Source organism: Girardinichthys multiradiatus, chromosome 14 (genome assembly GCF_021462225.1).
Source record: "Girardinichthys multiradiatus isolate DD_20200921_A chromosome 14, DD_fGirMul_XY1, whole genome shotgun sequence".
Lineage (NCBI taxonomy): Eukaryota > Metazoa > Chordata > Actinopteri > Cyprinodontiformes > Goodeidae > Girardinichthys > Girardinichthys multiradiatus.
The window spans coordinates 21,074,210-21,650,925 of NC_061807.1; the positions used below are offsets into that span (position 1 = coordinate 21,074,210).

Here is a 576,716-nt window from a genome sequence, read left to right on the forward strand (position 1 = left end):
GTCGCACCTCCGGATCACACACAGTGGGAGACGCTGCTGGAAGACAGAGAGCAGACAGTCCTTTCAGTCTCTGGAGATCACAGGAGAATGAGGCAGAGATCTAAGGAGTTCAATGTGACTCACTGATGTGTCTGCGGTCAGCTCTATGCTCTTTTATCTTGGCTTTTTTCAATCATTTTAAAACACTTTGTTGTAAAGATGACATATTGTAACATGGGATGCATGGTAGCACAATTGGTTTCAATGTTGCCTTGCAGCAAGAAGGTCCTGGGTTTTTTAATCCCAGCCAGGGGTCATTCTGCATGGAGTCTGCATGTTCTCCTTGTGCATGCATGGGTTCTTCCTGGGTACTCCAACTTCCTCTCCCTGAAATGAGTTTGCCTCATTAGCAATGACACCCTTCCACATCTCCCACTGTGGGGATCAGGTTAAAAAACAAATCAACAACGGTTCACGATTAAAATTGTGAGAAGAGGTCAGAGATTGAGATCCTTGTCATTACTGAGGGACTACACCTGACTCTAGTACCAGTTTAATGACAATTTCCAGTAATAATTTTCTAAAGGAGTGATAAAAACAAGTCACGCGCTGCAGAATCAGAAGTGTTTGCGAGAGCTCTTGAACGGTCAGGGAAAGATGTGACTGCCGGCCACAGAAAGATTAGGCCCATGTGGCTCCAACCCATGACTCCGTCGTTTTTCCATTGGATCCCATCACAGGGCTTTTTCGTAGAACCAAGCTGGAATTAACAGGTTAGCTGTTCGAGCTGGCAAAGAGGGCATCCATTCACTGTTATATTTTCTGATTGCTGACAACCTCAGCAAGCTCTGGTGATTAAAACATAATTTAGAGGGATCTGATACCAAATGTCTCAGTTGAGGCTATGTTTACAGAAAACAGCTGCTTTAACAGGCTCTTGACAGGCAATTGAAATAAGGTTTTTCAGCATGTGAGTGTGGCTCTGTCTTTGTGCAAGTGTGCGTACATGCGTGGGCCAGCTTTTTGGGCACCTACACAGACAATCTCTTTGTTTTGGAAGTGTTCGCTTAAGTCCTCGGGGGCAGACGGCAGCCAAGAACAACGTGGGAAAAGAGTAGTACTTCATTTCTGCTTTCCATCCGGACCTTTTTTTTTTTTTCTTGGACTCTCTCTGTCAGCTGGTCTCCAAAACAGCACCTGGGGGTTGCAGGACTTTGTAGAAACCAGAGCAAACCCGGCTTGGACATGAGAGAAGCTGTAATGCGAACAGAGTGGCAGCTGACAGATGGGCCAAACTGTCTGTCGTCTCCCTGGGTCTTTTTTCCTTTTTTCAGATGCATTTCGTGCAGGCACCCAAACAAACCTCTGGTAAGGTGGTCTCCGCAGTTAGGCAGAGGTTTGAAGCACAGCAGTGACTCTCTATTCTTTTAATTATTACCCACTTCTTCATTCTGCAGTGCTATTATGCAATGCCAGTCCTCAAGGGCCACTATCCTGTGATATTTGGAAGCATCCCTGCTCCAACACACCTGAATAGAAAGGCTGAATTACCTTTCTAGTGTATCAGCAGGTTTTTCAAAGGCCTGGTCACTAACCATTCAGTTGTTTCAGGTATGTCGGAGCAGGGATGCATCTAAAAGTTGCAGGACAGTGGGACCCAAGGCCTGGAGTTGCAGACCCCTGACCCTAGATCAACTAGTGTTTCTAATTTTCTACTGTTTAATCCTTAATGTCCCGAGTAATTAAGGTGTCCAACAGCAGTCTGTAAAGATTTTGAAGTGGAAAAAAACTTGGTTGCTTCTAAGTGTTATGTTTCCTTTTTTTAAAGTGCAGCTACATTTTCATTTTGGCAGCACAGAACCGCGTTATCTGGAAAATCTGACACACACCTCAGATACTGTATCATTATATGCAAGGTTATTTTGTGTAATGTGAAGCGTTAATTTGAAAGATTTTGATCCAAAGTTATTCACCTAGCTAGTCAAAGCAATTGCATGAATATTGATCATAGCTATGAGCCAGGATTTGTCTGGAATTCCACACGTCTCTAAAGCAGAAAGATTAAACATAATACCCCTGAGTTCACTGACAAGTTGACTGATTGTTGGCAACGTTGCGAGATGGGTCCTCTGCCGTCAACGTTTGACTCTTTTGTTGCACAAAGCCTCCAGGCGCCATGCAGTGGCTCTGACATACCCAACAGAAAGCAATGCCCGCAATTTGAACTGACGGACAGTCAGGCTACTGTACCCTCAGCGAGCTTGGCATCCTGCTCCATGGAGGCCCGGCAGTGGCAAAGGGCTTTGGTTTCCCTCTGGAGTCTCAGGCATGAGCGGACACACGCAGAAACCCACACATACAGACGACGTGCCAAATTCCACAGGGCTGTGAAGGCAATCAGGACAGATGAGGAACGCCAAGCGAGTGGCACTGAACTGCTTGTGGAGAGGCACTGGGAGAAGTAGGCCTATTTAACCCTTTCTATCTTTTTTTTTTTTTCTGCTGCTACTTTGGGATGCGAAAAAACATGTTACCTTGTATCCCATGAGGGGTGTTTTCCCTCCCTTGTAACCTATTTGACAAATTCTTGCCCTCTCTTTGAATACATTCGACAAGCAGCTCTTTGAGGCCCAATGTCACTGATCAACCAGTGTTTGGAGTCAGCTTAAGCCAGACAACTAGCTTACTCATGTGTGGGGTGCAGACCTGCTCTAAGTGTGTTTGGCCAGAGAAAACCAGCACATGTACTGTACACACAACAGCCTTGTTTTGCACTCGTACAGCCATGCTTGCATATTTCTGTGTTCATGCATAAGAGCCGGAGAGCAGAAAGGTACTCTGCAAGGCAAAATTTCGGTTTGCATTTTCTGTTTTCCCTGGAAGTAAAAAATGAAATAAAACACTTTCATTGAAACATAACATTTAGAACCCTCAAATTTCAAACCATCTAGCAGCTTTTGGGATTTACGTGGCATGGTTGTTGGTGCTGCAGGGATTGGTCTGAGTATTTCACTAACTGTTGGCCTACTGGGAGTTTCACATGACGTTTTCTCTCATGTTTACTGATAATGGTCTGAGAAAGAGAAAATATCCAGTGAGTGATAGTTGTGTGGATGACAATTCCCTTGTTGATGTCAGAGGTCACATGATAGAAGGGTAATAGAAGCTCAAATTAACACCCTTATTACAACCAAGCTATGCAGAATACCATCTCTGAATGCAATGTGGGAACCTTAAAGCCGATGGGCTACAGAGGCAGGAGATGATTTACTGAGTGATTTAATCACGATCCGACCAGATTGGAAACTTTTGCCAGTCTGAGTCTTGATTTCTGCTTTGAGATACAGATGTTAAGGTCAGAATTTGATGTAAGGGTAGATCCATCCTCCATTTCAGGCTGCTGGTGGTGCAATTGGTTGGGGATATATTTTCATGGCACACTTTTGGCCTCTTACTACCAACTGGGCAATGTTGAAACGCAACAGACTACCTGAGTTTTGCTCCTGAAAAAAAAGAAGACTGCCTCCAACTTATGCAACTTCAGTTGAAACAGTACATTATGATGGAGGCCTACTGCCCCACCCATTCATATTTAATGGTGGGCCGGGTCTTTTCTCTATCTTGAACAGAACCATTGATCTATTTCAAAATGTCTCTAGTTTTGTCCTGACACGATTTTCAAATCTCCAACTTTGAGATGCACCTGCTGTCTATAATTACACACAATACATACATATTTAACTTTGTGGCTGTTCCACTCAACAGAAAATAGATTATTTTCTGTTCTCTCTTTTTATACCCCCTTCTATTAATTTTCTTAATGTTGAAATCCAGCTTAGACAGTCATATTCTGCTATGCGTTTACCTTCAGCACAGCCAGAGGTGGGTAGTAACTAGTTATATTTACTCAGTTACATTTGCTTGAGTAACTTTTAGAAAAAAATGTACTTCTAGGAATAGTTTTACTGCACCATACTTTTTTACTTTAACGCTACCATTACTTGAGTACAATTTCAGGCTACTGGAGTTATTTCACTGAACAATGAACAAACACGTTTTAACCAAAAATGTACCAGAAACAAACACGTGTCTGTGTCTCGTGAGATGTTTGGTTTGTTTCAATTTTTTTAATTGTATTTTCTGTCTGCTGTGCCATATGGAGGTCAAGTGAACATACAGTAAACAGTACAGGTCCTTCTAAAAAAATTAGCATATTGTGATAAAGTTCATTATTTTCCATAATGTAATAATGAAAATTTAACATTCATATATTTTAGATTCATTGCACACTAACTGAAATATTTCAGGTGTTTTATTGTCTTAATACGGATGATTTTGGCATACAGCTCATGAAAACCCAAAATTCCTATCTCACAAAATTAGCATATCATTAAAAGGGTCTCTAAACGAGCTATGAACCTAATCATCTGAATCAACGAGTTAACTCTAAACACCTGCAAAAGATTCCTGAGGCCTTTAAAACTCCCAGCCTGGTTCATCACTCAAAACCCCAATCATGGGTAAGACTGCTGACCTGACTGCTGTCCAGAAGGCCACTATTGACACCCTCAAGCAAGAGGGTAAGACACAGAAAGAAATTTCTGAACGAATAGGCTGTTCCCAGAGTGCTGTATTAAGGCACCTCAGTGGGAAGTCTGTGGGAAGGAAAAAGTGTGGCAGAAAACACTGCACAACGATAAGAGGTGACCGGACCCTGAGGAAGATTGTGGAGAAGGGCCGATTCCAGACCTTGGGGGACCTGCGGAAGCAGTGGACTGAGTCTGGAGTAGAAACATCCAGAGCCACCGTGCACAGGCGTGTGCAGGAAATGGGCTACAGGTGCTGCATTCTCCAGGTCAAGCCACTTTTGAACCAGAAACAGCGGCAGAAGCGCCTGACCTGGGCTACAGAGAAGCAGCACTGGACTGTTGCTCAATGGTCCAAAGTACTTTTTTCGGATGAAAGCAAATTCTGCATGTCATTCGGAAATCAAGGTGCCAGAGTCTGGAGGAAGACTGGGGAGAAGGAAATGCCAAAATGCCAGAAGTCCAGTGTCAAGTACCCACAGTCAGTGATGGTCTGGGGTGCCGTGTCAGCTGCTGGTGTTGGTCCACTGTGTTTTATCAAGGGCAGGGTCAATGCAGCTAGCTATCAGGAGATTTTGGAGCACTTCATGCTTCCATCTGCTGAAAAGCTTTATGGAGATGAAGATTTCATTTTTCAGCACGACCTGGCACCTGCTCACAGTGCCAAAACCACTGGTAAATGGTTTACTGACCATGGTATCACTGTGCTCAATTGGCCTGCCAACTCTCCTGACCTGAACCCCATAGAGAATCTGTGGGATATTGTGAAGAGAACGTTGAGAGACTCAAGACCCAACACTCTGGATGAGCTAAAGGCCGCTATCGAAGCATCCTGGGCCTCCATAAGACCTCAGCAGTGCCACAGGCTGATTGCCTCCATGCCACGCCGCATTGAAGCAGTCATTTCTGCAAAAGGATTCCTGACCAAGTATTGAGTGCATAACTGTACATGATTATTTGAAGGTTGACGTTTTTTGTATTAAAAACACTTTTCTTTTATTGGTTGGATGAAATATGCTAATTTTGTGAGATAGGAATTTTGGGTTTTCATGAGCTGTTTGCCAAAATCATCCGTATTAAGACAATAAAAGACCTGAAATATTTCAGTTAGTGTGCAATGAATCTAAAATATGTGAATGTTAAATTTTCATCATTACATTATGGAAAATAATGAACTTTATCACAATATGCTAATTTTTTTAGAAGGACCTGTAGATATCATCCCTGGAAGTACTTTGCACTGCTCTAACATGTATTCATTAGCTGCTGTAAGTATTGGTTTCAAAGCTTTATTGCTGTGGAAAACTGAGATTTGGAAATGTGTTTCTTGTTATTTTGTAATAATGTGATTTATTTTTACTTATTTTATATTTTATTATCTAAAGTACCAGAACCTGCACATCATTTTATATTTTGTCTGTATGAGTATCAGTCATTTTCACAGATTAAATCAGTTAACATGAAGCACTCAGTACTGAAGTAACCTTTTTACTGAATACTTTTTACTCCTACTTGAGTAAACATATGTTGAAGTACTGCTACTCTTGCCTCAGTCGAACTTTTAGCTACTCTAAGCATCTCTGAGCACAGGATCAGAACATGACGTCCAGCAACTTTGTCAAGGTTTAGGCATGTTTTTATTCTCAAAGTAACACTCACACGTCTTTTAAACAATCGTTTTATGTATCTTTAGCCTCCCTCCCTGTATCTTTCTCTTTATTCATGTCTTTTTTGGCATAATTTGAAATGTAAAAAATAACTACAGAATTAGGCATGTGGCATTTGCCAAACAAATAAAATTCAGCAGACTAAGCTTTTGTTTCTGACACTTTTGTTTTCATGTTTGAAAAAACTATATAGGGAACATATTTTTCTTCCATGCTTTATTTTTCCTCACAGCAGCAGACATTTAGACCCATTTCTTTCTGTTTCTGAAGTACCCTGCTTCTAAAAAAGGATTGAGACATGTAAATAAAGGGGACCAAAGACCCTTCAGCCCGTCAAAGCAGTCGAACAAAAGATCTTAGCTTAAACACTGTCATTACCCGATGCCTCAACCTTTTATTTTTCTTACCGGAATGACACGACAGATGCTATTTAGGCTTGTAAAGTCCAAAAATACATTTTAGGGGGGGTTGATTTTGAAACCTGCAGGTGGGATCTTTGAACAAGTGATCCCACAGAGTACATCCATCAGTAAGAGCAACATTTGTAACATGAGGACGTAGCTTAGCTATGCACTGCCAGTCGCACTGAATGTGAACTATTCATGCCTTGAGGGATTACACACTGTATGTTCTGACTTTGGGGGGTGTCGCCGCTGCTCTCAGGGCACTGCGGGGTGGTCAAAGTTCACCAGGGGACTTCCAGGGTCTCCCCTCCAAATTTCAAAGCTTCACATGTTGACAAATGTCAGTGGGGAAGTTTTAAAATTCACTTAGGATGATAGTTTAACTCAGATGTGTCTGGATATCTGACCCCTCTTCCTATCAGAAATTGTAGAGCTCATTTAAATTGGAACTTTTTGCTGATTTTAATCATGGTTTATACATTTTTATTCAGTTTTTTCAGAACCATTTTAAAAGCTTTTCTTCTTCATTCCAAAACCGGTTTTAATGTGTGTTTGGGGTCAATGTCTTGCACCAAACTGTGTCCAGGTCCACTCAGCTGCTAAATAATTTGAAGTTAGTCCTCTTTCTTTATTATTCTATTAGCTTTATGCAATAAAAGAGTTAAACAGTCCCTAGCATGATGCCGCCACCACCATGCTTGAAAATTGTTCCACTGTTCTAAGGTTTGAAAGCATCACTTTGACTCCTTCAAAAATGTGTCTTGTGATTGTTTCCAAATAGCTCAGTCCTGGTGTCCTCTGATCATAAAAACCTTACTTCAGATGCATTTGGCTTGTTCAGGAGGGCTCAGTTTCGTAGCAAACATCTGTTTCCTGGTTGGTTCCCTCCCGGTCCATTTTAATGCTAAACCGGCTTAAGATCAAAATGTCCAATGTCCACACTCAGAAGACCATCCCAGAAGCTTAATGTTAGCCTGCTCTATTCATTCTAAAATTAGTTTTGACGTGAGGTTGGGATCCTTGTCCTACTATGTCCAAATCCGTTGTGTGATGCACCAGTACAGCTCATAGCAAAACATTTTCTCATCATGATGCTACCACCACCATGTTTGACAATCGGTACAGTGTTTGATAGTTCCAAGGCCGCGTCTTAACTCTTCTGAACCTCCTTTTTGCTGTCAACCAGTTTGAATAAACCCTGCTATTTCTGATAAGTTGAGTGGCCAAATATCCAGCCAGAATTAGGACAGCAGATTGGTATCAAAAGGTGTGTGTCTGAGGCACATCTCTCATTAATGGGCATTTAACCAAGTATCAGTAGGCATGTATGCACATACTGGAGCCTTTATTTATAATTTTGAAGTGATATGTTGTGTAATCATTACACCCTAAACAAATAAGAGTTCAAGGAAATAATTTAAGCCCCCAAATAAATCACCTTCCTGCATATGAGAGTATGGAAACTTCTCAATTCTCACTTTAGCAGCAGTTCAGGTAGCTCATACCATACATACCTTTTTTTTGTCTCGCAGTAGGCAGTAAGGCAGAGAGCATTTTTTAGATACATTGTTATTACAGTGGCCCTGGATAGCTTCTGAGCTGACAGGCCAATCTTGATACATTACCACTGTGGGCAAAGCTTCAAAGAACATCACCTCATTTAGTTTTATGGAGGATCAAAAGGACAAAGAGATGCTGGCTTCAGCCATTACTTATGAAATTAACAAAAAAAAAAAAAAAAAAATAACTTAAAGGAGGAAGCTGACCATCTTGAGGTAATTTTAAAATGATATTAAAATGGAGAAAAGAAAAGTGAGTTCACTCACTAAAATCTATTTGGGTCTCTGTTCAGACCTAATTTGAAATTACATCAAAACTATGGGTTGAAAAATTGAAACTACAGCATAAGAACACTGCAAAGGCAGAAAGTAGGAAGGCTTCATTCCTTTAAGTTGGTCTCGGTTTACAAGCAGCCTGATTCAGATACTCTTCCTGACCTTAAATGGTACAGGACTGGCAGTGCCACAGACCGAACTTAAAAGACTAAAGCAACTCTTGCTTGAAACCTAATATAAAGCCCTAAAAAATAGGCGCAGCCCTTAGTTTGTTTTCAGTTCAGTTCCAGCTGAAACACCCAAATCTCTGCATTGGTACTATGTTGCGGGAGCAGGTGCAGAAAAACAATCCTTCCTTGTATCATTTTTACGAGAAGGAAGTGAAGTTGTGCAAGTATTAAAGAAAGTCAAGAATTGCCAACTTTGGTGCCTCACTGACAGGATATAGTTATGACTTTAAAACTCACTCTGGATTCTAAAGTGTTACCTTATCTTTTCCTACCATTCTTAGATAGATTCAGTCATATAAGTCTCTTCCCATCATAGCATCCGATGACCCAGACTTTCTTGTAATCTTTTAATGTGGTCTTGATCAGTTTTTCTTCAGACTTTGGCAGCACAAGAAACTTTCTAAACACAGCTGGTTGACTGTGGCTCAGTGGGTAGAGTAGTTGTTTTGCAATCTGAAAGGTGGGGATTGGATTCCTGCTTCCTCCTGTCACACGTCAATGTGCCCCTGAGCAAGGCACTTACTCCGGTCTGCGTATCAGTGTATGTGTGTGTGTGTGCGTTTGTGAGTGCAATTGGGTGAATGTGGTTCTAGTGTAAAGCGCTTTGAGTGGCCGGTATGACTAGAAAAGTGCCATATAAATTTAATCCATTTACCATTTAAAGAAAAACTTTAAACATTGTATTAAAGCCTGGAGAACCATTGATCAAGACCACTTGAAAAAAAAAAAAAAAAAAGGTGAACCTTTTTAAATAAACTTTGGATAAACGTTTTGTTGTATACACAGTTCTTTGCAAAACTATAAAAACGTGGTATTGCTTACATTCTGTTGCTTCAATGTAATTTATTGGGAGTTTATTTGACATACCAAGGCCAAATAACCTTGAAGTGAAATGTAAATAAATACACAGTTTTAAAACATAAAAATATGATAAGGGTGGTGTACATTTGTTTTCGCACCCCCAGCTCTCTTACTCTTAAACCCCTTCAGTCTTCTCATTGTTAATTAGCAATCTAAGTTAAAATCCAGCTGTTCTGTGAAGGCCTCAGAGGTTTGTTAGAGAACATTTGTGAGCAAACAGCTGAACTTGAGCTGTTTTGGCAAAGATAAATGGGCCAATGACTTGCAGCTGTAGTTTCAGAGAAAGATTGTTCTGCAAATAAGTATTATATTAATAATGTGTGGCCCCGTCAGGGTCCTGACTTGAATCTGATGGAGTATTTGTGGAGGAAGCTGAAGATTAGGGTAATGGCACAGAGGCCTTCCAGCCTCAAAGACTTGGGACTCATTTACCAAGATAATAGTCAAAATACCAAATATTTTCTTTGAATATAGAGAATGTGTAACACATTTTAACATGCTATTTATTTTAATATAATGCAAATAAAAACTGCACAGACAAGTGGCAGAAAAGAGTCCAGCCATCAGAGCCATCCATTAAGATGACTGGCAGCTTAAACACATTAGTGGAAAAGAAAAGGATCCTTTCAAGTTTGCACAGCACGTCAGGCGCGTAACGGAGCGTGTTTCTTTAAGAATGTAAGGTGGGTGAGCCCCTCTCCCTGACGCACGCCTGGCATGCAAACATAAATTTAGCAGCAACGTGTTTGCTGTTAAGGGGAACCAAATATCTGGAAACGTCCGTGGAGAGTCATGTCGTCTCCGTCCTGTCTTGGCTGACTTTCACCTTTTCCTCCTCCGCTTGGGAACCGGAGCCGGAGCTCAGCAGAGCAGAGCAGAGCGGAGCGGAGAGGACCGGACCGCTTTCTGGTTCTGAACAGAGAGCGGGCACATTCAGAGGCGTCACTCAGCAGTTTGAAATTACTCTGAGTCTGTTTGCGGCCGAGATGATGACTTGCAACAGTTTGTGGACGGCTGGACTGCTTCTCCTCGCGGTGTGCGTGAAGGTAAACCCGCAACGCTTTCTTCAGATTCATGCCTCAGTCATGATCGAGACGGAGGTGCGTCATTTCAGCTTGACAGGATTTATTTCAAACACGCAGAAATAAAGCAAGGCCCACCTGTTGCTTTAGAGCAGTTTTTTACAGGAAAACATCACTTGTGCTTTTTATCACAGTAAAAAAAATAAAAAATAAAATTTATTATCTAATACGCATTTATATCTAAAGATTAAGAGTCATATTGTGATGACGGGTACTGAACCTTCAGTCCTTCAAGTCAAGATCAGTATTTCACATTTCATGCTGAAATAGATTGTTTTCCACTCCAATGGATCTCATCATCTTCAGATAAAGCAGAAGGTCCAAGGCTGTTGCTGTGAATGACTAAGGTTAGTCTGGAAAGATAATAGATCAAATATATTTTATCGTGTACATTTCCAGCAAGTACACAAAAAAGTGGAATACATGGTCAGAAACAAAATCATCAGCAATTAAATACTTACGCAAATTATTGCATAATGATCTTTGAGGGTTCATGCTGTAGAGGTTGACTGATTAAGCCAATCCTGATGCAGATATTTTGAAATCAACTCGATGGACAGACATGAAACTCATTTGTTTGCTTGTTTTGGTACCAATAAATACAGTGCCCACCAATCACTGGTAACCATTCTGTTATACTTTGTACAACCCTCTTTTGCCAATAAGATAACACTTGCCTTTTACAACATTTCACAAGATTGTAGCGTACACAGAGAGGGATCATTGACTGTTCCTCTTTGCATCTCTCTAGTCCTGGGTCTTGTTTTCTCTTCTCTTTCTCAATCTTAGTCTCATTTGACCAAAGCACTCTGTTTCCAGTTCAAGTCCCAGTAGATTTTAGCAAACTGCACATTTACTGTTGTGTTGGTAGGACAGATAAGACTTTTTCCCCAGTGTTTCTCATGGAGAAATGTCTAACGGAGACTTGTTGACTACTACTCTTTGCTGGGACCCTTGATATTCTCTTTTACCTCCGCTACCATCCTCCTCACTGATCCTGTCGGCTAGATAAACTCGGGTCCTCATCCAGCTTTGTTTGTCACAGTTCCAGCTGTTTACATACAAGCTTGAGCAAGAAGCTATTTTCTTGCTGACATTTGTGACTTAAAAAGATCAATGCAAATCAGCTTTATTTGAACGGCATGTTGTTTAATCTTTCCCATTTTGAAGATTGGCTGGGAGAAATGGACTTCCATGTCATGTCTAATATCTTAAGGGTATACAGGAAGCATTGAATTACTAATTAAACATTCCTAGATATTCGAAACAACGTAAAAAAGGAAAGTATAAATCATAAAAACATTTCAGTTACATGGTCTTCAAGCATTGTTGCTGTGCAGCAAGAAGGTCTTGGTTTTGAATACCAGCCTGGGGTCTTTCTGCATAGAGTTTGCATGTTCTCTGCTTGCATGTGTGGGTTCCCTCAGGGTACTCTGGCTTCCTCCCACAGTCCAAAAACATAACTGTTAATTGGTTAATTGGTCTCTCTAAAATTGCCCTTAGCTGTGAGTGTGTGGTTGTTTGTCTTGTGGGTCTCATTCCCACTTAGCAGATAGAGGCGATGGATGGATGGATGGATAGATGGATGGATACATCGTTAGGGATCCAAGAGGTGCAAATAATTTAGGAGGGAACTGTATAAAAGCTTAATTTTCATACCTATTACACTTAGGTTAGTCTAGAAAAAAAGAACACATAATGATTTTTAGTACATTAACCCTCTGACTTTATTTAGATAAGTACACATTCTTACCTGTGCGACATCTCTTTGAAGGCTTGCTATAAATATAGTTCAAAGCTATATTTGTCTGTAAAAGTTGCACATGTCCAGTGTAATAACATCACGTTGCTGCTCTTAGATCAACCTCCTATTTAACTGGCTCAGTATTTGGAGCTGATGCCATTGCGATTATTGAACGAATGGCAAAAATCAGCCTAATTCACCAGCTGATCGGTCAATTAGCCTACATGCCTATTGGATGTCATCTAAAACTCAACTACAGCTGAGGAGTTTGAAGCAGGACACAAAGCAGTTTGTTTGGTACACACTACAGGCAAATTTTAGACCTCAAACAGAATGGTTGGACGGGGGGCCACTGTCGTCATGTGTAAATGAGCACAACAGGTGCAAACAGCATTTCAAGGTGATATAGACTTTAGACACCCTGGAAGCTGCGGTCCAGTTGGACACTGGGTGACAGAAGGTGAGCTGAGGCTTTGCAAACCTTTCTGGGTCGTTTTGTAAAATTGTCATGTAGAAAACATTTTTTTCCAACGAGGAGTTTTATGTAACACTGATGGATATACCTTGTGAATGATTATTTTGTGCTTAATAATGTTTTTTTTTTTTTTTTCGTGCTAGAGGCCTTTATTTTTTGACAGTAGGTAGACAGGAAAGAGGGGTAGAAAGAGGGGGAGACATTTGGCAAATGTCGCCAGGTCCAAGACTCGAACCCGGGACGGCTGCTTCAAGGACTGTAGCCTCCGTATATGGTCGCGCGCTTTAACCCCTACACCATCAGCGCCGCGCCTTCAGCCGCTCATTGCAAAGCTCCAAATGTCTGAAGTAATGCTGCTATCAGGCTGACTTCTGCCCGACAACTAGTGCTCCTAACTGGAAAATGACTCCGTAGCTTTTACCCTCAAGTGGTCAACAGATGACTGTCGTTCCCATCTGTGCGAGGAGTGAGCATGCAGCATGAGTCAGCACACATCAGTGTGCTGCCTCAGGATGGGGGTGGAACATAAGGGTGAAGGGGTCGACAAGTGCCGCCTCTGAACATCTCTGCTCTTCATTGGTCTTCTCCTTTCATCCGGCTAAAGTCTTGGCATTACAGAATAGCAAAAGAAGGAGACTGTATCGAAGTGTGGCTCCTGAAAGTTTTGCCTGTGTTTTTTGTTTGTGCGGGGGCCAAATTGCCCATGCCTTCATCCCTATTTGGAATAGACTTTCTTTTGTGGTTGCCATAACAATGTGCCTCAAGCAGTTCTTGGACGGTTCTGTTGCTCATACTTGTTTCTCTGACATACAGAATGTAGAGAGGTAGAACCTTCTGGAAACCCCTATTTTGAAATGTGGCATTTTGTGCAAAAAACTGAGGCCACGAATCTTTAGTAGCTTTGTTCTTACAGTTTTAAATTAAAATGCCAATTATAGATACATGGCTCTAATATCAGCATGCGACCTTGATGCTGACTCTTAAAATCCTGTTGTTTGTTGTGTGTTTTGGGTATAACTTGAAAGGTATTGATTTGTTTTGAAAGATTTGTTTGAACTTTTTCAAACTATTTAATGACGAAGTGACAAACCTCCATGCATTTTATTGGGATTTTATAACAGACCAACCAAAAGTAGTGCATAAATGTGAAGTGAAAGGGAAATTATGCAATTTAAAACAAATAAATGCAAATAATTAAAAAAAAACTGGTATACATTTATATTAAGCTCCCTTTATTTGGATTCCCTGAAAAAACTAGGTGTGGCAGAAAACTAGCACTCCACGTCACCCTGAACACACCATCCCTGTGGTGAAACATGGTGGTGGGAGCATCATGCTGTGAGATGCTTTTCTTTGGCAACCTTTTCTTTGCTTTTACTTTTCAACCTTGCATTTGTATAAAAAAGTTTGAAAACTAAGGATAATTTAATAGTCGACATATTAATCAATGAGCAAATTGATGGTTAGTCACATAGCACAACAGTTGAGGCCAAAATTATTCATATTCCTGGTAGATTTAGGTTTAAAGTAATTTTGTCATGATCCACTGGTGTTTGTGTTTAGGTTTTCATTTGCGGCTGTTTTCTGATTGTTTTTAAGTTCTGTATTATCATCATCTGGGTTTATTACCCTGTGTTCTTTATTATGGTTAGGTAATGTCTTATTAGTTCATTTCTTTGTGGTTAGCTTCTAACTTATTCTTGTGTTCTTGTGACTGTTCATTTTAGTTTGTTCTCCAGTGTTAGGGTTGTTCTCATTTGTGTTTAGTCAAGCTGCCGTTGTGTTTTCTGTGTTAATTAGTCTCCTTCCCTCAGTTCCCCTGCTCAATGCTCTCTTCTCACTTCTGTTCCACATTCCCCTGATTAAGCTCACCTGGTGGCAATGTCATTTTCCACCCTTCTCTCAGTATATAAGCTCCCTGGTTTTCACTGTTGTTTACTGGTTCCTTCCGTTAAGTTACCCATGCTCCATGTCCTGTTGTCCTCTTTTTGTAAGTTTTTCAGTTATCCTTTCACTAAATCTGTTGCCCCACTGAGCATTAACCTTTGTCTGCTGGATATTAGTCCTCATTTTTCACAAAAGCTGACAAATCTTTTAAATATACAAGCATTTTTCTTCTGAGTTCAAGTATTATTAAGAATTTGTGGTGGCCCGTCAGGATCCTGACTTGAATCTGATGGAGAATTTGTGGATGAAGCAAAAAATTAGGGTAATGGCAAGGAGGCCTTCCAACCTCAAAGACTTAAAACTAATCTCTAAAAATAATGGTTAAAATACCAGATCTGAAAAGCTAGTGAATTACATAGTGAATGGTTTTTCACATGATGGACATAATTCAGTCTTGTTTGAAGCATATGGCTGCCATGCTCACTTCACCACATGCTTTTTTGCTATCAACATCACTGGAATTCAAAAGGAAATTAGCCACAAAAGCAACAGATTTTAATGTTTATTCAAAGATACGATCCCTCTCTGCCTGTTAATCCATCTGAGCATATTGAAGTGTGGAGGATTGGGAAGCTTTGGGTTCTAATGGCAGGCTTAAGTGGGGTCAGAGTGTGGAAATGGTCCCGAGAGAGACAGTCCGTCAGCAAGAACATCTCTTGTTCTCTAAAACTCGCTCTAGATTGCCTGATCATAAAGACCGCAAACGATCCAATTAGTTTTTATGAGTGGCTTTGTTGTGAAGGCAAGTGGAGTGGGAAGTGAATTAATTTTGAGAGGGTTTAGGGAAGTAAAGGAAAAAGGCTCTATGGAACATCTGGCCGGTGATGGATGAAGCAAGCTTTTGGAGTGTGTTAACAAGCCTGAGTGTTTTCAGTTACACAGCAAAAGTTTTCAAACTCATCTCATTGTTTCCATCTGGGCTTAATCCATGGAGTGAGACTAAGGATTTGTCGAATATGGACGTCTACGGACATCTTTGTGCTTGCAATTCTATTCCTCATCCAAGCGCAAAATTAACTGAGTTTAAACTTCAAAAGTAACCCAAGAATTTCTTGATTTTATATGGTAGACTCTCATGGCTCTTGGCGAAGTGGTATTTCTTCCTTTGTGTGCCACACAGGTGTGCCAACATGCTGCTCTGTCCAACTGTAAATGCAGAAAGCAGACATGGACCTCTGTAAAGAGAAGCCAAGTTGCTTCACAAGGCTCTCAGTGGGCCAGTGAAGGAAAAGTCCTGCAGAACAGAACAGCTGACACAACTCTGTCTTCTGAAAATCTTCTCAAAATTGCGTTGTGTAACATTTTTATTTCTCTAAAAGACCCATAATGCTAGTTCCAACTAAAGTCATACAAAACCTGGTGTTTTTGTCTTTCAGTTCCAGAGGCCTGTTTTTTTTGCATGTATCAAAATCATCTGGCATTTGGTTAAAGTTTATTTGGTTTTGTTTTTTCTTGTGTGAATTAGAAAATCGGTGCAGCTCACATTTTTTTCTAGGATAATGGTGTCAGTTGACATTTATAGCAGCATTCCCCCGTCCCATTTAGCTTTGTAATGGTTCCCAAAGATGTGAAGCTTGATTTTAGTTTTTTTTTTAAGCTGGCTGGTCCATACACTTTTACATACATTAACTTAGTTTTCTTTTCTTTTTAGAATTGCTTTCTAAGCTGTATGACTTGGGTCAAACATTTAGGGTTTCCTTCCACAAGCTTTCCACAAAGGTTTGCCAGAACTTTGGCCCATTCTTCCTGACAGAGCTGGTGTAACTAAGCCAGGTTTCTATGGGGCTGAGAGGATGGATTTGTGATGGTCACGCCAAAACATTCATTTTATTGTCCTTAATCTACCTTGCAACCAATTTGGCTTTATGCGTAAGGTCTCTGTTTGTTTGGAAGACCCATTTGGATGTAAACTTTAACTTCCTTGCAGAGATGTTCCACATGAGTCTATCTTCATGATGCCATGTAGTTTGTGAAGTGCAGTCCTTCCTGTAGCAAATCTCCTCCACAACATGATTCTGCCATCCCCGTAAATAACAGTTTGGATGAGGTTCTCAGGGTCCCTCTATTTCCCTCTCCACTTGTAACAATGTCGTAATTAAGCAAACACTTCAGTTGTATTTTCATTAGATCATAGAAATTGTCTCCAAAAAATAAGATCTTCATCCCTGAGTGCATTTACAAACTGTAATCTGACTTTTTATGTTTTTAAAAAATGGTTTTTCTCTCTTTGAGTGGCCTTTCGACCTATGTCAAAGACACTATCTTACAAGCCTCACCTTACCTGCCTTACCTTTGTCCTCGGATTGATATACACATTTTTGCATCCGAACACTCTCTAAGACACAGAATGTGTTTCTTTAGCTAATAAAAACAGTTGTGGTAATCCTACCTGATCTAAAATGGGAAACGTTTTGTTTAATTTTTTTTAAGTGGGAAAGAAAAAGGTTATACATATTTTTGCAGTGCATAAAATTGTACTTGACCTGTCAGTGGGGAGGTTTAGTTTTACAAGATCAGATATCTTCTTGTGCTTTATATCCAGTATGAGTCAACCAGTACAACCTAGAAGAGAATACTTGGATAATGTTTTTTGCTCGCTGCTGACTGTGATTTATAGCAGTTAGGTTTTGGGAGTTGGTATACTTAATGAAATCCACAGGGGCTACATTTTTCTAACAGAGCTATTGCACGGGTCATCTTAAAATGCTTTCATTTTTTCTTCTTCCATTTACTGGTAAATAGAAATAGTTATTGCATTGCTGTAATTTAGCAAGAACATTGAAAAACACTTTGAAATATGGATGTGTTGCTTTAGCACTGGGAGCTGGTAAACAAAGTGTTCCAGATGAATGTTTGTTCAATGTGGAAACAACATTTAGATATCGCTGCCTCCCTTCTGAAGTCGTGCAGAAATAATATTGTTGTTTATCTTTCCATCACTTGGTGTTGAACTCGAATAACACACTGCGACTCAGTGCCCAGAGTGGCCTGTGCCAGTAAATGGCATAACTTACTGGAGTAGGGTTGCAGTTCTTTGCCAGAGAGTAAACAGGAGGCCCTGGTACTTCAGTGTCGAAATGCATCTAAAGTTTTTGTGGTTTCAGTGTTTTATCAAGGAAATCTGCTTTACTGTGATGCATCCTTTAAATCATTCTGCTGTCACGCATTTCTAAATAGCTGCCAGCAGATGGCAACGTTATTGTGAAGGCACCTTTTGTCTCCAGCTCTGCTGCTCCAACGTCCATCACAGAATTGGCTCAAGTGTTTTGCAGGTGGCTTCCCTGTGTCCCTGCTCAGCTCCCTATCAAGCCCTCGCCAAAGTATTTGTTCCTTCATCATGAGGTTTATTTGTTATTGTTGAGTTTGAAAGCCAAGCCTCTGGCGTCCTCTTCCTCTCATGAAACATCCTGGGCTCCTTCTGCATTGAGCCTTTGTGCCTTCCATCATCGTGACTGAGAGCAGTTGATTTTATCCTGTTGTGTATTCTGGGGCTTCAGTTTAAACTTCATCTGTAGGAGCCAGGGCCCTCCGTGCTTCATGTGGCTTGCACATTTTTCATGCACAGCTAATCTGGAAAGCTGCAGAACCCTGGAGCTGAGAAGATCTGCCTCGATGTGATCACATTCATCTGTTTGCTCTGTTCAGCTCCGGCCTTGACCTCAGGCACCATCCTGTGGTGGTGTTAGAAGCCGGGAGTGCTGTAGAGCGGTGCTAACGAGAAGGGAGATGCAACATTGGGCTCTCTTGAGGCTCCTAATTAGAGGGGAGGTTTTTGGTGTCTAAATGTTGAAGATGGACTGACGTGGAGAGGTAGCGGTCAAACTGACACTACAAAGGTAAACACAGGACACATGATGATAGCGACAATCTAATGTCAATGTTAGAGTCAGCACCTTTAACAAATACAGTACAAACCAAAAGGTGGCTACTTTGAATAAACTAGAATATAAGACATATTTTCAGTTGTTTCAGACTTTTTTGTTCAGTATATAATTCCACATGTGTTAATTCATAGTTTTGATGCCTTCATTGTGAAGCTACAAAATTCATAGTCATGAAAATAAAGACAACTCTTTGAATGAGAAGGTGTGTCCAAACTTTTGGTCTGTACTGTATATAGAACTATGCTATGGCCTAAAATCACGTTGCCATTGGTATTTCCATAATTCCCTTTTTAAAAGTTTCCTTTTAAGCAAGCCTTTTCCAGTGTAATCCAAGGGCCAGTTTTAAATGGGTTCTTTTAGGCTCTTTGTTACCAGCAACTTTTCACAAAGACACAGATTGTTTCAGTTTCTTTATTTGAATCTATCAAAAATATTGATACATAAAATTGTGTTTTAGCGCCAAGAATATAATTTCCAAAGACATATTAGCTGAAAATCTGGAATATAACAGGGATCAGAATCACAGGTAAAGGACCTAAACCATTATTTTTCTTATGGGTTGTTTTTGGGTACGAAAAGGAAGAAAGTTGGGATGAAATGGCAATAAGTGGGTACAAAATGATTCAGACAAGTTTATTAAGCAGCAGTAAGACTGGGGGAAGAGTCAAATTCACCCAGAGCCCCACTTAACTCTGAAATATGAATCACTTAGGCATTAAAAACTTTCCTAAACTCAATGATTTACAACTTGGCAAATAAACAGTTTTAAATTAGATGTTTAAGGCATTTTCTTACCAGCTGTCTGTCACCTAGATTAAGATTGTTCCAGTTTCTTATGTTGAATATATATAAAGAAAATACTATAAATAACAAATTTTATAGTTAAAGTAGATAATCAACATAATGATGATGGATCTCACAGGTCCTGTTTCCGGTGTTTGCTGGATTTTCCCCCCCTGTTTCTTGGGCCCGGTCCACACAATTGCCAATGTTTTACAACTTGTCCACATGCAGAGCTTAAACTTTAAAATGTTTCTGACTTTGGGAAACAAAGCACAAGGGAATTACTACTTTGTTTTAGCCATTTAATGTTTACCTTACAGCCACTGTTCTGGGATGAGCATTTTAGTGGTCATCTGGCAGGAGATGTTTTCTAAAATGGAGGAAAAAATATGTTTATAAAATAAACTGAATTTTGTATTAGTGTGATAAACACATTGCTTTTGGATGCTGTTCACCTGCTCCACATGGCCAGGTTTCTAATTTTTATGGCCATTATATTATGGTTGAGTTCAATAACTGTGCATAAAATTTGTAAAAGGTCCAAGACCAGCAATGGCTTGAAAGACATTCAGAAAGTACAAGAAAGCAAGAAAAGCTGCTTGTTTTTGCAAATGAGCTAATTCAATTCAGTCACAACAAATGTCGTTCAGTTTAGGCCAAATTGAATTCTAATCATCCAACCATATCGTAAAATTAAAATCCAATGTATTTTAATTAATTTGATAATTTATTGCTAGTTGGTAAAAAGTTATTCGGCCGAGATTCCTCATCCTGACCAAGCATGTGGCGACAGTGAAGAAGAACCACTTCCTTTTAACAGGAAGATACCTTCAGCAGAACCAGGCTCTGAATGAGCCACCTGGTGCTGCAACCAGCTGGTGGTTTAGAAGACAGGAAGGAGACGTGTACAAATTCCAGAAGCATTGAGCAAGGTGTACTTTCTATTAACAGAAAAATAAATACAGAAAAGTGGTCAGTATGTCCTTCAACAACCTAAAAATATAAAAGATCAAAAACATAAAAATCTGTCACAGACATGGAAATATGAATTAGAGGAGTTCCACTTCGGCAAGTACAAGCAAGTGGAATATTAATGGAGTGATAATAATTTGTGTTTAGGTTAAAGCAATAAAATAAACAAATACAAAAGACAAACAGATGTCTGGATGACTTAAAAAAAGGAACAAAATCAATGGAGTGAGAAGTGAAGTTCACAGTCCAAGAAAGACCATTGACATAAAATAGGGAAGTAAAACTGAAATATTCATGTGCTTCTCCCTGGACAAATCAGAAATGCAGTAATTCCAGATCCACTCCCTGGTCGACAGGCATGACAAACAAATAAAAAGACATTTATCTCATTTGCTGATCTCATTCCTTTGGGAGAAGGAGGTTGCACATGAGTGTGAGAACAGTTAGCTGTAAAAGAAATAACGGATGGACCACTAAATCTGCTGGAAACATGACCGAGGGAGGTCCCTGCCGCAGCGCTGCTCCCTGAAAGGTTCTCCACGAACCGGCTCAGCCGAATGTTTGTGGAGCTAATGATGCTTCCTGGGGTTCCCACATCTGTTTCCCTCCACGGCCACATGTGCTTTGAGTAAACGCTGGGCGGCTACAACCAAACAACAGGGCTTCGGTTACAAATGAGATGCTGTTAGGATTACAGCGCATACGTCCACAGAAGCAGACTGATGCACATGTAATCATGCAAAGGTGTGCCATTCTTTTTTTTTTTTGGAGAAGTGGATGGAGTTGAGATCCATGTTATTTGACAATATACTCATTGCACAGTAAATATATTTCACAAATAAATATGAAAACACTGGCCAGTTCTTGGTGGAAGACAATCCCTTGGAGGAATCTGATGGGGGAGGGGGAACCAAAGTCTCTACCATACAACGACCTTTCATTCCTGAGTACCTGTGCATTTATTTAGTATTTTATGAGGCATGTATGTAGTGTTCAAATCAAAGTAAGTATTTCACATTTGCAGCTTTTATTTTGTGAAAAATAGAATAAAAGAGATTAAATGAAATACGTTTTTGTTTGTGAAAGAAAAATCTTAGGCACCCTTTGTAGTAATTGGATCAAACTTACACTGGCTTAGACAGCCAAAAAGCAACAAGAAGCTTAAAGCAGTATGTTGACATTTCATTAAATTCATATTTTCCAAGATTAAGGCCAGAAGATTAATAACTGTCTCATCCTAAATATGAGTAATCTGCTAATTAGTGTAGCTTCATGTGTCTTTTATGACGATTACGTAAACACGTTGTAATTATTAGATTAGTGGGCTTTAGGGTAAGTTTTATCAAGCCTTGTTATGTTTGGCAAGAGCCAGTCATGCTGATATTGGGCTGCCTCCTTTATCAAAGTTTAGTAACCTGTGGATTTAGCACACATACAGTACAGACCAAAAGTTTGGACACACCTTCTCATTCAAAGAGTTTTCTTTATTTTCATGACTATGAATATTGTAGCTTCACACTGAAGGCATCAAAACTATGAATTAACACATGTGGAATTATATACTGAACATAAAAGTGTGAAACAACTGAAAATATGTCTTATATTCTAGGTTCTTCAAAGTAACCATCTTTTTCTTTGATTACTGCTACACACACTCTTGGTATTCTGTTGATGAGCTTCAAGAGGAAGTCACCGGAAATGGTTTTCACTTCGAAAGGTGTGCCCTGTCAGGTTCAATAAGTGGGATTTCATGCCTTATAAATGGGGTTGGGACCATCAGTTGTGTTGTGCAGGAGGTGGATACAGTACACAGCTGATAGTCCTACTGAATAGACTGTTAGAATTTGTATTATGACAAGAAAAAAGCAGCTAAGTAAAGAAAAACGAGTGGCCATCATTACTTTAAGAAATGAAGGTCAATTGGTAAAACTTTGAAAGTGTCCCCAAGTGCAGTCGCAACAACCATCAAGCGCTACAAAGAAACTGGCTCATATGAGGACCGCCCCAGGAAAGGAAGACCAAGAGTCACCTCTGCTGCGGACGATAAGTTCATCCGAGTCACCAGCCTCAGAAATCGCAGGTTAACAACAGCTCAGATTAGAGAACAAGTCAATGCCACAAAGAGTTCTAGCAGCAGACACATCTCTAGAACAACTGTTAAGAGGAGACTGTGTGAATCAGGCCTTCATGGTAAAATAGCTGCTAGGAAACCACTGCTGAGGACAGGCAACAAGCAGAAGAGACTTGTTTGGGATAAAGAACACAAGGAATGGACATTAGACCAGTGGAAATCTGTCCTTTGGTCTGATGAGTCCAAGTTTGAGATCTTTGGTTCCAACCACTGTGTCTTTGTGCGGCGCAGAAGAGGTGAACGGATGGACTCTACATGCCTGGTTCCCACCGTGAAGCATGGAGGAGGAGGTGTGATGGTGTGGGGGTGCTTTGCTGGTGACACTGTTAGGGATTTATTCAAAATTGAAGGCATACTGAACCAGCATGGCTACCACAGCATCTTGCAGCGGCATGCTATTCCATCCGGTTTGTGTTTAGTTGGACCATCATTTATTTTTCAACAGGACAATGACCCCAAACACACCTCCAGGCTGTGTAAGGGCTATTTGATCAAGAAGGAGAGTGATGGGGTGCTGCGCCAGATGGCCTGGCCTCCACAGTCACCGGACCTGTACCCAATCGAGATGATTTGGGGTGACTGCAGAGTGAAAGCAAAAGGGCCAATAAGTGCTAAGCATCTCTGGGAACTCCTTCAAGACTGTTGGAAAACCATTTCAGGTGACTACCTCTTGAAGCTCATCAACAGAATACCAAGAGTGTGTGGAGCAGTAATCAAAGCAAAAGGTGGCTACTTTTAAGAACCTAGAATATAAGACATATTTTCAGTTGTTTCACACTTTTTTGCTCAGTATATAATTACACATGTGTTAATTCATAGTTTTGATGCCTTCAGTGTGAAGCTACAATATTCATAGTTGGTAGCACTGTTGCCTTGCAGCAAGAAGGTCCTGGGTTCAATTCCCGGCCTTGGGTCTTTCTGCATGGAGTTTGCATGTTCTCCCCGTGCATGCGTGGGTTCTCACCGGGTACTCCGGCTTCCTCCCACAGTCCAAAGACATGCCTGTTAGGTTAATTGGTCACTCTAAATTGACCTTAGGTGTATGAATGAGTGTGTGCATGTTTGTTTGTGTGTTGCCCTGCGATGGACGGGCGACCTGTCCAGGGTGTACCCCGCCTCTCGCCCATAGACTGCTGGAGATAGGCACCAGCTCCCCCGCGACCCACTATGGAATAAGCGGTAGGAAATGACTGACTGACTGACTGACTGAAAATAAAGGAAACTCTTTGAATGAGAAGGTGTGTCCAAACGTTTGGTCTGTACTGTAAACCCTCCTGGGACGTTAATTGGATCTGTGTGCTTTAATTAGCTGATAATAACATTGAGCTTTTTGGCAACCAACACAGTCTGATTTGAAACCAAGGGTGAATATGTGAAAAGCCACCTAGTGCCCATTGTAAAGTATGGTGGAGGACCTGTGATGCTGTTTGCCAACAACCCTGTGAGTCTTCATTTCAGTGTGTAGCATGATGAACTCTTTAAATATCTATAAAGATTTTAAATTAAAACGAATCTGCCAGTGAAATGAAAATGGGTTCATTATTGGTTCTTTCAACAGGATAATGATCTAAAATACACCAAATCAATCAAATGGAAAATGTGGGGTGAGCTGAAGAGAAGAGGATAACAGCGGACCCAGGACTCTGGATTCTAGGGAGATTGAACAAAGATGCCTGTCTGGTACAACCTGGTGAAATGTTAGAGGAGAAGGCTAAGTGCTGTCCTGTTGGCAAAAGGGAGTTTGAAAAGTTTAAAATGTATTAACAGCATGGGAAGCACTAATTGTACCAGTTATGATGTCATTGAAAACAATAATTTAATGCCCCATCGAACCCATTTACTTAGATTGAACTGAGATTAAAGGGTTTGGTTCTCTGTTTTTCAGTGTGAAATTGTGCTGCTGCAATAAAAATGTAAAAACCTCACACATAGTAAGTAGGAAGTAAAATTTTACTTAAGTAGCACCTTTCAAGATATAGATCACAAAGTGCTGTACAATGTCCATTCCTTGTGTTCTTTAGCCTAAACAAGTCTCTTCTGCTTGTTGCCTGTCCTCAGCAGTGGTTTCCTAGCAGCTATTTTACCATGAAGGCCTGATTCACACAGTCTCCTCTTAACAGTTGTTCTAGAGATGTGTCTCCTGCTAGAACTCTGTGTGGCATTGACCTGTTCTCTAATTTGAGCTGCTGTTAACTTGCGATTTCTGAGGCTGGTGACTCGGATGAACTTATCGTCCGCAGCAGAGGTGACACTTGGTCTTCCTTTCCTGGGGCTATCCTCATGTGAGCCAGTTTCTTTGTAGCGCTTGATGGTTTTTGCGACTGCACTTGGGGACACTTTCAAAGTTTTACCAATTGTTCGGACTGACTGACCTTCATTTCTTAAAGTAATGATGGCCACTCGTTTTTCTTCACTTAGCTGCTTTTTTCTTGCTGTACAAAGGAAAGACTAAAAACATTAATCAAAGACCAAATTTAAAAGTTCTGAGGTGTGTGCCAGTGCTTGACACTACACTGGTTCAAAGTCTGTTAGCAGTGCTTTTTACAACCTGCAGATAATTCAAGGATGGTTTGTTCAAGCAAATGAATAATGAGTTACAATAATCCAAAAAAACAAATAAACTCCTGATTAACAATTTCCAGTTCTGACCATGAAACAATATGACTTGACCTGGCAATACTTCTAAAGTTACACCCTGGACCTTTGAGTGGTGGTATCCTTTCTCCAGAAGCAGATCTGAACTATGAGTGAACTTGACTGCAAACTCTAAACGACCTTCATTCAGATCTCGATGTCTTTACGTGGCCCATACAATCCTGCTGTCGTTGTGTGTTTAAAGGGATTGATGTTTGAACCCTGAGAGAAATTTCTGCTATGACAAAAATGCACCCCTAGGTCACAGTTGTTTTCAGTCCCTCCACTTGGCTTGGTGTTACATTCAAAGTGTCACTGGGGAATTCCACCCCAGCATACCTCTATAGTGATTACATCATCCACAGTGAGGGTAGTGAGGGCACATGCCCGTACGCAGCCCCGCATGCACCTGGCTTGTTGGAAACACGCTGAGGTCCAAATCCCTCTACTCTCCCTGGCTGCCTGATGGCAAAGAAGCAGATGAAAAAATGTTTTAGCTGATGTGAGCATGAGCTACATCATTGCTGGAGCTGTTGGGACTTAATTGACCAGGTACCATCGGAATATAAAAGAGATCAGAACAACACAATCTAAAAGAATTGCACAAATATCAGATAATTTCAGATGAAAACTAAGAGAAGATAGACTGCCAGGACAAAGATACCTGTAGAAGTAATGTCTTTCATTCTTGTTGCTGGCTTTGGAACAAGCAGTCCTGGAAATACTCTCTGGAAAGACATTATGCATTTAAAGACTTATTTGAATGTATACATCAGTAAACTTGTCTTATGAAAGAAGGAAAATGGACGGCATCTGAATTGCTTTACAAAAGTGTACAGAATCCCTTTCTTACTGTTAAAAATATTGGGTTTTAGAGCCCTTAAAACCTGGAACTAACCAGCATTTCCTGGATAAATGTTTAGTAAGGATAGAAGGTTTTTGTTTGGCTAGTGGATCTACTTTATCTGTTGAAATCAGATATTTACATACACTAAAAAGACACTACACTATAACTACACAGTACAGCGTGACAGTGCGAGCTGTTTAGTAAACAAAGTTGAGCTAATAGTTTCTACCATGTTACAATTGAGCTTTAGCGTTAGCATTAGCAGGTGTTGGACCATTTGTTTGCTGAATATTGAACCATTTGCACGTTGCTGGACACCACTATGCCCTTTTCAACGTCATCGGCCATTTTGTACTGCAGGATAGCCTGTTCCTACAAATCCCGGCGGGCACCGCGTCTGATATGACGGGGCGTCCCAAGTCTGACGTCACAAGACACTTTATAGGAAGGCGCCCATTTTGAGGGCTCGCCTTCAGCTGGAGACCGTGACACGGTTACCAACATCTGAAGCATCATCTGGAGAAGAGTCCCGAGTGGATTTCATTCGTTGGCCAACTACAAATTCATAAAAGAGGTTTCTGGAATAAGAAGGCCAGAAATTTCACTTTGCTGATTGAAGACGTGAGCTTAACACGTAACCAAAAAACCCACGGAGTTTCAAGGAGACGAATCGCCACCTTGTTTTGGTTCTAGTCGACTGCTGATGGTCAGTTCATATTTTTCCTTTTTGCCAAGGAGGACAAAGGACGAAGATTGACCGCTTTTCCTGAAGTTAACTGTGGACGCACATTAACTTCCAACTTTCCCTTTCCTCTCTCTCATCTCTGCTCAGAAGGAAGACTTCAACAAAGTAAAACACTTCCTTTTATTATTTTTTTAAAATTTCTTTATTAGGAATAGCTTGGGCAGGGTAGAGGAAATTGTAGTGCGATTAGAGTCACCTTTTAGAGTCTAATGTGTTCTGAATTGTATGTGCATGCCATTGTTTTGAAGCTTGCTGGTACTTTCGGAGACCGCCGTGTCTCGCAAGTGTGTCTTTACCGTGCGAACACCTGTGCGTAGGTGCGCTGTGTAACTGGACTGTTATAATAACCTCATGGTGAAATTCACCATTTTCTTTGTTTTCAACCTTACTGCTTACTAGCTTGCCGCCAAAAGTTTTATAACTCTTTGTCTGCTCACCTCGCCCAGCGTTGGGGGAGGTTTTATGACTGAGTATAACTGAGTTACAGTTTGGGCTATGCCCCCAACCTCCACTCACCACCACATCCCTTTGTCATATTATCATTTTTGCCATAACTGCTGGTTCGATCCCATACTGCTGTTTTGCTTTATTTTGTTTAGTTAGATATTTTACCCCTTCTGTGTAGAACTTTGCACGTTTGAGTAGGTGAGGATTATTAAATCGGAAGAGCGAGTGTATCAGGGCTGTGATTTAATAAATATTCACATAGTTGGTAACTGAAGGCGTTTTGTGTTTATTTTGTGCAAGAGTGATTTGTCAGTCAAGATAAGGTAAAGGTTCCCCACGTTTCGGCAGAAACGGTCGATTAAACAGTGACATCTCTGGTAATAGTTATTAATTATTACTGAGTATTCAACGGTTGTAATTATCAAAGACGTTGAGCCACAATTACAACACCAGAAGACATCTCTGGTCTCGATTCATAAATGAGGATTTTGGTTAAGAAATTAATTTGGTCAAATTATGATTTTTAATTATAATTATTGATAAAGATTAATTAATCAATAATCATAATTCCAACACAGGGCTTTAGAGTTAGCATTAGCGTGGCTTTTGTGTTAGCAGTCAGAATAAACAACTATCATCTTGCCTGCTTATAAGAACTTTGCAGAAACATATTTTGGGGGGATAGCGAGAGAATAGGAAGACGTAACACATCCAAACCAGTTGAAGCCCATGTTGCAGGAGTACAGTGACTCCTTACCAGTTATCAACTTTAAAAAACAGTGCTAGTCCTGACAGCCTAGGCCTAGGTAGAGAGGATCGAGGCCTGCTCTGTCCCAAACAATTTAAAGCACAATAAAGCAAAGGCATTGAAATAAACCATATTTTAATTGTTTAATTCTAATTAATTAATTATCTCTGCCCAGACATAACCTCCTACTGTGACTGTTCTGATGAACAGTGGAGCATGTTGGGTTCAGCATGTCCAATGGGACAGTTAGGGTTGGTGGCCGCTTTTGGTTTAGTGGCGACCGGATGGCCGAGACTGGTGCACATGTTCAGCGCATGGACCTGTGGTTTCTATGCCATCATCTCTCAGGTCAATGAAGGGAAAAATGGCTTTGTCAAAGTATTTAGAGATTGTATCTTCTTGGAGAATCTATGCTCAGACTAATATCTGCAGAAACTCAGACAGCCAGGTTCAATTGGCTAGTCTTGTTTTTTGCCCGGGTTCGGTCACCAGATCAAAAAAAACAGTTGACCGTACTTTACTACCAAGTCTCTTCTTAGGAGATGCAGCCTTTTACTCGGCCAGCGAGATCAAGATGCTCACGTGTGGTGTTCCCACCCTGCACTGTCACAGAAAAGGAAGAATGCTGCTCTGTGCAGACTTTTATACCTCTACGATGTCATGGGGAATCCAGGTGTGTGGTAACCCCTCCTTCCTAGAAGCACATCATGAAATGTGTTAATACTGTGCATTCTAGAGGTCTGTTTTGGTCTCTGGTCATGCAAGTTAATTCCTGTTCTCCATATGGTGGGTCCCTTTTTTAAACTGTATAATTTAGGTCAAACATTTTGGGTATGCTTCTATAAGCTTCTCTCAATAGGTTGCTGGAATTTTGAACCAATCCAGCGGACAGAACTGCTGTAACTGGGTCAGGTTTGTTGGCCGCCTTTGTTGGACACATCTTTTAAGCTGTCCTAACACCTGAAATGAACTGGGCTGAGCTTGTTAAATTTGTAGGAAGATGGAATGTGGGAGTGGGTTGTCTAATTATGATTGGCAAGGAGAGAAAGCAACAATTTTTTAAGCTGAGAGATTTAAGCAGACTTTTCACATGTTGTGTTTCCTACTGTCAACAGCCAATTACTGACGAAAGGTGTGTGAGTATAAAAAAAAGAACGTTAGCTGTCACTAATTGGCAGGAGGGTGCACCAGGAATGTGGGTGACTGCGGATCTCTACTACACAAACTGCTCCATCAACAGAGGAGAAAGCCATTATTATGGGCAAATTACATGAGCAAGAGGGAACTCAGTCTGTGCCAAATATGTGTAGCCTGTAGACGTTTATGAAGGTAAAAGTCATTGTGATAGAATGATGGGGAAAATAACAGCTCGTTACAGCAGCCTAATTACTTCCCCTTTTCACAAGTTGGAGAAATTTCCTGAAGAGGCATTGTAGTGTCAGAAAAATGCTATGCTCAACAATTTGTCATTTTTCTCGAAATAGATCTGACCCACATACAGAAGAACACTCCGGAGAGAAAGAATAAATAAGATAATGTTTTTATTGTGTCTCAAACAATCAGGAAACAAGAAAGGACTAATCAGCAACTGTACGAGAAGAGGGGAAGAGAACTGGTGAGAACAAGGAACTAAATGATACTGAGCTAAAGACGAAGAATTCTTATAATCAAGAGAACAGCTCACTAGAAAGGTGTGGTCAGATTGCCAGGAGTTGAGGGATTCGGGATCCAGGTTGTGTACGAGCTTGGAGCAGACAGGAATGAGTCTGGTGTGCAGATGTTTACGTTGGAGGGTGGACAGGGTACGCTTACGGCTTGATCCAGGAGACGAAAGTAGCAGGAAACTGACAGCTTGATGCGAATCCAAACGAAGACAGGAGATGGGAAATTAAGTCCTCAAAACGTAGGTACTCTTGGTTATCCAGAAAACTTCCAGACACGTAGTAAGTGCTTAGCGAAGTAAATCCAAAGTTCAGTTTCAATCTGCGAAGGAGCATAAACAAAGTTACATGAGGTCGAAGAACAAAGCATAGACTTAGTGTTTGGCTGAGCTTGTTACCACTGAGGACGAAACCCTCTGGTGTCGAAGTGCTGGCTGCCTCCTGCTTAAGTACTCCTCAAAGTAATCAGTGGAATAAGTCGCACCTGTCACCCAGCACACCTGAGAACTCCAGCACCATCTGAAAACATTGAGCACATGAAGCAAGCACAAAAACACAAACACAACCTAGATCCTGACACAATTTGAATCAACCACACCTTATACAGCCAGTCTTTTCAGTTCTATTATTTGCAGCTGACTTTATTCCCATAGACATTTATTTTATCCAATTTGACTATGAACATAAAAACAAATGCCAATGGTGTGTTATTAAATGTGCCATTCTTTTCGAGTTGTGGTGTGATGTAGGATCAAAATGCAGAACAGAGATAGGCAAGATACCCAGACGGGGAAGTTTAACAAAAGTCACAGTCACAAAGAAAACAGGACTGGGAAGGCCAACAGAAAACCATGTAGGACTGGACTGCAAACAGTCATCAACAACAATTGGATCTGACAAAGACTGGATGCACAGTGAAAGTATAAATAAAGAAAAGGGTAATTACCAGGACAAGGATTATTTGATTAGTACATTCTAGAGAGAAACTAAATGCTAAACCGATCATAATACAGGTCCTTCTCAAAAAATTAGCATATTGTGATAAAGTTCATTATTTTCCATAATGTAATGATGAAAATTTAACATTCATATATTTTAGATTCATTGCACACTAACTGAAATATTTCAGGTCTTTTATTGTCTTAATACGGATGATTTTGGCATACAGCTCATGAAAACCCAAAATTCCTATCTCACAAAATTAGCATATTTCATCCGACCAATAAAAGAAAAGTGTTTTTAATACAAACAACGTCAACCTTCAAATAATCATGTACAGTTATACACTCAATACTTGGTCAGGAATCCTTTTGCAGAAATGACTGCTTCAATGCGGCGTGGCATGGAGGCAATCAACCTGTGGCACTGCTGAGGTCTTATGGAGGCCCAGGATGCTTCGATAGCGGCCTTTAGCTCATCCAGAGTGTTGGGTCTTGAGTCTCTCAACGTTCTCTTCACAATATCCCACAGATTCTCTATGGGGTTCAGGTCAGGAGAGTTGGCAGGCCAATTGAGCACAGTGATACCATGGTCAGTAAACCATTTACCAGTGGTTTTGGCACTGTGAGCAGGTGCCAGGTCGTGCTGAAAAACAAAATCTTCATCTCCATAAAGCTTTTCAGCAGATGGAAGCATGAAGTGCTCCAAAATCTCCTGATATCTAGCTGCATTGACCCTGCCCTTGATAAAACACAGTGAACCAACACCAGCAGCTGACACGGCATCCCAGACCATCACTGACTGTGGGTACTTGACACTGGACTTCTGGCATTTTGGCATTTCCTTCTCCCCAGTCTTCCTCCAGACTCTGGCACCTTGATTTCCGAATGACATGCAGAATTTGCTTTCATCCGAAAAAAGTACTTTGGACCACTGAGCAACAGTCCAGTGCTGCTTCTCTGTAGCCCAGGTCTGGGGAATGCGGCACCTGTAGCCCATTTCTTGCACACGCCTGTACACGGTGGCTCTGGATGTTTCTACTCCAGACTCAGTCCACTGCTTCCGCAGGTCCCCCAAGGTCTGGAATCAGCCCTTCTCCACAATCTTCCTCAGGGTCCGGTCACCTCTTCTCGTTGTGCTGCGTTTTCTGCCACACTTTTTCCTTCCCACAGAATTCCCACTGAGGTGCCTTGATACAGCACTCTGGGAACAGCCTATTTGTTCAGAAATTTGTTTCTGTGTCTTACCCTCTTGCTTGAGGGTGTCAATAGTGGCCTTCTGGACAGCAGTCAGGTCGGCAGTCTTACCCATGATTGGGGTTTTGAGTGATAAACCAGGCTGGGAGTTTTAAAGGCCTCAGGAATCTTTTGCAGGTGTTTAGAGTTAACTCGTTGATTCAGATGATTAGGTTCATAGCTCGTTTAGAGACCCTTTTAATAATATGCTAATTTTGTGAGATAGGAATTTTGGGTTTTCATGAGCTGTATGCCAAAATCATCTGTATTAAGACAATAAAAGACCTGAAATATTTCAGTTAGTGTGCAATGAATCTAAAATATATGAATGTTAAATTTTCATCATGATATTATGGAAAGTAATAAACTTTATCACAATATGCTAATTTTTTGAGAAGGACCTGTAGAAACAGAGAAACACAGGGATAAATGTGGATATAACTAATAGGGGTGTAAAGGTAAACTACATACCAGTTCAAGTACATACAGAAACTTGGTTCTAAAGTCATGGTAAACTTCGATCAAGAGAAACAATTTATGGTTCACTTTATTCAGCAGTGAACCAAATAATTTTCAAGTTTTATCTTTTAGAACAAAGAGTAGTTAGTAAAGAACTGACTGGAGATTTGATTTGATTATTTTCAATTAATAAAGAATAATCTGGTATAGCCATAACCTGAAATTGGTCAGGGTTGATATTTAGGATTTTTTTGAAGACTGTGCTGATATTTGACAGTAAAAAAATATTTACATCATTTTGTTGTTTTAATATATAGACAATCCAGTTGACCAGTTGTCCCTGAATGCATCTTAAAAGTTTCACTGTTGGGATATTCACTCTTGTCAGAGGGGATCCTGGCAACAGCAGCATTTTAGCCTGGTTAAATGCTACTACAGGGAGCAGTATTTTGACCTCAGCAGGCTTTTTTGGATGGTGATTGAAATGTCATAAAATAACGTATTGAAAGATAATTATGAAATTTTCATGTGATAATTTAGGACTAAGTACAAATATTACAGGTTTGGAAAGCTAACCTACAGTGATATAGAGCTATTGGTGTCTCAGATGTGGATTTGATGAGAAAAGTTTAAATTTGACTTGAACTTGACTTGTAAACTACAAGTCTACTTCATTTTCTGTTGGATTCAAAACTTTTTCTTCTATCAAAGAACCCACAGCATTTCTTCTGTCATGGTCAATAGTTGCTACATTTGATTGTTAAATGAAAGCAAAGTTTTCACTTAATAATAAGTCTGCATGTGCTAAAGTTAGTAGAAGAAACATCAGAAATGGCCAAACTCAGAATCAGCAGGTCAGACCTCAGATTAAACTGGAATTTGTCAGTCATTTCCTACCGCTTATTCCATAGTGGGTTGCGGGGAGCTGGTGCCTATCTCCAGCAGTCTATGGGCAAGAGGCAGGGTACAACCTGGACAGGTCACCAGTCCATCGCAGGGCAACACACAAACAACCACACACACACTCATTCATACACCTAAGGGCAATTTAGAGTGACCAATTAACTTAACAGGCATGTCTTTGGCCTCTGGGAGGAAGCTGGAGTACCCGGTGAAAACCCACGCATGCACAGGGAGAACATGCAAACTCCATGCAGAAAGACCCTCGGTCGGGAATCGAACCCAGGACCTTCTTGCTGCAAGGCAACAGTGCTACCAACTGCGCCACCGTGCATTTGAATGTGATATAAGCAAAAGAAAGCTGGTGTTTCTCTGTTTTTTGTATGCTTAAACCCGTTCCTCTTAGGGACAGTGAATGGACCATGATGTGAAAGAATAGTTAAGAGGAGATAAAAACGAGGCTGGACATCCTCTGGTCTGAAGTGGAGGAGTGATTTACTTTTTCCTGCAAAATGTGAGCTTAAAAAATTGTTATATCCTCCAACACTTATCGATGTGTGGGAATCAAATTAAAGGTTTTACCTTAGATATCACATGATGTAACCTCGTGGTTTACTTAAACAAGAATCGGTTAATTTAACACAATATTAGGGATAGATACCAATTACAATCTCAGTTCTCCATAGATAAGAGACAATTTTGAATAAACTGCAGAGCTATAAACATTCTTCACAATTTAGAGCAGAAGGCAAAAATAAGAGTGAACATCTTTTTGTATAGCCATAAATACATTTTACAATTGCTCTGCAGCCATCTACATACAAGGCATGACATATCCAGAAACAGTCCAGCCATAAGAAACTAAAACAGTGGAACCATCCTTACTAGTACTACTTGCCAAGTGTTGAATACTTAATATTTCCTGTGATTTTTGTTATGCTGCAGTTTTAAATGCATTGAATCCAAAGGGCAACGAGCAAAGCTAGGTACACAGCTGCTGCTTAAAGAAAGAACCTATTAAATAGAGTAATCTGGTTTATGCAGGAGCTGGCATTGCTTGCCAGGCCAGTCTATTGTGGGGGTATTTATAGACAGTGCCTTTAAGAAGTATTTATACACCGTTAACTTTTCACAATGCATCCACAAACTTAAATGTACTGTATTTTATTAAAGAATCAGACAAAGACAATGTAGTGGAAAATTGTGAAGTTGGGGGAATTTTTTGAGTTTGTTTTTTTCTGTTTTATTTAAATCTGAAAAAAATTACAAGATGCATTTGAATTCAGACTACTTTACTCCGATACTCCTAAATACAATCCAGTGCAATTAGTAAATAGACTCCACCTGTGTATTCAATTCAATTCAATTCAAAAATACTTTATTAATCCCAAAGGGAAATTAAATGTTATTATAGCTCATATTATGAAGGTTTCCTCAAAGAGCCGTTGTAGATGCTGATGGCTGTGGGCAGGAAGGATCTCCTGTAGCGCTCCGTCTTACAGCAGATCTGAAGAAGCCTCTGACTGAAGACACTGTTGTTGTAGGACAGTCTCATGAAGAGGATGCTCAAGGTTCTCCATAATGTTCTTCATTTTATGAAGAATCCGTCTTTCCACAATGATCTCCAGAGGTACCAGAGGAGTCCCCAGAACAGAGCCAGCCTTTTTTATCAGCTTGTTGAGCTTTTTTAAGTCCCTGGCTCTGATGTTGCTTCCCCAGCAGATGATGGTGGAAGAGATCACACTCTCCACAACAGACTTATAGAAGATATGCAGCATCTTGCTGCAAACACCAAAGGACCTAAGCTTCCTCAAGAAGTACAGTCTGCTCTGTCCCTTCTTGTAGATGGCTTCACAGTTGCATCTCCACTCTAGTCTGTTGTCCAGGTGAACACCGAGGTATTTATACTCCTCCACCACCTCCACTTCTTCTCCCATGATAGTAATAGTGTTTGACTTATTCCTGCTTCTCTTAAAATCTACAATCATCTCCTTTGTTTTAGTCATGTTCAAGATGAGATGATTGTTTCCACACCATGCCACAAAGCGGTCCACCACCTTCCTGTACTCAGCTTCTTGTCCATCTCTGATCCAACCCACGACTGCAGAATCATCCGAGTATTTCTGCAGATGACAGGAGTCTGTCTTGTACTGGAAGTCTGAGGTGTACAGAGTGAAAAGGAATGGTGAGAGTACAGTCCCCTGTGGTGCTCCTGTGCTGCTGACTACCTGGTTAGACTCACAACCCTTCAGTCTCACAAACTGTGGTCTGTTTGTCAGGTAGTCTTTGATCAAGGAGATTGTTGAGGCCTCCACCTGAGTCTTCTGAAGTTTCTGACAAAGCAAATCAGGTTGGATTGTATTAAATGCACTGGAGAAATCAAAAAACATGATCCTCACAGTGCTACTGACTTTGTCCAGATGACAGTGGGTTTGTTGAAGCAGGTGTATGATGGCATCTTCAACTCCAACTCCACAGCGATAAGCAAACTGAAGGGGGTCCTGATGGTTTACTGTTTGCTTACTCAGGTGAGCCAACAGAAGTCTCTCTAGGACCTTCATGACGTGAGATGTCAGGGCAACAGGTCTATAGTCATTGAGGACTGATGGGTGAGTTTTCTTTGGTACCGGAACAAGAAAGGAGGTCTTCCACAACACCAGAACCTTCTTCTGGGCCAGGCTAAGGTTGAAGAGGTGCTGCAGAATCCCACAGAGCTGCTCTGCACAGGCCTTCAGGACTCTAGGGCTGACATGATCTGGACCTGCAGCCTTATTCCTATTCAGTCTCTCCAGTTGTCTCTTCACCTGACTTTTTGAGACACACAGATGGAAGGGGGAAGCAAAGGAAGTATCAGCATCTACTGATATGGTTGAAGGCAAACATGTAGAAGCAGAAGGGTCTGGGGCTGAGGTGGAAGATAAAAAATGTGAGGTGTTACTGGACAGCTGTGGGTCCTGTAGGTCAAAGGAAGGTGGAATGTATGTTTGGCTGTGAGCAGGAGAGGAGGATGCAAAGCTTGTTTCTGAACTGAACCTATTGAAGAATGTGTTCAGTTCATTGGCTCTGTCCAGACCTTCATTGGTCTGATCTTCTTTCTGCTTGAAGCCTGTGATCTTCTTCATCCCTGTCCACACATCTCTGATATTGTTTTTCTGGAGCTTGCTCTCTAGCTTCTTCTTGTACACCTCCTTGCTGTCTCTTATCTTGACTTTAAGTTGCTTCTGTATAATCCTCAATAATTCTCTGTCTCCCTCTCTGAAGGCTCTTTTTTTCTTGTTAAGCAGGTCCTTCAGGTCACTGGTGATCCAAGGTTTGTTATTGGGGAAGCATCTCACGGTTCTGGTGGGGATGATGTTATCCACACAGAAGTTTATATAGTCGGTTACACACTCAGTCATGGCATTGATGTCCTCTCCATGTGGCTGGCGCAGTGCGTCCCAGTCTGTAGCCTCAAAGCAACCTTGCAGAGCTTCTTCAGCTTCCTGTGACCATTTTCTCACAGCCCTCTTTATTACAGATTGCCTCTGAACAAGGGGCTTATATTTCGAGCAGAGAAAAACAAGATTGTGATCTGATTTGCCTAGAGGAGGTCTTGCTGTAGAGATGTATGAGTCCTTGACATTTGCATAAAACAAATCCAATGTTTTGTTTTCTCTGGTAGAGCAGCTGACAAATTGTTGAAACGTTGGAAGTGTAGCAGAGAGTGAAGCATGGTTAAAATCACCAGAAATTGCCACAAAAGCATTGGGGTTTTGTGTCTGTAGCTTAGCAACAACTGAGCTGATGGCATCACATGCAGTGTCAGCAACAGCGGAAGGTGGAACGTAAACTGTTGCCAAAATAACACTGGTGAACTCTCTTGGTAAATAATTTGGACGAAAACTTACTGCCAACAGTTCAATATCTGGACTGCAGAGATGACACTTCACAGTAACATGTCCTGGATTACACCATCTGTTGTTTACAAGTATTGCCAGTCCACCTCCTTTACATTTGCCGCTCCTCTTTAAATCTCTGTCTGCTCGTATGGTTAAAAAGCCCGGCAGAGAGACGCTGGAGTCAGGGATATGATCCTGCAGCCATGTCTCAGTGAAACACATGATACTGCATGCCCGGTACTCTGGCTGGGTCCTTTGTAGGGCTTGGAGTTCATCCAACTTGTTTCCCAACAATCTCACATTGCCCATCAAAATCGACGGAAGAGATGGTTTGAACTTCCTCCTTCTCTCTCTTCTCTTTGCTCCTGCTCTGTATTCACTATATAAATACAGGGGTTGGACAATGAAACTGAAACACCTGTCATTTTAGTGTGGGAGGTTTCATGGCTAAATTGGACCAGCCTGGTCGCCAGTCTTCATTGATTGCACATTGCACCAGTAAGAGCAGAGTGTGAAGGTTCAATTAGCAGGGTAAGAGCACAGTTTTGCTCAAAATATTCAAATGCACACAACATTATGGGTGACATACCAGAGTTCAAAAGAGGACAAATTGTTGGTGCACGTCTTGCTGGCACATCTGTGACTAAGACAGCAAGTCTTTGTGATGTATCAAGAGCCACGGTATCCAGGGTAATGTCAGCATACCACCAAGAAGGACGAACCACATCCAACAGGATTAACTGTGGACGCAAGAGGAAGCTGTCTGAAAGGGATGTTCGGGTGTTAACCCGGATTGTATCCAAAAAACATAAAACCACGGCTGCCCAAATCACGGCAGAATTAAATGTGCACCTCAACTCTCCTGTTTCCACCAGAACTGTCCGTCGGGAGCTCCACAGGGTCAATATACACGGCCGGGCTGCTATAGCCAAACCTTTGGTCACTCATGCCAATGCACCAATACACACAGCAAAACTGGTGAAAGATTGGTTTGATGAACATGAAAGTGAAGTTGAACATCTCCCATGACCTGCACAGTCACCAGATCTAAATATTATTGAGCCACTTTGGGGTGTTTTGGAGGAGCGAGTCAGGAAACGTTTTCCTCCACCAGTATCACGTAGTGACCTGGACACTATCCTGCAAGAAGAAAGGCTTAAACTCCCTCTGACCACTGTGCAGGACTTGTATACAGTACAGACCAAATGTTTGGACACACCTTCTCATTCAAAGAGTTGTCTTTATTTTCATGACTATGAATATTGTAGTTTCACACTGAAGGCATCAAAACTATGAATTAACACATGTGGAATTATATACTGAACAAAAAAGTGTGAAACAACTGAAAATATGTCTTATATTCTAGGTTCTTCAAAGTAGCCAACTTTTCCTTCGATTACTGCTACGCACACTCTTGGTATTCTGTTGGTGAGCTTCAAGACGTAGTCACCTGAAATGGTTTTCACTTCACAGGTGTGCCCTGTCAGGTTTAATAGGTGGGATTTCAAGCCTTATAAATGGGGTTGGGACCATCAGTTGTGTTGTGCTGGAGGTGGATACAGTACACAGCTGATAGTCCTACTGAATAGACTGTTAGAATTTGTATTATGGCAAGAAAAAAGCAGCTAAGTAAAGAAAAACAAGTGGCCATCATTACATTAAGGAATGAAGGTCAGTCAGTCTGGACAATTGGGAAAACTTTGAAAGTTTCCCCAAGTGCAGTCGCAAAAACCATCATGCGCTACAAAGAAACTGGCTCACATGAAGACCGCCCCAGGAAAGGAAGACCAAGAGTCACCTCTGCTGCGGATGATAAGTTAATCCGAGTCACCAGCCTCAGAAACCACAGGTTAACAGCAGCTCAGACTAGAGAACAGGTCAATGCCACACAGAGTTCTAGCAGCAGACACATCTCTAGAACAACTGTTAAGAGGAGAGTGTGTGAAAGAGGCCTTCGTGGTAAAATAGCTGCTAGGAAACTAGGTGCTAGGAGGTGTGATGGTGTGGGGGTGCTTTGCTGGTGACACTGTTGGGGATTTATTCAAAATTGAAGGCATACTGAACCAGCATGGCTACCACAGCATCTTGCAGCGGCATGCTATTCCATCCGGTTTGCGTTTAGTTGGACCATCATATATTTTTCAACAGGACAATGACCCCAAACACCCCTCCAGGCTGTGTAAGGGCTATTTGACCAAGAAGGAGAGGGATGGGTTGCTGCGCCAGATGACCTGGCCTCCACAGTCACCGGACCTGAACCCAATCGAGATGGTTTGGGGTGAGCTGGACTGCAGAGTGAAGGCAAAAGGGCCAACAAGTGCTAAGCATCTCTGGGAACTCCTTCAAGACTGTTGGAAAACCATTTCAGGTGACTACCTCTTGAAGCTCATCAACAGAATGCCAAGAGTGTGCATAGCAGTAATCAAAGCAAAAGGTGGCTACTTTGAAGAACCTAGAATATAAGACATATTTTCAGTTGTTTCACACTTTTTTGTTCAGTATATAATTTCACATGTGTTAATTCATAGTTTTGATGCCTTCAGTGTGAAGCTACAATATTCATAGTCATGAAAATAAAGGAAACTCTTTGAATGAGGTGTGTCCAAACTTTTGGTCTGTATTGTATGTCATTCCCAAGACGAATTGACGCTGTATTGGCTGCAAAAGGAGGCCCTACACCATACTAATAAATGATTGTGGTCTAAAACCAGGTGTTTCAGTTTCATTGTCCAACCCCTTTATCTGTAAAGGCCCATCAGAGCTCACATTGCTGCAAGGCATGTATAGATGACACATGAACTGTGAAAAAACATACCCTGATTACATGAGATCAGAATGTAGCTTTTTTGCCTACATCCAAAATACTACATATAAAATACTATGTGTGGAGAAAAACTAACACTCTACATCAACCTTAACACACTGTCCGTCACTGAAACATGGTAGTGGCAGCATAATGCTATGGGGGGATGCTACTCTTAGGCAGGGAAAAGGAAGCTGGTCAGAGTTGATGATGATCTCAAATAAAGGGTAAACCTGGAGGAGAACCAATTAGAGGCTGCAAAAACTTAAGACAGAGGTGGAGGCTTTAGATCAGAAATGTGTTAGAATGTTCCAGTCAAAGTCCAGACCTTAATTGATATGAGAATCTATGGAAATACTTCAAAAGTTATGTTCACAGACACTCTTAGTCCATTCTGACTGTGCTTGAGTTACTTTGCAAAGAACAATCAGCAAAAATGTCAGTTTTTTTAAATACCTTGCAGCTATAACTTCAGTAAAATATATGGACTCTGAGGGGGTACCTGAATACAAATCTGTGCCACACTTTTAAGATTTTTAGTTGTAAAGCAAATTATGTATCCCTTCACAAATATACAATACTTTGCGGTGGTTCATCATATGAAATTCCAATAAAGCACTTTGAAAAAGTTCAATCAGCTTTAAAAATCTGTTGCTAAGTGTGTTTGCTAAGTGTGTTTTTTCATAGGGCTTTAAGTTTTTTATTTTAGAAACCACAGTTGGTCATATTTCAATGTTTTTCTTTTGAGAAATATGGCTCTATTGAGATTTTCAAACTTTCAGTCAGACCTTGTACCTTGCTTCAGTCTGCAAAAGCACATTATTTTCCTCCATTAATAAGGGATTTGATATAAAACAAACTGCAATGGTTATATAGTTAACCAGCTGCATAATTTGTCCAACTGTATTACAGGTCCTAAACCTAACTCACCCATAACTTTGAGTTTAATAACTTTGGGCTTGATTAAATTTGCCCAAAGCTAACAAAAAGGCCATTCTCTCCCCTTATATTCGCCACTTTCTCACAGTTAATGTTAGAGTACAGAAAGTGGTTGTTGTAGTGGCCTAATCCATGCTGACAACAAATATTTTTGCAGGGACATATTTTCCTGAAAACCAGACAGAGCTTGCCAGTCGCTAATTTATACAACAGATGTGGAATTGGGCAATGCTAAGAAAACATTTAGGTTTACAGACCACTATAATGACTGAAGACAGCCAAACGAATGTTGCAATATCCAGCAGTGAAGCTCCTCACTGTGAAAATCAGGTTAGTTGTTGGTTTTAGGCAGCAGCAGCATAGTCGTAGCTGCGTGAAGATGTGTAAAACAGTCAGGGATGAGGTTTCAAACGCAACGACAGGCATGAAATCTGTCTCGCTTGTCGCTTTTAAATTTTTATCTGTGCAAGTATCTGTGCCTGCAATGCAACAAACAGTTATTCTTGCTCCAACATATCATTTGAGTGACTCCAAACTAAACCTGTTAGGTTGAGTTCACATCTGTCTCTTCCGTTCATCTTTTTGTCAGGTTTTTAAAGTGATTTGTAAAATAAGGATTAGGTTGCGTTCTGTTCTTGTAAAAAGCAAACACTGTGAAGATACATTTACATCATGAATCTTAGTTTCATTATCTCTTGGTACACTCCCTTTGCAGAGCTTGTCATCTCTGTTCGGCCTTTGCTTCTTCCTTTTCCTGACTCCAACCCACTTCAGCTTTCAGGCATCCTCCTCCTCACAGGTCAAACTTTAGAGTGTTTGTGTGGCAGTGGGAAAAGGTGGAAACAGACGACCAGTGCATGCACGGCTGCTCTTCAGTAGAGTTGTCAGGGGGAGAATGCCCTGGGGAAGCTCCACCCTGTTCCTCTGCAGAGTGACAGTGAAGATGGTTCCTGTATCATAGAAAAGGACAGAATTATGGTTGTACACACCTAAAACCTTGCTTTTTAATGTTTATGTGATAATACCATCACTGTGAAGTAATTTTGTACACTTTTGCAACTTGCGTCTGTAACATGCAGCGAAAGGCAACTGGCAACATTTTAAGAGTTTTTATTTTAGGTTTGTTTAGCTGTACAAACAAGAAACAAAGCACTTTCTTTTTGGCTTTTGGGTGATGATGCAAAACTACTAGCGCTAAAATATATTTTTCTTTCCTCTGAAATAAGCCTTCTGCAGGGTCTGAATCAAACCCAAAAATTCATCTACTGGGTTCCCACTCAGTCTAGAAATATCTGAAATATTATAAACTCAAAGTTCAGGTTTTCATTAATACTTGGTCCATTTTACAAACCGACCATTCTCTTTTAACCTTGCACACAAGACTCTGAAACTGCCTCATAGGTAGGAGTCTGTGGCTTCTGTTCGCCCATCAGCCTCAGCTTGAATCAGTCAGGAAGTTGGCTCTACCAGAGCTAGCTGAGGACTTTTGTTAATCATCAGCAGCCAGTTTGACTCACAGACCCTGAGTGAACTTGTTGCCTCGGTTATCTGAATGACGCAAGGGAGTCAGGGCAGATCCGCCACTTGTGTTTCATTAATATCAGGCACACCCAGGTGTTGTCATAATACAACGTTGGCTGAGACACTTCTGTTCTTGTCATCTACTTTTTGAAATTCTTAGTCACACATTGCAAAACTCTTTGTCCTGATCAGGTTCAAGGACTGAATTTAAAAAGACCACAGAAGACCTTTTTAAAGCCTCCAGAAAGCCTAAAGAAGTATTGATGAAGACCATTTTAAGATTAAGACTGAATACTTGCAAAGGTATTGACCCCCTTCACTTTTTTTCCTATTCCATTACATCTCAACCTGTAATTTAAGTGGTTTTAAATCATATTTTATGTGAAGGAACTGCACAAAATATTATACTATGGTGAAGTCAAAAAGAAATATATATATATATATACAGGTCCTTCTCAAAATATTAGCATATTGTGATAAAGTTAATTATTTTCCATAATGTAATGATGAAAATTTAACATTCATATATTTTAGATTCATTGCACACTAACTGAAATATTTCAGGTCTTTTATTGTCTTAATACGGACGATTTTGGCAAACAGCTCATGAAAACCCAAAATTCCTATTTCACAAAATTAGCATATTTCATCCGACCAATAAAAGAAACGTGTTTTTAATACAAAAAACGTCAACCTTCAAATAATCATGTACAGTTATGCACTCAATACTTGGTCGGGAATCCTTTTGCAGAAATGACTGCTTCAATGCGGTGTGGCATGGAGGCAATCAGCCTGTGGCACTGCTGAGGTCTTATGGAGGCCCAGGATGCTTCGATAGCGGCCTTTAGCTCATCCAGAGTGTTGGGTCTTGAGTCTCTCAACGTTCTCTTCACAATATCCCACAGATTCTCTATGGGGTTCAGGTCAGGAGAGTTGGCAGGCCAATTGAGCACAGTAATACCATGGTCAGTAAACCATTTACCAGTGGTTTTGGCACTGTGAGCAGGTGCCAGGTCGTGCTGAAAAATGAAATCTTCATCTCCATAAAGCTTTTCAGCAGATGGAAGCATGAAGTGCTCCAAAATCTCCTGATAGCTAGCTGCATTGACCCTGCCCTTGATAAAACACAGTGGACCAACACCAGCAGCTGACACGGCACCCCAGACCATCACTGACTGTGGGTACTTGACACTGGACTTCTGGCATTTTGGCATTTCCTTCTCCCCAGTCTTCCTCCAGATTCTGGCACCTTGATTTCCGAATAACATGCAGAATTTGCTTTCATTCGAAAAAAATACTTTGGACCACTGAGCAACAGTCCAGTGCTGCTTCTCTGTAGCCCAGGTCTGGGGAATGCGGCACCTGTAGCCCATTTCCTGCACACGCCTGTGCACGGTGGCTCTGGATGTTTCTACTCCAGACTCAGTCCACTGCTTCCGCAGGTCCCCCAAGGTCTGGAATCGGCACTTCTCCACAATCTTCCTCAGGGTCCGGTCACCTCTTCTCGTTGTGCAGCGTTTTCTGCTACACTTTTTCCTTCCCACAGACTTCCCACTGAGGTGCCTTGATACAGCACTCTGGGAACAGCCTATTCGTTCAGAAATTTCTTTCTGTGTCTTACCCTCTTGCTTGAGGGTGTCAATAGTGGCCTTCTGGACAGCAGTCAGGTCGGCAGTCTTACCCATGATTGGGGTTTTGAGTGATGAACCAGGCTGGGAGTTTTAAAGGCCTCAGGAATCTTTTGCAGGTGTTTAGAGTTAACTCGTTGATTCAGATGATTAGGTTCATAGCTCGTTTAGAGACCCTTTTAATGATATGCTAATTTTGTGAGATAGGAATTTTGGGTTTTCATGAGCTGTATGCCAAAATCATCCGTATTAAGACAATAAAAGACCTGAAATATTTCAGTTAGTGTGCAATGAATCTAAAATATATGAATGTTAAATTTTCATCATGACATTATGGAAAATAATGAACTTTATCACAATATGCTAATTTCTTTAGAAGGACCTGTACTGTTTACTGTATGTTCACTTGACCTCCATATGGCACAGCAGACAGAAAATACAATTAAAAAAATTGAAACAAACCAAACATCTCACGAGACACAGACACGTGTTTGTTTCTGGTACATTTTTGGTTAAAACGTGTTTGTTCATTGTTCAGTGAAATAACTCCAGTAGCCTGAAATTGTACTCAAGTAATGGTAGCGTTAAAGTAAAAAAGTATGGTGCAGTAAAACTATTCCTAGAAGTACATTTTTTTCTAAAAGTTACTCAAGCAAATGTAACTGAGTAAATATAACTAGTTACTACCCACCTCTGGCTGTGCTGAAGGTAAACGCATAGCAGAATATGACTGTCTAAGCTGGATTTCAACATTAAGAAAATTAATAGAAGGGGGTATAAAAAGAGAGAACAGAAAATAATCTATTTTCTGTTGAGTGGAACAGCCACAAAGTTAAATATGTATGTATCTCACCGGGTACTCCGGCTTCCTCCCACAGTCTAAAGACATGCCTGCTAGGTTGATTGGTCTCTCTAAATTGCCCTTAAGTGTATGAAGGTGTGTGCATGGTTGTTTGTGTGTTGCCCTGCGATGGACTGGCGACCTGTCCAGGGTGTACCCCGTCTCTCGCCTGTAGACTGCTGGAGATAGGCACCATCTTCCCCGCAGCCCACTATGGAATAAGCGGTAGAAAATTACTGACTGACTGATATATATATATATATATATATATGTATACATAAAAAGTAAAAAAAATAAAATAAAATAATTGCCATTTGCCTTTGCTATGAAGGCCCTAAAAGTTCTGCTGCAACCAATTACCTCCAAAAGTCACATAATTAGTGAAATGAAGTCTACCTGTGTGCAGTCTCAGTGTCACATGATTGGTCAGTATAAATACACCTTTTCTGAAAGGCCCCCGAGGTTGCAACACCACTAAACAAGAGGCATCACACCATGAAGGCCAAGGAGCTCTTCAAACAAATCAGGGACATAGTTGTTAAAAAGTACAAGTCAGGATGGGGTTATAAAAAAAATATCCAAATCTTTGATGTTCTCACAGAGCTCCCTGAAATCCATCATCTTCAAATGGAAAGCATATGGTACCACAACAAACCTGCCAAGAGAAGGCCACCCACCAAAGTCCCAGACCGGGCAAGGAGGGTGTTAATCAGAGAGGCAGTGGTTACGGAGTTCCATAATAGAGACTGGAGTATCAGTCCATAGGATCACAATAAGCCACACACTCCATAAAGCTGGGCTTTATGGAAGAGTGCCAAGAAAAAAGCCATTGCTTGTTTTTCAGCAGCAGGAACTGGGAAACTAGTCTCAGACGAGGGAAAGATGAATGGTGCTAAATACAGGGATGTTCTTGGGGAAAACCTGTCAGTCTGCCTATGATTTGAAGCTGGGATGTTCATCTCCCAGCAGAACAATGATTCGAGCATTCCGCTAAAGCAACCCTCGAGTGGTTTTAGGAAACGCATTTAAACATGTTGGAATAGCCTAGTCAAAGTCCAGACCTCAATCCTATTAAGAATCCGTGGTTAGACTTGACGATTGCTGTTCACAAGTGAAAACCTTCCAACATGAAGGAGCTGGAACAATGTTGCCCTTGAGGAATATATAAAATTCCCACTGGCAAGATGTGGCAAGCTCATAGAGACCTTTCCAAAGTGACTTGCAGCTGTAATTGTCACAAATGGTGGCTCTACAAAGTATTGACTTTAAGGGGGTGAACAGTTATGCACACTGAAGTTTTCTGGTATTTCTGGTATTAAGTATTGTTTGCTTCACAATTCTTCAAGGCAAAGTTGGAACAAATCGGAAGAAACTGTATATAGCCTGAAACAAAACTGCACTGTGATCCTTCTGTTGAAGCACTCCTCATACATGTTACCTGTCTGTCCTTTCTGTGACCCATTATTGCCTCTCTTCCTGCCCGTCTAACTCTTAAAGTTTAACAGAGTGCTCAATTCCTGTCCACCTGCTAGAGGCATCACATTTACCGGCACCGGAGTAATCTCAGGGGTCCAATTGGTTTTCTAATCCTTGGAAACAGAAACAGACAGCTTAGCCAAGGTCAGATTGTTCAATATCCAGGAGATCTGTTATTGAGACATCCATTGTTCACACTGGGAGGTCACCTGTAACAATATCACAATTTATTGAGCCAAACGCAACTTGTTCGGGTATCACGTTCTCTTGGCAGTGCTGAAATGAAACATTGTTACATTGTTGTACCTTAATTACGACTTCAGCTTGCTTCCAAATGAACAGACAGAGAAACAAGCCAACAGAGACTGGCTTGTGTACTGATTTGTGGCAGTGCAAGTTTTTTTTTTTTGGCTGGCTCCTCGTTCCATAATACACTAGAGGGTTCAGTTGGAGATCAACCTAAAGCTGTACCTGACGTTTTCATTGGCTGCCTGACTCTTGATAAGCCCCTTAAAATCTTTCAGTGTCATCGGGATATCTGTAGCCAACCTGACACCAGAAGCATACGAGGCCATCTCTTTTACGCACACCAGCGACAAAAGGAGGGCTGCTGGGAGCACATATTGAAGAATTTGGTTGCAGACACAGTTTAGGAGCTATCAGATTGAAACCATAGATGCCAGAGTAAGTCAATTCTGTCAGGAATTTCTAACTGGGGTGTATTTTGAAAGCCTCTTTTGAAACGTCAGAAGAAAGAAAAGATACTGTTTTCATGGCTACAATGGGATTATAAAGTCTCACCGTGGCTTTATATTTGACCTTGTTCATAACAAAGATGCTCAGTTATTCAGGAAGCCTGTGTGTTTATGATTAAATCTATTATATTTTCTACAGTGTCTTACAAAAGCATTTATATCTCTTGAGGCTTTGCACGTTGTGAAGTTACATCTACAATCTGTTGTACTTTTATTTTTAGACTTTACGTGACAGACCAAAACAAAGTGGAATAGAATTGTGAAGAGAAAAGAAAACTATTTATGGTTTTCAACATTTTTTACAAATAAACAGCCTGACACTGTAGCTGTATCTCCTAGATGAACATTCACACTGTGTTTTGTTTGTTTAAAGTGTTGTGATTATTAATCTGAGAATATTATTTAATATTAATATTTTAATATTTTATCAAATAATATTTCGGTCTGTTAAGGGTTGTCCTGTGAATACCAGCCCAGTAAGGCGATGGTATTAGGACAAAATAGAAAGGTGTGAGACGAGCTCTGACATTATTGAACAGCATAAACTCTGCACACACATGGAATGAATTCACACAATTTCTTAAAATACAAGAATTTATTAACAAAAATAAGTAACTCAAAGTCAAACATATTTCAATCAACAAACTCTTTACTATGCTAAAACAATCCAACTAACAACCAAGCAGAATTAAAAAATAACAAAGACTAATGGGCTATGTACAATATAAACAAGTTGATTAAAGATGATTGGAAAACCATGACCAAAAGAGTGATGCAACATTACCATGCAATGTTTATGTTTGAGAACCAAGGATTATCTTGAAGAATCTGGAAGTGAAGTTAAGTTAGTCTTGGAACCAACTTAGGAAATAATCAGCAAATGTTTAGACAACCATTCACAATGCAAGATCAGATCAAATATTATTTTAATAAAATAATGTTTTAAATAATGATCTGCTGAATAAAACCAACCTTCTGGATGACTAATTCTCAACGGTGTCTAAGTAGCTGCCTTTATTTATTGAAATAATATTTGAAGAAATATTATTACGGGAGTATTTTGGAAACGAGCCAAATCTTTCTGGAGAAATGTGGCTTAATGGTGTTTACTTAGTTATCAAATCTAGTACATGGTGTTTAGGGACTATTATTTACTGGATTGAAGACTAAACCTTTCTGGGTAAATATTATTTAGCACCAGAATCAAACACACACCTTTAAAAATACCGTTAATAAAAGGGTTAAATGCATAAGCGCGGACGGTGCTATATGATCAATCTTCTGTGTTTAAAATCACCCTTCAAGTAAAGTTTGACTTAACTTAAAAACACACAAACACAGAACACAAACAGGGCATGTGTGCTGCAGATAGCCTGCTAGCACTAAGATAGCTGAGTTTCACACAAACAAAACCAAACTTCATAGAATGAAAACGTTCAGATCATTTCATCCTAACTGTTAATCTGCCCAAACCTAACCTCTGACCATGGTGAGGAAATGTTGTCCAAGGGGCAAAGTTTGAAGAAACGTCCACAATAGGGTTGCCAACTCCTTGATAAATAAATAAGGGACACCTCCTGGAAGGGCTATCCAACCCCACTGTCTGCACCTCTACTGGCCTGGTGATTTTTTTCACCCTTTTTCTTTGTGTGAAATAACTTTGGAAACATTGGACTCGAACCCAAGTTTGATTTGATGCATGTTTTTGACTGATACAAATATCCATGGAAAAACAATTATTCAGCAATTTATAAAATAATTTATTCTTTTTGCCAAATAAAATTACTAGACAAAAACAAATATCCTTCTAAAATAAATAAACCACTATTGAAAAGACCTCCATCCTGCTTAACTCAAAACAATATAAAAAAGCATAACAGCATAATGCAAAACTAAATGCACTATTACATTCGTAATAGTGCATTTAGTTTTGCATTATACTGTTATTTTTTCCATTTATATTTCATTTGAGCTCTTGCTGCTGCAAGGAGTTGTTTGTATTTCAAGACTACCGAGTAAAACTCTGAGCAGGACATTTAATTAATTAGGCTGAAAATTAGCTCACTTCTCATTAATTCTGTAGAACATTTGTTCCTCACATCAGTCCATTTATTATCTATCTCTCTCTCTCTGTCTGTCTGTCTGTCTGTCTGTCTGTCTGTCTGTCTGTCTGTCTGTCTGTCTGTCTGTCTATGAGGAGAGCACAGTTGCAAAAAAGTGGGACAACTTCGCCAAAACACGTTGTTTGAGCGGCGGAACCACGGTGCGCTGGTTACGAGCGCTGAACAAACACGGGCCTTTTTTGTCACGTAAGCGGCGAGGAGACGTTGGGGAAACCGTATCTGATGGCGAAACGCGAATCAACGTAACACCTGTATCTAAACTTAGCAACGGTACCTGCTGGCCAATGAGATGAGCCAAAATATTCTGTCAGCTCATTGGTCACAGAGCAGGATATGGCTGGTAATGAATTTACCGTAATGTTAAATATAAAGAACCCCATCAGTTATTGATTCTATTGACATTTTAGTGAAGATTTTTGATCCACCTAATAATACGGGACTACGTGCGTCCTGTTTCAGCTCAATACGGGACGCGTACTTTTCATTCTAAATACGGGACGATTCCGTTTTTCAAGGGACGGTTGGCAACTCCAGTCCACAGTCAACAAGCGGTTAGCTTTCAGCGAACCTCGGTAGTTTTGCTGGAGGATGAAGGTGTGTTTGCTCTGTGAACAAAAGGGTTCGCTCCGGAGCTGTAGCTGGGTGGCCCATCCTGTCCGCTGACCACACGGGTTAACACGATGATGCGGTCTCTGCTGTCTTCTTTCCAGACTGGGAGACCGCCTCTTTGCAGGGGTTTCTCTCGAACACCGTTTGCTTCTGCAGGGCTCGGAGAGAAAGTCAGCAATGCTTATACCTTAATTTCCCCTCTTTATGAATGAAATCACCGGGTACACAAACAGTGCTTCACTCATACTTAACTTGTGCATATGATCGTGTGATCTTATGACACTCTTGGATCCAGTTTGAAGAGTTTATGTCTTTTTGCCAGCAAAAGACATTAGCGCGCTTGTTCACCTCCTATCCCGATGAACACCGGTGTGGAAGAGGTCGGCTTGTTGGAGAGGGGTTGCTCTTATTCAGACAGAGGCATCATGGGAAGTCTGCTGCTACCCCCCTTTCCTCAGTTGCTGGAAGTCAGTTAAATGCAATTTATTTTGAAAGTTCCAGAAAAGTCCGTACCGGAGTTTTAATGTTGAAATCCATGGCTGGGTCCCAACAAAAGTTTTTGCTTTCCAATTGCATGTCACTAACTTATTAATCTCTGTGTCTTTGTGTGTGTTTGCACTGCATGCCAAAGACTACAAATCAATTTTTCTGCATGATTAAGAGAGCAAAGTATAAAGAAGTGTTTTACTCTCATTTCATATTGGCTCCTTCCGAAAGGTAAACCTTGATTTATTGTACATTATATAAGAAATAGCCTTAAACCTCTTGATTTTGTGCCACCAGGGGATTGTTCATCACTTTGAAAAGCTAAAATGTTTTACAAAAACTGAAGCCACAGCGGAAACTTTGAAGGACCGAATAAATGTGTTTGGATGAACTTTATGCTCTGTTTGCACTGTTTCAGTCGGTGCAGATGGTTTTCAAGACAGTTTTATAGTGGATAGAGGTAGAATTGTTAACCAGCGTTGTGCACATGATGTCTCCCATCAAAATTAGTAAATTGGAGCCCTCAGACAACTTACAAATCCAGCATGATATGATAAAAGACAAACAAATTGTTTCCCTTTGAATTAAGATCAGCGTTTGAGCCAGGTCAGTACGCCCCAGTACTCTGACGTGAGAGAATACAAATGTCATCTGTATCTGAAATGTTGCATCAAAGGTACACTCCTTTTCTGGTCGGGCAAGCATTTTTCTGCTGAAGCTTGTGCTCTCCAACAGATTTGTAGCTGTGCCTAGCAGTGCCAAACCCTGTTCCCTGCTGAGTGACCCTGGCCGCACTCACCAGCTGTACAAACACAGCCACAGGGCTTAACGCACACATCCACACTTGGTTCTTCAGCTTGAGCCAAATCCAATTATTTTCCTCGCCTTGAACTTCTTCCTTGTTTCAACAACGCACCTTCAACCTACTTTTCTGTGCAGCCAGGCTGAACAATGTTGATAAATGTGCTTTCAAGGTTATTCTGGCTCACCTATACTGTAGTTTCAATCAGATGACAGATGTAAAACGTCATTTAAGCCCCAACTATTGATTGACAAACACTAACATAGATAGAAAACTTCAAACATTTGGAACCAGTGTAAAAGAAAGAAAATGTGTTCCAAGTTAGAAAACGGGAAGAATACATGAAGAAAAGTGTGAACCATTATGCTGTTATCACCTTAATGAGTAGAGATAATGAGTAGAGATCATGCTGCAGACTACTTTTTTGCTTTTTTACTCCCGAATGTCAGATAATTTTCACATCTGTGTGTTGTTCCAGTTACACTGACTCACAGAAGCCCATATTTTTAATATCTTCACATCTAAAACGTATACTACGTTCCATTAACCTTGGAAGTCAGAACTGGGAAGTCTGAGTTTACGTCATGTCTGAGTTGTAGCGTTCCAGTTTCCTGCTTGTTTTTGTTCGTATTGCTAGCAAATGTAACGGCAGTCTTACAACAATAACCATGGCTATAAACATTGTTCTACACAGTATTTCGTGCATATAAACAGCGTTGACACATCTCGTCTTATAAACACTAAAAAGAAGTAAGAGTACGACTGACTAAATGTTGCATGAATTATAAAGAACTACAAAAAAAAACAACTCAAAATAAGAACATTTTACTACCATTGATACAAGTAGCGGACATCTTGAATGCGAAAGTCAGGTATGGTCGTGTTGCCCCGACTTTCCAAATCATAATTCCAACTTTTGGGGGGCAACTTCCAAGTACAAATGGAACGCACAATTACACTGTAATGCTGCTGCAGTTACAGTCATTTTTAAAAGTTTCTTATATTTAAACATCATAAGAAAACATTTCTTTACCACTTTAGATTAGGTGAACATGATCTCAGAAGAATGACATGCAACACCATTGGTGACTTTAAAAAACTTTTAAAATTAGTAACTGATTTTTGTTTAATAGATTTATTTAAGTAACTAGTTTTCCTCCAAAAAACTGATAATTTTATTTCATTTATAAACTTTCATTTATTGCATACAACATAATTAAAAGTGAACCAAGATTTTTGCTTTAAAGTTTAAATTATATGTATAAGGTGCCTCTTCAAGCATGACAAAATAAATAAATCGCTTGTTATTTAATGCGGTAAAAAATATTTTTGGAGGGCTTTTTGGTGTCCTGTTAAGGTCATTATAAAACTATAACCAAGTAGTCAAATGCTTATTCTGCTGGGGGACTTCAACGCCCACGTGGGAAACAACAGTGACACCTGGAGCATAAGGGTGTCCATCAGTGCACTTGGCACCAGAACACCCTAGGCAGGAGGTTGATGATCAACATTGTTGTCCTGTCTTCAGACCTTCAGATGCATGTTTTGGACGTTCAGATAAAGAGAGGCGCTGAGCTATCCACTGAACACCACCTGGTGGTGAGGTGGATCCGCTGGTAGAGGAGAAAGCTGGACAGACTTGGCAGGCCCAAGCGTATTGTGAGGGTCTGCTGGGAATGTCCGGTGGAGCCCTCGGCCAGGGATGTATTCAACTCCCACCCCTGGGACAGTATTGTCTTGTTCATGAGTGAGGGAAGAATGGAGCGGGAGATCGACAGATAGATCGGTGCGGCTGCCGCAGTGGGCGATGCCATGCCAGTCCGTTGTGGTGAAGAGAGAGTTGAGCCGAAAAGCGAAGCTCTTGATTTACCGGTCGGTCTATGTTCCTACCCTCACGTTTGGCCATGAACTTTGGGTCATGACCAAAAGAACGAGATCCCGGATACAAGCGGCTGAAATGAGCTTCCTCCGTAGGGTGGCCGGGCACTCCCTTAGAGATAGGGTGAGGAGCTCGGCCATCCGGGAGGGGCTCGGAGTAGAGCTGCTGCTCCTCCACATCGAGAGGAGCCAGTTGAGGTGGCTCGGGCATCTATACCGGATGCCTCCTGGACGCCTTCTTTGGGAGGTGTTCCAGGCACGTCCCACCGGGAGGAGGCCTATGGGACGGCCCAGGACACGCTGGAGGGACTATGTCTCTCGGCTGGCCTAGGAACTCCTTGGGCTCCCCCCGGAGGAGCTGGAGGAGGTGTCTGGGGAGAGGGGCGTCTGGGTGTCTCTACTAAGTCTGCTGCCCCCGCAACCCGGTCCCGGATAAAGCAGAAAACGACGAGTACGAGTACGAGTACAAGGAAGTCACATCGATATCGCAACCTTCACATACATTACTACATATCGTATGTTTTTTTGATATATTGCAGCCATAATTCAGAATTTCATGTGTGGTGAGATTGAACTGGAAATAAACAAAAACGGGCCTCAGTTCAGTCACGAGTCCACAGAGAAAACCCAACTGATTCTGTTAAACCCTGTTCTCAGCAATGGAGACTGAATCATTTCCATGTAATTTATAAATGTTTTGCATTTATTCGCTGTGTGCATTATTTACAAGTTTGTCTGATTTAAAATAGTTTCTTTTGATTCATCTTCATTGAATGGGATTAAAATGGAAATAAGTAAAATTCATTTAGTCGCACACAGAGACAAATCTTTAATCAACCAAACATGCATCAAAATGTTTCCATTAACACAAATTCAGCGGAAAATCTAGCAGACAGGCAGAATGTGCTCATCAGTTGTTCCTGGGTGTTGTCTCATTAGATGCTTGTCATGCAAGGCGCTTGTGTTTCTGTAGTTTGCAACAAAACCCCTCCATCCTCTATTTGTCATCACCTAACTTGAGGCATTGCCTTACGTGGGGCCACTTTGGGCTTTAAAAACTTATAACCCAGCTCATTTAACAGTAAAGTGGACATTTTTTCCCTAAATCTTATCCCTAGGATTTGCATTGAGGGAATAATTTTTATGTTCCAGAAACCAGTTAGACGTTATTATTTCTGAAAATTTCATTTGATAAATGAGATTCCTTTTGGCTTTGTTCTCCCTTCAAAGCCAGTTGATGTTCATGAGATAAGTCATTGTTTGACAAAATACCCATAGAGGAACCTCATACAGGTCCTTCTCAAAATATTAGCATATTGTGATAAAGTTCATTATTTTCCATAATGACATGATGAAAATTTAACATTCATATATTTTAGATTCATTGCACACTAACTGAAATATTTCAGGTCTTTTATTGTCTTAATACGGTTGATTTTGGCATACAGCTCATGAAAACCCAAAATTCCTATCTCACAAAATTAGCATATCATTAAAAGGGTCTCTAAACGAGCTATGAACCTAATCATCTGAATCAACGAGTTAACTCTAAACACCTGCAAAAGATTCCTGAGGCCTTTAAGACTCCCAGCCTGGTTCATCACTCAAAACCCCAATCATGGGTAAGACTGCCGACCTGACTGCTGTCCAGAAGGCCACTATTGACACCCTCAAGCAAGAGGGTAAGACACAGAAAGAAATTTCTGAACCAATAGGCTGTTCCCAGAGTGCTGTATCAAGGCACCTCAGTGGGAAGTCTGTGGGAAGGAAAAAGTGTGGCAGAAAACGCTGCACAACGAGAAGAGGTGACCGGACCCTGAGGAAGATTGTGGAGAAGGGCCGATTCCAGACTTTGGGGGACCTGCGGAAGCAGTGGACTGAGTCTGGAGTAGAAACATTCAGAGCCACCGTGTACAGGCGTGTGCCGCATTCCCCAGGTCAAGCCACTTTTGAACCAGAAACAGCGGCAGAAGCGCCTGACCTGGGCTACAGAGAAGCAGCACTGGACTGTTGCTCAGTGGTCCAAAGTACTTTTTTCGGATGAAAGCAAATTCTGCATGTCATTCGGAAATCAAGGTGCCAGAGTCTGGAGGAAGACTGGGGAGAAGGAAATGCCAAAATGCCAGAAATCCAGTGTCAAGTACCCACAGTCAGTGATGGTCTGGGGTGCCGTGTCAGCTACTGGTGTTGGTCCACTGTGTTTTATCAAGGGCAGGGTCAATGCAGCTAGCTATCAGGAGATTTTGGAGCACTTCATGCTTCCATCTGCTGAAAAGCTTTATGGAGATGAAGATTTCATTTTTCAGCACGACCTGGCACCTGCTCACAGTGCCAAAACCACTGGTAAATGGTTTACTGACCATGGTATCACTGTGCTCAATTGGCCTGCCAACTCTCCTGACCTGAACCCCATAGAGAATCTGTGGGATATTGTGAAGAGAACGTTTAGAGACTCAAGACCCAACACTCTGGATGAGCTAAAGGCCGCTATCGAAGCATCCTGGGCCTCCATAAGACCTCAGCAGTGCCACAGGCTGATTGCCTCCATGCCACGCCGCATTGAAGCAGTCATTTCTGCAAAAGGATTCCCGACCAAGTATTGAGTGCATAACTGTACATGATTATTTGAAGGTTGACGTTTTTTGTATTAAAAACACTTTTCTTTTATTGGTCGGATGAAATATGCTAATTTTGTGAGATAGGAATTTTGGGTTTTCATGAGCTGTGTGCCACAATCATCCGAATTAAGACAATAAAAGACCTGAAATATTTAAGTTAGTGTGCAATGAATCTAAAATATATGAATGTTAAATTTTCATCATGACATTATAGAAAATAATGAACTTTATCACAATATGCTAATATTTTGAGAAGGACCTGTACATTTAGAGACATATATGTTCTAGGATTTTGTTGCTGCCACTTGAAGTTGAAATGTTGTGATAAGCTAACTGTTGTCCATGTGCAATTAATTTACCCACTTGTGCAAGAAAAAGAAATAAAAATTTTACATAAATACCATCGTTAACTTAGAACTTTCTATCAGATGTTACCATAAGAGGAGACAGCAGACATAGCTAAATTACATGAACAGTTGCAAGTTCTGAAACAAGCGGGAAAAAATGTGCCCCTATCTTAAGCTTATGCGGGATGTTTCTCAAGCACTATGTTTAAGACATCAAATGGTGCATCTGATCTGGCTCTTTAACACTAGGAGAATGTGGGAGATGTTATGTGCCAAGTCATCCCGTCACCTGTGATAAACACCCCTTTTCCCTAAATACGGGGCTTGGGCTGCATCCCAGGTATCATTCATCAGTCCAACTCCATCCTGTCGGCAATTATGCTGGTATGACATGGATGCTTGAGTAATTTTCCTTGTCGTGCACTCATTGTCACAAGCCTCTGAAACCATCATCTGGTATAAGCATCAGCTGTCTAGCCTCAACACTGATTTTCCTCTATTTTCCTGAAACTGTCTTTTATCAGAGGAATTGCTGATGGGCTCTTCTTGCATTCATTCTCCGTCACTCATCAGAGATAATTAGACTCTGTGGAATCTGTGTGGACTGACAAGACAATGTATGGGCAACATTAAGCTGTCACATCAGGTTGATTGCATTATCATAGACCACTTTGGTGTTTCTGATCCTCTCTGTGACTAACATATACACCACACCCCTCATGGAATGGTGGTCCTATTTAGAGGCCCGCTTGGCAAAATGAGGATTAAAGCTGAATGTGTGGGAGGATCTTCAGCACAGAAACTGGGTGCTTTTTAAACTGAATCTAATCTCTAAAATTTTGGGGGGTTTTATTAATAAAAGGTATGTTTACTGAACTCTCCCCACTTATTGGTAGAGCTGTACATTATATCAAATCACGATTGCTACAATATCAGTGTAATATCACAATTATAAATGACTGCTTAGATGCAGTATTTGATAGGTTATTGTATTTCAAGGAAATATAACATATTTTGCCAGTTGGATAGATTTTTACTTGATATAGATTGCAGCTGACACATCTGGGACAGATGAGACTAAGATTTCAGGCGTCAGTGGATGATCTGTGGTCCTGTGGCCTGTTTGTCTTCCACGGCCTTGGGAACTTGTTAGGTTGCATGGTGTCTTGAACTCTTTGAAATAAAAGGGTATTTTGAATAAAAAGCTGGTGGTCTCTACCAGAAAACTGAAAAAGGGGCATCATTGGGTCTTTCAACAGGATCAGGATCCAAACCATATCCAAAACTGGCCAAATCAACATAGAAATGATTTACCAGACACAAAATGTACCTTCTTCCACATCTACTTCAGTCCTTAGACCTAAATCCTGTTGACAACCAGTTGTGTGGCATGAAGAGAAGAGAGCAAAAGAGAGGAGCCAGGACTCGGGATGATCTAGAGAAATTGTGTCAAAGCTCTTTTTCTCGGAACACTCTAAGTTTATTGGACGCTAAAGGAGAAGACAAAAGAAGATGGCTGTCCTGCTGATAGTTGATTTGCCAATATCTGTGGTACAGTGACTTTATAAAAACCAGGGGTCTTTTCTTCACTAAATAAATGGACCCAAAGAAATGATTAGTTTATTCTAAATGATTCAGTTTGGAATCATGCTATCTCAAACATCTTTACCAGGGATGCTAATAGGTTTGGGATATGCTAAATTCTGCTTGGCATGAACACTAATGATTGGAAAAGTAATTACAGATAGTTCTGCAACAATATCTAACATTAACGAATAAGATTTTTCAGTTTTTGTTCTACTAATGGTACTTCAAATGTTTACTTAATTTAATTATTGTGTTTTGAGGTAATTCATGGTCAACACTATACTGACTTGAATTCCAAAGAGGTTTTCCTAATAATCACAATATAATCTCCACAGTTTAAAATTCCTTCTGTTCATGCAGAGAGAAGGATGAAGGGAACTGATGAAACCTTTTGCTGACGCTGTGCCAGATGCACACAGGCATCTGTCAATGGATGGGATTATGTAGATTTATATTTAACTTCATCTACCTCTTCATACCTAAGGCCATGTGTGTAGTGGGAAGGAGGCATGTTAAACTGTGCTTATGTTCATAAACAGAATAATTTATAATTAATTTATCTCATAATTGATCAAAAATCAGTCTCATGATCTCAAATCAATCTTAAGGATGAATTTTTTACCGTTCAATGAAGCGGTCTTACAATTAAAACAAGTAAGATTTCTGTATATTTCTCAGGATTATTATTAATTTAGATTAAACTGAGTGATAATTATCATTTTAAAGACTAAGAACCATAAAAGAGAAATGGCAATCAACATTACCAAGAGTTAAATTTATTATTAATGAAACCAATGAACCCCAAACACAAACAACACATAAAAATAAAGATAATACACAATTGAAATCTCCTACTGCAGAGTGAAGGGAGGTTTTGTCACTCAGTGATGTATGTTCAAAATGTTACTGAAACTGATCTCTGTGAAACCTAAAAAAAGGGCTTTTATGACCTAATTTTGATTTTAATCTTCAAATCAATTAAAGGCATAGAAACAAGTGGATGAACCACTGCAGGGAACCCACTGGATCTCAAATATGTGGTTCTGATGTCCTATCTTTTAACTTTGCTCACCTGTGCTGGTCCTTGAACAGCTGGTTTGTTGAGGAAATGAAGATGAGTTTGTCCTGTTACATCTTTGAAGTACATTTGTCACTTTTGATTCTTAATAGTGCATGTTTATTGGGGTCGAGGATGTGAAATTAATTGTTTGGGTTCTTCAGGACAAGTTATATTACTTTTGCTATAACACATTCACATAATTGCATTTCAATGCTCTGAGTGCCCCAAGCTGTGGGATAATTGTCTGATAATTAATCAGAACATATTTTAATGCGCCAGTTTCAAGCATCCAGCATGCTACATGGGTGAATCCTCATCAATGCAGACAGCACTGTGTAGCGTGGAATAAAATAGTATTATTGGCATTGCTGCAATATTTGAGTGGCAGTTGCATTGACTCTGTCAGCTCTCACCACTCAGCTGTGGTGCTCATGTGGTGGAATTTGTCCAACAATATTTGCAGAAATGATAACAAAAGTATTAATTGATTCCTTAAATCTACACTCAAATGCTAATGTAATTATGTGAAGCTTTCATATTTCATTGTTAATCGTCTTCATTAATTAAAATTAACATTGTACGTACAATGTCTGTTGCATGATTGATGACTAGCTGCCATAAATGTTGAAACTCCCAGCAGAACATGGTAGAATTTAGGCTTGCAAAGGAGTAAAAACACAACTGAAGACGATTACAACCTGTCGCACCATTAACAAATTTGTGTGTATTTTATTATCTACTTTCCAACCCTATTTTTCAGTACCAAAATAAATTGCAGGTTGAAGACAACATGCTTTGCATTAAATAAATTTTATACTTGATTAATACTGTATATGGGATATTTCCTGGAGTGTTGGAACATGTGTGGGTATGAGCATTTGTACAGTTTTGCTTGGAAAGATAGTAGAAAAATCTAGCTTCACAACTCTCAATTTGCAGATTCTGTATGGATGAAATCCTATGTTCGGATCTTTCATGGAACTCCAGTGATTCATTGCCTGAAACAACATGGGGATGCTACTCAACAGGGTCAGAGAGACCTTCCTGAACGAAGGAGAGCATGGTTGCATGTTAATGCAAATAGTCTCTCCTAGAAAAATGGGTCATGATTGCTGAGATTGGATCTGGTTTTAATGGTCTCACCCAAGGATAGAGCTAAAAGAAGCATTTCTTAGATGATCCATGTGGTCTGCTAATGACTGCCCAAGTCACAGTAAATATACCATGTACCAAATACTGTTTAAAATTCAGGGAAAATGTGTCTATGTCAAATTGATTAAAATGTAAGGGAATTCCTCAGTGTTTCATTAAGTTAGAAAGCCTTAATGCTATAAACTCAGTGATCGCTTTAAAGCCCATAGAAAGTTTTATAGTTTAATAAAACTGGATCCAGTCTCAAAAAAGGTTTACATTGCAATTTAAAGAATGTGGGTTTTATAGTCTATTAAATGTTTTAAAGTAGAATCTGTTTGTGTCCTTAAAGAAAAAAGTACAAACACAGCATCAGCTCTGGCGTGATGAAGGATGCGTCCACTATTGTACACACAATAAAGAAGAAGCAATTCAAATGAATTTAGAAACTATGTAGCTAGTAGAAAGCTCTGGTAAACATCCAAACTTATATTGTGCCCAGTGTTCAGCTCGCTTCCAGCAAAGTGGAGCAGAATTAAAGAATGAAGTGTGGATTATGGAGCCTGACCCCTAAAAATGGTGCACTACATGCAGGGCTGAATTTCTTTCTTTTCTTTTTTGTTTTTGTCGACTGCCAGACAGATGAGATCAGGGCCTGAGAATGCCACAGAATGTGGAAATTGAAGCTGTCGATGGCCGGGCATCTTCTCAAATGAGGGGCTTAATTTGGGAGCAGGAATGCACCAGTGATTCGGTGGTGACCACAAACAGCCCTTTGGAGAAGATTGAGTCTCTCATAGCAGAATCTGATGTCAGGGAAAACAGTTTTGGAAACTTTGTGAAAGAAATTTCTCTGAGTTTTGAGAAGAGGGTCTTTACAGATTGAAAACTCTCCCTTGGGTTTCATTTTGGCTGCAGAGCTCCTGGCCGAACACCCTGAAGGATTAATTTGTTTGCCATTTAGTGATGTGTGGTCAGGCTGACAGCTTACTGGTTTTGTTTTTGCTCTGTTACAAGGCAAGCTGCTTTTAATGTATGGGTCTTCTGGGAGGTCTGACAAAGACAGCTTGCAGATATTTTATGGAAAGAACAATTCTGTGGGCTTTATAATTGCTGTCTTCAATATATTTAGATTAGGTTTTAGTATGACATATATCTTGTAGCCTACTGCTAAAAAAAGTAGAAGCAATATGTTTTTATGTCCTGTTCTCATAAAGGTAATAACTCAGCTCTAAATAGGAGTTGTAGATCATTAAATCCCAAAAGTAAGAACAAAAATGAAGTATATTGACAGATTTTCTGTGTTGTTGATATACAACCAATAATTTTAGTGACTTGAAAATCATTAAATTCAGCTTTTAATTCAGCTATTATTTTGTTGTTAGATTTTACAAGTTCTGAAAAAGCCATGTTGTGAAATAGTTGCAAACAGAATAATTTATTATGGGCACTGTTCTCTGTACTTGACTCAGTGGACATCCACGCATACTCGAGGCATACTCCGGACATTTCTGCGCAATGTTAAAGTTGTACGACTGCGTACGCGGTGGCACACAATAAACTGCTTGTTGGCAAAAAGTCTCCACATCGAACTGTTTCATATGTGACACACTGCTTCGAGCAACCGGCTGTGAGGATGCACAGCATCACTGCCACTCTCTGCGCCACACTGACGGGTGTATTACCCTTCTTTGTTCCTTGTGTGGTTTAATGGCCTTATATACCACCTTCTTTCCTTTTTGTTTTTCCAAAGCTACAAAGCAAGTTAGCGCTTCCTCCTCATCTGATGCCATGACAGACATTGTGGGAAATGTAAGAATTTGACTATGAGCATCCACGGACAGTCTGTGCGGAGTCCACGCAGCTTACAGTATGGCTGACTATGAGGGACTTGCCCCTCAAAGACCTAAAACTGGACTTGGACTAAGAAAAAATAACTTGTGGATATCTGGCTTATTCAACATTGGGTTGAAGTGGTAACAGGTCCAGAAAGTATAGACTTTAGACTTTATTGTCCCCAAGAGTCAATTCTTTTCCACAGACCAGCCCCTGGACTCCCATTACCAGAATGCAGAACAATACAGGGCACAAAATAACATTACTACCCGGAATAATCATAAAAATACTCCACATAACAATAAATGGCAGCCTCAACAGGGCCTGTTGCTTAGAACGGCTATGACTGTGGGCATCAGGCTTTTGCCAAAATAAGCCCTTCTGCACCTCAGTGTGCTGTATCTGCATCCTGAGGGCAATGGGGTGAGGTATCTGCGTATGAGTTGAGTCTGGTTTTTGACAGTATACCCAGATATCCAACTCCCCAGTGACACTCGCCTGTTTCTCAACATGGAAGTTAAGGCATTCAGATGGCAAATTAAATATGTAGTCACTTTAGTAAATTCAGGATCTGCCCCAGAATCTCCTTCAAATTGGAAGTAAAAAAACAACCCCCAGAGGTGACCTGTGTGCATCCTAATCAGATTCTTGAACAATCTCTAATTCAAGTTTAAATGGATGACTAAACTCCTCAGATTATTTCTACAGTTGAGCCCAAACACTCACAGACCATGCCTTTTAAAAACCTCTTTTTTTAAGGGGGCCTTAGCAAGGAAGCTTATGAGCAAAGTGGCTGGTGATCAAACCGTTGTTTCAGGGCTTTGACTGGGGCCAGCTTGAAAAAGCTATGGGAATGCATCTCCATGTTTAGGGAGAGGTCTGCTTCCTTGCAACTTAAACCTGCTTTAATCCTCTCAGTTAACTTGATTTACATTAGCTTCAAGTGAAAGTGAAAGACAGTAATAAGAGTTATTGTGCCGGTAATACAGGCCATTGAAACAGTCATCATCAATCATCTAGTGACAGTCAAATTCATGTGTGAAATCACCTTGTTGTGCTAAATCAGTCCTGCAGCAGCACATATGTTCTGGAGCGTGAACTTGTTGGCCTGCTATGTGTGGATGGTTGTAATCGTGCCACCCAGCTGTCTGTTATAATCCTTCTGCGAGCTGGAATGATGGAGGGCGACAGATGGCTGTATGTGGAGAGCTTTGGTTCTCCAAAACACACTTACAGTGCCGTTCATCTCTCTGGATGACACGCAGGTTCATTGCTGATAAAAGTCAGCATCGTAGCTATTTAAAAAACACTGAGCGGATCACCAGATGGGCCATTGGATCAGACTAATAAAGGGCTGCCTGAGGTTTCAGGATGGTTTCCAGTGATAAATCTGTGACACCTAAAAATGTGTTGCATAAACTACATTCCTCTAACAAGACTATGTGCAAATTGGCCACAAATATGAAGTCTTTACTATGACCCTGGCCCATTTATTTCACTAAAACTCATTTTGCATATAGGTGTAACTGTATATCTGAACTCCCCACTCGAAATCTGTTGAAATTTATGACTTTTGGATGAATCTCTCACTATGAGAGTACATGATGGATTTGGTCCATTTGTTTTTGAGCCATATCTCAGTACCAGCAAGGTAAAGGATGTGCAAAGTTTTAGTTTGTCCTGCTTTGAAACCATAACTGGACTATGAGTTCACACACTCTAATAAGCCTCCTGTCTGTGTTGCACAATACAATCAAATATTAAAAGGTGGAAGTCATCAATCATCCTCAGACACAAATACTTGTCTTTTTTTTACTTGTGAAGAACGACAAAATTGCATCAGTCAATGTCCACTCAATGGCCACTTTATTAGGTACACCTTCCTACCGCCAGATTGAACCCCCATCATGACTTTCTTGAATCTTTTTGGCATGAATTCAAAAAAGTGCCCAAAACATTCCTGAGATGTTGACATGACAGCAAACACGTCCATGATCCAAATTTCTACTTCACTGACATCCCTGACGTTCTGGTTGACGGAAAGGCTGTTGCAAAGCGGAAAGGGAGGAAGAACACAAAGAAGGAAATAATGAATGATGAAAGTTGGATACATGGTTAAGGATAAGAGAATGGGACATAATGACGTTCTGCATGGGGGATGCTCAGGCTAGCCATTATTTCCTGCAGACGCTAGATGCAGCGAAACAAACAGGGCCAGAGGGGGCCTTTTGTCATGTTGCTGATACTTTGTTTGTGTACACATGCAAAACGTATTGCTTTGTTACACCATTCATATTCTTGATTTGTATCTGCATTAATCTCTGTCCTAAAATAAACTGACAGTGACAAACCATAACAGTGTGGGATTTAAAAAACAATAAGTTAATCTAGAATTATCTGTAAATTTAAAAAAAAAGATTTTTCTTTTTTTAGATCTTTATATTGTTCATTCATATGAAGACACTGAATAATAGCAAAACAGCAATAATTAAAATGTATATTAAAATAATTAAAATTTATATTTAAGTATATTTAAAAAATGTGTACGTTTATATCAACATGAAACTAAAAACTGAGTTCGTTTTTGTACAAAAATTATTGGCTGATTCATTATTTTCAATCTGGCTGCTTCAAGACTTAATTTAATGTTTTCCTTCTGCTTCATTTGCTGAGCTGTCATTTTTGGAGTTTTTACATTGAAAACATTTCTGCTCTGCAGCTGTCTGATGAGATCTGGAAGCACTAAATCATAAATCAATTTTTATCTGCAGCTGCTGTTCTTCATTTCACTGACTTTAGGAGCATCTTTATGCTGTACTCATTGCCTGTGTTACACCAACATCACAAAGTGATCCTAAATTTATTCACACTGAATGTTTTTAAGTCTAGATATGTTTTCTTGCTTTCTTGTCAATGTAACATTTCACACAAGTGTGTTTTTTAGATAAGACACAAAGTAAATCCCATTTCACCTAAAATACAGTCAGTCATTTTCTACCGCTTATTTCATAGTGGGTTGCGGGGGAGCTGGTGCCTATCTCCAGCAGTCTACGGGCGAGAAGCAGGGTACACCCTGGATAGGTCGCCAGTCCATCGCAGGGCAACACACAAACAACCAAGCACACACTCATTCATACACCTAAGGGCAATTTAGTGTTACCAATTAACTTAACAGTCTTTGGACTGTGGGAGGAAGCCGGAGTGCCTGGAGAACCCATGCAGGTACGGGGAGAACATGCAAACTCCACGTAGAAAGACCCCTGGCCGGGAATCGAACCCAGGACCTTCTTGCTGGAAGGCGCCACCGTGCAGCCCACCTAAAATTTTCGTTATTCCTCATTTGTTGTTGAATTTTAAATATATTTTGTTCTAAAATTAAAATCTCGCAATCAAAACAATATCATTGTCAAATAACTTAACATTTGTTTAATAAATACAGTTGAAAACAGTTATATTGCATATATACAACTTTTTCTTTCACAGTTTTTTAAGGTTTTTATTTCCACACAAAGAGAGAGGATGGTGGATTCTGTTGTTTTTGGAGGGTTTAGAGTCACTATAGAGAGGTAGAGTTTTTGACTGGTCAGTGAAGCCTCCCAACAGCTCTTAGGCGAGATGTTTTTGTCCAACTAGGATGAGATCTGGAGCAAAACCCACAACAGCAGTAGAGGATGGATGGATGGATGGATGGATGGAAGGATGTCCGCATGTTGTCTACCTCAGTGCCTCTGACTAGATGCTGATCCAAACACCTGAAAAAGATGCAAGGAAAAATTTCAGCTTGTTGCATTTCTTTGGGAAAAACATGGCAGTATGTAATAGGTTCAAGTCCAGCCATGAGTCACTGTACGTCACTCACATTTGTGCAAGACTTGCTTCTGTCTGCACTGATAAAAGTGGCCATGTCGTATTTCTTTATTGCTCTGCTTTGAATAGAAAAACCTAACCCTTAACATTGCGTCATCAGCAACATCCTTTTTGGTAGTTTTTTTGTTCTCAATTATGTTTTGCAGTGAATCCGGTTCGGAAAAAAATAAAAGGTACGCAGAGTACTGTACTGATTATATAATATTCACACCTCCTGGGTCCCTGGACAAATTTTGTATCGTACTTATGACATAACATTTGTACGGGTTTTTATTATAGGGTGAATTTAAGCGTCTTATTGTTGGGGTTATCCATTTTGGTTGCACAGTTCGACATGCGCAGCTCAACAGGCGTTGCAGCTCTGACGTCACCAGGATTTATAAAACCTGCGGAAAATAAACCTTCGTTGCCATTTCCAGCGTGCCTCATAATAATTATCATTTATTAATGATAATTAACTAATTGTAATTATTAATTGCTTTGAGCCCATAATCACATGTGCATAGCTGATTTCTATTCATAAGTTATGATTTTTGGTTAAGAAATGTATTTTTAATTATAATTTTGATTTTGTGGTGTTGAAATCTTTTCAGCAAAAAACCAATTTGCATGTATAGGATGGGTAAAGAATGTTTTTTTTCAAAAAAAAAAAAAAGTACTGCAAAAAATTAATTCAGGGAGTTAAAACTGTTACGGTGTCTTGACAAATGAAGTTAATTACATATATCATGAAAAAAAAATTATAAAATATGTTGATAATATTCTGAGAAGGCTCAAAATGAAAGGACCTCCAATAGTTAAACGTGTATGCATTAAAAAAACCTTCAAAAGGTATTTAAAAATACTCCACTTTTTTAAGAACTTGTGTGCAAGTGTTGATCTTACCTCCTTCCAGGTCACCTGACTGGTGTCAGGAATATCTCCATGTCCAAACCGCTGAGATTTTCTTTCCGCAACATGCAGCCTGCTCCTTGTAAAGGCCATCAGTGGAGGGTAAAAGTCTTTGGAGCTCCTCTTCCTTTCAATTTGATACTTTTGAGGTTCTTGGTGCTGCACAAACGTGAGAATTTTATATTCAGGTGAAATGATCGGTTTCACAGCCATGGCTTTTACATAGCAGGAATAAATCCCTCACTTTGGAGCTTCTTGCTGCTACAGTTTTTGTCTGAAGTCTGCGATACAGTCAGTTGAGTGAACAAACAGTGTTGGTCCAACCCAGATCAAAGTCTTGTGTTTAATGGCAAGAACGAAGCATGTAGCACTCCTTCTCAGGTTTAAATAATATGTTGCAAGGAGGGGCGAATAGCATTATAGATTATCTTTCTGACATCCAATCAGTCCTTTGCTTTTTGAAAGTAGCCATACATGGATATGTGTCCCCATTTCCTCACACAAACCATTTACAATACCTGTTTTAGCTTTGTTTGTGGTTGCATACCTAGTTGGACATGATGAGGGCAAAATTTATTTATGAATTTTAACTGAATGGAATAAATTCTTTATTGTGCCAAATTAGTTTCTTAGATGTATCGTGACAAACATTCATTATTATAATTATTATTTTCTTTGATATTGATTTAATGGTGTTTTTGTGTTGTTAGTCGTGTTTATCATTAGGCTACTTTACATTTTAGCCTTCATATTTTCACTTCTGAGTAGGATAAGTATTTTCTTTCAAAGTACTGAATGTTAGTTACAAATATAAAATGCAATGAAGGTAACTGAAACATATACAGTGTATATAAAATGCTTTGTTTAGACAAATTATGTTTAAGGGGAGGGGCTGTACGGTGGCACTGTTCCCTTGCAGCAAGAAGGTCATGGGTTCAGATCTCAGCCTGGGGTCCTTCTGCATGGATTTTTCCTGTTAATGTGTGCGTTCTCTTTGGGCTCTCTGGCTTCCTCCCACTGGTCAAAAACATGACTGCTAGGTTAACTGGTTACTCCACATAGCCTTTAGGTATGAGTGTGTGCGAGTTGTGTGTCTCTGTGTTGCCAAATAATAGACTAGTGACCTTTCCAGGGGTGACTGGTCTTGTCTTGCTGAAGATTGGCACCAGCCCCCCCGCAATAATATCTAGCAATTTTACTGAAAAGAAACAAAGTAATTACTAGAGAAAAGTTTTCTGAACAATAGTTCAAATGTTTTCAAACTGTAATCCAATGCCAGAGGTTTTATCTCTCCAAAGCAGAAACAAATGAAAGCCTTTATGAGATATATTTCAGTCATGTTAAGTTGATACAGTTGATTTTGCTGCAGTTATTTTTAAAAAGCAGAAATAAATGCCTCATTCCCAGACTTTTTGCTGTTCCTGCTTGTGTCTGATGCTTTTAAATGGGTTGTAAAATCAAGGAACTGTGTAGCAACACTGGTCATGGAGGCCAAGGGATCAATGGTCAAAGTCTTGTGTTTATTGACTATATTGACGCAAGCATTACTCTCTTCAGGTTCGTCACACAGCTACTTGTAACATTTGTTGTTGTCATACATTGCCTTTGTGTTGACTTCTTGGAATTTTGCTTGTGTTGGTGTGGCTCTACATGACCTTATCCAGTGTTTAAACAGTTAAAAACCGAATTTATCCAGTAAAGCCAGCATATTAACTGGTGTGTAATGGAGTATTTCCAATGCCTGTTGTGTTACAACTGCCTGTTAAGCCCCGACAGTGCATTTTCAAGCTCACCTCAAAATCTCTAAAAGCTTTTTGACTTTCTTTAATTCCTGATTTTATTTTTGCACAAATGCAGCAAGCAAAACCTGGACTCACATACATCAGAGACAACATCTGTGGCATTTCTGGAGCTTGCCTGCAGTGTGAGGTGGCACCCTCCCCTCACAAATCTTTACTTTAATAACAGTAAGCATTTAGGGATTTGAGCCATTCATGTTCTCAGGAATAAAGAGAAAAATGTACAATCTCTCTGGGTTAATAACAGATTCTTTACAAACAAGGCATTGCTACTGCATGTCTTTGTGGTTAATTTTGATTTGGGACACACAATTTATGTAGTAAATATGTGTCAATGTTACAAATGTTCTCTTTCTTTGAAGGGATTATCACTCAGTTTCACAGTGTAAGCGCTGTGAAATGATCACAAGTTAATGGCTAGAAGACCAGGATGTAATCGCGCCCTGATCGCTTCCCTTTAAATCCCTTTAATTGTTAAGGGTACACCTTTCTTTGAACTTTGTAGTGACTCTACACAGGTTGGACCTCGGTCAGCAACGCTGCAGTGGGAGCACATTACAGTAAGTTACCGCTCAGCTTCTACTGACATGTCAGTTGACAAGATGTTGGACTCCACAGTGTAAACACCAACACTTAATATGTTATTTCACCATAAAATTCACTAAATATTATAAGGACTCTGAAAATGGTGTTAAAGGAAATGGTTATGCATTGTTAAAAAAGGTGCCAGGGATTACTATGAGACATTAAAACATGACTGAAACAGAGCATGAATGCAAAAGGGTGTGATGACGGTGTCATAAAGAAAGCTTTTCATCTATCAAAAACGGGCCTTTTTCCCCCAAATTCCCTCAAGGCTTCTCGCCCCTGCTTCAGATGAAAAGCAGTGGGAGTCTCAGGATTTCCCCAATTCCTCTGCATATTCACAAGGCCGACTGCATCTGGGAGTGGGGGTAGTAAATCAAGTTGAGGGAAACCTGGCAGCCAAAGCAGGGGACGTTATCTGGGTATATCTTTAAAGGGTGGCAGAGGAAGAACATTAGATAACTAAGTAATCCATCAGGAATGAGGGAATTTAGAGAAACTTGAGTTTCAGTTTTATTTTTCTCACTGAGCTCCTGAAAAGAATTAGTGAAAAGTGAAAATTGGATCCAGAAGGGTTTATTTGTTAGATTGCAAGTGTTACCTTAGGTGAAACGTCCATTACCGGTAAAGCTTACCATTATCAGTACCGAAATCCTAAAATTGCTGCGGGCTTCATGAGTAAATAAGCGAAACAGGGCCTCAAAATCATGCTGTTCCCTCATGTTGAGGGAAAATTCATTTTGTGGTGGGTTTTGCAAGATTCCTAAAATAAGAAAATTCAAAAAAATAAATGAGCTCTACTTGTTTTCTCCTCAGGTTACAATCAGACATGAACTAACATGAAAACATTAGGTGCTCTTGTGCAAATGTTGGGTCCTATTTTTTAGCAGCAGTGCAGCTGGAAATATAAGCATTTGTACTCGTGTTCCGCGGTAAATGTTGTTCATTTTTCCCAGTTTGTACCCTGACAGCGGAAACTGGCACCAGGCTACAGGCAAGCTCAATTATAATATCAGGTTGGATGTTATTTCTGTTGATTATCTGCTTTTGAAGGTCCAACTTTCCCCTCCGAGTTCACTTCCTCTCCTCCTCCCGGATGAAAAGTTTCTGTTTGAAATCCGATTCGGCTCCAAGGATAATGAATGAGCCTGTGTGCCCTGTTTAACGTCTACCCTGGCTCTTTGGGGCACTGACACACACATACACTCTCAGGGTGGCTGTAGGAGAACGTTTTCTTTTCTAGCATTTTTCATTTCAATTAGAGAGAACCAAATACTAAAAATTACAAATAAAGTGTTAAACTTTGGTTCCTACAAATTATGAAGGATGTGGTTTATTTTTAAATGAATTACTGGCCTCTAAACTACTGATCTAAAAAAAAAAACCAACACCATTAAGTAAAACAAAATAAATTACTTAATTTTAATTGGAATCAAGGCAAACATTGAATTTTACTCATGTTTAAGTATTAATAGCTGTATAGTACTGGGCTGTGCGAATGTTTTGAGTCATCTCTTGTTATTTTGAGCACATTATACACAGTGTGCCTTGAGGGTCAGATAGTGGACAGTAAATGAGTCAAAAAGCATCCAAACTCTAAAGAGAAACTGTGAACAACCTTAAAGCCTCAACCACTGTTTATCAAAACCCCTTTAAAATATTCACACAAAGTCCGGATCATTGGAAGCAAAATGTAAAGAAATTAGAGGTGGTTTAAAACATGTTAAACTGAAGCCCAGATTCAATAACAGTTTTTGGATTCTGTTTATCCTCCTGCTTTTTGAGAAATAACCAAAGCTTCTCAATGGAGTTAACATCTGTGGAGTTCTCTGGTCACTGCCCCACAGTTCAAATGTTCAGTCATGTTATTTCCACTTTAGTTTTTATGCTCCGTTAAACTGTGCCTGGATTGTTGGGAGAGGTTGTTCCTTGCAGGTATTTTGATCTCCCTCTTTATTCATGGTGGAGCTTGTTCAAAATTGTCAATAAAGGCACTTTTTTTAGATGAGCAGGAAACCCATGAATGGATTGGATATGGATACTTCACTGCTGACACTGTGATTTTCCTTGTGCATCCTACAGATTTCAGTCAATCCTTGAATGTTTCCTTCATCATTAGGTGACTTCTTTGCTGAACTTCTTGTCACTAGTCTATAGTCCAAATCTCTTCCCTTTCCTCTGCACTGTGTGTGTAGATGCACTGACACCCATTTGCTGCCAGCATTGGCCAAGCTCTGCGCTAGGTGTTTTATAAGGAACTCCTCATGGACACCATCCAGGTGTTTGCTTGACCTCCTTCTTCAGTCCAACCGTCCCTCTAACGTTCTTAATGATCTGTAAAACTTTATCTTCAGCTTTTAGCAGACGTTTCTTTATATGTGAGGCCATTTTGATGCAACGTGATAATGGCTGCATGCTTTTCTTCAGAGATTACCAGCTGGACTCTTTTACAGCGTCTCTTTCACACAAGACTATGCTGAAACAAAGTGAGCTTTTAATTTTGTGCAACTGGGAACATTACACAGGCATGTGATCCCTTTTTAAAATTTAAAGTCATTTTTGTGGTGACATGTCACCACAAAAACGGAGGTTTTAAAGAAATTTAGAAATCATTTGGCTACAACGATAGATCTAAAGGTTTTGCATGTTCTCCTGATTTTTATGAGCAAACATACTGTATGTCCTAGCGGAGAGTGTTGAGGATGTTTGACTTTGATACCAAACAGCCAGTTTGTTTTCCTTTTTTTTTTAGATTTGAAGACTTTGATAAATAGTGCATGACCTCCCAATAATATCTAACTTTTTCATATTTTTTTTAAAGAATATGGATTTAATCTCAAGAAACCGAAAAGCAGATTTGTTTATGCAGATCACTAAAAGGGTTGTGAGAACGTTTCTGAGATGGGTTATGTTCTTCTCACCCAGACCTCAATTTAGCCTTGAGCAAAGACATCTGGTCAGCAAAGCTGGTTTGAGAACAGCTCGGCACACACACACACACACACACACACACACACACACTACACACACACACACACACTACACACACTACACACAAACTAGCAGTATTTCTCCTAATGCTTGCATGCTTGACTTATATTTGCTTTATTCGGCTCGTGTTTGTGCAACATTTTCTCTTCAGCATCCATAGCAGAGAGAACAAGGTTTGCTGCTACGATGCATAATTTTATTATTTAATCAGAAATTCAGTAGTAGTTTGATAAAAAAAAAAGTTTCTTTTCATGGTTGTTTTGTTTCCCTTGGTGCATAGTTATGAGATTGTTGAATCATAGGCTGGAGAAAAACTTTCATTTTGCTTCCATCAGTGTATTTTACCATGTTCTCACAAGCATAAGGTGAATTTTCACATCGTTCCTCATTGATCTGCAGACCCTACATTCACACTGTCTACTGTGACAATGATTTGTTTTAAATAATTCAGTGTAAGACATTTTCTTCATATAAAAGGTTATGTGTGGTCCACCAGCTGTCACATTTGGTCACTCCTAACATGCCAGCACATCGCAGTTTGAGCTTTTTGCTCATATTGTGCCAATTTACATGTTGTTGGAGAAGTCTAATTCACTGCAGCTAGGAAGTGATTATTGTGGAGTTTTAGACCAGATTTAAAGTCTTATTTGAATGACAGTTTTGTGATTTGTTCCCATGGAAAGCTTTGGTCAAGTTTTTCAGCAGTTGCTTAACAACACTGTTTTTGCTTTGTGATGTGAAGAGCTGAAAGTCTGCTCCTGATCTGTTCTGGGCTGCTTTAGCACATGCCTTAGAGGCACACAGTTGACCCGCTTCATTGCAGGTTGTTTATGATCAGCGGAGAGCAGCTCAGAGCCCCTGCACTGTCAGTTTGTGCATCCTTGAGAATGTGGGGCCTGCTGTGCTGCAAATGGGCCCAATCCAAGATCCTCCCTACCCATCCATCTCTGAAGACCGGGATTTCTGTGTGTTCTGTTATCCCATTTCTTGCACTGTGAATGTCTCCAGGATCTGTAAACAGGGAACAATAAAGAGAACCTAACAAGGACACAAAAAGGTCATCCTAATTAAATGTTTTATTTAAATTTCAGAAAGTTTTTTTTCTCCAATTCACTAAACAGAAATCCTTTGAAAAAAATAACAGTTTTGGTGGTATTGTGCAAGCTCACTAATCACATGAATTAGCTAAAATTGTTTACAGTTTGACTTTTTCTTAGTTAACCATAACTTCCTCAAAAATGAATTAACTGACATTCGTTTATCTTTCTCAACTTGTAAAGCTCTATGATTTGTTTGTCTTAGTTCTGCTTGTTTAAAACGTTTTATTTATTGCTCTGACTTTAGAGCTGGGCAAGTTGAGGGGAATAGTTGTTTTTTGTAGTCATTTATTAGCATCAACACACATCTGTTTTACTTGAATGCTATGCTCTCTTTTTTTTTTCACCATTTTGAGGCGAAGTGGGATGAATGGATTATTAATTAAAAGATCCTAGAAACTCTGATTACTCATTAAAAGTAAAGCGTTAAAGATGCTCCAGCTAAAGTCATTTAATGGAGTGTATTAGCAAAGCCACTTGTGGCCACGGTGAGTTTGGTAAAATAAGTAATTTCTTAATCTGGGACATGTTCGCCACTTAATAAATGTACCCAAATAAAGGTTTATTACAAAAAAAACAAACAATGTTAGGTTGAAATTTTGCTGTTGCTTTAAAAGATTTACACACCTTTTACGAGTGGTGGGACATAATTAAAAAAAATCATAATTACAAACTTTGTGATTTATTAATCAGGATTATTTGCATTTTTTATTGAATGGTATATTTGAGATATTATTCAACATTTTTAATAAATATGCATACATGATTTGTATCATGATGCATAGTAATTTCTATCCTTTAGAGGAAACTTGAATGTTGCTTTCATGCAACCATGCAGATCCATATGCAGGTATATAGATGCCAAAGGTAAGTCAGCAGCTCCATATTTCATATTCTTCTAAATCATGAATCTATGCTGGGGAAAAAGTAAAATATTAGCATACTTTAGGGATCAGTGTTTCTGCCATGTAGTTGTATATTCAGAAGTGTTCAACCTCCCTCTCCTATCTGACAGTTCTTGGTTCTGTTTTCTAAATCATCAGATCAAGAAAGTCAAGACAATGATAAACATTTTGTGACATTTTGTGTGTTCTTAGGTCGCTGTGTGGGCTGGTGAAGGGGACGCCGTCTTTATCAGGGAATTCACTCTGATCCGAAGAGATCACCTTTCAGAAGAGCCCCTCCCTGGTGGCGGCCATAAACCAGATGATCCAGTAAGTTCACTGTTAAAAGACAGAACAAGTAACCTCGCACCTTACTGGTAAAATTCATCTGACTCTGTCAGAGTTCTTAAATTATTACTTAAAGAAATGCCAGATAAAACTAAATCAGCTCATAAATCTGTTGCTGTGTGTTTAATGTAACTCCCCACACCAGAGGAGTGAAAAATAAACAGCTAAATTTATGAAGACCTCAGTGATGAACACAAACGAATGATGATTGTGGGACTCTGGTGGAGAAGGTGTAATATGGGTTGATGCAAAACAGAGTAACATGGCAAGTAACAGGCATTACTTCTACTGCCTGTTTGCTTTGATGAGACACAAATCCTTCTCCTAAGGCATGATGTTTTATTTACTCGATGGGAACCTCACTTAACTTTTTTCAGCACTCGAATCCAAATACATTTGGATCCTGCTCTGAGTATCCAGCACAGTACTTTGTGTTGTCTAAATGTGAAAAGGGCAGAGAACATCTTTCTTTAAAAGTTCAATCATTTTCCACTGTTCTGTGAACCACTTGATGGGTTAAAATCACCAAGAAGAGCCAGGATATTATGGGTTGTTGCAGTTAAGTGGTTGTTAATGACAGCTATTAGAGTTACTTTGTAGTGATGACTAGAGGCCCAGTGTGAGGACACATATCCTTGGCCTGCCTCTGCATGTTTCATGGACTGGTGTTTATGACATCTTGCAGGGTGATTTTGCTTTGACATCTTTTCTCCTTCTTATCTTTTCATAAGATTGTGATTGATTTGTTCATCATCTTTTCTTTTCAGCCACCACCGGATTGTAAGCCAAGAAACCCAGTTTCACTGTCTTTACATGCCTAATTGCACATCAGGCAGTAACTGTCAGGGTGGTTTTTTTCCTTCTGCTTTTTTCTTGTTAAGCTTCAGGATGTACAAGAACTGAGGCGTTTCTGCTGTAGCAAGGGTGTCAGGGTTTGGATTAATTGATGTTGGGGTGTTGAGAATAGGGAGCACTTAGTGGCCATGGCAGCAGCAGAAAGGGGCAAGTGCTTCAGCTACAAACTGACTTGGCAGCTGCGTTTTAAAACAGGTGAAAAGAGCATCAACTTCACACAGTTAAATACATAATTGATTATCTTTAAAATGCTGTGTAGTCTAGCTGTTGATAAACTGAGATCATTTAGGCTACAGTGTTTTTTTTTCACCCCATCTTGTTATTATCTGAAGTAATTTCTGGACATTTTATTTCAGAACATTGAACAAGTGCATACTACTATTGCAGCATTAACAGATCTACAGTATGTCTGGCATATGAGACATGATGTTGCAGATTTCTTCCCAAAAACAAAACTATGCAAAAGTTTATATACATGTGTACATGTGCATATGAATATTTAAGTGTTTAAAGCACACTTCTATACGTTTTTATTAGGTTGGTGGGAAAAACCCTTAAATAACCCGCTGCATCATTAAAAAGAAGGAACACAATTGTGAAATAGGAACATTCTGTGTGAATTGTGTTAGATGAATATGGTGAAGTTCAGGTGTATACATGCACTCATATTAAAAAGAAAGTTCACTCCGTGTGATTTATGGGTTTTTTTCTACAGTGCTGCTGAAATACTTACTGATACTGAGACATGAAGTTCTTATGGGCTTTTATTTTTGTGCAGTGGGATGATAAGACAGCAAATACCTCTAGTGAATTAGAAAAAAAGAATTGGATGCCCAAGTTTGAATTTATTGTAAGTTGTTTCTAATACACAATAAGGATAGGCAAGCCAAGCACCATTCATATACAGGGACATTCAAAGTGCTTTATAGGAAAACATGGGAACAGAGCTAAAAAAAAAAAAAAAAACCTAAAACATCAAAAACAAGAAGCATCATAATTTAAGCAAATAATAATCTGAGGTAAGGTTATAGCTGCTGAAAAAAAGCAGCCCTAAAGCAGAGCCTTGAAGTACTCCACATGTTAGGTTATTCTAATTTATAATTACCAGATGACACAAAGTAGTTCCAGTATTTTGAATGAACAAGATCAGCACAGTAGCATAAAGTCAAAATGATACATACAGGCTCAAATATATATAGTACATCAGAAAGTTCTCAGAGCTTTTTATGTTTTCTACTTTATGTTGGAACACGTTTTCTGAAAGATTCTGTCTGCTGTAATCTCCACCTTTATGCAAACTAGTTACCAAGTTATTAGAAAAACAACCCCCACAGCATGATGCTGCCAACACCATGCTTAGCAATATTAATAGTGTTATCCAGGTGATGGGCAGCGCCTGTTTTTGTCTAGACTTGACACTTAGAGTTCAGGTTAAATTGTTCTTTTTTGGTTTCATCAAAATATAGAATTTAGTTTTTGCTGTTCTGACAATCTCTAAGCTAAAGGTATGGTGGAATCTATGTGTTTGGTTTTGTCCACTTGAGGTTAGATAACTAAAGTATGTTATTCTTGCAAGCGATGGAAAAGTTCTTGGGTGCCTCCCAAATCACCTCAGCTGATAACTTTTGATGATTGTAGGTCTTTACCCTAACTTAAAGGCTGAAGACTTGAAATTAATTTTGTATGTGTCTATTCTAAAAACATCTTTATAAACACAACCACCATTTTTGAAAAGTCTTAATTTACATTAAATAAATTAACCAAAATGTTACGGTAGCTATTCCAGGCCTGTGTGGTGCGACATGAGACAGTCTCTGCAAAAGAGCAAAAACAAAGAATAAGGCATGGAGCCGGACCTAAAGCTGGCTCTACATGTGACATGCTTGAGGTCAAGAATTAGTTTTGTGGCATCATAATTTTTTAAGAGTTGTGTATTGTTTATCTACAGAAAAATGTAACATGTTAAAACACCTCCCTGTGATATGGCCTTTTGGATTTCTATGGAACTTAAATGGGACTTAGGAAATACTGTGTTTGCTTAACATCAGTTTATTTAAAAGAAAAAGCTATTATAGGGCCCTGGAAACCTTGACACCCTGGGATACTGCCCTGGTAACCCCTTGCTTCAGTATTACTTTATTATTAATATCCCAGCCTTGTGAAAAACTTAGAAAAATCACTCTACAATAGTAGTCAAAACAGAAAAGAAAACGCAAGGGAAAACATCTGATGCCCGGGCCCTACATAAATCCTTGAAACACCTTGTTAGTGGTAACCAGTCCATGCTTATTAGGATAAGTGAGGTTGTTGGTAAGTGGTAAGAGGTGAAATGGGACCACAAGTGGTATCTTTTTAACTTCTGACGGTGTTTTTTGCTTTATTGTAAATCCACGTTTTTGTATTGTGGTTTGAATTAAACTGGTAAAACTATTTTGTTGAGAGGCCAGGACATTGCTTCCTTTATTCTAGTGATGACGCCTTCACTTTCTGAAAGAACTGGAAAAAGAAATTCATTGAATTAGGAGAATTTGCCTTCTAGGCTTGTTTACTTTGGTTCTCAGACTCGTGTTTGATGCATATGAGCCCAGCATGGAGGGTCTGGTTTTGAAAAAGTGCTGAGCGCTGGCGAATGTGGTGTAAAGCCATGTGGCTTTGGATTGGGGGATCATTCTCTCACCCCTGTGTTTGTTCCAACAGCATATGTGTTCAGTAAATCTTTGGCCCATACTGTGGCACTGTGAATATCTCTCTGCTTGATGTGGTTTCACAGCAGTGCACTGTGGGTACTGGAGCGGTGCTGCTGAGGTAAAGCAGACGGGGACGAGACCTCACCACAACACCCACATTACAAACATGAGTGTGCGCAGACCATTCAGCTGGGGTGTGTCTGTAACTGGCTACTGGTTTGTGCACATTTGCAGGAGACTTGCTCCTCATGTAATCCCAAAGTTGTTTCTGTTTGCATGCTGACATCTGCACATATTGCTCTATGTTATTCAGAAGTCCATGTGTTAGTGATTTCAGGGCCCTTAGCCTTCAACAGTCCCACATGCCACCAAATCCATGTCTTTGATTAAAGGGGAAATTTTCAGCCTTCATCCCTTCTCTCCTCGTCTTCTGCAATATCTGCTCCTAATTGGCATGTGAAGGCATGCAAACAATTTCTAGGGCGAATGATTGATTTCTGATTGCTTACATTTCTGGTTCCTCATTGCAGAAGTTCTTCTTCATGTCTGGCTTGCGCTCACTCACAAGCACAAACAGATAGAGTTGGGCTAGTCCCAGAAAGCCTTTGCTTTGTGTTTTGGCAGAGCATCAACTAATTGGTTCTTAGTGGAGGTGATTGTTACTGTCAGGCATTTTTTCTGGCTCAGTACATGCGGTTGGGCATGTCATGGAAATCATTCAAGGCACTTGTTATGAGTGTGGTTTCAATCTGGCTGAATTAGAGCTTTATAAGCAAAATTAAATTTCACCGCAGTTTTCAAAACAAAGATATTGCAGCGAATTGATAATATTTCAATGTGACAAGTTATTATTTTGGATATGAAACATACTAGTACTTTTTGTCTTTTACAGCATAAAAAATATTCCATTAACTTTCAAACAGGTGCCATGGAAAAGTTGTTTTCCATAGCGTGGGGCCAAATAAAATCTACAAGGAGGTGGTTACTCACATTAATAACTGATGTAGTACTCGAATGTAAGCTTTTGTGTAAATCCACAGAGTACATTCTGCTCAGACAGCCAGGAGCATATAGTCAATCTGCAAGTGTTAATCTATGTTACTGCATTAATTATCAGCTGCTGACAGATCTGTGCCACCCATACAGAGAAGAATTGAGGCTAAGCATTGGACAAGTTTCAATAAAACAAGTATTTTTTGTTCAATGTGGGCTTAGATCATTCTACCTTTTGGACATATACAGCGCTGTTGGAGAACAAGTGTTTCGCTTGCCTCATCAAGACTGAACAGTTGTAACCAGTGCAAGTGTTGGGCAGTATCCATTTTTTTATACAGTGATGTTTTCTTACAAAACATTTTGATATAAGGTATTATTGTTTAGTCAGAAAGGCGTAATAAGCTGTGTAATTTAGGGTATTTTTGAAAGGCCTTTAATTTATTTTCTGCTCTAATGTTTTGATTGATAACATAATACTGTTTTAGTCTCTCTAACAATAGCTATAGATCTCTTGTTCTGTTGGGTTTCAGTGTTTTTGGCTTCTTTTTGTATTACACAGAAGTCGCTTAAACTTTTTGAATTTTTCTTGAAGTCCCTGAATCAAATGTACAAATGTACATATTACAGGGAGGTGTTACAAATTCTCTCACCACATATATATAACCACAGCATGTTCTTTCGCTCAGAATATATACATGCTCTCATCCAATCTACAAGGTCACCACACTGCCAAAGAGTTGTATGTGTACCACTAATGTTTGTTGATGCTAATTCTACACATACCAAACATTGTATTGGAAGCACTTTGCCACCATCTGCCAAGTTATGCCTGATTTCCCAAATTTGCATACTAAATGCCCAAATATATAGGTTTTGTGTCTGCTGTACTGAAATGCACAATTGCTACTTAATTTAGAAACTGTTTGACAGCAAAAATACAAATTGTTTATTTTTTATATAACTGGAAATAAATTTAGTAGGGAGTTAAGAGATTCCCGTGTGAGTAAATTAGGGGCACTGATTTGTCCTTTCTCTCAAGTGTATGGTGCATACCAAATGAAATATTATATTTATTTATTTATTTATGTATGCAGAATGAATCTGCAGTAAGTCTTTCTCTAAGCTGCATTTTCTTGGGAAATTATAAGGCTTTCACCTCATCAGCTTTGATTTTTCAGAACCTAGAGCGCATTAAAAGACTTTTGTCTGAACATGTGGTCTCCCGTTGGTGCATGGTCAGTACCAACCACTGCTAATCTGTTTATGTACTCCTAAACATGAAAAAAATAAAACCAGGAACACGAATTTGTGCAGACTTCATATCAAATGCCTTCACAAGCTTTCACCCCCCAGCTCAGCTCTTACTCACAAGCATTTTCGGCTCACATGGAGCCCTGGGAGAGAATGTAATCTGTTCACAAACCACAAAATTGAAAAATGACCCTCTGACACTCTTCCAAACTGAAAAGTGAACAATGCTTGCAACAGAAGATGGTATACTTAGACCAAATCTTTATACAGCACAGAGGTAAGCCATTGAACTGAAATAAGCATAATTTAAGGATCTCTTGAGGTCATGTTCAGCTAAACCTCTCTCCTGTAAACACTCCCTTACTTACACTTGAATTTGCTGCAGGCCACAAAACACTTTCAACTACTACTACTTTAAACATAGCACTGGTCCAAACTGATGCAGTCATGCTAACAGATCCGGTAGAGTTGGGTTAATGTGATCTCTGATCAGTTGTTAAGATTGCATTAATTAAGTAACTGTGTTGTGCATGATTTTCTCGTAACTGTTGAAGGAGCTGCTGCTTAACTACAAACATGAACTAATGATGAAATATGTTTAACTCAAGATAAACATAACTTATTACGGCTGGGCAAATAAAACCTGCTATTTATTAAGCTTACGTATAAATTGAAGTGATAACGTCGGCTGCTTTCAGTTAATGATCTTTGGTTTTGTGCCAGCTAGAGTCGCAAGATGTTTATGGAAGGAAATAAGTCAACACAAAGATAGCAGCTTCTCAGGGTTCATGATTTACAGTTAATGAACGTAGTGCAGGTTGATAGATAAAATGTAGTTGTGTTACTAAATGACTACTGTGATGTAAAAGGGCACTTTTACACCTGGATGGCTTGAAGGATTTTGTCTGATTAGGCAGAAATTGCCAAACAATTTGACACTTTCATTTGGTTTGGACTACTTTCAGAGTGCACCATTGAAACCGAACAATAGCTGCCTGGACAACGCCATGCACTTCTAACAACTAATCACTTGGGATGCTAACACAAGAAGCTGCCCAGTATGACCAACAGGAAATGCAGCGACCTATCCACCCTGCTGCTCTACTAACAGGAGACAAATGGAGGTGTAGCAAAAAAAGACAGTATAAAGAGGTGGAGTATGACATGCAGCTTCAGTTAGGCAGACGCCCTGCAAGGATTTAAAGGTTTTCACATTACATTTATAGCCATAAATCATGACGTCACATCCTTATTTTGTTTTACCAAGGCTCTTTGGTATACATTCTCAGTGTAAGCAAAGTGTGGTACCAGGGTGGAGGGGCGTGGGAGGTTTGTGGTTGGGGGAGAGTTGGAATCGTTCTAGCTTAAAAGCCAGTCAGCTGATTGTTGCATAAGCGTGTGGGCTGCTGTAGAGTGCAGAGGGCCTGCTGATTCACTTGGTGCCGTTTGACCTGCACAGGCAGTCAATGGTTATGGTCTCTAAGAGCGGATTTGCTCAACTTGCTATGCAGGACTTTTGGGATGTTGAGTAATCTGTTTGCTGCTGGACGGTGACGGCGGGGGATGGGTGGGGTGTTTAGGCAAAGGGTAGTTGACGTAGGACTGGCCCACGGAGGCCTGCTCAGTCTGGGCGATGGTCTGGCCTTTTATCCACGCTGTGTCTCAAGTTGCAGATTTTTTCCATGACTGCAACCTTCGGTGGCTGTGCCCAGGCTGTTGGATTTCGCCTCTTAGCATCATCATCCCTTTTGGTTTTAGCTCTCTGTCCTTCTCATCTTTGTTGCTTCATAATTTTTGTGGACTATCCACAACAATTATGCTATGTTCCCCCTTTTGTAGAACAAATCTACCACTGAGAATGCAGTGCAACTAGTCCCACCATACTGTGTGCCTAAGCAGACAGGACAGGATATTGAAATAACCATTGTTATTTCACAATATACAACCTCAATAATTGAGTGTGCAACCAAATGAGCAAAAATGATTTGTCATTTGAAACAGTTTGAATCTTTAGTTAAATAGCAATTCAAGTAAGTGTTCTTAATTTTGCATCAGACTGTAACAATTAAACAGCTAAAGTTAAACCAGAAGTGGTTTCATCAAACCACAAACCCTGTTTTGCATTAAGGAGCCCAGGTGCATCTGGGAAAGCACATCCTCCCAGAGCACAGATGCAGGCGTCCTGGATTAATTTTCCCCTTTTGCCTTTTATTTCTGAACGAAATCACAGTAAAAAGCAACCCAGTGGACTACTGAAGCTTCCAGATTTATGAGGCCGGCACTGAACGATGAAGGTCTCGTAGTGAAAACATTGTCCGGAGGTGGCGGGCTGGAAGCCAGGGTGTTAGTTGACTTAAAACAACTTTTTGGTGTGGCATAACAGTGTCCCTTGATGAAAACATCTGCATGTCTTGTTATACAGCTTGTCTGATTGATGATGGTAATCTCCACATTGCTGCGCAGCCAATGTAAAGCCATCAATCATTTAGTTTCTGAAGAAATCATTAAGACTGCACAAAGGTCAGGAAGAGAACTGTGCTCTTCTGCTTATTTCTTCTCACCCCTGAAAAACAGAGCAATGTTCTGTTTGCTCAATGTTAGGAATCTGCGCTTAGTTTATGGTTTGTGGCACCTTTAGTTGTGCAGGTTCAACCACAAGCAAATAAGCTATGTTTTTCAAAATCAGCTTTTCTGAATGATCTCACTGAGTTAATGATAGGGGTTGAAGTGCAGTCAATGAGCTCCTCTTCTAATGCATCCTTCACCAGGATGCCACAGATGATCGAGTGATAGGAAGCGGTTAGTAATGGGGATGCAAGACCTGGCGCTGTTTTCGGCCTCACTGGCATGCAACAAAAGACAGCAATTAAACGGAGGCGCAGAATGAAGCCGTACATGAAGACCTCGGCCTGCGGTTCCTGTCTAGCCCACACAGACGCTTAGTACAGCCCTGAAACAGGGGCCCCTCTGGCTGCTTTTTGTCTCCGATTATGTCTGCAAGAATTCAGTGACGTGAGCATGGTAAGAGAGAAGTGTTTGTGTTTAGAGTCGCTGCTAATGATTTAAAATCTGCAGCGGATCCATGTGTGTCTGATGTTTGCTCTGTCTATGCCAAGAGCTAATGATCTGTTTTACCACCCTTTCATTTTGTGTCTGATGCTCGGAGCTATGGGTTTATGTAAACCTATGCCAGAGTTTAGAGGGCTTAGACCACCCCAAACATGCAGACATATCCTGTCAGCGCATGCCATGCATCATCTATTGGACTCCTTTTAGGTCCATGTTCATGTCCAAGGCTAAAGTGGGAGGCAGGACAGATCAAAACACCCACTGCAGGTAAAATATAGACACAAATCATTTCATTTACCACACACTTTGAACCATATATGAGTGTAGACTCCTTGCTTTTTCAGTTTCGAAGTGCCAGGCCCCATAAAGACTTGTAGTTTTGTCGCTTGGACACAAGATGCTGCTATTTAGCTTGACATGTTTTAGGCGGGTCTCCAGGATCAAAATTAACATGTGATCAAGATTTCTAGATTCCAGTTACTGCTCCACTAATCTGTTGAAAAAATAAATACATATCACTGTTTAATTAATTGGAGCACAAAGTAATTTAGAGCTTTTAGAGGCTCCCTTCCACTGCAGAAAAGCTGTTGCACATTTTATGGATTTTATATTCTGATCAGGCATTATGTCCACGTGCCTAATTGCGTGTTTGTCATCCTTTTACTGCCAAAACAGCCTTGACTTGTCAAGGCATCAACTCCAGCAGACCCCTGAATGTGTGTACGTGTCTGGCACCAAGATGTTTGCAGCAGATCCTTCGAGACCTGTAAGTTTCAAAGTGAAGCCTCCAGGGCGAAGCCTTGTTTGTCCAGCACATCCCACAGATGATTGGGTTGAGATTTAAGGAATTTGGAAGACAAATCAACACCTGAAACCTTAAGTGCTCCTAAACGCATTCCTGAACAAGTTCTGCTTTGTGTCAGGGTTCATGGCAATTAATGGCATCTGTCTGTAGTGCATCCTGGTGCCACATGCTCCCCAGGTAAGTGATGCACAGGTGATCCAGGTAATGAACTTTATTTTATTACTCCACAGTCCAGCTTTGATGCTCACATGATTGCAGCCTTTGGCCTTGGGCAGTGGTCAGCATTGGCCCCAAGACTAGTCTGCGGATGTGCAGCCCTATAACTGGCAAACTGTGTATTCTGATAACTTTCAATTAGAATCAACATGAACTAATTGATCAATTTGAGCTACAAGTTGTCTGTTAGATCAACTCATAAGTGCCAGCCATGACCCTGTTGCCAATTCACCACTGACCCTTCTTTTGACTACTTTTGATAGATGCAGACACCCCACAAGAGCTGCAGTCTTTGAGGTACTGTGCACCGGTTGTCTAGTCATCGCAGCTTAGCCCTGGTCTTACAGAAATCCTTTGAAATCTCATGCATGTTACATACACAAATGTTTACAACTGGAAATAATGGCCAAGTATAATTTATTATTTAAGTGTGCAATAGTTTTTTGTTGTAATCTTAAACTTCCTTAATAATACTGGCAATGATATGACCTGCAGCAACACATCAAGCATGTGGCTTCAGTTCAAGATCCAACCAATAAAAGGCATTAGTGTCGGCTCTGATGCTGATATTGAAGCTTTGTAAATCAAGTAGCCCTTTTCCACAGATTTTTTTCATCATTTGAACAAGTAGTTTTTTTGTGTAGCAATTGTCCTAGGATACGTTGCAAAATTGCAAAAGCCTGTTGGATTATATTTGCGTTTCTTACTATTTCTGCATTATGAAGGTAACCAGTAAGGTCTGGTGGACATCTAAGAAAAAACATGACCCACTGCTGCTGTATGAGAACATAGACAAAATTAGCCCTTAACAAAACCTCAAAGATAGAATAAAATGTAACATCCTCTGCCTTTTGTGGTCATCCTCCCGGTTTCCTGTGGTGTCGGTTTTACTGCCACGGGCTGCTTCCTACGCAACGCTGCAATTACTTCCCTGGTTGGTAGTTCACTACAGTAGCATATTTAGACAGCTGTAAGCCCAAAAGCTCTTGGGGAACACATTGTAAAGGATTTTTTTTATGTGGGAGGATGATAAAATGGGGATTTAGCTGATTCACTGCAGCTCTTTTCCTTTGCGGTTCCTCATGCTTCAAATCTTCCCTTTCCCCCTCTCCTTCCTCACCTGGACAAACTTTTACTCAACATCGGACTAAAGGAGGACACATGAGGTTTTGTTGTTCATGAGCGTGCGATTGGTTATTTTGCTGAGTAAACTGTGTAACAAGGGAACCTTAATTTACCTTTCACAGTTTAATATAAAGAACAGTGAGCCAAGGGTTTTGTGTTTTGTGATACGAATTTCTACATATTTCTTGGCAGGCAAAAGAGCAAAGCACAGATGAAAATTCACACATTCATGTCTATTTATCAAAAAAACAGAACTGAAGCTCAAGGATAAATCTTACGACTATTGTTATATAAATGAAGCTTTTACGAGCCTTAATTATTCATGAGGCGACGTTACACCGTGCGTTTGTGAGGGACTAAGTCAAACCAAACAGCTTAATAAAGATAGGAATATTTTAGTAGAACAATGTCAAGAACATATTGCAAAATTGTTCAAACTGTAGCACCATTAGTGTGGTTAGCATATCTGTAACAGCTTTCTTTGTGGGGATTTTGTGGATGTTACCCCAAGCAGCTCAATAAAGTTGGAGTTTACTATTTTTGTTAAATTTTGAAACTGTTTATATCACAGCTTTTAGGCAGTGAGTTTCTCTTTGTGTTTCCTGGAAGTTATGTGTCCAGGGGAGGGTCAAACCAAACAGCTTTTTAGATTAGGAGTTTATTGTTAGCTGAACCTTAGCAAGACAACATTGATGGTGACATTTTAGAAGATTTCTTAAACAAATTTTAGCACTTTAGTGCCATTTGCACAGTTATTGCTAACTGTAACAGTAGTAAAGTGCCTTGCGAAAGTATTTGGCCCCCTTGAGCTTTTCAACCTTTTGCCACATTTCAGGCTTCAAACATAAAGATATAAAATTCTAATTTTTTGTGAGGAATCAACGACATGTGGGACACAATCGTGAAGTGGAATGAAATTTATTGGATGTGTCAAACTTTAACAAATAAAAAATATCTGACCAGAGCATCTTCTTCCACATGTTTGGTGTGTCTCCCAGGTGGCTTGTGGCAAACTTTAAACAAGACTTTTTATGGATATCTTTGAGAAATGGCTTTCTTCTTGCCACTCTTCCATAAAGGCTAGATTTGTGCAGTGTATGACTGATTGTTGTCCTATGGACAGACTCTCCCACCTCAGCTGTAGATCTCTGCAGTTCATCCAGAGTTATCATGGGCCTCTTGGCTGCATCTCTGATCAGTCTTCTCCTTGTTCGAGATGAAAGTTTAGAGGTCTTGGTAGATTTGCAGTGGTCTGATACTCCTTCCATTTCAATATGATTGCTTGCACTGTGCTCCTTGGGATGTTTAAAGCTTGGGAAATCTTTTTGTATCCAAATCTGGCTTTAAACTTCTCCACAACAGTATCTCGGACCTGCCTGGTGTGTTCCTTGGTCTTCATGATGCTCTCTGTGCTCTGAACAGAACCCTGAGACTATCACAGAGCAGGTGCATTTATACGGAGACTTGATTACACACAGGTGGATTCTATTTATCATCATCAGTCATTTGGGACAACATTGGATCATTCAGAGATCCTCACTGAACTTCTGGAGTGAGTTTGCTGCACTGAAAGTAAAGGGGCCGAATAATATTGCACGGCCCACTTTTCAGTTTTTTATTTGTTAATCAAGTTTGACACATCCAATAAATTTCATTCCACTTTACGATTTGTCCCACTTGTTGTTGATTTTTCACAAAAAATTTTAATTTCATATCTTTATGTTTGAAGCCTGAAATGTGGCAAGAGGTTGAATAGTTCAAGGGAGCTGAATACTTTCGCAAGGCACTGTATTTATATATTTCTATAAATTACATATGTACATGAGAGATTGAGAGAAATAACAAAGTAGGAGTTTTATTTCCATCAAACAAATAAAAAAAAAAAACATGATGGTGAATTTGTCTTAAGCTATTTTTTATCAACATATTCTAATCTTGCATCAATGAACCAGAAATAGAGAATATTCACTGACCTCGGCATGACCTTTGCCTGAGTGGCTGAGATTGTGGGGGGGTAGGCCTAATGTTCTGATTATTTCAGCTAATTATTATTTGACTTCTTGAAGGCGTGCATAGCCTGTGTATAGCTTGGAACTTTAAGACTAAGTATGGGAATAAAAATGAGAATGTGACATCAGTACAAAAAGCATATTTTTCAATAAGCTACAGTACATTCATCCTAATACACTTGCAGCATATGTAATGGGACCACATTATATATGGTGCAGATAATCCATATTTACCTGACAGCCCTTGATGTTATACCAAAAAACCCATTTAGCCCCACTTAAAATCCATTTTTAGATACCGGAACATACATGGCAACGATAGAAACTGTGACATCATCTTAGGACAACATTTAGTGTTTAAGTCAAAAAGTAAATTGATTAAAAATGAATAGATGTCCCACTCCCTCCTTATAACTCCATCAACAACAGTTTAACCCATGATTACATGATCTAAAGCAGCAACATCAGCTGTTTTCTTTCACCAGTGGGCTCAGTGTTGGGCAGGACTCTGATTGAAAGCTGTAGAGGAAAAGATGATCACATTTTGTTTAGTCATGTTTACCATGAGGCTTTGAATAAAAGCTAGATGCGCCCTATTGGCCCCATTTTCTCTATGTACTCTATTTTATATGCCAGCGAGTTTGTTAAAACGGGTTCTGGAGAGCATGTTTTGAAGAGCGTGTCAGGCTGATAGATAAAACCTAGTTGGTGTGCAGAATTGTTGGTGCTTGAGAAAGATCTCTGCACTTTGTGTACCATAGCATAGTATGAACAAAGAGGTTTATGGTTGAAGGGCTTATTTTATTCAAACTGTACAAAGCCTAAATAAAGGGCAATGAGGTTTTTAAGCATATTAAACAGCCCTAACTCTTTACACTTCTATGGTTTTTTTTAAAGTTGTTTGAATTGTGAGATGCACTGATGCAAATGAAAGTTAAAAGTAATAATAACTCTCCGTGTTGCACCTTTTTCTGCAAAAACAAAAACGTTTCTTTTGGATTTTGCCTAAATACATAGATGAGTTTTGAACATCATGAACATACTGAAGGTGTACTTTCCATTTTCCATGCAAGCTCCATTAGCTCCAAGATGATTGAGGGTTTTCTTGCATACAGCCTGTTTCAAAATTTCTGAAAAAACATTTAGATGGGATTTAAATGTGGGCTTTGACTAATCCCCAATCATACGTTGGATATGGTTATGGTCTTGTTTTTCCATTTCTGAGGCATTCCTCAATGGATTTGCTGGAGTTGTGTGCTAAGAATCATATGAAGAAAAATTTCACTTTGGAAAAGACTCCTTCATAAAATGCAGGCTTCATGGTCATAACCAGTGAATATAAGTATTTGTGTAAGACATTTAATGGAAATAAATTAGGGCAAATGTTGTACACATCAAAATATACATTTATATACCAGAACAAGAAATCTAAATATAATTAAATAATAGTATACTTTTTCTATTATCCCTGAACTTTGCTACGTTACTACTACTACAAACGTCAGAGATTTTCTTTATTGGGATTTAATGTTAAAGGCCAACACAAGTAGTGCATAGTTATTAAGTGGAAAGAAAACAATGCATGGCTTAGATTTTTTTTTTTTTACACCTAAAAAATCTGAAAAGTGTGGCATGCATTTGATTCAGCCCCCTCTGAGTCGTGCTTTAATCTTAACCATTCCATTATGGCTCTGGTTGTATTTTTAGAGTTCTTGTCCTGCTGGTAGGTGAAGGTCCACCCCAGTCTTTTTTTTTTTTTTTGCAGCAACTATCAGATTTTCTTCCAGAATTACTCTGCATTTACCACCATCTGTCTTCCTATTACATGAATTTCTGCTGAAGAAAAGCATGCCAAACTATGATGCTGCCTCCACCACATAGCATTTTTCATGTAGGCCAAAAGGTTTATTTTGGACTCATCTGACCAAATCCCCTTCTTCCACGTTTTCTCCAGACTCCTTTTCAGAAACTGCAAATTGCTTTCTTTTAACAATAGCTTTTTTTCCTGACTCACTTTACTAAACGTCATATTTGTGCCGTGCAAAACTACTTTTGAGTGTCCGAAGAACAAAAAATGCATGTTTTTGGAAACAAAAGTAGTCTGAAAAATCTAGAGGAAACATTACACAGAAAGGCATCAGCCAGGATTTGAACCCTTGACCTTTTTACAGTTAGGCAATAACTGCCGCCAGTTTATAGATGGTTAATAATCTAAAGAGATGCTACAGGATGTTATAAGATCCCCTGACTTAACCTTTTTTTCCAGACTTTCTTGTCTTTAATGAAGCAAAGTAACCTCAGATCATGAAATTCAGAACCTGTTCTGACGGATTCCTCTCTCCTACACCAAACATCTCTATAGACCAAGCAGTTTTATTGTCTCTTCACTTTTTAAAAGAACTGGTCATTGCTAGTTATTATTATTATTTTATGCACATTTGTTTCTTTTGACCTAAACATCTACTTCTTTAATCATTTTTAAGTTTAAATAAATTACCTAAACTATGGAAGATCTTTGCCTTAGGCAGGGACCAAAGATACAGGTCCTTCTCAAATAATTAGCATATTGTGATAAAGTTCATTATTTTCCATAATGTCATGATGAAAATTTAACATTCATATATTTTAGATTCATTGCACACTAACTGAAATATTTCAGGTCTTTTATTGTCTTAATACGGATGATTTTGGCATACAGCTCATGAAAACCCAAAATTCCTATCTCACAAAATTAGCATATTTCATCCGACCAATAAAAGAAAAGTGTTTTTAATACAAAAAACGTCAACCTTCAAATAATCATGTACAGTTATGCACTCAATACTTGGTCGGGAATCCTTTGGCAGAAATGACTGCTTCAATGCGGCGTGGCATGGAGGCAATCAGCCTGTGGCACTGCTGAGGACTTATGGAGGCCCAGGATGCTTCGATAGCGGCCTTTAGCTCATCCAGAGTGTTGGGTCTTGAGTCTCTCAACGTTCTCTTCACAATATCCCACAGATTCTCTATGGGGTTCAGGTCAGGAGAGTTGGCAGGCCAATTGAGCACAGTGATACCATGGTCAGTAAACCATTTACCAGTGGTTTTGACACTGTGAGCAGGTGCCAGGTCGTGCTGAAAAATGAAATCTTCATCTCCATAAAGCTTTTCAGCAGATGGAAGCATGAAGTGCTCCAAAATCTCCTGATAGCTAGCTGCATTGACCCTGCCCTTGATAAAACACAGTGGACCAACACCAGCAGCTGACACGGCACCCCAGACCATCACTGACTGTGGGTACTTGACACTGGACTTCTGGCATTTTGGCATTTCCTTCTCCCCAGTCTTCCTCCAGACTCTGGCACCTTGATTTCCGAATGACATGCAGAATTTGCTTTCATCCGAAAAAAGTACTTTGGACCACTGAGCAACAGTCCAGTGCTGCTTCTCTTTAGCCCAGGTCAGGCGCTTCTGCCGCTGTTTCTGGTTCAAAAGTGGCTTGACCTGGGGAATGCGGCACCTGTAGCCCATTTCCTGCACACGCCTGTGCACGGTGGCTCTGGATGTTTCTACTCCAGACTCAGTCCATTGCTTCCGCAGGTCCCCCAAGGTCTGGAATCGGCCCTTCTCCACAATCTTCCTCAGGGTCCGGTCACCTCTTCTTGTTGTGCAGTGTTTTCTGCCACACTTTTTCCTTCCCACAGACTTCCCACTGAGGTGCCTTGATACAGCACTCTGGGAACAGCCTATTGGTTCAGAAATTTCTTTCTGTGTCTTACCCTCTTGCTTGAGGGTGTCAATAGTGGCCTTCTGGACAGCAGTCAGGTCGACAGTCTTACCCATGATTGGGGTTTTGAGTGATGAACCAGGCTGGGAGTTTTAAAGGCCCCAGGAACCTTTTGCAGGTGTTTAGAGTTAACTCGTTGATTCAGATGATTAGGTTCATAGCTTGTTTAGAGACCCTTTTAATGATATGCTAATTTTGTGAGATAGGAATTTTGGGTTTTCATGAGCTGTATGCCAAAATCATCCGTATTAAGACAATAAAAGACCTGAAATATTTCAGTTAGTGTGCAATGAATCTAAAATATATGAATGTTAAATTTTCATCATGACATTATGGAAAATAATGAACTTTATCACAATATGCTAATTTTTTGAGAAGGACCTGTACATGCAAATTAACTCTAAGTTATCTTCACTTAACAAGTGAATGACCATCAAGAAAAGCAAACTCGTTTTAGTCAGAAATGCAAAACTGAAATGTGCATTTAAAATATTTGTATGTCAACAGTTCACATAGGGAACTGAAACATTGCAGCTGAGGACAATCTATTTCTTCTTTAATTGTTTCCATTTCTGTCGGTCAGATGCAGGTCATAATAAGGAACCAATGAACACATGCTCCTTTCAGACTCCATGTAATTGCATCATCATTTTTTAGCAGTGCCAAATGTCAGATTTCAGAGGACGCTGTATAAGTTAAAGCCTCCTCTGTCTACCTTCTATCATATTGCTCTCACTTTCTGTGATCATCTCAGAGCCAAAGACAACACACAATGCAGATTTCTAAAATGGGAAACACATGTTATTGGTGTGACTTTATTTTTAGGGTTAAAAACTGAAACCTTAGCTGCGTGAAGCCTGTATGGGGATCAGACACGTCTTTTTGCTGCTACAAAAAACCTTTGTGTGTAAAAACACCCCCGCTCAGACAATATGAGCAGTAGGCTTCTGAGACTAACCAGTGGCCTTTTTTATGTGGAGTTGCGTTTCTGTGTCTGTGGTTGAATCATTGTCTCGTTTGGAGTCACAGAAGAAGTTAACAAGAGAGCCGGTTTCATGTCTGCAAATCATCAAGTCTTAATTTTTAGCTTTGAGCGTCACTTTTTTGCAGCCAGAGTCAACTAATTAATCTTAATAACATGTCTGTTAGTGTGCTGTTATTTCAACTTAGATCAGAGTTTTAATTTAATTGAAATTATCCGCCTAGATTTCCCAGTTTTAATGTAGTTATTTTCACACTCTGCCTCCTCGCAAATCATTACCGACCAGTATTTTCTAAGCTGTTGGATATCCTAACGATGTCATTTCTTCTGTCTTGATCTAACAAACTGAAAGCTTTTATTTTAAAGAATTAAAATTTATTTTTGCAAATTAAGATTACTGAATGCAATATTATTGCATTTAGTTATTTTTACAAAGTAAGCAGACAGAAAGTGAGGTGGAAGAGGGGGCAGACATGTTGCATAGGTCTCTGGGGTCAGGACGGGTTTGTCAAGGCCTCTGTATATGGATCGCAGGCTCTTAAGCTTGGTGCCACACGTGTGAATGCTATACTTTTTCAATATAAAATCTCTGAGCTAGAAATATACACCTTTTTTTTGTCACAGAGTCATAGTGTTGTCCCTGTTGAGCCTTAACAAGAACAAGTTCTGAACTCATTTAAGCCACATTAAAATGAGGTCATTCATGATCATAGTTCATTATCTAGATCTTTTGATCTAAGTTCACAGCTTCGACTTTTACTAGTTCTCGTTCATTTATCGTACTTAATCTAATATAAGTTTAAAAAAATATCGTCTTTGCTCATGTAAACTGTGTTTTATAAAGGCTAAATTTCCAGAACAGCTGTTCTCACTCACATTTTTTATAGTTTCATCAACAGAAAAGAAAACTTTGACTGACAACGTCCGTTTAACCGCGTTTGCAACTGTGGTCACTTTAAACCCACCACAATGTTCCTCTTTTAATAAAGTCTTGATTCCTTTTCAGTACTTCAGTTGACAAAACCTTCAATTGTGTAAATTAAATACGTTTATTGTTCTTTCAGTTACTTACCCGCAGGATGGAGTTTGAACCTGCAGTGTCTTTGCTCCATCTCCTGTCCATAAACAACAAATAAAGAAATATTGGGCAGCAAAAAATCCCCTCAGTGTAACCCCATAGCGTTGATGGTTGGAGCTTGAGCCTTCAGTTAATATTCTTAATGAAAAGCCTGTGGCAGCAGAGTCAAGTTTAAAACAAGGAGGAGAGGCAAGGGCCTACATTACTAAAAGAGGACCTCACAATACTATTTGTGAGGTATGTGTGAGCACGTGGGCTCACAAATACTCAGAAGACAATGAGCGTACGCATTAGGAGGAAGTACTGCAGCTGTTGCTCAGTGACCTTTCCAAGGTTTGCTCCATAAAACCACAGAGTAAATCTTTTGTTCTTCCCCAAAACAGAGACTACCCTTAAAAGATTTCAAAATTAGCTGTGTTCCTTTGACTTTCCACACTTGCAAATATCTCAAAAATGTGAGCCCCACTCATGAACACGTTTGTGCACAACACTGAGTGATTTGATGGTCTCAATCTGCCCAAGATTGGTAAAAAGGAAAGAAAGAAAACAATGCATTGCTTCTTCTCTATTCGGATATGACTCAGTAATTCAGTAACATGTTTTTTTTTTTTTTTTGCATTTCGAGTTAATCATCTGTGGAAAACTAAGAAAAGTTGTTATTCTGTGTCAGAAACTAGGCATTTTGCTTTGGATGTTCTAATTAATAATGACTCTGATTATAGCAGCCATGTGGTGATCGGACAACATCATAAAGACGGACCGGAAGCTGTATCTGAAGGGTTTGGATATCCCTTAGTGCACTGGATTTTTTTGTTTTGTTGTTTAATTGTTAGTTTATTGTTAGAGTTGAAAATAAATACAATGGAAATTGACTCTTTCAGACACTAATAAAGCAACATTCTAAGATTTATTAATTTTCTTTGCACAAATTAACCAAAATTCAAATTGGCTTAAACAATAGAAAACTTTAGTTAATTATTTCAGTATATAAAAGCTTATGGTGCAGTTTATTTTCTGGATCTTTACTTTTTATTAACAGCATATAGTCTGAGGGACTAATTGTCACATATTTTATTGACACAAGAAATAAGGGTAAATAAATAAGCTTATTTCAACAAAAAACATTTTCTCCTAACGCCTAATTTATTGAGAGGTGCACATGGAAAGCAAAACAAGTTACCCTCCCTGACAAGAAGACATTTACTAAGAAGACAGATGACAGGAGCAGGATACATGTCAAATATGAACAAGCCCCAATGGAGCGGTTTTAGGTTTAGCCTGTTTAGTTTCACAGGAAGTACAAAACACACATGTGTCCTAAACACAATCTAGTAATGTTAATTTTTAAATGTTTTTTCCATATTTTATAATCCTAACTTAATATATAATTTGACACTGGGCCTAAACACTCCTGTTGAGAAATTTCGTGTATTGCCTGAACCTATTGTTAATTGTTGAAAATAACAAATCTCATACTACACTGTGCACAGAAGAATATTTACGGTGGGGAATTTTATTTTTTGCTGTAAAATAAAAAAAGAATAGGAATGAGGCAAATTGGAAGAGTCAGATACTAAATAGGACAAGACACTTTAATAGTCATTTAGAATATGGACAATACAATGCATATCAGAGTGAAATGTTTAAATGACCCATATAACAACTAGGTTCTCTTAATTAGGTGCATAAATACTCACTGAAATATAAAATAATACATGAAGGCTGTTTTTGCCCACGAAACAGTAGAATATAAAATACTGTGCTGGATTTGTCGAGAATGTACAAGAGCCTATTAATAATGTTTTGATAAAATTAGTTTTATTAAATCTAAAGAGGTATTTCTGTAACTCCTCAAAAAAAAAAATACTATATTTTTAATCAGCTGTTTATTGTTCTGATATTCCCAAATAATTTGGGAATTTTTACCAAAGGAGATGCAATACTCTAAAAGTATAAACATGAAGTGAAATGTTTATTTATTATCTATAACTGGTTTCATTTTGTCAGTTTTAAAGCCGTTTCATGTGGCGTCACTTTCTGCTTTTTCTCAACCAAAGGCCGCTTTCCCTTTTTTCCATGGGGTGGCGAGACTTTAGCAAAATGATAAAGCATTTTAAACTGGACTTTGAGAGAGAGAAATACCACATCGCTTGACATAATCACAATAGTGATTGGCTTTAAGCCATTTGAACAGCTGTGGATTTGCACAAAAACATGTTTTTTACATATTCCCAAAATAGTTTTCAGAGAAACCTTCTTTCCAGATGGCAGGGCAGCAGTGTGGCCTGTGCGTTGAAGCACAAGGGATTAACTTGGTGCTGACTAGTCCATAAATAAGTCATACTGCTGCCCGGATCTGAATGCAGGTCCCACACTCATTTTTTTCTTTCCTCCTAGCGCACCATGGAGGTCTAGTACAACTGATTCTGGCCGTTTTATGTGGCTAATTTATACCCGTCCCTTCCTCTTTAAAAATGTTGCTGTGATGGGTGAGGGAAGGGGTGTGGAATATGTGGGATTGGAATCAGGGGTGGTGGAGTTCCTGTTGCGGGGAAACCTTGACGGGTTAGCCTGTGCATTCACAGGAAAAGCTGCTAAAACATTTGCAAATGGGGAAAGCTCGATGCTGAGAACATATGAGTGGAGGTTTGAGGAAGCAGTAAATGTCATCGTTGATTCTTAATTACGTGGTGTATCCCCACTCTCCACTGTGGAGGCTGTGGGGCTTTAGGGAAATATTCAGGTGGGTGCACATTGTGGTTACTGGCTTTCTCATTATGTCACACTGACGAGTTCAAATGTTTATTTTGAAATATGATGCTATAATCATTATAGGTTGCAGTTTTAACGAAGACATATTACATTCTTAGCGTACATCTAACTTTCTCTTTATTATCAATGCATTTTCTTATAGATTTACTTGATATTATTTTAGGATTTTAAAGTTCAGGTGTATATTTTTCAGTTAGTTAATTCTGTACAGATTAAGAAATCTCCAAAGTTTGTGGATGATCCGGAATTTCTTGCAACCCAGTCGGATTATTTTAATGTTCTCAATTCTGCTGGAGCTATCTAAGATGTTTACATTTTTGGTTTTTAGTGATGATTACATACATTTATTTTCATGATCCCACTCGGTAATCCATGTCCTCCTGGGGGGATTTTATCAGGTCTACTGCTGTGGCATTTTAAGGGCTATTCAGTCCATGTACTACCACAGCAGAAGTCCTGTCCACGTTTTCCAACCTTTGTCGATTCTCTTTGTTGTGATGTTCAAGGAAAGGATCTTGAGTAGCTTGATTTGTGCACACATTTTTTCCCCGATGTGTTGTCATATCTTTCCCTCCTACTTTCATTTTGCACTTCTTAACAAATCATTTTGCACACAACAGTGTCAATTAATTTGCTTTTCATTACAGTTAGCTACAGGGGTTGGACAATGAAACTGAAACACCTGTGATTTTAGTGTGGGAGGTTTCATGGCTAAATTGGACCAGCCTGGTAGCCAGTCTTCATTGATTGCACATTGCACCAGTAAGAGCAGAGTGTGAAGGTTCAATTAGCAGGGTAAGAGCACAGTTTTGCTCAAAATATTGAAATGCACACAACATTATGGGTGACATACCAGAGTTCAAAAGAGGACAAATTGTTGGTGCACGTCTTGCTGGCGCATCTGTGACCAAGACAGCAAGTCTTTGTGATGTATCAAGAGCCACGGTATCCAGGGTAATGTCAGCATAACACCAAGAAGGACAAACCACATCCATCAGGATTAACTGTGGACGCAAGAGGAAGCTGTCTGAAAGGGATATTCGGGTGCCAACCCGGATTGTATCCAAAAAACATAAAACCACAGCTGCCCAAATCACGGCAGAATTAATTGTGCACCTCAACTCTCCTGTTTCCACCAGAACTGTCCGTCGGGAGCTCCACAGGGTCAATATACACGGACGGGCTGCTATAGCCAAACCTTTGGTCACTCATGCCAATGCCAAACGTCGGTTTCAATGGTGCAAGGAGCGCAAATCTTGGGCTGTGGACAATGTGAAACATGTATTGTTCTCTGATGAGTCCACCTTTAATGTTTTCCCAACATCCGGGAGAGTTACGGTGTGGAGAAGCCCCAAAGAAGCGTACCACCCAGACTGTTGCATGCCCAGAGTGAATCATGGGGGTGGATCAGTGATGGTTTGGGCTGCCATATCATGGCAATCCCTTGGCCCAATACTTGTGCCAGATGGGCGTGTCACTGCAAGGACTACCGAACCATTCTTGAGGACCATGTGCATCCAATGGTTCAAACATTGTATCCTGAAGGCGGTACCGTGTATCAGGATGACAATGCACCAATACACACAGCAAGACTGGTGAAAGATTGGTTTGATGAACATGAAAGTGAAGTTGAACATCTCCCATGGCCTGCACAGTCACCAGATCCAAATATTATTGAGCCACTTTGGGGTGTTTTGGAGGAGCGAGTCAGGAAACGTTTTCCTCCACCAGTATCACGTAGTGACCTGGCCACTATCCTGCAAGAAGAATGGTTTAAAATCCCTCTGACCACTGTGCAGGACTTGTATTTGTCATTCCCAAGACGAATTGATGCTGTATTGGCCGCAAAAAGAGGCCCTACACCATATTAATAAATTATTGTGGTCTAAAACCAGGTGTTTCAGTTTCATTGTCCAACCCCTGTATTTTCATTAACTGTGGAAGTAAATTGTCATGGTCTCATATGTAGTTTAGTTCAGTTATATGTTATTATCTGAATGTGTTGTATTAGACCCTTTTCCTATTTGTTCTGGTCCAGTTGACCCTTGAATTGGCACATTCTGATCAAATCCAAATTCGTCTAAGTGACCTTCTGCTGGTAAATAAGATGCATTACCCCCTTTATAAAGTAATTCTCTAACAGAATTCTGTGGGTAGAATATAGAAAAACACTCTGTCACTCTGCACGGTGGCGCAGTTGGTAGCACTGTTGCCTTGCAGCAACAGGGTTCGATTCCTGGCCGGGGGTCTTTCTGCATGGAGTTTGCAGTTTCTCCCCGTTAGGTTAACTGGTGTCTCTAAATTGCTCTTAGGGGTATGAATGAGTGTGTGCATGGTTGTTTGTGTGTTGCCCTGCGATGGACTGGCGTCCTGTCCAGGGTGTACCCCACCTCCCGCCCATAGACTGCTGGAGATATGCACCAGCTTCCCCGCAACCCACTATGGAATAAGTGGTAGAAAATGACTGACTGTCATTGATTGCCAAAGCAGGTGCAAAATGTCAACCTGGCAGGTACAAATTAACGAATGGTTGGTGGGAAACATTCTGTAGGTAAGAAAAAAACAAACAACAAAGTTAAGAAATAGCAAAGGGACAAATTGACCAGCACGCATCATTGACAAAAGATTGTACCACTTGGCAACCTTAGGGTCCAATCCTTTCTTTTTTCTTTTTTTTTGCAGATAATGTGGTTCTGTTGTGACTTTCGCAGTTTGTGTGAATAGCGTAAGGAAATCAGGATGAGTCATTTCCTCTAAAGGCTCAACTATGCTCAATCTAAGGTCCTTTTACAAGAGACTTTTTACATCAACATGGACAGAGTTGTCTTTTATACTTCAGACTTTACTTAAAGAATAAGTATGTAGCAGAAAGATCTAGAGAAAGTACCTGCTCCTTCCTTTTTGGAAGAGGTCATGGTGTCTTTTTTGGACACAAGGAGTATGAAAGGGTTAGGGGGATCCCAGATTGTTCTGAAGTAACCCTTGCGGTGTCCGGGTGTCCGTATTCTGTCCGTGTGATTTGGTGACAATCTCCAGCATCATTTGGGGGTGGTTTGGAGAACAGCCGCTGATCCTCCCCATTAAGGAGTCATTTGAGATGATTTGGGCATCCGGTCCGTATGCAAGTATGCTTTTGGAAGTTGTTCGGACGTGTTCCAGTTAGAAGAGATGTGAGTGTAGACCCAAAATTGACAAGAGCGACTATAAATATGTTCCTTCTTTCTTGGAACCACCTTAAAATATCTTTCACCCAATGTTCCATCTGAATAGATGATCGGGCCGTCGGGTTTGTCGATGGATGGATTGATCAGCAAAGAGGGTGGATGGATGTAGAAATAGGACAAAGGGATGGATGGATGCATGAATGGAGGGATAATTGATTGTATGGATGGGTAGGCCGAAGGTAGCCAGATGGACAGATGTATGGATAGGATAATTTGAAAATTGGATGCGGAGTCACTGATTGATTCATTAGTGAATTAACAATTGGATGGGATAGATGGATAAATGTATAGATGAAAGAACAGAGACTTTGGATGGATGCATGGATGAACGTATGGATAGATAGATGTTTATGCACCATTTAAGACAAAAATTTCAGTCTTTTTGTTGTCTTTTTAGTCATTAATGCAAACATTCCTGATACTTTGTTTTATAATGTGTAAAGCGAACATAATGCCTCAGTTATACCTAGCTTTAAGAATCTGTTCATGTCTGTTTTCAGATTAATTTACCTTTCAACAAACTGCTCCATGTTGCACATTCTTTGGCCATAGTTTGTTTATCGGTTGATGTTTAAGCCAATATCAGTTATCCAGCATAAGCTCATGAGTTGTTCCAAAGTAATGCCTTATACATTGAAGAAGTGAGTCATTTAATATTCATCTACACTTTAAATGTTCTGAGGCCAAGACCCAGGTAGAATAAATGTCCCCTCTGCAACACTGAAGAAATTAAATAAGATGTTGACTTCGTTCATAAAAGCTGCACTGGGATATCAGTCTTTCCCCCGAGCAGATCATTTTTCCTCAAACATGCAGTACTATTCGTCCTCCCACCCACAAATTAGTATGAAAATGTTCCCATCACCTGTGAGACTCATTGATCCAACAGAACACCCCTCATAAACAATCAGGATGAAGGAACAATAAAAGGAAACATCTGCTTTATAAGGAGTGGAGGAGATGAAGGGTAAAAGTTAGATCCTCAACATCAAAAACAGTAAGGAATAAAGGAAATATTTTCTAGCGTTTTAACTTTTTGTCCCTTCCATCTGTGTTGGATTTGTTTTAGCAGACTGTCACAGAGGTAGATCTAGATTTTAATCCCTTTTTTCTGGACAAGAGGAAATGTAGTTGGTTTTCAGCTGCAACTCGTAAAATCCTTGTCCCAATAAAACATTTTAGACTGTGACCCGGCTAGCTTTTTAAACAATGACTTTGGCGTAAATCAAGACAAGAACACATGTAGGTCTCGTATGTGGGGGTGGTGCGAGGTTAACATTTATCCTGCTTGATTCAGTTAAGTTTCTCCATGGGAGTCAATGTTTTGGGCTCTTGAGTGCACCTTAATGTCAATCACCAGTAACTTTAGCTGCATTTGTCTTTCTTTCTGACAACTTTGAGACTGTTAGCTCAGGTCGTCACCTCATAATGCGGCAACTTTTTAATTTGATCCTTTATTTCCGTACAGAGCAGTAGGACGAAGGATCGGCTAAACCTCTGCTGCTTGGAAAGCAAACATGGAAGAACTAAGAAACATTTAGCCAGGAATAGCTTCATTATGGGTGATGTTTGACATTGCCATGTTTTCCGTCTTTATGTCAAACCCTAAATGTTTAATGCATAGATTTCTACTCGGATATGAAAAAAACAATTTTAGAACAAGGTTTTGTGCAACTACGAGAATTTAATTGAACTTCTTTCAGCTGCTACATTTATTTCCACAGTGTACCATTTGCCAACATCTTCTTCACTGCTTCCATGGGCCTTCTCTGCATGCTTGACTGACTTTCACTCCTCTCCAGAGCATACAGGTCCTTCTTAAAATATTAGCATATTGTGATAAAGTTAATTATTTTCCATAATGTCATGATGAAAATTTAACATTCATATATTTTAGATTCATTGCACACTAACTGAAATATTTCAGGTCTTTTATTGTCTTAATACGGATGATTTTGGCATACAGCTCATGAAAACCCAAAATTCCTATCTCACAAAATTAGCATATCATTAAAAGCATCTCTAAACGAGCTATGAACCTAATCATCTGAATCAACGAGTTAACTCTAAACACCTGCAAAAGATTCCTGAGGCCTTTAAAACTCCCAGCCTGGTTCATCACTCAAAACCCCAATCATGGGTAAGACTGCCGACCTGACTGCTGTCCAGAAGGCCACTATTGACACCCTCAAGCAAGAGGGTAAGACACAGACAGAAATTTCTGAATGAATAGGCTGTTTCCAGAGTGCTGTATCAAGGCACCTCAGTGGGAAGTCTGTGGGAAGGAAAAAGTGTGGCAGAAAACGCCGCACAACGAGAAGAGGTGACCGGACCCTGAGGAAGATTGTGGAGAAGGGCCGATTCCAGACCTTGGGGGACCTGCGGAAGCAGTGGACTGAGTCTGGAATAGAAACATCCAGAGCCACCGTGCACAGGCGTGTGCAGGAAATGGGCTACAGGTGCCGCATTCCCCAGGTCAAGCCACTTTTGAACCAGAAACAGCGGCAGAAGCGCCTGACCTGGGCTACAGAGAAGCAGCACTGGACTGTTGCTCAGTGGTCCAAAGTACTTTTTTCGGATGAAAGCAAATTCTGCATGTCATTCGGAAATCAAGGTGCCAGAGCCTGGAGGAAGACTGGGGAGAAGGAAATGCCAAAATGCCAGAAGTCCAGTGTCAAGTACCCACAGTCAGTGATGGTCTGGGGTGCCGTGTCAGCTGCTGGTGTTGGTCCACTGTGTTTTATCAAGGGCAGGGTCAATGCAGCTAGCTATCAGGAGATTTTGGAGCACTTCATGCTTCCATCTGCTGAAAAGCTTTATGGAGATGAAGATTTCATTTTTCTGCACGACCTGGCACCTGCTCACAGTGCCAAAACCACTGGTAAATGGTTTACTGACCATGGTATCACTGTGCTCAATTGGCCTGCCAACTCTCCTGACCTGAACCCCATAGAGAATCTGTGGGATATTGTGAAGAGAACGTTGAGAGACTCAAGACCCAACACTCTGGATGAGCTAAAGGCCGCTATCGAAGCATCCTGGGCCTCCATAAGACCTCAGCAGTGCCACAGGCTGATTGCCTCCATGCCACGCCGCATTGAAGCAGTCATTTCTGCAAAAGGATTCCCGACCAAGTATTGAGTGCATAACTGTACATGATTATTTGAAGGTTGACGTTTTTTGTATTAAAAACACTTTTCTTTTATTGGTCGGATGAAATATGCTAATTTTGTGAGATAGGAATTTTGGGTTTTCATGAGCTGTATGCCAAAATCATCCGTATTAAGACAATAAAAGACCTGAAATATTTCAGTTAGTGTGCAATGAATCTAAAATATATGAATGTTAAATTTTCATCATGACATTATGGAAAATAATTAACTTTATCACAATATGCTAATATTTTGAGAAGGACCTGTATCTCCAACTCTCCAGGCTCTTTTTCCTACCCTCATTAGACAATGTTTACAATCACAAGGTCATCAGCAAACATCATACTCTATGTAACTAATTCCATCTGTTAACTTGTCCCATCACAACTGCAAACATGAAAATGTGTTCTAGGGTTCATCAAATCTAATGGTGGTTCTTCTTGGCATGGAACCCACCTGATGCTCATTGTTCCTCAAATCTCTTCTTAACCTGACAAGTAAGTCAGTAAGTAAAGTTTAATTATTTAGCACCTTTCGTAAGCGTAGCATCACAAAGTGCTTCACAATAAAAGAAAAGAACAATTGTACTTATTGTCATACAATAAATCATTACATAAATACATAAAACACATCAATCCATACACATTTTAGGTGATTTTTATAGGCATCAATAGAGTCTAGACTGCGGAAAAATGGGTGCATTGAATAAAGGGGACAACTGCCCTTCTGTAAGTATGGCAGCTGTACTCATTACCCTTGTCCTTATAAAAAGGTGCTGAAATTCCTGATTATTTAACTTTCCTTCACCTGTTCTCCATTCTCAGTCAGTTTCTCCATTCATCAGTTTAAATTGAAATTATTTGTACAGGCCATTTTTGTGTTAAAGTTGCTTACTTCCTCTGAATTTGATGTTCTCTGCGATATTGCATATTTTGCTAATATAGACAGATTAGAATTAAAAGGACTATGGAGCTAAATGGATGATTTGAATAAAAATCCTGAAAATATGACAAAGCTGTCCAGTCATTAAAAAAAGTAACTGAAAATCACTTCACCTAAACAAAAAACAAATGAAACATCAAATTACAATAAAAGGATGCTCAGGCAATAAGGCAATTTTATTTAAAAAATAAAATATAATTAACACAAGCATAAAACTATTGCCGTGGGAGGTAAAATAAGTATTACATTGTTACTCACTTTTGTTTAAAAGGTGAATTACGTCGTGCTTTTTAAAATTTTTTTCCCAATTCTATTTTTTTCTACATCTTAACAAACTACACCACCTTCCAGATTCAAGTCACTGAGTTGCATCAAGCAGGATCTGACTGGGATCTGCCCAAATTATCATGGCCATCTGCCACCTTGCATTAAATGATGTTAAAGTGCCCGTGACATCGAATGTTCATGATAAATCCAATTATATATATGGAAAGGAAATACTGATAAAATATTTGAAGTAGTAAATTCATTCCACTGAAATGAACAGTTGTTAAGATATATGGTCATAAATTTCACTAAAAAGGCATTTCCAGACTACAGCTTTGCGCTCTTTTATGACGTGAAAGGGGAACCCTTCACATAAACTGATACTACAATGGCTGACAACACAGACAGCAGCAAATAATCTGATGTTTTTTTAGATATATTTCAGTCACTATCAGAGAGCAACACAGTCAGGAGAAGAAAGTCAGCTGTCATCAGATGGCAGAGCACAAGCCCTGCTTCGTGCGGACGGCCATCTCGGGAGTCTTTTTGCAGGATGCCGGAGCACGGCCAGAGTCAATATGCATGAGTCATACAGCACCACCAGGAAACGAGAACAACATCCGGCTTTGCAAAATAATCCACTAAAGACAGACCAGATTTCACTATCATAATAAATATACACATATATTTATTTATGCACATGTATATATTAAGTGCTTTAACTCATTCCTGGTTGTTTTGGACTTGCTACCGCATTTATCACTGGCTTTTTAGGAGCTCCTCCGGGCTTCGCGGCAGACCGAACAATACCGGTACAGATACAGTATAAATCCAGGGTTACAGTAAATACGCACTGTGAAACAACCAGAGGCTAAGTGAACAGCATGAAACAGCAGCAGACACAAGGGATGATTCAAGATCTGAAGACACTACCTGGTTTCTCATTTTTTTACTTTTTATTTATTTAGATATATCGTATGCGGGTGTGATTTATCTTATTTTAATAATCATAATAATTTTGGATTATTATAATTATTAATAATAAAATAATATTGTTTTTGCAACAAGGAAGTGTTCTTTCCTGCTGAGCCTTGAGCTTTTTAGCAACAACAACCTTTTATTTGGGGATTTTGTAACATCGGATGCACTGAACAGACTCTGCTTCAACATTCTCCTTCATCTGTAAAATATACCGACCTCTGACATAATTTGTCTTGTGAATTCATAAGATTCTTGTTCGAAGCAGTTTGCCGAATAGTCCGTCGATCACAACTGGCTGTGCTTGGTGGGACCAGCCCATCTGTCCCTATTCAATTTTCAAGCTCTGATCCTCTTCACTTCCGGAAAGTAGTGCAGACTAACGGTTGCTGTCGTAGTATTGCTGCTACCACCAGCAATACACCGTTTCACCATATTATCGCTGTTTTTAACGCAACTTGGCTTCCACCTGGACAGTTTATCATTGATGCTCACACAACGAATGACCGGAGACTTCCCTTTTGATGTCATTTCCAGGCGAGTTTGGACTTGTAAAATATAACATTGAAATATGCTTATTTTGTGTGAAAATTTTCTTTTTTCATGTCTTTAATCCTAATATCACGTCAATTACTGCCCAATCCCTTCACTTTTTTGTGGGAAAAATAAAATGTCACAGGCACTTCAAATCATTTGGGTTGCATTAGAGATTTTACTGTATATTCATAATATTCTGTTACCTTTTCCTAATTCAACAAAACACAAATAAAAAAATCTTCATAAAAATGTTAATGTTAAAATTTAAAAGCTTCCTCGGGAAATCTGTTTCTTACAAACAAAATGAAATTTAAAGAGAAACTGTTATTAACTGTTACTTTATGTCTTAGTTTTCCTCCCACCTGTCCTCAAAGTCAAATACAATGGGACCATTGATTGGGTTGTCTGCTCTTTTTATTTTACATGAAAATAAAAAGATTATATGTTGTTTTTTTATGCCATAAGTCCAGACAAGATAGTCAAAAAGGGATGATGTTTGGCAAGCTGTTAGCGCTCAGATATGGTGCGTTCACTGGTACCAACTCCTCAGTGACTAAAGTAGTTATTGGCAGCTTGTTGTAAACAATAAAAATTATATTTTTTCATGTTAGACTCTCCAAAAGTCTCAATGAACACCAGAAAAAGCTGCTAAATTTATCACTAGTCAGATGTGTGTTAGTAATAGCAGAAGATGGGTGCTGACTGGTCTACCAAGACCAAGGCAGTTGACAAGAAGACCTTGTGCTGGCTTTGCTTCCTGCAAATGCTCTGATCATTCAACATATGCAACGAGATTTTCCAGATGTTCTCACAGTCTGTTGTAGCAAGCACCGTCTTTATTTCTGTTGCATGCTGGGAACAAAATAAAAAACTGAATAAACTTTATAAGAGGCGGAGTCCATTGCTCAACGCCCAAAGCTTCATACCTTGAAGGAAGTGGTCAGGGACAGGATGCTGGTAAAAGCGCTGTCAGTAACTCCAACCTCTTCTAATAAACAGTGGAAAACCCCATCAACAGGTTGAGTAACAGATTCATTCATCCCAGATGCTCAAAAGAATGATACAGGAAATTATTACTACACCTAATGATGGTCAAAGGTTGTAATACTTTTTAATTATTCTTACAGGATAAAATAATTTGTTTTTACATGAACATATGAAGCTTCTGCTTTTTATTCTTACTACACTTAAGCTCAAAATTATACATAACCCAGGCAGATTTAAATTAACTGTGTGGCAACACTGGCCACTAAAATATTGGATAACTTGAAAAAAACAGGAAATCTCTCAGTGTGTCTCACATATAAAGCATAAAGAAACTAAGTAGTTTTAAAAAATGTTTTATATGGTTAACTTCCAAAAACTGGGATTTTATTTTTCCAAAAGCAGACTTTGTTAGGTCCAGATGTTGTTTATTATCACCTTGTCAACAAATAACCTCTACTCTCTTGGAAATAGAAGCACACATTTTACAATACCCACAAACCACAGGTTCAGCCTCACCTACTTTGAAGAGTAAATTTAAGTCACTGTAAATACCATGATTTAGGTAATCATACTGTCAGTTGATGTCAAATTAAAGAGAAACTTTGTCTAAATAGTTTGCAGTCCATCTGCTCGCTTTCTGGTATCTCCTCTCAGTTGTCAGTTTCTGTGTTTTTTTTTTCAGGGTTGATACAATAAAAGCCCAAAACTACAACAGTCGTGAGTACTAATAAAGCAGAATTATCTGCTAAAACACTGGATCATTTGTCTTTGGCAATTATTTCCACTGTTGTCCTAAACCTCGTGCATGCTTCCCCTCTTTATGCAACCCAATATCTTCACTTTCCTCGTGTAAAATGACACCAGATTATATTGTGTATTTTTTTTTTCTCACCTCATCTTCTTCACAGATTATTGTTTAAACCGAGTAAGGTCGCTGCCTACAGTGCTGTGGTAGAGAGGCAGCTCCAGAACCAGTGTCAGTCAAACACATTCATTTCCTCTGTGTGTGTTTGGCTTTGAAATCTGGGGGTGCATATCACAATCCCTCGGTTTATTTTCAATAGTTACACATAAGCAGATACGAGAAGGATTTCCTACAAAAGTAAACATCAGGAGGCTATAGATTAAGTCAGCAGGAGGGGTGTGACCTCTGTGTTGACCTGAGAAAATGTACATAACACCAGCATTAAGAGTGTGCTTTAAATACCTCCCCTATTTGCACAATTTGCAAATAGGGGAGGTATGCCCCCGTCTGATAAATGTAACAGAGTGAGCCTTGTACTGTCTGTATGACTTTAGGCTAAACATAAGAAGTGTATGTGAATGTGTATCGGTTAAGCTGTCCGCTCCAATGTAGTGATTATGGTCGTCCACTGTTTGCTTTGCAGTGCCTCACATTCCACACAGCCTTATTTGATTAAAATTATGTGGTTTTCTATTTGGTGTTTTATTTGGGATTCCTGATTTGGAACGTTTTTATTGTATTTGGAACGTTTACGGCAACAGGCCCCCGTTAAAGTCTGCTACCATGTAACTCCCATCGAGGAGCACCAGTGGGTTGGCACTAAATTTAACTGCTCTATTTTAAATGTTCTGTTCCATATTTGAGTTCTTGCATCCTGCTATTGCCTAAAAAAAAAGCCACTCACTGTATGGTATATTCCCTCTGTGCCAAAAGTTGTCCATCGGTACGTGTGCTTTTTTTTCCCCCTGTAACCAGAGGGTTTGTCCCTCCAGGGTACCCCTGGCTCGTTCCCCACTTTCACAGCATTCATGTTCGCTCTGGCACTGCCAGATGTTATGAAAGGCTCTATTGAAGCCGACGTTCAGCTCATAAAAAAAAGTCTATCTTGATAGCTTCTGCAACCAGACCATGTCATCTGATTTACATGGGACTCTCACACATACCCCGGTGGGAAAGACAAAGCATGGTCTGGAGCTGTACATGCGATGCCAAATGTATGTCTCTGTCTCTTTTCCTGCATGGAAATATAAACCAATTTGTAATGAAAGTACAGTTACAGCTTTTTGTGTGTGTGTGTGTGTGTGTGTGTGAAATGGTTGAAATATGTAACAGGGCTGGAACAAGAAAGAGCAAAACCATCCAGGCCAAAAATTAAATGAGAAACACTGACATGACAGGATTGGCGGAGGAATGGAATTGGTGAAAGCGAGCTAAAAAAACCCCCCAAAAAACACGAGACAGAAATCTGAAATCTCATGTACAGAAATGGGAGAAAGAAAAATTGGTTTATAGAGTCCATCACAAACAGTTCATAATCCTTAAACTTTATAAATTGTCACTTACAACCACAACCTTTAACGCATTTTAATGGGATTTTATGCGATAGACCAACTCAAAATCATGGCATGCATTTGTATTCGGCTCCCTTTTAGTCAATTCTTTGTAGATCTTTGTAGCCTCTAACATGTTTTCTTCCAGGGTTGTCCTTTATTGAGCTCCATCCTTTTTCTCTTGAACTCTGACCAACTTCCCTGTCCCTGCTGAAGACCATCATCTCCACAGCATGATGCTTTCATTACCGTTTTTCAAAGTGGGGTGTTGTGTTCAGTGTGATTTGTGGTACAGTGCTTTTTCACCACACAATTTACATATAGATCAAAAAGTTACATTTTGGTCTGATCCAACCACATTACCATCTTCCATGTATTTACTGTGTCCCCCATGTAAACATGGCTGATAGATGCGGGTGACAAACTGCAAACAGGGCTTTCCTTTAAATGTTTTTTTTCTCGGCACTCTTCCATAAAGGCCAGATTTGAGGAGTGCTGGGTTATTAGTTGTCCTCTGGACAGATTATCCCACCTGATATGTGGATCTCAGCAGCTCCTCCAGAGTTGCCATTGACCTTTTGGTTGCTTCTCGGCACCCCTTGCCTGACCTGTCAGTTTAGGTGAATGATAGTCTTGGTCATGGGTTTTATTGTTGTTTCACAGTCTTTCCATTTTGGATGACGGATTAAACAGTTACTTGTTCAAAGCTTGGGGTTATTTTTATACCTTGATGGTCCCTGTGTTTCCCATCCCTACAGCATGAAGCTACCATCGTCATGTTTCACAGGGCGTAGCGGGTGGGGGTAAGTGTTTTCCCCATATGCAGTATTTTGCAAATTAAGTTTTTGGCTCATCAGACCAGACCACTTTCTTCTACATGTTTGCTTGTGGCAAATGTAGAGGTATCGGAGTAAAGGGGGATAAGAGCAATTCACACCACATTTTTCAGATTTCTATTGGCAAACAAAAAAAAACTCATTCCTCTTTGAATTATCATAATTCTCTAAAAAATATTTTTAAGTTTGTGAATGTAACATAACAAAATATGAAGAACCTAATGAGGAATAAATACTTTAGCAAAGCACTGCAGCTGTACATCTTTTTTTCCACTGTCAGCACATAAAAGTGTGAAGGTGTGAATCTGCAGCAGACCCGGCTCCTTGTTTTTATTACTACGCTCCACTGATCGACTCTGAGTACCAGAACCAAGACCTCGGGAAGCTCGGATTCACTTCCCCCTCACTGGCTATTTTACCCCCAAACTTCCACGCACAGTGCTTGCACAAATTACCGCCTCCCAGTTCCCTCCCTCCAGCTCCACATGTTACTTCTGAAGAAAAGCTGCTGAGAGCCAGAGCGGAGAGAGCAGGCAGGCAGGGAGGACACAAGTAGTGAGTCAGAGATTAGAGCAGCGAGCATCAGGGACACACAGGCTGAGCTGGAAACAGAGGATCACAGTCTGAGACGAGATGGAGCTGGAGTCTTCTGTTTGCAAGCTGCTGGTGATGACTCTACTTATTCTGGTACTGGACTAATTGTTTGTGTTTTTACTCATAACCTTTTTTCCTTTGCTGTATTATAAAATAGTCCATGAATCCTATTTATATCCAACTCTCGGTTACATTACAGTGACTGCCCTGAGTCGTGCATGACAAAGGCTTCAGCAGATGTGAGCATATCGTGTATCTTTCAGACTATAAAAAGGAATCATTTGTATATTTACACAGTCTGCTGAAGAAGGCTTCAGAGTCGGGTTTCCTTTTCCTTGTTGCAGGAGTTTTCCATCTTCAAGGGAAAATGTACTTAGCCTCAGCTGTTGACAGGTGTCTTAAACAGAGTCTGCCTGTCACAGCTTAACACATTCCCTGGATATACGGTGCTGAACAAAAGTCTTTACTCACTACCTATTTCTTTATATTTCGCCTCCAAGGAGCCAGTTTTTGGTATAATCTTGTGGTTGCAGTTAACTGTTCTTCAAGTTTTCAGAATTTTGTACAAGTTTTCCTTTAGACTTTGGAGTTAGGGTTAGTTAACCCTAACCAGTTTCACTGTGGTATATGACTGTTTTCAAAGGAGCCATTGATAGTTCCTTAAGCCATATAACGTTTTTTTCTGAATGAGGTAATACTTTGGGCTCATGCAGAACTGTACTAAAGTCTTCAGTCATCCTTAAATCACTCTTTGATATATATATTTCTCTTTTTTGCAAAGCATGACTGATTGATATGGGTTATTTCCTGGGGAAGCGTTTCTTTTGGTCTTCTTTTGTCCTCCTCTCGTACACATTTTTCTAAACACGCACTGCAGACTAATGTAATGGCCAGGTACATAGAGTAAAATTGAGTAAAAAAAACAACCAAAATTTAAAGAAAAACTTAGAAAGACTCCAGAAAGCCTTGAAAACAATTGCTGCAGACAACTTCAAAAGGTTAGAAGCAAGTCCCTATTCTTTGGAGGATATTACTGTTGGCATAAAACTTTTGCACAGATCTTTCATCATGTGTTTATCCTATGCTTTATTTTAGGATAAACTATGATGACATAAAAGCTTTAGTGAATTAATGTTTGCGTAATTTATCTCTTACAAGAGGCTGCATAAAAGCAAATGACGTGAGGTCTATCCTGACACTAAAGGCTGTGTGCTCACACTGAAAAGGTCCACCTGGAGGTTGCTGCGAAGCACCAGGTGGTAAATTTAGCAACGAAAGGTTAGGAAGACTCTAAGATTTTATCTGATGCCTTTTGAGTAGTAGCCAGAGGACCCTGAAGGATCGCTCTCCAAAGAGCAAAGCCCCGTCTTCCTCCATTTTCATCAAGAACAATAGAATCACAGTGAGCCAAACAACTCTTCATCTTTATCCTTTCCATCCTTCATCTGCTTCCCCTCCTCTTGCCTCACCGGCCTTGTTATGCCCCTGCACACAGCTCTTAGTTTGTAATTGAGTGAAAAATTCCCCGATTGCTTTTCAAAGGAGAGTTAAGGTGGCAAGGAAACGGGCTGCCCAGTGCACAGCCTGTGTTTATTTACCATGATCTAAACACTGAAATAGTTGGCTCCTGGAGAAAGTACCACTGTTGCCTACATGTTTGCCTGAATGCTCTGCTGACTTTGTTTAGGTCTCGCCATCCGCCTCTGCTGTTCCTCAGGCGTCTTCACCGCTGACAAGCATTTATATCAGTCCCTATGCACTTTTTAATAAAGTAGATCCGCAACCTTGTTCTGTTTCTGCAGCACATGTGTGTTGTTGCTACCAGGATCCAAAGAAAATAATCAGCAAACTATTACTGCATTGTATCTGCTTTCCTCTGTGAGATCCATTTATCTTTGTAGACGAATACAGTGCCATTCTGTTGGAAAATGGGTCCAAATAAGTTGTTTTCCTCTTTCTGAAGGCTTAAACATAAGAGCTGTGTGTGAGAGTTCAGATATAAGTCATGTTTTTCAGGTCAGGGGGTTTAAATCATCTTGAGACCAAACCCTGAACCCATGTCCATAGAGGTCAACCTAACTGGAGTTTCAGTGCATGTAGAAACCTTTGCTCAAATTAGTTCATCTTATTAAATTAATTTTAAAATACAGAAATATATTTTAATATTGACAGATTCAAAGTCAGTACATTCTACTTTGATCCTAATTATCAAACAATGTAGTCATATTAATATTCATATTGGTAAAAAGTATTCTATATATGGAAACCCAGCCAACTGCATTCATTCACTTACTGCAACAATCCCTCCTCCTGAACAAGCATGAGGACAGAGAACAGTGGACGATTTCATTTCCTCAAAAATGTTGCAGCAATCCCTCATACTGAGCATGCATGTAGCAACAGTGGAAAGGAAAACTTCCCTTTATTAGGAAGAACCATCCAGCAGAACCTGGCTCAATGTGAGCAGCATTTAAGCTCTGAGCCTGTCCTAAAATTCATGCCATGAAAAACAGGACACAGTTTATGAGCAGCAATAGCTCCTTTAATTGCCACATCTAGAAAATAGATGAGGATAAACACAGAAAGACAGAGTCAAGTATATCATCTATAGAAAGAGAAGATGAAGCTATTGGAATGCGTACCTCAGACGATCTCCTCCTACAGAAAGGTGTCACAGCCAAAGAGAAACTCCAGGCTAGACTTCTGTAAAGAGACGTAAACTGAGAGAACTTTAAAGTTAATGGCAGCAATAACTGTAGATAATGCATGGTTTCACAGTAATAGGAGATAGCAGAGTGAGGAGACTTTATCACTATGTCCTCCAGAAGCCCAAAGCCATAGCAGCACAAACAGTAGATGGGGTCTCTGCCTTATGGACAAAATCTGGGATCTGGTTCCACAGGAGAAGAGGCTGATACCTAAAAGATCCCTCTGCAGTCTGAGAGCAAATTACTCTGTTAGGAACTTATGGAACAATCAGATCTCTGATATATGGGTATTAATTGCAATCAGAACTCTTCCTGCAGAATTCTGAAAAAGCCAACGGTCTACAGAGCGCCAATCTTACACAAATGTCATCTGAAGGCACTTTACAAGACAACTTTGGTCCATTTCATTTCAAAACAATCCACATAATATAAATCAATCCAAATTATAATACAAAACAGCCCATTTCAGATGGTCATTTATTGCCAATTTGTAAAGAACTTTCCACTTAAAGAAGCCATTTGCATCAATCCTAAGCAAACGTGGTGACGTTGGAGAAGAATAAATACCTTTTAACAAGAGGAAACCAGCAGAACCAGGTTCATTATGAGTGGAAATCTGTTGCGACAGGCTGCAGGTTGAGAGGATAAAGAGACATAGAAGAACACAGAAGCACTGGACTACTTTCTAGTAGAGAGAAAAACAAAGAGAGACCCTATAGTTACTGATAGCAATGGGTCACTCCAGGAAATAGGCACAGCTGAACACAGAAGCATCAGAAGCCAGGAGTACTTCCTGTGGGACAGGACAACAAATTCTTCAACAAATTCTTGTCAGCAATCTGTCTGTAAATGGGTCGGTCCAGAACAGAGATATAGCTAAACACAGAGGCATTGACCCAGAAGTACTTTTGATTGAAAAATAATAATGGCTCTGTCAATGATTTCAGGGGTAAAGAAGCACAGCTAAAAGCAAAAGTGTTAATTTAAGAGTACTTTTATATGGAAGGAAAAAACAAAGACTACACAAGGTTAATAGCAGGACTTGCTCTATTAATGGGTCCGTCCAGGAAAGCGACTATCCAAAACTCAGGAGTACTGGACAAGGATTACTTTCTATAGATACAAATAACAAAGCTGATACACAAAGTCATTAGTAGTAACAGCACCATAAATGAGTCAGTCCAGGAAAGGCACTTAGCTAAACACAAAGGCATTGGGCCAGGAATAATTTCAATGGGCCAGATAAACAAACAGCAAATGGTAGTAACTGCTCTTCCATTGGATCCTGCAGCAGTCTAAGCATATAGCAGTATGAATACTGTACAGAGATAGCCTATGGTTTACCTTAACCACTCTAACTATAACCGTTATACAAAAGGAAAGTTTTGAGTCTAGTCTTGAAAGTAAATAGGGTGTCTGTCTCACAGACAGTAGAAGGGAGCTGATCCCACAGAATAATTTAAAGATCTGCCTCCCATTGTTATTTTTGAAACTCCAGGAACAATATGTTAGTAAAGTTGTAGGCATCAACAGCAACTACCATATCATGTCAGATTTGTACCCTAATTCAACTGTTTTTTTTGACAGGATTAGTACCATTGGAAAATCCCCTAAGCGTTTACCATGTGGAAACAGTTTTGCTCCTTTTGACAGCCGAAAATCACAGTGGCACTTTATTTTATTTAATGTGTTCTCACCACCTGTTGGCCTAAACATGCTTATTCCAAGTCTTTTTTCATTAATTGTCTTTCCAGTGTTTCATCTATTCACCTTATACACAGGCAGCCATTCTCATTAAGCTAAAATGTTGTTGTCCCTGATAGGAAAAGCAAAGTATATTTATTTTTTCTAAGCTTAAGTTCAGTTTTTAGATAATGTAGCATTGGAAGTCCTCTTAGTTTTTTTTAAAGAAGCCCATAAACCCAAGCAGGAGTACTTTACCATAATTTATATCCAATCATAGATAATCCAGATTTTTTTTTACAAATGCACATCTTTTTAAAAATAAGCAGAAATAGCTAGTCCAGTTTAGGACAGTGATAGGAAAGTTGGAACAGGATAAGATGGATGAAACAGAGAGGATCTTCTGTTTTTGGCTGTCATTTCATATCCGAGACGTGCGCTTGTCCTCTCATAATATTGATCTTGGGTGCTGCTGTAGTATTCCTTATCCCACTGCCAAATACAACGCAATGCAATTAGCAGAGAGGCACAGAAGTGTGGCCTGAACTTTATTAAAAAAATCCCTTTTCACTACCTAAAGACTGGCTCTGACTTAGTAAAGAAGGTAGAACTGTATCTTTCTGGTCACATACACTCATTGTTTTCAGCTGATAAGATTTGTTTCTAATAAATGTCTATAAATGTCATTTTAGGCAAACCTTTCTGTTTTATATCCTTACATGAGACAATCTTGTATCAACATGAAAATAACTCTTGGAGGTGATGAGGGCTTCATCTGAGGACTTCTTTGACCATTATGGTTTAAAAAAAAAATAAAGGTCTTCCATTCACTCATTCACAATCTCCTGTCTGGTTTGCAGAACTCAAGGACGGCCAGATCGGAGGAAGATAGGGACACGCTGTGGGATGCCTGGGGCTCATGGAGCGAGTGTTCTCGTACGTGTGGCGGAGGAGCCTCATATTCATTAAGACGATGTCTGAGCTCCAGGTAAGATTGCCTCTCACTGTTTATGGTCTCCTAATCCAAATCTCTCTACCAGGGGAGAACCGTACTCCAATTGTAAGTACTGTACTTAATTCAGGTAGTGGGTAAAATATTCCACTGAGAAATAGGAAAATCTATCAAGAAGCTGATCCAAGAATGAGAGGAAAGGGAAAAAATGAGATTCGATCTTAATCTTTATTTTTGTCTTTAGAATTTTTGTATGTTTTTAATTTTTTGGGATTTAAATCCTTATGTGATGGAGAATGATTGAAAGGTCACAATTACAGCCTGCAGTAAGGATTTAGGTTCAGGTGCCAAACAGAACTTGCATTAAATTGGTAAAGGCAACAGAAAAAAAGGCTGACCATGCTGACAATGACAATGATTTACCAACCAGTTTAATTTAACGACATTATTATGAAAAGTAAGGGGTTACATGAAGCTTCAGTCACAGGAAGTAAGACAAATTAATACAATGTCATCTTAAATCATACCTCTGTTTCAAACATTTAGCTTTTTGTATTAGTTTTTACAGACATACAAAGCACGCAATGGTCAAAGACTCAAGGAAAGAATCCAACAAATTTGGCCCTATGGAAAAAACAATCCCACCTCCTCCCCTGGTGTTAAGATCATAAATTAACTGTCAAACACAGTTTTTTGGAAACCTGGGTTGAATTACAATAATCACCCCTGGTCTGATTACTGTCTGACCAATAGAAAAAAGGAATACATCATGCCCCAATCTAAAGAAATTAAAGAACAGAAATACAGAAAAACAAAGTCAATGAAAGAAAAGCAATATAAAGGTCTGGGAATGGCCTAATCAAAGTTCAGACTTGAATTTGATTATGATCCTGTGGCATGAGCTTAAACAGGCTGAAAATGCTTGAAAACCCTCCAGTGTGGCTAAATTAGGACAATTCTGCAGACAAGAGTGGGGCAAAATTCCTCCACAGCAATGTAATACACTCATTTCCCAATATCACAAACACTTACTGGCAGGTGTTGGCACCAAGGTTCACGCACAACCAGTTATTAGTATTAGGGGGCAATTATTTTTTCTCATAGGGCCAGGTTTGTTTGGATAGTTTAATTCCTTAATAAATGACATCATCATTTGAAAACAGTTTTTGTGGTTACTCAGGTTGTCTTTATCTTTGTTAAAATGTGTTAAAAATCAAAGTGTGGCAAAAAGCAAAGACAGAAGTAATCTGTAAGAGACCACAAATATTTTCAGAGCACTGTAGAGGGGGGTCCTTTAATCCTCAAGCCAAAGTCACCTGCTTGCTTTGACTTCAGACCTTCTGCTCAGCTTTAAGATCAAGGTTTGAATGAGGGCAACCATAACTGTGTTTGATGGGTAAAAGGAAAAAAGGGCTCATAAGGACTCAGAGGGTATGTTTTCCATAGAAATATTGTCACATTTATAGGCTTGGAAATAGCATTAGAGTGACTTCACCACATTCCTTCATTTTTACAGTTCCCAGAATCTATTGCTCACTTGCTAAAGGTAGCCAGTGAGCTTTGCTGCTAAAATTCACCACTTTTTCACTGCCTGGGGTGTTCAGGAGGGAGCCGCCAAATGACAGGAGCAGCCAGTGAGATCATAAAACATCTCAACTGTGTAAAAGACAAATTGACAAAACAGCACAGATCGTATTTAAGGTCACAACCGAGTTACCATATGGGGCTAGCGTCCCCCCCACCATGAATCCATCTGCGCTCTCTGCACACAAGAATGAGAATGAGAAACATAAGACTGTCAAAACCTCTTGCTTGAAGTGCCAGACCCCCTCTGTACTCCACGGTAAACACTGAGGTCAGGAGATTTTTCAGGACTTCAATTCATGATGTCGATTGCCCCCCAGCATTTTTTGGTCAGGTGAACCTCAGAGCGCTACTGGCTGTAAAGGCAGTTGATGTGTTAAGAGGTGTTTGGGGCTTAGGCTCCTTCTGTGATTGCATACGAGGAGTTCTACATACTCATCAGGGTCCAGGTGGATCTGTTTACAAACATATGTGTCCTTTGGTTAATGGACTCAGATCCACCCCACTGCTGCGTGGAAATGAGGGAGCAGTACCCTGGCCAGGGGTGGCAGATATAACAATGTCATTAAAAAACAGCACAAGGCCTCCTATGTGTGTCTATGTGTGAAAGTGAGGGATTTTTGTTGGCAGGAGAGGCTGGAAATGGGCCTGTAACACCCTCCAAACCAATTTAAGCTTTTTTACACTCACAGACACGCACAAGTGGCCATGCAAGCAACTTACTGCCATGGCAAAAATACCCTGGAGGTGATTAGGACACTAATCATCTGGCCCTCATTAGTCCCATCCACCCAGCACTATTACCTAATCACAAAACTCCAAAGCATAGCTGCTTTACAAGAAAGGCGATGCCATCGGGCATCCATAGCAAGAAATAAATGCACCATGTATTCTTCATGATCATGCATGGTGAATCCTTCAGTTAATATTTCTTTTGAGATTCTTCCCTTAGAACAGGCCCACCTTCATTTTGTCACACTTTTATTCATGACTGATAATGGGCAAGACAAAAGGAACAACTGCTTATGTCACTGTTTAATTTATAGGCGTTGGGATACAGTGGGATGTTAAGTGTGTTGTTGTCTTTTTTTTTCTTTTTACTCTTATTCAGCTAGGAAATGCTCACTGAGAATAAAAATCAATTTTTAAAAGATGGTCCTAATCCATTGTGTGTGCATAACAATCTGAACAGATAGTTTCCAAGAAATGTTAGGATACGTTTCTGCTTGAGGTACCCAGGGTTTGTCCCAAAAACCTATTAGTTTGCAGCAGATGTTCAGTCATTTTATACTGTCTTAATAATCTTGGAAGGAATGCAAACTATCTTAAATGCTACTAAATCCTAAAGATTTTGAGTTGTGGGTTCCATTCCAGCTTCCCCCTGGGCAAGGCGCATAACCTCAGGTTGCCTACCAATCTGCGTATCAGTGTATCAATGTGTGTGCGTTTGTGAGTGCGATTAGGTAAATGCGGATCTAGTGTAAATGGTAAATGGCCTGCACTTGTATAGCACTTTATCAAGTCCAATAACTGTAAAGTGCTTGACACTACAATCATTATCCACCATTCACACACTGACAGTGGTAAGCTACATACATAGGCACAGCTGCCTTGGGGCAGACTGACAGAAGTGAAGCTGCCATACAATCGGTGCCACCGGGCCCTCTGACCACCATCAGCAGGCAAGGTGGGTGAAGTGTCTTGCCCATGGACACAAGGACTGAGACGGATGGAGTGGGGGTTCAAACTAGTCACAGGTAAGCCCCTACCACCTGAGCTACCGTCCCCCTAGTGTTAGTGTAAAGCGCTTTGATCGGTGGTCGGTATGACTGGAAATGTGCTTTAGAAGTTCAGTCCATTTACCCTTTAAACCCAGGGCTAGACCCCTCTATTGACGCAAGGAAACTGTGCATCAGTAGTGCCACAGTGCATCTCGTCCAGTGGCGATTGCTCTGAGACTGCAAGGGAAGCTCAGCTTCCCCTAAAATGTCAAAAAATAAGTGCTCAAATATATACTGTTGTGTGTACATGTCATTGACTAAATACGCGCTCAACGTTTGCTCAGAATCAGCTTCTTATCACTGGTAAAGACTCATTCCCGCAACTTCACAGTGCTTTAAACAGTGAGTTCAATAGCGAAGCAAAAATGCTGGGCTTTGTCCCGCCCATCGGACGCTCAGCGTCTCTGGGGGTCTATGGGGCAGTGGGCTGACCTCAGCTGGACCGGACGCTCAGCTTCTGCATGATGATTGGATCATTTGTCAGAGGCTGAATCCCTTTTTGATTGATAGCGAAATGAGCGAATCAGCGATCTTGAAATTGAGCTTCCCCTCCTTGAAAGACCAGCATCCGCCACTGATCTCGTCAGCTTATGTGCAGTTGGCTCCTTTAACATTCACTCTGCACATCTTGGTCAGTTGTGCCGAGACAGAACAAACTACTGGACTTGCGTTTTTTCAGATGCATTGATGCGTCCAAATAGAATAGCAGATTGTTAGGTGCTGCTCCTTCGTTCATTCGGGTTGTTTGATAGCAAATAATATTGGTAAACTGTTACTGTCCTCCCTACTGCATAAAAAGATCTTTACACCTTGACATGAACTAGCAAAATGGATGAGTTGGAGCAACATCAAGGCTTGGGAAAATATTCCAACTCAAGATCTAGCTTTGTTCTCTACTTGTGTTCATCTGTTTGTAAAATGTCAGAAAGATATTGAGTAAGTTATTTGTAATGTGGTCCAGATATTCTGACATTAAAACCCATGATGACATCGTGGTGAACCCTTCAGTCCTGGCTCTGCCTACTTCTATTTAAACACCACTTTGAAGATTTCCTTGTGAGTAGGAAATGAAAAGGGAAATTCATTTTATTGCCTTTACCTTTTTTATGTCTAATTTATATATTCCTGGTCCCTGAGTGAGTTTCCACACTTTGCTACCTGTCTCTCATCTCATGGTCTTTGGAAGTCTCTTGTTTGGGTTCAGGCCCCATGATTTGCTGTTTGGCTTGGCAGAGGGGACTGTCTGGATTCGTCACAGGCTCTAATGTTCTTGCCATGCCACACGCTCCACATCTACTCCCTGCAATAACACAGCAAAAATTCCCAAGCCCTTCACTCATGAGTGAGTCCCAACTCTGAGACGTTGTCTCCAATCCATGTTTCTGATTAGCTAAAGAACAAAGACAGTGAAATTCCTTTTAAGTTTCCAAACTCAAAAGGAATATCATCTAATCAGTTTCCACTGTGGTCTCGGGTGATTGGCCTATCATTGTTACCATCAGCGGTTTATCATCTCTTGACGAGAAAAGAATCCTCCGTTTCAGTAAGTGGTGAGCTCAATAGTTTGGGCAGAACCGCCACAGACTGGAGGGAGTCACGATCCAAAGTGCTTTAATCTTTTCAACAGATACAGACTGCTGGACTCCACTATGCCTGCTCCGCTAATGTATGTATATTACTGTTAATTTATGTAGCCATGATTTGTTTGTGGACTGGTACAACAAGACAAATGGCAGTTTATTCAAAATCTTCAAAGCTGAGGTTCATTCAATACTAAGTATTGCAATTTTGGATTATATATATTATATAGAAATGTGTTTCTTACCAAATTGTCAGGGACGAAGTTAAAGTTTAACCTGCTGCATGGTTTCTGCCCAATATAAAGAAAGGTGGGCTGGTATAAATCTTGAGGAGAAACATAGTTTCACTGTACTTGCACATTAATATTTCGAACATGATTTAATCTAATTTCTTTAGCTTCAAACATAGAGGCAGAAATAATTTCTTCAGGTGCTAAAATAATCTAACATATTAGTGCATGATTTTAGGATAACATGACCGCTCTCTTACTGTTTCATCATCACAGTGTCCAGACTACTCTCCATGAACTCTAACATTTAGGTCACTAAGCCCTAAATCAGGTGTAGATGGCGAAAATCTCTCCAACTGACGAAATATAAAACTAAAAAGCACAATTTCAATGCATGACAGATAAAATATGTGTAATAATAGATTACTAATCATTGCAATTACATTGCACAAATTGCTTGGCCTGTTAAACCCTTATATACTAACCCAAAGATTCTCTTTGGATTAGTATAAAATATGTAAATATAGTGATTGTTTTCAGTTACAGATACACATTGTGTAGATTTTACTGGAAGGAGCTTTGCAAACTCTCCACTGGTATATGTTTGTGGTTTGACAAATATCAATTCCATTCATTACATTTTGGAAAATAACACCACATTTGGGATGAAACTCCAGATGCAATGGATGCAGATGATTTGTATGCATTTTGGTTTGTTTCCTGATTATTATTATTATTTGTTTTTTTCTGCAGAATCTGTGAAGGGCAGAATATCAAATATCGCACATGCAGTAATGTGGTAAGTTCAAAACTGTCGCATGCATGTAATGTTGTCTATAGGGCTTTCAAGCATCTTTTGGAATTAAAGAAAAAACTGGATTGAGGATGAAACTATTAAATTTACTTCTCAAGGGGAGTTAGTCATCTGTGATTTTGTTGCTGGAGAAAAGATTAAGACACATCTAACATGTTTTATTTGAATTTGATCTAAAAATGAAATCCAGCTAGAGCTCTGACAGACGTTTGTCTTTTTTATCCAAGGTTAATTGGATAAAAGGTTATCCAAGGTTAATAATTGTTTTTAAAAGCTTATACTCTGAAAACCATCCATCATATCGTCCAATTGTATTATTTAGGGGCATGGATTGGTATTAAGGACTTGGCTCAGAATTTATTCAGAACCCTTGGGATAACATTTTATGATTTTACGTTATTACTAGCTCTGATTTGTGGTGTGTTCCAAGGATTAGTCTTTGACTCCCTTTTATTCTTTGGCACCTTCCTTGGTTGCTAATTTTAAAATATGGTGTTTATCACCTCCACTATGCAGATTATGGACTTATTGCCATTTAATGTACCCTCCTGATCATAGCAGAGTTTTCAGAGTAATCAGGGCTTTTCCTGCTTTTTAAAACTGACCTGAACACTTTCCTCTTTGCAAAGTAGAGCATACTCAACCCCTTCCCAACCCCTTGTTTAAAAACATTGCTATGCAGATACTTAATATATTACAGCTATCACAGTGTTAGTCACCCTATAAAACTTTTTAAAAGCTTTGTTGGTGTTGCCCTTAGGACTGCCCTCCGGATGCTGGGGACTTCCGGGCTCAGCAGTGTTCAGCTCACGCAGATGTTCGATACCAGGGAGAGTTCCATGACTGGCTACCTGTTTATAACGATCCAGAAAACCCTTGCTCTCTCAAGTGTAAAGCCAAGGGCTCGGGCCTTGTGGTGGAGCTGGCGCCTAAAGTGCTGGACGGAACACGCTGTTATACCGAGTCTTTGGACATGTGCATCAGCGGAGTCTGCCAGGTGGGAGAAAGCATCACAGGGTTGGGTTGCTTTTGTCTTCCAATACTTTGACTTAGTTTTTTTAGTTTGTCTTTAATTAGGATCCAAAATGTGCATCTAGGACTGGCAATAATGTAAAGCAGGGCTCTCCAACTCCAGTCCTCGAGAGCTACTATACTGCAGCTTTCAGAAACGTCCCTGCTCCCATACACTTCAATCAAATGAATAGCTCATTACCAGGCCTTTCCAAAACTTGAGGACATGGAAGAGTTAATTCAATCATTTGATTCAGCTTTGTTGGAGTATGAATGTATCTACAGGGCAGTAGCTCTCGAGGACTGGAGTTGAAGAACCCTGATTGAGGTTAAAAAGAAAACAATCTGACATCCAATCTGATATCCTTAAGATTTTTGTTCAATTTGAATTTAATCCTTAACACAAATGTATCATCAATAAAAAAAGTCACAAATGTTTTAATGTGGGAACCCAGTGGGTAAACTCTAATTACCTTTACAAATAGTTTTATATCACATATCCTGACCAATACATTTTTATCTTCATCTTTGACCAATTGAAAAGCCTGGTCCAAACTACAGTCTTCCCCAAACGTTAGGAGACTAACGGAAATTTTCACAGACTTTACTGTCTAGGTGTTATGAATTCTTTTTACTAAAAGCTTTATTATATACCGTGGTTCCATAATTCATGTTTTCTAGGTTTTAAATGCTTTGGTAGCAATCACCTTTTTCTTCTACAGACAGTCCTGTTTATTGATGCCGTCAACAATCTTAGGGACTTTTTTGGGGAAAATACCTTAACTCACTCTTGACATTAGATAAGTGTCCAAAAGTTTCTGCATAACTGTCCTTATAGAAGCACACACACACACACACACACACACACTACTTCACAATTTACGATATTTATGTAAATTGTATCGACATACTACTTTATGTCCATACGAGTTAGGTACCGTATTGACACTGGTGTAAATTATCTTTAGAAGGTGGTCTTTGCACTTGCTATTTTTGTTTTGTACCCTGAAGCTTTCTTCACAGCAACTGAACTCCTTGAACTCTTCAATATCTTGAACTTTCTACTGACTTGATAAAGGGTTGACTGGGGTGCAACCTTACAAGCAGTGGCCAATGAAATGATGCGTTTCCTTTGATGTGACTATGGTTAATTTCACACGTCACTTTTGTTTAAAGAAATTCTGCTCTTCCAGTTCAGTCAAAATGACAGATATCTGTCTACTAAGAGCCACCTTCCTGGCTCTTAGTTTGGACCCAAATGCAGGCCGGCAGGAGCAGATTGGTGAAAATAAAATGGTTTAGTAAAAAACAAAAAGAACTTAGAGCAGGCTGGATTAAGCAGATGCAGGCATGGGCATGAAAAGGCTTGGCTTGGCCAAGACAGTTGTGGACAGGCTTGGCGTGGACAAACAGTTGAGGACAACAGTCTTAGCATGAACAGAGCAGAATAAGCTAGCAAGGGGTAAACAGAACAGAGGAGTATATATGGGGCATGAAACAAGGGAAGCAATGACACTTATTGGCAAAGTGCTGGTGGACTCAATGAAACTGATTGCTGTGGCGGACACAGAGAGTGAAAACAAAACTTAACTGTCTAAGCAAAGAAACAATGACAATGAAATCAAAGGATAAATCTGAAAGTAACATAACTAGAATGTACCATAATCAGAACAAGAAACTAAACTTAAAGGAAATGAACTGAAGCACCAGATGGAAAAACATGAGCAATCATGAACAAGTTCCAAAACACAACTCAAACACATTAAAATCATGACAGATATCTGGCCCGTTTTCAGCAGCCCTGTCCTGATTAACACTTTCCCTCCGAGCTAACCATAAGATCATTGAGATTATGCCTGCATGTCATTTTATGTCAGGGTTAAACACAGCGCAAATGCGTTTTGTGTGACTACGTTTATTTTTATTAACCTTCTTTAAAGTTGCAATTCATTGCTTTCTATCTGTTCAATCCCAATAGCAGCCTAGTCTCAATGCAACCTGCCACCATAAAAACTAAAGCATTGTAGCTGTAAAAAGCAAAATTTTCAACAGTCTCAAAGCTTTTGGCCACAACTCGACTCAGACTGCCACAAGTGGTGTCTTGTAAAGGTTCCCATTATAAAAATGTCCATTGTGGACAGAATTTCATTATTTATATGTATGAACCAATGTAGCATGTGATGTACGAATGAGTTAAATAGCTTATAGATTATATTAAGACGTTCTGATCTTATATTAGGGGGGCTTTAGGCATTCATGCAATTTGTTTGAATACATAATGGGACATTATTTAATGTAAAATAGGCTGCAGGCTTTGTCTTTGAGAAGTATCTATACTGCCTTATGATAATAAAGATGTGAAGACAATGCAATGAATTTATAATTTACGCAATAAATTACACTTTGTCTACAACAGAAGAAGCTCTGATTTAAAATAGAGCTATATTTTTTGCTCCATACTATAGAACCGATCGTACAAAATGTTGATCATGTAAGAACAAATAAGCTACGACAGGTCAAGTCATCATTTGAGCCCATAGTAAGCTACTGCTTTCTAAAAGAGCCATTCAGTTATTCATACGCGCTTTTTCACTCTGGTTCAAAAGGGATCACATTACGTTGCATTCAAGTACATATTCTTAAAAAGAAAGAAATCCTAGAAGACTAATGCACAGAAAACTGAATTACATCATATAACATCTGCTTTACACATGAATACCCAATAAGAATAATTTTGGACATGTGGCTTTTGACCGACCATCCAGGAAATAGTTTACAATGCATTTTTTCCTCGGTTGAATGAAGTAACATCCCTCAGTGCTGCGTGCATGCACAGTTCGGTGCACTATTTTACAATGCTTAGAATCACAGTGTGGTTTTGGTTGTGTGTGACTGACAGAAATAGTGAAAAACTCCATCAATCAACACAGCTTGCTTGCAGACATTGCTGAATAAAAAAGCAGAGAAAAGGAGAATATGTGGAAATTTAATCAGATGAAAGTTACTGTTGATGCTATCTCAGGGAAGCTAAAGATTAGATATAAATATTCATTACACCAAGGGGTTGTTTTGGATTACTTACGAAGTAAAAAGTAAAAAAACAAAAAAAAAACACTTTCATTGGGACTTTTTCGAAAGGTTTTGAAAGTTCTGGTGTGAATTCAGTGTGTTGTTTCTATAGAAAGATGTGATACCATAAGATAAATTAATATTAAACATTATACTGCCCCTCCTTGAACCGCCACCTTAACGTGGTGGAGGGGTTTGAGTGCTCAAATGATCCTAGAGGCTATGTTGTCTGGGGCCTAAATGCCCCTGGTAGGGTCTCCCATGGCAAACAGGCTCTAGGTGATGGGTCAGACAAAGAGTGGTTCAAGAATCCCTCATGAAGAACAAAATATCGAGGCACGTGACGTCGCCCGGTACGGCGGAGCCGGGGTCCCACCCTGGAGCCAGGCCTGGGGTCGAGACACGTCGGAGAGCGCCTGGTGGCCGGGTTGCTCCTCGCGGGACCCGGCCGGGCCAAGCCCGAATGAGAGACGCGAGGCCATCCCCCAGTGGGCCCACCACCTGAGATATCGACTAGAAATAGTCGGGCTTGCCTCCACGCACAGCGTGGGCTCTGGAACCCATCTCCTTGAGAGGGGTTGGACTCTCTTCTACTCTAGAGTGGCCCACGGGCAGAGGCGGCGGGCTGGTGTGGGTTTGCTTGTTGCCCCCCAGCTCAGCTGTCTCGTGTTGGGGTTTACCCCAGTGGATGAGAGGGTCGTATCCCTGCGCCTTCGGGTTGGGGAGAGGTCTCTGACTATAATTTTAGCCTACTGGCCGAGTGGCAGTGCAGAGTACCCGGCGTCCCTGTCGGGGGTGCTGGATAGTGCCCTTTCAGGGGACTCCATTATTCTGCTGGGGGACTTCAACGCCCACGTGGGGAACGACAGTGACACCTGGAGAGGCGTGATCAGGAGGAATGGCCTCCCCGATCTGAATCCAAGTGGTGTTTTGTTATTGGACTTCTGTGCTAGTCACGGATTGTCCATAATGAACACCATGTTCAACATGAGGGTGTTCATCAGTGCACTTGGCACCAGGACACCCTAGGCAGGTGTTGTCGTATCATCAAACCTTCGGCCGCATGTTTTGGACACTCAGGTGAAGAGAGGGGCTGAGCTGTCCACTGATCACCACCTGGTGGTGAGTTGGATCCGATGGAGGAGGAGAAAGCCGGAGAGACTTGGCAGGCCCAAGCGCATAGTGAGGGTCTGCTGGGAACGCCTGGCGGAGCCCTCGGCCATGGATGTATTCAACTCCCACCTCCGGGAGAGCTTCGACCAGATCCCGGGGGATGTTGGAGACATAGAGTCCGAATGGACCATGTTCTCCACATCTATTGTCGATGCTGCTGCCCGTAGCTGCGGCCGTAAGGTCTGCGGTGCCTGTCGCGGCGGCAATCCCCGAACCCGGTGGTGGACACCGGCAGTAAGGGATGCTGTCAAGCTGAAGAAGGAGTCCTATCGGCTGTGGTTGGCTTGTAGGACTCCTGAGGCGGCTGACTTGTACCGTGAGGCCAAGCGTGCTGCGGCCCGGGCTGTGGCAGAGGCAAAAACTCGGGCCTGGGAGGAGTTCGGTGAGGCCATGGAGAAGGACTACCGGTTGGCCTCGAAGCGATTCTGGCAAACCGTCCGGCGCCTCAGGAGTAGGAAGCAGTGCTTCGCCAACACTGTTTATAGTGGGGACGGGAGACTGCTGACCTCGACTGAGGACATTATCGGGCGGTGGAAGGAGTACTTCAAGGATCTCCTCAATCCTGCCATCACGCATTCCGTGGTGGAAACAGAGGCTGGGGACTCGGGGTTGGACTCTTTCATCACCCAGGCTGAAGTCACCGAGGTGGTTAAAAAGCTCCGCGGTGGCAAGGCTTCGGGGGTGGATGAGATCCGCCCTGAGTACCTCAAGTCTCTGGATGTTGTAGGGCCGTCATGGTTGACACGCCTCTTCAACATTGCGTGGCGGTCGGGGACAGTGCCTCTGGACTGGCAGACTGGGGTGGTGGTCCCCCTTCATAAGAAGGGTGACCGGAGGGTGTGTTCCAACTACAGGGGGATCACACTCCTCAGCCTCCCTGGTAAGGCCTACGCCAGGGTATTGGAGAGGAGAGTCCGACCGATAGTCGAACCTCGGCTTCAGGAGGAGCAGTGTGGTTTTTGTCCCGGCCGTGGAACACTGGGAGTTTGCCCAACCGGTTCACATGTGTTTTGTGGACCTGGAGAAGGCATTCGACTGTGTCCCTCGTGATGCCCTCTGGGGGGTGCTCCAGGAGTATGGAATCGGGGGCCCTTTATTAGGGGCCATCCGGTCCCTGTACGAGCGGAGCAGGAGTTTGGCCCGCATTGCCGGCACTAAGTCGGACCTGTTCCCGGTGCATGTTGGACTCCGGCAGGGCTGCCGTTTGTCACCGGTCCTGTTCATAACTTTTATGGACAGGATTTCTAGACGCAGCCAAGGGCCGGAGGGGGTCTGGTTTGGGGACCAGTGGATTCCGTCTCTTCTTTTTGCGGATCACGTGGTCCTGCTGGCCCCCTCTAGCCAAGACCTACAGCATGCGCTGTGGCGGTTCGCAGCCGAGTGTGAAGTGGCTGGGATGAGGATCAGCTCCTCCAAGTCCGAGGCCATGGTACTCGACCGGAAAAGGGTGGCTTGTCCTCTTCAGGTTGGAGGGGAGTTCCTGCCTCAAGTGGAGGAGTTCAAGTATCTCGGGGTCTTGTTCACGAGTGAGGGAAGAATGGAGCGGGAGATCGACAGACGGATCGGTGCGGCTGCCACAGTAATGGGGGCGCTGTGCTGGTCCATTGTGGTGAAGAGAGAGCTGAGCCGAAAAACAAAGCTCTCAATTTACCGGTCGGTCTACGTTCCTACCCTCACCTATGGCCATGAACTTTGGGTCATGACCGATCATCCCGGATACAAGCGGCTGAAATGAGCTTCCTCCGTAGGGTGGCCGGGCACTCCCTTAGAGATAGGGTGAGGAGCTCGGCCATCCGGGAGGGGCTCGGAGTAGAGCCGCTGCTCCTCCACATCGAGAGGAGCCAGTTGAGGTGGCTCAGGCATCTATACCGGATGCCTCCTGGACGCCTTCCTCGGGAGGTGTTCCAGGCACGTCCCACCAGGAGGAGGCCCAGGGGACGGCCCAGGACACGCTGGGGTTACTATGTCTCTCGGCGGGCCTGGGAATGCCTTGGGCTCCCCCTGGAGGAACTGGAGGAGGTGTCTGGGAAGAGGGATGTCTGGGCGTCTCTGCTGAGTCTGCTGCCCCCGCGACCCGGTCCCGGATAAGCGGAAGACTACGAGTACGAGTACATTATACTGTATACTTGATCTCCTAAGAATATTCCTTTTGCGTTTATTGCTATCTGAACTTCATCAGTCTCTCACATGATTGTGGAGGAACTTAGTCCCACTCTACTTTAGTGTTGCTTCAGTTCATTTAAGGTTTCCAGACATTTGTTTCTGCACAGATATTTCAAGGTCCCACAACAGTATTTCAGTCAGATTGAGGTCTGGACATTGACTTGGCCATTGCAAGACCTTGCTTTTTTTCTTTTTCAGTCATTTAGTCCTGATTAGCACCTATTTGGGATCATTGTGCCGTTGATGATGGAGTTTGGAAAAAGTTTTAGCTGTGCGACAGATAACTTCTAATCTGACTCAGAAGTACTCTGCAATTCAGAGAAGTTCATATTGGACTCAGCAGAACCTTTCACAAAACGCCTAAAGGCAGGACTTGTGGTGTGACTTGCATGTGATTAGAGGCACCTGGATGCTACTTTCTCTTTGAAATCCTGTAAAAGCAGCAAAGGTTTATAGTTTTTCCCATCACTGTATTGACAAGAATGGAAACCTTCTTTTTCCAATGACTGTCAAATTAAAATAACTGTACACCATGCAATCTGTTCAAAGTAAGAGCTTTACTGTTTCTGTTGGTTGCAGATTGTAGGATGTGATCATGAACTGGGAAGCACATCGAAGGAGGACAACTGCGGCATCTGCAACGGAGACGGCTCATCCTGCAGATTGGTGCGAGGTCATTACAAATCCCAGCATGTTTCAGGGAAAAGTAAATATTCATCTTTCTTAATTGTCTTTTGATAGCATTTTAGGTTTAGAGAAAAACAAGATAAGATAAAAAAATTAAGTGGAATGACAGTCTTACTGTGATTTTTATTTAAAATCAATAGCGACACCTTGGATTGGATTAGAAAATGGAATAGGAAAATAAATTGTTCTTTCACAATTGTTTTGACTCGGGTTTTGAGACCTAAAGAATTTAGTGAAAATCGTGTATTGTGGCTCAGAGTCACAATGTTTTAAGGATGATGTGGTTCTATTAGAGTAACGAATAGAGATGTTTCGTGGGGCGCATTTCTGTGTTTGCTTTCCTGGCAGTCATGCATTGTTTTGGAGAGGAATGCTAAACTGCAGAAGGTACCCTTTGAAGAGAACTTAAAAGCAGTTAAATTTAATATAATTGTAGCTTAATGCTCTGATAACATAATGATTTAATATTCTAACCTTTCTACTCATAAATGAATTATATTACCTAACAATGCAACACTAAATCAGCTTTGTATAAGCTGATGTTATGCTGAATTACAGCCACTTGCTTCTGGCATAAAATATGTATTTATTCTGGACATTGTTTAAAATGCAGTTAACATGTTTTTGCATTTATTTATTTATTTATTTGTTTTTTGTCTATTCCACTCAAGCTGAGGACACGGTGGTAATCATTCCATATCAGAGCCGTCATGTACGTCTGGTCCTAAAAGGCCCGGATCACTTGTGTAAGTCCTGGTAGGTCTGGGGTGCCGTTCCATCCAAACCAGTTTTACCCAAACTATAATATTTATATTAGATGTGGGTTTTTTTTATTGCCAAATTGACTCTACTCTTAACTTTTGTAGCTTTCTGAAGAACTCCTCTGGTGTTTGGCTGCATATTATTTATCTTTTTTTGTATTCCTTTAAACACATCAACTCTTCACAGACAGAATATTCTCTTCCTGTCTCAGTTCAGAGCTTCGGCTGCACTCTTGGAAATTTAAAGAAAAGAATAAAAATGTTTTTGGTGTTTTCCAGGTCTAGGTACGTATAAAAAAAGAAACTTACTGTGGGAAAAACTTTAGTAAAAAATAATTGTTTCATGCTAATTATTTACAATATAAACACGGCAATCATAATGTCACGTTTTGGTATATTTACCAAGTTTTACATGAGTATCTTGATTCTTCATTCTGACAAAAGGCTAAATATTCCACTTCCCACAGATTTGTTTTTTACATTTTAACAGAAAATGGAAGTAAATAAAATATTAAATGGCAGAGAAGTCAGTATTGGTTTATTTTTTGCATGAATTGGGATGCTGTGACTTATTTTTAATTGCTGGTTCTTATTGAGTGTTATAAACTGCAACTACAACTGTAACATTAGTAGATGTGTCTTAATAAATTATAATATCAATGAAAAGTAAATTTCTTTCAACCCAAAACTCTGATAAAATCATATATTGTATTGTCTCATTAGACACACATTGGTATATTTTATTTTTATTTCTTCATGTTTTAGTGATTGTGGCATACAGCTCATTAAAGTTTAGTCTCTCAGAAAGTTAGATTATTTTATAATCTCAATAGAACATATGTTTTTATACAGTAAGTTTATGTTGTTGCCCACATAAACATAGAAAAGACGGAGGACGTGACAGCTGTGAAGCAGACAGGTGGACAACTTTGTGGGAACACTCCACAAGGTAGGGAAGCCACTTGATGTCATAGCTAAAACAGGTGGCTACTCACAAATTGGTGTGTCCAAGCATACTATTGGAAAGTTAAGTGGAAGGAAAATTAGTGATTGAAAAGCTGCACAAGCAAAATGGATAAGCACAAACTTGAGATTGGGGCAGATTTGCAAGGCGTGGACTCAAGCTGTAGACAATGCTTTTAGAGTCACCACATGCTGATGTGTCCAGGATATGGGCTATAAGCAGCATTACTTGTGTTGATCCATTCCTAGACTAGAGACATTGTCAGAATTCTCTTACCAACGCTAAGGAAAAAAAGGACTGCACTGTGGCTCAATGGTCCAAGTTCTCTTTTTAGATAAAAGTAAATTTTTTATTGCATTGTATATAAAGGCCCCAGGGTCTGAAGGAAGAATGGAGAGGCACAGAATCCATGTTGCTTTAAGTCCAGTGGGAAGTTTCCACAGTCAGTGAAGATTTGAGGTGCCATGCTATCTGCTGGTGTTGGTCGAGTTGGTTTTCTGACGTCCACAGTCAACGCAGCCATCTACCAGGATATTTTATTAAGCTTTATGGAGATGCTGATTTCAATTTTCAGCAGGACTGCCAAAGATAGCAAAAGGGGTTCAGTGACCATGGGTGCTTCACTAGGCAGCAAACTCACCTGACCTGAACCCCATAGAGAATCTATGGGTGATTATCAAGAGGAAGATGAGAGACACCAGACCCAATAACATAGATGACTTGAAGGCTGCTATTAAAGCAACATGGGCTTTCATTACACCTTAGCAGAGGCTCAGGCCGACTGCCTCCATGCCACGTCGCTTCAAAGAAGTAATTCATGCACAAGGAGGCGCAACCAAGTATTGAGCGCAAATACATTTGGTTTTAAATATGCCTTTTATTTGTCTTATGTAATATTATAATTATGTGAGATACTGACATTTTAGGTTTTCATTAGCTATAATCATCAAAATTAAGAAAACAATTACTTGAAAATATGTCTATGTATAATGACTCAACATTTTATGCACTTCACTTTTTCAACTGAAAAACTGAAATACATTGCCACGCCCGTCGCAGTAGTGCAGACGCTGCGCCAGACCGTTGTGGTGAAGAGAGAGCTGAGCCAAAAGGCGAAGCTCTTGATTTACCGGTCGGTCTTTGTCCTACCCTCACCTATGGGCACAAACTTTGGTTTCATGACTGACAGAACGAGACATGGCGAGGACCTTGGCTATCCGGGAATAGCTCAGATTAAAGCCGCTGCTCCTCTCCATCGAGAGGAGTCAGCTGAGGTGGCTCAGGCATCTGTTTCAGATACCAACGCTATGCCTCCTTTGGGAGGTGTTCTATGCATGTCGCACCCGGAGAAGACCCAGGGGGCGACCCAGGACGTACTGGAGGGACTATGTCACTCGGCTAGCCTTGAAACGCCTTGGGCTTCCCCCCGGGGGAGCTGGAGGAGAGGGAAGTCTGGCTGTCTCTGATGAGACTGCTGCCCCCGCGACCCGGTCCAGGCGGAAGAGTATGAGTACCAGTATACTGGCAGCCACAAGTGCCATTACAAGTTGAATACTTTCTCTCTGTTTTTCCTATTTGTTGTTACATTTTAGATAAAACATTACAGTTTATTAAATATTTCTGTCAATTCTGGTGCTGATTCTTCTGTACCTTCACAGCTTTTCTTTAAACATTCATACTGGAATTAGATCCGAACCCATTTGGACATCAGAGCTGGGTTCAGGTCAAACAGAGCAGAGGCTCACTGCAGCGACAGCCTTTTTGCAGGTCTTGCTCGTGATCCTCCTGGCAATCCTGTGGTGCTGCTCTTGGCTTTTGAACGCTGAAACCAGACTGGGCTCATTGTGTGTTACTGGCACTGACTGACTCTGTGTGTGGTCTGTCCTAAATCAAACAAATCCTTTAAACCTCTAGACAGTTCAATCACATTTTTTATTTCCTTCTTAATTCTGTTTGAAGAACAGTGACACAGTATAAATAAACTCCCCCTCAGAAATTATAAGGGTTTTATGATGATGAAGCTATGATATTTTAGCAAAGAGAAACTACGTTTTTGAGCAGAATGATGGTTCACCTGAACTCTGATTTCTCCAGGTTGTTTTAGTTGTCTGGTTTTCTTTATCTTTAGATGTGGAGGGTAAAACCCTACAAGGGGTAAGAACTGAAGTGATGTTGGACCGATCTGGGCAGTACCACCTGGAGAACACCACCATGGATTTTCAGAAGCTTTCAGATAAAGAAATCCTCAGAATGATTGGTCCTCTTGGAGCTGACTTCACCATCAAAGTAAGAACTTTCATTAATACGTGGAATGGTCTAATCAGGACCCTATTTGGTTAAACATGTAAAGAATATGTAAAAAATTATATTTGCAAGAAGCTGGAATATAAAATAAATGATGCATTACAGGACCTTGTTTAAGCATCTGATGGATTATGGTGGATTAACAGCACTACAAGCACTTGATCAAGTTGATAGGGGTCATATTTTAGAGATGTATAAAGTTTGGTTGTCATAATTAAGGCACTTTTATGCTTTTTTTTGATCTTATCAACATTGGCATGGGTCCAAATATGAGAAAATAAGGAGCATTGTGTGATGTTCTCACATGTATATAAAGTAAGTATTTATTATGATACAAGTAAAAAAAAAAGGCCCAGCCCGCTCTGTTTTTATAGAATTCATTTTTGCCATGGCATCACCATCTCAATTTGTTCTTTTTCCATAGTTAGTGATTGCCTGACCATCTTGGGATGAACGTTCCCTCTTTTACACAGTCTATAAGTGCTCCCATGTGGTCAAATAATTAAGCCAAATTAATCAAAACACAGGGCAAGGCCAGTCAATCCAAGCATTCGGCATGCCACGGTGAGTGAATCTTTTTCAGCACAGACAGAGCTTCTGTCTTGAGCACCATGACAGAGCTCTGATCATTGCTATGTCATTTGGATAATATTTTCCAAACTCCTGACTGTGTACAGTATATGTTGCTGCACTAATTTGTAATTGTTTGATATTTAAATAATATAGGGCAGTTTAGCTGAGATGCAGATCACAATATAAATTCCACACTATCAGATTAAAGGAAAGGCAAAGCTGTTTTAATCCTATTTTAATCCTCATATTTTATATGCAAGACAGATATGCAGTTGTTATGGTTGCAATAGAAATTACCAAATATCCTGCATAGCTTTTTAAAACAACCTTAGTTTAAAGAAATAGAGTTTAATTCTAACTGGACAGTCAAGCTAACAGAGCCACGCTGGGCAGTTGTTGGTTTCACTTGCCATGCCATGAAAAAGAAGATTTCTTATGAAGCAACTCAAAGTTCATAATAATGATATTTCATAAAATAAAGTGATTGTTATGTAAAGGCTCTGAAATTAGTGTTTCGATGAAGTACCATGACTGTAGTTTGTCTTAAGTATTATAAATATTATTTAATATTGGCCCTACTCTGACTAGCTGTTAGCTTAGCCTTTTGGTCAGAACTTTGGTCTTTATCACATTGCTGCTTTAAACTTCGGTGCAAGAAAACATCCTGCCCAAAGTAAATAAAGTTCCAGTATCATCTTTCTGCAAATGTAATACTGTAGCACAGCTAGTTTAATTCTAGATGTGCCAGGCTGCCATAAATTTCTTGGAACTGTTGAAAAATTAAGTGCATCACAATTTAGAGTTGTCACATAAACAGCACACATGCTCCACTGCTACAAAATGTACGTAACTGCTATTCAGATGTCCCAGCAATTACCACAAAAAACACTACTTAATCTCATGCTGTGCTCTGGATATGCTCTGTCTGCAGTGATGATGATTCTCCTACTTCAGCCGCCTGCATGCTTAAAGTGGCTGACACTGCACAGGAGTTGTCCTTGTCTCCAGATTAATTCAGCTAATAATTATTTGACCACTTGGGGGCACCTGCAGACTGTGTATGTTGGATTGCACTTTCAACCCAAAATAGTCAGTAAGTATGAACAAAGAAAAAGACGAGACAGTGGTGTTCCTTCAAAAGTAACTATCTCTGTATTCATTCTACACCCTTCACCTAAATACACATGCAATATTTAAAACAGCATTATAAGCAACAATAAAATAATCATTGTTTATGTCACCAAACATGATGGTTCACAAAATGTAAAAACAGCTAAAAAGCTGTTTTTAGAAACTCCAACGTATACCTAGCAAGATAAGCAACAGAGTAACAGAAACTTTAGATATTGCCGAGGACTTTGTAGCCAACGGGAGATACTTACTGCTGAGAACAGCTCCACAGAACCCTATTTCCAAAAAGGTTACCAATATCTTTAATGACACATTCAATTTGCAAACACACAGACCGCTTAATAGGTTTAAAATTTGCCCGGAAAGCTTATTTTTCCTCTCACCTTTGCTCTTCTTCTACATTCTACTCTTCTACATTCTTCTGCTTCTTCTTTTCCCAACTGATTCTATATAATTAACTATAGATGGAGATAGACAGCAGGTTGTGTTAGATATTTAATTTTTAGTGCCATTTTTGTACTTTATTTAGAATCTGTTTGGATATTGCCCTCCATTAGTGGACAGCTATAAAACGTGCAATCTTTTTCTTAATGACTAATTTTTAACTAATTTTGGAGACTGGTAGAATCAAAAACCATCTCCTTTATCTGGTTGACTGGAAAGCCAAATCAGTCTAAAAGGGAAGCTAACACCTGAGTTAGGCGAACAGGAGGACATCTTTTATGTATAATCAAATACTGGTTTTGTAAATAAGAAACAGTTTACTTAAAAACTTTGTACCATCACCCATCAAGCTTGTTTTCAACACTAAGTGGTCTAAAATAAGTACTACACCTGTTAAAACTTCAAAGGTAGTTTTGAAAAACTTAGTGTTCCAGTTTTCCCAAAAATATCTTACCCAGCTAAGATCTCTCTCAACTCCCCTCTGTTAAATACCTACAAACACACCAATTTTTGTTGCATTCTCTGCAGCTTTACTCAGACCTTTTTCCATTAAAACCTCTAAAAAGCCTGTCCACACTACACTCAGATAAGGCTTTCATTTATGAACTCCAGCTGAACTTCCCTGTATTAAGCAGGGTGCAAAGCAGCTCTGGTTTCATATGTTTAGATTAAAGGATATTGGAGTAGTGTGAACCACTTCATCATGAAATGCGAATTAATCTTCTGACTGCTTCCCCTGTTGTAAAGGGCAGCATGTGTAAAATCATTGTTTTGTGCATTGTTAGTGTCCCAGATGCAGAGTTGTGCACAAACATTCCCATATGAGCACGTTCACGAGTGACATTAACATTTTTGAAAACGTTCGAATGGTGCAAGCTTGAAATGAGCACAGCTCTTTAATTAAACACTGCTTTATTTAGCCTATAATGCTGCACTGCTGAAACTTAGTTTAGATTTAAAGTAATTACGCTTTACCATTTCTTCTAGTTTTCTTATATGAACGGACACTAAGAGGAAATAAAAGATGGGACTTGTTTTTTTTAGTTTGTTTTTATTTATTTCTTTAGATACAGTTTGCCAGTGAAGCAGACAGTGTGATCCAGTACATCTACTATCAGCCCATCATCCACCGCTGGAGAGAGACTGACTTTTTCCCTTGCTCTGTCACTTGTGGTGGAGGTAAGCCTTGTAAAAATCTGATTAATTATTTTTGCATCAGACAGAAAACTGTGACACAAACACATTTTCTGTTCTTAGATATATCTATTATTTTGATTTTATTTTATTTAAAATAAATTATTTGATCATTTATTCAAATTAAATACATTAATTACATATGTATTTAATTTATAAAAACAAACTCATGCAAATTTGCTTAAAATTATATATTAGATTTGTTAAAGTAAATGTTTTATTTTTTTATGTTTAACTTAAGTTCATTTCATTCATTACAAGTTGTATTTTGATCTGAAATTTATTATTTAGTATTTATTTGTAATATTTAATTTAATTATATTTAATTTATAAAAGTAAATCAAACATTTATTGATATTTTAATATATTTGAGGTTTTTTTGTGGAATTTCTTTGCAATTATTGGTTTTATTTAAAATTATTTTAATTACATTTAAAATGTGTTTAAATTACATTGATATTGTAAAGTAATAGATATTTAAATTTAATAATAGTCCAACTAAAAGCTCCCTTAGCCTTTTGATCAACATCAGCCTTGATCAACATCTCTTGTCCACAGGTTACCAGCTAACATCCGCAGAGTGCTATGATATACGAACTGGTCGGGTGGTGGTGGACCAGTATTGCCATTACTACCCTGAAAATGTTAAACCCAAACCCAAGCTGCAGGAGTGCAACATGGAACCTTGCTTGGACAGGTAGGGTTTTGGATCTGATCTTACTGAACTGGACAAAGTGGTTAATTTTAACAGCATAATCCAGTTTACTTTAATTGGTCTCTGTTTCTTAGTGATGGTTACAAAGAAATTATGCCATATGACCTCTACCACCCCTTGCCTCGGTATGTTTAAAGCTCTGTAAAATAAAATATTAAAGAGACGCATGGAATGCATAACAAATCCACGATATTACGTTTCACGTTATCTTCTGTCAGCTGGGAAAGCAGCCCCTGGACATCTTGCTCCACCTCCTGTGGCGGCGGCGGCATCCAGAGTCGCTCTGTGACATGTGTGGAGGAAGACATGCAGGGTAACATGACCCCCACCGAAGAGTGGAAGTGTCTCTATTCTCCAAAGACGGCAATCCTGCAGCCCTGCAACGCTTTCAGCTGTCCAACCTGGGTGGCACAGGAATGGTCGCCTGTAGGTTCCCGTCTTTATCTTGCTTTTGAAGACAGATGTTAGAAAAACTAGGTGAAAAGTTCCTGCCTTTGCATCCTTTGCTGTGATGGTAAAATCCTGCTTGGTATTTTTTTTATCCTGTGATCAGGATCTTCACAAAAAGAATTGAGGGTTGTTGTAATTATGAATATCAATATATTATTTAATATTTAATATTAATACCTTAATATTTTATTAAATAATATTTCGGTCTGTTAAGGATTGTCCTGTGAATACCAGCCCAATAAGGCGATGGTATTAGGAAAAAATTGAAAGGGATGAGCCAAGCTCTGACATTATTGAACAGCATAAACCCTGCACACACATGGAATGAATTCACACAATTTCTTAAAATACAAGAATTTATTAACAAAAATAAGTCAACTCAAAGTCAAATATATTTCAATCAACAAACTCTTCACCAAGCTAAAACAATCCAACTAACTACCAAGCACAATTAGAGAATAAGGAAGACTAATGGACTATGTACAATATAAACAAGTTGATTAAAGATGATTGAGAACCATGACCAAAAAGAGTGATGCAACATTACCATGCAATGTTTATGTTCGAGAACCAAGGATTATCTTGAAGAATCTGGAAATGAAGTTAAGTTAGTCTTGGAACTAACATGGGCAATAATTGGCTTACCTTTAGACAACCATTCATAATGCAAAATCAGATAAAATATTATTTTAATAAAATAATATTTTAAAGAAAGATTTGCTGAATAAAACCAACCTTCTAGCTTATCATCAGAATCAAATATATACCTTTAAAATACCATTAATAAAAGGGTTAAAATGCATGAGCATTGATGGCACGTTATGGCCGATCTTCTGTGTTTAAAATCACCCTTTAAATAAGGTTTGTTTTAACTTAAAAAAAAACAAAACATAAACACAGAACACAAACTGAGCAGATGTGCTGAACAGATAATCTGCTAGCAGTAAGATAACTGAGTTTCAACACAAACAAAACCAAACATCATAAAACGAAAAATGCTTGGGTTATTTCATTCTAAATTACTTCTCTCTGCACAAACCTAACCTCTTATGTGAACCTTATGTGCTGAGGAAAAGTTGTCAGAGTGACGAAGTTAAAGAAAGCATCCACAGTGAACAAAGAGTTAATTTGCAGCTAACCTCCGTAGCTGTGGGGAGGGGCAGCTCGCTCTGTCAGCCGGTGTTCTGTCCAGTCAGCATACATTGTCAGATTGACAGATGTGTACCACAAACCGACAGCTATATCTGTCTAACAAACATGCCCTGTCAGACCTGCATACACTTGTGTTATCAGCTGTATGGTAGTATCAATACTGCCATATAGTATTGATACTATATGGCAGAAATTTTACAACTTTATTCCCGTAATGTTACGACTATATGTATGTATGTACATATATATATATATATATATATATATATATATATATATATTTATATATATATATATACATCTTAGCATGGCCCTAGTACTCCGTCGTAAAATTCAAACAGCTAAGCCCTACAATTATATAAAAAAATAATCATTACCGTTTTTCTTGTCCGTATGCTGACTTGACGGCTCGAAGTAACAAGGGGAATCATGCGCATTAATGCAAGGTATGCCAATCTGATTTGTATGGTGTTCGGACAGAACGCCTGTTTGAACACCAGCCAAACTGCACGTTACAGTTGTAACCACGGTGATGCGGTCCCATTGTCCTTCCTTCAGACCGGGAAAACCGCTCCACTTCGGTGTCGTAGAGACAGGGTCTCTGCTGGAAACTCTCTGGAACACAGTTTGCTTCTGTAGACCTCAGAGAGAAAAGTCAAGCAACGTTTGTACCTTAATTACCCTCGTTCATGAATGAATACCGGATACACAAACAACAATTCATTCGTACTTAACTTAGTGTCATATGATCGCGTGATCGTATGACACTCTGGGATCCAGTTTGAAGAGTCATGTCTGTTTGCCAGCAAAGAGACATTAGCGCTCGGTGTCCCTCCGTCCAGTTCCTCTGGGGACCCGTGTGGAAGAGGTCAGCTTGTTGAAAAAACGTTGATTTTATTTGGACAGTGACGTCACGGGAAGTCCGCTGTTACCCCTTTTCCTGGCTCTGCTGGAAGTAGGTTAATGCGATTTATTTTGAAAGTTCCAGAAAGCTTCGTACTGGCCTTTCATTTTGTACCCATGGTTGTGGGGTCCCAACAGGGATTTTCTGTGAATGTTTAAGAAAAATTAGCGTGGCATGGCTTGCTAGTTTTTTCCCTCTATTTATATTTCTGTTTTTTATTGGAAGCAAAAACATCCCTGAACTGCACTTTGACAAAAAGGGCATAAAAGCTCTCCAAAATGTCTTGTATTGACTTTATGTTTATTATTATTTTCCTAAAGAGTTTCTCTATTTTCTTGTGTCTTCCAACCTTTCATGCTTAAAAGGTAAAAGCACACCCCAGGTAGGAATTAGCTAAGGCGGAAACTGTTTGCTTTGTTTCTTGATCTTCACGATGCTGTTTATTCACTAATGTTCTCTTAATAAACCTCTGAGACCTTCACAGAATAGCTGCATTTCTACTAAACTTTAAATACTCAAAGGTGAATACTATTTACTAATTAGGTGACTTATGAAGGTAATTGATTCCGTTAGATTTTAATTAGGAGGTATCAGAGTAAAAGGTGTTGATTCAAATGAAGCCATAATTTTAGACGGCACTTTTTTACAAATTAGCACAGGGCCTCTTTGTATAGACTTTGCAGAATAATTTTGCAATGTGACCATTTTGAACATGATTCCTCCCCAATTACACTCAGATGTTGTCTTAAAGTTTTTTGGAGTGCCTCGATCTTGTCAGGACCTGCAGCTATCTGTTAGGAACTATTTTCTCTTTCTGTAGCTATTAATGCAGCTTCGTGAACTCTACCCATGAATGTTACCACCAACGGGTATAAAAAACATAGTAATAGTGATAAAAAGATTAAGATGGTTCATTTTATTTTTGTTTAAACAATAAGCTGTATTTTGATTGTAATAGAAACATTCATCACTTCTTGGGATCAAACAAGCAAATGTTTTATTTTGTGTAAAAGAGCTGCATTGTTAACACCAGTTTCACTCTGTGCCGTCACACTGTGACGAATTCAACCTCATTTATTTCTTGAACTACAATAACCAGTCTTTGCAATATAAGTCCCATGCAGCTTCCTGATTGCCAGTTTTTCTGCCTTCCCAGCTACACAGGCACATGCTGAACCCTCAGAGTCCGATCTGTGGCCCCTTTAAAACCTGGCGTGCTGTTTGTGCAGCACATTCTTCCTTTAAAATGCTTATTTTGGCGAATGATCTGCAAAGTTTGCTCCTGATTAAAGATTTGATGAGATTTTGGAAGGATACTCTCTTCACTTCCCTTTAGTTTTAGACAGAGAGATTTTCTTAAAATATAAATTTAAAGGAAAATGGACATAACTGTAAAAGAAATAAGACTGAGAAAGCCTTGTGTGACCTGTCACCACCAGTGCACAGTGACCTGTGGGCAGGGTCTGCGGTACAGGGTGGTTTTATGCATCGATCACAGAGGGCTCCACGCCGGAGGCTGCAACCCCACCACCAAACCCCACATCAAGGAGGAGTGTCTGGTTACTGTGCCCTGCTACAAAGCCATAGGTGGGAAACGTCCCATTAAACTGGGCAGTTTTGCTCTTTTCTTAATGGTTTCATGCAATGTTAAGTGTATCTGTGCAATTTACTTTAGACACGCCACCTATTGAGGCGAAACCTGTCTGGCAAAAACAGGCCATTGAGCTGGAGGAGGAAGTGACAGCGACCGAGGAACCAACGTAAGTACAAACCATGCATGAGCTTACACTCAAAAACATTGACTAAGCTTCTAGAAATCTTTTAATTCAGTTCTTGCGAAAGTATTTATACCCTTTGAACTTTTTCACATTTTATGGCATTACATCTACAAAATTCAGTTGGTTTTTGTGGGATTTTTTGTGATACAAAGTTAGAAGACACATGTTTTTTTTTACAACTACAAATCTGAAAAGTAGGATGTGTGTTTTCATTCAGCCCCCTGAGGCAATACTTCCTAGATCTTTCTTTTGCTACCAGTTATCACTGAAAGATTTTAGTTGCAAATCTCAGCTTTATTATCAGTTTTATCCATTGTTGATTGCAAAATAGTTCAAGCTCAGTCAAACTGGATGAAAATCTGTATGAACATCAAGTCTTACTAAAGTTTCTCAATTACGTTTAGGCCTGGACTTTGACTGGGCCATTTTAACACATGAATACCCTCTGATCTTAAGCATTCCAATAGGTGTACTTTTATCAGATTCCCCACCTGAACTTTGGATCTCGACAAGTCCTCCAGAATTACCATGAGCATCTTTGCTGCTTCCTTGATTATTGTTCTCCTTGCCTTGTCATTTAATTTAGGTGGAGAACCATTTCTTGTTTTTTTTGGTTTTTTTTGCCATGTCTCTTTCTTTTTTAAATGATAAGTTGAAGAGGGCTCTGCCAAGCTTACAAAGTGTGGCATATTGTTTTATAACCTAACCCTGCTTTAAACATTGTTCCTAACCTGTCTGCCGAGTTAATACTTTGTTCACTAAGCCAGGTTTCCTACACAGTCTGAAAAAAGTATGGAATTTGATTTCATTATTTTCCAAGTCCGAATAAGTATGGAAAAAGTAAATGAAACCTGTAAAATATTTGTATTCCCAGTTTATTCACCATAACATTTTCTGAAAGTTGCTTCCTTCCTTCCACCCTTCCTTTTGTGTTCATCCCTTTCCTTGCTTCCTTGTGTCCTCGAGGTCTCCTTTTCCTTTATTATTTTGTGTCCTACCTCCATTCTTTCTATCCTTCCTTTCATTTTCATTCTTTCCTTTTTTCCTTCCAACTTTTCTTCTATCTTGCCTTCTTTGCTCTCTTGTCCCCCTTCTTATTTAATTCCTCTTCTTCTGCCTTCTCCTATACTTCCTTGTTTCCTTCTTTCATTGTATCATTCTATTGATCTTACTTCCTTGTGTCCTATCTCTTTCCTTCCTTTCTTAAAAACGGAGTATTTAAAGAAATCTCTGCTATGAATTCATGGTGAACTTTAGCGCTTTATATTTTAAAATGATTGCAAAGAACTGTGAACTCTGGAAAGTTGAATTTCAAAAAGCATGGGATTTTTACTGGACAAATGTGAAAAAAATTAAATCTACTCAGATGGACTCTATTTGCTAATTAGGTCACTTATGAAATCAATTGTTTGCACTGGATTATATTTAGAGATATATGCGTAAAGGGCCTTAAATGCAAATGGAGAACACAAATTTCAGAGTTTAATTTATACAAATGTTTAAAAATGTATTTTTGTGTTGAGCAATTACACAAAATACCGCAAATAAAATGCATTAAAGTTGCATGACTGACTACATTTGCAAACCATTGTAGACTGAAATAGAAATAAAGGGTTTTAGATGTGATTATGTTCTTAGATTTGCTTTAAGTGCAGGATCTGAAAACTAATAGGATCTCGTTTGAGGAGAAAATTATGCTTTTATAACAAAAACATTCTCCACAGGGGTAAAATAAAGCAAAAGTAATTTCGAAGACACACACAGTTTCACCAACATTTTTCAAGCTTAGAGAAACAGACCAACTTGAAGGTCAAATTGAAGTGGACAGGTCCAGGCGCAGCCATGAAACCACCACAGTATAACTGTTGTGTTCATGTCAGCAACGATTTCCATCAACCTCAGGCCTGACACTCGCCCAGCAGTCATCCAACCTTTCACCCGTTTGACTGCAAATACCTCCTGGATGCCTGATCTGTGTGTCTTAAATGTAATTTATGAGGTTTTTAGGGTAAAAGGGGAAACTGAGAGTGAAGGTGAACAAACATCGTTTTGAGAACTTGCACTTCCTTCCAGCATTACCTCAGCAAACCCCACAATCTTCCAGATGTTCTGTCCCCTGAAAGCGAACAGTATTTGGATGCTGAATGCCTTTGCATGACTTATATTAGTAACAAGTCTTGAGCATTTGTTACTCTGACATATCTGGATCGAGCGACGAGTGCAGGGAGGATTGCCAACGCATATGATTTTGTTCTGTTGCAATGTCTTTTGTCAAAAAGCTCATAAATATCTCTGCATTATGCACCACCGCTCACAATCCAACAAAAATATCTGCATCCCACATGGGGCCATGTTACGGATGTAGCAGAAAGAGAAGGACATTCCTATTTTGGACTTAATGGTGGCGCAAGAAAAGTGAAAGCAATTTGTTCTCAGCGTCCTGGCCAAACATATTATTTTTACTACCAGTTTATAGAATATATTGTTGAAGGATGTTTAACATTGGCTGATATTACAAAAAAAATGTGTTGTTTCCTGCCACAAATGAATGCAGGCTTGTTTTTGAACCGACAGATGTACTTTAACCGCCCATGAAGATAAACATTTCGGTGAGTTTGCATGTTGACTTCGTTGTTCTTGTTCCAAGCTCTAACTGCGAGTGATTCATTTAATTCATTTGTCCAAACAAGAGCGAGTCCCCGGACGCTCGTAAAGAGCCCACTTTCGCTGTAATTATGAGCTCTTTATTGAAGCATCTTGTAAAACAGCGTGATGCTTTTGTGTTGTGGTCAGACGAAGAGGAATGCTGTGCACGAGCTGAAGCGGCCTTCGTTGTGTAAATACGCAAAATACACAGATTAAGGCTGAATAAAAATACCTATCTGTATACTGAAGTAAACCAGCTTTTTTATTAGACTGTCATTGGGAAGAAAGATATCATCTCAAATCAGATGTAGCTGTGCCAGGCACCATATGTGAATACAATTTGAAATCGTTTTGGATGGAAGAACACAAATTTTTAGCCTTCATAAGGACTAGGAGATTTTCCATTTTTACAACTTTTCAGTCTCAGCTGTGTTCAGACTTGTAGCCCATGATAATTATATTAATTTCCATGTCTGAAATCAATAAATATTTTTGAAAGTGCGAAAGAGGTTCTCTTCAAACTCTGAGGTCTTTTCAAAATGTTCCAAATTACCTGTCAAAAAACACAACAACAAGAGTTCTCCCTAAAATCAGAATTTCGAGTGGGAAGGTCGGAGCTCTTTGAGCAACCCTTTGTTCAGTATCCAATATGGCGCACGCATATAGAATGTGAGGAAGGATGCCTGTATAAACTGTAAACTAAGCACTTCTGACAATTTGTATCTCCTTACATCAGTATCTACTTGCTAACACGTACCTTTTGTGCTTGTACACATAGAATAGCTTGTATTGCTAATAGAAGCACCAAAACAAATCCGAAATCCCATTGTTTTTTGGCTTGCAATCAAACGCTCCCAACCCCAGAGTAACGTCATTCCCCCCCCTCCCTCTGAGACAACTTGAATGCAGCTTAAAAATGCTCTGTGGTGAGCCCGGTTTTCCTGTAATTTCTGTGGCAAAATGACAAATATATTAAACAGCAGTAAGTTCTGGCAGCGGGGGGACTGTCTTTGGTTGGTAAGGAGTAATCCGTCCTCTTCGTCTGGTTAATTCCCACGCCCTCACCTGAGTTTTCTGCATAGATCATCTTTTTTGTAAACATGCTCACGCCATCCTTTTCCTGTGTCACCAATAAGCAACAGAACTGTTCCTCAGAGAACTGCTAGGATAAAAATTATAGTGTATTGTTCACTGTATTCCATTTCTTCTCAATTACAGCAATGCTTCTGTTTTCTCTCCAGAAATGACTCCAGAGAAATATTGAATTTAACCTAAAAGGCCTATTTGCAGTAGAATTGATGGCTAAGATAAATACCAATGACAGGGTTATCACATTGTTCTGGCGTCTTTATGTTTATAGAAATAGACTGTGCCAAAATACATGGCTCTTAACAAAAAGATGTTTGACCTTCTTTATTCTAAGAGACATGAACACTTTTATAAAAATGTCTCAAATCAGCCTTCTTGTAAATCCAGAGTGAAGACAGGTTTGATATGCCTATATTTATTAGACTGCTTCCAAAAGTGGATCTTGTTACGGATTATGGTGCTGTAATTTTAGACCCTCTTTACAAAACAGAGGCAGTTCGGATCCCATATTATCCCATGAGGGTTAAATGAAGTGGCACAAATCTCCCCAATCACCAGATGTAAACATAGATGCTTTGTTCAAAGCTCGATTTTTTTTTTCTTCTGTTTGATCTTTTAGCAGATGAAAGCTTGTAATTCAAGCCAACACTTTGCTAAAGTCAATTAAATTTAAAGACAAATTGGGTTTCAACTTTCTGTCTGTTTCCAGTTTTACACTTTTATTGTTTCATCTGTTCCAGTTGTAAAGCTGTTAAAGGAGGTTGGTGTCTGAAATTTGAGGATTTCCCCTCTCCTCAAAGGAAAAAGGATGCACATAAAAGCTCCCTAACCAACATCATATTTGATTATATCAATCAGTACAGGGCTACTTTTCTAAACTCAGTAGCAAAAGAATAAAACTCGGGTATTTGTAACAGAACCCTACATCATGAGCTGAATATTTTCTGTATTTTCCATCTGTGTTATCCTCATTCAGCTTCATTACTGGTCCCTGGCAGCCCTGCAGCAGAACGTGCGGTGCCGGGACCCAGCAGCGGGCGGTCAAGTGCCAGGTGTTGCTGTCTTTCTCCCAGACCGTTGTGGACCTGTCTGACGATGAGTGCGAGGGGAAAAAACCCCCACCAGTCCAGCTGTGTTATCGCAAACCCTGCTCAGGAGGGCCTGGCGAAGGGGATAAAAGTGAAGAAGAGGAGGAGCCGCCACGAGGGGGGGACCTACTTGACTGGGAGCATGAGGGCTATACAGCATGCTCGGAGAGTTGTGGAGGAGGTACGGAAACAACTGTATCTCTGCAATATGGTAAAGTAAAAAAAAAAAAAAAGAACAGAAGCGGAAAATTAAAAAGTTAACTTTAATAAACTTAAACTGAAAGTTACTAAAAGAAATGATGGCATAAAAATGAGTAGATTTAAATTTCTTAAAGTTTGAGAATAATACAGAGAAAAACTAAATAAACTTGATTAGAAAATGTTACTGGATGTTATAAAAAATTAGAGCAAAAATGTGTTGGATTTAATAATATGTTTAATTGTCTACTGATTATTTGTAAATTTAGCTAGAATTTACAATAAACATATAAAAATGACTTTTTCTAACAATAATTTAGACTCAAGGTCAGAAAAATTTATAAAATTTCTTTAATAAAATAAGTATTTCATAAACTTTACTTAGTCAGCTTTTCCTTTTTCATTGTGTTCAGGCCTGTATATTCCAAGTGATTGTCATTTTCAAGACCAAAGTCGTCAAACAGGCATAAAGGTGTGGAACAAAAACAGGGCGAACACAAGACAGTGGAGAATGCAGCTGAAAGTAGCCGAAGGGTGATGTTTCATTCGGAACGTCAAACTTGAGCCTAAATGTATAACACAATAGCCACCCGAGACAAAGGCAGTGATAACAAAGGCAGTGATTGATGGGATTCGATACAAAGCAATCTGGTTTCATGTCCCATAACAAATAAACTATACATGAAATTAAGCAAACCTAATTAATGTACTCGATAAAACGACTACCTTTCACAAACAGGTTTTCTAACAGTTCTAGAGCATGTGGCAAAAACAACGAGACTTTATGCAGTGTTAAAAACCTGCCAGGCAGCAGATGTGTTTATCACTTGTTCAGTCACTCAGCACTCAGACACTTGGGGCCATGTCTTATCACCACATTTACAGCATCTCACAGTCCTATGTGTGTAGTAAAGTTAGTAATGGTAACTTGTAGCTAGCCTGTCTGATTATTTTTACAGTCTCAGCCATGTTTAACTAGTCATTGTTGTCACCAGTGCACTCACATCATGCTCATAAGCATCCATGTATTGAAGCAAAATGATCAATCCTAACATTCCAGTGATGAATGATTGCTTGGAGGGAAAAATGTAATACTGCCAAAGCACAAAAATTCTGGCAGTATTTAGATAGAGGCATTAATTTCTTCTCCTGTTCAGAGTAGCATTGTTATTTATCTCTTTTATTTTTATAAATATCTGTGTCATCAAATTGCCTAAATAATTTGTAAGCTATGGTATGGTCGTGCAAGTCTCACTTTTCTCCACATAATCAGTCTGTGTTTTAGTCATAAGGCTTTAAGTGGAATACTGTAATGTAGCCGTGAAAACTATATTTTAAATATACTATCACACAGTTTAAGAGATACAAGTCTCCAGTTAGTTTTCTCAAAGCAACATGTTATTTGACCCTAAACGTTCACCTTAAGCTAATACTATACATCCGGTGGATGAAAAGGAACTCAAAACACTGATATAAAGTTGGACTGCATATCAAGTCCAACTTCATATGACGTCTGCATATGAAGTCAGTTATCGTCTCGTCGTCTTCCGCTTCCTTTGGAACCGGCTCTCCCGCTCCTTTCTCCCCTCACTCATGAACAAGACCCAAAGATACTTGAACTCCTCCGCTTGAGGCAGGAACTCCCCTCCAACCTGAAGAGGACAAGCCACCCTACAGGTGTCAGTGTCGTTTCACACGTGGGGGTTGAAGTCCCCCAGCAGAATAAAGGAGTCCCCGGAAGGGGCACTATGCAGCACCCCCGACAGGGATGCCAAGAAGGCCGGGTACTCCGTACTGCCGCTCGGCCCGTAGGCCGAAATGACAGTCAGAAACGACCTGTCCCCTACCCAAAGGTGCAGGGATGCGACCCTCTCATCTACTGGAGTAAACCCCAACATGAGATGGCTGAGCTGGAGGGCAACAAGCAAACCCACCCCACCCCAGCTCGCCGCCTCTCCCCACAGGCCACTCCAGACAGGAAGAGAGTCCAGCCCCTCTTGAGGAGATGGGTTCCAGGTGTCTTGAAGTCAAATATTCTTTCATTCATTTAGCTCAATCACTATAAAAGAAAAGTTGAAAAAGAAAAGTCCAGTTAGTTTTCTCAAAGCAACATGTCATTTGACCCTAAATGTTCACCTCAAGCTAATACTATACATCCGGTGGATGGAAGGAACTCAAACCACTGATATAAAGTTGGACTGCATATGAAGTCAGATATTCACTCATTCATTTAGCTCAAACACTAGAAAAGAAAAGTTGTTACTATTATCTAAATTATTATAGCTAAACATGCAAGAGGGACTGTTAATAATATATTAGCGAAATTCATGGGCATCAGCAGGTGTTTTGTATTTATAGATGGCATAAAAAGTAACAACCATAACTGAGAAATATTTTTTTTACCTGATACACTTCTTCACAACACCCACAATAATCTCAATGGTCTGGCTGTTTACTTCCCTGCACAGGCTGTAAGTCTTTGCCATGATATGAACTGTGATCTGTCGCCATTACTCAGCTTTTTTACTTTTCTTAAATCGAAGATTGCAATTGTTTCATATTTCTGGGGCAACAAGTGTTTTCCAAAAGCATAAGGGAAAAGCCATCCTATCCCCCTGTTTACTGCTCTGCCATGGTTCCTGAATAGTTAATCTTTGTTGAAAAAGTGCTCACTTCATACTTTTGCTTTGCAGTTGGTTTTAGTTATTATATATAGAAATATGTAAAACAGGTATTATTTATCATTTTAAAACTCAGGCAATGTAGAAAAATGTTTTCATTATTTCAGGCTTAATCTAAATTGTGAAACAACATACAGGGCTGTCCCTACTGTCTGTAAATCATAAAAACTCCATTAGGGTCTCTGAGGTGGCTCTGTTTATTTTAGCAAAACCTGAAATGACACAGTATGGTAAAGTAGATGACTAAAATCATGCTAATATTGGCTTTGAGAAAGAAAACACCACATTTAACCCTAAAGTTAATAAGAACCCTGCTCTCATAGCAGCAGTAAAAACTGTCCCAGACTGAAAACGTTTCCCTATACATCCTGCCAACACAACCCAAGGCTCACTTTAATCTCCCCATTTCCACGTCCAGCATAGTTACAAAGTTATTTCTGTACACAGGCATTTGCCAGTGTGCATGTGCATACTCTCTCCAAAACTCAACTAGCTTCCATTCAAGGATGATTACAGAGTAGTATCTCATGTCAAAAACACACAGGTAGAGCTGTGCTTCTGTGGGCAATCAGACTTCTGTAGCATTTGAAGCACCGCTTTATTGTACACTCCTATACTTGTATTGCAATACTTTTAAAATGATCTTAAATTACACTTTTAAAAGTTGAGTCATGTCATTGTGTATTTATGGGAGTTGTACGCTTGGATTTTGTCACTAGAGAATTTGCTTCCAGTCATCCTTGCTGTTCCATACACAGTCATAATAAAAATAAACTGCACACTCTTTTAGTTCCAGGGTTTTACATATATTAGGCCATCTGGTTCTTACAAGGCCCTAAATTAAATAAAAGCCATCTAAGATGAAAAACTAAACATGACATACAGTACTATTTCATTATTTATTTAACAGAAAAAAAGATAAATGGAGTATGCACTATGATTAAAGAACTGTAGTCAGTTGTAAGATTTTGTTTAGCATTAATAACTTATACCCGTCTTCTCTATGACGAGTATCATTAGCACAAGTGAGCAGACTGCAGCCCCAATGCCACATTCAATTCAATTCAGTTTATTTATATACCACCAATTCACAACACGTCGTCTCAAGGCACTTCACAAAAGTCAGGTACACACATTCAAATTAATCCTAATCATTGAACAGTGCTGTCAGATTCAGTTATTTATTCAAATTGGATAAAAAGATTTCTATCTCAGAAAACCCAGCAGATTGCATCAAGTCAGAGACTTGTAGCAGTCACTCCTCCTGGATGAGCATGTAGCGACAGTGGACAGTCACTGGCGTTGACTTTGAAGCAATCACTCATACTGAGCATGCATGTAGCAACTGTACTAAAGAGAAACCCAGGATTATTCTTGTTCTCTTCTATTAATGATGAGAAATAAGCTGTTCTGGCTTGACGAAGTGTCTTTTTATACAACAGTAGGCTATTTTTCCAGATTAAGTAGGAATCCTCAAGGTGTGTAGAGCGCCATTTTCTCTCCAATTTTCTAACATTGTGCTTTAAAGTACGCAGTTCTGAATTAAACCAGGGAGCTAGCCTCCTATGAATAATTACCTTCTTTTTCAAGGGGGCTGTATTGTCTAATGCACCACACAATGATGAAGTAACACTATGAACAAGAGAATCAATTTGTGAAGGGGAAGAAACAAAATTATTGCCCTCCACTGTGTTTTTCTCTGATAATGAGGAGATCAAAAGTGGAACAGATTTTTTAAAGGTTGTTACAGCATTGTCTGATAATGATCTACTATAATGAAATTTTCTTTCAGGTGTGGAGTACTCAGTTAAATTAAACTCAAAGGTTATTGAAAAATGGTCAGACAGGACAGGGTTTTGAAAAAATATTGTTATGTCTTAACACTCAATGCCATATGTCAGCACAAGGTTCAGAGAATGAAGACAAAGGTGGGTAGGTTTGTTAATGTTTTGAGCAAAGCCAATTGAGTCTAAGATAGCATTAAAGGCTATATTTAGATTATCACTTCCAGTGTCAACATGAATGTTAAAACCCCTCACTATAATAACCATATCTGTATTTAACACAAAATCAGATAAAAGGTCTGAAAACTGATCTAAAAATTGAGAGTAAGGGCCTGGTGGACGATACAAAACAACAAACAGAAGTGGTTTTAGTGCTTTGCAATTTGGATGAGGAAAACTAAGGATTAAATATTCAAAAGAGTTGTAGCTATTGATTGGCCTGGGACTAATCAATAAATCGGGCTGAAAGATGGTTGCTACTCCTCCTCCATGCCCAGTATTTCGAGGAATGTAGAAATTTAAATAATTAGTAGGAGTTGACTCATTTATAGTAACATATTCCTCTTGCTGCAGCCAGGTTTCTGTGAGGCAAAATAAGTCAATCTGATTGTCACAAATCAGGTCACTAACTAGCAAAGTCTTTGAAGAGAGAGATCTTATGTTCAGTAAGCCACATTTAATTGTTTTATTTTTATTTTTAGTCTGAGTTGTGTTTATTTTTATGAGATTTTCATGATTTCCTCCTTTTAGATTATTTTTTTATCTATTAAATTTTGGCCGTGGTAGAGACACTGTCTTAATAGGGTAATGGGTGACTGGTGAATAATAGACAGTTAAGCTCAAAAGGAACTTCACAAGTGCAGCTGCAAAGAACATGATATTTCTTCATAAGTAGTAAAGCTAACATAGGTGTTTTTAGATGTAAAATTGCCACAGACAAGAACAATAATAAAAAACAATAATACAGTTGAAACCAGATTTTCACAGTTTATGTGCAAGCTAGCTTTAGCACGGCAGCATAGCTAGCTGCAGATTGTTAGAAAAGTTGTTTAAAACCCAAATAGTCCTTTGCTTCAAAATGTTTTGGATTTTTTAGGAATCCTTTTTTAACACCAACCCGCCCCCCCTTGATATTATGATATGCAAAACACAAACAGCACTTTTTTGGCATGACAGATAATTCAAAATTAGATTATTTGGTCTTCTTCAAGTGTTTATTTTGTGTTTTCAAACTGCAGGTGTGCATGAAGCCGTTATTATTTGCCTGAACAAGCAGACCAGGGAGGCAGCAGACCAAAGCCTGTGTGTGAGCTCACGTCGGCCACCTCCACTCCTCCAGGACTGTAATACCCACCCCTGCCCACCGAGGTACAGTAAAACTCTATGAATAACACATCCTGGTCACCACCATCAGTTATTTGTAATGGCTTGTGCATAAATGCTAAGTTAGACTTTGATGGAGGCAATAAAACTGAAAAGGAAATTAGGTTTTTGGGGAAAAGGGGGTTTGGCCAAATTTTAAAAGAAAATGCTGATTCAAACAAAACTGGATACAAATCTTGTGCTCATTAGCAGCCTGCCATGTGAAAGTTCTTCCAAAATATGCAATATATAGAGCTCATGTGTTTTGGTTCAATTCTTCTAGAGCTTAAATGCTTTACCAGGTCAAACACATGCAACCACTTAAAGCTAAAATTAACAAAAACAACAAAAAAAACACCATCTTAATCAGTTCATCTTGACTAAATGGTGTAATAATTTTTAATCGTTACTGATTTTCAGCCTTGTTTTTGGCTGGTAAAAAGTCAGTTGAGTCATTTAAATCACAATTTAGATAACTTGGGTCTAAGTAACACTAAGGCAGAATTGATAGAGATGGATGGTTGCATCACTTCTGGCAGGAAATTAAAGCCCTGTGGAACAGGGTTAGAATCTGACGCACCAGTATCCGATGTCAGCTGTGAGCTGTGTTACCTGTGAGATATTAAAACTGTCCTCAGAAGAACTTTCTGGATTTCTGTCAGATGCGCTGATGTAAAAATCTGGAAGACCTCAGCTGCTTCAGTAGATGTTAATTTTCTGTAGTCAGATTAAGTTACTCTGCAATTTATCCATCTTGAAGTATCAAAGGGAGGCTTCTCTTGGGTTTGAGACTATCACAAGCTTGAACATGCATTTAGTCTTTGATTGGGACAGATCACCGCTATGAATAAAACAACAAAACAAGAGTTGACCAAAATACTATAGGTGCATAAAAAGAACAGAAAAAGTAATAAGTTGAACTGTTACCAATGTTTGAAATGTGTTTTTATGTTAGGATTATGATTATTGATTAATTAATATTAATCAAGAATTATAATTAAAAATCATAATTTGAGAAAATCTATTTCTTAACCAAAGATCCTACTTTATGAATCGAAGCCAGAGATGTCCTCTGGTGTTGTAATTGTAGCCTAAAGCCCTTGATAATTACAACCGTTAAATACTCAGTAATAATTGATAACTATTACTAGATGTCACTGTTTAATCAACGGTTTCTGCCAAAACGTGGGGAACTTTGACCTTATTTTGACTGACAAATCACTCTTGCACAAAATAAACACAAACGCCTTCTCTTTATTTACGTGACGTTTATTAAATCAACAGCCTGATACAATCCGCTATCCGATTCAATAACCTTCAAACATAACATAATCAAACATGTAAAGTTCTACACAAAAGGGCAAAATATCTAACTAAGCAAAATAAAAAAAAACAGTAGTGGGTGTGTCTGGAATCAAACCAGCAGTTATGGCAAAGGTGATAATATGACAAAGGAATATGGTGTTGAACGGAGTTTTGGCAAGCGGCCCGCCAGAAAGTGTAGCTTACTTACAGTGAGCCATAAAACTTCCCCCACCGCTGAGGATGTTCGAGAATACAAAGGGTTGTAAAACCTTTGGCGGCAACTAATAAAACCCGAAGTTGAAGACAAAGAAAATGGTTGATTTTCACCATAAGGTTGTTATACAGTTCAGTTTTAAATGTGCCCAGAGCTTGCTCTCAGGTGTTAAAACAAAATGACAAAACACACACAGCTGGGTAGCACAGCGGCTTCCAGATATGCAACACAACACATCAACATTTCAATAAAAGGTTGCATGCACATGCAATTCAGAACACATTAGACTATAAGTGGCGATTCTACATCACACTAAAACCTCCTCTACCCTGCCCAAGCTATTCCTAATAAACAAATAAAAATAAAAGGTGGATTTTACTTTTCGTTGTCTCCTCTGAGCAGGGGGGGGGACGCGCTTCAGTTGCTGGTCCAGTTTCCAGCGTGAAAAGCATGGTGGGCAGTCTCATAGTCCGTTATATGGTTCATTGTGGCATCGGAACTGGGACGCCCCCGTCTTATCAGCCGCAGTGCCCACTGGGATTTGTAGTAGCGGACTATACTGGGATACAAAATGGCCGATGACGCCGGAAGGCCTGGTGGTGTCCAGCAACGTGCAAATGGTCCAATATTCAGCAGACAAGTGGTCCAACATTTATTTATTGAGCAACATTAAAATGATATATTTGACAATTTTAACGGTAGTCAGATTTTGTGCTAACAACAAATTAGGTTAATTAACTAAAATATTAAGCATTGAAGCCACATGTTGTTTAACATCTTGGCTAAACAGTAGGTGGATTCTGTGGGAGGCCATATGTTTCAAATTAACACCGTCTGTGCTCATTGTCGGTGCTCCACCACTTTCACTCTTGTCCAAAAACCCAGAGGTTTGCAGCCTGACCTTGCCTGTTTTTCCAAGCTTTTAGACCTGTTTTCACGCACAACAAACGCTGCATTTGGCCTGTTTCTTTTGGCCCTATGATCCCTCTCTTAGGCCCCTTCAGCCTCTCATAATACGGTACACTCTTTGGATAGTAGTGTCCCCTCTAAGGGGAAACAGTCATTAGAATTATTTTGTACTGGTCCATGAACAACTTACATTCCACCCCCTACCCCCTCGATCCTGGATTCTTAAATAAACATAAAGTTATGAAATATCACTTAATCTGTCAAATCAGAAGTTAAGTTGCTGCAGTGTTGGATGGAAGCTAAAACCTCAAAAGCCATAGCAAGTTGCTGGATTACACCCTCAGATTGGACTAAACATTTGAAGTTGAGAGTTAACTTTGATGCTGAGTTTATGGTTCAATTCACAATAACTCTACAGGCCACTACAGAACTGGAATAATCCTTTTATACAATAATATAACAAAGGTGTAACAAACAATCAATTTTGTTTTAAAGAGCAAGTTACAGTGCAAAATAACCCAGTGTGTTATCCATGTGTTAGCCGTGTATTTTAGATGTTATGCTACAAATAGGTAGATACAAATCAGATGCTAATTTAAAGGCCTTTGCAAGGTGTTGTCACAACACTATTTCTTACATTGCTTTGTCACAATTTCCTTCTTTGCCATTCACTTTTTTATCACCAGATACCCACAGTTCTGCTACAGAAATGAGGGCCAGAAGTGCAGCCCAAAACAGTCTTTCTCTTAAATGTGGAAGCCACTTTTAATATCATGAGTTCTTGTCATTCCTAGTCAGTGTTGTGCCAGTTCACAAGAGCTCCTTGTTCAGATTACACCATTGAAACTTAATTTACTAATGTTTACAAGTAACCACTTAAACAGCCTAAACTAAGCTCACAAGTAACATCCAATTTAACAATTATTTTGTTCATTTGTCACCTCTCAAGTCTTAACATATAGATCATGATGTCATGCCTCAGTTAGCATCTTCATTTTGTTTCATCCTGTTCTCCTTGTCAACATAAATTGTAGTTTAATGTTGCTGTGATGGAAACATTATTATTAGTGGGTCCCTGCAGAGAGAGATATTTGGTGGGCTGGTAGTCTGAACTGTGCCCATGTGCGTAAACATGCACAAAAGCACAGAAGTCACCAAGCTATTACCTTTAAGGGTAAATGTTGCAACTTTTTTCTGCTTAAAGATACAAAGCTTTCCCCTAAACGTTTACAGCTCTCATTCACTCCCACTCCCAGTATGCTGTTTAATGATGCTACAGAAAGCTGCTCTCAGTTCATGTTTTGTTAACTTTAAAGTTCTACAAAGAGTTGTTAGTATTGAGCCTTAAAGGAAGCTCCTCTGATGGATAACCTTTTTTACAGGTGGCAAACAGGGGAGTGGAGTTTATGCTCTGCCACTTGTGGTGTTGGTCTGATGACGCGGACTGTAATATGCACTCATCAGCCCTCTCCAGACAGCAACTACTCTACAGTGTTGAAAGATGAACTGTGTCAGAAGCCCAAACCAAGTCCTTTCCAAGCCTGTAACCGTTTTGACTGCCCTCCTACATGGGACAGCGGGGACTGGAGCCAGGTAAAGTATATCATGTTGTGTTCTTGCCGTTAAAGATACTTTATCCATCTGTAAAGACCATGTTTCTTGTACATTTGCACTAGAACCTCATCATTGTTGTCTCTACAGTGCTCCCAGACTTGTGGTGGTGGAGTTCAGAAAAGGAAATTGTTTTGCAAACAGAGGCTGGCAGATGGCAGTATCCTTGAACTTCCCGACACCTTTTGTCCATCCAGGACTCCTGCAAACCAGCGCCCATGTGGCAGGCCAGACTGCTCACCTCAGTGGGTCACGGCTGACTGGTCTCAGGTAGTTAGTCCTCCAGCCTTCAGTATTATTTGCTGTTTAACTTAAGTGGTTTAACTCAATTTTGCTCCTTCTCCTAACATGCATATTAATTTTTGCATCTAGTGTTCAGTAACATGTGGAAATGGCATTCAGACTCTGCAAGCTGTTTGCAGAAGGCAGGCAGAGAATGGGCAATATGATATTACTAACTCGACGAACTGTTCCATGATAACCCGTCTCATGAGGATCCGCTCATGCTTTCTCAGGCACTGTGAAGGTAAGGGTCACCTTGTTTGGGTTGTTTCAGGTTGCTGGTACAGCTAAGACAGCTGAACCTATAAGACAGTAGAAACTAAACAATAAGAAAACTGCTTAGTTGTAAGAGAGCAGTCTTAGGTTAGTGATAAGCACATAATGTAAGACTCAACTGAAACTACATGGAGTTACTAATGTGATTTGTAAATCACATCACAGTTTCCCCGAAGACTGATGTCACCATACTTGCCCAGAGGAAGGTCTACATTCAGTGGAAGAAGTCTAAAAAGGTGCAGCTGGCTGTCAGTGGTTATGCATACCTCATGCCCTGGACAACGTTAATCCTTCGCTGCCCAACACACAACATCAGTAAGGGCCACATTCAGTGGCTTAAAGAAGGTAAACCCTTGGTGAACCATCCTCAGTTTTCCATAAAATCCCAAGGGTATTTGAAGATTCAGCAAGTTCATCCAACTGACGCTGGAATCTACACGTGCACTGCAGGCTCTGCACGAGAACATTTTGTCTTACACATCCTTGGCAGCAAGAAGAAACTAACCATTCCAGAGCCGTGGCTGATTGAAAGTGGGCAACACAAAACTGGGCTTCAAGATAAAACCTCAACCAGAGGAACTTTTCAGGAATTACCCATACCCCTCAACAAATATGACAATGTTGTGGAACATTTGCTGGAGCTTAAAGGTTATTACTACAATAAAAAATACCTTGCTGACAAACCTTACTCAAGTGAAAAGAACAAGTTGACTCTGGAGAATAAAAGGACAAATGCAGAATCTCCAGCCCGGGCTGTACTTGTTACCGATAGCACCAAGTTAGATGAGATCATGCACAACCTTTCTGAAGGCTTTGGGGGAACACAGGGGGAATATTTTATCATGCAGTTCCTCAGTGAACTTGCAATGACGCAAGGAGATGTCAATGAATCTACCGTTCACCCACCAGATGGCAGAGAATCTTCCACAGACAGACCACTCCTTCATAAGCCAAATCTCAAAACCCACACTTCAAGAGCTGGGAGTCCAGAGATTATCCAGCAGCCTAAGAAAGTCATTGTAGCGCCTCAGTCTAAAGTTGTTGTTCATGTTGGGACACCAGTTTTTCTGCAGAAACCAGTTGCTTCTTTGGAGCTGAGGTGTCACCCCATCAGGGACGCTCGACCAGCTATAATGTGGACAAAAAATGGAAATCCATTGCATTTTGATGGCAGGTAGGAACTACCTTTCACTTAGAATTTTTTAGCAAGTTGCAGATCTAACTGTAGGTATTTCGTCTATTTTTGCAGAGTTGGGGTTTCAGCCTCCGGGTCACTGAGGATCCAGTTTCCTGGTAAAGGAGATGAGGGACTGTACACCTGTACTGCCAAAACTCATCATGGAAGTACATCTTTGTCATCTTGGCTGCGGATTACAAGTAACATCCTTTTTCTGATTATAATTTGTATACAGCAATGTAAAAAAAATTCAAACCTTGACTTCTTTCTACTTCCAGAAATCCAGACTTTGGTCTTATACAATAGTTCTCTTAGGTTCCAATCTCAGTTTACACACATGAAAATTCAGGTTAAAAGTATTTTCCTGGTTTGAATAAATATTAAAAAGGAAAATTGGTATAGAAGAAAAACATTCGTATTTTTAGACTTGGTTCTGTGATGCATTGTTTACATGAGAGATAGCCTTACCTCTTCAACAATCTAATCTAATCAGTGAAAATTTGTATTCGCACCTTATAAGAGGATGTGGCCTGGAATATTTGGAAATTTGTCTAAAAAAGTTCTGAATTTTAATGTTAAACTTGTGCAGAAACCCTCTCTTTCAAGTTTTTTCTTTAGACATTGCATGTTTTTTTTTAACTTAAATTCTCCCTAGCAGGACCTCTGAAAGGTTCTATTCCAACATAATCAAACTTAATAGGACTTTTGTGCTGGTACGATATCTAAAACCATCTCTCTGACTTTGCCTTAAACAGTTTTGGAAACCAAGAAAACAAATAATATCATCATCATTGGCATGATGTCAGGTCAAGTTTGTCCTCATCTAGTTTAATGTAGTCCAGCTTACAGTAATGTGTGTTGTTCTTTTGTGGTTCAGGCTTAGAGGTTCTGGGAAAGTGTTCTCCCAGCTGAGACACTCTCAGACACAAAACCGACCGCAGACGCGCACGTTCACTGAGCTTTCACTTAACATCTGCCTGAGTCAGTGACAGGGAATGTCCGGTTGAACGTCAGAGTTTGGGTCGTCTCTGGACTGCACAGCCCTTTGTCTTCTGAAAAGCAAGATCAGTCACAAAATTACTGAATCCTCATCAAAGTGCCGCTGCTGAGGATTTCCTGACTCTACCGAACTCTTCCTCCCCATGCGGTAGCAATTACAGATTCCAGGCAATGTATCAAAGAAGATCAACTCAGTGTATCCCATCCAGTTAATCTAAATGGAAGGGATAAAGAGGTTTAAAAGTGCTTAAAAATGGGCCAACCTTATTTTCCTTATATTTTACTTCAAATTCTATTAAAGACAGTGTAATTGTGGTGTTCAGAAGCTTTTTTAAGGAAGACTGTGGAGGGCAAAAAAGAGGAGCAGCTTTCAAAGGAGTTTTGTTTCAAGTTCTTGGAAAACACACATTTGCAGAGATAAAAATCAAAGAGCAAGAAATATAAAGTTTATTCACTTTCAATAAAAAAAAAAAAATCTAAAACCTTAGACTCCATAACGCATTTCTGGTTCTGTTTTTTTGCTATCAGGTTTGTAGATCTTTAAAATTGATCTGTTTAACTATTCGTCCAGGTAGTAAAGGAAGAAGCTGTTTCCATGGTAACAGCACTGACCAACCTTGTGTTGAGGAGACAAACAGCAGTCAGTCAGCCGAGCTTTGCAGAGGACAAGCCTGCCCCCTCAGGTCTGTACTGTTACTAAATGTTAGTGGTGTCTGATTTACTTACCTTTAAGCCGATTTTATTCAACCTAATTGACCTCAATTCAGTGTTCAGTACCCTCCACTTCGGCATTTCAAATGACTTCAGTATAGTTTAGATATATTCAGTTTAATTTAATTTAGCTCGATTCAGTTAACTTTAATTCAGGTGAATTATTTTCAGTCCAATTAATTTCTAATCAGCTCAGCTCAATCCACTGTGGTTCAGTTCAGTTTGCTTCAATGCAGTTCAGTTTAGTTCAGTGCAGTCCAGTTCAGTTCTACATAGGTTAAGTCAATTCATTCCAGTTCAATTTACTTCAGTTAAGTTCAGTTCAATTCAGTTCTGCTATTTTCAAGTCTATCAATATAGTCGCAGTCCTAATCTTAAAGTCAAACTATTCCAAATTGAATCCTATATTGAGATCCAGATTCAGTCATATTTGGTCAAAGTTATAACGCAATTGTTGTTAAAATAGACTATTGAGTTATAGTTTGTTAAACACAGGGTTTTCTATACAAACAAATTCACGTTTACGCTTCATTTGTGTTCTTGGTGCATATAAAGAAGAATTTTTGGGACAAATAGAAAAGGACAAGTTCAAACAATCCGTAATTTTTTATTTTCCTTCCAGCTGGGTTAGATGGCGAGTGGATGCCTGGGGCCCATGCTCGGCCTCTTGTGGAGGGGGATCCCAGTCTAGAAGTGTTCATTGCATGATGGGTCCCGAGAGCAGTTTAAGAGAAGTGCAAAGCAGGCATTGCCTGGGAAAAGGAAAGGAACCATCTAATACCAGATTATGCAAGATTTTGCCCTGTGCCAGATGGGTCACAAGCTCTTGGGGACTGGTGAGTGTTCTTATATATCACAACCTTTTTCATTATTTGAGTAAATGTTTAAAATTAAACTTTTGCACAATTTCAGTGTCATGGCCGATGTGTGGGTGCCAGTTTGGCTATGCAGCATCGGCACGTTCACTGCAAAGACACAAATGGTACCCAAGTTTCATACAGGATGTGCCGTGGTCTCAGGAGGTAAACAGAATTCAAATTACAAGCCCATATTATTTTAGAACAGCTGATTTTTGCAAATGGACAATCAAACACACATAACCGTAACCAAAACATGATATCATGTCTCATCTCTGTCTTTAGGCCCAGCTCAGTGAAAAATTGCTCCACAGATGCATGCTCCATTTACTGGCACGTAGGGCCATGGACACAGTGCACGGCCACCTGTGGCCGACACGGTTTTCAGTCCCGTCAGGTGACCTGCAAACACCATCGAACAGGCAGGACGACACGAGAACACCACTGCATGTGGAGACCTCGGCCTACCAGCTGGCAGCGCTGCAATATGCGGTATTGTGGCAGAGGTGAGACTTCTTGACTTTGAATGATATGTTGTGAAACATATCCATCTTAGACAAATTATGGGTCATTTTCTCAGTTTAGATGTAATTTAAAGTTATTTCCACATTTTAAAACAAATTGAGTGTTGTCAAATTAAAATACAAACAGTATAATAAATGGCAGTGTGGGGTGTAAAGCTGTCACAGAGCACCGGCACACGTGATCGCTCACAGTGTTGTAAGGCACACAACCCCATGCTGCGCAGTTGCAAGGACACAATCAGCAAGTCTCATGCATATGCAAAATGTGACCCTGATCAAACTCATTCAAGTCCTTCAGGTAATGCTGTCTATTGCATCTGCAAGGAGTCCCCTGTGTCCAGGGTGTAACTCATCATTCAACTTCTAATGCCATCACTCATCTCCTCAGGTACATTTGGAATTCAAATCAATTTCATATCCATAGCTGCTCTGCAAGTTACCTCCAAATCAGACAATTTTGTCTATGTTTACCTTGGTGCCCTACCTTCTTGTCATAAATGCAGTAAAAGTAATACAGTCATTCGAAAAGATGCATTTCCCCACTTTTCACCGTCCTCTGAACTGACCAGACTAGTTGATGCTGGTGTAAAATCAAGATATCAAGATGTTTCCCAATGTTATCATAATTTCAGCTTCTGTATAAGTATGTTTAAATTACCAATTGCTTTTTAACTTAATGGTCAATAGACTGATATTATGTAGCGCTTTTCCAGTCATACCGACGACTCAAAGCCCTTCACACTATGATGTACATTTTACACTGAATCCTTAATTGTGGTAGAATTTGAGCTTGTTGCTAAACGTACATCACATTTTTCTGTGTTCTGTAAAGGGAGGTTTTCCCTTTAGATTTCTAAGTAGAAAATAAAGCATGGCATGGATACCCCACTGACCTCAGTTCGAGAAGAAAGAGTTTTTATGATCACTGTCATGGTTATTTCAGGGAAGTCTTAGATGAAAACCTTCATGAAACTCCTCAAACCTTTTAAGGTTTCACTTGCTGTTTCTTTGATTTTCCTGAACATCCCAAAAAAATTCCTTTCATGTGACAGATACAGTTTGTAAAAATAGTAACTTATAGTAATGTTCCCCTGACAGCTGTTATGCACTTCAGACTCACCTGTTCATTGCTCCTCCAATCGCTGCTGCTCAGTATTTAATCCTCCAGATTTCGGTCTCACCTGGCTGTTTTCCAATGTTGTTCTCTATGGCTTCTGGTCCTGTCTGTAGCCACCTGCAATGTTTTGGTATAAAGGTTCTCTGTTTTTTTAATATTACACTATTAATATGATTCAGCCTGCCTCGTGTTTGCACTCGGGTCCTCCACAAGCACAAATCTCTACAAAACCTGCTTTTATGATGGATAAAACAACAATAAGCTGCTGGAAGGGTTGCTGTATTATCAGTCAATCCTGAAAAAGAAATTAACAATTTGATCTATTTTTTTTTTTTTTTATAAATTTTTATATCAGACAGATAACCAGAGTAAATACAATGTGCCGTTTTCAAGTGATGACTTCATTTATTAATGGATAAAAAGGTAACCTGACCAACGTAGATCTAGCAGCTCTAACTGTATGTAAGCTTGTTACTGTCACTGAACACCCTAACCTAAGACCAGCTGCTTTGTCTTATGACTGAGTAATGATGGGCAATGATTGTAGTGCCTTGTATTCCAGCAGAGGAGTGCCGTGACAGCACAAGGTACTGCGAGAGGGTCCGCCAACTGGAGCTCTGCCCGCTGCCCCAGTTCAAGAGTCGCTGCTGCCACTCCTGCACGAAAACCTGAGGGCCGAGAGACGTGGGACAAGGGTTGGAAAGCTTGGATGGGACCTAGCGGGAAAATTTGACACCCCAACTATCTCTTCTGTGGTCTGTCTCAGATTAGGTTGCTGAGTGGGGGAGGAATATTTGTCTCATGCCCACAGTGGGTATGATTAATCCTGCTTGAGGATGTCATGTGTTGGTTTGAATTTGAAAGTGACCTTATGAAAAAGTGGAGGCCTTAAATTAAGGATTCGGTTTCAATTCTTTCTTTTTGGTCTGTTTTAAGTTAACACGAACAGATTTTCTTTCCAAGTTGTGCAAACCTGAGATGAGGAACCACTGTGAATAATAGAAACAGCAGGTGACAGCAAGGGGAACTACAGACAGTGATGCACTGACTAAGGACCCACACACCTACCCAGTGATTAAACTGGTGTCATTTTAGAACTTCTCTAAACTGCACCAAAGACATGGTAATATGACACATTTAGAGGAACAACCAATTTTGCCCAACAATATATTTATAGTTAACTATTCTTTTGTCCTCATTTCCAAAAATGATCAGTAAACCCCTAAACCTATAAAAACAGCTGGAACAGCTGTGTGTTTGTTTTTATTTAAGTGGCCTACAGTCTTGTCAACTAAATTGGAGGAAACTTTTGTTTAAAACAAAAACATTGTGATGCTTCCAATAAATTGGCAAAGAAACTAATATATCAAAATATAATTAGTTTCAGCCATCTGGGAAATAAATTATAGCCCTTTCCATGGTTTTGAGTGACCATCTGTTAGCAGGATTGCAGGTTTATTAACCAAAGTTCCTGTAAAATAGAAAGTACAACAGTGTAAATAGAACCCCTGCAGAGGTTTGCACTAGGGGAGATGTATGTGACTGAATGTTTTTCAAGAAACAAAATACATGTATTTTGCACTAATAACTCATCAAAGTCATTGTTAAAAACATGGCTTGCAGAGTTTTTTTTTCTTCATTTCGTTTCTAAAGTAGATTGTTTATATATTTTCCTGAAACATTGTTCAAAATGTCCTTTTAACCACTAACATGTTGCTCATGTAAACAAAGAGGTTTCCTACTTCCAGCACCTTCCATTTCTGTTGGGTACCATGGAAAAGATGCATGAAAGGTTTTCAAAAATCTTTAATTCCAGTAGCATAATCTTAACTGAAAGTAAAAGCAGACTTTTAATTTAATTTGATTTTTGTTTCCCTGAGGCATAAAAAATTTGCGATACAGACTTATATCTAATGGGCACTTTTCAAAATGGGAAGGGCAAGAAAACATGCCATTCAAGTAAGGCAGATGTGTGTTGATCTGAATAAGTCAGGAAAAATCTACAAAAACTCTAAGCCGTATACAAACAGCTACTGCTACTTGCTCCTATCAACAATCCGAGCAATAATTAAATAACTGATTTAAATTTAAAGTATCTGGAAACACTACATTGCGAGAAGTACTGAGACACCCCTCAAAATGCAAATGTTTTGAGACCGAGGTGAGGTCAGTGGCCCTAAACATACAGCCAGGGGCTACGGTGGGTTGGTTTAGATCAAAGCATATTAATGTGTTAGAATGGTAGGGTTGTAGTCAAGATCCCCTAACTCAAGACCAAGTCAAAACCAAGAGCAAGACCAAAACAAGTGCAAAATTCTGAGCGAGTCGAGTCCAAGACCTAGTCAAACCCAATGAGAGACCATTTTCAAGACCTTTGCTGTAATTATAGTAATGCAATTGTTGCTGCAAACATTGTAAGAAATTCAACCTTTTCCAGGTCATTTGCAAGCTAATCTATAGCAGTGCTCCAGACTGACTGGTTGCATTGGTGTGTAAATTAGGTGCACTGCCACAATATTTAGATGAACCCAAACTTGTAAGTAACCCTCAACTACATGTCAACTGTTCAATAAATGTGACAAGCTGGTCACAAGTTGAACAGACAAGCCAGACACCTCTAGAAGCAGATATATCAGCCAAACATAAACATGACTTGACATTAGCTGCAGAGAGTGAAGGTGACAGGTGGAGGTGGAGGACTTTACTCACTTAGGATCCCTATTTTCCTGTGTGTTTTGCAGTCAGAAAAACATTCATGTACTGACAGTGGAAAATATTTCTCCCTCTTGTTTTCACATCCCTCTCATCTCACCCTCTGCATGTAGGGACAGAGAGGAAAGCTTTGAAACTATTAAAGTTAAGACTTAATAGGTTGCACTTAAATGCAGCTATGGTTTTCCCAGTAGGTTGCAATTGCTCTTGATATCAAAATGATCATGAGACTAAGGCTAAGACTAAATCAAGGCTTTGAAAATGTAGTCTCAGGACTGGTCTTGTGTTGAAACCAATACCATTCTGGAGTACCCCCCGCTATAGGATGGGTCAGTCAAAGTCCAGACCTAAATCAAATTTAGAATCTATAGAAAGACTTGAAAACTCAGCTTCACATATGTTCTACAACCAATCTGACTGAGCTCAAGAGACATAGTACAGTCATACTCAACAAGATTTACAGTGAATGAATGCTCCAACGCCAAACCTTTCGGGTTTAGATTAAGCAACTGCATGTCATAAAAGTTCATACTGTCTGACCGATTTAAATTTTTCTGAAAAATGTCTGACATTTGTTATCTCTTCGAAATGCTTAATCAGGTTTCACTTTTAGTTTGTGGACATTTAAAAACAATGCCATATTCACATCAGTAATGTGAAGTGTTGCTGGTTATTACTAAAGGGAATTTGTAGAAATTCGTACTCGTACTCGTCGTCTTCCGCTTATCCGGGAAATTGTTAACCATAGTCTCATTATAGTGCTTGATAGGCAAGGTTTGCACTTTTAGCTCACGATTTATCGTCTTCAGGTGCTCAGCAGGAACAGCTGGGTCTTTGAATGAGGTGTGGATATTTTTTTATAAAACGAGAAAATGTCACTAAATGTTGCTCATGGTCTTAAGTTGTGTACATATTTGTTTTGTTTTCATTTTTTATTATTTATTTTAATAAATGTTTATCTCAAGTTTTGATTTACTCTGATCTACTCCCACTGTTTGTATTCTTCTGCATGCAGTGGAGGTGTGGGGGGGCCTCTGCTGGTGGCTCTGTTACGATTTTGTTGCAAAATAAAACTAAATATTTTCCTTTTTAAAATGTGGGTGTTGTCTTTCTCTAACACTAAAGATCTGTCTGTGTGATTTAAAGTGAATTTGAAGCAGAACATTTTTTACAAGCCTGAACAACCCTTGCTCAAAACAAATGTCACAAACTTTACAAACAGGTCTTTTGAAACTTTGCTGTCATTGTGTTCATGTTAATTGTGTTCGAGGCGCTTGTACTTCCTCTTTCTGCTGTTTAAAAATATCCAGCCATCTGTTTTTCTGCTTTAAAGAGATTATCAAAATTAAAGGAAGTATCACAATGCATCACAAATTGTGATCATCAGATGATTACAACTGGGCTGGCCCATGTGTTCACATCAGCTATGGTGGAAAAAGATGCTTGTCACTCTTGTTTGACGGCGGTGAGAGTGCTACGTGTTTCCCTGGTGGATGAACTAGAAGGACAGGTCGACTCCTTGTTGGAAGTTCTGGTCTGTCAGGAAGCATTCACCCGGGATGACCGTGAGGAAGTGCTGTGTCAGCCGGGGCCACGGGCCAGAGTGCGAAAGGTGTTGGATATTCTGGAATGCAAAGGAGAGGAAGCAGCGAAAGTCTTCTTCTCTGTTAGAAGTCATCAGCAGCTCTCCCACAACACAGCTCAGCCCCCATCCACAGGTTTGTAAACTTATTCCTAAATAAATTGTTTCAGTTTTTTAACAGGTTGAAATGTCACTTAAAACCTTTATTTGGGTGCAAGGTATGCTGCATGACTCTCCCCTCTCTCCACCCCGCTTCCTGTTATCTTACTTTAAAGAAATAACAAAAAAAAGGCCACAAAAAAAACTAATTAAAGAATTACGTTTTTTAAGAATCATGCACTGAAGCTGTCTTTGGTATCTGTATGTGGTTCTAAAAGCCTTCCCTTTGTTTTCTGTAAAAGAAAACAGCTGATTTTGTTAACAGAAAAGGAAACTAATAAAGATTTCATTGTTTTTTTTTATTCTTTTGTATGACTGATATCCTTCTAGGTATAAATCAGTTGTTAGTCTGAGGCAAACAAATAGCTCTAAATGCCTTAATGCCTAAATTCTTTATAAATACCATTTACACAGTTTTGTTTGCAGCTTTAAAAGGCTGCTGTGGAACAGCTTCACAACCCTGTTGTGCCTTTAATTGGCCATCTTTTCTTTCCCCCTGTCAAATATACTCTTGCTTTCATTCTGCTAAAACATTAACATTTCATTAATATTTGTTTTGTTTTTTTTAAACTCCTTAGGTGTGTTCTGGATTAATCTGCTTTAGGATTTTTTTGAGTCAAAGCAGTGGTTTAACATTAACATAGTATATACAGCCACATTCTATACATTTGAATATTATTGAAACGTTAATTTATTTCCATAACTCAGTTCACAAAGTAAAAGACATATAGATTAATTACTCGCCGACTGATGTTTTCAGGCCTATATGTTAATTATAATGATTTTCCACTTACATATAAAAAAACACGACTTGCAACGTTAGAATATTACCAAATTATTATCAGACCAAAAAAATAAAGAAATCAATACAGAAATGTGAGGTTAATGGAAAGTATGTTTAATACCCACTTCAAAGGTTTTATTTTTAAAAGGTACTTTCAAACAGGCCTAAGAGCCTCTTTGGAATGCATATTCTAATTTACTGATTATCACTATATATACAGTATATATGTGGGTTTGGTATAAAGCAAAGCATGAACAAGCCCAAAAGCACCCTAATGAACATATAGTGGAGGATCTGTCATGGTGTGGGCCTGCTTCTCTTCCAGAAAACCTGGAAATCTTGTTGTGCATGGTGTCATGCTCTGCAGCATTTCCCTGGAGATATCTGGTCAAATTTACAATATACCTTTTTTTTTCTCTCCAGAGTACAAGAAGGTGAAACAAAAACACAAAGATATCCTGAGGCGCAGGAGTGAGAGCATGCTTTTCTACAACAGTAGGCATGGAGAGAAAATCCTCTTTTCTGAACATTATGTCAACCTTCTGTTAGTGGATGGACACCAGGCCTTAGAGATTAAGAGACACGAAGTGCTGGCTTTTGGGCAACAGAGACTGTCTCTGCAGCATAAATCAGGGCTGCAAAAGAAAATTGCACCAGCTAAACTGTTTTTGAGAGCAAACGAAAAACGTCCAATAAGGAAAGTGCTGGTGACAGGGGTGGCGGGAATTGGCAAGACGATCCTGGTGCAGAAAATTCTCTTTGATTTTGGAGGGAACAAGGACCACCTCACATTTGACTTTGTTATTCACATGAGTTTTAGAGATTTAAATCTGATCGACAAACCCACAAACTTCAGAGAGTTAGTCCTTCGTAAGAATAGGCACCTTTCTAAAGAACTGGATCACATCTTCGTTAACGATGACAGACTCCTGATTATCCTGGATGGCTTTGATGAGTTCAAACACTACAGGAGCTGCGATGCTGAGGTATTTGTGACAGAGCCTGAAGAGGATGCGGAGGTGAATGAGATTTTGGGGAGTTTGTTGCAGGGTGAGCTACTACCCAATGCCTCTGTCATGCTCACAAGCCGGCCTACAGCTATCAACCACATTCCTGTCGGATGCATCGACCGCTATGTGCTCATTGCCGGTTTCTCCTTAACTGAAGTTCAAGACTTCTTCATACGGTTTTTTCAAGATGCTACTGTGGCTGACCGAATGTTTTCAACGGTATCAGCAAATGAACTGATGCTGACACTCTGCTACATACCTGCTTTTTGCCACATTGTGTGCTGCATTCTCAATGAGAGCAAAGATCTTTGTAGGGAAAGCCCCAAGACCATGACGGATATTTATGTGCAGTATCTGGTTGCCCTGCTCCGTTCTCACAGCCAGGCAAGAACTGAGACATGTCCTGAAGACCAAGGAGCAGAATCCATCCAGCAGCTGTCTGATGTTGTGTTGAAACTAGGTCGACTTGCCTTTAAAAAGCTAATGGAGCATCAAACTCTGTTCTACAGCAGTGACCCAGAGGTGGTGGGGTTAGAAAGATGCAGTCTGGTTAGTACCTTCCTTGATAAGACAGTTGCACAAGAACCTGGCTGCACTGAAGAGGTTTTCTCCTTTGCCCATCTCACAGTTCAGGAGTTTTTTGCCGCTCTTTACTGCGCTGTGACAGATCAACCCTTACCCGATGCAATTCAGAGTGGTGAGAACCAAAACAACGAACACTTGGACCTCTTCAGCCGCTTTCTGTCTGGAATTCTCTCTGACCGGAATTCTAAATTCTTGTCGAGACAAGTGGGGCTTGGCTGCCAGGAGGAAAAAGTGGAGATGTACCATAAGAAGATCATAACAGACCTCACAATGCACTGTCAGAATGGAGGCCATATTCTGAACTGCTTACACTGTTTATTTGAGCAACAGGACCCCTCAATGGTGTTAGCAGCACTCCCAGAATCCCTTCGAGTAAATGTCAGCGACGAAACGCTCTCTCAAATGGATCACAATGCCATAAAGTATTTCCTATCCCTCACAGAAGGCAAAATACTATCAGAACTGGATCTTACAGGAACTGGAGTGAACCGTGACTCTCTGAGAGATGTTCAACCATTTCTGCATAGATGTCAGAAACTATGGTGAGTGCCCAATGAAAGTTAGCTTGCAACACCTGCAACTACAGAGCCTTGAAAATCTGTCTATACCCCTTTAGGTTTTCCACATTTTGTCACTTTCAAATCACAAATATAAACCTATTGATTTTTTTTAAACCCCCTTTATTCTGACCCTCCCAAGTAAATGTCAATGCAACCTTTTGCCTTTAGAATCACCTTTTTAGTGATTAGAGTCCTTCTGTGTGTAATTTAAAGGGGGCACATCATGTTTTTAAATCCTTCCTTTTCATACTTAAATCATTCAATTGTGCTCTACATAAAGCAGAACTGCAATGCTTCGGTCTGAGCTCCTTGTTATTGTAGCTCCACAGGCCCCACTTTTATCCCTGTTCCGAGGTATGTTTGAGAGCAACTAGTTTTGGTGCCGTCTCTTTAAATGCTACTGAGACACTTCACACTCCGCCCCCCTCTAGGTTAAAGAGCGCTGCACTTTAACCTGTTTGCCCATTGTTGTAGTTTGATAACTATGACCTAGTGCTGCAGAAACAAGACAAAAACAGCAAAACAATGTAAACTGTTTATGTAATAATAATATTCAAAACACGCAGTGCCGTTATGTCCTCAAGGACCTAAAAGCAGCACAAAGCACTAACATAAGCAGAAGGCACAATGCTACTGCTATTGAAACAATGGGCAGGATGTCATATCAACACACAATAAATTCATGTCTAAAATAAAGTTTGTTGCGTTATTTGCAGTTTACCACTGTGCTGTGTCGGTCGTTTCCATAGACAGAAGGAACTGACCCCTTAATCAGATGAAGTCTTCCAGCAAATCCTTCCTAATACTGGTGCATGGTGCTCAAGGCATTCGTCCTTTAGGTGGGGAATACAGGAATTTCAACATTTCACTAAACACTGTCCAATCCATCATCTGAACATGGCAAAGGATGACACAAAGGGAATCCTATCAAGAAATAGCTAAACTAAGAGGCTCAGCAGGAAAAGTATTAATCAGAGAAGCAACCAAATGGTCCATGGTAACTCTGGAGGAGCTTCAAAGAAAGGAACCCACAAATTGTCCCATTTACAGTTTGACACAGCAAACATGTGAAAGAAGATGGTCTGGTCAGCTGACACAGAAAATTAACTTTTGACCCTACATATAAAATGCCACGTATGGTGTAAAAAGAAGACTGCACACAATCCCAAAGTAAATATGGTGGTGGCAGCATCGTGGTGTGGGTGTTTTTCTTTAGCAGAGATAGATAAGATGGACAGAGTTGATAGGAAGATGGCAAAGCTAAATGTAGGACATTCCTGGAAGAAAATCTTAGAGGTATAATGATTAGGTAACTTCGGATGGCTGGATCAGATTTTGTTTAGGGTCATCAGAGTAAAGGGGGCACACTAAACATTTATAAGACAGTTTTCACATTTTTAATTGTAAAACATCATGAATGTACCATTTCCTTCCATTTCACGTGCACTACTGTGTGTTGGTCTATAAAGTTCAATTAAAATACTCAAAGTTTGTGGTTATAGTGTGACAAAATGTGAAAAGGTTTAAGGGGTAAGAATACTTTCGCAATCAAGACATGTACACTGCTTAATCCAATAACGGACTGGCTTTATTTCGAAGGCTTGGAGAAAATAATTTCAATATGGATGCGGTTCAAGTCATTGCAGATGTGCTGAAGGTCTCAGAAAACATCACCCATCTTGGGTAAGATTTCGTTCATATGCTTGGACACAGCAAGCCACTAGGTCTGAATAAATTTTCTTACAATTTCAAAAAGTAAACACTAATAAAAACCTTTCTCACTAAAGGACTTTGTTTCTTTCTGTTGCTACTTTAGACTGGGGTGGACAAACATCGGTGACAATGAACTACAAGCTCTTTGCACAGCGATCCAAGTGAAAAAAAAGGTTCAAGAGTTGTGGTAAGGAAGAACTTGTGAGGGTGAAATAGCATGTCATGTAAGACATTTTTGAGAAGTGAAAGCTGATTGTCAGTATGAGAAATCTCCTAAGGCTTGTGGTGTAATGGTATTTTCCCCAAATGTCAGTTTTTCTGACCAATCAAAACACTGAGACTACTCACAAGTTTAATATATTTTCTTAGGCAACAGAGGTGTAGAAGAAAAGGTTGGTCAGAGTGACATGCAGTATTAGTTTGCTGCCACACATGGTGCTTTGCTTGTAGGCCAGTTCAGTTTTCCTCTAATCTGACAAAAACACCCTTTCCACATGTGTTGGGCAAATGACTTTTGCTAAAAAAAATAGCTTTCTTTGGGCTTTTTATCTAGAGAGGCCAGATTTGCTGAGTTCATGGCAAATATTTGTCTTGTCAACAGATCTCTCACCTAAGCTGTGTAAATGTGCAGCTCCTTCAAAGTTACCATAGGCGTCTTGGCTGCTTCTATGATTAATGTTACACACAGTTGGACTTGTTTACTAATCTGGTGATTTCTGAAGGACGATTGTTGCACTGGGTTTTAGTTAGGGGTCTCAGGGTAAAGAGGCCTAAACACAAAGGCACGTCACAGTATTTTAATGGTGAAAAAAGAAAAACTATGAATCATTTACCATCCACTTAAAAATAATGCACTACTTTGTGTCGGTTTATCATAAAAAAAAAATCCCAATAAAGCACACTGAAGTTTGTAACTGTGACATGACAGAAATTTTTAAATATAAAGGGGTATGAATACATATGAATTAATTATGTTTTCCTACAGGCTGGAGGGTAACCGAGTGAGTCACAGAGGTCTGCTGTCCCTCGATGATTTGACGCCAGATCCACTGCAAACAATTGTGTAAGTGTAAGCTTTTGTAAGCATAGTCTTTAAAGAAAACATTTTTACCATCTAGGGAACGGTAAAGCTTTTCTTTTGTTTCCTCTTCTTCTTGCAGGGTCATATGGAACAACTTGTATGAGAAAGAGTCAGCGTGTGTGTGCAGCCAGGACCGCATCACTGTGAATTTTACAGATGAAGAAATGTGGCAAGAATGGGGAAAATGGGTTTTTAAGCGGTGCGAGGTCAGCAGCAACGAGAAGTTGTTGGCAGTACTCCACAAAGTTTGCAACATGTCAAATGACTCTCTGGAACTCCAGTGGGCAAAGACCTTTTACAGTCAACTATCGCAGCTCATAAAGAAACGGATACAGTGCTGCACTGAGGATGATATGTGCAAGAAACTCCAAAGATTTGACAGAATCTTGAATCTATAAAGACTATAAGAAAAGTTTATTTCCTATTGATTGTTTTGTTAGGGACTGAAGGAGGAAAATCAATGGTATAGAGAAAAAAATCAATATTTTCTATCTAAACATTTAAAACTAGACTACCGTTTTCATCTGCTAAAAGGCCCATAATGATTGAAGCATTATACAGATAAAGCGAAAAAATACCTTTTTTGAGTTCAAGGGTTTTACGCATAAGGTAGATTATCAAGTGTTTTCCAGATTTTATTTTTATTACAAAAATACACACCAAAAAAAACAAAAACCCACTGTTTTATTTGTGTTTATTAAGAAAAACAAAACTCTAATAGCAAAGCAGTGTGAATAATTAGGTAAACCATTGCTGCTTAAATGGGATTTAGGATGGAAAATGGTAATCAGGTGATGATATGCATTTTTATTTATCAGCCAGTGATAATGCCTTAATATAAGCTGGAGATTTATCAGTTTGCTGATCTGTATGGAGGTAAATTTGTCTCAATATTATTCAATCAAACAAAAAACTAATCTCAATTAAAAAAAACTAATCTCAATCAAAAAATATTAAGTTGTGATCAAAACTTTCAGAGTTGTAACGATTATTTTTTTTAAAATGGAATATTTAATTTTGGGAGAAAAAAAATTGTTTGATAAAACTTTTTTTGATTAAAATGACTCATTTTTTCTCACGAAGAGAAAAAAGTTATTTGCAAAACATAAATATTTATTTGCGCATGTCAAAAATCTTTGGTTACGAGTCTCGCTTTTTTGGTTTTGATGCTCTCTGTTTTTGGTTGAACTCAACGAATTTTGAGTTCTGGGAACATGAACATCCTGGGCGGGGCCTAAAGATGAACGATGTAAGACGTTTCCCTATTGGTTAGCGCTGACCATGTCAGAAACTAATCTGGGCCCCTCCAAGATGCAGTGAATCAAAATACGATGGCCCGTACGGGGATCGAACCCGCGACCTTGGCGTTATTAGCACCACGCTCTAACCAACTGAGCTAACCGGCCACATGTATAAACACATATATGTATGTCATCTACAGTGCAATTTGTCGCCTCGTCGCCGGACGAAAACATTCGTACTCTGTTCCTTTCGAAGATTCTTTTCCAAAGTTCGGGATTTCACGGAAAGCAAAAATACCTCCGACCGGATGTGCTTTTGTTTTCTCTCCAGATTAAAACATCAAACCAAGTTACATGCTAAATCAGCTATCTATCTATCTATCTATCTATCTATCTATCTATCTATCTATCTATCTATCTATCTATCTATCTATCTATCTATCTATATATAGATATATATATAATAACTCGATATGCATTTGTGTAATGGTTTGTTTACATTGTAAAGTGGTAACTGACCCAGAGCTGCATTAAGTCATATTGTTTATTCTTCTTTCGTTTTGTTGCTTGTCTTTTACTACTGTATGACATGACTGTGTTTATTTAATAAAATTTTTGTAACATTAAAAGGTTGTAAAGACCGGGAATAAGACGTTTGGACGTTTATTGTGAAATTCCTAATCGGAAGCTGAGCTCGTTCTTCTGACGCGCTAACTGTGCGTCATGTCTCAACGAGCTGCTTGTGTTGTGTTAGAGCGGCTAGCTGCGATTTAAACATATTTGTATGTTTTTAGCATCAGCCTTGCCTCGTTTAACTCCTCAAACAAGGTGAGTACTACAGATATTTGTGATATTTAAATGTAAAATGACTATTTTAGAGATGCTCGTGAAGGCTACTGTATTTTGAAGCTATCGCCACCCGCGAAGTTTCATTCATTAACCTAAAAAGTTGCTAAAACTAACAAATAATAAGCCTAACAGCCATGAGGTTACTCATAAGTCAAAACCCGACGCACCTGATTTAGGGTCTGCTGTCTTCTAGCCCATTTAAAGGTTTGTACAGGTGCTGGAAGCCCTACGGTTTTTACAATTGATGCTCATACTTAATGATTAGTTTACATATTTATTGCCGTTTGCACAGATACAAGACAGTAAAGGCACGTTGGAATTTTTGTGTATTAACTTATAAATTCAAGGGGAAACAAGACTGAAAAAAATGCGTAATTATACGAATACAGGTCCTTCTCAAAATATTAGCATATTGTGATAAAGTTCATTATTTTCCATAATGTCATGATGAAAATTTAACATTCATATATTTTAGATTCATTGCACACTAACTGAAATATTTCAGGTCTTTTATTGTCTTAATACGGATGATTGTGGCATACAGCTCATGAAAACCCAAAATTCCTATCTCACAAAATTAGCATATCATTAAAAGGGTCTCTAAACGAGCTATGAACCTAATCATCTGAATCAACGAGTTAACTCTAAACACCTGCAAAAGATTCCTGAGGCCTTTAAAACTCCCAGCCTGGTTCATCACTCAAAACCCCAATCATGGGTAAGACTGCCGACCTGACTGCTGTCCAGAAGGCCACTATTGACACCCTCAAGCAAGAGGGTAAGACACAGAAAGAAATTTCTGAACAAATAGGCTGTTCCCAGAGTGCTGTATCAAGGCACCTCAGTGGGAAGTCTGTGGGAAGGAAAAAGTGTGGCAGAAAACGCTGCACAACGAGAAGAGGTGACCGGACCCTGAGGAAGATTGTGGAGAAGGGCCGATTCCAGACCTTGGGGGACCTGCGGAAGCAGTGGACTGAGTCTGGAGTAGAAACATCCAGAGCCACCGTGCACAGGCGTGCGCAGGAAATGGGCTACAGGTGCCGCATTCCCCAGGTCAAGCCACTTTTGAACCAGAAACAGCAGCAGAAGCGCCTGACCTGGGCTACAGAGAAGCAGCACTGGACTGTTGCTCAGTGGTCCAAAGTACTTTTTTCAGATGAAAGCAAATTCTGCATGTCATTCGGAAATCAAGGTGCCAGAGTCTGGAGGAAGACTGGGGAGAAGGAAATGCCAAAATGCCAGAAGTCCAGTGTCAAGTACCCACAGTCAGTGATGGTCTGGGGTGCCGTGTCAGCTGCTGGTGTTGGTCCACTGTGTTTTATCAAGGGCAGGGTCAATGCAGCTAGCTATCAGGAGATTTTGGAGCACTTCATGCTTCCATCTGCTGAAAAGCTTTATGGAGATGAAGATTTCATTTTTCAGCACGACCTGGCACCTGCTCACAGTGCCAAAACCACTGGTAAATGGTTTACTGACCATGGTATCACTGTGCTCAATTGGCCTGCCAACTCTCCTGACCTGAACCCCATAGAGAATCTGTGGGATATTGTGAAGAGAACGTTGAGAGACTCAAGACCCAACACTCTGGATGAGCTAAAGGCCGCTATCGAAGCATCCTGGGCCTCCATAAGACCTCAGCAGTGCCACAGGCTGATTGCCTCCATGCCACGCCGCATTGAAGCAGTCATTTCTGCAAAAGGATTCCCGACCAAGTATTGAGTGCATAACTGTACATGATTATTTGAAGGTTGACGTTTTTTGTATTAAAAACACTTTTCTTTTATTGGTTGGATGAAATATGCTAATTTTGTGAGATTGGAATTTTGGGTTTTTATGAGCTGTATGCCAAAATCATCCGTATTAAGACAATAAAAGACCTGAAATATTTCAGTTAGTGTGCAATGAATTTAAAATATATGAATGTTAAATTTTCATCATTACATTATGGAAAATAATGAACTTTATCACAATATGCTAATATTTTGAGAAGGACCTCTATTTTGTGAAGCCCACTAGTTTCTCCAGTAGCAAATATCTACACAACATGATGCTGCCATACCCGTTCTTCACAGCTGGGATGGAGTTCTCTGGCTTTTCCTTTTTCATTCAACTAGAACAATGGTTGTTTTGGCCTTAACACCTTAAATTAGGAATCATTAAACCACACAATATGTCTCTAAAAACAGACCTGTGTCATTGAGTGTGTTTAAAAACTGTATTCTGTTTTTTTGTGGTGCTTTTTGTATATATATATAATATGCTAATATTTTGAGAAGGACCTGTACACAGATTGTGTGCTGACCAGCTGTATTATGTATTGCGCAGAATGGATGGAAGACAGAATGATCATATTATTGCGCAACCATGTCAGACAGTAGGTCATGGTGATATGAATGTGGCATAGCGTTTAGACATGTAAAGTATTTAGCTGTTCACTGAGTCTGTGATTTCTGAAGTTCTTCCCCCCCTTAATGTCCTGTGAAATCAGTCTGACAACAGAAAGAAAGAAGCTGTGATGGAATGGGGCCTTGTGAGTGAGGATACTCTCTGGCCTGTGATGTTTTAGGTCATATGCAGAGTCCCTCCACCTAAACGGAGCATGGTCCGGATGTTGTTTGTCCCTGAGAATACTTTGTGTTTTCCTCCTGCACTGCTCCTCCTGAAATCTATCTATACTGAACATCAGGTCATTGTCCTCACAATAGAGTAGGATCCTGTGGACCAGTCCCCTTTATGCTGACTCATCCCTCAGTTTAATAAGACCATTTTAAGATCATATTTGACACATTATGCTATGAGGATAGTGCACTTTCATTACATGGCATACAGAGAAGTTTAGAGACCACTATACCTTTACTTCTGGCTTCTAACATTGTTTTTGTATTAAAGCACAACGGTGCAGTCCCACCCAAAACATGATGAGCACAGAGAAGGAAGCAGGGGGTGATGGGCCAGTGAAACCCAGAGACAGCAACAAGGAGACAGAAAAAAAGAAGAGATCCCGTGTCAAACAGCTGCTCAGCGACATTAAGAGGCAGGTGGAGTTCTGGTTCGGAGACGTCAACCTGCACAAGGACCGCTTTCTGAAAAAGCTCATCGACGAGTCTGAAAATGGATGTAAGGTTCTAGTAGCGAGGCACAAAAGGTAAACATAGAATTAAATGCACATTAAACGTTGTACCTCACGTCTTTTTGTTACAGATGTTGACATATCTGTGCTGGCGAGTTTCAGCCGCATGAAGAAGCTGACGGCTGACACTAAGCTGATTGCTAGAGCCCTGAGGAATTCATCCGTAGTCCAGGTACTCCAAACAAAACAGCTTTTGCTGCAAATAATTGTATCATAATTTTCACTGTTTGTCTAATTTGAGCTCCATGGGCTTAAACGTTATGTCAGTGACATAAAAACATCTTATTTCTTTGTGTTTCAGATTGACCTCGAAGGAACTAAAATAAGGCGTCAATATCCGCTTGGAAACCCACCAAATAACATCGACAGTCGGACAGTCTATGTGGTAAAACACAGTTTCTTCCTAAGTGTTTACTAACCTGTCAGATTGCATAATTAACATGATTCGTTTCTACCTGTGTGTCCTAAAAAATTGTAGTAATAACATAATGGTGTGTTTTTGTTTGTTAGCTTTTCTTTTACATTTAATTTCTGTCTCATCCTATCAATCTCCTAATGTCTCTTCCCCTTTAAGGAACTCTTACCCAAGGACGTGACCCACAGCTGGATCGAAAGAGTTTTCACAAAATGTGGGAATGTGGTTTACGTCAGCATTCCCAGATACAGGAACACCAGTGACTCTAAAGGGTTCGCCTTTGTTGAGTTTGAGAAAGAGGAAGAAGCTCAGAAAGCTATTGAGGTGATTTTAAATATGGTTGGAAATATAGAATGTTGTCATTAGTTTAGGGTTAGGGTTATTTAAAAACAGGAAAGACCTACATTAAATAACATTTACAAAGTACATTTTCATCTTTTGTCCTTTGAGGATGAAAACAGTACCGGTTAAATAATTATGCTGTATTGTGATTGAAGTTTTGGTTTTCCAGTATTCAGATTTTCAAGTCTTTCGTATATAAATGTAAAGTTGAACGTGAAAAAATATTCTAAATACGATAGCGCAGTCTGCTCTACATCCGGCTCTAATCACACCATAGAAAATTATATGTATTAAAATACAAATATGTTCAACAGCTTTTTTCCCAGGTAAATAATCCATATTTCTTCAAAGAAGGGCAGTGATGGTATGTTTTCAGTTTTTTGCCAAAAAACATTTAAAAGAAAACATAATATGCTTTTAAACTCTTCATTTTTACACTTAAATCGTTAAAACACTTCACACCCCGTCCATCTCCAGGTCAAAGAACGCTCCGCTCTACTCTGTTCAGCCATTTTCATAGTTTTTAGCAGAGATACAATTATCAAGCGCCACAGAAACAAGACAAAAACAGCAAAAACAATGCTAAACTGTTTATGTAATAATACTAATCAAAACATGCAGTACGATTATGTCCTCAAGGAGCTAAAAGCAGCACACAGCGCTAACATAAGCAGAAGACACGATGCTACTGCTATCAAAACAATGGCCAGGACGTCATGAATTCATGTCTAAAATAATGTTTGTTGTCATTTTAGCCTTATTTGCAGCTTTCTGCTTTGCTGCCTCCATCGCTTCCATAAACAGAAGGAACCGACCCCTTAATCAGATGAAATCTTACAGCAAATCCTTGATACTGGCGGATGGTGCTGAAGACTCTCGTCCTTGAATTCAGGAAGATGGGACTTTCCCCACTAATGTGGGAACATTTCCATGAAAAATAAAATTTAACCAGGTCCTTTGAAGAGGTTCTGATGCTGGAGGACGGTGTAATGATTTGTGGGGGTTAATACAACCGAACCGAACATATCTTCTTTCAGCTACGGCATACTTGAGTTTGGACTGAGATTGCAGTGAGAAATAAAAATGGCGGATACATGAAATTGTTTGCCAGAAGTCCATGATGTTATTTAGCTGTTGTGCAGAAAACAATGTAACGTAAAAGGTCAAAACACATAACAGAAGATAGAGAAATCTAAACTTACTGAAAAATACGACCCAAACAGAATATAAAGATATCTCCGCAACACCTGGAGAGACTAAATTCAACTTTTCTGCACTCATACAGACTCCCAAGTACACAGGAACATTTATTTAAAGGCTAAAAAAGTTTGCACGATATGTCCTCTTCAAAGTTTGTTTATATGTTACTTTAATGGGCTTTAAAGTTCTTTTGCGTTCAACCTGTACTGCAATATGTCATCTGTGACATCATCTGCGCATTAACATACAAACATGGTGACTCTAATGTTAAATTATTGCTAATATATCTCAAACTATATAGATTCACACTTTTTTCTGTTGCATTTTACTTGATATGGAGTGGTGGGTCAATTATTACGCCTTAAATATTTCAATTGTGGCAGCCACACCGATCCGTCTGTCGATCTCCCGCTCCATTCTTCCCTCACTTGTGAACAAGACCCCGAGATACTTAAACTCCTCCACTTGAGGCAGGAACTCCCCTCCAACCTGAAGAGGACAAGCCACCCTTTTCCGGTCGAGAACCATGGCCTCGGACTTGGAGGAGCTGATCTTCATCCCAGCCGCTTCACACTCAGCTGCGATCCGCCCCAGTGCATGCTGTAGGTCTTGGCTAGAGGGGGCCAGCAGGACCACGTCATCTGCAAAAAGAAGAGACAAAATCCTCTGGTCCCCAAACCAGACCCCCTCCGGCCCTTGGCTGCGTCTAGAAATCCTGTCCATAAAAGTTATGAACGGAACCGGTGACAAAGGGCAGCCCTGCCGGAGTCCAACATGCACTGGGAACAGGTCCGACTTAGTGCCGGCAATGCGGACCAAACTCCTGCTCCGCTTGTACAGAGATCGGATGGCCCCTAATAAAGGGCCCCCGATTCCATACTCCTGGAGCACCCCCCACAGGGCATCACGAGGGACACAGTCGAATGCTTTCTCCAGGTCCACAAAACACATGTGGACCAGTTGGGCAAACTCCCATGAACCCTCAAGTACCCTGTAGAGGGTATAGAGCTGGTCCAGTGTTCCACGGGCGGGACGAAAACCACACTGCTCCTCCTGAAGCCGGGGTTCGACTATCGGTCGGACTCTCCTCTCCAATACCCTGGCGTAGGCCTTACCAGGGAGGCTGAGGAGTGTGGTCCCCCTGTAGTTGGAACACACCCTCCGGTCACCCTTCTTATGAAGGGGGACCACCACCCCAGTTTGCCAATCCAAAGGCACTGTCCCCGTCCGCCACGCAATGTTGAAGAGGCGTGTCAACAATGACAGCCCCACAACATCCAGAGACTTGAGGTACTCATGGCGGATCTCATCCAACCCCGAAGCCTTGCCACCACGGAGCTTTTTAACCACCTCGGTGACTTCAGCCTGGGTGATGAAAGAGTCCAACCCCGAGTCCCCAGCCTCTGTTTCCACCAGGGAATGCGTGATGGCAGGATTGAGGAGATCCTCGAAGTACTCCTTCCACCGGCCGATAATGTCCCCAGTCGAGGTCAGCAGCTCCCCACCCCCACTATAAACAGTGTTGGTGAAGCACTGCTTTCCCCTCCTGAGGCGCCAGACGGTTTGCCATAATCGCTTCGGGGCCAACCGGTAGTCCTTCTCCATGGCCTCACCGAACTCCTCCCAGGTCCAAGTTTTTGCCTCTGCCACCGCCCGGGCCGCGGCACGCTTGGCCCCACGGTACCCGTCAGCCGCCTCAGGAGTCCCACAAGCCAACCACAGCCGATAGGACTCCTTCTTCAGCTTGATAGCATCCCTTACTGCCGGTGTCCACCACCGGGTTCGGGGATTGCCGCCGCGACAGGCACCGCAGACCTTACGGCCGCAGCTACGGGCAGCAGCATCGACAATAGATGTGGAGAACATGGTCCATTCGGACTCTATGTCTCCAACATCCCTCGGAATCTGGTCAAAGCTCTCCCGGAGGTGAGAGTTGAATACATCCCAGGCTGAGGGCTCCGCCAGACGTTCCCAGCAGACCCTCACTATGCGCTTGGGCCTGCCAAGTCTGTCCGGTTTTCTCCTCCTCCAGCGGATCCAACTCACCACCAGGTGGTGATCAGTGGACGCAGTAATGGGGGCGCTGTGCCGGTCCGTTGTGGTGAAGAGAGAGCTGAGCCGAAAAGCAAAGCTTTCGATTTACCGGTCTGTTTACGTTCCTACCCTCACCTATGGCCATGAACTTTGGGTCATGAACGAAAGAACGAGATCCCAGATACAAGTGGCTGAAATGAGCTTCCTCCGTAGGGTGGCCGGGCACTCCCTTAGAGATAGGGTGAGGAGCTCGGCCATCCGGGAGGGGCTCGGAGTAGAGCTGCTGCTTCTCCACATCGAGAGGAGCCAGTTGAGGTGGCTCGGGCATCTATACCGGATGCCTCCTGGACGCCTTCCTCGGGAGGTGTTCCAGGCACGTCCCACCAGGAGGAGGCCCAGGGGACGGCCCAGGACACGCTGGAGGGACTATGTTTCTCGGCTGGCCTGGGAACGCCTTGGGCTCCCCCTGGAGGAGCTGGAGGAGGTGTCTGGGGGGAGAGGGACGTCTGGGTGTCTCTGCTGAGTCTGCTGCCCCCGCGACCCGGTCCCGGATAAAGCGGAAGACTACGAGTACGAGTATTTCAATTGTATGACTTCCAGCCAATATTTGTTCCCTTAGAAAAGATCGTGCATTCTTTGAGACATTAAGATGATAATAGGAAACTCTGAGCCATGTAAAAACATCACTCATGAAGGTTGTGTCACACAGACAAGAAGCTATATGCTAAATTTTCTGTTCTGTAACAGATGTTGAACAATCCTCCTGAAGACGCTCCAAGGAAACCAGGGATTTTCCCCAAAACATTAAGTAGGAAGCCAATTCCTTTTCCTGTGGACAATCCACAGTCACGTAAGTTCAAGTGTTAAATTTTTCCAAACATAACATTAACCCTAAAGCTACTTTCATCACTCCTACTGGGTGTTTATGCCCTGTAGGGGAAGAGGAGAAGAAAAAGCGAAAGAAGAAAAAAAAGAAGGATGGAGCTGCAGCAGTAAAAACATCGGCAGAAAAGGTCCAAGAGGTCGCCATGGAAGCAGAACCATCAGAACAGAAGAAGAAGCATCTGACAGCAGATTGCGACCCAGAGACCACCAGTACAGAGAAGACACCGGGAAAGTTATCGTTGAAGAAGCGGCGCCGGTCAAAGACTGGGGAGGGATCAGAAAGTGATGTTCCTTCTAAGATTAGGAGAACCAGTGAAAGTGAAACCGGAGAAAAGGAGAAAGATGAAGCCAACATGAGTAAGTTCGCGCTTATTTTCATTTCCCGTGTACCCTATGTATGAAATTATTGGGCAACTAAAATTCCCCCAAAAGTACTTTGAATGTTATGCTTGTTATGCTGTTGATTTTAGTCGCTGCCACCTTCACACCGCCAGGTTCTTCAACTGTCGCCGAGTACAGGCGGGGAGGGGAGGCAGTCAGGACACATTAGCATTGAAACTCTCTTACATATTACTGTACTTCTCAATACATTTGAATATCATCAAAAAGTGGATTTATTTCAGTAACTGAACTCAAAGGTGATACTTGTAGACTCGGAGTGATATGTTTCAACCATAACATAACATTTTATATTAAAAATCCTTCTTTTATTAATCTCATGTAATGTTCAAATGTTCTGAGGATCACAATTTGGGGTCATTAGCCGAAGGCCACAATGATGAGTTTAACGGAAATAAACTTTAACAATGTGTTTGCAATGAATCTATAGAATGTGAGTTTGACTTTGAATTGAACTACTGAGATAAATATAGTCTAACACATGTAGCGCATTTAAAAACGGCAAGTTTACCTAAAGTTCTGCATAAAAATAAGACAAATGAAAGACATAAAAAAGAAATAAAATAGAACAAGCACAACACAAAGGAGCATGGCAACTCACAGGGAGCCAAACGCTGTTGAAAAAAATGACGTGTTTTTAAAGGAGACCTAAAAACAGGATATAAAGATTCCTGTCTAATATTTAAGACCAATGTATTCCAAGTGTTGGAAAACCACACCAGGAAAAAGCTCGATCTCCTCCCAAGTTTCAGGCTAGTCTTTGGGACAACTAAAAGCAGCAGGTCAGCTGATCTAAGGGCCCACGAAGGAAGATCAGGCAGAGGAGCAAGACCATTTAGGCATTTATAAAATCCAACATTAGGATTTAAAATTAGTTCTGGGATACCCAGGTAGCCAATGAAGGCTGGACAAGATGGGTACAAATTTGGGAAAAACATAAATTTATAAAAAGTTAAAACTGATTTTTTAGGCCCTACAGTTATTTTGTTCTTTAAGTGTCATAAATCCAAACTTGTTCAAATCCAAACTCAAGAAAGTTTGATGATCATGATTTTGATACTGGTTAAAATAGTCGTGATTCTACCTTTGAATGTAATCAAGCAGCCCTGATTAATTGTTCATTTGTTGGAAAATCTGCTGTGAGGAATGGGAGTCCACTGTTAACTCGGTAGTCCACATCATCATACTTCCTCCACCATGCTGATGCTGGGGTTTAAAGTGCTGCTTTATCTGGCAACGCCCTACCTATCGCTGCCTCTAAGCGTCCGTCTGTGAATCCTGTTCATTATCGGTACCTTTTCAGCTTTGTTTCTTTGTTTTTGTCCTTCTAGATATTCCGAGTACGGTCTTGAACCACTCAGGAGTAGCTGGTTTCTAGTAGCTTTATATTTAAAATTCCCCAAAACTATATTTTAGTGGTCAGGCCTATAAAGCGATGTCCTGAAGGAAAATATATTAAATTTCTGACCTTTCTGGCTTTTTGTTTGTTTGTTTTTTTATTAAAAAAGCTGCTGCTTGATTCTCCACTTTACCACAAATGTTTGACTTTGAACCACATCCTCTCTCATAACACAAAGGAGTATTACCTGAAAACAATAGAGTCTAGTAAATGTATTCTGTTAGAAAATGAAAAGTGAATTCTGCAATGGTGAAATGTTGAAATTGCTTCCCAACATGCCCGTGGTTTACAGCAGGAAAACAGGTTGATTATTATCTGTGTTATTCCCCCTTATAGATCTGCCCAATAAAATGGACACAGAGGGAAACGCTGAGAAGGGGAAAGAAAACAGAGATGACACGACTGTCAAGGCAAAGAGGAAGAGAAAAAAGAAACACAAGGAGAAGCTAAAAGTTGGCGAGGAAGTCATCCCATTACGTGTTCTATCAAAGTAGGTCCTTATATCCCTTATTTTACCCATTACATCAACACAGATTCAGTAATTGGTGAAAACCCCTGCAGCATTTCTTCACATCGTTGAGTTTTTTTTTTAAGTTCTCTTTGTCTCTGCTCAAAGGAAGGAGTGGCTTCAGCTGAAAGAGGAGTACCTGGTCCTGCAGAAGCGCAGCATGGCGTCCCTCAAGAAGTGCATCAACAAGATTAATCACAAGGAGGATGACGTTACTCAAGATAGAAACGGTGATTTCGGGGTTTAGACTGACTGTTTTGAAACTGTCTTTCAGACCATGTTAACAAAGTGCATAAAACCCAATGAAATTTCTACTCTGCTTGTGTTTCAAAGATCATTTCCACATTCGCAGGAATAGCAGAAGTTAGTAGGCTGGCGCGTGTTTAAAAAAATATAAACTCACGGTGTTAGGAGTGCTGCAATTTATAAATATCCAGCCAGAAACAAGGTCTTTTTCTGGAATGTTTACACCTCTTTTAGTGTCAAAAAATGTCTTCAAAAACAAGCTTCCCTGATATCTGAAAATATGCTTTATGGCTGAATGGTGTATTTTTCTTTCATTTTTCAGTTGATTTGAGCAGCACAGCTGAAAAAGAAACCAAACAGGGTCCTCAGTTTGTCAGTGGCGTCATCATGAAGATTACAGACAGCAAACCGTTACCAGCGAGGAAGATCATCAAAGTACAGTATACCTCAGTGATTTCAATAAACTCTTAAAGTCATAAAAAACCGAATGATTAACTTACTGGATTAGAATCACTTTTTACACTTCATGCAAATGCTCTTCAATAAATTAGAACATACTGTCAAAGCTAAGGTATTTCAGTAATTCATTTAAAGTAGAGACGTTTATAAATTTATACTAAGCGATATATTGCAAACATTCATTTCTTTTAGTTTCGATGATTACGGCTGACGGATAATAAGAACGCCCAGAAAAATAAAGTATTACACAAGACTATTAAAAAAACTGGATTTTTACTCAGAAATGTCGGCCTGCTGAAAAAGGATGTCCATGTAATGACCAGTATATGCGCTCAATACTTGGTCTGGGCTTCTTCTTTTATGAATTACTGCATGTATGCAGCATGGTATGGATGCAGTCAGCCTGTAGCACTGCTGACATATCTTGGAAGCCCCTAGCAGCTATACAACCCGTCAGATCGTCTGCTTTGTTTGTCTAGTGAATAGGCTTTGGTTCACAATACTGTCGAGATTGTTCCCGTTTCTTTTTCCTACCACACTTTTTCCTTCCACTCAACTTTCCATTAATATATTTGTCTACAGCACTCTGCAAACGGCTAGTTTCTTTAGCAATGACTTCTTGTGGCTTACCCTCCTTGTGGAGGGTGTCGATAACTGTCTACTGGACAACAGTCATGTCAGTAGTCTTCTTTGGGTGTCTAAAGCATAACGTATCAATTTCTTTACGTTTTATTTCATATTTCAATTTTGTGAGAAAGTGAATTTTGATGTTTCGTGAGCTGTGAGCCCGGTGAGCCACAATCATTAAAAGTAATGTAATTATACAGTCGAAATATATGACTTTGTCTAAAAAAGCTTTATAAAATAGGAGTTTCCCGTTTTGAAATAATTAATTGAAATAAATTCACTTTTGATTATCCTATTTACGAGATGCACTTGTGTAGTGTTATTCTATCTCTTCTGTTAATGTTTGCACAGGATGCTCTGTCCAAAGTATCTCCAGTTGCTTATATTGACATCCTGGAAGGAGACGTTGAAGGCCACATCCGTTTCAACACCCCGGAGGACGCTACAGCCGTCAGCGGCGCTAGAGAGCAGCTGCTGAAAGAACACAGCTGGAAGCTGGAGATTCTTAAAGGTAGGAACGTTTTCAGCATATGAAGAGAGACAAATTTCCTATTATACTGTTCATGTGTTTGTAGACATACCTTGTTCTGAAACGCAAACCACAATGGTCTTACTCATTTTTGATGCTTGGTTGAATCTTATGTAAAAGGTGACCACGAGCAGCGGTACTGGCAGAAGATTTTAGTGGACCGCCAGGTCAAACTGAATCGTCCCAGGGAGAAGAAGCGAGGCACAGAAAAGGTGAAGCCAAAGAACTATTTTCCTACAATAAAATGTCCTCGCAACATTTCATATTTAACAAATGATTTGTTCTGTTTTTGGTTGATTCAGATGAGTGCAGCCATCAACAGCCAGAAAGAGATTTTATGTAATAGAGCAGCACAGAGTAGTGCGTAATTGCCAAGTGGAAGGAAAAAGGACACATGGTTTTCAAATACTTGGGAGAAAACTAAAAATCTGCCAGATAGTTGCAAACATTTGTATTTAGTCCTCTTCTCTCTGAGACCCTTTGAAAACACATCCGCAACAAACTGCCTGCAGAAGTCATCTAACCATTAAATCTGACTCAACATGTTTATAATTTAATGTTAGTAGAAACCCAGCATTTCTGTGAAAGCCTCAGAGGTTCACTAGAGAACATTAGTGAACAAACAGCCTCATGAAGAACAAGGAACAGGGAGAAAGCTCTGTCCAATCCATCGTCTGAAAATGGAAAGCAGAAGACACAACTGGGAACCTACTGAGACATGGCCGTCCACCTAAACCGACAGGCTGGGCAAGGAGAGCAATAATCAGAGAAGTAGCCGTAAGTTGATGGTAACTTTGGAGTAGCTGCAGGGATTCACGGCTCGGGTGGAAGAATCTGTTGACAGGTTAGGGAAGCGGATGAGAGTTGATGGGAAGATGGATGGAGGTAAATGGAGGAAAATCCTGAGTTAAAATTAGACCGAATCTTCTGTTGCAGCAAATCGACGGCCCTGGGATGGTTTAGGTCAAAGTATGTACTCCTGTTAGAACGGCCTAGTCAAAACCCAGATGTAAATGTAACTGAAAATCTGTGGCAAGACCTGAAAGCTTGTGTTCGCAGAGAAGCTCCATCAAATCTGACTGAGCTTGAGCTGACTGGAGAAGAACAAAGTGTTGACGGTAGTACACTGAACAGAAATATCTAATATAAGACAAATCTTTTAGATTTGTATTTGTAAAACAATTCGAAGATCATTTATAATTTTCCTTCTGCTCCTTCAATCATGCAGTGGTTTGTGTCGGTCAGCTACAAAAACATCCCAAATGAAAACCACACAACCAATTTGTGGCAACTGTTCCTCGATTTTCATTTTTCCAAGTTGTAGGATTTCGGTTCCACGCAGTAAATCACATGCATCCATCCTACAAGCAGCGCAGCTCCCAGTTATTTAATCTGATGTCGCATTTCATTTTCTTGTCACTTTTCAGCTCATATCCAAAGCCGAGAAAATCATCATCGCCCGAACCAAGGAGGCCCATAAGCACATCCGATTTGAAGAAGACTGACTTCCCCAAGGTTAACCACTCCAAGTGTTCCCCTATGGGATGAGTTCTTGGCTGAAGTAGATTAGTCCATTGTGTCATTATTGTGGTTGCACTGGAGCCACTGTCATAACCCAGGATGCTGCTTGAGTTAAAGATGTTTCTGAAACTTTCTTATCAATATTATTTCAGTGTTTTTGACAAGCAGTCCAGTAGAGGTGTACATATTGTTTTTAAGGAACTTCTCCAGTAAATACGTGGTTGAGTCGACGCCTGCTTTTTAATAAAAATGTAATTTCATGATTAACGTTTCTGGTTTGGTATATTTTTAGTTGTGCTCAAAAAGATCTTAATTTAGTGGTAAAATTGTGTTTAATTGTTCTATGGGAGATGTAACCAGGATCAGAGTTTGCAGACTTAAATCCGTTTCTGCCATGCACATGATGGCATTCACTGAAATTGGCCTTTCCTGAAAACTAAGCAAGTAAAAAAGCGTTAAAATAAGTAAACGTTTGGTAAAGAGATGATACTTTAAAATCTCCCAGTTCTACATTTAGGACTTCTGTAGAACACACTTTGTTTTCATTTTCAAAATACTGTAAATGAAATGCAGGCAGTGTAGGTGAGACAAGAGGTGTAAAAATAAACTCCAATATCACTTGCTTATTTTGCACATTTATCGTTCCAAAGGTAGAAGGTACCAGAGGTTAGGTGTGGCTCAGTGAACACCAGCTCATTTCTTCCATCAACGGGCCGGACCAGACCATACAGGATGAGCATTTAAAGGCAGGGAACCCCAGGTTCCCAGCAGGATTTTGATTCCTCTCCATGCCGTCACAGCAGCCCTTGCTGGCTGCTCTCCTGATCCTTTTTGAATGTGGGGTCTTTGTCTCAGAAGATGTGTCGTTGCAGGACCACTCCAGGGCTTTTCTAACCTCTTGAGATTCTGGTTTTTTCTCATGAATTTTCCTTGTGGACAGATTTTTTTGGAAGCCTTGGCAGTATGGTTCTTTATATTTTGGGATGTGGAACGTCCTTACTGCTGGTGGGTTGAGATCCTCTGTTCCAATTGACCAGGTCTCGAATTGCTGGAAGAAGTCAAGATGTTCTTGGTTTGGAGCATAAGTCTCTGGCAGCACTTCGCGACTCTGATTGAAGACCTTGTTACGCCTGGGCTGCACTGGGTGAGGGACATAATCCCTTCTATAGGTGGTGATGCTCTCGAAAGGTTTTCGCTGTTCGTTCGCTGCAGAGTTGTTCTTTCCTCCTTTAGAACGGCCTGTCTCACTTAACCAGTTGTCAATTCTTATGCTGTCTTTCGGTCGAAAAGGCTGCAGCTTGTCTGGTATCCAAGCTTGGAAATCATCTGGAAGACATGAGTGTAATGCTAATCAAGCTGGAATAATTAGCTGTTCTGCACGTGTGAGGATGAGGATTGACCGGTTGCTTACTTTGGTACACAGTTGTGTAGTCCGTCTCGCACACAGTCTTGGTCACTGTGGTGTGTGTAAGCTTCCCTGCAGTTCCAGTTTGATTTTTAGGTGGGACTGGTGGCCTTCCAGACTTTGGTGGATTGCTTGTTTGTTGTTTGAAGATTTGCTTCCGTCTGAAATGCAACGCACAATATTTTGAGTTTTTTTTTCAGTTAAAAATATTTCGCTTATACAGTGTTTGGTCTTAGAAGTATTTGCTGCGTTGTAAATTTAATCTTCATTTGCCTAGACAGTGGGGGAAATAAACACTCGATCCATGGCAGATTATTAAAAATGTTTGCTTAGTTCTAAATAAATGAACAGAAAGTCTCTACAGTGCTGTGTAATACTATTTCATTTATTAAGTTTCACTTTAATTTATTAAGGGGAAAAAAAAAAAAGCTATTCCATCCAACCGGTCCCTATGTGAAAAGTAATTCTCCCCTAAACCTAACAATTGGTGCCTCCGTCGGCAACATTAACTGCCATCTAGCATTTGTAGTGACTAACGGTGACTAAACCTAATATGAGAGCAAGAGTCTGCACACTGGGTCTGTTTGTCTGGTGTAGGATGTTAATAGTGGGGCTGATCCCTCACCTTTCCTATGATCATCGCCAAACCCATGAGGTGAATTCTTGAGTCACACACCAGTCTGATGGTGGTTGTTTTTTTTTATACTTCCTATATTTTTGAATAACAACACTAACCCATATCACATTCTCAACATGCTTCTTGGTGGTGGTCTTTGATTTTTTGCCCCATGTTGTCCTCTGACAACTCTGGTTTTGTCCATGAGGGTCGAGAGGTTAGAATGGAAGCAATTGATGGTGCAGACAGGTGTGTTTTTTACACATAAGTTAGGATATTTAATTAATTGACTGATCTGTGCGCTGCATGGAAGCTAAAACTCATGATTTGTCAGTAGGTCAAACACATTTTTCCCCAACTGTATGTTCCTGATCATTGTTGACCATTCAAGTGTGTCTAATAGGTAAGGACCTCTTCAGTAAGTGAGTTTAAAACATTCCAACCCACATCACATCTTTGACATTTTGATAAGAAGTTTGTAACCTGAACAAAGCGATATTGGCACCCGTGCCCCTTTGTTGGTGGCAAAGGTTCTTCTGTTTTGAGGTGAACGTGATGGTGGTGTACTTCCTGGGAAGTCGGAAACTGGCCTGGTACTCTGTGAACATGGCGGCACCAGTTTGGACCAGTTTGCAAGTCAAGGCACCAATGAGACACTTGGACTTATCCTTGGAGGTACTGATTGTTTTGGAGACGAATGCTGAGAGAAAACAAAGTAATATTACAAAAGAATAAACACATTTTGAGCGTAACAAACTGGTATTTAGTACATTTTACCATTTATTTGGTAATCCTGCACTTACAAGAGAGCTATTTTCTAAAAAAAAAAAAAAAAGTAAACATCTAGATTTTCAATGTTCTAAATCAAATTTGGTGTCTTTTCATAGAAAAAACAAACTACCACAGATGGATGAGCTCACCTTATTAGTTGGCAGTTTCAGGACGGACGTGTTGTTCAGGTCCTTTCTGCTCGGTTCGGCTGTGAAACAGGCCTGCAAACACATGAATTATTGCAGGAACATGATGTGTGCTGAACGACGGTGGAACGGGAGCTTCTAAAAATAAACACGGGTGGATGCTGCGTGATGCGGCGCCCCCGCTGCCCGTGGTGATGCGCTTTTTGGACGCCTTCAGAAGAATCCAAACTCCCGGCGCGGGTTCGATGGAGCAGATGGGCAACTTTTGAAATATATAAAGAAAAGCTCACACGTCATTACGTCACCATCCCTTCGCTTTCTGCTTAAATTGGGTCAGATATTGTACAACGTGACTCTGTTCCAGCAGGACTCCATCTGTCACTTTTTAGTCAGGAAAAAAAAATCGTTTTCCACAAATCTCTGTATTGGAAAAAAATATATATATATATATATGTATTTACCCTAGAATAGTATTTTAAAAGTTAAATAAAAGTGACCTGCTCCGGTAGATAGACGTTAGGAACACGAACGATGAACGCTACGCTGTCTTGGGTCCACTAGATGGCGACAAAACATCAGGTAAAACGTGGGTCATTGGTAACGCTTCCAATTTCTCCATAAAAATAAGTTACAAATCATTTAAACAATAATATCATCAAAAACTTCATTACTTCATTACATACATACACACAGCAAAGATCTTGCTGAGAAATGCATAAAAGGAAGATGCATAAAAATGATTTGACACCACGTCATACTACAAAAGAGCAGTGACAGAAAGAAAAATAAACACCAGTAAACACCAAAGTTCATAGCAAATGTAGTGTAGCGTTCTAGGGCAATTGTTTGTAACGAATTTTTAAAAGTAGAAAGAGGAATGAATTGAGCTTTGGGGTCAGTTGGAGATGATCCCAATCACTTGCAGCTGAACATTTACTCTGTTTATATCTGTTCATTTTAGGGCGTATAGCATAGAGAGAAAAATACTGGTTCTAAAAATATAAAAATATAATATAATAATAAACAGTAGCTTGTTGGTACAGAAATGTCAGCCTTATAAAAAGTATGTCCAAGTACTATGCCGTATCACTCAATATTTAGGGAAGGAAGCACAGGTTACATCAGATTAAACAACTATGCTGTTTTCATCTGGTGTTTCTAATCTCTTGGCCAGTCAAATACAGTGTTACCATCATCATTAAAGCAGCTATTTATACTAATGACAGTGAGCAGATGCCAAGTCCTGCTGGAAAATGAACACATCTTCTACATAAGCTCGTCCGCACAGGGAAGCATGAAGTGCTCAAACATTTCCTGACACCTGCTTTGACTTTGGCTTTAATGAAACATAGTGGACCAACACCACCAGATCACATCATCACTAAATCATTACTGACGGTGGAAATTTCACACTGGACCTCCAGCAGCTTTGATTCTGTACCTCTTCAATCTTTCTCAAGATGCCGGGACCTTGATGCCCAACTAAAATGCAACATTTCCTTTCAGCTAAAAAAGGAATTTTGGACCACTGAGGAACAGTTCAGTTCTTTTCCTGTTTCGCCCGGGTATGATCCCACCCCATGAGTGAAACGGTAGCAGAACTGGAGAGCCCCTTCAGTAACAGACTGCTGCATCCTAGGTGAACAAGGGAGCACTATTGCAGATCCTTCCTCCCAGCAGTGGTTAGACTTGCCTCCCATTTGCCTTTCACTTTGCTGCCGAAACACCTGAATTTCCCCCTTTGGGTCAATAACGGATATTTCTATTCTAATCATGACGCTTCTGACAAGGTCTCTGGTTCAGCAGTGGCTTGACACAAGCAGTGCGACTGGTGTAGCCCCATGTCCTGCGTCTGTGTGTGGTGGCCCTTTAAGCTCTGACCTGAGTTGCAGTCTTTTAAATCTCCTAACTGGGTTTTGCTTTACAATACCTCTTAAGGCTGTGGTTATCACTGCTGGTTGTTGACCTTTTCATACCTCAATTTTTCCATCCACTCATCTTTCTGTAACTTCAATACAACACCCTTATTTAACAATGACCTTTTGTGGTACACCCTCCTTGTGGTGGGTGTCGTTGACTGTCTGTGGGACAACTGTCAAGTAAGTCACCTGGGCCCCCTGAGAAGGCATTTTGGTCAGATGACCACACCACATTAGACTGATTTTGATGGAGAGGAGAAACTCTTCTACGCTAAACTTACCCCTGATGATGGAGCTTTTCACGTTATCTCTAAGACTGAACCCAGACCCCTACTGAGGAGGCAAACTGAATCTGCTTGCATCTGGGATTTCATTTTTGTTTTGGTCAAAATCCATATCTCCTGACCAGAGGTGATGGTCCGAACATAGATCTGTAAATGGAGAGCTTCACTTATTGAATCAGCTCTTTCTTAACCATTGCAGACTAGTGTAGTTCCCACATTACTGCAGACAGGGCCCCAACCCATCTATCTATCTCAAACATCCCTCACAAAAAAGTAACAAAGACAAAGAGGAAGCAGGCCACCATGACCTCAGACTTGGAGGAGCTGACTCTCAATCACGCTTGGCTGTGAATCCCTCCTGTGCACGCTAAAGATGATGCCATTACGACAAGAAACAAAACCTCCACATCTGCAAAAAGCAAAAATGAGACCCTGAGGTTCCAAACCAGACACACTCCTATCCATGACTATTCCTTGAGATCCTGTCTATGAACACCACGACTATGTCCAGCTGACTCAGAGAACAATCCAGGTTTTGTCCCAAGAATGCCTTTGGGAGACAGTGGTAAGCTTTATCGAGATCCACATTAAGACGTATGGACAGGACAATTAAACTTCCACGAGGCCCTCAGCTACTCAGTGCAGGGAGTGATGCCCTGAAAAGTAAAACCTTAGAATAAATGAATAAACCTTTAGAATTAAATTAGTGGGTATTTCCTTACATATTGTGGAATAAATCTTCTATAGAGGAACATCGCTAGACATCAAAGTGTGCTAGGCACAATATGTATAAAATTATTTAAATACAAACATATAACCTAATTATATGGCTTTGTTACCAATGTCAAAACACTTTAAAAAAAAAAAAACTTGACACTGCAAGAAAATACAGCAATATTCAATCAATTAGAATATTATTGAAAAGTTCATTTATTTCAGCAATTCAAGTAACTAGGTGAAACACACAGACCGATGTTTTAAAGCCTTTATTTCTGTTAATTGTGATGATTTTCCACTTACAGCTAATGGAAACACAACATTTAAGATTAGAATATTACATCAGACCAATAAAAAACTTTTAATACAAAATGTTGGTCTTAATGAAAAGTATATTTAATACCTGCTTTGAATCTGACAAATGAGCCTCATCAGAGCCCAGATTCTAATTTATTGAATGTAACTGCAGAAGGGAACGACACTTCTGAAAGAAGAAACCTGTGGTACCTGCTTTCGTACAGATCTAAATCTCAGTCTCTGTCTTGTTCAGTCCAACATGATCTTTTTGTAGAACCACATTCAATAATTCAGAAAATAGATAGACATTTTGGCTGACTTACAGCTTCCAAGTTTGGACATGTGTCTGGAAACGTTTCCAAATGTTTTAATACAACTCGCTCTAGAAATCAATCTCAGCCACACAAACGGTTCTGTGCAGAACTGCTGTCTTTCCATCGTATGTTTTTCTTCCTAACGGTCTGACTTACTTGTAAGCTTTTAAAGTGGATCTGGGCCTTAAGGCACTTTTTGGTTTAACTTTTTGATGAAATTTGATCCGGATATTTTACCGGGGCTCAAAATATATATCTTGGTGCTCATGCCACAATGAAATGGATCTCGCAACATTTACCTGAATTGAGCAGTATCCATGTCTCTGCGGTTTTTTTCTCTCATAGTACCACACCTACCTAACAGAGAATTAGAAGTCTCGAACACTATTTTATGTATCCAAACATAGAGGAATGAAGTCAGGGAAGATACAGACAAACAGAAATGTGAGTTTAAAAAAATATATATGAGCACAATCTGCACAGGGTACCAACTTATTTTATTTTTTTGCTGGATTCTTAAGTATGCACTGATGATTTCAAGACCTCAACCAAGGTAACGCTGAACAATATGATCAGTTTTACCACCACGTCTCCATGGATACAGCGCAAACAGGACCTACCAGTTTAGGACACAAAAGTTTAATAAAAGAAATAGGAGACTCGCAGCCTCAAGGACACTGAGATAGTCACAGAAAGTGTATTGCCTAGAAAAAACATTTTTTGATTTTATCACATGGCCACAAACCTTTGGGTTTTTAGTGGATTTTTTATGATAGAGCAACAGAATGAAGACCAACCCAAACCTGTGTTTCTGAAACATTTAGTTGCAGCTTTAATTATTCACAATGATTAAGTCGCATATTTAAATGAATGTCGTGCTTTAATGATGTAAACATGTTCATTAGATGATTTTGAATGCTTGTACTTGACTGTTACGACCGTAGGTTGTTGTAAGCACGCTTCTTTGTACTTCACTGACTTTATGGGTTATTTTTCTATTTAAAGTAGACTGGATTGCCTGTGATTGGTTGCAGAATGGGCTCATATTCTCTCCTACTTTACGCTGCCTGCTGTTTATGATTGGATTGGTGTTCTGCTCCTCTTTTTAGCCATTTTTCTTGTATCAACTATTAAACTGATACTCTATCCTGGCTGGATCCAAACACATCCAAGCATGTCTATATCAGACTGTTTTGTAGCCTCCCTCTCCTTGCTAACAGCATTCTGCATCTGACTCTAAGGGACTGGGTGTGTTAGGGCTCCTTCGACAGACAGAGCTAAGGATCCTGATTTTTATCCTTAATTATAACTTGAAAGCCCAAAAGCGAGCAAGGGTTGAGCGATGGACGTTTCCTATTGACCCAGTTCGGGGAAAACACACCTTATGGGCTGCTGTGAAAGAGGACAAATTCAGGCTGAAGATTGAACTGAATCCCTTTTCCAAAGATATTCCTTTCTTCTTTGAGATAGACAGAAATTAGATGAAACTTTCTGAGAGCCTGTTGGGCTCAGAGTAACCATTGGAGTTTAATAGTTGAATGAGATTGGTGATTTTTTTCAATAATGTTTACATTTGCACATTACCCTGTACACAATCTCTACTGTGAAACATGATGGTCAATCCTGCAAGAAAACATGTTAGAGGCTGCAAAAGACTTGAGACTGCAGGGGGAGGTTAAATTGTTAGCAAGACAACCTCCCTGTTAGTCTCCTAGTCAAAGTCCAGACCCAAAAAACAATTCAGAATCTTTGGTTAAACTTGAATATCAATATTCAACAACACTCTCCATCTACTCTGATTGAGTTTAAGCAAATTTGTAAAGCAGAATGTGCAAAGAATTGATTTTATAGATGTGTAAAGCTGGTAGAGACACTCCCCAAAAGACTTGCTGTCGTAATTACACCTAAAGGTTGTTTTAAAGGTATTGCCTCAAGCGAGCTGAAAACCAATGTATGTTTTGATTTATTTGTTAGAATTTTGCACAACTCTGTATTGATTTTTCACAAGATTCTTAGATAAAATACAATGAAATGTTTGGTTGTAACGTGACAAAATGTGAAATGTTTAAGAGGCATGGTAACTTTTTGCAAGGCACTATATATTTTTTCCAGGTCTCTCCTGTATGGAGAGTATAGAGGACCAATCCTGACATAATTAATAATAAAAGCAGAAATATATATGTTTTCTTTTTCCTTTTCCTTACACATGCCTTTGTTCTTTTGACATTTCCTCGTCTCTCTTTTTCCTTTACCGTATGCATTTCTGCTTCATTATGCAAATGAGGAGGGCTGCCTTCTTCTCTCCAGCTCCTCTCCTATTGGTCAATATACAGGAAGAAGGAGGATCCATGTGCAGGCCGAGGGTGTGTCCCAATTCAGGGGCTGGATCCTCCCAAGTGCGTACTTGGGGTCCATCATTTCCCATGATTCATTGCGGGTCAAAGCGGTTTGGTCAAACAGGGGCAGCCATGGCGGAACACACTGGCAAAAGCTGAGAGTAAACTGTGAAAAATGACACTTTCTGTGACACAAATGAACTTTTACAATATTTTTAGTGCGGGAATATAACTGTGTAGGCGTGAAAAATCTGCTTGATTTATCAAGACATCGCTTAATTTCAAACGTGCTCCGACGTGTTCAGAGTTTTCCGCTCCCACCTTAGTAACTGCCGGCTCGCCTCGCCAGACCTACCGGCGGTGAGGCGAGCTAGACCCGGTAGAGATCTGACCGGACTATCGGCACTGAGCTCCTGCTGCCAGTCATCACAGTGAACGTTAAACACAAGTGATTTCTAACATTTTATGTTAGTATTATTTTAATGTATTGTGTCATTTGTTCATGTAAGTCGATTTGACATTACAGGTGATATTAAAGTTAACCTGAATAAATGGACAATTTTATGTAATCTAACCGTATCGCTGGAGAGTGTGATTGAGAATAAATAAGCTTTTAAATATTCAATTTTGATGAAGAAATGTGCTATAAGTGTTTTTAAAAGTGTCTTTATAATTCAGCTAGCATTATAATTCGTGATTCCAGGTACAGCTGAAGAGAAATACACTTTCAAATGCAAGCAAATCTCAGTAAAGAAGTGAAAAGTTTGAAAGAGCTTGTTTTAGAAATATTTTAATATGTTCTGCAAATTAAGACAAATGTAAAATTAAAAAAGGCTTTTTTTACACTGATAATAAGCAAGATGTTTTTTTGTTTTTGTTTTTGTTTTTTAGGGACAAAGGAGCAGACGGGTTGTTGTCCTCCTACAGCCTCCTCCACATCTCCTGGTAGCGCCTCCAGGCTCTGGACACTACGCTGACAGACACAGCAAACCTTCTTGCCACAGCTCGCTTTGATGTGCCATCCTGGATGAGCTGCACTACCTGAACCACTTGTGTGGGTTGTAGAGTCCGTCTCATGCTACCACGAGTGTGAAAAGCACCACCAGCATTTTAAAGTGACCAAAACATCAGCCAGAAAGCATAGGAACTGAGAAGTGGTCTGTGGTCCCCACCTGCAGAACCACTCCTTTATTGAGTGAGTCTTGCTAATCACCAAAGATTTCCCCCTGTTGTTTATTCCATTTACACAACAGCTGTGAAACTGATTGTCAATCAGTGTTGCTTCCTAAGTGAACAGTTTGATTTCACAGAAATTTGATTTACTTGGAGATATATTGTGTTGTTTAAGTGCTCCTTTTGTTTTTTTGAGCAGTATATACTGCTCAAAAAAACACTTAAACAACACAATATATATATCTACAGGGGTTGGACAATGAAACTGAAACACCTGGTTTTAGATCACAATAATTTATTAGTATGGTGTAGGGCCTCCTTTTGCGGCCAATACAGCATCAATTCGTCTTGGGAATAACATATACAAGTCCTGCACAGTGGTCAGAGGGATTTTAAGCCATTCTTCTTGCAGGATAGCGGCCAGGTCACTACGTGATACTGGTGGAGGAAAACGTTTCCTGACTCGCTCCTCCAAAACACCCCAAAGTGGCTCAATAATATTTAGATCTGGTGACTGTGCAGGCCATGGGAGATGTTCAACTTCACTTTCATGTTCATCAAACCAATCTTTCACCAGTCTTGCTGTGTGTATTGGTGCATTGTCATCCTGATACACGGCACCGCCTTCAGGATACAATGTTTGAACCATTGGATGCACATGGTCCTCAAGAATGGTTCAGTAGTCCTTGGCAGTGATGCGCCCATCTAGCACAAGTATTGGGCCAAGGGAATGCCATGATATGGCAGCCCAAACCATCACTGATCCACCCCCATGCTTCACTCTGGGCATGCAACAGTCTGGGTGGTACGCTTCTTTGGGGCTTCTCCACACCGTAACTCTCCCGGATGTGGGGAAAACAGTAAAGGTGGACTCATCAGAGAACAGTACATGTTTCACATTGTCCACAGCCCGAGATTTGCGCTCCTTGCACCATTGAAACTGACGTTTGGCATTGAGTGACCAAAGGTTTGGCTATAGCAGCCCGGTCATGTATATTGACCCTGTGGAGCTCCTGACGGACCGTTCTGGTGGAAACAGGAGAGTTGAGGTGCACATTTAATTCTGCCATGATTTGGACAGCCGTGGTTTTATGTTTTTTTGGATACATTCCGGGTTAGCACCCGAACATCCCTTTCAGACAGCTTCCTCTTGCAGACCACCTGTGTGATGCTTCGCTCACCATCCAGAAGGTCTCAGTTGCAGCATCCCATCCAAGTCTCTGACCTTGTGAGAGATTTAGCCACAACGCCAGAGACTTTCTGTTCAGAAAGACATCTGCCTCTTTGTTCTGTTGAAGAGGTTTTTCCAGGAACCGGTCACTCAGGTTGATCCTGCTGTTGCCATTGTAAATATTTGTACATAGTTTTATTTTATGCCTTTTGTCTTGTAATCTTGATCTGTTTGAATGTTATTTTTTCGGCACTAGTGGCCTTTATTTTCCATTTTTTGACAGTAGGTAGACAGGAAAGTGGGGTAGAAAGAGGGGGAGACATTTGGTAAATGTCGCCGGGTCCGGGAATCGAACTCGGGACAGCCACCATTCGAGGACTGTAGCCTCTGTATATGGTCGCGCGCTTTCGCCCCTACACCACCAGCGCCGCCCTCAATGTTATTTTTTTCCACATTCTGTTTAAAATGCTATTTGTAATTTTCAAGTTAAACTTTGTGTTTAGAAATTTAAATAAGTTGATGTATTGTTAGGTCAAATGGAAATAAAATACATTGGTGACAAAAACAATTTTGTAATGTATTAGAACAGCTTAAAACTTTAAGAAACTATCTGAACAAAATTTATTTATTTATTATGTAGCACCTTATTTTGGGCCATTCTTTGTGCCCTCTTCTCTGCTTCTCTCTGTGCCCTCATGTCCTCCCTGATCAAATCCATCATCTATGTCCCTCTTTCTTTTCTGACCCTTTCCTGCTGGCTCACTGTCTTCCTTCTCCATCTGGTTGCCCACCGCTCCGCTTGGCCCTGGAGGGTCCTCAGGGATGGAGGCAATTAGGAGTGGAGGTGTTGTGGAAGACCTCTGACCCAACACCTCATCCATAAGGACAAACCAGGTCCAAGTAGCAGCAGTGGACTTTTCACTGACTCCCTCTCCTGACCCTGGATACTTACAATCCTAAAGTTAGAAGGAAGAAAAAAAGAGTTGACTAAACAGAGAAACCAATAAGACTTTGAGAAATATTTTTTATTTGTGTGTGACATGAGAACTTCTGAACAAACTTTATATTTCTTTTTCATATTGTCCCACTTTTTTTTGGCCTGCAAGGGGGTGACCTTCCCCTGTTGGACCATCTTCTCCAGAATTGTCCTAAACAAGCAAAAGGAAAGAGAGAAAACCAAAAGAAGTATGTTAATCACTGGATGGATATTTCTGAAAGTTAGAAAGATAGGAGTTTTTGAAACTGGACAAAAACTGACTGCAAAGAATGTTGTTATTGTACCTCCAAGCCACGGTGGCTGAGTTTTTAGCTCCAGTAAAAAGGTGGTGGTTCTCACCCCTGAACTTAATAAACTGGCCCATCTGCTCCTTTGTCCCTAAACAATAAAAACAACAACAAAAAAACATCTTGCTTAATATCAGTGTAAAAAAAGCCTTTTTTAATTTTACATTTGTCTTAATTTGCAGAACATATTAAAATATTTCTAAAACAAGCTCTTTCAAACTTTTCACTTCTTTACTGAGATTTGCTTGCATTTGAAAGTGTATTTCTCTTCAGCTGTACCTGGAATCACGAATTATAATGCTAGCTGAATTATAAAGACACTTTTAAAAACACTTATAGCACATTTCTTCATCAAAATTGAATATTTAAAAGCTTATTTATTCTCAATCACACTCTCCAGCGATACGGTTAGATTACATAAAATTGTCCATTTATTCAGGTTAACTTTAATATCACCTGTAATGTGAAATCGACTTACATGAACAAATGACACAATACATTAAAATAATACTAACATAAACTGTTAGAAATCACTTGTGTTTAACGTTCACTGTGATGACTGGCAGCAGGAGCTCAGTGCCGATAGTCCGGTCAGATCTCTACCGGGTCTAGCTCGCCTCACCGCCGGTAGGTCTGGCGAGGCGAGCCGGCAGTTACTAAGGTGGGAGCGGAAAACTCCGAACACGTTGGAGCACGTTTGAAATTAAGCGATGTCTTGATAAATCAAGCAGATTTTTCACGCCTACACAGTTATATTCCCGCACTAAAAATATTGTAAAAGTTCATTTGTGTCACAGAAAGTGTCATTTTTCACAGTTTACTCTCAGCTTTTGCCAGTGTGTTCCGCCATGGCTGCCCCTGTTTGACCAAACCGCTTTGACCCGCAATGAATCATGGGAAAAGATGGACCCCAAGTACGCACTTGGAAGGATCCAGCCCCTGAATTGGGACACACCCTCGGCCTGCACATGGATCCTCCTTCTTCCTGTATATTGACCAATAGGAGAGGAGCTGGAGAGAAGAAGGCAGCCCTCCTCATTTGCATAATGAAGCAGAAATGCATACGGTAAAGGAAAAAGAGAGACGAGGAAATGTCAAAAGAACAAAGGCATGTGTAAGGAAAAGGAAAAAGAAAACATATATATTTCTGCTTTTATTATTAATTATGTCAGGATCGGTCCTCCACCCAGAAGTCATGCAGCCTCCATCTTTTAAGTTTCGCAGCTAAAACTCATGTTGGCCGAACAGTGGCGCCAAAGAGCAATAACTCGATCCTACTCAAACACGCTGCTCAGACTGTTCTGTAAGAACATGTCAGTGGATGAGAAAATCTGTTGACGTGAAGCATAGACCCTAATTTGATCATTATTATAGTGTTAATATTTAGCATTTTTTAATGTAGCTGATCTAGGTGATGGTTTAATTTATTTGTGGAATTTTATTAAATCATATGATGGCTTCATGATTAAATTCAATCCCAATTTACGACATCAGCAGGCAAAGAAAACAAAAACCGGGCTCACAGTGCAGTTTATTTACATCTTCCCTGGTTATATTAAAACAGTTCTTCCTGTAATCCCCGATTAAATGGTTCATTTATTATGTTGCATTTTACGCAAAGATGCAGCAGCAATTATTCAGCTTTTTTTTTTTTTTAAGTTATTTTAAGTGCCCATATGGTGATCCATACTTTGCATGATGCATCTTTGTAATCCCTTAAAAGCATTGTAACGCAGCTTTCAAAAAAGCTCCACAAGTGGTGGATCTGACAGGGACAAGCAGCATAACTGCGCTTCACATCCTCCTCATCCCAGATCGGAGGACCAAAAAGGGGGATTCAATAAATTATGCTAATCAGTCATGGCAGATTGGAGGCGGGTTGTTGCCTTAATGAGAGTGGGAGCTGTCTCCACAACATGCGCACTGCCTCCCATTTCCCCCTCAGTTTGTGTCTCCTTCTACGTCGCCGTGCGTAATAGTAGCTTCTTTTTGCAGCAGGCTACTGTGCAAAAGTTTGCAGGAGCTCCACTCATCTATCCACGGCTGTCACCAGAAAGTACGTGAACGCATCGTTGCAGACTCCCTCTCTCACTTTCAGACGCACTAACACACTCGGGAGCAGCAGCAGCAGCAGCGTGCCATCCCTTTCGTGACTCCGCACCAGATGCGGTTTACTCCCGGCTGCGCGCAATTGATTGCGGGGGATCGAGGAAGCAATAGGAGCGTTTAGTGCGTGGACATAAATTTAAAGAGAGGAAAGAAAATGGAGAAGGAAGTGAAGCGACACTATCGCGCGGCAGCGCTGAACATCATCTCATCTTTATGTTCAGTGGCGTCCATCGCTTTCTGCGTCCATCTGAGCATCAGCGCGGCGGACATCAGGAGCCGAGTTGTGGGTTTGGAGAGCGGGACTGCGGAGCGCACCTTCATCCAGGCCCGCGGATACCCCATGGAGGATTTCAATTCTCTGGTGCAGCAGAGAGTGGACGAGTTGCTCTCTCAGGTAAACCACGGTTTGCACTTTTATTTAGCTGCCTAGAAATGAGCCCGTCTTACTTTTCGGTGCAAATAAATGAAAGTGACATTCTTTTGCAATTTCAGCGCTCTTATGAGAATTTCGCCAAGATCAGGAATGCAAGACAGGCCGCAGCTGACTGCAACTGCCCCCCAGGTAAGGGACACTATACTTTTCCGTATTTGTAGAGTTAGCCCTAGATATAAGCTAACTTTGCGGCTGCTTGGGGCCCCAAGAGAACTTGGTGGCACACCTATAGGTGCAACACATATATAATGTTGTTAAAAAGTTCATTAATTTCAGTAGCTTACTTCAAAAAAGGAAACTCATAGTAAGCAATTTCCACAAAAGGTCATTACTAAAGAAACTGGTTGTTAAGATTGCTGCATATTATGTGAAAGTTAAGAGGAAGGAAAAAGTGTGGCAGAAAAAGGTGCAGTCATACAAGGATAATGAAGCAAAGGCCATTTGAGAGATTTATTCACAAGGCATGGTCTGCAGCTGGAGTCAGGGCTCCACAAGCAACCACACAGGTCTATTCAGGACATGGGCTTGCACTGTCTCGTTCCTTGTGTTAAGCCTCTCCTCAGACAGAGACATAGTCAAAAAGTGACTTATCTGTTCTAGAGACAAAAAGCAATGGACTACGGCTCAGTGGTCCAAAGAGTTTAGTACAGAAGAAAGTACATTTTGCATTTCATTTGAAAATTCCTCAAGACTTTTAGGAAGATTGGAAAGGCACAGAATCCACGATGCTTGAGGTACAGTGTGAAGTTTTCACTCCCAGTGATGATTTGGGAAGCCATGTTATCTGCTGGTGTTGCTCCACTGTGTTTCATCAAGTCAGAACAGCTGTCTAACAAGAAGCTAAGTAGTACTTCATGCGTCCCTCTGCTGACAAGCTTTATGGAGATACCGATTTGATTTTTCCAGCAGGACATGGCATCTGTACACACTGGAAAAAGTACTAATACCTGTCCCAACAATGCAGATTAACACCTCAGCTGAGCAACAGGCTGACTGCCTCCATTCCACGCCACATTGATGCTGTAATTTATGCAAAAGGAGTCCTGACCAAGTATAGAGTACACACACTTTCCTGTACATGAACATACTTTTCAACAGGTTGATCTTACTTTCATAAAACCCCTTTTTATTAGTCCCATGTAATATTTTCTGAAAAATCAAACTTTGGGTTTTTATTTTAGCTTTAAGTCATAACAAAGTTAACAGAAAAGAAAGTTGAACTGTATCCATCTGTGTAATTAATCTATATTATATATGAGTTTCATTTTTTATTTTTTATGAAACACTAAAATAAATTACCTTTTTAATCATATTTCCATTTGAGATGCCCCATCATTAGGAGAAACCTGCATAGTTTGGAAGCTATGTTAGCAGTCATACCTTAACGATAATTAACTGAGTACTTTATCCCAGCTGCTTTTCCTTTTAATAAATGATGTGAAGCAACTGCTCACCTGTGTTGATGCAAATACCAAAACAGATCCAGCATTGAACGTACAAGAATGAGCTCAGGGGCATTGTAGTGGCTGGTGGGCCTAACTGAAGGTGGGCCCCTAATATTGTAATCCTGCCACAGGCTTGGGCCGGCTCTGCCGATCCGAGTGAGGCTGGAGTGATTGGATGTGGAGGAATGAATAAGAATCTGACCACACAGGACAGTTTGGGGAGGTTTGATTGTGCTGAGTGGGCACTCCACAGAGGCAAACTGCCGGTGCCGAGATGTTGCTCTTAGTGGCTGTTTAACTTGATGATGCTGCCTGTTCTTGTTCACTTGACATAAAAGGAAATTAATACAGCTTGAAATTCACAATATCCACCAGTAGATGGAAACGTTTATTCCTGCAGTGCTGGTCAGCTTTCTAACAATTTTAGGGGTCAAGGTTTTGCAAGGGTTTTGCAGTGTTCCTCACCTTTTAGATGAACACGGTTTTTACTAAATCCTTTTGTGCAATCACTGCTTCGGCCTTTAAAGCAGTGAAATATCTAACAGAAAGAACCCTCTAAATGTAGTCTGAAAACATAAATGGTATTTTAGCTAAATTGAAGTGATAGCTAAAACGTTTTGCACTTCAATAAGATTACTTTTTCTACATTTGAGGACTATTTTCTTGACTATACAGGAAACCAAATTTTGTTTTGAATTAGATGTGATGTGAAAGAAATGAAATCAGTTCTGTTTCAAACTAACTAATGGTGGAAAATGCAGGCTTGCAAAGCATAAAAAAAGCATTTTGGATGTTCTATAGTTTCGAGGGATTATGTAGGAAAAGTATAGTTTAAATATTCGGTTTTCAACTAGTGTTTGCAAGTATGATGAAACTCTTGTCTTCAGAAAATCCTCAGTTCCATTAGATGTGGATGAAAAAGGTCCAGGAAGTCAGAAAAAAGTGTCCATCAAGCCTTTGTAAAGCTGTGTCACTCCACAGCACTGTGCTGATGTGCTTTCCAGGAACTTTATGCTCTTTCCTGGCAGTCTGCTAAACTACTTATTGGACTTCATGCTGCAGGTAGTTTTCAAAGTTTCACAACTTTGAAACATTTTTTAGCGTCTTGTATTAGTCTCTGCATCATAGCCTCAATGTTGTTATACTGAAAGCATTCACACTGCTTGCTGCGGCTTTCACAATTTGTCATAGTACAAGCACAAACTTTTTTTTTATGAGACATTCCAACATAGAGTAGTGCATATTTATGAGGTCGAAGAAAAGGGATTGAATAGGGAGTTTCCTTTTTTTCTTTTACAAATAATTATCTGAAAAGTCTTTTATGCCTTACTAGTTAGTCCCCTTTAGTTTGGTACTGCTGAGTAAACTCAGTAAAAATACAGCTGTTCAGTGAAGGCTTTAGAGGTTTGTGAGAGAACATTAGTGAGCAAACAGCACTATTAAAGCCTTTGAAGTAGCTGTAGAGCTCCACAGCTGAGGTGGGAGAATCTGTTGACAGGAGAACTATTAGCCGAACACTCGACTTAATGTGTCCTTTATGGAAGCTTGGTAGCAAGAAAGCCACAAAGGGAAGGGGAGTCCTATTTTCAGTTTGCCACAAGCCGTGTAGGTGGCACAGCAAGCGAAGGTGCTCTGGTTAGATGAGACCAGAACTGATCTTTTTGACTTATTTAAATGTACAGAACTATGATAACATGGTTTGCATTAATACATACATGTGTTAGAATGGCTCAGTCAAAGTCCGGACCAAAATCTCAAGAAAATCAGTGAAAAGACTTAAAAAGGGATCTTCATAGATGCTCTCATTCAATATAACTGAGCTCGAGCTGTTTTTCAAAGTAGAGTGGCCAAAAACTGTTTGTAACATTCCAGGTTTAAGATCAAGGGGCATGAAAATGTTTGCTAGGCACTGTACGTCTGTGCAGTTAATAAACTATAATGTTGGTTGGATTTTTTTCTAAAGCTCAGCAGCTGTTATCGGTGCTGCAGGACTTTGTCTGCCACTGAGAAGTTGAGAGACTTGCCTGTCCTCTATTTTTGGAATAAATGCAAACATTTATCCTATCAGAGATATAATTATTGTCTTCAATCTTGGCTAAATAAGAAAAACAAAGCTAGACAAGGCGATAATCTTGAATGAATGAGTTCTCCTGCTTTACCCAGTGTTTTTATCGACTGTGAATGAGTCATCTGCTGAGTGGGCATGCCTGAATTAATGAGCCAAAAGTACTGGAAGGATTAACATTAAGGAGACCCATCACAATCACGCCACTCTCTGCACTTCATTGTACATCTGTTCTTTATTTTCGTCCGTGCACATCTCTGTAAAGAGCAGAAATGAAACCATGAAAACAAATCAGATTTAAATGAAGTGTGACAATGCTAAAACAGAGGCAGTCAACAGCTGATGACATGTCACAGATTACCTTTGGGTGCACATCCAGTGCAGGAACCATTACCAGGAAGCAGGGTAGTTTTCTAGAGCTATTCTTTAGAAATGTACCCTAAAATAAGCCCTGCGAGAGAGATATTGCACATATTAGCCTGAATTATTAAGGTATAGATTTATAGAAGCTAACCCATTATGACTTCCCAGTTTAAGCTCCTTTATGGTCCTTAGTTTATATTCATCTTAACTGTTCAAGGGTTTAGATATAATCAGAAATTAGCCCTATCAGAGATCCTGTCCATTTGTCCTCTGCCATAAATGGGACTGAATGCAGAGGTCTGGATTCTTGAAATGCATTCATTGCAGTTGCATCTTTGGTGTTTGGGGTGACTTTACATAGGTCATAGAAGATAGTCACAGTGATAGAATGATGGGTTATAGTTTTATTGCTGAAAATCACACGTTTTTGTACCTTTGCAGAGGAGGCCTTTTTTGCCCAGCAGCTATATAGGAAGTCTGTGTATTTTGTTTAAAATCTATGACAAAGAGATCTTTACATAAAGTTTGGCAGTTTTTAGTAATGTCTCAGAACGTATCAGTTACTGTGCACACAATTAACAGTTGAGCAGAGATTAAGAGTTCAGGGTAATTAAGGACTATAGGTTAAAGGTTCACGGTAGCATTTTTGGAAACACGCCTGTAGCTTTTTTTCATTCGAGCTATCGTCAAGCATCCAATCCATGTTTTTAGTTAACTTTTAGACCCTGCTGCTGTAATTGTTTTGCGCATGTAACTTGAAACATACCGTTTGGAAGCTAAGGTTTTTCTTCTTTTCATTTATTCAAGCAAATAACTTTAAAGTCTGTGACGTCTGAATAGGTTCTCTCAATATCTATCTTTTCCTCTGGTTAAAAGACAGCCTATGGCTCAGATGTGTCTCTTTTTTCTCCTCTGTGTGGGGACAATAATGTGCTTTTCACAGTCCTCACTTTATTACTGTCACAGAAGATGGAGTGGTTGCATAGGCAGTGCAATGGTCCATAGCTTGGGGCTATTTTGTGCTTCTGAATAATAGGACATTTTAGTAGTTTTTTATCTCAGGAAATCACTCCTGAACCTGAACGTATTTCGTATATGTTGACATGCTTCTATGTGTAAAAATGTGACTTTTATCTCGCTGGTGTCATGTATCTGTAACTGTGTCAAGTACTGGTTAGTTATCAGCTTCAAAGTGACTAAAAGCATTTTTACATTTTGGTTTGCAGAATGTGAATGCTGCATGCTGCTTTTACCACTACCTGTACATGCCATTATGTGTTTTTGGGTCCTGTCCTTCTCTTTCATGTTTTATGGCTACATGGAAGATTACAGCTCCCAAATGCTGCACAAAAGGGAATTATTTTCATCCTCAGAGAATACTGTTCATGTGGTTTTACTTAAAGTTAAGTCTACATCATGCTGCAGCATAATTCCTACCTAGTGAGGATTTTAGAACCGAGTAAATTAAATACTTAGCAGCTCTCTCCCTTTTGCCGCTTTTTTGACATACTGTGGCAGATTGGACAGTTTAAAGTTATTTTCACACCCTTGTGACAAAAATAAATCACATTTAAATGTGTATAGTGGGCCCAATTGTGCTCCTGCTGGGGTGTGCCTAATTGGGCTAGGACTCAGAAATGGCTTCTTGTACAGCCATCGAATACAACTCATATTGGTAAAATCCGTTGGTCTGCCTTTGTAGGTATTGGTTGGGCCTTAGTTGGATACTAAGTAAATCAGTTAAACACTTTCACACTCACACTCATTCTATTAATTTAATTAAATTTATTAATTTAATATTATTTAATTTAATTTCCCTTTGGGATTAATAAAGTATTTTTGAATAGAATTTTTGAATTGAATTCTGTATTTGTGTCAGATGCACCGCGGTGTCATCTCAGGGGTCTTCAGTTTTCAACAAAATTTGAATGACATCAAATATCCTCTGATAGTGTTTCTTCAAAGCAAGAATCCTTCTTGTTTTTTATGCTACGTCTTGGGTGTTTTTGTTTTTGAATGGAAGTTTTACCGACACTGTCCACGTGCAGCATAGTCACCACAATCTGGGCTGCAAGTGGTTGTCCCCAGAAAGAAAATGACATCACAGAGATGCTCAAATGGACCTGAAAGCACTAATTCTGCCTCATACTCAAACAGTGATTTGGGCATTTTTGATTTGAATGTTGTATGAATGTTATTAGTGTTTGGAAGGTTTTTTGGAAGTTTATGTAAGATTATCTAGTGTTTGTGAAAATGCTTCAGTCCTTAAGAGTAAACCGTTGCCTTCCACAATTATTTGCACCAGTGGTGAAACTGAATGCAAATGCCTTGAAATAAATAGTTGTTATGAAGACTTGGTGACACCCAAGGTGCTGGTCTTTGCTGCAGCTCTCTAACAGTGACGATGTTTTGCATTTTTTATGTCGAACTTCTTAATCTGTGTGGTGGCATCACAAACTTGGGTCCTTGACTTTTTACATATTTGTGGAGGGTGGTATAGTTCTAAAAGGATTTCTTGACATTACCCGGGTGTTTTCCTTTTCATTTTATATTTACCGTCCTTTTTCTGGGGTCTTCTTTCAATGCAGGACTTGTTGTCTAATGGGACCATCATAAAATGTGCAGTCAGCAAGCATAGGTCGTTATGTGCCTAAATCCCACCCCACTTCCTATCCACCCCCTTTCCCACCAATATTCCCTGCAGCATTTCTAGAAGTTAATGCTTCAAAGGGTTGGCAGCTAAACATCGGTCAAAATACACTTGAGAGTAAAGCAACGTACAGCTTGCAGTTTGCAGGAATGTTTTGTCCTTTCTACACACTTGCAGAACTGGCTGTCAAGTGCCACAGAAGGGGCAGCGGGGGTTTGGATCAGCTGGAAGTTGTGACCTCACTGTTCAAAATAAAATGGTAAGCAGATGCAGTGATGTTTTGGCTATCTTTTCATCTCTAAACTAAATTTGACATCTCTAAGAGTGAAACTGCACACACAAAAAGATACGCCAGGTTTACGTGCCTTTAGGGTTGAGAACGTTTTATTTAGCTTCTTGTAGACAAACTTGTTTATACTTTCCGCCTCACAAAATGTGCAATCCAAGTGGGTTTATACAGTTACAGTTTAGCCAACCCCCCTGTGATATCTCCACCTTAGTAGGCAACCTGTAATTAATCACTGACAGCTTCTGAATTAAGCCCTCTGTGTGGTTTAAAACCAGGAGGTGCCCTTAATAGTCGTGTAATTACCAAGTGCTAGGTAAAGCTGAGCAGACTTCCAGGTAGCTGCCGAGGCCAGCTGCTTCTGGTTAGGTGAGCAAAGTTTGGCATAGTCTGTGACCGAGAACGGAGATGATGGTGAAGGAGCGTGGGAGGCTTCACCTGCGTCAAGCGCTGAGAAGCCAATTATGAGTTTGTCTCGTGCTCAAAGGCTTCTGACTTTATTTCTTTATAAATCTGCAGCTCATTGCACTTCACATTAAGAGTCTTGCAAAAGTTTTCATAGCCTTCAACCACAAACTTCAGTGTGCCTTAATGTGATTTTATGCGATAGACCAACACGAAGTGACCATAATTGTGAAGTGGAAGGAAAATTATGTTGCACAAAATCTTAATAAAATAGTTTGTGGCTGTAGCATGACAAAATGAGGAAAACATTAAGGTAAAAACTTGTGCAAGCCATCGTACGTCTTTAAGAGTGCAAACATGTCGCAATCAGCTCAGATTTTACATCAGTCTAAATAAATGAGAAGTGTTACATTTGCCCTGATTTCAGTGCTGATTATTAGGAGAAGACAATCAGAATGTTGTAAAAAGCCCAGATGGCCTCTTTGTACTCTTGGCACAGGAGTTTTTATGAGATACGGTAAAGAATGCCAGCTGTAAAGGATGAATATGAGCATAAAGCCTGACAGAGTGGCACACGTCTCTCTTTTCTACTCCACATTAACCTGAGGGGGACACTGTGAATGGAGAGCAGATTACATGATTTTCATATGATGGAGGTCAGCACGGCTCTTTGCTGCAGATTTCAGCACCACGGGCTGTGAGGACGAGGGCCAGAAACAGAGCTGAGGAGAATCAGAATGCCCCAGCCTAATGGTTTGTCCCGTGTGTCCTTGAACGTTTCCTGGCGGTGATCCGCAGTGATAATTTTTTTGTGCGGAATAAAGCAGGAAGCTCGGAGATCCTGTTTTGGCTGCTCAGATGCTTACTTCTTGGAGGTAAATGGAAAGGTTTCCATCATTGTGAGTTAGCGGCACACCCAAAATATGAATAAGATCTTTTTTTTCTTTCGCATATGCTTCCTTCAAAGCTGTGCTTCTGCTTCATCTTATCTTGATATTGCCATATTTTACTTGGAAGAAACATCACATTCACAGCCAAGCATGGTACTCCTACTGATCCCTTGAGGATTCATTCAACATGACTCCACCTTTCTGTACCTTTTAAACTCCAGAGTAGAATCACTGCTGTAGGTCCACTACATCCAGCAGGCTTCCATCAAAGCATGGTGACTCATTGCACTAAAAGATGACTTACAAACTCTTTCATAGAGCTGGGTGCTTGGAATTGAAAGTTTCAGTCACAGGAGTCTTCTTTGTGACGGCTTAGCTTCCCTTCCCACTTACTCATCCCTGCCCCACAACTATTCCAAGAGAACTAAATGGACTTTTATGTGTGACACTCTCCCTTAACAGCGTGTCGTCTGTTTAATATAAGGATTATTTCTCTCTCTATATGACATTTCAGTGCTTTTAAAGTAACTTTACCCTGTTTAGGAAACTTACAGCATGCCCCAGGATGGATAATGCATCCACCCCTTTCAGTTGATTCATCTTTTTTTTTTTTCAATGTTAGAATCAATTTTCATACTCTGTCAGCTTAAACTTTTTTTATTATATTATTTATAATTATTATTACTAGTATTATTATTAGCCATAGCCACTAATCCCTTTACTACTGAAAAGTGAAGTAATGGGCAGAGATGCCAATCATTTTGCCCCCATTGTACTTTTGGCCGTTTCATACCTGATGAAGCCGTCTGCCGTCGCACCGTCAGTTTGTACCCACCAGGAGGATAAAGCCGTTACTGGGCTAGCAGCAGGTTGATAGTATTTAAAAACCAAATCAAAATGTTTAATACCTGGCTTTTGTCAAAATGGGAGCTTTACCAAGCTTTTCCTCTTTATGATATTAGCTTTCCTAGCCACCACCAATAGCCACAGTATGCAGGGTTTATCGATGTCCTTAGTCTTTTTTCTATTCGTCTGCCTCGTAAAGAAAATCCCTATAAATAACACTTTTGCCTTTTTGACACATGATGGTCACAAATGCTCTTTTTCAGGTCTGGGGTTTGGACACCTTTCCCCCAAATAAAATGACGCTGTTACAGACAGTTGCAGAAATATATGATGCAATGCAAAGTATAACCACTGGCCTCATACAAACTCACAGTGCGACCCTGATCAAACTCTGAGGTCTTGTGATGCAACCTAAAAGGCATTGGCTGTGTCTTGTTTTTGTCTGTTTTGACAAATAAATTGCTGCTTGACTTGTGATGCCACCGCTTCTGGTCTCTGGAGCCTGCTCTACTCGTACCAGCTGATTTGAAATTGAATCAGTTAAATACCCATAGCTCATCCACATGCGTACCACATTGAATCCAAATCAGACTATTAGTTCTTGGTGCTTCACTTGTTGCCTGTCTAGGAGTGTAGTTTCACATTCAGAACATAGCACATTATTCTTTAACTTTCCAAAAATGTAGGATGAGTAAAAATCACCAGAAGAAACAGCTGAGTAGAGTGGGAATTTTAACCAAGAGAAGTGAGTGTACACCCATTGTAGCATTGGCAGTAATCCTTGGAGAACATTTATTTACAGCTGATGCAAATATTTATGAGAGCTTTTCAGTTTTTTAACCGAGTCATCCGAGCATAAACAGGCAGCTTGTCCCTCAGGCCATTGGAAGACAGCAGAGATTCAAGCTGTTTCTCACAGTGGAAAAAATGATGGAGAAAAGCAGAATTTACCCAGCAGCTTGCCAGATGATGTATGCTCCCAGAGTCCCTCGGACTGCTACCAAGAGTTTTGTACTCAAAGAAAATCATACTGTCCAAACTGAGCTCCTATTGGTGTTTGGTGTCCAATGGACCGTGCACTGGATCTCCAGAGTGTTCGTCGGTGAAAGGAACTCTGCTTGAGATCTTGTTGGCATGTTCGCCGTCCCCCTCCTCGCCACCGCTCGCTGGGGGGAACTTGCACTTTGCCAGCCGGCTCTTCCTTCTCAAAGCTGTGCTAACTGTGACATGAAATGTGAGTCCGGCTGTAGATCTGAAAGGGCAATAAACACACAGTGCAAATATTTGAACCCATGTGCACCAGCAGACATAGTGATGCACACCTGTGGACTAAGTTGGATGCATGGATATACCCTCTAACATGTATAGACAGCGGTGCCACAGAAGCATGCAGCAGGTTGAGTTGTTTTTTAATGAAGAGGAAAGGTTTTCAAGTCATTGTAGTTTGTTTTTTCTGAAATATTACAGGCAGAAGGAAAAACATAGTTTGGAGCAGTTGGTCCCCTGCTTTATTCATCTGTGATGTATAATCTTTGCTGCAATATTTATAAATGTTTTTAATTTGCATGCAATCAATTTAAAATGTGCAACAGACAGATTTTCTTCAAACACTCCAGTTCCTTGAATGACAATTTGTCTAATCTAAAATACATGGAAAAGTTTATTAAACCTCCTTCGGTGAAAGATAATTTATATTGAGCAAGTAAGTCTGGGTATAACTCAGTTAGTTTTGCTTTGATGGACTGTTCTTGTAGTCGATGTGAGTTGTTTAAGATGCAGTTAAAGTAAACTCTGGAAAATCCAACAGAAAGACAGAAAAACAAACATTTTAATCTGATTGGCTAAATTTACAATCGAGTCAGCATGAAAGACAGAAGGTAAAACTGTGACTTCTGACATGTAGTAAATGAATTGTCATGCTGCGTATATAGACTTTAAAACAGTTTTGATATGTAATACGCTGTAGGTAACTTATTTCTCATTTTAGATAGAGAAACAGATGGCTACTTTGGCCCAGTAGTTGGAAAGATTGTAAACCTTTCCACATCTTTCTAATTTGTTTTGGTGATAAATGCATTTAGTGTATGGTTATATAAGAAAGGCAGCAGAAACACAGGTATTAGCAATGACCAGTGGAGTACACAAAAGCTTTCATGAGTTAGAACCTAATCTCTCCTTTTTTTGTCAGAACCGGAACTGAAACCAGCTCAATAGAGTGATATTAAATGCTGCTCTATTTAAGAATGAATGGGTGCTATAAAGTGATTTTTTTTTTTTTAAGTACAAACCAATGCAGTTTAATGGAGAAAAAAGCAGCCAATACTCTCTGTCTCTGGAACAGGATCTAGGTGTCTGCACAGACAGTGATAAATGTTAGCTAATTATTTAAATACTATGCATTAAGACGCTTAATATATTTAGTGTCTCTAGTTTTGTAATGAGGCAGGAAAGGTTTTAGAAGGTATAGTGGTCAACAAATTGTCGTTGTGAAATATAACAAGAATTATTCAAAAAAACATAATCAACAGGGAAAAAAAACCCATTTTAACAAGAATGGTGATTTATCATATTGATAAAATGTAACTCATGATGTTTGCGCACCTCAAAAATACTTTAAAACTGTTTGTTTCCATTGCTGGTTTTGTGCGTCAAAAATTCTCAATAGATTTAAAAATATGACTGAATTAAATCATTATCTTCTGTTAAACAGTACAATTTCACCATTTATTGTAACTGGTGTGTAAAGTTACCCTATTTGATAATGGTTAAGTATTAGATTTAGAGCAATATTTGTGTTTTTGAGACTCCGGCTGTTTGTAGCGATGATTTTATAGCCAAAAAGACAGTGATGAATTTTGAATACTTTTATCATTGCATTTCATTATCACGATAAATACCACAAAATATCGTGATGAAAGTTTAAGTCCCGTATCACCCATTCCTAGTAGTCTTAAAGATTATATAAAAATTACAACTAGTAGCAATAGGAATAAACATAAATAATAAAACAGATTAAAAAGAGTGAATTCTCAGATATGTTATTTTGATAGCCCAATTCTAGTCGTAAAGTGTTAGCACCCAATTAATGAACAGTACCATAAAGTTTGAGGTAGAGAGAAACTTTACTAGCATCATAGGAAGCAGTGCTGTTCACAAAAATCTGTCATTTGGCTTCCTGCTGTTTTCTGCCTTCATGTGGTTCAGTTTGCTAATGGCTCAGCCCCACTCAGTTGAAGTGTTATTAGCTTATGAATTAGAGCACTTCATGTATATTTTATGCAGCTGATGTGTAAACATTAAAAACTACGTCTGTACATGGGTCCTTCACATTAGCCACGAACACCTTCCAGACTCAAATATCTAGAGTTCTCTGTCCTTCATGTCCATTTTTAAAATATCTGAATGTATAGCAGATATTTCTACAGTGGGGACGCTTTAAATATGGAACTAGGAAAACCCAACAGACAGAGGGGAAGAAAGCAAAGACATTCAGGAGTAATGGATGAAATGACAAATAAAGAAGGACACCAGTCAAGAGAAGATGATAAAAGGAGGGAAGGATACAAGAATAAAAGAAAGGACACAAGGAAATGAACGCATAGGGACACAAGGAATAAATAAATGGATTACAGAACAAAGGAAGGACATAAGGAAAGTAGAATAGGTGAAAGACATGAAGGAAGAAGGAATGCCGAAAGGAAGGAAAGGAGCTGAGCTATAATTCACACTCTTCCAGACTGCATATGAACACAGTTCTATAGGTTCTAATCAAACATAATCACTTCCAAAAATAACATGGCTGAACATTATATTCTTATATTATATACTAACCTCTCTTATCTTTACCAATCAACATGGTGCCCTGCAAGGCTTTGTTGGAATCCAGGTTAATGAGCCACTTCCCACGAGCCCTGCTGCTATCCCAAGCCGTTTCCTGTCTCATGAGGTCCTGGTTCTGCGGCTGTTACTGCGATCCAAACTCGACTTCTCGGTCGGAGTCCTTATGCATGTTGACTGAAACGGAAGTGTCATTTGAAACAAATTTACCTCCTGCTGCTGCATATCTGGGGTGATTTAGGTGAAACGTGCACTATGAAAGAAATTTGAGCATACATACGATAAATAGAGCTGAAGTTTTCAATGTTACCACTTCTGAGAACCTGCTCCCTGCTAAAGAGGAACATCTCATTAAATCACTTGCCTAATTAGTACTATTTCTGCTCACTAATTTTAATAGCCTGCTATCAATCTGTATTGTCTTGCAAGTACTCCTCCCTTGTGTTTGCAATGTTTTCTCAAAGTTCAATTTAACGACTTAAAATGATTATTATAATTTAAAGGCAGAGCAGCACGAGACAGCCAAAGCAAGGATAATTAATAGACGAGCTTAAATGAAAACCCCAACTGAGTTATAACTCAGCTAAGTGAAACGTGTGGTCAAGGTTACAGCGACAGTACTAGTGTTTTTCTCTGGGATGATATACTGTGCATCAGCCTGACTGATTTGATGTGCCTCTAATCTTTCTCAGAGCAACACGCTGGAAGGTTTGAAGAGAACCGGTCCAAACTAATTACCTTACCCGCACTCTCCTACCTTAGTTGTGTTGCCACTGTTAGGCATTAGTGGTCTGATAGCCAGTTGATAGATTAGAGAGAAGAAACAGGACCAGGCGCACCTGATTGAATGTGACCTGGCTTCCCAGTAAGTTTGAGTTTGCCTAAGCGTGCGTTTTACGCAGAGTCGGACGGCGACGGGATTAGTTTATCTTCTCCATTCTGGTGCGAAGTGCATGTGTAAAATCTATTTCAAGAAACAGAGAGCGTTTCATAAACATGCTGACACCCAAATTGACTATTGTATTTCATTTTCAGCATGCGTTTGCTGTCAGCTCCAGCAGGCCTCCTTTTCCTTTCATGTAGCCTAATAAATGACAGGGAAAGTCTTACACTTGTGTGGCTTCTAAGTCAGACCCCCTTGGGCACCATGACTAGATTATGAACTTGTTATTCTTAAAAGCGGGTTTTCATTACGATTCATCACCATTGGCAAGCCCTCCTCTGAGCTGGTAGTTACTTATTTTTAAGGTGGAGGTCAGTTACGGGAGCAGGCAAAGTATCTGCCTTTTTGCAAATGTCATGGCCCAATAACATGAGGGTGTAGGTTTCGTCTGAGACGTAATGCAGTGGAATTCAAGATTTAAACTAAAGAAACATTGAGTCTCCAAGGAGTTCAGGCAGGCTTGCCTGTGAATGTCATAGCCATAAATCTACATTTTGCCAGCCACAGATTCAGTTGCAGTTTGAGAAAATGTTGCTGAGTTGAAAGACGTTGGTAGAAGTTTAAGTCAACTTGGCCAGCCTCTGCTGATGTGGGTTACTACAATTACACTTCAGATGGATTTTTTTTTTATCAAAGAGAACTTACAAAAAGATAAGCATTAACTTATCTAGAGCCCAAAGGTTCTGGTGCGCCTTAAACTATTTCACATATTGCTACAATGCAACCACAAACCTCAGTGTATTTTATGGGGCTTTTATGGGATAGGCCAACACAAAGAAGTGCATAATTACAAATTGGAATGAAAATAATAAATAGTTTTAAGTTTTTTGTTACAAAAAAGTGAAAAGTGTCGCATGCATTTTTTGAAGCCTTCTTTTCTCATATTCCCCAAAATAAAATAGAGTGTAGCTGGCTGCCTTCAGACCACACCTAACCAGTAGGTAGAAGCCCCCGTGTTTAATTTAATCTTGGTATAAATCTAATTGTTCTGTGTAGGTCTAAGAGGTTTGTTAGAGTACAGTAGTGAACAAACAGCATAAGTAAACCAAAGAAACATAACAGACAGGTCAGGCAGAAACTTGAGGAAATGTTTAAAGTGCAGTTAAAATATAAAACAACATCCCAAACTCACAGAGCTCTGTTCGATCCATCATCTACAAAGGCAAAGACCATGTGACAACGGTAAACCTACCAAGATATGACCGTCCACCAAAACTGACAGTGTTAATTAGGAAAGCCAGCCAAGAGGCCTATGGTAACTCTGTAGGTGCTGCAGAGATCCACAGCTCAAGTGGTAGAGTCTTTTCAGAGGATAGTTATTAGTCATGCACTCCATGAATCTGCTCTCCTTGGGAAAGTGGCAAGAAGAAAGTTGTAGTTGAAAGAAAGCCACATGTTTAAAGTTTAACACAAGAAATCTAGGGGACTATAGTCAGATCAGACCAAAATGTACCCCTTTGGCCTACATGAAAGGACTATGTCAGCAGGAAAACTAACACTGTACATCACCCTGTAAACACCATCCCCACTGTGAAACATGGTGATGGCAGCATCATGCTGTGGAGATACTTTTCTCCAGGCAGACGATTACCTTATTGCATACAAGAATCAATGGGTCCACACAAATCCAAATTAGAATCTGCGGCAAAACTTTAAAATCTTCACAGATCCCCTTCATCCAGATTGAGCTTGAGCTGTTTTGCAAAGGAGGTTTGGCAAAAATACAATTCTGTTGATATGCAACGCTGGCATTGACATACCTCAAAGGACTTGCTGATGTAATCGCAGCAAGCAGTAGTTCTGCAAAGTAGTGACTCATGGAAGCCAAATACAAATGCACAAAACTCTTTTCAGATTTTATATTCTCTTCTCAGTTTTGCACTACTTTGTGCTAGACCATCATATAAAATCCCCCAAAAATATATAGAATTGTGTGGTTGTGATGTGACAAAATGTGACAAGCCAAAATCAGTATGACTGCTTTTGCAAAGCACTCTCTAGAAATAAGCTAGTGCAGGATGAAGTTTTTTTTTAAGAGGTGTTGGCTGGGTGAATATGCATTTTTGACGGTCAACTTTTCAGTAAGCAGATTTATTTGCTGCAGTGGGCATAATGTTGTGGAAGCTGGCCTTGCTGAATAAATAAGTCCTGATGAACTCTGAACAACTTGAGCCACTGGGTTTTTATAAACGATGAATAAAGTTATCATTTGTGGTTGTACGCTAGCTGTAAGAACAGCCACACCGAGGGAAGTGCATTGGGTTACAGGTCAAGATGTTTCGCGAGCTCAAGGGATTAACACTGAGAGCCTGCAGAAGAAAAATGCACTAATGTCGTATCGTTCTCTCAGTTTAGTGACAGTCTACCCCAGGTAAACTGCTTCCCTCTGGCCTGTTCTCAGATTATCATTGCTAGCCAAAATCAACAAGAGAGGCAGAGGCCAAACAGCTTCTCTCATTTGCACCAAAGTCGCTAACGTCTCACAAAACCCTGCAGACAGGCAGCTCGTTTTTACAAATAAAAACGTGTGTTCAAAGAAACGTCACTTTGACAAATATGAGCTAAGATGTATTAATTTCTTTCTGGGTGATCCACTGGCAACAGTCCAACGTAATATTTTAGATCCTTGTATCAGCAAAGAGTTACTTTAAAATATTAACTTTAGTTTCCATAGCATAAAGAATGTGTTTAGACATTTTTTTTTGCGTATTTTGACATCCACAGCAGATTAATATTAACATTACTCTTAGGTTAGCTTCTGAATTTATAACTTATAACAGCTGACTTAAAAGGTGCTAAACCAGAAAAAAAAATCCCCTGTCTGAAATCGAACTTTTAAACTCGACATGATTTTGCAGTTTCCCACACAAATAAGCCATATGCCTTCTGAAGAAATGTTTAATGCTCAGATGAGGAAAAGAGTGAATTTGGCCACAATGACAAAAATTAGAGGTCTCATGGTAAAGCTGTTAAACCTTAGGACACTGTGCCAGCTGTCAAGCATGGTGGTGGTGGTGGCATGCACATACGGGCGTATTTCACAAAATAGATAATACAATAAAGGAAAACTACCTACAAATCCTTCAAATTTAACTCAGATCAGCAGGTGGGTGGTGGAAAAGGAGACACATTATGATGTTCCAACAGGATAAATGATCCCAAACACACATTAGAGGTGGTTTTAAATGGTTAAAGGAGGCTAACATTCAGCTTTTGTAGTGGCATTTTTCAAAGGCCAGACCTCAACTAGACTTAACTTGGGCTGCGCACTTTTTGGAAAACGTGACAATTGTTGTTGAATAGTACAAGGACAACATTGATTGCAAATTAGCTTACATTTTCCTTAGTACTCTCTATCCTTTCCATCGTCACCACTCCCTGGGCTTTATTATCTTCATCGCTACTATCTACATATATGGACAAAATTGTTGGTACCCCTCGGTTAATGAAAGAAAAACCCACAATGGTCACAGAAATAACTTGAATCTGACAAAGGTAATAATGAATAAAAATTCTATGAAAATGAACAAATGAAAGTCAGACATTGCTTTTCAAACATACTTCAACATAATTATTTAAAAAAATAAACTCACGAAACAGGCTTTTACAAAAATGACGGTACCCCTGAAAATAACTTGACCAAAGGGACATGTTAAATCAAGGTGTGTCCATTAATTAGCATCACAAGTGTCTACATTCTTGTAAACAGTCAGTGGGCCTATATATAGGGCTACAGGTCGTCACTGTGCTGTTTGGTGACATGGTGTGTACCACACTCAACATGGACCAGAGGAAGCGAAAGAAAGAGTTGTCTCAGATTAGAAAGAAAATGATAGACAAGCATGTTAAAGGTAATGGTTATAAGACCATCTCCAAGCAGCTTCATGTTCCTGTGACCACAGTTGCACATTTATTCACAAATTTAAGATCCATGGGACTGTAGCCAACCTCCCTGGACGTGGCCGCAGGTGGAAAACTGATGACAAAACAAAGAGACGGATAATACGAACGGTGACAAAAGAGCCCAGAAAAACGTCTTAAGAGATTAAAGGTGAACTTCAAGCTCAAGGAACATCAGTGTCAGATTGCACCATCCGACGTTGTTTGAGGTAAAGTGGACTTAATGGGAGACGACCAAGGAGAACACCATTGTAGAAAACAAATAATAAAAAAGCCAGACTGGAATTTGCCAAACTACATGTTGACAAGTCACAAAGCTGGGAGAATGTCCTATGGACAGATGAGACAAAAATTGAACATTTTGGCAAAGCGCATCAGCTCTATGTTCGCAGAAAAATGAAGCATATGAAGAAGAGAACACTGTCCCTTATGGGAAACATGGAGGAGTCTGTTATGTTCTGGGGCTACTTTGCTGCATCTGGCACAGGGTGTCTTGAATCTGTGCAGGGTATAATGAAATCTCAAGACTATCAAGGGATTCTAGAGAGAAATGTGCTACCCAGTGTCAGAAAGCTTGGTCTCAGTTGCAGGTCATGGGTCTTGCAACAGGATAATGACCCAAAACACACAGCTAAAAACACCCAAGAATGGCTAAGAGGAAAACATTGGACTATTCTGAAGTGGCCGTCTATGAGACCTGACCTAAATCCTATTGAGCATCTTTGGAAGGAGCTGAAACATGCTGACTGGAAAAGGCACGCTCCAAACCTGAGACAACTGGAGCAGTTTGCCCATGAGGAGTGGGTCAAAATACCTGCTGAGAGGTGCAGAAGTCTCATTGAGAGTTATTGGAATCGTTTGATTGCAGTGATTGCCTCAAAAGGTTGTGCAAAAAAATATTAAGGGTACCACCATTTTTGTCCAGGCCTGTTTCATGAGTTTATTTTTTTAAATAATTCTGTTGAAGCATGTTTGAAAAGCAATGCCTGACTTTCATTTGTTAATTTTCATAGAATGTTTATTCATTGTTACCTTTGTCAGATGCAAGTTATTTCTGTGACCATTTTGGGTTTTTCTTTCATTAACCGAGGGGTACCAACAATTTTGTCCACATGTGTACATCCTATATGGGCATAAAAGACAGTGAAAATCCATCCAAGAGGCCAAATATATTAATTGTAAGTATACTTCCAATGCATGACACCCAAAAAATAAAAGCCCACTAAATATTGTATCAAATCAGGCCTCTTGCGATTGTGATATTGCAGACCTTGATAGTGCGATTATGATTGTGTTTTGATATATCATGCAGTTATAGGAAACCAACCAATTTAAATGAGCTGTACCTGTCAAGAAGAATGCTCAAATATTTATTCTTGATAAAGCCAAAAGTTTGTTGATGGTGACAGAAAGCGAGTTGTCCTACTACTTGCTGAAGGTTCTTTATCCAAGTATCACTGGGGATTTATATTTGAGCCTGTATGTTTAATTTTGGTCCTGTGTGGGTTAGAGAAAACCCACAATAAATGAAAACCCAGTTGTTTGTTGTGCAATCAATCTATCCCTATTCATATAAAAACAGAATTAATATGAAATTTATGCCCACAATGAGTATATGTAAACCTCTTACTGGAGATGCATATTTAACAAATGTAAAGCTCATAAAATAGGTTTTACAAAGTCACCAAATCATCAATGAGGCACTTCCTCCTCGTGATGTCAAAAAAGGGTTACATGAAGCCTCTTTCCAATCCATGAATGTTTAATTTCTAATTACAAAAGAATTGCCCATGAGTACATGAACCAGCCGAGTCTGGTGTGCGCGAGGCTGGTGTGCGTTGGTGGCAAAGAACAACATAGACTTGCATTACATTTGTTCAACATTAATTTTTGCAACTGTCAACAATTACAATAAAGAGTTGTTCTAATTAATTCACCAGCAAAGCTGAGCCGTTCCCCCCCCCCAAAAAACTGTTGACTCTGGATAGACATTTGTTCCCTGAGGAGCATCCTTTCCTTTCTCCCCCTGTCTCTCACCAGTTTTTAATGATGGAAGCAAGCAATTTGGCGGTTTTTAGGATTTCACTGGATTTATTAACTGGATGAGAAACAAAAAACACACAAACAGCAGACTGGTGGACACAACGCATGCAGTACTTTGACTCAGAGCAGCCTGTGTGTGCACTGCTGATACAGTTCCCTCATGAGAAGCTTCACGTCACTGAATCTGTCCTCAAACAAGCTATAGAATAAGGGTTTATTTAGTTTTTTACCCTCAAAGTTTGAGAGGAAATTACTGAGAACTCTTAGGGCTGTTGTTTGCTCCTCCTAAAAAAGGGGTCTGTGATATTTCCGAATGATAAATTGTTCAAATGTCTTCAGAGACCGTATTAAATTGTTCATAAAAATAGCAACCCCTCCGAGTGGCGACTTGGCCTTCTCTGTATGGCATGCTTTCATTTAGATGATTATTACGCTTTGACAAAATGTCGCAGTCCTAAAAATGCTTTATACTGTTTCAGTTCAGATATTTCCTCTAGAGATTTTACAGCTCTCACCATTTTTGTTATGAACCCATTTATCAAAAACCTAAAACGTCGCAAATATGAGTCAGGTCAGGTTTCGGCCACTATGGATGTCTCCAAATATTAGATATGTCACTTAGGTTTTGTACCTGTTTGACTGGTCTGTGTGTAAGAAAATGCATGCTTACCAAGTCAACCTCATGTTAGACAGACGTTTGGCGTACCTTTAGGATTACACTAAAAATAGAGACCCTGTCAGACACTCCGAAAATGTCAAGCTGGAGATAAAACAGGGAGGAATGTGAACTGCTGTGTGTATATTTGCATCTCTGGCTTTACTGTGGCCCCATAAGCGCATTTCTAACTGGTCCTGGTGTAAATAAAGTCTTCTGCCACAGCAGGTGTGGGGAGCAGGACCAGGAGCAGGCGTGGTCTGAGTTTCTGCAATCCCGTGGGCTGCAGTGAAACCGTCCTGGAGAAGTCAATATTTGCCGTCTGTTTCAAAGGAGGTTCTGTTTTTGTATCAAAAACCAGGCTGCACAGAGCCAAACTTGTCCACAGTCAAGCAACAGTTGCAGTGGTGTTAATGCTTTCTATTGTCCATGAAATTAATTTTTATTTCCCATGGACAGTAGTTTTTCTTTATATATTAGCATGCATCATATTATACAGTTAACTATGGGGAGGTTGAAGGTACTGGTCAAGTTTTTCTATTTCTTTGTAATTACTTTATCTGACCTCCAAGAAGGCACAGTATGTTGACATCTGAGAGAAAATACCACATATTATGATATTTTACAAAATCTGAACAAAATTCAAAACATGATCTAATCACTTTTTTTAAACAGAGAGGCAAAAGTTATTCTGGTAAAATTCTACAATATATTGGTATGATAGATGAATGGATGGATGCAATATTCAGATAACCCTAAACACATTTGTTTCAGTAATAAAACAAATTTTTTTTTTTTACAGAGTCTCCATTTTAATTCTAATTCCCAGAACTTTATGGACATTTTAATTTGAAAAATCTCACCAGACTGGGCCTTTGTCTCAGTCCATCCCTTCCTGTCTGTTGAAAGCATGTGGAAAAACACATGTCTTCGCTTTGATTTGCAGTGTGTACAGAGGGGTTTCCGTTGGAGACTCTCATGTGGTCCTGGGTTCTCTGCTCCTGTGTGCACACTGAAGCTATCCCCCCATGAGGCTTCATGACAAGACATTGCCTTGAGTTTATCAAAGGGTTTTATTTCAAGGTTGCACACCCAAATGTTCCAGTGAGCGGAAAGTCTGGTAATATAGTAAAAGAGGTACAAATTGTCTTGTAATGTGCTTCTAGCAAAGAGCCACCGTTAGGGAAGCATTACACACAAATGTGAGAAAGAAAAATTGTTGGAAAGCAAAATGGCACGTAGATAGAGTAGCGAGAGTAAACAGACTCTAAAAGCTAATTATACAATTGTGTGCAAGATTAGATGAGTCATGAAGAGGAAAGTAATTTTTAACACATGTTGAGATGTTGTTTACCTCATTTTACAGTGACTTGCAGAAGTATTTCTATCCCTTTGTCACTTTACTGCTAACAAAAATCAAGTATTTTGATCAAGATTTTATGTAATTGACCAACACAAAGTGGTGCATAATTGTGAAATGGAAAAGAAAATCATGTTTTCCAACCCTTTTTTTTTTAACCAACAAAATCTGGAAAGTGTAAATGCATTAGTATTAACCCCCCTTCGCCAATTTTATAACTTGAAAGACCACCATTCACTGCAATTATATCTGCAAGTATTTCAGGGAATGTCTTTACCAGCTATGCCAATATAGCGACTGAAATCTTTGCCCATTCCTCTTTGCAGAATAAGTCAAGCTCAGTCAGATTGGATGGATAGGGATTGTCAAGTCTTGGCACAGATCTTCAGTAGAACTTAGTTTTGGACTTTGACTGGGACATTCTAAGATATGAATATTCCAAATGTGAACTCATGATTCTTGAGGCAACTCAAGAAGTACAACCTTCCACAGGAGCTGCTGGTCATCTTCTACACTGCCATCATTCAATCTGTCCTGTCTTCATCCATCTCAGTGTGGTTTGGCTCATCCACAAAACAGGACAGGTCCAGACTGCAGTGAACAATCAAGACTGCAGAGAGAATAATCAGAGCTGACCTTCCCTCCATCCAGGACTTATACAGGTCTAGGGTCAGGAAAAGAGCTGCTAAAATCTCTGCAGACCCCACACACCCTGCACATAAACTGTTCAGAGCTTTACCTTCAGGCCGCCGTTACAGAGCACTGTTCACTAAAACCAGTCGCCACAGAGACAGTTTCTTCCCCCAGGCTGTTTCTCTGTTGAACATTCAATAGAGTACAGAACAACAGCATACAGATGTTGCAAATACACCTTTTTATTTATATATGTGTATATTGTACATTGTAAATATGTATATTTTGTAATGCAAAAACAAAACCAAAGAGCAAAGTGTACCGGAGTCAAATTCCTTGTTTGTATGTACGAACTTGGCAATAAAGCTGATTCTGATTCTGAATCACTTTAGAAAAACAATTATTCTATGCTGAACAGTTCTTATATATATAATATATAAACATTATTGTGATGACGATATAGCCGCAATATATTTTGCAGCCCTAGTTTGCAGTTATGCCCCACTCTTTTTTTGGGTGATGGATTCAGAAGAGCTCTGTTACATGTAATAATCTATTGTTTTATAACCTTGCTTTAAACCTCTCGACAACTTCATCGCTGACCTGTCTGCTGTGTTGCTTGGTCTTACTGATGCTGTTTGTTTACAAATGTTCTCTAATAAACCTTTGAGCCCTTCACAGAATTGCTGGATTTATACCAGTTAAATTATACAAAGGTGGACTCTATTTGTTAATTAGGTAACTACTGAAGGCTATTGGTTGAACTAAATGTTCTCAGAGTAAATGGGGCTGAATACACAACACACTTTATATGTATGTATATACACACATATATATATATATATATATATATATATATTGTAAAAAAATATTCCACCCACTTAAGAATTTTATGCACCTTAGTTGGTCTATTATGTGACAGCCAATAAAATGCATTAAAGGTTTAGATGGTAATGTGAGACAATGTGGAAATGTTCAAACGGTATACATACATTTTCAGGGCACCCTAAGGTTGGGAAACACACTCTGGTATAAGATGCAATTCAGCCATGATTAAGGTTCAGCATTAGCAGGATCCAGCAGCAAACAAAACAATTCTCCATTGCCGTCTATTGAAGTATCCTTTAATAGCTTCCTTCCTTCCTTCCCACACTCTACAGTCTTCCGAGAGGCCTTGCTGGCACGCTGGGGAGTGAGGAAGTCAGCATGCTTCATTAAGGGTATATAGCGCACCACGCAATGTCACCTAAAACAACAGAGGTTCTATTTAGTAGCAAAATGACACTTGGAAATAATAGTGAGCCAGAAGCAGTCCCTTTAGGCATTACTGATGGTTACAAAACCTGCTCTGGTTCTGAGATTTTCATTTTTTTACTAGCGAGCTGGAAGTGTTTGAACAGACATGGATTTCATTGCACCACTTTGGTAATTCCATTTTTAAAGCATTGCATTACTTTCTTGGCTGTAAGATATCTATATTTTTGTAATATTACTGTGACATGAAGCTTCTTTATTCTTTATTTATTCTGTGCTCCTGCTTAAGCTTTTTAATGGCTGTTGAGTATATAATTTCCTGAATCAGGTTGTCACACTCAAATTTGATTACCTAATAGTTAATTTATGTGGAGTCCCATTCAAAGTTAGGTGTCTTAGGTTAAGCATGGGCTAATATTTAAACAAGGATTTGAGAGCCCCCAGAGGAAAAAGTCAAGCTAGTGTAAAACAGGCCTGGTGTGGCTTCCAAAATGGGGAAATTTACTCCTTTCTGCTTAAATTATTTGGTGGTACAGAGTAATTTCCAGCGTCGATGAGCCAAACTTTATGTGTATGGGTAAGAGTATCCTCATCCTTTTGTGAAATGAAAACAAACCACATGGATAGAAAAGATATTTCAAAACGTTTATCACCAAATATATTATTGCAAATGAAATTTTTCAGGCTAAAATATTGATTGGATGAATCATACACTTTAAAGATGTGAGATCAAGCTTTACACTTTACTCTCTTCTATGTGTTCAAACATTTACTGAAAATTTATGATGTACAATGAGATTCTCATCGTATGATAAACCATAAATTATTCGTACTGCTGCTACAATACGATAATATATTCATTATTAAAGTTACATTAAATCCATTAACACCATTACTAATTCTCTCCGATCGGTAAACCCGGTTATTAGGCAGAATATTATACCTTTTTGTATGACTGGGATTTTTTCCAAGTTGTTGCCTTCTTTCAGCCAGCTGACCAGCAGCAACTGGGGGAGGGGTATTGCTGCTCCAAGCTTCATACTGCTGGAATAAATATGAAAAACTTTGGCCTATCCTTAACAAAACTAGAAATGCACCAGCACAATCTTTCAGACAATTCCAGATCTGTTTTTTGGAAAGCTTTTCTCTGCTGAACAACCAATTTTAGCTGATTCCAATTTCTCTTTAAGAACTATAATATAAGAAGATATAAAACAGCATTAAAAAAATTATTTTCTAGCCCTCTTGCTGAGAGTGGCCAATAACTATTTATATTAGGAGCAGAGGTGATATCACACACATAGTATTTTACTATTTCTTGGCACTAGTGGACCTTTATTGACAGTTATTTGTCAGGAAATGGGCAAAGAGAGAAGAGGTAAAGGCATGCAGCAAAGGTCTTAAGTTCGGGAATTGAAGCCAGGGGTGCCCGATCTACCGCTATACCATGCAACGCTTCAGTGTTTTACTATTTTAAAACGAGAACAAAATGAATATGGAGTTGACTTGTTGAACTATCTTTGGATCTTACATAAGCAAGTTAGCATGGTTCGCATGTCTAGCACTACTAGCTGTAAACAGCAGTCTCCATGTGCATTCTATAGAGAATGCAGATACTTACCGTAACTCTGAGATTTTCAAAAGGCTGAAAACAAGTCCAGCTCAAAATGATAAAACAGCACTTTTCTCTCACACAGCTTGAATAAACTGCAGAAATATCTTGACACACTGCAAAAACAACCTATTTTTTTAAATAGCTTCGTTCTTCTCTGTCCTTTCTCATTGAAAAAGCAAGACTGAAAACCGCTAACCTCGAGTTACCTTTCTGCAAGTCATAGCGTCCAGTTGCTGTGTGTTGCTGTTACAGAAACCTGGTGGAGATGAGATTCCTTAGTCATCAGCAGATTTTCCTGTGTAGCTCTAAAAAAGACAGGTATGTAATAACTGAAAAGTTTAGAGATATAGAAATTGAAACTGCTGAAAACCTAAACATACATTTATATTGGCACATGCCTGTTAAAAACAATAAAATACCCAAGCTACAGAAATACTTCAGAGAACAAGTCTGGCCAGACTTATATCTATGTCTTGTGAAACACTACTATGTCATAGCAGGACTGGCTTTGCTCAGTGATCTTTGCAAATACACATTTTGGGGTCTGGGGTAACATGCGGTTAAGTCTTTATGAATCCCCACAGACAGGTGGATGTCTGCTGCCCCTCCGGGTTGCTGTGCTGGGGGGCGGATTATAGAAGGTGATAGTGGTGGGAGCAGTGCCACAAGGCCGGTCCTGGCTGCTGCTGTGCAGCCAAGACAGCGCCTGAGAAACAGAAAACAGATGACAGAAGGAGGGGAGCCGGGGAGGCTGAACGGTCGACTTGTGCTATCCTTGTGTTCTGCGTCTGTGTTTACCCTTGAGGAGTGTCAATAGGATATGGCTACCATATTGCACATGATATAAGCCATATTGCAGCGTGGCATGGTGCCTCATTTTCCCTGATTTTGCTGGTCTTTGTATCGTTTGGTGTACATTCTGTAAAATCCAACAATGACGCATCCCCCTCTTGGTGTCACAACAGACATCCTTTACAGCTCAAAGCTGCCTGAATCATCATCAATTCATGTTGATAAGATTAAACAAGACATAATGAAATCTGTGATCAAATTGTGTATGCTACAGTCAGAAATGTGTAGGAGTAAGATGTGGCAAGTACAATAGTGTGACAGGGGTATAAAGAGTATTTTAAAAAATGAAATAAAATCGCAACAACTTTTAAAGTGCACATTCAACAAATTGACTCCGTCTGACCACATTGGAAGGTGGTTATTTCCACATTAGGCCTATGTAAAACAAAAAAAAAGTCAATTGTGCCATGAAGCTCCATGAAGCATTTGAAGTATTCTGCCCTTTTTGCTGATGCAAAGCCCCACTATTTCTGAACCTATTTGTTGCGAAATGTTGCATTATTTTAAAAGCTTTGAGGCATTTTAAAACATTATTGAATCACGCTCTAGGAGGCGTCACACGTAATCTGTCAAGTGACTTTTACTAAAGATTTGAGCTCTGGTTCCTCACTGTGGACCTTTGCTTCATTTTAGTGGACAGAAGTTCCAGGGTCTCGGTGTGGTCCGGCCCATCACTACGAAAAAGCGTATCGTATTTTGTTTTAATATAAAAAAATCATTGTTGTTTAAAATATGACCTTGATTTTAAACAGCCAACAAAAATATACTGGGATTTCACACTCCAACTGTGTCTGACATAAAAGTAACTCTGAATAAATATTATTATATTTAGTATGATTATAGTAGGGGTGGGAGTCTTTAGATGTGATTCAGCAGGCTACAGTGTGATTAAAAATCAATTATTGAGGCATTTATTTATGACCCATGCCCCCACCCATCCTAACACAAACATAGTCTGCCCCTCCTCTCCTTATGAATCACTAGAGCAAGAACAAAAACAGAGAATGAATACCTCAGACAAAAATAAATAGGTAAGACAAAAGAAAACATACAAATAATTATCTTTCACCAGCTCCAAGAAATGCTTTTGGATCTCACATTCTAAACAGCTGACCTTACTCAAAAGTAAATAATGACTCCAAGATCTCTCACTTCATTAGAAATTAAAACAGGTCTTCCATTCCTCTTTTAATATTTTTTCACAGCTCATTTGCAGAAAAATAGTAAAAAAATTAGAAAATATGTTGTTATGGTAACACACATTTCTGTGGCCATGGATGGTGTTCATCATGTGAGAACTATTCTGCCTGCTGTCCTTAGGAATCCTGTGACTTCATCTTGTGTGAGGATCACCTTTACCGTAAAATATCCTTGAAATGGGATGCCGTGTCCAAAAAATGCTTCACAGTGCAAAAGCCCTGCCTCTCAATGACTGTTGACACTCACATGTCCTTTGCAATAAAAGTCGCAATTAACTTTGTATTTGACTCGATCAATGGACATCTGGTTTGGGGTAGCAGGTACGATCAGCTATTGTTCTTCCATCTCTTTGGGAAATGTGTAAAATGGAAATACTTATGATGTTTTAAAACACTTATTTTGGTTTTATACTGCCGGCATATGGTGTGGCTATTGTCCAACTCATGTTGCTTTAACTAAGGAGGATGCAGCTTATATTTTTTTCTCAGCCTCCTCATGACTATTATGTGTTTAAAGTAAACTGTCAGGGTGCCCCACTTGTAAATAGCTTCAGAATCATCCATCGATCCATCTATTTAACATTGTGGCATGATGTACTGTTATTTTAGCAGATGTTTCAACTGAAGTTGACTTGTTGAACTTTAGCAGTCCATACGAAGCAATGGTCTACATCAAATGGCAAACTTATGTTTCTAATCAGTTTTCAGTTGCTATAATACAGCAAGATCATATTAGGCCCTTTCTATTATCTGTGTTTTCCTAACGAGTTTGTCATTTTTGCGGCTTGAAAATCTACACCCTTTGCTCCATATTCTTCAACGTTCTACCCCACTGGTTACAAGAACCATGCAGGGGTGTATTTCTTTCACCAACCTAAAACAGCAAGAGGAAATTAATGCCCAGGTTGCTGTAACTTTCTTGTGAGTTTTGGCAGCTTGTGTAGATTGAGAAACAAAGGAAGGTACTGCTCCGTGACATATGCTGGATGCTCTACTTCGCTCTGTGTGTCATCCACTTTTAATCATGCAAAGCCATATTAATAATATGGGTATTTATTTGGAATAAAGAAAAGACATAATAAAATATGTTGAAGGTGACAAAATGGAAGTTCTTGCATGGTATGCAAACTAGGATGTTATGCAAATGGTAATAATTTTTTTTTGCAATGGAAAATTCAACACTCTGCAGGGTCTGATCTCTTAGCCTTGAGTGCCTCTGACCTTTAAGTCGTCATGCTCTTGTGAGTAACACTGTGACATAGCAGCCGTCTCTCGGTGCTGACAGGCTTTGCCACTTCCTGGACTGTGCAGGCGGGGTGGCTGGGCAGACAGACCGACTCTACTGTCTGGCACAGACAGGGTCCTGAGACAGGCAGCTGAGCCTGTGTTTGATGACTCCCTGAGCTCATCTATCAATCGGCACCTTTCTTGGCTCTCAAGGGTGTTTGGAGATGCCACAGATACCGCACTCTGACGTCAGCATTGTCAAACAGAAAGAGGGGAGGAAAATGGGAAATGGGTACATGCTTGTTTATGGTGTGGTGTCTTCAGAGTGGACACGGCTTCTGACCTGAGAGAGCTTTCATCAGAGCGGTGATGGCAGGCAGGGGAACAACAACTCGAGACCAAAATAGTTGGTGGAAAGAAACCTGAGATTTCATGCCATCTGTTGTGATGCTTAAATCCCAAAGATATGGTGCTGAAAGAACTCTTAACAATACTATTTTGAGTATCTGCATTGTAATTCACATGAAAGACGTTGCGTCTGCTGTAATTAATCAGTCCATTGAGTTTGGATCCTTCAGTCACTAACAGAGAATGATGAATAAATAGAGAACGAACTCTGCACACAGAGTAATTTCTATAAACACCAGTGTCAGATTTGTACCTCTACAACTGTGTTGATTGAATTGGCTGTGCTGGTACACACACATATAATTTCTCTTGACGACTTTCAATAAACAAACTTGCACAAAATGTCTAGGTTATGACCTGCCAAGAGACAGAATCGTTGTTTCATATTTAGAAGATGAAGTATTATTTTAATTTATTTTGCCCAAAACCAAAATAAAGTGTTTCTCTTTTTTGAGCATATGTTTCTTTTGTGCATGTGGTAAAAAGTTTGGGCAGCAGTTCATTTTGTAAATTTTGTGGAATCAGTTCATGCGTCGAGCCTCAGAGCAGCAAGGACACAGATTCTCCTCCATGTCAACAGTCTAGCATTTGTTCCCTTTCTCGTTCTTCAGTTACCAGTGCCATCGGGCCAAGACCCACTCTTCCACTGCACCATTGGGACTGATGGGTGCCAGTAGCTATCCCTTCTTCTGGGAAACATTTTCTTGAATGAAGGCTTGTGGTGAAATGTTTACAATGTGGGAACTATTAGCAGCCTTCGAGGAGAAACAGCCCAATGCGGTGTAATCAATTCTCCTTTTGTTTGTTGAACCCACACTCCTAAACCCTAGGATCTTTGGTGTCCCGTCTGAATGGCTTGTGGTGTATTTCTTAGATGGGCAGCTGCTTTTTGAATGTTACTTGGTGGGGTGTAATGGTAGAGTTTTTAGGAACATGTAAATGTGCTTACTGATGGGGCCTAGCTTAGCACTGACAACATGACTGTATTACTGGAATGCACTAATCAGGTTCTTGTTACTAGGCCTAACTCTAAGGTCCAACATAAAAGAATGTTGAGGCATGTGATTTTGATATCTGCCTAAATAATGAAAGGAAAACACCATTAATGCCAGAGACAGATTGTTATAAGAATAAGACATTCCACCAATATGACTTGAAATGCAGAAAACCCAGATTGAGAACTCCCATATTAAATGTGTATTATCTGACAATCCTGAAGTGATTGTGATCTAATAACAAATATAAGGTCTCCCTAATAAACGAAGTGCTTTTTTACCCAATACATTATTTGTAACAATGCACATTTGTAATAAAAGAATAGTGACAGAGAGACTGTATTGGTCCTGCAGGTTCTGATCTATCTGTTGAAGGAATCCGTTGTAAAATGCATCATGGAATTTGTTTATATGTAATGGGATCTAATGAATGTGGGTTTTCTCTGGCAAACTGAGAGTTTTTCCATCTTATACATTGACATTTATAAGAAAAGAACAATGACCCAGAGACTGTATTGTTCGCTATGCCTTTTGGTCTGAACGATATAACTGAGCAATTTGTTAATATGTGGATTTGGGATTTAATGAATCTGAGTTTTCCCTAACAAACGTAGAGTCATTCACCCTGTGTCAGTTATAATCTAAGAACAATGACAGATACACCTAAGTGCCTAAGTAAAGTAAAACTGGATTACTTCTCTTGTTTCTTCTTCTAAAAAACTCCCTGGAGAAACGAGTCAGAGATGCTGTATTAATTGCTGCTGCTACCAGACTGTCTGATTAAAGAATAATAGAATTTAATATGTGGGTATTAACTAACAAATCTGTGTTTCCCATAACAAACAGAGTTTTTTGCCCTGTGCATTGAAGTTTATATTGAAAGAACATTGACAGAGAAGACTGGATTGGTTGCAGAAACAAAAACAAAGTTCAGGCGGGCGACCAGGAGGTCGTCCCGAGTAGGCATAGAGTTCAGGCGGGCGACCAGGAGGTCGTCCCGAGCAGGTACAGAGTTCAGGCGGGCGACCAGGAGGTCGTCCCGAGCAGGTACAGAGTTCAGGCGGGCGACCAGGAGGTCGTCCCAAGCAGGCACAGAGTTCAGGCGGGTGACCGGACCTGCACCACAGAGTACTGGGCGGTCGGCGGTGAAGCCGTGGAGACCTGCGACGAAGTAGCCAGCGAAGAGGCCGACAATCCGGAGGTCTGCGACAACAGAGATGCAGGCGTTTAGGAGGCCGGCGGCGACAGAGATGCAGGCGTCTAGGAGCCCCATGGTGCAGCAGCCAGCAGCGAGGATGCAGGCTGCCCGGAGGCCGGCAGCGGAGATGCCCGGGAAGCCCACGAAGCGAGGAGTCAGGTAGTCTGTTTCGTGGAAGCAGGTGCCTCAGAGGTCTGCGGCAAAGCCAGAAGTGCAGCGAAGACTTGAGCCTAGCATCCGGCTTTGGTGTGTCTAGCTGTGGCGTGTCTGGATGTGGTATGTCAGTCGTAGTGTGAGTGGGTCCTGGAGCCAAGATCTGAGGCGGTCTGTCCTCGGACCCCTCAGGAAACTCAGCAACTAGGATGAGAGGCGGTCCGTCCTCGGACCCCTCAGGAAACTCAGGAACTAGGATGAGAGGCGGTCTGTCCGCGGACCCCTCAGGAAACTCAGGAACTAGGATGAGAGGCGGTCCGTCCTCGGAACCCTCAGAAAACTCAGGAACTAGGATGAGAGGCGGTCCGTCCTCGGACCCCTCAGGAAACTCAGGAACTAGGATGAGAGGCGGTCCGTCCTTGGAACCCTCAGGAAACTCAGGAACTAGGATGAGAGGCGGTCCGTCCTCGGAACCCTCAGGAAACTCAGGAACTAGGGGCTGAGGCTCATGAAGCTTGGCAGCAGGCTGAGGCTCATGAAGCTTGGCAGCAAACTGAGGCTCATGAAGCTTGGCAGCAGGCTGAGGCTCAACAAGCTTGGCAGCAGGCTGAGGCTCATGAAGCTTGGCAGCAGGCTGAAGCTCTTGTAGCTTGGCAGCAGGCTGAAGCTCTTGTAGCTTGGCAGCAGGCTGAAGCTCTTGGGGCTTGGCGGCATGCTGTGAGTCCAGGGGCATGGCGGCATGCTGTGAGTCCAGGGGCTTGGCCGCATGCTGTGAGTCCAGGAGCTTGACTGCATGCTGTGAGTCCAGGGGCTTAGCTGCGACCGGCAGTGGCCCAGGATCCTTGGGGCTCTGAGCTGCTTTAATGGCTATAAAAAGAGGGTCGAAAGGACCTCGAGTGGAGACAGGAGCTGGAGCGTCTAGCCATCCCTCTGCAAGGAACTCAACCTGCAGAACTGCGTGCACCAGATTCAAATCTTCAGGATGCTCCATTAAATGGAGCACAAAACTACAGCAACATGCCTTCATGCACTCAGCCCGCATAACATCCAGACTTGCCTGAACCCATGTCGAAACTGGAGGCCGCACCGGCGACGGGTGACCTGCAGAGGGCGATGGGTGACCACCCACCAAATCCGGGGAAAGCAGCTGCGAGGAGACCCTGGCGGATGGACCCTCCGTAGAAGGGTAGGAGGCGTCAGTCCGAACCTCCTCAAAGACAACAGCCCTGCGGCTGCGACGCCATCCTGGGCGGGAGCCGAAACCAGCGGGAAACTCGGTCGACTCTGGAGTTGCTGCAGACGTTGAAGACTCAACCGAGGCTGCAGCTGGTGTGAATGGTGGAGGAAGTTGCGGTGAGCGTGGACAGCTCACTGGCTGTGGGTGAGGAGGAGGGCTTGCGACGATGACGGCGGCAGCGTGAGGAAATGGACGTGGCTGAGACTGTCGGAGGCAAACTGGAGCGGATCCGACCCGGGATGAAGACTGGAGATACCGGCGTCGGTTGGCGTCCTCTAGCTCCCTCCATTTCCTGGAGCAACAGGGGCGAAGGTAATATCTCCACCTCTTCTCCGTAAGTCCTACTCAATTCCTCCTCCTGCTGTGTCACCCACTTCTTCACCTCTTTACATTTATCTGCTTGGTCCTGGTACTGGCTGGTTCCTACTGTTGTATTAATATTTGTTGTCAGACCAAAGTGCAGGTAAGAGCTGGGCAGCCGCATGTTGAATGATCTTCAGCTTTATTTAGAGGTATCCAAAACGTAACAGAAATCACTGCAGGATTTAACCAGAGTCAAAGTCCAAAACTTACATCTCCTAGCTCTGCAGGAACATAGAACACATGGCAGTCAAGGGTAGAGACCCGAGTTGAGAGACGAGGAACCAGCAATCAACACATGAACCAGACTAACTAATATACTAAGGGCAGGTAATCAAAGGAAGAAGGAACAGGTGAGACAAGGAGGCAGGGAGACAGAAGGAACAGGTGAAACTAATACATAGAATAAACATGGGCAAAGGGATTAACTAACAATAAAAAGACACAAACCAAAAACCACAAAGAATGTCCAAAATGTCACACCGTGACATGCATAACATCATGGAAATGGTTAAGACATGGATGCGATATAACAAATATGGGAGTTTTTCACCCCACACATTGACACTCATGATGAAAGGACAGTGACAGAGAGGGTATATTTGTAGTTGAGGTTTCCAGTATGATAATCAAAGAAATGAATAAAAAAAGCTTGCTTAGGTTGTGTCTGCTTTGAAAACATTGGTACTTCTGCAGCTATCCCTGTTTGCAACGTACTCATTTCCATGCTGAGACATATGCATGTAAGTCATGTAGTGTAGAACCACAAAAATCCCAGGATATAATCAGGGAACAAACTTATTCTGCAGCACCTGCTTTTGGAATCTGAGGATCAACACTAACCAGAGCAGCTGATTCCCCTTTTTTCCATCTCAAATCCCAAAAGACCTGAGATGATTGACGAGTTGGACAGGTGCATAGTAGCTGTTTATCTCAGGCACCATCTCGCACTTCCTTCAAAATTAGTCTCCTTAGTAGCTTTGTTGTACTTTGCCTGAAGCTTGCTGTCATCCACAGTAAAATTTGGCACGCACCTGTTATTGCTTTCTCTCACTACAAGTTCCACACCACTCGGGCTAAATGTTGCAGTTTTTATGGTCTGAACTGAGATCAGTTGGCCAATTGATGTCCTGCAGGCACTTTTATTTGCCTGGAGAATCTTTCACTCAGTAATGAGTAATGTGGCAGGATCAAATTGCGATTTTATGGGAAACTAAATTTTTACTTCATTGAACCTTTTAAATGGAGACTTGTTTTCTTGCTGATTAGCCCTATTTGTTGTAAGCCGATTTCATTATTCCCCTTAGTCATTGCAGTCATTGCAGAGTCATTGCAGATGAAAGCATCATCTGCAATGACTCAGTTTGCCAAAGAGACATGATAAGAAAACGCATCTTTAAGGACAGTGCTGCTGAAACCTTCAACCAGATTTACTCTTCTACCTCCACTTTGTCCTGTAACACTGTAGATGAGCTGGTAGATAACTTTCATTATAAAATCTCGGACATCATTGATTCAATTGCTCCAATTAAAGTGAAAGTTGTTTCTGGAAAGAAAATGTCTCCATGGAGAAGTGCTCCACCAGTCAGAAATGAAAAAAAGGAGTGTCGAAAAGCTGAACGCAGGTGGCGAAAGACTGGACTCCAGGTTCACTATATTATCTATAAAGAGAGACTATACAGATATAACCTACAACTGAAAAATGCAAGGGAATCTTTCTTTTCTGAGATCATCAGCAAAAACATTAACAATGCTCGTGCATTATTTGCCATGGCTGACAGGTTAACAAACTCTCCTGTAACTGTAGCATCTGAACTCCCCTCTACCAGGGCCTGCAATGAATTTGCTAACTTCTTTACTGAAAAAACCCAAAAGATCAGAGGGGCAGTCAGCACATCCACATCAACTCCAGTACCAAAGTTGTCTCCAACTAGAACTGATTTTGACAAAATTTCCCAATTTCACCAAATAAACTGCAAAAACTTAGAAGAAATCGTACAGCAACTAAGCTCTTCTTCCTGCTGTCTCGATGTTTTACCCACAGCTTTCCTTAAGAAAGCTTTGCCTGTAATAACATCTGATTTAACTCAAATAATAAACACGTCCCTTTTGTCAGGTGTTTTCCCCCAGGCCCTGAAAACAGCAAATATCAAACCTCTATTGAAAAAGAGCAACTTGGACAAGCTGCTACTACAGAACTACAGGCCTATATCAAACCTCTCCTTCATCAGTAAGATTATTGAAAAAGCTGTGTTTCAGCAGTTAAACAACTTCCTAACAACAACCAACCGCTTCGATGTCTTCCAGTCAGGCTTCCTGCTCACCACAGTACAGAGACTGCTCTTGTCAAGGTGTTCAATGACATCCGTATAAATGCAGACTGTGGAAGAACCACAGTGCTGGTATTATTGGACCTTAGTGCAGCATTCAGCACTGTTGATCACTCCATTTTATTAGAGTGCCTGGAAAACTGGGTCGGCCTTTCTGGTACAGCACTCAACAGGTTTAAATCCTACTTCAAGGACAGGGACTTTTTTGTGTCAGTAGGTAACTTTACATCAGAGACCACAAAAATCACATGTGGCGTTCCCCAAGGGTCCATCTTAGGGCCCCCTTCTATTCAATATCTACATGCTCCCCCTAACTCAGATTTTAATAAACAACAACATAAGTTATCGTAACTATGCAGACGACACACAGCTATACGTTACGATGTCACCAGGTGACTATGAACCCATTCAAGCGCTGGGTAAATGGTTAGAAGAAATCAATGCATGAATGGGCCAAAATGTTCTTCAGCTGAATCAAAACAAAACTGAAGTAATAATCTTTGGACCAAAGGAAGAACATTTAAAAGTTAGCACACAGCTTCAGTTAATACAGCTAGAAACCACCAGTCAGGCTCGAAACCTGGGTGTAGTGATGGACTCAGACCTGAACCTTCAGGGGCACATAAAGACAGTAACAAGGTCAGCCTTCTATCACCTAAAAAAACATCTCCAGGATTAAAGGACTAATGTCTCAGCAGGACCTTGAAAAACTAATTCATGCGTTCATCTTTAGTAGAATTGATTACTGCAACGGTGTCTTCACAGGTCTGCCTAAAAAGTCGATCAGACAGCTGCAGTTGATCCAGAACGCTGCTTCCCGCGTCCTCACTAGAACTAAGAAAGTGAAGCACATCACCCCGGTTCTAAAGTCCCTACACTGGCTCCCTGTAGCTCAGAGAATAGAGTTTAAAATACTTCTGTTAGTCTATAAATCACTGAATGCTTTAGCACCAAAATACATTACAGACTTGTTGTCAGTGTATCAACCAGCCAGACCTCTCAGGTATTCTGGCTCAAATCTACTCTGCATACCCAAAACCAGAACTAAACATGGAGAAGCAGCTTTTAGTTCTTATGCTCCACTAATCTGGAATAAACTGCCAGAAAACTGTAAAAGCGCCGAAACCCTAAGTTGCTTTAAATCAAGATTAAAAACTTATTGGTTTAGAGTGGCCTTTGACTGTGCCATCTAGGCATGAATAGTCCAATTTTCCATTCATTTTCTTGTCCATCATTCTATTCTCTTTATTTTATTTTACTTTTTTAAATTATCTCAGTTGTTTGATTTTATCATTTGATTTGTTTTTCTGTGTCTGTATCTGTGTTTATTTGCTTTGTGATTGTGTTGTAATTGTATGTACAGCTTACCTTACCTTACCTTACCTTACCTTACCTTACCTTACCTTAAGAGGTTCTGGGGATGCTGTATAGTTTTAGGTAAGGAGGGATGGGTTGTATGTTGAAGTCTGCCAAGTAGGGACACATCAACAGTGTGTAAACTGAGATCAGTAATAAAAGCTGTACTATCATCTTTGATACCAAATTGTTTGAATTTATAGAGTACTTTTTACTTCACACCGACCAGTCAAAGCACTAGAGCCACATAAACATTCATACTGACTTGGGGTTAAGCACCTTGCCCAGGGTCACATTGAGCTGTGGCAGGTGGAAGCTGGAAAACTCACAACTTTGGCATTGCAACACCACTTCTCTACCCACTGAGCCATAGTCGGCCACAAATGGATGCAACATGAATTAAATCAACAATTCCTCTCTTACCATTTGTCGAAGAACAATGGTTTCATCAGAATGTACAGTTTATTAGGATCCTGGTTATCCTTTATGTCATGCTATAAATCTCGTATAAATAAAATGTAGGATGCAAAAAGCATGATACTATCACAAATTATTATGACAAACTGTATTAATTTAATTGTATGTATGGTAGGAAATATGTATTGTGCATATCTGCTTCAATAAAATGGGCTTTACTTGCTCAGTGGTCAAAATCTAATAATTGTCTTTTTAAAAGAGGCTGGATGAGAATTCATCCAAGTCTCCTTAATAACTATTTGTTTTGAGGCCTTTACCAGGGGTGCCAATACTTGTTAAGGGTGCTATATTGTTATATTAAGACACTGTTTCATTCACTTGTGCATTTTAATTATTGGGCTGCTCTTCCTCCATAATTGTTAAATGATTTCTGTCTTTTATGTTTGTACATTCATTTGAATCAATGATAGTATTCGATCTCAATCATGATTGGCACAGCAGCCACCCTGTTTAAATGAGGAAAGGTTGTGTATCTGATCTGTGCTCCTGCCAAATCCCTTTACTGCCAGTTTTATTGCGCCTGACTGGTTGGCAGGTATCGGAGCTGTGATTTAACAGGATTAAGCATGGCTTATTAATCTTCCATATAAACAAAAAAAAAAAGCTTTAATTGCAGGAAGTAGTCTTCTACATAACAATACATATCTTCCAAAAGAAATCATGTCAGGTGACTCACATAAAATAAATCCTTAATGATGTCCATTTTCAAATCCTGCTGTAAAATCCTTGCGCTACACATACTGATGTTATGCAAATATTTATATTGCAGGAAAGGATTTAAAGATTTATTCTTAATAGGTATTTAGCACATTGTAAACACAGCCATATTAATCGGTCCAGTTAGGTATTAACACCGTCTCCGTCTGTCGTTATTATTGCATAAGATTGACGCCACGAGTCTAAATTAGTACTTCTTGTAAATATTACTGGACTGAGACTGGATGAAGCTACAGTTTTATTTCTTAACCAACTCAATGTTGTGCTTGGATATGAATTTATATACAAAAGGCAACTGTTGGTACACTGACGAACACCTCCACCCTTCCCCAGAACACTACCTCATACTGTACAGGGCTGCCAACTTGGGCTGGTCCTCTGCTGTACATGCAGCCTTCTGGTTTCTTTATCTGTCCAAAATGCTGACATACAAATTGCAAATTCTTTTTTAGACATTCTCCCATGAAACATAAAGCAACAGCTGGGAATTAGTTAACATGCCTTGAAAAAATCCCTACCCCGGTAAAAACATGTTTATTTGTGAGTAATAAACGTTTTTCTCGTAAGGCATCTGGAATTGCAATTCAGAACACAAGAATAATTGAATTGCCATGCTTCAAACTAGATAAGTGAAGTAATATTTTAATTTGTAAAGCACATTTTCTAAAGCAAAGTTGTGAAATGCTTTATATAAAATAAAAGGACCTTAAATATAAGAAAACAACTGATTAACAAACAAATGAATTACAGCTTCAGTGAGGTTCTCAAAGCAGGTGAGTCTGTAATTCAAAGCACTCAAGAGAGCTTTCCATCCTGACATCCAAAGGGAGGCTCCACACAGCAAATTCGCAGACCTTTAGCGTTCTTTAGTCTAAGGCAAGGAATAACTACAAGGAGCAGAGGGATCTGAAGGGAGTGAAGGGACTTAAATGTTTACTTGTAGAAAGGACTTTCATTGTTCATATTTTCAGAAAACAAAAAATTGGATAAGATTCCTGAATATGATTGAAAGCTGGTGTAGAAAGATAAAAAAATGGGTTGAAATTAAGGTAAAATCGGGGTCCTGGTTAGCAGTCCTTTGGATTTGAGTGAAGACAAGAAACAGAGTCTCAACTTCACGATAATTCGCATGCTACAGGGATGGCACAGCAAAAACAGAAATTAGCATTTCTAGCTGCGGAGAAGATAACAAATGCCACATTTGAGTAATACTTTTACTCAGATGTACTGATCCTATTTTGTAAACCTCTGACCTGCCAATTCAAATTTTCTTTTCAAGAAATATGCATAACAAAATATATATTTTTCTAGTTTCTGGATAAAAAAATGTAACTGTCAAAGCAGCGAAAAGTTATTGGGTGGTCTTTCTCTGCAGTCCAGAAAATCTTCAGAATACAGAAAAAAACATCCAGGTTGTGAGACAGATGTATCTTTAAACAAAAAGCCAACTAAAATAACTACAGCATATCTCATTAAGTCTTCCAAAAGACTGAATATAGCTCACCTCAAAATGTAATAAACATTCAATTTACCAGATCTACTAAAAGAGGAAAAATCTCCCATTGCTTGTTAAATGATTTATTCATTTATTGTATTTTTTTGTCATTAATGATCATCAATTCTTTATACTGGGGCCAGAGGTGACACCACCGTGTGTGGGTGATTGAAAGCAGGTGATTAAAGCAGCCAAAAAGAATTTCACTCATATCTAATCTTGTTGTTAAAATTGTTAGTGGCTGAGGTTGGAGTCCATTTTGTTGTCCTTGGGGTGAACAGCTAACGTGCCTCTGTAAAAAATAGAGTTTAGATTTTCTAGAAGCTTCTTACATCTTTTGCACTTACTCTAACTTCATCTTTAAACACCTCACTGATACTAAGAATAGCTAATTGAGTCTTCATCTCTCATTAAAAACTTCCACAAACTTCCTTCATTGTGGCGCTTGACGGTGTTTTTAGAATCTGAAAAAAGACTGTATTTTTTTTTCAACTACATATAAAAAAAACTGTCTGGAGAGAAGATGGTGACTAAGGTCTTAGCAGATGCTTTAGTTTAAACCGCGAAGAAACCGATGGCCTGAACGAGGTCATTGAAAACTTGTTTTGATGCAAAATTAAATGATTAGATTTATTTGCATTTAGTTGGTAAAAATGTTTATTTATTTAGTTAGTAATGTAACCCTAGTAGCTGTGAAGAACAGATAATTGTGAGATCACACGATTCTGTGAATGATTTTTAAGCCTAGTTCATGAACCTTAAACCAACAGGAATACTGATGGATAAGTGGATGTGACAACAGCCAGCAATGATCTTCAAAATTCAATGGGTGGGTCTCCACAGGTAAATGTATATGCTGAATAGTTTCTGTTATGTTCCTAAACAGTATGACCAATGATTTCAGAGTCTGCCATACTATGCTTTCCATCGTTGCTGATGATCCAGCTTCAATAATTCAGGATACCGGGGTCAAATTGGCAATAAAGCTGATTCTGATTCTAAATAGATAGCAGGTCTGTAACAAAAGTCAGCTTAAAGCACCATTTTCTATGCTTCTTAAAAAAAATGGTAATAATAGTACATTTAAAATGATGGAATTTATCAGACAATTTTCATTGTGGCAGTGAAGTAATTGGAATGGAGAAATACATCATTATTGTAGATATTTTTATGCGTGTTCAGAAGAACTGACTATAATACCAAATAAAATACAAAGAAAGAGCAAACTGGACATTAGATAGCTTTAATAGCAAAATATTTATTGTAATTGCAAGCACATTTCATACCTCTTGCATCCAATGTTGCATGTAAAATTTATTTTTTGAAGAGACAGATAGCACTACCCCTTCACCGGCCTAATGCATCTCGCAAAGGATGTGGAGGAAATCACCTGCCTCATGTGAACATTCAAATAGGGCAACAGAGTGAGAGGAGGGCAGAATCAGGATTTGGTCAATATAATCATTGGAATAAATGGTAAAGAACATCAGAAACTCTTATTTTGTATTTCAGAAACTGAATCCCAATGTGACCTTTGTGTTTTCTGCACCTGAAAGAGAGTGCATGAATGAAAAGTCTGGAAATGACTAAAATACTGGAGCTGGAACAGCAATGGCTCAGTGTCACCATTTCGTCTTCCAAGCCTCGTAAGATAATCCAACATAAGTAGATAAAGTTACATCACTTGAGATCGATGGTGAGAGTAACATGTCTATCATAGTAAAACATCTCAAGTACTTTACAAGCCTGTTGTGGAGAGACAAAGCTAACTCTGCGGAGAAATGGCCAGGATACACTTCACTTATCCTAATGTCATGATGAGTATCTTCTTTAGCAACCCTGTTGTTTAAATCGCAAGTGTTTTGGCATTTCTGACCACCAAAACTGAGGATGTACTTCTTTTGTTTTACAATTTCACTTTAAAGCTTAGTATGGCAGTTAAAGACAGCCAGGGTGCAGCCGGGCACAACGCTGCAGGGGTAGAAAAAGTACCCTAGGGACAGCACCGAGTTAGAACTTGGCGATGAATTGATGGAGCTCAGGTTACTACCAGCTGCCCACCCAGATTTGCTGGCAGGTTAAAGTGTCCAAAACCCAATCCCTGCCAACAGTGAGCTCAAACTCCAGGCCCTGCAGAGAGTACTGTGTGTCTGGCACAGCCTGATGTTCAGTCACAGCAAGAGCCATGTGGAGAGGAGCTGAGCATGGATACTTAGGAAAACCGCTAATCAAAGGTGCTCCACCCACGGAAAGAGATGCTCCATAAATGCTGGAAAATATATGTATCCAAAGTTAATATGAACCATGAATTAGTTGGACACATCACTGAAGACAGGCATCAAATCTTGGGAACATCAGAGGGTTTTCTCTTTCTGCTTTACAGTCTCTTGCAAAAGTATCAACACTAGTTAAAGTTTTTCACATTTTGTCATGTTATAATATCAAACAATCAATCAACAACATCAACGTATTTGACTCAACATTGGTGCACAGATTAATGTTTTCTTACAGTGTATACTCATGCTTGTCCTGTACTTAGGTCCGTCTATCTACCTATCAACTCTGAGCAGTTTACCTGTTCCTACTGAGGAAAGTATCCCTACAGCATGATGGTGCCACCACCGCATTTTGTGGTTATTAATGGCTAACTAAAATTTCAAACCAACTGTAAGGCTCTGTGCAAGAAGCAGCTACAGCATTTGCTCTGTTAGAGAAAGATCTCCCACATCAAACTATAGTAAACAAAATGTATAAACCTTTATTTTGGTTAATCAATAATCTTTTTCTTTGGATGCATGGATTGATAGTTTAATTTTTAAATGACCACAACACACTTGGCCTAATTCTAAAATGATCCAGTAAATGATGTAGGAGTCACATCTGAGTCCCAGACAGGTACGGCAGATAGCCAGCCACATTACAAATGATGCTTCCTACCCCTTTCTAAGGAATTTCTACACTTTCCATCTGGTCAGATCATTCCAAGTTTTGTTACCCAGAATAAACCACTACAAGAAGAGCTTAGTCGCAGCTGCAACTGTTTGTTAAAATAAACCCAAACAATAGTTTTCAACATATTAACTGACACTTTTAGATATGGAGTTTAAACGAAAATTCAGAATGAAAGACTCACCCTCACCTTCCCCGCCATCCAATAACACCTCTGTGCGTCTCCCGGCCTTCCAATCAGCATCCTGTCCGCCTGATTCATCATCCAATCACCTTCCGACGCCCTGTTTTTAAAGGACCTTCAGCTGTGTTCCTCCTCGCATGTCAGCTGAGCTCATCTCTCCTCCACCCCACCTCCACCATCTTCCTCCACATCTATTATGACTTCCTCGCTCCCTGGCCGCCAATCCACCACCAGTGTCGGATCAGGGGGAAGACATCTCTAAATCTAAGCCTTCGAATGTTCATATCATTCTCAGCATTCATGTCTTCCTCCCAGGTCTGAGCGCCAAAGATGTAATTATGTAATTCCTCATCATTAAAACTTTCCTGATTGCAAACCCTCTCTCTGTGAGTCTTTTCAGATTGAAATTGTTTTTAGATATTTTCTACAGAGGTTTGAAATATCTAGTGTGGTAGGATTTGGCTTCTAGCATTCTTTTGGCTTGTTTTCTTAGCTTCTGCTGCTGTTATTATGAGGTCCATTTTGTCTTTATATGTTTTCTCTCTTTCTTCGATTTTTTTGTGTTTTGAAATTTTGCTAAATGTGGACCTCATCCTCTTATTTCTGATGCAGAACAAATCTACCTACAGGTACAAATAAATAACCATGCATTGTGAACTTAAAGGGTTTTGCACATAGGTCAAGTAGTTCAATTCTGGTCCAATCTTAATAGAGCACCTTCTTCCACATGTTTGCTGTGTCCCCTGCATGGCTTGTGTCAAACTGCAGACAGGATTCTTTTTTAATTTCCTCCAACAATGGCTTTCTTCTTGCATCTCTTGCTGTAAAGATGAGGTATGTTTAGGGAAATTGGTTGCACTGGGTTTTATTGAGGAATATCAAAGTAAAGAGGGCTGAATACAAATGCATGCCACACTTTACAGATTATTTGTAAAACCAATCAAAAATCATGCATTATCTTCCTTCCATTTCACACTTATGCAGTATTTTGTGTTGGTTTTTGACATTAAAGCCCAATAAAATACACCAACGTTTCTTGTAGTAAAGTGACAATCTGAAAAGTTCAATAGAGAGTGAAGACTTTTGCTAGGCACTGCAGATGCTGATGTGTTGGTCCTCCTGTGTAGGCTTGTTGAACAAGAGTCTTGGCAGAGTCTTTACTGAACAAGTGTAGCAGTAGGGCTGATAACTCATGGAGGATAATAGAGCTTCACAGCAAACACACAGTGATGTTTTATTCTTGCATTCATGAAAACTAATAACCTGCTGGAAAATAGGCTTCATAGACCAAAACACAAATAGTTTGTGGTTTTGGAACTCCTATTTGTGTCTTCTATTATTCCGTAGTAAATAGAGCTTTAAATTAAACTGCAAGTGAAGTCTTTCAATGATCTTTCGATATCCTTTCCTGAAGCAAAGGTAACTGTTTCCCTCCTATCTCCAAACTTAATCAGAGGTAATCAGGAAAGCTTGTCTGTTATTTTGAAGGCTGCCTATGATCTTTTCATGGCACTGGCCATCGCTCAGTTTATTTTTAGTTATGGGAATGCAATGAGGCTGGAGGTCCGGTGGGGGCTGTGTAGTGGGCAGACTTTTGAATAACCCCATTCTCGTACCATGAATGGCATAGATTGTCAGAATCCCAAAGATCCCTTTTGTTTGTGGATGTGTTTGATGGGGTCCTTGTCATCTTCATGACACAGCATGTTTGACTCACGATGGGAGGCCTTTCAGTACAAACGGCTCTTTGCTCCAATGCCAGCTCTTCCTCCTTCCATGACATCCCATTGAAACCATCACAAGGCTGACGTTTTTAGATACTGTTGGCAGAAAAGATGAAAATATTTGTCCAGTTGTGAATTAATACCAAAGATCGCTCATGAAATTCCTGCAAATTATGCTGTCAGTTATCCTGAAACGTTTAACAATTTAAGGTCGACCTTTACTGCTTTGTTTGTTTCATAGCTCTTTTTCATTCTGACCTGGTCTGATTGTTACTGCTCAACAAAATGCCTATTATTCTGATTTGATTTTTTTTTAAACAAAACAGTCTGTGCAAACTTTGAATTGTCACATCACATCAACACTTCAGCACAACCATTAGCACAAGGCCATTTGTTAACTGGTCAGCAGAAGCCCAACAGGAATGACAAGGGGTTCAACAGCTGAAAAACCCCAAGTGTCATGTGGTATTATAGATCCTTTTATAGGTGGGAGAATGTGTGGAGATTAATTCAAGGTTTTTTTTTAAAGAAGAGAGTGAGTGACCTTGCAACTAGATACAACAGATGTATATTTTACCCAGCTTATGGGACTTAACAAAGGGTAGACATAATTCTCTGCTTCTGAAATGCTTCCGGCATACGGTATCTGGTTTCGAGGAAAACAACAAATGCTTTGATTTTCAGATATACTTTATCTGTGCCTAGTTGAGTCAGATGTATATGGCATTCAAACAGTGTTCATTTTGGCAGCACATTTTAATAAACTTTTAGTCATAATCGTCTGCTTAAAATGTAATTTACTTTCAGTTGCAGTTTGGTCACCTACAGTCATTTTAGTCTTAGACTAGTTTTGGCCGGTGAATGTCCTGTAAATTTAATTAACAAAAATATACAATTTTAGAGGAATGGTCATATTTAGGAGAAATGTGCATATAAAACACCTTTATTTGAATGTTCTCTTTGAATCAAATTTAAAAATAAGATGTGTTGCATAAAATACCTTGTTACATTTGTCATTAAAATGTGAAAGCAGCAAATTTCAGTTCAGCATTGAAGTCTTTTCCCAAACTAAAATTAGCAGACTTTGAAAGTCCATCTAGACTGTCTGACCTGAACAATGACTAAATGTATAATAAATCAGCACTGCAACTTACGATTATTTTGTTTATCGATTAATCTCTCGACTATTTTATCGGGTAATCGAATATTAATCTGATAGCAAAAGGTGCTTAATAGGAGATTTTTCATAGAATTTGAACCAGAATCTAAAAGCTGTACCACTTGAGGATTTCTGCATAGAGAATATTTACAGACAAAGAAGGTTATTCATCTTAAATGCAAAATGTTTATATTTTTTGTACAATTTTGGCTTAATTACTGCTCGGAGTGGGTTGTTCTTTCAGCAAATGGCATCTTTTAGAAACTGTATACTCCAGTTAACAATAATTTGATTACTAAATAAGTTGATTATCATTTCAATAATTGATTAATCACGATTATTCCCACCATGTTGGTGCACTGTGTTGTTCAGATATATGGTCATACATTTCACTAAAAAAGCATTTCCAGACTACTTCTTTGCGGTCTCTTATAACGTCATAGGGGAACCCCTGCAGGTAAACTGACACTGCTACAATGGCCAGCAACACAGACAGTAGCAAAGAATCGGATATTTCTTTAGATATATTTTAGTCACTATCAGAGAGAGATGCAACAGAGTCAGAAGAACAAAGTCAGCTTTCATCAGATGGCAGAGCACAAGTGCTGCGGCCTGCAGACATCAACCAGTCTATTTCTGCAGGATGCCGTAGGCAGAGTCAATATACATGAATCATACCGCATCACCAGGAAACAGAACCAGCACAACATCCAAATTTTCAAAATAATTCACTAAAGACGGACTAGATCTCGCTATATTATTAAATACACATGTGTATATATTAACAGTTGTTAACATTAGATCAGTTACTGGGTTAACTAAGGTATTATAAACCGAGCAATTAACCAAATTAAGCAACAAATGAACTCAGGGAACAAAACACATGAAAATATCTGGATGCATAAAACAAATAATTAAGTAGTTTAACTCACACAGAAGTTAGTTTGCTTTGGACTTTATCACTGGCTTTTATTGTGCGATCTGCGACTGGTTCTTGGAGCTCCTCTGGGCTACGTAGCGGACCGGATCGGAGCAGATACAGTGTAAATCCAGGGTTACAGTAAATACAGCACTGAGTAAAACAACCGGAGGCTAAGTGAACAGCATGGAGCAGCAGCAGACACAAGGGATGATTCTAGATCTGAAGACACTACCTGGTGTCATTTTTTTTACTTTGTATTAGAATCTTTAGAGAAACATTTATTTAGATATATCGTATGTGTCTGTATTTAATCTTATTTTAATAATAATAATAATTTCAGATTATTAATAATAAAAATAATAATCTTGGATTTTCAATTAATAACAATAACTGCCTATATCTAAATGTACATTTGCAACAAGTAAACTTTACCTGCTGAGCCTTGATTCATTTAGCAACAACAATCTTTTCTTTGGCGATTTTTTCCCATCAGATGCATTGAACAGCGTGGCTATAGACTCTGCTTCAACATTCTCTTTCGTCTGTAAAATATCCCGACCTCTGACATCATTTCTCTTGTGAATTCAGAAGTTTCTTGTTCGAAGCTGTTTGCCGAAAAGTCCTCCAATCACAACTGGCTGTGATTGGTGGGACCAGCCCATCTGTCCCTTGTCAATTTTCCAGCTCTGGTCCAGGGAGCTCTGATCCTCTTCGCTCAGGAAAATAGTGCAGACTAATGGCTGCTGTCGTAGTATTGCTGCCACCACCAGCAATGCACCTTTTCACCATATTAATGCTGTTAAGACGGAGACATCCCCCTAGACGTAATTTCTGGGCGACTATGGACTTGTAAAATATAATATTGAAATATGCTTATTTTGTGTCAAAATTGTCTTTTTTCACATGTTTAATCCTAATATTTTGTCAATTACTCCCCAATTCCTTCAATATATAGTTGTTTTCCTTCAATTTCTGCATTTGTGGGAAAAGCGTGTCACAGGCACTTTAAATCACAGTATCGAGGAGAAAACACTGTTACATCATAAAGGTTCATCGATTAGTTTCCAACTAGTCCCACTTTTTTACAGGAAAAATATTAGAATTGATTGGATTTCATATTCCTACAATATTTTAGTGTAATTTTCAGTTGTCAACAAAAAATGTCAAAAAATAGTTGACTTGCCTTATTTAGTTTTATTCTAGTTTTACACTAAATAAAAGGACAGTGACTTAACATTTCTGTCATGGTCTAATTTGACAAAATTAACAGTTTTAAAATTGGTAAAGAAATCTATAATGATCCCTAAGGATGTCCTGATCTGGATTATTGGTCCCTGATACAAAGCAGTGTCATTTAAGATTGGGTGTTTGCCATTATTACAATTATTAAAATAAATACCATTTGCATGCTTTAAATCTAACTAGATTTGAAGAGCAGTAAAATAACCCACACATTAACAATATTAGATGGTCTACAAAAGAGATGATTGTGTTGAACCTTACTCACATACCAGTGATGTTCAAGACATCTTTGTGTTTTCATTTCAGTCTTTTTGAGAGCAAAAATGTTAGGTTACAACAGAAGTTCTTAGCAAGCCACAATATGCTGCTTTAACACCGAGGTTAACTAGGCTGAAAAACGCTACTATAATGTTCTGACAACACGTCACTCTAAAATGCACATAGCTTCATCAGTTGTTTCTGAAGCTCTATCTGTCTCCGTAAATACAGCTACTGTCTTCAGTAAACTCACGTCTTGCTCCTGCCGATGATGTTTTCAAGATGAGTAGTTTGCTGAAGTACTAGGCTAACACTGGCATGTTTCCTTTCTGTTTTGCACGTGACCCATATACTGAGGCCTCATTCCTCAATGCAACTGTCCTGGGTTTGAGTCTTGACCCTGGTGGCCAGTGCTACATGTCTTCCCCTTCTCTCTAGCCCACTTCCTGTCTGCCTACTGCCGACTGCCTAACAAAAAACAAAAGTCACTAATGCCAAAAAAAATATTTTGCCTGTGCAAAACTTAAAAGCAAAGTTGTTAATGAATAATATATAATGCCTTGCATCTTAGTTATGCGTTTTGCTGCAGCAGCCAATACAGTCTCCCTCTCTCAAAGTGAGCAGCATTGTAAAGGGACTGCAAAGGGATAACCTAGAATGGTTTGGTTGACAAAATAATGTACACAGCTTGGAATGCAGTTTTGTAACCATTGCACAGAAAATAGACCATGATTTCCAGTTCTCAAGAGCCAGTGTCCTGTGTGTTTTAGCTGTGTCCCTGCTTTAACGCAGCTGAATCAGATGGTTGAATTCACCATGCTGTGCAGAATGATGGCAATGAACCATTCATGTGAATGAGCTGAGTTAGATCAGGGACTCATCTAAAACATCAGAATCAGAATCAGCTTTATTGCCAAGTTTGTACATACAAACAAGGAATTTGACTCCGGTACACTTTGCTCTTTGGTTTTGTTTTTGTATTACAGAATATACATATTTACAATGTACAATATACATATATATAATAAAAATGTGTATTTGCAACATCTGTATGCTGTTGTTTTGTACTTTATTGAATGTTCAACAGAGAAACAGCCTGGGGGAAGAAACTGTCTCTGTGCCGGCTGGTTTTAGTAAACAGTGCTCTGTAGTGGCGGCCTGAAGGTAAAGCTCTGAACAGTTTATGTGCAGGGTGTGTGGGGTCTGCAGAGATTTGAAAACAGAAAACATGCTGTTGAAGGGTTCAAATGAACCCCTCTGGTATGTAACATCTGGGCTTCTTGAAGACATTGTATAGCTGGCAATGTAAACACATAATCAAAAATGTCAAACAAATTGCTCTACAACTGTTGTATCTCAGTACTTTGTCCTGTTTATCTAAAGTTCAACAAAATCGGGTGCAGCGACATCCAGATAAGGCTAAATTTCAATCATGGATTAATGGCTATGAAGACATATTGTCGGGTTGTAAGACGATCCAGAGCTTTACAACTATTGTAAGACAGTCTGTCTGAAATCCTGTCATCTGGAGCTGCTATGAGCTAACAAGTGGCCACTGTGGAACAAGGGGTCCACAGGAATCCCTTTAAAACTTTCAGAAAGTTATTTGTGTCTGTCCTGATCCACTTCATTTGCAGAGGATCAAGTGTTGTGTGTGTAAGGGGTAGATTTAATAGGGAAGCTGAGATTTGGTGCATGTCTCAGCAGAGGGAGTTGCTGCTGAAGTATGAGAGCAGCTGGTAACTCCATGCTCTGTTTGAAATGTCTGGCGCTTAAACCTTGAGTCAGGAGTCCAGCCATTCATTTCCAGGGAGAGCAAACCGAGCCAGGTCTGGATGTGCCATCGTGGCCACTACACTCTTCTAGATCACTGCTTATTAGGGAGGGATGTTTGGGATCCCTGGCTTGGCAGTGCTGCATTCTGTGTTGAGACTAAGGCTGCTCAGGGAGGGACTTGTGGGCCGAAATTGGCCCTCAACTTGAGTTTTCATTGGCACACCAAACAGTTTTTTAAAAGAATGATCTTTGTATGGTTTATTTAAATGTAATTTAGCAATATCTGAAGTGTGATTTCCACTGGCTTATTAATAAGCATTATGTAGCACAAGGAATAAAATTTTGCATTTTAGGATGATCAGTGAGTGGGTAATTTCTGGAAAATGATAGGGTCATATGTAGTTCCTTGCAAAAGTATTCATACCTCTTTTTCACACTTTGTCACATTACAGCTGTTTGCTACATGTAACATTACTGGTACATGTTAATGTAACATTTTGTAAAATTAACCTTTATTTTATTAGGATTTGTGAGAGACCAGCACAAAGTAACACATAGTTGTAGAGTGGAAAGAAAATTATACATGCGTCAGAAACATTGTACATTTATCTCACTTAGCGAATACTTTTTAAAACCAGCTTTGCACATCTAGTGACAGATTTTGTTTCCCATTTGTTTTTGCAAAATAGCTCGAGCTGAGTCAGATTAAATGTTGAGCATCCATAAGCATATTTTCTTAAGTTTTGCAGCACCTTCTCATTTGGATTTAGATCTGGACTTTGGCTCTGTTGAAGAAAAGCATTCCCACAGCATGATGTGGCCAATGTAATATAGTGGCGAGGGTGTAGTCAGGGTTGTGTGCAGTGTTAGTTTTCAGCAACATATAGCATTTTGCATCTATAGTAATCCAGAAAGTTCGATGAGTAAGGGTCGCGTTAACCAAATATTGCAATCTACACCCCTAACCACTTGGTGCCGAGTTAGCATATTAATAAGCTTTTTGCTCCCGTGGGAGAGCTGAAGCAGAGTGCTTGCCAGATCAGGAAACCCCTTGTTCAGAGAACCTTGCTGACTTCTGACAATTCAATTGGAGAAATGTTCCCTGATTTCAAAACTTTGGCTAAAGTGGCACTTGTAATTCCAGTCTCTAGTTTGGTGACAGAGAACAGATTCAGTCTCCAGAACAACAACCATTTTAAGTCGTCTGTTTGAGGTCCAAACCTCACATTTGATCTATGCACAAGCAGCTGCACAATTAAGGTCCATGCGGACCAGGAGGAAGCTGTGAGACTGTGCGCTCAGGTCACAGCAGGTGATCTGTTCATATTTTTATATGTATGTAACAGGGACCACAGTCAGTATTTTTTGAAATCTGGTTGATGTGGATTATCTGTTCAGCTTGTTCAGACTGAATATAAATTAAAATGAATAAAAATAAATGTTACTGTTTAATTATTATCAGTTAAAAAAATAAAGTGACTGGGAAAAACAGGATTATGACAGTTTTTTTTTTTTTTTTTTTTTTTTTACTCTGTCAGTCATATTGAAAAAGTCTAGCACAACCTCTGGAAGAATATGAATAGTTTTCCAAGGCACTGAAAGTAGCTCATCATTCTTTGTTTTTACGTTTTTCGGACATATCAATTGGACCGGCTCATTTGCTTTAGATTTAAAGTTTCATTTGGAAGCAACTTATATAGATGGCTGTAGGAGAATAAATATTTGTACAGTTTAAATGCATCTGCCCGAGAGCACTACAGAACTCATGGGATGCTCAGGAAGACAAATCTTTATGATATGCAACAGTGTTTCCATCTGTCAGTGCTAAGCTCCTGTGTGACTGAGCACTCTAAAAACAAATATATTGCTGCAAAGGTAGCTTTGAACTTTGAAAAATACTTTATTCTAAGGTAAATTTATCCAAAGGTAAATTAAATGTTGTTGTAGCTCATATTATGCAGGTTTCTTCAAAGAGCCATTGTAGATGCTAATGGCTGCGGGCAGGAAGGACCTCCTATAGCGGTCTGTCTTACAGCAGATCTGAAGAAGCTTCTGACTGAAGACATACAGTTATAACAGTCTCATGAAGAGGATGCTCAGGTTTCTCCATAATGTTCTTCATTATATGAAGAATCTCTTTGCACAATGATCGCCAGAGGTTCCAGAGGAGTCCCCAGAACAGAGCCAGTCTTCTTTATCAGCTTGTTGAGTTTTTTAAGTCCCTGGCTCTGATGCTGCTTCCCCAGCAGATGATGGCAGAAGAGATCACACTTTCCACAACAGACTTATAGAAGATATGCAGCATCTTGCCACAAACATTGAAGGTCCTAAGCTTCCTCAGAAAGTATAGTCTGCTCTGTCCCTTCTTGTAGATGGCTTCACAGTTGCATCTTTACTCCAGTCTGTTGTCCAGGTGAACACCGAGGTATTTATGCTCCTCCATCACCTCCACTTCTTCTGCCATGATGGAAATAGTGTTTGACCTATTCCTGCTTCTTTTAAAATCTACAATCATCTCCTTTGTTTTATTGACATTCAAGAGGAGATGATTGTTTCCACACCATGCCACAAAGCGGTCCACCAGCTCCCTGTACTCATCTTCTTGTCCATCTCTGATCCACCCCACAGCTGCAGAATCATCTGAGTATTTCTGTAGTTGACAGGAGTCTGTCTTGTACTGGAAGTCTGAGGTGTACAGAGTGAAAAGGAATGGTGAGAGTACAGTCCCCTGTGGTGCTCCTGTGCGGCTGACTCCCTGGTTAGACACACAACCATTCAGTCTCACAAACGGTGGTCTGTTTGTCAGGTAGTCTGTGATCCAGGAGATTGTTGAGGCCTTCACCTGAGTCTTCTGGAGTTTCTGACAAAGCAAATGAGGTTGAATAGTGTTAAATGCACTGGAGAAATCAAAGAACATGATCCTTACAGAGCTACTGGCTTTGTCGTGATGACATTGGGTTTGTTGAAGCAGGTGTTTGATGGCATCTTCAACTCCAACTCCACTGTGATAAGAAAACTGCTTACTCAGAGCAAACCTCTCCAATGAACTCCCCAAATACAGACAGCATATTAAGTGTCCCACCAGAGACAAAAACACACTGGACCATTGTTACACAGCTTTAAAGGACTCATATCATGCTGTTACCAGGGCTGCTCTGGGTTTTTCAGATCATTATCTAATCCACCTCATCCCAACCTACAGACAGAGACTAAGAGCTTCCAAACCCACGGTTCACACTGTTAAGAAGTGGACTAAGGAATCAAAGCAGATGCTACAGGCCTGCTTTGAATGCATAGACTGGACTGTTTTTGAAACTTCAGCCACTGACCTAAACCAACTAACTGATGTTGTGACATCATACATCAGTTTCTGTGAGGACATGTGTGTGCAGACCAAGACCTTCTGCAACTTTGGGAACAACAAGCCATGGTTTACTCCACGCCTCAGGAATCTGCACAGGGACAAGGAAGAAGCTCACAGCAGGGGAGATTGGGCGCGGTACAGGCAGGCCAGGAACAAACAGCAGCCAAGAGAAGCTACAGTGAGAAGCTTAAGAACAGCCTTTCTACTGGTGACGCTTCGGCTGTATGGACTGGTCTGAGAAACCTGACTGCCTATAGGAGCCCCCCCACCCATCCTGAACAGAGTCGTCTCCTGGCCAACCGTCTGAATGGCTTCTACTGCAGACATGACAAGAAGCCATTCACACCTCAAATCATCTCCTCCACATCCCATTCAGGAACAAATTCCTCCCATAAAGCAACCAACCTCCTACCTTCAGATCCTCTGCCTGCACTAAAGATCTCAGAGGAAGATGTAAACAGGCTCTTTCAGCGCATGAAAACAAAGAAAGCTGGAGGACCTCATAACGTCTCCCTATCATGCCTGAACTACCTTGAACTGAACCCACTCAAGACTGTGGAAATGGTGGTGGACTTTCGGAGAACACCACCCCATACACCCCTTTCCCCAACACTATTGGCCGTGGACCACTTCAGGTTCTTAGGAACCACCATCTCTGAGGACCTGAGATGGTCTTCACACATAGACACTGTTCGAAAGAAGGCCCAGCAGAGACTGTACTTCCTGAGGCAACTCAAGAAGTTCAACCTTTCACAGGAGCTGCTGGTCATCTTCTACACTGCCATCATTCAATCTGTCCTCTCTTCATCCATCTCAGTGTGGTTTGGCTCATCCACAAAACAGGACAGGTTCAGACTGCAACGAATAATCAGGAATGCAGAGAGAATAATCGGGGCTGACCTTCCCTCCATCTATGATTTATACAGGTCTAGGGTCAGGAAAAGAGCTGCTAAAATCTCTGCAGACCCCACACACCCTGCACATAAACTGTTTAGAGTTTTACCTTCAGGCCGCCGCTACAGAGCACTGTTCACTAAAACCAGCCGCCACTGAGACAGTTTCTTCCCTCAGGCTGTTTCTCTGATGAACATTCAATAAAGTACAAAACAACAGCATACAGATGTTGCAAATGCACCTTTTTATTATATATGTGTATATTGTACATTGTAAATTTGTATATTCTGTAATGCAAAAACAGAACAAAAGAGCAAAGTCTACCGGAGTCAAATTCCTTGTTTGTATGTATGAACTTGGTAATAAAGCTGATTCTGATAATGTGTCTATAAAGTTAAGCTGCTATGTCCTTTAGCCATCACAAAGCCACCACAAAGGGATGAACTATCAAAAAGAAAGTTAAACAAAAGTGGACGAGTCCCACTGGGCATAAAAGTGTTTTTTGGATCCCTCTTTCTACCTCTCTAACTTCAGATTTTGTTGGCTTCCATATATTATTTAGAGATCAATATGCTGTCATCTGATACTGAAGTCTATATGTTGTAAAATGACCTTCCGACAGGGAAAGAAAACTCTGACATCCTTTGTTCAGTGAGCTGATTCAGGAAAACAAGGGTAATTTTGAAAAGAAAACACATCAACAAGCCTTCCACTACTTCCCGTCATCGCCCCCTGGGCCAAGCATGAGGCTGACTGACAAGGTTTTTGGTTTCAATCTCCCCAAAGCTGTCAACATTACACCTCAACTGCAAGTTGCTTACCATATTTTCTAACCCCCTTTTTTTGCCCAAACTCCTCCCCATGTGGGACTCATGGTGGCTCAGTTAGTCTTACTCAGTGGAAGAGGTTTCAGTGGATGCAGTCTCAATAAAAAGTTGTGCAGAAAACAAACAAGAACCATCTTCCTTTGGATTTTATTGCAGTTATGGAAAATGTGCAGGACAAGACTATAGTGCAAAATGCCACAACCAGGATCTAGGCCAGAAACGTGTCAAGAGAGCATGACATTCAGGACACCGGGGCTCCTGAAGTTTTTCATCACTGCCACTGCTGACACTAATGACTGCATGTCCTCAGAAGAACACCGTGTTTGATTTATGAAGGAGTGATTCTGTTACACTGACTATGTTTGCAGCATGTATTTACTCTTCAAGTGCTGTTGCTGGAGATACATCAGAGGGTAGAGTATGGGAATAGATAAGGGAGGATGTTTCAGAGGCTGAGTCAGCCAGTATTTACACCTGTTATTTAGTGCCATGTTAAATTCTTGTTCCCGTGGGCACTCGCTGAAAAACATACCAAAGTAAATCTGTAACTAGTGTCCTGGTCCTGTTGTCTGAAGGACACATACCAGTTTTGAAAGAAAGAAAATTGCATACAGATTTTTAGATTAAATCTTCAATATGCAGGTGCAAATATGTTTATTTTTTGGACCAAAAGTGTGAGCACTGGAGGTGTACAGTGACATGTAGCAGACAGATGGTGGAGGTAGTCAAGGCTCTGATGCCAGTGAGAGACACGATCACGTAGTATGTTTTCTTTTTATAGTATCTCTCATGTTGAAACCAACAGCTGACCTGAGCCTCTTGTTTTTGTGAAGGCAGTGTGTATGTCCTCTGCATATACCATGCCTTGTAAAAGTTCTTGTACACAGCCCAGAATGACCTCCTTTTATTGTTTTGCATTTCAGAGATGTTTAATTTATTTATTCCTTTTGAAAAATAATAGGGCAATTTTGGGTCTAAACATGCCTCATGTTTTTTAGCATCTAAGGAGCATAAATAACTCATTAGGTCTGTGACAATTTCCTCTTAAATTACATTTATTCAAAGCCCACTGCCATCCACGCTGGTTAACAACGATGAAGTCGTTTCCAGTGGATGTTGCCCTTTATGGAGTGCATAATGTACCTGGGTTTATTACCCGTCCACTAGAATTCCTACTTCTTTCCAGTGTCTTGGCAGGACGTTAGAGTGTGTCTCTTTTCCTTCCTGTTTTAAAGCAATTTTTTATGTGACGCTCTTTATTCATTTAAAGTCAAAGAAAATAGAGTGAAGTCAGAGTCTGCAGTGGCCTTGAATGCCCTGTTCTCACAGTTTTCCACAAGCCTACGTTTAAGCGTGTCTCCTCTTGTTAGTTATGATGATTTGATGTCACTGGCTAACTGCCCATATGAATACAATGGACGCTCTTATTAAGGTTCATTAGGAAGAGGGGATGATATTTTACCATAAACAGTAAATACTTTAAAGGTATGCTCATATTTTACAGCACATGGGGGAGCTACAGTGGAAGAAAATGGCAATTTCAATTTTATTGTTTTCAGTATTTTTTGTCAGATCAAACACATTTTTATATCAGACAAATTTAACCTGAGTAAATAAAAAAAGCAGCTTTTAAGCGAGGATTTCATTTATCAAGGGAAAAAGCTATCCAGACCAACCTGACCATACGTGCAAAACTAGTTGCCTCCTAAACATAATAACTATTTGTGCTACCTTGGCAGCAAAAACTCTCATCAAGTGTTTGCAATAATCGTAAGAGTCTTTTATATCACTGTGGATCAGTTTTGTCCAAATACCTTCACAGCAATGTAATGTGATTTTTCATCAGAGCAGCCCCAGACCATCACACTACCACCACCATGTTTAAATGTTGGTTTGATGTTCTTATTATGAAATGCTGTGTTAGTGTTACACCATATGTTACGGGATGCACACCTTCTTAAAGGTCCCACTTTTGTCTCATTAGTCAGCAGAGGTTTTGAGGCTCAGCTAGATTTTTTTTTTTTTTTGATAAGTGTGAAATGGACCTTTGTGTTTGTATGGGTCAACAGTGGTTTAGGCCTTGAAGCAATCTCATAGATGTCACTTTTGCCTAGTCTCTTTTTCATTGTTAAATCATGAACTGTGAATTTAATGGAAATTAGATGTTTTTCGTGATTCTTTTGTGTCCTACTGGATAAGGCGTCAATGCGCTCTTGGACTGGTGTTTTTGTGCTTTCTTAAGTTGCTTAGCAGGGGCTCATATTACATGTGGTACAGTATTAAATGAATGGAAAGTTAATGCTGGAATGTAATTTGCTCTCTACTTCAATAAAATGCAAAGGTAGAAATACTAGGATCGGCTAAAAGCACTGAAAATAGTTTTTGTTTCTATAATGTAAGCTGTGGTCTTTCTTAGCATTGATTTGTTTAAGATTATGTTTTAATTTGAGCCAAATCTTTTGTCATTTTGAGTTTTTCAAGTAGTCTGTCTTAATCTACTAACTCCTAATATGCTGTAATGTACTTTATATGTTAAGGTGAATGGGTTTTTTGAGGACACAGAGGCTACTGAAATGTAGCAAAAATGCAAAGTACTAGAAGTAAAGATCATCCAATGAAATAGTAATTGGGAACCTGTTTGCTATTTACATGTTTACTTCAAGCTGTAGCTGAAACAAGCAAACAAGTTCTACAGGCTAGGGGTCACTGACACTTTTATAGACCTATATTTAAAACACGAATTGAGCAACAACTTGCAGGGCATAATTTGTGCTGCTTTAGATCTAAAAATACAGATAGATCAGCTTGCTGAGTATGAATGCTGAACTACATCCTAAAAAACAGACTCGTTCTTTTAAAAAAATAAGAAACAATCAAGTTACCCAAAAACTTTGTCACCTGACCATCTATGATGCAAATAACTTTTCTAAAAAAAAAAAACAGTAAACATAAATAGTTTCCATTCCACATGCAGAATAGAAATTAGTTTTTTTTCACAAAATAAAGTATTTTACAGACATCTATTTGGGAAGCTCTATCTTTTCCTTTTTTGTGTAGTATTGCAGGATGATGATTGAGAGACTCATAGAGACTAATTTAGATGTCTATGTCAGTATGCCCAAAACTCAAACGTCTCTAAAACATATTGAAAGCTTAATAGAAGACACAGTGCTTCTAAAATGCCACAAAATTATGAATGCTGAGCGGGAACGTGAACAACAAAGTGATTGTTACTTAAACAGTTATAGTTTGGTTAAGCACATCATTAGGAAATATGTTCACTTCTTTAATGAGAGCTAGATTGTGAGCAGGTGAGTAGGAGTGAAAGCTTCCTTGCTTGCTTGCAGCAGGGTTTCTTGTAAAAGTGTAAAACTGTATTCTGCAACGCTCTGTTCAGCAGATTACATCCCTAGCATATCAAGGTTATATTTCAGTCATTTGTTCAGTTTGACAGAATCAGAGGGCACCAAGGCTCTAAGAAGCCGATTCCAGTAATTCAGAAGCAGTTTAATGTGAAAAATACTTCGACCTTAAATGGTAATGCAAGAGTCATTCATTTTTTATATCTGCTGTTAACAAAAAAATTTCAGAGAAGGCAAAAGTCTTGAATTTTATTAGACCTAAATGGTCACACCTCCTATCATCTGTCTTGATTATTTTTCACATGGTAGCTTGGTAAGAGAGTATTTCTGTGATGTGCTTCAGTTTGGGAACAAGTCAGGAGGACAGGATGTGCTTAGGATTCACCCACAAAAACTAAATATGTATCATATGGCTTTACTTCTTCTTGAGTGTATAATGTATAAATGTATGAAGTGGATTGAACTAAGTGCTTTTGGAGGACAGAGTTTTATGCCTTCTGACAAAACATTATGCTAAAAACTGGATGAACACAGTTTGTTTGTGGTAAGTAGAAAAGTGAAGATCCTGTAACTGTATGCTGGTCTATGGTTATGAGAGTCTGACAGTGTGATAATCTTGAGCAAAACATTAATATATATGAGTGATCATAGCAATAAAAATTTTTGTAAATAGTTTTCCATAGTTTATTTAATTTGATGCAAAGTCTCTGCGATTCAGTGACAGTTGTCTTATTTCATCAATTTGTGCCACCAATTCTAAATATGTGTCAGAGAAGTTATCCATCCATCCATCCATCCATCCATCCATCCATCCATCCATCCATCCATCCATCCATCCATCCATCCCTATTGTTGCATGCAGAACATGCAAGCTCTGTGCAGAAAGACACCAGGATTTAAACCTAGGACCTTCTTGCTGCAAGGCAGCTTGTGTAGCATCATGGAAAAATAAAAAGAAATGACATGAGATTCAGGAAGAGAATAATGTAATATTTAGGAACTAGATGAGCTGTCCTAGAGATGAACATGTTTTGGTGCAAAGAGCAGAACAAAAGCAGAATACCTTTTGAAGATGCTGTCTGACGCTGGTAGGAGAGTGTCATTATCCATGGTGAAATGAGTCCTGTGACATAGGCTGAAAGACCACTCAGAGAGGGAGAAGCCATTACTCAAAAAGCACCACAAAAAAACAGAATACAGTTTTTAAACACACTCAATGACACAGGTCTGTTTTTAGAGACATATTGTGTGGTTTAATGATTCCTAATTTAAGGTGTTAAGGCCAAAACAACCATTGTTCTAGTTGAATGAAAAAGGAAAAGCCAGAGAACTCCATCCCAGCTGTGAAGAACGGGTATGGCAGCATCATGTTGTGTAGATATTTGCTACTGGAGAAACTAGTGGGCTTCACAAAATAGAGGTCCTTCTCAAAATATTAGCATATTGTGATAAAGTTCATTATTTTCCATAATGTCATGATGAAAATTTAACATTCATATATTTTAGATTCATTGCACACTAACTGAAATATTTCAGGTCTTTTATTGTCTTAATACGGATGATTTTGGCATACAGCTCATGAAAACCCAAAATTCCTATCTCACAAAATTAGCATATTTCATCCAACCAATAAAAGAAAAGTGTTTTTAATACAAAAAACGTCAACCTTCAAATAATCATGTACAGTTATGCACTCAATACTTGGTCGGGAATCCTTTTGCAGAAATGACTGCTTCAATGCGGCGTGGCATGGAGACAATCAGCCTGTGGCACTGCTGAGGTCTTATGGAGGCCCAGGATGCTTCGATAGCGGCCTTTAGCTCATCCAGAGTGTTGGGTCTTGAGTCTCTCAACGTTCTCTTCACAATATCCCACAGATTCTCTATGGGGTTCAGGTCAGGAGAGTTGGCAGGCCAATTGAGCACAGTGATACCATGGTCAGTAAACAATTTACCAGTGGTTTTGGCACTGTGAGCAGGTGCCAGGTCGTGCTGAAAAATGAAATCTTTATCTCCATAAAGCTTTTCAGCAGATGGAAGCATGAAGTGCTCCAAAATCTCCTGATAGCTAGCTGCAATGACCCTGCCCTTGATAAAACACAGTGGACCAACACCAGCAGCTGACACGGCACCCCAGACCATCACTGACTGTGGGTACTTGACACTGGACTTCTGGCATTTTGGCATTTCCTTCTCCCCAGTCTTCCTCCAGACTCTGGCACCTTGATTTCTGAATGACATGCAGAATTTGCTTTCATCCGAAAAAAGTACTTTGGACCACTGAGCAACAGTCCAGTGCTGCTTCCCTGTAGCCCAGGTCAGGTGCTTCTGCCGCTGTTTCTGGTTCAAAAGTGGCTTGACCTGGGGAATGCGGCACCTGTAGCCCATTTACTGCACACGCCTGTGCATGGTGGCTCTGGATGTTTCTACTCCAGACTCAGTCCACTGCTTCCGCAGGTCCCCCAAGGTCTGGAATCGGCCCTTCTCCACAATCTTCCTCAGGGTCCGGTCACCTCTTCTCGTTGTGCAGCGTTTTCTGCCACACTTTTTCCTTCCCACAGACTTCCCATTGAGGTGCCTTGATACAGCACTCTGGGAACAGCCTATTTGTTCAGAAATTTCTTTCTGTGTCTTACCCTCTTGCTTGAGGGTGTCAATAGTGGCCTTCTGGACAGCAGTCAGGTCGGCAGTCTTACCCATGATTGGGGTTTTGAGTGATGAACCAGGCTGGGAGTCTTAAAGGCCTCAGGAATCTTTTGCAGGTGTTTAGAGTTAACTCGTTGATTCAGATGATTAGGTTCATAGCTCGTTTAGAGACCCTTTTAATAATATGCTAATTTTGTGAAATAGGAATTTTGGGTTTTTATGAGCTGTATGCCAAAATCATCCGTATTAAGACAATAAAAGACCTGAAATATTTCAGTTAGTGTGCAATGAATCTAAAATATATGAATGTTAAATTTTCATCATGACATTATGGAAAATAATGAACTTTATCACAATATGCTAATATTTTGAGAAGGACCTGTAGATGGGATTATGATAAAAAAGCATTATGTGGAAATATTAAAGCAACATTTCAAGAGATCAGCCAGGATGTTACAGATTGGACGCAAATCTGCCCTTCAAATGATAAAGGAGACAGGTGTTGAAGGTCAAAACAAAGTTCCTAAAGTAACATTTCTTGAACTAGTCATGGATCTGCTGATTTTAGGTTTCCTCTCTATGCACCCAGTTTTAAACCTAAAATATGTTTATGCCTATTCTGTCTGCGTTCATTACGTCTCCTGTACGGTGCTTCCTGGGGCTTCTTCCTCATCAGAGATGCATGGGTCTTTTGTGTGCACCGTGCAGAAGAAAGGTTTGCGGTAAAGCAGCAAACCGCACAGAAACAAAAGAATTCTTTCTCCTGCATGCTCTTACACATTGGAGCAATCTCAAAGACAGCTGTTCTGCTCCCGGGTGTCCCAAACCCTCTGACTTGATCTTTATCCCTCTTTCTACCCAATCCATCTTTCTTGGTATTGATTCATAAAATCAAAAGGGTAAATGACAAGGCCCACCAGAGTGGTACAGAGAATCGATGACATGTTTGACACTGTCCATTATCCTGTTTATGCTGTCCCTAAATACTGAAATACTCTCCTGTCACAATTTCCACGACTGATTAGGTTAGATGACTTTTCAGTGGCTGCAAATGTAGAGAGGGTCTGTGCATAATTAAGGGATGTAAATGTAGAGCTTTGTAGCTGCAGCTTTCAGTTTGTGCTTAAAGGCAGAAAGCTTTCCAATCATCTGCTTAGTCACCGAAGCACGATGAAGCTCTTTGCAAGCAGAGCCAGTTAATCAAAGATGGGACTCATGCCACTTAAATTTTGTTTCATATGTTTAAGGAGAGGACTGGCATTGAGAAATTTCAAAATAGGTTTTCTTGTAGATCTGTTTTTGTTATTTATTTCTGCCTTAGGGGGCTTGAGGATAAATGCAATGCTAACAGCCATGATCAAATCCAGGAGATCTGAGAGAGCGGTGAATGTTACAATGCTGAACAAAAGTATTCACACCCGTTGAACTTTTCCACTTTTTGTTATTTAATGACCAAAAACATCAATGTATTTTCCTGGGGTTTGAACACAAAGTAGCTCCTAATTGTGACATGGAAGGAAAACAATGCACACTTTTCCAATATTGAACAATCTGACATGAATGTACTGTATATTGATGTCCCTTTAAAATGATACCCTGAAATAAAATCCAGGCCAAACTCCTTAAGTCACTAATAAGTGGGGTCTACCTCTGTGATTCCATCACAGTAACGCTCCTGTTGTTTTGTGAAGAACTCAGAGGTTTGTTAGAGAACATTAATGAACAATCAACATCATGAAGACCAAGGAACACAGCAGACGGGTTGGGAATAAAGCTGTGGAGAAGATTAGAGCAGCGTTAGGCTCAAAAAACAACATCCCAAACTTGAAGTATTTTACAGAGAAATCTTTAATCCATCATCTGAAAATGCAAAGCTGCAAACTTACCGAGACACAGTGGTCTTGACTTGCCAAGGTGCAAAGCAAACACGGGCAAGAATGTGCCTTAATCAGAGGAGACAAAAGTTGAATTTTTGGTTTACATTTAAAATACACCATCGTCATTGTGAAACATGTTGGTGGCTTCATCATGCTGTGGGGATGCTTCGTTCAACAGGGACAGGGGGGTTGCTCACATTTGATGGGGCGACAAATGTAGCTGGATTGTACAACTGGTTAAGGAAATTTTAAGTAGCCATGATGAGTTGTGGCAGAGAACCGGGCGTAGGAATGTTTTTTTCTGGTTCTTCAGCTTATTTCTGATCCTCATTTTCAAGAGTCTTAAAACTACAAACAGCTGGGTTTCCACTTGCACAACAACTACACCGCAGTAGTTTTTGAGTAACGGAGAGAAATGTAGAGACTGACCGGGTTATCTGGACAATCCAAAAAGTGCTTTAAATCCAAACTGAAAAGACAATTACTTTAAAGACTTGTAGATTGCAGTTTTGCAAAGTTAGGAAATCCTTTATATGAGCATCATTCCTCTGAGAAAAATGTTAGACTGTTTTAAAACACTGTTATCATCTGACTTTATTATGTAAACGCAAATCTATAAAGACAAAATAATTAGAATTCAACAGGACAGATTAAGCAGAATATCCATATTTCCAGTCAAGTAATGAGAAGTTAGAAGCAGTGGGGAGAGCACTTCTTGGAGATGAACTGGCTGAATTGGGAAACACTGCGTTCCCTCAACTTTTGTGCCTGGCACTCATCAAATCAGATTTTTGGGTTGTTTGTAAATGGTCAATATCCCATGTATTTATGTGTGCTGTCAACAGCACAGCCGCAAGGGCTTCGCCAGCAAATGAGAAAAAACGTGTCAACAAATCCATCTGGAAAGTTTTTTCCGTCAGGTAATATATCCCGAATATGACACCCTCGCCTTCTCCTCATACCCCCGGACTGTTTGCATATGTAAACAGCCGCCATGATTGTCCTAGATATTTAACTTGTAGGGCCCATGGCCTTCATGTGTTATGACACCGTGTTGAAAATTTTTGAGATAATAATTTAAAGAAAAACAAAGAAACAACAGCAAAACTTTTACCAAAGATGAGGCCATGTTTTTCTCATTAACTTTGGAAACGGTTCTGAACCATACCATTGTGACTCAAGCTTCTTTAGACCAATCCCTTTAAATATCATTCAGTGGAAGACCAATGAGGTCCGGCTGAAATATTGTGTATGTGTGCAGATAATAGTTGGAGGTGTTTTTCTTTAAATGGATGTCAGAGTTACTTTACTATGAAACAAAATTGTATTCAGGCTTGGGAAAAGTGCTAATGCTGCTCTTTTTTTGGTCTCTATCTTTCTCTGCTGGAAAACCAACTGCCTGCTTGGATTACCTTTAATTGCTTCAGGTATGTTGTTGTGCAGCAATATATATGATTTGGTCAGGAATAACTATTAATAAGTGCCACAGGGCAATTATTAACAAAGTTAGTAATTTTGATCAAATTTCAGAGCACCACCTCATGATCAGGAATTAAGAGCCAAACAGCTCTCAGTCTCAGTCAGTTGATGTTTTATGAATACCTGCCTGGTGAGGTGTGGTATTATACAACAATAGATGAAGGAATGAATTCACAATCTGGCGTTCTCAAACAGCAAGCCCTGCACACATATACAGAATAAACACAAACAACCTACCTTCAAAATACAATAATTTATTAACCAAATAATTCAACTTCCAGTTAAAATATGTTAATCAAGAAACTATTTAACGAGGCTAGTAACATTGAACTAAACTACTACTGTAAGTAAAAATGAAAAAGAGGAAGTAATAAATACAGGAAACAAACAATAGAAAGAAACAAATATGAATAAAACTAAAACCAATAAAACGATGCGGTGATATCACAGTTCAGTGTGATTATCTATGTTTAAGAACCAATGTTGGTTTTGAGGAATTTATAGTGAGGCCAAATAAGCTCTGAGAGCTAACAAAGAACAACAGTTGCTAGGTGTTCAAACAACCAGTTCACAGCGGAAAGCAAAAGGGAAAATGAACCGTTATTTTAATAAAATAATGGTTCCTAAATCGTTTGCTGAATTAGAAATCAATAAAATTTTTGGACAATTGATCTAAAAGTTCTCATTTTCACCCTCTGCTGAGGTTGGTCAGGGTTCCCGGTTGTGATGATTGTATGGCAGCCCTGCTTCTCAGGCATTCCCAGTTTCTATGTCCGTCTGCCACAATTTAGCCTACCACTGTCAGTGTTTATGAATGGGTGGATGACTGACTGTAGTGTAAAGCGCTTTGGGGTCCTCAGACTAGATAAAGCGGGCCACTTCTAATATTTCTTCTCATGGAGAAGAAAGCTTTTAAAATAGGAAACAAGGAGGAACTGAGAAGGAAGTTCAGGAATGGAAAAAAAAAAAAAAAAAACATTTACAGGAAGAAGACAAAAGACCAGCTGGGAGTGCAGGGTGCATGAAGGATCTGAACCAGTTCTTCAATAGGTTTGACATTTAACCCTCCCTCTGCGCAGTCTCCCCTGCTGCAACCCCCTGCCTGCTTCCATGAACTTCACACCTATCAGCTCTCAGCCATCAACCACCTCCTTCACTTCAGAGGACTCTATCCCACAGCACCCCTCTACCACCACCCTGTGCTTTTTAACACTTCAAGTGAGAAATAGTTGCAAGAGATCAAGGTGCAAAAGCTGCAGCTCTGGATGGCATTGGCTCAAGGTTCCTAAAGTGTTGCGCAGATCAACTGTGTGGCATCGAGGAATACATGTTCAACAATGGGCCTGAAGCTGTGGAAGGTACCAAAGCTGTGGAATACCTCCTGTGCGTTACTAGGGCCTAAGACTCCACATCCAAAGAACCTCAGCAGCTACAGGCTGGTAGCACTAACCCTGTATATGGTGAAGATCTTTGAGAGGTTGGTCTTCAACCATCTTCGTTCCCTGGTGAGGTCTTTATTTGGTCGCCCACTGTTGATGACTCATGTTTGGTACCCAAAACCAGTGGCAATGCGTGACGGTGCTCATCAAATAACCAAAGTTCGAAGGTATGTGAACCAAACCGGTTCAAGAACCAACAAACAAAGGAGCGTTATCACAGACCCTTTCTCCCAGCCGCTGTTAGGCTTTATAACAATCACTGCTCCCAACAAACTCAATATGTGTTACATTTCTGCTGTTATTTCTTGTAAATAGCGTGTTGTTGTTTTAATGCTCACATACATGCACATTTTGTACATTTTTAAGATCACCCAACGTAGTTGCACATTTCTTTAAGTCTGAGTATGCTATTTTGAATAACTGTACAGTATTTTTTTTACTTATGCTGTAAATTTTTCCCTTACTGTGCAGGCTCCTATTCTTATTGTTTTGCTTTTATATGTTTACCTTTGTGTATTTCCACATGCTTCCATTTGTCTTTCACTTTGCTGCTGGTACACCTACATTTCTCCAATGGGGGACAATAAAGGATATTTCTATTTTGTTCTATTCTATTCTTCTATTCTATTTATTTAAAGGCTTTACATGTCTCAGCAAGTTTCTAACTATTATGCAAATTTCTTGCAACACAAATGAACATAAGGATTTATATCAAAGGTCATCAAACCTTAAACGAGGACGTTAAATTAGGCTTTAAAGTGCTCAGGGTAGCACATAGACCTTTGATGTTTTTTCTCATATTACTGCTGAATCCCCCATGCTCTTTTAGCCATCATGTGCTCACTGCATTGTTCTCTTGTGGTCTGCTTTCTCTATATTTCTTGTGTAACCAGACAATTTGCACCCCACTTTTGCTAGCCAAGAACAAACAAAAAAGCTCAAGTGTGCAACCGTGCCCTTTTTGTACACAACCCAACCCCAACAGTGCAGGAATGTTTTTAGTTTTATATAATGGATCAAATTTATGCAACAAAGCAGAGATGTCATGCAGAGAGTCTCAGTTGGACTGCATTCATACCAAACTTGTATTTTGTTCTAATAATTTTACTTTGGGAGGTCATAAGTACCTGTTTTTGTTGTTTAGCAATACCAGGCGGTAAACAGAGACATTTTGGCTACAAAGTCATATTGAGAAACACAAAAGCGGATAATATAATGCAAGGGATTAACTTCACTGATGACAGAAGAGATGAAGAGATCAGTTTAAATGAGTTGTAATCCCATGAATCTAACCATTCCACTGTGAGGCTGTAGCCTGTACCAACGAGGGCAGTAAAAGTTTAATCCCTTACATCTACTTGATATGGTTATTAAATTGTGGATTGGAGTAATTTGTATTATCCCTGCTTACTGTTCCTATATATGACCCTGGTGTAGCTGAAAATCTCAAGGACATGATAGTAAAAAAAAACATCCAATGTTTATAGTTTTTCCTGTTTGACACTAATATTAAAGCATGAATTCATTCTCAATAGATTCTTAATTGGATTAAGGCCTAGAGTTTGAGGCCACTCTACTACATGAATATGCTTGGATATAAACACTTCCATATGTGTATGTTTGGGTTTGTTGCACTGCAGAGTTTGTCCTAGTTTCAAGTCTTGCAGCCTCTAACTGGTTTTCTCCATCCATCTTCCCATCATGTCTGATCAGCTTTTCAGTGTCCCTGCTGAAGAAGATGTTGTGCTCAGGGATGCACAGTGTTAAGTTTTTGCAACAGATAGTATTTTGCATTCAGGCCAAGATGTTAGATTTTGATGTAATTTACACAAAGCAACTTTTACATATTTGCTGTGTCACCTACATAGCTTGTGGCAAACTGCGGCGTCTATATAGTTCATATGACTTTCTTTAACATTGTCTCCTTCTTGCCACTTCTTATCCCATCAAGAGGTTCTCCCAAATGAGCTGAGGATCTCTGCAGCTCTTCCAGAGTTACCATAGGCCTCTTGGCTGCTTCTCTAAATAATGCTCTCCTTGCCTGGCCTGTCAGTTTTAGTGGATGGTCAATGTTTTGGTTGGATTGTAGTTGTGCTATACGTTTTCAATTGTCATTCGATAGATTCAACATTGCTCAGATTTAAAGATTGGAAAATTGTTTTGTAGCCTAAATGTGCTTTAAACTTCTCCACAACTTCATCCCTTGCCTGTCTGCTCTGTTTTTTGGTCTTCACGATGTCGTTATCTTCATTAATGTTCTCTAACAAACGTCTGAGGCCTTCGCAAAACAGCTGGACTTGTACAAAGATTATAATAATAGCAATTATAATTATTTGACTATGACTATTTAGTGATTAGGCAACTTCTGACGGAGGTTGGTTAGTCAGGAAAATCCCACTAAAATACATTGATGTTTGTGTGTGTCATGTGATAAAGTAAAAAAGTTGCTTTTGTAAGACACTGTACTGTTTAAAATCTTCCTGCATTTTTCCTCTCATGTTCAATCACTGTTTTCTACTTCCTGGTATGTTGTCACACATTGTGTTTTCCCAAGAAAATTTGTTTATTTCCCCGTTTCTATCTCCCTTCTTCACTCTTGGACTTCTTTCTTACCTACAGTATCTACAGCTTCTCTATAAATAATGCCACCTGTTGGACCGTGGCCTTCATTACACTCACAAAACTGTACATCAGCAAGAAAGGCCAACAAGGGTGCCTGGCACAGGGTAAGCCAGTCATACCACTGGCACAGAGAGTTATGTCTGGCACTCACTGACTAATGCATTTGCTTGTGAGGCCAGGAGGGAGAAAACATGGGAGCAATGAGGGCAAGGTTAAAAGGACCTTTGATTCTGTGCAAAGCAGGAATTAAATGTATAAGTGAGAGGATTTATGATGATAGTGAGAACTGCTTAAAGTTGTATTTTAGAGTATGCTGCAAGTGCATTAAAACAGCTTTTATTCAGAATTGTGACTTGGAAAAAAAGTAGTCAATACATGTTTTGCTCTTTAAAGCCAAGGAGATAGAGGTGTTGAGGACTTGAAAGCATGCACAGCGGGACGTGATCAGGGTGTGGGTGATAGGGTCAGGGGTCAACTCTCTCAAATAGCCCCGGTGAGTACAACCATCTATCGGCTCCTTTGGCTTTGAAATGGGAAGCGGCCCTGGCTGTTCTTGAATGCTGGAGCAGCTTTCGGCATACCACGGTCTGCCATCAGACACAGTTGTCATGTCAGGTGTCTTCATAGGATTGGTTATTTTTGAGATGATGAAGGAAGGGTTAAGTGGTGCACTATGCTCTACGTTTAGTAAACAAATTATTAATGCATTGAACTGTATTAACACAATCCTAACATGTACTGTTATTTCTATTCAAACTCTGTAACAACAATGCAACAAACCAACATATAAAGACTTTTCCATCCACTCAAGCTTTTTGAATTTCTTGGTTCATATTTTTCTTTACAGTCCCTGAAAAAATTGCCTTTTGTTATCCAACAGTAGTTGCTTCTTTAAGGGTCTCTTTTAAGATATTCAAAAATTATTTCTTAATCAAATCCTTAATCCGATAGTTCTAGAAAGTATTACCCGATCTGGACTCAAACCATATGCGCTAGACCACATGATCGATCTTTAATCTTAAATGACCTTTTTTTTAAATTGGCAGTTTGGGAAAGTTTTTTTTTGTGGTCATTTTAGGCCTGAATGTTGCCTTTGATTGTTGGAATACTACCATAGCCTCATCTATATACAGTCTCAATGTGTGTTTTGTGTTAGGAAATTCTTCAGTAGTTTAAGTCGTATTACAAGAGGTTCCCAGTCCAAGTAGACACACATTCTTTTGTTGCAGCAAAGCTTACATTTTTGGGTTTCTCAAGGCTTTGTTCTTGGTTCTGTGCTGCTTTCATTATATAGATTGCCCTTGGGGTCCATTTTAAGAAATATAATATTTTATTTCACTACCACTGCATACAAACAGGAAAATCTGGTTGCATGAATCTCTGTGTCCCAAAGCAGCTCTGAAAGAGGAGTGTGTTGGGGTGTTTCAGGAGATTGACACAAAGCTCTCATCTAATGTGTGCTGACGTGTGTGAGTGTTTACATTAGACTTTTGTGTTGAACAGCAGATGTTGATTAGATATTTTAATTTTATTTATCAGGGCATGGCTTCTATTTTTTTTTTAAAGCAGGCCACTTTGAGATCCCGTTTACGGAATGAGAATTTAGCATGCACTGTATAGGTACCCGTTTTTCATGCATTTTGATTAGCTATATTGTTAGATAAATATGTAAATCTTACTTCATTCTCTAAAGCCTTAGTTAGACTGTGAAAATGACGCCTGAAAAGAAGTGTCCTGATAGCCTCTTAAGGCACACTTCACTCTGGACTAAGACCACAACCCAACAATAAAGATTAGCCAGAATGCAGATTGTCCAAGTATACTCTTAGAGAGGTCTTCTGGGGTATATGAATAAAACATTTGTTCCTCATTACACATGGAGTGTGAGGGTTTACATACTTTTGGGGATGAACAAATCCGTTACGTTGGTGACCATGGTGGTCTAATTTTCTAGGCCCATTGTTTCTAACTGCTGTCTTTGCTTCAACTAAACTCTGTGCAGCTAAAATTAACAATACAAAATTTCCACACCAATAAATTCAATAAAGACATTTACCTCTTAAATGTGCAGAGCGCCTTGTAGAATAGGGCCGCAATAGGGAGGGATGTTCGCAAAGCTCCAAGACAGTAGCAAGAAGGCTGAGGGTAGTTGAGGCTTTAGCTTGCAATTCAAATCCAAAATGTATATCCTGCTGTAAAAGAGAATCCCAGTTATTGCATTTAGCAATAAGGATGAGAAGATAAACGTGACCGTCTAAGGGTTTATAATTTAATTTTACAACAGGGCAAACTGAACTCCATGATCGCTGTAATCTGATGAAGAAACTGATGTTGTTTCAATCTTCACATAAAGGCTGAAACTGATGGTGGAAATGCATAAAATTAGTATTTATAGGAAAATCACGTTGATCATAAAGCAAAATCTTAGTGCATGGAAGCAACTGTTTGGCAAGAATATTTTTCTGCACCTTGAAAGTATTGTAAATTTTTATAAATCTGCCTCATTTCAGTAATGTTCAACATGTCATTGAGTTTATGGAGATCCTAGGGCACTATTATTTAATTTGACAAACATAGCGAAGGTAAAGCCTTAGTTCTTTCACAAAGACTCAAAAGCTTTCAATGCTTATACTTCAGCTCTGAATCCTGGTGAGCATAGATCCAACATCTTATTTTCTAAAGGTGCTACAACATGGTGTCTCTTGTCTTTAGATATCAAGAGAAAAGGTGGGCGTATAACACGAGTGCTTGTCTCATTTCTCTGTCTTCAAATCTATTACAGGATTAATTTTAAAATGTTATTGTTGGTTTTGAAGGTCTAGTCTCGTCCCGTTGTATCTGCCAGATCTGTAATGTTAAGATAAATCATATGGGACATTGAGTTGCGGCTCCTAATGTTGGGAAATAAAAACAGCTAGGAGATAATTTGAATATACTGGTAAATAAGCACATCTTATCAGCACTAATTTTGTTTTGAATTGGATTAAGTGATTTCATTCATTGTGTTTCATATAAATCTTTTTGCTGTGCAGCACGTTTATGGTGTGTTTAACAATGGCTTTAAAAAGAAAATTAAATGCAATAATTTAGACAAAATCTGTTGGCAAGCCCAAATGTAACTCTCTGTCTAGTAAATTATTTTTGTTGAAGGAAAATATGCAGCTGGTTAATTAGTTCCTGCAACCTATTCATAAGGACAAAATGCCAGCCAGCACCAAAGGACAAAAAAATATCCCTTTTTCTGCAGTTTCTTGCAGTTAATTACAGTGTTACATCCACATGGAACAAAGCCATTTTTCTTTTTTTTATTCAAAGCAGCACAACTTTTTTACCTGTTATGTAGTCTGAATCAATTAGTCATCAAAGGTCCCTCACAGCAGAACATTTAACCTTTATCTCCAGCAGTGTTTCATGTGCTTTTACCCCTCCACCTGCTTCGTGTTTTCTTCCTGCTGAACTGAGGGAAAAACCCTGTGGTGTCTCTTGTAAATAAAAAAGCAGAAGCTGATTCACAATCCTTCTGGCCAATGAACGAGTTGATTTATAAGATTAAATGGTTTTAATGATTCGCAGCTAATTGCTGCTTAGAAGAAAAGATTAAGTATATGCTAAGTTTCTGCATGAGCAATCTATCCATTGTTCCCTGAAAAATCAAATAATATGTATATTTGGCTGGACTCATCTGAAGATGAGCAACAATTTAGCTTTTTTCTAACCAGCTTTACTTTCTTTTACATTTTCTGCAAAAAAGTGCTTTGAAGACAGAAACATTTGGATATTTGAAGCTAGTCTATTAGCATATGCATGAGAATCAGGGATTTTCACTCAAATTAATTAAAGTTTGAATGCATTTTAGCTTTAAAACAAACAGCAGTTTCTAAGGTTTCACATTCACCAGATTCTTGTCAAGTATGGAGGGTTTTCGTTTTACACTTTACCCTAAGGAATGTACAATTTGTTGTACAAATTTACTTTTTATCTCTTCTCAGTTGAGAACTAGTGACCTACAATATTGCTATTAGTCAAAAAACTAATCAAATGGTGTGACACGAAGTGCTTTGTACAGGTTAAAGATGAGTTATTGTCAAAAACAACTGAAGTAAATAAAATCATAAAGTTAGCTTGTTGATGATGCTGGTATCTGATTTAAGTTTCCAAATCAGCTCTAAATTAGATTTCAGTTTGTTATGTTTAAACCGTGTCATTGGAAACATCATTTTGAACCGCAATTTAATATTTACGAAATCATTATATGTTTTGTGAAAATGAAAAAAAAAAATTATGCATTTCTGGCATCAAGACAACTTTAGAAAACTCACTATATGTAAATACAGGAGGTCAGACCTAGACTGAAATATTTTAGGCTGACGACAGATTCTTCAAGCATAGAACAAGTGTCTCGTTCAAGGCGGCATTCATGCGAGAGCTGCTACCATTCTTGACAAACTTTTATCGGATGCTGTAAGGTAGAATTTGAGCCCACACACAACCTAAGGGATTATACTAATACAGCTTGTATAAACCCAGTGGGGCTGTTTTTTTCTCCCTCACTGTAATCTTGTAATTGGATTCCCGGGGAGGGTGACTGCCTGGTGGAAACTCATGCTGGTCATATTTCCCCCATGACTTGCGGAGACCAATCTACAAGGTCTCACCAGCTGTTACGCCTCTGTCCCTCTCTATTAGAAAAGCGCTGACAACAGGCACAAGCGACAGGAACAGGAGGAAGAGAGGGATGGCTGCCCTCCTTCTAGCCTCTCTGTCTGGCACAGACCTGAAGGCACAGCAACAGACCGCATAAGGCTTTGCCTCAGTTTATCTCATCACATCCCTGCTTCTCATTGAGGTTCCTCGGCATCTGAAAGTGACTATGGCTGACATATGACAGGGTAATGTGGGGGAAGCTGGAATCATTAATTCTGGCACTGTCAGCACCTTTTGTAACAAGCTGAACCTAGTGAAAGCTGTGGAAGAGTGGTCTCAAAATATCTAGTCAGGTGACTATTTGCATCTTATATTTAATTTAATCTAAAAATAAATGAAGTGGATCTATAGTCAACTTCCTTTTATTTGACTAATAAACCAAATCAAATCCAAGATTTAGTTGTTTTCTTTCTACAATCAACTTCTTTAGAAGTTGTTCACATTGCGACCTAATTGCCATAGAAGCAACGATGGCTGTGCCGTGTAAAAATGAGTACGCAGTATGTTATGTCTAAAATAAAATGCCTCAGTAAAGGTGGCCTAGGGTTGGGATTTGAGAAAACAGCAATCACCACGTTTTTAAAGTTGCTTTATTTTTTGCCATATTTATTTCTGGCCCTGTAGGTGTTCTTCTTGGCCTTGCGGTGTGTAGGAAACACTTCTCCACAAATACTGACTCATAACTGCAACTTAAAGCAACACTCAGAACATTTAGGATTCAACGTGAGACACATAGTCTCATTCAAAAACTCTGAGGAAAAGACTGAAAGATGCAAAATGTATATATTTACCTACATGCCCACTAAGAGTATAACTTCTCTGTGCTGCCGATGTATTGACGTCAGTAGGAAGGTTTGCATAATGGCCTGTCGATTGATATGGGAGAGAAATTCAGGTAACGGCAAGTTTTTGAATACGTATGTTCCCTTTTGTATTAAAAACGTGCTAGAAAATGAACATAGAAATGGTTTAGTAATTTGGTTATTTTACACCCTTTGCCCCTGTAATGGTTTCCCTTGTACAGCACGCTCTACATTTACTGACTTGAGCACATTGATTTAGTGGTAAAAAAACACCCCTGCTGCTAAGACTTTGTACAACCCTCTTTTATGAATAGATTTGCACTTATTCTTCTCCAATAACAGTTCACAAGGTTGAAGCGGACAGTTAGAGCGATCTTTAATCATTCCTCTTTGCACAATCTCTTTAGATTATCCTGAGTTCTGGGTCCTCTCTTATCCTTCATTCTCTTACCCCTGTTTTCAGTTCACTTGTAGAGTCCTCCATAATTCCTTTAAAATCTTCTGAGTTTATGATGCACTTTATAGCAGTTTCCAGGACTTTTGGAAAAGATACAGCCCCACACAATCACAGATCCTCCACTGTTCTTGACAGTGAGCATGAGGTGCCTTTTACACAATTATTGATACCATTGAAAATTATTTAGTTTATATGTTGCTTTGTAACATTGGTCAGAGGGTTGAGGAACCTTCACTAAGTAATGCATGACTTTCTGTTTTTACAGAGTATAAATATGACCTGATAGAAAATTTCTCTTAGGCACTCTTAGTCAAAAGGGAAAGTTGGGAGTGCATGCTTTTTAAGTAAGGGAGATATGTGTTCTTCATAAGTCAGGAAATAGCTACTCACCTAAACACACATTTTTTTTGTCTTCTTTTTATCATGTTTTAAGTTTTATACTCTGTCTTTGAAAATCACTTTGTGATTGTTATCTGTAAAAGTAGCTGTATAAATAAAATGTACTTGCTTATTTACTAAACTTGCTCATATCTAAAGACAGAACAATTATTAAAATGTTTGAAACAATTGCAGCTGTAATAAAGGAGACTTCTCACAGTGAGGAGGATGAGAAGGGAGGTAGAAAAAGCTCACTGTTGGGACCACTAGTACATTTGTTTGTGTGTGATTTGATGCTTCTGACAGAGAGAATTTATTTTTAAGTATTTTAAATATCTTTTCCATGAGTGTCAATAATCAGGTGAGTGCTGTATGTTATATGTGTACATGTATTTCACTTATCAGTTAGGGATTTGCCATTTGCATGTGAAAATGCCTAAATATGTTTTTAATATGTTCCAGTGTTAACAGCCGGGCTTGTCAAAACATAGCCTGAGCTGCATAATTGGAAGTTGTGTGTATGTAACGGAACACACACGACTTAAAACGAAGCATGGTTTTCCTGTTTTGACACATCTGTTTGGCTTTGAACTCACAAATTACTCTGAAAAAAGCACAAAAAGCCCTACTTAAACCAAGTTTTGTGCAGGTGCATGCTGTTCTCCAAATACTTCTGATCTTGTTTGATCTACATTTTTGATCCAGCTCGGACTCATTAGCGACCACACAATTTGCCAAGCGGAGGCAGTCATGCGAACGGGCAAAGGTTCAAACTGATTGGGCTTTGTCAGCTCAAATTAATCCAGGCGAGGGTGATCAGAAAGAATCCGCTGCAGTGAAATTCCCAATGATCGGAATGCTCGCCCTGATCATAGAAGCCGCCATCTACTGTCCTGCCCGCTTCCTCTTTGCTGCATTTGAATTGTCTTCAAAGAGAAAAAACTGTTATGTATTTATACCTTGTTAATGGGAATAACGTGGAAGGCGGGGTGAAGCGCAACTGTGGGCATGGTCTTGACAAGAATAATGAATTAGATCCCACAGCGAGTCGACAGTCTGACACAGCAATGATGGCACGCCCAATCATTTCTCTGAACTGTTTGCTCTCGCTGTCTAAAAAAAAAAAAAAATCTCTTGGAAAGTAAAGGCTGTCTGAGATCAGATTGTCAGCCTATTGAAAAATTACAATTAGTGTTTTTCTTACCTGACACACGATGGTATGTGTTGAACAGAGGAGTACGTTTTTTTCTAAAAATCTAAAGTACAATTTTGTTGCTGACACAAACAAAACACATTTTGTTCCAACGTATTCCCCCCGTCGCAGCTTTCAAACTCCTTCAAATAAAAAGTAAAAAAAAACAATCTGTATTGTTCTGGAAGAGTGGAAGTTCCATTTTTCACTGTCAGCAAACTATCCACTTTCAGAACAGAAACCCCATAAATTTTTTATGTCATTTTATTCATGTGGAGTGCTGCAAAAAGCCAAGCTTCATCATGAGGATTATTTATTTTCCTTACTTTCTTGGTCTTTTTGCAGTTTTTCTTTTAAATAAATCCCAAAAGTCTAAAACATTTTTTTATAGATAGGTGGCATGGTTGAGCGATTCCTTTGAATAAGTAGAAATTGTTGTCACCTCCTGTGTGCAGTTAATTGCATTTTGAATAAACTGCTCATTACGAGGAGTTGCCACAGTTCTGTTGGCAGTGGGATGCTTCGATATTAACTGTCTCCTCTGTATGTGGTTTCTAACAGACTTGTCAGTATTTTAAACGGGGCAGTGAAGCACAACATTTTCATCTCATGGTAGGCGGTTTATGATGTATTTTTGGCCGTGAGCAAATAGGTAAGGCAGGATGGCAGTGGCCTTTAAGAGGTATTCATTCCTCTTGAACTATCATGTTCACAGAGGTTTACATGTGTTATTGGGATTTTATGTAATAGGTCAACAGGTAGCGCCTAAATGTGAAGGGCATAGCAATCTACAACGTGTGGACAATGTAATAACAATCTAAACAGTCTAAAAAGTGTGGAGTGTATTTACATTTGCCCCACCCCCTTTACTGTAATGCCTCTAAATGAAATCTCGATTAGCCAGTTGTCTTCAGAAGTCACCTAATTATTAAATAGGGTCCACCTATTGGTGGTATTTCACCTCAATTTAACTACAGCTGCAAATACAGTTATTTACTTATTTAAAAGCGATGTGGGGGGCACACAGCAAACATGTAAATGAACTTGAGATTGGTCAGTTGAAACCAAAAGTGGACTTTTTCCCCCTACATGCAAAATGCTATTAATAGCAGAAAACTAACACTGCACATGAACCTGAACAAAACAACATGGTGGTGGCAGCATCATGCTGTGGGATTGTTTTCTTTAGTAGGGACTAGGAAGCTGTTTAGAGTTGATTGGAAGTTAGATGGGGTTAAATGCAAGACAAAGCTGGAGGACAAGACTTCAGACTGAGGCACAGATTTATATTTCAGCAGGAAAATGACCCTAAACTCTTTAACCTGCTAAAAGCTAGAGAGAAAAAAATTCGTTTTTAAAAGAGTTTTAAAATGACCAACAGTCTGTCTAGCTCTAATGTGCAAAGGCAGGTTTTGGCACAATTTAGGGGCCACCACTGAGAAAGCTCGATCACTTAGACTGAATAAAATATGGTCATTCCCTTTATGTAAAAGTTGATGTCACTCTATTCTTTAAACCTAAAAACCAAAATAAATTCTGTTTAACTAATATTGTATAGTACACATTTTTAAAAACTGATGGTAAAAACCAACTTTTTTTTAAAGGTAATGATGGTTTCGCTGCTCGAAGCAAACCCTAATTAGCTGTACCGAGGGAAATATTTGCTCTTTGATGCCTAGCCTAAACATACATTCAGAGCTACAGTAAAATGTTTCAGATCAAAGAGTATTACTCTGTTTGAATGACCCAGAGAAGGTCCAGACCTAACTGAAATACCAGCATCACAACATCCTGGCTTTGCGACAACTACCTGCAGGTGGACTCGGATAAGAAAGAAACCCTAATTATTTCCCCTTAAAACCGAATATCTGAATTCAGGTCACATCTTGGTGTATTTGACTCCTCTGTCCAGAGGAGCTTCAGTGCTGTCTTTGACTCTGCCATGTTATTGGAGTGTTGTTCTCAAGGAATAACCAGAAAAGGTTTCTTTTTTTTAAGAAATTTGACTTTTTATACAATTAAATAAGAAGGACCTTGACCCTCTCTTGTCAGCACAGGATTGTGCTTCAAGGTTTTTAACTAACACACATAAGAGATCGAGCATTACTCCTTTCGGAGTCTCTATACATTAGCTCCAGTTACATTTTACAATTAATTTTGAAATCTTGGTCCTGATATTTAGAGCTCTATGCTCCATCTGATCAAAGGACACTAGTTATCCTACAGGCAATGGGAGGTAAATCTTTTAGTAGTGGCCCCCAGGTTGTGAAATATGTTGACTGCATCTTTATGCTATTTCGATTCTTTTAAAAAGCAGCTGAACACTCATTTATTTAGACATTCCTTTGACTAGATTTTCAGAAGTTGTTGCTTTCCATCCATTCTGTAAATGTGCAAAGCTGGTAGAGAGTTTTGCAAGACACTTCAATACACATTACTCCTATGCTCATGTTTATAACAGAGAGCTTGAGAGAAGATGACAGGACAGATAGAGGCTGTGCAGCGGTCTCTGGAAGAATTGGGAAGAAACTGACAGCCTCTCATTTGGGGTTCATGGCTGCTGCGGGATCTATTATCAGCGGTGGGGAGCCACTTCTATGGGGTGCCATCATGGACTCATCTGCTCTTTTTTTGAAACCAACCCAAAGGGATTTATTGGATGAAACTCGTGACTTAACAAAGTTTCAGCAAAGGATGCCAAAACCGCAGGCATTCCCACCGCCCATTACTCTCGAGACATGAAAACGTCATCTTATTGGTGACATGCTTTGCTGGCTTTTCTTAATTTACTTTATTTTCATGTGCTGAAACTGTGCAATAATACATTGCAAAATGATGGCACTACCTAAAAACAAAGAATACCGTGCAAAAGTTTCAAACCAGCGCTAATTTGCTTATATTCTGCATTTTCTTAACGGTTACATTTTAATGATGTAAACCATGTCTTCAGGCTTCCTGAAGATCTTCCTAAGTATTTCTTCAGACTAACAATGAACTGCCATGAATGCATCATCTTTCAGCAGAAAATCCACTATATGAAAACCTTTCAGCTAATAGCTCTTTGGGAATCAACTTGTTGGTGCTAAAATGTGATATAATATCTGTCAAATTGTGTTATCTGGTATTTTAATGGATTCGACCTCAGAAGTGGAACAAAGGTCCTATTTTGTGACGGTGTTGACACAATGCTTCAGTTCGGGAGTCTTTTTATGCCTAAATGGTTTAGGTTCAGAGTAGAGTACCTTGATAACTTAACAGTCTCAAAATAAATATATGCTGGGTCGATAAGCCACTTTAACAATTTCTATCTACATGTTGCCTTTTTTTCCATTTCATTCCTGAAAACAAACCATTTAGTACCCATGAACCTAACCACAAGGTATTATGTTGATTCTAAACATTCAGAAGCTCCAATCTTATGTGTATTTTTATTTAATACAATTAGTTTTTGCTCAGTTCCACTAATTCTCTAATTAAACCAAAGTAATCGCCTGCTGGTAAATATTATTTATTGGAGCTATATCCACATTTTCTAACAGCAGACCATGACCAGATTATAGAAACTTTCTATTAGATCATCGGTTGTGAAAGTGGGGTTGACACCTCACCATGGCAGTTAGAAACTTATGGTCAGTACAAAATGTCCCATGGCTTAAGTCTTCTTTTTGTAGGTGAAAGAACCAGGTACAGAACAACGAAATCTCCTAAAGTTCAAAATGGTAATGTGCAAAATGACCAGCACCCAATAAAAACCTTGGTAAATTGGTAAAGCGCTGGACAGAAAACCAGTAAAAACCAGCCAAAGTCTTAAAAAAACATTTGAAAGACCTATAGACATCCTGGAGAACAAGTGATGAAGACCACTATAAAGAACAAATGAGAGTCTGGCTAAGTTTTCTTTATTCAACCTCAATCAACCATTTTTATGAAAAGCCCTTTGGCAAAAACTCTACATCCTGATGACTTTGAATCAGAATCTGGAACCATTTTATTGGCCTTTCTTGTGTGCAAAAAGAAGGAATTTAACTTTGGTTTCAAGCACTTGCATCGTATAGACATTGAATATCAATATGTAAACTTTAGAGGAAGTAAAATGAAGGATACAAGGAAACGTATGTGCATGTATCTGTAAGTACAGCCAATTTCTATATAAAGGATTGAAGAAATCCTTGAAATTTACTAAAGACAGGCATTTCTAGAACATTGACAGTTTGGAAACAGGCTGTTAGTTTTTTAAAGCAGTAGGGTGTCCTACTGTAAACAACAAATGCTTTAATGCAAAATATGAAGAAATGAGGAATGAAAAAGGACTTAACCATTTTGAAAAGCAATGGTTTCCTTTTCGTATTGCTAAGCATCTGTAAGTTATTCTTTACTCCTTTCTCAGGAATCAGTTCATATTTTTCTTCTACCCTCAGAAGAGAACTCCTATTAAAAATCCCACCAGCCAAGTAGCAATGCCGCTACCAATCCAGACTCTAATCTGGTCGTAACCCAATCCCGGCCCGGTGCCTTTTGTGTCCAAACGAGCCCTCAGTCACTTCAGGCCTGGAGCTTGTGGTCTGCATTCCTCCTGTCGCAGACGCAAGCTGTCTAAATAAATGCTCGCTGTTGCTTCTTTTTCTCTGGTGGCAGCCTGCGCTCAGGGGGCCTCTGGATGCTTTTAAGCCAACATCCATGCTTCACACATGGCTGTGAACATCCGCAGACCAAACCATTGGCATGCTAGCACATACAGCACGTTGCAGACACCAGCTGGGGACCTGTTAACAGCCAAATAACATGGGTTTGTTGGAGAAGAGCCTGACGCCGAGGCTGCCTGTTCATTCTTGTGCTGAGATCGCACCGCCTGCATGCTTTGGCACTCATGATTGGCATCACATGTGCTCAGTGTCAGCTTCATAATCTGCTGTTTTGTGTATTCTGCGTGGCCTAAACAATTAGCCTCCAAGGACCTGTCCTTCAGCTCTGCAGCATCTGCTCAGTCCCAGAAAATCTAAAGCTGTTGATGAGAAATGCCTTCTTTTTATGTCAGTGATGGTTTGGATTCTATGGGCCACTTCTGGTTACTTCATTCACTGCAAATCAGTCCTTTTGTTCCGGTTATCCACACCTTCCTGTGAGATTTGTGGGTATCCCTGCAGAGATTTTGCCTGGTTTCATGAATGCCAAAACATGTCAGAGATGTAAGAGGCATGTGAAAGGAAATCGTTTCATTTTCATCAGCTGTAATTACAGCGTCTTCAGGAGGATAAGAGTCCGTCATCCCTTCCATAATGGAATAATGATGGGAAAAGAAATGAACAAAGTGAGCCCTCCAAACTCTGATTTTCAACAGATGTTCAGGTTTTAGATGTTTTAGGTTTTAGTAGAGTACAACATAATTTTCTCCATGCATCTGAGAGAATCAAGGAAACATGTAAAGTAAAATCAAACTTCTGATAAGGACAGATTAATTTCTTTATTGTTTGATCTTTCTTCACAGGTAGTCATGGTTGAGAATGTCTGAGTGATTAAGCTTTTTCTACATTTTTCTAAATTTTCTCCTGAAAACTAAAGAAAATAAAGAATTTCTTGGGTTTGGCAACAGCTTTGACTCAATACAAGACTGTTACTGCACTTTAATGACCGTGGTGTATCTGTGACAGTTTGGGCTCGATCTGCTTAGGTTAAAAGTTGATATCAAATCTCTTTGACCTAACATAAATATAGGTTATGAAAGAAGGGCTTTTATGTGGAAAATTAAACCCATGCTTCCTAAGGAGCCCCAGTAAGTTTGTTAACTTAGACTCGTCTCCATTTTTGTTCCTGTGTGTGACCGCAGAAAGAGCCAAAGCTCTGCAGAAACAAATTGACCATTTTCCAACTCATGTCATTAAGTCTCATTAAAGGCTTGGGTTTTTCTGGCTGCAAGCATCTGGGTTTAAAAATAGCGACACCAGATTGGATTTTTGTATTCTTGTTTGGTTTGTTTATTTATATCATGTGTGGTGTTTATCAGTCTTCTTGCCACTTGTTTGCACACTGGAGCAAATGCATCGATGAATGCAGCCCAGATGTTGACCTGGACAAGGGATGCTTTGGATATAAGTGGCTTAGAACATATACAGCGCCCTCCACACTTGTTTCCTCCCCCAGCTGTTAATACTTTGTATGACTCTTTCACCAAGAGGACACCACTGTCAACGCTGTATAGTGAACCACTGCCTAAAGATGACCCTTTTTCAGTTTTCTGGCAGAAACTAGATTTCTATTTAAAATGTACTGGTTTTTCAAAGAGTTGGTAATGCCATGCACTCTTGCAAGGTTCCCATGCCCTTTGGAAGAGAAAAAGGCTTTCAGCGTCACAGATGCTCCACCCTACTTAACAGTGGGCATGAGGGAATCTGTCACATAGTTTTTTTCTTTGCCTTACTTCAAGCCCACAAGCAGTGTTTGTTGTCAAAAGTCAAATGTTTGTCTCATGTGAGAAAAGCACCATGTTCCAGTAAAGTTGGGCAAATTCCATTTGTGATGCTAGGGCAGATATTGGAAAAGTAAAACAAGTGGCCGTTTTCTCGTAGCTATTCCTTAGCTTTTGAAGGCAAACACACATCAGCATTACTTAAATGCCATGCTCTCCTGTATTTCCGATTTTGAAAAGTGACCTTAGGAAATATGCTGTGTTGCATCATATTTATACCCCTGGAGAACTGGACGTCATTCATAAATTGAAGTTCCTAGATGCTTGGATTAACTTAAAGTAAGGTAGCAATTAATGCTTCAGCTAAATTAAATTTAATGAAATTGTAATGTCAGTGGTTGTTGGATTGGTTGGATTTCTTTCTTGACTTAGAGGTTTTTTTCTCACTTTTTTCAGTTTGAGTTCATGCCACTGCTATACAAGATGGCTTTTTTCAAGGTCTCCAGCATGTCTTTTCCAGGGTGCCAGTAGAAGTCGAGGCCTCTGTGTTGCAAACTTTAGGCATGTCTCTGAAATACTCTTTCTCAGGCCACCGTCAATAGTCCTAAAACTAACTATAGAGCAATTAAACATCTGAAAATTAATTTGGTTACATACCTTAATAGAAAAAATAAAGCCGCAATAGTGCTGACTTTTCTTGCTTCATATTTGCACCAGCAGCAGTTTCAAAAAACTGTCCCGCATTTCAGCAAGCAGCTTCAGAGGTGCCAATTAAAATTCAGCTGATTTTTTTACAAGACAATTACTAATGTGAAGTCGCTGCAAGATCCAGAAAGCTTCAGTGGTGCTGTCATGTTGGCGACGGAAACTTGGAACTGCTTCTTTCTTTTTCCCACAAAAAGCTAATATGTTTGGCATCAGTCAAACAAATCAGCGGGTAACGAGGCTAAAGTGTATCAATTTGATAGTAATGAATACATTTTTCTCAGATTAGTCATAAGCTTAATGTTGTAAAAAAGTAGCTCTGTATTAGTAAGATTATCTTAAATTAAGCTACTTTTTTATGCCTGTTGGATTTACTCCTTGTTTCATCAATTATTTTAGTTTCATCAGCGGATCATAAAGTCTAAAAGCCTTTTCAACTTGTGGAAATTGAATTTGACTTTTCATGCACTGGAGGAAAGTTGCATGCAAATTATTTCTACGTTGTCACTCGAGACCGGAGCCAGTTTTGCAATACAGTAGGAGTCCAGAATTATAAATCGCTAATGTGCTGCCAGCTCTCAGTGGATGTCTTTTCATGCACCAGCAGCCTGATTTAAGAAGGGTCAGAGCTTACTCGCCTCCTAGGTCAAACACATTTTCCCAACCTTGCTTAGCTGCCCGATCTCTGCTGCATTTTATTCAGCTCTGCATTTCCACTGTTTTCATTGATGTTTATCTCTACATTTAGCTGTTTGACTTAAATGCAGGATGGATATAATGTTTAAAATCTGGTTCCTAACATTCAGAGTCATGCTTAGATTCTATTAAAGCAGGAGGCATCAGGCCTTTGGATGCACTGTCTGCATTTCTCTCCAGTTTTCCCATAGTATATATCCATGTATGTTACACTTCCTGTTGCAGCCTGCCTGGGGGTCAAAAGGTTCACCGCAGAATTATCTGAAGGTTACATACCTGCTTTGGCTCCCTGCTGTTTGTGTCAATCAAGCTAACAATGGCCCGTTTATTGGGTAAATCTAGACACTTGTAGACACGTTTAAATGTAGACCCTTTTAGAAACATAAAGGTTAAACTTCTCTTTGTGGTGCTGTAACTGATTAGCAGTTTCTTAAAGTAAAAAAAACTTTTGATGCAAATGTTTTTAAGTCATTATCTTTCTTCTATACTGTGTGAGAAATCAATTGCTATAAAACATAGTTTTGCAATTTTAAAACAAACACAAATTGATCATGGAGTTGACACTATAAACTGCCATTAGCATCTGATGTTAGCAGTTATTGTAATTAGCACGGTCAACATGACTTCAGTCCCTGTGTGAAAAACTTAGATACTTTCCTTAAGGCTGCCAACATTTCCAGTTGCAGCATGTTCCATAACAAACAGAGGTGGAAAGCCCTGAAAGACAAAACAGAGCATTTTTATTCAGCCTTCCTGATATCCACTGTTCTCTACTCCCTATTACTAATCTACTGACATTCAAGCTTCGCTTTTCTTCTGTTTTTTCTTTTATTATTAGTTTAAACATTATTTAGTGTGTCAGCACTTGATTCCATTTTCTTTCATGGTTGTTGAACAGTCTATTTTAAAGAAACAATATGCATACAGTAGATGATCAGCTTAAATATTCATCTATCAGGTCCTGTGTCAGGGGTTTGATGGATTTCTAAACCAGAAAATCAGAGAAGAAGCAGGTAAAGTCTAAAAGAAAATCTTTGAAAGGCTGCTGCTCAAAACTACTTTGAAGGATTCAGAGAAAGTCAAGCTCCTTGGCAAAAGGGAGCCATTTAAAAAAAAAAATCTTTGGAAAGTAATGTGGCATAACTAATTCATAATAAAAGTAGGCATTTGATGTATTTTCTTTATGAAATCACTGTCTACCAAACACAAAATTATTTACTTTAAACAACTTTGTAGACTACGTAGCAGATCTTTCCCCTGCCACTCATATGTATTTGTGTGTCTTTACATGCAAATCTGTGCTGATTGGCCTCAAAATTAAATATTTCAATAGTTTTTTTTCAACAGTGCTTGAACATTTAGGTATATTCCTGTTTCCTCCTTGCTCTCAGTATGATTAATGGTTGCTCGACCACCACCCTAATTATGTGCAAACTACTCTGAATTTAAAGTAGGCGCCCGTGTAAGTCCCTGGGCCAGCAGCTGGGTGCTTGAGGGCAGACTGCACTCCAGCAGACCCCTCTGTTGATAATTTCCCCAACCTCCTTCTCACTTTGCAGAGTAAACACACGTCTGTTCTCCAATTAACCACTACACTTCCTCTGAGCATTATTGGTGTGTGATTGAGTGAGTGAGGGAGCGAGGCCTAAGATTATTCAGTGCTCTCTCCTGTCTGATCACAGCCTCGCAGTACAATAACATTTTTCTTTGCTGTAATTATCACATCAGTGCAGTGAGCATATTCAAAACCTTTTTTTTCCTTTGTCGGACGTTTAACCAGGCTCTGCTGCTTACTTTGACACCTGTTGTCTTTTCTTGATTCTATGAAACAACGAATTGCAATCAGAATGTAATTTTCAACAGTGTTTCTCAAAGCCGTGGTGTGTTTTTCTCTGCTTTCTGTGAAAACGATTGCAAAGGGTTAAAGGAGAATTTGAAGAGAAGTCACTGAAAAAGCACTCCAGGAAAAGGAGGTTGTAATTAACAAATTAGTTAACATTTTATAAGGATGCGGTCATTAATGCGGTGCTTTATCAGAGCTGCTTCCTCTACACTTTGCTCAAGGCGGATTTATGGCCTTGTGTTTGTTTTCTGTCCTCCGCCTCCCCCCTTACAGAGACAAGCACAAAAGTCAGCAACATTACTGTGCTACTTGCACCATCACCATGGTGCACATGTAGTTGCTCATCTTGCTCTTACAAATAATCAAAATAACAGAACATTAAGCCAATTCTACCAAAGCTTCGAGCAATCTTTTGGGCGTTGCTGTAAATGTATTTTTGGATTTCACAGAATTTGGAATGCAGTTTTTCTGCTCCTTTTACTCAAGTATTCATATGATTTTCCTTTCACAATTTGTCAAGTTGCAACTTAAAACTTTGTGTATCTTATTGGAAATTCATTTGATGATTGAATACGAAGCAGTGAGTCCACCTGTCTAGAAGCTTTTATGTCAGTATAAATCCAGCTGTTCTGTGAAGGCCTCAAAGGTTTGTTAGAGAATATTAGTGTACAAACAGCATCATCACGACCAAGGAACACAGCAGAAAGCTCGGGGTTCAAGTTCTGGAGAAGTTTAAAGCAGAGTTAGGTTAGCACCCAAAGCATAACTCCAGAATAAATGCAGAGGTTTACAGCTCAGGTCAGAGATTTTGTTGACATAACAACTATTAGTTGATCACTTCACAAATCTGACTTTTTTGGATGAGCGGTGGGAAGAACGTTCTGTTAGACGATATGGAAGAAGGTGGTCTGGTTAGATCAAACCAAACTATAACTCTCCTGGCAGCAGAACAGCAATTTTGCAGGAATGGTTTAAATAAAAACATATTCATGTGTTAGAATGGTCTAGTCAAAGTCCAGACCCAAATTCAATTATGAATCCATGGCAAAACTTGAAAACCGATAAGCAGAGATGCTTTCTGTCCAGTCTGACTAAGCTTGTGCTATTTTGCAAAGAGTGTTGGTCATGTATCGGTTTTCCCCTCTATTTCACAAAATATACACTGATCTTTGTTAAACTATGACATCAAATCTGTGATTTGACAAAATGTCAACAAGTTTAAGGGGATTGGATACTTTTGCCAAGCACTGTATCCCTTCTCTGCTCTAACTGTGTTCTTTACAATTGTAAAGTTTTAAAAGGTCAAATAATTTTTCTTCGATAATGATTTTTTTCTTAAACTGGACTTCCACATATAAATGTGTCCTTTTTCTTATGGGTGGCAGACTCATCGAGTGCAGAGGTTCGTCTATCGTGTAAACAAACAAACAATTACTCCACCAATCAGAATTTGTTTAGCAGATTATGGGATTACATCACATTCAGCATGTCTTTTTTTGTTTGTTTAAAGCATGTGTTTTACTATGCAAAAAACTTCACAAACAATTTATTTTTTTATCCAGAAATAACAGTTATGACTTGAAAAATATTAGTGGTAATTCGAAACATATGCACAGCCATGAACAAAGACAACCTTGTTCTCTTCAGCTGCAGTGACTTCCCAATCAGCACTGCTAAGGGGCACTCCAGTCTTGATGAAAGGCAGGAGCTGCTCCCGCAAATGTGAGAAAACGTCTTTGGTGGTTTTCCCCGTCTTGGTAATTGATCCACATTCCTGGATTTAATCAAGCCTGTGATATCGGTGTTAAAACAGTAACTCTAATTAGCTTCTTGCACAAAAAGGCACAGACATAATCTTTACCGGCAATCGCAGTTTGACCAGAAATTATTGAAGTGATTCCTGATATACAGTTTCACTTAAGATCAACTGACAACCTTCTTAGACCGGTTTTCTACTTTAGTTTACTTTTAGGCCTGTTCACAATAATCCAGCTTTTGTTTATTGCTTAAGTGAAAGACTTCATTTCTTGGATACCCAAAAAAGTCAATGCTGTTTTTTTTTATTTTAACTGGTTATATTTGCCATGCTTGAGTTTAAATGATACATGTTGTTTTTTTTAATGACATAACTAATTTTTTGTTATTTCTTTGCTTAGTAATGATTCCTTTTCCTTAAAGTATTGCCATTCTGCTAATGAGTCTTTAACATTTCCAAAGCTGTCTGCTCTACGAACTATTTACAACCATACTGACCCTCATTTGCCCTTTTAAGACAATTTCCTCCATTCTAAACCTTCTGGTGTTTTTTGAGGAGAGAACAGGAGGAAAATGGATACACCATATTCAGGAAAGAGTTTTGGCTGAATTTTCTCTTTTTTTTTTTTTACACTTGAGTCACTGTTAACTGTGTAAAGTATTCTGTTTAACAAATAACAAGTACTTTTTATGGTCACTTCACACATGACAAAAATATATATTTGTAATAAACTGCATTTCTCTTTAGGTCCAAGTAACAGGGGCGGCTTGCTTACGTGATAACTCATTAAAAAACATGGCAGCAATGGATGTAAACACTTACATGAGATATATTTATATTTCAGCCATGGCACTAGTGCTCATCATCAGCCATCAGAGGAGACTTTGGCGTCTTATTGAGACGTTGGCGCGACAAGCCTGTCATACTTGGGAGCGGTAATACCCCTGTCATACCCCAAACATGCCGCATACTACTTCCTGTAGTATTCTTTGTCTCTTTTGCCTGTAGTAACATCCAGTTGTTAATCATGTGACTCGTGTGATGCGAGAAATATGTTTGTAGCATTGCAGTTTTGCAAAATACACCAATTTAGAAAAAAACCTCATCCTAGCTCAAAAATTTTTTTTATATTATATTTATACTATATTTATTATTAGTATTTGTTTTTTCTGATTGGTCTCTTTCCATTAAGCAAATTTATTTTCATAATTACAGCTTGCACAATTTGATGGTCAATGGAAACGCTGCTGGTGTTATTTTGGTGACTTAAACTAGGAGAAAATATTTCATCAATTGCCTTTTTTATATACAAAAACTATACTACAACTAAATAAAAACTTAATTAGAATGACAACAATTAAGACGAAAATGATCAACATTTTTGTCAACAAGTAAAAAAAGACAAAAATATTTTAGGGAGTTTCATTCCAATTAGATCAAGTTTTAATGGTGTGAAAAGGCACGACTATATATTTATGATTAACTCCTAATGATTACCTCCTTGTCATAACTCCTTGCAGTATCATTGTAGTATAAATATTTTCTCATGGTGTCATGAAATAATTTTCCTTTTATGTTGTAAGAGGACATAAACAGGCATTCCTTTGTAATTTGATATTTTTGTTGATTAAAGTAACAGGACATTTTGACGTAGTACGAGGTTTAAATGTAGTAAGATGTAGTCAACTAAAACTAGACTAAAACTAACATGACTAAATATGCCTACAATGTGACAAAAAAATTAAATTTCAGTCAAAACATTATGGCTAAAGCTAAATAAAATGAGCTCTCAAATTTAAAAGATAAATTAGCTTCTTGTATAGCAAAGTCTTTCCATCAGTCTGCATTCAGTTTCCATGGAAACTGTTCTAATGGCCAATGGGTGTTGTTAATCTCTACTACTTTCATTATTGGTTATCTGCCCATAGGTTTTGCAGCAGACTCACCAGTTGTTGTCTGGACTGAAGGATGGAAGTTGTTAACCTTTTTCAACACTGAGGTGGATTTAGAGATGTTTCTATGAAGATGGTCAAAAGCCAAAACGAAGCAGCCTTTTACCTGCAAGTGTAGATTGTGTTTGTGTATTTGTATCTCTAAATAATACATGCTTTTATCAAAGGGGGGAACATTTGCAAGGTAAAGCAGTGGTGTAGTTTTTTTTATGCAGGTCAACATTAAGTCATGCTAAGCTAACTGGTTTGCTGTTCAGCCTGGATCTCCAAGCATGGATCTTTCATGCTTTCTTACTCGGTTAGCTGCATTCTCACTAGCTGGCCATGCAGCTTCTCCTCCTTATGAACCCGTCTATTATCTTCCATCCTTGTCTTGATCAAAAACTGAATCTTAGCACATGGAGCCCAAAAACAAAAAGAATAGGGTCTAATACTTCTGTAAACACCCATGGGTTTCTTCTTGAAGTAGATAAGGCCATTTCTCCTGCTCCTTTATCTGACATGAAGCCCCATATCATTAATAACTGGGGCAATTTGTTACCTTCAAAAAGTAATATGTGTATTTTTCATTGGAATGACCCCAAAAAACAATTTAAGCATCCTCTCTCTGGCCAAAAGAGATTTGGGATTTGTCACCAGATACAACTTTCATCCAGACATCTACAACATCCATGACTATTTCTCTTTAGTTTGATTTCCATCTCTTTAAGTAATGATGGCTTATGTTTGGCTTTTCTGTATGTTAGCTCCATGTTTTTCAGCTAATTTCATACAGACTGGTCACAAACATTCACCCCTCTTTCTGCCCCTCTTTTGAATCATTTTATGTTTTCGAAGGGATATTGCCTTGTTTTTCTGCTGTGACGATGGGACAGTGGCTGTTTTCCTTGGTTTACCTGTGAGTGTGTGTTTGTTTTTTACTTGCTCAAAGGTTTAGACAAAGCTGACCTTCTCTAGGAGTTTTATAATCCATTCCATTGTTTCTTCTGGAAGCTTTCTTGTCAGGACCATGTCTCTTGCCAGTCAAACATATGCAATATCTTGTTAAAGTCCACAGACATTCTTTTTACTACATACTTGTTTGGATAATTAAGCTTGCACAAGTATTTGTTTTAGAAATCCACATCAGAGATTTCTTCATTACTTTTTCTCAACACTTATTCAAAATTCATTCAACTTTTTTCTACTCTTGATGCAAAAAATATATGCCATTACTTACGGCAGCATCATTAGTTTTCTATACTCTTTGTCAAACAGGGTCTAAGACAGCAGAGGTCATAGTCTGTACTTGAAAAGTTATCTCTCAGCATCTTTAGCCTCATCACAAAGCAAGTTTAGATTAATCTGCGTGAGCTGAACATTTTATTTCTTGTCCTCAAAATGTAAGTAAAATTGTCCCACTTCTTAGAGTTCTGGGGAGGGCTTTCAAAGTATCTTCGCTTTAATATTCATGGTTACAATATCCTTGTAAAACTTTGGTAATTTTACATTTTCTTCCTGATTATTAGATTAAATAAAATGTTATGTTGTTCGTATTATCAGACAGGAACTATCATGACTTATCTCTGCAAAAGCTGAGACAAAATGCAGTAATTACGGTGAAGAATTGAAACGTCAGGGAAGGTTTAGTGTTTCCAGCAATGGAAATGGGATTTCAGACATACTTACTAACAAACTTTGATAGGGTATGGAGCTAAGGTCTGTATTCTCCAGGGTGTGTGTAGGATGTGACCGTCTCTGCATGTCTGGAAATCGCTCATTCAAGAAGAATTGAATTTCTTTGTGTGGTCGATGTGAAGCTTTATTTCCTACAGCTTATTTGACTTACTACTGTTTATGATTTGTACCTCTGAATGGCTAAAAGTCCTTATCAATCACACATGGCCTGCAGTTAGAGGAGTGAAAGGGACCAGATGAATAGAGTTTAATTCATTTGTAAGGGATTTTGCTTCAGAGCACTTTTCCAACTATGATTACCGTAATAACAGAGACAAGTGATTTCATTTTGTTCTGTCATGCTTCAGGAACTTTCTAAGTTGAGGACAAAAGCGAAAAAAGAAGTAAAAAGCATGAATATATGAACATGAATACACTGGTTTTAACCTCACACCTCATTTAACTGTTTTTTTTCAAGACCTTTAAAATGCATTTGCTAGACTTTATGAATATCCAGAACAACTTATTTTTGCCGAACAATGGCATTCCAGAACCTAGAAGTGTTATGCTCAAAATAGTCTAGTCTGAATGCCTGTCAATACAGGCCAGAGTTTCTCATAAAATGAATGATTGTATTTTTGCTATTTAGAAATCCAGTGACTAATCATAACATTAAATACTGATTAATTTGTTAAACTCTGAATTTGAATTCACATTAAATAATACCAAAAAAACTGTTTACTTTGTAAGCCTTGAATCTTCTGTTATCAGTTATTCTTTAGCTTTTAATATTTAGCTCTGTTTGTTTTTATCATTTATATTTGACTGTAGTTCTAGTTCTAGTTTATCAGCTTATATCTTGGGCCTGCTCGTGTTGTTTTCATTGTTCTGTCGCTATGCTTCACCCACAGCTGCAATTTATTCTGTTGATGAGACCCACCTGGTCCTGGTTCCACCAATCATCTCCATTTATAAGCCTGTCAGTTTGTTAAATCTTCATCAGATCATCCTGTTTACTGGTCTGTCTGTTGTCATACTGGTTTCCCTGTCTTGTTTCACCTCTTGTCAACCACTTGTCTCTAGGTCATACTTGTGCGTCTCGCCTGTTTGCTCCATATCCTGTAAATTCTTAGTGTAAGTCATCACCTTCAACATATGACTCCTGTTCTAATGTCAAACTCCATCACAACATATGACATAGATTGTTAAAATCTTTGGTCTCTGACTCTAAAGAATGTGGTTATAAAAATAAGAGAATAACACAACTGTGGTGTTTTTCCAAGTCTGCTTCTGATTGGTTGATAAGGAACTTGTGACTTCTCCTTCCCCAAAAGCTCCGACTCCCAGCGAGCTTCTGGGTTGAGACTCTTAGATGTGGAACACAGAAGTAGTGAACCCAGCAAGATGCCTTGCCCAACCAGGTCAAAGCCAGGCCCAACCATCGTTTCAGGATTTACTTTTCCTATATTTCCTCCACACTTTGGGAACTGCATCACTGTGCAACGTTTTTAGGAAAATTCCTTGTTGTGTCCAGTCTGGTTTCAAATTCAAAGCAACAAACTACCAAGACATCCATCAGATTAAACCTGAACCAACAGCCCTTCAGTCTGAGTGGCCTTAAAGCCAGAACAACAGTTGTTGCATTAGCGTTAGCCTAGCAGAGAGATGAGTCTGTTGGAGGTGCATAAACAGAGGTCCATGTCTGATCCGTGAGTGGTGAAACAGATTCTGGACCACATAGCAAGGTGTAGGTCAGCTCAGAGAAGCAATAAAATTTACCTAACTAATGTTGGAATTTCAGAAGTGATTTTTCAGCGATTTGATTGACGTTGTGTTGGCTAATAGCATGGTTGGTTTGAAGGATGTCTGACTACAGTAGCACTCAACATTCTTTGCTACACCTTTGAACCTATTGGCCACAGCCTGCATGTCGATAGTCGCTTAACAGCCATGACTTCACTCTGCTCTGAATCCACCCTTTTAAGTAGATAAACCGATGTTTAATTCAACCTTGTGCCCCGTCAGAAGGCACAGCTTTCAGGTTTTATTTGTAAGTGAAAAGCTACACCCATACCAAAATGATTGAAAATCTGGTGCCAGACAACCAGTAAGTCATTTCGAGACTGTCTGCTGGATGACACTGATCCCACATAGCTGGGTGTCAAGCAAGAACCTGCCAGAGCTGTGCAGAGGACTGTCCAAACCGCTTCAACAAACAGATTTATTCTTTAATTCAAAGTGTGGTAAGACAGACGTATAACCATGGGTTGGGCCCCAACGGTTGACCAATTTGACTTTTAAGACTTCACTCAACTTAGCTAATAGTTAAGCGAATCCAAGTGTATCCTTATTTATTTTAGTTTGTCATTTCGGGAAGAAATTTATTTTATTAGAAAATTGCACAGGTCAACTGCAGTTGTTTATTAAAAGCTCATATAAACTCATCTTTATTGTGGTATTTGCTGATATTCAAACCTTGAGCTCCAGCCATTCTTAATCTTGTGTTACTGGTCCAAATTGTTTTGCACATTAACCTATAGTAATCAAGGTTACAAAGGTGCTCAAATCTTTCTTTAGAGGTGATTCCGGTGTTGAAAGCTGACACATTTAATGCCCTTTAAAATGTTCCCCCTTTAGGCTTAAAAATCTATTTTTGTTAACTCCAGACCTTTCAACTTTTGGAAAAGATTTTGGGCATTCAATTTCTTATTCCTAAAACTTGACCTTTTAGCTGTAGTAGTAGTTTGTAGGGAAGTTATAGTTTGTATATTAACATTTTATCTGTTTGTGTACCTCCTATTCATTAATGAAATTATTAGTAAGTAGACCTTGCTGTAGTCTAATCCTTGATTACTCTTTAAGATGTTTGAGCAGAATTTGTATGAAGTCCCAAGACTAAAAAGGTGTAAAAATACAATTTTAGACTGCACAACTAGTCTTTATTAATGATCTGCCACTGAAAGACTCAAAACCAAACAGAAACCCCCCTTACACAAGCAGCTGTCGCCACCTGCCAAAGCATTCAGAAAAGCCAAGTGGTGAAGTCAAAACAGCTTGTGACCTCGTCTGGAGCATCTAACCCGTCTCAGGTCTCTAGTGTCCTGTTTTTTTTCCTTTTTAACATGGGAAGCACCTGTCTATTTGGCTTCCTCTAAATGCACTCAGGATGTCACCCATCACTGTTCCCTTGCCCTTTTAAAAGAGTCTTTAAAGCAGTCCGGAAGCTGAGAACTTGTAGAGATTCTGCATTCCTGAACCATCAGGTAAAAAGGCAGAAGCAATTTGGAAGCATTTGGTCCTAAAATGCAGCGTTAATGTTGCACACTGAATTGATTTGCCAATCCTCTTAAAAAAACTGAAATTAAGCCTCCAGCAACCCTGCAAGGAGAAGCAAATCCATCCAAATAGCCACATTGACAATTGTAACTTCATATATTGTGCAGCCCTAAAGCATTAATTATATTGATGAAGTTTGATGGAAAGAAATAAGGGTTTAAGATGAATGATTATTAGGACGAAAATTAGGCTTAATGTGGATTAATGTAGAATTGCCAACAGTGAAACAAATCTATTAGGTGAAATTTAATTTCCCTTTGGGATTAATAAAGTATTTTTGAATTGAATTGAATTGAAATACTAAACAAAATATTGTCTGTGCTTTTAAAACTACTGTAAAAGAAGATCTTCCCCAGGGGTTGCCACTGTGCAGTGATAAAAGACAGATCCACTTCCATCCCCTTCCATCTCCCAGAGCCCCTGTCTGTGTCACTGGGGTGAACTTTGAGGAAAGACAGGTTCCTTGGATTCAAGCCTTCTGTGCAACTTTGAATTCCCCTACCCATCTTCTGCCCGCACTTCTTTTTCCTTTGCACCATCCGGCCAGCAAGTTCATGAAATTATCAAGGCCCATGATGTAACTCTGACTACCCACTAGGCAAATCACACAGGTCAACGGTCGAAGGGGGGCTTCATGAGTAGGGGTGGGGCAGGACAGTTGCCCTCCGTGGCAAAGTTTCACATGCATAATGTCTTCTGGCTCAGTCACCTCATGTCCTTCATCTTATTGTCTGACACAGTAAAAACTGAGCTGTTTACAGATCGTACAGAAACTGAACAATTGCCCTTTTGTGCATGCTTTGAGGCAGTTTTTTACAGTCCCATGGAGCAACAGACCAGCATTCAGGAGGTTCTAGGTTGTCTGGACCTTAAAGCTGTGCTGCTGTCTGTATTATCCATCAGGCTTACTGGAACTAAGCCAGTGATTCAAAGAGGAAATTCTACGTTCTGGGAAAATACATTCACCCTACTATTTCCTTGCTGATACTTAGATAAATACTGAAACTATGCATGCTTTTTAAAAATAAAGCTGTAGCTCACTGCTTGTAGTCCAGTTCTGAGTAAAAAACAGCTTTTTGGGACATTCTAAGACAAATTATACATTTAGATTAGTCTTAACCTAAATGAAAAATTTAGGAACAGTCATAAAGTGAATGTAAAACCATAAGCTTGCACCTTATTTGGCTGTGTCTTTAAAAGGTATTCATACCCTTGAGCTTTTATTTTCTTATGTTTAACTCAAACTTTAAAGGTTTTTTCATCGGAATTGTATGCGATCAGTGTATTCTTGTGAAGTAGAAGGATAACGATTCCCCCTCTAAACTGTTACTGTAAAATAAAATCCAGTTCAACCATTTGCCTTAAGAAGTCTCTAAATTAGTGAATTAGAGTCCACCTGTATGTAATGTAATCTTAGTAGAAATCCATGTGTTCAATAAAGGCATCAGAGATTTCTTAGAGAAAATTAGTGAACAAGCAACATCAAGAAGACCGAGAAACACAGCAGACAGTTCAGAGAGAAAGTTGTGGAGTAGTTTAAAGCAGAGTTAGGTTATAAAACAACATTCCAAGCTTTGAACATCTCACAGAGTTCTGTTTAATCCATCATCTGAAAATGCGAGTGGTACAACTGCAGATCTTCCTAGACAGGATCCTCCACTTAAACCACCAGGCTGGACAAGGAGAGAACAGCCAACAGGTCCAAGATAACTCAGGTTGGAGAATCTGTTAACAGTATTGACAGTTCCAGTATTAGCTGTACACTTCACAAATCTGGTCTTGGTAAGACGCTATTGCTTAAAAAATGTACAGTAAAAAGTAATGAAAAGCCTGTTAGGACTTTTGCGCAAGTTCTGTAAGGGTTACAGTTTATGTGTAGAAGATGATGTTTTCTTCAGATGAGTAAAATTTTTTATGGTAAGAAGTATCAATGCAAATCACCTGAACACATCATGCCTAGACCGAAACAAAATCAAATCCATGGTAAAACTTGAAAATTGATTGTAACAAATACACACCAGCCAATCTGATTGAGCTTAAGCTGATGTGCATAGAATAATGCACAACAATTTCTCTAGATGTACAAAGCTGGTAGTGATATACCTCAAAAGACCTGCAGCTATAATAGACTCAGGGAGGCTGAATACAAATGCAATTTCAGTTTTTATGTAATTTAATTTTCCTTCCATTTCTACGTATGCACTGTTTTATTATGATCTATAGCAAAAAGTCCCAATAAAATACGCTGAAGGTTGTGATTATACAATAAATGACAGTGACAAAAAACGTTTTCATTGCTAAACCAAATAAGCAAAATTAAATAAAACATTTTCATATTCAAATATACAATTTTCTCAAATTGAATGGACAGACAATTCAATTGAACTTTTAGTAAACTTTCCTCAATGAAGCGAGGGTCACTAGCTTTAGCTGTGCACATTCAGTAAAAAAAAGTTAAGTGGAAACCATTGTTATGGGTTACTTGTCGTGTGGCTACAAATACAGTTTAAGGCTCATTATCTAATTGGCCACAATGTTTTGGCACAGGGAAGGTTAAACAAAGAAAGTCTCACATGTGTAACGGTGTAAACGTGGAAAGAAAACTTCCACTGTGTACATGCTCGTGAGCAGTTTTGCTTTGGGTTGAGGCCAAAACTATTTCACAGTTTCCCAAGCGTTATTAGAGATGGTAATATTGTTGATTATGGAGAAAAGTGAAACTGGCCATTACAATGTTTGCCTACAGTGTAACAGATTTTTTCTGTTATGTTGTAATAATTGGATAGATTTACTGACTGTGGAATGAAGGACTTTCAATTAAAAAACATTATATTTCAAAACTAGCAAAACAAATGTTATTAAATGTTACTTATTGTGAAAGGTCAAGCCTATTTTAAAAGCTCCTTCCTTCCTTCCATTGTTGATGAACTTTACCATTTTATTTTTTGTAAATGAAGGTAAAAGAACTCTGGACTCTGGAAAGTTGAGTGTGGAAAGGTTTGGATTTTTGCATGAAAAATGTGTAGGAACCTTGGAAGTGTTTTTTTACTTGGATTCTGATACAGCAACTGCATAGAAGAGATGGACGATACCCTTGATGTTTACTACAGGTGAAAATTGACATTCTGTGAAGGACTCGGATCTGGATTTTCCTCTGAAAGTTTGCAAACTCTGTGTGAGGACCCCGGGGTCTTACTTGGCACTTGTTCAATTTCATAAATCTTGTTAATTGGTTGGCTACGATTTTGGTTAAATGTTGAGTCACAGCCAACTGTCTCTGTTGAGATGAAAGTTACAAAATCTAACAAAAGTATTGTCAGACCTTTAGTAACTTTAGGAAAAGAGCCAGAAAATCAACTTGGACATTTTGCACCCTCAGTTCAGATTTAAAATAAAACTATTATATTCACAAAAAGTTACATAATGAAAAACGTCTGCCTAGACAAAAGGAATCAATATATAGCAGATGTTGTTTTCTACTATAAACTGATGTTTAGATATCAAATTATCAAAATCAAAAATGCCTGAGAATACACTGGGGTGTTAAATACCAAGCGGCCTGATTAAGAAGGAAAAGTTACAGAGGATTAGTCAAAAATAATTTGTGTTATCATCCAAGTTTTGGGAATTTCTTGTCGAGATGGTCTATACCCCGAACCAGGGTTCTCCAGATGGCTTGTATTTGAGTTTTATGGAATATTTTGTTAACTTTCATCTGTTTTCTTGTATTTACGTCAGTTAATTTTAAGTGGTGCAGCTTTTCCAGGCTTTACAACAGTCGTGGTTGCAACAGTTGCTGTGTATGATGGCCAAACTCTGCAAACTTCAGGAAAGAGCAGTCAGTAAAGAGGTAGACTTAGGCAACCCTGAAAAACAACAGTTAGTGAGAGAAGAAAAGTGCCAAAGCTGACTCAAGAAAAAGTTCAGAGGAAGAATGAAGGTTTTCATCACGCTGGATTTACTGTCTAGAATTTCAATGCTCACCCGTGTGCAGACTGTAGAGGTGATGGCTTGTATTCCCACTGGTGTGTTACCTGATGTAAAATCCCATGTCATCAGCATCTGTGGAAATGTATTTATCTTTTCCAGGCTCATCTCTGTATATTTTAATTGGACCGGAACTAAACAGAGGTTCCAACTTAATCTCTTTATATGAGTCAGTATTATTTTCATTCAGTCATCTACGGCCCATGCTTTTGTAAGCCTTCTGGAAATGTGTCTTTTTACATTTAAATCCCTATGATGTTTTAACTTCTGACATTTACCTTTTCTCTATATAAGTCCCCCATTTCATCAGGCAATTACTTACAATTTGCTTACCAACAGCGATCCCAGTTTCTTATTTTTTTGTTGCTTTTTTACTTTCCATTTTCTACCCAGACGTTTGCCGTCCTTGTAAGAGTACTTTCTTCTCCACTTGTAGCACCTTTCTGTCTCAGTCTGTCTTTCTTGATAGAATTTCATAATCCTTTTATATGTTTTTAGTAGACAGTTGATTTATCTGGGCCATGTTTCCTGATAGTCAACAGGTGCCGCAACATATAAGGGTCTGCAAGGACTTTTTCAACTGCAAAATCATTTGCATATTCAGACTTGTGCTTTCAGAAATGCCAATATCAAGTTATTCCATATTTTTTCTGCATAATTTATGTAATATTATGTTTTATGTTTATTTACTTTATGCCAAATTGTCTTTCATTTTCTTTGAGAATCACCTTGTTGGTGCTAAAGTACCATTTCGATTTCTATAAAACTGGTAAGTTTAGCATTTTTCTAGAGATAGACCAATCAGAGAATTGTGGCTACTTTCTGTTCTACAGGTTCTATAAATCCTTGACCTGCTCAAATAGGTTTAACCTAATTCCAATTCTACTTTAACAGCTACAATTAACAATTGTAAAAAATCTTCCTAGCCTTCTGCTTGTTAGCAGTTGTTAATCATTTATATTGGGAGCAGAGGTGATGTCACACTGTATGGAAAGAAGTCGCTGTGAAACTGAGATTTACCATTTTAGGACAAACTAATTTAAATGAATTAACATTTTAAACTGTCTTTAGCATCTTATATTAGCCCAGTTTGAGCAGCTAGCATTACTCAAGCAGCGGTCTACTTGTGGTTTTCCTAGAAAAGGTAAATCCTTAATTTTGCCTTAATTTTGAGAGTTCCAAAGGGCTGCCAACCTTTCCAAATCCACAAAAATATGTAAAGGCAGAGGTTGAAACCTCAATAGGATTTGATAGAATTACTTGCTGTAGTACATTCAACCTTTCTGATAAAGTTGAGTCTGGTTCAATTTACCTTTTCGCCAGATCAGTAAAAGTCCACAAGGTGGGTACAAATTGACTCACCTTCACAGATGGTTCCCTTTTCATACCCGAAAAAGTCAGTTATGAAACAACCAAAACTGCAAAAGCACGCATTGGCAAAATAATGATATGACCATAACCTAACAAGATCTCACCATTTACTGTCGCAGACTGAAGCAACAGCTGACATGCCTCTCAAAGCTTCTCACGCTTTTTGGCTTCCTCTGGCTTCATTTTCAACACCTTGCTGATATTTGAAAATAGCTACATTTGAATCTGCTTCAATCTGTAACAACTTCCACACAGAAAGGTGTTGTGGTTAGTGTGACACCGTAGTGCTTATAAATGGTGCATCAGACAGGGCCAGTCAATGAAACATTTGTGAACCCCTGCTAACAAAGTACCTAAAGATCCAATTTAGAATAGGTTATTTGCCATGTTGTCCAATATTTATAGACACATTCACACGAGCTCTGAATAGTTTGTATGTCAGAACTGCTTGAAAACTTGGGCTAAAAAGTCTGGCTCGTTAAAGACTAATATGAAGAAATAAAGTATGATTCAAGCAAACATACAAAAAACAAAGTACACATGAGCAACCTTGTGATTCTTACTTGAGGTTTTGTTGTTTGAAAAGATGATCTATAACAGTCTGGCAACTCAACATGATTCAAGGCAGCATTCCTGACAAATAATATACTTATTTAATAATAATCTCATTCTTCAGTAGTTAAAAAAAATAAACCTCCTGTCATCATGTCATAATTGAGTTAAAAACTTACTAAAGTAAGATTTGATTAGTGAATTTTATTCTATGATTACATAAGATAAACTGATGATTCTGTATGGCAGAAACACTCTTGAAGATTACAATCTTTGCCTGCTTTCAATAATGCACATCTGTAAATGCTCAGTGTTTACGTAAATCACAACCACTTTAGCATGCATCCTTTAAAATGCAGCTCAGGGCCTCTACTCAGCGACTTTGTTCCTCTCAGTAATGATTGATAAAGTGGAGCCTGTGGAAAAACACAGGCTGCCAGAGTAGGTGTTACATGTACAACATCACACCAAGTTAACCAAGCAGCACATGCACACGACAACATGCTGCACGCCAGGACGCAGCCTCACGTGGTTTCAGAGGTTTGATATATTTCGGAGAAAATTGCCAGAGATGGCTCTCTGCTGAATTTGCAACAGAGCGTCTTCACACGCAGGCTTCAAATGCAAGTAATTGCGCTTCTCTTTAAGAGTACAGTAATTCACTGGAATTCCTTTCATCTGCATCCAAAACCTGCAAGTTCTCATGGAATATAAGCGGCAATAAACAACGCAACATGGAGATGGTAATGCGAACAGCATGCTGCCACTCATACGAGTAATTGACTTCAACATACAGAGTTACAACCAGTGTCCTGACGGAGAGGCCAAGCCCACTCCATTCCCAGAATGGAGTTCAATATGAGAAGGAAGTTTGGCTTGTCTGAAGACATGAAACCTCCGTAAAGGTGGCGCAATTTGCTTTCAGTCAAACTTTACTATATTTGTTGACAGATAATTAAACCAGTCAAACCATGCAGTCAAAGCACTGTCTATTATCCTCTCTGACAATAACCCACCACAAATAGCCTTTTACTTTTTGTGGGTGGAAAGCTTCTGTGTCCCTAGTGCGGCCTGGCCAATGCTCCAGTGGTCTCCTACTGTAAATAAGGAAACATTCATGTGCTATGAAATGTCTCATCCTATTTTCATTAGCATTTGTAAAATGGAAGAATGGGAGACTCAAAGTGATGCTAGTTATAGCATTTGGTCATTGGAATGAATATGATCTCTATCCAAAAAAAGAAGTTTCCTCAGTTCGGCCCAGTTTTGTCTTTTTTCTTTTTAATGAAACGACCAGAAGGTTTGAAGTTTGATTAAACGGGAGCTTTTAGACAAGCTAAAGCAACAAACATCCAGTGGTTTTGTAGACTTGAAAGACTTTTTTAAAGGAACAATAATGAAAGGCAGCTTTAGAATTGTATCTGCAGATTTTTTTCTTCCTCTGTTTGGTATAAATGTGCATTAAATTGTGGACTTTTTTATCACTTTCATCATCCAGAAACTCACCTGTCGCATTGCATCAAATTACCTTGCACTCAAACAAAGTGGTGGCCCAGAAACAGCATCTAGGCCCCTCATAAACCATTTAATTAAAACAGCCACTTCTGCACTGCTGGTCCTGCTCTGTGTTTATCTAAAGCCAATCTAGACCCATTTCTTTCTTAGACATGGCTATTAGTTTGTTTGCCATTGACCAGAATTGCCTGCCTTCTTGAATGTCTTTTGTAAATAACTCTCATAATGTGCTCGAGGTTTCCTCGTTTCATGTGCAATTTCCGTGTTACCGTGGTTAGCGGAGCAGGACTAATTGAATCTTGCATGTGTTATGATTATGGGAGAGCCTGAATGGATTCAGAGGTTTGATCTCCTGTAATCTCACTCATTACATATGGAGATACATAACAGCGTATTATTGTCCAGCTTGATTAAAAACATCTGCAAATTTCTCATAACCTTCTTTTGCTGGCTTTTAATTTTTGTAAACAGCCCAATTTTCCTTGCCCAAAAAAAGGTGCTTAGACCCTGAACTTTATTTCTGCTTCATTCACCAGCTTAATAAAATGGTGCAACTTAGCAGTGTTGGCAAAAAGGAGTAACTCAAGAATATTCACTCGTATTTTGTAGGTTTTCTGAAGCTTTCACTTCTCAGAGAATACCTTTCAACTACCTTCAGGCTTGTTTCTGTGAACTTTGATTGTCACGGTGTGCGATTTGTTTTGTGACTTCAACACACAGAAAACTATTTGAATGTACCTAAGGTTTATTGCACAGTTGAGATTAATAGTTTGCTTCAGAGAAGCCAGTGTTTTTAACAGCACACCAGAAGGTAATCTAAGAAGAGGAGAACTACATTAGAGCAGCTTAGTGGATTGGTGTTTGAATTATGCGTATTTAGGTCAGGCCTTACTATATGTATAATGATTGCTGGTGCAGGGGAAGGGCAATGTATTCAGGGGTGGCTGAGGCAGGTGGTAAAGGGTGAGTTGTGTTTAGCATCTGATCATGTGTCTCCCCTGGCCTGACGGTTAAATTAAGGAAAGTAAAATAAAGCAATAGAACCAGCAGTGGACTCCACTAAACTAGGAGAAGTTATAAGGTAGGCATTGCTTGTTGTTGTATGAACCAGGAAGCAACTTCAGGTTGATTCCAATAGAGGCTCCATATAAGTTCATATGACTAGGACACAAAGAAGCATGAGAAAAGTGTGGATGTGGCGGAGAGGGAAGGTGAGGCAATGAGATTAAGGTGAAGTGTCTTGAGTGTCCAGTCTTGTGTCTCCAGTGGTTATTTGTCTGCAAATACAGACAGCCAGCTGAAGTGAGGTAGGTGAGATGAAGCAGTAGAACCACAGTTACTGGCCTTTGTCAAAAGTATGCTGCCAGGTAGGAGTTGCTTGTTGTGGTATGAGGCAGATAGTAACTTACCGATGAAAAGAAGACACCTGGGGAGACTGGAGTTAAGTGCTCTGTAGGTTGTTGTAGAACACAGTATGAGGTAAGTACAGGAAATCACTGAGTGCATAGTAAGTAGGAAAGATTGGTTACTGCAACCAAATTGTATTTGATGGGTTTTCTGGTGGTTGTTTGTTGATGAGGGTGAACCGGATAAGTGTGTTGGAGCCAGGTAGGTATTTCTTAACTTCCTATTATGATCCAGGAACTGACTTTGAGATCCAGAGATTGCTGTGGGGGCTTGAGCTACGTTCCATATAGATTGTTCTAGGACAAAATAAATTACAAGGTAAAAACAGGAAGTCACCAGGAGCATAGCAGCTAGAACAGTTTGATTACAGAACCAAGTTAGACAATCTGGCAGCTATGCAGGGTCCTGCTGGTCCTTCTGAGCTGTAACTTGAAGGAGTGATTAGAAACAAGGATGGGTGAGACAGTTGGCAGAAGGTAAGTTGTGGTAAATGCCAAATCTTGTTTCTTCTGACTAGTTGTTGATCTCACGAGGTTGTGGGTGAGGGCAAACTGGCAACTAATTCTAATTTCAATCTGAAAAGATTCACAAAGAGAGGGATGGCAATTAGAAAAGTTTTAATGATGAGAAATTACATGGTTATTTCTTTGGCGCTCGGACCTGGGAGGAAGATATGAATGCTGAGAATGACATGAGCTAAGATGATCATTTGTAAGGCTTAGATTTACATATGTCTTCCCCCTGATCTGACACTGGTGGTGGATTGGTGGCCAGGGAGCGAGGAAGCCAGGAGTAGATGTGAAGGAAGATGGTGGAGGTGGGGTGGAGGAGGGATGAGCTCAGTTGACAAGCGAAGATGAACACGGTAGAAGCTCCTTTAAAAGCAAGGCGTCGGAAGGTGATTGGATGGAAAATCAGATGGACAGGATGCTGATTGGAAGGCCGGGAGACGCACAGAAGAGTTATTGGAAGGTGGAGGCGGTGAAGGTGAGTCTTTCATTCTGAATTTTCGTCAAAACTCCATTAAATAAGTTGGAGCCATAGGACACGTTATGAATTTCTACAGAATATTTTGATACAACAGGTAGGTGTATCAAAATGTGGTATGAAACAGGAAAGGATTTAAGGATATAAAGACAATTCCAATAGATGTTTAATGTAATTTCCTTGTTGGTTGTTCTAGGGAACAAAGACATGGATAAAGCGTGACATAAGTTCAATAAATCTCTAGAAGCATAGCAGGTAGGTAGGCTTAATTATTGCAACTATGTTGGACAAGCTGGCAGTGCTGACAGATTCTGCCGGTCCTTTAGAGATGCGGCGTGATGAGATTGTTAGAAATAGGTATGTGAGTGGCTCTGCCTGGGAAGACTCAGCAGAATGAGAGGAAAGAGAACAGAGGAGACGGCAGCACAGGAAAAACACACAGCACTGAGTCGGTTTACTTGTTAAGCAAGCTTTAGCCCAATTTCCTTGCTAATATTATATTTGGTTTAAACATCCTTTATTAGTGGAAATGTGTTGGAATGGAAGTTCAATATTTGTAAATGTCATTTTGTGTCCTCTTCAACGTTATTTTTCCCTTACAAACACAGAAGCAATGGGAGTCCATAAGATACTTGTAACACATCTGTATTCCTAGAAGTTTTGTATTTTTGGAAATATGTTTTGCTTTTCCTGCCAAGACCTAGGTGAGAAGATTGACAGCTCTCCCATCTGTGGTGTAAAAGTTTGCTTCCAGCCACTTATTAAGATTTGCTATAATTTTTTAAAACAGTAGTTTGCTGTTGTGGGGCTTATTTGTTTTTTGCTGAGGTATTTGAGGCACAAATGGCCCTTGTATCTTAGCATAGATTAAGATTTACGCTTTGAAGGTACAGGGGACACAACTTTGATTTCTCTGAGTCACTTATATAGGTCCAGAAATGAAAATCATTCGTGACTCTTTGTTAGGAGCTGCCTGCTTTGTAGTCTTACCCGCAAGCTGCCCCAGTAAACCACAGCACTTTATTCGGCTGCTTGGAAGCTACAGCAGCGCAATTGGGGGTTAAGTTGGTCACTCAGGGGAACTTTGAAAATTAGTTGGAAGAAAAGGGGATCGGTTAATTGTTTGGTGCATTTAACTTTCTCAGCACAGGGTTTATTTTGACAGACCATCTGGGGATTTACACTTTCAGCCTTCTGGTCACAAGCTAGAATTTGATCACTTTTATACATATGTTCTGGAATAATCATAAGGATATTAATAAAATCTGGTTACCAAATATTCACGTTAACATATATATGTTGCATTATTGCAAATGACAAAAAAGGAGAAAGGTCACTTTATCCAATAACCTTTTGCCTTTAGGATTAAAGGTCTAATAGAAACAATGTGCTCTATTGAAGAGTCGGGGCCCTTCTACCAGCTTTACTGTGTCCCTCTGCCCACCTGAAACTACATGCCAGGATTTCAAGTCATCCCCAGAGAATAAGCTCCCCTCCTTTTCCTCCTACAACCTTTGACTTGGTCAGTTTGACTGACACATACAAAGGAAACATGATGCAGAAGGGCGCGTTATCTTCACGCTTTCAAAACAGTCTTTGTTGCCTTTTCTGGAAAACGTTGAGAGATGATGAAAAAAATTTGTTTATTTCCCCTGTGGCATTTTCTTGGGGTGTCTAGCTTTTCATTTTTACTTTTTTACACCAGAAATTAGCTAGTCTCTTTGATATCTAAAAGTCCTATTGGGTATGAAGTGTTTTCATTACATTTGCATGCTGGCGTGTGCCGTACATCTGATGTTACTCGGAGCATGAAAAAGCGGATGGCACGGTTCACGGTCTGTGCCATTAGTTTTACTGACAGCACTTAAAAGCCCTTTGTCCTCCGGTGATGTCAGTCTCACAACTGGAAAGGACACCTATTTGAAGTTTGAGAGTAAAATAAAAGGGGAACCTTTTAAATCTCCCTTAACACATTTTGCTGGTGTGTTGTTATTACTAATAGGTGGGTGTAAATTGTGGGTATAAAAATGACTTGTTTGACATGTTTTTTGAGCATCTTATTTAAAATATTATTGCTTCTGTTTGCTTTTGACAGCAACAGCAAAGTATTTTGTTAGATGTAGAAGTGGTTTCGTTGTTAAGATTTTTATTGTTCCCATCTTTTTAGTGAAACTAAGTTGCAATGCCCTCCTTGATTTCCCAATTTGATCTCAGGATCAAATCAGGGTCCCAATCAAGGAATTTAATAATGATTTAAATCAAATTCTTTGACTAAACCCTTCTCCGGAAACATGCTGTTGGTGGACTGTCTGGGATTTTAGTCAGCTGTGCTCATATTGTTAGCCAGTCAGCCATGCTGCCTATTTTCATGAGCACAGCTTACAAAAGGGTATTCTAGGCTGTGCACATTATTTTGTTGGTCTAAAGTATGTTGACTTTTCTTTACAATCTATATGATTTTTCTTACACTGATAACAGTGAAAGAGAGAATGTATTTCACTGATTTAGCTCCCTGTTTGTGTGTGACGTTTACAACTGTGAAGACGTCGCTTCATGCAGCCCTACAGACTTTGTTGGATCTAGTTCTAGAATCAGCAAAGGCCTTTAAAAAATGTCAGTGTTCTTTAGGTGAAGTCATTCTGTCGTTGATTTGGGTGTATGCTCAGACTTGCAGTGATAATTAAAAATTAGTGCCTCTATTGTTGGGGTAAAAACTGATTGGTGTTTCATAATTTCATTCATCTTTACAAAAAATGTCAATTACAAATAAGGAAGAATAACCCCAGCTCATGATGCTGCCACCACTGTTTCACTGTGGGTATTGTGTTTCTTTGGAATTGGGCAGTGTTGGATTTTTGTGTCCAATATACCTTTTGGATTTGTTAAAAATTTTAAGTGTGGTCTCATCATATCATGACATATTGTACCACAACATTTAAGAAGAATATTGCCAGGCTTGAAGTTTTCTTTTCAAGAAAAAAGGACAGCTGAACTTTATTTCAAGTTTATCTGGTTCTCTAAAATTGATGTTATGTGAGTACCCAAGGACTGAAAAGTGAAACTGGATCAAAAGATGCACAAAATAGTATTTATCTAAGAGTTTCCATACTTTTTGCAACTAACCTATTGCATTCCTTTTAATTTTTACATACTTCTCCTGAAGAGTTTTGTTTTTTTGTTGAATTTGTCCAGGAAAAATGTCATATTAAAGTGGAAAAAGCATTTCAATGATTTATTATAGCCTTATGTTGTTTTACTATGCCAAAACCTAGCATTTTAAGATACATGTGTACAGTTTGGAGATCTACTGTGTGTATCAAATATTAATACTACCCTACTTATCCCCCTCTTGGACATTTGTCATGTGGACTTTGTCAGAAAACCAACCGAGGACTCAATCATTAGAATAAATGCTGTTAGTGAGGAGCTGAACTAATTGATTTTTAATTGTTTTTCTCTATTCTTAGTGGCCCACCCTAATTACAACTGATTTTAGTTTGTATAAAACAAGACTTTCTCCCCAAAAGAAAAAAAGTAAGCTGAAACAAACTTTTATAAGAGAGAGATAATTTGCAGTAGAACTCATCCATACTTTACTCTGGTAATTTTTTTTATAAACAGTGAAAAATAAATTGTAACATATAATTTAATAAGATTTTATAAAAGTACCTGGACTGAATGAAACAATATGATTGTAGGCTGTGTATAGTATACTGCACATCTAGTGAACTTTAAAGCTGATGGTTGCCAGCAGTTTTTAAACTCCAAAAGAAGCTTATGTTTGTAACTTCTATTGAAGTGCTTTGAAAATTTTGACTTCATTAAGAAAACAGTGTCCAACCACATTAGCAGAGGATACAGTGGTTTTGGCTTGTTTAAAAAAGAAGAAATATTGACACAGGTTGGTAAAAAGGATAGCTTTTTGTATTCCCTGTTAAAAATTTACATTTCTGCAGTCACTTTTCCAAGTCAGATTAAACCTGTTCCTGACCAGGCACCGATTTTAGTCCGTATTTGAAGGAGTTGCTGAACTTCTGCCTGAAATAAAGTTTTATTGATTTGAGGATGTCTTCTGAAGGATTGCTGCCCATCGCTGTGCATATAGAAGGGAATTCCTGGGCTTATGAAAATAAACTCAGAGTTGGCTGACTCTCAGCGAGTGCTTGGTCGTCGTCTTGATGATGACACTTTATTTTTGTTTCCACTGAGGACCCACTGAGACCCACTGAGAGACTTACAGCTTTCAGCATCCTCCCAGACCTCAACCATGCACTTTTATGTGTTTATAGTCGTTATAACAGCCTTAAAGTTCTGTAATTTGGTGGTTTTCATTAGTCTCCACAAGCTATTTCCGACCTAATGATTCCGAGGTCTGAAGTATCCCATTTACAGGGCTGTGAAATAGTATTACCCCTTGAACCTTTTCTACATTTCAGTGTATTATATTGGGATTTTATTCGAAAAAGCAACACAGAGCATGGTGAGATATTCAAAGCTCACCATGTTGTTTCACTGCAACTTTAATCCTGGCATGTCTGGCAATTTCCTTGGTCTTCACAATGCTCCTTGAATTAGCAACGTTCTCTGACAAATCTCTTTTGGCATCATAGAACAGCTGTATTTATACTGAAATTGGATGATTTTATTTACACTTCACAACTGTTTGCTAGTCTGTATTGGTTTATCACAACATAATACACTAAAGTTTGTGTTTTTAATGTGACAACGTGAGCAAGGCGATGTGGGTTACAGCTTTGTAAGAGGCATGACTAAATCCTTTGACGTTTAAATGCTGCTACTTTTAGCTTTACTTCTCTTCACAGCTTCGCCATAACAAGCAAGTCTTTAGGTAGATTAAACACTCCTGAAATTACATACTGTGCCGTGATTTTATGATTCAGTGAATATCTCAGTGGAAATAAAATTGGATTGGGCTTTTTCGCAGCCAAAGATCAGCAGAGAACTAAATTGACTCTCATCTTTAGTGAGACACATTTTCTAGTTAAATCAAGTCAAGTTTATTTATATAGCGCTTTTCAGCAACAAGGCACTCAAAGCGCTGTACAGGAGGAAAAAGATTACAATTTCTGAGCGCTCAGTGGAGCTTTTTAGTCATGATGAAATCATAGTCTTATACATGGATGCGAGTCTCAGTAATTCTTTTGCATTTAAACAATGTGCTATAAAGTTTAGACTTTATAGCACACTAAGTAATTTGGTCACTATGACAAGAGTAATGTTTGAAGGAGTTAAAATGGGTGTTTCAAACCTGAGAACATTGTACCATCTGTCCAGCATGGTGGTGGTAGCCACGAGGCTCTGTTTTGCTGCCAGATGTACAGGTGTATTGCACAGCTAGGTGGCTGATATTTGGAGAGAGTTATAAAAGTGACAATCAAACTTAGTTTTGGTATGGATAAATCATGCCAACATCAACCTTCTCGAATGACTGATCTGAAATTATTTGAAAATCCCTGGTCTCTGCTTAAAGGTCAGCTCTGTGCAACCAAGCCAACCAATTCAAATTTGCTGTATCAATTATTCTCAAGTATTTAGAATTATGCCTGAAGCTTACTGATGGCTTCAGAAAGCCTGTGTTTGTGAGCATTTATGTATATTTTTGATCTTGTATATATAACTGTGACCCTGTGTGAATTAGAGCACAATCCACAGTAGTTTAAAACTTATGTACGAAGTTGTTTTTAAAAATCTTTGAACTTGCTCAATGATTTCACCTTTAAAAACATGGAATTTGCCTTGGAGATTGGGCTTGGCAGTGGAGCAGGACCCACACACATACTGTGTGGTAGTCTTTCCAGGTGCAGCATTAGATGCAGGATGTATCTATTAAGCTGTCAGAGGAAATGCTTTGACATTACTCTTTCTGATGGGAAGCAGCAGATGAGCAGCAGCTAAGCGGCTTTGGGTTCATGACATCCTCAGGGCAGGACAGGAGTTAAGAGGTTTTGACTTGTACAGAAGCTGTACCCCTTAGAGTTTCCACTTCCAGGTCAGCATTGATTACTTCTGGAAATATAAAATTACTTTGCATTGTGCTCAGTCTAGTTCACATCATAAAGCAACAGCAATATAGTTTCACTGATTTCAAGACTTCCAATCTCTACAGATGGTTTTCGTTTTACTCTATAGTCCATAAACGACTTAGATGTTGAATGGTTATTGAAAATAGATTCTGTTTTACAAGTTTTTAACCCCTAATAAGATGCTTCTTTAACAAGATTTTACATCAGTCCTTACTGAATATCTACAAAATGCAAACCATCATCTAAAATTATAATGTACTTTTAAGTTGACCACTTTTTTGAATAAAAGAAATCAGTTCACTTGTACATTATAATGCATCTGCATCACAGTCATACAGACCGTTATGCTTAATTAAGACTTTTGCAAGATGTGTTTTACATGGATCATACAATGGATTCCTCTTCACTGTAAAAATCCTCTGATGTGTGTGTTAAAAATGTCTAAAGTAAATGCAACACAATGCCTAACAAAATAGTGTTCTCTTTTATTATGATTAAATTTCTGAGGTTTTAGTTGTTTGAGGTGGATCAAATGCTCTCAGAAATAAGTCTGATCAGATGTGAGCATGACTCTTCGATGAGAATGATTCCCTGATTCCTCGAACTCACTTCAGCCTGACTGCTGTTTACTCCAGAAAACATACTATCATAATGACTGCAGAACCACACCAAATAAAAGTCTTATTAATGGCTACTGCAAAAAACAACTTCTACAATATAACTACATTTCGCCTCTTGTCATGTGATAATTGATACTTTCCCTTTTAAAACAACTGGTATGCTGCCAACTTACAATTGCCTGAAATTACCCATAGACTGAGATACAGTTTGGAAAATATATTTGTTTCCTCTTTTTCTAAAGTTGTTTTTGGTTGATGCGAAGACTTGACTTCATGAAATTTCTTAACCCCAAGAAGTATCAGATGCTAAAAATGAAAATATGACAGCTTTGTTTAACTTTGTTACACTTAATGTGTTAAAAGTGGGTAGTTGTTTAAACTGAACATATCATATGCAAGTCCAATAACATAGTTCAGAATTCTAATAACATGTTTCACTTGACTGCAGTTGGTTTTCTGTGGTGATTTCATCTGTGTTGAAGAACTACAACCACTATCCTTGAGCAGGTTGGGGTCCTGCGGTCCATATTAAGCAGCTCTGCATCTTTAAATCTACCACCTCTCACACCGCAGAATGCATGAGCCAATATGCATGTTGTGCATACTGGCTCATGCATTCCTGATGTTGGTGAGGTTACCCAGCAGTCATGTCAGCAGGTGTAGGTGAAATATATGATTTTGTTCTTTACAGTGCTTTGGAAAAGTATTTACTCACCTTGAACTTTTTAATATTTTGTCACTTTGCTACCACAAACTTGTATTTCATTGGGATGTGATAGACCAACACAAAGTTGGAAAAATTGAACATGTTTTCAAGATTTCTTTTACATACAAGTGTGATGTGTGTTTGTATTCAGCTGCTCTTAACACTAATTACCACCATAATTCACCTAATTAATAAATAAAGTCAAAATCAGCTCCTCCAAGTCTGAGGCCATAGTCGACTGCAAAAGGGTGGCTTGTCCTCTTCAGGTTGGAGGGGAGTTCCTGCCTCAAGTGGAGGAGTTTAAGTATCTCGGGGTCTTGTTCATGAGTGGGGGAAAAATGGAGCGGGAGATCGACAGACGGATCGGTGCGGCTGCCGCAGTAATGGGGGCACTGTGCCGGTCCGTTGTGGTAAAGAGAGAGCTGAGCTGAAAAGCGAAGCTCTTGATTTACCGGTCGATCTACGTTCCTACCCTCATCTATGGCCATGAACTTTGGGTCATGACCAAAAGAACGAGATCCTAGATACAAGCGGTAGAAATGAGCTTCCTCCGTAGGGTGGCCGGGCACTCCCTTAGAGATAAGGTAAGGCGCTCGGCCATCCAGGAGGAGCTCGGATGTGCATCTATACCAGATGCCTCCTGGACGCCTTCCTCGGGAGGTGTTCCAGGCACGTCCCACCGGGAGGAGGCCAGGACACGGCCCTGGACACACTGGAGGGACTATGTCTCTCGGCTGGCCTGGGAACGCCTTTGGCTCCTCCTGGAGGAGCTGGAGGAGGTGTCTGGGGAGAGAGATGTCTGGGTGTCTCTGCTGAGTCTGCTGCCCCCGCGATGAAGCTGAAGACGACGAGTACGAGTATGAATAAATAAAGCCCACATGCGTGTAATTTACTCTCAGCTGTTATGTGAAAGCCTCTAAAGGTTTGTTAGAGAACATTAGTGAACAAACAGCATCATGAAGACCAAAAAACGTCTGAAAGTAAAAAGAATATGGCATAACCTACTAAAACACAACCGCCCACCTCAACTGAAAGGCCAGAGAGAACGGCATTAGTGAGAAAAGCAGCCAAGACGCTCATGGAAACTTTAAAGGAGTTGCAGAGATTCACACATCAGGTGGTAAAATCTAAACTATTAGTTGGGCGCGCCACAAATCTGGCCCTTAAGGTAAAGTGGCAAGAAGAAAGCCTTTATTGAAAAAACACCATAGTCCAGTTTAAACACACCATCCCCAACATGAAATATGGAGTTGGCAGTGTTATGCTGTGGTCTACAAAAAGACTAGAGCAAGTGAACTAGAGGTGTATTTTCCAACAGGACATCAACCCCAAACATACAACTGGAGATACAATGGAAATGTTTAGATTAAACTTTATGCTACTGTGACCATGTCAAAGTTCATACCCGCATGATATGGCAAGTCTTGAAAATTGATGTTTACAGATGCTCTCTGTGCAATCTGACTGAACTTGAGCTATTTTAAAAAGCTATAAGAGATGTACCTCAAAACACTGCAGCTCTAACTGCAGCACAAGGTGCTTCTACAGAGTATTAACTCAGGTTCAGTAAATATGAATGCATGCCACACTTTATAACAATTATGCACTACTTTGAATGGGTTTATTGGGTACGATCTTGTTAAAATACTTTTCCAAGGCACTGCATGCACCATTAAAGATATGCCTTTGCAACTATATGAAAAACACAATGCATTGTCATGATTATTTAGAGATCTATGAGCTACTTATGAAAAGACAAATGAAGTCTCTATAATTTCAGCAGTACCAAAATCAGAAGCTTAAAACATTGAGTAAATGTGGAACATCAATGCTGTTGAGAGAAGACTACAAGACTATATTGTACATTTCTAAGAGCGTCTTATAATGGTTGCACAAATTACAAAATCGGATTTAAGATCTTTGGTCTTTAGGTTGGTTGTTTGCTATGATTTAATTAATGTGGTAAATAGTTGAATTGCTCAGGTAAGATAGTAGTTTTGTTAGAGACGTGCAGACGTTTGATTATTACTAAATCATGGCAAGTGTTTTAAGTTTAGTTGGTTTAGTGGTTTCTAAGAGGCTCTGGAATCCATTGTGAAGGTATGCCAAGATATAACTCGTTTAACACTCAAAAGAAACTATTAATTTCCAATGTGGATTACACCTTAGCCTGGCTTAGCAGAGCTGGGCTCATCTTCTTGTTCACCGCTTTATATTTTAGAACATTGCATTTTGAAACAAAACAGCTAATGATTTAAAACCTTCCCAAAAGTCACACTCCATCTCATGCAAATGTATTTGTGCTGCTGGATGTCCTGAGGTCACAGCGGATATTTCCAACAGAGCTGTCGGGATAGCCGCCTGTGCCAGTTTAGCTCCCAGAATAAAGCGACGCAACTTGGCTGATCGATCAGCTTATTACCGACCTCTCCTCATCTGGGAGTGTGTTCTGCCTCCATCATGACCGCAGTCAGCGCTGCGGGAAGAATAATTGCAGTGTGCAGCTAACAGGGTGGGTTTCAAGTATCCTCGCGCTCAGCCTCTTGCCAGAAGAAATCACATTGATCTCTGAAGGTGATGAAAAGGCTCCCTTAAAGGGCCTTGGGTCCTTCAGGAGTCTTCCAGCCTGAACACTGAACCGGAGCAAAAGCGGAGATGATCCATGCAACCCTTCCAGCCATGCTCAAATTCATGTCATTTCTCTTCTCTGAGAAAGAACTTAGTTTTGGGAAGAAACTGCTTGTTTGAGTCCTTTTAAATGTTATGCAAAAAATAAAAAACGTCTAATCCAGAGTGTGAAAACAGTTTGGCGGCAATTACTCTGTAAGGATAAACTAAGTGTTGAGGCTTACTAATTCATGTGGTGCAGCAAGAGATAGATGCATTTTTAATTTCAACTTCAATCAGAGTCTGTGGCGACAGACAGTTCCTCACATCTTAATGAATGGACTTGCTGCTTAATGAACTCATAACTGGCATCTGGACAAACATGGGCAGGATCCAACCAACACACACTCACATAGGTGTGGACTGAGAAATAAATTCATTTCAAACTCAAGTTTTCTGACCACTCCCAAGTGTTCACGCAGAAACACTCGCAGGAACAAAATAACAAGAAAAGTATTATTAACTTAAAACAGAAATCATCTTCTGTTTTCTCTAGTCACAGTGATCGTTGCCATGTGTAATCACTCAGATTTCTGTTGAGAGACGTCTTGGGAGTTCCTGACATTAACAAAAATTTAGAGAATTAGTTGTAATGTTAGCGACATGGTGAAATCTCTGGGAAAGATTTACATGTTTTCTTTAAGTCTTGCAATAAAAATAAATAAAACTGAGCAAAGTACACCTTCATTACACTCTTTAAGTGTTTATTAGATCCAAATTACAGTGTAATCAGTGAGATGTCTTGCTTTACTCTAAATTCCCCTAAACTAATCTTACTTTCTGGGGCAGCAATGTAAACACAACTCTAGCGGTTTATAACAGAAAATAAATTTGTTGATTGGAGGTGAAAGTGGTTTGTCAGCATAATACTGATTTAAACTGGATAAATGTGTCTGTGTGCAGCATAAATAATTTATGTCAGCACACCACAAAAAGGACAATAAGTAAATGTAAAGATCAAACACAATGGTCTCTTTTCTGGGGAACAAATTAAATATAATTGCAAATACGTTTTTAGGAAATGGATGTAATCATTATATTTACTCAGGAAATTGTTGCATTGGAGTCGAAAATAGGGATAATGAAGACGTATGCCGCAGAATCGGAGAGTGATGTTAAATATCCTTCAGGACATTGCTTTTCTAGGTCAGGTTGGGATTCAAATGTGGGTCTTGGGGAAAATTAAAGTAGGGCTCCAAATTCCTTCTGATATTTCTGTTTATATTAAATTGTCAAACAGATCTTTACAATCTGTTATAACAAAGGATAAAGGGGTTTCTCTACTTACTATTAGCCTAGCACTACATAAAACTCCTACTCGTTTGTATTTCTGACTATTTTTGCCAAAGCACCACTACCATTAAAACCAGGCTGATAAAAGGGACAATCTTTTAAAAGAAAATATTCAATGTCTCGCAAAATTACCTTAGCATTTTGTCACATTACACCACAAACTTCTATGCATTTAATTTGGATTTTATTTGAGAAACCAAAACCAAGTAGCACATAATTGTGAAGTGGGAGGTACCAAGGATCCATGATTTTGAATTATTTTGAAACTAGAACTCTAGAAAATGTGATATCCATTTTTATTTTGCTCCCTAAGTCAATTTTTTTGAAGAAATGCCTTTTGCTGCAGTTGCACCTGCATGTTTTATGGGTTATTTTTCTATCAGCTTTCCTTATCTACAGACTAAATTTGTTTTCAGTTCTTCTATGCAAAATAGCTCAAAGTCAGTCAGACAGGAATGAGATTATCTTGCCACAGATTCTCAATTGGATTCAAGTCCGGACTTTGACTAGGCCATTCCAAGACACAAATATGCTTTGATTTAAACCTTTCTATTGTAGCTCTGGATGTATATTTAGGGTTGTTGTCCTGCTGGACAAGTCTAACAGGTTTTCGTCTAGGATTGGCCTGTATTTAGCTTTATCTTTTCATCTAATCTGACAAGCTTCCCTGACCATCCCTACAGCATTACGCTGCCACCAGCATGTTTTACAGTGGGGATGGTGTATTTAGAGGGATGCGCAGTGCTAATTTGTAATCACACATAGTGTATTTTTGATTGTAAAAGATTTAGGAATATGTTTCCAAGACACCACTGCCGGTACATAAGGTTTATAATCAGGTTGTTCTTTGAAATGAACAGCAGTTTCGAATATCATACTGCAGTAATTTGACGTCTGCCCTCTGTTTTCCAGAGACTGAACTCAAATGTCTCAGTCTATTTTTATTTTCAGGAAAGCAAACATAACTGTTCTTATAAAATATTGTTTTTAAATTTGTTTTGAGCGGAAACTCTTTGTGCCTCCGGCTTGTCGTCTCTCCTAAAGTGATTGAGGAAGTCGAGGGATTAGCACAAGTAGTCCGGGTCAGCGAGGGTACAAGTGCTCTTCTTCCGGATCCAGTTTAGTAGGTCATGAGAGTAATGGGACTTTTACCGTTTCATTCAACAATACCAATGACTGATGACCACACGGACAGTCTGAAAGTGGTGGAGACACAGTCCAGGTTCTCATATGGTTGTATTGACTTACCTTAAGAAAGAACTGGATGTTTGAGTCAGAAAAGATGGATATCTTCAGACAGAATTCTGCATCTGTGTAACCTCAAAGACAAACACACTTTCCCCACTCTTGTCTGTCAGGTTTTTATATTGAACCTGCTTGTAATACTGTATTTGCAAGCTTTAGTGGTTCTTTACCAGAAAATGCAGTTATTACATAATTAATCTGCTGGTTAGGCATTTTTTGCTTGCTTTTAGAGTCTACAGTTTCTATTCCTGACAACAGCTTACATTCGTCAGCAGATGAGGGAAGCAGTGACCTTCACGCACCAGACTTATTCTAAAACATTGTTAAATTTCCATAGTTTCCCTCAGACACCGGACTCAGCAGCCCATGAATTAGCATTTCATGTATTGATTTATTCTTTGTCATGCAAAGAATAATGATCCTGGACTGAAAGGGTGCCTTTTTGCCAGACATTTCCACAAAAATTTACTTATAAAGTAACAAATGATCGTACTGGACAGAAGAAAGCCAGCCTTTGTGCAGTTTTAGTTCTGTTGACCTGGATACCCAAGTTTTGTGAGGTTTAATAAACTCATCCATCCTTGTTGCGGTATTAAATGGGGTATATTAAAGTCTGTTTTGACTACATCTTCATAACTCCCAGGAATGCTTGAAAAGACATTGATCAGCAGAGGTTTTTCTTCATACATATTCTCAACATTTCAAATAAAAGCTACGATCCAAGTTCTGAGGGTAGTTGGATCCACCTTGAGACTGTCAGAGCTGATCATGTCGTGATTTAGTTAAACTAAACCAAATGATGCAAAGCAGATTTGTGATAGTTTGAAACCATTGTCTTTAAATGTATATTAACCAAGTGACATTTTGCCAAATATTTGTACTGAATGTTGCATTAAACATTGTATTAAGGCGGAATACCATTTCCTACATTTACCCCCACCACTGGGGTTTTAATGTCCTGTTGGCCCCTTAGCTTGAGGAAAAGTGGTTAACATATTCCACCACAAAATGGGACAGTTGTTTAAGAATTCCCAGTTTCTTAATAAATTGATAAAACAGATGTAACATGTTTGTAATGGATTTTTAATAGACTATAAAACTAGAAAAAAGTGTTCTGTGTTATGTAAAAAATATTTGAAATATTATTGAAATCACTATGAATTAACATGATTAGTCATTCAGTTTGGAAACACCTTTCATTTGTTACATTTAAATAACAAAAGAAAAGCATACTTGGAAAGCAGAATTACACAGTAAGTTTGTATTTTATAAACAGTTTGAGCTGTAATTGAATAAAAAAAAAAAACTTCACTGCTTTCCATTATCAGTTATTTAGCTTGCGAGAGACATATGGCAACAAAACGTGTTTGTTTTGTGCTTGATAATGAGAATCGGCCATGACACTAAAAATAAAACATCAGAAAACATCAAACTACTGATATTACATATTTAGGGATGATCTGAATTATTGGGCCAAATTTGGATCATTGATTAAGATTTCTAATTTATGGACAACTTTGACCTCCCGATACCAATTTTTAGATGATTTTGATTTCTCTTTATGATCTATAATACAAGAAGATACAAGAACAACAATTAAATTATAATAATTTGTAGTAGAAAGAAATAATACATGAAAGAGCACTCGCTGTTAAAGTTTTACTATGTCAAAACAAGAAAAAATAATTGTTTAGTTGGCATTTTAAATTGGTTTTACTGTCATGTGTTAGCAATCAGCACAGCTAGCGTTACAAAAACAGAAGTCTCTGTATGTACCTTCTGTCTACTATAACATAAATCCTTACTTAACTCTAAGATCTCAAAAAGATTACCAGCAGTTCTAAATCCAACATGACAGACGTTGCTTAAAAATTAAAAAGAATAAAACAGAACAACTTTGCTGTACTTTGATTGGCCTTCCTGTTATTCGCTTTCGGTCTTACTCCCTCTCACAGCCTAAATGAATACACACAGTGTTTTGGTATTTCAGGAAAATGACCATTTTTAAATGTCTTGTTACATGTCTATCTTTCACCTTACTTCATTTTAAAAACCTCACTGATACTGAAAATAGCTAACTCTTCTTCCCACAGTAACAATTTCTAATTTAAAGAATGATGTCATCAGAGCGATCTGGTGGTCCTTAGTATGGTGCGTTCACTGATTTTTCTGTCTGACCGACCAATCACCGCTCAGGTGACCTAATAATATCATCTGATTCCGATTACCTGTTGATTTCTCTGTGCAATTCTAATTATAATGGTGGATGGTGCAACAAAACATCAGTTGGCAGGCGTAAACTGACCTCAGAAATGAGTGTGAGTGTGGGTTGTTTCAGTGGTTAGACTGGTGACCTACCCAGTATGCACCCTGCCGCCCACTCATTTACTACAGGGACAGGCTTTAACCCTTCCATAACTCCTAACAATATTAAGTGGGTGCAAAAGCTGTATAGATTCTTCTACAGACTTTAGCCTTTCAATTGACTTGTGCCCCTGAAAAATCTAAATCTGAATGGCAAAGTATCATTAATTATGATCCAAATGAGGAAACTCCTACACCATGGGATGAACATCCCAAATGTAGAGAGAGGCATATGAGCAAATTGTTTAAGCTGATTATTTTTATGTCAATAGACTTTCTAAAATCTTTCTGAACACAAACCAAATCACCCTGACCTCATCATATTTCTTTTTGCTGTATCAGCAGTAGGCAAAGCTTTTGCCTTTAAAAATGTGAGATTTTTATTATTTTCTGCTTTAAAGGAAAATCATGACATATCTGAGAAAACTGTAAATATTTTTTATTCTCACATTAAGTATCAACCCAGGATGTGACACAGTTGACTTATAAATTTCAGGGTTCATGGGTAGTGACTAAAGCATATACTGCGGAGAAGTGTATGTAGGTTTGAGATTTGAAGCCAATTCTCTTTAAATCTGATTTGCTTTGGGGATTAGAGCTGGTACACTGTTTGCTGTTTTTGGCAAAGGTTTGACTTTCATTCTGAAGAATGGCTCTGTTACATCGTGAGAGAGGGTTTTAAGCGGTTTCATTATGTACATTGCGCTCTGAGACATGGCTGGTAGTGTAAATAGCTCCACCCAATGCTGGCTTGCTTCAGACTGATTTGATTTGGAAGAAAAGGAGAAGTGAAAAGAGGGCCACTGCTCAGGGCCAATCAATACTTCATGGATGATGGGCAGTGCTAAAAGGCAGTTGTGTTTCAGTTGCATTAAGTATATACAGGACGTTTATCATGTCAAACAATCCATAACTTTAAAATAATGTTTGAATGAACAATATTTGCAGAAAGTTTGAAAACAATGGATAAAAGCTGCATGTTTTGTACTGCTTCCAACTGTTGTGAGAGTACAGAGTGCAGCGGAAACACAGTATGGGAATGAAAAACTTCAACGTTGTGTTGTGATTCTGTAAAGACAGAGAATTTACATTTTACACACTTTCTTTGGTTCATTTAGTTGCAGCATTTTTGACATTAACAAGACATTTCCATTCACACAACAGCAACTTACCTGATATTTTCTCTTTTTTGGACCATTTACTGAAAATCAGGGAGAAAACCATGAGTGAAAATCCTAGTAGATCAGCAATGTCTTAAACACACTAACAACCATGCTTTGTGGCTTCCGGCTCATTGAATCACTTTTATGTTAACCATCAAACAGGTGTGCGTAATAAAATGACATTTCTATTAATTCTAATTCAATTCAAGTTAAAAGCTGGTAAAAGGTTTTCTATCTAGTAAAGTTAATTGAATTGCCTTGAATTTTAATCTTAATTCATCACCCCACTCCTATCCATACAGTGGAGAAAAACCACTGCCTTTAAACTAGAAAACACTTTCAGCAGAAACAAATTCAAGAAGTTTGTTAACATGCTGATTTGTATGACAATGTGTAATATAGGGTAGCTTTGTTCTCTATAGAGTGTTAGCATGCCAACAAAAAGTAGGCTTCACCTGCAGCTGGGAAACATCTTGCACAGCTTACCAAAACATTTCTAAAAAGCATGAAAAAATAATCCTCTGGTTAAATTAAACATTTATGCATCAGCAGATCTATGATTAATCCCGTTATAGAAATGAACACTACTTATTGTTACGGTATTTTTCTTAAACAGGAAACAGTCAACCCCAAGACTTTGCCAGAAAATGTTGGACCACCCCTCAAGCCATTAAACTGTCAGGGAACCACGACAGTCTGAAGAAACTTTCTGGACAGTTCATTTGATAGTTGTTGAGAGATTTTAATCTGGCACAAAGCAGACTGATTGACATGGCTTTCCATCCCACCACCCTGTCTGCATAGCTAAACACGAAGCCAAACCTTCATACTTCTGCAGACGCTCTTACTGGTTCAACATTAAAAACTTTATTATCTGCTGCATCACTTTCTGAAATGCAAAAGCCACCAAATGTGGAACACAATGTGGAACACACAAAATCACAGCATCCATTTTGTTATGTCTGACCAAACATCTGAAAGACTATTAAGTTTATTTTGATTTATTTCAGTGTCAGGCAGAAGAAAAATGTGCTGAAAAGGTTTTAACAGATTGTTCATATAGCTGTTGACCCTCATCGTAAAATTCCCAGCCGCACTTTATTTGTTTTTTTTCCTCCAAAAACCATTGTTCCATGACTGCATTTGGGAATCTGTGAGAAAACAGCAGCCAATATGCTCTTTGACCAAGTCCTATTTCATTTATAGCCGGAGGCCTTGGTCAGTTTTAAAATACAGTTTGAAAACCCGTTTTGACTATTTTTGTAGATAATATAAATCTTATTTTTCATTTCAGAAGCAAAAATATTTTTGTTGGCAATGACTAATGTTCGACAAAGTTTTCTATCTTTATATCTTACTGCAGTTTTTACAGTCTTTCCTTGAAGTATAAAATTAGAATGAAAAATAAGGTGAGGAATATTATAAACCACGGTTTTATCTGCAAATAACGTAAGGTATTTTGTCTGGACCAGCAGCTACCATATGGTGAATGTTTTCTCAGCAGCTGTCATACCACAGAAATCAGAAGGATGTCATAATGTTGTACAAAATATTCCTTTCAGAGGTGTCAAGTGTCATTACAAAGTGAGTATAAGTGAAGTGAGTGCCAAGTGCAGTAAACCACCTTCTGTTTCTTTCAAAACCTCAAAAAACAAACCTGTGGAAGCAAACGGGGCTCATGTAGTAAAGCAGGAGTCGAACTCCTCCTGTGGTTACATTGAACTGAGCCCCGACTCTTCACTGGCAGCGCCTGACATTATCTTGGAGGCTGCTCAAAAGGAGCAGAGTTGGAAGTCGAAGCTGAGCCAAACGGTGGGATCATATTCAGGGTTTAGTATCATACATAGAGTTTTCAATATAGTCATGCATTTTGCACCCTAATAACACTTGTAGACAGCAAGAAATCAGGTAGAGATAGAGTGAACCCCCCCTTTTTTTGTGTTGTTTGGTAATTTTTTACTACTATCCTCCTTACAAACATAGGAATACGTGTACATGGATAGTGATGTGAGCCCTGCTGCAGATTTTTTTGGGACATGTCAAAAGATTCTGTGGCATGATTGTTATGCAAATGTAATAGAAATGACCTGATAATTATGTTAATTAATCTCATGCTATTCTATGCACACACCTTGTCTGCAGTGGTGAAGATTCACTGACCTCGGCATGGCGAATGCTTGGACTGAATTATACAGCAGGGTAGTTTAACGTATTTTTATAATTTGTTCTGCTAACAATAATATGGCCACTTCAGGGCACAACCCAACTGTGCATAGAGGATTGCACTGTCAGACCAAGATGCTCAGGCAATCATTAGGTACGGAAAAAGACAGAAACAAATCAGTGACTTCAATACTAAAAATAATTAAGTCTGTCCTTAAGCAGTAGCATGTGGTTAATTTTACTTCCTTCATCCCAACACATATACACTATACAAAACAGGAAAGCATCATAAGTGACACATATTCTTCATAGCCGTTTCAGGATTTGATGCTTGACAAAATGTGCTTCAGTTCTTTTGATTCATGTAAAAGTTTTGATACCCTGACATAGGTGGCAAATTAAAAAATGGTTCAGCAGCTTCAGAATTCCTTATTTATTTAGTAGAAAATGCCATCAAAAGTCATTTAGAGCACTGAAGCATGACCTGCCTCCACTGAATCTCAGGTTATTGCTTCTTCGTAGGGGTGGAAAGGCAAGTGTAGTGCTGTATTGGATAGAAGATTGCATGCATTCAACCATAAATGTGCCTCTGTGTGTGCACATTGAGGTTCCTTTTTTATTAAATTTAGAACTAGTCATGGCATAATTTCAGGCAAATATCTATTGGCTGATCTTATTTTCCAGCAATGCACGTCTTGTTTAATACTAATGGAAATGACAGTGTACCTTTCAGATATTCATTCTATATTTGGGTTTTCATCAATCTCTACATGCTTCATTTTTTTGGAGCTGATGTAATGCAACCTTTTAAACTGTCAGTCACATTCAGTTCATGTTACCACTACAACTAAATCTTCTCGCATGTCATTTAATGTTTTTTTTACAAACTTACAAACTACCTAAATACAGTAAACCTCAGTTAAGTGTTCAACATGTAAAATGTGGCAATGCCTGATGTTGCATCACTCCCCTGGTTGAGCTTTACCAGCCTGATAGTGTTGTCATTAAAGTAAAAGAACAGAAACACATGATTTACATAAAAAAAATCTAAAAACAAGGGCATCCCTCTTGAAATAAACCAGTGAAAGGCCACTTAACGTCCACTGCCTTGGTATATGATCCATCAGTGAACATAACTAAATGTGGCAATTAAAGTGGATTTAATGTCCAAATTCTAGCAACACCTTCTCATGGAGAGCAGTTTGACTGTGAGAAAAGTAGAAGAATATGAAACCCATACATCTTTAAGGCACGTCTTTGTCTGAAATGTATTCTGTTTCTTTTTGTTTCAGGACCTCCTGGTAAGAGAGGAAGGAGAGGCCGTGATGGAGAACCTGGTATGTACATTTATATTTTGGATCAGAGATCAGAATTGTCTTGTTGAAAAATGTTTTTAAAATAATTCAGTTGGACACCGGCAAGTTTCATTCTGTTAGATAGAAGTACAACGCATATCTTTAGAGGCTAAAATATATGAGAGAGGTTGTTTTAGGGCATGTTAGGATTGTTTCATTTTCTACAGAAGCACAAAATGTTCAAAGTAAATAGGGGAGATGATGTAGTTTAAAATGAAAATAATGCCATATTTTCTTAATGGCGTTATCTCTAGTTTGAATCCATGTATCCTCCAGACCTGATACCAGACATGATGTAAATGTGTTCACTTAGCATTATAATAAATCATTCTTGTTAGGACAAAAAAACTTGTAATTGTGTCTTGATAACAAATATAACATTTTATGATTATAACCTCGGAGGAGCAGAAGCAGCTGTGTGTAAAACTGAGATTACTTAAACACCTTCCACAGGAAACCACAGGATATCCGTAAAGCTTTTGCCGATTTTCCAGAGTATTCAAATGTGTTATAGCAAGATTTCTCACATCTTGCGTCATGTGACAATATTTCTTAAGGTGATGTCTTTCTCATGAAGCGTTATCAACTTGCTTTCAGCAAGCTGAGTTCATTTGGTGAAATAGACTAAGTTTAAAACTCTTATTCGAAGTAAAACAAGAAGTACTTCTTGAGCTATTGTGTTAAGAAACTGAGAAAGATTGCTTGTCATCTAGTGGACAACACTCAGTCCAAGAAGCCTTGTCACATCCACTCACTTTTAAATCAGTAATTTGGTCACACTTTGGGTAACCAGCACAAAGGAATGATGAGGAGTACCACACAAGACACGAACGATTGATATTTATTCTTTACTCTGTTAAAACACAAAAAGAGCATTAGTTCCACTTCATATTGAGACAAACATTAAAACACAAATATTTGCACTGGTCAAACCTGGATTTAATTATTTTTAACAGTTTACAGGATTTGAGAAACCCTTTTTGCTAAAGAAAAAAAAATAGAATTTTTAGTTTTCCTAAAATATTGTTGTTTGTTCTCATGAGCCCGGGATCGTGTATTGTCTTGTTTTGTGAGCAGGATGCATGGTTACATCCATAGTTATAAAATAGTAAATAACAAAGCGCTACAGCAATGATCTCTGAGACACAGAGATGGGAATCCATCGGTTTGAAGTACATCATTCTACAGTGAGAACATTTATTTACAAGTGGAAAACAGGAAAGACACTTTCTGTTCTTTCCAAAAGTGGATGTTCCAGCAAGTCTCGTACTCGTACTCGTCATCTTCAGCTTCATCCGGGACCGGGTCGGTGGGGCAGCAGACTCAGCAGAGACGCCCAGACACCTCTTCCAGCTCCTCCGGGGGGAGCCCAAGGCGTTCCCAGGACAGTCGAGAGACATAGTCCCTTCAACGTGTCTTGGGCCGTCCCCTGGGCCTCCTCCCGGTGGGACGTGCCTGGAACACCTCCCGAGGAAGACGTCCAGGAGGCATCCGGTATAGATGCCCGAGCCACCTCAACTGGCTCCTCTCGATGTGGAGGATCAGCGGCTCTACTCCGAGCCCCTCCCGGATGGCCGAGCTCCTCACCCTATCTCTAAGGGAGTGCCCGGCCACCCTACGGAGGAAGCTCATTTCAGCCGCTTGTATCCGGGATCTCATTCTTTCGGTCATGACCCAAAGTTCATGGCCATAGGTGAGGGTAGGAACGTAGACCGACCGGTAAATTGAGAGCTTTGCTTTTCGGCTCAGCTCTCTCTTCACCACAACGGACCGGCACAGCGCCCCCATTACTGTGGCAGCCGCACCGATCCGTCTGTCGATCTCCCGCTCCATTCTTCCCTCACTTGTGAACAAGACCCTGAGATACTTAAACTCCTCCACTTGAGGCAGGAACTCCCCTCCAACCTGAAGAGGACAAGCCACCGCTCGAGCCACCCAGCAAGTCATTTTAAACAATGCAACACTCACAGAAACTGCAACCTCAAGAGCTGTATGCCAGAACTTACCGTAGTAAATTTAATAGCTGTTACAATAAAAAAAAAAGAATACAGCAGTACCACTTATGTTTCCAAGGCAGCATCTGAGCAAACTAGAAGACTGTTGAGAAATTCCCATTACACAAACAAGACCAAAGAGCAAACAACTAACTACAATAAACACCTCATACCAACCTTCAGGCATGATGGTGGAGGAGTGTTCCTTTGGATTTACCTTTCTGTCACAGTACCTAGATGCCTTAATATGTTTTCCTGCTAAAGGTACACAGGATGAACAGATTTACTGGCATTAGGCAACTAGTTGTGGTTATAGTACACCTCCTAGTTTCATTATGTTTCTGTCAGAAACAGCAACACTTTTGCAAACAGTTGGCCCATATCAACAACCACCACAGGCTATTGAAGGGCAAAAAACTTCCTGGTAGCAACGAAGGTGTTTTACATACATAGCACCACGGTCAAAATGCACGCAGCCAACAAATCAGAGGCAATTTAGGGTTCAGGGTCATTAAGTTCCAGGGAAGAACAGTTCAGAGTGACATAATGGAAAGGCACCTTTATTCATATTCTTTGTCTACCAAATTAATGAGAAGAGTCAACATGAGACCATCTGTGAGACAGCTAAAGTTTGGCACAAACAGAATGCTAAAGGAAATGCTAAAAGAGAAAAGCATCAAGGTGTTGCAATGGCCTAGTCAAGGCCCAGACCTTAGACTGAATGATATTGCAGGACCATGGCAGCATCAAAGGAATGCTGCAAACCTCACAGAACTTAAACAACATTGCAAAGACTGGATTTTTCTTTTTTTTTTTTTTACCAAAACCCTGCAAGAGACTGGTTAGCTCATTTTAACTTCATATGTTGGCTCCAACTCACTGCCTGTAAAGGCAGCTGTACATGTAATTGAATGCCCTGATACACAAAAACTTAGGATTTAATAATTGGGTACATTCTTTGTGCCGTGGCTGCAATTAATATGTCCAATATCCCCCATCCATCCTCTCATGCACTCTCCCCCCTGATCTGAATCAAGAATCCTGGCCCAGCTGAGGCCTCGGATATCAGGGAGAATGGGATTTCGTACAGTGACACCTCTACAGCCAAAGAGTGTCGCCACAAATTGAATTTGCAGCAAGAACATGCACTTGGCAGAGAGCTGCATCCACACTCCCTTCACCTGATAGAAAAGTGATAATGGGCTCTCGAGTGTGTTGGCTTTCAACACTTGAGCACAGTGCAATAGAGCACAGCGAAAGGTTTGGGAACAAAAGTATTGCCCTTGTAAAAAAGAGATTATACAGACAGGAATAAAGCAAGGGGAGCATGTCCGGGTTCGCAGCCTGAGAATCAAACTCTTTGTCTTTGAGGGAAAATATGCATAAAAAGTTATGTTTAAAGTCAGAGAAATGTAACCTAGTTTTGCTGTTTGAGTAATAAAGATTCAGCCCTTAACTTTGATTTATTTCCTAATTAATTTATGATCCTTTAAAGGTCGTTTTATGTGTTCCTTTAAAGGTCGTTTATCTTGTAAATTGGTGTGGTGAGGCTCTATTTTTCCCATGTTTTTATACATGTAGCACAAAAACTATTCCAGTGTACCACTTTAGAGAAGGAAGATGAAAACTGGGAAATCAAATGACAGACAAAAGTTCAATGTTAGAGCTGGCTGCGAGTCTTAAGTGCCACTAGGTGTTGTTTATGCTGAGCCTAATTCCCAAATAAACATCCATCTCTCCAGCATCGTTGTGAATAGGCATTTTATTTGGCTTTTCAACCAGAGCAAATGTGGAGAATGTGAATAGTTTCCTCTTGACAAATCAATTGGAAACAAGCAAACAGACTCATCGTGTTTAGGACACAGTGGTCGAGTACACAATAGGGACAATGAGCTTCAACAATCTGTGTAATATTCTAAATCATATGGTAAATTTGGATGAAGCATGTTGACAAAATATTAAGGCTTTGTAGATACCAGCAAGGAACTCGAACTTTCCCATGTTTTGTCACGTTTAAACCAAAAACTTCAGTGTATTTAGGTGATGGAGCAACACGAAGACGCACATAACTGTGAAGTGGAAAGAAGAAGATACATGGTTTGGACAATTTTTTAGAAATAAAAATCTTAGAGTGGTGTTCGTTTGACCTTCCCACTCTCAAGTTTATTTGCAGTTTTTTTTTCCAGGATTGATCTGTTATCCATCTTCCCCTTAACTCAGACCAGCTTTCCTTTTTTTCTTTTTTATTAACCGTGTCTTGTCCAGCAGAGTATCGCTCAGAATTGTTGTCTGAGTGCCAAGAAATTGCCCAACAGATTCACTTTCACAAGCAGAGCATCACAGCTAATGCTTTAAAGCTCTGCTTGATATTTATAAAAGAAACTTTATTATAAACTGCTTTGGGAATATTTCAATTGTTACGGACACGGAGACTGAAATGAAAAGGAAAAAAGAAGCTCAAAAAAGAGAGAGATGGGGGAAAAAGGGGAGAAAAGGAGGAAAGAGTGGAGGAGAGAAAGAAGGATGAAGAGAATACAAGATTACACCCTGCTTGCTTATACACCTGCAGCTGTTTTTTTTATTTATTTATTTATTTTTAACAAAATAGTACATGGTAATTCTGAATGTAAAATGTACTTAGTGAGAGGTGCAGCCCAAAATAGAACATCTGTGTATCTGTCAACACCTGAAGCTCAACACCTGTGAGTATGAGAGTGGACGCGCTTTTGTATACAAGGTTTCTCCACAAAAATATGCAATAGTGAGTGTGAGGACCCACAGGCCTGCCCTATGGTCCCTGGACGGACACCGAGGAGATCCGAGCCACATCTAAAGGCCCCCCAAAGCACAGGAACCCCAGGAGAACCACCACCGGGACTACCACAACCCCCCCAGAGAAGAGCAGTGGAGAGTCCCAGGGGAACCACCCAGCAGCGACAGTGCAGAATCCCCAGGGAGCCGCAGCGACGAGCCCACCGGCAGCCGTCCACGCCCGAGCAGATCCAGCCATGGACCCAAAGACCCAAGACCCCGGGACACACCACCCCCCAAGCAGAGGCCCGACAGAGCCCAGGGGGCCAGGCCCCAGCAAGCAGCCACCGGGAGTGAGCCAGCACACACCAAAGCACCTGGCCCCGGACACAGAGAACCACAAGTACACCAGTGGGCAGAGACTCCAACCACCGGCAGGCGGTGTGGCGGGGAGGAAGCTGAACCAGGAGAGGGAAAAAATAAAATAGGCACACACAGTCACAATCACCCACTCCCACCCTATGCATACACATAAAATCACTCACACCCAACGTAAGGATAAACAACAATGGACGTCATACACTCACACTCCCCATGCATACTCTATATTCCCGGGTCCAGGTGCAGGTACCCCCTAGTGGCAACCAGCCCCCGGACCCAGGAGGTGGTCCCGTTCAGACCAGCTTCCCTGCCTCAGCTGAAAAAAAAGCAAGTGCCACCACCATGCTCCTGCCACCAGCATGTTTCTTTGAGGGGATGATGTGTTCAGGGTGATGTGCAGTGTTAGTTTTCTCCCACAGATGTTATTTTGCATGTAGAAAAAACTTTAATTTCGATTTCATCTAAGTAGAGCACCTTTGTCACAGCTTTATCCCTGACCTGTCTGCCGTCTATGTGAAATTCTTTATTTTCTTCCCCTTTACAATTATCTACAGCTTTGTGTTTGTCTGTCATGTAAAATCTCACTAGAATATATAAAATGTGTAGTTGTTCCATGACAAAATGTGGAAAGTTTCAAGTCGGATGAATACTTTTTCAAGGCACTGTATGGCTTTGGAAGACCTCATTGGGAAATTAAATTATAATTTCAGATCACTGTTGCATTAAAGTTAAAATTTCCTATTGATATAATTTTGCTTACTTAATAACAGGAACACATATACTTAGAATCTCTCAAAACAGTAGCTACATTCAACAGTTTGAGATGCAGTTTTGAAGATCAGCACAGTTTGTTTGTGGTATCCTTTGATTTAAAACGAAGTCGTTGACAGGCACAGATGTGATGAGCTCTTCACTACAAGCCTTTTGTTAGTCTTCCAGACGTTCCCAAAACCTACAATGTTTTTACACTAAAGCAAGTCATATGTTTTTCATGATTCACTCTAACCAAAATGATCATTTCTAAAGGCAGGAGGAAGCTGTCAGGCAGGCTTTGCGGGAACTGACAGGAAGAAAACTTGGAAAAAGACATAGTGATATTTTCCGGTGTTAAATGTGAATGAAATACTTCATTAAGATCACTTGTTTGCTTACTAGGGACTTATGGAAAAGGAAAAATATGGGATGAATGAGGTTTTTGCCAAAGGAAATGCCACAGTGTCAAAATGTTCTAACAGGTAGTCACTGCTGGAAAGGTTTGGTTAAATATTTTCCTTCTATGTGAACAATCAAGACTTGTTAGTTTGGTACCAGCACCAGTGAAAGGAGGAACTGATCCTCAAACTGACAAGCTCCAGGAAATGAGTCTTACAGTGGAATAAATGTTAAAAGAATGAACTTTTTGATTTCCCCTTAAGTATATCAAAATGTTTTGCTATACAATGCTTGATCCTTTGACATTTACATCAAAAACGCTTTAGGCCTGATCTTCAATAGTTTTGCATGTACAAAACCACACTGATCTACAAACCAGGTGCTAATCCAATTGCCTGTGTAAAATCAGTGGCCGCAAACCTTTTGGCGTGTTTGCCTTCATGAATATGCAAAACATATAATAATGGCCCAAACACGCAAATGTATGGGAGGAGGATAATACCTTACCCCCCGCAATGAGATTTATCAAACCAGAAACAGATTGCGGGTGTTGTTCTGCGTCTAGGTTTAGCACGTTTGAAATGCAGGTACTAACTGGAATGCAAAGAGAATCATCTGTACATGTGTCAGCAGATTTGGGCTGTCAAAAATAGAAATAACTAAAATAAACAAACAAAAGCCAAAACATTTTTCCTATGATCAAACTCCTTCCAGTCCTTTTTTCTTGCGTCTGGATCAATCCTGCGCACCATCGCTGTTAGTGAGATCATCTCCTGCTGAAGCACAAACCTGATCATGCAGGGGTGCGCTCATAACTGATCATCTGCCAGAAAAGCACGCACACTCTATAACTGTAACTGCACATCATGCAAAGGACCCGCAGTGCTGTGATGTTGATAATATAATTAATAGGAAAGAGATAAAGTCATTATAAGGCTATGTAAATTCTTCATTTGCAAACTAGACACTAAAATCACTTCTTAGCAGGTATGGAACTTTGCAGCTCCATATGGCGAGTCAAGCACACAGCCCTGCTCCAAGCACCCGCACCGCATCCCGTCCCCCACCACACAGTATGCAACGACGGCAAGGCAACTACCTCAGCTTCTCGGTGTCCGATCTCCGACGGTGACTGACCTCTTAAGAGAAGATGCTAATAGACTGGAGGAATTAGAACGCTGTTAAGAGGTTGAACACCGAACATCTGCCTGCCGAGTTTCCATTGCAAAATGCTTTTTGTTGGGGAAAAGCCATGGAGATTTGAGCTATGTGGGCTATGGCTAACCAACCAATAGGCTAAAGAGACAGCCTCTCCTCATTTGCATAATGAGGCAGAAATGCATACGGAAATGTAAAAAGCGCAAGCGTAAATAAATAGCATTGAGCAAATAAATACAGTAAAAAAATACAATGTAAACATAAATCAGACAGAAAATATTAAAAGATACACATAAATAAATACATTGAAAGATAAGTAATTAACAAATAAAGTTGAAAATTGTAATGGATAATAAATAAATAAATAAGTAATTATTACAAAAGTGAATAAATAAAGATGCTAATTAAATTTGACACATACATTTATGTCTTACTGAATAATTTAGTTACTGCCTACATTTATTTATTTACTGCATTTTCTGTGCAGTTAATCGCATGCTTATTTATTTATTGAGCATTTATTTATTTTTAGATATATTCTTAATTATGGCAGGATAGGTCCTCCATATCACAGGTGTGTTAGAGAACATTAGTGAACAGACAACATCATAAACACCAAGGAACACAAAGACAAATCATGGAAAAGGTTGTGGAGAATTTTAAGGCAGGGTTGAGCATTGCTAAATCCCTAATCTGAAAATGGAATGCTATGTATAACAGCAAACTAACACCCTGAGCTCATACCCACAATGAAAAAGGGTGGTGGCAGCATCATGTTGTGGGGATGCTTTTTTTAAACTAGTTAGATTTAAACAGTTCACCTTCCAGGAGAGCAACGACTCTAAACATCCAGCCAGGGCTACAATGGAATGGTTCTGAAGCATATTCATGTGTTACAATGGGCCAGTTGATGTCCAGGTTCGAATATATTTGTGAAGTTTGTGCAAGACAAAAAAAAAAAAATGCTTTTTATAGGTGGTGTCAGGCCCATCTGACTAAGTTTGTGGTATTTTGAAAATAAGAAATGACAAATCTTCCTAGATGTGCAAACCTGGTGGAGTCTTGCTGCAAATGGCAGTTCTTCAGTCCTGTAAATCAAGTTGATGAATTGAAACACATGCCACAATTTTCAGTTTTGTTTTGAAACTATGTGTGATTTTCAGTCCCCTTCACAACTTCCAACTGCTTTGTGTTGATCTATCACATAAAAATCCCATTAAAACACATTGAAGTTTGTGGTTGTAATGCACTTTTGCAAGATAGTATTCATATCTAACTTCCTACTTTTCCTACCTACTGTACTTTAATTCTACTTACTTTCGATCCCTCCTACCAACTTGCCTTCACTCCTACCTAGTTGTTGTCCTTCATACCTATTTTAGTACTTCCTACCAGCTTTCCTCCCTCCCTTCCTTCCTTTCTTCCAAGTTTCTGTTCTTCTTCCTGCTCCTTCCAACATACTTTTTTTTTTCTTCCTTGCTATCTACCTATCTATTGTTGTCTTCCTCCCTTCCTTCTGTTAGGTAGAAACCCCTAACATTTGTGTCATCTTCAGTTGTGCTAACCTTTGCCATAATGTGAGAATTTCATGCCCCATAAAAAAAACCTTTTCCAATAAATTCTGTCAAACCAGTGTAACTGACTGGGGTCAGTTGAAGTATGTGAAACTTAAAAATAGAGCTTTGAGTTTTCAATGCTGTGTGCTGATAATAGATTTTTTGAAACTGTTTTAAGTTATATCTGTCAGGAAATGACATTTTGGACTTTGTGGTTTTGTATTCATGTTTATGGCTTTCTGTTTTCTGACTGTTCTGGTTTCCTTTTGCCTCCCAGTGTGTTCTCCTCTCGCCCCTAGTTCCCTTGGTGTTTCTTTCCTATATGTGTACTTAGTATGGTTTCATTATTATTATTATAGTCCTCTGGTTCCTTAGCTTTACTCTGGTTTTATGTTCATGTTTTATATTGAGTCCTTTGCACTCTCCTATTTATTAGTTTCTTTTCTGTTACTCCTCTTGTCATTAATTTTTCTCTTTTAGTTATTTATTACTCAGTTTTAGTCCCCTTTACATTTCTTGTCCCTCTTAGCTTTGTTTTCTCTAGTTTGTCCTTATTCTCCAGTCCCTCCTTTATAGGTTAGCTTCTGTTATTGTTTACTTTTATTCTTGTCCTTGCTTCCTCTGCCTCTTTCTCAGTTGGTTCTATCAGTATTGGTTTAGGTCTGTTTACTTTTGTAGTCAGGGTTTCTTTATGGTTTCTTTTTTTAAGTCCTTAGTTCTTAGGTTGTTGTGTTACCCCCAGTTTCTCAGTTCCCTTTAGTTCATGTTTATTCTTGATTCTATGTTTTATTTTATCTTGGTTTATAGTTTCTTTTTAGGCCTGCTCACTGTCTTGTCATTAGTCCCTTTCCTCATGCTTTAGTTTTATTAGGTTCACCTGCTCCCTCTGCCTTCCTGCCTCCTTGTCTCACCTGTTCTTAGTTCCTTTGATTACCTGCCTTTGTTCTCCCTCAGTATATTAGTTGGTTTTGTTTCATTGTCCTTTGCTGGTGCCTCGTTTCTCAACTTGGGTCTCTACCCTTGACTGCCATGTGTTCAATGTTTCTGCAGAGCTTGCAGATGTAAGTTTTAGGACTTTGACTGTGGTTAATTCCTGCAGTGATTTATGTTACGTTTTGGATACCTTTAATAAAGCTGAAGATTATTCAATATGCTTCTGCCAAGCTCTGGTCTGCACTTTGGTCTGACCCTAAACCCCCCCCATGTAGCTCTACAAACATTTACCTGATTGATGTGCTTTAAACCAAATCATGCCCATTTATCACTTTTTCTCATGGGTTTTGTTAGTTTATTCCTCAACTCTTGGTTAAAAACAATTTCATCACAGCCAAACATGTCAAAAAACACACTTTGGAGAAAGGTTATTAAAACCAAAATGGTCCCTTTTAATTCAATTACCTATTAAATAGCAATATAGAACCTTAGCCCACTGAGGCTCAATCTCACCACTCCCCATGGGCCCCAGCTGTCGGAGCGATTTGCTCAAGTCATGAGGAGGAGCAGGTTGGGGGATGTAGAAATTGTGAAGAAATAAAACCTTTTTTTCTCAGGGTTGAAGCTGAGAACCCTTTTAATAAAAAGCCTAATATTTGCTTGGTTCTGGGGGGTGCAGCATTGTGCTCTGACAGAGTCCTTTGAACTGCAGTAATTGGGGAAAAAGTGTCACCTCACAAAAATTGTTGGAGATTTTTAACAAGCGCATAACCCCTTGTATAATAAAATCAGAGCCACTTACAAATGTAAAATGTGATTGCCAGGCCTGATGGCAATTTTTTTCCAACTGAATGGAAAGCAAAGTTTTAGTTCCATACTCAGGAGCATTTCTTTGAAGCTGTTTCTCCTTAAATAATTCTGCTTTGAAATAGTGACGATTTTATTCTATTTGATTGATGTGTAAAATTCTGCTGTGTTTTCTTTTCTTTTCTCTTTCAGGACCTCCTGTAAGTATTCCTGCCTTGTTTCTTCATTTGAGAGATCAATGTGAAGGTAAAAATGCAGCAAACATGGTTAATGCGAGTCACTTTAAAGCATAGGCCCCAGAGGAGAAAAAGGTCCAGATCTGCATCCCTCTGATTCCTCGATATGAAGAGGAGAATTCGACAAGGTCACATAATAAAAGTTTTTTGCTCTCTCTAGTTATCAAAGAGCAGGAAAGGGCACACTCTAGTTATTGTGCCAAATTCACTTTGAATTCAATTGACAATGCTGTTGAGAAGCCAAAAAGTCACAAAACAGTCCTGCATGTAATTAGTCTTTAAAGTTTAAGGGCATGCTATGCAGAATATTCCTTAAGGAACAGAACATACGCCTCAGCAATCCTCATTATCTACTAAAAGAAGGTGACACAGTGTTACTCTGAAGAAAGCTTTTCATAATTGTTTTGGATATTTCTGGCTTGCAACCTTTTGTCAGTGCATATAAACAGCTGTCATAGAGGTGTCTCCTCCTCCTTCATCTCTGCTCTCGATCTGTTTGGCTGAAACAGAGGCAAACCTACAGACACAGTAATGTTTGAATTTTATTTGGAGATGTGCAGATGTGTTTTAAAAAGTAACTACTGTCATTGAGGATGTCATAAAGAGATTTTTTTATTGTCCCTGATATCGATCCCAGTCATTTAAGATGTGTACCAGTTCAATTCAACATTCTAGTTATTAAAATAAATGCCATGAAGAAGCTAAAAAAAATCAGTAACTTTAAAATGTGGCAAAATAACATGTTTTTTCATCAATAGCACCAGTAGTAGAAGTATTGATTTTGCCCAATTTGACTAACTCACCAGACATCCTTTTTAATGACAAAATGGCACATATTCTGTGCCATGGACTTTCTGCAGGTCAGACTCAGTATGTTTTTCCAACACAGGGTTAACTGGCTTACAAAACTAGTGTTATGTTCACTCAGTGCATCAAGTTAAGCATGCACTGCTGTATAATTTGTTCCTAAAGATATATCTGACTCAACTGTACAGCTGCAGTCAGCAACAAACACATCTTTTTCAAGCTGACAGTATTTTTAATCAGTACATTTCGCTGAAGCTAGCATGGCTCATTGATATCTGTACTATTTAATTGTTTGCTTCATCATATTATGGTTCCATTTCATTTTCTGAGGACAAAACTTGAAGTTGCTCTCCTGAGATAGAAGCAGCACTTTGCTGTGAACGTCTTAAAATTAATTGAATCATTTTTCAGCTGCTTTCTGCGCAGTTGTTCTCCATACCAACAGCTGTCTGACAAGATGCAGAGCATATCATATAAAACAGGCAGAACTGAGCTGAAGCAGGTAAGGAGTAGAAACATCTGGAGTGTTGAGGAAAAAACACAGGTTCATTAGTTCAACAAATATTGCCATGCCCCATAGTTCTGTAACCCATGCACACCAAATTAGGCAAACTTGTTTAGAAAGTGGACATGCACAACATAACTGCAAGACTTGCAGGTGTTGTAGCTGACCTACAGTTGAACAGTAGACCAACTAGAGGTATCGGGAGCGCTCTATTCAGATTGTTTAGAAAATTCTGGATCAGGATCGATCTGATCCCAAGTATTGGCTCAGGACATCCCTGGCTGTTATATTTTATTTATTTTCTGTCAGTTTTAGGTTTTAGCGGTGCTTTCTTACATCTACTTGCACAACCTATTAGGAACTGTCCTCCACACACAAACCTATATTTATAGTAATTTTGGGTCAGCTGCATCCCAAAAAAATCTCCTGATACAATAACGTCTTAAAACAAATGTCCTTGAGGTTTTCTGTTCTTTGCCCGCTCATTGGCCTGTAGTTTCCTGTCGTTTGTGTTTGATGCCACCTTTTAAATCGGACTTTACCAAGGCATATGTGCTGTTTTTTGAGGAAAAGTCTGTATCGTTACAAAGGCTTCACATGGTGGTATGTCGAAGGAGCTGGAGAAAGCTGTTGAACACATTAAGTTGATAAAATTCAGATCATACAGGCTTTGAGTTTGATTGGACAATCAAGGTGACATGATAATCCAACTAATTAACCAGCTAATATCAGTTAGTTAATATCAGTCTGATATTAGTTGCAGAACAGCAAAAACAACATTTGGTGCAATAAGCAAATCAAAATAACTACTGTGGAAAACATTATGTAAGCATCAGTAGTAACTGTTTTTCCTTTTTTGTTGTAGACAGAAGTTAGATTATGTTGCATTTTTGTTTTTTATCAAAGGTTTGTATTAAACTGTATTACTGTCTATGTTTACTCATTAGATGCAGTAAAGGGGCAATTACATAAATAAAAATGTAGTCCTTTTATTAGTAATGTGATTACTTGTCATGGCCAACTGGCAGGAATGAGTAATCATAATACATAATCAAATTTACTTCATCACTGCCTTCCACTAATAGGGACCCTTGTTGCTGTCATCTGGACAGTCTGCTTTATAACATTCCTACTACCATCATCCATCCCTGGCAGCTCCCAGAACCTGCAGAGATTATCTCACCTCATTATGGAGGCTGCGGATCCCAGATTCACTTCTCAGAACAGATGGAAATCTTCAGAGTTTCCCCTACAAATGAAGAAAAACACATACATGCACACATAAGCAGTAGGGCTGTGACAGTTTGCTTTATAACCAGGTCAAGCAGGCACTGCGTGTGTATACGCATATGTCTGCGTGCTGCTACTTTCTTTTTTTGTACATAGCCCAGAGGCAAGTGTGGCTGAATAGGTATAACAGCGTGTGCCGACTGAGCTGTAAAAGTTGTAAGTTAATCCTCTGAGCCTTCTCAGACACTCGCTTGTGGGGCTCTGGGATATAAGTAAGTGCAGGTGGTCTTGCTTTTCTGCTTGTCTTGCCTGGTCTCATAGCTGACAAATGAAATCATTCTGTGAGATGTCTCGAAATAGGACAGAAGTCCAAAAATTGTATGAAACATTTGTGTGGTAGGAGTAGTTTACATCTACCATGCAGGATAACTATTCATTAAATATACAGAATTAGTGCTTTGTGTGTGACTTTAAATTTAGATTTTACTGGGTGGCACAAATAGCAATAAATATACAGACCATACAAAATATTTATTGAACACATTATTTTTTGTGAATTAGCCTGTTGACATAAGTTTAACTTCAGATATTTGTAACAACCTAAGTAATCCACATGCATCCAGAAAATCAACACAAAGTATTCCATAAAATTAGTGTAATAAAGTGTTCCTAGTATTCAATGATCTTACTGAAATGTATTTAACTTGTTTGTAGAAAAAGTATGTTTTGCTAATGACAAGACGCCCCCTTTATCTGAAGACTAGTTTTCTGCATTGCTAAGGTGTGATTTGAACCCCTTCTTCAACAAATTCTGTCTGGAAATCTTGAGGGCCATGGGGGTCTCTTTTTATGTAATCTTCTGTCCGCTTTTTTAGTTATTTAATTCAGTCAGTCAGTCATTTTCTACCGCTTATTCCATAGTGGGTCGTGGGGGAGCTGGTGCCTATCTCCAGCAGTCTAAGGGCGAGAGGCGGGGTACACCCTGGACAGGTCGCCAGTCCATTGCAGGGCAACACACAAACAACCACGCACACACTCATTCATACACCTAAGGGCAATTTAGAGTTACCAAGTAACCTAACATGCATGTCTTTGGACTGTGGGAGGAAGCCGGAGTACCCGGTGAGAACCCACGCATGCACGGGAAGAACATGCAAACTCAATGCAGAAAGACCCCAGGCTGGGAATTGAACCCAGGACCTTCTTGCTGCAAGGCAACAGTGCTACCAACTGCACCACCGTGCAGCCCAGTTATGTAATTCAAATTCAATTACATTTAAAAATACTTTATTAATTCCAAAGGGAAATCAGATGTTGTAACATATTATGCAGGTTTCTTCAAAGAGCTGTTGTAGATGCTGATGTCTGTGGGCAGGAAGGATCTCCTGTAGTGGTCTGTCTTGCAGCAGATCTGAAGACGTCTATGACTGAAGACACTCTGTTGTTGTACAACAGTCTGATGAAGAAGGTGCTCAGGGTTGTCTGTAATAGTCTTCATTTTATGAACAATCCTTCTTTGCACAGTCATCTTCAGAGGCTCCAGAGGACTCCCCAGAACTGAGTTTTTGTTAAGTCCATGGCTCTGCTGCAGATGATGGCAGAAAGAACTCACACCCTATAGTAGATATGCAGCATCTTTCTTCAGACACTGAAAGACCTAAGCTTCTTCAAAAAGTACAGTCTGCTTTGTCGGTTCTTGTAGATGGCTTCACTGTTGCATCTCGTGTCCAGTCTGGTGTCCAGGTGAACTTCAAAATATTTACACTCCTTCACTAAATCCACTTCTTCTCCCATGATGGAAATAGTGTTTGACTCAATCCTGTTTCTCCCAAAACCTACAATCATCTTCTTTGTTTTATTCACGTTCAAGATGAGATGATTGTTTCCACACCATGCCACAAAGTGGTCCACCACCTTCCTGTACTCAGCTTCTTGTCCATCTCTGATCCACCCCACGGCTGCAGAATCATCTGAGTATTTCTGTAGATGACAGCAGTCTCTCTTCTCCTGGATGTCTGAGGTGTACAGAGTGAAAAGGAATGGTGAGAGTACAGTCCCCTGTGGTGCTCCTGTGCTGCTGACGACCTGGTTAGACTCATAACCCTTCAGTCTCACAAACTGTGGTCTGTTTGTTTGGTAGTTTTTGATCCAGGAGATGGTTGACGCCCCCACCTGAGTTTTCTTTGATTTTCCCTGTGCAAATCGGGTTGAATTGCGTTAAATGCACTGGAGAAATTGAAGAACATAATCCTCACAGTGCTGCTGGCTTTGTCCAGATGACAGTGGGTTTGTTGAAGCAGGTGTATGATGGCATCTTCAACTCCAACTCCACGTCAGTTAGCAAACTGCATGGGGTCCTGATAGTTTATTGTTTCCTTACTCAGGTGGGCCAACAAAAGTATCTCCAGGACCTTCATGATGTGGGATGTCAGGGCAACATGTATATAGTCACCGATGTCTTCGAGCAGAGAAAAACAAGATTGCGAATTGATTTGTCTGCTTTAAAGATGGATGAATCCTTGACATTTGCATAAAACAAATCCAACTTTTTGTTTTCTCTACTAGAGTAGCTAAGATTGTAATGTTCTTGATCTCTTTTATCATCATAAAATGTTTTTGTCCAATATCTAACAAGAAATCCTTTTACATGGCATCAATTTCGACTAAATCAGCCAATATTAATTGGAACTGATAGCTAGCAGGTTTGCTGTCTAAAGTTGACAGATTTCAGATATTTTCTTGGCTTTCTATCCCCTGTTGCAGCTTTTTCTTTTTTTTCATTTGATGGATACTTACTCCCTGTGTCATTCCACCTAATTACATAAATCTGTATTTATGCATTTACATATGTATTTGGATGTGTGGATTTCTTGGGTTGTTTCTGACATTTAGGGTGCATTTCCTGTATTTAGCTTCATTAGGAATATATTTTTTGAGAAAAATATTGATGTGTTCAATGCCTTTTTTGTGTGCACTGAACTGAGTTTACTTAATAAAAAAAAACGAAGCACCAAATTGTCAGAGTGGCGAACCCAGTGCTAGCCAAATCTGAAAGAGACAGCACTATACGTGATCGCATGTGGTTTCTCATTTGGTATGCCCACCCGGGGGATGGCAGGGGACACATTGCTATAAATATTCAACAGCTCTGAGTTTGACTCAGGAACACCACGTAAATTGTACACAGCCCTCTGATCCCCCCATACAAACCAACCACTGCAGAAGACGTCATCACAGATCTGCATGACCTAATTGTTATTCTTTGAAACTGATAAATGGACAAGAACGCACAGTTGTTAACTTCCACAGCCTTGAACCTCTTTAGAAGCTTGTGTTTCCAGTTACACATGGAGAGGTTATTTGCTTTTGTTATGATTTCCATTTTATTCCCACAGCTTGAGCGTTTCAGTCTGTTTTCCTACACAGGTTAGTTGTTGGATGATGCCGTGCTTCATACCTATTCATCTTCTCTTGTTTGACTTGAAAAACAAATGTATTCGAGTAACAGATACAGGTTAAAGGAACAGTCAAGTATTTTCCTCTTTGTACTACTAAAGATGATTAAAAGTTTTTTTTCCGTTTTTTAATAAAATAATAGTCCAAAGTGTTTAAGGAGGCAAAGCAGACATAAAAATAAACAGGCAAATAAAGAAAAAATTTATAGGGGAGGAAAAGTTTTTATTAGCAGTGCTGATAGGTGATATTTGAAAGTTAAATAAAGGAGAGAAATCAAAATAATGGATGAAAGCAACATTTGTAAAGTAGCCTAACACAAGATAAGACCGATTTTAAGTACACCACAAATACTAATTTAACATGGCCTTTTAGAGTGATACATTTTGATTTTACTTATAAATGTGGAAGACATGAGTGTGTGTCCTGCACCAAGAACACTTATCTAAGAGCAGAGAAACTTAAAAACTTTCCTCTACTGGGTAAGCTTAGCAATAACAACTAAAACTGACAGAAATGTCAGTGAGGGCTTTGTATGTTATTATAGGAATTTGAAATGTATCTTAAAATTTACAGGGAGCCAGTCCAGAGAGGTCAAAACTGGAGAAAAATGATCTTTGTTGGCAGTACTACAGTTAGAACTGTGGCTGCAGAATTCTCAATCAACTGTAAGATGTCAAAGGTCAGTTAGAAGAACGCCCATGAGGAAATACGAGATAACGGCAACTCAAGACCGAGGAGAGGGTCACATTCAAGAGCTAAAGCCACCTTAAATGCAAACATTTTCTAGCTCTTTAAAACATATTATGCTACTGTCTTAGTACCTGACAAATATGACCCTTTTGGGCTAAGGAAAGATGCTGCTGGATGATACAAAATCCTGGCACATTAGCATAATGCTTCCACCTTTGGTTTTATGCCTGCTCTACAGCATTAAATCCCAAATGTCACAACCAGTGCACCCTAAAATTGGTGATCTAATAGCAGTGCACTATTCAAGTAGGAATATGCCAGTGGGTTAGCTGGTAACTTGACTCGGAAATAGTTTACACGGGTAACTTTTACTATTTTCACTACGTGCGACACCCATATTTAATGCTACACTCGAGGCTGCTTGGTGAAATCCAGCTTCCCCATTTGAAATTTTACTTCAAGGGGCAATGTTGTTGTTTTTCCAACTAGGAACTTGAAAACTTCTCAGTTTAAAGTGAATGTGCAATAAAATGTCATTATACCAGTCAAATCGTTGACAATTGCATAGGTTTGTTTGTGTCTTTGTGGGGCAGGAGGCTTTGGATCGTAGTGAAACTGTTGATGTAATTAGGCATAAACTATGAAATATTTGAGGTACAATTATCAGGGTTCTTTTTCTCATCTTTCCGAGAATATGAGAGCGGTTCATGTGAAAAAATAAACCTCACCGCTGAATGTGCACACCATTTAGCACCAATCAGGCATAAAACACTGCCTGAGAGACTGCAGTGAACTACTCACTTACACTGATGTTTTTTTTTTCTTTTTTCTTCAAGCACAGACTGAAATGCCACATCAAATGATAATTAAACTGAGAAACTAATGCACCTTGAAATCTAATTAAAATGGACAATTTAAAGATGCTACAATGCTGGAATGAAAAAAATATATATTTTTGCCAGTCACACTGGCGTCTCAGGGGACGCCAGTTACTGGGTAACACAAACCATCTCTAAAGTTCAGTCATGTTGGAAGTCAGGTAAATAAAGCCGGATATTCTTGCATCTGTGTTTGACAAGTACTTTCCACCTCCCTGCTCCATCAGTGGAGATTCCTGCGATGCAGTGAGAGGATGATCTGTCACGACGAATGAATTATGCATCTGCAATACAGCGATTAGAGGAAGTGTGGCAGTGAAGCAGGGGAGCCCAGGCACCCTCAGCCCTTCATCTGATATTCACCGCAGCTCCACACCTGTTAATAAAACATCTTTCCAGCAGGACTTTGATCAGTTCTGCTCATCTGCCACTATATTCAACTTAGCCAAAGTCGAAGGAAGCTCTGCAAACTCACATTTGTGTTGATTTTTAGTTTTTGCCACGTCAAGGACTTCACTTGGAGATGTAATATCTTGCAAAAGTAATAACACCCTTTGAACTTTTTTACATGTCATGTTACCATCATAAACATTAATGAATTTCATTTGGATTTTAGATTATTACTCAACACTAACACAAAATATTGTATAATTGTGAAATGAAAGGAAAGGGATGCGTGGTTTTCAAAATAATTTTTCAAAACAAATCAGAAAAGTGTGGTGTTGATTTGAATTTAGCCCCACTGATTTAATACTTTGTAGAATGACCTTTGGCTGCAACTACAGCTCACAATCTTTTGGGGTATGTCTCTACCAACTTTGACCATCTACAGAGTACAGTGTTTGTCCATTCTTTTTTCCAAAATAGATAAGTCTTAGTCTTGAATGGAGAGTGTATATCAATATACATTTTTATGTTTTACCAAAAATTCTAAATTGGATTTTGTTCTGGCTTTGCTCTGGCTCAGAGATATAATTTAATGGTATCTCTGGCTTATTGTTATGGGTCATTATTCTGCTGGAAGGCCTAGTCCAAGTATTTTTGTCTGAGTCCTCTGTAGGCTCCGAAGGTTTTTTTTTTTTTACATAATAACCCTCTATTTGGCTCCATCTATCTTTCCATCAGCTCTGACCAGGCTCCCTGTCGATGCTTAGAAAAAACATTGCCTCAACAAGATACTACCACCACCATGTTTCATAATGAGCATAGTCTGGTTAGGGAGATGTGAGGCGCTAGTTTTCAGACACATAAAATGTTTTCGATGAGGGCTAAAATGTTTAATTTTGGTCTCATCTAACACATGTTTGTTGTGTCCCCTACATAGCTTTAGTCAATTTGCAAATGGGGCATCTTATGGCATTCTTTTAACAATGCTTTCTTCTTGCCACTCATCCATGAAGGTCAGGTTCAAGGAGTACATGGCTAATAGTTGCACTGGTGATATATTCCCCCACTTCTGCAGCTCCTGTACATTTACCACAGACCTCTTAGCTGCTTGCCTAATACATGCTGTCACTACCTGGCCTGTCAGTTTAGCTGGATGGTTATGATAGGTTTTCAGTTGTACTATATTCTTTTCATTTTGTGAACAGTACTCTTAGAGATGTGCTAAGCTTGGAATATTGTTTTAAAACTAAACCCTGCTCTAATCCTTTCCAAAACTATATGCCTGACCTGTTTCTTTGGTCTTCATGATGTTGGTTGACTTATGTTCTCCAACAAATCTCTGAGCCCTTCACAGAACAGCTTGAGTTATACCGAAATTATGTTACATACAGGTCGACTATGTTTACTAATTAGTTAACTGTTCTCTGGCAATTAGTAGAACTTCAAATCTCTGTGTCTGTCAATCAAAGAAATCCCCAAAAAATCCATAGAGGTCCATGGTTGCAACATGACAAAACGAGAAAAGGAGGGAGGGAGTAGCACAAAGAGTAGCACAAAGACAGTGTGACAGGGAAGAGACTCTGCCAAGAGCTGAGAGTGGATCTATCTGACGTGACAGCATGTATCTGGGCTTGTAAGGGCAGCGGTGCCTGAGGAAGCTTGCTTGCACTCAGCGTGACCACATTAGGAGCTTGACCTTTTAGCTATGACTTGCCTGTTCCGTCAGTGCCCATCAGCTGTAGCTGTTTTCAGCAAATGATGCTCAGGGTAGAGGTTTGCTCACCAGGATGTGAGCCAATCAGCAGGATACGTTTGTTGAGCAGGTTGAATATTCAAAGAACTTGCACAGTTAAAATTTTATGCTCATTGTTAAAAAAACAGCTGCACATTCCTTGAATTTAGATCAATTTTCCTCCAGCTCCCAACATCTAATGGTGAGAAATGTAGAGCACAAATGTAGAGTGTGTGGTTTTAATAGAACGAACAGAAGACCTGGGCTGGAGTAAAATGCTTTTCCACCTGGAACATTGTAAATTTTTCAGAATTTCACTTCCACAACAAGAGTTTTCTGGGTCAGACATTCGCTTATGTATGACACAGGGACAATTGTAACTTTTTTTGTTTATAGCGTGTTTAAATGTCTCCCCTTTGAGGAGCGAAGTGACACTTCATGATAGAAAATCCATTCAGGCTTGATATACATTCTGAGGTTTTACTCACACAAGACACACACACACACACGCATAATCGGTCGCACTTTTAGTTACATTTTGCTTAGTTCACAGAGTCCCCTCTCCCACATGGATATCCAGCAAATAACAACAAGCAGACATGCTCACAGCACACCCACCAACACACACACACACACACACACACACACACACACACACACACACACACATATTAAAGCCATTTTATGCTGGCTAATTGTGATACACTGTGGATATGGGAACCAGATGCCATTCCCAAGACAGTTTTCCAGTGTGGTTTTCCTATCCCTGCCTAACCTCTGGATCCAGATTCCCGCGACGCACACCAGCCACTTGTGGTCATCCGCTCCTGCCCATTCTGCTCTGATTACTCACATCCCCGTCCTCCATTTGTTTCCTACCTAGAAGAGAAAAGTTTCCCCGGGGCCCACGCTAATATGACAGAGAGTTCCCATGCAGGACTAACAGATGGAAGTGTACTTAAAGATATGAGGATATCTTTCAGTCTGTTGCAAGTTTACGTCTTTTTGCTCAGATGTGTGTTTTAGATTGACTTTTCCAGCTCATATGTTGAAGTAATCATTGAGCTTATAGAAATTTGTCAAGGTTTCTCACTGACTGTGTTGAGATTATGCAACCATTCAGGTGCAATAACAGAAAAGGAACTTGGCATCAGGTTAAACAGCAGATGCAGATCAGAGCAACACAATCAGTGGGGAACTACTACAGTAGGTCATAAGATACTTTCTTCGAACTCTTTGGATCGTTGGCATGTCAATAACCCTGCACCATGCAAGTAAGGATGCACCAATTGCTTGGCAGAACTGGTTGATTTTCAGTTTAACTGGCAGAACTGGTTTTTGGATTTTATGTTTTTTCATCTGTAATGTGTCAAAGCTAAGAGCTATAACTGATGATTAGTTGTTGACTAATCATTCAGTATTTTTCTATTTTTGTCTCCTGTTATTTTTAGTAATTTCTGTTTTCTGTAGGTGCACCTTCTGTTGTCAGTATAGGTACAAGTTTCCACACCTGTTAATGCCACCATGCCATTGATTTTAGTATACAGCTCAGAGTTGGAGAACATCCGACGCGACATGCATACTTCCAAAACATGACAGGGCTTGATTTTCCTTCAGAATGCACTTAATTTCTCCATGTTTAGATCCCTGCATTACGTTTTTACAAAACAAAAGCATACATGGCAAGTTATGAAACAGTGTGACAGCAGATTTAAGATATTCAGACTTACAGGCAGAGACCACTAGCTCTGCTCCTGCACATCAATCACCTCCTGGAGTGAACTGCAATGTTACGCCCACTCCCGTTTATGTATGTCCATTCTGTTTAAATATTGCCTTTCTACTTTCTTGTTGTAACATAGATGAGGATAATGTTTGAGCTTTCAGTGCTGTGAATCTGAAGCTACAATAACAATGTGAGGCATTCTGTAGTTTACAAGCCATTTTCAGTTTTTTTGTAACAGAAAAAGCATATTTCTAAAAAACACTGCCAAGTTAAATCATTCTCCATACTCTTGTAAAACCTAAGTCTTTTTGTTTCACTGTATGACAAATCACAATGTATCTCTGAACTATATGAAGTCTGTGAGTGACGGCTCACCCCCTTTCAGACCTTTGCTCCATCTTGATGGTGATTGGCACCCCTCACCTGCCCCCTCTGTACTTATTCCTTCCCTGTCAACACTAGGTGCAAGATTACTTAGCTTAACTTCCTGCATGCGTGCATTTTTATTAATATTGTGTAGTCATGGGAGAGATCGCGGTAAAGGTTCTAAAAGCTCTAGTTTTTTGGCCGGGGCCTTTAAAGATGCCAGTGCCTCGGGGTGAGATGATTGGATCCATGTGGCCGGCAGTTTAGGCTACAGAAACGGCTGCCAGCCCATTTGGCCCAGCTTCTACACAGAGGATGTGAACTCAGTTTGATGGACTGCTATTCTGGACCTCAATAACTTTAACTGGTCACTATGATGAAAACTAATACGACTGCACCCAGACAGAGGTTACATGCAGATCCCCTTGTTACTGACATTCTGTATCTTGTTGGATTATGTGGATTGCTTCACACAAATTGTACAAGTAGCTCTCAGCCAAACCCGAGAGAAATTATTTTGCTCATGTCAACAACAGCTAAAGATGTGGACCCAAGCCAGCCCCTCGCCTCCCTTGTTAAGTTATGCAAGCTTTGTCGAGCTTTCGTCCATTATGTTTGTAGTACATTACAGTAGGAGAGGAATGTGAGACAATTTTGATTTGCACTTACAGAAATGGGGTGTTTTGTAACTTGTAATTTGCTATGAGTGGTTCCTGGAATTGCACTCCAACAACACCAATGCTGCTAAAAACAAATATGCTGGAAATAAGGAACACGGGAAATGGAGCACATAAAAAACCCCATTGGAGCAAATAAATTTCATTACATTTTCCTCCATCCTTTTATCACTTTGAATATCTTTAAACTGCCACTTAATGAATTTGTGGCTGTTATTTTGGGGAAATAAGCATCTAACAGTAAAAACTCTGGGTTTGTTTTTGGTTTGACTCTAATCAATGGTGTTCTCTCCTTAAAAAACATCTGTTAATTAGCAGAGCCCATTCGCCTGAACAGAATGTTGGCATTTCTTACAAATGTGAAAGAGTGCTTTCAGATATTTGAACAACAACAAAAAATACCACCTCAGCGCTACAGTGGTAAAAAAAACAATTTCATTCCTTGCCAATAAAAGTATTGAAACCCCAGCAAAACATGACTTGGAACTTGTTGGAGAAACGTTCAATGGAAAGCATTACACTGAAACATTTTCTGTAGCTGATGACCTGGTATGCACACATCGTAGCAGGGATTTTGGCCTACTGCTCTATGTAGAAACCTATCTCGTAGATTTCTTGGCTGCCCCTGAGCAACTAGAGGCTTCTGCTTCCTCCATCTGGTTTTTCTAAAGGATTACGGTGGGGAGACTGCCTTAGCCAGTGATTCTATATTACTCCACTCATTTGTTATCCTGGCAGGTTGTTTGATTTTTGATGCTGGATGACCCATCCAAAACCATCTTCAGTGTTCTGGTTGAGGAAAACATTTCTTGTCCAGGATTCTAGTGTACATGGTCCTGTTCCCGATAGCCAGTCAAGCCGACCTTTGCCTCTGCCTAGGCCTTGTACCCTTAGTAGAAAATCGGCCCAAAAGTATAATGCTTCCTCTCCATGCTTAACTGTTGGGTCGTAGGATGTTCTTTGGGTCATACTTACATGTCTCTTTTTTGAAACATGGCAGATTGAGTTGATGCAAAACAGTTGGATTTTGATCTGATCTTACAACAACACATTTACTTAACCTCTTCTGAATGATTTAGGTCAGAGTTCTCAAACTCTAGTCACTGATAGCCAATGTCCTACAACTTTTAGATGTGTTCCTGGCCTAGTTCACCTGATTAAAATGCCATCCTTAGCAAACTTAAGATGGGTCATTACATTTCCCTAATTTAGCAAGGCGCTCCAAGATTTCAAAGGTGTTCTTGGTAGTTGTGAGTTGATCCCTCACCTTTCTCATGATCGTCCTCAACCTCACTGGGCAAGATCTTGCAAGCCAACATTTTTGCCTGTTGGTTTATGATTAAAAACGTTCACTCAAATAGTCATAATTTATTTATTTATTTTATGTATTGCACTTTCCTGGATTTTTGGAGAGAGATTTTGTCTTTCCATATTAAAGCGAAGCTATTCTAAAAAAAATTATCTTCTTTGTAAATTGACAAGCATGAAGGGCTTTGAAAAACAATTCATCCCCTTACAGATTTCTTTTTCTGACAGAAGGCTTTGAGGCTACACAAGGTGTAAAAATTTAAAAAGCAAGGGGCTAGTATGAGGAAACAAACTGAAACAAAAATAGAAATAATCAGAAGAAAGTAACAAAATTACTAAAGGTAGTACCAATAAAGTAGACTGACAGCATGAAGTCATAGGTCATCGTGCTAAGTATGAAAAAAAAAGACCTATGAGAGACCATAGTCACAAATTAGTGTCTTGATAAAATGTTTTAAGCCTATCTGCCAATATATGGTAAGTTTGGTACTGAGAGTCATTAACCTGTGGATCACACTTAACTGATGAAGTAATGCAAGTCTTTGAAGTTCAATGTTATTATTAATATACAATGTAGTTTATGGAGACCTTTGAAAATGAGTATAACTTTTAAATGGCAACATCATGGGAAAATACAGCAGATTTTCACAAAATGACAGTGGTATACTTTAAAACAGCAATAAAATTCTGGGGCAGAATAACAGTATTTCATTGTTATTCCACAATAAATGTGTGGCCAGTGTAACTAGCTTTGCAGAAGGCACTTCAGAAACTGATCTCCATGCCAGAATCCTTTCACTGAACATCACTTACTCTTTCGTTTTAATATGAAGTGATGTAATTGACATTGTCAGATTTGTAGGACAGTGTTATCCACGTTGTTTGAGGTTTTGGCCGAAGTTCCCTTTGCTTTTTTCATAGTTTTCCCACAAACCCTTCCATATTTCTCCCCTGCTCAGTTTTAAAAGGTGGCAGAGGTTTCCTCCTCTTTTTTATACCAAAAGCCCATTCAGGACTTTCACAGGAGCCCGGGTTCATGGTTTGGCTTACAACGAGAAGCTACCCATGTGTCTATAACAGAAAAAAACATTCTTAATCCGAACCAGTGGTCCACAATAAATTCTGACAGTATTAAGAGCGTAAGACGTTCAGATCGTATCATGTAGGAGGTTGGACACAAGTTCTCTCACCATTAATCAGCCTGTTGAATATTAGTAGCTGAATTTATGCTTCAGCTTTGTGTCCAACAGCTTCTTGTTCATAGGAACACATACAAACAAAACATTGTTCAACGAGTTTCAAGTTTGAAGGTTCTCTGAACATGTATGGTTCTAAACTTTAATAGTGATTTGGAAATAGTTTACACCAAATTCACAACATACAAAAGTAAACATAGAATTACATGTTCACAGTGCTTTCACACCAAACCTTTGGAATGTTTTGTAATGTGCCAGAGTCCGGTTTCTGGAGTGGATTATGCTGGTGTGAACCCATCCCAGACCCAAAAGCTGTACCCTGGCAAAGTTTCAACTGTCGGTCTCGGCATGGTGCATCCGGACCCTGGAGGCGTTCGCTTGCATTGTGAATGTGTGCCGGGCCAGGGTACCAAATGCAGGAAGAGAGGACATAATGTAAGAGCTGTGTAGATGAAGTGGAGAGAAAAAAAAGTAAGCGCAACGAAAGAGTTTTAAAATGTCTTGTGGGGCTACGTGGAATGGTAAAGAAGTGCAGGCGCACAACTACATTTAAACACAAAAGCAGCTACAGAAACCCTGATGAGACAAGCTTTCTTCTTCGTGCTTTTTTTCTTCTGGATGAGCGCAATACTGCCTCCGAAGCATTATGTTGCAATTGCATGAGTTTGTTCTTGTCTGGTCCTAAAACATCCCTGTGTAAAAGCAAACTGGGCCAACTAAAAGTGTGAATTTTCTCACTTTTACTGATCCCTGGACCAGACCAGCAGTGTGAATGCGCCCTTTTTTTTCCTTTTAAGAAATGTTGCAGGAATCTGAAACTCTTCAGGGGTTGGACAATGAAACTGAAACACCTGTTTTTAGACCACAATAATTTATTAGTATGGTGTAGGGCCTCCTTTTGCGGCCAATACAGCGTCAATTTGTCTTGGGAATGACATATACAAGTCCTGCAGTGGTCAGAGGGATTTTAAGCCATTCTTCTTGCAGGATAGCGGCCAGGTCACTACGTGATACTGGTGAAGGAAAACGTTTCCTGACTCGCTCCTCCAAAACATCCCAAAGTGGCTCAATAATATTTAGATCTGGTAACTGTGCAGGCCATGGGAGATGTTCAACTTCACTTTAATGTTCATCAAACCAATCTTTCACCAGTCTTGCTGTGTGTATTGGTGCATTGTCATCCTGATACACGGCACCACCTTCAGGATACAATGTTTGAAATATTGGATGCACATGGTCCTCAAGAATGGTTCGGTAGTCCTTGGCAGTGACGTGCCCATCTAGCACAAGTATTGGGCCAAGGGAATGCCATGATATGGCAGCCCACACCATCACTGATCCACCCCCATGCTTCACTCTGGGCATGCAACAGTCTGGGTGGTACGCTTCTTTGAGGCTTCTCCATACCGTAACTCTCTCGGATGTGGGGAAAACAGTAAAGGTGGACTCATCAGAGAACAATACATGTTTCACATTGTCCACAGCCCAAGATTTGCGCTCCTTGCACCATTGAAACCGACGTTTGGCATTGGCATGAGTGACCAAAGGTTTGGCTATAGCAGCCCGGTCGTGTATATTGACCCTGTGGAGCTCCAGACGGACAGTTCTGGTGGAAACAGGAGAGTTGAGGTGCACATTTAATTCTGCCGTGATTTGGGCAGCCGTGGATTTATGTTTTTTGGATACAATCCAGGTTGGCACCCGAACATCCCTTTCAGACAGCTTCCTCTTGCATCCAGAGTTAATCCTGTTGGATGTGGTTCGTCCTTCTTGGTGGTATGCTGACATTACCCTGGATACCGTGGCTCTTGATACACCACAAAGACTTGCTGTCTTAGTCACAGATGCGCCAGCAAGACGTGCACCAACAATTTGTCCTCTTTTGAACTCTGGTATGTCACCCATAATGTTGTGTGCATTTCAATATTTTGAGCAAAACTGTGCTCTTACCCTGCTAATTGAACCTTAACACTCTGCTCTTACTGGTGCAATGTGCAATCAATGAAGACTGGCTACCAGGCTGGTCCAATTTAGCCATGAAACCTCCCACACTAAAATGACAGGTGTTTCAGTTTCATTGTCCAACCCCTGTATATCTTAGTGGTACAACTACCCCTTAAATTATGAGTGTCCCTTTTCCCTCACTATAGGGGTCATGGGATTATGGGATGAATTATTCCCATACAAAATGAGAAACCAATTTAGGCCTAAGGTGTTTTTCCAGGATTTCCCTATTGGTTGAGTCCCTAGTGAGTTCCTTCTTTATTTCTTAAGGAAGATTGACAATGAAACCAAATGTAATATAATACACCAGAATACACCAAACTAGACAGTCATATGTGAGAAATGTGCCCCAGAAACATGTTTCATGAGCCAAAATGGAACGTTTAATTTATTTGAGATGTCTCTACATTAAAATAGCTGATGAGTTTATTTACTATAAAGCTGGGGTATTCAAATATATTTCAGCTTGCTCTGCTGAAATAAATAAAAAACTATTTCCCTTTTCAGTAAGTAAACTGAGGTTGGCAGAAACAGTAAAAAATACCTTGGAAAGTGTTTACCTTTTGTAAAATAATAACTTGTCTTAATTGTTGACATGTAAACAGTCTGAACAAAGATAAACCCACTGCAGTAATGCTCTCTCTGTCTCTTTGAGCTGGTAAGGATTGTCATCTTTACTGAAATCCCTAACATGTTTTGGGGTAGTCAGTGGTTGCATCAGGGTGGATCTGGCAAATCTGTCAAACTGGGTTCTTGGATCTTTTTTGTGCTGTTTACTTAGATTTTATTGGGCATGTTTGTTTTTATTCTTAAAGTAACATTTCACAGTGCTGAGCTTGAGATTCCTCAGATCTCTGAACCTCTGAAACAAATAGGTTTAAACTCTCAAGTTTGAAAACCTTTTTTTTGTCTAATCGTAATTGTTCTGTTCTCAGCCATGTAGGTGTAAAACAATTACTAGTTTTAATCAAAATTTGAGTATTACTTTTTACATTTTTAAATGTTCATCAAACACAGCCATTCAGACGCTTCACCACAGACACAAGCAGGAATCAATGAGGTAAAGAGGGAATATTTCAGCCACCAAGGAGCACAGAACTAAGCTAATAGTGTTTTTGTCCACTACATGAAAAAAAGAAACAAGAAGAGTAGTTTTCTCTCTCTGTCTTTCATCCAGTAAGCTTAGTTATGCTAAGTAAAGTAACTTTTAGCCGAATATGTGCACCCTTTAGCGTGATTAGGATTGTCTGTTTATCTTGTTACCAGCTTTAATTATGTAACGACTTGGGGACATTCATAGACTCTGTACAGAATATTGAACTGATCATTAAGTATGGCAAAAACAAGACCTGGCATCATAACAATGTATCTTTCTCTGGCTTTACACCGTCCAGTTTACACCCTGATGCACATACAATGCATCTTCTGTAAAAGATTTAATTTGTGTCAACATCCAGACCATGATGGACTGTTTAAAGACCTCTGGTATTAGAGCATTGTATTAGGTCTTCAAAACCCCTCAAACCTAAATGTTGTGTAGTAGTTGTTAAACCATGCCTTTCTCCATAGCCAACAATTTCAGTGCTAAACTGTTTCAGTAAAGTAAGTTTCAAATGCAAAACAAGCAAGTTTAGTCAAACAAAAAAAACTGTCTGAGCTGTGGAGTATCTGCTAGCGGGAAGCCTATGAAGAGGAGTCAGAGCTGAATGTAAGGTTGAGAAAAGCATAAACAGGTGCTGAACAGAAACTGTTGTGGGGGAAGACTAAAACCAAGAAGGAAAGGTGATTGTTTGACAAGTAGAAGTTGCTCTCAAGTACAGTTGGCTGCTCTGAAATATTCTCCCAGGAGAGTTGTTTAATGCCCTGTATAAAAGGGTTTAATTGTGCCTGCTTAAAGCTTTTGGAAAAGCTCCAGTTGGTGTTGTCTTCAAATGATGTGCAAATGATGAGTCGTATAATGAGCTGGTGCGCACTGTATAGAAAAAAGCATTTGGTCATAAAGCACATGGAGGAGTCAAATGAACTTCTGCCAGTAAATGCTTTGTCAACTGATACAATTCAATTATCAAAAAGTGTAATTTTAAAATTAGACAGTTACAGAGCTTAAAAGCCAGATCTAATCTTGGGACAATTCCAGCAAAAATTTTTTAAACGTTTTGACAATAGTAGGAGAAATTTGAGGCTGGTCATGAGGTCGAAAGTCAATAACAAAGTGATATTAAACTGGTGATGTCCATAAAATCCATAGATATAAAGATTAACATCTTATCTCCGTTTACATTTTTTCCAGCAGTTTATCAGATAATTACTCAAAGGTTTGGGATGCAGGCATATTCTTAATCACTATAATTCATAAGTAATTCAAAGATGAAGTAATTTGGAGAAATGTCAGTGAAACCTGAGTTTGGCACCTCCTTTATCCGCTCACTCACATGGCTCTGCCTCAAAAAAAAAAAAAAAAAACACAATTTATCAAATGTTACAAGAGTTACATGCACAAATACAGTTGAACACTGTACCGGACAAAAAAACAAGGTTTATATTCATCTTGTCTAGAGGCAGAGGAGACTTCTCAGGACTCGGTGGCGTCTGCAATGGACCATTGAGCAGTGGAAACATGCACTGTCTGGAAGAAATGGATACCTTGTGCTACAGACCAAAACAGAAAAGGAACATCCAGGCTGTTATCAGCCAACTGTCCAAAGTCCAGGGTCTGTAAAATCAAGCTGTCAAGTCTGAACATGAAGTGTCTTAGGTTCATGCTGTTCATTCTTTTTCACACTTGCAGAAAAAATTTCAGCTTTAATGAATTACTATTCAAATTATTAATTTAAATTTACATCAAGTTAACCAAAGTGCAGTACAAAAAAGCATTTTAAAACAAGATTGAAACAAATGACAAAAACTAAAGCTATGACCTAAAAACCCATACATAAAACATAGTTAATTTATTAGGAAGATAAAGTAAAATGTGTCGTAAAAAAGATTTTAAAAGTGATCAAAGGACTCAAAAGCTTCCTGCCTGATATTTAAAGGCTACTTGTTTTCGGTGCAAAGGCTGAAAGTGCTTGATCTCATCTAAGCTTGAGCCTCATCCTTGGGGTGGCCAAGGGCAGCTGATCTTAGCATTCAGGAGGAATTGTGAGGTTGAAGCGCTTCAAACTGATTTTGGGAAACAAGGCCGTTCAGACATTTACAAGTCTATTGTCTGACATGCCAGTGAGCTTTGTGTTCCAGTAAGAACATGGGCAACTGTATTTTACACAAGTTGGAGAGGTGATAGTCCCTGGATAGAGGGAAGGTCAGCCCCGATGATTCTCTCTGCAGACCTGATTGTGCGTTGCAGTCTGGACCTGTCCTGTTTTGTGGATGAGCCAAACCACACTGAGATGGACAAAGACAGGACAGACTGATTAATGGCAGTGTAGAAGATGACCAGCAGCTCCTGTGGAAGGTTGTACTTCTTTAGTTGCCTCAGGAAGTACAGTCTCTGCTGGGCATGAACATTATGTGAGAGGACTATCTCCAGTCTCGAGAAATGGTGGTTCCTAGGAACCGGAAGGGGTCCACAGCAGACACAGTGTTGTTGAGGATGGGGAGGGGGTATGTGGAGGGGTCTTCCGAAGTCCATCATCATCTCCACAGTCTTGAGTAGGTTAAGTTTCAGGTGTTTCTGACCACGCCAGTGAACCAGCTGATCCACCTCCTGTCTTTATGCAGAGAGATCACTGGATCAGTCCAATAACAGTGGTGTCATCTGCAAACTTCAGTAGTTTCCCAGACTAGTCCGCTGAGGTGCTCTTAAATTTCAATGTCCTGCTGTACCTATTGTCACTTAGTATCACTTACACTTAATAAAGTGAACTGTTCTTTTCTCCTGGGCAAGCTATGTTGTCATTTATTTGGGAATTTTGCACTTTTTTTCCACTGACAAGTTTCTGGCAGAGCCCACCAGAGATTTATTAACAATTTCATTTGAAAGCGTTAATTATGCCATAGACTATAGCAAGGTACACAGGGCCTTTTTTTGTTTGTTTTTTTTGACAAGAAACAGGCCACAGTATCATCATGGGCATAAGGCACTTTTCTACATATTCATCATTTGCTGCATGTCATCCCACCTGGAGGAATGCTGGAAACCTCAGAGTTAGTTTCATCTGACAGCAGCACATGGTTCGTGGAGTTTAGCAAACTCCACATGTTTACGTATGTGATAATAGAACAGCAAAGACATTTTCCTGTCATGTTTCTCAAACAATAGACACTGAGTAGGCAAGTAGCTACAATATTTCCTCATTTTCTTATGAGGATCGGTACACATCTGCTTTACTTGGATAGCAGTAGTGTATGTGTGTATGCTTCTTTGCTGCAGAAATCCAAAGGCTGTCTGTTGCCTTGTATTGTTTCAAAGTCAGTTTCCCAGGTAAAATACTCCATTCCATGTTGAGGAAAACTCTGGAAACCTATTTAGCTGTTTTGGAACTCCCCAACATCAATTTAAATGTAAAAAGTCCAATTTACTTCATCATGTTGGCTCTGTTATTCTTTCCCAGAGGAACCACGATCGGAAACATTGTTTTTTTTACACATTTCATGTTTACAAGGGTTGCTGTTGCTCTTTATATAGCTGGTAAAGTACCAGGCAGAGGGACCACCTCATGGAAAGCATTTGTGTTTAGGCTGCTTTTAAAATAATCTTGCTTAAACCTAAACATTTTCATTTATGTGCTGATGCACTGCACAAGGTTGCACTGCAGGCTCACATCCTCATGGTGAAGCCAACAAAGGAATATCCCAGGCAGATTAGGTTGGGATTGCATGCACCTCTCTATATAAGCAAAAAGCTAGAGATAGTTAGCTAAGCATACAAATAATTTGCAGTGGCAGAGAACAGGCAGAAACCTGGCTACGAATGTCTTCTCCCCTGAGCAGTCTGATGGAAACTGGCAGAGTTAAACTACTAAGCTACTTCTGCGTTTCACTTTGAGACTGTGTAAATGTGTGGCAGTGCATTTCAAGCCTGTCTGTATATATAAGCCTGCAATTCTGGGTCACTGGTCTATTAATTCAAAGTAACATCATCTAAGCAAAGGAATTATACTAATGTCATCAGTCAGCTGAATAACTGTTATTTAGAAAGAGTAAGACCTGCTTGGCCATCTCTGCACTGATAGCTGCTGTACTACTTCTTTATGTTTTTTTCATTTAAATATTCAAATGAAGATTAAACAGCAACGTTTTGTTGCTAAGATGTTGTTCAAGAGGTTTCTCTACATAAGTTTCTAAAAAATGAAAAATAAAAATGCAAAGTCAGGATTTCCCCCCCTTAAAAGTCCAACCTTAGAGCGAAAAAAACAAACAAACGAGGGCTTCACCTTTCCGCTTCACTGCTAAAGTAACTGTTTTTAAGCACTCATCCATATGAATGCGCAGCTCATTGTCAAATTGTCTCTTTCAACCCTGAGCGTTTGCAGAGGCCATCCTGGAGCTGCTGCCTTCTGACTGACTAGCTGGATGCAAAGCTTCTTCATAAGAAAAAAAAACTGCTATGTGCAATAAAAAGAAAGCTGTATTCATCCTGTACATGCTGCATTTTAACTCATGCTTGCCAGTATTTGGGTAGTGATTGTTGGATTCAATCCTTCAAGTAAACATTGACTTGATTTGGGTCTGTTCTGTTTTAATTGTATGTTTTTATAAGTCCTGCTGTCTACAGTCTGCAAGGTACTGCTTGCCAGTCTGTGTCACAGGATTTTAATCAAATCCTTAAAAAAGATGTCTGAAAGTACACATGGCTGATTCCAGCAAAACTTTGTGTCTGCCTTACTTTATTATTAAAAAGACAATCAGACCACATTGCTCTGGCCTTCAGATATACTGAGCGGCAGTGAAATACATTGAAGTGTATTAATTCCTTTGCGAACACTGTACATATCTTGGCATGTCTCGCTTTTCATTGGCTAATCAGATCTTTAACATTTTGTTACATTTCAAGACTTCCAAGTTAAGGTTTTCTTTGAAACCTAAAAATATTAAGCAGTGTTCGTTGTTTTTTTCAAATTTTGTTAATTATTATTATTATTATTTTTTAAACAATCTTTTTCTGTCTTATTTTAGGGTCCTCCAGGTCCACAGGGTGAGAAGGTGAGTTTTAGATGTTTCTATTTATCGAATATTTTGTCAATGGTCTTAATGGAACAGCTTAACGTTTTGACAAAAACAGAAGAGCAGTCGGCTAATTGTGCTAAAGCTAAAGCAGAGAAAATATATTTGATCCCAGCGTCAATCCTACATTAAATGGTTTATGTTGGAACTGTAAGACTACAAATAATGTCAAAATGTTTATTTAAAGTGCAAATAGAATCCATGGCGCTGCAGCAAACAAGTGTGTACTCTGTGAAAACGACGCAAAATGAGGTAGTGAAGGTTTTATAAAACACTAAGTCTGAGACACATGCATGCTGGTGCAGGTATGGTGCATGCACAGAGTCATTTAAGGTTAATAAAGCACATCAAGTTAATGAAAGGCTTCTTTCACAAAACACTCCAAGCACCGGACTTGAAGTGTTTTGGTCATAAGGAAGCTTGTCTCATAACGCATTGTCCAGTTGCTGGCAGCATTCGACTCCATCTGGTGAAATAAATATAAACTAAATATAAACAGCCTTTGCTATTGGTGTTCGACAACCTGTATTTATTAGTGGTCAACACCATATATATATATATATATATATATATATATGTTTGAGAATCTCATTTTTAAGAATAAAAGGAAGTAGCTGTTGAGTTGTTATCTTTTGTTTTGATGTGGTCGACTAATGAAGAATTTGTCAGGCTTGCTTACAACTTTCAGTTATATTAGCACTGAACAAGCTCCCACTACTTTTAGATCGTTCTTCTTACAGAATTACAATTACACTGTAGAAAATCCAGGGCAACAGTGACGGACAAAGAAATGAATGATCTGTAAACACTGAAAAACATTGACTGACCAACCAATTTTAACTAACAATGCTAAGCTTGACATTTGCTTTCTATCATAACTAAACCAAAGGGCCATTTCATTGTTTTGAATCAGTCTGGACTGTATTTGATTATTTATAGTTCAAAATCTAAAATACTCTGACTGATAAAACCCAACACAGTGTGAAGTTCATGAAATATTTATTGTACGATGCATGGCAGTTTTTACCATTAACACACCCGATAGCCAGAGTGTGCAAGTAGAACAGATCCATGGACTTCAGTTAGGGTAAGTTTCCCTAGTAACGTTTGAAAACAAACCAAAGAGGGTGTTAGGTTGTGGAGCAGTGGTCAGTGGCCAGACAGCCATCTTTAAAACGTAAACATAGCTGAGGTCACAGATGTTTTGCCCGTTATAAAGGGATATCAACCCTGTTACATTCCTTTCCACACTCACTGTGGTCATTTATGAAAGCCCACATCTGTGTGGGACATAGGTGGCTCTACTGGTGATATATTGACAGCCAGAGGCACTGCTTAAAGAGGGGCATGTCTTGGTGGCCACATAAAAATTGTTCTGCAAAAATCGATCATATTTAAGATTCAAAGTTCTTTATTGTCATTATGTCACTATGATATTTTGCTGAGACCCAGTTTAAAAGATACACATGTAGGTTGTAGACACTTACAAAATTTTAAAACACTTATAGCAAAAGGGAACATATGTACATGAAATGTGGCATGTAGTATTAAATGCAGCTTGTGCTGAGTCAGTCTGATATGGGCTGATGGTTTGTTTGACTGTCAGCAGGGATGTTTAGTGTCTGCCTGCAGGGGGACAATTGCCTTCACTGCTTTGGGAAATAAACTGTTTCTAAGTCTATTTGTTTTTGATGTGATGTCCCTAAATCATTTTCCTGAAGGAAATGGGACAAACAGTGCATTGGCCGGGTGGGTGTGGTCTATAGCAATGTGTCTGGCCCTTTTCGAGTCCAGATCCAGCAGACGACATCCCACAATCCCCTGCGCTGTCCTCACCACTCGTGCTAAGTCCTTTCTCTCCTGTGCCGTGCAGCTCCCATACCATACCGTTCCACTGAGGCACAGGATGCTTTCAATTTTGGCCCTATAAAGGTTTGTGAGCAGTTGAGTAGAGAGCACAGTCCGTTTCAGCTTTTTGAGAAAGAAGAGCCGTTTTTGGGCCTTCTTTACCAGGTGGGAGGTGTTCTCTGTCCTGCAGGGGTTAAGAGGAAATGTGAATGCCCAGAAACTCTATGCCACTGTATCAGAATCAGCTTTATTGCCAAGTTCGTACATACAAACAAGGAATTTGACTCCGTTACACTTTGTTCTTTGGTTTGTTTTTGCATTACAGAATATACATATTTACAATGTACAATATACACATATATAAATAAATGTATGCAGAGAGGAGCGTGTTCAGTCTTCCTGGACCTCCTGTAATCTACTATCACTTCCTTGGTCTTGCTGGTGTTGAGGATGAGGTTGTGTCTGAAGCATCACTGAGTCAGATTGTGGACCTCCTGTGTGTAGTGGGTCTCGTCGTTGTTGGATATGAGACCCACCACAGTGGTGTCGTCCTCAAACTTCCCAACCATGTTTGTTTGGTAAATAGCAGAGCAGCCGCGTGTGAATAGGGTGAAGAGAGCAGGGCTGATCCAGGAGCAAAGTGGTCCAGGTAAACTAAGGTTGTGGAGCTTCATAGCCAGCATGTCAGGAAGGACGGTGTTGAAGGCTGAGCTGAAGTCCACAAATTGCATCCTAACATAGGTGTTAGGATGCTGCAAATGAGTCAGGCAGTGTGAAGTGCAAACGAGACAGTATCCTCTTTGGAGCGATTCTCCATGTAGGCTCCCAGTGTCTTTGATATATTGCAGGAGCACATATCTGATCTTAGAAGTTCATTTACAAGGTGTTTGTAGTGGCTTGCTCAAATACATTTACATTATTGTATTTGCCTTAATTTAATCTTTCTCTAAGATTCAGCAGGTCTAATGTGACACTGTTAGTTTTTTTCTTTCTTTCAACATCTGTCTAATTTTACAGTATTGCTAATCAAAACAATATAAATTTTTTTCTTTTCTTATCTCTCTGAGAAAAGTTTTTTTTTAATAGACATAGAGCTATACTTTCTCCTTTCATTTCAATAATGCGTTAATAAAATTGAAAAGTTTTTTTTATGAGAAAATATCTGTTGATATCTAAATGTAATGAAAAGTGTGTTAGTAATGAACCTGGCTTTTCAATAGGTAGTGAATTAAATTAGGAAAGATGGGTTAACAAAATAAAATTCCAAAGTTGTCTTCTTTTTTTGAATAGAGACACTGACAGCCTGAGCTGAAATAGCCGTAACAAAGATGGCCAAGGACTTCTAGTATTTGAAGGGTACAGTTAATTTGTCCACAGAGTGTAACTTGGCATCTGCTCCCTTTTAATATGAATTTAAGTCAACCTGACTTTAGGTTTCAGTCCTAACATTCCTCTCTCAGGCTCACAAATCCACAGCACAGAGTGTTAAACGCCACAGTCCCATGCAGGCTGAAACCCACAAATGCCTCACTGCACAATGCTCCATAAAACAACAATGAAGCATGCAAAATAACCACACAGCTTTTTCACAGCTCTGAAGGTCTGGGGACAAACAGCATGCCTGTGAAATAACACCAACATTGATCAAATCCCTGAATATATTTATTATAAAAGTAGGTTTGTGTTTGAATTTAAATTGAAAACACTTTTGAACATTTTGACATTAGTATTGAAACTTAATTTGTTACTCTTAAGAATTCCGGCATTTGAACGTCATTTAATATCAATTTAGCAGCTATAGCTCCTTATAGTTATTTAAGTTTGTTTTCACATTTTCTCTTGTTACAAACTTCAATGTATTTTTGGATTATTAAAGAACATTCGAGAACAAAAAGCGACATGGAGACCAAGAAACAGACTAGGCAGGTTATTGTTAAAGCTGTGGAAACGTTTGAACATCTCACAGAGCTCTGTTCAGTCCACCATCTGACAACAGAAAGAAAATGGGACAACATCAAACCTATTAAGACATTGGAGTCCACCCTAACTGAGAGACCAGTCAAGGAGAGCATTAATCAGATAGAGGCCCTTAGTAACACTTGAGGAGCTGCAGAGATCCACATCTCAGGTGGCAGATTGCATGAACATGACCTGCCATAAATCAAGCCTTTGTGAACTAGTGGCAAGAAGAAAGCTATGCCAAGTCATGTCCTGCCACAAGACATATAGGAGACACAGCAAATATTGTTGCTTTTCCACTGGCTCGTTTTAGGCGGCGCGGCTCCGCTCCACTCAATTTTGCTCTACTCGGTACGGTGCACATAGACGGCGGAAGCTATGGGCTCTGAAGCCCCGCCTCCAGCCATTAGTGTAGTGCACTGTGCTGCTATTAGCGTTACTGTGTTACATCATCACATTAAAGTAATCTGTGTGAAATGATTAAAAATAAAACATAATAATACAAATAAACTAAATTCTAGTAGCGTTTGTATTATTGTATATGCAAGAATGCCTTATTTATATTTTTTTAATGTATAAAATGATCCACTGCCATAATTATCTGGAACACAGCGCAAACAGAACTTTTAAAATAAGGATCAGGGGTTCTGATGTGAGAGGAGGTGTGGCAGAAGAAGCAGAGAGGAGAGACGCTGGTGTCTGGATTGTGAAGCTCCAAAGTTTGCCAGAAGTTACAATTTTGAACTTTATGAAGAGGTTATTGTCTCAGCCATGACAATAATGAGGACAAGGACGTTAAAGCACAAAACCGCAGACTCTGACCGCAGTGAAGATAGTTTTAGGTTGGATTTTGAATATTTGTACTCCGCAGATTCAGTGGGCTCTTCCTCCCGTTTGATCCGATATAGGCAGTCTGATTACAGGCAGCTTCTCTCTGCCAGCTCCCTCCTCCTGCAGACGCAGGTTCACTAAAGGACGGTCAATAACATTTCCGAACCAAACACATTGGTGGTATTGTTTTGTGTGTTTTGAGGGAAATGTGTGTGCATTTGTACAGCTGATTTTATGTGTAATTGGCTGATGTAGGATGTTATTAAATACAACAGCCCGCCTGCATTTATTTCAAAAAGTAAACTTATTCTTTTTCTTTTCTTTCAGCCTTCAGGCATGGTTTATGATTTGTAAATTGCAAAATTATATTTCGGTTAGACCCTCCGGCCAATGTATTCCTTAATGTTATTGTAGTCGCTCTTAAGTTTTACTAACTTTACCTGCACTGCCTCAGCGAAAACCTTCTCATTTCTCCTGGTCCCATGGTGAACAGCAGTTTGTTCACGTCACAAGCAGTCCCGACTCAGCCCCAATCATACCTGCTCATGAGTAGCTACCAAAAAACTAGGTACTGGTACTGAAAAAACTGTAATGGAAACACTTGACCGAGCCGAGTGGAGTTGAGTAGGTCTAAATCGAGTCAGTGGAAAAGGGGCGTATATGGAAGAAGGTGTTCTGGTTTAATAAGAAGAAAAATGATGGTGTGGGGATGCTTTTCTTCGAAAGGAACAGGGAAGCCGTATAGACCTAAAGGAATTCAATTCAGTTTATTTATATACCGCCAATTCACAACACATGTCGTCTCAAGGCACTTCACAAAGTCAGGTTCATACATTCCAATTAATCCTAACCATTGAACAGTGCAGTCAGATTCAGTTATTTATTCAAATTGGATAAAAAGTTTTTCTGTCTAAGGAAACCCAGCAGATTGCATCCAGTAAGTGACTTGCAGCATTCACTCCTCCTGGATGAGCATGTAGAGACAGTGGACAGTCACTGGCGTTGACTTTGCAGCAATCCCTCATACTGAGCATGCATGTAGCGACAGTGGAGAGGAAAAACTCCCTTTTAATAGGAAGAAACCTCCAGCAGAACCAGGCTCAGTGTGAGCAGCCATCTGCCACGACCGACTGGGGGTTTGAGAGAACAGAGCAGAGACACAAAAAGAACACAGAAGCACTGATCCAGGAGTCCTTTCTATGTGAAGGAAAAGTAAATGTTAATGAATGCAGCTCCTTTAGTCGTTTCATCTAGAAAGAAAGAACAGATAAACTCTGAGCCAGTTTTCATGGTTAGAGTCTCAAAGAAAGCACATAGACTTAGTCATAGTAAAAGCTCAGTCAACTGCCATGTCTAGGAGAGAGAAAGGGTTAAACACTGAAAGACAGGGCCATGTGGATCATCGGTAGAGGGTGAGCATTAAGTTGTTGCCAGCAGAAGCTCAGACAATTTCCCTCTCCAGAAAGGTGTCACAGGTAGACACAGAGTCAGGCCAGGTGTAGCATCTACGAAGAGAAACGTCAGAGAACATAAAGTTAAAAACTGAAATAACAGCAAATAATGCAAAATTGGAGAGTAGTGTGAGAATGTAGCGAAGAGGGTGAAAGTGGTCATTATGTCCTCCAGCAGCCTACGCCTATAGCAGCATAACTACAGAGATAGCTCAGGATAAACTAAGCCACTCTAACTATAAGCTTTACCAAAAAGGAAAGTTTTAAGCCTCGCCTTAAAAGTAGACAGGCTGTCTGCCTCACGGACTAAAGCTGGGTTTGGTTCCACAGGAGATGAGCCTGATAACTGAAGGATCTGCCTCCCATTCTACTTCTAGAGACTCTAGGAACCACCAATAAACCTGTAGTCTGAGAACGAAGTGCTCTGTTAGGAACGTATGGAACAATCAGATCTCTGATGTATGATGGAGCTAAATCATTAAGGGCTTTATATGTGAGGAGGAGAATTTTAAATGACATGTCTTGGTCGAAAATAACACCAAGGTTTTTTACATTATTACCGGAGGTCAATTTAATGCCATCCAGGTTAAGTGATTGACTAAGCAGTTTCTTTTTTAAAGACTCCAATCCAAAGATGACAACTTCTGTCTTGTCTGAATTTAGAAGCAGAAAATTTAAAGTCATACAAGTTTTTATGTCTTCAAGACATGCTTGTAGTCTATCTAACTTGTTGGGTTCATCAGGATTTATGGATAAGTAAAGCTGAGTATCATCAGCGTAACAGTGAAAATGTATCCCATGCTGCCTGATAATTTTACCTATTGAAAGCATATATATAGTAAAGAGAATTGGCCCAAGTACTGAACCCTGTGGTACTCCACAATTAACCCTGGAGTTTAAAGATGATTTATCATTTACATGAACAAACTGGAATCTTTCAGACAAATAAGATTTAAACCAGCCTATCGCTGTTCCCCTGGTCCCTACAGCATATTCCAGCCTTTCTAAGACAATATTGTGATCGACTGTATCAAATGCAGCACTGAGATCTAACAGGAGAAGTACAGACACAAGTCCATTATCTGAGGCCATAAGAATATCATTAGTGACTTTCAGCAGAGCTGTTTCAGTGCTATGATGAGCTCTGAAGCCTGACTGAAACTCTTCAAACAGGTCATTGCTGTGTAAATGCTCACACATTTGATTATCAACTATTTTCTCAAGAATTTTAGAGAAGAATGGAAGATTGGATATAGGTCTGTAATTTTTCAAGTCATCTCGATCAAGTGAAGGTTTCTTAAGTAAAGGTTTAATTACAGCTACCTTAAAAGCTTGTGGTACATATCCATTTACTAAGGATAAATTAATCATATCTAAAATGGGGCTGGTAATCAGAGGGAACACTTCCTTAAATAATTTGGTCGGGATTGGGTCTAACATACAAGTTGAAGGTTTAGATGAAGCTAATATTTCTGATAACTCAGGAAGCTCCACAGGATCAAAACAGTCCAAACAGAGATCAGGTTCTACAGTTACTTCCAATGTTGTCTCACTTGCTGAGGATAATGGAAGATAGAAGGAGCTAAGCAAAAGGTTAATTCTGGAGGAAAATCTGTTGGACGCTTCAAAAAACTTAAGATTGAGGTGGAGGTCCACCAGTCTGACTAAGCATGAGCTATTCCACAAAGAAAGTCTTAGTCTCTAGATGAGCAACGCTGGTAGAGGCATACTCCAAAGGACTTGCAGCAGCAATTGTAGTGAAATAAGGTTTTAAAAAGTAATAACTCGCGCCATGTTTTTCAGATTTAATTTTTTTTTAATTCTTTTTCCATTCCCATTCCATGTCCCAGTTATGAATTGTTTTGTAGTGGTCTGTCACATTAAACCCTAATCAAATACATTTAAGTTTGTAGTTTTAACATAACAAAATGTGGGTATGTCCAAGGGTTGTTGACACTTTTGCAGGGAACTGCACATTATTATCAAAACCCACTCAGATTTTGTGTAGATTAATTGACAACTTGAATGACAACTCAATTTTAAGAGTCATGTGAAACAATAGGAAACGGTGTGCATATTTTAACGGAAGCTAAAGTCAAACATAGAGAAAACGATGATCACAGTTGTCATCTTGCCAAATGCCGCACTCCTTGGAAAGGGAGTATTTCTTGTAAGGATGGGTGTCGAAGGATGCTCGTTGTTTTCATTGACCAGAGTTGTATATTAACACTGTGATTTTTTTATGAGCACAATGGCCTGACTCTCACTACCAGATTTACATGACTGTTGAACATTTGTTTTGAAAGCCATGAACTGCAGGGTCCTGTTGAATAAATTGGGGTTCGCTCCTCTTATGTAAACTAGTTCATCTGCAGTTTAATGAAATTCAAAACAACTGTGTGCTCCCTTTCCCACCCAGGACGAACAAAGAGTTTATCGGGGTGGCCATTCTCAACTGTTTTCTCATTTAATTTGGTTTTGGCAAAACAGCTCAATGAAAAATTACAAAAATTCCAAGAACTGTTATTATTTGAAATTGCACAGGCATTGCAGTGAAGATTGTTTTGAGCAAAATTCCCATCCATGTGTAATAAGTTGCTCAGCTTATTATACTACTGCAGATCCAAATCCAATCAAACAAGATGGTTTGAAGATGGCGATTTATCCGATTTTAGACCCATTAGGGTTATAATTTACCTTGTAAGATTTACTCTTTGCTTATTTTAAACAACCATGTGCTTTTGTTTGGGGTTAGCTCTAATGTGATAAAGCCACAGTTTTTGGCAGGCGGATTGAAATGTTTTAACCTTCAGGGCCGACCTCGTCCACAGACATTCACCCTCAGAAAAGGCAGATGGCCAGAAGATCTCTGGGGCAAATAAATCTGGCATAAATGTGGTTCCCACCCGCCCCTTGACCAAAACCTCACAACACCGCTCTCCTTCTCCCCTTCTCACATACCCAATTCATGTCATTCCATGTTATCATAAGTGATTTTACTTTCAACCACAATGAATAGTTGAGGGTTCCTGTATTATTTCACGTTATCAATATGTTCTGAATTATGCCTGAGTGATTTTGGTGTGAGTCTCGACTTATTGTTGCATTACTGTTCCTGCATATTTTGCCCTCAGATCCTGAGAGAAGTTTTTTTTCTTCTTCTCTTTTGCAGGGAGATCAAGGTGACCAGGGACCACGGGTATGCGGTTTGCTCTTACTTCTTTGTGATTAGCAGATGAATGTAACTGTGTCTCCCCCGCCCGGCAGAATTGTGGGCAAAAGGTTTGAAATGCATGAAATTCCTGGGATAGAGTTCTTCAAATGTGGCCAAATACAACAAGCATCCCAGTGCTGCTTGTTTCCACATCTCGGCAGCGGGTAGGCGGACTTGTGAGAAACTTTGGGAGGCTCGCACTACAGTCCCCTTGAAAGTTGAAAAATGCAAATTTTTACCTCTTGTCTGTGGATTTATTTGCAGTTTGTTCCCAGATAAGCTCTGCTCAGTCTCAGTAACAATCAAATACCAACTCTGCTTTCACAATAAGTTTTGATTAACCTCAGTTTTCAATGTGATGTGGCATATTCACAGTTTTAATCATTTCCACCTCTGTAAGTCTGACATTTCTATAAAAGTGCAGCATCTAAATGATGCTAATGTGAGTGCTTTTCCATGCTTCAAAAACTCCGAAATTAATTTATTCTATCTCCGCTGAGCAGTCAGTGCAGCTTTCGCTTTCTCCTCCAATAATGGGTAAAAAATGAGCCCTCCTTCTGAGAAACAGACTGCACAGGTTTGTTTAAAGTAGACTGCATTAAGAGGGGTCACATGTTCTCATGCATGTGCACAACGTCCTCTGTCTCTGCTGTTGTTCATCAAGGGCAGATTGTATGCTAGTCAGAGTCACTTTGAACGCCTGTAATTGATTTATAGTGGGCCAAAGAGCACACAGACGTTGGCACAGCACGAAAAGAGAATTCAGCATCGCAGTTCGTCTTGTCAGGAGAACTCCAGCCGTCTCTCAAATGTATCTGATCCCAATTCAGAGCTGGCGGCCACCCAGACGTCAGTAGTTTGCCGAGGACCTTTGTCGGCCCACCTCCGGGCGAGTTTCACCAGGTTTTCTTTATGATTTGAGAGTCTGTACAAATGACCCTTTCTGTGAAATTCATTTAGTGGCCTCCAAGTGACACATTGAATGTTTCTCATAGGCATCTTTCATGTTATAGCCAACTTTAGTACTGGTTTTCCCAGAGTAAATTCCCATTTTTTTTACAACAGTTAAAACTAAAAGTATTGCTAGGGCTGCATTGATTAAGGAAACAAAATTAGATTTTTATGTTTTTATTAAACTTTACCCATTTCAGGCTTGCAGTTATTATTTTTTACTCTTTCATTTTGTGTCATTTTTGACCAGCATTTAAATGTATGTTGGTCATTAAATCCCTTCGATATTTTGTACTTCTGCAGTTTTAGTTGATTCATCCCTGACTTTTGTGGGTAGAAAATAATAACCATCTTTCACCATACATTCCTACTGAACGTGCATCAATATGCACTAATTTGACCTGTTTTTATCAGAATTTTATGTGGTACACTAACACAAAGTAATGATTATCAAAAATGTACACAAATATAAATAAAAGAAACTAAAGCTGCATTTGAATTCACCCCACTGAATCAATACATAGTAGGACCAAATTTTGCTACCATTACACAAGTATTTTGGGGTATGTCTATACCAGTTTTGCACATTTAGAGAAATAAATTTATTCCCATTCTTCTATTCAAAAAAGCTCAAGCTCAATCAAGTTAGATGGAGAGTATGTGTGAATTTGTACTTTTCAGGTCTTGTCACAAATGAATTGGGTTTAGGTTTTGACTGAATATGATTTTCCTAAGCTATTACATTGTAGCTCTGGCTTTATGGTTATTGTCCTCCTGGAAGGTAAACGGCACCAGTGTCAAGTCTTTTGCAGCCTCTGGCAGGTTTTCTTCTTGAATTCCCATGTATCTAGCTCCATCCATCTTTACACCAATTCTGATAATCTTCCCTGTCCCTGCTGAAGAAAACATACTTTAAAAAGATGCTTCCTTCAGGTTTCACTGTGCAAAGGGTAAAATGCTTAGGGTGATGTGCAATGGTTTTTTTTCCTTCAGATATAATTTTGCTTTCAGGCCACAACTTTTATTTTTGCCTCATTTTACCAAAGCACCTTCTTCAGAATGTTTAGGATGTAGCATATATAATTCCTCATGGATTTCTTTCAAAAAGGACTTTCATCTTGCTACTCTCCCACATTTGCCAGACTCGTAGGGTGCATAACTGATAATTAGCTTACTAATTCTCTCCTACCTGAGCTGTGGCTCTCTCCAGAGTTACTTTGAGCCTCTTGGAAGCTTCTCTGATGAACACTTTTCTTACCCAGCCTGACAGTTTAGTTGGATGACTGTGTCTTTGCACATTGAGCAGTGTTCTGTGAAATATTCAACGTGTGGTTTATTGTTTTATGTTTAAACTTTAAAAACTCTTAAAGCTATTCATCATTTCCATTGTGTTTCACAGTGGTACACTACTCTACTTTGTGTTGGTGTTACATATAAAATCCAGATGAAATACATTAAATCTTCTAGTTTTATCATGACAAAATGTGAAACATTTAAAGGGGCATCAATACTTTTGCAAGTCACTGTATCCCCATCTAGATACTTAACTACCAAAAGAAATATACTAATACACAATAGTAAATAATAAACTATAGGAACAAAATAGTTTGTTTATTGGTACCCATTGGAAGTAGACTTTGACAAAATGCGGGTATAAATTGCAAAAGGACGGATTGATCCGGAGCCCAGTTAGATGATTTATTGTAGGAGGAAAAAGCACTATTGTGAACATATTTAGTACAGCTAGCAAGGTGCTATTTGTCTTTGTGAATAAACAAACAGTGCATTATTAACATAGCATTTAACCATCTTTCTATTACCGCCATGTTGTCCCTTAATAGGTACAATTTAACACACAGTTACAGTCACATTCAAAGCATTACAGGGCGGAACGCAGAGCAGGTCACTCCACAGGAATTTATTATTTACTTTCTCAGAGCAGCATATTGACTTTGTATATTAGATTAGTGAGTAAATGTAGTGAAACAGTGTTTGAAAGATTTTTCTTAATAAATAAAGGCATAGCTGGACAAGAGCTGACCGACCTTCGTTCTATCTATCTGGGTGGAAATGAACCTCATTTCATGGCTCATATTGAGTTTGTGCATAGAGTTGATTAGACCCAAATGAAAGGAGATATAAACAACAGAGCATGTCAAAATAATGTCCTCTGTGCACAGCACAGATTACGCTTATGCAGGATTACATCTAAATCAGCTTTTCCACAGAATAAAACAAAAAACAGATTCCTACTTTTACAACTGAAGACAGTGTGAGAACCGTTCCACGGTGCACTTCCTCTGCCTTTTCCCCATATGTCAGGGTCAGCCATTTGTCTGTCCAGAAAGGTCACAGGTCATATCTAAATATGAGAGGTTAACCAAGCAGCAAATAGTGAATTGACCAGTTTCGACAAACAAATACACGACCACCTTTGAAGCTGCACTTGTGGATATAATTAGCATGAGTTGCTGGCTGCATGCATTGCATAGTGAGGTGTGTGGTCCTTTTTGAGTGTTAGCAGTACCTGCAGCTGTCATGAAATGTTGGAGAACTCATGGGTTAGCTTGGGGAAACGTTTTGAAAGTTTACCATGAAGAATGCATTTTGTTGTCATTAAGCCGTTTGAAATACTTCAAAAGAATACACACTACCTAATATTATAAAAATAATGGTTCAAAGTATTGAACGCATTAATTTATTCCACAGGAAATATATTTGCAATGGTACTTTTGACAACCCAAGTAATCCATAATTATAGCGAAATCAAAACAAAAAAGTCCATCAAGGTTTTTCCATAATAAAGAGAAATGAGACATAGAATGTTGAGCACATGAAGAGAAAGAGCTGTGAAAAGTCATAGAAAGCCCAGAAACCAGCTGAAAACGTTTAGTATTTAGAAAGCAATCCTGCTCTGTCAGCACAAATTTATATTAGCTTGCTTAGTGCTAATTTATGAGCTATAAAAAGATTTCTGATTATCCAATTCAATTCAGTTTATGTATATAGTGCCAATTCACAACACAGTTCTCAAGGCACTTCAGAAAAGTCAGGTACATACATTCCAATTAATCCTGCATTTTGTGGACATCCTGATAGTAAAGAATTACAATAGTCCAGCCTTGAAGTAACAAATGCATGGACTAGTTTTTCAGCGTCACTCCTGGATAGGATATTTCTAATTTTGGCAATGTTCTGGAGATGAAAGAAGGAAATAAATAACTGACTCCACTGTTCAATGGTTAGGACTAATTGGAATGTATGTACCTGGCTTTTGTGAAGTGCCTTGAGACAACGTGTGTTGTGAATTGGTGCTATATAAATAAACTGAATTGAATTGAATTGAAATCCTAGAAACCTGTTTAATATGGGATTTAAATGACATGTCCTGGTCAAAAATAACACCAAGGTTTTTTACTTCATTACCGGAGGTCAATTTAATGCCAGCCAGGTTAAGTGATTGACTAAGCAGTTTCTTTTTTAAAGACTCTGGTCCAAAGACAACAACTTCTGTCTTGTCTAAATTTAGAAGCAAAAAAGCAAGTATTGCACAAGGATGTAATAATGAGTAAAAAAAAAAAGATCTATCTTGCCCTTTGCAACCTTACTGCAGCAGAAAATACTGATGCCATTTCTCGCAGACATATTTTGAAACTTATGAATGTTCCAGTTGGCATGTTGGGAGCTTAATCTGGAATGGGATCTAAAATCATGTTAGCATAAATCAGCTGTGAGCCGGTGTTCTGATTTCTCAATCAGATTTCTTATAGAGAAATCAAAAGATATATCAAATAAAAATCCAAGAGCCAATGACCAGTGAGAGAGATTCAGAAAGACCTGGAGTTAGCAGGTACAGTTTTTACAAAGAAAACAATAAGCTACAGCAGTCTCTAGGCACACTCAGTGCACAGGACTCCACTTTGGAAGAAAAAAAGCATATTGAAGCTCATTTAAAGTTTGGTGCAGGAGACTAGAGTCTGCTTGGATGAGACCATAATTGAACTCTCTGGACTTCTTTCCACTCACAATTTTAGGAGAAGAAATTGTTTGGCACATCATCCCGAAAACACTACACCAACACCAAAGTACACATGGGGGTGTGGGTCGGTGTTCCAGCATACGACACTAACAGATTTACCGACATACAACTGAAGGAAACATGAACGGAGAAACTTACTTAGACATTCTTGATAAGAATTTGTGGACAAAACAAGCTTGGGTTTTCCAGCAAGAAATAAGGAAACTTTTATATGGCTTCAAAGAAAGAAAATAAAGCAGTTAGAAGCACCTGCCTTGAATCCAACTGAAAGTCTTTGAAAACAACTGGCGATCAGATTGCAATGAATAGGCCTCCAGAACCTTCAAGATTTTAAGACAGCTTGTGTGGATAAATGTGTCAAAATAAATCTTATGTATCGCGTAAATGGTACATAAGATCGGTTTACAGCATACAGGCGGAGTCATTATAAAAAGGAATTTCTATTTAATATAATTCATTTAGTGTGTTGAATACAGATTCCCCGTGTCATTTCACCTTGTTACACAAAACTGAATTTATAACTAATTTGTGGTGATTTGGTTATATCTGTGGATTACTTGGTTTGTTACAAACATATGGACATATATTTACTGAGATAAACCTTGATGTATTTAATACTTTGTCCACTGTATTTTGAAAGAATTGAAATAATTTTAATAATCAATTCTTGAGTCTTTAAGCCATTTAAGCACACAATTGTCAAGCCGTTCCATAAATAAATATTCAGAAAATGCCACAGCCTGGTGTCCCTAGGGTAGTTTGGTGAGTATTAGTTTCAGGGGATTCTGGACTGGCCTCGTATCTTACATTTTGTTTACTACAGATCAAGTCCCTGTGCCGCAGGCACATATACAGCAACAGAACTCCCCACGTAATAACTAACATCCGTTTTGGGAGCAAAGCAAACAAAAGCAGTCTGTAAATTGTTAGGATTTTCTGTCAACCACTATGTTATTATCATTCTTACACGTGGACAACAGCATTGAAGCAGTATGGAGACCGAGCAGTAAAATAGTTACTTTTTTCCACATTTCAAACACACCAGTAAACGAGATTGTCAACATAATGTTGACCTGCCCGCAGATTTACTCAAAAAATGCTCTGCTTGCATATGGCCTAAAATGATTGGAAAAGCACATGTATAATCTTGCATATGCTCCACACTGGATCTCATGCCTGCAGTAAGTGTATTGTCTTTTCCCCCTGACCATAATCCAGTGCTTGTTTTTCCCCTTCTTTGTCTTCAAAATGTTTGAGGTCGTAAATAACTTGAGAAATACTTGTGTTTCCATTCCAGTCGCACACAGCAAGGCTATTGTATCCACTGCTCATTTCTGCTGCAGGCATGAATCAAAACAGCTTGCCTTGAAAGCCATATTCCTAATGAGCCATGCTTTTTGAATTATCTTTGGAAAACTAGAGGGATGGCACAAAAGCCATGTTTGGATAAGCCAGATTTTTATCTCAAGCTTGACCACAGAAGAAGATTGATTCTTCACAGGGCATGTTTATGATTGTCTGCCAGTCTTTTAAGGAAATACTTTCATCTGTTCGGTGATGGTGGGTATTTGTGGTAGGGCACAACCTGCAGCATAAAGATATATACCAAGAGAATATGTAATCATTGTGGAACCAGGATGGTGCACTCTTTGCAATGCAACTTAAACTGGGATAAAACTAAGTTTCAACTTGTATTGTTCAAACTCAATCAATCATGGTTACAGACAATAGGCCGTTATGTTTTCGAAGCACAATACGGTGCAAACGTTTTGGGCCATCCATCATTTCTTTTATTATTTATTTTACTTATTACTTATTTTAATTTCCAAGAGCCAGACACGCATGTCATGTAATGTAAGTGAACTTGAGCAATTTGCCTATTTATGTTTCCTTAAGGTCTTTACAAGTTGTTTTTTTTTACTTTGGCTGCTTTTGTTGCTAATTTTCAGTCCATTAACAGATCATTTCCAAATAGGAGTTTTTTTTATGTATTAAGCCACTTGACTCTCAACTGCAAATCATTTCAGATATAAAAAAGCCTCTAAATCTACAAAAATATTGATCAGCACTGAAGGTGATGATCTTGTTTTATGCATATCCACAACAAAGCTGTTAAAATGTTAATTTTGAATTTGAAAAGATTACATTTTCCAATTTTTTCCCTTTAACTTTAATTTTAACTTAAGAAGATAACATAAAATATCCTTACACCAACAGAGACTCCTTTTTTGAAAACCTAGCATATACTAACTAAAAGATGATGGACTGTGAGAATATCTGTAATAGCCACTGTTGCTCCAAAAAAAAGTAGATTTTTGTCACCATGTGCTATCATTTGTTTTGGTTTTTGATGATGGTAATGATCATTTTTGAAGATGCATTGAAGGTAATAGACAACTTCTTATGGATTTGAAGCTGTATGGCCAACAGCTATGTAAGGATGCACAGAATGTGGTCTGCCTAAAGACAGAGGCTGGGCAGCAGAGCTGTTGGGCGGCTTAGACCCTACCTTACCAGTCATTTTAATGCCCTGGGTAACAGCTGCAAGTACACATGCAGCATGCACACCTGCAAACCAGTGAGTGTTTTTGTTTTAATTTACGGTTACTTCCATAGACAATTTGCAGGGTTCATACATTTTTCCTACAGTTAAATTCAAGCATTTTGCAAGGATTTTCATCGTAAATTTTCAAACTTTTCCAGCACCAAAACTTAGAAACATTTTGTATCTCTGTGCACCTTTTTTCATTGACCTTTATAAACCTGGGCACATGCAGTGTTCCCTATGTGAAGGGATCCTATCAACAATCTAAAATACTGTGCAACTGATTAAAATTCTGCAAGTTATAGTATTGATATGAAATGGACATGTAGGGAGAAGGAGCCCAAACGACATCAGAGGCACAGCACGCATGATGGAACATTGCCACAGCTTGGCAAACCTTTTGAGTAATTAAACCATTAGCTAACCACCTTTATTAGCGTTTTTTAATAAAATTATTTTGTTGTTGCATATTTTAAAGTACAGTAGATGACATAAACCTCTAGCTCAATCCATCCTTCAAACAATCAGTTTGCAATTTACCTGCCAATTTGTAAGCTAAATAGAGGTTTTTAACCAAACTGTTAGAGTGCTCTTTATTACAGAATTCTGCAGTTAGAATATCAAGCACTTTTAAGGACTTTATACAAAAATCAAGCTGTTCCCCAACCTTGAAAACACCTTGTTACACTTCAAGCATTTTCAAGGATTTCAAGTACCCGTACGAACCCTGAATATGTCTGAATTGAATAGGACTGTGCTTGCAGCTAACATCCTTCTGGTCAAGCGACAAAGCAGCGGGTCTCTGCAAAACCTCTATCTTGATTCTGTGTCAAAAGCCTAAAGTAGTGATAACCCACTGGTTTGTATTGTGCTTGGTTGAATGAACACAAGCTTGTGGACAGACACTGACTATGTAGATGCCCCATGTCAGGACCATCTGTTTGTTTTCTATGTCTTAAGGATATGACATTCAAATGTTCTTTATCTGCTGCAGATATTTTTGTAGACCTAAAAGTTCTACATTTGTCCTACTTTCCTCCTTTTTTATAAGCACATACTGCACAGTATGCGTTCATTTTCAGGTACATAATTAGTGGGAAAGCCACCAAAGTATTTGAAAGCCCTTCAAACAGCCTAGAGAAAATATGATCATAACCATTTTAATTACAAAAAAAACCTGGCTCTTTGGTAGAAAACAATAGATCTAAGATAACTGGGGATTGTTTAAAATGCTATTATAATAATGTAAATTTAGATGTGAACAAAACGATTTTCAAACATTGTGTTTGCAAAACAATATTTTAGATGATGCTGCCTGAGGTTGGTTAGCTGACTTCATGCTAACATCTGATAAATTTGCTTTTAGGTAGACTTATAACACTCTCACTAACATAATGACAGTAGTCTATATCTTTTATATAGTTTAACTTTCAGTCCCAAAATCTTCATGGAATTGCTTCAGAAAAACAAATCTGTGAGAGCTTAAGAGTTACCATGACAGTAATTGAAACATGCCATTAAACTTTATCACAGTATAAGCTTGATGGGTGTTTGGCAATAACAAAATAAAAGTTTAGAAAAGGAATACTGTTTTGGTTGATGGCTTTGTGTTTTGTCTTAGAGAGGATGGTATAAAAGTGCCGAGCAATCAAAACAGAAGCACAGTATGGACACTATCTCACGAAATGATCAAACCTACGATGGCGCATTTTTTTCACTGAGTTTGAAAAACCATGTTTAGCGGACTAAATGTCACAGAGACTGGATCCAGATCAAAGTTAATATGCAGCTGTAAATCATTGCTTTTTTCCACACAGAGAAGTCCCCATGCTTTCTCCTTTTACTCAGTTTTCATGACTGGATGACATCGTTCATAAAGTTTGTGGAAGGCAAAAGGGAACTATTTGACTGAATTTCCAGTAAACATCTCAATCTGCTGGGCTTCTCTGAAGCACAATAGGCAATAACACTGAAGTTGACCAGTATGTAAAAATTGAGGTGGCATTTTATGATAAGAATATTGACATTTTCTTTTGTCTCAATGACTTTGAGTAAACAAGTACTGTGCTTGTTTACATTTATCTCAAGGTATGAGTATCTTTACTTTAAAAGTTAATACTATTTATTTAAACATTAAAGTTCTATTTCATAGAAAACTATCCAGCCATTGTGAGTGTGTGGGACCCATATGTATTTTGTTCTGGCAAAATGTGTACTAAGTGGGCCTGGCATCACAACCAGCTTCTTGCATAAGACCCAGTTTAGTTGACAAAATACAAACCACATCAGAAAAGTCAGGCTCCTTATGCTGAGTCCGAAATGCATACTTAGAACATCAGTTTAAATTGAGCAACACAACATTTTCTCACACTCTTATGGGATACTTCAAAGGTGTTTTTTGTACAACTTGCACAGTCTTGATGTGTTTTTGTAAGAAAAGGCTTCTGTCTTGCCAAAATACCCCACAGGAGATTATTGTTACATTACCCAGCCAGTACTTGCCAAAAAATCCCTCTTGCTCCTTTAAGGTTTGCTTCCTCACTTTTCATCAATTTTGATCACTGTGTTTCATGGAGCATGCCTAGGAAATGCTCTAATATCTTGTCCTGACTGATATCTTTTCATAATGACATCCCTCCGAAGCTTGGAAGCACTATGCAGACCATGACTGGTTTGCCCTGAGATGCAGCAGAGGAAATGTTAGAAAAAGCCTAAAAGAACAGCCGAACTTTGTTTGGACTTAATCAAAGGCACTTTGAGTTTAAATGTGGTGTTTAATTGTGAACACAACCACATCTTGAGTTTTAACAGGGTTGCAACATATGCAGCCACATTATTTTACTTTTAATTTTTCCTCTTCAAAGATTTCAGTTTGTTTTTCAATTAAGTTGTACCTGTTTTAGGTCACATTAAAGGTGGAAAAAATATTTTAAATGTTTTTTCTATTTTAAATGTTTTATCTTTCTTACATCACATAAATCTAGCATTTTAACAGGGGTGTGAAGACTTTTTACATCCACAGTAGTAACATCAAGGACATTATGTAACCCAGAGACAATTTTATTTGGAGCACATTTTTCTCCCCATTTCCTACCCATATAGGCCCATATGTAAATGCTGGCAGGTCGTCAACTCATATATCAAATCCTTTTCACATTATCATCAGAGATTTCCCCACATTCCACAGTTTGTGAAAGATAATTGTTAGAACACAAGCCGGATTTTTGTCTTTTTCCACCTTTAACTGTTTTTGTTCAGCCAGTGTTGTCATGTGTGTGTTGTGCCATGTTCTGCTGTTTGTCCCTTTAGGGATTGCCTGGTCTCCCTACGCTGGCTGCTTTGCACAGCAATCAGATCCTGACTGTCAAGGTTTGTCTGTGGTGGTGCTGCCTAGCTGCTCGGTCTGACCCCCTCTGAAGCACACACTAGCTGCTTTCCTTAAAGCCTGATGATTGAGTATTCACCGGAAAAACCCCTGTCAGTCGTTTTTCTCTATACCCTTCTGTTGCTACTGGGCTCTTACTTAATGGATTTCTGCTCCGTTTTACATATCAGATCTTTCACTGAGAGCAAAGGTGCCCGTTTACAATCTTGTAATATGTAGTTAATTGGAACAAGACTCTGTATCCTGAAACCGAGACATAGTTTGGCTCATGTCCATTGACACTGAAACGAGTGGAAGGAGCTCTAAAGGGAATACTCAATTATGACCAAAAGTGGCAAAATATTTTTTTATAACTCATGCCCAAGGTTCACCACACAACCTTCAAGCCACAAATTAATTGTTTCACCGGTGGCAATGCCAATGGGGGCAAGCAGAATAATACATGCATTGACAGACGAAGGGTATGAAATCAACCTCAACCCAGAAGTTAACCCATGCTGGTTTCAGTGTGTGCAGCTCACAGGGTTTGACTTGGCAGCAGGCATGATGATGATGGCAGTGCTTTCACAGAAAAGGAGCGATTCTCATTTTTCCAGGGGGGGGGGGGCTGTGAACCCACTTCACACCCCAGAGGTGGCAATTGTGGGCTCCAGCTCCAAAATATAGGCCCGGACTTCAAAAGCAAGTCACTTCCATGTTGGAAAAGTGTGGTTTCGCCTCCATCTGTGAAGGTGCTGTTGGGGGGGTTTCGTGAACATGGGTCTCTCTAACAAAATCTGTTTCTCTTTGCATTTGGCTTCTTCTCCTCCTCCTCCTGCTGCTTCTTCTTCTGGGACCCTCTCCTTCTTCAACCTTCTCTCACCTCTGAACTCCGACTTCTTGACCTCACACACCTGCTCAGATGGTCTTCCCAAAGATCAATCATGGCTTTCTTTCCGCTGACCAGCAGCTCATAAAGCGTCGGCTCATTAAGGTAGTGGGTGTGTCCTCTATCATGTCTCTTTGTCCACTGTGCCAAATGTCACCAAATCATTTCTCTCTGCCTAGAGCATGCAAGCCTATAGATACTGTCATATGCACCATCATTCTCCCTTCTGTTAATGTAAAAGGAAATAAGAAAATGTCCTAATAGATGCTTGTTAAGGTAAAATTAACTATTTTCTTGGCATTAAGAAAAGGAATTTCCCTGCAAGTTAAATTGCTGGATATTTTCTCAAAATTTCTCGTAATCCAGTACAATTATGGACCACACATTTTCAGTATTTCTCTCCTAATTATTGAATCCTTCACTGACAAATATGACCTTTTCCTCTTCGGATTGCATGCATCTTAAAGAAATGATACTTTGACTGTAAATCATTACATTAAAGCACCTTTTCATTGTTTTATGCTAGCTCCAAAATGCAATCTTTCCTCCTAGTTATGTATGGAGGAAGGCCATTGCCACCCACAAAATCATTACACCACTTCGTTTATCATCATTTTACTGTAGTTGCTTCTGTCTTGGTGGATCCAACAATATCACATAGAACTTATGTGGAAATGTTATTTTTGTCATACAGGGAGATCAAGGCCAGGCAGGACCACCCGGGCCTCCGGGCCCCCCTGGCCCTCCTGGACCAAGGGGCCCTCCAGGGGACACTGGAAAGGATGGACCCAGAGGTTTACCAGGTCTAGCTGTGAGTATTGGTTTTTGATAAGTAGAGAAGCTTGATCAATGTGCACTTTATGATTGAATCCCATATACTCCATTACACATCCGTAAATTTGGCCAAATCCTAAATGACCTCTTTTTCCTATGTTTAATTATTTATGTCGGAGGATTAAGCTTCCCAGAAATGTTTTTGATGTAAAGAGGGGGTAAAAATAATGGCACCGCCTGGCTCTTTGCAGAAAGAGTTTTTCAAGATAAACTTGGAAGTGTTTCTCCATTAAAATATGTTTACAAAAACAAAATCCACTTTAAAGTCTAGTAACATTTACTTCAATGTATTACTTTTAGTATTTTTGTTCATTATCAATGTTGATATCATTGTAATTTCATCCCAACAAGTCTAAAAATTACAGCTACCACAACTGCAAAAATGCAAACAACTATTGGAATGTCTGCTTTACCTGTTTACATGACAAATATGAAAATATTGGCTATGCATCTTTACATAAAAGGAATGAGTGATGGTTGATGATGTATTGCCTTAGAAAGAATTGGAGTAGAAATTGGTCATTGTTCTGTATAATGTCAGCACCCTCCGTGCTTATTTGCATTCCCTGCTAACAATGTATGAAAAGCTGTAAAATAAATGTATTTTTTTTTTTTGCAGTATCACAATCCCAGATTGAAAATATCTGAAAACAATAGTATATTTATTCATGTGGGATTTTTCCCACATGAATAAAAATGCACAATCTGCACTGATCTTCCAGAGTCCTGGGTCCGCTCAGCTCCCTCCACAGACTTTGTAGTCTGGGGACTAATGCCCGTTTTCCACTGGCTCGTTTTAGCCGGCGCGGCTCTGCACCACTGGGTTTCGCTCTACTCGGTACAGTAACTGTTGTGTTTCCACTGACCCACCGACCGCTGAAGCTATGGCGACTGAAGCCCCGCCTCCAGCCATGAGTGTAGAGCGCTGTGCTGCGATTAACGTTACTGTGTAAGATTGTCACATTAAAGTAATCTGTGTGAAATGATAAAAAAATAAATAAAAAACAAAAACATAAATGAACTAAATACTAATAACGTTTGTATTAATGTACATGCAAGAATGTCTTATTTATGTTTTTATGTCTAAAATGATCCACTGGGATGATTATCTGGACCACAGCCCAGCCAGAACTTTTAAAATAAGGTTCAGGGGTTCTGATGTTGGGGGATGTGGCAGGAGAAGCAGAGAGGGGAGATGCTGCTGTCTGGATGGTAAAGCTCCAAAGTTTGCCTGAAGAAGTTACAATTTTGGACTTTATGAAAAAGTTTTTGTCTCAGCCATGGCAATAACGAGGACAAGGATTTAAAAGCGCAAAACCACAGACTTTTGACCATTGAAGTTATTTTTAGGTTGGATATTGCATATTCGTGCTCCACAGATTCAGCGGGCTCGTCCTCCTGTTTGGTCCGATGCAGGCAGTCTGATTAGAGGCAGCTTCTCTCTGCCTGCTCCCTCTTCCTGCAGATGCTGGAAATAAATTTCCGAACCAAACACATTGTTTCATGGTGGGTTTGTTTTGTGTGTTTTGGGGGAAATGTTTGTGCCTCTCAACAGCTGATTTTATGTGTGATCAGCTGGTTTAGGATGTGATTACATACAGCGCTCTGCCTGCATGTAATTCAGAAAGCTTATTTGTCCTTTTTCTTTTCTGTCAGCCTTCAGGCATGGTTTATGACCTGTAAGTGGTGAAGTTACATGTTTGACCTGCTCCGGCCACTGTGGTCCTTAATATTATTGTAGTTGCTCTTGAGTTTTATTAAATGTTTGCTGCACTGTCTCAATGAAAACCTTCTAATTTCTCCTCCTCCCTCGGCCAATCAGTGAAAAGCAGTCTAGTCACGTCACACGTAGTCCCTACTCAGCCCCGGTCATACCCGCTCAGGAGCAGGGACCAAAAAAGTAGGTACCGGTACGGAAAAAACTGTAATGGAAACGAGTGGAGTCGGGTAGGGCCAAATCGAGCCAGTGGAAAAGGGGCATAAGATAGCTTTGAAGAATGTTGTTTCTGTGTCTGGTGGACCATTTCTGTGTTAACCTGGCCAGATGTTTGGGATCATTATCCTGCTAAAAGACCCAGTGACTACCCCTTTTCTTTTTTCTGACAGAGATCAGATTTCTACTTAAAATCTCCTGGTATTTTAAAGAGTTCATGACATGCACTCTAACAAGGTTCCTTGGGCCTTTGGAACAGCCCACAGCATTACATATCCTCCACTTCCTTAAGATTGAGCATGAGATGCTTTTTCACATAATTATGCTTTTTTTCCACACCAGACCAATGTGAAGTGTTTGTTGCAGAAAAGCACAATCTTAGTCTCTTCTAATCGAATGACTTGGTTCCAGTTAAAGTTCCAGCAGAGATTAGCAAATTCCACCTTTTTATGGAGAGATGCTTTCCCAGAATTCCTTCAAAACAAGTGGTTGGCATCGAGATAACATCTAAATGATGTTACAGTATTTGACTTTGTGAGCCTAAGACACCACTCTTTGCTGCAGTTCTGTAACAGCGAGCTTTAAGGATTGTTCTTTTACTCCCATCCTCCTCACTATACATGTTGGCAAGATAAACTTAGGTCCTCATCTAGCCTCATTAAATGACGAGTGTAAGGCTTACCAATTAGTATTATTATTTTTTTTCTCTGCTAAATAAATGTCTTAAGGTTAAAGGTTGGATTTTTCTACAATATTCAGTGTGACAGTATGCTACCGCAAAAATAGGTGAATTTGTTTATTATTGTTGCTTTTTAAGAAGTATGGAAGGTAATTATCTATTCGTTTTCACCAGCTTCCACACTACATCATTATGCATGCTTGCGAAAGATGAATGATGGTTCTCAATAACTGAGACATTCTTACCTCTGGTTGTGAACACACATGTGTAGTGGTAGAGTAGGAGCAGAGAAAATAGTGAAAGCAAAGGGCTAAATGGGGTTCACTGAATGAGTCACTAAAAAGTCTGTGGATCTACAAAATTTTGGCGGCTTTTCTTAGAAAATGTCACATTTTTTCCTCGTTAGGTTTAACCCTGTAGTCACATTTAATTTGACTCGACCTATTACTTAGAGGGAAACAGCCATTGGAAACCTTTTTAATGAAGAGTAAAACAACTGCTTGGCATTTTTTCCACAAATATTTATAGATTTTTTTTTAAATCCGCTGAGGGAATAGTTTTATTATTATCCAGATTTAGATTTTTTTTTTTACTTCATACTGTAGAAGTTGCTAAAATGGTCAAGTTTTTCCAAGAAGTTATTCCTCTCCTAGGTATCTTTACTTTTCTTTACTTTTGATTGTTGTACTTAGATGAAAAGGCAAGAAGTGCTTTATATGGAATGTAAAATGACATGTTTCTTAGTAATATACCAAGATCTAAAGGAGATTTGATACGAAAGCAGAAACCAGAATGAGGTTGTCAGACAGGGAAGGGTCCTGTGATACAGGCAACTTTCACTTAAGAGCAATTCTGATTTATCCAATATTATTTTTTACCTTTTTTAGGGTGATCCAGGCCACCCAGGAGAAATTGGACTCATGGTGAGTGCTTATTTTACCTTCTAAAATGACCTTTTTTTGATGTGGTTGGTGCAACAGCTTATTGTGCTTACCTTAGCAAAGTAGCGTCAATCATTAGCTTGAAATTTGATAGCTAGATCGAACAAGTTGTATTTAGCTCTTCTTTAGAGGTGTAGATAATGAGTTAGAAAAAGGCAGCCTAGAATGTAGGGGAAGTTGCAGAAGAGCCATGCCATGAAAAACAGAACACCAAACTTAAGCATAAATGCATAACAAGATAACCATACAAGAAGTTGTTTGATAGGAAAGTTTTCCAGCTCAAATGTGAGTTTATAAGGCAACAATGTATGAGGTGAGTTGTTAAGTGAGGAAGAGAAAGCCACTTTTTTGTCTTAACATGGTATCTAGAGCTGCAAAACGTTTTGAATATTAGTCACCATAACATATATCAATCTCAAAGGGGTGCCTGGATGCAATGTTTAGGTTAAAGTATTTCAATTTAAATGTCATGCATTCACATTCTGCATTTTAGTGACATATTTGGTCTGTTTAATGGACTTTTACTTGCCTTTGATGCCCACACCTAACGTACATTTTAAATAGCGGAGATCCTAATTCTCATGAAAAGCGGTGGGGACTAATGTTAAAGAGAGCAAAGGGCCTGTAGTATAATGATTAAGTTGTTTTTTGATATCACACAGCCCCTGATATTCAGAATCCATCTGTAGCTTAAGATTTGAAATATTCCCATTTTACAGAAAATTCTCAAAATGATTAAAAGTCAATACAAACAGTAATGTTATTTATTATTTTCCTCAAATGAATAAGCTACATTTGACACTTCATTTTCTTTTATTATATTCTTGGTCAATTTAAGTAGATGATGTGTTCCTGTAAAAGTGTAGACATTTAAAGGTCCATGTCTTAGCTACCTGGCTTTATGCGACAGAAATCCCAACCATAGTAGACCCCTTCATATGGATCTCTGTTTCCAGTAAACAGATGAAACCTCAAACAGTTAATGAATAAAATGAAAGGAAAAGGAAACATGTCCAAGAAAACACAAGTTAAATAATTTTTTAATTAATCTTCAGTCTAGCACAAAGGTGAGATTATAAGGCAACAATTTAGCATCTTCTTCTCTTGGGGTTTAATCTAGTTAATGTCAACATTGTCACCCTCTGTTGGCATTGTATAGGTATTACAACGTTTTTGGTTCTCAAAACATATCTGGTTCAAAAAAATATCTAGGATATGATAGCTGGGGTGCTATTGAATCTGTATTTTTGCATAGTAAATGATTTTCACCCTTTACAACAACACTGATGATAAACAGGCTACGGGCTGTTGCAGTTTCTGTCTCGGTTTCCTCGCTGTCTGGGTCATGTGACCTGCTCTGCTCAGACAGCTGTTTGAGAAGTAGAACACTGCTGAAACACTGCCCAGTAAATGTTATGAAGTGCAAAGAAAAGTTCAAAGTTTCTGAAAAAGAAGAAAAGTTGTTTGTCTTTTTCTATAGATGATTAACTAGACCCACATAGAAACAAGTTAAGAACCGAATTATCAATAATCATTATCAAATATTGCATCATATAACAGCAGGAGGAAATATGTTAAGGTTGGCCTAGGACTTGGGTAAACTACTCCGAATAAAAACATCTAGCGCAAAACATGGGTAGGTTGAAGACTTTCTCTGTGTCAAGTCATATTGCTTTAGAAAAAATATTATGCCTTTATTTTAGGTGACAGCTTAGCCACTTTTTCATATCATCCTTTTGTAAGATGTTTATTACGCCCCGAGATCAACTGAAAGGTCCCAACACAAAGTAGGAGTTTGACGTCCTACTTAGTAAGTAGTGATAAAACCGACCATGAACAGTAAAGGTGAGGTGAGATGGCGGAACCTCTGTAGTAAAGTACAAAGCAAAGACTACAGCTGCAGTGGAACAGTCAGCCTGTGTCGGACAAAGCGAAAGCAGTTTCCATCTGTTGTGGGAAATTGGTTGATCAGGAGAATTTGATCCAAATTTTTACATGTTGAGGATGGCACACCACATTGCTTGTATTTCAAGCACTAAATGTATTTAGACAGCTCTCCTGCATGAGGATTGTGGCACAAAGCTCAGCATTACATGAGTACTTCCGTAGATACATTTTTATACACCCATTTGGTTTTGTAACTAAGGCTGTATTATCTGAAAGCATGCAAGGCTCGTAATCTTGGAGAATCGTGTGAGCGGCCAAAGTGATCTATAACGGGGACGTTCATGGTTGCTAGTTTATTGTGGACCTATGATCTGAAATGGTCTGTGCATTGCAGTACCTTTCCTAACTGTGCTGAGACAGCATGTTACGGATGACCTGCAAACACTATGGTTGGAACAGAATATCTGTCGCTGTCTAAAAAAACAAACCTGTAGCAAACTGAACACCATTGTTAAGTGAGTTAAGTGGGTCACAATCACACTAATTGACCATGTAATACTGGTGATAATTTTAAAGCGTATAAGTTTGATAAATTTTATTGTAGTATTAGGCTGCTTCGCAGATTCTGTAAATGCCTTTTCATAAATGACTCAGATCAGTATTGGGGGCAAAAAGTCCTGATTGGAACATCTCTACTTTATACATGAAAGCTTAGAAATAAAGTGAGCCCTAGTTAATGTTAAAAATAAATGTTTTGGCAACTGGTAAAACGTTTCCTCTCATAAACCCAAACATATGGGACAAGCCACTATCCAGCTGACAGCAGGTGGATGCTGGTTGCAGTACTCAAGCTAATAAAGCTTTTGATTATAGTCTCCTCATAAAAGCTACGCTGAAAAGGTCAAAGCAATCTCCAGAAAAATCAAAGGAGAACAATTGTTTAAAATCACATGCTGCTGTCGGATTTTTACAAAGGCAAGAATGGAAAGTGATCTGAGAGAAAGGGCCCTTTGATCTCGCAATACATTACCTCTGACCTTTAGGTAAACTCGACAGTGACCCTTTAATGTTTTATTGCCACCCATTCTTATCTGCGTTCATACAGTAGCTGTGAAGGTAGCAACATTTTTTGTGAGTCATGAGAGTAAAAAGCTAAAGTGCAGGGCCTCAGGTGTTCTTCCATAAGTCTGTAGTGCTTTTACAGCTGTTTATGAAAGCAGCAGCTGGAGTTCCTCTCCAAAATGTCCTCTCGCAGAGCTCTGCATAGAAATAATCACTTCTCACTGTTACTCTTTAAATAACGCACAGCATTTCATGAGTAAATACGCAGCATGACACTGATGTATTTTTAACAAGGGATAAAGTCATCATCTGAAAACAGGCCCCCTTGCTCTAAATCAGCAGGAGATCAGCACGAACCAGCTGTTGTTGAAAAGAAAAAGATGCGACACAGTACATTTACGATGTCAGAAGCTCTGGTTTTTTTTAAGCCAAAGGCTGATTGCTTGCTACTATGTTAGGTCAAATAGTGAAGATAAGATTTTGGATAGATGGAGACATTCTTGTAGCTTATTGTTTCTGTCTGTTTCGACTTCAGAGAGAACATAAAAGCAAAGTTGTCACTCAAGAACAAACTCCGGATGTATCCTTAAATCTAAGGAATTAGATGTTCTCAAGCATTTGGAGCAAGGGACCAAAAGATCGTTTACCATTTTCCTCAAGGCAGGGATTCTGGGGTCAAGACTCAACATTTGCCTCCTTCACAGTGTTCTAGGAGCAAAGCACCTAATTTGACACAGCAAACAGTTTTTAATGTAGATGCTATTGTTAAAGAGGCAAAAGTAGATTCCAGAGTTTTCCAGCAGCCTTTCAGGACATGTGGTGCTGGTTAGGGGGATTAAACTCTTGTGGTGCAACAAGGAGAAGGAGGAGGGGAGGTGGCAAGATGACAACGAAGAAAAGGAAATATTTTCAGGACTCAAAGGTTAATAATGATCAGTGCCACAAGCTTTCTCTGTGCTAAATTAAAAAAGGTGTTCAGCTACTCCCTGGAGTTGGCTTGCAGCCTTAAACAAAGTAATTATTTGCATTTGGATTTTGCTTGGAAAAGATTAAAAAAGCCTAAAAAGTCTCCATCCAAAACTGGAAAAAAGCCCTTCTCCATTTTCATTCTGGAATCATTTCCAGTTTAATTCCCACTTTCATCCTGTATCATTCCAGAGTTTACCCACATTGCACAAGTAACTTTTCCGAAATGCCTTTTGTTGATTTGTTGATCTCTTTGACTACTTTTTCATTAAATGTTTATCTAAAACAAGATGTTAATAATCAAGTAACAGGCAACATGTAATTTAATATTTCACATACACTTACTGGTCACTTTGCCCCAAGAGATGTCTTAATTCTCATTGGTTTTTATTCACCAGGATGTTGGAGAGATTCTTCTAAGATAATGGTCATTATTGACATTGTAGCATCACAAAGATTATACAGATTTGTCAGCACATCCATGATGTGAATCTACCATTCCACCTCATCCCAAATAAACCTACATTGAAGGCAACGTATTTAATTGGTTGTTCAGCAAACCACATGGCAACAACTCAGTTCATTTAAACATCTAGACTTGCAGAGGACAGCTTTCTTAAGTTCAAACCAAGCATCAGAATAAGGAAAAAAATGGGATTTAAGTGGCATTAAATATGGCATTCTTGTTGGTGCCAAACAGGCTGGTCCAAGTAGAAGAAACTGCTGATCCTGTGGGATTGTTACTCACAATCAATAGTCTAGTTTACAGAGAATGAGTAGAAAAACTGAAAATATCCAGTGAGCAGCAGTTTGATGAATGCAAATATCCTGTTAATGACAAAGATCATAAAAGAACAAGAAACCAGACTGGTTGGGGGGGATAAAACGGCATACTACTTGTTACAGCCGAGGTATGCAGAATACCATCTGTGAAAGCACAACACGCAGAACCTTGAAGCAGATGGGATACAGCAGCAGAATATCATACCTGGTGCCCCTCTTTTCATCTGGGACAAAAGTGTTTAAAGTGCGCCTCGGGGACCGATTGCGGCCCCTGGACTGGTTTTGTGTGGCCCCTAACTTCTATTCTAGAACAAACCAAATTTGGCTCCCCAGCACTGGTTGATTAAATTGTTCTTACAGTGGAAAATGACATAAAATATCCGTTTTTTGTTTTATAATAAAGCTTTCATAGTAAATAGGATCACATCTATCCAGTGATTTTTACTGGAAAGCCGACTTTGATTAATTAATTAAACTTGGCTGAATACATCAAGCGTTTTGAAAGAAAGAGTGACCCAAATCCTGTTCTTATTGCTGAAAATAGACTATGTTTGTTGAATCCAGCCCAAAAGAGTTTGCAAACTGGATGCCTTTCTTTTAATACAGCAAACGTGCAAAATCCTTTTAGAGTTTTGGATCTGCAATGATTTACACATCCCTTTTGTACAAAAAAAAACTGATCAACTTCATTGATTGATTAAAATATTGTATACTAAGTTTATTATTGGGCAGGTAAAAAAATGGTCTCAATATAATTTTATGCGATTTCTTTATTTTTTTGGTACTCTTGACTACAATGATTTTAGAAGCTTGGACACCACTGATCTGGGAGAGGAAACTGAGGCTAAAATTCAAACAGACTCACCAAAATTGGTCAATAAAAGATTGTAAAAATGTTTCCTGGTCCACTCAAACTCAATTTTAGCTGCAAAATTCAGAATTTGGCAGGAACAACATAAAAGCATGGGTCCATCATGCTCTTTGCCTGTGGTCCGAGTTGTTTTTGGTGTAATGGTGTGGTGGATATTTTTGGCAGACTTCCAAATTTAAATATTTGGTCCCTTTAGCACCAATTGAGCACAGATTAACTGAGAACTGTTGTTGACCTTGCCTACCCCTTCATGTACCCATGTTTTGATGCCTGCTTCTAGCTGGATTAGGCACCATGTCACAAAGCTCAAATCATCTCAAACTGGTCTCCTGAACATGACAATGAGTTCACTGTACTCACAGTCCTTGGATCTCAATCCAGCAGAGCACCTTGGGATGTGGTTGAACAGAAGCTTTGCATCATGGATGTGTAGCAAAAATATCTGCTGCAGCTGTGTGAGGCTGATGCACAATAGACCAAATTCTCTGAGGAATGTTTCAGACACCTTGCTGAATCTAACACATAAAGAATTGAGGTAGCTCTGTTGGCAAAAACGGGTCCAACGTAGTACTAGCAAGATGTCCTAACAAAGTGGCTGGTGTGTGGAACCTAAGTGCATTTTAAAAAAAAAAACAATAACTCAGACTAAGCTATGCTATCGACAAGAGCTCTGAGCTGCACTCCAGAGTCCCAAAGATGGAGCTTTGCTCAGTGACAGTGATCAGCAGAAATTTTCTTTTCTTTAATTGCTGTGCAGTTTTTCCATAAGCAGAGGATTTAAGTGCTGCAGAGGTCAAGAGTGGGAAATGACCTGGCGAATGCCTCATTGTCTGCCAATTCCAAAGCCATGAATGGAAGTACGAAACATTCAGTGCTTTGTATATGTGCTCGGATGCTCGACTACAATAAGCATCCTGTTGTACATTTTATGATTGCTCAATGAGGGTGCTAAGGTGTAAAATGCTAAGGATACTAAATAATAAAGTATTCTTTTATTCAAAGTTTCATTTAGCTTCGATTACTGCTACTACCAAACATAATTTGAGCTCTACCTTGATTTGAAAAGAATCCGGACTTCCTTGAGGGCACTTGACTTTCTGAAAAATCCCCTTTCCTCCTTCTAACTCTTGAGTGCTCTCAGATGTAGCCAAGTTAATTAGCACTCAGGCAAGTGGTACAGGCTCCCACATACCTACTGGGTCATAAAGATGTTTACCAAGCCCTACTGAGGTTAGCAAACAAAATCATTTAAAATCAAGGAGGAGGAAAACCTTTATTCTCTTGGCTGGATAGAGTAATGAAAGCTCTTTACTAAGGTTTTTGTTATAGGTGTAGGTGGAATGCACAATAAAAGAGCTGCAACTGAGCGGGCCTTGCCTGTGTATGTGAGAACTTGCTGCTAACAAGACTTTAAAGGGCGAATGTTGGGGAAAATGTAAATGAGAAAATGGGATACCTTGAGCTATGTGATGAACGCTTTGCTTCATCAACAAAAACTTAACAAGAAGTGATCCAACAAGCAGCTCCTTCCCAGAAAGCCAATCATTATTAAGTCATAACTTGGCGCCAACCAAACCATGCTTGATTTGCACAGACATATGCACTGACAGACAAACTTTTCAACTTTAATATTACCTCATTGGGAACTTTTTCTCGTTATACAGGCACACCAGAGTTTTAAACTCAGTCGGGGACCATATCTTTTTGACATTTATACTGCATCAATGCAAACAAGAGCTAAAACGCTGCTGCTGTTGAGGGCTTGTGGGGCAAAGGGTCCATCTGGGCTTAACTGAGCTACAAACAAAGTGCCAAATGGCACAGTTTCGCATGCCCAAAGTGAGCAGAAAACTGGCAGATAAGGAGTGTCATCGCAGCCAGAACTAAAAGGTGTTAATGAACTGCTTTGATACGGCAAGTGTTCAGTCTTCTTTTTACAACAAAACTCAGGAGAAGGCTGACGATCTAACATGGCTTCCTGTTTAACAGCAATGAATGGCACTATTCCAAACACATTCATCACAGATTTACATCTCAGAAACGTGGCGCCCATTTTTTGCGCTTTCTAACTTATTATCTCTGTAAGGGTTTCCAAATATTGGCCCATTTAGGTAATGAACTTTTCCCTTGTCTTGGCCTCTCCACTGGGAGTGTGGAGCGGCCAAAACGAGGCACGTTTTTCTTGTTTCTAAAATGAACAAAGACGGAGATTGTCATAAAAGATAAAACCCTAAGAGTTTTAGTAATCCATGGTCTCATTAGGGATTCGAATTTAGGTTGCAATTCCATGACAAGAAAGGCTCAGAGTGAGACAATTTTCAGTCTTTGCCGGAGAAATGAAACAAGGGGTTGATTGTGATTCAGTTCTGCCTGCAGGGCGTATGCTCACTGCATGAAATCCTCCCATGAGTTTGCCAGTCTCGCTGCTGGCTTTGAGGAGCGCATTATTTAATCTGAACATGGCTAATTTTTTTTCTTTGCTGTATTTTTCTTCTACTCAATCTCTTTCTGTCTCCCTTATCTTTTACAGGGACTTGAGGGCCCTCAAGGGCCAAAGGTAAGTTATTAAAAATCACTTACTTATTCTTTAGATCATTCTTACTTATTTAAAAATTGGGGTTCAGCTGCCTTATTTGGATTGCCTTGCAAAAGTACTCTTACCCCTTTAACGTTTCACACTTTCTCCCTTGGCAACCACAAACATCAACAACTTTACTGGGATTCATGTGATTGATGACCACAAAGTTGTGCATAGCTATGAAGTTGAAGAAAAAATTTTTTTTCCAATTTTTGCAGATAAAAATAGTAGGTGTTCATAGATACAACTCTGTATGGTATTCTTTTTTATTTTGTGCCCATGGATCAGTACCTTTTAGACCTTACAATTATAACTTCATGTGTCCACCAACTTTCCAAGTCTAGAGACTGAAGTTTTTGCCCATTTTTCTTTGCAAATAAGTTCAAGCTGAGTAAAATTGAAGAGCTTCTTGCAAAAGATTCTCATTTGGATTTAAGTCTAGATTTTAAATGGGCCATGTAATACATGAATATGCTGGGATCTAAATCAGTCTATTGTAGCTCTGGCTGTATATTTGGGGTTGCTGTCCAACTGCAAATAAAATGTTCCCCCTAGCCTTAAATCTTTTGCAGCCTTTAACAGGGTTTTTTTCAGGATTGAACTGTATTTATCCCCATCTTTCCATAAATTCTGACCAGCTTCCTTGTCCCTGCTGAAGAAAAGCATCCCCACAGTATGACATTGCCATCACGGTGTTTCACTGTGTAATTGGTATGTTCATGGTGATGTCCAGTCCAAATTTGGACTTTGCAAGAATAATTAAAAAATAATCTGCTGCACATAACCAGACCACCTTTGGTTTATGGCAGATTCCAAATAAGACTTCTCTTGGCCTTCTTTCAACAACTTATTTCTTACTTACTTATTGCCACTCTTCCACAAAGCTTGTGGAGAGCATGACAAGTAGTTGTTGATAGACTTTCCCACCTGAGCTCTAGATCTCTGAAGCCCCTCCAGATTGGCCCTCTTGGCTGCTTCGCTAATTAATGCTCTACTCGCCCACCTTTCCAGTTTTGGCAGATGACCATCTGTTGGTAGGTTGGCTATTGAGCCACACTCCTCCTTATCCAGATGGTGGATTAAACAGTGATCTGTGAGATATTCAAAATTTGGGAAATAGTTTTATGACCCAACTCTGCTTTAAACTTCTCCAAAACTTTATTTCTCACCTGTCTGTTGTGTTCCTTGGTCCTCATGATGCCGTTTTGTTCACTAATGTTTTCTGACAAACCTCGAAAGCCTTCACAGAACAACTGGATTTATACTAAGGTTAAATTACACATATGTGGACTCATTTTTCTAATCAGTTGACTGACTGTGTCTGAAAGCAGTTGGCTGCACTATATATTTAGAGTAAAGTAAAATTCTAGTCTGTAGTTGTAACATGACAAAATTTAAATAGTTCAAGATGTATCAGGCACTCAAACTACACTTCACCCTAAAGTAGATTTCTGACATAAACCAAAAGGTTTTTCTTGCTTTAGAATAATGTTTTTGATTTGACGGTAACTAGGTTCAGGTCACACAAGTGGCTGTAAAAATATGTTGGGTGTTTAGTATATTTACCTGGTGACTAGAGACAGAAGAGCCACAGTCAGGTCAAGTAAACATGAGGAGAAAAGGGCAAAAGAGACGAATGAGAGATGGAGAACAGAAAACCTGGAGTTAAGTGCTCCGATACAGACTGATGTGGGAAACAGATGGAGGCCGTATCCAGCGATCAGGTAGCTGCCAGTGTTTGTTCAGTGTAACCCAATCAGACATTTCCTGTCTGCGCCGTCATCTGTCGACGAGGTGGGGGTGTGTACGTGGAGGGGTCAAAGATGATCCACCGCCACGTTAATGACTCATAATCCAGACCCCTAGGCTGCTCAATTAGATCTTCTGCTGTTTGGCAAAGGGGCCACATGGAGACCCCGATCAGGTTTCATCACCTCGGTGGCTGTTTGGTTGCCATTAAATGATAAAACACCCGGCATGAGTCATGTTTACTCAGTACTTTTAGGGGAAAGAAAACGCAAGAAAAAAATTCAAAGACTCCCTTTTATTGTTCCTGCTCTCCAAAATTTATAACTAGAATAACAATAAGGCATTTTTATCAGAAAATAGCTGACATAAAACCCAGTAAGATGTGAAAGAAACTTCATAAAGAGATTAATAACATTTTAGTAAGTAAAAGCACAGATGTACTGACTTTCCTCAAAGTCAGAACTGTGGACAAGATCAATCTAACAAAGCTAATAACCTACAAACATTTGTACTTTTCTTGTCTTTATTAAAACTAATTGAGTGATCACTCAAACAGACAGCAAGCTGGAAAACATATTTAACTTTATTGGAATCTCCCTCAGACGTTTCCTGTTACTGCTGATGAGACTTGCTCAGTCAGGAGGAGGAATTTTGGAGGATTCCTCCTGACAAGGCTATTTGAGTTTATACATTTTTCAGAGACGTTATCAACTCGAAAGCCCCCTCTTGACATAAGGCTGAAGCATCTAAATTAGGTTAAAATCGGAAGTCTGACTTAGCTGCTTCATATCATTGTTTGAGGTTACAGAGTGTAGGAGTGAGAGGGATCTTTAGGGGTGTTTTATTTGTGACAGGACTCTTTATATCTTCTGCAGCATCATCAGTTTGGTTTAGTTTGCTTTTTTACTAGATGTCGCTGAACCCTATGTATTGCTAATTTTGGTGCTTAGGGTCATTGTATTGTCTGAAATTTTCTCCTCAAATTTTCCAGACCAACAAGACCCTGAAGTAGTAAAGATACCTCAAGCTGATGGTTGATTCAAGGATCTTAGACTGATTGGTTCTCTTAGTTTGGGAACCTAAAGCGATATAGAAAAGATGTAAATTGAGCACTAGGTGTGTTGCTTTGAAAGCATTATATTGGTGCCCCTAGATGCTTTTCATTTGCAGAATGCCACCTTCCGAGAAACTGAGATGTCGAAAATTAAACTCGTCATGAAGTTGTTATGGATTCATAAAAAACAATCTATCTGGGGATAAACATCTCAGCACCCAACATTTAACACCTAAGCATAAGCAGCTGTTTAAGAAGATATCCCTTATGTCATTCCAGCATTACCTGTGGATGATAAAGAAAACTAGGAAAATACAACTGATTGAGCATCATTAAGTCTAATTTTGACTAAAAGCAAATTCTTGTTGTATCTAAAGGTGCAAAGATTTAAAATAAAGTTTGTATTGCTGGATGCATTGATAAAAATATATCTAAAAAAAGCCAATAAGCCTTTGTTTTTACTTGCCAGGGTTCACTCGGGCCTCCTGGTATCCCTGGTATTAATGGACTGAAGGTGAGCGCTCACATCTAGAGAAACAGTACACTGTATGATGATGTAATGTATGTTTTCTTTCTTTTCTTTATACTGCCAGGAAACAAATGCTGATCTGCCTTATTTTTGTATGTTTTAGAGAGATATATAACATTTAGTAAATGAAGTTCCAGGATTACCTTTCTACATTTCTGATAGTACAGTATGTTTGATCTTCAGCCAGATTTTATAAACATGTCAAAAACAAAACACAGATGTTCACACTAACACATATATTTTCCAAAATGGAGATTTTATGCTGTGCATGCACCCCCCTGTAAAAAACCAAACAGAGTTTTTGGTGCGAAGAACTGAGCTTTATAAAATTAAGCTTTAAAAATAGGAACTTTTTTAAAACATTGGTTGCTGGTGTGCCAATGTGTCAAGAAGTTATTAAGTTATTTAAGAGGAAATTGTAAATACTACCAAAAAAGAATGGAACTGCAGTTTTTTTGAAGATGTCTTTTGAATCTTTTTTTTTTATACCTGTGTCCTGTCTGCCAGAGTAGCACTCAGAATTGTTGTCTGAGTGCCAAGAAGATGCCCAACAGATTTACTTTCACAAGTGGAGCATTACGGCTAATGCTTTAATGCTCTGCTTGATATTTATTTGAAAAAAAAAAAGAAAATGCCATTAGAAACTGCTTTGGTATTATTTCCATTGTTATGGAGACGGAAACGAAAATGAAAAAAATAAGAAGCACTAAAGAGAGAGAGGTGGGGCAAAAAGGAATAAGGGAGAGAAAAATAAAAGAATGGAGGAGAGAAAGAAGGATGAAGAGATTACAAGATAACACCCTGCTTGCTTCTTCACCTACAGAAACGTATATATTACATTATTGTTACCAAAAAGGTCACAAGAAGGCCACATGAATTCAAGATGTATTTAGTGGTAACTGCTGCTCAATATAGAACATTTGTGTATCTGTTAACATCTGAATTTAAACACCTGTGAGTGTAAGCACGCTTGTGTATACAAGGTTTCTCCATACAAATATGCAATAGCAAGTGTGAGGAGCAACAGACCTGCCCCCTGGACCTGAGACAGACACGGAGGAAATCCGAGCCACATACATCGAAAGGCCCCCAGAACACAGGTACCTCAAGAGAACCACTGCCGGGTCTACCGCAACCCCCCCCAGAGAAGAGCAGGGGAACTACCCAGCAGCCCCAGTGCAGAAGCTCTAGGGAGCTGCAGCGACAAGCCCACAGGCCCCGCCAGCACCCGTCTATGCCAGAGTAGATCCAGCCATGGACCCAGAGATCCGACACCGCGGGACACATCTCTCCCCAAGCAGAGGCCTGACAGGGCCCAGGCCCCAGCAAGCAGCCACAGGAAGTGAGCCGGCACATACCAAAGCACCCAGGTGCAGACACCGAGAACCACAACTACAGAGACACCAGCCACCGGCAGGTAGTGTGGCGTGGAGGAAAGAGGCCCCACATTTGATGGGAGGGCCTAAACTGATCCAGAAGAGGGAGCTAACCTGGCACAAAAACAGGGACACACAGTCACAATCGCACATTCCCACCCTGATGCGTACAAATAAAAAACACTCACACCCACGCACCCAACGTAAAGACACACAGCAATTGATGTCATACACTCACTCACACTCCCCATACATACTCTGTACTCCCAGGTCCAGGTGCTGAAAACCCATAAGGGCAGATAGCCCCTGGACCCAGGAGATGGTCCCCTTCCCTCCGGGGTGGAGACAGGCAGACCACCCCAGCACCAGCCCAGACTAGTGCCGGCACCGCCCGAACGCAAACAACCCCTGCCCAGACCCCGACCTCCCGCCCTGACCCCAGTTCTCAACAACCCCATCCTCATCCGGAGATGGGGCCATGTACAAAAGAGGGGTCTACCTGCTCCAAACAAGCCCACCAACCAGAGACACCACAGGATGAAACTGCCCCAACCCCCCAATGAATTCTGATCTAAACCCCATGAACCCTCCACCCCTCATGAACCCTAACATAAATTTCCCCACAGGGCCATCCCCAACGCAGACACAGATATCGAACACATGCCCCGAACCCAAACGCCATGAATCCCCTCCGCACAGGAGAACACCCCCACCGATAAGCTCCATCCCCAAAAAGCTGACGAAGGTACACCCACACAGCGCAAGCTCCCCACACAGCCCCGCTCCAAGCATCCCCGCTGCATCCTGCCCCCTACCACACAGCACGCCGAGATGGCAAGGCAAGGGCCGCGCGCAACGCCACCCCAGCCTCTGCTCACAGGCGCAACAGGACAGACAGCATCGAGCATCGTGCCCATAATGGAACCCCTGACCCCACACCAAGATGGGACAAACTTACCCGGTAAGAGGTCCCCCAGCCAGCAGCAAGCACTCATGTTTTTTGAATCTTTAGCAATGTGGTGCTTTAGCCACACTTCATTTGAAAGTTGATGTTGTTAATGTAAAATACGTGTTGCATAATGTTTTAATAAGATTCTCAAAGACTTTACAGAGAGATCAAAAATATAGAAACAACAGTCAGTTCAAATAACATATTTTGAGTAGCATAGCTAGGGCCTTAAAGGTTTTAGATACACATGAGGTCTGCAATAAAATGTACATAAGCGCTTTGAAAAGGATGTAGTATTGAGAGAATAAAAGAGGAAAATAACTAAGAAAGAAAACTATTTTATTTAACAAGTTAACATGTTCACTTAGCTTCTTAAAGGAGTTCCTTATTTTAGCAATGCAAATTACAAGGTTAGTCGATCATTTTTTCTTTTTACATTTTCTCTCTACTTGATTTGAAAAAAGAAATTGTGGCTATGATTACATTTGTTTCAGCATGTTTTACAAAGCTAGAAACTAAAGGCTTCCCTGTAAATTCAACTAATTTTGTATCATATATAACTTTTTTGTTACAACTTTTTTGTTTTTTGTCTGAAAATCCTCATGTACAGCATGGATTCTTGGCAAAAAAAATGCCTGTATGATCGGCCACGTGGAGCTCTACTCATATTAGAAGGGCTCTGACATGGATTTTGACTATTTTAAACAATTTTTCTATTTAGGAGAATACCCCTGGGCTGCATCTACAAATCCCAACCACAGAGTCTTGTCTTGGAAGCCTGTGAATCTGTTCACATGCTGAGATCATTTCTGTAATTCGCTTTCAAGTAAAGGAGACGCAGTGCAGGTGTTTCACAAAACTGGGAAAACAGAAACACCAAAATAAACAATAGTTTAAGTGATGGGAATTCATGAGGAGGTGATGTGAGCAGGGCCATCTTTTAAATCTCAAGCACACATTGGTAACAAAGTAAGAGCAGAGGCCTTTGTGGCTATAATAGTAAAGAAGCTTAATTTCAGTGTGAAAGGCATACAAACCCTGGAAACAGCTAAAGCCGGAGGCTTAATTCCACACTTGTGAAATGAGTTGGGTTTGCCAGCAGCCATGAAATAGAACTCTAGAGCTGTGCAATTCATCTATAAAACAGTCTGTTATGGTATGTAAGTCTCATTCATGCAGAAAGTTGAACTCTGAGGCAGTCAAAGCCCGATCGCTATGCTGGTTGACTGTCAGACATCATATTGATCTGACAGCGATACCCACTGAAAGGGAGGGGGGGATGCAATCTGTAAGGCAAACCTTATCAGCATTAGTTTTTAATCAGACTCCATCATAGTTGTTGCAGTACAGCATCATCATTATGTCAATGACTCCCATATGTGGTCTGATGAAGTATCATCACTGCTGTGGTGGTGGTGGGGAGAAGAGCACATGAATCATGCACACTGATCTTTACCACAAGGCTTCATTAAATTAAGGCACTGGGTTAAAAATGAAAACAAGGATGAGAAACACAGGAATAACATCAGCGAACATTTTATTTATGGCGATGAAATAAAATAGCTTAATGCTACCTTAGCATTTTCTTGAGGTTTGACTAATTCAGAGCTATTTTCTAACCTCCCCCCCACTTGATTAAAGCGGCCTGTCTGTCTTTAGAAGTAGCCACTTCTCCAGAAAAGGTTATGATGTGGTATGTTTGCAAAGGTCAGGAGGTTAATAAGTTTGAGCAACAGATGCACTGAGGTCAGTTTCACCGCTTTGAGCAGTGAGATTGAAGCTTTACACCAACAGAACCAGATGGAATTGGATTTCCACATTTACTAATACCCAAGAACCAAACAGTGACTACCTATCTATTGGTTAACTTTGTTAAATTTTGTATTCTTTTATTTTAAGGACTTTTACACTTAATTGTACAGGTCCTTCTCAAAACATTAGCATATTGTGATAAAGTTCATTATTTTCCATAATGTCATGATGAAAATTTAACATTTATATATTTTAGATTCATTGCACACTAACTGAAATATTTCAGGTCTTTTATTGTCTTAATACGGATGATTTTGGCATACAGCTCATGAAAACCCAAAATTCCTATCTCACAAAATTAGCATATTTCATCCGACCAATAAAAGAAAAGTGTTTTTAATACAAAAAACGTCAGCTTCAAATAATCATGTACAGTTATGCACTCAATACTTGGTCGGGAATCCTTTTGCAGAAATGACTGCTTCAATGCGGCGTGGCATGGAGGCAATCAGCCTGTGGCACTGCTGAGGTCTTATGGAGGCCCAGGATGCTTCGATAGCGGCCTTTAGCTCATCCAGAGTGTTGGGTCTTGAGTCTCTCAACGTTCTCTTCACAATATCCCACAGATTCTCTATGGGGTTCAGGTCAGGAGAGTTGGCAGGCCAATTGAGCACAGTGATACCATGGTCAGTAAACCATTTACCAGTGGTTTTGGCACTGTGAGCAGGTGCCAGGTCGTGCTGAAAAATGAAATCTTCATCTCCATAAAGCTTTTCAGCAGATGGAAGCATGAAGTGCTCCAAAATCTCCTGATAGCTAGCTGCATTGACCCTGCCCTTGATAAAACACAGTGGACCAACACCAGCAGCTGACACGGCACCCCAGACCATCACTGACTGTGGGTACTTGACACTGGACTTCTGGCATTTTGGCATTTCCTTCTCCCCAGTCTTCCTCCAGACTCTGGCACCTTGATTTCCGAATGACATGCAGAATTTGCTTTCATCCGAAAAAAGTACTTTGGACCACTGAGCAACAGTCCAGTGCTGCTTCTCTGTAGCCCAGGTCAGGCGCTTCTGCCGCTGTTTCTGGTTCAAAAGTGGCTTGACCTGGGGAATGCGGCACCTGTAGCCCATTTCCTGCACACGCCTGTGCACGGTGGCTCTGTATGTTTCTACTCCAGACTCAGTCCACTGCTTCCGCAGGTCCCCCAAGGTCTGGAATCGGCCCTTCTCCACAATCTTCCTCAGGGTCCGGTCACCTCTTCTCGTTGTGCAGCGTTTTCTGCCACACTTTTTCCTTCCCACAGACTTCCCACTGAGGTGCCTTGATACAGCACTCTGGGAACAGCCTATTCGTTCAGAAATTTCTTTCTGTGTCTTACCCTCTTGCTTGAGGGTGTCAATAGTGGCCTTCTGGACAGCAGTCAGGTCGGCAGTCTTACACATGATTGGGGTTTTGAGTGATGAACCAGGCTGGGAGTTTTAAAGGCCTCAGGAATCTTTTGCAGGTGTTTAGAGTTAACTCGTTGATTCAGATGATTAGGTTCATAGCTCGTTTAGAGACCCTTTTAATGATATGCTAATTTTGTGCGATAGGAATTTTGGGTTTTCATGAGCTGTATGCCAAAATCATCCGTATTAAGACAATAAAAGACCTGAAATATTTCAGTTAGTGTGCAATGAATCTAAAATATATGAATGTTAAATTTTCATCATGACATTATGGAAAATAATGAACTTTATCACAATATGCACATTTTTTGAGAAGGACCTGTATTTATTAATTGTACCAAACAAATTGACTATGTTCAGGGTCACATTAGCAAGAACCATGCCCTACCAATATGTGTTCACTAGTGTAGTCTAGGAGAGGAGAGGATGAGACAACAGATGGATCCGAAAAATGAGCTCCATCTAGGGTAACCTTTTGGTTATTGTCTTAAAAAGAGAAGAACCTGAGTAGGAGTTATTTTCAATAGGTGATTTGTAAAACCGAGGAGCCACATATAGTTAGCAACAGAAAAAACTATTTAATTTGAATTTAATTGCTATAAATTACTAAGGTTAATTAAATAGAGCTACACGACTATGAAGTAAGGATTGTCAAAGTAGTAAGGAGGATGAGTAGGATGAAAAGGGGTTGTAAAATGCAATGCTTTATGCAAAAATGCTTTATGCAGAAAAGACAAATTCCCCTTCTAATGGAAGATCTTAGTGGCTCGTGTGTGTGGGTGTGTGTGTATGTGTGTATATGTGTGTGGTTTGTTTGTGTGTGAGCCCATTTATATGTAACATTGTGTGGATCAATCCCTGACAGGACACCAACATTGTGTGGACATTCACCACTGTGTGGACATTTTGCCTGGTCCATACAAATGGAAATGGGTTTTATGGGTTAATGGTTAGGTTTAGGACTAAGGTATGAATTGAGTTTAGGTGTAGGGTAAGGTATTTACTGGTCAGTGGCGGATGCTGGTCTTTCAAGGAGGGGAAGCTCAATTTCAAGATCGCAGATTCGCTCATTTCGCTGTCAATCAAAAAGAGCCTCACACAGATCATCCAATCATCATGCAGAAGCTGAGCGTCCGGGCCATCCGAGGCCAGCCCACTGCCCCATAGACCCCCAGAGACGCTGAGCGTCCGATGGGCGAGACAAAGCCCAGCATTTTTGCTTCACTATTGAACTCACTGTTTAAAGCGCTGTGAAGCTATGGGAATGAGTGAGAGGAAAACCACGTCATTACCAGTGATAAGAAACTGATTCTGAACAAAAGTTGAGCGCGTTGTAGCGCATATTTAGTCAATGACATGTATACACAACAGTATATATTTGATCACTTATTTTTTGACATTTTAGGGGAAGCTGAGCTTCCCTTGCAGTCTTAGAGCAATCACCACTGATACTGGTAGGGGTTAGGTTTAGGTTGTAGCAATGAATTGAAGTCACTGCAAGGTCTCTGTGCCACCTTTCCCAACAACGCAGTTTGGAACCCGTTACAGTTCCCAAAAGTGATTTTGAACCGGTGACACGTGTTTCCACCAACGAAAAGAGGTTCCAGAGTGTGAACTCTGGTTCAACTCGGGCACCGCATAGTACTTGGTTCTTCTGCGTGAACCGTAATGTCACTGTGGGCTGGTCCAAGCAGCAAGTATGGTGGCAAAGAGGAAGAACATTCCATATAAACATTATTTATGTTTGTAAAAACACACTAAATACGCATTGTATAACTACCCGTTTCTGTTACACTCAGGGATGTTGAACATATGCAAATTAAAACATTCTACATACCAATGTGTGTTGCACAGAGTCGCTGTCTCCTTTTCCGTATTAAGTGTAGTTTATGAATAATCTCATTTTGCATTAAAAGGTACACTGTGTCAATACCAAGCAGCCTGGCTATGTTTTTTACAGTAAGGTAGCCTGCTACTGGAGGTAAGACCAGATTGGTATACAGATACAACCGAAACAAGTAGAGAAATAAATCTGCAACCTAATGCATGCCATCAGTTTTAACTGTTATCTCAAAACATCAAGTAGGCAAAATAAATGGTAAATAGAACAGATGTTGTCTTTAATTTACCTGAATTTTCCGACTGAGGGAAAATAAAGGATATTTCTATTCTACTCCATATGTGAGTGAAGATTTTTTTTCTGTGTGTGAATTTCAAAATGTTTTCCAAATATTCCAAAGCTGTTCTCCGCATCTGATCAACTGTGAACAGTATTTTTGTCAAAACAACTGTTAGTTTAGCTTTTTAACTACGGCCCATGTTTTGACTCCCATTCTTTCTTAGTAGGTATCCTTGGTGACACATTTCGAATGGGAGTGTTGTTGAAAAGCACGCATTCTCGCCGAACGCAGTACGCGAGTAACAAAACATGACCCATAGTTAAGAGACTTAGTGGACCCCTTGCAAACATGGACAAGTTAACAGTAGAAGCGATTATGTCTTTAAAGTTTATTTCCATTTTAGGAATGGAAACAGAACATGCACTGTAAATGTGCCATTTTGAATCTCAAGTCCTTAAACTTCAGTTCAAATCTTTACAAAAAGCCCACTGAATATAGCTGCTGTGTGTTGTGCTGTCAATAGGGAGATGTTGGCATCCCAGGACAGGACGGAATCCCAGGCGCCAAGGTCTGGTGCAAACGTTTTCTGTGTGCTCTTATTCTTTTAGTTCTGCTTGAAATATTGCTTTACTATTTCATCTTACTTTTTGCCCATTGTTTGACTTGTGTGTTTGTGGTGCAATTTGTTTAGGCAAATATACATTTGGAATTACTTTTTTTTCCATCATTAAGCATGAAGACATCATTGTGGCCCATGTTACTTGTAAATATTGCAATGTAAATATTGAAACTTTGAAACTACAGTTTGCAGTTTCATAAATGACAATATTACAAATGACATTTTGGAAAACCTGACATTCATAGGTGTTTCTGTTATCTAACATGAATTTAACCTCAGACACAATATAAACTTGCATAGTTTAGTTTAGACTGCAGCCCAGCCCAAACCCTACGTGACCTGTCCTGTGTCTGATTCTCTCCTTTCTTTTCCAACAGGGTGAAAAGGGAGAACAGGGTGAAAAGGTAAAGTAATAACTCAGATCCCCACACATCCTTCTAAGTATCCCACCATGTGTTAGAGTAGCCTTTGTGGTGAAATGATGGCAGCTCTGCTATTACGCCTCACAACTCCGGCTTGTATTTTCAAAGGTGACTACCATCGAAGATTTGGCCATTAGTTAGCCAGTGATTAAATGAGTCATAAAACTGCACCCAGTTTCTCCAGTTCTGGGCAATGGCCCTTACAGGTTCCAAAAAATAGCCTCCCAGAGGAAAACCCGCTTTACTTTCTCATTCCTTGATTCAAATGGAGCTATATAACTTGGTCTTGTTGGAGTGGGAGGTGTAAACACCGACCAACTCAACAGTGATCAGAAAGGAACTGATGATTCATTGTGCTTTATTGACCACAAGATTGGCCTTCGGGCTCTTGTTTTAAATCAGACTTGTTCTCTACCGCCAACATACCTGGTTCACTGTAATAATGAGGCTTTGTGGAAACAATCTCATAGCAACCGCTGCTCGCGCATTATGGATGTCCTGTGGAGAATTAGCTGGATGCAAATAACAGCTCAATGTGCAGTTACTGAAACTGCACCCAGTAGATTCTAATAATGCAGGATCACGTCAATTCAGAAAGTCATAAGCATAAATCAGTGGTCTGAGAAGGTAGATTGGTTTACAGTGTTTCAGTTTGAGATAGAATTAAACCGGTTTCCAGGCCTTCCCACACACAATACGCTGCTCTTTCAGTCTTCACTTCATACCAGGATTTTCCACACCTTTTTGTGACCCTCTGTAAACAGGTTATGTCTTCTCAAAATAACTTGTGTGTCTTTGACTAGTTTTAGAAAAGAATGGTACTTGACTTCTAATGTCTTTTTGTGAATACAAAAACAAAACAAAAAAAACTTTCTGTGAGTGAAGTTTTAGAAATTAATTTATTTGTTCAGCAGAATATAATTTTAGTTAATTTCCAGAGCTGTCAGACCTCTTAGAGGGTCCGAACCTCCGAGCTGAGAATTGCTGAAGTAAAGCCAGTATTGTCAGTATAAATTGTAGCCTTTGGCTTTGTTCTCCTCCTCAAGAGCCAGGCAGCAAATTCAGGAAACGAAATTGTTATGATACTGACTCCATGCTCGTAGACATTTTGCCTTCCAACATATAGATTTCTTGATGGAAAAACACAGATGTCAAGGAGACAAACTGCTACAGTAAGCTTTTTTTTTTTCTTTAAGTTATCCCTCAATAATTTACACAAGGAAACATGCTTTGATATCATACACACAGACCTCCTAAGTCATTGTATGATTTGTGGTCTAGAAAAAACCATGTGGATTTATGAAAAGTGAAATGATCAGTTTGCTGCCAGACAGACCTAAAACTTGGTCCAAATACCAGAGGCTTTCATGTTTTAGAGGAGCCTAATATGTTAACATAAACTGTTGTTTTTTGGCTATGACTATAAACCAATTAACCAGCAGACAAAATGAATAACATTCTCGACATCTAACTTGTGATGCACTGATTCTGTGTTACAATTGTTCAGTATCTCAAGGTTCTAAATGTCTATAGTTAGATTTTCTGCAGAAATGTCAACAACGTTTGTGTTAGTAAAGTGTATATGCCTTTAGATAGACTTGTTTTTTTCTTGTTTTTTTTATTATTTCCTTTCAAAAACTCTAAATTCTTCTCATCATGCCAGTTGTTTGCATACTGCTGTAATTTAGCTCCTATAAGCTTGCTGAAAACTGGCATTTAACAATAAACATCTAGGTTCTGTGAATATTTTTCTGAATATTTAAGTGAAAAATGACAGATTTAACTATAAACTTTATACGACTGTTTTGATGTATCCATTATGTTGTTCCCAAACAAAAAGCGATTGAAAAGGCAGATCTTCTTTGGAGATTTAGATGTACTTAGGCTACGGACATGTGAATCATGCGATATAGCCACAAGCTTTGGGTGATTTTTACCCAATTAAAAATTACATTTTATAATTATCTTGAGAAGAGAAATTAAATCATAGGCTCACAAGCAAAGCGTTTGCTCAGGTAATATTTACTGAAAAGTTGAAAGCACAATGCCAACATGGCAGTAAAGGGTTTCAAAGGGTGAGAATAAATTGTGGCCTATAACACACATAGGGAGCAGTTGATTGGTTGGCTGGGCACCACCAGTCTAGGTTGTTATAATTGAAATTCGTACATTTTTCTGTCATGGATGGTACGCTACTACAGTGTTTTTTGACTATTAGTTATATGGGACAGACAGACAGACAGACAGACAGACAGACAGAGAGAGAGAGAGAGAGAGAGATAGATAGATAGATAGATAGATAGATAGATAGATAGATAGATAGATAGATAGATAGATAGATAGATAGATAGATAGATAGATAGATAGATAGATAGATAGATAGATAGATAGATAGATAGATAGATAGATAGATAGATAGATAGATAGATAGAATGCTCATCAAAGGTACTTCCTTTACCTTTTAGACCTAGATGACATGTCAGTCTTTTCCATAGACAACTCTTTACCATGGTATCAATTTTTGGCAGCGGTCAAAAAGGTGTACTTACAAAATACGATTCTAATTTTTAATATTTTAATCCAATGGCAACTTTCTAGTTCAGATGAAAATGAGAAAAGCAGTGAAACAACACAGCTAGCCATTTCGCTATGCATTAAGCACAAATAGAAAACAGTGCTAGCATTTAGAGCCAAGATAGTGAATTTAGTTATCCATGCTGCAGCTGTCAATGCCAAGAGTTTCGGACCCCCGCACTACTCCACAGAATGCATTACATCACCTGAAATCAGCCATACTTGAAACACATGTGATCACTCAGTGACCAAAGTGAAGATAAAGGGCCATTACCATGCATTTGTATGGTAATGATACTTAATTTTGGCTCCAGTGTTCTTGGTCTTTTCCTCGAGCCTCCATTACACTGTTTACCATTGCAGTCCGTCACAGACAGAAAACCTATCCTACCGTGTGCCTGTTGAAACAGCCATGTTTAAACATTCAATTTTCAGCCGTGATTAATTCCTGCATTGTAAAAAGAGCCGAATATGATTTTATGTGATCTCATCGCAGGGCGATATGGGTGAAGACGGACCGAAAGGTGACATAGGCGAGAAGGTATGTAAATTATTTAATTTCTTCTCTTTGTTTATGTTTTGGAACCTGCTCAGAGAAACAGTAGACAGTCTCCCTTTGGCAAATAAACATTACTCAAAGTTAATGTTAGCCATCTGAGATGAGCTCTATGAAGACCACAAGAGGCAGCTGAGGTCATGTGCCATCAACAAAACAGTTGTGATGGCTGAATGAAAGCTATCATCCCAGTACTTGATTTGTCATTGTATTATATGTGAACTTAATTTCAACAGTACACTGACGCTATTTCTTTTTTTTCCCCCATTTTTCTGGAGGGACCATTTATCATAAAGACAGCTTGTCAAACTGAGATCCATTTTCAATAATAGGCAGAACCGAGCTTTGGTGAAGGGATGAATATTTCTGTCCAAAAAGCTTTTGTTTTCTGTAAAGGCTTCTCTTATATGAGTACTGACATCATGTTCAGAACTATTATTCTTTCTATCTGAAACTCACCATGTCGCCTTTGCTGTTTTTATCATGTTAAAGCAGCATTCATGAAAACAGACTGCAGCCTTATTTAAGTTTTATAAGCTCACAACAGAAATTTGGACTCTTTCCCTCTGCAAACCTGCTTTAAAACATTTCAAAAATACATTATTGATTTGAATAAACCATTACATGAAAATGTTGATTCAGCTCCTCACATTTCTGGGAAAGAATAAAGATTTTTCAAAGATTGCCAAAAAAGTGGTAACACAATTGCAGCTCTAAGACAGGCAGCCCTAAACACTTTGATGTATTGTGGACCGGAGATGCTTCCCTTTTTTTGCTCTGAATACTGCTAGGTATGAAAACAAAGTGTAACTCATAGACCAGAAGCCGAGTGGAAGCAGTGTACTCAAAACATCACTGCCAATTTATTGCTGTTCAGCGGAGAACATCTTTGATAACCTCTCACTTTATGGGCACTGTGGTTTTTAAAAGGCTGCCGAACCAGGCAGCTGAGAAGGATACAATTCGAGGGAAACAGATGAAAGATATCATCTGTGGAAAATGAATGAACAAAACGAGAAGGTAGGCGTACGGTGATAAAACTTTGCAGCTCATGTGACGCTTTGATCTAGTGTACCTTAGTGCAATAAAAGGGGAAAAAGTGAAAGTTTTTTCTCTGGCAGAGTTGAACTTACCATCCATCTTTCAAGTGTGTACTCCAGGGAGAGTTACTGTAAAGAATTAGAAATACAGTTTTCATAAAAAGTGTACACACAGACATAAAAATGACTTGGGTAAAAAAAAAAAGAAATACTTTGTCCACCTATATAGTGACATATATCCTGAATAATTCAGCACAAAAACAAATATGTTCTGGGGAAAAAATATAATAAATAAAATTAAAAATGAGCAATACCCTGGTTGCATAACTATGCAAGGCTTAAACTAATCTCTTATTGAAGCACTTTTTGCTTTATTCTCAGTATTAAGTCTTAGTATATATCAGTAGTATATCAGCATGCTACACCTGGATTTGTTAATATATGTCCACTTTACAATGCTAAAGTTCTCCAAATCTCTTGTTCACAGCCCTTTTTAGGTGACCCCACAGATCTTCTGTCAGATTTGGTTCTGGGTTCTGGCTCAGCTGTTCCAGAACTTTAATTTTAAATCTGCGAAGCCATTGTTTTGTTGATTTGGATGTTTGCTTGGCCTCACTGTGGTGCTTTCTAGCAGACACCTGAAGATTTTAGGGTAAAACTGACTGGTATTTGGAATTTGACCATCACAAAACCCACAGTTCTACTTAAAGAAAAGTATCCACAGAACATAATGCTGTAACCACCGTGTTTCTCTGTGGATATGGCGTTCTTTTGATGATGCACAGTATTATTTTGAGCCCAAACGTTTTGGTCATAATAGATCAGTCCACATTCAGCCACAATGGTCTTAGGGAGTTTAGCCAAGCCGGCATGTTTTGTTTGTGGGAACAGGATTCTGTCTTGGAACTTCTTCATTCCAGACATAAGTAGAAAACAGGAGGTTGCTGTAACATTTACAAAACAACCAGTATTAGCCAGAAATTTTCTGCCTCTCCTCCTGTGTTGCTGAAGGCTCTTGGGAGCCTCACGGACTAGTTTCCATTCATTCAAAGTTAGAGAAACATCCAGTTTCATTGATGCCACTGTTTTCCATATTTTCTTCAATTATCAATAATTTTCTCCTATGCCATGGTACATATATAATGCTGTGGAAATGTTTTTGTATTCCTCCCCTGACTGATACCTTTGTACAATGAGGTCTTTGATCTCTCTGCAAAGTTTGACTGTAGCTAAAGGATATAGATCAGCAAAATTTACGGAAATCCTTCAAGGACAGTTGATTTTTGATGTTTTTCAGTTGAGTTTAACAGGGTACATAGGTCACATTAAAGTTTGAACAAATTTTAATATACTTATTTTTTCACAGAACAAAAATCAGACATTTCCACTGGAATATGTACACTTTTTAGATCCAGTTTTTAAGCTAAAATGGATAAGATTACATCATCTCAATCTGTCAGAATCAGGTTAGATGTTTAATTTACATGGCGCACAACATATGGAAAGAATAGCTTCAATCAAGATACTTTCAGATGAGTTTAACATATGTCAGATTGAAATTCAGGGCAGGAGAAGAAAATGTATGCTCAAGCAGGGCCCCTGTCATCAGAGGTTTTTGTCTGATCAGTTGCTCTTCCACCATGGTATTGTTGTAGCACTGCTGGTTGAAGAAACCAGAGAACAAAGACATGAGAGGGGTGGAGGGCATCCTCAGTCCTCTAGACTAAGCATGCCAAAGTTAACAATGCGCAGCACGCACTGCAGGAAAAAAATGTGGAAACACTAAGTGAGAGGTGAGACAGCATATGCTTTGTTATGTTGAGCTTAGAGACCTCGGGGAGCACAGAGCGGTGAGGAAAATGACAGAGTAAGCAGTCAGGCAGCGGTTTTCCTGAGACAAGGGGAGACTGGTTATATGGGGGGGGGGGGGTCTGTTGTATGTGTAGGTCTCTAAATGATGGGTCAGTTTCAGTTAAGCTTGTTTTTGAAGATAAAACTAAATATGTTGAATAGGCTATTTTGCATGAAAACGATTGGCAAAGACCGAAACAACAATAGGCTAGATGGTCATCAGCATGGACAAGTTGCTCATAAATGTTCAGCAGCAAAATAATTCTTGATTATTCTTGATGAAGCTCTTATTAATTACCATACTGAATACCAATTTTAAAATGTAATTTTCACTTGTAATAATCCAGATTGCTGCTAATTGTCAGTTAGCAACCACATTGTTCTTCACTAAATATGATCTCACAAAATGCTTTGCTTAAGACAAACTAAAGACGCACTGATCTGACTTTTGTTGCCGATTTCCACTTTTTGTATAGCTTTGTCCTTCTGAGACTGATTTTGGCAGATCTGTCTTTAACAGCTATTAGTAGATGTAAAAACTGCATCCAAGACATTGTTTACCTGCCTTCCTGCCATGAGCGGTTTTTAATAATTTATAGTAGGAGCAGAGGCGACATTAGGGAGCAATTTCTGTAAAAACATTATTTTAAACCAGAGAAAATGTCTATGAAGATCACTAGTTCGACAAGCATGACTAAAACAGCCATCCGTGCCTAATTACGGTCATTATTTTCAAATCCAGCATGTTCCATGACAGACAGAGGTTAAAGCATTGCTGTACCTCATTCAACCTGTTCATAATCTGTTTTAAGTTTTCCTTTTAAATAGCTTTTTACATCGCTGTGCTTCCTCTGACTTCATTTTAAACACCACACTGATACTGATAACACGTAACTTTAAGTCTCCTTTATTCAGTAACAACATCCACACTGAAAAGTGTTTCCATTTGGTTGCTGATTTCTTGGTGCATCTCTACTTAAAACCATAAGACAGTGAAACAACAAAATTTGTTTTTCTGCATTCATTTGACTTAATGAATATGTTCTGTTCTGATCCAAGGGAGGGAGAATAAACTCATATAATTTATTTGTGAGGCAAGTCTACTTATATAGCAGATTTCATCAACAAGTCAATTTAAAGTTCTTTACATGATGGAAAAAGTACTCTGCAGTAACTAAAAACATAAAAAAGTGCATGGCAGTAGCGTGAAAAAGAAAACAAAAGCGAAGAAAAGTTAAAAGTTAAAACTACATAAAACTAACTGCTAAAGAAATGCAATAAACATTTCAGAGAGAAATCAGGCCTTTGCAAAAATAAGATACATTCATTTTAAGGCTTTTTAGAAGTCTTTAAGAAATGTGGATGATGTTAAAAGTACAGTTAACCTCAAGTTAGATTGCAATTCAAGCTGTGAAAGGTGTGTTTCTATCCAATTATTTGTCTTTACAAATATTGTCAAAACATGCTATTTCTAGGCAGAAGCTGATTTATAAAAAATCATTTTAGCTGGATTTGGGAGGGAGTTTTACTAAACTAATGATTATTGTTATGTTCATTTAGTGAATAAAATGTTATTAGATCATTTTCAGCCCAGATAAGAAGAAAAATACAAATACATTAATAGTAAAAAGCAGCAGATGAAGCTCACTTAGCTTGGGTTTAAAACTGTAAATGTCAAATTAAATTCATTCCACTAAAAGTTTTTAAAAAGTTATATTCAAATTTTTTTTATTCTCTATAAAAGAAAAGATAAAAATGTGCCAAGGATTATATTATCTGTGCCAAACAACAGATATTCCAACAAAAAAATAATCAAGTGTTATCAAGCAACAGTGGTTTGCAAAAGTATTCATGCCTCTTAAAGTTTTTTTACTCTATAACCTCAAAATTCAATGTATTTTATTGGGATTTTATGAGACAGAGCGCAACAAAATTATTGTGAACTGGAAGGAAAATTATACATGACATTCATGTTTTTTTCCAAATAAAAATCTTAAACATGTGGCGTGATCATTTCTATTCAGCCCCCTGAGTCAATGTTTTGTCAAGTCTCTGGTTGTCAGTGGAATTTAGTTCTGGACTTTGACTAGACCATTTGTTGACCTGCAGGAGGTGAACCTCCTTTTACGTTCATCCATTTTCCCATCAGATTTGACTAGTTTCCATTAAAAAAAGCATCCTCACAGCATGATGCTGCCCCTACCATGTTTCACAATGTGTTCAGGGTGATGTGAAGTGCATAGCAGGCTAAAAACTTGAATTATGGTCTTGTCTGAGCAGAGCACCTTCTTTCACATGTTTGCTGTGTACTCTCAAGGCTTGTGGCAAATCTTCAACAAGAGATCTTCCGTGCTTTCTATTTGGCACTCTCCAACCTGAGCTATGACATCTGCAGCCCCTCCAGAGTTACCATTAGCCTCGTGGCTACTTCTCTGATGTGCTCATTTTCTAACCTGTCACTCTAACTCGACAGCCATGTCTTGACAGCTGTCCACTACTTGTTGTTGTTCAATCTCATAAAATCCAAAGATACTGACGTTTGTGTAACTTGACAAAATGTGTTCCACCACTGTTAATATTTTACATACACACAGGACATTACGTGCTATGTGAGAAAATAGCTGTTTCCAACTGTGTCTGCATGTCTCTCTCTGGCTTCATTTAAAACAAATTATTACCGCAGCTAAAAGCTTTAGTTCTGAGCCATTTACTGTCTAAGTATTTAACTAGGTGTGAAATTAACTGTGACTCATCTTGTTTAAAAGTTGCAGATGAAAAAAATAAACATTTAGGGTTTTTAGAACTAAATGAACCCTATCAAAGTGTTGCTTTGGTTTTTTTTTCTGGAAGTTCCAGTTGTTTTGCCACACTGCTCTTAGCAGTGTGGCAAAACAAGTTTTACATCCTAAAGGTCTTGAGTACTGGCCCACATTTGAAGTACTGGCAGGCTACTTCTGCCTTCCAAACCTCACATATATTCTAGCTCAGTGAGTGAGGCTGATACTTAGCTTAGGCCAGTGGATTTGGTCATCTCTTCTAATGGCCATAATGTTGAATAAGAGCCATGTTTGAGGGCTGCAGTAGCATGACATGCGTCGCAGCTTCGTATTGGCTTCACTGCTCCCAAATTAATTCCCTCCATTTCATTTGCACATCTCGCCATCCAAGCAAACAGCTGGTAAATGGCCCAGTTTACCAAGCATTATGTATTATGAGACCTTTGGGCCATTATCTTTAAATGCCAGTGTGTGGCGACAGGTCTAGGTGCCTATAATGAAGGAGTTGCGGTGACAGCTCTCCATCTCACTCAGCCCTGTGGTTAAATCGTAGTTCTGCATCCTCCACTTGGTAATTGGACCAGATGGGACGTTTCAGCACTCTCTCTATTCGCCACACCTCAGCTCACCTCCCAGCTCCACCACTTTTTCCATCTCATAAGGCGTACATTTGGAAGAGATTAAAGTATGGTCATAACGCTCGCTTTGCTCTCAAGCTCAGTGTCGCCTGTGTTAGATCTGTCGTGACAGAAGCGGAGGAGGGTGCAAAGTGTTAATCGCCTGAATCGGATCCTCTGGTACCACTACAAAAGTAATGATGGTTCCTCATGTAAAAAGGGGCCTATAAATTCATATTTCTCCACAATTGTGTTGTCCTGCTGTGATTAATTGTGGGAAAAGCATTGTTTATGCTGCAAACATTGCAAACATGTTTTGCTTATGAGCTTTACGAGATAAGGTATTTTCTTGTTTCTACTTTATATGCGATGTCACAATGAGAAACAGATGTGAATATTTCTGCCAGCAAGCAACAGGTGAAAACCAACCTCGGATTTTTATGTTTGTTTTGCATTTGATAAGGCCGTTCTATAAAGTTTACCCGTTTTTGGTCAACCACAACATAAAATCTGCCCCTTAAGCATGGGGGAAAAGCATTTTTGTTTGATCATGTAAAATTATTTAGAATCCTTCTTTTTTGTGCCATAAAATGTAACTTGAACTTAATTTTGCAGCAAATCGTAAAAATTTATTCTCTTAGACCATATACCCTGAATGCAATATAGAGTAACTTAAAGCATGTTTTGAGATGCTCATACAGGCGTCCCCGAGTGTGCAAAAAGAAGCGCAGCTGCAAACAGTAACGCAGTTTGTTGCGATGAAGAAAAAAAAGGAAAATGAGCTGCAATTAACCACTGACTTGAGCACTATGCATCATAATGATTCCCATAAAAAGCTGAGGGCGAGATGCATTCCTGCTGTGACTTCTGAGCGTGAGGCGTATGCGTAGTGAAACCGCAGAGTCCACACCAGAGATGAAGGCACCAAATCTCCTCCTCTCTGCTCCGTTTTCCCACCGACTGCCCATAATTACACTTATTGGCCCCTTGTTTTATGTCTGCTTTAACTGTACACTGCAGTAGTAATGCGATGCGTAGCAGAGGGCCTTGCTTCTCGATGTCTGGATGACTTTGTTGGAAGAAAAAAATGCAACATAAGTAGCTCTGTCTCCATCCAGTTCAATACATTACCTGGAGAAATTAACATTTTGAACGGTTACAGTACATCTATCAAACCTCTAACCTCCTTTACTGTGGATTTTTCTATTATAGTGTTAGGTTTCATCTCTCATGTCATGATCACTGAGCAGCTGCACTGGCATTTTAAAAACACTGAAATGATTTCCAGCTCTGAAGCATTTCTTAAATGCTGTATCAGAGGTCTGTGGGAAGGTAAACTCTGCTGTCATTGTTTAAAACAGCAAACCGCCTTCTTTCTAATTGGATTTCTTCACAGTTTTCACCGCAAAAATGCAGCTGTTTCATAATTTTGTTCAGCATTGTTCAGTAAATTAGCTTCTTTTGAAATTACTTTTAGAACCTTTGTCCTGATATGTAAATTCTTCTGTTTTAACCTTACAGAAAGCCCGTGTGATGCTTAAAGTACAATCACACAGTTAGGTTTCAGTGTTATCTCTTCATGTATTTTCATATATATTTTATCTTAGGGTGATGCAGGCTCCTCTGCAGCAGGCATCAAGGTAAGTTCTAAACAAATTCTCATGTTTTTTTTTAGTATGGCTGCTGTTTGTGATTCTCAGTTGGACTCAGCTGCACTTTAGGGACACTTCACATCAGACATTAAAATCAGTCACAAGGTGAAATATATTCCCAGGGTCTTTAAGAGTTTTTTGTGATACATCACCATCACTGTGTGATGTAGCATGAGATTTCCATGACCAAAAACTGGACCTATACAATTCACCTGGTGAGATTGTAGTACTTCATTTTGGTTATGGCCCAATATCTGTGTCATTCGTGCCTCGTAGCAGCAGTCATACCGCATCAACACAACTGCATAGCTTGGTAAAGGACTGTACTTACCTTGTTAAAGTGAAACACACTGGCAACACTTCCAAAGATATATTGTAATGCTTTTGGCACCGGGGCTCCTATGTCAACCACTCGGGCTACAACAAAAAGAATTTCACCAAGCAGCCAAACAAACATCCATTGCTCCATTCAAATACATACAGTGTCATGACCAGGGTCTTTTTACACAGAGATCAGTGTGTGTTGTTTTCCCTATGAAAATGTGCTCCCAGCTCACGAGAAGCGCACACACCTCCAAAATGCACATTAACATGTTGCTGAGAGACAAAAATGGAAGACATTAGTTTTTCAGGCTGCAGTTTAAAGACACAATTCAGGGGTTTAAAGCTGAACCTACCTTCTGGAAACCTGATCTGAAGAACATAATTATGATGAGGTTTTCAGGTGAATAAATGAGATGTAACTATAAAGGCAAAATGCATCCGCTTTGTTCAAAAGTTCAAATCTCAACAGACTTTCTGAATACCTATCAAAGTTTTTGCCTTTGAATTTGATCTGCCTTTCACTCATTTTCAGTCCAGTCTTTGTGTCTGACCATAACAGAATGTTAAAGATAATATGATGGTTTCTATGCCACAAAAGAATGAGAAAAGCTCTTTTAGATTCAATGAATCTCAGATTATGTTTAAAAAGTCTCATTTTGGTGAAGAATTACCATTCTTCAAATTATATATATTATATTATTTTTAAATGATATAATGCAATCTTTTAATAAAAAGGAATATTGAATCAGATAACTTGCGTGTCATATTTTCTAATGGTTCTACCAGCCCCTTAATTTGGTGTAGTATTAGTCAGTAGGTTATCAGTTTTAACCTGACTTCCCCATTCTTCACGTTGCCTTTGGGCAAAACACTGAACTTCAAGTGGCCCTGATCTGCTAATCAGTGTGTAAGTGTTTGTATGAATATGGTCTTTCATAAACACCAAAAAGGTTCTGTATAAATGCAGTGCAGTTCTGGTTAAACGTGATCTGGAAATGAAGCAGCTAAGAAGAACACAGTTTTATGTCTTACAGGGTGAACCAGGAGAACCTGGAAGGAGTGGACTGAAGGTAAGATTTTTTATTTCTTTTAAACTAAATATTGTCATGAATGAACAGAAACTTGCAACAGACAGGTACTGTCTGTGCATACTGATATGTCTGTTCACAGCGTCAATGCCCATACCTAGACGTACTCAATAGAAGGGGAAGCTTTTATTCCAAGATATTTCAATTAAAGGTTGGTTATTTCAAAGCCTAGTGGAATCTGTTGTGCAAAATCTATGTTTTTTACATTATGAAGTCTCAGTTAAATCTGACATCTACAGATGATTAAATATTTTAGAGCTGTAATTCAGTTTTCACCCATTATAACCTATGAGAAATCATACTAACACTTGTCAGTATGTTTCCCTTTTTATTCAGGATTTATTTAGGTTTGTCTAACTCTGCCAGGCTCTCGCACTAAGTAGCTTTGCAATTTCAGTGCAATTTAAAAGCAAGGTTTGCTGCTATGACATCTTGTTTATGTTTGTTTATTGCCTTTAGAGGCAACAGTATTAGGTGCTTTGCAAAACTTTACATAATTGCATTACCGAAAACTCAATTCTAATATAATTTTATGGGCACCCTTAAACTTTTTCACGTACTGTAATGTTAAAACAACAAACTGTGATTTATTTTAGTGGATTTATAGACCAACACAATGTGGTGCAAAACTGCGATGTTGAAGGTAGCAGACATATCATATTGTTTTACAAATGAAAAACTGAAAACTGTGACATGCAGTTGCATTCATGCCCCTTTACTCGGATACCTCTAAATGAAGTCCAGGCCAACCAATTATCTTTAGATGATACCTTATTAATAAACAGAGTTCACTAGAGTGTAATTTAATCCTTCACAGAAGACAAACAGGACAAACAACCATGCACACACATTCAATGCTAAGGGTAATTTAGGGGGACAAAGACAGCAATAAGCATGTGCCAACTGCCTGCATCAGTCAGTGCATTTGACACAGCGCCATTGGTGGTGAGGCACAGCCACTCACTGCGCCACTTTTTTTTTTTCCCATGCATTTGAATCGGCAATGCATACATTCAAACAGTCAAATGGACAAATTGATTTTCTCTTATGATTGCTAGTGTTTTACTTCTCATGTGAGGCACTGCTTCCCCAGCATGTGGAAGAAGGTTCTTTAGTCAAATGAGATCAAACTGAATTGTTTGGCTACACATAACTCTGAATACACAATCTCCATGGTAAAATTTGGTCCTGGCACCATGCTGTGGGGCTGATTTTTTCAGTAGGGACAGGAAAGCTGGTCAGAGTTAAGGCAAAGATAAATGGAGCTAAATACAGGGGGAATTCTGGCGGAACACCTGTTAGAATAAGCAAAAGACTTGAGACTGGGGTGGAGGTTCACCTTCCAGCAGGACAATGACCATGAACATGCAGCCAGAGCCACAATGGACATACACCAAAGGCAAAATATGGTTTTCTAAAGAACTAATTCAGAGGCGATAAATACAAATGCATGCCACACAATGTATGGTTTTCTTTCTACCAGAATTCTCCTCTACGTTGTGTTGATCTCTCACAAATATCCCGAAAAGTACTTTGAACTTTGTAGTTGGAACGTGACAAAAGGTGAAAAAGTTGAAGGAGCCTAGTTGAAGGGCAAAGCATTTTTGATGGCATCGTATGTCACAGTAATGACAACTGTTGCACAGCAAAAGAAAAGCTATTTACATTTACATATTTAAGACCTAATACTGAAATTGTGTCAGATATTCATTGTTTTATTCATTTTTAAATCCTGTGTGTTATTTTATATCCAACCTATTTGTGCAGACACACCAAAAACTTATTTCCAATCATCTTTAAAATGCTTAGATAAAGACGTTGCTACCCATTAGAACATTCCCATTGGATATTTGCCAATAACTGCTGGTAAAGTGTTCATCCACAAGAAAGACTTTTATTCATTAATTTACAGTCCCTTTCAAAAGCCACAAAGTAACTTTACAGCCTCCTCTCTGATCCCTTGAGTGTCGTCAAAGATGATCATTCTCATGCAGCGCTAATCATTTCTTTTTCAGAAGCCATGAATTCAATGGGCCTAATTGAGCATTAAATTATTCTCAGTCAGAATTTTTATCTTTGAAGTCTCACAGATTCCTCAAAAAGGACGTGACCTCTGAGTTTTTTGTGTTTTTTTTTACCTAAAGTTGGATCTTTAGCTGTTCACCACTGAAACTTGTGGAGTTTTCAACTTTTTTGTAACATAAAAATAGGGAAAAATGTCAGCTCCTCAAGCTGCCAAACTCTAATGATCCTGAGGCCATTGCAGCTCTCCCAAACAACTTTTGCATCCATAACCCAACATATCTGACAGTTTTTCCTTTTTAGGAACCAGAACTTTTCACACCTGTCCGAACCAATATAATCAGACTGAAACTCTGCTGCTGCTTGTGAAGGGTTGAGTGTTATAACGAGCACTAATCAGACTGTCAAGCTACAGCTGCATGAGCTGGTATATAAAAAAAACATGCATGTTCCTTCTTTTCTGCTAATGCTCCCCCCGCCCCCCCCCCCCAAAAAAAAGCAAATGACAGTCCACTCAAGCCAGGACACTGTTTTCCAGAGCTGCCGCAACTCGATAGACAGTGAAAACACAAACAGGAAGTAACGTGTAGAGCCTAATGAAAACCCCAATGAGCCTACAAGTGAGGCTTGACTCAGCTTAGCTTGGCTCGGCTGTAACATGTCGCACTCTTCCTATGTAGGGAGAGCCAGGACTTCCAGGGCTGCCTGGACTCCCAGGGATAAAGGTAATTGCTTCGCTGTTTTCATCCCCCCCTCTCAGTCATGTCCACCCGGTGTTGTCCATGTCCATCCTCTTCTGCCCATCTGAGAGAGCTCAGAGCAACTCAGCTCACCCATTGTTATGGCTCATATATGACACTGAGGTCTGACAATCTTGCTTTTTCCATGTTTTGAGGGATTTGCACGCAGATGTGAGTGCCCCATCTGCAGCACCTGCAGGACCATCTACAAGTGCAGTAAAAACTTTGGACTTTAGAGCTAAATTCTACAGGATAGTTGTATCATTACGAATTAATAAATAGCATCAGATTTGCTGGAATCGTAGAGAGTCACTTCAAATGGTTTTGGAAAGTCAGCTGTTAAAAGGATTGTTCAGATGGTTTCAGTTTGGGTTCTAAGGAGAGGTTTTGAGTAGTTAGTATTTGACTTGAAGTTGATGACTCTTTGAATGTCTTCAGCGGGTGTGAAAATAAACATCAATCATTTAAATTTTCCCAACCTGCTATTTGTTTCAGACAAACGTTTGGCATATTTGTTATAGTTACTAAAAAAATGTTTTGCTAATTATCTATTTAAATTTATGTGAAAAGAATTGTAACAATAGACCTTGATGGTGTACCTACACATATTGCTATTTTCTTGTGTGTGCCATTGACGGTACTAAGTCAATTCACTCCTTCCCCAATCTGTAGAATTAATTTATACCCACTAGTTGCCATTTGGTCCCTTCCTACAGGTCACACTCATGTGCTTAAACATTGCATATCAGCTTATTCCCCTCCATATTTGAGTATTTTCGATAAATCAGTCATAAAAAGGCTGAAATGTCACATGTCATATTTTTTAACTGTGCATTATTTTTTGAAGATTTTATATTGCACTGAAATTCCATTGATCATAATTATGATCCCTGTTTGTGGCATTAGATTCCTATGAAATATGACCCCAATCAGAACTTAAATAACACTACATGTTCCCCTGCTGGCAGACAATATTTATTAAAGTCACATTTCATTTCAGCATACATTATCGGGTTATAGAAAATGTATTTAAAATGTTGTTCATAAAATGTCTGAAAAAGTCTTGCACAAAAAGACCGAAACTGCAAAAGTTGAATGATCAGCAACTGCTGCTGTAAACAAAACATTGACTGGACTCCCAGGGATAAAGGTAATTGCTTCGCTGTTTTCATCCCCCCCTCTCAGTCAAAAAGTAAATCCATGCTGCTAAAATGAACAGTTGTTGAGATATATGGTCATAAATTGCACTAAAAAGGCATTTCCAGACTACTCCTTTGCGCATTTTTTGACATAAAAGGGGAACCCTGCATGTAAACTGACTGCTGCTACAATGGCTGACAACACAGACAGCAGCAAATAATCTGATGTTTCTTTATATATATTTCAATCACTAGCAGAGAGAGACGAAGCACAGTCAGAAGAAGAAAGTCTTTGTGGATGCCGGAGCGCTATATTAATAAATACACACATATGTTTATATATACACATGTATATATTAGCAATTGTTTTCATTAGATCAATTAGATCAGTTACTGGGTTAACTAAGGTATTATAAACCAAGCAATTAAACATTAAATGCACCAAATTAGGCGACAAATATAGCTTTGCTGCTCTCAGTGAACTCACCCATTGTAGAACATAGCACATGAAAGTATCTGGATACATAAAACGAAGAATTTGGCAGTTTAACTGGTTCCAGTTCCACAGAATGAGTTGTTTTGGACTTCCTCATTTATCACTGGCTTTTATTACGCGATCTGCCTATGGTTCTTGGAGCTCCTGCGGACTTCGCAGCGGACTGGAGCAGTGCGGATGTAAGCCGGAAGGGCGCAGAAGTTCGCGGCCGGACCGGAGAGCAGCTTGAGATACAGTCTAAATCCAAGGTTACAGTAAATATGGCACTGAGTGAAACAACCGGAGGTAAAGCTGAGGACCATGCTCCATGCAGCAGTAGCAGCAGACACAAGGGATGAGTCAAGATCTGAAGACACTATCTGGTGTGTCATTTGTTTAAACCTCACATTAGAATCTTTAAAGAAACATTTATTTCAATATATTGAATGCGCGTGTAATTTATCTTAGTTTAATAATAATTTCTGATTATTAACCTTATTAATAATAATAAAATAATAATTTGGAATTTTTTATTATTAATAACTGTCTAAATGTACTTTTGTAACAAGAAAGCGTTCTTCCCTGCTGAGCTTTGATCCGTTTAACAACAGCAGCAACAACCTTTTCTTTGACGATCTTTTCACATCAGATGCACTGAACAGACTCTCCTTCAACATTCTCTTTCGTCTGTCAGATATCCTGACCTCTGACATCATTTCTCTTGTGAATTCAGAGGTTTCTTGTTGAAGCAGTTTGGCAAGAAGTCCTCCGATTACAACTGGCTGTCCTTGGTGGGACCAGCCCATCTGTCCCTATTTAATTTTCCAGCTCTGATCCAGGCAGCTCTGATCCTCTTCACTTCAGGAAAGTAGTGCAGACTAACGGCTGCTGTCGTAGTATTGTTGCCACCACCAGCAATGAACTCTTTAACCATATTAACGCTGTTTATCATTGACTTTCACACAATGAAGATGGGAGACTTCACCTTAGATGTCAATTCCGGACGACTTTGGACTTGGAAAATTGAACCACGATATATGCCTATTTTGTGTCACAATTGTCTTTTATCACGTCTTTAATCCTAATATGTCAATTACTGCCCAATTCCTTCAATATGAAGATGCTTTCTTTCAATTTGTACATTTGTGGGAAAAGTGTGTCACAGGCGCTTTCAGCTCATTCCTAACTGCTCTTGAAATAGTTTGGTGGTTTTTGCCAACCAATTTACACCAACAGTGTCTTGCCACATTTCTAGCCACTCAGGTGTAGTGGTGCCCCTGACAGGTCAGTTATAGGTAATCAGTTACTGATAATTGTTCTCTGGCAGTTACAGAACTGCTTTGTTTCTTACTTCAAAATAAAAGAGTCAGACATAAATGGTAAATGGCCAGTACTTGTATTTCACTTTATCTATTTCCCGAGGACTCTAAAGAACTTCACTCTACAATCAGTCATCCACCCATTCACACACTGACAGTAGTAGATTACATTGTAGCCACAGCTGCCCTGGGGGCAGACTGACAGAAGTGAGGCTGCCACCTCTGACCAACATCAGCAGGCAAAGCGGGTGAAGTGTCTTGTCTAAGGACACAACAACAAAAATCGACGGAGCGGGGGTTCGAACCAACACAAAAAAATTACAAGTTGACAGCAACTGGAAAACGTGTCTCTAGATGGGTTTCACTTTGAAAAGAAGTGTAAATGACCATGTAATGCAAACATGGGAACAGTTTAGAGGTCGATAAAAATATGGTTCTGATTAACAGCTGTGAAACATTTGAAATTTGAATTATTTCCATTTTCTAGAAATCCTCTTTGGTTTTGAACCCCCTCCATTTAGCTTCTTCCTCCTGGAAAAACTTTGTCTCTGCTTAATCAAATTTGGACCTTCAGAAAGTTATTTAGATATTAAGATATTAATTAAGTCCTCATAACCTCTCCGCAGCATACTAGCTAAAAAAATACAAACAATGTTTTTAAGGGGAGGACTTTTAATTAATCGAATCTTTAGAATAGTTTTTTCATTATAGTTTGGAAAGCAATAGCACAGACATTAAACTTGCAACCAACACATAATAACTTACAGCCTTCTCATGTCAGTTTAACCACACTAATGTATTTCAGGACCATTGACTTGAAAAATAACGTGTAAATGCTATGATTGCTCACACAGGCATGATGCTGATGCTTGTTCCCGTTTTTAGTTTGTGTTTCTCCCTTTCTTTTTATGCCTGCAAAGTGCTCATCTTGTTAAAAGAAACCTTCATTTCACATTTTGTAACCTGTTTTTACTTAGCAGGCATGTATGTTTGATGGATTCTAAGAAGTTCTGCTAACGTGGCACTTAGCAGGTTCTGAGCTCGCCTTGCACTTTATTCTTCCTCCACACTCTTCACTGTTTGTACAACCCAGGTTTAACAATAAATAATTGCCCATTTCTTCATCAACGGCTTCCAGAGTACCTGAAGTACCTCATTAGGAAATTTGGTTGTTTAGGCTCTAATAAAAAACATGTTTTATAACCAAATGCAGTTTAAATTAAACGCCACATTTAACCACATACTGGAAGCCGAGTAAAAGTGTTGTGTCCTGTTTTTGCACACTCTACCTCACTTTTTAGGGTCATGATGAGTGTCTATGAAGACCAGTTGTATCATATTTTCTGGTTCATGAGAAAGAAAAATGTTAGTATATGTAAAATTAAAGGAGCAATAATCAAATTGCCTGTCTTTGTGATTTATGCATGCAACCCTGTCTGTGTGTGTGCATGTGGGATTGTGCGAACAGCAGTAAGTGCATGCCTGTCCTTATGAATATATTCAGCCACTCATCTTACGTGTGCTTTTTAGTGCTCATCAGAAACGCCCAATGGAAAAGTGAGTAATTATTACTCTTTCTTTTTGGGTGTTTTTCAGGGTGAGCCAGGATTTCTCGGTCCCCAGGGAGAACCAGGGCTTCCAGGACTCCCAGGAACTAAAGTGAGTGACTTCAGATTTCCTGACTGATCCTTTTCATGTGTCACAGGGATCAACTACGAATGACATCACACTCTGTTATCAGAACTGCTAATACCTTATTGTCATGTCACCAATGTTATTAAAAGTCCTTCTCCCCTAAATGCCACATTGAATTGGTCACAATGAGCTAATCCTCCACTGCTTTCTTTGAGTCATGATATTATCACACTGTGGAGCCAGGTGTGATGTCCCTGCTTTTAAGATCTATTCTCTTTGCATCACCCTCTATTGCTTCAAGCAACATTTTGTTAGATTTTTAGGCAACTAAAGGCAGAAATGTAGTTGGACACTAATTACTGGGTTCTTATTACTATAAAATCACTATACTGTAAATAAAGGCTTTGCAGGTCCTTTTCTGTAGCTGCTGATTTTACTCTCTTGGAAGAGGATCTGGTGCAGAGAGGTTTTCCCCTTGTATGCCAATAACAACAGTGCTCAAGGTTTTACTTCATACTGCATGTTGGGTATCTAGTGCAATGTTTCAGTGGGACAAAAGAAAAACTTTGCAGACCTTACTTATCTTCATCAGCATAAACCTGGGATGGTACCTAATTTTTAAGGGTGCAACAGTTTTAAAACAGTGCAAAATTCTTGAGTCATTCTTTTTTCTCTAGTTCTTCCCTCCTTGCAATCATCTACAAAAGGTATGTAAAGTTGCAGCAAGTTTCACGTCCACAGCTGCCTTTCTTGCAGCAGAAAAATGCATTTAATTTAGGAGGTTTTAGGTTGATGCACCAGAATGAAGGGTTTCTTTTTTTTTGGTTTTCTGTAGACATGAGGATTCAGTGATGTGTGGATGACAATAGATGGGTTGTTATGGGGGTAAAGCTGTGTGCCCAGCTGCCGAAGAGGAGGCCAGCCGACTGAGGAGGCACAGAATGCTGTGTGCTTGGAAACAAAATTTAACACAAGTGGATCTTACCTGCAGTAACAACTGCACCACTCTTGTGTTTTTGTCAGTCTCTATAACAGTACATCCTGAGCATCAATGGATGTAGTGGAGGTACCGCACCAGCCATTGGCCAGAAGTGAAGTTGCCTTCCATGGTAACTGAACACTAGTGTACAGACATTTATTACTGAGGAGCTGCTGGTTACTGATTGATTTGGGAGGTCCTCCTGCTGCTTAGGCATCAGATGTTCCCCTCTCAGATGCAGTTTGATCTCATCTGGAAGGAAGATTCAGCATTTGCTTTTGCTGAAGTGGTCCTAATCAATAGTTTTCACACTTCATGAAGATATTTCTTCAAAAGTCTTTCTATGGAGTTTTTTTTTTTTCTTCCAGAACCTACCAGTACTCTTCAGGACTGTTTATTTTATCAAGGCACTTTAATCTGACCAGTGAAATATTCAAAAATAAAACATGCTCCAAAGGCCAAGAGAAGATCCATTGTTGGGTCTACTCATAAAATATCCGTTATCCAGAACAAGACTATCCTAAGAGCTTAAATCAAATGCATCTGGACTGCTTATCTTGATTTTTGAAAATGTTTCACCTCTCATTCAAAGGACATGTTTTTAGTTTTGAGCTTATGGATGAGAGGTAAAATATCTTCAAAAAACAAGAGTCCAGTTGTCCTCTAACTAATCACTAAGAACGTAACAAACTTTAAATCATATCTTTGGGTAATTTCTTACTCTCAGCTCATCACAAAGAAACAGTTCCCAATTTATTTAGTCGTATCTAGTTAAATTCCCACAGATAAATCATTTGGACAGAAAATAGTATTTCAGCACCAACAAGGTGGCTCCAAAAGGCCTAGGTGGATATTTGGCACACTATAGACAATTCACTAGAGAATCATGCATCTCTGACGTACTGCATCAGGGCTTGCTGGATTTTATCCTTTTTGGCAAAAACTAATTAAAAGCTGTAGCTTTTAAGTACTTATATTGTCCTCCATTTTTAGGACACACTACACATTATGCCAGGAAGGTCATGTATGTGCAAGAACTAAACTAAATATTTGTAAATGAAAACAAAAATAAAATCAAAAACAGAAAAAGTCCAAAGTAGATTGTTGAAAGACCTTCTGAAAGCCTTGATAACTATTAAGACCATTTTAAACAATTTCAGGAAAGACTGACTGCTTGGAGAGTAAGTATAAAAAACAGAGAGGAGGTTGAAAACTTTTACTGAGTAATGTAAATGAAGGCACAACCGTACAAATCAAAATAACGTTGCTTCATAATGGTTGTCTATTGGAAGAGAAAGACCTTTTTTCCATCTACACAACCAACATTTGTCTGTAGAAAAGGAAATTCACATGAAATAAACTGACATCTTTATAGTATCTGAAAATCACACTCAAACTAGTCCAAACCAGTCAAACCAGTCAGTGCTGCAACAGAACCTTTGGATTGTGGATATTGTATCACATTAAGACAACTAAAGGTTGCTTCTGATGGTTAGAAGATACTCTAGAGCAGGATTGTTCAGAGGCGCTCGTCAAAGGCCAGGACTCTGCATGTTTCAGGTGTTTCCCTGACTCAACAAGACTAAATCAAATGAACAGTTCATTTCTGTAGACGTAGAAGACATACTCAGGAGGAAATGTATCCATTTGATTCAGCTGTGTTGGAGCAAGAACATATCTAAAACATGCAGGGCACCGGCCCAGTAGTACTGGAGTTAAACACCCCTGCTCCAAAGCAGTTCGTCTGACAATAAAAACACCCAGAACCTTGTTCAGCTCTTTGTTGTTCTACAAGCAAATGGCTTTTGAAAATCATGTTGTTTGTTTTTTTTTTTTTTTTTTTGGGAATAGGGCGAGAAAGGTGACCACGGACCAGCAGGAAAGGGAGAAAGAGGAGAAATCGGACCTGCCGGGCAAAAGGTTAGGAGACTAACCCCATACATATGAACCACGTTAAAATAAACACTGCTCATATTTGCGCCTTTGCTGCCATCTAGAGTCTTTCTTTTAAAACACAGTTTATCCTGTTACAGATCCTAAAAAGTAAAACTCATTATTTTATCAAGATATTCAGAAATGCAATTTTTTCCAACAATGAAAGCTGGTTTAACCATCATAATTGGTATGTTCAATGATCTCTAAGGAGCTGGAGTTAAGTAAACCAACTTTAAATGAGTTTACCATTTTGTTTATGTCTGCCAATGACCCTGCTGGTAGCTTAAGCTTCAGTCTAAACTTGAAGGACTCATATGACTCTGGTACCAATTCTGTTGGGAGCCTAATAGTGGAACCCAGGCTTTCTGTGGGAGAGTGTTCAAATAAACACATCCTCTGTTTCTCGGCAGTAACATCACATTAAAAGCTGTTTATTTTTTATTTAAGTTGGCCGAGTCGGTCCCTTAAGAGGAGTCTGGGAAGTCTATGGAAATTCCACAGTGAAATATGCATTAGATGTCCACAGAGTTTTGTTTCAATAGTTAATTTAGACAGAACTCATCAAGCAAGTTTGTTTAATAACTGATATGTATAATTTTAATTATTTTATTACCCATGGCAGGGTTCGCAAGGAGAGTCTGGTATGACTGGACCTAAAGGGTCAAAGGTGAGCCTAGCACAGATGTTTTCTTTGAGTTTGTGAATAGCAGTCATGCATAGCGCCTTTCACAACTAGCGGTACCCCTGCTTTAAGATGTGTAAAAAGCTTTAAAATAATCAAACACTGAAAAGTTTTTAAATCCAAGCCAGTGGAGGAAAAGTCCAACGTTAAAGAATAACTGTTAGAATAACTGTTCATCAAGATAATGAATGCCAAAATGATTGACAGCTTTTCGTTAATACTTTGTCCAACCCAGATTTGCCAGTAGGACAGCGCTTCATCTTCTGTCACATTCAACAAGCTTGGAGCACACAGACAGATGGAGCTTTGACCTTTCCTCTTTGCAAAATCTCACTACATCATGTAAAGTCCAGGCACCTCTCTCGGCTTTCTGTAGGATTTCTGTCTAGGAACTGAGATGTTCATGAAATAAGGTTGATTTTTCTGTCTGGAAAACCATTTCTTTCTTGATTTGTGCTGTGGTTAGGTTATTTTTTTCCCCAAAAGACCCAAGGATGAACTATTTTCATTTTTTTACAGAACCAACATGTTTAGTTTTTTTAATGTCCTGGTATTTCAAAGGTTTTGTGATTCCATGTACCCAGAGATTTTGGAAGACGAACAGGCCAACAGCATCACAGATCCTCTACCAAACTTAACAATGTGGGTGAGGTGCTTTTCCACATACTCATCCTTTGTTTCATGCCAAACCCACCGACCGTTTTTGCTGCTGAGAAGCTCAAATTCATCTGGCCTCACCACAGGGTTTCAGTTAAAGCCCCAGAAGAGTTTTGCAAACTACAGATGTTTACATTTGTAAATTTTAGCAAAGAACATGTTTTCCCCCCACCATGCCTCGCAAACAACCAGTGACATGTAGATAGCATATAATGACACTTCTGACCCTAAGATGCTACTCTTTGTTGCAGTTCTCTTCATAGAAACAGAAAGTTGTGAATGATTAACTATAAGTTACTACACACTGATTAACTTTGAAAAATTCTTCAGTTGCATTTATGTTGTGTTCAAAGCTTTACCTATTTTGTTTTATTTTCTTCTATTTTTATTTATTTATTTGAGATGATATTATGCTACCAAATTTTTTATTTTAAGGCTGTATACACATCTTTACCAGGAGTATCTTTACCAGTGTGGATGTGACCGTGGCTATTTTCTGTTATGGAACATCTAGTTCTGATATCTTTAACTTATGAACTTGGGGAATATGTGTTTCGTCAATGAGGTAATGCTTCTTCTTTTAAAATGTAATCATATAATAAATAATATTGTATAAGATGATTATAGTAAACAAAGACAAAGTTGCAGAATAAAACAGTAATATTCATAGACATGTTGCTGGTGGAGTGTACTGTGGTGATTATTTAAATACTAACGTCATGATCATTTTTACCCGTACAATGTTTTCAAGACATGCACAGATGTACATTTTTATTTGTTCTTCCATGTAAGGGGGATGCCGGAGATAAAGGAGATTTGGGATCTATTGGCCCAAGGGTAAGCACTTATTTTTCTTTTGCCCTGAATTGTTTATTTAGTAATTCTGCATTATTTTACTAAAATGCTGCTCCTCAAAAACCGTTCTCCACGAGGGGGCAGCAGTTACCTTTTACTCAGAGTTAGACACTGATATTAGGAAGTGTCATTTAAATGTGGTAATTGGTGTATGCAGGGTCCACCAGGGCAGAAAGGAGACCGAGGAGCCACTGAAATCATCGACTACAACGGAAACATTGAAGAGGCCCTGCAGGTTGGACAAGTTATTGCCTAACTCAGCACATTGTTATTATGCTCATATCTATCAGATGAAAGGGTACAATGAAAGATCACTTTTTGTTTAATTTGGCCTCTCGATGAAGAATTACGAATGCTCAGTCTTTAACTCCAGTTTCTTTAACTTGGCATTGTTCATAAATTAACAGACCAGTTTCATAAGCGCAACTGAAAAAAACTGCTGACACAACAGTGACCTGTGTAATCTTATCTCTCACCTGCCTCCCATTCCCACTCTTTCGGCCCACTGCAGAGGATTACCACAATTACAGTCACGGTAAATAGGCTGTGTGTTTTCTGTGTATTGTGTCGTCATCACAGCTGATCCATCTTTGTCCAAGCATGGAGCGGACACAACACCAACGCTGGTTTGCACTGCCCCGTTTGTGTTCATGCTCCCTCGTCCAGTGACATGTTTGCTTTGTTGTGAATGATGCAGTGTCCTGTGTCGCTGTTGTGTTTCTGTGTAACAGTCCTTACAGTAAGTGTCTGAAAAATATCATTTAAAATAAGAATTTGTTTTAAACTTAGTCGGCCTTCTAGTCAAACTCTGCATTCAAGATAACTCTTATCATGTTAAATGTTGCAAGAAATTAGAATTAAAATGCCTTTTCAGGCAAATATTTTAATACATAAGATAAGATGCTTCAAAGATCCAAGTTCTAAAATTTTCTGCATTCCTGACAACTAACCTAACAGCCTAAAATACATTGAATCTCTCTTTATCAGTAAGTCGGTATGATAAAGTTGCTTTTAGATTTTTCCTTCCACAAAGAAGATCAACTACATTCACAATGTCATAAAACAAAAATGTCAAATTTATTTTAAATAATTACAAATAAAAAGCTTAGTGTAACATGCTACTTTAGAAATAAATTACACACAACAAATGCTTTTGTTTCTATAACAAAGCATATAGAAACAAAATATCGTAACAATAAGTGATCTATGTTTAGAAATTAGTTTGCGTGGTTTATGAAAGCTCAACTCTATCAGTGTACGTTTTAAAGGCCATGTTCCACCTAATTTCTTTAAAACAAAAAACAAATGAAAAGTAGACAAAGCATAAAGTGAAAAAATATCTAAAACTTCAATGAATTTAGTCGAGGACACATATATTTCATCATATTGTGATTGTCCGTCTGCTGGGATCTCAGAAACACTCCTCTTTGGTATCCAGATTAAAAAATAAAATTAAGAGACAGCAAAATGTTTAGTTACTCAAAATGTTATATTTTTAGAAATGTGTTTCAGTAAAATTAACCTTTTTAATCCAATAAATTATTAACAACTTTCTCAGAAATTCCAAATAAAAACTTGGTAATTTTGAACATTTATTTGCATTAAAGGACAAATGGCCAAAATAAGAAAATAGGGGGAAAAACAAGGCTTTGTTTTAAGACCCCAAACAATACGCAGACAAGTTCATCTGCATTTTTATACAACACAAAACTAATGTTTCAGTTTAGGAAGAATTCAGAAGACAATATTTGATGGAATAACGATCTTAAAGCTCAGTTTTCATGCATTGGTCCATGCTGTCCAGCAGATATTGTTGTTTCTGTTGGATTCAGGTGATCAGTTAATCAGTGCCTCATTAAGTTAATGTTGGAATCCTACAGACTCTGGAATAAAATACCTGTCATACATGTAGAGGTGTTGATTTCTGACTCCAGAGATATTTAGCAGTGGTTAATTTTCTCCATACCTGTGTCTGGAAAGTGATATAATTTCAGGGACTTGTGACATCCATATTGTTTGTTCTCCTCATCACCGCCTGTTAAATCTCCTTATAGGTTCTCATGATTTTCTGAATTATTGCTTGTTTAGGAACGTCCCTCACAGTCTTGATCGTAAGCCATTTAGAAGTTGTGTTTGCCTCTAAGCCTGCATCCCCATCACAGTGTCCTCAGCCTTCAGCAACGTTTGGCTTGTGTTCATCATATTCATTTTTAACTAATTTGATTTGTTTTTTCAAAACCAATGTTTTAACTGTTCAACAAGTGTCAGAATCATATTCTACATTAAAAGATAATCTAATACATAGAGGTGGGATCTCTATCTGGTTTACGTCTCATGTATTTCTTCTGAAGTTAATAATCTCAAACTTGCTTTTGTGTTAAACATATGGATGTTTTCCATTTCGTAACAAAAATGTTTTCCTTTTTTTTTTTTTTTAAATGGCAGAGTATTGGTTATTTGTAACATTATAATGCAGCACTCACATTCTAACAGCCAAATGTGATTTTTGTTACTTTTATAACTCAACTGATCTACGCATGTGGCTTTCACTTCAGCATTCAAGGTGCAAGACTGACTTCTAATGTCGTGTCTAAATGATTTCATTGTGACAACTTCTCATATTGTTTTTATTTTTCCATTTAAAAACTGTTGTATGTTTCAATCAGTCACATTTGACTGTTAAAATATCACCTAGAGAATATATAGATTTTTCTCAAAGTTGAACAGACTTATCATCGGTTTCTACCTTTCTGTCGCTGTTTCTGTATAGGGTCCTCCTGGGCCGCCTGGACCAATAGGACCCCCAGGCTTTAAGGTAACCATTCTCAGCATTTTCTCCTGTCATGTTTTATATCTTATATCCTTTTGGATGGTTTGGGTGTCACCTGTACTAACACATGCTGTATCGTAGTACTTATTGTGCAAGATCCAAACATCGAATTGAATATGGAATATTTTTGTAACAATGCTGTCTTTTTGTGTGGTCTCAGGGAGATCGCGGTTTGCCCGGTCTTCCTGGACTCGATGGAGAAAGAGTAAGTAGAATGCTTTCTTCTGTACACAGAGGGATACATTTGCAAAGCATTGTAATTTTCTAAATAACTTGGGCATCGTTGTACTCGCCATCTTCTCCATTTCTGTGCCGCCTCGCAGATTGCACCAAATACATGCAATGGAGTTCAGCAGATGTGAGAAATTGGGGGGGAAGTTTATACCAGGCTGCAACTGTCCTCTCTTAAGGCGCAAATAACTTAGGGGTAGAGGTGTTCATAAAGTAGGAGAATAATATTTTACAAAAGGTGCTCCAGGTCTTCCCACAATCTTCAAATGAACCGAGCGGGGTAGAGAATTATCAGTGTGTTTCGTAACCACGTATCTGGAAGACAGAATCAGTTTTGCCTTTCTTTACATCCCTGCCTTGTTTTTTAAAAAGTCCCAGAAACAGCAGGTTCTTTGTCTATTGCTTCCTCCTGCTTAGAATTTACCACCAGCTTTCAACACATGGTAATTATTGTATGCAAGCTCTGTGTTGCAAGCAACACTGTTTTTTAAAAGGGCATGCTGTTTTTTTCTGAACGTAATTTAGACAAATGTAGTAAAAAACAAATACCACAACAGAACACCTCATTTTAAATGTTAATAAACTGCATTTTTGCAGAGATGATATTTTCTCAATAGCACTCCCCTTTTAGTGCAACTCTTTCTTTATGTGCAGTTTGACAATTAGAAGTTTAAACAGTGGTTTAGCACGCATTTTGCACATGAAATAGCTTTGTGAAGACACCACGGAAAATGAATTCACTTTGAATAAGGTTTGTGTAATGTCAAGTAATTTGTAGTATGATGAGTTACAATTCTCATTTCATTCATGTCTGACCTCTCTTAGGGCTTTAAAGGTTCCAAAGGAGACATGGGAATGCCCGGGGCGTCAGGGGAGAAAGGAGGCAGTGGTTTACCTGGCTTACCTGTAAGACTCACACAGACCATCAGAGTAGCAAAGGTTTCAAATGTGTCTTTATTCAACATCTTCAAACTCTTGATCTCATAATTCTTGTTCTTTATAGGGTGTTAATGGAGCAAAAGGAGATAAAGGAGATCCAGGACTTCCAGGTCCACAGGGTCCATCTGTGAGTAGCGTGTGTATAATAAAAACGAATTAAATAGAGTCGGTATGACAGATGCTGGTTACACAGCCATACAGGTCACTACTGTTATCAAAACATGGCTTTCATTTGAAGACTTTTGTAATTTAACTACATTTTCAGATAACTGGTCCTCCAGGGCCACCAGGACCCCACGGGCCCCCAGGACCTATGGTGAGTTTTGGGATTTTGTACACTGAAAGTATTTTCTGCATACACGAAATGAAGTCAATAAGGTGAACCTGTTGAACTCTTTTTTTCCATTTTTTTTTTAGCAGTTTGTTCTTTGTTTTTTGTTTTTTTATTAACGCCAAGACTGTATTGTATGTAAAATGCTTTGTTCATGTTTCAGCACGTTCAGACCAAGATGACAGACCTGACGTACATTTAGCTGATACACATCAGTTGGAATCGCCTGTGTAATAAAAATAGTATCGTTCCGCTTTTATAAGGTCACTCGGATCAAAACATAAAAATAACACACAACTTGTACGTTCAACTTGTTCACCTCTCCATTTCATGTCTTCAAGGTTTCCAGATAAAACAGTCTGATGTGCTTAAATCAACTAATTACTGTCATTATTCATATTACTGTGTGGGTTAAAATGTCCCCTTTGAATGTTTTTCAGGGACCCCATGGCTTCCCTGGCCCTAAGGTAAATGTCATTTAAAATAGAGAGATGCAGACTTATTTATACAGTTTAGTGCAAAAATTGTTCATACCTTTGGTATATTTAATTATAAAATGTATGTCTTTTAACCAAGAACTTTTTGTCAGAATGCGACAGGCATCACTCAGAAGACAATAAACAAAGCAGTATTTATTTCAAGAAGAAATAATTCACCTGTTTTAATTTACATTTTAATGTACAGTGACATGACGAAAATTATTTACGCTTGTCTCAATAATTAATGGAAGGTTTTCCTCCACATTACAGCATTCAAACCCTTCTTATAATTGCTGAGCAGCTTTTTCCATGTTTCCACTGGTATTTTGACAGTTTATCTTTGAGGTTGGAATTGGAACATTAGGGTGATGGCAAGGAGGCCATCATCCTATTGTTCCAATGGGCCACTTCAAAACATTATCCACTCCAAAAACGTGTTTAAAATTCAAAGATTCTATCAGGGGTATAGATAATTTTGGACTTAACTGTAATAATCATCTTCTGCTTCTCCGTTTTGCAGGGAGAGCCTGGTTTACATGGACTGAAGGGCATGAGAGGGGAACCAGGACACAAAGGAGACCGTGGACCGCTGGGTCTCCCTGTATGTTGAGCAGCGCAGAACACAACATCTTTTAAGAAATTCACTCCTTCGTTAGATTTTGTTTTTTTATTTTATTAAGGATTGGGTACACATATGAATGTATGTTTGTACATGCGTGTGTCCAAAGTGCCTTTTCCATGTTCTGTCTTCATTTTCATTTGCCTGGACTGACTACCTTAGCCAAAACTCCCTGTGATTTAGTTGTTGTGAGCCCTGCCATCAACCTGTCCTAATAACAGTGTTCATCTGGTACTAATCCCGCCTTGTTCATGTCACTCATACCTCCATAACCACACAGGGAGCCTCCGGCTTGGACGGCAAGCCCGGAATTAGGGTGAGTGTCATGTGATCAAGGGGCTTCACCACCCAACATCAGTCTCAATCTTTCTTTCTTTCTCTCCCTCCATGAAGTTAATTTTTTCTTCAGTTTTTTCTTGTCACCATATTATTTGCACATTGTTCCAAACTGCAAATAATTTAAGCTTTTTTATATACTTTTTATGTTATCAATCTTCTAAGTTAAATGAAGGCACAGAAAGCTGCTACACAAAACATTTTGAGACTCTTGTTTTGTCCTGTGTCACATTAACATACACTCATACATTAACTGTGTCAGCGGTGTTGTAAGCATCCTTTGTGGCCACTGCACGTCTACAAGCTGTGTGTGCTGGTTGTAGCTCAGTTCCTATATAATTACTGTACAATTACACTGTTTGTGCTAATGATTTCATGAAGAAAGACCCGGTATTATTTAAAATATTCAAACTCACCCTGGCAACACTACTCTCTGCAGGGCACAGACGGACCTCCGGGTCCAGCGGGTCTGGCCGGGCCGAAGGGTGACATTGTAAGGCTGAGATTCCATTCTTAAGTTCTTAATTGACAACTACTTAAATGCAAAAAAATGTGTTAACCTAGATTTATTTGTAACAGGGTGAGAAAGGTGCACCAGGTGAGCCAGGACCACGAGGACCGTATGGACTACCAGTAAGTCTCACAACATTATCATGCAATTCATAGACATCAGGCTACAAACAGGCTTTAAAATCATGTCTGGAACTGAATTTCCTTGATATAAATTTTGTCATTATAAGCATTTATAACAAAGTAAGAGTCTGTGCAGTAATTTGCACTAAAAGGAAAAAGACAAATCAGTTTTTCTGGGTTATAACAACATAAAAGAAGCAAATGAAATTCTGTTTGTTTTGGTCACTCACATTTGTATTATATTGTCATATTAATATTTGCAGACATAAAAAGCAAAACTGCTGTTGTTTGGGACGACATGTCATAATACACATAGTTTTAGATTTTACCCTTTAATATAAAGTAATTAAACAGTTTGAAAGGTTTTCTCGTTGGCTGAGAATTTCTTCATGTATTTGCTTCTTGCAATGGATTGACACTGTATTCATAATATTGATAGAATATCAGAATTTGTGAAAGTCAAGGCTTTGGCAATAATAGCATTTTAAATTTTCTTTTATTTCCAGGGAGCAGCTGGAACACCAGGTTTAGATGTAAGTTGGTCCGACGTCTTTGGCTTATAAGTAGAAACAGCCTAGCTTTACAGGGGAAAGGAAATCTTTATGTTCAAATAATTACAATGAAACCAATATCCAATCTCTTCCTAATGTTTCTGTTTATGTACAAATCAGCATTATTCCAGAAGCACAGCTAGCTGATACAGGAAGTTAGAAAAGAAGGGATTTTAAAGTCCAATGAACTTTGATATAAAAGTAAGGTTCAAAGGATTGTTTGTGTGCTGTTTATTTATTTTTACTCATTTGTTTGTAATTGTTTTTCTTCTAAATTCGCTTAATTTTAGCAATATTACTGTAACAATTTTGCCACCTGAAGCTTGTAGCTGACATTTTTTCACCATAATTCTACTTGTACACGATTGTTTTTGGGGTGTTAGGAAGGATCCTGTATAATTTTCTCTGGTTTTTGCAGGGAATTACCCAAACCTTTTTAGGTTATGTTGTGAAGAAATGGTCCTCCAACTTGTATTTCTTGCATATGTGAGCAGTATTAAAATTAATTAGGCAAATTAAACTCCTACTGCAATTTTCAAGATTCAGTCAGAGTCCTCCAGGATATCACCTTCACACTAACAAAGTTTGGTGGAGATTAAAATAATTCATTGAGGAAATAAGTCCTGTTCACAACTGATAATGAAAAGGAAGCAAATATTGCTTTACATTACTAAAACATTACCCTGCAGATTTTTTCAGAAGCTGACATAGCATTATCTAGAAAGCTTCTTCTTGTATAAATTTAAAATTGAATCATGTACAATCAAACTGAACAGCTTTTTCTTTGGTCACAACCTTTTTTTGGTATAAATAAATGCACATCAATGATCATCTTTCATTACCTTCAGATTCTGTTTGATCCTGATCTTGTTTGCTTTGTTTGGATGAGAAAACCCTGATCTGTCCGTTAAGGCAGAGTGATTAAGTAAATTGTACCTTTACAGGGGTTGCCTGGATTAAAAGGAGATAAAGGCGACGATGGGGAGAGAGGAGAAAAGGTAGATGTAGATATGGTGTAATGGCTTAATAATACCCATAACCCAATAGGACTGATGTCAATGGACAGTGTGGAAATCTTTCACAAGTATTTGTAGCTGGTTTTTTCATCCCCCAGTTTGGGGTAAACTTTTCCCCTCTAAAGTACAATGTAATTTAAAAAAGAAGTGTCCTAATTTACGTCACTTGCCTTTTTAATCCTAATGAATTTTCTTTATGTTTGCAGACACATAAACTATCACCCCCAGTCCTCTCAAACCAAATTTTTGTTCTCCCCTTTTCAATAGTTTTACCATCTCATTGTTTCAAATCTAACTTCATTTTCAGGCATCAAAGAGAGCGATCAACATATAAATCCAAACATGTCCATTGACAACAGGCTCTTCAGTGTCATATATGTGTTGTTTTCCATGTTTTCCATGCATGAACATAAAGTAACACATTTCACTTCCCTCATTTCTTGAGCCTGTTGCTAACCTTTCCTTCCCTTGTTTTTGCACACTTTGTTTGTCTCTCTTATAGATATATATTTTTTAGACACTGGATTTAAGAAGCTATATCCGGTTTCCCTGCCATACATTGCATTGAGTCTTGCTTCTTGTTTTCTAACATAGAACAGATCTGAATGTTGTATCTCTTTCAGGTTCTTAACACCAGTAATAAGATGTTGACATACACTCATCATAGACATCAGAGATGTAAGAATAAACTGATTTGTACAGATCCCTGTAATCGTTTGAGTACATCAGTTCATTGATGGAGCATCTGTGATTAGATGCACTTTTACGATAAAATCTCGATGCATATGTTTTTACATTTTAATCAGTGAGTTCAGGTTTCTGAAATAATTATCTAGAGTCAGCAAGCAGGTTAATTTCATCAGGAATTTGCTTGAAATTAAGCTGAGAAGTCTTTAGTCTCAATCACAAAACAGTTCTGTGGTGCAGTCTCAAAAACATGGTGGAATCACTAATAAAAACAACCACATTCTGTGACTAAGGGTTCAAAAATGAAGCCAACTTTACAGAAACAAAGGGGGTTGTGGTGTGGAACTCAGAGGCACTGACTTTAGGCATGATGCATAAAATGCATAACAGACATCTTCCTTGTGCCATTCTTTTTATCATTCATAATCTAGAAAATACATGTTGCTTCGGACTGCTGAGTTGTTAAAGTGCATCTTCACATTGACTGTGTCCAACCTGTCCTTGGAACAAGCCCAGTTGTACACCAAGAATGAAGACACAGCCCTTGCTGTAAGCATACAGAGAGCCTTTATTAGCATCCCAAACACTCCATGCTACCACAGACCCTCCTCCAAAGAATGCTTTGAAGGTAATAATCCGTCTTGAGACCCAATAAAACCCATGTGGATTGGTCAAGCACTCTCCCTTCAACCCCTTAGCAGCTCTGCAAGGGTAAAGATCTGGTCCACTGCTCAGCAGCCAGGATGAAACCTGCAGTAAAACACCAGCAGGGCCATCTGGTCTCCTTTCATCCAGAGTTTGGACCACCACAGTTTCATTCCTAAGAGTTTGGACCACCACCCCAGTCCACTACTTCACAGGTATTGTACCAGTACTCCATGTAACATTGAAGCCTCAACAGCTACACAATGTCCTGACCTTTTAGAATTCGGGGACAAGTCTTGTTCACTTCTGGCACCCTGCTGCCAGGGAGCTTGTTAATCTTCTTTGGCAACCTCAGCCATGCTGATGGACACTTGTTCGCCGATTCCTCATATACTGCCTCTTCCAAGTCTACAGTCCCTCTTTCAAACACTAGTCGTTCTGAGCCATAAAATTATTTACTAAAACTATCTTGAGGCCAACAAAAGCTTTTTCTTCACAGGCTTTTTACCGATCCCTCTCCTGCCCATGTTTTTGCCTCTACAACTACAGAAGCTACTGTTCTTCGGGGCACCCAGTACCTGTCCGCTGTTTAGGAGTCCCCACAGACAACCAAGCCCCGAACGCCTTCTTCTTGAACTTAATGTCTTCCATCACCGTTGCTGTTTGCCAAAAGATCTAGTTCCTGCCACAGCATGCACAACACTCTTCAGACTATAATAACTCATATTTAGATCACTAACCTGTAAGTGATTTTGTCATTGTCCACATGGTCATTGAAGCTCCCAATAATCATAACAGAATCCCCAGATGGCACCCCTTCTAGGGAAACATCCAGAGACTGAAAACCACACAGAGGCAACACTTCCCCTGTCTCAGCTGGGGACTTAAAGTTTTTAAGACTTACGATATTCAGTCATTATTGTTCTGATAAAGCCCTTATCTACCACTTTAAATACATGTCAGTGAAGAGTGTGTGTCAATTAGATTATTAGAATGATGATTTGAAGTACAACTTAGAAACTATACTCGTGCTAATATGACTCTTTTTAAAATGTTTGCATTTCTTAGTGTTCATTTATGACTTTATAGAAATATGGTGTCACTTAATTCTAAAGTGATACAGTTTGGACTTTTTCTGTTTTTTCTGGTGGTTTTCTCCCTGCTAGTCTTTCTCATCCTTCGTGCCCTTGACACCACTTTGATAAAGTGTTTCCCACTCTACCTTATTCCCTGATTTTTGTTCCCCTCCTTTAAAGAATATCCAATTCTGTCTTGTGTCCCCTCCTATCTAACTTATCTGACCTTGTGCCTTTACTCCTTTTTGGGTCATAGACTTCCTTTCTTTAATCTCTCCTCATAGCAGTCGTAATTGTTGATAAAATGAAGTTAACCTGACCGAACCCTTGTATCCACAGGGGGAGAAGGGAAAGAAGGGCAAAAAAGGGCCTAAGGGCGAGAAAGGAGAACAGGGTGCCCCAGGATTAGATGCACCCTGCCCATTGGTATGTCCCAACTGTAAGCTGGAGTTTGCCTACCAGCTATGTGGAGCGGTCGCTCTAGGCAAGGATGGAGCTCACTTTAAGTCCATTGACTCCCAACGTCTTGCTCTTAAAGTCGGGAAATCACCAACAAAATTCTGAAATACTATAGTGATCATTTTGAGTGATCAAATTAGATACAAAGACTTGCAGTTAAATCCCAAAAGCATTCGACTGGGCATGAATGTGGAGTCGGAAAGCTTACAGGGAAGCTCCTCCTTCACACTCCCTACGAGTCTGTTAAGGCGGACTGATGCAGGGGGTAAAGGTCGTCCACCTCTCTCCCAGTAACACTCCTAGGTCATCTTTGCAAACAGGGTTTCCGGGGATTTAAGGGTGAAAAGGGGGAACCAGGGCAGCCAGGTCTGGACGGGCTGGATGCCCCGTGCCAATTGGTACAGTATTTCTCTTTTTCCTAAACCTCTTACCTGTGCATGCCACTCACCTTCGGTCCATTAATAAAAATTAAACACACTCATGCATGAAGTGAGAGCTTGACAGGCATGATCACTTTATTTAATCGCAGTTTCATTTTCCATTTTAGCCACAAACACTAACCTCTTTACTGCAAACAGCCTCTTTTAGATGACACATGTGAAATATACAGAATTAATTAATTATACTTGATTCATTTGGTCTATCCCTTTAACTCATTCCTGTCTTCCCTTTGAATAAAACTGGAATAAAAGGCTAAAAATTATGTGTCCACCCTACTGAGCCCTCCTTTTAACCTGATGCTAACACAGACCTGCTTATACTGATGAGTTAGCCATGCTACAAGCGCATGGATCCCTCTCTCAATCCGTTAACTCTCTTATCCCTTCCTGTTCTTGTACCAATTGGGCCAGACCACTACAAGAAAACAACAACAAAAAAACATCCAGTTGGTTGCCACTGCAGACCTGCTGCATTTTATACCATTTAAACTGATTTGTTTGATTTTATTGACACTCATGTCACAGAAGCAACACTGTATGATGCATGAACATTGTGCTACAATGGGTTGAACAAAATTTGGGCAAGCTCATATATTGTGCTTTGCCCTTAACTTTTTTTTCCAATCATATTTTGTCACTTTATACCAACAAATGTCAATGTATTTTATTAGGATTTTATCTAATAGGAAACACAAAAAAAGCACCCAATTGTAAAGTCTATTTAATAAAAGGCGATGGCAGCATAATGCTGTGAGGAAGCTTTTCTTTATCTGTAAAAGGCTCAAAAAGACTTGAGATTGGAGCAAAGGTTCACCTTCCAGCAGGACAGTGACCCTTAACATACAGCCAGAGATACAATGGAATGGTTTAGATTAAAGTTTATTCATGCATTTGAATAGAAAAGTCAAAGTCCAGACCTAAATCCAATTGAGAATCTGTGCCAAGACTTGAAAATTAATTTGACTGACCTTCAATTGGCTCAAATGTCTGTGTCTTGATGTGCAAAATGGTAGACATAGCCCAAGTCTTTGAGCTGTAATTGCAATTTAAGATTGTATTGAGCAAGGGCAAAAATGCATGTCTCACTTTTCAGATTTTCATTGGTTAAAAAATGTGAAACACTTTATTTCCTACCACTTAGGCAATACATAGTGTTGGTCTATCCTGTAAAATCCCAATAAAATAGATTTTTCAGCTGTAATGAGACAAAAGGTGCATGAATACATTTGCAACATTTGCACATACATTCAATGGGACATAGTGTATGGAGCTAAATTGGGGCCATAAGGTTTGCTCAAACAAAAAAAAATTGAACCTGAAAAATAAAAGTTTGTTCAAAAGAAAACCATTTGAACCTGAAAAATTATTTTGAACCTCCCCCCCCAAAAAATGTAAAAACTGTAAAAAAAACATTTTGCAACTGAAAAAAACAGATGTGAAACTGGAAAAAAAAAAAGTTCAAAACTACTTTTCAGATTCAAGTTTTTTTTTTTCGAACTTGCAGATAATTTTTTTTCGGCTTCAAACTTCTGGCCCTGTTTTGGCGTGGGGGGCGGGGCCTCACATCACTGGGGTGCAGAATCATAACTGACAGCTCAACACAGCGGCTGAACTGTTGCAACTGTTGCATTCAGGGACCGTGGGAACTGGAATTATCTGTAATACATAATCGATATTCTATATACAGGTCCTTCTCAAAAAATTAGCATATTGTGATAAAGTTCATTATTTTCCCTAATGTCATGATGAAAAATTAACATTCATATATTTTAGATTCATTGCACACTAACTGAAATATTTCAGGTCTTTTATTGTCTTAATACGGATGATTTTGGCATACAGCTCATGAAAACCCAAAATTCCTATCTCACAAAATTAGCATATCATTAAAAGGGTCTCTAAACGAGCTATGAACCTAATCATCTGAATCAACGAGTTAACTCTAAACACCTGCAAAAGATTCCTGAGGCCTTTAAAACTCCCAGCCTGGTTCATCACTCAAAACCCCAATCATGGGTAAGACTGCCGACCTGACTGCTGTCCAGAAGGCCACTATTGACACCCTCAAGCAAGAGGGTAAGACACGAATAGGCTGTTCCCAGAGTGCTGTATCAAGGCACCTCAGTGGGAAGTCTGTGGGAAGGAAAACGTGTGGCAGAAAACGCTGCACAACGAGAAGAGGTGACCGGACCCTGAGGAAGATTGAGGAGAAGGGCCGATTCCAGACCTTGGGGGACCTGCGGAACCAGTGGACTGAGTCTGGAGTAGAAACATCCAGAGCCACCGTGCACAGGCGTGTGCAGGAAATGGGCTACAGGTGCCGCATTCCCCAGACCTGGGCTACAGAGAAGCAGCACTGGACTGTTGCTCTGTGGTCCAAAGTACTTTTTTCGGATGAAAGCAAATTCTGCATGTCATTCGGAAATCAAGGTGCCAGAGTCTGGAGGAAGACTGGGGAGAAGGAAATGCCAAAATGCCAGAAGTCCAGTGTCAAGTACCCACAGTCAGTGATGGTCTGGGGTGCCGTGTCAGCTGCTGGTGTTGGTCCACTGTGTTTTATTAAGGGCAGGGTCAATGCAGCTAGCTATCAGGAGATTTTGGAGCACTTCATGCTTCCATCTGCTGAAAAGCTTTATGGAGATGAAGATTTCATTTTTCAGCACGACCTGGCACCTGCTCACAGTGCCAAAACCATTGGTAGATGGTTTACTGACCATGGTATCACTGTGCTCAATTGGCCTGCCAACTCTCCTGACCTGAACCCCATAGAGAATCTGTGGGATATTGTGAAGAGAACGTTGAGAGACTCAAGACCCAACACACTGGATGAGCTAAAGGCCACTATCGAAGCATCCTGGGCCTCCATAAGACCTCAGCAGTGCCACAGGCTGATTGCCTCCATGCCACGCCGCATTGAAGCAGTCATTTCTGCAAAAGGATTCCCGACCAAGTATTGAGTGCATAACTGTACATGATTATTTGAAGGTTGATGTTTTTTGTATTAAAAACACTTTTCTTTTATTGGTCGGATGAAATATGCTAATTTTGTGAGATAGGAATTTTGGGTTTTCATGAGCTGTATGCCAAAATCCTCCTTATTAAGACAATGAAAGACCTGAAATATTTCAGTTAGTGTGCAATGAATCTAAAATATATGAATGTTAAATTTTCATCATTACATTATAGAAAATAATGAACTTTATCACAATATGCTAATTTTTTGAGAAGGACCTGTATATGTAATTGGTTTTGAAAGATAACATGCTTCACCGATAAAAGCAGCTTACGTGAATACACGACGCACATCTCAGAGGAGAAAATATGATTTGTACAGCATTTTAAGTCCGTGTTGGAGATTTCCCATGCTCTCAACATAAAGCAAAATAACCGCCAGACTAAGCAGCGGTATGAAACCAGATGCAAAACAAGCCGGTATTTTCCAAATATCCTTGCATAATTAAGCCTGGACTTGTTTTCACATGGACTGGACTCGGGTTTCGGTTTCTCGTGCATTTTTGATTAAAACGTGTTTGGTCTTCATTTAGTGAAGTGACTGTGGCATACGAGGCAACCGGGAAATCCGCGGTGGACTGCTGGCTTAGGCATTTCTTATTTTGTGAATGTTAAGTTTTTAATAACTGCCTTGCACAGACACAGACGTTGGGCCGGTGGTTCACTTCAGCCTGTGAACCACCGGCCCACCGCCCTGCACAGACACAGGGCGAGCGCGACATCAAGTACACAAGAGGCGACAGTTTCTGGGGCGCTGATATTTTGCTGGACCATTGTGCCCTAAACTATGCCACATCAACCTGTTAGGGATTACCTTTATTTATATGACTCATAGCTGTTTTTCCTATTTATACCATAATGATATAAAGCATAAGTTCTAATGTTTCCCTTTTGTTAGAATAGGACAAAAATGCTCATCGACACACATTACTAGGATAAATGGCCCAAGGTTTGTCATGAATGACCTGTGGCTGGGGCACTGGGGTTGATTGTGGAGCAGCCGGTATAACTGGTTTGATTAGAATGCAGCAGCACACTTAGATTAAGTATGGACACCCGCTACTACACAACATACCAGATAGACACCACAATGGTGACACATAGTCTACTGATAATCACTGAGGGAGGGCACATCCATTGCATTGGAGTGCCAGATATAAAACTATATGTAACCTTCTTTCGGGGCTCTTTGTCATCCTTTTACAGACGGCGACGGTACGACACGAGAGCCTCGGCGCTAATCATTCCTCTGCCTAATTTAAATTAAAGGAGCTGAAAGTTAGAAACTGTTTGAGAGTCGTTCCTTTAAGAGTCATTGTTAGATATATATTGTTAGATATATATATATATATATATATATATATATATATACAATGTATATACAATGAAACTGAAACACCTGTTTTTAGACCACAATAATTTATTAGTATGGTGTAGGGCCTCCTTTTCCGGCCAATACAGCGTCAATTCGTCTTGGGAATGACATATACAAGTCCTGCACAGTGGTCAGAGGGATTTTAAGCCATTCTTCTTGCAGGATAGTGGCCAGGTCACTACGTGATACTGGTGGAGGAAAACATTTCCTGACTCGCTCCTCCAAAACACCTCAAAGTGGCTCAATAATATTTAAGTATGGTAACTGTGCAGGCCGTGGGAGATGTTCAACTTCACTTTCATGTTCATCAAACCAATCTTTCATCAGTCTTGCTGTGTGTATTGGTGCATTATCATCCTGATACACGACACCACCTTTAGGATACAATGTTTGAACCATTGGATCCACATGGTCCTCAAGAATGGTTTGGTAGACCTTGGCAGTGACGCGCCCATCTAGCATAAGTACTGGGCCAAGGGAATGCCATGATATGGCAGCCCAAACCATCACTGATCCACTCCCATGCTTCACTCTGGGCATGCAACAGTCTGGGTGGTACGCTTCTTTGGGGCTTATCCACACCATAACTCTCCCGGATGTGGGGAAAACAGTAAAGGTGGACTCATCAGAGAACAATACATGTTTCACATTGTCCACAGCCCAAGATTTGCGCTCCTTGCACCTTTGAAACCGACGTTTGGCATTGGCATGAAACCTCCCACACTAAAATGACAGGTGTTTAAGTTTCATTTTCCAACCCCTGTATGTATATATATATATATATATATATATATATATATATATATATATATATATATATATATATATATAAAACGGTGGTTCACTTCACGGGCTGAAGTGAACCACCGTCCCACTAAACCAGTGGTCCACCGGGGAATTCCCCGGTTGTCCCGTATGCCAGTTTGCCCCTGGCTGTGAGTCACTTCACTAAATGAAGACCAAACACGTTTTAAGCAAAAATGCACCAGAAACCAAAACCAGATTCCAGTCCATGTGAAAACAAGTCCAGGCTTAATTATGCAAGGATATTTGGAAAATACCTTCTCGTTTTGCATCTGCTTTCATCTGGTTTCAGTCTGGCGGTTCTTTTGCTTTATGTTGAGAGCATGGGAAATCTCCAACACGGACTTAAAATGCTGTGCAAATCTGTTAAGATCATATTTTCTCCTCTGAGATGCGTGTCTTGTATTCACGTAAGCTGTTTCTATCGGTTAAGCATGTTATCTTTCAAAACCAATCACATATATATATATAGAATGTCGATGATGTATTACAGATAATTCCAGTTCCCACGGTCCCTGAGTGCAACAGCTGGGAATATGTTGTTCAGCCACTGTGTTGAGCTGTCACTCATGATTCTGCACCCCAGTGATCTGAGGCCCCGCCCCCCACGCCAAAACAGGGCCAGAAGTTTGAAGCCGAAAAAAAAAATCTGCAAGTTCGAAAAAAAAAACTTGAATCTGAAAAGTAGTTTTGAACTTTTTTTTTTTCCAGTTTCACATCAGTTGCAAAACTTTTTTTTCCAGTTTTCACATTTTTTGGGTGGAGGTTCAAAGTCATTTTCAGGTTCAAATGTTTTTCTTTTGAACAAACTTTTATTTTTCAGGTTAAATTTGTTTTCATTTGAACAAACTTTATGGCCCCAATTTAGGTCCATAATAGTGGGTAAGAAAACATTTAGATGTGAAATTATATTTTCATTCAATTAAACTTATTTTTATGTGAAGATGTATTTTTGTGTCTCCAGTTGCCATTTTTTCAGCTTACTGCTGTTTTTAAACTCAGCCCAGGGTCAACTATAGTAACATCCAACAGCAGAATCACCACAACGTGCATGAACAACGTTTTTCAGTGTATTTTGTGCATAGGTTCATTTTTGAGTAGAATGAAATGTATTATGTTTTTTCAGACTAACAGTCAGAAACCAGCTAAAATTTGATAAAAAATATGAAACACCCTTACTTTACCAGGTAACAGGTAAATTTTTATATATTTCACTTCCAAACACCCAGACTTCTCTAAATTTATTTAAAGTGTCCCTATCAGTCATTCTTCAAGATTTCTGCAATTATCCAAAAACGTTTTCTTTGTGTTTTGGCTGCTTTTTCTTTTGTTTCCAAAGGCAGAACCTTACCATTTTGAAAGTTGTAAAATGGAGAGAGGCTAAATCTGCGTTATCAAAAGAATAACAATATTTATATTTATGCTCATTTCAGCTTGTGGTGCTCATCCGTGTCATAATAAAGCCTCCAACAATCAGCATGAATGTACAACAAGTAAAGGACAGAAGAAATGCAAAAGAACCACACAGCTACATTAAACAAGTAGCGATTAATGATTTAAACCTGATGACATATTTCCTGTTTTGATATAAAGTGGTTAATAGAATCAGCCATTAAAAATTGTGACAGAGAGCCAAATGAAATAAATTGCTGAAATTATGCTCTAATTTTCCTCAACAAAATGATTTTCACCTTTAGGTGCAACTGCTGGACTGAAAATAAGTGAAAAAGCATCCAAAGTTCAAATAAACTTTTCAAAGATCTTCAAAATGTCTGACGAACCATTGATTTAAATATCATAATAAGGTCTCCAGAAAGTCTACTTACTCGAATTCAAAAAGAAGAAAAAAAGTAAGGATAGTTTGTAATGTTCATTTTTTTCTCAAAAATAATGTGAACGTCTGGAAAATACACTAACTAAACCTGGTAAATTGGAGACAATATAATCAAAAACATTTTGTTGCTGTCATTTTATTAAAACGGCATGTCTATTCAACAGAAGTGAACTTTATAGATTTGTGTTTACTGCTTGAATTCTTTTTAAGAATAGTTAATCTTTTGACATATATGAAGTGTTGCATAAAGTATAAGCCTTCTAATCACAGTATGTAATAGTTAAACATAAGTTAACAGTCAATTATTGTTTCAGTTCTAACTATTACTTTTCTGTAAACAGGGTCCAGATGGATTACCAATGCCTGGTTGCTGGCAGAAGGTGAGATAATCTCAGGCAGTAAATTTCAGCAATGTTACAATTAGTATAGGAAATACAGTGAGCTATATTTAATAGCAAACAGAATTTTGCATTAAAAGGCTTATATCATTATTTTTTCAATTTTACATTCTATTTGTGTTTGGGCTTGAAGCATTCATGTCCGAAGTGGAGAAGCATGTAGAAAAGTGTAAAAGAAAGATGCCTAGCACAAGGCAGCGGAGCTCACAGCCAAAAATGTTTGAAGTGTGATGAAGTTATATAGGAAACATTTAATTTGGGAATCAGTCCATAACAGAATGGACACCCTAGAAAAAAAGTCATACAAAGTCTCCAGATAGACTGTAAGCTCATCAGTGTCACTTTGTCAAGGAAGAAGGAGCAAACCAGGAGAAATTATTTTAGGGAAGCAGTAGCTTGGAGACTCAACAGACAATCACCTTTCCCAAGGATATACAGTACAGACCAAATGTTTGAACACACCTTCTCATTCAAAGAGTTTTCTTTATTTTCATGACTATGAATATTGTAGCTTCACACTGAAGGCATCAAAACTATGAATTAACACATGTGGAATTATATACTGAACAAAAAAGTGTGAAACAACTGAAAATATGTCTTATATTCTAGGTTCTTCAAAGTAGCCACCTTTTGCTTTGATTACTGCTCCACACACTCTTGGTATTCTGTTGATGAGCTTCAAGAGGTAGTCACCTGAAATGGTTTTCCAACAGTCTTGAAGGAGTTCCCAGAGATGCTTAGCACTTGTTGGCCCTTTTGCCTTCATTCTGCGGTCCAGTTCACCCCAAACCATCTCGATTGGGTTCAGGTCTGGTGACTGTGGAGTACAGGTCATCTGGCGCAGCACCCCATCACTCTCCTTCTTGGTCAAATAGCCCTTACACAGCCTGGAGGTGTGTTTGGGGTCATTGTCCTGTTGAAAAATAAATGATGGTCCAACTAAACGCAAACCGGATGGAATAGCATGCCACTGCAAGATGCTGTGGTAGCCATGCTGGTTCAGTATGCCTTCAATTTTGAATAAATCCCCAACAGTGTCACCAGCAAAGCATCCCCACACCATCACACCTCCTCCACCATGCTTCACAGTTGGAACCAGGCATGTAGAGTCCATCCGTTCACCTCTTCTCCGCACAAAGACACGGTGGTTGGAACCAAAGATCTCAAACTTGGACTCATCAGACCAAAGCACAGATTTCCACTGGTCTAATGTCCATTCCTTGTGTTCTTTAGCCCAAACAAGTCTCTTCTGCTTGTTGCCTGTCCTCAGCAGTGGTTTCCTAGCAGCTATTTTACCATGAAGGCCTGATTCACACAGTCTCCTCTTAACAGTTGTTCTAGAGATGTGTCCGCTGCTAGAACTCTGTGTGGCATTGACCTGTTCTCTAATCTGAGCTGCTGTTAACCTGCAATTTCTGAGGCTGGTGACTCGGATGAACGTATCGTCCGCAGCAGAGGTGACTCTTGGTCTTCCTTTCCTGGGGCGGTCCTCATGTGAGCCAGTTTCTTTGTAGCGCTTGATGGTTTTTGCGACTGCACTTGGGGACACTTTCAAAGTTTTTCCAATTGTTCGGACTGACTGACCTTCATTTCTTAAAGTAATGATGGCCACGCATTTTTCTTTACTTAGCTGCTTTTTTCTTGCCATAATACAAATTCTAACAGTCTATTCAGTAGGACTATCAGCTGTGTACTGTATCCACCTCCTGCACAACACAACTGATGGTCCCAACCCCATTTATAAGGCTTGAAATCCCACTTATTAAACCTGACAGGGCACACCTGTGAAGTGAAAACCATTTCAGGTGACTACCTCTTGAAGCTCATCAACAGAATGCCAAGAGTGTGCGGAGCAGTAATCAAAGCAAAAGGTGGCTACTTTGAAGAACCTAGAATATAAGACATATTTTCAGTTGTTTCACACTTTTTTGTTCAGTATATAATTCCACATGTGTTAATTCATAGTTTTGATGCCTTCAGTGTGAAGCTACAATATTCATAGTCATGAAAATAAAGAAAACTCTTTGAATGAGAAGGTGTGTCCAAACTTTTGGTCTGTACTGTAAATGTGAGCTCAGTCTGTCTGTATTTCTCCACATTAGAGAATATTAGCTTATAACAAAAACTGCAATTCATAAACAATAAATTTAGGCAGCATTCGTGCAAACATGGTAATTTCGTCTTCCATTTTGACCAACATTGTTACTACGATTCGTTGGTATACACCACAACTCGCATTTATCTCAACAGCTTTGTCACCAGAATAGCCTATAATTGTATAAAACATTGTAGTAAATAGAAGCAACCAAAGTCTTACCTTTCAACAAATAGTTAGTTTTTTACGTACATGGGATTAACTACCCTATAGTAATTTAGCTGTGAAAAGGTTATTGAAAATCTGCCCTTTCTCACACCACTCAGACTATATTGGTCTGTCTTCATTTAGTTTTCTCACATGTTTGGGGCTAAAAAGTCACTTCATGCTAATGCTACACATGTGGTAGTTGAAATAGAGGCCAACATACACACATACAATTAGTCATTCATTTGGCTCAGACACTGAGAAAAAACCATAACTTTGCTGCAACTAATTATGATACTGGATGAACATTTTAAGAGAAAAGCTATTGATTTGAACATGATCCATGGATGTTGATAATTTTTACTGACAGAACACATAAAAGGAAAAATCACAGTACAATGACACATTTTTTTACCTGAGAAACATCACGAACAAGGTTGCCTCGATGGTTTGGCTGATGACTTTGCTAGAGCTATCTGCTATCACCATTACATAAAATCTGCTGTGTCTTTGTTTCTCTGCTTTCGGATGTTCCTTCCAACTCAAGATTCAAATCGTTTCGTAACCCTGGAGCAAAGATTGCTTAAAACATTGACCGTTTTTGCTGTGTAAGAAGACATCTGCCTTATTTCACAAATCTTACACAATTTCCCTGAAGAGCAGGATCTTTGGAAAAAGTATGACTGCTCACTCCATCTTTGACTGTTTTGCCACTAAGTAATCCCATATCCTGTTTATATATTCCCATCAGAAAGGTTGACACATCCACGTGTGCTAGTGCTGATGCCATTTTAGAGAGGTGTGATTATAGGGGCTCAGAGAAGTGCATTTTGAAATTACTTATCCACTTAAAAAAATTGAAGAGCAGATTTTAGATTTTTTAGGTTTCTAGATGTAAAAAATTATGGTATTTGCCTTTTAATCAAAATGTTCTTAATGGTTCTTTCAGTGATTTTGGTTCTACTTTAAGAAATGTAATTGTTTCTTTTATTTTGTTGACTCAAAGACAGCTTTTCTTATGTGGGTTTCAGCTTCTTTGCGTTTGCATGGGATCTCTGATAAATTAAACAGAACAATATACGAGTGCTGAGTGAAATAGCCCACTATGTGTTAAAAGTGAAAGACCTACTCAAAGTGATTAAAACAACCTGTTTTTTGTATGTTTTTTTGCAGTGATCACTCTAACCTGAAACGCATGGAGTTTGTAAATAATGCTTCTTATATGGTATTTATAGTTTTTTTAATGGAAAAAGTCAAAAAGAAAAGATGTCTATGTGTGCAACAATACAAAAAAAGAGATAACCGTCTGTAAGCTGCTTCTACTCACATCGCGGTGTGGAAACAAAAACACGCGTGTGTGTCCCGCTGTCTCACATCTGCTTCGTAATGGAGTTCAGATCCTCGGCTGCCGACAGAACTTGTGTCTTTAGATTTTTGCATGGCTCGGACTGGTGCGTGGCAGTCCCGCCAGATCCTAATGGTTGGAACGAATGAGATGAGAAGAAGTGGAGTTGGGAAGTGGAGGAAATGGGATCTGGACTGGCTTCTTAACACAATGCTAAATGTCGTGTGCTGTTTTGTCTCCATGAGCTCACCAACTATTCATGCGGCACCATGCGCTCAAGGACTAAAAAACATATGAAAAGGGAAAAAGACTTCACTGAGCTGACTGAACATTGCTTCCTCCCCATCCCTTGAAAAAGCATGAGTAGTGTACTATATTTAAATGTAATGTACATACATGTCACTGTTATGTGATTACTTCATAATTTGTGTGGGAAAAAAACCCCAGAAGGCCCAAAGCTCTGAAATGGTAACTTTTTTTTTCTTTTAATCTTCTTAAGGGAGTCACACCATGGCTTGTAGCCTGAGTACCCTCCTTCCCCTTCTGATAGTAAAGGTGTCTGTAATTGTTTTATTTGTGGCGAGGCCTGCGGCACCAACAGTTTTAGAAGGCTTTTGCCGTTGCACTCATGGGGCTCAGCATCGTCAGTGTGACGCCTCCTCAGGGTCGCACATCTCTGGATCAAGATCGGCAAGGGTCTCTGCACTGGCAGGAAAACCAATCAGTCTGGATTTGGATTGGAGCCTGGACAGGCGTGCTTGGTGAGCACGGGAATGGAAATGGGTTTTGCAGGAGAGTCACTCTTCATTCTCCCTGTGAGATTAGTTGGGAAACGCATTGAGATCTGAGAACGTTGATATAATGTGATTTTTTTCTTTATTCTTTTTTTTTTATCATTTTACTAATTTTTTACACATCATTTGTATTTTGTGTATAATAGCCTTTGGTGCCTCAAGCTTTTATTCATTCCTTTATCAAAATAGTTTATACCTTATTTTTAACCATTTAAGTGGTGTTTATTTCAGAATGAAGGAGACATTTTGTTTGGGGAGGACTGAAAAGACATTGCGCATGGTTTTCATTTTCATTTGTTTTGTCACCAAGAATGACTCTACCTGATTATACAGTAAGATGGCATCAATTTCAACCATATATCCATGAAAGCTGCAGAGTGCTTGTGTTAAAGATTGTAAAAGTGAATGGAAGTAGCTAAAAGTCTAACTTTTCTACAGTTCGCGTTTTACTTTTGAGGCTTAACTGCACCACAGTAATGCAGCTGCTTAAACATTATTCCTGGAAAAAGCTCTGTCACACTACTCAAGTTCTAGAAGTCTATAAGGTACTCTTGGTTTAAAAAATACGCTTGAAAATATGCTGAACTTGTTGCAAGGGATCTCATGTTACAGTATAGTCAAGTTTGCTGCATGAATACTGTTTAGAAAATGTAGATTTAAAAACAGAAACTTTCTTTTTTGATTAAGTGTATCCAAAGGCTGTTTAAATAAGATTTATCTAATCCCACAGATTTCTAGGTCTAAAATTAGGAGAGGTTATCATAAACCAAGCTTTTTTCCTCCTATTCATCTTGTATATTGTCTTAAGTATAGAGTGAAAACATCTAATAAACTACAGGACTTTTATCATCTTCCACCAACACCAGTCTGGCCAGTTGTATCACATTCCTCATACCATGGAGCAAAAATAATCAGAATTTTTAGATTTATATATTTTATTTCACACAAGTCCATTCACCTTTTCATATTTCTAGCATTAAAATGGTTATTTTAACATTGTAGGTGCTATGCAAGGTAATACTGTATTTTTGTTTTCTTCATGTAGAGTGGAAAAGCATTACAAACCCTTCATCTATGTTACATTTTAAGATGTAACAACTAGTGCATAATTGTGAAGTGGAAGGAAAATGGTTTTTAATTATTCTTTTTACATATACAAGCCTGAAAAGTGTGGCGTGCACATGTATTCAGCCTCCTTATTTAATTATTTGCTGAGCAACCTTTCTCTGTGTCTTCAAGCCTAGAGCCATCTAGAGTCTGAAATATTTCCCCATTCTTCTTTTCAAGCTTATATTTCACGAAGAGCATCTGTGAACATCAGTTTTCAAGTACTGCCAAAAATTCTCAATTAAATTTAAGTCCAGCCTATACTTACAGATGAATATGCTTTGATCTGAACCATTTCGTTGCAGGTTGACTGTAGGTTTTTAAGGTGCTCCTGCAAGGTTTTCTTCTAGTTTTGCTCTGTATTTAGCTACACCCAGCTTCCCATTGATTCTGAGCAGCTTCCCGGTCCTTGCTGAAGAAAAGCATCCTCAAAGCATGATGCTGCCACCACCACGCTGAGCATAGTGTATTCATGATGTTAATTTACTGCATGTATAATTTTGCATGTAGGCATATAAGGTGAACTTTGGTCTCATCTGTTTAAAGCACACGGTTTCACCTTTGCTATGTCACCAACGTGACTTTTACCAAACTGCAAAGAGGAATTATTTTGGCTTTCTTTCAACAATGTCTTTCTTCTTGCCACTCTACCATAAAGACCAGATCTGTGCCTCTCTATTTCCAGATGATGGACTGAACAATACGCCAAAACTTTTGAATATTGTTTTAAAACCTAATCCTACAAAGAATGTCTCCTCAACTTTAACTCTGACATGTCTGGTGTGTTCTTTGGTCTTCATGATGCTGTTTGTTAGCTAATGTTCTCCAGCAAACCTCACAGAACAGCTGCACTTATACTCAGATTAAAATAACAGCTGGCTTTTGAAGGCATTTCGTTGCACTGAATAAAACTAGGTAGATACATAGGCATGGCACACTTCTCAAATGTTTTTATTTAGAAAACCAAATGTAGTATACCATGTATCCACTTAACAGTCAGGTACTACTTTGTGTTGATTCAACACAAGAAATATTCCCAAAAATATTAAAGTTTGTTTGTGATTGTAACATGACTAGATGTGAAACAGTTCAAGGGGTAGAAAAACTTTAGCAAAACGCTGAATAATCAGATCTTTTTACTGTTAGAGCGGATGTGGTAGCAGCAAGTGGATCGTGGTAAAAGGTGGATCTGTACAAACCAGTGCTTTTGTTTTTAATCACACCAGCAGCTCCAGCTAAAAAAACTAATTTCTTTACAGCTGTTGGATTTTTATGTATGTCTGAAGAAGGGTTTCTTTTTTGATCATTTATTTGTGTATTTGTTTCAGTATACTAAGTGGTGCATTATTTATTTTTCTACAGTTTTGTTTTTGTAAATGAATACATTTTGTTGGGGTCTGAGCAGCATTCCTTGTTAGTTACTGATGCCAGTTTTGTGTTGATATGAAGGAACTTTAAGCTCATGATGAGGCATCATAAAACACATCTGCAAATGTAACATTGGTGGAAATTAAGAGGGCATTTGCATGTTAGTGTGTGCTTACTGTGTATTTACTTCAACTTATAGGCCTTACATCACAAGAGTAAATCTGCTTTGTCTAACTTTTTGTGTCAACTATGACGACACGTCAATTATATATTCATGACAGCCTTTTCTCACATTTTTTTTCCTTTTTCTCTCTGTTTCTTTACATTGAATGTAGTTTGATATATATGTATAGTGAAATATTAATGTACTGTTGAGATGTGTGCTCATTTGACATAAAGTGCAATTTATACTTTGGTTCATGCGTGTAACATCAAATGCTGCTTAAATATCACACTACAGTGGTTTTCTTTAGCTTCATTTGTTCAGCCGTGCGACCCTGTATACCACTACCTGGACATGTGGAGGAATATGTAAACAGACTTTTAATTAAATCTTAATTTACAGGATTTTTGTTTCAATCTCTTTTTTAATTGATATGATTGCACAAAAACCCCAGGTCAGCGTTCCTCTAAGAATTACAGAGGCCCTGAAAGGTATGTGTTTGATTTCTATCTAAGTCTAATCAAAATGTATATGTGGTTTTCATGATTAAACCTTTTATATTTTGTGTTTTGGATTTGTTTTGGAACAGATTTTTTCCAGGTGTCTTTTTTTCTCAGTTTGGCCCCTAAAGGCAATCAAAAAATAATTAAATAATGGGCAGATGTATTACATACTCTTTTTCTTGTATTTAACTCATTTGGTCTTTGTATATTTTATTTTATTTTTGTTCTGAAATAAAACTTTCTGACTGTCAGTCAAGATCAGAGATTGACTTTATGGCGCCTTTTGTGGCAAAAAGAAGAATTACAACATGCCAAACAATTTGCCTGAAAATAACCCCTCTTTCAGGACTGAATGAAAACTATTTTTCCCTTCATCCATCCACCCATTTTCTATACCTGCATCTTCCGTACAGGGTTGCAGGGGAGCTGGTGCCTTTCTCCAGCAGTCTACGGGGGTGAGGTGGGGTACACCCTGAACAGGTCACCAGTCCATCGCAGGGCAACACAGAGACAAACAACCATACGCACACCCATTCACACCTAAGGGCAATTTAGAGAGACCAATTCACCTAACAGTCATGATTTTTGGCTGTGGGAGTAAGCCGGAGTACCCGGAGAGAACCCATGCATGCACGGGGAAAACATACATGAAACATTAACTTTTTTTTTTTCAGAATTTAAGTCTTAATAACAAGAGGGAAAGTATAACTGATCAGAATTATTTATACCTTAACTGTTTCATGTGTTTTTCAATGCCAACTAAAAGAATAAATACAAAAGAAAGTTTCAAATATACGCCTGCCTTTCTGTCGTAAGTGTACTCAGAGGAAAGTATGGTCAGACTTAGAAAAAAAATATGTTGCTAACCTTTCAGGGCTTCCACTGGGGGCACAGCGAAGTGCAAACATTTTTCATTTATTTAAACTTTCCAAGTGAGAAAGCAGATACGAGACAATGAAGTTGCATCCACACTGTTGCTGCTGCATTAAAATGAAAAGCACAGGGCTTTTATTGGATTAATATATCATTATCCACACTGCAGCCAAACTGAAAGAGAAATCTTATCATGTATCAAAATTCTGCTTAAATCACTAAAGTAAGGCAACACAAAGTGAGATTTTGGACATTTTTTACGCTGTTTTCTTATGTTAAGTTTCTGTCCAGCCTTTTGCTTTATTGCTGGAATACCAACTTTATGTATATTTCTTGATCTAACATTGTGTATTTTAGGTTGATTTTTCATATGACTGTGCTTTTTGAGGCAAATAAAATGTCGTTTAATAATTTAGTTTCTTCCCCTTCACAAATTGATTCTCTTGTTCATAGTGTTACTTCATCATTGCGTGATGCATTAGACAATGCAGCCACCTTGAAAAAGAAGGTAATTATTCATAGGAGGCTAGCTCCCTGGTTTAATTCAGAGCTGCGTACTTTAAAGCACAATGTTAGAAAATTGGAGCAAAAATGGCGCTCTACACACCTAGAGGATTCCTACGTAATCTGGAAAAATAGCTTACTGTTGTATAAAAAGACACTTCACCAAGCTAGAATAGCTTATTTCTCATCATTAATAGAAGAGAACAAGAATAATCCTAGGTTTCTCTTTAGTACAGTTGCTAAACTTAGACTACACTACTTACCCTTTCTTATCTAAAAGTCTTGAGAAAATAGTTGCTAATCAAATATGTGAGCATTTACACAGCAATGACCTGTCTGAAGAGTTTCAGTCAGGCTTCAGAGCTCATCATAGCACTGAAACAGCTCTGCTGAAAGTTACTAATGATATTCTTATGGCCTCAGATAATGGACTTGTGTCTGTACTTGTCCTGTTAGATCTCAGTGCTGCATTTGATACAGTCAATCACAATATTCTCTTAGAAAGGCTGGAATATGCTGTAGGGATCAGGGGAACAGCGCTAGGCTGGTTTAAATCTTATTTGTCTGACAGATTCCAGTTTGTTCATGTAAATGATAAATCATTTTTAAACTCCAGGGTTAATTGTGGAGTGCCACAGGGTTCAGTACTTGGGCCAATTCTCTTTACTATATACAGGGGTTGGACAATGAAACTTAAACACCTGTCATTTTAGTGTGGGAGGTTTCATGGCTAAATTGGACCAGCCTGGTAGCCAGTCTTCATTGATTGCACATTGCACCAGTAAGAGCAGAGTGTGAAGGTTCAATTAGCAGGGTAAGAGCACAGTTTTGCTCAAAATATTGAAATGCACACATTATGGGTGACATACCAGAGTTCAAAAGAGGACACATTGTTGGTGCACGTCTTGCTGGCGCATCTGTGACCAAGACAGCAAGTCTTTGTGATGTATCAAGAGCCACGGTATCCAGGGTAATGTCAGCATACCACCAAGAAGGACCAACCACATCCAACAGGATTAACTGTGGACGCAAGAGGAAGCTGTCTGAAAGGGATGTTCGGGTGCTAACTCGGATTGTGTCTAAAAAACATAAAACCACGGCTGCCCAAATCACGGCAGAATTAAATGTGCACCTCAACTCTCCTGTTTCCACCAGAACTGTCCGTCAGGAGCTCCACAGGGTCAATATACACGGCCGGGCTGCTATAGCCAAACCTTTGGTCACTCATGCCAATGCCAAACGTCGGTTTCAATGGTGCAAGGAGCGCAAATCTTGGGCTGTGGACAATGTGAAACATGTATTGTTCTCTGATGAGTCCACCTTTACTGTTTTCCCCACATCCGGGAGAGTTATGGTGTGGAGAAGCCCCATAGAAGCGTACCACCCAGACTGTTGCATGCCCGGAGTGAAGCATGGGGGTGGATCAGTGATGGTTTGGGCTGCCATATCATGGCATTCCCTTGGCCCAGTACTTGTGCTAGATGGGCGCGTCACTGCCAAGGTCTACCAAACCATTCTTGAGGACCATGTGCATCCAATGGTTCAAACATTGTATCTTGAAGGCGATGCCATGTATCAAGATGACAATGCACCAATACACACAGCAAGACTAGTGAAAGATTGGTTTGATGAACATGAAAGTGAAGTTGAACATCTCCCATGGCCTGCACAGTCACCAGATCTAAATATTATTGAGCCACTTTGGGGTGTTTTGGAGGAGCGAGTCAGGAAACATTTTCCTCCACCAGTATCACGTAGTGACCTGGCCACTATCCTGCAAGAAGAATGGCTTAAAATCCCTCTGACCAATGTGCAGGACTTGTATATGTCATTCTCAAGACGAATAGACGCTGTATTGGCCGCAAAAGGAGGCCCTACACCATACTAATAAATTATTGTGGTCTAAAGCCAGGTGTTTCAGTTTTATTGTCCAATCCCTGTATATGCTTCCAATAGGTAAAATTATAAGGCAGCATAGAATACATTTTCACTGTTACTCTGATGACACTCAGTTTACTTATCCATACATCCTGATGAGCCCAACCAGTTAGATAGACTGCAAGCATGTCTTGAAGACATAAAAACTTGGATTACTTTAAATTTTCTGCTTCTAAATTCAGACAAGACAGACGTTGTCGTCTTTGGACCGGAGTCTTTAAAAAAGAAACTGCTTAGTCAATCACTTAACCTGGATGGCATTAAATTGTCCTCCGGTAATAAAGTAAAAAACCTTGGTGTTATTTTTGACCAGGACATGTCATTTAAATCCCATATTAAACAGGTTTCTAGGGTTTCCTTCTTTCATCTCCGGAACATTGCCAAAATTAGAAATATCCTGTCCTGGAAAAATGCTGAAAAACGAGTCCATGCATTTGTTACTTCAAGGCTGGACTATTGTAATTCTTTACTATTAGGATGTCCACAAAATGCAGTTAAAAGCCTTCAGCTGATTCAAAATGCTGCAGCAAGAGTTCTGATGAAAATTAAAAAGAGAGATCATATTTCTCCTATTTTAGCTTCCCTTCACAGGCTCCCTGTTAAATCCAGTATAGAATTTAAAATTCTCCTCCTCACATATAAAGCCCTTAATGATCTAGCTCCATCATACATCAGAGATCTGATTGTTCCATACGTTCCTAACAGAGCACTTCGTTATCAGACTGCAGGTTTACTGGTGGTTCCTTGAGTCTCTAGAAGTAGAATGGGAGGCAGATCCTTTAGTTATCAGGCTCCTCTCCTGTGGAACCAGCTCCCAGTTTTAGTCTGTGAGGCAGACACCCTGTCTACTTTTAAGGCTAGGCTTAAAACTTTCCTTTTTTGGTAAAGCTTATAGTTAGAGTGGCTTAGTTTATCCTGAGTTATCTCTGCAGTTATGCTGCTATAGGCGTAGGCTGCGGGAGGACATAATGACCACTTTCACCCTCTTCGCTACATTCTCACACTACTCTCCAATTTTGCATTATTTGCTGTTATTTCAGTTTTTAACTTTATGTTCTCTTACTTTTCTCTTCGTAGATGCTACACCTGGCCTGGCTCTGTGTCTACCTGTGACACCTTTCTGGAGAGGGGAATCGTCCGAGCTTCTGCTGGCAACAACTTAATGCTCACCCTCTATCGATGATCCACATGGCCCTGTCTTTCAGTGTTTAACCCTTTCTCTCTCCTAGACATAGCAATTGACTGAGCTTTTACTGTAACTAATTATATGTGCTCTCTTTCAGACTCTAACCATGAAAACTGGCTCAGAGTTTATCTGTTCTTTCTTTCTAGATGAAACGACTAAAGGAGCTGCATCCATTAACATTTACTTTTCCTTCACATAGAAAGGACTCCTGGATCAGTGCTTCTGTGTTCTTTTTGTGTCTCTGCTCTGTTCTCTCAAACCCCCAGTCGGTCGTGACAGATGGCCGCTCACACTGAGCCTGGTTCTGCTGGAGGTTTCTTCCTGTTAAAAGGGAGTTTTTCCTCTCCACTGTCACTACATGCATGCTTAGTATGAGGGATTGCTGCAAAGTCAACACCAGTGATTGTCCACTGTCTCTACATGCTCATCCAGGAGGAGTGACTGCTACAAGTCTCTGACTGGATGCAATCTGCTGGGTTTCCTTAGACAGAAAAACTTTTTATCCAATTTGAATAAATAACTGAATCTGACTGCACTGTTCAATTGTTAGGATTAATTGGAATGTATGTACCTGACTTTTGTGAAGTGCCTTGAGACGACGTGTTGTGAATTGGTGCTATATAAATAAACTGAATTGAATTGAATTAAATTAAATACACCAAACAGCAAGTTTGCTTTTATTTCCAGGGTTTGATAGGTAATATTCCTCTTTATGTAATGATACCTAACTACTGAATTCATTAACAGCATAACTAACCAATAGTAAAACGAATCAAGATCTGTTTGTGTTGAGTACGCATATTCCAGCATCTATAATTTGAAGTAAACATGCACTGGTGCAGCAAATAGATGCATTTTATCAAGGTATTTAAAATGGGAAAAATAAAATATTTACAGAAACTGGGGAACTAAAGCGAACCACACAATTTTACCTTATTGGATAAACAACTGTATTTAAAAATAATTTCAATTTGTAGTTCTGTATACAGACCTGTGTTAGAACACAGATAACAACATATTCATCATAAAGTATGCTTGATTCTGTCGTTTTTAGTCTGCATCAATAAAATGAAAACAACCATGACCTTGTGATTGATGACTTTGTAAAATGGTCTGAGGGGTCTTATCGTAATACTAATAAAAACTAAAGATATGATTATTGATTTTAGGAGAAAACCTTACAAGAGCAAAGTCACTTTGATCAAAGGTCAGGCCAGTGAGAGTGTGCATTCTTACAAATACCTTGGGACTATGTTGGATGATAAATTCAATTTTGAAGCCAACTGAGAGGCAGTGTTTATAATGTCATATCAGTGCCTCCTGGAATTAACAGATTTTATTAAGTCTAGATTATTTCAGTTTTATGGTTGTTAACCAATTGGTTTTATAAAGATGTTATTTCTTGCGTATTTATTTATTCTATTTTTAAGTTTTGCTCTCCTCCACTGTGTCCCGCATTGATTTGATTTATGGAGCTTGGAGCACTGTGAGCACTATTATATTAATTTCAATTGTTCTGGTTGTGTTAAGTTGATTGTATGAATGTTTTTACCCACTGCAAAACAAATCTACCAACAAGTATCAATAAACTAATCTTCATCCTTAAAACTTGGATCTAGTATTTTAGGAAATTACATAAAAACAATAATAAATTTAAATGATATTTAACATTTTGAATTACAATTACATCTTAAAATTATAGTAAATTAAAAAATGACATACTGATAAAAAAGCTGATTTGGTGTTAAATAAAAGAGTCTCGCCAAATATTTAAATCATTTAAATCTCCATCTTTACTTTGTAGATTTTTTTTTAAATATAAAAAAAAAATACATTTTGATAGTCAAAAGTAGTGTTTTACAACCAACAGAGTAATTACCACACAGACATTAGCTGAACATGGGACATTGTTTTTGATCAGCTGAAAAGCATGTATCTCCAGAGTGTTGGCTGGATTAAATATCCTACTGCACAGATTGTCAGGGGATTCATATTATTGCTTAAAGCAAGTAACAAATTAAAGCAGATGCCAGAAAGTAAACAAGATATTATGAATAAAAGCATTCTAAAATTACTAAAGTACTGTTTAGTTAATTGTCTATTTTAAATTCATGATCCTCTTTTAATTTTTTACTTATTCTATATTCTTTCTTTTACAATTTTTTTAATACTATTATCAAACCATACAATTTAGCTGAGGCTATATAACATGTAAATACAAGTTTTTAGGATACATTCAACCTGTCAGAAATCATAATAGATGTACATATTTATTACACAAAAACACATAAAATTAAGTACAAAATGTAATGGGTTAATTTAATTTTGCACAATTTTTCTTTTTTCCCGCTGCTTGGCCTTTTTGGCTTTCCATATCTCTGGCAGGCGTTTTTATAACAGCACGAGCGTCGGATGTGGCGGACTCTCCCGTGCGCGCGTGTAACACCTTACCGGTGTATTTCGGCTGGAACAGATGGTCCGCGAGCTTTTTCTCTGCTGCACGAGATAACCATGTCGGTTGAAGAGTTGGAGAAAAAGAAGACGATAGACTTGCGAAAGAAGTACATTGGGTGAGATATTATACTTTGATTGCAGATCGTTTCATAACTCTTTTAGTTACATAAACGACACGCTGCTTATGTAGATCCATAATCTCGGCTTCGGTAGGGTAAAAAAAAAGAAGTTATATTTATATGACTTTTACCTTATTATCATTAGTAAATCTGGCAGCAATTATTACAACCAAGACAAACCTTTTTGTCACTTTGGGATTTTATTTAACACTTGTATATATTTTATATTAAAGAAACGCTGAATCAGGTTGCAACAACTTTTTGTTTCATTGCAGGCCATCTTGTAAGATCTTCTTCAGCCATGACCCTATCAAGATTGTACAAGCCAAAGGCCAGTACATGTATGATGAAAAAGGACAGCGCTACTTAGATTGCGTCAACAATGTGGCTCATGGTAAGGAGGCAAACATTAAAACACACGTTTAAAGCCAAAACGCTATTTCTTACAATTATAAAAGGCAAACATCAATATACCATGTAATATGTATGCAAAAAATTATGTAACTAATGTTTCTGACTTAGGAAATTCTGCTCTTTCTTTCTCCCAATCATCTGCTCTAATTTTCATGAAAATCTTCAGTAGACTGATTTAGGCCTCCTGCTTTTTCTCCAGTGGGCCACTGTCACCCAGAGGTGGTGAAGGCAGGAGCTGAACAAATGGGATTTCTCAACACCAACACCAGGTTCTTACATGACAACTTGGTGTTGTATGCCCAGAGGCTGCAGGCGACTCTACCAGACAAGCTCTCTGTGTGCTACTTTGTGAACTCGGGGTAAAGTATTCAGAGACATATTCTTTCACACCACAAACAAAGTAGATGGCTTTAAAACTGGATTAGTGACATTCAGGCGTGTTTTATCATTCGGCAGTAAAGGTGTGGAAGACATAGAGTCGAATAAGGTACAAGTAGAAGTTAAAAAAAAAATTTGAAATTTTGAAAACTTGTGAATCCTATTCATTTATAAAAAATAAAATTTTCATATCATAGTATAAGTTATTTGAAATGCTTTAGTTAATATTATAGAAATATTATGGAGCAAATGACTCTTGGTTTTACTCAAGAGATATTGTGGACATGTGAACCAAGCAAAGGTAACTTGCACATTCAGCATTTGTCACTTCCTAAAGGTCTGATTTATCAAACTGATCCAGGTCACTATTGTTACTTATTTACACCTCTAATTTACAGTACTGCAGCATTAACTGCCTGAATTATCTAGAAGAAGGCATTTATGTTTTAGATAATGATCCATAAATGCTCAATACTACACGGAAGACATCTCAGAGATGTGAAGTTGTACACCTGACATAAGAGAGGCCTCATTAAAGTCTTTAGAGGGCAAAAACTGAGTCTACAGTGTCAGCTGGTAGATTTTGTTCTAACGCTTGTTAGAAAATGTAAACGTATTCCTTCAGTTCTTTGCATAAGTGTTCAAAGCCTTTCAACTGTTTCACATTTGTTCTCCTTACGACAAACTTCACTGCTTTTTTAACCGGATTGTATGTGATGGAGTATGATTGTGAAGTGAAGGAGCAATTTTTACAAATAAACTTGAAAGGACTAGACAAGCTTTCTATGCCCCCTATATGACTTCTGAAAAACCGCAAGCAAACATACTTTTTTTCCCAATTTTTTACAACTCTGCAAGACAATTGATTGTCCTGTTGAAAGAATCTCTCACCTGAGCTGTGGCTCTCTGCAGCTCCTCCAACGTTTCAGGAAACCTTGTGGCTGCTTCTCTAATTAATGCTTTTTCTGTCAGTTTAGGTGGATCGTCATGCTGTGGTAGGTTTGCAGTTGTGTGATCTGAGTTCAAGGGATGGAATGCGTTTCACACTTTTATCTGTAAAAAACAAATATGAAAGCAATGTGTCATTGTCCTTTAACTTTGTATTGGTCAATCACCAAAAATCCTTGTGAAACACATTGATGTTTGTGGTCGTAATTTGACAAAATAAAAACTTCAAGAGGCACACATTTTGCAAGGTATTATAAATGTATAAAAGTAAAATATGCATTTTCAATTTTGATATTTTCAGTTTTGATATTTGGAACAATGTAAAATTTAAACTCCATTTTGAGGGTCTAAAAGTGCATAAGCAATTATTTATTTTTGTACTTATTTGGAATGAATAAACTGCGAATGACGTCCATGAGGCTTCACCTGTGTGTTTTGTGGTGACTGAGTAACTTAATGTAACCCTTTGCCCCTTCAGCTCTGAAGCCAACGACCTGGCCCTCCGACTTGCGTGGCACTACACAGGCAACAAGGATATCATAACACTGGAAAAGTAAGACCCGCTGTATCTCAGTGATAATGTATGTTATGATAAAACAGCCACGTCGTCTTACATCAGATTCACAGTAGCCACACAAACCACATGACACTCTAAATAAGGGGTGTCACACTCGAGGGCTGGTGCCCTGCAAATGTGGTCCTGGTCCAACACACCTGAATCAGATGGCTGAATTGCCTCCTACACATGCAGTGAAGTTACACACTAATGACCTAATTATTTGGTTGAGTGCTGAAGCAGAGGCACATCTAAAAGCTGCAGGATGCCGGCCCTCGAGGACTAGAGTGTCACACCAGCGCTGTAAATGATCCTCTGGTTTGTGTTTACTCTTTCTGCAGTGCGTACCATGGTCACGTGTCATCGCTAATCGACATTAGTCCGTATAAGTTCCACCAGCTGTCAGATGCTGAGCAGAATCAGTTTGTCCACGTGGTGAGTGGGGTTTTGCTCTCATCTCTCGCTTGCCTGCGCGTTATTAAAACACCATAACTCAGCTCTGCTCTGCTGCATCGTGGCAGGTCGCGGAGTTTTCAGCTTACACATGGGCGGAGAGAAGAAAGAGAGACGGGATTGAAAATGCATCCACAATTGTTTTTTACTCTAAACTAAAAAAAAAAAAAAAAAAACTCTTGTTCTGAATTAAAGGTACTTATAAGTATTACAAATAAAAATTAGGATGAATGACTTCCGTTTTCCAAGTCTATACAGAGGGACTTCTGTAATTTCTAGGTCCAACAACTTGTAGATAGAGAGTTTTGAAATATACACTTTATTGCTTGAGTCACTCCACCAAATCAATGAATTCCAGTGTTACAATCACTACCATGACACAGGTGTATAAAGTTTGGTGTGGAGAAACTTGACTGGCCTGCAGTCTGGACCTTAACCTTCTTGAACACCTTTGGGATTAATTAGAGCAGAGAACACACTCCTTACCCTTTTGATAGATGTTAAAGTTGCTAGTGCTGGCAACTGTGGCTGCATCAACAAACTGGATCTTTTAGATTAAGAATAAGATGTCATCAAAGTTCAAGTACATGTAAAAGTAGACAGACAAATACTTCAATTTAATGTATATATATTTTCAGGGTCTATTCAGTATCTCAAAGTCAAATGGTGTTTTCAGTTCTTCCTTCTTTGGGTGCTTCTTCTCTTCCTTCTTCTTGCACTTCCTTGTGTCCCCCCTCCCTCCATTATGGTCTTCATTCCTTCCTTCTTTTCATCTTTGTGTTCTTACTTTTTTCTTTCCTTGCTTCTTTTGTCCTACCTTAGTTCTTGTATCCTTTCTTCTGTCTTTCCTTATGTACATTCTTCTTTTCTTATGTCCTTGTTTTGTGTTTAATGTGTGATTTCATTCGTACGTCCTTCCCTCCCTTCCTTCCTTCCTTGTGTATTCTTTCCTTGCTGTAATTCCTTGTGTGATTCCTTGCTTTTCTTTCTTGCCTTGTATCTTCTGTTCCTTATGCCCTTCCTTTCATTCCTTTCTTGTGTTCTCTCTACTCTCCTTCATTTCTTCCTGTTTTATTCTTTGTTCTTCTTTTTCCCTGCATCCTTCTTTCTTTCCTCCATTGAATCATTCCTTCAGTTTTTTCTCCTTTCTGTCCTCCCTTCCTTCCTTGTGTCCTGTCTTCTTTCTTTTTTGTATTTTCTTCCTCTCCACCTTATATCCTTTTTGCTCCTATTAATTTCCTGTCTTTCTTCTTTCCTTCCTTAAATGTCCAGTTGGACCTGAGAAACCTCAGTGGGACTCTGGCTTCACCGATGTTACTTATGTTACAGGATCAGATACATAGAAAGTAGAGCTGCATGGTATTAGAAACTAATGTGATACACAATCATTGCTAAATATTGGAGTAACCATATCAGTTGCTATAAATGCAAATTTTCCTTCGTCCTCCCTTTCTCTGGTGTGTTTTCAACATTCTCTGACCTTTATTTTTTAAATGTTGAGGGACTGAATATTACAATGACATGCACAGGGTACATCAGTGATAACCCGTAATATATTACCCAACAAATATTGCATTGTAAACAATACTTTGTGATATTAATACTTGGGATTAAGTCTGGACAGGAAATAAATGAAAAAGCAGCCAACATGCTAAGAAAAGGAGTTCAAAATAAATACAGTCAAGACTAATTTAAAGGCTTACAAGAAATTCTACATCCTAAGAAGCAAAATATAAAGAAATCTGGGTTGGTTTTCATAATAGTGTGTAAACACTGAGCCAAAAGGTGAACAAAAATGATATTTTGACCAGATTAAAAAAAATCTACAGTTGTAATTATCTCAATGACAATTTCCATGCAGGCTCCAAGCCCAGATGTGTACAGAGGCAAATACCGGACAGACCACCCTGATGCAGCTACAGCGTATGCAGATGACGTTAAAGATATAACAGATAATGTCCATAAAAAAGGACGTAAGGTATGTTTATGTTTAATGTTTTTGTGTGCCTAGACCTCTAGAGTGCTTCATATGTAGTACATAGTAAACTGTGTAGTGTGAATTAGTGAGTTTTAGATGTGCTCCTCAAAGTGCTTTCCTCTGATTTAATGAAACACCTAATGTTATTTTTTGCAACAGCATGAAGTCCATGTTACCTGTTGGCATATTCTAGCCTGCCCCTTCATTACAGCCACAGTCTTATGTAGCTCACTCCAGTGAAAACAAAATGAGCACACTTGAAAGAGGGAGGCGTATTTATCAGTCTGGCTTTAGATATATGGAACTGATATGTTTGTCTCTTGGGCAGATTGCTGCTTTTATTGCTGAGTCGCTCCAGAGTTGTGGCGGGCAGGTAATCCCTCCAGCGGGTTACTTCCAGCAAGTGGCCGAGTATGTATCCTACATTATTGGTCATGTTTACTCTGAAAGCCATGGCTTTGTGTGCAAAAAGCAACAATGCCATATAACATTTCAAATGTCAAGTCTTGTTGTGTTTGTCTAAATTGGCTGAATGCATGACCCTCCCCCCCACAGGCATGTCCATAAGGCAGGAGGTGTTTTTATCGCAGATGAGGTTCAGGTGGGTTTTGGCCGAGTTGGCTCTCACTTCTGGGCCTTCCAGCTTCAGGGAGATGACTTTGTGCCAGACATCGTCACAATGGGGAAGCCTATTGGCAACGGCCACCCCATGTCATGTGTGGTCACAACCAGGGAAGTGGCCGAGGCCTTCATGTCGTCTGGAATGGAGTACTTCAACACAGTAAGAGCTTATTGTAATAAGAAAGGGAAGTATGAAACAACACAGTGATAAATATTTGTTTGTTTTTTTTAACTCTGTTTAATAGATTAAAATTATGTAGCAAAAAATGTTTACATGTTTTTAATAACATGTAATATTAGTTTGGTGGTAACCCCGTGTCGTGCGCGATTGGACTGGCCGTCCTGGATGTGATTGAAAAAGAGGATCTACAAGGAAACGCACTGCATGTGGGCCAGTACCTCACTAACCTACTGGAAAAACAAAAGGAGAAGCATCCCCTGATTGGAGACATTAGGTGAGGCAAATGCACAGACTTTTCTCCACAATACAGAAAGGTGGTGCTTAATAAAACAACAGAAATAACAGTTTCGTTGTCAGTATGTAGAAAATAAAACTTGTTCTCCATTACTTTATATTTATAACCGTCTTTATCATCTTCATTACATCTTTTTTCCTTTTAACGACAATGCTGCATTTAGGAATATAAGGTATAACACCTGTAAATTAGACATGGCTTCAAACTGAACATAGAGGTGTCACTCTCTGCAGGGGCCGTGGTCTCTTTGTTGGGGTGGAGCTGGTGAAGGACAGGGAGAAGCTCACTCCAGCTACAGCAGTAGCCCAGGAAGTCATTTATAAGTAAGTTTTGAGTGTGAAGCCTAAAGCTTCAGCCTTCTGCTTACACTTTGTCAATAATTACAACAGAGCCAACGTGAAAAATAGGAATATCTTAGTTATGGAAAGCAAGAAGAATTAGTAGATTAAAAAAATTGACAGATAAAAATAAAATTATATTATTACTTCCAATGCTAAATTATTAATAAATCATTGTGAAATGGGTTGATTAAAAATGATGTTTCACCATCAACCATTACACAACCCTGGTTTGATTTTTGATTTTAAATAAAGAAGATATCACTTTTTGCTTTGCATGTTTCAAAATAAATTCTTGCTCAACTGTGAGTTTGCCAATGAGTCTGCTATGTTTGCAAACCTTTTACGATATGTTGAATCCTAGCTAGAGACATTTGCCTCAGAAACAAATCTGCCAATGGTTCTTCCAGATAGTCATTCAGGATGGACAGTTATTGATTGCTCCCAGTCAGCTTTGTCAAGAAGCCAGTGCAATAATAAGCTGAATTTTCAGATTGTAAAAGGTAAAAATGCAAAAGCTAAAACAAATAAAAAATAAAATACTATTGATCACTGTATGAACCTGATGTTCAGTGATGTTTCACAGATTTTTCTTAGCAAATGAATTGCTGTGGGAAAATAAAACAATAGTGGTTCCTGCATTATTGTTCTGCTCTTTATGGAGTAACACAAGCATAAGAAGCTGATATTAGCTGGGCAGTTAGCTCAGGTAGAGCCTGCAGTCTGCTTAACAGGCAACTGACATTTTAAAACCGCATTACAGTATAAAAGGTGCTCCTCACAGATTTTTTTTAGGGGGCTCCCACACACATTTGTCTTCTCTGTATACAGGAGAAAAATGCGGGACCCTTTTTTCTACAGGCTGTCCAGCAGTCCTAAGCAACATGTGGGGCATGTTTTACTCTATGTGCCATAGAGCTGGCGAAAACTCTGGTCATTCTGGCACAGGGTTGTGATTTGATCATCATTTTGACAGCTAAACCAGGAAGAGCACTGTGCTACTGATTACTCTAAAGAACAGGTGCTTAGAGGATATTACTACCCATGCTCTGACTGAAAAGACAAATGAAAATGTCTGCTTTAAAATACGATGTTTGTTGCCATGCCATCATGTACTGTATGGCTGTATAAATAACTAGAGTGAGATAAATGAAAGATACATGCAAAATATCCCCAGGTTAAAGGAACAGCACATCCTTTTAAGTGCTGATGGACCTCATCGCAATGTACTGAAATTCAAGCCCCCGTTGTGCTTCACCACAGAGGATGCTGACCTGGTGGTGGAGAAGATCGACCTCATTCTTAAAGGTACTTGTTTAATAACCGAGGAAATTCAGTGCAAGAGTTCAGAGGTATTATATTTTGCTGCTTCCTTTTTTCCAGAGCTGGAGGAAGCATTAGGCTTGAAGGTAAACAATTCATTGAATACAGAAAATGAAAAGAGAAGAAGAAAGGTAAGGTTCTGTCCAACTCTACGGTTTTTTTACCTCATGCATCCAGCTTCACTGACGTTAATCTGTGCTTCATTTGTTCTCAAGCTGTCGACAGATGAAAAGGAACACGGAGGGTTAAATCACAGCAATAAAGGAGTAGAACAAACCAAACATAGGAAACGAATGAAGACATAAAGATGACTGAAAAGACTTAAAGGTGTTGGGGGGGAATGCCTCAGGATTGTTTTTACACTAATAAAACTGCAGCACCTTCTCAGGTGTTGGAAACGAGAATATCTTGAAAGTTAAAATTATGATTTATTGTTAATACAAAACTCTCATGTCACCAATTGCCCTATAAATCCTAAATTAATTAATAATGATGCATGTGTGTAAAATGTGATGTGGTACTTTTGGCAACAAAACACCTCATTCTTCCTTTTGAATGTACAAAATACTTGTATAGATGGGTGAATACAGATATATTGCATCACATAAAATATTTCATATCACATTTGAATTAAAATTATTTTTAAACCTGTCATCCTGTGTTCTTAATATGTACCCGCTCTGTTTCTTTATTTTACTGAACCTCCACCAAACAGGGACACTGTTTGACAAGTCTTCAATTATTTAACAATGTTCCCATGTTCCACACAGTCTGAATTTGGCTCCTAGTGTGTTACAGGTGAGTACAGTGACGTGCAAAAGTATTGATACCAGTTTTTCAACATTTTTTTGCCAATGAAAGTTGGAAAAGTGGGGTGAAGCATATTCAGCTTCTTTACTCTGATACCACTAAATACAGCCTATTGGAAACAATTACCCTAAGAACTAACTTAATTATTTAATAAAATCCAAGTTTGTAATTTACTCTCCCCAAATATAGCCTTTATAGAAAAGCGGCAAGATGAAAGAAAAAAAAAAAAAACCGTTGGATTTTCAGTGTGACACAGACCACACTGCCTTGAAAAACTATTTACCTCTGTTTGGCATTTTTTATGTTTTGTTGCCTCAATCTGGAATTTAAATGGATTGTTTGAGAGTTAGCACCATTTCATTTATAAAACATGCCTACAACTTTGAAGATGTGCAATTTTTTTTTATTGTGAAGCAAACAGCAAATATGACAAAATAATAGAAAACTTCAGCGTGTATAACTGTCCATCCCCCCTAAAGTGAAAACTTTGTAGAGCCACATTTTGCAGCTGGAAGTCATTTGGAGAAGTCTATGAGCTCGCCACATCTTGCCACTGCGATTTTTACCCATTCCTCAATGTAAAACCGCTCCACCTCCTTCATGTTGGATGGTTTTTGCTTGTGAACAGTGATCTTTAAGTCTAACCAGATCCTAAATTGGATTGAGGTCTGGACTTTGACTAGGCCATTCCAACGCATTTAAATGTTTTCCCTTAAACCACTGGAGTGTTGCTTTAGCAGTATGCTTCCAGTCATTGTCGTGCTGGAAGGTGAACCTCCGTCCCAGTCTCAAATCACAGGCAACTGACACAGGATTTGCTCAAGCATATTTAGCACTGGCTAGCTGAAAAGTTTTAGTCTCATCTGTCCAGAGCGTGTGTCAAATACTATGCATGTGAGCGATGTGTTAAATACTAATTTTCAGAGCTATACACAAAAAATCTGTAGATTTCTTCTAAACCTGTTTTAACGTTCCCAAAACACATGAAAATAACATGAAGAACGGAAGAAACCTATAAAGAATGCCAAAAGTCTATAATTGGTGTTACAGGGACGAATGACAAAGATTCAAAAAGCACATCCCAAAAATTACACAAAACTTTCCAAAGAAGAGGCAAAGAGAGACATCTGATCCAATTTCTAGGCAGGGTTGAGATAAAAAGAACACCATAACGTGATTGTTGATAAAGTAGAACAACAACCCCCCTGGTTAAAAGGCAAAATTAAAAAAAACTTCCCTTGTATCCTTCAGACTGATGATTGTGTCATATAAAGGAAAGGTAAACATGCAGAGGAATTATAAATCACCTCAAATGACAGATGTAATGATACCTTGTGTTACTTTCATGGCTGAGATTATTTCTTTTGAAAGTCATAAATCCAGTGTTCATTTTTGTTACTACATAAAAATAATACCCAAACCTCCTAACTCACTAGTAATGCAGTCATTAAGTGCAGATGCCTTTTTATGTTTTTATACAATAGTCATGAAAATAAAACTATGCATTTGTTTGGAGCCATAACTGCTTGGGGGAAAATCCTTTCATTTTAAAGTTACCAGGGGGCGTCTATATTTCTAATTCTTTCCAACCTTCGCAGACTAAAGTGACCAAAGTGAAAAATAGTGAAGGAGTAACATCACACCGTTGTGGAAGAATCGTGACAATACACTTGGATGTAAATGCAGAAAGAGCATGCAAAAAAGATCCACCAATCAACTAACCAGAGATCAGAAATGGCCCATTTTCCCTCAAATGGTGATCAGAAGCTCAAATACTCAGATTTCTTTTCCCTATTAATTAAATGCATTGAAACCAAGAGCTCCCACAATTTTCAGTCTATAAATGCATCAACCAACAGCTTTTTCTTTGATACACTTAAGGTCCAGGACATACATGGAAATAATACTGTAATGCCTTTATTTTCTGTTGACTTCAAAGATACTGACTTTATCAAAGAACCCACAAGACATTTTCTCTCTTCTGTATATTAGTCGTCAACCTATAGGAAAACTAGAAATTATCACTGAACAGGAACAACTCACTGCTGGTTGCATCTCTTGCAGTACAGGCAGTTGAATCTGGAACATGTCATTATATATTGCTTTCTAATTAAAGTTGAGAGCTGTCATGATGGCCGCAATTAAGAAATATCTGTATTTAAGAAAATATCTAAATAACTTAAGTATTGGGGAGGAACATCAATGCCTCTAAATTTAATAATTAAAATGTGAAAGACCTTAAGGATTTGTGTAAATGACGATTTATTCAACCTTATACAAATACAAAACCTTTCAAGTTTCATGATCATGTTCGTTTATTTTTATACAAAAACTGACAAACACTTTCAGACACTCAACAAAATAAACTCAATAGTTCTAATTCTGTATTTAAATTGGTGGCAGGATCCCATCAACACTCAGCTTCCTTTCCACAGTTTTCCCCCAGTGATGCCTAAACATTTCCCCCACACTTTATATCTCTGGCATGTTAGCAGACAAACATACAAACAAATGTGAATAGCCAGTAACATTTACACATAGCCTAATACAGAGGTCTGATAATGCCTCAAGATTTTTTTGAGTGAGGAGGGTTGGTCTGGTTGCATTTCTTGAGCAAAGTCAGTGCTTTCAGTCCTTATTGGTTAAGATTTTGTTAAGATTCACCTTTACTTATGACTGATTCTGTGACTCTTGAAATTTCTGTTTCTCCATGTCCTTAGCCCATAAGGTACCCTCTGAAAAGATAAGAGTAAAATTAGCACAGTCTGGCATACAATGACCACATTCTTAACCTTAAAAAAAGCGTGATCACAGATTTCTAAACGCTTTTAACAAAAAAAAGAAAAGAAAAAGTACAATCCAGCAAATACTGAGCTTCAACTTACGGCAGTTTCATGCGCATGAAGACTCTGGCCATGAAGAAGCTGAGGAGGACGCTAACAAAGCCGATGAAAAGCAGCAGGAAGCGGTTCAGTTTGGGAATGTTTGGTGCATTGGAGCGGTCCAGGATTATAAAGCCCAGGCCTCCCATAGTGAAGAGGAAACTGGAGGCCAGTCCTTCCATAATGTACTGCCCATTAACTCTGAAACAGAAAGAAGTCCAAATTAGCTGAGTGTACTTGGTATTTTTTCCATTTGTTTAAATACTAAAGAGTTATCGTTATACCTGTATGCCAAGAAAGCAACTGGTCGCTGGTGTCCATGTTCATCCGTCATTGAACCAACACTTGGAGGTTCAACAATAACGTCATAGATGATACCTGTAGGTTGGACAATTAAGAGATCAAACAAACTTTATAAGCAAATTAAAACAGAATTAATTCAGGAATATTATTTCCAAACACTGTTTGTGTTTATTTGCAGGAATGAGTATCTATACCAGCAGGTTTCTCAGAAAATTTGAAGATTACACAAGACCAATAAAAAGGGATTTTTGATACAGAAACCAAGCAAAACACTACTGCTTCAACAGTTCAGTTACTGACATCCTCCACAATGAGGGTAACTCATAAAGGTTCATTGCTAAAGAAATTGGCTGTACTCAAAACACATCAAGAAGAGTAAAGAGGAAGGGAGAAGTGTGGCAGAAAAAGTCAATCTGACTTTCTATTAGCAATTACAAATGCAACCAAAGCAAACCTTGGTCAAATAAAAATCAGCATTAACAATTCTGTTGATATATATTGACACTGTTAAATAAAGACAAGCTAGCCGTCTCTTAGCTTGTCGTTAGCTTCAGGTACCTCCTGTGATGAGAAAGTAGGACACAATGACGACCGCATACACGGTCATAGCCGACGGCATGTGAAGCCATGATGGTTTCTTCAGTTTGATATTCGGACATTCGAGCACAGCAAACGGAATACTATATAAAGTCTCCATGATGAAGGAAATTATCTCCCTTCTTTCCAGCGACACAGCTTCCACCGCTGTCTGGAGTACGCCTGCGCACTAACTTCGTTGACGTGTCCCGGAAGTACATGTATTTCTTTTTATATAATTAGTTTTATTCATTTGAAATTTTCAACATATACACAGTGTCTTTAGTACCACAAATAACAGTAGCGGAATAAATAAAATAAAAAGTATAAAAATACATTTTGCAGATTCGTATAACGTATTTTTACGTCACTTGGAGACCGTAAACAGAAACGTCCCCAGAAGACACTCGGCTAGCAACTGTACTTTTGGCTGAAATTGAACACGTATATAATTGTTCCGTAGTACAAGTTTTGTTTTTTTCCTATGGGAATGATACGTTTTAAACATATAGAATCAGGCTTTTGTTTTCTTTTGACTGGTTATCTTATATATCCATATAAAAACGGGTTTAGAAACTCAAATTCAATTCAGGACTGAAGGGAATGTCAGCACACGAACAATACAGGTAATGGACAAACCTGAAAGCCACAGACTCCGAATATTTTCATTTCAGTCAAATTTGACAAAGTTATTCAAACACATACTCCGCTGCTTAAGTAAAATTGCCTATACTCTATACTGCTCACTTGTTACCACCGTACAAAAATCAACACAGCATCCCTCTTAAAATACCGAGGGATTACCAGTCAGATGCTTGTCACTGCAGCAGTTTGCATGTCTGATATACTTCTAAGAAACAATGTTTAATATTTTATGCATCAAACAGCAGTATTATGGTGCTTACCTTTCCCAGCTTTTCCAGATATGCGTTCAACGGTTAACTAGTTAAAATCCTTGTCTAAAATATTCTGAGTTTATTTCCATTTTTCATTTGGGCTATAGTGAAAACGTTTAGCACATATCCATTTGTACCTCTTCATTTATTTACTGCAAAGCTTTATTTGAAGTTTGAATATTTTATATTGGATCCAGTGTTATATCGAGTCCACTGAAGGACAACATTAACTTATAGATATGGAGTTTTACAAAATAATCTACATAGTACACCAAATCACTACAGAAGTGTAATCAATACTATCGACACTGGCAGAAAAAAAACAAAACTGTGGCAATGTTCACAAGTTAGGAACAAAGTTATTAGTAAAATAATGTTATTCTTCTGGCATACCCATCATTGTACTGACAATGCCTGAGTAAAAGCTAACTCAGTTAATGATTGACATGAAGATTTTTTTCACGAGTTGATATGTTGATTTCTGTCCAGAAAACTGGATCAAACAGCTCATTCTTAGCTAGTATCTGCATACTTCCAGAATATACACAGACTAAACAAACCACAACTTATAAGCGATTTGTTGGTCATTTTTTTGGTTTTATTGTGGCAATACAAATACAGATTTTACTTCGATTTCTGGCTCTGTGCTTGTGCCTTGAGCACCTTGACAACGATCTTCTGCTCCTCAATCAAGAAAGCACGCTTGATCCTGAAAGAGAAACTTTAATTAATTATTCATTCAAAACAACTAAAAATGTTTCGTCCATGGCAAATTAGTTATGAAAACAAAAAAACAAATAGCGCTTAAAACTCTACATCACAATATTACATAAGTTTGAAGAAGATTTGGTTTAATATGGACATCAGACCACGTTCTCGGCACAAAAAATCCTAAAAAGAAAGTAAAGGCCTCTTACCTGTCACGCACACACTTGGCGCACATGGAGCCACCGTAGGCCCTGCTAACGTGTTTCTTGGTCTTGGACAGCCTCATCAGAACCTGAGGTCTAACAGCACGGATCTGTAACACAAACATCAATCATAAGAACAGAAGCACTGGCTTATAAGAAACCACCACAAGTACAGCACTCCATCAAACTTCAGGTTCACACTCTAAAAAGGATAACTAGTCAAACTACAGTGGCGGATATCGGAATAGTTGATGTAAAACAATAGTAATAACAGATTATCAGTAACCTGACAGAAATATTCTTCACCTCACTGGCTTCATTTTAATTTTTTTCAGTCTGCAGTTTAAAAAAAAAGAAGAAACAACAATCCCTGAAAGTCACAATGTAAACAGCCCAAATATTTACAACAAGAACGGAAAAACTCTTAGTATTTGAATTTGTATTGCAATATACCTGCAATACTCTTAGATCTACAGTACCAATGGTGGTCCACAATATAAAAACATAATACTACGTTTAGCGAAATGCTAAATCTGTAGAGAACACTCGCCTTCTGTTCTTTCTGCCAACAGCTGGGTCTGAAACATTTTATAGCCCAAAGCCCCGTTTTATCTTTAAAAATACGAACGTAGATTAGCATTCATTGTAACAAAGTGTCTTAAGGGCAAATATGCTGCAACAAAGGCAGATTTTTTCACCCTAAACATTTGTAGATGTATACAATATTCATTTGGAATTTGACTAAAATTACACAATGCTTGTAACCCAAAACCTTTTTGTAGACAATCGCTGATAAAAATAAGATGTCTTGAGGAAGCTTAGGTCCTTCAGTGTTTGCAGCAAGATGCTGCATATCTTCTATAAGTCTGTTGTGGAGAGTGTGATCTCTTCTACCATCGTCTGCTGGGGAAGCAGCATCAGAGCCAGGGACTTAAAAAAGCTCAACAAGCTGATAAAAAAGGCTGGTTCTGTTCTGGGGACATTGTTCAAGTAGGATTTTTCATAAAATGAAGAACATTATGGAGAACCCTGAGCATCCTCTTCATGAGACTGTTGGACAACAGTGTCTTGAGTCAGACGCTCCTTTAGATCTGCTGTAAGACGGACCACTACAGGAGATCCTTCCTGCCCAAAGCAATCAGCATCTACAACGGCTCTTTGAAGAAACCTTCATAATATGAACTGCAACATTTCATTTCCCTTTGGGATTAATTAAATATTATTGAATCGACTCAAGAGGTGGAGATGTACACGGAAATTCATGCTGCATGCACATACTACAAATACTGGCTTTTAACTGTAAAATAACAACAGGACACCTGATTAAAGGTGATTTTTAAACCTACAGGATAGTTCTTCCTTTCACCACAGGTTATTTCTCCATCTGACACGAGTTTGGACTCACATGAAGCAACATTTGTTTTTTACCCATTACAATCCCAGGTAGCCCTGGGAAATGCTTCTTCCACATTCCTACCATTGTTTTTGAGCTGTCCTAAATCTTGAGACATATTGTTCACATCTATTTGAACTTGAAACAATTTTTTTAAATAAATGTTTTCATTTTTCTTAAATTGAATTATAATGTATATACTTTCACGTGTTTCAGAAGATCAGCAAAACATTGCATACTGTGTTGGAATTTCCCAAGTGTCCCAACTTTTTATAGGAACACTGGGTTTTACAATAAGGTGCTTAGTTATAGGCCAGAAAAACGTGATCATTCTTTTAAAACGGTATTCAAATCATGAATCCTCGCAGAGTTTGAAAAACACATCGTGTTTATTGCATTTCTATAAATACGAGTTTACTTTCAAAGTTGGGAGTCAAGATTTAAATACAAATCTGACCAATTGCAGTCATGGTTCCTTATGACACTGAAACAGAAAAAGGCAACATGAAAAATGACACAACTTCCATTTAAGGTTTTGCACAAATGCCCAAAAGCGTAAACTAATGTCCTACTAAGGATTAGAATTAAAACACCTTCCTTATAGTTTAACTTTTCTACTTTTTACTCCTGATGTTGAGTGATGCCATTATTTTAAGGGCCAAACCCTCCAGAAATACGCATGTAAATTCTCATCATATTGTACACATGGTATTTTTCAAACCGCAGAATATAAATGTTACCACATTTATAGAGTGGGATGCAAACTGATACACAAGTGGTTAAAATCACTAACATATCATTTCCACTGAGTGCTATAGATTTTGTATTAGGAACAAAAACCATTTTATCTTCTACTATAATAAAGTCTGTATGTTTAACATTAGTTTTAAAATAAAAACATTGGTCTTCACACCATGCATGAGGAAAAGATGAGCCTGCCTTCTGCTGCTCATGCAAGTTAAGCTGACTTTTAGCTGGATGTTCATAGTCAGCAGAATGGTCTGATGTATAAGTTTTACTTCATGGTTCTTTATCACTTTTCAAGGCCATCATTATAGCAAAGAGTCTCTTTATTCTCAGAAAGACAGCCAAAATAATCCTTAACTTTTTGCCTGAAAGTGAAAAGCGTCTATGGCGTAAAGACAGCAGATGAATTAGTACAATTTACTGCAAACATTTTTTTGTTTTTTTTTAATTACGTTGCACTACAAACTTTTGAATTACCAGCTTACATTATTTTCTGTCTGTTAAAAACAACAGTGTGTTGTTGTAAACAGTGTGTTGTGCTACAGGCTGTCATCCAGCATCTGAAATCATTTAATAAGGAGCTGTAGTCAAATCTTTTTACTTTGGTAATCACTTGTTTTAAAATGTCGAGAGCGATCTTAATGCTGGGTGCGCCATGAGCCATGCACTGCAGACAGAAATGAGGCCATCACAGTCACAATATGCTAAATTTGCTGATTTAGAACGGATTTAATTTGTTTTAATTTAAATATTTTAGTCTGCGTTTAAAGGGTTCGGTATGTATCCTGGTTTTAAAGTCACGGTTCAATGTGCTTTGGTCAAGAAAACAATAAATAAATAAAAATTAAATCCATGACTTGTTTACTTCATTCAGCAGTCAGAGAACATTTGTCAATTTCTGAAATTTGATTTATTATATTTTAACATTAAAAAAGTGGAAAATACAGAACTGACAGAAGATGTGGTTGTATTTATTTTTTTTTCTTCTCAAAAAATAAAAGTAGTATAAGCAGGTCTAGCCAATGGCTGGATAGGCAGATTACACAACAACATAACCACTTAAAAATGGCAGTGGTTGATGTTTAGACATTTTTAATAAGACTATTTGAGAATGAAACATGTTGGGATCACTTTTGAGTTGTATTGACATTTAGCCTTGCCTGAATGCAGCATGTCCAGCTGTTGGGAAAATCTGCTCTCATCAACGCGCATTCCTCTCATAGGTGTGTAAGGAGTTTGGGCTGATTGCATGCTACAGGTACCCATAATGGAGTCAGCTGATTTTTCCTCAAGTATCTCTGTTGTTTACATTTGGATCGAAGTTGTTTCAGGCGAACAATTTAGCTTCGTGTAGATGGAGCTATTGTACATACATTACCACAGTTTGGTCAGGGTTTGTTTGTCCATCACTGTAGCTGAATATGAAACTTCAATGCTCCCAAACGGCAGTCTTTAGACAGAGCTTGGAGTCCTCCAGTTAGTTTTAGGGTCACTTTTTAAGGTTGGGCGATGGACTTAGTTCTGTACAAACATTCTGCATGTATTTAGGTTTTTAACAAGTCTGTATCTGTTCAGTACGCATGTGCATTGAACTCCTTGCTAATAAAACAGATCTAATATGTTTGTGCATTTTAATAACTCAAATTGAAAACCATATCATTATATCATTACATTCATTACCATATCATATATATATGGTAATATTTAGGTCAATTTAAACTGTATAATTTTTTCTTGTGTTGCTCCAGGTCCGAGTATCAGCTCATCGAACATTTCTACTCATTAAAAATTAGCAAAGGGATGGATATCTATAGCAGGAAAGATATTCTGCTGCCATATATAGTATTTTAAAGTATTGTACATCACAAGCCCTCCGTCCTTAGGCACAAAATATGACAATGAATTTCATGAGATGTACTTACTCCACGCAGTCTTCCAGGGCAGATGCCACATGCTGACTTGGGGGCTTTGCCAACCTTCTTGGTGTACAGGTACACAATACGGTTACCAGGAGTCCGGGACCTACAGACCAACCAGAAGCTTCATTACTACAAGCACTAGTTACGTTGCGGGTGTAGAATCCCTCCAGCATCACCAAAAGTAGCAGCGTGCGGCTCACTTACAGTCTGGTCTTGTTGGAAGCAGTGTTGTAGGACAACCTGCGGCGGTAAGTCAGGCGTTGCACCATTGTGAAGCTGCCAAAGTTGAGTTGAATGAGAAAGTGGTTCTAGCTAAACTACTGTTCATTACGTTCATTCACGTTAACAATTGTGACCAGGACCAGTTTACAGCCGCATTTTACGTTTTAAAGTCAGGTTATGTGTACTGTGCTTACATTCGGCACCAATATTTGTAGTCATCTTTTCTTATTATACCCCAACCACCAACCAGTTAGTCTATTTAGCCACACAGAGCGGCCTCATCCCGACACCGATTAGATGGAAGAAAACGTCTTCGTTAACCCATCTAACTTAGAAAATCATCACCTCCTTGAATATAAAAGCTTATTGTGAGCCAAATGACATCTTAAAATTGATTAAACTATTTTCTAAACCCGAGGATTACAGTCGATTACTATTTTGTCATCATGCAGAAGAAAACCGAAGCCGCCATACCTGCTTTCGCCGTAACCGGAAGAGGAAGGAGCTAGGCGGATGTTTAAGGTTAAAGTTCTGAAATGGAGGGCACTTTTCTGCCACCTGCTGGCGAGTTGGTTTGTTACTTTTGGCTAAATAGCTCTCAACGCAAAGCCCGTTTCTATTTGTTTTATAACGCCTTAAAATATACATAATAATATTAAATCCTTCTCCAACAAGACAGTTAGAAATATACCCGTGTTACCTACAAGCTGGTCTGTTGTATGTACGATATTATTGTCACGTATTTTATTGCCATGCCTTGGCTTGTGTGGCAGATGTTGCAAATGCACCTTTTTATTATATATGTGTATATTGTACATTGTAAATATGTATATTCTGTAATACAAAAACAAAACCGAAGAGCAAAGTGCACCGGAGTCAAATTCCTTGTTTGTATGTACGAACTTGGCAATAAAGCTGATTTTGATTCTGATTGTTTGTTGTTCTTTGTCCCATTTTAAAACATGTTTTCCTGTTTCCCAGTCATATGCCTTTGTTTATGCTTTTACTGGCACTGAGTACTTTCTTTGTGAATGTATTTGTGACTGAATGAAAAGAAAAAAAGTGTACTGCAATGTAAGCCTCTATCAGTTTACGAATATATAAGGTTAATCAAATTAACCACAAAAAATCATCTTTAAATGCTCTTACAGGAGACATAAAAATCAAAAAAGAAAATCAATGTTTACTACATTATTGTTAGGGATCTAGGACAAGCGAATAAACAAATACAGTTTGAAGTAAAATAGACACTGTATAAATCATTATCATTATTTCACATTTGAGGTATCTACTGTTTTTTAATGCTCTGATTTTTGCCCTAGTTTAGTATCATTCAGTGGTATTTTTTTTAGACAATGACAGTTTAAAAAGAATATTTTTTTTATTGACAGACTTTAAGTTGAACGTTTGTTTTGATTTATTCACTTTCGTACAGGATATAAGCACCTCACATAAAATGGGATGTAGCCCTCATACATTGGCGCCTTTTAATTTCAGTAAAGAAGAAAGTGAAATCAATACACTTTCCAGTAGATGGCAGTAGAGAGCCGATTTCTAGCTTTGTGAAAAGCATGTTTTTCGTGTAACATTGGTATCCAGATGTAAACCTGAAATCAGATCACAGTATAAATATTCCAAAAGGTTTTTTAATATTTAACCTGAAGTTAGTCTGTATCTCTGTGCAAGCAAAGGTTCATATTCAAAATCCATGCATGGTCATAATACTTTGCGTTCAAACTTTATTTATTCTATAGTATGTCAATTATAAAACAATTAGATAGACTGATAAGTAAACATTGTTTTTAAACAACAGTTTCCTAAATAAGTATTTTTTAATGCCGTGCCTAATATTAATTTGTTGTGCGAAATGTCATATAAAAATATACGTGACGTAAACACAGTTAAGAACAAACTGATCAGACTCCTGCTTCAGTTTAAAAAATAGATTTTGCAACATATGGAAACTAATAAAACATACCTATACTTTCTTTTGGTTCAATTTACAGTGTTGGATCCTGTGCAGTTAACCTTAAATGCTTTCTCATAGTAAACACTTGTACAACCTCACAGAATCCCTCTACACAAATGACTGCATCTCAGCGACCCGTCTGTAAAACTACTGAAGATTGCAGATGACACCACTGTTATTGGAACCACCGTTTCTCAAAACCTGAGATGGTCCTCATACATAGACAATGTTCAGAAGAAGGCCCAGCAGAGACTGTACTTCCTTAGGCAACTCAAAATGTTCAATCTTCCACAGGAGCTGCTGGTCATCTTCTACACTGCCATCAATCAGTCTGTCCTGTCTTCGTCCATCTCAGTGTGGTTTGGCTCATCCACAAAACAGGACCGGTCCAGACTGCAACGAACAATCAGGTCGACAGAGAGAATCATAAGGGCTGACCTGCCCTTTATCCAGGACTTATACAGGTCCAGGGTCAGGAAAAGAGCAGCTGAAATCTCTGCAGAAACCCCAACTACCCTCCACACAACCTGTTTAGGCTTTATCTTCAGGTCAGCGCTACAGATTATAGTGTTGTCCAGTGTCTTTCACACGCCTGTCATTTTGCACATAGACCAAAATGTTAAATGCTGACCAGAGCACCTTCTCCCACATGTTTGGCTCCCATTCAACAATTAGTTTCTTCTTGCCGCTCTTCCGTAAAGCCAGTCCAGGTTATTTGATACATGACTGATCGTTGTCCTGTCAACAGATGCTCCCACCTGAGCTCTGGATCTCTGCAGCTCCTCCAGAGTTACCATATGCCTCTTGGTTTTCTCTCTGATTTAAGCTCTATAGTCACTTTAGGTGTACTATAACACCTGGTAGGTTTGCAGTAGTGCAAGTGATAGTAAATGGGGTTGAATAGAAATGGATGGCATGTTTTTATTTAGAAAATGTCTTCCAGTACATAATTGTGAGCTACATTGCGTTGGTCCATCACATAAAATCCCAATAAAATACATTGAAGATTTTGGTTGTAAAATAAAGATAACAACAAAAAAAAAAAAATCAAGGAATAAGTAGTTTTATAAAAAAGTAAAGTGGCCTTTATTGTATTGTAAATGTGCAATAAACACAAATTCAAACAAATAAATCTTTTTTTTTTTTATCTTTATTGATCTCTGAAGTTTGAAGCTGCTGCTTTGCGATCAGGGGTGGATTTGATTAAATGTAGATGTGAGGGGATCAGGGATCAACCCGTTCTCCATGAGATTCTTTCACAAAGACACCAAAGAAGATTTGTGCCAGGACGTACAGGGGCTCAAGCAAAAAACAATTAGTAACATCTGCAGGCCTCCTTAATTTCTCAAGAAGTAATTATTCTTAAAGGGTTCGTCTCAGTTTTAAATACAGCAGTTAATGCAAAGAAATATCAATAAATTCACGATGGACAGATTTTGTTATGTAAGGCACATAATGTCTAGTCACTGAATTCCAGTTTTGTATCATTCAGTTTCTTTAAAGAAAATATTTCACCTAAAGTCCACTTGATTACACAAGCCTCTCCAACCTAAGACCCACCCCACACACACACACACACACACACACACACACACACATCTCTCCTAGGGCCTCCTGTGTAATCTGCTGAGATTTAAACCTGCTGCTCCGGTTTAATAAATCCACTGCGATTAAAACAGGATTACAGCTCTGCTTTTGCCTTCCCAATGTCATCATCTCACGAAACATTTTTTTGTATTTCTTTACCCCCACCCACCCTTTCTCCTCTTGTCTGGGTTTTGCCCAAGCTTATACTGCTTTCTCCATCCTTCTTGTCCCAGACAGACAGAGGGACAAACACATGGGCGCGGACTTTGAGCTCCTTCCCTCCCTCCTCTGTTAAAACCTCATCCCTGCAGCCGTGCAGGTCGGCCCATCTGTGTTGCTGTTGATTTATGGATTAACCTTATAATGCAGCATACATCCTGCATCACTGCTTTACCACTTCTGATGAGACTTCTCCATGACAGATAACAACCAACAGGTGTAAACCCCACCCTGTAGTGTTCTGTGGAGATGACTATGTGTCCATAGATGCAAAAGATTATAAAGGCAATGGGTGCATGTTATCCCATCACATGGAATGGCTGCTGCAAGGTCACCAAAGGTCAATTGGTGTTAAGATCCTTAGGTGTTTGAGTTTTGGGTTTATTTCTTTTTTTTGTTTGTTTGTTTGTTCATCCACCATTCATACATGCAATTCTTCTGTCCTTTTCAGATAGACAGACGGACGGACAGATAGATAGATATTTAGTTTAATATAGAGGACTGTTTTTAATTGATTCTAACTATCGTCTTCACTGGAAAAAAAATGCTTCATTATTCCTACCCTATTTACCTCCCACTGCTTGTACCTCACTGCTGACAAATCCTCACAACTATGTGGGGCACAAAGGCTTGGATTTAGCTGCAGGGCCAAAGTTAGGATGGGCTGGGTAGGGGGAGGGCAGGGCAGGGCCAGCATGGAAATTTCTTTTGCTTTTGACAAAGAACTGCCACCCTCACCCCATCGTCAACCCCCCCCCCCCCCCCCCCCCCCCCTGGTGCTGCCTACATGACTGATGAACAGTCATCACTTTTATGCAGGAAATGCTGCCAGATCAGGACCAGCCCGTGATGCCGGGTAGAGCAGACGCTTGTCTGTGCACAGTGGGACCATTGTTGCAAAACAGCTGACAGCTTGGATCTGATACCATTTGATAGGCAAAAGTATTGACAGATCTAATTTGAAAAGCTCCTGGGTCACTTTTTGATGCTGATGTGTCCTGATCAGGCAGGTTTCTACATTAAAACATCATTAAAATCATGGAAGGCCACGTGTGAAGGCCTTTCTTTTTTTTTTAAATAGTTTTTTATTGGTCTGCAATAAACCTACCTTAAATGTTGAGTTTTTATCAGGTGTAAGTGGAAACACATCACAGTTAACCGAAATAAAGGCTTGAAAACATCAGTCTTTATGTAATTAATCTATATCATGTATTTCATTTAGAAAATTAAGTTACTGAAATAAATGAACCTTTCAGTTATATTCTATCAAATAATGAAGGTATGCGTCAAATCCACCTGCCCATGTCCATTTTTTAATCCATCCATGTCCACTGGACACAGGCGCCAGACCCCCTGACCAGCAGGTGTAGGGAGGGATGGATGGATGGATAGATGGAGTGGGAACTATAGAAATTTCAGTGTGACATAGTGTTGAATTTTCAAATGAAAAATGTGTAGTGAGCATGAAAACTAAGGGTCCATGTAGTGGATGTAGTGTTGCTGTCAAATTGAATCACTGACCAACAGAAAGATATGTCTGCTCGGACATATTTATTAATATTTATAAGACCTGCAACATGCAGCATAATCAGAAAAAATTATTAATAGCACACATCTGTCAGTGTAGCCAGAAAGCCTTCCACCAGAACACACCAGAAAGGAGGGACGTCACCAAATATCAGAGTACTGATTAGATGACATAAAGCAAGTTAATATGTTTAATCTTTATGTTTCCTGCTAGGTAACAAGAAATAGCTGTAGAAAAAACCCCCAGAAAAGCATAGAAGGCGAAAATCAATGAGGTCCTTGACACGTGATTTATTTTTCAGCACCAGGCCAATACTGTCACAGAGTGTGTAAACATCGCATGTCTGTTTCCCTCTAACACAGTTTAACCTGCCTGATGCTAAGTGGTTGAGGTTTTATTTGACATGACAGGGGAAACATGCAGCTCGAGGGACTGTCAGGGCTTTATGCAGTATCACATCCATCCATTCATCTGTCTGTCTATCCATCCGTTTATCCACCCGTTTAAACGTCCAAAAACATCCTTCTTATTTTAATTTATTTTGATTTGTGTTAGTCATTCTGACCATGAATAAACAATACACTGAAGTCATACAAAGAAAACATTAAACATAAAACAAAAAAGAAATTAAAATTTTAAAAAAGAGGACAGCCTAAGCATCCGGGGATCGGGCCGCTTAGGTCTCCACCTTCATCTGCCACCCAATCCTCTTTGCACCGGTCCGGTCCCTCACGGATCCCCCTGCAGGTGGTGGGCCCACTGAGGGATGGCCTCACGTCTCTCGTTTGGGCTTGGCCCGGCCTCGATATATTAGTCCTCATGAAGGATTCTTGAACCGTTCTTTGTCTGACCCGTCACCTAGAGCCTGTTTGCCATGGGAGAGCCTACCAGGGGCATTTAAGCCCCAGAAAACACAGCCTCTAGGATCATTTGAGCACTCAAACCCCTCCACCACGTTAAGGTGGCGGTTCAAGGAGGGGCTTTTCCTCTTCAGGTTGGAGGGGAGTTCCTGCCTTGAGTGGAGGAGTTTAAGTATCTCGGGGTCTTGTTCACGAGTGAGGGAAGAATGGAGCGGGGCATCGACAGACGGATCGGTGCGGCTGCCGCAGTAATGGGGGCACTGTGCCGGTCCTTTGTGGTGAAGAGAGAGCTGAGTCGAAAGCGGAGCTCTCGATTTACCGGTCGGTCTACGTTCCTACCCTCACCTATGGCCATGAACTTTGTGTCATGACTGAAAGAACGAGATCCCGGATACAAGCGTCTGAAATGAGCTTCCTCCATAGGGTGGCCGGGCACTCCCTTAGAGATAGGGCCATCCGGGAGGGGCTCGGAGTAGAGCCGCTGCTCCTCCACATCGAGAGGAGCCAGTTGAGGTGGCTCGGGCATCTATACCGGATGCCTCCTGGACGCCTTCCTCGGGAAGTGTTCCAGGCACGTCCCACCGGGAGGCCAGGACACGGCCGAGGACACGCTGGAGGGACTATGTTTCTCGGCTGGCCTGGGAACGCCTTGGGCTCCCCCTGGAGGAGCTGGAGGAGGTGTCTGGAGAGAGGGACGTCTGGGTGTCTCTGCTCAGTCTGCTGCCCCCGCGACCCGGTCCTGGATAAGCGGAAGACCGCGAGTACGAGTATCAGTACGAATTTATAAAAACTCCTCATGCAAGTATTTGATCCTATTCTCACATTGATAAATCTCTCACAAATACAGTTGTAATAATATCAGCACAGCACATGACCAATGAAAATCAGTCCTTTATATATATTTGTACTTACTGAATGGAATGAAATGCACATATTTTTTAAGTTTGGGCCTTTCTATTTGAATTCCCCTCTGAAATGCTGTCCAAATTCTTTCTGTGAAAAGGTATTTGAATATTAACTGGTAGCGTTGTTAAATGTGTCTCGAAGGCTACAGGTTTATTGCAGTCCTTCATTCTGTAAGGTGATTAAACTTTCATGTTCACGGTATCCAACACTATTTACCAAGCTGAAGGCTGGCTTTTATATGATTAAGATATGGTGACTAGGTATGTCGGTAGGCTAGATACAATTTGGTGCACTTGATTTCCTCTATCCAAAGGGTAAGAACGCAGCATAAAGGTGATCGACTTCCTCCATCTGAGTTCATCTTTAAGAAATGGAGCCACAGCTTGCAGGTAACCTTGAAATGACCCAAGGCGGACACTCGGAGCGCTGAGATGGAGCACATCCACCTGTTCCGTCATCAGAGGAGGGGGATGCTGCCTTTGCTGTGTAACCACGGCAACTCCTCCCTCTTAACTGAAAACATCACAAATCCTCATCTGCGTGAACCAAACACCCAGCCTGCCGTTTACCTGGCTTCTATTAACCTGTTGTTATTAAGCCAGCCAGATCACATGGTCAGCAAACCAAGAACAAAACCTTTTTCAGCAACTAGAGGTTTGGTCTGAGCTCATCACCGCCAAGGATGCTGCTGATCCCGCTGCTGTGAGGCTCTTTCTCTCTTTCTCTCTCTCTCTCTCCATGTTTACAGAGCTCCTCCTCTAACGTCGGCGCTGGGTCACATTTTTTGTGCTCAATGAGAGCAAGAGGGCAGTGGAGAGGATTTCCTAATCACAACGTGCAGCCGAGCCGTGCGCCTGTTTTTCTGTCGCCTCTATCAAAGGTAAGACATGACTCTGGATGCGCGTCCTGCGCCTCGCCAAAAAGAGGGAAACACTGACATTGTAGGGCTCTTTTGGTTCAGCTTGGAGGAAAGGATGGTTAGTGGTTTACGCTGAAAGGGCGAAACTGAAGGGCATACAGGGGAGTGGAGAGGGGAAAAAAGAAGAGTTGAGCTGTGAAGGCAGCAAGCATCTCTGCGAAGTCAAACAGTGCGGGCAGGACGCGTGTGTGCGGGGTGTTTATGTGCCTTTACCTGCAAGGCGATTCGTTGTTTTAGTATTTTCCAGACTGCAATCATATCATATCTGTAAACCGCCAGCCGTGATATTTCACGATGTCTTTTTCCAAGTAAAAGCAGCAAATAGAATTTTTGTTCTCAAATTGTTGGCTGATCCGGTAATGATCATCATGCTGATGCATACACTTCTCTCCCTGTAACTAATTTATCAACTTCATGTGAGTTAGAGCTAATTTTAAAGAGCAATCTAGCTGATAGGCTGTCAAATGTTAACAATGGTCCTGGTGTGGCCAAGCAATATCAATTCGTTCAGTTGCTATAATAACCACAAAATGTATTTGCCTTAGCAATTTTTAGCTTTGTCATACAGAACAATAATTAAATAAATTAAATAAGCTACTAAAGTGCATTAATGACATGTACACAGAATTGCAATTCTTGTTTGCAAGTGTTTAAGTTCAATCAGTTACTTAAAAGTCAGTCTACTTTTTCTGTCTCTAAATGTTTAATATGAATTCAGCTCAGGTTTTCTGTTAGTTTGTTTTGTTCTATTCCTTTTTTTAATCTGCAAACACTGGACTTTTATCTGTTTTATGGCTGTTTCCTTATCATTATTTAGCCCAGATAAATACGTTGAATACGCCCTGTTAAAATTTATAATTTTAACAGGGCGTTTTAATTAACTGAAAGTTGTTCTATCTGACTAAACTAAACAAAGAGATAAGAGTTCAGACGACAAAACTGCGATGCACTGTGACTACAGACATCTTTCTGAGATCCAGCAATAACTTCTTCAGCAATTTCATCCAGAAGTAGCTTTTCTTTTGGATCAGACCACACATGCTTTAAAGAACCTTTGTGGCCCATGACCTTGTCGCCAGTTCATCCTTGCTATTTCTTTGGACCATTGTTAATAGATGCTTGCATGCTGCTGCCTGGGAACCCCTCGCAAAAGATGCAGTTTTGAAGATGCTCTGAACCAGTTGTCTAGCAAAGCGTGATCAAATCCTTATGCTACAATTTTTCCTGCTTCTAGCACATCAGTTTTGAGGATGAACTGTTTACTTGTCGCCTGTTACATTTAAAACTAAAATCTGTTTTAGGTCAGTTTGAACATCTATGTTTGGTAAAAACCAGAATAAAGGCCTCAAGGATTTTTTTGGGGTAATTTGTTGTTTTCTTTAAATGTAGAAGTTTTCATACACTATGACTAATATGTCTTTAAAACATTTGGGAGAGCCCAGATGGGTGATTTGTTTATTATTACGAACTTTTATTTAACGAGGTAAAGCCTAATTAAGATTAAAAATCTATTTTCCAAGTGGGAGAGTGCACCAGTCCCTCATGCAGCAAAGTTTGATGTCATGGCTCTGCTTGGTGCACTTCTCAAACTAGATGTCATTACAAGTAAAGATCATTACCTAGAAATATTAATGAAACATCTCAAGACATCTGCCAGAAAATTAAAGCCTGTGCACAAAAAAGTGGACAATGACCCTAATTTTACAACCCAATTACCTACAAAGTGGCCTATGGAGAGAGGCCAATCACACAATAGAACATTTGTGGTCAGCTCCAATAAGGTGTTTTTAAGCAAGGCATCATGCCAACCTGACTCACATATACCAGTTTTGTCATTAGGAATTTCCCAACATTTCAGCAAACTTGTGAGAAGCTTGTGGAAGCATACTGAAATATTTGACTCAAATCATACAGTTTCAAAACAATTTTATCAAATGCTAAGGTGATTTATGTAAACTCCTCAGTCTGAAGAAATTCTAGTTTCACCTGTTTATCCAAACCTTTAACAGGCACCATGATGAAAAGATAGGTAGTCTTATGAAATGTATCCGTCAGTGGTCATAATGTTGTACCTGATTGGTGTATAAAGGCAACCTTTTACTTTTCAATCACATTTTCTCTTTGTTTAGATGGAGGCCAGTGTTATCTTTTGAATGACGTCTTAAATAAAACATTTGGCTTGGGGTATTCACTTTCTATTTCTTTTCCATTCTTTCAGTGTTATCTTGTGAAGCCTGATATGATGACATCATTTGGCAAACTGGATCCTGGAAAGCACCGAAAACCTTGTCGTCTTATTTGAATCTGAGGGCAATACAATGCTTTCCTACTCAAAGCTCCCAACTACCTGTTAAGAGTGAGGACACAAAGAGCTGCAACGACATGGCTTTAGATCAGCCTGGCATGGACTCCGTGGACAAAAGGTCTGCAAAAGGTCCCGGCTGTAAGCACTCGGGACGGAGGTATTTGCGGAAAAAGCTCCGGCCTCTGCGAGTTTTGGGGTTGGTCTTCAGCCTGGTGGCTTTAAGTGCCATCTCTATCAGTGCCTTGAGCAGGAGTTCAGATGGGCTCAGCGAGCCATCGTTCCCCCAGGTGGCTCTTCAGCAGTCGGCCCCACACAGGACTCTTCTTTTCACCCCACACCAGGGGGACCCAAATGTGTCCGTTGACATGCCCATAGCCATGAAATCCACAGCAGATGACAATATGACACATGGGGAGTACCCACAGGACCTTTTTACCCTCAAAGAGCGGCGCCAAGGAGCAGTGGTCCTCCACATGTTTGGCATGATCTACATGTTCATTGCCTTAGCCATCGTGTGCGACGAGTTCTTTGTTCCAGCGCTGACGGTAATCACAGAGAAGTTCTCTATCTCAGATGACGTGGCAGGTGCCACATTCATGGCGGCGGGCGGTTCGGCCCCGGAGCTCTTCACCTCCATCATTGGAGTCTTCATCTCGCACAGCAATGTGGGCATTGGCACCATTGTAGGCTCGGCTGTCTTTAACATCCTCTTCGTCATCGGGATGTGCGCCATCTTCTCCAAAGAGATCCTCAACCTGACGTGGTGGCCGCTCTTCCGTGATGTATCTTTCTACATCCTGGATCTGATCATGCTCATCATCTTCTTCTTGGATAACATCATCTCCATCTGGGAAAGTGTCACGCTACTCTCCGCCTACGCTGCCTATGTGATCTTCATGAAGTTCAACAGCACGGTCGAAGGCTTTGTCAAGGGTTGCATGCAAAAGAACCAAGTAGTGGAAGTGGAGGTACAACCCAAGGTGAGTTGAACATATAGTTTTATTTGAGAGGTCGGTGTGTTGGCCGTTTCACCCCTTCATCATTTTGTACCTTTGTAGTTAGCCACAGCATGTTTCCTACAGACTTTACTACATACAATAAATTAAAGTGCATCTGAGATTTGTGCATGTTTATGACTGTTTGTCTTCTTTATCGGCGAAAAAACAAAATCACAGATTGAAATAAACTAATATGTAATGGTTCAAATACATATGTATGAAATGGCAATGTAAGTATGGTATGGGTGTACAAATTGCCAAATTGTTCGCTTTAAACATTTCATGTATTTGGTCTGAAGTAGGTTTATCTTCAAATGAAAAAATAACAAAGCCATCTGTTAAGAAGAGAACTCAGCATCGCTCAGATCTCCTCTACTGGATCAGCAACTGCCAAACATGCACATTGCTCATATATCTTCCTTCATTACTTTTAAAACAACAGAAAGTCAAGAATGGAGTGCTGTCAACAGCTAAGCAGACACTTTCACATCGGTGATTGCCTCTACACTGCTGTGAAGAGCTGGCAAGCAGTGTTCCACTGTGAGATTAATAAAACAAAGTGAAATGTGTAATTCTGGGTTAAGCTCTACACATTATGTGTCAGTCTGACAAACAAATCCCTTTGAAAATCTGAGGTCTGACTTTAACCCTCTCAGTTGAACAGTGTCCTCAAAGCTCGTTTGATGAGGTCAACCATATTGTCTCAAGTTTTTGTCCTTTTTACTATGCAGTATCGGTACGTGACATTTACTCTTGTGCCACTCCTTGCTCGATAAAAACTAAAGCTAGAAAAATCATTATATCATCAGTCAGAAATAGCATCATTCTGTTACTTTAGCTGACACAGTCCTCCTCAATGACACTCGAGGGCAAAAGACACAGCAGTGCAATTTGATACTGGTGCAGTGATTATCCTAATGGATTTTCCTTTGTGACAAGAGATGGAAATTACATTTTCAGAAAGTTGTATTTAGAACTGTCATTAAATTGGGATTTATTTTAAGTACATGAAGGATTGTTTTTTTTTTTTTTTGAAAACGGCAGGTCACACAATGTTTGAAAAACCCTCTGGAGGAAGCAAATAGCACCATATGGTGGCACAGCCCTGTCAGTTTTACCTTTATGCCCTGTTATATTGATTTGCAACACGAAGAGAGAGAGAGACTGTTAGAGAAGACTCACACGACCTTGAAATGCAATGAATTCTGGGAGGTTTGGGCAAAGGAAGCATGTAGGGGTAGTCCTCTTGCAGCCGACTCTTTAATTTGCCTCTGGTATACTAAACACATGGCCTCAAGTTCTGCACCGCTGTTAGGTATTATTTAGTCAACTCAGAGGTAAGAACGATACAGTCATAGTTACTTGTGACAAGGGTAGCCCACTTTGCAGTGAAACTACAAAGTTTTGACACCCTATCTCTTTATTTATATACACAGTTCAACAGACAGTTCAGACAGGGTGTATGTGTGTGAGACGGAAAGGAGGCTGGTTCACACAGAGATAACAATGATCTCACACACACAGGGAGGAAGGCATAGTGCAGGTGCCTTGCAACCCAAGGTTTTTACATGAGTGATAACAAGTCCTCACACCCATCCAACAGTCCCTCCTTTTATCACAAGTAAAAACATTTAATATAAAAACGAGTAAGAAAAATACTTTGTATGAGCGAAAACCCACGGACGGTAAACAGATTATATTTTGTGGGAAATACTCATACGGCCCCGCCGCCCTCGGCGACCATTAAAAGTTAAATGTTGATTAATACTTGAAATCATAAAAATAAAATAATGATACTTGAAATCATAAAAATAAAATAATGATACTTGAAATCATAAAAATAAAAGAATGATACTTGAAATCATAAAAATAAAAGAATAATACTTGAAATCATAAAAATAAAAGAATAATACTTGAAATCATAAAAATAAAAGAATACTTGAAATCATAAAAATAAAAGAATAAGAATAATACTTGAAATCATAAAAATAAAAGAATAATACTTAATTAATGAAAACAGTGAAACATAATAAAGGAATTTAAAAATCTGCCCTGTTTATGTCATCAATGTACTTTTTCTCATTTCACTTAAGCAACAACTTCTTTCGATTTTCTGCTGTAAGGTCATTTTATGAAATACAATGTATGAGTACATTCAGGCTTTTGATGTGATTTATTTATAACATGTCATCATAATCGTCCCCTTCATTTTCGTGCATTTCTACCTAGTTCAGTGTTGCATATGCCACCATGAACAATACCAGAAATTCTGTAGGAATGGATGTGCATCATGTTCTTCCGTCAGTGTTCTGAGATGGGTCCCGTCTGATGTCCATCTCTTCTGGTTCGGTATCACCTCCTGTGGATCCTGCTTTAGATAGAGAAAGAGTCCTGCTACCAGAATTAAGCTCAGGCTTATCAGTCCTGTCCACAAGTTACAGAGAGCCATTTTATAATTGGGCACAGATCAGCTGTTTTCTTCACCGGTTTGAGACGCTGGGCCATCTTTGAACCCGGACTTCCTCTGCTACCCCGTCGGTTGGTTTGGCTCCTGTAACGGCAAAACTGGCTTACAGTGGCTTTTATGGATCCAGGAAGGCCTCTCTGCTATTTTCAGAGATGTGGGCGTTGTCAGGAGTATTTGAAACGGCCCTTTACACCAAGGAGTGCTCCAATCCTTCCGGTGGAGTGTCTTAATCAGGACCAGGTCTCCAGGCCTCATTCTGTGGGATAGGAGCAGAGATTATCGGCAGACCACTGGACATTTGTTCTTCTTTTGTCTGCAACATTTTATTCATCCACTCAGCTAATGAAGGTTCCTGTTGTGCTTTCTCTATTTCATTCATGTCAGAGGGCAGAGAAAACGGTCTGCCATGTACTATTTCTTTGAGAATACAAATTCACATCAGCAACTTGGTGTCACGTGATCTCAGGCTCAGAACACAGTGGGTGGAGTTATACAATGATGTACAGTAGGTGGCAAATGGAGTAAGACCAGTTTGATTTGGAGTTATTCTCATCCATAATTTAACCAGGGATAGGCATCCGGGCCATGGCCTCCCTGTTTCTTCCATTGTTTTCCTTAATCTTTAACTGAAACCCTAATGCTTTAGAACTTAGTTCTATTAATTTATTTACAAAATGAGTTCCATTATCTGACCTTATAATCTGTGGGATACCATATGTGGGGAAGAAATGTGTCACTAGGTTCATCTATTACAACTAGGCAATATTTCTTCCCCCGTGTTTGCAACAAATTATGCATGATCTGCAAAAATGATTTGCATAGTCAGAAATATTTATAGTGTAGCATTAATGCTTTACCAGATGTGACATATTCCCCCCTTGACACGTGGGTCTTCCCAATGTGTCACTGTAGCCGCTGTGTTGTATAAATATTTTGGGAGGATTGGTTTATCTTCTATCTGATAGATGTCATCTTTTCTCTGTGCTCCTCTCTTTAGCCAGGCCTTTATTTCTGTCTCGGGTGCTGACTGTTGGGCGTCTTTCAGCACGTCTGTGTCTATAAATAGCAGATCTGACATTTTCTCTTTAATAGGTTGAAATGAGTTAGTTCTGTCCCTGATGATGTTTTAAAACCTCTATTTTGCCAAATCTTAGCATGGTGATGTACTGATCCGAAAACGTATTGGCTGTCTGTGTATATAGTAAGTATTTGTCCCTCATGTAATTCACATGCTCTTACTACAGCATATAATTCTGCTGTTTGGGCTGAGCATGTATTGGGTAGAGATTTAGTTTCTATTATCCTATCGATGGTTGTTATTGCATAACCAACTCTATTCTTTCCATATTCATCTTTAGATGATGAGCCATCTACAAACACAACACATGAATCTGGTATAAGGGTTTGAGAAATGTCTTGTCTGGGTTTGGTGTCTTCTTCAACTTTTGCTTTATAAGAATGTGGTTTTCCATCTTCTGCAGTAGGTATTAGAGTACTTGGATTTAAAGGGCACATCTTTTTAGAGTTATGTTTGGCTGTGATAATAATAGCGATGTCAGTGTGATATGCCTTGCATGTAGCGTCAGGTGCTTCTCTTAATATTCCTGACTTCAACATATCTTGTATTACTGGCTTAGTACCTTCTTCAGCTTCTGGCTTTAAGGGGTATTGACGGACTAATGGCCTTTTTTCAGATATTAGTTTAACCTTGTATGGTGGGAACCCCTTTATAAGCCCTACATCAGTTGATGATTGGGACCACAGTTCAGGTGGGACAGCAGCTAGGGCAGGATGCATGTTGCTCTCTTTGCTCTCAGCTAAGCCCTGTATTTGTCCCTCTGCCTCATCTAAATGTATCCTTGGATGGACTTTGACTGTCCACGCCAGAATGAGCTTCCAGATTCCTGTATTAGGATCTACCTTTGACTGTCAGTGCTGTTCCTGCAGAGGTTTAAAGCCTCTGTTTTTCCAAATTCTTATTATTCTTTTTTATCATATTTTATAAAGTAAGTCCTTATTACATTTAAAAATGAGATCACTATTTTTGGTAATTGCTATTATTATAAATAATGCTTGGTTTAGTTCTTATTAAAAATAAAAATAAAAACTCACTCACTGATGAACACAAAAAATGAAGGGCATATTATATCTTATAATCTTAGTTTATCTTACCCAGTTTTATAGATACAACATCCAGTTTCAGTCAGCTTTGTATTTAGTTCAAGTAACTCAAGTTTGTTTCAATTAACTAAAGTTTTCTCTATTTCAGTCCAGTCCAGTAATTCTGTTAAGGTTAATTTAATCTTATGTTAAGTTTGAGTCTAATTCAATCATTTTGAACCTGACTGGAAAAAGTCTAAACATCTGTTAAAATCTTTTTGTTTTACCATAGAGAACTGACCTAATATTATTATGGTACTGTTGAGGACTCTAATTTTTACATAACATGAAACAGACATTTATTTCACAAAAACAGAAAGTCAAACACAGACATTTGGCCACATGAAAGTTTAAATAACCTGTTTGTAAAAGAATTAGGAAAAATTCAAGACGGATCTATGAACTTTCTTATGGTTATCAGTATTTTCAGTAGAGGTAGAACCTTTGCCATCTTTAAATGATTTTTTGAAAAAGATTCTGGAAACCTTATTAAGATATAAATTTGGCAAAGATCATCAGAACATCAGACCTTTATTAGCGCTTTTAATGTCCCTCAAAGATGCATTACAATGAAATCAGTCATTCCCATTCACACACATTCACACACTACTTACTTACTTCTCTGTCAGAGTAATTTTATTTGCAAAAAGTTGAACATAATTTGACTTCTATTATTCTTAAAATGCACATTGTTTCCTCATAACCCCTTTTGTTTCCACAAGGTCTGTTTTGAACGCTTCAATTCTTTTTTTTATTCACCAAGAATCAATAAGGTGGTCTTAGTGGGTCCACCTTAAAGGTGTTATCTGTTGGGTGTCATGTTATCATTGTCAGGTCAGTGAGGTTCATAAGTCAGTCAGAACCTTGGTCATTTGTTCTGTGCACATAATGTTTCATAGATCCAGCCTATGATTAATCAGCAAAACGTCCACCTATAGGAGAAAAAATGATTGTTAATGAATGAGCTGCATTTCCTAGGAACACTGTCTTCCTCCTGGATGAGCATCACCTGTTGAAAAACTTTCATCATTGTTTGTTTCACATATTCAATCACATCTTTATATTATACCAGTAGGTGAAGTTGTTAGTATCTCATGTAGACTGACATATACTGTTGCATTTGGAGAGGATCTCAGATTAAATAAACATAGTTAGAGCTTCAATCCAGGTTCATTTTGTGTCTGCAGACTTTAGCCAATTTTTCTTTTCTTTCTTTTTTTTTTTATACATAAAGAGCAAGATTCAAAACATTTTCAAAAGTCAGATTCAAGCACACAATCACCATATTAAAAGGCTCTACTTCTAGAGAATCACTAAACTTCTGGGGTCCGGTTTTGGCCCGCGGACCTTGAGTTTGACACATGCAGGGTAGAGTTACAATTTTTTTTTTTTTTTCAGACCTTTCAGCAGAGACAGGCTTCTGCTGTTTGCAGAAGTTTTATCTTTGTTTTCAGGCAGCTGCATCTCTTTGTCAAGGTCGTTTCACAGAGCTGAAATTTAACTTCTCTCAAAGAGGAAAAATGAAGAATGCACACAATCTGAGCCAAATATGGAATTATTTCCCTGTAAAATGAATCTTTTGCATTTTATCATGATATTGTTAGTAGTATAACACCATAGAATGATTTTTAAAGCACCTGTTTCTCACTAATGCTTGCCTACAAAATCTTTTACTCTCAGATTACTTCTTTAACAACATTCTGTTCTCTCTTCTCTAGTCATTGTTCACTGGGTTGTCCAGTTGGACAGTTTCCATGTTGTCCACATTGTCACCTCCTCTTTTAACTTCTTTTACCACGTCCTCTAAAACCATCTCTTAGTCTTTATAATTTAACCTGGGATGGGTGGCGGTCCGCCCCCCCCCCCTTTATTTGTTTTCAGTTAAGCTGAAAGTTTTTTCCTGTGCTTTTCTTAAGGCCTCAGTATTATGGCTATGTCAGTTAAAAGCTGCTCTTATTGTTGTTTTTTTAATTCATCTTTTTGTTTTAATCTGTTTATCAACTGTGTGCACTCAGGGACTGAAAAGTCCCCTTTGAAATTATAATCTGGCAAGGTTTTTTATTGTCTCTTGAATCTTTTGAATGCATAATCTCCAGTTTAAGATCCCCGTGTAGTTTTAGGATTTCAGTGATAATTAAGTTACCTGAAAATCCGTATTTTTATGCCATCGTGTACATATTTCTGTTAAATCAGAGCTTTTTCTCTGTTCTTTCCCCATTGTTCTTTGTTATTTTTCTCTTTTTAGTTTTCATTATTGCTAATTTTAGATCCCCTTGTAATTTTAAGACATCCTTTGTATCTAATTTGCCCAAAAACCCATGTTTTTTATTTTTTATTCCATCTATGACAGATCATACCTGCTCCTTTTACATAGTTCTCCATAAACTTTACCTCCCCTTCTAAGTCAATTAGTTTACTTTGTTTCTTCCCCATTATGTTTTATGTTAGTTTAATTATAGTATAAATGTCCCAGATAAAAGGTCACTGGCATGAGACTTTAAGGAGAGGACATTAACACGCCCTTCTACTGCGACTAATTCGCAGCGGTGTTAATTTTCTGGAATGAAATCCGACCTGAATCTCCAAAGTCACCAGTACGTAGTTTTAATCTGGGCAAAAGAAAACACAGGACTAGCAGAATCCTGCTATGATTCTATTAAAATGCTTAGTCCTCCATACACACACAACACAGTCACACAGTTAGTTTCAGGTACCTTGTAATTGTTCTAAGTTAACTTGGTGTTATTTTATGAGCTCAATTTACTCCGTTCTTTTTACTTTTATAGCGCTTATTCTATTCCCACGCAGAGGAATAACCCTTAGTCGTTTTATTTGGCCCCCTTCTTGGCGGGGCCCTACCTTAATTTGTCACTATTCCTTTCACGGTGGAATAAAACCATCCCAATGCAGCGTCCTTACCGGCGACGCACTACCAACGACTTTTAAGTACTTTTCTTCTTTTATTTATATAGCGCTTACTCTATTCCCTCGCAGGGGAATAATCCTCAGTCGTTTTCTTTAATCCCCTTCACGGCGGAATTGTACCAAATTTGTCACTATTCCTTTCACGGTGGAATAAAACCATTCGAATGCAGCGTCCTTACCGGCGACGCACTACCAACGACTGTTAAGTACTTTTCCTATGAACTGTATTTTAAAACTGTCTCACCTCGGAGTTGACTTCTTGGTGACTCTTTGGACCCTGTGAGAGTCACCCCGCGCAGAGAAAGGCAATAACCCACTGGCCAGGTGTGAATTCACACACACCGGGACTTTCAGCCACTCCGGCTAAAGGAGGCTGTGCAGCGGTGCTTCGCTCGACGTCAGGCTTCCCCCACGGATCCCAGAGTCACTGTTAAAGCAAAGAGAAATAAGGTTATTGAATTAATCCGGCTTCGAAGGACCAATAAATGTTAGGTATTATTTAGTCAACTCAGAGGTAAGAACGATACAGTCATAGTTACTTGTGACAAGGGTAGCCCACTTTGCAGTGAAACTACAAAGTTTTGACACCCTATCTCTTTATTTATATACACAGTTCAACAGACAGTTCAGACAGGGTGTATGTGTGTGAGACGGAAAGGAGGCTGGTTCACACAGAGATAACAATGATCTCACACACACAGGGAGGAAGGCATAGTGCAGGTGCCTTGCAACCCAAGGTTTTTACATGAGTGATAACAAGTCCTCACACCCATCCAACAACCGCATATTTGAATTAAAAGTATATAATTAAGTAGAAAACAAACCTTTAATTTCATCAGACATGCACTGTATTTGACCTCTTTTTTCTGCTCCCCTTGTCTTAAGGGTTAAACATTTTTTTGATTTCATACAGCAGTGATGGAGAGTGGGACAAGAGGGTAAGGACAAGGATGTGTTATAGTACTGAAAAGAAAAAGGTCTGGAGAAGGGTCTCATTGCTGTTTCCCTTCTCTGTATTACAGTTATGCTCTTGGTATTTCAGGTTAATTTAAATTAATTTTCAGCTACAATTTTAATGCTCTTGGCATGTTAGTTTTGGTCTTCAAATTATATATTTAACCTATCTGATTTTTTGGTTCGACTAATTATCCAGCATATTCTTTTATACTGAATGTCCCTTAAGAAGTTGTGCCTCAATCTCATGCTTCATATCAGTCTGCTTTATCATTTTCCAAACCAGTTGTGTGTTTGCAACAATCGTCCTGTTGGAGCACCTTACTGAGGCGACCGTGGCTCAGTGGGAAGAGTAATCGGCTTGCAATCCGAAAGTTGTGTGTTCAATTCCAGCTTCCTGTTAATAAACATGAATAAGGCACCTAACCTCAAGTTGCTCTGTGTATGAATGTGTGCACATTTTATGAGTGCAACTGGGTGAATGTGGCTCTAGTGTAAAGCACTTTGGGTGGAAAAGCTCAAAGTTTAGTTCATTTAACTGGACCGTTTTTAAACCATCTAGCTGCCGTATAAGTTAAAGAATTTCACTTTTCTATCCACACTGTGCTATCCACCGATAATGTTGGCAATAGAACAAGCTCTTAGCATGATCCCGCCCCTGCCATACTTTCTGATTGGTATGTTCTTAGTATTGAAAACGTAACCTTGACTCCTCTGAACATTTAATGGCCAAACAACTCAATCCCTTTCTTGTCTGGATATAAAGCTTTTCTCCAGAAGGCATATGGCTTTTCTGTCTGGACAGCTGCAGATCTCAGGCGAGTTTGTAGATGTTAGTTTTGGAGGAGGTGCGTCATTCTTGGTCAGCACTCTAAATCTGTTTTGATGTTACACTCACTTCACTGTGGGCATTGACACTGGCGTTCTTCCAATTAATGAAAAGCTTGAGCTGACAATTTGGGTCAGGCAGGTGAACCTTAGACCCAACTGGGTGTTTCAGGGAAACAGTATTCCCAAACCACTCAGCAAAACTGGTTTGGAACTACCCTGACCTCATTCCTTTTGAAAATTTTGTTGCCAATGCTTAAAAGCTGGGTTTGTGCCAGAACACCAACCATTTTAAATGAATATAAGAAAATTAGGCCAATATCCAACAAGAATTAAGTCAGAAGATTTTGATGGCTACAAAAAGAATGTGGCTGAAGTGCAACTTGGTGGTGTATGTGTACGTTTGAACCTGTGTGTAGAATTTAAACCCACGTGGGTTACTGATAATCCACTATAAAGAAAAACATGTGCAAGTAATTGTTGTTTTTAGAAAATATTGAGAATGCATTGTACCCTCAAACAATGACTGAAAGTTAATATTAATGAAACATTAATGGGTCATGATCAGTGTATATATATATAAACCTCTCCCTGGAGCTATGGCTAAGGTAGCCTTGCTTTGTCAAGACAGTATGATGTCAGTTTAAATGTAGATCTGGTAGTGCAAAACTTGGTTTTCTAGGATTATTATTATAGTACACCATGATAATGGTGTGCTATCAGCAGCTGGTGAGGCTATTGCTGAGTCTGTAGGTTGTCTGCTCTGTAATTGCCACATGTATGCTTAGAATATAAAAAAGGATCCAGACATACACATGGAAAGCAATGTGATATTTTGCAGTCATAAGTAATTAGCCGAGTTTTGTTCTGCAACTGCCACCTTTAATCTCATTACATAACTGCTTGTGCTGCTTACTCTTCTAACATAGTTTCCTTTTACTTTTCCTTATCGGTCAGAAATAGATACAATTGTTTCCATTTTGTCTTTTACAAAATAAGACCCTGCCTTTCTGCTAAACCTTTAAAACTGCAAGAGTGATGCTTGCTTAACTTTTTTTTTTTTTTACCTAATGGCTAATGTACAGAATACCATTCAGTAAAAGACTAACAGACTGATCATGTCTGAGTTCCCTGCAGCAGCAGTAGTAAAACCATTCAGGCTATTGTTTCATTTGCAGTTCAGCAGTCTCATCAAGAGCAATCAATGATAATCCCGTTAATACAGCTTCATGCTTCATAACACTATGCATTTAGAGCTACTACCAGCAACAAAGACAGCAAATGGATTGTTAGGTTAATCTTGGTTGCAAAAATAAACTTGCAGTGCAGTGCAATCTATAGCTACCAGCTAATGACTCGATCAGGTTGAGGTGGGAAATGAACACTGCTTGCACTACTGCTTATATTGTGAAGATCAAGAAGAATCAATATGAGAAAATGTGATTATTTGCTTAAATTCTTTCATATTTCCCTTTTTTTTTTGACTGTTTTTCATTTTTACCAAATCATGGCTAATCAGTAGCGAAATGCTCCACAAATTTAAAATAGTGCTAAAAACTTAATAATAAAAGCAATAAGATGAAAAAAAAACCCAAGAAACCAAAGACATTTTAAGATTTTATAAACTGATATATGAAATGAAAATTAAATAAAAATAAAAATGGATGAAAATAAGACAAAATTGCTGAAGGTCAGGCTCTATTATGTCACTATAAACCTTTCATCCAGTAAATGTTTGACTCTCAACCAGCCTATCTCTGATCTGATCTAACCTGAAAATATTGAAAGGCTGACAGTGTTTAATGACTGATTTAGAAATGGCATTTTTGGATTTAATGTAAAAACCTATGCAACACTTTGACCTACTCAAAGTTTGTGACAGGTGATATCTAAATAACTGGTGGCAAAATAACTTTTTCCAACTGCTGACCTAACTTTTTAATATTGTATTAAAGACACTTAACTTGGGAGTTTTAAATATGGCGCTCACAATATTTTGATTGGTTGCTGGCAAGGGCATAACTGTGGGTCTAGCATTGGAGCTCTCTTCCTAGTTGTTTATTTATTTTTTGTAAAAGGGCTAATTTCGCGTTCCTGTTTAAGAAATTCATACTAATGCTTTGTCTGTGATTTACCGAACCTTTCTGTTTTCTTTGTATTTACGCTGCAGTTTTTCTGTTCCACATCAGTTCAGCAATTAATAAAAGCTTACTTTTACTTCATATTTTTTCTAACACAGAACCAAACATTTTTAGAGCACCTTCAAATTTATGAATGCTGCATCATGGTGTTTCAAAAGCTTCACAATAATTTGACTTGGTTTTAATTTTCTGTTTGTAATAGTGAAGGATGAAGATTAACAGTTTATAACTGATGAAAAAAAAAAAACATTTGGCTGAAGCAGATAATGACACATTTTGTGATATTTAGAAAAAACTTTCTGCTCGGTCCATTGGACTAAAGTTGTTCTTAAACTCAGAGAAACTACAGGGGTTGGACAATGAAACTGAAACACCTGGTTTTAGACCACAATAATTTATTAGTATGGTGTAGGGCCTCCTTTTGTGGCCAATACAGCGTTAATTCGTCTTGGGAATAACATATACAAGTCCTGCACAATGGTCAGAGGGATTTTAAGCCATTCTTCTTGCAGGATAGCGGCCAGGTCACTACGTGATACTGGTGGAGGAAAATGTTTCCTGACTCGCTCCTCCAAAACACCCCAAAGTGGCTCAATAATATTTAGATCTGGTGGCTGTGCAGGCCATGGGAGATGTTCAACTTCACTTTCATGTTTATCAAACCAATCTTTCACCAGTCTTGCTGTGTGTATTGGTGCATTGTCATCCTGATACACGGCACCGCCTTCAGGATACAATGTTTGAACCATTGGATGCACATGGTCCTCAAGAATGGTTCGGTAGTCCTTGGCAGTGACGCGCCCATCTAGCACAAGTATTGGGCCAAGGGAATGCCATGATATGGCAGCCCAAACCATCACTGATCCACCCCCATGCTTCACTCTGGGCATGCAACAGTCTGGGTGGTACGTTTCTTTGGGGCTTCTCCACACCATAACTCTCCCGGATGTGGGGAAAACAGTAAAGGTGGACTCATCAGAGAACAATACATGTTTCACATTGTCCACAGCCCAAGATTTGCGCTCCTTGCACCATTGAAACCAACGTTTGGCATTGGCATGAGTGACCAAAGGTTTGGCTATAGCAGCCCGGCCGTGTATATTGACCCTGTGGAGCTCCCGACGGACAGTTCTGGTGGAAACAGGAGAGTTGAGGTGCACATTTAATTCTGCCGTGATTTGGGCAGCCGTGGTTTTATGTTTTTTGGATACAACCCGGGTTAGCACCCGAACATCCCTTTCAGACAGCTTCCTCTTGCTTCCACAGTTAATCCTGTTGGATGTGGTTCGTCCTTCTTGGTGGTATGCTGACATTACTCTGGATACCGTGGCTCTTGATACATCACAAAGACTTGCTGTCTTGGTCACAGATGCGCCAGCAAGACGTGCACCAACAATTTGTCCTCTTTTGAACTCTGGTATGTCACCCATAATGTTGTGTGCATTTCAATATTTTGAGCAAAACTGTGCTCTTACCCTGCTAATTGAACCTTCACACTCTGCTCTTACTGGTGCAATGTGCAATCAATGAAGACTGGCTACCAGGCTGGTTCAATTTAGCCATGAAACCTCCCACACTAAAATGACAGGTGTTTCAGTTTCATTGTCCCTGTATGTTTACTGTGACTCAAATAAATGTGCTTCTGTTCTCATCTATGTAAATTACTTTTTTATATTTTACTCTCTCACTCTCTCTCCCACATCTGAGGTTCCATTGTCATCATTTCTTACATTTCTAAAAAGAAAACTGCTATAAAATTGATTTTCTTAGATTTTAATGGAATGGTAACCCCCTAAAAATACATTATTCTGGATTTGTCTTTGACTCTTACCTTTTGTCCTTTTATCAGTACTAATATTACAGTTATTAATAAATGTATACATAAACTGGTATTATATATGTATTACATTGAGTAAAACTGTATCCTTGTTTAATGAGTTTAGTTTATATAACATTACATATTACATGTATTTTTCAGAAAAATAAAACAGTTAACTAACTAATGGTCCACCTGTGATTAATTGCTGTGATTTATTTCTTATTAATTCTGCACCTTTAAACAACCCAGAGCTGTATGTTTAGGATCAGAACATATGAGAGAGGGAGGCTTACTTTTTTCTTTCTACCATGTCTTTCTGGCATCAGAAGACATTTTCCTGTTTTATGGAGCAACACGTTTCTGTCTACATGTAGAACTGGACTATAGGACCAGCTGCAGCCATGAGATGCAATGTATTGATCTGAAATACTTTTTAATGTGTATAGTAACTTTAGGATTAAATGCTTTGATTTTTACTAAGGATCAGATATTTTTCACATTGGTGTTCCTAGTGTTTTCTATCATGGCCAGGCCATTTAACTTCACCTGTAGCTCAGGTGAAAGTCTCTCATCATGACCCTGATGATGCTCATTAGTGAACCTCCACCTCATGTCTTGCTGGGTGAATCAGTGATTAGCGCTAGCTTACAATTAGCCCATTCTGAGCCAGCTCTCAGGTTTTACCGCTAACTTCAGAGTGGGCTAAGCCGCTCTGCTTTCACCTGTTGCTGGGCGCACACACCCACCAAGCTCCCACTCTCTGGTTGGCTCCGCGGCTGCTCTGAAATGAGCTGTCTCCCCTATAGTAGCCCTGTTTGATGCGCTTAGAGTAACTTTTCGGGTGATTAATAAGGCATGCCAACGCTTCTGGACTGAACAGCAAATTACGAGTCCGCCGGAGCCTACAACAATGGCTTTTTTGAATCTGGAAATACATCGAGACTTTGTAAAGGCTATGATTTGTTTACAGTCTTGTTTATTCTCTGGGTACTATGCTGATGTCTCGTCCACAGATCAGTCAAGTCGCACATCCTTTTTGTGCTAGCTGCAGATGTTTATAGGTCAGAGAGGGCTTCAGCGTAGTCTCCTGCTTAATCGTTGCACGTTCTGCCACACTTAAGCTCCTTAAACTGCTGGGATTGTCCGTGATGTAACAAGACACAATCCAATCGTTTCCGCATCGCCTCTGATCTCAGAGGACTTACTATCATTGCTGTACATCGAGTGTGAAAGGAGGCTAGCTATTGCATGAATGCATCTCCCAGCCAGCAAAAATTCTCTATGCACAGACTCAATGTCACATTAGAAATACAGTCTCAATCTTTACCCTTGAACATGGAAGCTCACTAAACGTGCTAAGAGTTGACTTTGTGGCCACTTGAATGTATCCGTTTTTTTGTTGTTGTTGTTTTTCAAATGTCCTGTTGTGGCATTTCTGGCATACCATTTAGAGCAGCTTGTTGCCTACTTGTGCCAGGGGAGATTTGCGCTAAAAAAGTATAACTCAAGACGGAATCGTAACTGCGTGATTGACGTTATTAAATCAAGACTTGGTGGGTGATGTGTAGAAATAGGTGTGTTTTTTTGGGTTGGTGTTTGGCACCTGTAGGTGTACAGTTGTTTGAGTGGAGCCCCAGGCAAATAGACACAAGACATCACCCCAGGGCAGCCATACACCTCGCACAGAGGTAGGTCACCAGTAAAGCATGAAAGCAGCAGCCCCCAGGCCAAAGAGGCACAGGGTGAGATGTGGGGCACTGAGCCCCCCCGACCCAGCCGCACCATCCCATCTCCTGTTGTGCTGGCCAAGCCCAGGACCCAGCCTTCCCGGCGACCCTGGGCCCCCACCAACCCAAGACCCAAGATCCCAACATACTGGGCAGGCCTCAACCCACTGCGGCACCAGGAAATCAGTAGGACCATGATAGGAAGGGCACATTACCATCCCAGAAAGTCTCTGTTTTGATACATCCCTTTTTCAGCAAAATCCTGTCATAATGGCGTGTTTAAGACTCTGATATCACACAATCACGAGAAGGAGAGAGTAAGTTTAGAAAACAGTTTATTCTTAAAGCTCGGTGTGTGGATAAACAGGAACCAGGACTGGGTCAGTGGATCAGACTGGAGTTTATCTAGGCGTGCGGAAAAAGGAGATAAACTTAGATGGGCACAGGCACAGGAAAATAGGATCTTGCTGTTTAGTGATTTCCTGAGTGGGTGGCTGAGCTAGACAGTGGGGAAAATAAGTCCTTCTCCACAATGTCTGTGGTTGGCAGGCTGTGAGCTGACTTGTTCCAGTAATCTCCAGTGGGTGTTGTCCCCTTTCTGCGGTGAAGCTCCGCTGTGACTTGTGGGGACGTTGGAGGGTGGACAGGCAGGTGAATGCTCCTCTGAGTTAGTCTTGGTGAGTCGAAGGACCGTAAGTCGAAGGCGTCGCATCTTTGAGTTTCCACACTCCTTCAGAAACGACTCGAAAAGGCTGGTGCAGATAACTCCATGAAACACCTGACAAGGCAAGATCACTGAGTGAACAATAACGGGCTGACACAGCAGCAGATGTTGGTTCTACCGAGATGGAAGGTGCAACCTCTGATGCATTACTAAGCTATAAATAGTATTACAGAGGCAAGATCTTCCATCAGGATGTGCTTCAAAGATTGGTTGCAAAGCAGGTCCTGTGCACACAAGTGGGAGGCTGTTTATGTTCCCTCCACTGAGGATTTGTCCAGTTGTGTTGCACACATTGATGATGCTTCACACTCACCATCTAAAATCTAATGCTTCTGTTTGCACCTTTGTTCTTTTTTATCCATTGTAAGTAAATAAGCAATAATAGCAGTATAACTGTGCCCTGCCTGGGCCCCATTTTTAGCGCTTTATCAAGGTCATGTGAGTCTTGTTTAGGGGATTATCATCCATTATGGTGGATGACTGGCAAATTTTCAATAAAGTCCAGATGGGCTCTGCCAGCTACATGCAAAACACAAGCTACATCTGTTTTTATGGCCTTTTGGAGAGATTGAATGAGTGATAAAAGCACTTGTCAAGCTAATATAATTTAAACTGCTGAAATACCAAAATTCAATCACATAAAAAGGGACTTTTGTAAACATAAAAATAAATAGAATGTTTTATCCTACATTTTATCACAGGTATGCAAAGGTTAGAGTTATTGGTTCAAAACCCTATTTTTCTGTTTTTTTTTTGTAGTGCATGTTATCATCCTTCACTGGGCTGCATAGGTTTATACAAAAACTCTCCTCCCTTAGAAAAGAAAGTAGTAGATGTGACCTTGGTCTAAATTAAAGGCTAAAAATATGTCAATGTTTTTGTGTGCTTCTGAAATGCCGATGAGGCAGTAGTAGAAATACAACATAATACAACGTTTGAAGTATTTAATGGCGTACCATTAAATTGATGTTTCAATTTGTTGAGAAACGTCCAATCTGAAGAAGCTTAGACGAGTAGTTTTATGGTAAGACCATGAGTCATTATGTGCAGATTTAATTCGGTAAAAACCTTTTAAAGTTTTTTGTACTGTTTATTTTCCAGAAACATCCTGAAGAGTTTTTTTAAACATTTTTGTTAAATACACTAAGGCCCAAAAAGTCCCAAATACTAAATAAGCAGGAATATATACCAGGTATGACTCCTGATCAACTTCTCCCTTCTCCCCCAATTTCATAATGATGCATTTATTTTGTGGCTTCCCACTTCCATTTCGTACCAGTAAATAAACCATTTCGTATCAATATGCATACGTAAATGCATCCATATACATTTTAAATGTTTCAAAAATTTAATAAACACAGGTAAATTGTTAAAGATGAAATCTACTAATTAAATATTTAAAATCCTTTGTTTTTTTATTAAATATTATTAAATACACATGCTTCTGAGAATTAGATTTTTCTATATATTTCATTACTAAATATGTCCTTGAAAAACTCTGAGGTACACAAGGTAAACCAAGGACCTCTTGGGATGATGATTATAGAACCTGGGAGAGTTGGGACACCTAAACAGAACCAAGAACACGACAATACTGCCAAATGCTGTGATCTGATTAGTCTTTCTATTTTACACTCAAGTCTCTTCATCAGTAGGAACTCAGTTTTCATGTCTAAGAAACACGAAAACTGTCATAGTGTCACCCTCAGATATTGTCTCAGAGGAGGAAAAACAAGTAAAGTAAACCAAAAACGTCATACAACCACCTCTGGATTAACACTGGTCATTCCAGTAGCATCAGGTGTTTATTACAAAGCCGTTACTGTTTAACTGCTGCCTGACTGCATTTTGAAGGGCATCTGTTGACATTTACGTTATGAATTTAGCTACAAAACCAAAGTCTGCAGTTTCTCTGTTGGAAGGTTTTAGGATCAAGCTACATGAACAACGGATAACTAGCGGAGAAGGTGTTTTGCCAGATTTCTAGTAAAAAGAATGTGTATAAGAGTACTAATAATAGCATAAAACAAGGACAGAAAGACACAGCACAATACACATTACACAATGATTGTTTTAGTTGGAGAATGGATGCCAAAACAATAAATAGAACCTAACTTAAGCTGAATCTGAATAGTGGAAAAGTTGGAGAACTTCATAGGTTCCGAAAGGTTCCGAAAGGTTCCAATAAAACAAAGGAATTGTTTTATGAACTTACCCAACAGAACCAGAATCATATAGTTTAAAAAAAGAACGTTGTGGTTGTGATTTCGTCATGGCAACGAGAGGTACCGGTTTATTCATCTGCTCCAGCTTTGGCTCAGTTTTGAGACTGGTCTTAAAAGCAAAACAGAGGTTATTTTATTCAGGCACGCCTAACAGTACCTCTTGCAACCTGACTATTAAATTTGGTTCCCTCGAGTCATACATCAGACAGAATGTAACAAACCTGGGAATAATTATGGACTACAATTTTAAATTTAATTAGAAAAATCAGATCTGTTTTGCAAAACAAAATTGTTTCAGTTAAGGCAAGTAGCAAAACTTTAGCCATTTTTGTCATGGCATAACCTACAGAAAATAATAAATGCCTTTATCTCAACTCATCTCAATTACTATAAAGCACTTTATGCTCGTGTCCCTCAAGCATCTCTATCACGTCCTCAGCTTGTTGAAATTGCTGCTGCTCGTCCAATTACTGGAATGCAGAGATATGAACACATCTCACCTGTACTGGCTCCCTGTGCCTCACAGAAATAATTAAAATATTTTATTGTTATCTTACAAATTCTTAAATCATCTTGCTCCTCTGTACCTCTTAGATCTACTCCAGTCCTGTCTTCCTTCACGGGCGCTTAGATCAGCCGACCTTCTGCTTTTAGTTGTCACCAAAACCTAAACGGAAATTTAGCGGAGATCAAGCCTTTTCTGTTATGGCTCCCAAACTTTGAAACGCACTGCCTTTAAACGTTAGTAAGGCATCTTTGCTTCCTGTTGTCTTTTAAAAGTTAGTTATTTGAAAGTATCTTTTAAAAACACATCTTTTCTCAATAGCATTTGACCAGTTGTGATTTGACATGCTCTTGTAATGTCTCTGTTCTATTTTATGTGTTTTAAATGTCTGTTGGTTGTCATGCTTTTGTATTTTATTTCTTTATCTTAGTATGTACAGTATCATGGCAAACCTGCAATTTTTTATGTCCTTATAACAAATTGGATTTGAGTTTGGATTTTGAACACACAGATGTGGAGAAATCTTTCAAGAAAACCTGCTTCAGAGTGCTCTGGAACTCAGACTAGAACGACAATTCATCTTCTAACATGACAATAACCTGAAGGACACAGCCAAGATAACAAAGACGAGGCTTAAGGAGCAGTTTATCAATCTTACTGAATGGCCCAGTCAGAGCCTGGACCTCAATCCAAATAACCATCTCTGGAAAAACATAAAAATATCTGCCTGCCTAACTCTGCATGCAACCTGATTGAGCTTGACAGGATCTGCAGGAGAGATACCCAAGTTATGTCAAGCATGTTGAATGGAGATCCTCAAGAAGACTTACTGCCACATGTGCTTTCACAAATTATTAAGCCATGGGTGTGAATACTTATAAAACACTTGATTAACCAGCTTTAGATGATTAACAAGCTTTCTAAAAATCAGTTTTTCCCTTAGTTACTATGTATAGATGAGACTCGAATCTGTTGTAGATTAAATCTTAAATCTGTAAATTAACAAAATGTGGAAATATTGAAGGGGTGTGAAAACCTTCTGGTGGCACTGTATTAATTAATACTTTTGTGATCACTACATTTCCAGCTTTAGAGGCATTTTTTGATACAAAGGCCATTTCAACATGTTTGGAACTCCAAATAAGCTATTTTAGTAAAAATGACAGGACTGGGTTTATTTGTGAGACTTTTATTCAGTGTTTATTCATGTAAGTTCTCTGCTTTATTATTGCAGGTCTAAGTGCATAAGTTGTGCTTATGTGAAATTAGAGAGTCTGAAGATAAAATGTCGATGCTTGCAAGAAACTAAAAGCCTTATTGATCAAAGCCTATTTTGGAAAGCGGAGTCGAATTAGGATAATGTAACAGCACTGTAAAAGCATCACGTGAAGGACACAGAGTTCCCTACCTTGCAGACTAATGCTCAGGCCTGGCATGACGGAAAATGTGCATATGGTTGGACTTGGCCAACGACTGGTGGGCCTGACAGGCTTAAACCGCTTCCTCTGAGGAGGGGGGATTTTTGACCCTCATCATCATCAGCCTCTCTAAGCTGCAGCAGCTGAACGTTACATCAGCCGCAAGAGATGCCGTTCACGTAATACCCGTAATTTGTGAAATGATGTCAGCGCCACTCAGAGTGTTGGTGGATAGATCTCCCAGCTGCAGACAGACCTGATATTACGCATGCCATTGCCAGGAATTTTAAAGTCAACTCCAAGAGACATAAACTCTTATAATCAAAGTGAGTCTCCAATGAGGCTTCTGTCAATCTGCCTCTCTTTCCTGTTTTACATCCAGGACAGTTCACTCTTTTTATGTCGACCGCTGATGCAGGAGGCTTCCATCAGCTCAAGCCCATCTCCTCCCAAGCCCACTAAGGTGACCTTGAAACGGCTCTATCAGCATTCTGTATTATCATCTGTATTAAATGTCCACCATCAAAGTGAAATACAGGCAGCGAGGTTCGTCTGCATACCTGCAGCTCTAGGCTCTCTATAAACATCATCTGGGTGCTTACTTGTCTGCAGATAGGACATCATTTCGAAGGAATGTGGATATACATGCTAATCCTTGTAATCCTAAACTAAAGTTTTTTTTTCTTAAAGGTCTTGTGCCACTACTGGCCTTTATTCATTTGTATTTAGATAGGAAGAAGCACTGAGAGAGAAGGGGAATATACTGTTGATGGCCCAGAGCTGTAGCCTGTGCATATAGTTAGCTGCTCCATCACTGAGCCATGTGGCGCTCCTCATAAACTAGAGTTAAAATGGGTAAAACCTAAAGAATTTCTTTTAGCAGCCGACTATTAAGATTGTATTGAATATTTCAAAATGTCAAACTGTCTGGGTAGAAATGTAGTGTCTTTAAAATTAACCTCTTATGCTTAATTTTATTTTAAACGTCCCCCCGCAAACATTGTCCTTCTGACAAAATTTTACCACAGCACCAAATGTGCAGTAATCCCCAGTTAAAAATAGCCCCGACAAATGCCCTATTTATTCCTGTTAGAATAACATTTACTAAAAACAACGCTGTCCAGCTGTTTCACAGCAGGAGGCTAAAGGGCATACGCACAGCTATAGCTGTGGACATTTAGACAGAGCAGGACTGAATGGGTCAGTTGCTGTTGATGGAATCAGGAATTATGAATTAACACTTACACAACGTCTGTTAAAAGATTTAGCAGTTTAGGACAAGATTTGTAACTTTAATGAAGACAAAGCTGGTCCTGCTGACAAACAACAGCATCACAATTTAAAGGTTGATTGTTTAAAGTAACAAGAAGAAAATGTACTTAGCCTATCTGTCACTAGGGTATTAAAAAATAACAACAATACTACTTACAATACTACTAGTAATAAAAGCCGTTTTGTATGATGCCTGTTTTATGTAAGAAAACAAAGGTTAGAATATATTACAAACTCTAAAATTCTCCGAGTTACATGCAGTAAAAAGGCGACATTACAAGTCTTTGTAGGCAGTGGGATCTAGCATATAATGTAAGTTTCCAAAAATACTAAAGGTATTGATTTTAATATTGTCATTGAAACTTTGCTCTAAATTCGTTTGGTCTGCCATACTGCTTGTTGTATCTTTCATACAAGAAACTAAAGCTAAAAATAAATGAGCACCTCTTAGAATAACCTCAATTACATGCAGTCAGAAGACAGAATTACAAGACGTTATAGGTTGATATACAGTATAACAGCCATTTTCAAAAATAGCACAGTATACTGTTATTAAAAGCTTGCTTTCAATTATTGGCTTATCTTCTTGCATGTAGCAGTGTGTCTGTGTATTGTATTGTGTGTTGAATCTTTTGTAGAGGAAAGTATAGTTTCAGAAACAGACTTCTTTGTTTAATGAAAATCCTTTTAAATCTAAATTTGCAAGGGGAATGAATAATTTTGTGCATAATTCTATAAAGGAAACTAAAGGTAAAATATAATGGAAACCCTTTACGTACTTCCCTACAAGCCTTTTTTGCATAATTGAACAGTAGAGCTTTATATACTTTATTATTGAAACTCTGCTGTAAATATTTGGACCGCCATACTGCATGTTGCATCTTTTATCTACAAATGTAAAGCAAAATGTTTCAGAAACCCTTAAAATGCCATAAACTACAAACAGTAATAAGACATTTATCTTTGTCCTTAACACTGCATCCAAAAATAGCAACAGTACCATTTCTAGTTATGTCTTTAACATTTGCACACATTTTAATGCTGGCTACATTACAATCGGCGTCGTTTGTTTAACAAATTATTGTGTCAAATATTTTGGACCAACCAAAGATTTAATCAAACTCAAAGTAGATTGTAGTTCTCATTTAATAAAGTAAAAATATGACATTTAAACTCACCATCAGTGGTTAGTCTGAAGAATAAAACCTTTTGGAGCAGATATGTTGTGCAATTCAACTGCCTTTACTTTACTGTAAAATGTCTAAATTATTGGCAGTAATAATACCGTGACTATGTTATAATTTGGGTCAGGCTTAACAGTATCAAAACACGGTGCTGCCCCACCCTGCTGTTTATTCAGCCAGTCGTTCAGTACATTCCCAAGTTAATTCAATGCAATGAAAACAAACTTTGCACACCGGCACAGGACAAAGATTAGTGAAGGCTTACCTAGTTCATGTAGTTCGTGTGAGGAATGAATGTAATAAATAAATGAAAGTAACTCTGGCACAAACACTGCCAGATATATTTACATGGGCATGATTTTCCAGTCAGTGTGTTCACTACCATCCTGGAGTTTGTAACCCTAATCTTAAAACATGAAGTCATTATTTTTTCCAGTGAATCATGCTGAGATGCTAGAAGATGCATTAAATAATCGTGTATCTGTTTGTTGCACAAAAGGTTAGCTAATAGATAAAGACAATTTTCTAATAAACCCAATTTTGCATTACTGCATTTACCTGCAAAAGTGACACAGCAGTTTTTTTTTTTTTTTTGTACTTCTAATTCCTTTAAATTGTGCGGCACATTGGCTGAGTACAGGGAAGCATGTGTCCAGGAAAGTACAGCCTTGTGGGAAATCAGTCTGATGGCAGCTCCTGTAATTAGTTCTGCTTGTTAGGAAAAATGAAGGGGTTTCTAATTAGCAAGTGGATGGCTTCTTGACTTGTTGTGCATCTTTTCACTTCTTTCCTTAAAAGATCATCATTATCGTCTCTCAGGCAAAACGGGAGCGCGGAAGGGCGGTGCTTCTCCATCGTGCCACTCGACAGTTTAGCTCCAACGCAACGAGTCTAGGTAGATGAATCTCAAAGGATGTTCTGCCACGCTCTGACGGACAGGCTGGCTGCTGTGAGCTATGTGTAGGCAAATGCCTGGAGCTGTGCAGGATTGGGGTTTTAAAGTTTTAAGGTTTTTGGCAGGGGTACTGTTGAATTTGCAGTCATCTGATGAAATCTAATTCAAAAACGTGATCAGTTTTGAGAGGGGTTCTGGTTGGGAGATTTTGTCTTTTAGATCAGGTGAGCATCTCAACTATACGAACAATCTTTGTACTAAAATAATCTCACAAATTGTTGGTTTCAGTTTAGTCATTACCAAAATAAAATTGAGGCTTTTAGTCTAAAGCAAAAAATGCTATATTAAAAAAAATTACTCCTCAAAATGGCAAAATTGTCATGTAATATTTTTTGATCTGACACTAATAAAAAGTTATTTCAATATGCTACAATCAGTGGTCCCGGCTTCATCTCTCAGACTAGATTAATCTTTGAGTTATGCAATGTCCATAGATATAAAGGCTAAAGTCAGGCTCACAAGGATCTGAAAATAATGCTTGATGTCAAAAACATCAAATAACTCACTAAATGTATCTAAAATAAGCAAGATTGAGCAAAGATCCAACACAGTTAACATAAAGGTAAATATAGGTATAATGTATAGGTGAGAAACAAGCCTGAAATCATTTGAAAATGACCTAATAAGACATAAAAACAACAGCGATAGATACGGTTTAATACCTTACCTTACAATTCCTTTTTTTTTTGTCACATTTGTATGAATTTTAATATCAATCAGAATCTGAGTGAATACAAAAACATATTTTTCTAATGATAATTTATTTTACTAAGTGAAAAAGGCTATGCAAACCGACCTGAGCCTATGTGAAAATGTAATAGCCTCACTGGGTAAATTACGAATTATGTGTGATTAATTACATTCTTTGAAAAGCTGGGTGCATTTTTCTTGCCACACCCAGCCCTGATTTCTTCTAGACATGTATAATCAGTAAATCACCTAAAGAGAACTTGTCTGACAGCATGATGTCGGTTAAAAGATCTCAGAAAGCACTATATCATGCCCCCAACTTAAAGAAATTCGAGAATAGATAAGAAGCATAGTTAATAATGGGTTAAAAAGCCCTTTGTGGGGCTTTGGGACTCAAACAAACCATTGTGAGTCTTTTTCCTCAAGTAGAAAAAAAAACACACAACAGTGAGGAACCTTCCAAGAATTGGCTGGCCTACCAAAATTAAAAAAGCAGGAAGTCACAAAATATCCCAAAACAAAATTTAAAGCACTGCATGCCTCATCTGCTTTAGTTAAGGTCTGTGTCCTTCAAAAATAGGACATGAAGTTGACAAAAATGACATCCATTAGTGGTAGTGTAATGCATTTTGCTTCTACTTAGGTTATCTTTATGTGATATTAAATGTGCTTTATCTGAAATATTACAAAAGTGTGACAAAAATAGAAAGGCCTATGAGACACGTGAGCCGGGGGGGTGGGTCCACATCACTGTCTATATAATTCCTCCATAAATTCACAGTTTTACGCTCTTAGATTTAATATGTAAAGACCTATAATTTACCACTGATATTCAGCATTCAGAACTTCCGGCTCTGCTGTCAGCTTTTCATCAAAATCCACACAAAAGTTCCCAACATTAAGCTGTGGGGAAATCGAGGAGTGAAAACTCAACAGAACCACTCTGTTTTTTCTCTTTTTTTTTCGCATCCAGTCACACTGTTAATCAATAAATCTGCATAACACAGTGTCAACACGCACACGGCCACCGAGGGACATTTATCACCCTAGGCTGATCTGCTTCCAAGAAAGATCCTGCCGTGACATTATGTAACAGCTCGGCTACACTGCTGATGGTATTAGGGAACAGAAAACTCCAGAGAACATACTAATCTTCCTCTGCGATTATTAGTCATACTATTTAACGCCGGCTTAATGGGGAAGCTCATGGCAGAATTTCCATCCGGCACATTCACCTGCTCTCTCCTAAACCTCCTGACTTGCTTTTGAGCTGGATGCTATAGAGTGAAATAGGTAATTATGCCGCAGTGTGCAGGGCATTAACCCGGAAATTTGAAATGGGAAGAGGGAAAGGGGGTTATAATAACTCTGTGGAAAATCTCCGGATTAGCACAACTTCTGCTGAATATTTTTAAAGAATTATTTTTTTTTCTTTGCATCATTCTCGCTTCTGTAATTAACCCGCGGAGGCAAAGCTGATACATGGTAAATTATGAGCTGTTAAACAGAAACACTGATATGCAGTGGAAGCTGGCATTCTCTGTGATTTTTCTCAAAATCCAAATAACAAGGAAAAGTTTGAGCGAATTCAGTCTAAAACTTCATAATTGCAGATAATCCAGTAAAGACGCCACAAACAATTTAAATTGCCTCCTTTAACCCAACAATCTGTTGGGAGTAACACTAACACCCTCTGATGTTTTCACCTCATGAGCTGGAGCTCTCTGCGTCCATCAAAGGATTTGGTATTCAGTGCAAAGCAGTGTCATTTAGCATACAAATGAATCACTGAGTTAACAAGCAATAAGGCCCTGTCTTGGAATTTGTGCATTTTGAAACACTAAAATCAAACTGGATTAGTTTCTGAATTTCATTGGACATTGGGGAGCCTTATCAGCGAACACCAGCAGCTCCACGTTCTGCACGTTCCTCTTTGAAACCACGTAGGCAGGGAAACAATGCCTTGATATTCCCGGAGTCGAACAAAAGCTTTTTTTGTGTTTTTTGTTCCACTTGCATTTAGAGATGGAGGGCCTCAGGCAACTGTTGTTTCACACCCGGGTTTTTTGGAGATGGAATAAATGTACTTCAGTCAGTCAGTCGGTTGGTGAACGTCTTTTGTTTCAAAAATAAACTGTTGCAGCATTTCTACGTGCCAAAAAAAAAAAAGTCCTGCTGAGAATGACAGCAGTGAAAAAATGGAGGGATTGTTAAAAGACAAGAGTCTTTTTTGGCATGTTGTGGCACGTTCTTTGTGACAAAGTTATCACATTAGAAATAGGCAGGATGCTCTAATTTTACTTTCTTGCTAAAAGATGAAAGCCCAACTTGTCATGTCAATGCTTGACAATAACCTTAAACTAAGTGATCAAAGAAAGTATGACATGTTGATTTAAAAAGCCTTAAGAGAGGAAGTCAAGAAGAATATCTTCTTTTTGTGTCTTGACAGGAATAAAAAACAGCTTGCCTTTAGTTTTTAAACAAAACATAGAAAATGACTGAGCTTCCCATTTTCCCGCGTTTAAAGTTCCTTGCGAAAGTTCTACTACCCCATGAGCCATGTCATATTTTGTCACACTAAAACATAACATTTTAATGTATTTTATTGGTAATTTGAAGTTGTTTGCGTACACAATGTAGTGCATATTTGTAAAGTGCTAAGAAAAAGATACATAGTTTTAAAAATGTTTACAAAAAGAAAATTCTGAAAAGTTTGGTTTTGATTTCCCTTCAATCCCTTTTGCTCTCATACCCCTATATAAAGACTAGGGCAATCAATCTGTATGTAGTTTTCTCTCATTATAGATACAGCTGTTCTGTGAAAGACTCAGAAGATTCATAAAGAACATCAGGGAACAAACAGCACCATGAAGACCAAGGAACACAGCAAACACGAAGAAAGCTGTTGAGACATTTTAAGCAATTCTAATTCTAAAATAATATTTAACTTGAACTCAGGTGGGAGAATCTGTAGGCCAGACAACTATTAGCTGTCAAGAAAAAAAAAAAACAACCTATGAGCTTCTGTTTCTTCTTCTGAAAATGATTAATTGGAAGAAGTCAGGAAAAAAATCCCATTGCTTAGCAGTCAAAAAGATAGATGTTGTTTGCAGTGTTCAAGCCATATGCACTGCAAATTCTTTGCCATTCAAGGCATCATTCATCAGTGTTTATGCATCATCAGAGTCAAACTGAGGCTCGAGGACATAAGGTTGAGCTCCTTGCAAAACAAGTGCGACTTGAAAGCTTTGAAATCTGTCAAAAGTTGCTCATACAACATAATATCAATTGTTTGTGCCTCTTGCGATGTCATCAGCCCAAATACACACAAAGCAGAATCAGCAGAAATATTTCCAGTGCGCTTTCTAAAAATGTTGGAAATTCATCATCAAGCTGCGTTTTAATATCAGTGATCATTTGTAAAAACAAACCACTGGATATCATCTTTAGACATATGGAAAAGATCTTAAGGGTTGTTTTATTTATTTCTGCAGCTATATACCTCCTCATCTGGTCCCTGGTTTCCCCAGAAAACATGTACTTTCATCAAATTACCCGATTTGATTTTGCCTTTTGTAATCTTACAGACACTCAAGTTTTTGAGGACCATGTCCTTCAAGGCTTTCTGGTGCCTTATAATGACAAATGGCTTCTTTTGACCTCTATGCTTTAAAAGTGTGATTGGTGGAGTGTTTGTACCGAGAGAAGAATTTCTATCATGTTTTCTCTGAAAGTAGGTTTTATTCAAGGTATCCACTGGCTTTTAGTTGCATCTCCTGACTAAGTCCTTTCATTTCTGTTTACTCTGTTTGAAGGGGCAAGCTTAAAAAGTCTGTTTGTGGAAAATCACAGAGGCTACAGAGATTTAGGCCACTCTCAATGCTGCAAAATGTTCTTGTACCCTTCTTCAGATTTGTGCCTAAACAAAATCTTGCCTTGCTAGTCTACAAATACTTGTTTTTTTTTTTTTTCCTATATGTTCAGTTGCAGAGCAAAGATTTTAAACCTCTTCTTTTTACTTGTCTTCCAACCAGCTTAACGTTCTTGAAAATGGTTGTGATCAATAGATCTTTATGTTATTTATATGACCTTTACTCCTTTTTGACTAATTATCAGTCTGATTTTTATTCCTGTCACACTTGTTCTTGAGAAACAAAAGCAGAAATGTCAGATCTGTCTACAAACAGTAGACCAGTATTTAACAGTAGAACATAAACTCTAATATGCCAAGTTTCCAGCTAATAGCTCCTAGAACATCACATTGTTGTTTATGTTCTATTATCTGTTAAACTGTGTTATTATTCATAATTTTCATTAATTTGACTAAATAAATGCAAGTGGTTCTTTCTGTTTGTGATTAAGTGCCTAAAGGTCCCATTTAAAATTGGTTCTTTAGAAGGTTATCTGTAGACACAGCACTCCTTTATCCCTTCTGTTTCAGAGACTTTATAGGCTGAAATCAGTGTTTCCCAACCATTATATTGGGGGGGCATCCTGCTCCTCTGACAACCCTCCTTGAAGATCAAATCAATTGTATTTTCTGCATAGTGTCAAGTTATAGCATAAGTCTGTTAAAATGACACTTCCTGTAAAGAACAAACCTTTCAACGAAAGACACATCACACATTGTGGAGTTCTGTGTATATTTGGCTTAACATCCAATCACAGTCATCAGAAGGAGACAAAAACATCAATGTGTAGTTTGTTTAAACTCCCAGGGTAGTCCTCTTCTGCTCCGGGTCCAAGTATGGAGAGCAGCCCAAGGACTGCATGCCCTGCACCAAAATACTTAGTTTAATGTCGACAGCATTATTGACAGCTATGAGTACAAGAAACCCTTGACCACCATGATTCCATCCTACACCCCTATCCCTCTAAAGCTGCAAAAACCAAGGACCAACATTTTTAGTGACTTATTATAGGTCAGAGTTAAGTTAAACAGAGGTTTCCCTGAAAATGGTCAGGAAACTGAATAACAAAACAGCCAAAGTCCAAAACAAAAAGTGAAAGGGCATTCTAAAAAGCCTGGAAAACTGTTACTCCACACCACCAAAGATTACAAGAAACTGTCTCACTAGAAGCAAAATATGAAGAAATAGGTGATGTCTTGGGAGTTTTGCACAGTATCTTAAGACCCTGCAATCTCTAATGTGTGTAGGTTTCTGTATGCAGCAGTAGGCTGCATGGGGGGAACCATTCATTAGTTTGATGCAACAAAAGCACAACTCCAAAAATACTGAGGCTTTTGCGACGAAAAAACTAAACTCATTTAATTAGCAGAAATCAAAATTTGATTGTATTACAACAGTAGTTAAATGAAACCATTTTACAATCAGTTTAAGAATTACCATAGACATTTTGTATTTTGTGAGAGCTTGTAAATGTACTTCACACACCGTTCTTCTTCTTCGTTTTATTATAATTATCATTATCATAACTGAAATGTCTGATACGATAGCTGACATTTCAGTTTCATTCAGACCTGAATGAAAACCTGAAGTGACATTTCTGAAGGAATTTCAAGGAAATTCAAGTAGATGCCATTCGATCCTGCTCAGCTTGTGACAAACACAACGGGCAGCCACAGCAGTAGGGGGAGAAATCTGTCCCTCAAAGTCTTGTCCACTAACATAACAGTCAGTCTTCACTGTTGCTGTGCAGTAATGTCTATCTCTTTGCTGTCGTTTCATGTAGTCCGTGTGGTTATGTGTGTGGCGTGCTTCACATGTTTGTCCTCTTTTCTCTTTCTCTCCCTTTACCCCCTCTTTTATTTCCTCTTCTCTTTGTGTTGGATGAGAAGGCAAGCCCCGGGGCGCCAGAAGACGATGGCAAGTTGTCGGTAGGTCTTGTCTGACTGACTTTTTGCCGTCTCGCCTCTGTGTTTGTCCCTGTTCCCTGTATGGATGTTCTTAGTGCAAATCTTGTGTAACCTTTCTCCCACCACACTGTGAACGAAACATGGTACACTGCTGTTTCCAACCCTCAGCCTCCCTGTGTGCGAAGAGTAGCGCCGTCTGTTTTCTGAAGCCCTTTGCTTTTTCCTCAGTTTGCCTTTGCACACGGCATGCAGAAGGCAATTAAACAGGGAGCATGTGTCCCGCAGTCTGCAGACTGTTTTAATGCTTGTGTAAGTGCTCCCATCCAGAAAGCAGGAGGAGGAAAATAAAATCAAGCAGCAGAGAAGCCACACATCCACGAGCCCTACCAGTCGAGCATTGTCTCCCTCGCCTCCCGCTCACACCCATACGGACTTGTGAATTAACACCTCACACCTCCGGTGCCTACGCATCACCTGCGATCACCCAGAGGCAGACACATTTCCAACAGCTGTCACCTGTGACGGAGCCTGATTTGTTTCCTTTTTCTCTAGCTCAGCTTCTGCTGCTGGGGGTGACCTTGGCGAGGATTTGTTAAGGATAGGATACTGAACTGTCACTCCAACTCAGCATGCCTGTCTCAACCAGCAGGGGCTTATGTTTATAAGAAGCTGTAGTGCTTTATGATTTATTTCCCACTCAGTTTCAGGTTCTACACAGGGGTTTTAGGGAAAAGAGGATTATAGGGACGTTTTTCCAAGGTCGAAGCACATTTATGAGTAAATGTTGCAGCGGCACGGATCCATTTTGTGACTAGAACTGCACAGCAGATAAAACAATGTTACTTTTCCTACTAAAGTAAAACAAATATGGTTGCAAACAAATCCTTAAAAGTCCCCTGCAAAAGCATGAATACCCCTCCAACCTTTTCATATTTTGTGATATTACAACCATAAACTTCAGTGTATTTTATTTGGTGCTTTTGTAATAGACCAACACACAGGGGGACCTCATTGTGAAGTGAAAGAAAATGATGCATGTTTTTTTTAAATCTTAAAAAATAAGAAAAGGTGTGCTTTTAAGCCTACATGCAAAATACCATGTGTGGAAAGAAGATAAGACCCTGGACACACCATGCCCATCATGAAACATGATGGTGGCAGTATCATGCTGTGGACATGCTTTTCTTCAACAGGGAAAGAGAAAGAAGGAAAATCTGTCCGAGGTTGTAAAATGCTAAAGATTGGGGCCAAGACTCAACTTTCAGCCGAGAAAAACACCCCTAAATATAGAACCAGGGCTACAATGAAAAAGAAATTTAGGTTAAATCGAAGCATATGTTAGAATGGACCAGTCAAAGTCCAGACCTACTGTAAATCTAACTGAGAATCTATGGCAAGATCCATTACTTTGTGTTGGTCTTTTATGTAATATTCTAATGAAATACCAGTGTTTTTGGTTGTTACGTTGGCACATGATAAAGTTCAGGGGTTAATTCAATTCAATTCAGTTTATTTATATAGCGCTAATTCACAACACATGTTGTCTCAAGGCACTTCACAAAAGTCAGGTACATACATTCAAATTAATCCTAATCATTGAACAGTGCAGTCAGATTCAGTTATTTATTCAAATTGGATAAAACGTTTTTCTATCTAAGGAAACCCAGCAGATTGCATCCAGTCAGTGACTTGCTGCATTCCCTCCTCCTGGATGAGCATGTAGAGACAGTGGACAGTCACTGGCGTTGACTTTGCAGCAATCCCTCATACTGAGCATGCATGGAGCGACAGTGGAGAGGAAAAACTCCCTTTTAACAGGAAGAAACCTCCAGCAGAACCAGGCTCAGTGTGAGCAGCCATCTGCCATGACCGACTGGAGGTTTGAGAGAATAGAGCAGTACTAATACTTTAACTAGGCACTGTGTGTCAGGTTCTTATAAGAGAAGCTAATATTAAAAGCTAATATTTTATCGCATTTGCTGGACTTTGACTGGGAGATAAAACTTCAAACTGACAGAGCTCATTAATAGTAGCACCATATTTGACTGACACTTTATCTCTTCTCTCATAGGCCAGACCTCGCCTGCAAAGAGGAGGTAGCTCTGCCTCTCTGCACAACAGTTTGATGAGGAACAGCATTTTCCAACTGATGATTCACACACTGGACCCTTTAAGTGAAGGTAAGACAACTTGTGCAACAGAAAGAAAATTTCTAGCTTTAAGGAATGAACAGCAAAATATTAAATAATTTTGTATGTTCAGACTGAGCAAGCCTGGCATGTGTCATCATTCGTTTAGCTCGCAATCGTGCCAACAAGGAGCAGCACCAAGTGTCCTAGAGCCAAGTTTACCTCTTGCAAATCCAAACTGAATCCATCAAACCTCCGAAACACCAGTGGAGACCCTATATAGTGTATGTCGAGACTGATGTATCCCCTTTTAAATAACTATCCAGAACAGGCTTGATGCTGCTCTACAGCACAGCTGAGCCGGTAGAACATTTTTCTTTAATCCAAGATGATGGTCTGTTAGCTAAGATAAGGAAACAGTAAAACAGCTGTGTCAGGAGGAGGGAATACATTTGTGAATTTATTGCCATATATGCTGCATTATCCCATTCATGTCCCACCATGAGAAGATGAAGGTAAAATTAGAAAGCTTTCTTTATTTGTAACAGACAGCATGAAAAAATTTCGGAAGTTTGTCCTCAGACTTTTATAATACAGTTTGGCACTTAGAAATCTACTCTCCATTTACAGTGCCGTTTAAAAGTATATATAGCGCTTGAACAACCCTAAACATCTGTGTTTTCTAGGGGTTTTGTGATAGACCAATACAAGGTAGGGCAAATTTATGAAGTTTAAGAGAAAATGATATGTGAATTTCAACATTTATCTCTCCACATAGGGAGCACAGCAGAAAAATATGTTATGCTGAGATAAGAATAACTTTTTTTTAACTAAATGAAAAATGCTATGAATTTAACAGAATTAGTGTAAAAATGGGAAAAACCTTAAGTCTCTAGACATGCATAACTGGTGGAGACATACAAAATATCTGTGGTTGTGATTGCTGCAAAAGATAGTTTTATTCTATTAAATTTTACACTTTTAAGAGTTTATTTATAATAGATTTTGAAATAATTTTCCTTCAGTGTCACCGTTATACACTTCTTTGTGTTGGTCAGTCAAAAAAATCCCAATGAAACACAACTACGTTTGTAGTTGAGAAGTGACAAAATGGGGAAACATTCAAGGGGTACAAATACTTTTGCAAGGCAGTGTATGTTTTACGGTTGCAGAATTCACGATTCTTAGTATGACAACACAACGTCATACCTGACTGGATGAAGTCTCAAAAGCAGTCATAAACCAAGGTGATTAGGCTGCAGAGTTCTCCTGTGGGTGCATGAAATCACATTAGGAAATGTCTAATAGTCTAAAGACACTTTACTCCAAGAAACTTTGCTTCCCTAAAACTCCAAAACATTTCATGACTCATTTCAGGAATGATTCACAAACGTAAAAGACGGGCCATTGTAACATGCATTATTATGAATTTCTGCAGGGAATACAAGGCAACTTGTCACGCTGTACATTTATCCTTTCATCATAATGAATAAATGTGTCACAGTGGTAGATCAGATTATGTTTACGTCGAGTCATATATTTGCACAATCCTATACATCATTAATTTTTAATTCTAATCCGATCTTCGCCGAGGTTTAAATAATTAAATTGGGACTTTTTTCTTTTGCACTTTCGCAGCTGAGTCAACCGCTTTTGGTTTCAGTTCCTGTTAAACATTGGACTTGTCAGGTTCAAATTAAGTGCCTGTGAGCTGAGGAATAGCTTAAGACTTTAGCAGCAGATTCAGTATGAATGCAGAACAAACCCTTCCAGACTTGACTGACCGGTCTTTTGCCAAACGAATGACTAGAACTCAATGCAGTGAAACAGCAAGTACAGTGTGACAAGACATGCACAATGAATAAATTACTCAACAGAACAAAAGCAACACCTAAGGCTTCAGCTCATTTGAATATATTAATTAGGAATTTCCATGTAGTAGTTTGGAAAGATTCCTCATACTCCAGACAATATATATAACAATTAGTTTAGTCTTTTTCAAAGGTTTAACTATACTCTCATGTGTGTTGTTCTAAAATGCTCCTTTCAAAGTGTGCAGACAATACGTGGGGCATATATTAAATTGTTTTGGCATATTATACACGTTTATCAAAGTAAATGATAATTTTGCTGATGAGCTCACAGCAGAAAAACAGATAAACAAGCGCATTCATTGAAGATGGAGACCGTGCTACTTGTCCTTGTGTGTGTTCTTAGAGTTTAAGAGCAGTTCATCAGGGCTGCAGCGAGCTAGCAGGACTTCATCCATCCATTTTTTATAGGCCTCTCTCAAAATAAGCTGCCTGTGGCTCCATGCTGAACGAAAGTCTGAGGTTGTTTTTCCTGAGCTTGGTAGTGCTTTTCTTCTTGTCAGACTTTTAGAGAGGGGTTAGTTAGTATTATTGTGTTGTATATGTGTGTGTGTTTGTTTGTGTCAATAGAGATTTTACTGCTTCGGTTCTTAACTTTGCAGCTCTTTACTGTCTTCTCACATCATTGGACCTGGGCTCTGGACGCTAAAATTCTGTGGCCAGTGGTATCCAATGTGTTTTTTTTTTCCTCTCCTGGGGCTAACAAAGCCACACATTGAATTCAACATGCAATACTGTGTAAAGTCTTGAGCCACTCATTATTCTATTCGTATTAAGCTTGTAAGAGGCCAGACTTTTTTGGTCACTATAAAATGGTTCTGAGAAGCAGTTTTTTTAGATTTCTAGAGGTCTTTATGAGTGATCGATTTTTTTCGGATACTTCTTTTGTTCACTTTTCCACTTTCTGGATTTTCTAAACATATAGGTATAGGGACTGGAAAGAAAATGAATGAAAATGCTTAAAAGAAAAGGTATATTGTGGCTTCAGAAAGCCTCCAGAACTATTGATGAAGATTACTTTAAAATGACTCTGAGTTACTCCGATCCGTTGGCAGTTCACTCCTGTACAATTCATCTAATTGTACAAATGGGCAACATGGATTTATAATCTTACCCTGAAATTTTGTGGTTTTAAATGACTGAAATTGACTTTTATAATTAATTTAATTATTAAAAAAAAATCTATCACTGCATACAGTACAAGAACATTCAGGTCTTTACAAAGTAAATGACTGCTCTAGAAATAAAACTTATTCATTATCAGATAAGCTGGATTGGGTGCATCAAGCAGTGCAACTGTGCTACTAAACAGTACCCAGTCATACTTTAAAACACAAACACAGCCTTAAAATGATGCTCTCAGAACCAACAGTAGAAAAATAGTTGAAACAGCTAAAGTATCAGTTCAGTTTGTCGTGCAAGTAAAGCCCTGTTTGGGTTAACCAGATGGCTAATGTGTGTGTGTATGTTTGCGTGCGAGTGTGTGTCTGTGTTTGTCAGAAATTTGATTACTCGTAGTCTTGTCTAATGTCAGATTTGTTTTGTATAATTCTTCCTTTTTTGTGTTCAAAGTAGAAAAAAAGCAGCCAGGACATTTCTGACTACAGTACAGTATACAAGTGATATCAGAAAATGTTAAATTCATTGAAAGGTTAATTCACTTCAGGAATTCAGTTCAACAAGTGAAACTCATGGACTATAAAGACTCTTCACACAGATTGATATTTTTCAAGTGTTTATTTGTATTAATTTTGGTGATTCTAGCTTGAAGAAATTGTAAACCCAATATTCCGTTTTAAAGGAAAGGTCAGGCCAGTAGAATATCTCAAAAACCAATAAAAAAGGATTGCTGGCCACTGTTTTCACAGTTGTCCAGCAGACACTCCTTGACACCCTGTGCTGTATTCAAGAATATTACTTAGAAGAAGTTGCCCATAAGTTTTTTCCGGGTGATTTCAATAACTGTTCATTGAAGAATACATTTTGCACATACTATCAAAATTTAAACTGTCATTCTAAGAAAAATAAGACACTAGACTTACCTATCATATGGTAGGCTATGCCAGGTTTTTAAATGTTTTTTAAATAATATTGGACTATATCAAGCCCACCAAGACATTTAACATATAAGTCGATGTAAATGACGGGTGTCATGCATTCAATACCTGAAAGATTTCCCTACTGGGACAATGAAGTATCTGTTTATTGTATTCTGACACTGACTGTTGGGTTTTCACTATACCTGTAAGTCATAACCATTAAAATAAATAGATATAAATGCTTGAAATATATCATATTGTGTGTAATGAAGCTATATAAGATAAGAGCTTAAATCTTTGAGTTGAATTACTAACATAAGTGTTTAATAATATTCTAATTTATTGAGATACACCTCTCTTAAGTTTCCATAATTTTAATAAACTACTAACACAAAATTGGTTTGTTGACCCCGTTTCAGCATTTCTCATCTTGAAATAATACCAGTCAATGATTCAGTGCTCACACTCTCACTAAAGATCATCTGGATTGATCTTGTCTCTGTTTCTGTTTTCTTCTTATTTCTCTTTCTTTTACTGTCCCTTCAGAATTTGCTGACTCTGGTGAGTTACTCCTCTAATTTCTGTGTCCCTACCCCGTCCTCCTCCTCCTCTCTTCCCACCCCTCGTATACGCCAAACAGCAAATATGTTTGTTCTCATTCCAGCATCTGGGAAAGCAACTCTTATCTGACGTGCTCTCTTATGTATACATCTCCTTAACGCCTCTGTGCTGTATGTCAGCTCTGTCCCTTAAATATGTCATTCTCTTCTGTGGATGCTTTCTGCTTGGAAACCCCCTCTGTGATCATTTCTGCATTGTTTTTCCCCATCGTTCCCAATCCTCTCTCTCCTCTTTTGAGTTTCTAAAAGTTGTAGCTTGTCGCTGATGTGTTCTGTGAGGACAAACATAAACATACCTCAGCTCCAGGTTTGTCAGGATATTTAGAAGAACCAGATGTTTTGTTGTTTCCTTTATCTTGTCAGATTTGAGGTAAGTATTTACTGACCTCATGCTTTTTCTTTTTGGAATCCCTGTCATGAGAATTTAGAGTCAATAAGAACTTGACAGAACAATCAATAGAGTTTTTTATCCCTTCAGTAGCTTTTTTTAATTAAACTGTTATTGACTCACATTCACCTGCTCCTCAAGGTTTCTGTGTTTACTCAGCATAGAGATTTTACCCATCTGCTTGCCTCGTGCTCTTCTGACTTCAAATGTCTTTTAGTGCTGCGACATACTTAAAAAACATAATGTACTGGGACAGTTTGTTCTAGGCTTAAATTTGAAATTACTCCATCCATGTGCAGTTACAAACAAAATCACTCAGGAAGGCCATCAAATATTGAACGGCACATAGATTTTGGGAGCGAGCGGGAAGGGGTGGAGCTCACTCGACCTTCTGAGGCCTCTGTAGATACTGAGACGAGTCTCTTTAAAAACACACTCAGAATTCAGGCTGCATTCCAGTTTTTGCTTCAAGCTCTTCAGTAAGATTTGTCACAATGACATCCTAATTCTAGAGTCTACATGTGTGGTGGACCTCAATAAAAGATGATGTCACAGCTATAGTTTTGATTTATGCTTTTTATCGGCATTAAGGTCACATTTGATTATGCAGACCATGCCTAATAGTAAAGGTGAGATGAAAAAGAAAGAAGTGGGGTAACTCTGACGATATTTGGCTGGAGTTAAGGGTGGAATGGGAAGAGGAGGATGCAAAGATTCGAGGTGTAGAAGCTATAGAATGAGATGCTTTTATACTGTGGCTTAGGATCGGAATGGTTTGGGCGTGGTATTTTTTTCCCAGAATGTAAATTGTTTTATAATGTCACTTAATTTGGGGTTTTTAAATTATGTATTTGGTTCTTTGTCCCGGTTGAAATGATTATGCAGCAAACAAATGCAATATCCTGAGAATGATATTGTCAAATTAAGACATTCCAGGACCTTCAGCGCCACTTAATTAAAGAGTTAGGTGAATGTATGTTCATATTTAACCCTGTATGCATAATTCTGACACAATGTGGAGGAAATCCACAACAGATTTAAACCAGTGCACCCGCTTATTGCTTTTTGAAAAATAAATTGCAATTCCAAACTTAAAAAAAAAAATTCAAATTAAAAATGTTGTATAATCATGGCATGCTGGAAAAAGAAGGACTCAAAGTCATCATTAAAAGCCTCTAATTCTTACAGTCATCATGTCCATCCTGACTATATTTTTCCATTCCTGACCAGAACTGCAGATAAAACTAAAGGCATATTTTAAAGTTAAAAAGACAAATGTTATTTAACTTTCCGTTTGGTTTAAATATCCACAAACTCACTGCCCTGCTGTGTGAGCTGCATTATTGTGGTGACTCAGACTGTTCAGTCACTCTCCCGTTGTTATCTCACTGAGATTGACAAGAAAGATTACTCACCCTTCCACAGTGACCTTGCGCATCTTTGTTGATGTCAGGTCATTGTTTTTTATCAAGCACAGGTCACACCGACCTCCTTCGTGGTCTGAGTAGAGACCACTTACTTGCAGACTGCTTACAGGGTAAGCTGGTGGCACGCAAGAGGGCATAGCGGTCGGTTCCCTTAGAAACATTTGATGCTAACCAAAGGACAGCCAATGAGTTTTTATTTGTGCTTTCATACACACAAATAAACATTTAAAGTTCTGAGTTTGTTTCTCTTCAATTTAACAAGGATAATTAGAGGGAGGTAACGCTTCCCCCACCAGCAGCCCTGTCTGATTGGTGACCCAGGGCCACATTGATCATACAGGTCAATATCGCACTAACTGTCACTGACCCCCTGGGCAATGGAAATGCATTTTCCATTTCTACAAATATAACACATTGACTATTTTTTGCTTTAATGTTGTATCAGCTCAACAGCACTCTTCCATGGTTAATAGCAGTAGACAACATAGTACCACATCACATTTATAGTAGATTTTATTGGATAGGAGCTGGTGTTCTACGTTTCCTGCACTCTGCAAAAGTTTGAAACCACTCACAGTTTCTTCTACTTAGAGTCCAGTTAGCAGCTAGACATTAATTTAATCTTTTAACGTATTCTTGGTCAACAATCCGGCAGGTCTCCTGAAGGTATTTTATTGGTTTTCTTTGGAGTTTTGCTGCTTTTTCATGTATTTTCGGTCCAATCCTTGTACCTGACCTCGACAGCCAACTGTGCAGTGTGTGCTTGTTAAAAGTTAGAAAACTTGACAAGTGGAGAACAAAGGAAGTGCCATACAAAAAACCTCAACAACGTGAAAGGAATAGTATCTGAATATGTCCTGTCTTGAAAAAAAAGTCAGGAAATCTGGCAAAGACCTGACCCAGGACCTGGAGAAGCATCAACCTTCATTTTATTATCCATGTGCCAAGTTTTCCACAAATAGTTCAATGGGAATCTCTTTGTGGATGATACAATAGGATTTTATTTCTAACAAACTTATTTTTTTATATTTTTTACAGATTAAATTAAACAAGTGGCAAAATGTTGTGTTTCTCTGATTTGTAGACAAAGCAGAGGTTTTTCTTGAGTTTCGGAGGCTCTTACGTCTGCATGATTCATGGTTCAGAGTTAGGCAATTAACACACCAAATTACATTTCACTTAAATTGCTCAGGGGCTAAACAGAAAACAACTGGACTGAAGGAACTTTCAAGGATCCTCAGAAAGCACAAAAAAATAAAGATCAATACCACTTTGAACGAATAAAAGTATTGGCTGCTATGACATGAAATAAGAGCAAATTTGCTTTACCTTCAGGAAAAATTACCTCATTCCAGAACACAGTTGGGTGGTTCCTTCTTTTTTTCTGCACAGCCACCATTGTGACCAGTGAGATTTTCACAATCAAAAAGGTTGAGTCAGCATATTTATCCTCATTCTCTTTCTTTTCCTGTATAAGTAGAAGAAAGAGACACTGCATGATCTTCAAGACCTGTAGGTCACAGTTCAAGGTCAAAATGATACAATCCAGACAATAACCTGCGTACGCAAAAAAGATGCCTGATTGTACGATTTGATGCTACAGTAGAATTATGACAGATTTGACTCATTTATCAGTCCAACAGTGAATGGAAAGCTTAGTTTATCTTAGAACTTGATGTTAGCTTCAGACTCTTAAGTGACACAAAGGAGGAAGACACAAAGAAGACAATTTGCGACATGTCTGTCGTAGCAGCAGTGAAATGGCTCGGTTTTCCCAGAAAGTTGGTTGCGAGAGTAGTGAAATGGCTGTTGGTAATCCTGTCAAACTGAATGACCACAGATCACAGAGTCTAGTTCACAGTCAAAGATTTTATAACAGCTGTGTCATGACTGAAGATTTTGTCTGTGACAATCAATAATCAAACAGCTTGGGTTCATAGTGGTTGTTTGAAACTATGTTAAATGTTTTTTTTTATGTAGGAATGAACAGAAAAATTGTTTGTTGACCGGAATCGGACGATTTTCAGCGTGATCGGCCCTGACCAGTGACCAGCCAGTTCAAAATGAAATAATCTAATCTTTTTCTGGTCAGTGAAGGCAATATAGTGCTATCAGGTTTCACTGACAACACTTTTTACTGTGGAAGTTGTTAGTGCAGGAAGAATACTCCAATTAAACTATTGTATATTTACTATCAGTCAGGTGGTCAAAAATGAAGTCAGAGGAAGCAAAGAGTTGTTATGAAAAAGTTAACTGGAAGGGTGTACAGAACACAGCAAAGGTTGTTTTTTCCTTCAGTCTTTCAACCTCCATCATGGAACATGCTGAATTTGAAAAGCTCAGAGTTAAGGTAAGGATCTGCATTCTCTAGAAAATACAAATGAAGATTGTTGTTTTTGTAATGCTATCTGCACTGATATCTGTTATAATTTTGTCTTTAATTTAAAATAGTAAAGAATGTTTTGCAACAACTGTTCTCTGACACTTATGGCACAATGATGCTTATTCTCCTAATACAAACAAATAATAACCACTTATGAAAGAATGGGAAACAATGTTAGATGCTGTTTTTATATCTTCTAATATTATAGATCTTATTAATAAATCGGAAACGGCAAAAGCTTAACAAAAACAGCCGTTAGAATCTGTTTGGTCTAGCTCAATTTTATTTATAACAAAAGCTTCATCAAATTGTTCCACAATGTGCCAAAGTCATCCTGTTTATGTACGTTTTTAAGTTTTAGCTCTGAACCACCTGTTTGAAGTCCAAGTTACATTAAATGCATAAGTAAGATAAACAAAAAAGGTAAATGTTGATATTTACTATTAAAATTAAAGACTATACTACTAGTTAGTATGTGTAGCTGCTAATTAATCTAGCTTCTAGTTATATGTAGATGCTAATGAAAGCTTTTACCAAATGTTACCAAATGTAAAGGCTAGTTAGTGTAGCTTTGAGTTAATTTGATTCAATTCAGTTTATTTATATAGCACCAATTCACAACACATGTTGTCTCAAGGCACTTCACAACAGTCAGGTACATACATTCAAATTAATCCTAATCATTGAACAGTGCAGTCAGATTCAGTTATTTATTCAAATTGGATAAAAAGTTTTTCTATCTAAGGAAACCCAGCAGATTGCATCCAGTCAGTAACTTTCAGCATTCCCTCCTCCTGGATGAGCATTTAGAGACAGTGGACAGTCACTGGCGTTGACTTTGCAGCAATCCCTCATACTGAGCATGCATGTAGCGACAGTGGAGAGGAAAAACTCCCTTTTAACAGGAAGAAACCTCCAGCAGAACCAGGCTCAGTGTGAGCAGCCATCTGCCACGACCGACTGGGGATTTGAGAGAACAGAGCAGAGACACAAAGACAACAAAGAAGCACTGATCCAGGAGTCCTTTCTATGGGAAGGAAAAGTAAATGTTAATGGATGTAGCTCCTTTAGTCATTTCACCTAGAAAGAAAGAACAGATAAACTCTGAGCCAGTTTTCAAGGTTAGAGTCTGAAAGAGAGCACATAGAGTTAGTCACAGTAAAAGCTCAGTCAATCGCCTGTCTAGGAGAGAGAAAGGGTTATACACTAAAAGACAGGGCTATGTGGATCATCGGTAGAGGGTGAGCATTAAGTTGTTGCCAGCAGAAGCTTGGACAATGCCCCTCTCCAGAAAGGTGTCACAGGTAGACACAGAGTCAGGCCAGGTGTAGCTTCTAGGAAGAGAAAAGAGGGAGAACATAAAGTTAAAAACTGAAATAACAGCAAATAATGCAAAATTAGAGAGTAGTGTGAGAATGTAGCGAAGAGGGCGAAAGTGGTCATTATGTCCTCCAGCAGCCTAAGCCTATAGCAGCATAACTACAGAGATAGCTCAGGATAAACTAAGCCACTCTAACTATAAGCTTTACCAAAAAGGAAAGTTTTAAGCCTAGCCTTAAAAGTAGAACGTTTGTCCATCTAGAGCCCACTGATGGTCATTGTTATACTAAAAACCACAACGATTGGGATACCTCTCTCTGTCAGATTGATTATAACCAGTGGAAAAGAGAGGGGGTCATACAGGTAGCAGAAATGGAGGGTGTGTTTGCAACTCAACCATAACTGAGCCGGTTTAGGCTAAACCTGACTCTCCCTTACTCCATCCAACAGGGAGGGAAGAAGATGGAGGTGAAAAAATAAGGAAGATAGCTCAGGATAAACTAAGCCACTCTAACTATAAGCTTTATCAAAAAGGAAAGTTTTAAGCCTAGCCTTAAAAGTAGACAGGGTGTCTGCCTCACGGACTAAGCCTGGGAGCTGGTTCCACAGGAGAGGAGCCTGATAACTAAAGGATCTGCCTCCCATTCTACTTCTAGAGACTCTAGGAACCACCAGTAAACCTGCAGTCTGAAAACGAAGTGATCTGTTAGGAATATATGGAACCATCAGATCTCTGATGTATGATGGAGCTAAATCATTAAGGGCTTTATATGTGAGGAGGAGAATTTTAAATTCTATTCTGGATTTAACAGGGAGCCATTGAAGGGAAGCTAAAATGGGAGAAATATGATCTCTCTTTTTAATTTTCATCAGAACTCTTGCTGCAGCATTTTGAATCAGCTGAAGGCTTTTAACTGCATTTTGTGGACATCCTGATACTAAAGAATTACAATAGTTCAGCCTTGAAGTAACAAATGCATGGACTAGTTTTTCAGCGTTTTTCCAGGACAGGATGTTTCTAATTTTGGCAATGTTCCGGAGATGAAAGAAGGAAACCCTAGAAACCTGTTTAATATGGGGTTTAAATGACATGTCTTGGTCAAAAATAACACCAAGGTTTTTTACTTTATTTTCGGAAGTCAATTTAATGCCATCCAGGTTAAGTGATTGACTAAGCAGTTTCTTTTTTAAAGACTCCAGTCCAAAGACGACAACTTCTATCTTGTCTGATTTTAGAAGCAGAAAATTTAAAGTCATCCAAGTTTTTATGTCTTCAAGACATCCTTGTAGTCTATCTAACTGGTTGGGCTCATCAGGATTTATGGATAAGTAAAGCTGAGTATCATCAGCGTAATAGTGAAAATGTATCCTATGCTGCCTGATAATTTGACCTATTGGAAGCATATATTTAGTAAAGACAATTGGCCCAAGTACTGAACCCTGTGGTACTCCACAATTAACCCTGGAGTTTAAAGATGATTTATCATTTTCATGAACAAACTGGAGTCTGTCAGACGGATAAGATTTAAACCAGCCTAGCGCTCTTCCCCTGATCCCTACAGCATATTCCAGCCTTTTTAAGAGAATATTATGATCGACTGTATCAAATGCAGCACTGAGATCTAACAGGAGAAGTACAGACACAAGTCCATTATCTGAGGCCATAAGAATATCATTAGTGACTTTCAGCAGAGCTGTTTCAGTGCTATGATGAGCTCTGAAGCCTGACTGAAACTCTTCAAACAGGTCATTGCTGTGTAAATGCTCACACATTTGATTAGCAACTATTTTCTCAAGAATTTTAGAGAAGAATGGAAGATTGGATATAGGTCTGTAATTTTTCAAGTCATCTCGATCAAGCGAAGCTTTCTTAAGTAAAGGTTTAATTACAGCTACCTTAAAAGCCTGTGGTACATATCTATTTACTAATGATAGATTAATTATATCTAAAATGGGGCTGGTAATCAGAGGGAACATTTCCTTAAATAATTTGGTTGGGATTGGGTCTAACATACAAGTTGAAGGTGTAGATGAAGCTAATATTTCTGATAACTCAGGAAGCTCCACAGGATCAAAACAGTCCAAACACAGATCAGGTTCTACAGTTATTTCCAATGTTGTCTCACTTGCTGAGGATGAAGTAATCATCTTCGGGAGTATGTCAAAGATTTTATTTTTAATAGAATCAATTTTATTTAAGAAGAATCCCATAAAGTCATGTTTGCTGAGAGCTAAGGGAATGGATGGCTCAACAGAGCTATGACTCTGTGTAAGTTTAGCAACTGTACTAAAGAGAAATCTAGGATTATTCTTGTTGTCTTATATTAATGATGAGAAATAAGCTGTTTGAACTTGGTGAGTTAGCATATGTAGTTTCTTATTATATTGCTGGTTGCTTGTATATTTTGAGGGTAATTAACATAGCTTCTAGTTAGCATGTGTGGCTTCTACATGCTAACTAGAAGCTATGTTAATTAACTTTAAAATATAAATAATACCCAAGCCTCTGTTGGAATTACAAATTGCTTTGAATGCTTTAAAAATATGCTGGAAGGTCTGCTCGGGTACACGTTTTCTCTCAGCAATAATGCGAATGTGTGTTCTCCCTAAAAGCTTTTCAACTTTGTGTTAAAAAAAAAAACTCCATGTCCTTCTTATCATGCAAAATAATATTAAAGTTTTGCACCACTTAATGTTAAGCTGATAACTAATCATATTTACATTGCGTTATATAACTGGGCCCACCCAGCCATCGCATCAACTGTCAATCCATCATCCCTCCTACCTAACCACACACTCACACATGACAGACCTCTGAGCCACCACACACCGCTTGAGTGATATAATCAATGTTAAAAGCCTTTCTGCTTTTGCACAGGCTGTGAATTCCCCTGACACTTCAGCCCCCAGCACACAAACTGGACACGTACACACATTCACTCTCACGCTTGGCTCACCCGCGGTTTGGAGGTCACGTCACAAGGACAAGAGTTTGGTTTGTAAACAACAACAAACCTGGCTGTCTTTCCACACTTGCAGAGAACAAACCAAACACAATGCTGCGTGAAAGCAGTAATATGCAGTGGAATAACTGGATTCAGTTACAGTCCTGCCTCACTGTGCACTTAAATAAAAATCATCTAATCGAATGAGATTGGAGCACTTGTCTGGAAGTGCAGCAGAAGAGCAAGGCATTCTGCAGTGAGAAACGTTTTCATCTCATTAGTCTGATTTTTTAGGGCTGCCAAGTCTTATATCCAGCGTGAGCTTTTCACGAATATCCTATCACACGAGAGCAGAGTGGCTGCACACTCAATATAATAAATATCAGCTTTGAATAGTACTTATTTACTGCAACACTTTTCTATGTGAAAAACTAAACAATCTGCACATTAAGGAAGTTATAGTCTTTTTACCATGACACACACTCTTGTGTAGCATGATTAAACTACGTTCAGATATAAAAGGTTTATAAACTAATCAGTCTCATGTCTATCAAAAATCCTTCAGCTTCATCAAAAAGTCATTTTGAAGGATGAAAACTTTACCTTTTCCACTGAGTGATAAAGATCACTCAGTGGAAAAGGAGATTTCTGTTTATTTACAAAGAGTAGGTTTTAGAAACATTATTTGGATTAACGATTGTAAGAAAGATCAAATTAATTAAGCATAAAAGTCATTATTAGGCTTGCTACTTGTCCTTTGTGATCCTTTTTGAGGTGTTCATTTACAAAACCTTCAGGTGTGTTGTGGAAAAAGAATATTATCCATGCACTGTTATGGTAAGAAATCATTCAGTGAGGTTTAATAAGTAATCTAGTACAAGAAGAACAAAGTTTCCACAGAGTGCAAGAATGTTTGCTCTCTCTCAGAGAGTTGCTCCCACATAAACAGTCGGTTGCATGTCTCCTATACATAGGACAGGAGAAATTCAACATATTTACGAAACTGATAGTGGGAAGCTTCTCGGCAATAAAGTTATGTTAAAAACTGGCTTGTTGTTCATCTACAGCAGAGTACCTTCAAAGTAGGAGCAGACAAAACAACTTTACACAAAGTTCAAACATAATAAAGAAATAACCCATAGCTCAAAGCAGTCATACAACTTTATCAGCAAGAAACAGATTTTTCCACCACAGGTGTATTCGCAGACATGCATCATCTGCATCATCTAGGATCTCATATGTGCTCTCTGCAGATGATGTTCTTTTTGACTCAAGCCATGACCTTCACTGTCAATTGAAGTTCGTAATTCACACAGTTGAGTGTGAAGTGTTCAGGATAAGACACAGATGCTCCTCTAAGTCCAAGAACTATGTTCTCACACAAGAAAAGGTGGACAGCTCCCTACAGATTTGTGGTCAGTCTTTGGCTCAAACGAAAGAGTTCAAGTTTCTTGGTATCTTGTTCATGAGTGATGGTAGCATGGAGCAGGGAATGAATAGATGGATTAAGGCGTCATCTATTGTTGTGAAAAAAGAGCTGTTCCTAGAAAACACCTATGGTCATTAAATATAGATCATGTTCAAAAAAAGAGATCCCTAATACACTGTAGACCCATAGGGCTTTGGGGTGGGGCAGACTTTTCTACACCCCTACTCACACAAGCACATACACACATAGCTAAGCCAAATGGTTGAAGGTCATACAGACACAGCAGTTCTGTCAGACTTGTTGGACATAGGCAAGTCAATCAGTTTTGGCTTGCAGGAACTGTACACAAAGATAGCAGAATGTGGTGCAGCGTACGATGTGAAATACAGAAATCTTTGCAGTGATTGATTAGGATTTTTTGACACAGTCAGGCAAAACCATTCTGGATGGATCCTTTTTTTCAGTCTCCGGACTGATCTCAGGTCCTCAGCAACCTGAGCTTTGGGGGGAGAAGACGCCATGAGAGCCTGATCAGCCAATCAGAAGAAGAGTTTCGTAACCTGACAGATATGTTGCGTTAGATCCAACAGTTTTTTAAAGACCTTCTTTAGATTTATAGAGATGAAAACTTTCAATGAGGCTGTTTCACATTACTTTATTTTAAACATGTAATCATTCCATTAAATGGTTCACATTCAAGGTTTAACATACTATTCAATTTCAAAGCTTTATTGATTTCTAAATTAAACCCAAAAGTTCATTCATATTAGAGACAAATATTCAACAAAAACACTGACAAAGTCACATGCTTCTCATAGTTTGGAGATCTTCTGAGGCCAGCTGCATGGATAAAGCTGTTATTTTGGGTAGACCTGTGGTCTGGCATGGACCTTTTGTAGGAACCTGGAAAAAGTAGAGCTCTTGTAGGTGAAATATACAGTTGAGGTGTTTTTGTGCTCCACACTATTAAAGATAATGGCTCACGACAAGTAACACAAAGTTGGATAAAAAGTGTAGGTTAAACATCAAGTTTAGTAGGTAGACATTTTCTGCAATCTTTAAAGCTGCAGAATATTTAAATAACATATTAAAATGTACTAGGTGGTCTAATGGTTAGGTTTCAGTTAGTTGTACAGTATTTCAAGCCTATTGTGGTTAGTCCACTCAGTGACCTTCAATCACTTTTAGCATCCCTCCATTAAAAAGAAAAAATAGTTTGCATTGAGCAAGTAAAAGTAGACCTCAGCAAAGGTTTGGCCAGTTAAATCAACCCATTTAAAAACTATGACAAAGGCTTTTATAATTTGGTCTTTCAGTTGTTGCTGGAGGGGTTTATGCCCCTTTTTTTCTCTAAATAGTTATTAACTTTTGGACATCCTAAGTGCACAGTTCTTCAAAAAACAGATTACGATCATTTTTAGGCCATCAGCTTCCCCTTGTCCCATTTGTGAAGTTTTTTTTTTTTTTTTAAAGTAAAATGGGACATTTTGATTTGGCAAAGCCCTGTGAGCTGGAAGCTTGTAACGTAATTTCAGTCTTCCAGACCTCAATTTGACTGTTGTGGCTTTGTTTCTCGAATACACTTATATTCTTTAAGCATTTCCTGCTTTCGAGCCATATTTTAATTTCCCAGGGGATTTACAGATATTTAACTTAATCCTTGGTTGGGATTGAGTCTTTTATGGGATGTTAGATATTTGTTTTCTTAATTTAATTTAGGATTACATTTATTACTTAATTACATGTACCTAAACTGAAATAGTTTAAATGTCCTTAGGAGGTTGCACTTTGACCTCAGGTTTTTTGAAGGCGTAGGCAGGGGGCAGGGGGCACGTAGGTGGTTTACTTAAGGTTTACACGGGAGGATTTTTAATGCCGATTTCTGCCCCAATCTTCCCCTTCCGACATGCCCTGATCATCGGGATGGCTCTTAAGATAATCTTATGAGATATTCCTGCCATGTGTGTTGTGTTAAGAGCAATCTAGTCTGCTTGGAAGGACGTCAGTACTGTTCCGACCTCAAATCGGGGAAATTCAGCATGTTGGATTGTCTTGGACCAATATCCTACCTTGGTGGTGTTCTCTGAGGATAAACAGCATGTAGCCGGTTGAATGGGACGTGTAGCCAATCAGAAAGTGAGGTGACAGAAACACGAAAGGGAATTACTCTGAACTCACTTTTGATCTTGAGAGGGTTTGCGAGATTTCTCATGCGGAATCTTTCACTTTAAAAGGATCACTAAGAGGAAGTTAATAGGCCTTTCCCCATTAAAAGATATTCTAGAAATCTTATGACCACTTATTCAAAATCTTAAGCCACTGTACAGTGGTGTGTTTTTGAGGCAATCAGAAGTGCAGTTGATGGTGCGCTATGGATCATTGCATGGGCCTAAGGCTACGATCACGCTGCAAGCAAATCCCACTTTTTTGCCCATATGCGACCCATATCTGACTTTTTCATGGCAGTCAGAACAGCATAATTCTGTTGTTTTCACCTCCCAAAAAGTCTAATTTGTGCCACTAAATCGGATACATAGCTGATAGGTTCGAAACGGTCCACAGTATGAAGAGTCATGTTGCATTTTATCAGACATTTACGTCACTGTGCTGGCTCCGACTACGCATCCACACAGACTTCTCTACAGAAGTAGCAGTCACTGCTCCACAAGCTGCCATTGTTGTGTCACACATTTCAAAAAGTTCCACGTTTTTCTTGTCCATGCTCAGAATATTTTCCCAAAAGTCTTGGATCATCAAGAGGATGTTTTGGAAACATGACACTGGCCTTTTTGTGTTCGCGGTGGTTTTGACCTTAGAGTTCTCCTGTGGTTTTTGTCTTATGTTGAATCCTGAACATTGACCTTAACTGAGGCAAATGAGGCCTGCAGTGTGTTAAATGTTGTTCTGGATTGTTTTGTAACCAAAGTTGTTTGGCCAACCATAGTGCGACCAACAAGCAAAAACAAGGGAAATGTGTAAAGAAGGAAAGGCTTTCATCGCACTGAATGTATATATGAGCCTCTGTGTATCATTTTGACCCTTTGTGCTTTATAGGATTACCTGAGCATTCACGACCATCACCAGTTGGCAGGGGACCTCTGTTTTAAGACTATAGGGCACAACCCATTGTTTTTGGCGTCTATTAAATGATTTTCTGTCCTAACAGATGTACTCAAGCAGTAGTTTAATCTTGTGTGTATCAGCTAAATGAGCACACAACCCAAAACCCGCTGCAGGGAGAGAAGCAAACATATTTATAGTTGAAACAGAACAGCTTTAAGCTGCGAGATGCTATTTCTTTTTCTTTCTGAGGCAAAGAGGCTGAATCCTGTGTTCTGCTGTTTCACGTTCAGCTGTTGCTGCCGATTTGTGTTTCTGGCTAATTCATCATGCAGATGTGCTGACAGTCCTAGTCCCAGTGGCACGGAGAACAGCTTCAGTAAGGGAATCAAATTAGCCGGAGTGGTTTTATTGTTGAAATAAAATGCTGAGTCATGAGGTTTCATTTGAAAAAAGTTGTGTACAGAGGAGAGGAGGACTCATCTTTTTTGTTGCATGTTGATCCAGTATATTCCATTTTACATCCCTGTTCAGTCTATTTGATGTTAACTTATCTTTATGAGTATCATAGTTTCATCTCGCTTCTTTCTTTCTTTTTTTTTTACACTCCTTCAATCTAAATAAACTCTGCCTCCTGGAGGCTCATTTTCAGACCGAGTCACTGTGAAGTTCCAGAGTGTTTTATATGCTGTTCAAACTTTGCCTTGCACTTATGCAGCGATGACTCAGAGAGATTTTTGTCTTTCTGTTTGTCACTTCTTGTGCCTGTGTGAGTCTTTTGCACATTACGTGATGTACGTAGAGCCAAGCGGACTTGTACTGTTCTGTCATGTTCACTATTTCCCTTTACTTTGTGTGTATGTTGCCTTACCTTGTGTCTTTTGCTGTGATGTTGTAGAGCTTGGGACTTATGGGAAACTAAAATATTATCACTCAATGACTGAGGAAGGTAAGCCCAAAATTTTTCACTACTTCCTTGTGTAATTCAGTTGTCGTCATCCTCTCTTGGTTTTGTGTTTTTTCCCCCCTCACCTCATTCCCATGATGAATCGATACTTTGCTTCTACCTTCTTTTTGTGTTCTTGCTTATGACACACATTTTGCACAGTTTTGCTTTTCATTTTGACAACCCTCTCTGAGATTTCACTGACATAAGTGCAAATCATGGTGTCCATGCCATTTTTTAAGTTAATTTTAAGTCTTTGAGTCTTCATATATTGTGTTGCCCTCAGAAAATTTCGTGTTTTTCTGTGTGAGGTGTTTTCATTTTTTTTTAGTTATGTGAAACCAAAAAGGCATATGCCTTGCAAAATTATTCATTTATATTTTGCTATGTTACAATCACAAATTTGAATGTACTTTATTAGGATTTTATGTAACAGACCAACACAAATATGGTATTAATAATAATAATATCAATAATAACTGTAAAAGTAATTCCATTATAGCTCACTTATACCCTAGAAGTTTAAATCTAAACGTTTTGCACATTTTTGTCCACTCTTTACGAAATAACTAGAATTCAATAAGGTTGAATGGATAGTGTCTATGAACAGCAATTTTCTAATCTTGCTACTAATTCCTAATTGGATTTAGATCTTGACTTTACCCAGGTCATTCTAACACACGAACTTGCCTTGATCTGAAGTATTATTCTGTTGCTCCAGTCTTTTGCAGCCACTAACAGTTTTTTTCAGGATTGTCCTGTATTTACCTCCATCCATCTTTCCACCATTTCTGTCCAGTTTTCCTGTAAAATGTGGGAAATATCCACACAACATGATGCTGTCGCCGTGATGTTTTACAGGTAGAAAGATGTGTTCAAGTTTAGATGCAGTATTAGTTTTCAGGTAAGCCAAAAAGCTACATTGTAGTCTCCTCTGACCAGAGACTTTCTTCCACATGTTTATGTGGTTCATGGGTTTGTGCTGTAAAGAACAAACAGTTGTTCTGTCAGATTTTTCCACATAAGTTGTGGATCTCTGCAGCTCCTCCAGAGTTACTCTACCTCTCTTGGCTGCATCCCAGATTAATCCTGCCTCTCAGTTCATATTGTGGAATGTTTGATAACTTAACTCTGTTTTAGATTTTTCTACAACTCTTTCTCTGACCTGCCTGTTGTGATCCTTGGTCTTTATGATGCTGTTTGTTCTCTGTATGTTCTCTACCAAACCTTTGAGGCCTTCACAGAACACCAGGATTTATATTGACATTAAATTACACAGAGGTGAACTGTATTTGATAATTAAGTGTAATCTTAAGGTAAATGGTTGTATGGCTTTTATTTAGGAGTATCGGAGAAAAAGGGCGGAATAAAAATATCACAACACAGTTCAGATTTTATATGTAAAAACAAAACGTAATAACAACATATCACCTTTCTTCCTAATTATGCAATATTTTGTGTTGGTCAAATAAAATTATAAGGAATTTATCTGAAGTTTGTGGTTGGAACTGTACAAATGTTGAAAATACTACTTTTGCAAGCAACTGTATATTAAATTCTGTGAATGTACTAAAATATCTATTTCACAGGCTGTTAAAACGTCAAATGCACAGATGCACATTCACGTACAGAGTTCAAGAAACAAAAAACACAAGATCTCTTTTTTTTTTTTCCGCCATTGCTGTCTCCCGGTTTCTTTGTTCCTGTAACCCATCTGCGTTGCTGAGAAATACATCATCCACGCCTCAGCGCTCGCTCAGAGGTTTCACTTACACCAGAAGCGGGTGCGCACACCTGAGACGTACGATGCTGAATTTGGCAAACCGGAGTGACTCATCCACCCGGCATTTACGTAACGAGCAGAGCTGACAGGGAAACAGAGAAGCTGTGTCAGAGCCGGGCAGGGAGAGAAGCAATGGGCTTGGTTATCCTCAAAGACACTTTAATATTACACAAATTATTTGCAGTTCTGGCAAAGTGTAAATGGTCCTCATAGAATTGATTAATTAAGCAGGTCTGTGAATTTTTCTTTTTATGTTAAAGCAGTGGGTTGGTAATCAGTAACAACCGAAACCTTACACCTTTTTCCTTGTGAGAACATCTTTTTATTATATTTGCAGTGTCATTCCAAACCAACCTCTCCATAAGCTTTTTTTAATACTTTTTAAACAGCTAAATGATCTAGCTCTCAAGTAAACATGCTTGTGACACAGAATATTGTACATTTTTACAGTTTTGCTCTTTATAGAGTAACACAAGTAAACCAGAAAGATTCTAACTGGATAATTAATTAGGCTATCTCCTTGGGTAGGGCCTTCAGGCATCAACCTAACAGACATGCTGTTTATAGCCTGTCAACAGGAGATTTCAAACATGGTGTTCTTAATAAGAGTGATGAGTCCTGCTTTTTAGTTAACACACCATAACTTTGAGATTTCAGCATTAGCTGAAGTTGTAGTAGCCTTCTTTCAGCCAGCTTGCCAGCAGTGCACAGCTGTAGTTGGTGTAGGGGCAGGGGGGGCCTTTTTGTTCCTAACCGCCACAGAAAACTGCAGTCATTCTGACACTTTCTCTAGGGTTGTATTAAATTAACTGGTATTTTTTTCCGTTTGTGTTGGAAAGAATGTAAGAAAATAAGATTTTTTAGATGTGGCGAGTTCAGGAGGTATCCTTTGAATCTGATAGTATCTCTTTGAAATCCATAAAACCATGTCATAAACTCTATAGCGTTTGAAAATATTTTCACTTGGACTTGCCTCTCTATTAACTCCTTTATGCTTTTGTAGATTTTTACAATATTTTTCACAGATAGTGTTAAGCAATAACAAGATATTACAAATACTGGAAAAAGATACAAAATTATAGTAAAATGTGACTGAATGATTGAAGAGAGTAAAAAAAGATCTGTCAAAAAATACCAAATAGTTAGTCAGAAATAGAAACCCGCAAAACTAGTAAGAACTACAAAAACCATTCCTTACATTACATTACATCTCATATCTGATATTTATAGTAGTTGTGCAGTACTGTGGAAAAATATTTCTTCCATTACAGATCCCCCCTAAATATATTTAGATCATCAAACAAATAAAATATCAGAAAGAAAAAACATGAATAAATGCAAATAGTAGTTTTTAAATGATTTCATTTATTAAGGATATTAAAGCTATCCAAATCAAACCAGCCCAGTGTGAAAAAGTATTTGCCCCTGTTGTTTGAATCAACCACATTGCTTGAAGGGTTGTTACTAGTCTCAGTAAGGTTTGATTACTATCCAACCTGTAGAATGAAGAAATTACTTAAATAGAACCTTTGTGACAACATGAATATGGCTAAAATATACCAAAAATCATCACAGAAGAACTCGGAACATTATCTAAAACACTGCAGGCCTCATGTATCTTAGTTATAGCTTGTGTTTATATGATTTAATAATAAGAAAGAAACTGAGCAAAAATGGCCTCCATGGGAGAGTTTCAAGGCCACAACTACTGCAGCTGACCAAGACGATACCACATTTTGCAACAGACATGTTGATCATCATTCACTTTTTGGAAGGTGTGTGTCTGTAACTGGCATAAATTTAGTACAACATTTTAGAAAAACAATTTCATACAGTCTGTCAAACATGGTGAAGGTAGTGTGATGGACCAAGGCTGCTTTGCTGCTTCAGGACCTGGACAACTTTCCATAATTGATGGAACCAGGATGTTCTGCTCCATAGCAGAAAATCCTGAAGTAGAATGTCCGACCATCAATTTGTGACCTCAAGCTCAAGTGCACTTGAGTTATGCTGCAGAACAACATTCAAAAGCAAACAAGCAATCCACCTCTGAATGACTCAAAATATACAGGTCCTTCTCAAAATATTAGCATATTGTGATAAACTTCATTATTTTCCATAATGTAATGATGAAAATTTAACATTCATATATTTTAGATTCATTGCACACTAACTGAAATATTTCAGGTCTTTTATTGTCTTAATACGGATGATTTTGGCATACAGCTCATGAAAACCCAAAATTCCTATCTCACAAAATTAGCATATTTCATCCGACCAATAAAAGAAAAGTGTTTTTAATACAAAAAACGTCAACCTTCAAATAATCATGTACAGTTATGCACTCAATACTTGGTCGGGAATCCTTTTGCAGAAATGACTGCTTCAATGCGGCGTGGCATGGAGGCAATCAGCCTGTGGCACTGCTGAGGTCTTATGGAGGCCCAGGATGCTTCGATAGCGGCCTTTAGCTCATCCAGAGTGTTGGGTCTTGAGTCTCTCAACGTTCTCTTCACAATATCCCACAGATTCTCTATGGGGTTCAGGTCAGGAGAGTTGGCAGGCCAATTGAGCACAGTGATACCATGGTCAGTAAACCATTTACCAGTGGTTTTGGCACTGTGAGCAGGTGCCAGGTCGTGCTGAAAAATGAAATCTTCATCTCCATAAAGCTTTTCAGCAGATGGAAGCATGAAGTGCTCCAGAATCTCCTGATAGCTAGCTGCATTGACCCTGCCCTTGATAAAACACAGTGGACCAACACCAGCAGCTGACACGGCACCCCAGACCATCACTGACTGTGGGTACTTGACACTGGACTTCTGGCATTTTGGCATTTCCTTCTCCCCAGTCTTCCTCCAGACTCTGGCACCTTGATTTCCGAATGACATGCAGAATTTGCTTTCATCCGAAAAAAGTACTTTGGACCACTGAGCAACAGTCCAGTGCTTCTTCTCTGTAGCCCAGGTCAGGCGCTTCTGCCACTGTTTCTGGTTCAAAAGTGACTTGACCTGGGGAATGCGGCACCTGTAGCCCATTTCCTGCACACGCCTGTGCACGGTGGCTCTGGATGTTTCTACTCCAGACTCAGTCCACTGCTTCCGCAGGTCCCTCAAGGTCTGGAATCGGCCCTTCTCCACAATCTTCTTCAGGGTCCGGTCACCTCTTCTCGTTGTGCAGCGTTTTCTGCCACACTTTTTCCTTCCCACAGACTTCCCACTGAGGTGCCTTGATACAGCACTCTGGGAACAGCCTATTCGTTCAGAAATTTCTTTCTGTGTCTTACCCTCTTGCTTGAGGGTGTCAATAGTGGCCTTCTGGACAGCAGTCAGGTCGGCAGTCTTACCCATGATTGGGGTTTTGAGTGATGAACCAGGATGGGAGTTTTAAAGTCCTCAGGAATCTTTTGCAGGTGTTTAGAGTTAACTCGTTGATTCAGATGATTAGGTTCATAGCTCGTTTAGAGACCCTTTTAATGATATGCTAATTTTGTGAGATAGGAATTTTTGGGTTTTCATGAGCTGTATGCCAAAATCATCCGTATTAAGACAATGAAAGACCTGAAATATTTCAGTTAGTGTGCAATGAATCTAAAATATATGAAAGTTAAATTTTCATCATGACATTATGGAAAATAATGAACTTTATCACAATATGCTAATATTTTGAGAAGGACCTGTAAATAATTTAAAGGTTTGGAGCAGCCTAGTCAAACTCTGGCTTGGACTCTGATTGAGATGTTGTAGCATGACCTTTGCCACTCATGTTTCAGAACCAGCCACTTCCACTGATTTAAAACAATTCTGCAAAGAAGAGCAAAAATTCCTCAGCAACTCTTGATGGCATTTGCTTTTTAAGTTTGGGGGCAATTTCTTTCTCACATAGGGTCCGGTTGGCTTTTATCATTTTTTCCATTTTGTATTTGCTCAACATTAAAATCAATTTAATGATTATAAATTTGTTGGATTCCTTACTGTTAAATAATTTACAAAGCACGACTTGATTATGATTTCCCACCCACATTTTACAGAAATACACACTCACTGTCAAACACAAAAGCAACTGAGAATGCCACCTAAGGTGAGTGATGTCTTGGCTTTTGAACATGTGATGCTGTCTTGTGAAACCGTAGTGCGTGCCATGTGTGCTCGTACGAGGGGCTATGTTTTGCCAAACAACGAAAAGACAAGGTGAGAGAAAGATGGATGAGTGAGGAGGAAGAGAAGTGATGCAGAGATGTGGAGCGAGTCAGAGGAAATGGGAGCAGAGGAGCCGCCAGCAACTTGGGGTTATTAATGATTTTGCCTGAAGGTCACAGACAGTGTCGACATGGCTGGGTGGAGTACATATTGACGCCTTACTGTGTCGAGCACTGACAAATCAGCTTTGCTGCCTAAAATAAAATTAAAAAAAATCTTTTGCATTGATTTCAGGAGGGAAATTAGGCTTAGAGAGAACAGACACGCAGGGTCTAATATGCAAATATGCAGCTAATTAAACATGCATGCACAAAAGCACATGAATACTAACTTTTTAGATTCACTTACTGAAACGTTATTTTCTTCCTAAGTATGTATAGTCAGCAATTGTTGGAAACATGCTCTGCAACTCAGGTTTTTCGGGATGTCTGTACTGTGGTCTGATTTCTGTTTTCTTTGCGAATGATACAAGATCTTGCTGTTCATATCTTAATATAGTTTTTGTGAGGGGCTTAGTTTTGTTCCCTCTTGTGAGCTGATGGTGGGAAATAAAGACTAAATGGTTCCGGGACCCCCCAGAAGACAGATTATTCTCACAACAGATTTTCTCCATGACCTCCATCTAGGATCAGGAGATTGCAAAATCATCATTATATGATACTCCACATCATACTGATGCTGTGTTATTTGAACGACACCATAGCGTGGAAATTTTTACGTATTTGTCCTGTGCCTAAGAAATGTGACCCACCATAGGTCAGGGGTGACAGCAAAGGAACAAGGCTGAGCAGCTTTGAAGATGCTTTGCTCCAGATTTAACCTCCGTCGACTCTCCTCTTCTTTTTTTTTGTGCATGCAGGTAAATTTCGTGAGAAGGCATCTATCCTTCACAAGATTGCTAAAAAGAAATGCCAAGTGGAGGACAGCGAGAAGGCCAATGGAGTAGCAAGCCGTGCAGGTAGACACCTCAGTTATTACAAGATTGCACATTACCTCACTGTCCTTCCTCACTGTCCTTTTCACAATGTCATTAGGTGATTCGGGTCTCCTAGGAGCATACAGAGTGAATATAAAGATGGAGCTAACAGGACCCGATCCACTAAAGTGAATTAATCCCTCTTCCACCAGCATCAATACATGATTTCTTCCTATGTGTTTCTAACCTTTATGTGTCTATCCAAGTGCTTGAAAATATTGTGTATTGATGCAAAATATAAAAACTGTCATCAGAGACCCTCATTCACAATTTCTGACATGCTGTAAACAAAACAAAACAAACAGCTGTACAATATATCGAATTGCAGTCGTTGTTAAAATATCAATGTGTATCACAATTGCGAAGGACTACTTGAAGACAATATTTGGTAGGATACTATATTTCAAGTGTCATCATTGACACTCCGCATATTGATAATATATTTGGCCAATTGTATGGACTCTAACTGACCACACCTAATGTGTTTTTAGTAACAGAGATGATAAAGAAAACAGGAAATGGTAGGGACATTGTGTAATAGTAAACAAGGAAGGGAGTCAAAAAATGTGGGTTAATCATTATTGATATTGTCATTGCAATTGTGAGTGTTGTGATTATGAATATGAATATATTATTTAATATTTAATATTAATAATTTATTAAATAATATTTCGTTCTTTTAAGGGTTGTTCTGTGAATACCAGCCCAATAAGGCGGTGGTATTAGGACAAAATTAAAAGGGATGAGCCAAGCTCTGACATTATTGAACATCAAAACTCTGAACACACACAGAATGATTTCACACAATTTCTTAAAATACAAGAATTTTTTAACAAAAATAAGTCAACTGAAAGTCAAACAAACTCAACAAACTCTTTACTATGCTAAAACAACCCAACTAAACTACCAAGCAGAATTAAAGAATAACGAAGACTAATAGACTATGTACAATATAAACAAGTTGATTAAAGATGATTGAAAATCATGACAGAAAGAGTGATGCAACATTACCACGCAATGTTTATGTTTGAGAACCAAGGATTATCTTGAAGAACCTGGAAGTGAAGTTAAATTAGTCTTGGAACCAACTTAGGCAATAATTGGTATACCTTCAAACAACCATTCACAAGATCAGATAAAATATTATTTTAATAAAACAACATTTTAAAGAATGATTTGCTGAATAAAACCAACCTGCTGGATGACCAATTCTCAACGATGTTTAATTAGGTGCCTTTATTCATTAAAATAATATTTAAGGACATATTATTTTGAATAAGAACCAAACCTTTTTGGATAAATGGGTCTTAATGGTGTTTAATTAGCTGGCTTTATCTAGTACAAATAACGTAAGGAAATATTATTAAGGAAATGTTAAAAAAATATTATTTTGAATGTGGACCAACAACCTTTCTGGATAAATGATCTGTAGCTGGCTCATCAAGTGGGTGAGCACGTATTCTGAGCCGTTAGCGGTTGGAGCTAACAAAAGAAGCTTATAGTTGTTACCAGAATCAAACATGTACCTTTAAAATACCAGTAATATGGCGCGTTATGGTCGATCTGTATTTAAAACCCACCCTTTAAATAAAGTTTGTCTTAACTTTAAAAACAACACATCATTAGCTGAGTTTCTCAGCACAAACAAAAACAAACGTCATTAAAAGAACATTATTTAGGTTATTTAACTCTAACGTAATTTTCTCTGCTCAAACATTACCTCTTACGTGAACCGTGTTGAGAAGGAGTTGTCTTTGGCGTTGAGGAAAAGGTCCACGTGGGGGTAAACAAAGGGTTAGCTTGCAGCTAACCTCCGTAGCTATGGGGTGGGGCGGCTCTTGAGCTGCATGCAGAGCGGCGGTTTGTCCTTCCTTCAGACCGGTTAAACCGCTCCACTCGACAGGGTCTCTGCTGGGAAATCTCTGGAACACAGTTTGCTTCTGTAGACCTCAGAAAGAAAAGTCAAGCCATGCTTGTACCTTAATTACTCCCTTGTGTGAATGAATACCGGATACACAAACAGCAATTCATTCCTACTTAACTTTGTGCATACGATCCCGTGTTCGTCCAGTCATCCAGTTTGAGGAGTTATGTCTGCTTGCCAGCAAGGAGACATACGCACTCTGTCTCCAATTACAGATGTTATTGTTACTGCACAGCCCAACTTGGTTGTATATTAAACCAATTGTTGGGGTCACGAGTCTTAACATTCCTAAAAACATCTCTGGTCTTTATGCCTAAAACTATCATTTACATTACCACCGTTTTAAGACTAAGACTACACTAAAGCATTACAAAACTACATGTGTGGTCTTTGCAGGGTCACTAAGACGTGTTCTAGGGTGCATTAAAAATGTGCTTTGCTTCCAATTATGCCTAAAGAATGTGAAGTTTTGAGCATGCACAAAACTTCCATGAAAGTCATGGTGGTTCATAATCACACCGGTGTAGAATGGTCATCAGATAATTTAAAGCAGAGCTGGTCACAAACACTGCATGCCAAAGCTGCAGCCTCATAACTTCCACACCCGGCTGGTAGCCCTGGAATTAATTATTATAAAGATTACTGCGGGACAGCTGGTATGTGCATCCCAGTTCACTTGTGCTCTGGCTTCAATCCAATTATCTCACCAAGTGGCTGAAACCAACAATCCACAATCTCCACAGTAATAAATATCACTCCACGATCAGGCATCTTTCAAAAGGAGATTTATACATGCAGGCTGCCACTATAATAGAACTCCTAGCTCCCAAGGCTAGGACCAGCACAACTGCTGCAGGTGTGGTTAGCAAACACACCTTCAAATTGAGCATAGGTTAGTTGTAAGGGGTTGTGAGTGTTTTAAGCAACATTTTAAATTGTAAATGTAACTACTCTAGCATCAAAAGTAAGCCCTGGCTAATGGTTTATGTGTTCTTCAGACAGTTGGAGAAAGAAGAAAAAAATTTTTTTTTTCCAAATCTCATAGTGTGATTCATAAACTAACTGTAGGCTTCAGAGATTTGTGATTGCCTACACAATGAATTGAGATTTCCCAAATTTGCCACAATAAAGACACATTCAAACAGTCATTATAATCCATTGTCTAAAGGCTCAACCCATTTGCATTCCTAAGCTTCCTGTTGGTTAACTTAGCCAGAACCAAGGTATACCGTACCACTTTTATGCAGATGTCAAGCATCAGGACATGTGATCACAAGACCTTTTTCTATTTCACAATTTTTAACCCTACCCCACAGAAACAAGAGATTCATGAACAGTTTTTTGCCAACCTGAGTTCTTTAAAACTTCCTGAACATTGGCAATGCTTTCAAAATAAACCTTATAGCAATATTCTTTAAAAAACTAATTTAAATCTATTATTGTGATGCATTTTGCCAAGAAAAGGGCTATACAGATACTATTTTATTATTAGTTGATTATGTTTACAACAATGCGCATGTTCTCACTGAAACTTTAACCGACTTTATAAAAACTTGCCGAGATTTCCCAACTGAAATGATTAATGAGATCACAGCCGACGTTAAACAACCATGACATTACCAAGGACAGCCAAATTGATCGCAAGTGTTGTCTTCAAGCAGTGTTTAAATCAATCACACTCACTGCCAAGAGTAATTCGGGTGTGCTTTTTTCCCCCTCAAAGCGCACCAGACCAAACATTGCAAAATAAACACAGGCCCGAAAGAAGCGATTTCATGGCTTCGGTGTTAACAGAGCAGGAGAATCAAAGCAAGATCAAAAACATAAATTTATGCTAACAGAGCCACATTAACATATTAACCTCTTAATCAACATGCAACACTGGTGGTCATAAGAGCAGTCTCAGGCCTCTCATTTGTTAAGTTCGGTCTAAAAAGTATTTCCTGTCAGCGTGGTGTACATAATGCGGTGCACTTCATTCGTATGTCATTTTGATCTGCAATATCACAATCCAACCGAGGAGGGGTGAGGTCATGTGCTGGGATATTGTCATATTAAGTCCCATTATCTAACTGAGACTCGTCCTAATTGTGTCACAACCACAGTTGGATTAAAGCAATTTCCTCAGCAATTACAGTTTTATCATCTGATTACATGGCTTTGGGCTTTCTGTATTTTAGTGAGGTTGGTGAGTGAGTCCAGCCTCCAGTGAAATGTAGTCAGATGAGCCAAAGCAGAAAGAATGAGGGTTGTGGCAGTCATGAACATACCTGTTAGTAATACAGACAGCAGGTTTGATTGTTCACCATTTTCAACACTGAACCACGTGTCCAGACTTTCTACCTTTGTTTTTTCAGTTATAGCTGTTGGAACGGCATTTGAAATCTAATGGTCAAAGTAGTATTGAAGTTGGAAAACTGAATCTGCAAATGGGGACTGATATTGGTCCATCTTCAATGTGAAGCTTTTACACACTGAAGCAACATGGTTACTGAGAGAGGTCGTGGTTGATGAAAAACCTTCAACTTTCAAAGTTAGAATTCTGATTCTGGGAGGTGTTCCAGTTATTATTTAGTTATTTCTCTCCATGCTAAACATTTGCTTTGGATTTTATTCCAGCTTCACTGTAATAAGGGCTAAATAGAAGAGAAGCTGTAGTTGTTTCATATTCCTTTCACTTCTAAATTTTGCACTATGTTGTGTTGTTCTATCACATAAAATCCAATTAAAGTCAATTGAAGGTTTTCATTATAACATGACAAGATTTGAGAATTTCGAGGGGTTTGAATACTTCTGCATGGCTCTCTACAGTACACACTGCTTGTTTGAGACATGTTACTTGTATATATGGTTTTAACTGACTTAACTGAAGGTAAACATCACAAAGTTTAACATAATTCATTGAATAAGCAACTTTGAATGCAGGAGCTGATATTAGTACATCATGTCACCATATATTGTGTTCAGTAATGTAATTTCTTTAGGGCTATGAGTGTACTTTAACAGCATGGTCCTTTGCTGAAACCTGTATTTTGTATTCTGGGCAAAATGGTTCACAGGCAGAGTGAGGTTTTGTTTTTACTTGCTGAATACTTTACTTGTTAATTTTTCCTGTGTTTTTCCTTAGAAAAAAACCTTCCAAACAGCTCCAGCGTGGAAGTGGAGGAAGTGACACCACCTATGAACGGAACAGCAGGGCAAGAGGGGGAGACGGTAGGAAATCATTCAACACATTCAAAACAGCAGCTTGAAGAGACAAAGCCACACTTCATGCAGCTGGTTCATGCTATTTAAAGGTAACAGATCTGTGAGACCAGCTCACAGTTAGGGAGGCATTCATAGCTAGTTTATGCCTTTGATTTATTTCTTTGTTCCTCTGTGAGTGTGACCGATGGAAAGGTGGCACAGATTATGGCACATGCTACTGCAGCTGATAATTTCCCAGCATGCACCTCTCCATCTGTGGCTGGACCTGCCAAAGACCCGCCTCTTCCCGCAGAGTTCTATAATCACAGTCCTCGCTAACCTGCCGCTCGCCACCGCTGGGTGCTGCAAACGAGACCTCTTTGACAAACGGCCACACGCAGAACCGCACCTGGCAGGCGCAAGTGGGCAGCGATTCAAAATTGCATGTTTAGAAGAGAGCAGACAGCAGATGTGTTGGAATTTCTCCCTCCATATCACAGCAACTGAGAAGATGAACTAAACCCTGAGCCTTTTTTTAAACTCAGTGAAAGGTTCATTTTAGTCTCCTGGGCTGACTTATTCATCATTTTTTCATAAAACATAAAAATAATAATTTTAAAAACTTAGAGTTCCATATACTCGTACTCGTCGTCTTCCGCTTATCCGGGACCGGGTCGCGGGGGCAGCAGACTCAGCAGAGACGCCCAGACGTCCCTCTCTCCAGACACCTCCTCCAGCTCCTCCAGGGGGAGCCCAAGGCGTTCCCAGGCCAGCCGAGAGACATAGTCCCTCCAGCGTGTCCTGGGTCGTCCCCTTGGCCTCCTCCCGGTGGGACGTGCCTGGAACAACTCCCGAGGAAGGCGTCCAGGAGGCATCCGTATAGATGCCCAAGCCACCTCAACTGGCTCCTCCCAATGTGGAGGAGCAGCGGCTCTACTCCGAGCTCCTCCCGGATGGCCGAGCTCCTCACCCTATCTCTAAGGGAGTGCCCGGCCACCCTACGGAGGAAGCTCATTTCAGCCGCTTGTATCCGGGATCTCGTTCTTTCGGTCATGACCCAAAGTTCATGGCCATAGGTGAGGGTAGGAACGTAGACCGACCGGTAAATTGAGAGCTTTGCTTTTCGGCTCAGCTCTCTCTTCACCACAACGGACCGGCACAGCGCCCCCATTACTGTGGCAGCTGCACTGATCCGTCTGTCGATCTCCCGCTCCATTCTTCCCTCACTTGTGAACAAGACCCCGAGATACTTAAACTCCTCCACTTGAGGCAGGAACTCCCCTCCAACCTGAAGAGGACAAGCCACCCTTTTCCGGTCGAGTACCATGGCCTCGGACTTGGAGGAGCTGATCCTCATCCCAGCCGCTTCACATTCAGCTGCGAACCGCCACAGCGCATGCTGTAGGTCTTGGCTAGAGGGGGCCAGCAGGACCACGTCATCTGCAAAAAGAAGAGACGAAATCCACTGGTTCCCAAACCGGACCCCCTCCAGCCCTTGGCTGCGTCTAGAAATCCTGTCCATAAAAGTTATGAACAGGACCGGTGACAAAGGGCAGCCCTGCCGGAGTCCAACATGCACCGGGAACAGGTCCGACTTAGTGCCGGCAATGCGGACCAAACTCCTGCTCCGCTCGTACAGGGACCGGATGGCCCCTAATAAAGGGCCCCCGATTCCATACTCCTGGAGCACCCCCCACATGTCATCCCGAGGGACACAGTCGAATGCCTTCTCCAGGTCCACAAAACACATGTGAACCGGTTGGGCAAACTCCCATGAACCCTCGAGCACCCTGTAGAGGGTATAGAGCTGGTCCAGTGTTCCACGGCCGGGACGAAAACCACACTGCTCCACCTGAAGCCGAGGTTCGACTATCAGTCGGACTCTCCTCTTCAATACCCTGGCGTAGGCCTTACCAGGGAGGCTGAGGAGTGTGATCCCCCTGTAGTTGGAACACACCCTCCGGTCACTGTCCCCGTCCGCCACACAATGTTGAAGAGGCGTGTCAGCCATGACAGCCCTACAACATCCAGAGACTTGAGGTACTCAGGGCGGATCTCATCCACCCCCGAAGCCTTGCCACCGCGGAGCTTTTTAACCACCTCGGTGACTTCAGCCTGGGTGATGAAAGAGTCCAACCCCGAGTCCCCAGCCTCTGTTTCCACCACGGAATGCGTGATGGCAGGATTGAGGAGATCCTCGAAGTACTCCTTCCACCGCCCGATAATGTCCTCAGTCGAGGTCAGCAGTCTCCCGCCCCCACTATAAACAGTGTTGGCGAAGCACTGCTTCCCCCTCCTGAGGCGCCGGACGGTTTGCCAGAATCGCTTCGAGGCCAACCGGTAGTCCTTCTCCATGGCCTCACTGAACTCCTCCCAGGCCCGAGTTTTTGCCTCTGCCACAGCACGCTTGGCCTCACGGTACCCGTCAGCCGCCTCAGGAGTCCCACAAGCCAACCACAGCCGATAGGACTCCTTCTTCAGCTTGACAGCATCCCTTACTGCCGGTGTCCACCACCGGGTTCTGGGATTGCCGCCGCAACAGGCACCGCAGACCTTACGGCCGCAGCTACGGTCAGCAGCATTGACAATAGATGCGGAGAACATGGTCCACTCGGACTCTATGTCTCCAACATCCCCCGGGATCTGGTCGAAGCTCTCCCGGAGGTGGGAGTTGAATACATCCCTGGCCGAGGGCTCCGCCAGGCGTTCCCAGCAGACCCTCACTATGCGCTTGGGCCTGCCAAGTCTGTCCGGCTTTTTCCTCCTCCAGCGAATCCAACTCACCACCAGGTGGTGATCAGTGGACAGCTCAGCCCCTCTCTTCACCCGAGTGTCCAAAACATGCGGCCGAAGGTCTGATGATACAACAGCAAAGTCGATCATCGACCTCCTGCCTAGGGTGTCCTGGTGCCAAGTGCACTGATGGACACCCTTATGTTTGAACATGGTGTTCATTATGGACAATCCGTGACTAGCACAGAAGTCCAATAACAAAACACCACTCGGATTCAGATTGGGGAGGTCATTCCTCCCGATCACGCCTCTCCAGGTGTCACTGTCGTTTCCCACGTGGGCGTTGAAGTCCCCCAGCAGAATAATGGAGTCCCCGGGAGGGGCACTATCCAGCACCCCCAACAGGGACGCCAAGAAGGCCGGGTACTCTGCACTACCACTCGGCCCGTAGGCTGAAATGATAGTCAGAGACCTCTCCCCAACCCGAAGGCGCAGGGATACGACCCTCTCATCCACTGGGGTAAACCCCAACACGAGACGGCTGAGCTGGGGGACAACAAGCAAACCCACAACAGCCCGCCGCCTCTCCCCGTGGGCCACTCTAGAGTAGAAGAGAGTCCAACCCCTCTCAAGGAGATGGGTTCCAGAGCCCACGCTGTGCGTGGAGGCGAGCCCGACTATTTCTAGTCGATATCTCCCGACATCCCGCACAAGCTCAGGCTCCTTCCCCCCCAGCGAGGTGACATTCCACGTCCCTAGATCCAGCCTAAGCATCTGGGGTCGGGCCGCTGAGGTCTCCACCTTCGTCTGCCACCCAATCCTCTTTGCACCGGTCCCTCACGGTTCCCCCTGCAGGTGGTGGGCCCACTGGGGGATGGCCTCGCGTCTCTCGTTCGGGCTTGGCCCGGCCGGGTCCCGCGAGGAGCAACCCGGCCACCAGGCGCTCTCCGACGAGTCCCGACCCCAGGCCTGGCTCCAGGGTGGGACCCCGGCTCCGCCGTACCGGGCGACGTCACATGCCTCGATATATTAGTCCTCATGAAGGATTCTTGAACCGCTCTTTGTCTGACCCATCACCTAGAGCCTGTTTTCCATGGGAGACCCTACCAGGGGCATTTAGGCCCCAGACAACATAGCCTCTAGGATCATTTGAGCACTCAAACCCCTCCACCACGTTAAGGTGGCGGTTCAAGGAGTTCCATATAACAATGTTGAAAAACATAGCATTTTGTTAGTCCTTGTGAGCCATCGTGGAGGTTCATAAAGTTACAGTTTATTAAGACTTTAGTTGTTCATTAAATCTTCTAATCAAACTCGTTGTATAAAATGTATGAGGTAGCTCCATTCAGTTTATTTGTTTCATTCACAACAGACATAGTTATCATATTCAAACTCAGTCCAATAAAGCAATTCAATTTGATCCAAAATGAAATGCAACCAGAAACAATCACATTCATGAAAAGCCAATTAGTAAAGAGATGTCAGTTTCAGGAAAATCTTGAAAATTGCATTGAATCCACTTCAATTGTAACACCTACTCAAACACAGAACGAGTGTGGAGACTTCCGTTCACCTGAAAGAAACCACCAGCAGAACCAAGCTCAGTATTAGTGTCCATTGGCCTCAAATGACTAGAGCTACAGAAGACAGAAAACAGACAGAAGCAGATGGCTACAGATATCTGCTAGGGAAAGAAATGGTCACTTAAGATCTATAGATGTTCTGAAGTAGGGCTGTGTGGAGTCACTATCTGGGCTTAGTATCTCACCTGCTGCAGGCTGCAGTCAGATATCTTTATTTGGAAAATCAACTAAAAGTTCTCAGAAAGAAGTCAAGCTATGGAAAAAATGAAAACAATTCCAAACCTTTGTATTTTTTGTAGAGGGTTCAATAAAATGACTTTATTATTGAAGTTCAGACTACGTTACTATTCCTCTGGCTTGATGCATTTATCATGTTGTATTTCACAACACATGTTGAAGTAAACGGTTATTAGAGGGATCAGCATAGTATTCAGTGTAGCTATGCACAGATGTAATAGTAAATAATTTAATGCAAATGTCGATGTGCTATAAAGGTTGATGAAATTACATTCAGTATATTATAGAATATAATATACTTTTTAAAAGAGGAATTCAACCAAATTGTTGGCTAGCAATTAGCTTGACTTCCCCAAGAGCTGTTTCCTGATTCTCCAAACTGAGATCACTGTGATTAAGATACTGTTTACTGACGAAAACTCCTGAGGACCTCCCTTTCGAAAAAACATAACTATCTCTTTAAGTTAACATACAAACAGTTAGACAATCAAATGACCCTTGTTTCACAAACCCCGCTGATCTTTGGGAATGCAAACCTGTTTCCCCTAAATGCACAGATAATGCTTATTTAAATTTGGACAAACTCTACTGCATTTGCGTGCAGTATGAGAATTAGGTGTATACGCAAACTGGTTTGCACACATTTAACATGTGCAAACAGCTTAGTGAATTTGCCCCACTGTCTTTTTTGAATTACAAAATGTTGAACTTAAAAAAATCCATAGTGACAGGATTTTTCCCCTGCCTGTACTCTTATATTAAGGTAGTGTTGAGGAATAAGAACAATGGAGAGCAGTTAAATATAGCTTTGAAAAATTGGATTCAGAGTTATGTCATATTAAATGATTCTAACTATAAAGGGATCATTGGTAGGGCTAGATAAGCAGGATCTGTCTTATACTCTGGGTATTTAGTATGATTACTGTCTTATATAACTCTCATAAACTGTTGTCTTCCAAATAAATCAACATAATTTTACCTCAATTCGGAATAATAACTCACTATTTTTATTATTCTTGTTTTTCAGTCAGATGACCTTATACTCCAGAGTATTTTTAAAGCATATAAACTCTAGTGATTAGCAGCTTTACATAAACTGATCTCTGTGATACCACGTCAGATTATAAAGTTCAATCATCCTCTTTTAAATTATTTCAATTAAGTACTGATTCAAAGTGGACGAAATGGAAAACATTTCATTTCTTTACATGAAACATGGATACTGTACTGGTTTTGTATATAGTTTTGCTGGAGACTATAAACGCAAACTGGTGTGGGAGTCATGTTGAAGGATATCAGAGTACAAACTACGCTTATGTCTGTATTGATCCACTGCACTCCAAGTCCTATTCACTATTCTCCAGAAACGCTTTGTGTTAAAAATAGTAAAAAAATTAAAAACAAACAAACAGCTCTCAAGCTGTAAAAATATCTGCTTCTGTTAAAGAGAAAACAATGCCTCATATTTCCGAATCACATAAAAGCCTCTGATGTGCTTCTAAAAATTACTCCTTTACGACTGGTGAGGGATGAAGACTCCATATCTGTGTGCATACAGGAGCAAGTCTCAGTTGGTGACTCACTAACTTTGATAGACCTGGATGCTTATTGGCATGCCTGATTCCTACATGCTGCTATTTTTAGATATCTGTCCCACAGTGCACCTGTCTGTGTCACCCAGGAAGTTACTGGAAACTGCTCATGCCATCATGTGCCACCAGAGGCCCCGTACTGATTGTTCCATCCCTCGTCTGAAGCCTTGGCAACAAGGAATAAGGGGATTGTTAAGGTCAAATTGAAACCTGAAGCAGACTTATTGTACAATTACAAGAAGATAAAATTAATTTAACTGTAGAAAACTCTAAAGTCCTTGCCAGAATAGGATTTACAGCAAAACCACTTTCTATATTTAGGATTTCCCACTGTCTTTAGCAAAAATGACCTTTTTCAGGAGATAATAAAGCCCCTGCAACATGCTGGAAAATTAAAGAAGTCTGAGCATTCTGTAGCTCATCACACATACAAGGAATTTTGAGAAATCTACACAGTGTGTGTCATGTGTTTATCCCTGACAGGATTTAATGCTAGATTTGCTTTTCCCTTTGAAGAAAATCATGAGAATTTCATGTCCAAATTAAACCTGTGAAAAAACAAAACAAAAAAACAATCCATGCCTTGACTAATGCTGTGAGAAAGTAACTGAAGATGTTGAAGTAAATCCATTTTGACATAAATTGATGTAAAAACATTTTAGGCATTTTACCATAATGCCACATAAATACAGTATGTGCACTGAATGCTTCTATATTTTGTCCATTCCTTGAAACCTACAAGCTAGATCCTGCAACTGTGCTTAAATCTTTGCACTCTCACTGAACGATTGTTAACTTTGGTTTCACACCCAGTGCAGAGAGCAAACGCTTACCTCCAGAAGAAAAAAGGAAAAAAAAAACAGTAGTCAAATGTCAGGCCCCCTTTCGCATCTCTGTGGTGTCTGATAAAAGTCAGTCCCTTTAAGCAAAGAGTTGGCAGTGTTACCAACTGAGGCACTGCAAGGCAGGAAAGGCCCCCGAGGGGCTGGCATTTCAGAACCAAGCTAGAGTCGGGGGCACAAGCAACATGGGATGCTTCAACTCACAAAGCATGCTAAGCAACTCAAACACAGGCAGAGTTATGGTTTGTAACAGTAACTTAAATTCATATAAAAACTGATCCGCAAATCAAAAAAATATTCACAGTCAACATGATACAACATGATATTAGCCTCATTTTTGTAAAAACCTGCAAAGGGGGGCAACCCCTGATTGGCACCCCTGGTAAAAATGTGTAAACTGCAATAATAATAATTGAAACATTTATTGTTCTGAATCATTTATTTATTTGAAAAAAAACAGCTCTTAATTTCAGTGAAAAAAAAATCTTCAATAAGAAATAACACTTTTTTGTTAATTCAAAGGTCCCACACTTATTGGCACCGCTGCTGGTAATACATTGTGTGGCAACAGGGATTAAACTTTTTTATGTATTTCAGAATATGGGACTGCAACAAATGTAGATTTAATCTTATGGCATATTCTTTCATTTTGACATAAATAAATAAAAACACATATTTATTTATTTACTGTTCAAAAAAAGATCCACTAGGAGAAGTAGATTTTTGTTTTGTCATTTTCTGTCTTTTTTGAATCTTCAGGTTTTATGAGGAGGTTTTCTGTATTTTTTCCAACTGGGTACGTCGATTTGCTAATTAGTGAGGTTGTGAAAATAATTATTATTCCTTGTAAGATCTAACGATTTATGACCCTTCCAGTGATGGAGCTGCTTACTCATGGGAGCAGCTGGTGGAGCTTTCTGATTAAGACCCATAACTATTGACAAAAACAAAAGACGTCATTAACATGGGCATAAGAAAACCAGAGAACTCCATCTTCATCTTCGGCAAGATAGGAAATAAGTAGAAAAATTAGAAATGCATTGTTATGTAATTCCAAGTCTTGCCGAAAGGAACATAATCTGGACTTTGACCCACATAATGTCTTTATTTCATTTAAGCGACAAAAATAAAGAATGATTTTACTGAAAACTGACAGAATCCTCTACGTGTTTTTGTATAGAAACATCTGTGTACAGGTCCTTCTCAAAATATTAGCATATTGTGATAAAGTTAATTATTTTCCATAATGTCATGATGAAAATTTAACATTCATATATTTTAGATTCATTGCACACTAACTGAAATATTTCAGGTCTTTTATTGTCTTAATACGGATGATTGTGGCATACAGCTCATGAAAACCCAAAATTCCTATCTCACAAAATTAGCATATTTCATCCGACCAATAAAAGAAAAGTGTTTTTAATACAAAAAACGTCAACCTTCAAATAATCATGTACAGTTATGCACTCAATACTTGGTCGGGAATCCTTTTGCAGAAATGACTGCTTCGATGCGGCGTGGCATGGAGGCAATCAGCCTGTGGCACTGCTGAGGTCTTATGGAGGCCCAGGATGCTTCGATAGCGGCCTTTAGCTCATACAGAGTGTTGGGTCTTGAGTTTCTCAACGTTCTCTTCACAATATCCCACAGATTCTCTATGGGGTTCAGGTCAGGAGAGTTGGCAGGCCAATTGAGCACAGTGATACCATGGTCAGTAAACCATTTACCAGTGGTTTTGGCACTGTGAGCAGGTGCCAGGTCGTGCTGAAAAATGAAATCTTCATCTCCATAAAGTTTTTCAGCAGATGGAAACATGAAGTGCTCCAAAATCTCCTGATAGCTAGCTGCATTGACCCTGCCCTTGATAAAACACAGTGGACCAACACCAGCAGCTGACACGGCACCCCAGACCATCACTGACTGTGGGTACTTGACACTGGACTTCTGGCATTTTGGCATTTCCTTCTCCCCAGTCTTCCTCCAGACTCTGGCACCTTGATTTCCGAATGACATGCAGAATTTGCTTTCATCCGAAAAAAGTACTTTGGACCACTGAGCAACAGTCCATTGCTGCTTCTCTGTAGCCCAGGTCAGGCACTTCTGCCGCTGTTTCTGGTTCAAAAGTGGCTTGACCTGGGGAATGCGGCACCTGTAGCCCATTTCCTGCACACGCCTGTGCACAGTGGCTCTGGATGTTTCTACTCCAGACTCAGTCCACTGCTTCCGCAGGTCCCCCAAGGTCTGGAATCGGCACTTCTCCAAAATCTTCCTCAGGGTCCGGTCACCTCTTCTCATTGTGCAGCGTTTTCTGCCACACTTTTTCCTTCCCACAGACTTCCCACTGAGGTGCCTTGATACAGCACTCTGGGAACAGCCTATTTGTTCAGAAATGTCTTTCTGTGTCTTACCCTCTTGCTTGAGGGTGTCAATAGTGGCCTTCTGGACAGCAGTCAGGTCGGCAGTCTTACCCATGATTGGGGTTTTGAGTGATGAACCAGGCTGGGAGTTTTAAAGGCCTCAGGAATCTTTTGCGGGTGTTTAGAGTTAACTCGTTGATTCAGATGATTAGGTTCATAGCTCGTTTAGAGATCCTTTTAATGATATGCTAATTTTGTGAGATAGGAATTTTGGGTTTTCATGAGCTGTATGCCACAATCATCCGTATTAAGACAATAAAAGACCTGAAATATTTAAGTTAGTGTGCAATGAATCTAAAATATATGAATGTTAAATTTTCATCATGACATTATGGAAAATAATGAACTTTATCACAATATGCTAATATTTTGGGAAGGACCTGTATTTAACTTACCCATACAACTCCACCATGCACCCATCCCAACTCCATGAGATTTCAGGCCCTTCTTCTCTCTTTGCTTCTTTGCTCAACATACTTATTTTATTTTATGCGTTCATCTTCTTGTCCTGAATAATCTATCGTGCAACAAGATAAAATTTATTTTGGGCATTATTATTAAAGTCTTATTTAATTCATCTCAGACAACAATGCAGCCATCTGGATATGGAGAACAGGTAGAAATGAGGATGCAGAGCAGAAGAGATGCGAGCGCTCCCTTTTGTTAGGCAGCTCTGATTACCAAGGTTACCGAGTGATGCTTAGCAGCTGTAGCTGTCACAGCAGGACGAGCAACACATGATTCATGATTCATGCCGAAGCCATTTTTTAAAGATTGCTGCTTTGCTCTGTATGTATGCAGAGCAGATCTAAATGAGGATGTCAGGGCTTTCTTGAAATAATTAGAATGCACAATGCAGCTCCTGTTATAAACAGCTGTTTCACTGTACTTTCTTCTTATTGTTTGCCCCCTGTATGCATTTTTATGTCTTCTAAAGTCATTCACATAAGGGCAAAGGACAACATATGCATGTGCAAACCTGCTCTCTGCTTGTCCCCATGGTCCATTATCATCCCCCTTAATTGGATCCAAAGGGGAAGAGACTACCAGAAGTGTCTGCTTTTGCACCACTTCAGTTCAGAAGCAAGGCAAGCCTGCGAGTAAATTGAAAATATGATTTAGCTACGGGAGTGTTTCATGGTATTCACTGGCTCTCTGTGACTTACTTGGCATTCTGGTAGCAGGTCCGCTCAGACCCCCAGGAGTCGGGGCTGCAAGGCTGACATCAGTAGTCAACACTGATGAGCCCTCCTGAAAGTGAGCATATTGAGCTCAGTGCAATCACCCAAATCCGTCATCGGACTTGTGTTTCTTAAAGGGAGAGTTCAGGATAGTTGAAGAGAGGTTCTAGAAGTTAGAAGCATTTCATATATTTTAACTGAAAGTAGTAACTCTCCTGATATATATTTATTTGATATGAATCCAGATTAGTTGGTTGAAGGTCAAAAGCTGAAGAACGGCTTGAAAGTAAACGTGTACTGTCTTAAAACAACTCAAATCTCAAAAACATCACAGCATTTTATACACTTTAAAACCATCTCCAAGTTTGCATTTGGCAAATATTAGCACAGAAAGTGAAGATTGGTTATATAAGTAATACATTTTGGAGACGGTACGCCACTGATCTACCTGTGTGAAACTGGAACATGTCAAGCAAAATGAAACTTATAAAGCATTTCTTGTCAGAGCAACAGTCTGATATGAGTAAAACATTGTAGGCATTTACGTTAAAAACACAATTTTATTGATTTTGACACATCCTTACTTTTCTATCAGGCACTTACTTTGATCGGAAAAAGATTCTGGATTGCACAACGACATTGCCATTATATCATCACTTTGGGCTGTGCAAATAATCAGATCCCAAACGATCACAAAAACAAAGCAACATACGTTAAAATATAATCATTTAAAATTGTTTTGAACATGCAGACTGTAGAATCTACTGTAAAATGAATATTGTGAAATTTGTTAATATGTGGATGTGTTCTTATAAATTGACCAACCTTTACAATGATGTTCACAATGAAAAAAAACAGTGACAGAGAGACCATGCTGGTCGGTGCAACTTCTGGTCTGCTTGTGAAATGTGATGTGGTCCAGATGTGGTGAAACGAACATTGGCTGCATGTCAAACTTTGGCGTTCAGAGATAAAAAATGATGACAGAACTTAGTTTTGTTATTTAGCTGCAAGAAATGTGGTGTGTGGTTCCCAAGTCAAATGAATAACCGTGATTTTAATATTGACCAAAATAATTCTCATGAGTTTTTTTGTTTATAAATCAACAGCCTAAATATGAGTGGCATGTAAGGATAAAAACAAAGAAAAGCAGTTTGATCCTGTTCTGTTGTGCCTGTACGGCCACATATGATGCCTGGGTGTACATGTGACATTGAGTGTTTTAGGTCAACACCTTTATATCTGCTGAGCTGATGCACCGTTTCTACTGGGCAACAAAGCCAGTGTGACGTCTCCTCTATCATTTCTGTGCTGGAAACACTTTATGTTCTATTTTCAGCATGTGTATCACTCAGCAGGATTTTTGGTCGTGCACCGCCTCCATTTCACATGTAAATAATCTTTGTCTTGTTTGTAATTAACCAATCAATGCAACCATTATGACAGGTTGAAAGCTTGTACGATAGGATTTGCATAAACTGGTCTGGGCCCATTTGGGATTAAGCCGTTAGCTTCAGCCTCCCCGATCAGCTTATTTGAATTGAAATGAAAATGCCAATAGAGTTATCATCTGCAGGTAACAGCTTATAACCTTTCAACAGAGCCTTAAAAATCCTGAACTATCCCTTTTAAGGTAAGCAAAGGCCGTGGGCTTCCAGGTTGTGCTTTCAGTTCCTGCAGACCTCTGTGTGTTGTCATGTTGCTGCCTTCCTCATTACGATGGTTGGTATGGAAAGGTGCATCCTGATGAGATCATTTATCAAGCTGAAGGACTTGATAAATCACCCTTTAATGCACATGCAAAAAGCATGACTCAGCCCATTTGGTTATTTGCTTCGTGTTCAGCTGCTAATTATTTCCAAATGGAGGACTGAATTATGTGGACACCGGCATGGCAGCAATATGTGACAGCTTGATAATGAAAACAAACCAAAACAACTTCTTTTAACGTGTGTGATGGGTGGTTTAATTCAAATTTTTTAACAGCTGTTTTATTTTTTTTCTTCATCTTGTGGGATCTGCTCTCAGGCTGAAGAGGAGGAAGAGGAGGACCAGCCTCTGAGCCTGTCCTGGCCTGAATCCAACCGCAAGCGCTTCACCTATCTCCTTATCATTCCCATTGTCCTGCCGCTGTGGCTAACTCTTCCTGATGTCAGGAAAACGGTGCGCGAGGCTGACTTTCCACACCTTTTTCAAGAAATCTCTTCCAGAAGAAATATATTCATCTGCTCTCTTTCTTTTTCAGTCATCAAAAAAGTTCTTCCCTGTTACATTCCTGGGGGCCATATGCTGGATTGCAGGATTCTCCTATCTAATGGTGTGGTGGGCTCACCAGGTACACACAACCCTGCAATTTTTGATTAAAAACATCAATGCAACCACATAAATGCCCACCAGTAAGCATAACCCCCATGTAATAAACAGAACTCTTTGTCTTTTCTTCCTCCATCCTTGACATTTGATTAAAACATAATCACAGCTGCATCATTCAAAACATAAAGTCTCTCCCACAAGCACCAAAGCATCACTAGGAAATTAAAAATAGCTGGAACAAAAGATGAGGTTGTATTTACCCCAAAGCTTATTTTTTTCCTCTTTTTTTGTTGCAGGTTGGCGAGACCATTGGGATTACAGAGGAGATTATGGGTCTGACTATATTAGCAGCTGGAACCTCCATCCCTGACCTCATCACCAGTGTCATTGTGGCACGCAAGGGGCTGGGTGATATGGCTGTATCCAGCTCTGTGGGCTCCAATATCTTTGACATTACTGTCGGGTACGTCATATCAGAGAATGTTTTGCACGAGCTCAACCTTTTTGTTGTGTGGACCTAAAGGAAAAGGGATATTATGAATCTGTCCCCAGGATCCTCTTAATTAGACTTTTTTTTTGCATTTAAAACTATTTTTAGCTCCTATGTTTAGCGCCTTTTATTCTTATTGTTGAGTATTTAAAAGTTGTGTATTTATGTTAAGTATTTGTTGTGATTTTTGAGGATTTTATCTAAAGTGGTAGGAATGTGACATATGGTTTTAAAAAAATATGTAGCAAATAAAATCTAAAAAGTTTGAATTCAGACCGTGTGCTGTGTAGAACCATCAACCTCTGCAATTATTGCTGCTGTCTCTATCAGCTTTAAACATCTAGAGACTGACATTTTTGTCCATTCTTTTTGGCAGAATAATCCAAGCTCAGTTAAATTGTGTGGAGAGCATCTTTGAACATCAGTTTTGCCACAGATTCCAAATTGGGCTTGCGACTGGACTTAAACTGGACCATCCAGAGTCACAAAAATATGCTTTGATCTTTCAGTTGTAGCTCAGGCTGTTTAGGTTGTTGTCCTGCTGGAAGGTGAACCTCTGCCCCAGTCTCATATGACCAGAGCACCTTCTTTACTGTGTCCCTTACATGGCTTGCAACAAAATGTAAAACAGACTTTATGTGGCTTTCTTTGAAGAATTACTTTTTTTTCAGGATGCTCTTTCTTAAACACCAGATTTGTGGAGTTTGATAATTCGTTACACTGGATTTTATTTCGAGGTATCAAAGTAAAAGGGGCTAAATACACATGTACACCACACCTTTCAGATTTTCATTTGTAAAAACAAATATGTAAACCTTATGTAATTTTCCTCCCACTTGATGGCTATGCACACAAACAAGTAGTTTTGCATTTGACCAGGGTCAGCATCACTACTGGTAGCATGAGGTGATACCTGGACCATACAGAGGTTGCATAGGCAGACCAACTCCACCAGGGTGGCACATCAATACGTGCCATTGCCCAAAGGTTTGCTGTGTTTCCCAGTAGTCTGAAGAGCATGGCGGAGATTCCAGGAGACAAGCAGTTACTGTAGGAGAGCTGGACAGGGTATCTGCTCCTTTGTGCAAGGAGAAACAAGATGAGTACTGCCCGAGCCCTACAAAGTGACCTCCAGCAGGCCACTGGTGTGAATGTTTCTGACCGAAACTATTAGAAATAGACTTCATGAGGGTGGTCTGAGGACCCGATGTAGGACCTCTAGTAGGCCCTGTGCTCTCTAACGGGCACCATGGAGACCGACTCGCATTTGCCAGAGAACACCAGAATTGGCAGGTTCGGCACTGGTGTGCTGTTTTCACAGATCAGAGCAGGTTCATTCTGAGCTGATGTGACAGATGTGAAAGGGTCTGGAGAAGCTGTGCTGAGCTTTATGCTGCCTGTATGCTGCGGTGGTGGGTCAGTGTTGGTCTGCAGAGGGAAATCCATGGAGGGACAGTGGCACTATGGCTGCAATTAGGTAGACCCATTTTTAGACCCTTTGCTGGTGCAGTGGGTCCTTGGTTCCTACTGATGAATGATAATCACTGGCATAATGTGGCCAGAGTATGCTGGCAGTTCCTGGAGGAGGAAGGAATTGATACCATTGAGTGGCCTCTACGCTTCCCTGATCTAAATATAATAGAACATCTCTGGGACATCGTGTTTAAGTCCATCTGACACCACCAGGTTGCACCTTAGACTGTCGAGAAGCTCAGTGATGCCCTGGTCAGGATTTGGGAGGCATTAACCCAGGACACCATCCATCATCTCCTAAGGAGCAAGCATGTGGGGGTCATACAAACTACTAAGTACCATTATGAGCTGCTGCAATGACATTTTGGCAAATTAAACTAGCCTGCCACATTACTTTTTCAGTTTAGATGTCTTGGTGATTTTGGATTAAGCCGTCTGTGGATTAATAATATAGATTTTTATCAAATGATGTGGCATCCTTTTTTTTCCTAACACATTTCCCATTCCATATCAGTATGGATATCCAGCATGATTTGTTTTACAGTTAAGGTCTGATGTGTTTTCAAAGTGTTCCTTTAATGTTTTTGATGTATGCATTAAGGTTTGTAGTTGCAAAATGATAAAGTGTGAAAAGGTGTAAGGGGTTTGAGTACTGCTGTAATACACTGCCGTGAACAGTTACTCCATGCAGTTGTTTCCTCAGCATTCTCACAATGTGTTCGTATCTTTGCAGACTGCCGTTCCCCTGGCTAATGTGGTCCATGTTGCGTGGCTTCATCCCAGTGCAGGTCAGCTCCAACGGCCTCTTCTGCGCCATCGTGCTCCTCTTCCTGATGCTCCTCTTTGTCATTATCTCCATTGCTGCGTGCAAGTGGCGCATGAGCAAGCTTTTGGGTTTCATCATGTTCATGCTGTACTTCGTCTTCCTGGTACTCAGCGTCATGCTGGAGGACAGGGTGATCACCTGTCCAGTGTCCGTGTGAGAGACCTGCCGAGGAGCTGCCCTCTCCTCACCAACCTCGTCACCATCTAACAACCATCCATACAGTCTGCCATCAATCTCACCCTAACCCTCCTGATCCTTTATACCACAAGAACTTTGCATGGGTTTTAGAGAAAACGGGAATAAATATGGAATCTGTGAATGTTTTTGGCCCACAGCAGGAGGGTGGCAAGACTTTGTCTAGAAAAGACTTTTTTGGATATTATTTTTGAGGAGGGATGCTAGCTAAACGAAAGCTATTATGCATGCAATTACTTTCACTGGAAGATACTGGAATCAAGACGTTGCCTGACAGGTTGGAACAGCAATGTGTTAAAATTTTTAACAGCAAAACACCACGACTTGAGCAGCAACTGTGAGCACATTTGAATGGACAAACTCGCTCAGCAAGCTGAAACAAATGTCGGACGCGGATTAATTTATTCATGAGGACATGGCAGACTTTGTGGATGAGTGTTTCGCTCCAAACCCGATGGTATTGAGACTCTCGTGTGAGATTTCTGCAGACAAACTTTTGCCTCCTTTTTTTTCTGCGAATCCATCTGTGCTCTGTCTTTATAACACGTTTCAGCCTTCGTCTTGTCCTGCCAATTGCCGTCAACACATTACCAAGGAGCATTTTTTTGTTGTTTTATTTTTGGCTCAATAGAACTAGCAGTAGGTTTACAGTAACAGTATTGTTCAATGTGAAGCCATCTTAAAAGTCTGCTTCTTTTTTTCTCTCACTGATTGTACAGAATCTTCCATGCTTTACATGTACCGATTTGAAAAACGAAAAGAGCAATAGCAAAAGCCTGACTGAAGTTTAGCCTCTAACCTCCAATCTCTCACGCTGTTTGGAAGAAACGCATGAGTGCATAGGCTCAATAACTCAATCAATGTTAGAAGTGCCACATTCAAAAAGATCTTTACCGTGTTTAAGCATCATGGTTGGCTTAGATTAGTCAATGTGTAGTGCTTTGTTCACCATAAACCTGCCTCAAATCACCTAGTCAAGCTGTTTGAGGTACAAGTAACAAGGCAGAAACTGCATAGAAAAAAAGACCCTTCGGGGTGAGAAAATAACCAACATTTAAAAGGTTGTGTACAAAAAAGTACTTTTTTAAATATTTCTTGACAAATCAAGGGTCAATCTCTATGTATGGTCAATGCTATTTAACAAGCTGTCTATCAATCCATTTCCTCTAATTAAAGGTGCTTTTGTGTGCATGTGTGCAAATGTGCATTTGGAGTCACCACACTGAAACTGAATCACTTATAGAGACGTTTTGCATATATACACACATCTATTCGTCTCTCTTTAAGCTAAGTAGAATGTGGAAAAAAAATCACAGACTTTATAGCAATATACCACATGTTGTCTTTGAGAGTTTAATTGCTCCACGCATGTTTTTCTAATGTGGGATTTTCTCGTCAGATGCCATTACTAAAAGATTAGCTAAAATATGGGGTTATTTGTTTTTTGTTTTGATATATGAAATTTTAAATTGAAATATGAGCCCTTCCTGCTCAATCGAATGAGCAGAAATTTAAATTTGGTTTGGTATTTGTAATGTTTAAAATAATAAAATCACAGGGAAAAAGACATAAAACTGGCCTGTTTTCCTATATTCTGACACCCTTCACCTGAGCTAGTAAAGAACGTGCTTCATCCTGTGACATAACTGACCATAAATGGCAGGAGCCAGTGTTAATAAATCTGTTTAAATACTGTGTCCAAGCTCCTCAAAATTTTAGATATGTGTTTAATTTCTACCTTCTTGTTTGTCTATGTTTGTTTTGTGGTGGAAAGAACATGTGGGACAACACTATTAAAGTGTGCGGAAGAAACAAACTCGGCTCATATTTGAATTTTACATTTTGTATTTTCAAACAAAAATCAATAGACGACTCCTGTTTTTGGTTCTTTATTGCTGGTTTCCGACGAGAATGCCGGTTATTAGAAACATGCATGGACCCTAATCCTTCCCATTTGTCTGTCCTTTCTGTCCCCCTTCCCCACAGGAGGTTAAGTGGGCGACCAGTTTTCCTCCTTCCTGCTTAGAGCTGACCTAAAACACCTGCTTCTTACCTCAGCACAACCTCTGTACAGCTGCGTAGTAGGAGTTAACTGTAAAATAATACTATATATAGATTCTCTGAATGCGTGAGGAAGCATGCATGCAAGCAACTCAGGCTGGTTACCCCAGTGGAGCTTAAGCTGTATGTTATATTTTATGCTTTCGTTTGCGGAGAAACATCAAGGAATCCAACCTTGTTTGTTTTTTTTGTAAATATAAAACTTTTTCTTTCTTTTGTTCTGCAAAAACAGAAGTTGCACACATAGATTTAACTCACTACTTTTGCTTTGATGTTCTGGAAGATATGATGATGTGTTGCAGGGAACCCCTTTAGTAGCACAATTGAGTGAAAACATGCATTTTCAAACACCTGATTAGCATTAACAAACTGTAAGCATACCCATTCTAGTTCTGTTAAGTAAATGAGGGCTTTAAATGCCACATTTCCTCCTCTTCTTCAACTAATTTATACTGCCTCGCATGATGTTTATTTTAGCATATGCAAAATAAAAACCTCAATCATAACAATAGCTGTTGTAAGTGGATGTGTTTTCACAGATCCCATTCTTTCACCATTCAGTTTGGAAACGTCAGTTTATGGCCTCGGCAGTGTCTCCATGTTCCTTGAAATCCTTCCCTCGGCGCACACATGACCTGATGTTTGATCCGATCTCACCTTAGATTTAGTTTTTTCTCACCGCCTCCTCAAAGGAATTCTTTAGGAAACATCTGATTTTTATGTGCTCTCGCTGATATTTTATGCAGACTAGAATAAAGTTTGCTTGGCAGAAAATACTGAAAAAGGTGAGGAAAGTGAATCTAACGGACATCTCCCTCTCTGTTTGCCTTCACTTCAACTCTTAAATTAAGTCTCAGTTTCCAAATAGAATGAAAATGAATGTGAAAAATTACCCACAATTTTTCACATAACCTGTTCTGATGAGACATTTGAATGTAACAACAGGTACGAATTTCCAATGTATGTGGATATTCACATGTTATTTTTTAAGTGAATGAAGAGAAAAATAAACTACCAGATGAGTTTAGCACATGAGCTTTGCATTGATTGTGGTTCACAAGGGTAAGCGACCGTGAAAGTTAGCCACTTACAAGCATTCTTGCACTAGTAAAATGTTTTATTTTCTTGGTGTTAATCTAAGATTTATTTAACATGTACATAGGCTGTAAACAGAAACAAATTATCCATATAATCTATATGTGTACAAGAAATATGTCTCTTTATGTAAAAAAACACAAAGTATAATATAATTAAAACAAATAAAGATGCTAATTCAAATATGCAAATGTGTGTATGATCGCCTATATTTGTTTCTGACTTTGTTTTAGTGCGTTGACTTTCTTCTTTTTCTGGGTTTTCAGCTTAGGGATTTTAACAACTAATGTGTCTTTTTCCAGGGTGCAACAATTATACATCATATAACTTTAACAATACTTTGCAAGAAAGACTGAACAAGTGTGGGTTGTTTGAAAAGGTTGACAGAACCCCTCTTTTATCTAAAAAGAATAGAATTTGGATTTGAATAATGCAACAAGATTTAAAGAACAATGTGTTTTAGACAGATGGGACCAAATGTAGAGTTGCTCAGCCATACTGCATAGCACTCTGCTTGGCCAAAACCAGACAGAACAATTGAGCACAGTGGTGGAGAAGTAAGGATTCTGGATGGTTTTGCAATCGCACATCCAAGGTATGATCTCCTCTTCATACTAAAATGTTCTAGAGCCAAATGGGAGGCCGGCCATCGGACAGCTGAAGTTGACCCAAACTGTGTCATCAACAGAACAATGATCCCAGACAAAGCTGGAAATCAATAGCAGAATTGCTGTGAAAGAAAAGAATCAAGGTGTTGGAATCGTTGAGTCCAAGTCTAGAGCTCAACCCTTCTTCACAATGACGTGGTAGACTGATAAAGTCATACAGAACATGACTACTGCTTGTTATTGTTCATAAAGACAGCTCTACGGGGAACTGGATCAGGTCTTGGATGTTTCCCGTAACTTTACTGAAAGTTATGGACTCTTTCTTTTTCCCTTGACTGTAAAGTCCAGACATTATGGTTCATTTTGTGACTATAATCTTTAATCTGAGGTATTTTTCAAATAAACATCATCCAAGGATTCTAAACACTTATTTTTTAATCCATATCTGAAAGTGCTGGTTCAAAGAAGTTAGATATTTTTAAAATCAGAATTTTCCCGTGGGAAATAATTGATTCTAACATGATTATAGGCTCAGTGGGTTTGTTATTTTGTTTCTGCTACACTTCACAGTGCTGTCAGTATAATGCAGGCATTGCCCTGATAATGCACACCTGGCTCTGTCCTGCATGAGGTTGACATCAGAACTCTAACCACTTCCTGTAGCTGTGATAATAACCAATCTGTTTATCTCTAAATCTTCAGGCATCATTTATTTCTGCATTCCAGACACTTCAGAGGGGTTGAGCACAGAACTGTGCTTTTAGACGGCTGACTGAGTACTGAAATTAAGAGTATGATTTCAAGCATTATTTTAGACTTCCTTCCCCGTTCCTGGTTGGTTGGTGAGGAATTAAACAGTGGAGTTTGGCGCCATCTAGTGTTCAAACTGCTACCTTACTGCGTCTAAGTAATGACGCAACAGTTACCGTGATGCAATATTAAGGCAAGCCATTTTTGTAAATATTCAG

The 576,716-nt window shown here is 39.3% G+C and overlaps 9 protein-coding genes, 3 long non-coding RNA genes and 1 other non-coding gene across 33 annotated transcripts; 6 read left to right on the forward strand and 7 right to left on the reverse strand.

Moving 5' to 3' along the window:
* Nucleotides 1-10,260: 10,260 nt before the first annotated feature.
* On the forward strand, nt 10,261-165,840 carry adamtsl3 (ADAMTS-like 3). Of its 4 annotated transcripts, none has more exons than XM_047386231.1 (26): nt 10,261-10,608; nt 73,841-73,957; nt 114,650-114,777; nt 120,670-120,715; nt 121,491-121,727; nt 128,726-128,852; nt 129,505-129,579; nt 132,687-132,844; nt 136,078-136,189; nt 136,763-136,901; nt 136,994-137,044; nt 137,138-137,345; nt 140,865-141,012; nt 141,101-141,185; nt 145,915-146,207; nt 151,928-152,057; nt 155,862-156,072; nt 156,181-156,360; nt 156,463-156,616; nt 156,814-157,822; nt 157,898-158,025; nt 159,396-159,507; nt 160,158-160,371; nt 160,448-160,557; nt 160,678-160,898; nt 162,599-165,840. In XM_047386231.1, the coding sequence occupies exons 1-26, from the start codon at nt 10,549-10,551 to the stop codon at nt 162,703-162,705; spliced, it is 4,560 nt and encodes a 1,519-aa protein (XP_047242187.1). In that variant the 5' UTR covers nt 10,261-10,548; the 3' UTR covers nt 162,706-165,840. The 4 variants fall into 4 exon arrangements, with proteins under 4 accessions (XP_047242187.1, XP_047242186.1, XP_047242190.1 ...); XM_047386230.1 differs by having other exon boundaries at nt 10,262-10,608; nt 162,596-165,840; XM_047386234.1 differs by having other exon boundaries at nt 10,264-10,608; nt 157,711-157,822; nt 162,596-165,840.
* Nucleotides 64,925-66,634, reverse strand: LOC124880853. Its single transcript, XR_007041479.1, has 2 exons — nt 66,266-66,634; nt 64,925-65,265 (listed from the first exon to the last, which is right to left on the reverse strand). It is a non-coding gene; the product is annotated as an uncharacterized LOC124880853 (long non-coding RNA).
* Nucleotides 165,841-166,131: 291 nt separating the features above from the next.
* LOC124880914 (NACHT, LRR and PYD domains-containing protein 3-like) lies at nt 166,132-173,210 on the forward strand. The gene is made up of 6 exons (XM_047386330.1): nt 166,132-166,463; nt 167,694-169,407; nt 171,025-171,108; nt 171,242-171,325; nt 172,124-172,201; nt 172,299-173,210. The coding sequence occupies exons 1-6, from the start codon at nt 166,133-166,135 to the stop codon at nt 172,615-172,617; spliced, it is 2,610 nt and encodes an 869-aa protein (XP_047242286.1). The 5' UTR covers nt 166,132; the 3' UTR covers nt 172,618-173,210.
* Nucleotides 173,211-173,551: 341 nt separating this feature from the next.
* Nucleotides 173,552-173,625, reverse strand: trnai-aau. The gene has a single exon. It is a non-coding gene; the product is annotated as a tRNA-Ile (tRNA).
* Nucleotides 173,626-174,134: 509 nt separating this feature from the next.
* larp7 (La ribonucleoprotein 7, transcriptional regulator) lies at nt 174,135-188,266 on the forward strand. Its single transcript, XM_047386813.1, has 13 exons — nt 174,135-174,288; nt 177,199-177,426; nt 177,511-177,611; nt 177,741-177,824; nt 178,014-178,178; nt 182,178-182,280; nt 182,367-182,672; nt 184,450-184,603; nt 184,730-184,851; nt 185,190-185,302; nt 186,305-186,464; nt 186,603-186,694; nt 187,910-188,266. The coding sequence occupies exons 2-13, from the start codon at nt 177,225-177,227 to the stop codon at nt 187,985-187,987; spliced, it is 1,680 nt and encodes a 559-aa protein (XP_047242769.1). The 5' UTR covers nt 174,135-174,288; nt 177,199-177,224; the 3' UTR covers nt 187,988-188,266.
* Nucleotides 188,267-188,621: 355 nt separating this feature from the next.
* On the reverse strand, nt 188,622-191,134 carry LOC124881273. The gene is made up of 4 exons (XM_047386814.1): nt 190,945-191,134; nt 190,508-190,724; nt 189,415-189,569; nt 188,622-189,329 (listed from the first exon to the last, which is right to left on the reverse strand). Exons 2-4 carry the CDS (start codon nt 190,630-190,632, stop codon nt 188,671-188,673), a joined length of 939 nt encoding a protein of 312 aa, XP_047242770.1. The 5' UTR covers nt 190,633-190,724; nt 190,945-191,134; the 3' UTR covers nt 188,622-188,670.
* An 11,244-nt stretch (nt 191,135-202,378) lies between these two features.
* LOC124880679 (collagen alpha-1(XXV) chain) lies at nt 202,379-457,404 on the forward strand. 13 transcript variants are annotated; one of them, XM_047385935.1, is made up of 38 exons: nt 202,379-202,939; nt 203,038-203,107; nt 326,153-326,197; nt 337,140-337,147; nt 360,263-360,289; nt 369,572-369,598; nt 380,458-380,517; nt 382,096-382,212; nt 385,735-385,770; nt 393,888-393,914; nt 397,208-397,252; nt 405,442-405,486; nt 405,915-405,941; nt 409,030-409,074; nt 416,982-417,014; nt 418,385-418,420; nt 421,141-421,185; nt 425,730-425,792; nt 428,599-428,667; nt 429,305-429,349; nt 430,814-430,858; nt 431,034-431,111; nt 431,388-431,411; nt 433,647-433,691; nt 433,867-433,911; nt 434,763-434,843; nt 434,941-435,003; nt 435,142-435,192; nt 435,648-435,674; nt 436,207-436,287; nt 436,586-436,621; nt 437,081-437,134; nt 437,221-437,274; nt 437,781-437,807; nt 438,770-438,823; nt 441,589-441,675; nt 449,515-449,553; nt 453,718-457,404. In XM_047385935.1, exons 1-38 carry the CDS (start codon nt 202,700-202,702, stop codon nt 453,742-453,744), a joined length of 2,028 nt encoding a protein of 675 aa, XP_047241891.1. In that variant the 5' UTR covers nt 202,379-202,699; the 3' UTR covers nt 453,745-457,404. The 13 variants fall into 13 exon arrangements, with proteins under 13 accessions (XP_047241891.1, XP_047241892.1, XP_047241889.1 ...); XM_047385936.1 differs by lacking the exon at nt 380,458-380,517 and adding an exon at nt 381,435-381,506 and having other exon boundaries at nt 453,047-457,404; XM_047385933.1 differs by lacking the exon at nt 380,458-380,517 and adding an exon at nt 381,435-381,506.
* Nucleotides 212,597-224,288, reverse strand: LOC124880680. Its single transcript, XR_007041428.1, has 3 exons — nt 224,170-224,288; nt 215,760-215,942; nt 212,597-213,180 (listed from the first exon to the last, which is right to left on the reverse strand). It is a non-coding gene; the product is annotated as an uncharacterized LOC124880680 (long non-coding RNA).
* Nucleotides 457,405-464,050: 6,646 nt separating the features above from the next.
* etnppl (ethanolamine-phosphate phospho-lyase) lies at nt 464,051-472,364 on the forward strand. The gene is made up of 13 exons (XM_047385254.1): nt 464,051-464,224; nt 464,503-464,621; nt 464,841-465,000; nt 466,446-466,520; nt 466,865-466,958; nt 468,838-468,954; nt 469,283-469,365; nt 469,510-469,735; nt 469,876-470,030; nt 470,285-470,374; nt 471,567-471,697; nt 471,773-471,843; nt 471,928-472,364. The coding sequence occupies exons 1-13, from the start codon at nt 464,067-464,069 to the stop codon at nt 472,015-472,017; spliced, it is 1,569 nt and encodes a 522-aa protein (XP_047241210.1). The 5' UTR covers nt 464,051-464,066; the 3' UTR covers nt 472,018-472,364.
* Nucleotides 472,365-474,819: 2,455 nt separating this feature from the next.
* Nucleotides 474,820-476,483, reverse strand: ostc (oligosaccharyltransferase complex subunit). Its single transcript, XM_047386201.1, has 4 exons — nt 476,266-476,483; nt 475,689-475,782; nt 475,408-475,605; nt 474,820-475,257 (listed from the first exon to the last, which is right to left on the reverse strand). The coding sequence occupies exons 1-4, from the start codon at nt 476,402-476,404 to the stop codon at nt 475,239-475,241; spliced, it is 450 nt and encodes a 149-aa protein (XP_047242157.1). The 5' UTR covers nt 476,405-476,483; the 3' UTR covers nt 474,820-475,238.
* A 1,272-nt stretch (nt 476,484-477,755) lies between these two features.
* On the reverse strand, nt 477,756-482,929 carry rpl34 (ribosomal protein L34). The gene is made up of 5 exons (XM_047384952.1): nt 482,846-482,929; nt 482,354-482,425; nt 482,153-482,252; nt 478,097-478,200; nt 477,756-477,888 (listed from the first exon to the last, which is right to left on the reverse strand). Exons 2-5 carry the CDS (start codon nt 482,416-482,418, stop codon nt 477,804-477,806), a joined length of 354 nt encoding a protein of 117 aa, XP_047240908.1. The 5' UTR covers nt 482,419-482,425; nt 482,846-482,929; the 3' UTR covers nt 477,756-477,803.
* Nucleotides 482,930-489,820: 6,891 nt separating this feature from the next.
* On the forward strand, nt 489,821-575,331 carry LOC124880700 (sodium/potassium/calcium exchanger 2-like). Of its 6 annotated transcripts, none has more exons than XM_047385974.1 (12): nt 489,821-490,320; nt 492,578-493,644; nt 523,457-523,495; nt 525,546-525,654; nt 530,060-530,074; nt 543,984-544,034; nt 550,873-550,971; nt 556,041-556,126; nt 568,716-568,850; nt 568,933-569,022; nt 569,297-569,463; nt 571,697-575,331. In XM_047385974.1, exons 2-12 carry the CDS (start codon nt 492,742-492,744, stop codon nt 571,944-571,946), a joined length of 1,944 nt encoding a protein of 647 aa, XP_047241930.1. In that variant the 5' UTR covers nt 489,821-490,320; nt 492,578-492,741; the 3' UTR covers nt 571,947-575,331. The 6 variants fall into 6 exon arrangements, with proteins under 6 accessions (XP_047241930.1, XP_047241932.1, XP_047241934.1 ...); XM_047385973.1 differs by having other exon boundaries at nt 489,823-490,320; nt 523,448-523,495; XM_047385976.1 differs by lacking the exon at nt 543,984-544,034 and having other exon boundaries at nt 489,822-490,320; nt 523,448-523,495.
* On the reverse strand, nt 525,667-531,068 carry LOC124880701. The gene is made up of 3 exons (XR_007041434.1): nt 530,430-531,068; nt 526,813-526,872; nt 525,667-526,006 (listed from the first exon to the last, which is right to left on the reverse strand). It is a non-coding gene; the product is annotated as an uncharacterized LOC124880701 (long non-coding RNA).
* Nucleotides 575,332-576,716: the final 1,385 nt, after the last annotated feature.

Excerpts from the sequence above, each read along its gene's own strand:
- adamtsl3 (XM_047386230.1), top strand. The coding sequence starts at position 10,549 with ATGATGACTTGCAACAGTTTGTGGACGGCTGGACTGCTTCTCCTCGCG. Across the intron at positions 136,190-136,762 it reads CTCTGTCACTTGTGGTGGAG|GTTACCAGCTAACATCCGCA; the intron begins GTAAGCCTTGTA and ends TCTTGTCCACAG. Across the intron at positions 156,361-156,462 it reads TCACGGCTGACTGGTCTCAG|TGTTCAGTAACATGTGGAAA; the intron begins GTAGTTAGTCCT and ends TTTTGCATCTAG.
- LOC124880914 (XM_047386330.1), top strand. The coding sequence starts at position 166,133 with ATGATTACAACTGGGCTGGCCCATGTGTTCACATCAGCTATGGTGGAA. Across the intron at positions 171,109-171,241 it reads GAAAACATCACCCATCTTGG|ACTGGGGTGGACAAACATCG; the intron begins GTAAGATTTCGT and ends TTGCTACTTTAG. Across the intron at positions 171,326-172,123 it reads AAAAAGGTTCAAGAGTTGTG|GCTGGAGGGTAACCGAGTGA; the intron begins GTAAGGAAGAAC and ends GTTTTCCTACAG.
- larp7 (XM_047386813.1), top strand. The coding sequence starts at position 177,225 with ATGATGAGCACAGAGAAGGAAGCAGGGGGTGATGGGCCAGTGAAACCC. Across the intron at positions 182,281-182,366 it reads TGTGGACAATCCACAGTCAC|GGGAAGAGGAGAAGAAAAAG; the intron begins GTAAGTTCAAGT and ends TATGCCCTGTAG. Across the intron at positions 184,604-184,729 it reads CCATTACGTGTTCTATCAAA|GAAGGAGTGGCTTCAGCTGA; the intron begins GTAGGTCCTTAT and ends CTCTGCTCAAAG.
- LOC124881273 (XM_047386814.1), bottom strand. The coding sequence starts at position 190,632 with ATGTTCACAGAGTACCAGGCCAGTTTCCGACTTCCCAGGAAGTACACC. Across the intron at positions 189,570-190,507 it reads GCCAATATCGCTTTGTTCAG|ACGGAAGCAAATCTTCAAAC; the intron begins GTTACAAACTTC and ends GTTGCATTTCAG. Across the intron at positions 189,330-189,414 it reads CTACACAACTGTGTACCAAA|ATGATTTCCAAGCTTGGATA; the intron begins GTAAGCAACCGG and ends CATGTCTTCCAG.
- LOC124880679 (XM_047385933.1), top strand. The coding sequence starts at position 202,700 with ATGGAGAAGGAAGTGAAGCGACACTATCGCGCGGCAGCGCTGAACATC. Across the intron at positions 385,771-393,887 it reads CAGGAGAAATTGGACTCATG|GGACTTGAGGGCCCTCAAGG; the intron begins GTGAGTGCTTAT and ends TATCTTTTACAG. Across the intron at positions 433,912-434,762 it reads CTGGACTCGATGGAGAAAGA|GGCTTTAAAGGTTCCAAAGG; the intron begins GTAAGTAGAATG and ends GACCTCTCTTAG.
- etnppl (XM_047385254.1), top strand. The coding sequence starts at position 464,067 with ATGTGGCGGACTCTCCCGTGCGCGCGTGTAACACCTTACCGGTGTATT. Across the intron at positions 464,225-464,502 it reads TTGCGAAAGAAGTACATTGG|GCCATCTTGTAAGATCTTCT; the intron begins GTGAGATATTAT and ends GTTTCATTGCAG. Across the intron at positions 469,736-469,875 it reads GAATGGAGTACTTCAACACA|TTTGGTGGTAACCCCGTGTC; the intron begins GTAAGAGCTTAT and ends ATGTAATATTAG.
- ostc (XM_047386201.1), bottom strand. The coding sequence starts at position 476,404 with ATGGAGACTTTATATAGTATTCCGTTTGCTGTGCTCGAATGTCCGAAT. Across the intron at positions 475,783-476,265 it reads CTACTTTCTCATCACAGGAG|GTATCATCTATGACGTTATT; the intron begins GTACCTGAAGCT and ends TCCAACCTACAG. Across the intron at positions 475,606-475,688 it reads GTTGCTTTCTTGGCATACAG|AGTTAATGGGCAGTACATTA; the intron begins GTATAACGATAA and ends TTTCTGTTTCAG.
- rpl34 (XM_047384952.1), bottom strand. The coding sequence starts at position 482,418 with ATGGTGCAACGCCTGACTTACCGCCGCAGGTTGTCCTACAACACTGCT. Across the intron at positions 478,201-482,152 it reads GCCCTGGAAGACTGCGTGGA|ATCCGTGCTGTTAGACCTCA; the intron begins GTAAGTACATCT and ends TTTGTGTTACAG. Across the intron at positions 477,889-478,096 it reads GCCAAGTGTGTGCGTGACAG|GATCAAGCGTGCTTTCTTGA; the intron begins GTAAGAGGCCTT and ends TTTCTCTTTCAG.
- LOC124880700 (XM_047385973.1), top strand. The coding sequence starts at position 492,742 with ATGGCTTTAGATCAGCCTGGCATGGACTCCGTGGACAAAAGGTCTGCA. Across the intron at positions 550,972-556,040 it reads TGGAGTAGCAAGCCGTGCAG|AAAAAAACCTTCCAAACAGC; the intron begins GTAGACACCTCA and ends GTTTTTCCTTAG. Across the intron at positions 568,851-568,932 it reads TTCCTGATGTCAGGAAAACG|TCATCAAAAAAGTTCTTCCC; the intron begins GTGCGCGAGGCT and ends TTTCTTTTTCAG.